The sequence below is a fragment of the Leopardus geoffroyi genome, chromosome B4, assembly GCF_018350155.1.
Source record: "Leopardus geoffroyi isolate Oge1 chromosome B4, O.geoffroyi_Oge1_pat1.0, whole genome shotgun sequence".
Taxonomy (NCBI): Eukaryota; Metazoa; Chordata; class Mammalia; order Carnivora; family Felidae; genus Leopardus; species Leopardus geoffroyi.
Window position 1 is genome coordinate 90,170,841 of NC_059341.1, and position 576,716 is coordinate 90,747,556.

The 576,716-nt window shown below is 41.7% G+C and overlaps 7 protein-coding genes, 3 long non-coding RNA genes, 1 other non-coding gene and 1 pseudogene across 28 annotated transcripts in view; 8 read left to right on the forward strand and 4 right to left on the reverse strand.

Moving 5' to 3' along the window:
* Positions 1-7,223: 7,223 nt before the first annotated feature.
* Positions 7,224-8,471, forward strand: LOC123591157 (annotated as a pseudogene).
* Positions 8,472-12,010: 3,539 nt separating this feature from the next.
* Positions 12,011-31,090, reverse strand: KICS2 (KICSTOR subunit 2). The gene is made up of 3 exons (XM_045464996.1): positions 30,856-31,090; positions 24,572-24,857; positions 12,011-13,258 (listed from the first exon to the last, which is right to left on the reverse strand). Exons 1-3 carry the CDS (start codon positions 31,088-31,090, stop codon positions 12,442-12,444), a joined length of 1,338 nt encoding a protein of 445 aa, XP_045320952.1. The 3' UTR covers positions 12,011-12,441.
* A 219-nt stretch (positions 31,091-31,309) lies between these two features.
* On the forward strand, positions 31,310-196,846 carry XPOT (exportin for tRNA). Of its 6 annotated transcripts, XM_045464979.1 has the most exons (30): positions 31,310-31,400; positions 59,315-59,375; positions 87,978-88,083; positions 90,219-90,297; positions 141,336-141,645; positions 153,476-153,702; positions 160,151-160,284; positions 164,041-164,123; positions 167,582-167,638; positions 168,324-168,393; positions 169,143-169,361; positions 172,073-172,257; positions 172,358-172,526; positions 174,368-174,604; positions 176,614-176,652; positions 176,779-176,841; positions 177,768-177,892; positions 178,595-178,739; positions 178,890-179,009; positions 179,366-179,460; positions 180,243-180,312; positions 182,796-183,034; positions 184,483-184,768; positions 185,661-185,850; positions 186,654-186,770; positions 186,947-187,062; positions 187,737-187,784; positions 188,333-188,404; positions 191,243-191,299; positions 194,192-194,800. In XM_045464979.1, exons 7-30 carry the CDS (start codon positions 160,225-160,227, stop codon positions 194,216-194,218), a joined length of 2,889 nt encoding a protein of 962 aa, XP_045320935.1. In that variant the 5' UTR covers positions 31,310-31,400; positions 59,315-59,375; positions 87,978-88,083; positions 90,219-90,297; positions 141,336-141,645; positions 153,476-153,702; positions 160,151-160,224; the 3' UTR covers positions 194,219-194,800. The 6 variants fall into 6 exon arrangements, with proteins under 6 accessions (XP_045320935.1, XP_045320936.1, XP_045320934.1 ...); XM_045464980.1 differs by lacking the exon at positions 141,336-141,645; XM_045464978.1 differs by lacking the exons at positions 31,310-31,400; positions 59,315-59,375; positions 87,978-88,083; ... (1 more) ...; positions 141,336-141,645; positions 153,476-153,702 and adding an exon at positions 155,336-157,048.
* CB4H12orf56 (chromosome B4 C12orf56 homolog) lies at positions 35,529-149,879 on the reverse strand. Of its 7 annotated transcripts, XM_045464988.1 has the most exons (14): positions 149,387-149,879; positions 122,415-122,595; positions 113,673-113,745; positions 101,023-101,173; positions 100,765-100,872; positions 95,716-95,786; positions 90,076-90,220; positions 83,155-83,261; positions 82,219-82,308; positions 75,416-75,539; positions 72,361-72,435; positions 71,990-72,064; positions 68,491-68,669; positions 64,273-64,919 (listed from the first exon to the last, which is right to left on the reverse strand). In XM_045464988.1, exons 1-14 carry the CDS (start codon positions 149,861-149,863, stop codon positions 64,667-64,669), a joined length of 2,109 nt encoding a protein of 702 aa, XP_045320944.1. In that variant the 5' UTR covers positions 149,864-149,879; the 3' UTR covers positions 64,273-64,666. The 7 variants fall into 7 exon arrangements, with proteins under 7 accessions (XP_045320946.1, XP_045320944.1, XP_045320947.1 ...); XM_045464990.1 differs by lacking the exon at positions 64,273-64,919 and adding an exon at positions 35,529-35,863 and having other exon boundaries at positions 100,765-101,173; XM_045464991.1 differs by lacking the exon at positions 100,765-100,872.
* Positions 196,847-197,818: 972 nt separating the features above from the next.
* On the forward strand, positions 197,819-253,970 carry TBK1 (TANK binding kinase 1). 3 transcript variants are annotated; one of them, XM_045464994.1, is made up of 21 exons: positions 197,819-197,947; positions 200,364-200,481; positions 205,961-206,101; positions 209,438-209,567; positions 212,741-212,922; positions 220,198-220,358; positions 223,039-223,149; positions 228,369-228,548; positions 230,779-230,975; positions 231,974-232,032; positions 233,136-233,227; positions 237,418-237,519; positions 238,302-238,380; positions 238,975-239,096; positions 239,196-239,272; positions 240,146-240,185; positions 240,691-240,792; positions 240,898-240,994; positions 242,107-242,213; positions 242,430-242,501; positions 253,574-253,970. In XM_045464994.1, exons 2-21 carry the CDS (start codon positions 200,395-200,397, stop codon positions 253,581-253,583), a joined length of 2,148 nt encoding a protein of 715 aa, XP_045320950.1. In that variant the 5' UTR covers positions 197,819-197,947; positions 200,364-200,394; the 3' UTR covers positions 253,584-253,970. The 3 variants fall into 3 exon arrangements, with proteins under 3 accessions (XP_045320950.1, XP_045320948.1, XP_045320949.1); XM_045464992.1 differs by lacking the exon at positions 253,574-253,970 and adding an exon at positions 249,018-249,650; XM_045464993.1 differs by lacking the exons at positions 197,819-197,947; positions 253,574-253,970 and adding exons at positions 198,421-198,534; positions 249,018-249,650.
* An 82,372-nt stretch (positions 253,971-336,342) lies between these two features.
* On the forward strand, positions 336,343-409,299 carry RASSF3 (Ras association domain family member 3). Its single transcript, XM_045464850.1, has 5 exons — positions 336,343-336,653; positions 397,859-397,966; positions 400,064-400,301; positions 402,302-402,411; positions 406,530-409,299. The coding sequence occupies exons 1-5, from the start codon at positions 336,543-336,545 to the stop codon at positions 406,677-406,679; spliced, it is 717 nt and encodes a 238-aa protein (XP_045320806.1). The 5' UTR covers positions 336,343-336,542; the 3' UTR covers positions 406,680-409,299.
* LOC123592286 lies at positions 370,636-370,745 on the forward strand. Its single transcript, XR_006709683.1, has one exon. It is a non-coding gene; the product is annotated as a U6 spliceosomal RNA (small nuclear RNA).
* An 11,719-nt stretch (positions 409,300-421,018) lies between the features above and the next one.
* On the reverse strand, positions 421,019-477,393 carry GNS (glucosamine (N-acetyl)-6-sulfatase). Its single transcript, XM_045464851.1, has 14 exons — positions 476,969-477,393; positions 471,491-471,550; positions 468,754-468,960; positions 465,325-465,390; positions 464,792-464,890; positions 462,965-463,132; positions 461,037-461,119; positions 459,670-459,788; positions 457,683-457,786; positions 450,855-450,956; positions 429,501-429,608; positions 428,473-428,583; positions 426,507-426,667; positions 421,019-423,733 (listed from the first exon to the last, which is right to left on the reverse strand). The coding sequence occupies exons 1-14, from the start codon at positions 477,158-477,160 to the stop codon at positions 423,655-423,657; spliced, it is 1,659 nt and encodes a 552-aa protein (XP_045320807.1). The 5' UTR covers positions 477,161-477,393; the 3' UTR covers positions 421,019-423,654.
* LOC123591080 lies at positions 423,733-425,624 on the forward strand. The gene is made up of 2 exons (XR_006709107.1): positions 423,733-424,163; positions 425,471-425,624. It is a non-coding gene; the product is annotated as an uncharacterized LOC123591080 (long non-coding RNA).
* Positions 477,394-477,419: 26 nt separating the features above from the next.
* LOC123591079 lies at positions 477,420-482,003 on the forward strand. Its single transcript, XR_006709106.1, has 3 exons — positions 477,420-477,572; positions 478,273-478,494; positions 481,339-482,003. It is a non-coding gene; the product is annotated as an uncharacterized LOC123591079 (long non-coding RNA).
* Positions 482,004-490,322: 8,319 nt separating this feature from the next.
* The window catches only part of TBC1D30 (TBC1 domain family member 30), an 89,807-nt gene continuing 3,413 nt past the window's right edge, over positions 490,323-576,716 (forward strand). Inside the window, exons 1-14 of one of the 5 annotated variants that reach the window (XM_045464853.1) lie at positions 490,528-491,044; positions 495,666-495,830; positions 539,616-539,677; positions 540,200-540,265; positions 542,545-542,670; positions 545,097-545,282; positions 550,943-551,111; positions 553,024-553,192; positions 558,219-558,324; positions 566,844-566,956; positions 568,506-568,645; positions 571,023-571,229; positions 571,394-571,453; positions 574,384-576,716. The exon at positions 574,384-576,716 is cut by the window's right edge and continues 1,312 nt beyond it. In XM_045464853.1, coding sequence (XP_045320809.1) covers positions 490,591-491,044; positions 495,666-495,830; positions 539,616-539,677; positions 540,200-540,265; positions 542,545-542,670; positions 545,097-545,282; positions 550,943-551,111; positions 553,024-553,192; positions 558,219-558,324; positions 566,844-566,956; positions 568,506-568,645; positions 571,023-571,229; positions 571,394-571,453; positions 574,384-575,156 — 2,796 coding nt within the window. In that variant the 5' untranslated portion in view covers positions 490,528-490,590 and the 3' untranslated portion in view covers positions 575,157-576,716. Of the gene's footprint in view, positions 491,045-495,665; positions 495,831-535,466; positions 535,775-539,615; positions 539,678-540,199; positions 540,266-542,544; positions 542,671-545,096; positions 545,283-550,942; positions 551,112-553,023; positions 553,193-558,218; positions 558,325-566,843; positions 566,957-568,505; positions 568,646-571,022; positions 571,230-571,393; positions 571,454-574,383 lie in introns of those variants that run through there. The other 4 variants (XM_045464854.1, XM_045464855.1, XM_045464857.1 and 1 more) reach the window with 4 other exon arrangements.
* Positions 522,773-535,336, reverse strand: LOC123591082. Its single transcript, XR_006709108.1, has 3 exons — positions 535,145-535,336; positions 531,311-531,386; positions 522,773-522,813 (listed from the first exon to the last, which is right to left on the reverse strand). It is a non-coding gene; the product is annotated as an uncharacterized LOC123591082 (long non-coding RNA).

Here is a 576,716-nt window from a genome sequence, read left to right on the forward strand (position 1 = left end):
GCATACCTGTCTCTACAAGAGCAGTCATTAAGAACCCAACTTTTAAGACTAAAAATGGTCATTTTTACAAGAACTCCCGCACTGCTCAGCTTTCCACTGTCCAGAGAAGCAAACTGCACTGACTGTGCCAGGATGGGAAGGGAGCCACAACTCAGGAGTCCTGTCTTGCTTCGGTACTGCCCTCTACTGGCCAGTTCCAGTTACTCTCCCTCCCGATCTTTGGTCGGCCAGATGGAAGATTCTGCAATTACGCTGCTTCTGATAGAGCCTCTCTAGAGACTTCAGACCCCAAAGAGGTCAAAAAAATTTTAACACATATCTCCAAAACAAAATAACAAGATCCAAATGTCAGTAACATTGTTAGCATTTTCTAATAGAGGGCATTTTTTTTTTTTTTAATTTAAACAAGGTTGTTTTATTTGTTTATTTGTTTTGTTTAGTTTCAGGAGTAGAATTTAGTAATTCATCACTTACACAGAACACCCTGTCCTCATAACAACAAGTACCCTCCTTAATATCTATCATCCATTTAGGCCATCCCCTGCCCATCTCCCCTCCATCAACCCTCAGTTTGTTCTCTATAGTTAAGAATCTGTTTTATGGTTTGCCTCCCTCTCTCCCCACCCCCATGTTCATCTATTTTTTCTTTTCTTCTTCTTCTTCTTCTTCTTCTTCTTCTTCTTCTTCTTCTTCTTCTCCTTTTGAGATAGAGAGAGAGTGAGAGAGAGAGAGAGAGAGAGAGAGCATCCCAAGCAAGCTCCACGCTGTCGGCACAGAGCCTGACATGGGGCTTAAACTCACAACCCATGACATCATGACCTGAGCTGAAATCAAGAGTCAGAGCTTAACTGAGTGACCCAGGTGCCCCCCCCCCCTGTTTCATTTCTTATATTCTACATATGAGTGAAATCATATGGTTTTTGTCTCTGACTGACTGATTTCGCTTAGCATAATACACTCTAGTTCCATCCAGGTCATTGCAAATGGCGCCAATAAAATGCATTTTTGACCCTCGCTAAATATTTGTTAGCTCCAGATAATTAAGACAAAGAATACTTTCAATGTGATATATGTAAAGTGATAATAAATAAGCAGAAGAGGCCAAGATATTAGGAAATTTAAAAGTTGTAGCCACAGATTGAATAGGGAAGTAAAAGCCTTGAAAATAGCTGCTTTTTTCTTTTTTATTAAAACGAGTTACCTTTGGGGGCGCCTGGGTGGCGCAGTCGGTTGAGCGTCCGACTTCAGCCAGGTCACGATCTCGCGGTCCGGGAGTTCGAGCCCCGCGTCAGGCTCTGGGCTGATGGCTCAGAGCCTGGAGCCTGTTTCCGATTCTGTGTCTCCCTCTCTCTCTGCCCCTCCCCCGTTCATGCTCTGTCTCTCTCTGTCCCAAAAATAAATAAACATTGAAAAAAAAAACGAGTTACCTTTGTTAGGTAGTATGTGGAAAGTGGTTTCCAAGTAAGCTTAATTAGCATATGTTTGTCAACTATAGCTCCATAGGGCTGGGAAATAATAGAAGACCTATTACATTTTGCCTTTCTCTCTCTCCGTTATCACCTTCCAATGTAATCCATATATATGGATGATAAATGTGAGTCACCATCACCATCTGATGAGTCAGCAAGCCCTGATTAGATGTACAATTCAAGAGGTCTTTATTGATAATGAAAGAACATGTCACTGTTCCTTTCTTATTATACCTTCAGGAACAAAAGGTAGAAGAAAGAAAATATTGCCAATACTAACGTGTAACTTAGACGTCACCTGTCCTTTTTCCTTCCTTTGAAGTCCTTCCCCTTCCTGACCTCTCAAAAAAGTCTGTATTAGGAGTTACTAACAATTTCATAGGGAAGGGAGAGGTTTTCACTGAAGCCTCTCAACTAGTCCCCTGAAAGACCTCCCCTTAGGCATTTCTGGCCTGCTTTGCAGGGGTGCATCTAAGGATCTGTTTCATTCTACTGGGCAGGGCGCAGCCTCCTGCCTTCTCTCTCTGTTACACCCAGTGAACCTCTCTCTCCCCTCTCCCATCCACCCCAGTTCTTCCTCCAGGGAAGCCAAAGGAAAACCCTGTAGGTAACCAGACCAGTTCTACTCCACGGACCTTCTCAAAGTCATCCTACCAAACATTTAGTAACTTCCCCCAAGAAGAATTTTTTTTATTTTTTTTTTAACATTTATTTATTATTGAGAGACAGAGAGACACAGAGGATGAGCAGGGGAGGGGTAGAGAGAGGGGGAGATATAGAATCTGAAGTAGGCTCCAGGCTCTGAGCTCACAGAGCCCAATGTGGGGCTCGAACTCACAAACTGAGATTATGACCTGAGCCGAAGTCGGTCACGTAACCAACTGAGCCACCCAGGCGCCCCTCCCCCAAGAAGAATTTTATCGGCATCTAAGTGGTTGACAATTGTCCCATATTGTTATGATTCTTACTTGTTGGTAGTTGAAGTTTAACAAATGTACACAACTTGTTGAAGCTAGGTATCTCTTTAGCTGCTGCACATCCCATTTCATTGGAGTTAATTCCCTGCCAGAGATAAGAAACTTCTCCTCTTTTCCTCAATATCATCATCCTTCTAAAAAGTAAGCAAGACTGCAGAGGCTCAGCTTTGATAAAATGAAACAGTATTGCTCCTGGAGATTGGCGCTGGTGTTAAAACTAAAAATAACATGAAAAAATACATAGAGAATAACCTTCTCCAGCTGTGCAAGGTCACCTGTACTTGCTAAGCGGGATGATTACAGACGCGCATCTCAGAAAGTGGCCTTGTTGTTGACGGCAGAGTTTTAAAACTTATGCAAATAAGTCACTGTGCCTGCATTAATGATTTACTGTGGAACTGTATGATTCCGCATCAGTCTAGCCATCTATAATTTGGTCGAAAAGTTTAACTAGCACGTCCAGACCTTGTCAATGGGAGCATAAAATGAAGTCACACATATTTATTATTAACTCCTGGGGTGTCTGGGAGGCTCAGTCGGTTAAGCATCCAGCTCTTGATTTGGGCTTAGGTCATGATCTCACGATTTGTGGGTTCAAGCCCCGCAACAGGCTCTGTGCTGACACTGTGGAGCCTGCTTAGAATTCTCTCTCCTTCTCTCTCTGCCCCTACCCCACTTGTGCTCTCTCTCTCTCTCAAAATAAATAAATAAACTTAAAAAAAAAAAAAGAAAGAAAAGGAAAGGAAAGGAAGGAAGAAATCCCTGCTTAACTGCAGGGATTCCAGAGTCTTGACAAATTCCTCTCCCCACAATTTCTGGGAGTCAGGACCTCACCCCACTTGTCTGCTGCCTCAGCCACAGCTCTGTCTCCTCATCAGTCCATGCACAGGATGTGCACAGGCTGTCCATCTCTCCGCTGTAAACTACCTCCTACACTTGCTGGATGAAATCTTTGCCCCCAGCTACTGTCTGTTGCCCCCTCCTATTCTGCTTCTAAGCAGAAGCGGAGACCCTTCTTTTAATTCTCTGATAAACCTGCTCAACCCAACTGCAACCTTCAGGAAAGACTTCTCTGAAGAGTTCAAGAAAATGGAAGGGACATCGTAACACCAACACCGACTTCAAGCTGTACTTGGATATGGCTACCAGCAGCCCAGATACACATGCCACTCTCTTGTAATAGTGATCTTCGGACGAGGATTATACTACCTGGGGTGCAGTAGTGACTATTTCTCAAGATATGCACGCTCAGGGATCACTTTTAGGAAATCATTTTTAGGTCCTCAACTTTCGTATGCATTCCTTCCCAGAATGAGGCTCTGAAGAAGCCTTTACTAGGTTAAGGTACTTCTTTCTTCCTTCTTCATAACTGCTATCCTCCCACATAAAAACAAACTCACTCCTCACCCAGAAGTTTATATTCGGAGTCAGCTTTCCATGTGGTTTTCATGTTTCCGCAGGTCTTGAGAGCGAGGTGCTAACTGTCCTTAATTCTGGGTTGTCTTTCAGGGAGGTTTGTGTCCTCAAGAACATCTTTGGAACAGAGTATCTCCCTTTATTGAGACCAAAGAGCAGACATGGTGACCGTTGCAGGCTGAATTATGTCCCCTCCCCACCAAAAGATGTGAACATTCTAATCCCCAGTACCTTGGGTTGTGACTTTATTTGGAAATATGGTCATTGAAAATGTAATTAGTTAAGGTCATCCTGGAGTAGGGTGGGCCCCTAGTCCAATATGACTGGTGTCCTCATAAGAAGACAGCCATGTGAAGACAGAGACAGAGGGAGTCGCCATGTGGTGACAAAGCGGAGATGGGAGTTATGCAGTTGTAAACCAAGGAACACCAAAATGGCCAGCAAACCGCTAGGAAAGCAAGAAAAGATTTCCCTGCAGGCTTCAGAATGAAGACGGCCCTACCAACACCTTGGTTTTACACATTTAGACTTCAGGACTGAGATATAATACATTTCTGTCATTTATGCCACCCAATTGGTGCTACTTTGAGATGGCAACCCTAGCAAACGAATATACTGACTATGCAGAATAATAATGTTTCCCTCAAGTAAATGGAAGGCATGCTTACTGACTGTTACATAAGATTTGGTCTCCTAAGATCAGAATTCTTCTCCTGAAATGCAGCCTATTGCATGAGCAGGCATCCATCTGGGCCCATCCCCATTGACCCTGAGGAAACTGGGGCCCAGGGAACCAGTGCAAAAATGGTCATATTCTGGCTATTGCTACTGCTGTGAGTCATGGTCTCTTGTCTTCTGACAGCACCCATGAAACTGTGGCAGGCTGACTTATAAAATCTCAAACCCTGCACAGTTCTCAACATGGGATATTACGGCAGAGTGTAAAAATCGCTGCCCACCAAACAAAGGAACATTTAGACGATCGGTTTCCTTAACCAGGTCATCACAAACACACACTCATTTAATTGAAAGAGATAGTTTAACTAAAATGTTCAAATAAAGTCTCTAGTACATATGTCATTTGGTCATCAAACTCCGAGAGCCCTGTGGTAACAGAAAGAACATTTACATATGTAATCTGCTGAGACAGTGTTTAACAGGGTGATCGATAATAATTTTTTTTTAATTTTTTTTTAATGTTTATTTATTTTTGAGACAGAGAGAAACAGAGCATGAACGGGGGAGGCTCAGAGAGAGGGGGAGACACAGAATCCGAAGCAGGCTCCAGGCTCTGAGCTGTCAGCACAGAGCCCGACGCGGGGCTCGAACTCACGGACTGTGAGATCATGACCTGAGCCGAAGTTGGACACTTAACCGACTAAGCCACCCAGGCGCCCCAATACTTTTAAGAAAATAAAATTCATATTAGGATAAAATTCTATGGGAGAAGTAGAATGGAGTTGAAGGAGCAAAAAGAGTGATATAATATTACAAAGCTTGTTAAGATATTTTCAAATAGGGAAAATGGTAGCTATCAAGCCTCTGTTGTAGCAAGATTTCACTGGATACATTTAAAAGAACAATTAACATTTTCATTTGAAATGTCAACAGCTACGATACATAATAAAATGAATCTTTTGAGACTATTTACATGTGATGATTATTTCAGATTTTTAAAAAAAATTCATTAAGGCGCCCTGGTTTTTCAAAATTGGTAGAAAAGTACACAAGTAAAACAAGTTTGAAGACTATTCACTGCCTCCCTGCTTAAGCGCTCTCAACTCCTGGCCTGCAGGGGGCGTTGCAGCCAGCTCACCTCACCACTGGCACAAGCCCAGCAGGCCCCGTGTTTGTCAAGGCTGGCTGCTGTGTCCCCATCCTTAGCATAGTTGATGTTTAATGGTTGTTAAGTGAACGAAAGTTGAATACTAGAAAGGAGCCATTCATGTCCTCTGATTCTTCTTTAGGGATTCCTCTAACACTGGCCTAGCCTGGAGTGGCTGAGGCCAGGATGGCTCTGGGTCAAGAGGTGTCCGCACTGCCATATCCTGTCACACCAAAAATGAAAAAAATGCCAAACAGCCTACTAGATACATATGGCACTCCTTGGCTGTAGTTGGCTAAATGTCTCGTGTGCTCATGAAATGGCTGGGCTTAACTGCAGTCACCCATTAGTATCAATACTGAATATTTCCCCTCCTTCCTCAGTGCCTAAAAAAGACTAACTAGTTGTAAAAACAATCGAAATGAGGGGCACCTGGGTGGCTCAGTCGGTTAAGCATCCAACTCGATTTTGGTTCAGGTCAGGACCTCACAGTTTGTGAGATTGAGCCCCATGTTGGGCTCTGAGCTGACAGTGTGGAACCTTCTTGGGATTCTCTCTCTGCCCCCCCTCTCTCTGCCCCTCTCTCTGCCTTTCTGTGCTCTCACTCGCTCGCTCTCTCTCAAAATAAATGGATACACTTAAAAAAAAATTGAGGGGTGCCTGTGTGGCTCAGTCAGTTGAGCTTCCGACTCTTGGCTTTGGTTCAGGTCATGATCTCACAGTTTGTGGGTTTGAGCCCTGCATCGGGATCAATGCTGTCAGTGTGGAGCCTGCTTGGGATTCTCTCTCTCTCCCTCTCTCTCTGGCCCTCTCCCACTTGTATGTTCTCTCTCTCTCAAATAAACTTTAAAAATGAAAAAAATAAATAAATTTAATAAATTTTTAAAAACCTGAAATTAATACTTTCAAATGCTTTCAAAACTGGGTCAGAGACCACAGGGGTATGTCCTGGCTTCCTGAGGCATGGGGAAAAGTGACTAAGTGGAATTAGTGAGAAAGATATTAGAAACTAGGGGAGAAACTAAGGGAGGAAGGGAAAAAGCAGAGGCAAATCATCAACGGTAATTAAGAGATAAGAAAATTAACCATGAGGAAGAAATAAAGGAAGATCATAACATTTACCTAAGTGTCTTGTGATAAGGGGAAAGATGGCTGCCTTGTTTCAAATTAGGCAAAAGGCAGAAATCCTCATAAATTCTTAGACATTTCTTTTAATACTCCCCTGTGTCTGTAGAAGATCCTAAACAACAAACTCATTATTTTTTTTAAGATTTTATTTTTTTAAGTAATCTCTACACCCAACGTGGGGCCCGAACTCACAACCCCAAGATCAAGAGTCTCATGTTCCACCGACTCAGCCAGCCAGGTGCCCCTAACTCATTATTTGAACAACTGGCAAGAGGGGCACCTGGCTGGCTGAGTCGGTGGAACATGAGACTCTTGATCTTGGGGTTGTGAGTTCGGGCCCCACGTTGGGTGTAGAGATTACTTAAAAATGAAATCTTGCCTTGCCTTTCAGAGGTACACAGCAGCAAGATGGCAGAGCAAATTTCTGAGAAGAGGAAGTTCATCGCTGATGGCGTCTTCGAAGCTGAACTGAATTAGTTTCTCACTCAGGAGCTGGCTAAAGGCGGCTCCTCCAGGGTTGAGGTCCAAGTTACACCAACCAGGACAGAAATCAGTATCTTGGCTATCAGGGCACGGAATGATCTGGGTGAGACAGGCTGGCAGATCCAAGAGTTGATCCCTGTAGTTCAGCAGAGGTTTGGTTTCCCCGAGGGCAGCATAGAGCTTTATGCTGAAAAGGTGGCCACAGGAGGTCTGTGTGCTATTGCCCAGGCAGTCCCTACGTTATAAAGTCCTAGGAGGCCTCACCGTGTGGAGGGCCTGCTATAGTGTCTTGTGGTTCATCATGGAGAGTGGGGCCAAAGGCTGTGAGCTTGTGGTGTCTGGGAAACTCCAAGGACAGAGGGCTAAATCCATGAAGTTTGTGGATGGCCTGATGACTCACAGTGAGGACCCCGTTAACTAGTACATGGACACTGCTGTGTGCCATATGCTGCTCAGACAGGGCGAGAGCATGCTTCCGTCAGACCCAAGTGGTAAGTCTGACCAAGTGGTAAGAATCCCCTGCCAGATCATGTGAGCACTGTGGAACCCAAATATGAGATACTCCCCAGCAACCCCATCTCGGGACAGAAGGGTGGGAAGTCAGAGCTCCCTGCCACGCCTCAGCCAGTACCCACAATGTTAACAGGGTCTCCATGGCAGCTGCATCTGGAGTTTGGATTTTGCTCTGTAAAGACCTTTAATAAAATCTTTGAAAAAGAAAACCATAATAAAATAAAATCTTAAAAAAATTAAGATAAAAACTGGCAAAAGAATCAAGCCCTTCCTATAGGAACTGTTCTTTAATATAACCAAATAGACGTAAAGTTTATTCTCATAGAAGTATTCCACCTAACAAATGAAAAAGGAATGACATAATTAGAATATCACTGTTTTGTAACCTCTAGTGATATAATTGATCCAGGTAATGCCACATATTAGCTACCTCCAAATAAAATACACAATAGTCACTACAAAAAAAGAAAGAAAGAAAGAAGAAAGAGAGAAAGAGAAAGGAAAAAAAAAGAAAAATCTGATCAAACCTGATCTAACTTCCAACATAAAGAAAAAAAAAGATAGAAAAGCATGATCACTGATAGCTGAAGGATACCATCAGCAAAGTCCTGACTGTAAAAACTTCATAGGTATGAAATAAACTAAACACTTCAGTCAAGAGGCGGAGATTATCAGATTGCAGAGCAGAGTTGGCTGTTGCTCTTTGTAATCAGTATTCTCTCTTTATTTCTTACTGTAGACACTTTAAAAATAAAGATACAAATAGTGAGAGGATAGGAAAAGACATACCATATGAACAGTCAGCAGAAACAAACTGGAAGGGTCATAAAAATATCAGGCAAAATGTACTTCAAAGCAAGGAGTAGTGATGGAGATAAAGTAGGAAACTTCACAATGATAAATGGTCAATATGTGAGAAAGAAAAATTGTAAATGTATATGGGCCTAATAAGGGCTTCAATATACAAAAGGCAAAAAGCTGCAGAAATAAAGGAAGACCTCTACAATCACAGTTAGATTTTAACACACCTCTCTTGGTAATTAAAAAAGCACCTAGATCCCCTTCTCCCCCAAAAATATCAGTAAGAATATAGAACTGAATGATGCTATCAACCAAGCATAAGAATTTGGAAACAAAGAACCACCTTATCCCTAAAATAAGGAGAGAGGGGAGGGTGAGTTGGTCAGGCATTTATCTGCCTCCTCTTCTAAGCGAGTTCTTTAAGTACCGTTCAGACATAATGACTAAGCACACTTATGCCACAGATCTGAAGAGAAAGACGAGAACAGGAGAGGTACTGAGTTTAAGGAAAGAATGGTCCGTCTTTTATTTATACAGCTTTCAAACCCAAGTAAGCTCCAAAGCCTTTTTTACATGCATGATGTCATTCCATTCTTACATATCCTTTGAAAAAGGCAGCCCATATGTTCTTATCCCCATTTTACAGATAAGGAAGTAAGCCCAGAGGCTGACAAGCAAAAAAAAAGAAAGAAAAAACAAAAGCCAAGTTTGCTGCTCGATCAAAAGGTGGATGCATTTTACAGATCACATGAGTGACTCTACGGGAGTGTGGTGAGTTACCAACCATTTTCTTTCTTGTAAGTGAATTTTCTACAATGTGTTGAAATATACAAAGCAATATCGGGAGTATTGAATCCTTAGTTAAGAAGCTGTGCAGTAGTCCCCCTTATCTGCAAGAAGTACGCTGAAGACACCCAACAGACACCTGAAACTGTATACACTACCAAGCTCTGTATATACTATGGTTTTCTCTATACATACATACTTATGATAAAGTTTAATTTATAAGTTGGCGCAGTAAGAAATTAACACCAGCAATAAAATAGAGCAGTTATAACATTGTACTGTAACGCAAGTTATGTGAATGTGGGCTCTCTCTCTAAAAATCTGATTGCGCTGTCCTCACCCTTCTGTGATGATGGGAGATGATACGATACTGACGCCATGAGATAAAGTGAGGTGAATGACACAGGCTTTGTGAGGTAGCAGTAAGGCTGCTACTGACTTCCTGATGATTCGTCAGGAGGAGGAATTGGCTTTCAGCTTCCAGACCTCGGGTGACCATGGATAAATGAGACCGAGGTAAGCAAAGCTGTTTATAAGGGGCAATGGCTATATTTTCACACAGTCCCTAAAACCCTGAAATGATATAGTCAGATACCAGGTTGGACCCAAGAGGACAAAGCTGTGAATGTTCACCCTGTGTCCAAACAACATCGAAAAATGAACACTCCTTGATGGGCTTGTTGGCAAACTCAGTAAGTGTTGACCACACTCCTGGTTATGCATAAAAACTGATCAAGTTGTGGTTTAGAAACAATTTCTTTTAATTTTTTTTTAATGTTTATTTTTGAGCAGGGGGGAGGGGCAGAGAGAGAGGGAGACACAGAATCCGAAGCAGGCTCCAGGCTCTGAGTTGTCAGCACAGAGCCCGACATGGGGCTGGATCTCACGAACTGTGAGATCACCACCTGAGCCAAAGTCAGACTCTCAACCAACTGAGCCACCCAGGCACCACAGAAACAATTTCCAAGTAAACAGTCCTCAGAGAATATGCGGATTTACTCTTCCCTATACCAAAACACAGACTTTACAGATCATCTCATTACTGATTTTAGAGGACAAGTCTCAGAGTAGAATCACTTTGTTTCTTGGCTTGAACCAAAATAGGTTTAAAAATAAATATACATTTCAAATACATAGGAAATATACATTTCCCAGGCAAGGACTGGTTATTTAAATATCATATTTTCTGTTTTATTTACACTCTTCTCCAAGTTCCACTGAAGCATATTTCTTTAGGTACATGGGGGATCATTTCATTAAGGCTAATGGTGATTTTTTTCTAGAAAAAAAAAAAATACGTGAACACCAAGGAACATTTTTCACTTTCCCGGAAAAATACAAAAGGGAAGAAAAATGATTTGAATTTTTAGTTCTAATTGTTTCCAGTTTTTTATATAAGTTCAGTGTTGTGCGGATTTTTATATGGCCAGAGTGAATAAAGTCCAGGAGTCAATCGCTACTTTCTATTTAAAGCAAACTGGCTTTTTATAAATCATAGGACTTTTATTTTGAAAAAAGAAAAAGAAAAGAAAGAAAAAAGAGAAGAGAAGAAAAAAGAAAAGAAAGAAAAGAGAAGGAAAGGAAAGGAAAGGAAAAGGAAAAGGAAAAGGAAAAGGAAAAGGAAATGGGCCAGTAGGTCCTTCCACCAGGTAGTCCCAACCAAGGTGGGCTGGCCTCCTGGCACAGACTGGGAGCGGCTCTGCCCATGTTGCCAGCTTGCCTGCTGTGGCGGCCCAGTAAAACCGTGGCTCCGTGCCATCGTGAGAAACAGGACTGATCCGATTATGTCACACACAAGTTTTGAAGGAACTATCAGATAGTAACAACTCAATTACTCTTTGTGGTTTATTTTTATTTGTAATCAATAACCTAGAAGTGAAGTCCTCCACGGCCCATTATACCTTTAGGGGTCCATCTACTACCCCAGGAACACCTGCGGAAGGAAAGTCTGAAGGAGGCATGTGTTATGAGACATCACCGCTTCTAAAAATAATTTGGAGGAGACAGGCATGAAACTCAAGTTCTGATGTGCTTAAGTACTCATCTGATTATTCAACTATGAAGAGGTCTTTGGCACACACAAGTGATTTTTAGCAAGCACAAGGTATCAAGACCAACATTTTGACATTATAAAAGCAGGCTGAGTTTCATGAATGTCTAAAAGTGGACGAAAAACTAAGACTACATGCTTTTCCAGCCGAAGAGGAAGCAGAGAGTGGAGTCAAACATGAACGTGCCTTTCAGCAGAAAGGTGATAGAAAGCCAAGCACATAATATACTGAAGAATGAAGAAACCCCACGTAATGGCTTCTGCTAACTTTCAAACAGAATGAAAAATTCAAACTTTTCAAGGGTAAGAAGAAATGCAGTTAGGTGTGTAGATCACCCCAAAAAAGAGCCCATGACTATTAAAGTTTCTGCGGATCTTCTGAACTGTTAAACACCAGATGTTATGGGACCACTCTGGTTCACCTTTAATTTCAATAACTGATGGCTATTTTTCACCAAGACACTAGCTTTGGCATCCAAAATATTAATTTGTTGATGAGAATCATAAAATAATTTTATGTTAACTTTGCTAATTTATGAGATAGAAAACGTACAGTCCTTGATTCTGAAAAGGCCATTTCATATCTTATCCCAATTACTCATCCCGGAAGGAAGGGAAAGGAGAAAGCATTTGGAATTGCATTAAAACAGAAAGTTTAGAACAACATAAAACATGTGGAAAGAAAAATCAAAGGCTAATAAATATTCAGTCTACGTGCAATACAGGAAAATAGGAGGAAGTACTGAAAGTAGTTTGCTCTACCGCGGTTATACACAGTAGTCATGATCACTTCCAAGATTACTCTTTGGATACTTAATTCACTTGGCCTTAATTGCTTATAAAGTGTGCGACACAATTAGGGAGGATCTGTCTCTAATTTAGCTCTGGGAGAAGCATGAATGGATGGCAACTCTAATCATAGACCACAGTAGATCATTAGAGCAATTAAGAACACAATTTCCAGTCTTGAAAACCTTTCCCACAAATCACCTGCTAGCCTTTGGAGCCAGGTTTCAGACTTGCAAAAACTTTGGGGTTCTTAAGGGCAAGTGAGAGCTCATTGAGGAAGGAAATAAAGTGGGAGTCTCTTTCAGATTTCTTTGACTCAAAGATGACAACAATGGTAAAGTGAGGTTCTGGGCGGGTTAGGAAGTAGGTGCTCTGAACTTTGTCATCATAGAAGTGGACCACTTTCTCCAAGCTGTTCAGGTCGGACATGCGGTCTGTCATGATCATGATGACATTGGGCCAGTGCATGACCGGCCTGTCGCTGGGCAAAGACACCACAGCTGGATACTGGTCCACACCCTTAGGGGCCTCTCTGTAGGAATGGGGGTGGTGATAGCCGTGACCCTGAAAGCTCTCGGAACCTCGGTTGTCAAAGATTAAGGATACATTGGCAGCATCATACTTCCTGATGAAGCTGGAAATCTTCCCAAAGAAGTCTGGGTTGGCTTTTGCAGTCAGCGTTTTCATTTCTGAAGGAGTCGTTTGTCGGCTCAATGCCTCGTGAAAGTAAAAGCTAAACTTGGCAAGAAGCATGTTTTTGAGTTTCATCAGCCAAAGGAAAAGGTGTGGGGGCTGAACGGCCTTCTGAGACTGCCCTCCAAACAGATGTTTCTTGGTCTCCCGCTGCTTTTCAAAGATCTGGCCCCAAGTCTGCAGCTTGGTGTGAGCACTGTGCAAGTTCACCAGAGACGGGAGGAACTTCCACTCGGAGACCTGAGCCTGGGCCTTCAGGAGATGACTCAGGACGTCGACTTCCAGCTGGAAACTGCTTTCCAAAGGACTGAGGATGGGGTGGTGAAATCTAAAGGGGAAGGGAAATTAATAGAAATAAGTGGAAATGTTACTCCACATTGACATTTTCTACCCTCAAAACAACACACTGTGGCCAGACAAGTAACATTATGTTTGGGGGCAGGGGAAGGAAAGGTTGAAGGGCTGCATGCCGATTTATTTAAAAAGTTGTTCTGACATAACTTCACCGTCTCAGAGTTATGTCAGCATCATATCCTCCTGTGGAAATAGCCTGACATTTAAACAGAACATGAGAGTCATGGTTCCCTTCCTTTCAAATACAAAGAAATGAAATTAGCTGTACCTCTTTCCTAACCTATTTTATTCATTCTGGGAATTATATAACTCACATAAATATCAAAACAAGGCATCCTCTTTTTCAGGATGTAGTCCTAAAGAAGCACAGGTAAAAAGAAAAAGTCACTAAAACAGATCTTAAATGTGTACGTAACACATATAAACTTACTTAATGTGCATAGTAACTCCACAAGGTATTATGGTAACTCCATAGTAACTCCAGAAGGTAAGCTCTTATTCAATCCTAGTCCCCAAATTTCCTTCATATTTAACGTATATTTACTTTTGAGAGAGAGAGCACGAGCAGGGGAGCGGCAGAGAGAAAGGGAGACAGAGAATCCGAAGCAGGATTCCGTCAGCCCAGAGCTCAATATGGGGTTCGAACTCACAAACCATGAGATCACGACCTGAGCTAAAATCAAGAGTCGGATGCTTAGCCGACTGAGCCTCCCAGGCGCCCCTCCTTCATATTTTAGTCACAGTTAAAAACAAAGTAGTAGCTAAATTTAAAAAAATCTAATATTTCAATATTTACTTGTTTTAAATTGGATCACTACTCACTAAATTAACTTTACGACTCATGGACTGCTACCTGCTGTTTGTAAAACATTTTTTCTACTTGGTTTGTTAACAGTAATATTGTGCAGCGGGAGGGGAGAGGAGTGGGAGTATGTCCCCTTCAGGAACAGGGGGAAAAGGCGAAGTGTGAAGAGCCTGAGGCAAGTGAGAACATGACCCTTTCCCATCAATACCTATTTCTGATGCTTCAGGTTTCCTATTCAGAGTCATTTCCTTGGAAAGGTCTTCTCCGTTCACGTCCACACTAGTCAGCCAATTTACTCTTCTTGTTTCTTAATACCTGTCTTCCACGTTAGTAGCTTCATTGCATAATTTGCCAGGCAAACTGGGACACATGGTCACCTTTGCTTTGAGCTCCTCCCTGAGGACAAGTCAACACTGCCTACTTCCTACACTCCTTTATCTCTAAAACATATGGCACAGAGCAGAGATTCAGTAAACATGGCAAACCAACTATGTGAAGATTTGAATCTTACTTTCTGCCTCATTGATTCTGTTGTTTGTGATCTAAATAAAATTCTGTAACAATGGCAAGGAAGGTCCTCTCTGTATGGACCATGTAGAGCTTTCTTGCTCAGTCTTCTTCTGAAAAATGCCCAGGGGGTGATTAGTGTCTCTCTGGCCTGATGCTCTTTCCTTCTCCAGGAGCCAACGCCAAGCCCTTATACTCTTCCTAAAGATCCAAAGCAACTGCAAGTGACCCTGATTTCAAATATGTGGGCAAGATCTAGCATTTACTGAGCATATCCTATGCCCCAGGCACCATGGGAGATGATTTACAGGCCTGAACCCACATAAGTTAATTGCTTCACTGTCAACAAGGCAGAGGCTTCTCATATGGCTCTCTTGGCCCCCGTTGAAGAGGAAAATGCTGGTTATCAATTAAAAAGTGAAGGAGGGGCGCCTGGGTGGCGCAGTCGGTTAAGCGTCCGACTTCAGCCAGGTCACGATCTCGCGGTCCGTGAGTTCGAGCCCCGCGTCAGGCTCTGGGCTGATGGCTCAGAGCCTGGAGCCTGTTTCCGATTCTGTGTCTCCCTCTCTCTCTGCCCCTCCCCCGTTCATGCTCTGTCTCTCTCTGTCCCAAAAATAAATAAACGTTGAAAAAAAAAAAAAATGAAGGAAAAAAATCATCACAAATAGACCTAGAGTTTTAAAAAATCCATTTAAACATTATTTAGAGGGATTATTAAAAATTAGAGAGTCCATATTAGGTTGGATATTTTAAGATAGAAACTGATGTGATACGTAGGATGTAGTTATTCACATGACCACACATTATTTTTTTTTCTATCGCCAGTATTTTCCCTTCAATATCCTTCAAGAGAAGGAAGCTAAAACATGGGTAGTGGAAGGTTTTAGTCTAATAATACATTCAAAGAATCAGAAAGATGGGGTGCCTGGGTGGCTTAGTCAGTTAAGCATCCAACTGTTGATCTTAGCTCACTCAGGTCATGATCTTGCAGTCCGTGGGTTCAAGCCACATGTCAGGCTCTTCGCTGACAGTGTGGAGCCTGCTTGGCTCCTCTCTGCCCCTTCCCAGCTTGTGCTCTCTCTCAAAAGAAATAAATAAACTTAAAAAAGCGGGGCGGGGGGGGGGGGCGGGGAATCAGAGAGATAAACCAGATTTCAAATCCCCAGCTCATATACTTAATAATTAATTAACTAATTTGGACTCTCCAAAGATTACATGCTTGAAGTAAACGTTAAGAAAGTCTAATACACATGCACACACACAACCCCACTATAGCATGTCTCAAAACCTTTGAAGTGTAAGAAATGTTCCTACCACCTTAGCCTTTAGGCCCTTTGACACTTAATGACCTTAAAACATCACAAGATTCTATAATCATGGGTATCGAGAAAATTTGCCAAGGAACTCAGAACATAGTAAAGACTGTCAATAATAGGAAAACGGTATGAGATTGAAGAAAATTCTACCACAAATAACAATACTCCATTTTTCTGCCTCATTGGAAATCATCATTTATATCCAACATTCTCTCTGAAAGAACATGAATTCTCTGTACTAATCTTCAGAAAGAATTCTGAACAAGCTCTTCCACAAACATAAACTAAAACTGTTTATATGTTCAACATTTATTAGGATGAATGTGAATTTCGAAGCTATTTTTCATCCTTAAGAAGAGCCAAAAAGTCATGTTAATGTTATTCTGCCAAGACCTTGAGATTAGCATTATGATGTATCATTTCCCCATTTCCATTCTGTTCTGTGCCTCATGCCTATTTACAACTCACACTATAGGGGGATCTGTTAAATTGTTGTAATCCAAAATATATACCTCAGCTATGGCAGCGAGGTTGGAAGAGTCTGAATACAGAATAAATTGACAACTATTTGCAAAGAACATCTGCTCTAAAAAAAGCCAAAAAAGAAAGAGAGAAAGGGAGTGGGGACAGAGAGAAAGCGGGTAAGAGAGAACTCTCTCCTTCACAAATCCACATCAAGGAATTCCTTCCAAAAGAAGTATGCAAGTCCCATGCATGTGAGGAGTCAGATTAAAATGATTAAAAACAATCTGTAGCACAGTGTGAACGTACTGAATGCCACAGAACTATATACATTTTAAAATGGTAAATTTCAAGGGCACCTGTGTGGCTCAGTCAGTTAAGCGTCTTTGGCTTGGGTCGTGATCTCATGGTTTGTGGGTTCAAACCCCACGTCAGGCTCTGTGTTGACAGCTCAGAGCCTGGAGCCTGCTTCAGATTCTGTGTCTCCCTCTCTCTGCCCCTCCCCTGCTCACACTTTCTCTCTCTCTCTCTCAAAAATAGATAAATATTAAAAAAATTTTTTTTAATTTAAAAAAATAGTAAATTTTATAGTATGTATATTTTACCATAATGAACAAAAATCTATAATCTCTTCTCATTTAAAACTTTTACTAGTGGGGCTTCTGGGTGGCTCAGTTGAGCATCCAACTCTTGAGTTCGCCTTAGGTCATGATTTAATAGTTGTAAGATCGAGTCCTGCATCAGGCTCTGCACTGAGCACGAAGCTTGCTTAAGATTCTCTCTCTCTCTCTCTCTCTCTCTCTCTCTGTTCCTCCCCCCCCCCACGTTCTCTCTCTCTCAAATTAAACAAAAAATTAAAAAAAAAAAACTTCTACTAGTTTTTAGATACAAATACATTGAAGATATCAAGATGCATTAGCCAAAGGTCTGCCTTATAGGACTTTCCATGGTAGAAGGAGGTACTTATAAATCGATACAAGCAGGAAGTAATACATCTCTTATGAGAGATACAAAATAAAATGAGATTTTAGAAAAAGCAGTTTCTTTTGGTTGAAAGATTATGCAGCCCATAAGGGAGACAGAATTTGAATTGAGCCATGAAGCTTAAAGAGCAGGTAGGATTTAGCCAGGTAAAGGTGCGGGCTTACATTTCTGGCCCCATTCTTTTATTTATTTATTTTTTTTAAGTTTATTTAGAGAGAGAAGAAGAGAGAGAGAGAATTCCAGGCTCTGCACTGTCAGCGTGGAGCTCCATATGGGGTCAAACTCACAAACCATGAGATCACAACCTGAGCCCAAACCAAGAGTCAGATGCTCAACCGACTGAGCCACCCAAGTGCCCCTCTGGCCCCATTCTTAATCGCCTCCGATTCCACACCCTCTGCAAGTCTTCCCGCCAGAGGCAGAGTGCACTTTCCCATCCCTGGACTATGGCCTGGGCCACGTGACTTGCTTTGGTGAAAGGAAACACATGTTAACAGATGTGATGCAAGCAAAGGCTTCAAATGAGCTTGGCTGGGCTTGTTCTTTTGCACTTGGGCCATAGCCACTGTGTAGCTGCCTCCCCGCTAACCTCGGGCTCAGAATGAACGCGTACATGTGGAGCAGACTAAGCCCAAAGCTGACAGTAATAAGGCAAGCCCAGTGAGACCAACAGTGTTAAGCAGAGCCACCCTGCTAAGCCGGGCCTGTCGGGCCAACTTCCAGTAGACTCACAAGCCTGTAAGTGTGAATTTTAGGACGGTCTGTTATACAGAATGATTGTGGCAATAGCAACTGATACATGATGCAGTATGACGGGGTTCAGAACATACTACCCCAAGATATGGCATCTTGGTATACTGACTATTTTAAGCTGAATAAGTTTGAGGAATATGTGCAGGAAAGACTTCCTGACCCTCCCCTGAAGCAGGTCATAAAACCCTCAAGTGAGAGGTGCCCTCCCCCTACCCTAAGCAAAGGAGCATCCTTACCTCCAAAGACCAGGGACACAGAGAGGAATCTGAAAGAACAGGCCTTGCTGGTTGCCCCAGCCTTCTACTCTTGGCTCCTTCCCTTTTTTGTCCTAGCACATCTCCCAACAACTCTTACATCTTCAAATGTACTCAGCTGAATCTTGTTTTATAACAAAATGTACCATGAAAACACACGTTTCACAGCTTCCTTGGGTCTTCATTATTTTATGAAGGCTCCCTGCCACGTAAAACTTACATTAAATACACTGGTATGTTTTCCTCATGTTTTTTTTTTTTTAATTTTTTTTTTTTCAACGTTTTTTTTTTTTATTTATTTTTGGGACAGAGAGAGAAACAGAGCATGAACGGGGGAGGGGCAGAGAGAGAGGGAGACACAGAATCGGAAACAGGCTCCAGGCTCTGAGCCATCAGCCCAGAGCCCGACGCGGGGCTCGAACTCACGGACCGCGAGATCGTGACCTGGCTGAAGTCGGAGGCTTAACCGACTGCGCCACCCAGGCGCCCCTGTTTTCCTCATGTTAATTTGTCTTTTGTAAAGGGCCCCCTGCTGAGAATTTAGAAGGGTAGAAGGAACCGGTATGTTTTTCCCCTCGATATGTTCTTCCCCTCGGAGTTCAAGGACATGCCAGGCAAAACAAATAAGGGACCAGGGTAGGAAATAGCAAATACTTATCAGGAATACATTAGATTATGGAATGTTTTTTGGCTTCTGCTTAAAATCCGCAAAGAATTCTCGTTGAAGCTTCTTCCTTTTTACTAAAAGTTTGGGGACAATTTAAGGCATTTGATGGGACATATATGAATTTGAAAAGAGAGACTGGGGCAAGATCACAGAAGGCCAGTAGTCCTCACTGTTAAAATCAAGGCGTGTTGAATGCCTAGGGTAGAATGTGTCCCACAGAAACTGCACTGTGGTTCTGTTCATGAAATTTTCAGTGAGTGAAAAGTCAGCTTGTTGAATGATACACACACAACCAACAGTTAATTTCACTTATCATCACAAATCTTTTTTTGAAGGAAAAAGGGTGCAAGGCCTAAATAAATCACAGTTCTGCTCTTGGTGAGAATCCTGTCATCTGAAGCATTCAGATAAAAAAAAATGTGCTCCCTAAAATGTAAACAAAAATTTTATGTAATTCAATTTAAAAAAATGTTCTCTGGGGCACCTGGCTGGTTCTGTTGGTAGAGTATGTGACTCTTGATCTTGAGGTTATGCGTTTGAGCCCCATGTTGTGTGTAGAGGTTACTTAAAAGGAAACTCTTCAAAAAAAAAGTTCCTTAACATCTAACTGTAAGATAATAATTAAAGGATGTAAGTCACTTAATGATATATTACTACTGCCACAGGAGGGATTTTTTTAAAGCAGTCTAGAATGCATAAATAATTGCTTACTTCTTTGAAAGAATTACTTCTTAAAATTATACTCTTGATTTAGGAGAGTAAATATTTTGCAGTTATAACCTATCTTCTAGTTTTATTTTAACTATGAAACAGAAAAATTAGCCAGAATCTTCTTTTATGCGCACTGTTTAACACAGGTAAGTAAATTCAAAATGAATTCCACAGAATCAAAAAATATTCCACTGACGCTTCCTTGGGAAAAAAAACAAAACAAGTTCTACCTTGCCTCAAAAATATTCAAGGAATAGTAGTGATGAGGAAGCTTGGGGCAAGCTGAGGGCAAAATATAGGCTGACACACACTGCCCCCACCCCCCACCCCAGGGTGGAATATGTATGATATTCCCCAGACACTCCTGGCTGTCCAAGAACAAAGGAAAGGGGTTGAAGTGCTTGCCATAGTGATGTGGGAAACTAAGGCAAATGAAAAGTTAAATTCCCTTACTGCCTCTGGTCCATTGACAAGTCCTTGAGACCAGCAGAGCGACCTCCCTTTAGGAGCTCAGCTGCCTCAAGGTTCAAGAGAACCTTAGTTTAACATTATCCCAACCTCGAGGATCCTGTAAGTCAACTTCCTTTATCTCAACTGCCTCAAGATATATGCTGGCAATCATACTCTAAGCTTATGGTCCCGATATACATCTAAAGGGTCTCATGACTGAGGTTTTATTAAATGGTAATAAGTGGCATTTCCCTAGCAACAGCTAGCCCCTCAAGGTCCTGGAAACCTTGCTTCCAAAATTCCGTAGAGACATACTCTATCCCTGACCCCCTCCCAACCTAAGGGTGTATAACGAGTTACCCGTCACCATCCCAATGAAGCTCTTCCTGCCCATGGGTCCTCTCCACATGCTTTAATAACATCATCTTTTGCATCAAAGACATCTTCAAGAATTCTTTCTGGGTCATTGGCTCCGGATCCCACGAACCCACATTACCACCCCAAAACTTCATCAGTAGACATCCTGATCCTGCATGAGCTAAATTCATATTTTTCCTTCTAAAGGGCACACAAATAAAAACTCATATGATTCATGTTAATTATTCAACTTGAAATGCAGCATCATAACTGACTGTGATTCTGAAGGAATAATTTACATTTGCTTAATACTGTAATAAGTTCACCAAAAAAGGAAACCTTTAACACTTTTCTACTCTGAACACAACCGACTTCCAAAGAAAAGAAACAAAATATCCTTCTCATTTGTCTCTGAAAGTAGACTGGACCTTGCAATAACTCACACAGGATCTGCATCTCAAATCAGGGCCAGAGGTTTAGACTCTATGATATACATCATGCTTGTTAATTTTTTAATACAAAAGCATTTCATCATTGGAAAGATAAAAGATTCACACAATATTTTATAAGCGTTCTGACATGAATCAGATATATTGGGACAAATAAACATTCCCTGAAAGATAAACGGGGTCTTTTGGGAAAAGGATTAACTCTTTCAATACAACAGAACACCAAAACATGAATTATTTCTCTAGAACAATGGAACCATGAAAGAAATGTGTTTTGTGTGGCACAGATGTCAAATCAAAAGGTCTACAGAAAAATGGATATTATCCTGGCAAAGGGCAAAGCATGCTAAACTTATACCTAGAATAATTCTATTTCCCTCCCAAAATCACCATATTATACAGAATTTCAACTTTGCAGAATTTCTTAACCAAGGAATTTATGTTGTTCAAACGTAACCCAAGGCTTCTAAATGAGATAATTTTCAGGCTAGGATGTATCTATAATCAGTAACTCCCTACTAATTAGATAAAGGCAGCACGGATGGAAGATGGAGACTGTGGATGAAAACACCTTGACCCTAAGTGACACTGCAACCCAGATCCATCAGATTCCATCTGTGTCCACTCAGAAAGATGAGGGGTACAGCCAAGTACTGCCCTAAGAGTTTCAAGAATGAAAGCTGGACTTTTGCAGGAGATGGAAGAAATTCTCAAAGCTCTGGGAAGTGGAATGTTTCAAAGAAGGTTCAAAGAGCACAAATCTTGGGGCACCTGGGTGGCTCGGTCAGTTGAGTCCTCTCCAACTCTTGATTTGGGCTCTAGTCACGATCTCATGGTTGGTGCGTTTGAGCCCCACATCGGGCTCTGTGCTGACAGTGCAGAGCCAGCTTAGGATTCTCTCTCTCCCTCTCTCTCTCTGCCCCTTCCCCCCACCTCTCTAAATAAATACATAAATAAATAAATAAATAAATACTTTTTGAAAAGATGATAGATCACAAATCTAATAAAATAAAAATGAAAATAGGTAAATAGTAATAACCACTCCTAGGAGACAGACAGACAGACACACACACACACACACACACACACACACACACACTCTGTTAAGGTTCAGTACTAGTATATCCCAGTGTTGGCAACTTTCTCTGGTTTATCCAAACAATTTTTTCATGTAGACTATTTTCAGTATCACAGGGAACTTTTAAAACATAAGTTTCTGGGCAACGAGTCCAAAATCATTAAATCTTACCTTCTTGGGGTAAGTAGTGGGGAGGCCCAGGTATGGTTTGTTTTCTTAAACTTCCCAAATGGTTCAGCAAACCACTTTCACATTAGCATTCGGGAATCACCGCGTGAGATCTCTTCCCCTTGAGAATCATTATCTCCAACTGTACTTTTGTTTTTGGATTTCAAAAAACTATTTTATTTAAAAAAGTACAAATCAGGTTTTAGGAAGAAATAAAGTATTTCCAAACAGAAAATTTGTTAACATGTAAAATTTGTTTAAAAAAAGAAAATGTGTATTTTTATATGCATGGACTATCTCTCTAGAAGGGTAGGAAGAACTTGTTGACAACATTCATTGCCTTTTAGGAAAAGAATTAGATGAAGGAGAGGGGCACATTTCACTATGTATTCTTTTGTACTTTATAAATTTTGAGCCATATTAATGTATTGCCTACTAAAAATAAAACAAAAATTTTAAATGTCATAAAACAGAAAATACATGACGATAAAAAATAACTGGAAGACATTTTGGAGACAATTGGAGAGATCTGAATATGGACTATTTATTGCAGATGGTAGAAAATCAGTGCTGAATTTCCTGAGAAAACTATGCTACAGTTTTGTATAGTTCTCAGAAAATACAATCTGAGTATTTGGGGTTAAAGTGTCATGATGATATAACTTCCAAACAATGCGGGGGGGGGGGGGGTGGTAAATAAAATTTTATAGAGAGAGAGATAAAACAAACATGGTGATGTTTTAATAATATGAGTCCAGGGAAAAGATATTTGTGTGTTCATTGCATGGTTTTGTTTTTTTTTTTAAGTTTATTTATTTATTTTGAGGGAGAACAAGGGAGGGGCAGAGAGGGAGAGAGAGAGAGATTGGGGGTGGGGGGGGGGGGAGAATCCCAAGCAGGGTCCACACTGTCAGCATGGCTGACATGGGGCTCAAACTCATGATGCTATGAAATCATTGTTTTTGTTTTGTTTTTTTAATAATAGCTTTGCTATTTAATTCATATACAAAAAAAATACACTGGTTAAAAAACTTTTTTTAACATTTATTCATGTTTGAGAGACAGAGAAAGAGCACAAGTAGGGGAAGACAGGGGGACAGGGAGACACAGAATCCAAAGCAGGCTCCAGGCTCTAAGCTGTCAGCACAGAGCCTGATGTGGGGCTCAAGCCCACGAACTGTGAGATCATGTCCTGATCCGAAGTCGGATGCTTAACCGACTGAGTCGCCCAACCATCCCAAAATACGCTCTTTTAAGGTATAGGATTCAATGGTTTAATCAGAGTTGTGCAACCATGACCACTATCTAATTTTAGAAGAGTCTCATGGCCCCCAAAAGGGAACTCAATATCCATTAGCAGTCACTCCCCATTCCCACCTTCCCCTCTGACCCCTGACAACCATTTTCTGTGTCTATAAATTTGTAAGCTACATTCTGTGTCTATGACTTTGCCTATTCTGGACATTTCCTATAAGCAGAGCGATACACTATGTGATCTTTTGTGACTGGTTTCTTTCACATAGCGTAATTACTCAAGATTCATCCATGTCGTAGCATGTATCAGTACTCCATTCCTTTCTACAGTTGAATAATAATACACAATGCTTCTCAAATTCCTTGGGTATTGCTTTTTGGGTAGGAAGTGAGCAATACATTACATGTAGCCAGGCTCATTTTTTTTTTTTTTAAAGTAGCAATTGCCTTCAAAGACAGGTTTTCCAGCTGATCAATGTCTTTAAAAAAAAAAAAATTAAGTTGGCTACAAATAGCTTTTTGACTATCAAAAAAGTTCAAGTATGCCTTCCTCAAAAGTACAGATGCCTGTCTCCACTAAGGAAGTTAAAAACAAAACCAAAATTATGCCACAGGCACTGAAAGCAATTATAAAGGAGTTTCCAACACATGTTAAGTAATGGTTACATCGCAGGAATGAGTGGATGACTCACCAAGGTGATTACTTTGAAAGGGACATTTATTTGAATAATGGTTTGTTAAGAAGTCACATTATTTTATACACAATTCGCTCGTGTGAACTCTTTTATAAGCAGCAAAATCAGTTATAATACATCTTTTAAGGATTTCTCCACTCTTGGTCTTTGGTCATTGTTTGGAGAAGTATCCACCCGGCATGGTGTTTAATGAAGCCTAAAGAAGGCACCTAAGGTACACCTGGTGCTTAATTAATACGTATAAAACGTAAAACGACTACTTCTCCGCTTCACGGTTACTTAACGACAGGGTTTCACGAGTGTGGGGGAAAGACCTCGTCTGATGGGAGGGAGACGCTGCCACGCCTGTCCCTCCCTCCCTCCTCACCTACACTCACCTGGAGCTGTACTTCTTGAGGATGGTGTCCAAGAGGCCAACGAGCTCTTCAGCATTGATGAACTTCTGCGGGCTGAGGGTGTACATCTTCTCGTAGAAGTCTGCGATCTCCATCCGAGCCTGAACGAAGAAGCAGAGCTGCTCTGACAGGTGGGAAAGCAGTTCTTCCACGTGAGGGGCGGTCCCACCTAGTGCACCGCGGCCAGTCACCACCTTCTTCAGCTCGTTGTGCAGGGAAGTGTAGATGGTGCGGATGGAATCCTTCCTGCTGAAGAAGGACTGGCCCCCTGGTAGGCAAATGACATTAGCATATGACAAGTAAGGAAGAGAAAGCAGGACAAAAGCTCTCCCAGCATCCACACGGAAAGGAGTGGAGCCTACTGAGCTCAGTAAGTTATCACCAGCCGCCAATTCAAATATTTTGCGACTCGTAATTTCACCGAGGAAGAAGAAAGAATGCCTGGTACAACTCATTAGTGTGGCAATGCACCTGTGTATGATTTCCTTACCCATGTACCGATTCTCCCCCACCCCGGTTCAATGAGGATTCACATTTATTTCAGAGGATAATTGACCTAGTAAGTGACATCAACCTGGATCTAAATAGCCCTCCTTCCACATAAATATATTTAAAACAAAAAAGAATACCCGGTCGGAAAACACTGTTGTTATTCCTGATAAATCAGGAAATTTTATTTCTGCATTAGAGTTGCATATTCCTTTGAACCTTACCTTTTAAGCCATACCAGAAAATGGAAAATACACATATGTGTATCTCCCTTACACAAGAACACAGACTACTGGGGCCCCAGGGGAAAAAAGAAAACCTTTAGTCCTTTTGTTAAAATAATCTCTATGCCTGGGGTGCCTGGGTGGCTCAGTCAGTTGACCTTCCAACTTTGGCTCGGGTCATGATCTCATGGTCCATGAGTGCGAGCCCTGCATTGGGCTCTGTGCTGACAGCTCAGAGCCTGGCGCCTGCTTCAGATTCTGTGTCTCCTCTCTCTCCCCCTACCCCACTCATGCTCTGTCTCTCTCTGTCTCAAAAGTAAATAAACATTAAAAATTAAAAAAAAATCTCTATGCCCAACATGGGGCTTGAACTCATGACCCCAAGATCAAGAGTCACACACTGAACCAGCCAGGTGCCCTGAAATCTTTAGTACTCTTGACAAGGTTGACACTATAGGTTATAACAAAATAAGCACCATGCTGTGAATTATTAAGAGCAGGAAGCAATTATAAATAACTGCTGGTGTAATTCAGGGGTTCCAAAGCAAATCAGAAAGAAAAAAAAAAAAAAGACCAAATACATCCTTTTCAATAGTTAAAAAGAATCAAGTGGCACAGACAGCATTTCCTTACTTCTGTATTAATGCATGATGAGCTCTATTTCTAATAATTATAGAGCCAGCTTCAGCTTCATAGATGTTTTCTTAAGCAATTCTGCACCCCACTAAAGGGTCACAGGTAAGACATTAGGAAAATGAAAAGAAATAGGGCAAGTTTAAAACACTAATTCTCAGGAATATATAAAACCCTCAGAAATGGGTGACAGTTTAAATTTTCTATTGATACACACAAAAGAGTTTAATGAAGAAATTTATCACTATTCTAAACATATCAATTAGGAGTGAAAATTATGTATCAAGGGATTTGTAAACTATCCCCTTAATAAATGAAACATCTCACAATGCTGTTTTTAGTTTAGGGCCCCATTTATGTTTCAAGAAATGAATCTTACATCCCCTCCTACTACTGTGACCACCTTGTCCCAGTTTTTCCATGACTTTCCGAGTCTTGGCACTCAAGGTCTGGCTTCTCGGAAAACCCTTAGTCCCATGTCCTGGGAACCCCGTCAGCCCTGGGCAAACCCAGAAGTTTTGTCACCTTCCTACTATTCCATAAACTACTAATACTTAAAAAATGTTTTCTTCAATATACTGCCTAAACAAACTGACTAGCATTCAAATCATTCCTCCTGCTAAAAGCGGCAAAAACTATGCAGTACAGGTGGATTGACCCCAGCACTAACATCCCACACAGGACTGTACCCTGAAGGGTTTGCCTTCCTTCCCTGCCTGTATTCAGTCTAACTTGGCAGATTTTGTGATGCGACAGTATGGAATAAATAGACCTCTGTGTCCAAGTTCAGGAAAAAAATCTCCTAGCTGAGGAAGGCAATAGAGTACCAAGCAAAATCCCTGGGCTGACTCAGTCAGTGGAGTGTGTGACTCTTGATCTCAGGATTGTGAGTCCAAGTCCCATGTAGGGTGTACAGATTACTTAAAAACAAAATCTTTTAAAAAAAAATCTAAAAGCCCTGGAAGTCTGACTTAGTTCCAACTTTCAGCTTCCGAATTTATAAGCTGTGTGATGTGCAAATGACTTAGCCACTCTGAGCCTTCGTTGTTGTTTTTTAACACGCAGCTAGTAACAGAGTTGCTAAGAAGACAAAATGAAATAACATTTGGTATGTAATGTGCCGGGAGCAAAGCACATACTCCACCACCATAATCCCCTTCCCTTCCATTCATACCTGATGTAAGAAAACTCTAACCACTATCTAAGTGAGCTTCTAAAACTCTATGGTAAATTGGGAGCTTCACGTACTGTAAAAAAGAATAGCATCTATTTGAAAGATAGCTAGGTGATTTCAACTGTACTCACCTCGCTGTTAAACAGCGTGGCCTTGGTGAAAAAGGGATACCTTCCTTTGTCAGATTACCCTTATTTGAGGGAGTGGAAACACCACATAAATACAAAAATACTGTGAAAAGCTTATCAATAAACACCATCACTAATATGTAAAACCAAGGGACACTATAAGGAAGGGAGAGACCACCAAAGCATTTCTTTTAAACAGGTCTCTGTTCTCCAATCTCTCAGGAGCACAATCCTATTGTTGACTATCCTGGTAAGGAATATCCAGTGGGGACGGGCCTTCCTTCACACTGGGAAACAAGGAATCAGAGACATCAGACACCTTCCTCTTTTCAATTTTTTGAACTTACAAAATACAGTTATTTTGAATTATTTCTAGAAGGCTCTATGTATTGAATCCTCATTATTTCTCAAGATTTCAGTGGTCCATCTCACATGATAAAATTTCACATAACAAATATATTAAAGGAGTATGTAAAATATCTAATTGAGTATTTTGTTCCACAGCTTCTTGTTAATGATAATTTGTAAACATCAGTTCTCAAGTTAAGGCATTTTCTACCATGCTAAATTCCAACAGCCAGAGGTTGAGGAAACCCTCTCGTAATGAAACCAAAGGGAGAAAAGTATGACCTAAAATCCTCCAAAGGCATTGAGATGGCATATTTTAAGCCATTCCCAAACAGGTATATTCTCCCCTCAAAGGAAAGAGAAAGCTCCAGGATAAGGAAGGACTCCACCCAAAGTTTTTCAGAACTGAGCCAATACAGGAACAGAAGGCTCCCTGTCAGGCCTGTCCTTTGCCTATAGTGTTTGCTGACATGTGCATGAATAAACAGGATTCTCTGCTAAGGTCTCTGATGAACACTAGTCGTGAGAGTGAAGTCAGAAAGACTCACTTTTTTGAACCATGTTTTAAATGTTTAAAAATACACATAAAACTTTTTGTTTTGCTTTTTAAAGAAAACCATACAAACATTCTAATTAGCAAAGTATTTGAAAAACATGGGAATGTCTAAGTGGCAACACAAAAATTTTCCCCCAAGGTTTTAAGAAAATGGAGTCAACAGAATAATCACAAAATCATATTGTAAGCACGTTATCACAAACACTCTCAGTATCAAAAAACCGTAAGATAGGGGTGCCTGGGTGGCGCAGTCGGTTAAGCGTCCGACTTCAGCCAGGTCACGATCTCGCGGTCCGTGAGTTCGAGCCCCGCGTCAGGCTCTGGGCTGATGGCTCAGAGCCTGGAGCCTGTTTCCGATTCTGTGTCTCCCTCTCTCTCTGCCCCTCCCCCGTTCATGCTCTGTCTCTCTCTGTCCCAAAAATAAATAAACGTTGAAAAAAACGTAAGATATCTGCAAAGTTAAAATTTTAAATCTGGAACCTACAATTACTACACATGGGAATAAGTTATGAGGCATTGAGGTTAAACATGCCATTTTCAGAACATTTACTCAAAAGTGACAGATCACCTGGGAGTCTGAACCATGCCAGGGCACGTTTCATAGTGTAAATTGCTCCTGGGTCAGTTTCAAGGTGCAGCCTTCAGGTTCATGCATGCAAGCTGGGCGTCCGTGCAGAACTAGTCACTTTACATAATAAGGGCCATTGCAAAGAACCAAGTCAGGGACAGTGATGGTCTCACACATGCTCTTACACACAGGCAGCTAGTTCTGTTTACCAAAAACCAACCAGACACATACAACTTAAACTAGAATAACAGATTTTTAAGCTGGGGTCCATAAATAGGCTTTAGGAAATCCACTGAACCCTCTCAGATTATATGCAAAATTGTATTACACGTATATTTTCCATATACAAGTCCATGGGTTTTATAAAATTCTCATACATGAGCTTTAAAAAGAATCATGGCACTGGGGTCAATTACCATTCTTCATGAAGTGGGGGAATCTAAAAATAACGAAAACTGCCAGAAAATTACCCACTTTCAATTTTACAGCCAGAATCCTCTGCATTTCTAAATACAGTTGACCTTTGAACAGAGCTGGGGGTGACAGAGGAGGGTGTTGACCTCCCCCAACACAGTCGAAAATCCAAGTATACCTTTTGGCTCCCCAAAAACTTAATTACTAATAGGTTATTATTGACTGGAGGCCTTACTGATAACATAAACAGTAGATTAACACATTTTGTATGTTATATTTGTACATCTATTTGTACGTATATATATTGTATATATATATATACAGTATTATGTATTGTATTATAATAAACTAGAGAAGAGACAATGTTAAAATCATAAAGGATGAGAAAATACATTTACTGTATTGTATTTATGGAAAAAATCCGTGTATTAGTGGACCCAGGCAGTTCAAGCCCCTAATGCTCAAGGGTCAACTGTATATACAAGGTAGATTTAAAGTAGAATACATATGCCAATTTTTTATAAATCACATGGATAAGAACACAATCTGACACTTCAAAAGCAGGTATTCCAGTGAGCACAAACAATCTGCCAATCTGTAGAAAGGGGAATAATAATACTGCAACATCAACTGCAAATTTGTGAGAAGTACCACTGTAAAAAGGGGTGGAAAAAACACACAAGGTGAATCTATCTGACCAGTTTTTGCCAATACGTCAACATACTAAATAACAAGTCATTACCTGAACAGCTAAGGCAGAAGTTAAGATCTGAGAAAGCCCTACCCCTTGGGTGTTTACTGACAGCCGTATGTACATGGCCACTTTCAGGAAATGTAAGGAAACTAGGGGTTAACAATCAAAATGGAATCTGCACTCAATTTTACCTTTCTATTCTACATTGTATATACGTGTTCTTCACTCATACCCAACCCTGTGCTTTCTGATAATGAAAGGGTGTAAACATAGGCCAAAATACTAAAACACAACTTTGAAAGCTCTGGGATTTATAGTATTTATTGCTGATAATTGTAAGCCATAATATTTTGTATGCATAGCCTTTGGCTTTCACATATTTTATGTCCTCCTGATCTACTCATACTAATTGTTTCTGTAGTGAAAATCAGTTTCTCTTGCATCTTATTTTCAGGGGCAAGATTTATGACGGAGTAAGAGTGTTTACCATTTCCCCCGTAAGTCCCCTCTTGCTAGTGTTAGGCATATTTCTTGCCTTTCCTGTCCAGTATTCATTTCCTCATTCATTAAATATTTATTGAGAGCCTAGGAAGAGGGGGTAGGACTCCATCTGCAACTCGCAGGGGCCTTAACCTTAAGAGGCCGGATAAAAGTGTTCATTAATTATAACTAGGTTGTGTTGGCAAGTTTTCCTCCTCTGGCCACAGTGTCACTGATCAGAAGAGTGAAGACACACAGTTTGCTTAACTTCTCATTTATGGCACCAATCCATGCACTGAGCAAAACGGATACACCCATCGGTTTGTGGCACAGCCCTGCAAAGAGCATCCACCCGGGCGGCCAATCTAACAGCAGCAGAGGCCAGTGGGCGGGGTTTGTGGAAGCCGAGGGAAGGAAGGGAACGGTGGGAGAATTGGGAGTGCCAAGTTGAGCCTGAGGCTAGAAGTGACAGAGACAGGGAACCCAAGCCACTGCCGATCGGGGAATAGACCCCCTTTCCTTCCTCCTCAAAGGGCACGGGGGGCGGGGCGGAGGTACCTAGTTTTTGCCCCAGGTAGGTGAGGCTGTGATAGACCTTCTCGGCCGCGGCCAGGTGGGCCAAGGCCGCCAGCAGCGACAGCCAGCTGCCCCCCGCGCTCTTGTTGGCCTCTCGCTCCTTGTCCACATTGTCCTTGGCCTTGTCGTAAGAGAAGATACCCAGGTGAGAGAAGAACGTCTCCAGCACCGCCTGTTCCACCGGGACCGGGGCGGCCAGCGGGATAGACTCCCCCATGCGAGCTGCGATCCAGCTCCACCCACGTGGCTCTCCTCTCCCTCGCACTTCCGGGTTCTCAGGGAACGTGCGCACAAGCGTGCGTGCGCGCGAACGCCGCAAGCGGCGAGCTCGTGAGCGCGCTGCCGCCTGGACCGCGCCTGGGCCTTAGAGAGGACACCAGTAAGGGCCAGGGAAGGAGGGAAGTGGCCCGTCTTCAGCTCCAGAGCAACTTCGGCGCTTCGGCTCCCGTACTGCTGACTATTCGGATCTTTAGGGCAGAACACGAGACGGTCAACTCGCTGCTCCGCGGACCTGACTGCGTTCTGAGGTGAGCTGAGAGGCCCCTCCCTGTGAGACTGCGTCAGTGCTGGTGACGTCACGCTGACTTGACGTCCGTAGTTCATGGTCTTAACATCTGGCCTGGGCTCGCCTGGGGCCTGAGGGCGGGGCGCGAAGATGAGCCTAGTGGCTCGAACTGTGCTCTCTCACAAGGAGTCAGTTTTCATGCCTTTTAAACCAACGCAAGTACGTGGCTTATAGTACCTGATACCGGTAAAGGTTTGTATCTTATCTCCCTGTTTCATTTTCACCCAGTCGCACACTTTGCAATAATTCGCACCTGTATCCTGCACAAGGCATCTCAGGTTCGCGCGAAGGGAACAGCTTCCGAGCAGAGCTCTGCAGCTTGCCCATGCTACCCAATCTACGTTAGGCTTCCTTCAAAAGGTCTTCCAGGAAGGATAATTTTTCTTTTAATTTTTTTTAACGTTTATTCATTTTTGAGACAGAGAGAGACAGAGCATGAATGGGGGAGGGTCAGAGAGAGAGGGAGACACAGAATCTGAAACAGGCTCCAGGCTCTGAGCTGTCAGCACAGAGCCCGACGCGGGGCTTGAACTCAGGGACAGCGAGATCATGACCTGAGCCGAAGTCGGACGCCCAACCGACTGAGCCACCCAGGCGCCCCCAGGAAGGATAAATTAATGGAACTTCTGTTGAAGGTTCTGAATTGATGCCCTGTGTCATTCAGATTAATTACAAATTCCTTGACATTTAAGAAACACCGTAAACCCACGGGCGCCTGGGTGGCTTAGTTGGCTGGACATCCCACGTCAGCTCAGGTCATGATCACCCGGGTTGTGGGCTGGAGCCCCGCCTCAGGTTCTGTGCTGACAGCTCAGAGCCTGGAGCCTGCTTCAGATTCTCTGTCTCCCTGGGGCGCCTGGGTGGCACAGTCGGTTGAGCGTCCGACTTCAGCCAGGTCACGATCTCGCGGTCCGTGAGTTCCAGCCCCGCGTCAGGCTCTGGGCTGATGGCTCAGAGCCTGGAGCCTGTTTCCGATTCTGTGTCTCCCTCTCTCTCTGCCCCTCCCCCGTTCATGCTCTGTCTCTCTCTGTCCCCCAAAAAATAAATACACGTTGAAAAAAAAAATAAATTAAAAAAAAATTAAAAAAAGATTCTGTCTCCCTGTCTCTCTACCCTCACCCTCTCTCTCTCTGCCCTTACCCTGCTCTCGCGCTTTCCCTCTCTCTCTGTCTCAAAAATAAATAAACATTAAAAAAAAATAAAAGAAACACCATAAACCCAGCTTATAGGTATGTCCATTACTCTGAAATTATGCCCGCTACTTGCTCAGTTTTTTCCTTTCTTCCTTGTACATGATTATTTTACACTAGTCACACTGTTGAATCACGTGTATTCATATGCCTCTTTGACCTAAGTGGTGAACTCCCCGAGTCAGAATCTAACGTTCACTCACCTTTATAATTGTTTCATAATGGATAGTACAGTGATATTTGTTGAAATGAGGGAATTGTCTGTTTTCTTTTTTTTTTTTTTTTTTTGTCAAACTAGATCTGTTTTGCTATCACCATCTTTTCATGCAAATCCAACAGTTTAGTTTTAATGAATATATAGTGCGCCTGTTCCCTGCTCTCAAGAATCTAATTGGATACAATCAGCCATGTTAACTGCGATACAAGGCAGAATTTTATGTGTTATAAAGGTGAAAAAGGAGGCAGCAGTCATATCTTTTGGGAAGAATCAGGGAGGCTCCCAGGAGGAGAATGTGATGGTTCTTGATGAATGAGTAGAAGTTAGTAATCAAAAAAAGTGTAGTACTAACACCAAAACCAACAGACAGTGAAAGAAGGTCATGAAGCTCACAAACATACCCAAGTAATATAAGAATTCCTAAGATAATAAAGGTGGCATCAGAAATCAGTAGGGGAAAGGAAAACTTACTCAATTGATAGTGAAGGAGACATGATTGTGACGGGAAAAAAAAAAAAAAGCACAAAACAAAAACTCCTGTGTCCTGCAACAAAAAATAACAGGGGCACCTGGGTGGCTCAATCGGTTGAGCGTCCCACTTCAGCTGAGGTCATGATCTCATGGTTTGTGGGTTCAAGCCCCGCATTGGGCTCTTTGCTGTCAGCGCTGAACCCCCTTTGGATCCTGTCTTCCTCACTCTCTGCCCCTCCCCCACTCATGCACACGCTCTTTCAAAAATAAATAAAACATCAAAAAAATAACTACAGAGGTACCTGAGTGGCTCAGTCAGTTGAGCATCCTACTCTTGGTTTCTACCCAGGTCATGATCTCGTGGTTTGTGTGTGTGAGTCTACACTGGGCTCCGTGCTGGCAGTGTGGACCTGCTTGGTTTCCTCTCTGCCTCCTCTCTCTCTTGTGTGCCCTCTCTCTCAAAAATAAATAAATAAACTTAAAAAAATAATAACTACATGTGTAAAAAACAAAACCATAAACAAACTAGAATACAAATGCAAGTGAAGATGTAATTGATTTAGGGATAGGAAAGAGCCTTTTAATTATGGAAGAATTGGAGGAAATTACAAAGGAAGAGATTGACTTGACAATAAAAATGTTAAGAAAACACAATGCATGGGGCGCCTGGGTGGCGCAGTCGGTTAAGCGTCCGACTTCAGCCAGGTCACGATCTCGCGGTCCGTGAGTTCGAGCCCCGCGTCGGGCTCTGGGCTGATGGCTCAGAGCCTGGAGCCTGTTTCCAATTCTGTGTCTCCCTCTCTCTCTGCCCTTCCCCCATTCATGCTGTGTCTCTCTCTGTCCCAAAAATAAATAAACGTTGAAAAAAAAAAAAAAATTAAAAAAAAAAAAAAAAAAAGAAAACACAATGCCAACATTGTAACATATGTCAGACAAAAATTTAATATGCTCAACATTTTAAGATGTAGTAATCATAGAAATGCAGATTGAACTATTCAATTTTCCCCTATCAGGTTTTTTTTTTTGTTTTTTTGTTTTTTTAATTCTTAAGTGCTGATAATCATGCAGTGAGTTTGTGTTTCTACATTGCAGATGGGAATGTAACTTGGTATGACCTTCTGGAAAACATTAGGCAGTATACATTAAGGTTAAATGAGAATATATGTACAGTGTCTAGGACAGTGTGTGATAAGCTCATGCTTAATAGGTGTTAGTAATATCTATCATTATTTTTACTGTTGTTATCAATAGCATCATCATACCTTTTCATCAGCAAAGCACCTAGTATAATACCTTGAACTTAATGGATATTTGCTGAACATTTGATTGGCTAATTCTCCTTGTCTCATAAGAATTTTATAGGAAAAGATAGTCAATGACAGGTCAACCTGTTAAAACATTAAAATTATAAAGCAAGAAGTTACCTTGAATGATCGTATGGTTCAGCCTATAAACAGGATACTTTGTACAGTAGTGATAAATGTTTCTTATTGATGGTACGTTAGCTATCTTTTGCTGCATATCAAATAACCCCAGACTACACCTTCAGGGCACTGGGCTGGCTAAGTTGGTAGAGCATGTGACTTTTGATGTTGGGGTGGTGAGTTCAAGCCCCACGTTGGGGTAGAGTTTACTTTTTAAAAAAAGTATTTGGAGAGCCTGGCTGGCTCAGTCAGTAGAGCATGCAACTCTCCATCTCAAGGTTGTGAGTGTAAGCCCCTGTTGGGCATAGAGATTACTTTAAGAGAAAAAAAAAAAAAAAACAGGGGTGCCTGGGTTGGGCACGTGGCTCATGATTTTGGCTCAGGTCGTGGTCTCATTGTTCATGGGTTCGAGCCTTGCACCAGACTCCACATGGAGCTTGCTTGGGATTCTTTTTCTCCTTCTTTCTCTGCCCCTCCCCCAGCCTGTCTCTCTCTCTCTCTCTCTCTCTCTCTCTCTCTCTCTCTCTCTCTCTCTCAAAATAAATACACTTGGGGCGCCTGGGTGGCGCAGTCGGTTAAGCGTCCGACTTCAGCCAGGTCACGATCTCGCGGTCCGTGAGTTCGAGCCCCGCGTCGGGCTCTGGGCTGATGGCTCGGAGCCTGGAGCCTGTTTCCGATTCTGTGTCTCCCTCTCTCTCTGCCCCTCCCCCGTTCATGCTCTGTCTCTCTCTGTCCCAAAAATAAATAAACGTTGAAAAAAAAAAAATTAAAAATAAATAAATAAATAAATACACTTAAAAATAATAAAACAAACCCAAAATGTTGTGGCTTAAAACAGTAAAAGTCCTGTATTATCTCTCCCAATTTCTGAGTCAGGAACTCAGGAACGGTTCAGCTGGGCATTTCTGTTTCAGTCTCAGACTCAGAAGGTTGAAGTCAGATGTTGTTGGCTAGGGCTGTGGTCATCTGAAGATTTATTTGGAGCTGGAGAATCCACTTCCAAGGTGATTCTCTCACATGTCTGAGAAGTTGGCTTCGTCTGTTGGCCACAGGGGCTTTTCTGCAGGATAGCTTGAGTGTTCTCACAGCGTGGCAACTGGCTTATTCCGGAGGAAATGATGATCTGAAAGACCAAAGCAGAAGCTGCAGTGCCTTTTATGACATAGCCTTGACCATGTTCAGGGCCAGCCTTGATTGAATTTGGGCAGGAGAGTAATGAAGTGCATGAATGCTAGGAAAGAAGGATCAGTAGAGGCTACCCCGGAGGCTGGCTCCCACAGGTGAGGATGACATTTTCAGCTGGAGAATTGTTTATCTTCTTAAAAATGTCTCATTTTTTAATGACTTCTTATGGCTTCTCATGGAAGCCGTTAAAAGTGCTTCTTTGTAGTATTGCTCAAGAAGTTGTTTCTTAATTTCAGCCATGATCTCTCCTATTAAGTCTAGAAAAACAGTTGTGTTCAAGACTATTGATTTAATACTGCTCTTTACAGCTTGAAAATTTCCCTACTGACAGTACCAGTGACAAAACCATTTTAGTGACAACAACCCTTTTGGGGGGCAAAAGACCATTAAGAACAGACTGTGTTTTATGTGTGGCCAATAGACACATAAAGTAACATACACCAGGGCACCTGGGTGGCTCAGTCAGTTAAGCATCTGATTCTTGGTTTCAGCTCAGGTCATGATCTCAGGTTTGTGAGATCGAACCCTGAATCAGGCTCTGTCTAACAGCATGGAGCCTGTTTGGGATTCTCTCTCTCTCTTTCTCTCTCTCTCTCTCTCTCTCTCCCTCCCTCCCTCCCTCCCTCTCTCATGCTCGCATTCTCTTTTTCTTTCAAAATAAATAAATAAAATACATTAAAAAAATAAAGTAACATATACCAAAAATAATTTTACAACTTAATGATTATGCCAGTTAATTATCACTCAAGTTTTAAATCATTTGGACTCACTTCACTTTTGCTGTTCTATTTTATTGACATAATATTGACATAATAATAAAACTCATTGATTTAGCACTTACTGTGTGCCAGGTGCTTTACATATCACTAATATTCCAACAAACCTTCAAAGGTGTAGTTATCACCATTTTATTGTGGAGTAATTAAGTAATGTGTCCAAAGTACACAGCCAGTAAGTGGCAAGGCTGAAATGCAAGCCAAAATCTGTGTCTCTTTCCTTTCTCAAGCATGGCTGCTGTTAGGGAGTTATCCCCATACGCATAGGCCTCCCACCTGAGATGTAAGAGACTTCCACATTGTTATTCAGGCATTCTCAAATTGTTTCTGTAGGTGTCTCCCATACTATATTGACAATATGGTTGAAAGATATGATTTCAGGGGCACCTCGTGGCTCAATCGGTTAAGCGTCTGACTCTTGATTTCTGCTCAGGTTATGATCTTGTGATTCATGTGTTCAAGCCCTGCCTCGAGGTCTGGGTTGATGGCATGGAGTCTGTTTGGGATTCTTTGTCTCCCTTTTTCTCTGCCCCTCCCCTGCTCACGCTCATGTGTGCATGCACATGCACTTTCTCTCTCTCTCTCTCTCTCAAAAATAAGTAAACATTTTTTTTTTAAAGGAAAAAAGATATGATTTGAGAAGTCTTTTTTGGCTTACCAAGAGGAACCGGATATTTCATATAGAACAACCTCTCATTTTCTTTTCAGATTATTTACTAAAAAATTTCAGACAATTAGCGATACATTATATAGCTCTTTAGCATCTAACTTTCAACTAAATTACCTTCTCTGTTGTATGTAAAAAAAAAAGTCTGACCAGGGGCGCCTGGCTGGCTCAGTCAGTAGAGCATGTGACTGACTCTTGATCTTGGGATCATGAGTTCAGGCCCCATGCTGGGTGTAGAGTATACTTAAAAAAAGAAAAGAAAAGAAAAAAACACTTTTTTTTTTTTACACTTAATTAACTTCCCATTTTGTTTTTCTACACTTCTAAATATAATGTGATTTTGAAATCAAGATTAGGAGATTATACAGGGTGATGAATTGAGGGAACTCATCCAAGCTTAAAGAGAAAAAGAATAGTTTAGATCTGTTCTCTAAATAACCATTGATTAATATTGGTATAGAACTGCATTGTCCAATATTTGGTAGCCACTAGCAATATGTGGCTATTTACATTTAAATGAATTGAAACTAAATAAAGTTTGAAATATGGTTCTTCATTTGCACTAGCCACATTTCAAATGCTCAGTAGCCAACCATGGCTAGTGGCTGTTGGACGACACTGATACCAAAATTTGTATTATTACAAGAAAGTTCTATGGGACAATGCTAGGAAGAAGCGATATCAGAAGAAGGAATTTCACGGATAAAACAAAATAAGCCAAAATGAACGGCAAAGTCTATTATTATTTTAATCCTACTTCATACTTTTTTTCTTGACAATATTCTCATTTATGCTTTCTCTTCATAGTGTTTTATATGTATATACTTCTTTTTAAAAAAATTTTTTTTTTAACCTTTATTTATTTTTGAGACAGAGAGAGACAGAGCACGAACGGGGGAGGCTCAGAGAGAGGGAGACACAGAATCTGAAACAAGCTCCAGGCTCTGAGCTGTCAGCACAGAGCTCGACGCGGGGCTCGAACTCACGGACCGTGAGATCATGACCTGAGCCGAAGTCGGACGCTTAACTGACTGAGCCACCCAGGTGCCCCTATATGTATATACTTCTAAATAAGAAATAAGTACAACTAAACTTATGGAATACTTAATAAATTCCAGGAATTGTGCAAAGTGCTTTACATGAATTAAGTCATTTTTAATTCTTACGGCAATACTCTGTTGTGGAAAATTTGGAAACTATTTAAAAAAGAGAGAAAGCCGAGCTCAATCCCCAAACCCGGAGATAATCAGGGTTCACATTTCTAGTGGATGCTGTGTGGTATGCTGCCCAGATCCCAAGCTGTAGCTGCCAGGGGTGTCGGCTGCTAATGACTCACGGTGGCTTCTCTCCAAAATTGCCTTCTGTGAAGGAAACTGCCTCATCCTGGGTTACAGTCTGTCCCTGGGGGCGACTCAGATCCAAGGACTGGTCAGTTGTGAGGTACCAGGCAGAGTCCCTCAATTGTAACAATCTGGGACATTCAGCTTTAGAATTCCCCATGGGACCCGCCAGTTAGAGCCTCTGTGGCAAGTGCCCTGCGGTTCACCTCCCTCTGCCCCGTCCTGCCTCCCTCAGAGGTGCTGTTCCTGAAAGCACTCTGGAGTAAAATCAAGCACCTGCATGCACCTCCCTGCCTCAGTCTGTTTCCTAGAAAACCCAACCTAAGTCAGCATTTTCAGAACGTGAGTTCTGGGTTTTTTGTATATAACTGTTCAAGTTTTTTAAATCTGTCAAAACTTTTTTCACCCCAACAAATTTGATGATTTCTTATCGAGTGTTTTGTATGTTCGTTTATTAGTTGATAACATTTCTAGGAATAATTTTGCATGTACTTAAGTATGTTTCTGTACCACAGTTTTTAACAGTCTCCTGGGATTCATCTGGCACATCATACTCCGTTAATCTTGTATTCTCAGATGTTTTGGTATTTCCTGGTTTTCACTGTGGCAGACCCTAGAACTCAACAGACCAACACCCATTCCCAGTTTTCCTCTTACTTGCCTGCCTATAGGATAGGAAAACCAAATATTCCCAAATGTTCTGTTTTCTTCACCTTACCGAAGATTACTGAGGTTGAGGGAGAAATTCCAGGAAAGGGAGGCATACGTGTATTGCCTTCCAAATAAAATGAGACAGTCACAACTGGTATTTGTTGTCTATTCTTTCTGCTTTGTGAGCCAGGGGAAGTCTAGAGCTGTAGTAGCCATCTTTCATCCCTGAAGGGAAAGTCAAGAAAATTCAAGGCTTTTGACTTTGAGAAAATTCAGCATTTAAACCAATGCCAGCAATGACCTATCTCTGGATTTCTTGTTATGAGGAGAAAGATAACTTTTTTTTAAGCTACTTGTGTTTGGGTTTTCTGTAATTTACAGCTAAAATCATTTATAAATGTCACTGATCCTGGAGTGCATGGGTAGCTCAGTCAGTTGAGCATCTGACTCTTGATTTCAGCTCAGGTCATGATCTCAGCCAGGGTCATGAGATTGAGCCCCGCATGGGTCTCTGTGTTCAGTGTGGATGGAGCCTGCTTAAGATTCTCTCTCTCTCTCTCTCTCTCTCTCTCTCTGTCTGTCTCTTTCCCTTTCTCCCTCTGCCCCTCTCCTCTACTCATATGCTCTCTCTCCAAAATTAAAAAAAAGTCAATTGTTCTTGACATTTGTGATTAGAGGTAATGCAGTGATGAACATTGTATGTAAAAACCTGAATAGCAACAACTTAACATAAAAATCAGGGAGGAAGAGAATTAGGATCCTGCGTTTACAACATTTCTTCTTCTTGACCCTATGCAGCTCTGTGCTTAACCTTCCCACTTTCTTTTTCTTGTGGAGACCAGAGAAATAGCACACATAAGTCTTCTCAAATTTTTCCAAAAAACAATAGTAGTTGGAAGGGGAAATAGGCCTTTTATACATGAGAAACTTATCTCTCCAAAGAGGATATTTTGGCAAATGCACCATGCCATGGTGTCATATCCACTAATACAGAATCAGCAGGGCTTTTTGGAGCATGTACTGTGTGAACTGGGATGCATTTTAGATTGTCAAGAAGTAACTCTCCATATATTTGACAGGAAATCATTAGTATCTCCAGAGTTAGGATATTTCATTCTCTCAGAATGAACATGGAGAATCAGAGAAGCTGAACTGAACTACCATTTGAAGTAAAAAGAGCAGTGTTAAATTGCAAACTAGGTAACGAAATTGTATTTGAGTTTGATCCCAGCTTTCTAGTGACAGGTACTTGACAGCGTGAAACCCGAATCTGGTAAGTCTACCTCCGTGACTGCTTCTTACTCACCCGGTCTTGAGACTGTTTCTAATTCTGCAGCCCCAGAAACCCTCAGGTTGTCTGGTTCTGGTTCAAAGTGAAGGCATGGGGATGCTTTTTGATAGCATAGTGAGAGTGTCTTAAGTTAGAGACGTTCTGGCTCATTCCTCCTAGTGTCTTTAGGATGGGAGATAGCTCCAGATCTGGCCAGACTGCTTGCCAGTTTGCTCCAGACTACACTGCCATTCACGGGCACAGACTAAAACTGAACTGGCATGAGTGATAAAGTGAAAAAGCAGCCTAAAGAAATCATATATCTGATAGGAGCTTAATACCTAGATTATATAAAGAACTCCTATAGCACAGCAACAAAAAACATATATCCCAATTTTATTTTTTCCTTTTATTTTTATTTATTTTTAATTTTAGGTAGGACCCATGCCCAATGTGGGGCTTGAACTCATGACTCTGAGATCAAGAGTTGCATGCTCTACTGACTGAGCCAGCCAGGCACCCCCATATATCCCAACTTTAAAATGGGCAAAGAAGATATACAAATGATCAACAAGTATATGAAACAATGCTTGACATCACATCATTAATCATTAGGGAAGTGCAAATCAGAACCACTATGAAATGTCACCTCATACTCATTAGGATAGCTATAATCAAAACACCAGAAATAGTAAGTGTCAACAAGGATGGGGAGAAATTGGACCTCTTTTGCACTATTGGTAGGAATGTAAAGTAGTACAGCTGCTATGGAAAACAGTGTGGGGGTTCCTCAAAAAAGTTAAAAATTAGAGGGGCGCCTGGGTGGCTCAGTCGGTTAAGCGTCCAACTTCAGCTCAGGTCATGGTCTCATGGTTCATGAGTTCAAGCCCTGCATCGGGCTCTGTGCTGACAGCTCAGAGCCTGGAGCCTACTTCAGATTCTATGTCTCCCTCTCTCTCTACCCCTCCCCTGCTCGCTCTCTCTCTCTCTCTCTCTCCCTCTCAAAAAATAAATAAACATTAAAAAATATTTTTTTAAGTTAAAAATTAGAATTACCATATGATCCAGCAATCCCACTTCTGGGTGTATATCCAAAAGAATTGAAAGCAAGATCTTGAAGAGATATTTACATACCTATGTTTATAACAGCATTATTCACAATAGCCAAGAAGTGGGAGCAACCCAAATGTCATAAACAGAGGAATGGATAAACAAAATGTGGCACAGACATACAACGGAATATTATTCAGCCTTACAATGGAAATAAAGAAATCCTGTCATATGCTACAGCATGGATTTTGAGGACATTATGTTAGGCGAAATGAGCTAGTCACAAAAAATTAAATACTGTATGATTCCATTTATATGAGGTATCAAGAGTAGTTAAATTTATGGAGATAGAGAGTAGAATGGTGGTTGCCAGAGACAAGAGGGGAGAGGGAGAGGGAATGAGGAATTACTATTTAAGAAGTGTAGGGTTTCAGTTTTGCCAAAATGAAAATGTTCTGGAGATCGCTGCAGTGTGAATATACTTAGCCCTGGAGAAGGGAAGGGGGAGGAAGGCGAGGTGAAGGTCATAAGTGCCCACAACGCTTAAAATATTTACTGTCTGGGTCCATTACAGAAGTTTACTAACCCCACAAACCGTATTATTCATGGCCCATTTCACAGTTTTTGTATTTTCTTGGTGTATTAGGTGCAAGCAGTAGGAACCACTCACATCATTTTGAGCAAAAAGGGATTTAATACAGGGAGTCAGGAGTTTAGCAAATCATTGGCCAGGGTCGTTGGGTCACCGGGGGTCTCCAGGAGTGATTCCTAGCACAAGACTGCTATTCTGGCCTACTGGGAGAGCCGATACCTCTGCAACCATCAGAGAGGTGGCCGTCAGTGGACTCCGTGAGCACTGTAGAGTTCAAAGACCTGTCACTGTAGCTGTGATCTGAGGATCAGGAAGTACTGCTTCCCCTGTGACGACCTCTCAACACCCACAGAGTTGGCACCTGGACACTGAACTAATGCTGAGGAAGGCCCAGTGGGTGCACAGGTGAAACAAACAGGTGTTCTGTTGCAGCAGCAACAAAGCGAATGACTCCAGCCCCAGATCCACCTTCCAAGTGCTTCTGACTGGCAAAAGCAGAACCCTAACTGCAGGGAGATGAGGGGAAACGTGGTTTTTCCTTCTTTAGCCCCTGCAGGATCAGAGAGCACACTAGGGGTTTGGAGTGGATGCCGAGAGCCAGCCGAGGGCACCCACCACAGCTGGCCTGTGGCTTCAGGCTCTTTCCAACCCTTCTCACTTTGGCCAACTCCTTATCCTTTTATCTGAGAAACCTCTGATGCTCCCTTCCCTACCTCCTCCCTTCCTAGATAGGATGTCCTTCCGTGAGTTCCCATAGCTCTAAGCTCTGGCTCAGCCATGTACGTACCACTCCGTATGATAACAGCCTGGTTCCTTCCTCCACTAGATTGCAGGCTCCTTGAAAGCACAAACTCAGTCTTATTAACATGTAGGTAATTGGTGTATATTTGTTGAGAATAATAGTTACCATAATATAACATCAGAAATAGCGTCTCTTCTCCTGTTTTTGTTGTTCCGTACTCTTGTGTGCTGGTATCTGTACACAGTGCATGCTCAGTAAATATTAACTTCCTGGTCGGAGCAAAGAGAAATTCCACCAATGCTCTATATGTGTGTATTCTAATTTGACTCTGTCTTCTTACATAGGTTAGTAATACTGTGGAACAGCTAATGTTTGAACAGTTTCAACGTATGTGTACATGTACATACGCTCGTGAGTATATATATAATCCCCGCAACTATTCTATTAGGTAGGCGCTAATAGCGTCTACTATTTTTATTCCCATTTTATAGATGAAGAAACTGGGGCTTAGATAGGTAAATATGTTATCTATAGTCACACCTAGTGACAGAGCTGAGACTCACATCAGGGTCTAATATCAAAATCTGTACTTTTAGCCACGATGACGATGATGTTGATTGTGATGACAGCTGTGGTTCCAGACATTGTGCTCGGCATTTTACATGTGTTTTCTTAAGCAATATATTTCCTTGCAAAGAACTGATGCTTAAAGGTTGTTACATGTGGTAAGGTAGATAAACCTCTTGATTATCTGTGGACTCTGCTGCTAATTCACTGTGTGACTTCAGGCAAACTACTAACCCTTCTGAGCTCTCATTTCCTTCTCTGCAAATCAGTGAATGATTTTTAAAATATTTCTAGTTCTAAAATTCCAGAACTCCGTGAAGCAATTCTACTTTGTTTTTCATTCCATAATTTTTACTTCTTAGCCTCTGAATTCTAAGTAGGATTCCTATAGGATCTCGATTTTATTTCAGTGTTTGCTCATATCTTCATGGTACCTTGTCTGGTGCTCAGCACAGTTTGTAACAGCCTCATAGAGGTATAGATGGAGATTTCTGTAAATCTCCATTTATATAAATCAATTTATATAAATTGAGATCCATCCAAGGGGAAATACCCGTCTTCACAAGAAGCCATACTTATTGTTATATGTTACCTTCCTTTGGAGATGACATTCAAATATAACTTAGGGCTACCTTAGAGATAATCATCCATCCGCACCCTTGGAAGCTTTTCTGTAGTCTGAGATAAGATTCTTATCCTTAAGGCAAAGTTGTGGTCACTGCCTAAGCATCTACTTTTCTGACTGAATAAAGAAAGGTTTCTTTTTTGAAAATTGTGCTGGGTACTCGTAAAAGGGTTCTTGGTCTGTGGATAATGCCAGATACGGTAGGGAGTTTTCTTTCTTTCTTTCTTTCTTTTTTAAAATTAATTAATTAATTAATTAATTTTATTATTATTATTTTTTTAATATATGAAATTTATTGTCAAATTGGTTTCCATACAACACCCAGTGCTCATCCCAAAAGGTGCCCTCCTCAATACCCATCACCTACCCTCCCCTCCCTCCCACCCCCCATCAACCCTCAGTTTGTTCTCAGTTTTTAACAGTCTCTTATGTTTTGGCTCTCTCAGTAGGGAGTTTTCTACAGGGAACCTGTTTTTATTCTTCTCCCTATCTTTTACAGTACAGTCAGAAACTCACAAATCATTCAGTAGCTTTTCTGAATCTTTGAGAAATTATTTATTAGAAAATGAGTTAAAAAAGAACTAGAATTCTCCCCCAATAAATAAACCAATAAATGGCTTATGTGCAATTCAAAATGATTCTGAAACCTTGACTTTACATTTGTATTTCAGACAGCCTCAAGAAAAATAGTACCTTAAATACAGATCAAATGAGAGAGTTAAGCCAAAATGCATGTGAACAGGGAAAGAAAATAAATAACTTTTAAAATAGCTATTCTTAGCTGCTATTTTGCATACTAGGGGAATGGAAACATTTGCCTGGGGCGGGGGGGGGGGGGGGGGAAGGAACCTTTGTTTGAGAAGGAAAAAAAAAAGTTGGCATTTTGGGGTAGTCTGTATGGGGGGGAGGTTTGACAACGTAAGTTGCCTTGAATAATAGAACCTCCGAGATTGGACTTGAAGAACTTAAAAAAGAGATGAGAAGGAAGTCTGAGCAAAATGGCAGCACCCTGAGAAGAAAATACAGTGAGAAATTCCCCATGTTGAAAATGGCCAAAGAACTTTTAGGTACTTATATTTCTTTCCTTGTGCTGTATTATACTACCTCCTTTCTTGTTCCTGGACTTCCATTAACAGTCCATTATAAGCAACCACTTATAGGGGTGCCTGGGTGGCTCGGTTGGCTAAGCATCTGACTTTAGCTCAGGTCATGATCTCCTAGTTTGTGAGTTTGGGCCCCACTTCCAGGGAACACGAGCACCACTTTGGGTGAACCCCACTTCTCTCTCCTCTCTCTATCTCTGTCCCTTGTGGGATTCTCTGTCTCTGCCCCTTGTTCACTTGCCCCCCCCCCCAAAAAATAATAATAAATGACCACTTATATATAATGGTGCTTGGGGAATAAATGAAGAGGGGACAGTGGTCACAACTAGGATGAAGCGGGGCACAGGGAAGATAGAAACCACAAGACAGACAAAAGCAAGAAGTTAGAATAAGACATGATCCAGAATTGTTTCTTAACTTTGGGGAATATACCTGTATATTAACAGATTGGATGAATTTAGAAGCCTGGGGCGCTTGAGGTCACTCCGAACAACACATGAAGGGTTAAAGTCTGATCTAAAGCAGCAGGAAAACTCCAAGACTCTGCAGGGTCAGCACAGTGGGTCCACATACTCTTGGTTCACTTTTCTTCCAGGACTCAAATGTAGAGAATCCATAGAGAAAATTGGAGACCAACATTAAGAACCGTTCATTTGACTGGAGAAACTACATATTTAAAAACAACAGCAACAACCAGAACTCTCTAACCAGTTCATATGTGGGTCTGTGCATTTCTTAGTAACTGTCACCATGGTAGCAAGGCAGTTTGACAAGGGCGCCTTCTTAGCATAGTACATACAAAGGGGAGAGATCACAGCTAATCATGTACTGTCTTGTACCTTCTTTATTTAGTTGTGCTCATCCCGTATTCTTGACTATTAGCCTCTGACACTTCTCTCCCTAATGGCATCAAGCACAATGCTAGGAATATATTAGGCACTCAAACATGTACACTGATTGACTGAATTAAATAAATGGTGTTTCTACTATGCCTTCCTTTCCAGTCTATAGGGAATGTCACCCGGCAGAAATCTGATCTTAAAAATGGCTCCTACGTTTGTCTGGGGGATCAAAAGTAGGCCATTTTCTTGATTGGGCTGGCCCAGTGTGGATTTCAGGTTGAGGGGGTGAAGGGACAGTGATTAGGTTCTCGGAGATACTGTATTGCTGAAAGACTAACACGTGAGTGGTAAGTAGAAAAGTGTAGGTAGAAAAGTGAGGCTATTCGAGGCCCGGAAGCTTTGTGTAAGGACTTGCGCGCAGCACTTTTTCCTGGGTGCAAACACAACTGTGGCAGCCGTTACTGTGGTGTTTGATATTAGGCCTGAGTTAAAGCCCTGAGGACAGGGCATTCCACCGATTCTGGCTTCAAACCGAGAAAGCTTTTTAAGCCCCTAGCCCCGCCTTATACCCAATTCACACTCAGCCTGGGAAGTCTCCTTATTATAGTCCCTTGAATTAATGATAATCTTTTACTAGAGCCTTTTCCCTAATACATTTTCACATTTCATTTTAATTGTCATCTATGTAATTGCTCTACATTTTCTGTTTTTTAACATTTTGTTATTTCACATTTTCTTTTAAAAGTGTTTAAACGTGGACACACCTCCTTATTTTAATAACCAGCATGCCCATGTTTGCCACTTTAAAATCTGAGTTCCTAGGCACCTGGGTGACTTAGTTGGTTAAGCGTCCGACTTCGGCTCAGGTCATGATCTCACAATTCGTGGGTTCAAGCCCCGCGTCAGGCTTTGTGCTGACAGCTCAGAGCCTGGAGCCTGCTTTGGTTTCTATGTCTCCCTCTCTCTCTCCCCTCCCCCACTCGTGCTCTGTGTCTGTCTCTCAAAAATAAATAAACATTAAAAAAATTAAAAATAAAAAAATAATAAAATCTGAGTTCCTGCATTTTCAGCAGATCTTCAAACTGTGCCACCTTCGCCATATGGATAGATATTCTAATCATGTTCAAGACTGAAATCAGCTGCAATAATTTGTCTTTGGAATTCTTTCTTTTTAAAGCAGTTTTTTTTTTATGTTTTTGTTTTTATTTATTTATTTTGAAAGAGAGTGCGAGCAGGGCAAGGGCACAGAGAGAGGAAGAGAGAGAATCCCAAGCACTGTCAGCACAGAGCCCGATGCAGTGCTCAAAATCATGAAATGTAAGATCATGACCTGAGTAGAAATCAAGAGTCAGATACTTAACCGACAGGTGCCCCTATCTTTGGAATTCTTTAGCAGTAGCTGTTGATAAAGCCCAAATGTGACCAGTTTGGTGGGTCAGCCACTGAGACATGATCATCATAATGCTATCACCCTCCCTGGGACCAACTATGCAGGACCAGCCTGTTGTGGAAAGGGCTGTATCAGTCACTATTCCCAGAGAGGAACAGGTTAAATCCTTCCAAACCTGCTGAGGAATTTGCCCTAGTTCTTTGAAACTAGCCTGTAACTTGAAAGTATAATTGGTTGCAAATGTGTTTCTTTCTTCCTCAAAATTACTTTTGAACCTTGCGAGACAGAGAGAAAGGCATTTCTCTTTGCATAGATTCAGACCGCCACTGTTGATAAACTGATCTAATTCTGTATGAAATTTGGGGAGCATACAAGTAATGTGACTTCATTTTATCAAAGGAAATGTTTAGACCTCTAGTTGTGAAAGTCAATGAATACACAATTGATGTGGTTATAGCATTCAGGTCTCCTCTGTCGATTTTTTTTACCTCTGAGTTTAGCACAAGTGCTCAGTGAATGTTTGTTGAATGAGTGAGTGAATAAAAAGCCCGTCACAGTGTGACTCCTGCCTACTTTTTAAAAAATACTTATGGGGCGCCTGAGTGGCTCAGTCGGTTAAGCGTCCGACTTAGGCTCAGGTCATGGTCTCGCGGCCCGTGAGTTCGAGCCCCGCGTCGGGCTCTGTGCTGACAGCTCGGAGCCTGTTTCAGATTCTGTGTCTCCCTCTCTCTCTGACCCTCCCCCGTTCATACTCTATCTCTCTCTCTGTCTCAAAAATAAATAAACGTTAAAAAAAATATTTATTTTGAGAGAGAGAGATAGACAGCACTCACACGTGCAAACTGGAGAGGGGCAGAAAGAGAGGGGGAGAGAGAATCCCAAGCAGGTTCCGCACTGTGAGCACAGAGCCCATCGTGGGGCTCAAACTCATGAACCGCAAGATTGTGATCTGAGCTGAAATCAAGAGTCGGACACTTAACTGACTAAGCCACCCAGGTACTCCCTACTGAAAGGAACAATCCAAATGACAGCCCTACCTTAGTTTAAAGCTAGGTTCTCTTTCTGCTTATTATGGATCTTTGATAAGAAATACAATTGCTGAGAAGTCTGTTTTGCTTGCTGTTTGCTATGAGCATTGTGAGACCTTTCCTGAATGTAACCCGCTGTGTAGTAGAATGGGTTGTAAACCTTCCTAAATGTAGTCTGATATGTAATGGAATGAGTGGTTGTACATAAACTAACCGGCGTTTCTCGCTTCTGTAAACCTGCTTGCTTAGCACATTCCTCACCTATCCCCTTCCCCTTTTTTTCCTCCCACCACAAGTAACGGACAAAGCCTTCCCGCCAAAGGACAGACAAAGGACGCCCAATCAGAAAACCACAAATGTCCGTACTTTAAAATCGACTAATCAGGCCCCTCATAATTTGAAACCTCACCTATGCTGTTTGTCCCTGTCTATAAAAACCCTATACCAACTCTGATCGAGGCCTCTTAGCGTCACCGGCAACGAGTGCGCAGAGGTCCAGGTTCGAACCTGCAATAAACGACCCTTGCCGCTTGGCTTTGACTCACGACTCTGGTGGTCTTTTGTGGGAGGTTTAGGAACTTCGGGCATTACACTACCTACTTTTCCAACTGTATTTCCTACTGTCTTTCTTCCAAAAAAATATACAGTAGTTTTACACTCTGGCAAAACAGCTGTTCCGTTTCCCAAAAACCTCTCCTGCTTTTCCACTTTGGTACTTCTGTTGCCATACCACTGCCTAGAATGCTCTTCTCTTACTTCCCAGACCAGGAAAATGTGACTGTTTTCTCATCTCAAATGCCATGTCCTTCATGAAAATTTTACTGATTATTTCAATAACACATAAGCCTTTTCTCCTTATGGCTCACAAAACTTTACCTCGTGGTCATTTATTATCAACCATCTTATGTTATAATTATTTTTGTGGTTGATTTATTCCCCTTTCTATAAAGTTAGCTTCTCAAAGATAGGCACTGGGTCTTATTAAACTTTACAGTGATTAGCACACACTTGATACTCAATAGCTACTAGTTGCTGAAGTAATTTTAGTAATTAATTTTGCTATTACTGTACTACAACTCCAGCAAATTTTATCATTTTTCTAAATAAAACAAAAATGTTCTCATATATTAACACTATTGGAGCTCCAGAATTAGATCAGAACTGTATCTTTGTCAACATTTTCTTTCTAGTTAATTCTGCAGGTTGGATATTGAAGCATTCATTAAGACTCTCGCTTTGTGTTTTAATTTTTTTAATGTTTATTTTTAAGAGAGAGAGAGAGCACTCGTGCAAGTGGGGGAGGGGCAGAGAGCTAGGGAGACAGAATCTGAAGCAGGCTGCAGTCTCTGAGCTGTCAGCACAGAGCCTGATGCGGGGCTCAAACTCACAAACCGTGAGATCACGACCTGAGCTGAAGTTGGATGCTTAACCCACGGAACCACCCAGGCTCACTGTGTTTTAAATGATCATGGACTTACTTGGTTCTTTTAGTGACATCATTAGTATTATTAAAAGTCATATCTTGTTCTCCTCAAAGAAGATCTTTTGAGTATTTTTTCCTGAACTATGTATGTATTGTTAAATTCTTAACTCCGGTGATCATTCATTCCTTCGTTCTTGCCTGCATTACTAAAAAGCTGCAGTTCCGTCCGTTCATCAATTTGCATATGAGGCAAAGGGTTTCAGAGAGACTCTTGGGGCTGTGCTTTTTGCATAATGTTAAACATTTCTTTCTACTGATGACCTATTCTTGACACATAATGATAAAAACAAAGATTCTCTTCCAATTTTTTTTTTTTTAATTAGCTATCACCACCTGCAAGGCATAACGAGAAAGGAAATGGAGCATAAATTATCCCAGAATTGAGCCTGGAAGTCATTTGAGAAACTTCCCTCTTGAAAGCAGAAACCCTGCTCTATGTTTTATTTCCTAAAATGTCTAGCTCTCCTGAAGAAGGTAATAACTCATTTGGGAAATTCTAAGGATTTAAGACAAAAGATACAAAGAGGTGGATAAGATTGTCCTTTACAGAATTTGGGACAGTCTTAATTCTGACCAGTGCCTGGGTAGCAGTCCTGGAATACAACTTTCCAAGTCTCTTAAAAGCATTACTCATAGTGGCACCTGGGTGGCTTAGTCAGTTAAGCATCCAGCTTTAGCTCAGGTCATGATCTTGAGGTCCATGAGTTCAAGCCCCGTGTCGGGCTCTGTGCTGACAGCTCAGAGCCTGGAGCCTGCTTCAGATTCTGTGTCTCCCTCTCTTTGCCCTTCTCCCACTCACATTCTGTCTCTCTCTCTCAAAAATAAGTAAACATTAAAAAAAAAAAAAAGCATTATTCCTAAAATAAGTACTTCTCCAGTCAGACCCTCACTAGTTTTTATTTTACTATTTTATTATTTATTTTTAAGGTTTTTTGTTGTTTTTTTTTTTTTTTAGTTATCTCTACACCCAACATGGTGCCCAGATTCACAACCCCAAGATCAAGAGTTGCATGCTTCACCAACTGATCCAGCTAGGTGCCCCCCCCTCCACTTTTTAAAAGTTTGTTTGTTTGTTTGTTTGTTTATTTTGAGAGAGAAACAGCAAGTGGGAGAGGGGTAGAGAGAAAGGGAGAGACAGAATCCCAAGCAGGCTCCCTACTGTCAGTGAAGAGCCTGATGCAGGGCTTGAACTCACAAACTGCGAGATCGTGACCTGAGCCGAAACCAAGACTCAGAAGCTTAACTGACTGAGCCACCAGGTGCCCCTAGGTACCCTTTAAAAAAACTTTTTTTTTTTTTAAGTAAGAAGAAACATTTAGATTAAATGTTTTCATCACCCCCTCACATTACCTCTCCAAAGAGGTAATGAGATGAAGTTTTGTTTTTCAACCATGGGAAGTTGAGGAATTTCAGCTAACTAGCCTGCTGGTCTAAGTAAGAGAAGAGAGATGGACAAAATGATTGCTTCCCTGAGAAGCTTGGCTGGGACCAAGTGAAGGTCTTCACAGCCTGGTGTCTATACAAGACGCCAATACTGGAAATAACATGAGTCTGGGTATATCTGAGCATGTGGGTTGAGTTCCCGGATTTAATTACAAACCACCGAGTCGAAGGGAGTTCATCATTGTATCACACATCTATAACACATGTAGATCTGCTCCCCAGCAAGCCCCAACAACAAAAGCCTATCTGATAGTCATCCTCCTGCTCTTCTAAATTGAATTTTCCAGATTTAAGTAGCTGAATCTGAAGTAAGCTTCTGAAAGGAACCAGTTTATCTGGTATCTGTAGCAGAGGTTGGCACAATTCCACATTCAGGACCAAGTAGCCTGGAGCCTGTTACTTTTTTTTCTTTAACAGCTTTATTGAGATATAATTCATGTGCCATACAGTTCCCCCTTTTAAAGTGTACAATTCAGGGGCGCCTGGGTGGCTCAGTCAGTTAAGCGGCCAACTTCAGCTCAGGTCGTGCTCTCGCAGTCAGTGAGTTCGAGCCCCGCGTCAGGCTCTGTGCTGACAGCTCAGAGCCTGGAGCCTGTTTCAGATTCTGTGTCTCCCTCTCTCTGACCCTCCCCCGTTCATGCTCTGTCTCTCCCTGTCTCAAAAATAAATAAAACGTTAAAAAAAAAAAAAAGATAATAAAGTGTACAATTCATTGTTGTTGTTTTTTTAATTTTTTTTTAAGTTTATTTATTTTTGAGAGAGAGAGACAGAGCATGAACGGGGGAGGGGCAGAGAGAGAGGGAGACACAGAATCGGAAGCAGGCTCCAGGCTCTGAGCCATCAGCCCAGAGCCCGATGCGGGGCTCGAACTCACAGACCACGAGATTGTGACCTGAGCTGAAGTCGGATGCTTAACTGACTGAGCCACCCAGGCGCCCCAGTTCATTGGTTTTTAATATATTTCCTGAGTTGTGCTACCATCACCACAATTAATTTTATAACATTTTCATCACACCCCCAACAATCCCATACCCATAAGCAGTCATTTCCCCTGTCTCCCGTAACTGTAATTAATCACTAATCTACTTTTTGTCTTCATATATTTGCCTATTCTGACCTTCCATGTAAATGAAATCATACAGTATTTGGTCTTTTATGCCTGGTTTCTTCCACTTAGCATGTTTTCAGGATTCACCCATGTTGTAGCACATCAATACTTCATTTCTCTTTATTGCCAGATAATTTACTATATGGATGTTTCTGCATTTTGGTTATGAATAATGCTGCCATGAACATTTGTATACAATATTTTGCACGGATATATATTTTCATTTCTCTTGGGCGTATATATACCTAGAAGTAGAATTGCCAGATCATATGGTGACTCTATCTTTAACCATTTGAGGAACTGCCAGACTGCTTTCCAAGGCGGCTGTGATTTTTTACATTTTTACCAGTAGTGTGTGAGGGTTCCAATTTTGCCAAGAATTGCTATTATGTATCTTTTTTATAATAGCTACCTAGGGGTGAGAAGTGGCATCTCATTGTGGTTTTGTTTTGCATTACTCTACTCTGCAGCCAATTTTTATATAGTCTAAAACTAAGAATGGTTTGTACATTTTTTAAATGTTGAGAAAAACACTTCATGATACATGAACATTTTCTGAAATTTAAATTTCAGTCTCTATAAATAAAGTTTTATTGGAATATAGCCAAACCCATTCATTATGTATTGTCTGTGGCTGCTTTTCTCACTACGCCGAAGTAATTACAACAGAGACCATATGGCCTGCAAAGCCTAAAATATTTACTGTCTGACCATTCACAGAGAAAGTTTCCCAACCCTGGTCTACAATATAGTTGGATTCGACTACAAAGGATCTGGGGTAGGAAGGAGGAGGTATGACTGCCTGATAATTCCTTCTTTCTTTCCTTCCTTCCTTATTCCTTCCTTCCTCTTTCTTTCTTCCTTTCTTCTTCCTTTCGTAGGCTCCATGCCCAATGTGGGGCTCAAGCTCATGACTCTGAGATTCGGAGTCATATGCTCTACCAACTGAGCTAGCCAGGAACCCAGGATTTTTTTTCCTTAATAAAAATAGAATGCAAGCTGGCAGAATAAGGAAACACATCAGGATATTATGGAACCTAGGTAGACCACCATATTTTTATCTGAATCATTGTTATAACATTCTTCCAAATCTGGGCTCTCCCCATCGTACAGATTTCTCCCAGAGTTCTATTCCTAATCTGCCACTCTGATCATATATTGTTCATCAGAAACCTCTAGGGGTTTCCCACATCCACAGACTCTTAGGACCATTTAACCAGGGTCTGACATGATCTGATAGCATCTTAATGTTCCAACCTTGTCTTCCAGCACTTTGAACCAGACCACCCAGCCTGGATTTCAGGATTCTGTGCTCATTCTTATTTTTCTTCTATGTAGAATGCTTTTTCTCTTCTCCAAATCCCAAACACACTTTATTATTGTTATTGTGAAATGTTTCAAGTATACAGAGAGGTAAAGAGAATGATATAGGAATATCTATGCACTCACCAACCACCAAGCTTTGTCAAGTCTTATCATTTTCCATGTTCTGTGGTGTTAAAAAAATATCGTAGAGTTAGTTATTTTTAAAGCCTCCTCAAATACAAAATCTTATAAGTAGGCCTCCTTGAGGCCTTCTTCCTGTGATTTCCTGTGATTTCCTGTAACACTTTCTATGTACCTCCATCATTGACCTGTTCTGCCCTTATAAAATATTTTGAATATTCCTCACTATTATCATTCTCATGTAGGGGTACAAAGATTATTTATTTTAGGTAGTCTAACGAAAAGACATTTAAAAAATTTTTAACTGTGGGTTTCTTTTTTAATGTTTATTTTTGAGAGAGAGAAAGAGACAGAGTGAGAGTGGTGAGGGGCAAAGAGAGAGGGAGACACAGAATCTGAAGCAGGCTCCAGTCTCTGAACTGTCAGCACAGAGCCCGATGCCGGACTTGAACCCACAGACTGACTCTGAGATCATGACCTGAGCCGAAGTCAAGTGCTTAACCAACTGAGCCACCCAGGCACCTCCAAAATTGTGTTTATTTAAAAATGCACACTAGATGGGCACCTGGGTGGCTCAGTCAGTTGAGTGTCTGACTCTTGATTTCAGCTCAGGTCATGATCTCACGGTCATGGCATCGAACCCTGTGTGGGGCTCTGTGTTGGGCACGGAGCCTGCTCGGGATTCTCTCCCTCCCTCTCCCTCTGCCCCTCCCCTGCTTGCACTCACTCTCTCTCTCTTAAAAAATAAAAATGAGGGGCGCCTGGGTGGCGCAGTCGGTTAAGCGTCCGGCTTCAGCCAGGTCACGATCTCGCGGTCTGTGAGTTCGAGCCCCGCATCGGGCTCTGGGCTGATGGCTCAGAGCCTGGAGCCTGTTTCCGATTCTGTGTCTCCCTCTCTCTCTGCCCCTCCCCCGTTCATGCTCTGTCTCTCTCTGTCCCAAAAATAAATAAACGTTGAAAAAAAAAATTAAAAAAAAATAAAATAAAATAAAAATGAAAAAAAATTATAAAAAATAATAAAACAAAAATGTACATTAGAAATGTATGTACATACTAGTGTTTAAAAATATATATCTAGATCACCAACTCTGTGATTTCCCAGATATCCTTTAGGACATGGTTAAAATAGGTAGAGATAGTAGAAAATTATTGAGTAAATAAAAATATAGATGATATGGCAAAAATTTTGAAGATTGTATTCAAATAATTTAGCTTAGAAAACTTAGCTTGTTAGAACAGGGACTTAGTTTTGTTTATTTTTGTATGCTCTAAGTACCCAACTAACCCAGAAAAGATGCTTATTGAATTGAATTTATTTCTCTCTGGGGCAAGATCCTTGAAAATCATAGGGAACCTCCTAAACCTTCTGACAGACCACTTAAGACATTTCCCCCACATTGAATGTCCCTGGCACATATGCCAGAGACAGATGGTGCTTTTTTCCCTCTCTCCCCATCCTGTCCATTATGACAAGTTGCCCCAGTTGGGGCTTGATTAAGTATGAAATAATGCCGGTGATAGTCATGTTCTGAAGGCATGAGGACTCCAGCTTGCCAGGATGCTCTCATCTGTGTTGCTTCAACAGAACAATCTCAGCAAATTTCAGTTTGTGGACCATTTTGGTTCTTGGATCTGGTCCACCACACACACACACACACACACACACACACACACACACACACACACACTCAGCATACTTTATGTTTTAGAGAAGTGTTTCTTGGTCTCCTTAAAATTCACTATTTTGTGGCATTTCTTTCTTCCTTTCTTCCTCCCTCCCTCCCTTCCTCTGTCACTTCCTCCCTCTCTTCCTTCCTCCCTTCCTTCCTTTGTAGGCTTCACACCCAGCACAGAACCCAATATGGGATTTGAACTCATGCCCCTGAGATTGAGACCTGAGCTGAAGTCAAGAGTCAGACACTTAACCAACTGAGCCACCCAGGCACTCCTGGCATTTTTCATTATTGTTAATACTGAACCATCTGAAGTCACGTTGGCAACTGAATTTGGTCTTGAGACTTGGCAGTGAGGAATCATTTTGTATAGCAAACCCAATGCACAATGTTAGCCAAATTATGTCATACGGTTACAAAACTCCTGTCCTATCTTCCAGCTTTTCTGAGTAAATGTGACTGTTTCAGAAGTTTCACTCCTCCTACCCTAAAATGACCTTATATGCTCTCAGATATCAGAGGATCCTAAGTGTGATGAAATCCTTTATTTCCTTTCTTATAGCCTGCTTAAATTTTAAGGTGGTGTTTTGGGAGAGTGGGAAGCAGGGGGAACCCCTGAGGCCTCTGAGTCACAAAAGGAGATCAGAACAGGTCTAAAGTTTGATTTAACCCTCAAAGCTTCACTCATATTGGGCTAAATAAGCCTCTGGGAGAAGCCTATGAAACTTCTGTATATGGCTTTAAGAAGTCTTTTCTTTCCTAATTCCTACTGCTAAGGCACAGGTCTTTGCTGATCTTAAAACTCCATGACAAGACTAGCTTATAACCAGGTTTTTTAATGTTACACTTTATCATCCAAATGAAGACACTTTTATAAATGAAACAGGTACTGGGAAGAAAAAGGCATAAACCACCGAGCCTCTTATCCTCTATAACAGATCCTTTCAAACTGGGGACTGGTTTTTGTGGGTTTTTTTTTCTTCCCAGGGGAGGGGACTAGTTTTCAACTTGAAAGTCTGTGGGGTTTCTCAGAGAGTTTGAAGTTTTGTTTTCATTTCAGTGACATGGCTGTGTTTGCATTGTTTATGCTAATCCATTGTTTGTCCCGAGTGGAAAATTTTAATTGTCCCTGGTCAAAAAGAGAACAGAATCAGACTTCACTTCCAGATAGGGAAATGTTCAAGCCAAGCCAAGTCAGGGGACAGCATGGCCTGTAAAAAAAGATATGTAGTAGTTCTGAAAGAGAAGAGTAAAGTGTGATAGCAGGATACTGAACTCAAGAGCCTGTGTTGTATATTGTACCGTATTCATTTTGCAAGAGGAGATGGAGTTTCAGCAAAATGTCATACATTACATTAAAAATATTAATTTGTATTTAATTTTATAAACGTTTCAATCCTAAATTCGTGTTGGTTAAGTGTCCAACCTCTGCTCAGGTCATGATCTCGCGGTTCGTGAGTTCGAGCCTCACGTCAGGCTTTTTGCTGACAGCTAAGAGCCTGGAGACTGCTTCAGATTCTGTGTCTCCCTCTGTCTCTGCCCCTCCCCTGCTTGCGCTCTGTTTCTCTCTCTCAAAAATAAACATTAAAAATAATAATAATAAATAAATAAATGAATTTGTGTTGACTTAATAAGAGCATAAGGAGCTTTCTTACACCTGTATTTATGTAGTACATATTAAAGAAGCATAACAACAAAAAATAATTTAATTTTGAAGGTCCACAGGAATTTTAAAAGTTTAAGAGTCCATTCTCCTGCTTAGAGCAGTTTTAGTATTAGATCTTTTTCTTCCTAACCCAACTATGCCCTCTGGTGGTTTAGTTGCTGATAGAAGCAAAATACTCCCTTTATAAAATGTGTCCTTTTCAGATTCATTTGTAGATCAGCTGTGCAGCTGACAAAATAATTTCCCTGTAGAAACGGTGTTGTAAACAATGGCAGTTACTGCCGGATAGCCCACAAAAACCCACAGTGATTCTAGGTCACTTGATCCTCAACCTCCTTTGACCTCCTTCACTGCCTTCCTCACTGGCCAAACAAACAGATCACCATATCCCCAGTCACTGTCAACACCACTACTACTCTGTCCCCATACCTTTCCGGAGTAGAAAGAGGGAGGAAGTGAGTTAGTGCTTCTGTCAACTCCAAAATCTTATAGAAGTAACTTGTGCCCTGAAACCCCTCCCCCTCCTGGGGCCTTCAGAGGAATGGGCCACCTAGAAGGAAACTTAGAGGTCCTCTTTGCTTCTTTCCAAATCTTGGGGTAAATAATCTTGCTTCCTTTTCTTTTGTCCTGCCCAGAGCTCCTCTTAGTTTTTCAGGGTTAGAGTCATCTTCCAAGTAGAAGGCAACAAGGAAGGAAAAACAGACTAGAAAAAAGTGGAAAGAAAAGAAAATGCTTTGACCCAAGATTTCCCCAAACCCAGAAGTCAGAAGTCTCTGATATCTAACCAGTAAACCTTCAAACACCTCGTCTCCTCCATGCTTGACAACTTTCCCTTACCAGTCCCTTCTGGAAGAGGAAGGGTTGAGGGAACACTCAGTCTCATGGTACCTGGTGTGTATCATACCAGGAGCATTAAAGCAGTCAGCTATTATTTGTACTTTGTGATTCCGAGGGCCTCTCCCTGGTGAGGGATAGGGACGATGTGGACCCTGCTGTGTCTAGGCAGATACAAATCCCATTTTCAAGCAACTAGAAGAGGAGCGCCTGGGTGGCCCAGTAGATTAAGTATCCGACTTCAGCTCAGTTCAGTTCATGATCTCACAGTGTGTGGGTTTGAGCCCCAAGTCATGCTCTGTGCTGGCAGCTCGGAGCCTTGAGCCTGCTTCAGATTCTGTGTCTTCTTCTCTCTCTCTCTCTCTCTCTCTCTCTCTCTCTCTGCCCCTCCCCTGCTCATGCTCTCTTTCTCTCTCTCTCTCTCTCTCAAAAATAATTAAACATTAGGGGCGCCTGGGTGGCACAGTCGGTTAAGCGTCCGACTTCAGCCAGGTCACGATCTCGCGGTCCGTGAGTTCGAGCCCCGCGTCGGGCTCTGGGCTGATGGCTCAGAGCCTGGAGCCTGTTTCCGATTCTGTGTCTCCCTCTCTCTCTGCCCCTCCCCCGTTCATGCTCTGTCTCTCTCTGTCCCAAAAATAAATAAACTTTGGGAAAAAAAATTTTTTTAAAAAAATAAAAAAATAAATAAACATTAAAAAAATTTTTTTTAAAGATAAAGGAACTAGAAGAACTCTTCAGAAGATTATTGAATCCATTTATAGTGACAAAAGGGAAAATTTATATGATTTTAACAAAGTGGGAAAAAATAGCAAAAACATACAGACAAGTGAAACACTTCAGCTAGTTAGAGTACCTGACTGTGGTACATTACTTAATTTGGAATTGCCCTAACGTTGACACAATGTGTAAGTTTATTTAAAATAAATGAAAATGTTGATTGTTTTATCTATTGCTATTTAGTAAACCACTCAGTGGGGAGTAGGAGAGACTTAGAAGCTGGTCAGCAGGGAAACTGCTGATGGCTGTGAAAGGTTTTTTATTCATACCAGCAGCATCACACTGTGATATGAATTTTTTTCTATCATTCTTCTAGGTAAGGAAAGGAAAAGAAAGCGGGAAACACTGGAAAAATAAACGAGTTCTTTCCTGTGAAGGTGAGCTTGATTATTTTTCTGTTGAATTTTGGTAAAATAGCAAGGATTAGATTAATTAATGATTGATAACAAATGAAGATTAGTGAGAACAGGTAGGGTACTTAATGCTACCTAAATATTTGTATTTAAGTTTTTATCTGCATCATGTATCCTATTTGAAAATAAAGTTTCTGTAAAGTACAAAAGCAAAAATAAAATACTTTGGGTGTGAAAAAATAAATTTAAAAAAAAACCCAAAGAATCTAAAACTCAGAAGCTTAAAACAACCCTTTATTTAAAAACAAAACAAAGTTGAGCTCATAGAAACAGAGTAGAAAGTGCTTGCCAGGGGCTAGGGAACAGGGGAGAATAGGGAGAGGGAGAGAACTATCTCTCCAAATTTTCAAGGGTACAAACTTTTATTTTATTTATTTTTTGATTTTTTTTAATGTATATTTTTGAGAGAGAGAGAGAGATAGTGTGAGCGGGGGAGGAGCAGAGAGAGAGGGAGACACAGAATCTAAAGCAGGCTCCAGGCTCTGAGCTGTCAGCACAGAGCCCAACTCAGGACTCAAACCCATGAACCCTGAGATCATGACCTGAGCTGAAGTCAGATGCTTAACTGACTGAGCCACTCAGGTGCCCCAAGGGTACAAAATTTTTAGTTGTAAGATGAAGAAAGTGTGAGAATCTAATGTATAACATGGTGACTATAGTTGATAATACTGTATTGTATAAATGAAACTTGCTGGGAAAGTAGAACTTAAATATTCTCATTTAAAAAGGTGAATATGGCGGGGGCGGGGGGGGGCAGCACCTGGGTGGCTCAGTCGGTTAAGCATCCGACTTCGGCTCGGGTCATGATCTCGCTGTTTGTGGGTTTGAGCCCCATGTTGGGCTCTGTGCTGACAGCTCGGAGCCTGGAGCCTGCTTCAGATTCTGTCTCCCTCTCACTCTGCCCCTCCCCTGCTTGTGCTCTGTCTCTCTTTGTCTCTCAAAAATGAATGAATGTAAAAAAAAAAAAAAAAGGTGAATATGGGGGCGCCTGGGTGGTTCAGTTGGTTAAGCGTCCAACTTCGGCTTGGGTCATGATCTCACAGTTCGTGGATTTGAGCCTTGCATCAGGCTCTGTGCTGACAGCCTGGAGCCTTCTGATTCTGTGTCTCCCTCTCTCTGCCCCTCCCTCGCTTGCATGCTGTCTCTCTCTCTCTCTCAAAAATAAATAAACATAAAACAATTTAAAAAACAAAAGGTGAATATGTGAGAAGATGGGTGGGTGGGGAGAAATCCTTTCACAGTGTATAGGCACGTGAAATCATCACATGGTACGCTTGTAAATATCTTACAGTTTTCTCAGTTATACTTTTACTATAAAACTGGGAAAAAATCCAGTCTTTTATTGTATCTCACAATTCTGTAGATTGGCCGGGTGGTTCTCGTACAGGCCTCCCTCGGGGTCTCTCAGGATTTTGATGGGAGGTGAGCACTGGGGCTGGTGCTGTTGCCTCTCTTGGCCTCCTTCGCCCATTCCCTGAGTCCTTTCCTTCACACACTGTGCCAGGCACCATTCCAGTTGCTGGGTTATCATATGGAATAGGACAAATGAAGGCCAGACCCTCAAACAGCTTACATTCTTAAATTCTGACATTACAAAAATACCCAGGAAACAAATCCATTATGATGTGATGTAGGTGGGTAGGAGGCTACTTTGGAGTGATCAGAGAAGCCCTATTTGAAGTAACACTTGAAGATCTGGGGGACAAGGATTTGCTAGTGCAAGTTTCCAGGGCTTGAAGGGACTTGGGGATTTAAAGCAATGCACAAAGTCCAGTGTGTTTGGGGAGAAGTAAGTGAGGAGACCAATTGGGTTAGGTCACAGAATTAGTCAGAGGCCAGGTCATGAAGGGCCCTGAAAGCCATTAAGGACTTTGGATTTCATCCTGGGTAATAGGAAGTTTTTAAATCATAAATGTATTAATTCTTGTTGAAAAGATCACTCTTGCCTTAGAGAAAGGGGTCAAGGGTGAAAACAAGGAGACTAAATAAATAGGCTGTTGCAGTAGGTGCTGGAGGCTTGGACAGGATGAAAGCTGTAATTCTGGGAAGTCAGTAGATTCCAAATATATTTTGAAGGCATCTCTAGTAAGCACTGCTGATAGGTTGCACTGGGTGAGTGAAAAGAAAGGAGAAAACACAGAGGTTCTCAGGTTTCTCTTTTGAGCAGTGGGATGAATGAAATACCATTCACTGAGAAGATTGTAGAAGAACATTTTTTATTTGGGGTGATGCAAGAAGCAAATATAAAATTTTATTTGAACATGTTGAAGTATGTTATGCTTCCTCAATAATTTGTAATTTGTAATTGAACTAGATGGTTTGAGGTTTACCCAAACTGCAAAAATAAGCCAAGTTATAACAAAGTGTCCTGCTATCTGGGAAATTAGAATAAATGGTAAATATTTAAAGTATAAGTTCATCAAGCAAGTTAGTATTTCTGTTACGATAATAGCTACAGTTTGTTAAAGGGTTTTTGTTTGAACCATATGAAATTATGGATATCGACAATTTTGAACTTGAAATGGCAATATCATATGGTTCATCCCAGTACACAGTAGCCACAGAATTATTTCTTTATATATGAATGAATAAATATTCACAAAAACCCTTAAGGTAGGCTTTTTGTTATCTTACAGTTGATAAAACGGAAGTTCTGAAAGAGGTTAACTAACCTGCCACAGGGATGGTGACAAGAAAGTAGGCAAGGAGGAATGAAAACAAGGTCTTTCTGACCTAGCATCTGAACTTTAAGCCACAAAGTCATACTACCAAGATCTCTAGCCAAGGAATCCTGCTGCTTCCAAACGAGAAAAGCTTCAGACCTCATACACAGATATGCAGATACAAGAGTGCTTGGTCTGATTGGATGGAGAATTGCCGACTGTCTCTCTTCTGGAGAAACCCAAGTCCAAGTGGACCTTACAAGCCAGCATTGCATTTTACAAGTAGATACACTGAACAAAAAGAAATCAGATAGTCAATACTATTAAAAGTTTCTCAAAAATTCCCATCAATTTCTTCAAAAATTTCCATATTCCCTTCTATAATCATCACTGAACTTCTCTATGCTACAAAAATATTAACTATAAAACAAGTGAGTCTAACCTCAGAGAAAGAATATATAATGTCACAGGTTGGAGCTTATCACTAGTCAACAAGCTTTGACCACTTTTATCAAATGCCTCAGAGCACATTTATTACTGTACTCTCAAGCATTCTTATACACTATTAGAAGTGATACTGCCCATGAGTGAGATTCAATATGGAAGCATGTAAAATGTGTTATCAATTATAGGGTCTTCAAGCTTCTCCCTCTTTACATAGTTTCTAGGTTATCTAGATTTCATTAAAGTGAACACTACGTGTGAATCAATTAGGAACTCTATAAATACAGTATATCAGTTTGATCCGTTAGTGCTTAGTTGTGTAAGACAAAGGCTGACAAAAGTTTCCATAACTAAAAAGCTTTCTGTCTACCCTTGGGAAGAGTATTTCCCACATAGCTCTTATATTAGCAGCGTCAATTAGAGCCAACTATTCCTGGTGGTAAGCAATAGAAATAGTCACTTGTCAATTAAATCACACTCCTACTAATGGAAAATTGAATTTTTTATTTAATAAGCACGTGAATCTGGGGCACCTGGGTGGCTCAGTCAGTGAAGCGTCTGACTCTCGATCTTGGCTCAGGTCATGATCTCTCAGTTTGTGAGTTGGAGTCCTGCATTGGGCTCTGCACAAGCAAAGCCTGCTTGGGAATCTCTCTCTTCCTCTCTCCCTGTCCCTCCCCCATTTGCACTTCCACGCTCTCTCCCTCTCTCTCTCAAAATAAATAAATAAACATTTAAAAAATAACTAAATTAATCTGTTCTTCAATACTATATTGATCAGGGGGTCTCTGAGTAAAGGAGCTAGTATAGTAGCTATTCCCCACATTGGTGCAAAAAAAAAAAATAAAGTCAGTACTTATTTTTTTTTATTTTTTTTTCAACGTTTATTCATTTTTGGAACAGAGAGAGACAGAGCATGAACGGGGGAGGGGCAGAGAGAGAGGGAGACACAGAATCGGAAACAGGCTCCAGGCTCTGAGCCATCAGCCCAGAGCCCGACGCGGGGCTCGAACTCCCGGACCGCGAGATCGTGACCTGGCTGAAGTCGGACGCTTAACCGACTGCGCCACCCAGGCGCCCCAGTACTTATTTTTTTTAAGGGCCAGTACTTATTAGTCTGTAAGTTCTCAGCCAGCTTCAATGTTATTTTAGTAATAATAATGGTAATAATAATAAATACTATGTACCGAATCCTTACTACATGCCACATACCATGATATGTGCATTACAAACATCTTTGCATTAAAATCTCCTAACAATCCAGTGGGATAGGTTGTATTATCTTTGTTTTGACTGAAGCTTAGAGATGTTAAGTAACTTCCCAATGTCCAAAACTGCTGCAGAGCTAAGATTTAAACTCAGCCATTTTGGCCTCAAAACCCATGCTCTTCCCCCTATTATATGTGTGTGTGTGCATGTGTAACGGTAGAGCTGATTACTGTGAGTTTACTCTTAGTGCAGGTGATAAATGGCAATGCCTGTGTTATAAAAGTGGTCAAAGAGTCTAGAATTTTGAGCCCAGCCTGAAAACTAGCTTTATGTGCTTGCTTTTTTGGTGATCCTTTGTATTTGTAAAAAATTATATATGTGATTTTCATATTCAAAATGTTTCTACAATTAGACTTCCTAAAGTAATTATTTTGTAGTTGAAGTCAATATTTAATTGGTCAAATGTGTCTGATTACTTACAGAGATGGATTATTTAGTGATTTTCTTGGCTTTGGCATTAATGCAAAAAACACAGTAGGAAAGAATTGTGGAAAGATAACCGTTTAAAGTATGTATTAATTTTGGGGTTGCCCTCCCACACTGTGCACACGCATAGACAAATGTCATAAGAAAATCAGGATGACAAATTATTCAACCATTAGCTTTCAAAAATGCCACTGACATAGTCCTACATGGAGAGATTCAGATGCATTCTGACAGAGCTTTGGCTCCCAGAGATTAAGTATACTCTTAGAGAAAAGAGAACAGTGGGTGGGAGAAAGGAGCCCTTCAAGCACCTGTCTAAGACATGCAGGAGAGAATCCCAGGCCCTCTCAGGAGCCAACACTGCTGTTAGCCCAGAGCTGGGGCACTGTGTAGAAGCTGAGGCAGAGCTGATCATCCTCTTGTCATTCTGTGGGTTCCACCCTTCACCAGGGGTCAGTCAACCCACTGTCCATCATTAGTCCAGTTTGAAGTATTGCTTGCATTTATCCCAAGAATCTTTTCAGCTTCTTTTGACTGACTGTCTTTTGGGAGCAATCCCTCATCTAAAAGCTCAGGACATTCATAAACACCATTCTGCCCCCCCTCCCCCATCTCCACCTCCAGATTAGAAACTAGAAGTCTTGTAGTCTTTGATGGATGATAGTGGAGGAGCCTTGGATGCTTTGTGGGGTGATGCTGGTGACAGCTGAAAGAGAAACATTCGGTCCAAAGAAAGCAGGATTATTTGGAATCAACGTGAAATCACCCATTGAGCTGGATAGCAGAGAAATGCACTACCCCATCACAGAGTGTTAAGAAGCATGTTGTCACAGGCAGAGAATGTTTAGAGCTGGATAAGAGCTTGGAGAACATCTTGTCTCACCCTTCCACATAGCAGAGGAAGCCCAGAAAGGAGACCTGCCTTGTTTAAGGTCAAATACCTGGTTAATGGCTCAGCCACAACCAGTAATAAGATGTCTTCAGTGAGTTTAATTCTCTCTCTAATGCACAGCACAGAAAAATCTGGCTTGCGGGCTCTTTTTTGGGGTTTTTCTCAGATCCTCTTTCAAGGCATGATACGTCAAAATAGAGAACCCACTTCCTAAGTTCTTAGAATTCCAAATTCAACAGCTCACGGTGACACCAAAGTTGAGTTTTTGTTGGATTAGTTTATTGCCATAAGATAAAGTGAAGACATTTTTTTAAATGGTTGGGAGAGCCATGACTGCTTAAAGACAATTTTCTCTTTCACAGAGACTCTATGAGAGTCTCACACTAGCCCATGAGTGCCTGAAACTGAGCACCAGAATGCATTTAATTGTGAAGAAAGCCCAAGCTTCCTTCCCCATGATAAATGAAGAACTGACCTTTCTTCTAGCTGTGCCTGTGTTCTTCTGCTCTTTCTCTGGTGAATACTTACTTCACTGGAATTTTTACAGGTAGACAGGCAGGGGCGTCTACCTAATTGCTCAGCATTTCTCTCATGACCACCTTGCAATTTCTAGTCCCCACACGGTTTATCTTTGGGTATTTCAGTGGGTTCACACCACTCTCCATTGTCACAGCAACAAACTCATCAGGTTGCACTTTCTACATTTACTCTCCACAGGCCTCTGTTTTCTTTATAGTTTTTTATTTTTAGAAACTTCTTTTGAGAGGAACACTCATTTTTTAGCATCACTTTACGTATGTCATCGTATTTAAAGTTGATTTTTTTGTGGCAGATAAACGACTATTTAAAGACTTCTCTTACGGGTATTGATGGAACCTTTAAATAAAATCTGTTTGTAAGACACAGGGATAGCCAGATATTAAATAAGTCAAAAAAGTCTTCTCGTAAATATTAGGTTGACTCCTGATTAACATTTGAGATTCTTATTAACGTTCCACACATTGTTTCTGTTCAACCAATTTCAGAACTTCATGAAAAAGTTGAGTGGTAGGTTGGGTAATAGGATACCACAATGGGAGCCTTTTTTCCAAGGCTGGCATGTGAATAAAGTACCTGCAAGTCATGAAAAGAAACAAAATAGCTTTAAAAGCAAGAATTTTCACATTGCTCGCAGCAGTATGCACATACTCACTGGGCGTAGGGCTGTTGGGGATGGGGGTCTAAACCTAAGACTCAGCCAGTATCCGCAGCGGTCTGATCTCCCCTGTTTGTGACCTAGAACATCTCTGCTATGTGTGCCTTTCAGCTGACTGAGACACTTCACTTCATTCAGCAAAGGAAGTGAATTTCATTTATATTGTGTCCATTCTGAAGGCATTACTAGGGAAGCCAGGACTGTCCTCACCACAGTGTGTGCTGAGCATCTTGCTTCTGGTTTCCTCAGACAACACACAGGAAGTTGAAACGAAAGGGTCAAGTTGTGGTGACCTGGAAGCCCCAGTCAGGAGGGAAGAGTAGGATTCATCCCCATGGCCTCTGTGAAAGTTTGGGAAAAGCCAAGGGAAGAAAGAGGAGAAAACCATTAGCCCTCCCCTGATGGCTTAAAAGATAGGTTCTGAACCCTGGGTGCACATTAGAATCATCTGGGGGAGTCTTTGTTGTTGTTGTTGTTGTTGTTGTTGTTGTTTTTCAATGTCAAAACCCAGGATCCACTGCAGACAAAATGAACAGAAGGTCTGCATGTGACACCTGAGTGTCAGTACTTTTCCAGTTACTCTGGTGATTCTAATGCATGCAAATTGAAAATCACTACTTTACAACAAGGATCACAAACTTAAATGCCCACAGGTAACCAATTAGGAGGAGGGTCGGCTAAGAGTAGAGAGGAGGCAAGTAGCACACTAACAAAGTACGCCAGAGGGCAGCTGCTGTTGAGCTCCTGCCAACTCTTGTCATGCAGGAATGTGACACCATTTTGGCAGATTTTTAAATGTGCGTAACTAATCATTTAAAATTGGGTTGTGTGATACATGCTACAACATGCATGCACCTCAAAAACATTATGCTAAGTGAAAAAAGCCAGACACAAAAGGCCATATATTGTATGATTCTGTTGATATGGAATGTCCAGGATAGACAAATCCACAAAGAGAGAAAGCAGATTAGTGGTCACCAGGGGTGGGGGGAGGGGAGCATGGGTTGTGACTGCTTAAAGGGTACCAAGTTTCTTTGGAGGTGATGAAAATATTCTGCAAGTAGATAGTGGTAATGGTTGCACAACATTGTGAAATGTATTGAAAGCCACTGAATTGCACACTTCAAAATGGTGAATTTCATGCTATACCTTAAAAAATAACTCAGGGGGCACCTGTGTGGCTCAGCAGGTTAAGCTTCTGACTTTGCTCAGCTCATGATCTCATGGTTTGTGAGTTGGAGCCGGGCACCAGGCCCTGCGCTGACAGCCCAGAGCATGGAGCCTGCTTCAGATTCTCTCTCCCTCTCTCTCTGCCCCTCCCCCACTTGTGTTCTGTCTCTCAAAAATAAGTAAACGTTAAAAAAAAACAAAAAACAGAAAAAAATTAAGCTTTGTGGACCAATTCAGACAGGCCAAAGAAAACCGTTTTATAGAAGCCAGAGTGGGACCTATGGTGTAAAACCACATGGAGGAAAACCAGGGTCCACAAATTGGGCTGAAAATTTTTAAAAAGCCAATCTAACATAATGTATGCCTCCACATCCTTTCATGTCTGCAACCAAACTGGTAGCAAAGCTGTGCCTGCTGCACCCTTTTCATCTTAAGTCAGACACAAGCTGGGTTTTTTCCTTGATAGGTGCTAATGCAGAGCTGAGCGGCTGCCAGCCTATAAATAGAAGTAGGAACCCCTGAGGCGCAGAACAAGCCGGCTGATGAAACCAGCGCTTTTATTCCTCTCCCTTACTGTTTTGTTACTGAGCAAGAGAGGGGTAAAGGAAGCAGACAATAATAACCACACTCATTAATTGTTTCTCCTTTATCAATTGCTTTTTTCCCAATGCACCGTTAAATTCACACTCCCTAATTTATCATCCCCTTCAGTAGGGTTTGTTACTCTTAATTACTCACAGCATGTTAAAATCATTACTACTTCCGCGAGGCGCTCACCGGCTGCAACAAAGACAATGAGGGAGACTCGGCTCTTCAAAGAGACTTTGAGGTTTCCTTAGTCTCTGCTAGTCTGGGAATACACTTCCACTGGCAGTGGTTTAAGAGCTCCCCCAAATCCTACTTTACCACGGATCAAAGTGAAATATTACTAAAAACAAAAATAGAATTGCCCTCATCGCTTCCATCTTCTAAATATCGGGCCATGTTGCAGAAAGAAGATGAGATTCAGATTTTCCTTACCTGAATTCTTCTCTGTAGTCATTCCTAATATACTCAGCTAAAGTCTGGCTGTACTGCAGGCAGCTCTTGAGGATGTAAAACTGCTGATACAGCAGAACGGCTTGGCTGGGACTCAGCGGCTGAAATGAAGCTCCAAGCCCCTTTACCACCTGTTTCACAATACTGGCCAGGAAGGTGATCTAAACAAGAAAAAAACAGTGACAATGTAGACTGCATGCCACCCATAAGGCACCTGTTTCAGCTGGGGCCCCACCTATACAAGTAGGCTGAAGTCCTCACCGCCCTTACACCAAAACTGCACTGTTTCTCACTGAAATGGTACTCAGAGAACGCCAGACCGTAGACCAGTTGGGTTTACCGATCGCCCCCCTCAAGCAGGATCAGAATAAATGCTGACCATCAAGGAAATTTGGTTCTAATGTAAAAGGAGAACATTGGAAGCAGGAATAGGGACAGAAGAGGAGCTTGGAAAGGCCTGTGGCTTCCTCCAGGAGACAAGATAGTCTCTCTTCTCTTCTGTTGTGAAGAACAAATGGCCCACAGAAATAAATTTCCTGTAACTTTCAAAGAGGGTTCCTCCAAGGCTGTAGTTCTCAAAATTTAGTATGCATAAAAATCACCTAGGCAGCTCACTAGACATGTGGAATCCTAAGGCCCGCCTCAAGGTATTTACCATAAACAATTCCCATGGCTTTGTTCCACAGACAACACATTGACAAACACCAAGTGAGACACCCAGGAAAACCAGGCTTGACACAAACAAGTGATGTTGATGTCACTGTTAGCTGGGGTTTTCTTTTTTTTTTTTCTTTTTTTTTTAACGTTTACTTTTGAGACAGAGAGAGACAGAACATGAATGGGGGGAGGGTCAGAGAGAGAGGGAGACACAGAATCAGAAGCAGGCTCCAGGTTCTGAGCTGTCAGCACAGAGCCCGACGCGGGGCTTGAGCTCACGGACCACGAGATCACGACCTGAGCCGAAGTCAGACGCTTAGCTGACTGAGCCACCCAGGCGCCCCTAGCTGGGGTTTTCATTGAGACTATGTCTGTGATCATTTCTGACGGGGCAATGAAAATGGAAATAGTAGCAATAATGTGAACTTCTTGAATTCCTGCTTCTCACACACACACACAAAAGTCATTTACAACCGAACCAAGGAGGCCTGGCTGGCTCAGTTGGTAGAGCATGTGACTCTTGATCTCGGGATCATGAGTTCAAGCCCCATGTTGGGTGTAGAGATCACTTAAACACACACACCCCCCAAAGGGGCACTTGGGTGGCTCAGTTAGTTAAGCTACTATAAGAACAGAAAGGAACACTAGTGTCCTGTCAAGCTCTAATGAGCAGGTCCCTTTGCATGCCCATTAAATTAGTAGCAATAAAGGTATTGCCTTTTCTATTGATGCTGCTCATCATGGGCTCAAACCCATGAACCTTGAGGTAATGATCCAAGCCAAAGTGGGACGCTTGGCTGACTGAGACAGCCAGGCTCTTCTAACTTTATTTTTTTAATTTATTTTGAGAGAGAGAGAGAGAGAGAGAGAGAGAACAAATAGGAGAGGGGCACAGAGAGAGGGAGACGGTGAACCCAAGCAGGCTCTGCACTGTCAGCGCAGAGCCTGACACAGGGCTCTATGTCACAACCGTGAAATCATGACCTGACCTGACCTGAAATTAAGATTCAGAGGCTTAACTGACTGAGCCACCCAGGGGCCCCATGCCATCTCTTTATTATGAGAGATTTATTTTTTTTTGTTTTAATCTACTTCTACGATTTTTATTTTTTAAATATAATTTATCGCCAGATTGGCTTACCTACAACACCTAGTGCTCATCCCAACAAGTGCCCTTCTCTGTGCCCATCACCCATTTTCCCTCTCACCCACCCTCAGTTTGTTCTCCGTATTTTAGAGTCTCTTGTGGTTTGCCTGCCTCCCTCCCTCTCTATTTCCCTCTCTGTTTATAACAATTTTTCCCCTTCCCTTCACCCATGGGCTTCTGCTAAATTTCTGAAGATACACATATGAGTGAAAACATATGATATCTGTCCTTCTCTAATTGACTTATTTCACTCAGCATAATACCTTCCAGTTCCATCCACGTTGCAGCAAATGGCATGATTTCATTCTTCCTCATTGCCAAGTAGTATTCCATTGTATATATAAACCACATCTTCTTTATCCATTCATCAGTTTATGGACATTTAGACTCTTCCCATAATTTGGCTATTGTTGAAAGTGCTGCTATAAACATTGGGGTACAAGTGTCCCTATGCATCAGTACTCCTGTATCCCTTGGGTAAATTCCTAGCAGTGCTATTGCTGGGTCATAGGGTAGATCTATTTTTAATTTTTTGAGGAACCTCCACACTGTTTTCCAGAGCAGCTGCACCAGTGTGCATTCCCACCAACAGTGCAAGAGGGTTCCCGTTTCTCCACATCCTCTCCAGCATCTATAGTCTCCTGATTTGTTCATCTTAGCCACTCTGACTGACGTGAGGTGGTATCTCAGTGTGGTTTTGATTTGTATTATGAGAAATTTAAAGCAAAACATGACATAATCAGATTTTTTTTTTCAACGTTTTATTTATTTTTTTTTTTTGGGGACAGAGAGAGACAGAGCATGAATGGGGGAGGGGCAGAGAGAGAGGAAGACACAGAATCGGAAACAGGCTCCAGGCTCTGAGCCATCAGCCCAGAGCCCGACGCGGGGCTCGAACTCACGGACCGCGAGATCGTGACCTGGCTGAAGTCGGACGCTTTACCGACTGCGCCACCTAGGCACCCCATAATCAGATTTTTTAAAATAGATCCCTCCAACCAGTCTGGTGGGAAGGTAGGACAGACTATGTAGATGTGATTGTACTACCAAGGAGAGAGTCAGTGGTACTAGGGACAAGGATGGTGGCTGACAGGACAGAGTGCCCCAGTGATCCCAAGTGTTAATTCATACTCTCCAACTCATACTTGCTGTTTAAGATAAATGTTCATTTTTTCACTTACATATACAGCCAATATTTTAATGTGTTCTGTTTTCTACAGGATATATTTTAGGTTTTTCATGAAATAAAGATCATATTTAAGATACCATTTTAGGGGCAACTAGGTGGTTCAGTTGGTTAGGCGTCCAACTCTTGATCTTGGCTCAGGTTATGATCTCACGGTGGTGGGATTGAGCCCCTGCTTGGCATTTTCTGTCTCCCTCTCACTCTGCCCCTCCCCTGCTCATGCCTGCACGTGTACGCTTTCTCTCAAAGTAAATAAATATTTTAAAAACTTAAAAATACAAGATATAATTTCAGTCCTGTAAGCACTCAGGCCCCAAATATTAAAAAACGCTTTACCTTAATTAAATAATAAAATCATCAGATTTACATTTTGCTTCTATTTCATAATTGTGACTACTTATAGAGAAAATTTGTGTTTTATTAATTAAGCACTGGAGCACCAGTATAATTAACTGTGAGTGGTGCTTTCGTTTTTGCTTCTCGGTACTTACGAAGGGAGGACGACTTTGTAGGAAGGACATCATCCAGCTAATAGCAAACTCTTCTGGTCCCAATCCAAGATTTCCCTAAAAGATTCACAGAAATAAACAAGTTATATTCATGAAGTTTGAGTTGTACATGATATTCATTCTCAAATACATTTTATCTTGATTGATGAAATCAGTATTTAGGAAAATAAGCTGATGAATACTTAAGAGCAAAAGTAGTATCATTTAAGTCAGACAATTTTGGAGACCATCTCTAATACAAGCATATTAAAGATATATTGTTAATCATTTGATATATAATCACAGAAATATAATAGTCATATGATATATATAACAATCATACGATATAATATGTATAATAATATATATCGTACCTGCTGAAAGACAAGAAATATCTCATATAAAAGTGCCGTAGCTGTATCTGTATATTCCTTGATAAGGTTCTGTAACTAGAATTTTAAATAATAGTCAATGCAATATCACTGGCAGAGCCAGAAAATGGTAATTTCTCCTGGTTACCTTTAGATACTTATAAAAGAATTTTTGATTAACAGAAAATATAATTAGTGTGGTCATTTTTCCTATTATGCTTGGTTCAGTCATTCTCAAAAAAAAAAAATGCTCTCATAAAAAGACTACTTGGAGTGCCTGGGTGGCTCAACCTTGATTGAGCCAAGTCTTGATTTTGGCTCAGGTCATGATCCCAGAATTGTGGTTCTGCACTAAGCATGGAGCCTGCTTAAGATTCTCTCTCTCTCTCTCTCTCTCTCTCTCTCTCTCTCTCCCCCCCCTCCCCCTCTCCCTCTCCCTCTCCCTCTCCCTCTCCCTCTCCCTTCCTCCCCCCCACCCCACCCCTCTCCCCTACTCATGCTCATTCTCTTTTTCTCTCATTGTCTTTCTAAAATTAAAAAGTATGTATTTTTTAAAGTTTTTTTTTAATATAATTTATTGTCAAAAAACACTACACATTAGAGAATTTCTAAGAAAGTGGGTCAGGGAAAGAAGATACAATGGCCCACAGAATACTAACACCCAAAAAACTGCACACTTGATTTGCAAAATCATTCAGATCAACAACCCTACATCCTTTCGAGTATTGAAAATATGCCCCCTAGAATTAAGGTGGGAGATTCTCTGGGAAATTTAGCCTTATGCACAACATGAACTACAACTCCCTCTGTAAAATGGGTATATATAGGGCTTAGAGACTTTTGTTTTTGCTCTCAAGAACTCCAGTTAGTGAGGCTGTCTTTTAGCACTTGGTGCATGAGAACTGTGTGGGCATGCTATAGGCCAACACATTTTCCCTGACAGTATTCTTTGCAAGAACGGGCCCCAGTTTGAAATTTCACACTGTTAGACCTTGGAACCAAAATTTATATGATCTTCACGAATAGCCTGCGTGCAAAAGATCACCAAGTTCAAAATCAGGAAACTGAGACCTATCTATTCTGCCCACTAAATATTTTTATATGGAAATGCCAGGGTGGGGGAGAGGGGAAAGTGGGTGATGGGCATTGAGGAGGGCACCTGTTGGGATGAGCACTGGGTGTTGTATGGAAACCAATTTGACAATAAATTATATTTAATATAAAAAAATGCCAATGGCAATCCAGTCAACTAATCCCAAACCAAGCTCATTATTTCCCCCCTTTAAAAAATTTTTTAAAAATGTTTATTTTTAAGAAAAAGAGAGACAGAGCACGAGCAGGGAGGGGCAGAGAGAGAGGGACACACAGAATCCAAAGCAGGCTCCAGGCTCTGAGCTGTCAGCACAGAGCCCAACACGGGGCTCGAACCATAAACCTCAGGCTCATGACCTGAGCCAAAGACAGACAGGTAACTGACTGAACCACCCAGGTGCCCTTCATTATTTCCCCTTTGAACCTACTCTTCTTGCTGTAATTCTTATTTGACACCCTGGCCAGAATCTAAAATTCATCTAATCCTCACAGTTTATTTTCACGTCAACCTATGAGTGCAATTTCCTAAAAATTACTGGAATCTATCCTCTTTACAACTACCATCCCTTTTCTTCATTAATTTATTCAACGAATATGCATCAGACCCTATACTAAGTGTTGGGGATACAATGGGTAGCAACAGGGACATGGGTAATACCTCATGGAAGGTAGTGGAGAACAAACAATAATCTAACAATCAAATAAATAAATAAATGCGTAGTTGCTAACTGAGACAAGGGCCGTGAAAGAAGAGAATAGGAAGTTAGGAGAGCTCTAAAAAGAAGCCTGGTCTCATTTCAGGGGTCAAGGATAGCTTCCCTCTGTCCTATTATCGTTCCTCACCTGGACTCCTGCACTAACTTCTTAGCCCTGCCTGAGTCTTGCTTCTATCCCACTCTTTAATCCCTGATCCACTCACTCCACTGTTAAAGATGGTATTATAGACACTCCATTATAGACTTATAATATTCAGACATATGAATATTATATTCATGTTATATTTAATTAACATTTGTCTCTCTAACCAGACCATAAACCAATAAGGGCACATGTTGTATCTGTTTTGCTTCTTGTTTGTACCCCCACAGGCTAGCACACTGTTTAGCTCATAACAGATTTTCAACAAATATTTATTGAGTGAATGAATACATGTAAGAGTTTTCTAAAACAAAACTATATGTTTAAGAACTATCAAATCATGTCCCATCCTTTTTTTTTAAGTTTATTTGAGAGAGTGAGAGAGAGAACATGAGTGAGGGAGGGACTGAGAGAGAGAGAGAGAGAGAGAGAGAGAAAATCCCAAAGAGGAACCACACTGTCAGTACAGAGCCTGACATGGGGCTCAATCCCACAAACCATGAGATCATGACCAGAGCTGAAATCAAGAGTCAGACACTCAACTGACTGAGTCACCCAGGCACCCCTATGTCCCATCCTTTAAAAAAAATTATGTGTTGTTCTGCTTGAAATAAACTAGTAATAAACTGATTTATTCTCTCAGGATATGTGCTTTCTAGGTAGTTTGATATTTCTAATGTTTTAGTAAAACTTTAGAAAAACAAGTATTTCTCACTGAGTTTGCACTACTTAGATAGCTAAGGAGATGATAAACTAAAGCAAGAGAGTTAACCCTAAAATCTCTTAACGAGAGTGCTTTTTTACCATTAGACCCTACTATGGAATTAACATATACATAAATATTTTGTATAGAGACAAATAAGCAGATTTATCTAATACATGCTGAATACTAATTATTTTCCTTAGTATACATACTTAAAACATCTAAAATGGATGTATTAATATTGATAGACTAGCTATCTAAGTTTTGAGGTTAATGGTAAAATATTTACTCTGAATTATATTTATATCCTCTACCATGTCATGGTCTACATTAGAAAACAGAAATCCAGAGCACCCCTATATATTATATTTAGTCTGCCCCAAAATTCTTATCTTATCATCTTACCTCAGCATCAAAAGACATCTCAACTAAAGTTGAATCAGCCACCAACTGGATATCAAACACAGGACAAGATTTTGGAATCTGAGGTTCACTAATTAATATTACCAAAAGATTAAATAATGCTCCCCTAAAAAAATAAAAGGCAATTAATAAATAAAGTTTGAAAAGAAAAATAGTAAAGCCAAGTTTGCAGACACTGAATATAATTACATTTAAAAGTATAAAGCATTAAGGCACCTGGGTGACTTAGTTAAGCATTTGACTTCGGCTCTGGTCATTATCTCATGGTTTGTGGGTTCGAGCCCCACATCAGACTCTGCGCTGGTCGTGTAGAGCCTGCTAAGGATTCTCACTCTCTCTCTCTCTCTCTCTCTCTCTCTGCCCCTTCCCCATTTTTGTGCTCTCTTTCTCTCAAAATAAATAAACTTTAAAAAAAAAAAAACACATGTGTATGTGACACATGCATATCATTTTTTTAAAAAAGTATAAAACATTGCAGACCATTCTCTGACTGAACTTTTGGAGCCTTGGACATGCAGACAATTAAGTAGTGATAAAAAATTTAATTCAAAATATAATTTCTTTGTCTTTTGGCTCAAAGCAAGTATAGGTCTAGAAGTTCCCAAAGCTTAGGAAGCTTAGTAAGTCTGGACTTAAGGGAAATTCGGGTGAGTTCAGTTGAATCAGTATTTCCCAAAGGGCTTCCCCTCCCTCCCCCCCCCCCCCCGCCAAAGGACTTTTTATGGCCTATTAATTCCAGGAAATATTATAGTAAAAAAAAATAGATTATTTGTTTGAAAGAGGCATAGTAAATACTTGGTTAAACCAAATTCATTGCATATCTTTACTACTGGACTTCTCAGAGGCTTTAATATGCTCACATGCATTGTATATCTCTGAGACAAAGAAACCACCATATGAAACACTTCTTAAAATGCGTGTTTGAACACAGATTTTTTTGACTCTAGAACCCTTTATAAAATTTTTGGGTTGAAATGCAGTTAACATATTAGCTTCAGGTGTACAACATAATGATTCAGCAATTATATGCACCATCAAATGCTCACCACGATAAGTATAGTTACCATCTGTCACCATACAAAGTAACTATAATATGATTAACTATATTCCCTATGCCATACTTTTCATCCCTATGACTTATTTATTTTATAGCCAGAAATTTGTACCTCTTAATCCCCTTCACCTATTTTACCCATCCCCCCCTTCCATCTGGCAACCACTAGTTTCTTCTCTGCATTTACAACTTAGTTTCTCTTTTTGTTGTTATTTGTGTTTGTTCATTTGTTTTGTTTTAAAGTTTCTACATGTAAGTGAAATCATATGGTATTTGTCTTTGTCTGACTTATTTTACTTAGGATAATGCCCTCTAAGTCCATCCATATTGTTACAAATGGCAAGATTTCATTCTTTTTATGGCTGAGTAGTATTCCAGTATAATATATATGTACATATATAACCTCTTCTTTATTCATGCACCTACTGATGGATCTTTAGGTTGGTTCCATATCTTGGTATTGTAAATAATGCTGCAGTAATTATAGTGCATATATCTTTTCGGATTATTGTTTTCATTTTCTTTGGATAAATACCAAGAAGTAGAATTACTGGATCATATGGTACTTATATTTTTAGGTTTTTGAGGAACCTCCATACTGTTTTCCAGAGTAGCTACACCAGTTTATATTCCTGAAAACAGTGCATGAGGATAGAATTATTTTTTTAACAAAGCATTTCAAAGGCTTACTATTCCACTGAAGACTGTTAGTTAATAAAACTAGTATTAAACTTTAAGTCTTTTGCTTTCCAAAGTGGTGTACTATCCATTAATCTACAGTAATAACTCACTTAAATTGTTACTACACATTTGAATAATACACACTATTATTTGAAAATAAAAGGGCAAAAAAAAAAAATCATAATCCAAAGCAAGGATTCTGAGGAGATAGGTTTGGTAACACCATCCATCTTCATGTGTGTCATGCAATCCATATATGGTTGAAAAGGAGCTGAAGTCAGGCTATTAGGAAAATCACTTGCCTAACTGAAGACAGTGCCAGAGTAGCTTTGACAGATGGGAATAGTAAAAGAATTTACAGCTAGAACTATATAAAAATCCTCTATAACCATAAGCATTCTCTTTGTAATGGAATAAAGGAGACTAAAAAAATCCCTGCTTGGTAATATTTGAGGCTTCATAATCTTTTTTTTATCTTAAATTAAAAAAAAATTAGCATTTATTCATTTTTGAGAGACAGAGCATGAGTAGGAGAGGGGCAGAGAGAGAGGGAGACACAGAATCCGAAGCAGGCTGGGCTCAAACTCACAAACTGTGAGATGACGACCTGAGCAGAAGTCTGATCTTAACCAACTGAGCCACCCAGGCGCCCTGAGGCTTCTTAGCCTTTTTACAATCACTTAAATCATTAGCATGATTACAAGTTCATGATTAACCAAAATTTTAATAAAATAGGATTCCCTTCCTTTCTCCAACTCAAAGAGCAGTCAGTTCTCATATCTACAAAAGAAGAATCTTGTCAGCACACTTCTCACAAAAGTAGGATATGTCCTACAGGATATTTGCTAATGTTTTATTCAGGCTGTTTTAAAATAGCCCATCTTACTTTTAGAAGATCCTTCCAAAATCAACAAAACATTCCATTTAGAAGCTTTTCTTGATATTAAGTTTGAAATGGCATTCCATTTTCTATTGCATTTAATTAAAGTCCTTTATTTTCAGCAGTATCTTCTTTTAAAAGTATCATATATCCAGGGCTAAGGGAAGAAACTCAAATTCTGGGTCACTTGCTGTGATAATATATGAATTCAACCATGACAGTATTAAAATATGAAAGGATTATGGCACATTTTGAGAAGAAATACACAGAACTGAGTTGAACTAATAAAATCTCTACTTAAGGAACAAATTAAGAGGAAAATGCGGAAATGATTAAATGCTTTTTTATTTGCTCAAATGGAGGTTAATTTGGAATCTACTCCTTCTGCCAACACTATTTAAAATCCACTAGGTCAATAATAGAAAAAATTTTAATCTATATGGTAGTTTCATCCCCAAAATAAAGACGACTTACGGGATTGACATTACAGTCTTAAAAAATGGTGCCAACAGTTGTGATACTTTTATTGTTTAGATTGTTATTATTTCCAGTGCAAGAATTTTGAATGCATTGTAATATATTTTTATACAGACTTTGAAAGGCAAACTCATGGTCTCATAAGGCAGTCTATGTTATTGTGGTAGACAGAATTCTAATATGGCTTCCAAGATATCTTACCCCCTTTTATATATACCCTAAATAATCCTTTTCCCTTAAGTGTGGGCAGGACCTGTGAATATATTAAGCTATTACTCCTGTGATTATGTTATGTTAGATGAGAAAGGTGAAGGGATTTTGCATACATAATTAAGGTTCCTAATTTGTTGACTTTTGAGTTAATGAAAGGGAGATTATCCTGGGTGAGCCTGATTATCGAGCTGAGCCCTTTAAAGAGTGCTTAGGCCTTCCCTGAGCTCAGAAATAGTCTCCTGCCAAGAAGCAAACCATCATGAGTTTACAGCTATAAAGAAATTAATTCGGCCAACAGAAACCCAAATGAGTTTGGGAGATAACCCCAAGCCTCAGATGAGACAGCAGCCCCAGCCAACGCCTTGACCACTGCCTTGTGAAAACCAGAGCACATGATCCAACTGAGCTCTGCCCAGATTTCCTGACCCACAGAAACTGTAGGATAAGTAATTTATAGAGTTTTAAGTCACTGAGTTTGCAGTAATTTGTTACAGGGTAATAGAAAACTAATGCAGTTATATTAAACATTTACTGTGCTAATTAATGCTATGGGTAACACGACTGGACCCTATGCATATCTAAAAGTTAGTATTACAACCAGACTGTATTATAGCAATATATGTGCACCAATGTACATGAAAATAATTAGTCGTATCAGGAAAAGAGACTTGCTGTAGCAAGGCTGATGTGTCCAAACCAAATTAAGAAAGAACAATTAAAACAACACTTTGCAGCAGAGGTTAGTAAGAGTGATGGTTTTTCAACTTGAACAGAGAAAGGTAAGGACCAAAAAGTGTATAAAAAGGGTAACATGATTCTGCAATAATTCAGTGTGACAAAAGACAGAAATGTAAGAAATAATCTTGGATCTCTGTCCTGGAGATTGGGGAAATGGCAGTTCTATCAACTACATAAAGAAGTATAGAGACGCTTGGGTGGCTCAGTCAGTTAAGTGGCCAACTTTGGTTCAGGTCATGATCTCACAGTTCATGAGTTTAAGCCCCACATTGGGCTCTGTGCTTATAGTGCAGAGCCTGCTGGGATTCTTTCTCTCTCCCTCTCTCTGTGCCCCTTCCCTACTTGTACTCTCTCTCTCTGTCAAAATGAATAAATAAACTTCAAAAAAAAAAAAAAAGTATCATAGGGGGCACCTGACTGACTCAATCAGTAAAGCATGGGACTCTTGATCTTGGGGTTGAAAGTTCGAGCCCCATGTTGGATGTAGAGATTACTTAAAAAAAAAAAATAGAAAAAATAATAGAGTGTGTCTTACTTGTTCACCGTAAAGCAGGGTCAACAAACTACAGCCTGTAGGCCAAATAACCCAGAGCCTATTTCTATAAATAGAAATTCTATAAATTTCCTTTATTGGAACAGAGCTATGCCCATTCATTTATATATTGTCTGTGACTGTTTTTCTGCTACAGTGGCTAAGTTGAGTATTTACAACAGAGACTATATGGCCTGAAAAGCCAAAAATGATTACTCTGTGGCCCTCTACAGAAATGTTTGACCACCCTGGTATACAGTATAGTATGCCCATAGTCCTTGGCACATAGCAAGTTGCTTAAGAAATGTTAATGAATAGGGGCGCCTGGGTGGCTCAGTCGGTTAAGCGTCCGACTTCAGCTCGGGTCGTGATCTCGCGGTCCATGGTTTTGAGCCCCGCGTCAGGCTCTGTGCTGACTGCTCAGAGCCTGGAGCCTGTTTCAGATTCTGTGTCTCCCTCTCTCTCTGACCCTCCCCCATTCATGCTCTGTCTCTCTCTGTCTCAAAAATAAATAAATGTTAAAAAAAAATTTTTTAAAGAAATGTTAATGAATATAATCATTAAAATTAATTTATAAAGTTCTCTAATAAATAGCCAGAACAAAATTACTAGGAGTTCTTATTCTTTTCCCTGGTTCAAATGTTTTAGGGCCCATGCTCTCATTTTTCTTCTACTTTCTACTAGAGAAAATTTAGATAAACAGTTGATGAGGGTGGAAAAAAATTGAGATTTTAGTCAGAACATTGGCCTAGCATGTAATTCATAATCTATAAATCATATAAAAAGGTCAAGCAGATAATATGCAAAATATGCAAACACGTACTTTCTGGGGCAAAGAATGTTATTGTCCCCCTGTTTTACATTCTTTCATTCTTTCTTTTAATTATAGGTATCCCTATCACCATCCAAAGTTTAGCTAGGTACGTAGCCATGTAACTACAGACACATCCAAGCTCTCTTGCAGCTATATATGGGCCTATGCCTAAAGTTGTCATCTGCAGAATGTGAGCAGAAAAATCATATACGCCTTGTTTAAAAAGGAAATGTGCAGGGTTCCTGGGTGGCTCAGTCAGTTAAGCCTCCAACTCTTGACTTCGGCTCAGGTCATGATCTCACCGTTCATGGGATCAAGCCCTGCATTGGGCTCTGCACTGACAGCATGGAGCCTGCTTGGGATTCTCTCCCCCCCGTTTGCCCCTCTCCACCGTGCGTGCGCTCTCTCAAAATAAATAGATAAACTTATACCATAAGCATTTTTCTTTTTAAAAAGGAAATTTGCTTGCCTTCTACTTCTCTTCCTCCATTCCATAGGATTTAATGAAGTCTTAGAGGTCAGCCAGCTTCAGTCATGAAGACAAACACAGTGTAATAAAAAAAGTCAGAGCAGGGCACCTGGGTGGCTTAGTCGGTTGAGCGTCTGACTTCAGCTCAGATCGTGATCTCACAGCTCGTGAGTTCAAGCCCACATCAGCCTCTGTGCTGACAGCTCAGAGCTTGGAGCTTGCTTCAGATTCTGTGTCTCCTCTCTCTCTGCCCCTCCCCTTCTTGCTCTCTGTCTCACTCTCTCTCTCAAAAATAATAAACATTAAAAAAAAAAAAAAAAAAAAAAAGATGTCCGAGCAACAAAAGGGAAGGAACCTAGGTCTCTGGCTGATCTCATAGAGGAAAGCATGACTATGTACTCTGGACTAGTATGTGAAAAGATGTAAATTTCTATCTTCTGCGGACCACATATTTTAGCATATCTTTATTATAGCAGCTTACCCTATATTAATAAACCCCCAACATCATTCACTTCAAAGTCACACAATTATATATTAGATGAAGCTACTATAACTCCTGCATTTGCAATATAGTCTTTCTGTTGTGTGGGTATAAGGGCACTCCATAAAATTCTAGTAGAGAAGCCCTGGCTTTAAATGTATGATGGGGCATTTGGTCTCTTTCAAGTTCAGCAGACAATGACAAAATATAAAATTATGCCAAAAAAAATCTTTGTGCCCTTAATAATCCAGAGAGACAGAGAGTGCTCACTATGTGCCAGTTGATCTGTTCATCACAGAAGGAAGTGGAAAGACAAAAGAGTTTCATATACTTACAAGGGGATTGACTAGAAGAGTAAAAGAGCTATCAGTTTTGGAAGACACTCAATAGAGTACTTAATGGGTTGCAACTACAAGGTCCCAATGTCTTCTTCTAAAAAACCTTACTTCTTAGCTGCCAATGTCTTTAGGCGTGATGACTCAGTTTCTGTTTCTCTGAACATCAGTCCCAGAGTCTGCATAATTTCAATGCATGCCCTAGAAAACAAAGAGGAAAAAAAGCACGGAAATGGCATGATTGCATTACAAGTCCAGAATTTCACAAAATCAGTAATCCTTGATAGAATTGCTCTCAGGTAATTTATATAGAAAAAAAGTACGAGAAGGAAATTCTGTATATCAGATTGTCAACGTTGGTTGACCACTCTGTGATTGCTATATAGTAAACACTCAGAAATATTTGTTGAATGAATCAATAGCTGAATGTCAGGATTAAGTTAGTTTCATATTGTTTTTTTATCCTTAAAATTTTTTTCTGATAATCACACACTACTTTAAAAATTATTTTTAATAATTTTAACTTTTTCAGGCAGGTAATATTTGGCTCAAAATTTCAAAGGTAAAAAAGGGAAGACAGTGAAAGGTGTCTTTCCTCCAGACACCCATTTTTTTTTTCCTTTGGGACAACCAATATTCTAGTTTCTTGTATAGCCTTTCTTTAAAAAGTAGAACATAATGGGGCCACCTGCCTGGGTGGCTCAGTCGGTTAATCATCTGACTTTTGATTTTGGCTCAGGTCATGATCTCATGGTTCATGGGTTCGAACCCTGAGTCAGGCTCCACACTGAGAGTGAGGAGCCTGCCTGGGAATCTCCCTCTCCCTCTCTCTCTGCCCCTCCTCTACTTGTGCTCTCTCTCTCCCAAAATAAATAAATAAACTTAAAAAAAAGTAGAACAAAATGAATGCTATTTTAAAAAATTTAGGTGAAGCAAAACTTGCAGCGCCATTTATCATTAATATGGTACGTATTTTGTCCAGTGCCTTCCATTCATCTTTAACACCCTAGGGGGAAAAGAATCTATGATTATCCAGTTAATACTTACACCAGCTCATCAGCCCTTTGGCTTCTATTTTGAAGTGTGCTCTTATCCCTAGACTCTGGCAAGTACTCATGAAGTTTGTTCACTAGGAAATAGAAAAGGTCACTGGTCTGTGAAAGCAAGCAGGAAAGAAGATGGTAAATAAGGTATCAGATGGTAAAACTCTATCTTTACATAATAAAAATATGAAGAAATTATTCTCTGGGGATGAAGTGAATTAAAATATCTCTCATTAATATTAGCATAATCTGAACTGAAAACAGTTTTACTTATCACCGGGAAACAGACCACTGTTCTGGTGAACAGAGCCAGAGCTAAAGCCTAGGGGTGATGCTGAGAGATGCTTAATAGGCTTGGCTCTCCCGTTAATATTGAAGGCCCTCTAGAAGTGGGTGTTTAATCTCAGGCAAGTCATTTACTTACCTGGGAATAATATATTAAATGGAGGCTACTCTAATTCCTGTCTTTCCAGAGTAATTTGGCCTTTGTGAGGATACAATGAAATAAGGGCTAGAAAAACACTTTTAAAAATGTTTGCTAACCTGGGGCGCCTGGGTGGCTCAGTCGGTTAAGCGTCCGACTTCGGCTCAGATCATGATCTCACGGTTCATAGTTTCGAGCCCTGCATCAGGCTCTATGCTGACAGCTCAGAGCCTGGAGCCTGCTTTGGATTCTGTGTCTCCCTTGCTCTCTGCCCTTCCCCTGCTTGTGCTCTGTCTCTCTCTGTCTCTCAAAAATAAATAAATGTAAAATAAATAAATATATATATTTACTAACCTAAAATCAAACTCACAGCATTGGTGTAGCCTAATGAAGATGGTGAAGAATTATACTAATAATTCTGTTAATACAGTATATTTCCATCTCTGCCAAAATAAACACAGACTTAAGAGTGCAGGAACCAAATTTTTTGTGCTGCTATGCCGTCTCTTGAGATAAATCGAGCATGAAGTAAGCACTGGCCCATGAAATCAGGCAAGTTGGTACTAATTAGAAATATAATGTAATTGCTTCTCTTTTCTGTCCCTTTCTTGTTCGTTTTCTTCCCCAGGACTTTTGTTTACTAGTGACAAATTAGACTCTTTGTTTAGGCAGGTATTATGGGTGCCTGTATATAGGTGATCTGGCATGAGAAGAGGCTGAGGATGGCAGGTGGAGAGAGGGACCAGAGGAGAAGGAGCAGGATGCATAGCAGACCCTCTCAGAAGGGCTGCTGTTTACTCACTGCCCTGGTAAATTAGCACAGTTGGTGGCTCTGCACACTAACTCTGGTGCCTAGTTCCTTCAGTTCATATCCCAGCTCTGCCATGGGTCAGCTTTGTCATATTTGGCAAATTACATACATACTGTATGACTCAGGTTATGTCTAAGATGGAATTAATGTCACCTGATGGGGCTGAAATAAGATAGTATTTGTAGGGGCTTCTGGGTGGCTCAGTCGGTTAAGCATCTGACTTGGGCTCAGGTCGTGATCTCACGCTCCGTGAGTTCAAACCCCACATTGGCCTCTGTGCTGACAGCTCAGAGCCTGGGGCCTGCTTCGGATTCTGTGTCTGCCTCTCTCTCTGCCCCTCTCCAGCTCGTGCTCTGTGTCTCTCTCCCTCAAAAATAAATAAAAACATTTTTTAAAAGAGAAAAAAATAGAATTACCATATGATTCAGCAATCCCACTAATGGGTACACTCCCAAAAGAACTGAAAGAGTCTCAAAGAGGTATTTACACACCCATATTCATCATGGTAATGTTCACAATAGCTTAAACATGGAAGCAACCCAAGTATCCATCAATGGAGAATGGATAAGCAAAATGTGTTATATACATAAATGGAATATTACTCAGCCTTAAAAACAAGCAAATTCTGACATATGCTACAACATTGATCCTAGAAGACATGATAAGTAAAATAAGCCAGTCACAAAAAGACAAATACTGGATGGTTCCACTTACATGAAATATTTAGAGAAGTTAAATTCATAGAAGTAGAAAGAAGAATGGTGTTGCCAGAGGCCGCGTGAAGTGGGGGAATGAGGAGTTATTGTTTGATGAGTATAGTTTCAGTTTTGCAAGATGAAAAGGGTTCTGGAGAGGCTCCAACAGTATACAGGACCTGCTTAAAATCACTGGACCATACATTTAAAAATGGCTAAGATAGGGACACCTGAGTGGCTCAGTCCATTAAGCATCTGACTTCAGCTCAGGTCATGATGAACCCACGGTTCGTGGGTTCGAGCCCTGCATCGGGCTCTTTGCTGATAGCTGAGTCTAGAGCCTGCTTCAGATTCTGTGTCTCCTCTCTCTGCCCCTCCCCTGCTTGTGCTCTCTCCCTCTCTCTCTCTCAAAAATGAACATTAAATTTTTTTTCTTTTAATGGTTAAGATGGCAAATTCTATGTTTATGTGTATTTTACCACAATAAAAAATAATGTTGAGAAAAAAAAAACTTCATGGAGAAAAAATAAAGGGTTAAGAAGGAACATGAACAGAGAATTCTTTCATTCACTCATTCATTGATTGAACACATAACTACGGATTATTAGCTATGTAGCAGGAACTGTACTAGGTAATGAGATAATATCTTGAGCAAAGCAGACAAACAAACATGGTGTCCATAATCCTAAAGCTTACAATTTAGTCGACCTATGAAAAAATGTTCTCATAATTTAAAATTTACTTGTAAGAAAATTGTTTAAAAAAAAAAAAAGATTACCTTAAAGAAAATTATACCCCATACAGTTGATTTCAAAAGGGGACATTGTGTGTGTGTGTGTGTGTGTGTGTGTGTGTGTGTGTGTATTTATAGTACATAATATATTTATATAAAATTATATATATTTGTAAAATTTTATTTATATGAAACTATTATATGTATGATTTTTTATCATCTTACTCAGGAACCAAAAATTCGAGATGCCTCTAATCTCCCCACGCCAGTGTGGGTTCCTGAGGAAGTTTCACACAACCTTATGTTCACCAGGGAGCCCAGCACAAAGTTGCAAAACCACTGCTTAAGCTTAAAGCCATAATAACTTTAAAGAAAAAAGCTCTTAAAAGAAGATAAAAATGTTGACTTTTATTAGTTATATATGTTAACTTTGTATAAATGAATGTAAGATTGTGGTTGTGGATTAGAACATAAGGCTACCAGGTCTTGGAAGCATGGTGGGGAGGAGAATGAGGTACCCCACTAAATGTGGGGAGACCACAAATAGGGAGACTGCCCATATAACTTTTATTTTCCTCTCTCTTCATTTTGGCCTCTCATTTTTGACAACTGAATTAGAAGACCTATTTTAATCCATCTAAGGACATTACATTAAAGAAGGGCTGCAGTATTTTCTTTTTTTTAATGTGTATCTGTTTATTTTTGAGAGAGAGATAGAGACAGACAGAGAGGGAGACAGAGAATCCCAAGCAGGCTCTGCACTGTCAGCACAGAGCCCAGTGCAGGGCCCAAACTCACCAACTGTGAGATCACGACCCAAGCCGAGATCAAGAGTTGAGCACTTAACTGACTAAGCCACCCGGGCGCACCTGCAGTATTTTCAGTGAAGCAACAGAACATGAATGCTTTATTCCTAGATTTCTGATCAGGTTAATTTTTCACAAGACAATAAAATAGTTCAATAAGAATTGATTATGGGACCTGGTATACGCATGGCACATGTTAGACCTTAGGGTGAATACAAAGATGATGAGTAAGACACATGCCTGTCCTGAAGAAGCTTATAGCATACAAGGGTAAATTAAAAAATTTGCCAAAAACTGTAGTAAAAAGGAGACTTTCTGAGCTAATTCTTGAGCGTAGGAACTGTGTCTTACTCATGCTCACATTTCTAATGCCTATTCCCATTCCTGGCCTAGAGCAGGCATGTAATAAATATTTGTTGAATTGTTAGAAGGTGCTGAGATACCACAGAACTGCATTGCCCAACACAGTAGCCACTGGTCACATGGCACTACTTAAATTTAAATCGATTAAAATGGTGGGGCGCCTGGGTGGCTCAGTCGGTTAAGTATCCAACTCTTGATTTCAGTTCAGATCATGATCTTACAGTTCGTGAGTTCAAACCCTGCGTCAGGCTTTGCACTAACAATATGGAGCCTGCTTGGGATCCCCCCCCCTCTTTGCCCCTCCCCCACTCACAATCCCCCCCCTTCTTGAAAATAAATAAACATTCTTTTAAATTTTTTTTTTTTAACGTTTATTTATTCTTGAGACAGAGAGAGACAGAGCATGAACGGGGGAGGGGCAGAGAGAGAGGGAGACACAGAATCAGAAACAGGCTCCAGGCTCTGAGCCATCAGCCCAGAGCCTGACGCGGGGCTCGAACTCACAGACCGCGAGATCGTGACCCGGGCTGAAGTCGGACGCTCAACCGACTGAGCCACCCAGGCGCCCCTAAACATTCTTTTAAATTTCACTTCCCTAGTCACTGGCCACATTCATTGTGGCTAGTGGCTACTTTATTGAACAGCATAGATTAAAGAACATCAAAGAAAGTTCTATGGTACAGAACTGCCAAAACAGATGAGAAAGAGGAGGGTGCCAAAGTTCCCCATGGAGGATGACAGGAAAGTCAGAAGAACGGCATTTGAGCTGAGCCTTGAAGAATGGATGGGTAGGATTTTAACAGGAGAAAATGGAAGAAAGAGTAGCCTAGAGATAACAGCAGGGGAAACGAGGAGGGGCTGGAAGGACAAGGTGTTCAAGTCACCCCACGAGGCTGGAGCTTTTAGAGGAAAGAAATGAAAGCAATGAAGTGTGGGGTTGAGTGGGTTAGGCCCAGCCTCATTCTCTTTCTTTGTATCTTTCTTTGGCTCCACAGCCAAGGCCATCTGCATCAGGCACATTGGAAGATTGGACATGCTTAAGAAACCTCGAGGCCAACGCTCTGATATTCAACATCAACACCCTTCTTGCTAGTCTAACCTGTAAGTGGTACCTCAGTTCTCCTACCTAGACATCTGCTTTAAATCCAGTCCCCCGATTGTGTCTGGTTTATCTAAGTGGACATCTGTGAGCCCAGTGTGAAGTCCTTTGCTAGTCCTCTCCCAGCTGCTAGGTTTACTCTGGACAATCTTTATATCCTTGCCACCTCCCCTACCTCATTCCATGAAGACTCTATTGCCAGACCCTAAACCAGCAGATCTTCCTGGTGTCAAATGTTTTTGCAGACATTTGGGTATAACCTACGCATGTGCTGGAATGCCCTGATCTCTTTTGCACACTCTCTGTGTAGAGGTCACTCTCCCCGCCGGTGCTCTGTGCCTTCCCTGGGAGCATCTACAGCTGGGTTCGTTTGCCCAGTGCCTGCCCTATATAGATGTTGGCCCTTCCTGAAAACCCACCTTGCATGGGCCATGCCTGTCCAAATTTGGAATCTGTGACAGAAGTCCTTAGTGGAGAGCCTTAAATGCTAAAGCCAACATGTTTGTACTTTGAAGGGAGAGCCACAAGAAGTTTTTGAGTGCGCAAGGACACAAAATCAGAGTTACAGATCAAACTAATACCACGTGTGGGATGGACTGGAGAGTTATACTTGGGTGTGATATAATATCAGTTTCCTTAGCCTTTTCACATTAACTCCATTTCCATGTTCATAATCACCTTGTGTGGTCATTTCGATGCCTGTCCCTATATTCTCTACAATCCTCTTTAGTTTTGGAGGCAAGACCCGGATGTTATATTCCTAACAGGGTGTATCCAGTTCAAGCATTTACGTAGCACAGTATCATTGTTGCCTGTCTCAGTGTTGGGGGACATTTGACATAATATTCTATGCAGCTAATACACCCTCTAATTAGGGTAATTAACCATTTCAGTTTGCTTGGGACTATCCTAGCTTTTGCACTCAAAGTCCCATATCCTGAGAACTTCTTCAGTCCTAGGGAAGCTGTGACAGTTGGTCACCCAAGTGTGGGCAAACCTGGATGGTTGGTTGTCCTACATGTGAAGCCCTTCGAATCTAAGACCAGGACTGTCTTGTATGGCTGGGGAGCTGTGCACTTTACAGCTGCTCAATAAAATGTTGGCAACTCTGAAACCACTGGCCAGAATTAGGATACAACATATAGCCATCAAGAGGAGCTCAACCCGAGGCAGGGCTCACCCCCTCGTTAGCACCATATCAGTACTCGCCAGGGCTTCTGAATACCTGCCCATGAAACTGAAGTGAAAGTGCGTAAGTCTTACAGAGTAAGTCTATAACTTGCTGAGTGAGAGCTAGGTTGATTTGACTCCCCAGGAGTCACCTTTTTAAAAAAGTCCTACGGGGGCGCCTGGGTGGCGCAGTCGGTTAAGCGTCCGGCTTCAGCCAGGTCACGATCTCGCGGTCCGTGAGTTCGAGCCCCGCGTCAGGCTCTGGGCTGATGGCTCAGAGCCTGGAGCCTGTTTCTGATTCTGTGTCTCCCTCTCTCTCTGCCCCTCCCCCGTTCATGCTCTGTCTCTCTCTGTCCCAAAAATGAATAAACGTTGAAAAAATAAAAAATAAAAAAAAATTAAAAAGTCCTACGTTCACAAGTAACTTGTTTTAATTGTACTTATATTGTAGGGTTACCTGAAGGTAAAACTTCTTAAAATCTACTTTCTCATCTCACTCTCTGTACCCAAACATCTTGCATTCCAGAAGCTCCCCCTCCAACACACACATATACATGTGGTTGCCAAACCAGCCCACATAAGGTGCTTTTTGCTACCATTCTCTTTCCCCACCTCCCCTCCGACACACACATATACATTATTGATTACGTCACAAGATTTCAAATACTGAGTCATGATTGCATTAAATTTCCATCAACATTTTAAAATACAGCCTCCGAATACAAGACAACATTTATTTGTATTTTACTACATGCTCAAATATCCTGCATTCGATAAATAGCTGGAACAAGTTTCAAAGATTAAAAATAAAACAAAACACCTACTTTCCAGAAAAGCCTTTTCAGAATGAAGTTTTTCTGGGCTGCTACTTTAAGTTCTGTAATTAGACAAAGTATCTTCCTCAACGTATTGTCTTTAAGGAAAAGTTCAGATTTAAGTTGACCGAAGTGCTTGATTTTCTCCTCAGATCTACAGAAACACAAGAAAAAAATTTCCATGTAAAAAATGGTAAACGGCAGTTGAAGAATATCAACAATTATTGACAGGTTTGTAAAACTTTGTTTCTAATGGAATTTTAATATAGTTTTGTGCTTCTAGTTTTATTACTCATTAGTAATGGACCTTGCTTTCCCCAGATTGAGCTATTTATAACTCTCCAGGCATACTTTTGCCCGTGCCCCTTTACTCAAGCTGTATCCACGTCAGCAATGCTCTCAGTGTCCCTAGGAAACTTCTGTCTCTCTTTCATAGTCTAGCTTGCAGTTTGCTACATACCATCTACCATAGTGCCTGAGCCAAATGGAGTATTATTTGCTTAATATTTTTTCTTTAAATCATCTCCCTTTGTGTGTGTGTGTGTTGTGTGTGTGTGTGGAGAGAGAGATTATTCACAAAGAAAACTTTGTATCACTACTTTACAAGGAGAACCAGTGTCATGTGCCATAAATAGCAGGTAACTGTAAAAACATCAGGGAAGCAACACAGATTCTACATTGATGCGCCACATTCCCAGCCTGAGGCCTGCTCTCTCTTTGACAAAAAGGCAGATGAACATGTCTCAGAGAGATCCCGCTTTGGGCACCAAGCCCAGAGGTTCTCCCTAATAAGACTGGACTAGTTGGAAAAGCAATCACTGTTCCACTGTGGAATTCAAAGTTGTTTCCTGCCATGTCAGAGTACCACATGCATTCATCTCTTGTCACTGACCTGCGTACGTTCGATACTTCAGGAAAAGCTGGCTTTGCTGAAGAGAGTAACACCTCCCCCTTAAAGCCTTCCCTAATTCCAGCATGAATGAGGACCCTCTCCTATAGCACTTTTCCCACACGTCTTATATATTATATATAACGTATATATAATATATATAATATATATAACATATATATAACACACATATATAATTTATATATATTATACATAACACACATATATAATATACATATTATATTATATATTATATATTATATATTATATATTTATTATGTTTATTATATTTTATATATTGTATTATATATTAGACATATATGTTATATGTCTAATATATAATATGTATTATGTATGTTATATGTTATATATGTGTGTTATATATTATATGTGTGTTATATATTATATTAATATATAAATATAATTATATTTATTTAATTGTATAATATGTATTTATTTAATTATATAATATAATTAATATGTATATATATTATATATATTTTGCCCCATTGTTGTGATCGTGTACTTGTCCTGGGCACTTTTCATGGACTAGCTCATGCAGTCCCACGAAGGGGGTACGGCTGGGAATCACTGTTACATTTATGGGATGTTAGAAAGGTTAAGTAGCCTGTCCAAGTTCATACAACTAGTGATTCAGAAGAGCAGGGTGCAAAGTAGTAGTAGAAGAGATGCTTCATATTCTGTGTAGGTCAGTGGAAACTTCTAAAATTTCTGACTTGAAGTCAAAATATTTTTTAAAAATCTTTTTTAACATTTTTATTCACTTGTTGAGAGACAGAGAGAAACAGAGCACAAGCAGGGGAGGGGCAGAGAGAGAGGGAGACACAGAATCCGAAGCAGGCTCCAGGCTCTGAGCTGTCAGCACGGAGCCCGACGTGGGGCTCCAACCCATGAACTGCGAGATCATGACCTGAGCCGAAGTTGGACGCTTAACTGACCCAGCCACCCAGGAACCCCAAAGTAAAAATATTTTTACCACCTACTCCAACCTTAATACCAGCCATTTATCCCAATACTACTGCACGGAATCTTGGCTCTTGCCTACTACCTCCCCTTTTATTTAAAAACACTATGGTTTTCTCTTCTATCCAATCACTGAGCCTCTCTTAGTAACAAAAACAGGAAGACTTCCTGAAAAACAGTCTCTTTTCCAGTGGAGAGTCTGCAAGAGAAATGATCAAGAATTCTGGGATAGAAGTCAGAGGCAGAAGAACATGATTATAAATATGGGGTTCAGATTCTAGATCTGCCTCTCTTTACCTGAGTAATTACCAAGGGCAAGTTACCTACTCTCTGTGTGCCTCAGTTTCCCATCTGTAAAATAGGTATTATCATACCTACGCCATCATTTTGATACTTTGGTTACTACATGTACTTAGCACACGGTAAATATTTAATAAATAGTTTGTAAATAAAATACGAACGAGCTTTGAGATCCCACTTCCCTATACATCCACTTCTAATTACAATCCCATTTCATTTAAAAAATACTATAAAATCCCTCTGTTCTCTGAGAACTCCAAAAACAGCAGAAATGTAGTTTTCACAAACAAGTGAGCTTAGAAAACCACAAGCTCAGAAAGCATACCAGCAGAATTACTTTCCAATTGACTTTCCTATTTTTCCCATTAGTCGACAATTTGCTGAGATTCATATAGGGACAGTTTTTTTTTCCTTTGGCACCTATGATAATACACTGAAATACCAAACTTACAAAAAAATTTTTTTTCATAAGAAAAAACACACTAATCTCTTCATACTAAAAATCAATTCATATGTAAATTGAGGTCTCATATACATCATAAATACAAGTTAGATTCAGGAGTCTATATTTCTGTAGAGACATTGATATAATCACAGTTTCTCTGCCCAGAATATTTGTTTTTACATAGATGATGATAAACTTTACTTGGCTAATTTAAATAATAAAAAGTCTAGCGCCAGAAGACTCCATTATTCAATTTAGGAATAAGGGGAAATGTTACATTAATTTTAACAGATATTCTATATTTTCATCAGCTAGAAAATATAAATTCACTCAAATAATGTAGCAAGAAGGATTCTTGATCTAATGATATGCTCTATTTTTCCCATATGTTTTCATTTTTGGAGGGGATATTCTACATAAATAATACATTTTTTATAATGATTTACAGCTGGAAAAGGCTTTTCATACATTATCTCAGAAGCACTGTGTATATGTTCACAATGGTCCCTATACATCCATGATGTTACAGGACTCACATTTGTGACAGAGTTCTAATTTGAAACCCAAAGAATGTTTACTCCTTTTAAACTGAAGGTGCCTTGCAGGCAGAGACCTGTCTTATATATCTTGTACATAGACCACATTCTTCATAGTGCATTTTAAATCACTGCATTTTAAATGTGTTGCCTTCGGGAATTAACTTTGTAAGAAATATGCTTTTCATGAGTCAAGAGAGTGGTAGAACTCAACTCTCTTTCTGGCCTTCAAGGATAAATTTCAAGCCACACATATACAGAGAGATAAAGCCTATTTTATTATCCAGTTAGTTTTAAAACCACTTTAAATAAAGCACTAAAATTAAAACTGATACTTTTTTGCAGTAAACATATGAAAACAGATAGAAATTCTAAGCTGTCTGTATTACCATCTTTTAAAAACTAAATCACAAACATCCTTACTTTACCCCTACATACCTCAGAACATACCTCAAAATAAACATTTTCTTACAAAATCATCATTGTCACATCTGTCAAAATTATCAATAATTCTTTGCTACGGGCTAATACCCAGTCCACATTCAGATGTCCTCCATTGTCTTAAAAATGTCTTTTTAGGGGCGCCTAGGTGGCTCAGTCAGTTAAGCATTGGACTCTTGATTTTGGCTCAGGTCATGGTCTCACAGTCATGGGTTCAAGCCCCATGGTGGGCTCCATGCTGGCAGTGCAGAGCCTGCTTGGGATTCTGTCTCTCTCTCTCTCTCTCTCTCTCTCTGTCCCTCCCTTGTTCTCTATCTCTCAAAATAAATAAATAAGCTAAAAAATTTATTTAAAAAATGTCTTTTATTTTTGGTTTGTTGAAATCAAGATATAAATAAGATACTTGTTATATTTGCTTATTATGTTTCTTAAGCCTTCTTAAAACTTTTACTATAGAAATTTTTAAACATACACAAAAATGGAGAAAATTGTATAAGAAACCCCATCTATCACCTAGATTCAATAATTTTTAACATTTTGCCAGTCTTGTTTTATCTATTCCCTTAAACACGTATACACACACCTTACCTGTTTTAAAACTGAAATAAAATATATATAACATAAAATTTATCATTGTAACCATTTTTAGGTATATAAATTAAGTGCATTCACAGTGTTGTATAACCATCACTACTATCCATTTCCAGAACTTCTTCATTTTCCCAAACAGAAACTCTGTACTAATGAACAATAGGTCTCCATTTCCCTCTCCCCTCAGCTCCTAGTAACCTCTCTTTTATTTTCTGTTTCTATGAATTTGCCTATTCTCAATGCCTCCTGTAAGTAAGTGGAATCATACAATATTTGTCCCTTTATGTGTGGATTCTTTCACTTAGCATAATTTCTTCAAGGTTCATCCATCTTGCCACATGTGTCAGGACCGCATTCCTTTTGAAAGCTAATATACCCACACTTTAAATCAGATTCATGTTTAATTGTTTTAACAATTTATTCATTCATTCCATAAAGGCAGCCTACTGTGTGCCAATGACCAAGGTACAGTCTTGGCCCTTAAGGGGCATAGTACATAATAGGGCAGCACATAATCAAATAAGCAATCATAAGATAGGCTGTTGAGTCCTAAAAGATGGTAAGCACAGAATGTTCTAGAGGGGACCCTCCTAATGTAGTTCTGAGAAATGATTTTTAGAGAAAGGGATAGCAAGCTAAGTCTTGATGAGTTGAAGTTATTCATGAAGGAGAAGAAGAATAGAGAGTAGGGTTCCAGGATAGAGGAAAAAACAAACAAACAAACAAAAAAACCAGGGAGCTTTCTGAGAACTGTGAGATCATTTGGATCAGGAGGTTAGGGCAGAATTGAGGGGACACAACAGTTGAAGATGGAAAGATGAAGAGACACATCAGAAAGATCTTTATAAGCTGCTGTAAAGTTTAGACCTTTTTCTAAAGGCAGTGGAGAGCCATTCAAAGACTTTAAGGGAGGGAGTTACATGATCAGATTTGTGCTTCCGAAAGATTTCTTTGTTGTTGTGGAGAATGGTTTAGAGAGTGAAGGCAGAAGCCAGCTAGGAAAATACTGTAGGAGCTCAGAACAAAGGTAATTGGGCTGAGTATGTGACAGTCAAAGAAGTAGATGTTATCCAGATATATTAGAGAAAAGCAATAAATCATGTGGTGAATGGCTGGGTGTGGGGGTGGTGGTGTAGGGGAAAGAGAAGATAAGGATGACTTCCAGGACTCTGGCTTAGGTGATCTGGGGATAACAACATCAGGCCCTGTGTTAGGGAACACAAGAGGAAGGTCCCGTCCCAGAAGGAAGATGCTGAGCTCTGTTCTGAATATACTGACTTTAAAGTTCTTTTAAGACCTACAAGAGGTGATGGCCAGTGGGCAATTATGTTTGCAGACCTAAAATTCAGGGCAGAGAGTTGAAGTAGAGGTGTAAATGTGTTGGTCAGCAACACATGGAGTTACGAGAGGCAGAGATGAGGGAACAGTCCCCCACGCAACTCTAGCATATCATCACTCCTTACCTATATGGCTTTTGACTTCCGATAGGACTGAGCTCACCAGCACGTAGGGGATCTTGTAAAAGAGTAGCTTTCTAAAAGAGGAAAAAAGTGGGAATAGTTAGAATCTTTGTTTACTGAAAATCAATTTCTCCTACTTTTAGTCAATACTGTATATCTATTCCTTAATCCATGCTATAGTACGTGATTTGTTTATGTAAATAATACCACAGAGTATTTGTTTCCTTATATAGTTTTTAATAATTTTAAACATGACACTTGCTCATTATAAAATGAAATTATCTATCAAAATCAAACAGTACAAAAATGCATAAACAAAAGATAAAAGTTCCATGTCTCTCCCTAATCCTCCCATCCCCTAGTCAAAGTACCTTACTATATACTTGATACAAATATAACACTGTATGTTAATTATACTGAAATTAAAAACAACAGCGACAACAAAGTACCTTACTATATTATTATCAGTTTGGTTTATATCCTTTCAGGTATATAAAAACATGCTAATTATAACATACATCTATAGGGGCGCCTGGGTGGCTCGGTTCATTAAGCGTCTGACTCTTGATCTCAGCTCAGGTCATGATCTCAAGGTTCGTGGGATCGAGCCCGGAGGCAGGCTCTGAGGCAGACAGCGCAGAGCCTGCTTGGAATTCTCTCTCCCTCCCTCTCTCTCTGCCCCTCCTGCACTAGTGTGCATTCAAACACACGTGCACCCTCTTTCTCTCCCAAAGTAAATAAACTTAACAAAAGACATACATCTTATACATATTAGATGATATCTTTTTATAATATATATTTAGTACTGGCTAAATTACATCACATATGTTAATCTGGAACTTTTTTTTCACTTAATATATGGTAGACAATTTTCCATTTCTGTATATATAGGTTTACTTGAATCTTTTTAATGATTACCTAGTATTTCATAGCATAGATTATACAATAGTTTTCTTAACTATTCCCCTATTATATTAATAGGGTTATTTTTTCCCTCAAATCTTTAGTGTTGCCATTTTCCATTCATTCTGGGTCTTGAAAATAAGTTGGTATGTAGTGTTCAGCAAGTCCTCTAAATAATCTTTTATTTTATGTTAAGGCTTAACAGACAGGTCCGAAAGAATTTCTGAAACGTTGCTGATTTACAACTTCAAACAAACTTACCCCTTTCTTATTCCTTAATATCAGAGCAGGATGGTGAGTGGGTGGGGGAAGTATGTGCTTTTTCTCACTACTTTTGTTTTTTATTTATTTTTTAAAAATGTTTATTTATTTTTATTTTTGAGAGAGAGAGAGCATGAGCAAAGGAGCTGAACCATGACCTGAGCTGAAATCAAAGAGTCAGACGCTTAACCAATGAGCCACCCAGGCGCCCCACTACTTTTGTTTTTTTAAAGAAATCTCTATACTCAGTGTGGGTTCAAACTCAGGACCCTGAGAACAAGAGTTAAATGTTCTACCAACTGAGCCAGCCAGGCACCCCTGTTCTTAACTACTTTCGTCATTGTTTTAAGTTAAGGGAAAAAAAAAGCTGTCTTTTTTTCCTCTCTAAATGTTAATGGTTACCTTAAATCTAGAATTTTAATTTGGGGATATTCCTTAGTTATTTAGCTTTCTAGCACCTATCTTCACAACATATAAATGGCGAAGAATTGCTATGTATTGTTTCTGTAGAATTTGAGATGCTAAAGAACTCAGATGTAATTATTTTTGGTGAAAGTTACAGATAAAATGGATCACTGAAGGAGACTTGGCTCTTTGGAAACCCTTAAAATCAGAATGAGTGCTAATTTCTCACTGGATGGTTTAGGTTTATTTTCCCCGAAAATACAGAGAGAGTTAACATGTCCATTCCTTTTTCCCAGTAGCATTTCCCTACCTCAATGTGAATAATCATTCTAGATCTCAAAGCACAAGAGATCAGTTAGCCAAGATACGTCTGACTGATTTAGGAGATTATTGTTTTTTAATTTCCTAAAACTTATGGAAGTATCACCAAGAATAACATGATGAAAGAAACAGTGTCACAAAAGTCATAACTTTCTAAATATTTATATTGAATTAATGTCTTATTTTTACTAGAATGAATGCTAACCTGATTCATCATATGTATGAAATATTTGCTTGCCCATTTTCCATCTTTCAAGAGATAGAACATTATTTTTTTTAATGTTAAGTGTATTTGAGAGAGAGAGTGCATGCAAGCAGGGGAGGGGCAGAGAGAGAGGAAGAGAGAAAATCCCAAGCAGGCTCCACACTGTCAATGCAAAGCCCGACAGTGGGCTCGAATCCACAAACTGCAAGATCATGACCTGAGCCAAAGTCAAAAGTCGAACGCCCAACCAACTGAGCCACCCAGGCACCCTAAGGGATGGAACATTTTTAATAATAGCATCTATTAGGGGCACCTGGGTGGCTTAGTCGGTTAAGCATTCAACTTCAGCTCAGGTCATAATCTCACCGTTTGTGAGTTTGAGCCCTGCACAGGACTTTGTTTTTTTGTTTTTAGTTTTATTTTGTATTTTGTTTTTAATTTATATCCAAGTTAGTTAGCACATAGTGCAACAGTGATTTCAGGAGTAGATTCCTTAGTGCCCCTTACCCATTTAGCCCATCCCCCCTCCCAAAACCCCTCCAGTAACCCTCAGTTTGTTCTCCATATTTAGGAGTCTCTTCTGTTTTGTCCCCCTCCCTGCTTTTATATTATTTTTGCTTCCCTTCCCTTGTGTTCATCTGTTTTGTATATTAAAGTCCTCATATGAGTGAAGTCATATGATATTTTCTTTCTCTGACTAATTTCACTTAGCATAATACCCTCTAGTCCATCCACGTACTTGCACATGGTGAGATTTCATTCTTTTTGATTGCCGAGTAATCATCTTCTTTATCCATTCATAAATTCATCCATCATGGATCCATTCATCCATCAATGGACATTTGGGCTCTTTCCATACTTTGGCTATTATTGACAGTGCTGCTATAATCATTGGGGTGCATGTCTCCCTTCGAAACAGCACACCTGTATCCTGTGGATAAATGCCTAGTAGTGCAATTGCTGGGTCATAGGGTAGTTCTATTTTTAGTTTTTTGAGGAACCTCCACGCTGTTTTCCAGAGTGGCTGCACCAGCTTGCATTCCCACCTGCATAGGACTTTGTGCTGACAGCTCAGAGCCTGGAGCCTGCTTCGGATTCTGTGTCTCCCTCTCTCTCTGCCCCTCCCCAGCTAGTGCTCTGTCTCTCTCTTTTTCTCAAAAATAAATAAATATCAAAAAAAAATTTTTTTTTAATGATAGCATCTACCAACTCAAAGATAACCCCCCTCCACTGACATTTATTTCAATGGTCATAGAAAAAAAATTAAATCTTGGCTCCACAGTAATTGTGCAAACTTGCGTACATCATTTAATTTCTCAGTGCCTTAATTTCATCATCTATGGAATGAGAATAACAGTTCTACCTCCTAGGGTTGTGTGCAGATTAAATGAATTAATATATGAAAGCATCAAAGCAGATCCTACCTGTTAATACATGTCCATTATTGTTACTGCTTTTACTATCAGAAGGGCTATGAGTTTGCCTGTCTGACTTGCCCCAATCATGTCTCTGCTGCAGAATTAAAAAGGAGTACTAAAACCCGGAGTTAGTCAATTCAGGGAAACATAAATGGTCATTTTGAAACATTTAGATAGATCAAAATTTGGTTTTTCTGTTAGAATATATGTGGCCTCCTATTAATAGATCAGAGTTTCCCCCTCTATTTAAGATTTGTTTAAATTCTTAATTTGGAGAAAGCTGTTTAAAAATTTAGGAGCGCCTGGCTGACTCAGTTGCTGGAGCATGTGACTCTTGATCTTAGGGTTGTAAGTTGAAGCCCCACATTGGGTATGGAAATTATTTAAAAATAAAATATTAAAAAAATAATAAAAGTAAGAATTTAAGGAGAAATTTTGAGCATTTAACATGTAATTTAAAAATTAACCATTCTGGGGGCGCCTGGGTGGCGCAGTCGGTTAAGCGTCCGACTTCAGCCAGGTCACGATCTCGCGGTCCGGGAGTTCGAGCCCCGCGTCAGGCTCTGGGCTGATGGCTCAGACCCTGGAGCCTGTTTCCGATTCTGTGTCTCCCTCTCTCTCTGCCCCTCCCCCGTTCATGCTCTGTCTCTCTCTGTCCCAAAAATAAATAAATGTTGAAAAAAAAATTTTTAAAAAAATAAAAATTAACCATTCTGAACCATGCTATGAGAAAAAACTTGAGCTGTTCTGCAGTCTTTCAGTTTTTAGTCATTTATCAAACCCCTTGCTTCCTTAGCTTCTTCTGAATGAAAAGAGCCTGTCATATATTTTAATATTATTGTGTTATAAGGTCAATAGTAAAAATTATATATACTGAAGATAACTGAAAAGGATCATGTTATTCCTGTAATAAATTATTTATTTTTAAACTGATCCTTGTGTAATAAAAAGATTACACATGAGAGTTCTGACTCTATCCCTAAACCTACTATATAATCTTGAGTAAGTCACCTAAAATATTCATTTTCCTCATTTCTAAAATAAGGTAAAATTCTAAGTACCTTATTTTGGAGGAAATCACTCCAAAATTATCTGCTCCTATGACAATGACCCTGATTAACCTCCTTTCAATAGCTCAGCTAAGAAATACAGAGACATATTGACAGTGTTGAACTTTATCTGAGCTCTGTGCTCTCTAAAAGCAGAAATGGTTGAGAAAACATCCCAGCTAACTGAAAAAGACCACCCTGCTCACAAATATTCTAAGATAAGACCTTGTCCATCCTTCTCCATGATTGCCAGGAGACTCCCTTGTTTACCTGCCTCTGTAAAACCCCTGGTCCATTCCTGTTTCTTTAAGACACTCATTAATAAGCATTTTCCATCTTGCAATAGCCTGAACAGAATCATATCCTTAATTGTCCAGTGTGTTTGTCTTTCATAATATTATTAAATTCCAAAGCTAAATTTTGGAAAGCAGGAAAGGCATGTTGGCTTTAAAAATTACTCCAGCCAAAGTTACCTTATGAGGACACTTACTATAATATAATTGGTCCATGAACTTTTTAAGTGCAGAAATATCGATGAGGTTGTAGAAATAATGTACAAATGAAGTTCCAATGCCTTTTTCTCTAGGTTTGGGTTGCTCTGTAAAGGGGAAGCCAGGGAGGAATTTCCTGAGTAAAACTCATTTCCGTTCCCATTGCCCTTTAAAGGGACTTCACTTAGAGAACCGTTGTGATCTGACAGTGCCTTGGGTTCTTTCGTGTTGGTTGTGCAAGATGGCAAGGTGACAACCTTTCCCATAGCTGATGTGGATTGACAGCTCCTCCTGGAGGGGGTGGGTAAGGGTCGAAAGGCACTTTGGCCATGAAGAGACGGCTCCTTGAGGTCTGAAGGAAGACAGAAGGTTGAGTCTGTGGATGGTGTGCTGACCTCTTGGTGGTACCTGTCAGGTAGAATGTAGCGGTAAACATAATATTCAGAATTTAACAGTAAGGGACAAAGGGAATCTGGTGGCCCAATTGCAGCAGTTTAAGACTTTGAAAGTAAGTAAATATTTTCACATAAAAGGAATACTTTTTTTTTTTTTTTTAATTTTAGAAAGAGAGAGAGAGGAAGGGAGAGGGGCAGAGGGAGAGAGAGAATTTTAGGCAGGCTCCATGCTCAGCATGGAGCTCAACACAAGGCTTCATCCCATGACCCTGGGATCATGATCTGAGTTGAAATCAAGATTACGCTCAACCAAATGAGCCACCTAGGTGCCCCAAAAGGAATGCTTATTAAGAGAAGGGAGTGATTTAACCTCACTTGCTTACCCGTTGGCCTACTGGAGGTAGGGTATACTTCATTATACTTCTCTGCTTTCAGAAATAAAACTGTACCCAATGTCATTTAAAGAAGCACTTTCTATATCTAAAGTATTGTGCCTGTCCTTCACCAAACCCCAACATTTCCAATGTAAGAACTTTTCATTCTGCTTTTGAAACCTGACTCTTCTTTCATTGGGCAATTCTGGTGGATCCTATGAAGAAAAAATTATTCACGTGGAGATATTAAGTGAGATTTCTTTTTTTTTTGTTTGAAGTGAGATTTCTTAAGTTGTTTTTTTTCTGATTCACGTCTTGCTAATACTCTGATTTTTCCAGTGTCATTCCAATAGTGTCAGCACATTTTTCAGAATCAATCCTGAGTTCCACCCTCACCGTGCCCATTCTCCACCTTACCATGACCATTCCTCTACTCTGCTGCATGAGGAAGCAAGTGGTAGAGGCTAAGAAGTTGTAGGATATGATGAGATCTAAGTTCTGATCGTGGCTCCGCCCCTCAGGGGTAATGTGACTTGGGTTGACCTAAGCTTCAATGTCCCAATTTTAAAATAGGAACCTATAATAGCACCAATCTCAAAAATTTTTTGTGAGGATCAAATAAGAAAATACATGCAATGTGTTTGTAACACTGGAAACACTCAGTAGGTGCTTAGCTATTAATATTACCCTATATGGCCTTGAATTACTGGTTTATCATTTTATGCTAAAATATATTGTCTCCCTTATTAGATTGGAACCTTCATGAAAGTGGAAAGCCACTTTGTTTTTATTAGTCCTTAAATTAACTTTAAAACAGGTATAAAATTCATTTATTATCTGTACAAGATTAGGAACTGTGTTGAGTTCCAGCCCACAGCTCAGTGTTGCAGGTACATGTGCACACACCCATATAAAGTGGTCATTCCAATTTATTCATCCAATTTCCATCCCACTTAAACAGCCACCCCTTGCCAAACCCTTAGGCTTAAAAATAAAACCCTTAAAAAAATAGGGGTGCCTGGGTGGCTCAGTCAGTTGAGCATCCGACTCTTAATTTCAGCTGAGGCCATGATCCCAGGGTCATGGGATCCAGCTCCTTGTTGGGTCCGTGCTGAGCATGGAGCCTGCTTGAGATTCTCTCTCTCTCTCTCTCTCTCTCTCTCTCTCTCTCTCTGCCCTTCTCCCCTATTCACACGCTCTAAAAAAAAAAAAAAAGATAAATAAAACCAACAAGCAAATTCATATATAGAATGAACAAAGCAATTCTGCTCCTGAGTATCTATCCCAGGGAAGTTTTCAGACAAGTCCATAAAGGAGGAGGGAAAAGGAAGAGGAAGAGAGTGATGGGGGAGAAGAATGAATATTGATTCCACCCCAATGCTCAATAAATGGATCTTTATGTTTTTATAAATGTGTAATTGAGCAATGAATCTTTGTTAATAATGATAAGCTGTGAGCAAATTATGTGCACAAGAATATATTTAATGTTTTCAGAGCCAATTTTGAGAATGATGAAGACATAAAGACTTATAAAAACCCTTATTTCTGGAGGCCTTGATCAAATCCTTTCTCTTGAGTTTCTAAACGTTCTGGATTCATATACTTACCCATATAGTATATTTACATAGACAAGGGACTGGTCCTCCAATAGAATTATAACAACCTATTGTGCAAGAAATTCTTAGAAAACTAATATAGATGGTACCTTGTGCCAAATTATTGTACAACAGCATTTTTATGTTTTAAATACAGTAGCATTGGGGTGCCTTGGTGGCTCAGTCAGTTAAGTGTCCAACTCTTGATTTCAGCTCAGGTCATGATTCCAGGATCATGGGCTCTGCACTGAGCATGGAGCCTGCTTAAGGTTCTCTCTTCCTCTGCCCCTCTGCCCTTCTTCCCCCACCCCCCTCAGAATACATACATACATACATATAGTAGTGTTATTAGTGACAGTGGAAAAGAAGAAAGCTATTCTGTCCCAAAGCTTGATCAAGCATTCTGAGGATGCTGAATAAATTATTGCTCAGTGGCTGACATACTGGTAATTAGCAATAACAAAAGAGCTAAGTCTTAATAAGGGCTAAGCGTCACACACAGTTTAAGCACTTTACAGGTACGTGATTTAGACCTCACATATCATCCCTGTGAGCAGGGTACTATCAGGAGCTCCATCCTACTCGTGAGGAGTGAAGTCTGGGAAGGTTAAATCACCGAAGGCACAGTCCAGATTTGAGGTCCAGTGTAGCTGCAGAACTTGCACGTTTATGTGCTAGACAGAGAGAAATTGCACAACTTCCTTTCTCTATTTTCTATCAAGAAGTGTTGCTTCTTAGAGAAAAATATAAGGTTCATGTTCTTGGGTTTTATCCCCTGTTCTGTTTTGCTAGTGGCGTAGCACATTCTCATTTCATTGGATTGTCAGGTCTACTTCTTTTTTTACATTTATTTATTTTTGAGAGACAAACAGAACACAAGTAGGGGAGGGGCAGAGAGAGAAGGAGACACAGAATCCGAAGCAGGCTTCAGGTTCTGTGCCCGATGTGGGGCTCAAACTCAAAAACCATGAGCTCATGACCTGAGTCGAAGTTGGACACTTATCCGACTGAGCCACCCAGGTGCCCCTCTACTTCTGTTTATTAAACAGATCAGTTTCTCCAAAAGCTCATCCTTTCACTTGCCGTGGACTGTGGTTAGAAACTCTCCTTTTAAATTTCCAATAGCCAAATATCAGTAGAAGCTATAGATAGATGTAAATTCAGATCAGAATCCACCCTAGGGGGTACGGGCAAACCAGACCTAATCTGAGGGCTAAGCATTGGCACAATTTCTTTTTCCTCATGGATTATTCAAGGTGAACTCAATTAAATTTGTATAAATCTTCCTCTGAGCTGGCACTGTAAAAGTGTTCTATTGATCTCAGCCTTCCTCTCTGTTTCTTTACATTCGCAAGCAATATGCAGTCTTTTTTTTCCCCCTGCAGCTTGAGGGAACTCTTAAGTAGGTCACAGTACTCTGTTTCTACTTGAAATATCTCCTTGGGTTTTCTCCTGTAAAATGCATATGAGAACACAGAACTATCCACTAATGAAGAGCTACACTAAAGACAGAGAAACCTAAATACTGAATCTCATTATCAGAGATCACTAATCTGTTTTCCATCCCTTAGGTGTTAAAACACCTGTTGTTTACTATTGCCCTAAAAAGCAATCATACTTATGTAAGTCTGATGTCCCAAGGTAACTGCATCCTTCTTATGACCTGCAGCTTCTCATAATTAGGCCTAAAACTTTACACCTCAGAGGTGTTTCAAAGCTCTGCACATGATAACATTCTTTAGTCCTCTAATTACTGTTTTTTATCCCAGCCTGCTCTTTGTTTATGCTTTTGACTCCTGTGCTTAATGATGGAGATGATAGTGCTAGAAAACTATGGGATGGATAGCAGACCTAGCTCCCTCCTCAGCCCCTTTATTTGGAAACTACTCCTTCCCTCCACACATGGAGCACACAGAAGCTGTTGTGCTTTTAAAGACTGACCTCTTGGCTGTGGTGGCCATTTTTCATCAGTGAGTCATTTATTCAAGCTAGGCATCAGCGACCTTCCCAGGATTTTTAAATTTTATGCAAGGTGTGTGAGTTAGCCTTTATCTGGTGATGGGAGCTGTGACATGTGAATTTAAGACAGGCAAAATGTGAATTTAATAACTTTGTTTATTGTGCCCCAAAAGACATGGTATTCAGTGAGAAAAAAATGAGGCTGATCCACCTACATCAGACGATACAAAGTTCTGTGCCCACTCAAGTCCCCAGTTCCAGCTGTGCCTCAATCTCAAACCATTCCTACATTCTGCTGTTTGGCTTCTGACCTTTGCTGACTTTGCTCACTATTGAACATCTAAAATTGAATACAGGGGCACCTGAGTGGCTCAGTAGGTTAAGTGTCCAGCTCTTGATTTTGGCTCAGGTCATGATCTCACCGTTCACGAGACTGAGCCCCACATGGGGCTCTGCACTGACATCATGGAGCCTGCTTAAGATTCTCTCTCTTCCTCTCTCTCTCTGTGCCTCCCCCCCCCCCTTTCTCTCTCTCTCTCTCTCTCTCTCTCTCTCTCTCTCTCTCTCAAAATAAATAACTTTAAAAAAAAAAAAAGTGAAGGGGCACCTGGGTGGCTCATTCGGTTGAGCATCTGACTTCAGCTCAGGTCATGATTTAACTATTCATGAGTTTGAGCCCCACATCGGGTTTGCCATTGTCAGCGTGGAGCCCGCTTTGGATCCTCTGTCCCCCTCTCTCTCTGACCCTCTCCCGCTTGCACTCTCTCAAAAATAAATAAACATTGTTTTAAAAAGCGAAAACCTTTATAAAAAATAATAATAATAATTAAAATTGAATACGGAGCCCAGCAATTAAAGCATGCCAGATTAGAGTGGTAGGTAGACAAATCTACAGTTGTCTCTGTATTTATGTCTATTTCTATATACATCTGTTGAATGAGTGTTGAACTATATGAGTGGTCCCAGTTATTCCAATAAAATCCCCTTTTAACCTAAGTTGGATTTCTGTTACTTCTAATAGACTTCCGACCCCCACAATAAACTAAGACAACTACTGCAAACATTAATTAGAAGCTTCTTTTGTCAGGATCTCAGTTTGCGAGTTGAGCCCCACCTCAGGCTCTGCACTGGCAGTGTAGAGCCTGCTTGGGATTCTCTCTCTCCCTCTCTGCCTCTCTCCTGCCCCTCTCTCAAAACAAATAAACTTAGAAAGAAAGAAAAGAAGGAAAGAAGGAGAGAAAGAAAGAAAGAAAGAAAGAAAGAAAGAAAGAAAGAAAGAAAAGAAAGAAAAGGAAAGAAACCTATTTTTCTAAATTAGAGGAGAATAATGAGACTATCAGAGTGGTGTAGAAAAACTGGGGCATTCGTATGCCAAAGTGTGGAATGAAGAATATTGAGTCCGAGAGCATGTGGGTGGCTATCAGTGGCATTGCCTTTCCCTCAGTATTTCTAGTTATGAAAGTCATGTTAGGAATTTCACTTAGTACCATGAGACAGCAGAGAGATCCCTCCTCCCAGAACTAATTAAAGTCACAGCACTTAGGGCAACATTGGAAATGCATCAACCCCTTCAAAACATGCTTTGTTATTACATGGATTTAGATGAGATCATGCTTCCCCAAGCCTATATAATGCAAGCCAGGCTAGGTCGTAAAGAACACGATTAATCATTCAACAAATATTAAGCAGCTACTATATGCCAGACACTAGGCCAAGCACTGGAAATATACAGTGTGCAAGAATACCTAGGTCCCTGTCCTCGTGAGGCTCACATTCTAGTGGGAGGACAGACAATAAACAATTGATAGGTAATTGTTTATAAAAGTGCTATGAAACAAAGGGAGTACTCTGATAAAACCTGTGTGCATCTGTTGGAGGGTAGTATACCTCATTTTTTATGTTTGTTTATTTTTGAGAGAGAGAGAGAACAGGGGAAGGGCAGAGAGATACAGAATCCCAAGCAGGTTCCACCCTGTCAGTGCAGAGCCTGATGCAGGGCTTGAACTCACAAATCATGAGATCATGACCCAAGCCGAAACCAAGAGTCAGAAGCTCTTGCCTGACCCACCCAGGCAACCCATGGAGGGTAATATACTTCAGACAGGTGATCAGGCAAGACCTTTTTGAGATGTGGACATTCAAGCTAAGACCTGAAGGATGAGAAAGAGTGAGCCACAGGAAAAGCAGTGTTAAGAGGGGAAATAAAGTGTAAAGGCCCTGCAGTGGAAAAAGCTTGAGGTGCTCTAGACAGTGTGATAAGCAAGGGGTAAAGTGACTTGAGATGAAGCTGGAGACATAAGCAAACGCCAGGGCGTGCTGGGCTGTTCAGACATGTGAAAAGTTTTATTTTTGGGGCAAAGAGACATTTGCAAAAAGATCATTTTGGCTTTAAGGTGAGTAATAGATTCAGACAGGGGTGGAGAGGTACTGTCTTAGCTTGTTTGGGTCTACTTTCAAAGCAGTTAGGCCACAGACTGGGTAGCTTATAAACAGAAAATGTATTGCTTACAGTTTTGGAGGCTGGAAAGTCCAAGATCAGGGTGCTAGTGTGGCTTTGCCTTATGCTAAAGACACTCTTCCTGGTTCCCAGCCAGTTCCTTTTTGCTGTGTCTTTACCTGGTGGCAGGGGCTAGTGAGCTCTCTGGAGCCTCTTTCTCAAGAGCGCTAATCTCATTCATGAGGCCTCCACCCTCAAGATTAAAGCACCCCACCCCCCACCCCCCTGCCCCAAGGCCTATCTACCAATACCGTCACCTTTGGGGGTTAGGATTTCAACACAGGAATTTGGGAGGGACACATACATTCCAACCACAGCAGGTGCGGACAGTGGAGATGGGGGAGAGCAGAGAGAGGTGTTGCAAATCCAGGTGAGAGGAGAGTTGCTGGCAGTGAAAACAGAAGTTGAGGGATTATAGACATGTCCTGGGTACAGAACGCAGGAATCTCAGTAATTCAGGACTACGTTGACTGTTTAGCCCAAGATTTCCTAAACCGTGGTGGCTAGCTAACAGCATCATCTCAGGAGCTACCAAAAACAGACTACTGAGTCCCATCCCTAAAGCTTAGGACTCAGTAGTCTGGGGTGGAGGCCAGAAGTCTGAACTTTCCATGAACGCTTGAGAGATTCTGACTTGAGGCCAGACTTGAAAAAACCATAGATTTTTGCTCTTATTCCAGGTGAGCTTTCGTCCCACACCCTGCTCTGCGCTATCTCCTCACGTGGCCCAGCCAGCACGCGTTAAGAGTGTATACTCATCTCAGGGCACCTGGGTGGCACAGTTGGTTACGGGACCCACTCTTGATTTCGGCACGGGTCATGATCTCAAGGTTCGTGAGTTCAAGCCCCACATCGGGCTCTGTGCTGGCAGTGTGGAACTTGCTTGGGATTCTCTCCCCCACTCTCTCTCTGTCCCTCCCCTGCTCATGCTTTAGATTGTGTGTGCTCTCTCTCTCTCTCTCTCTCTCTCTCTCTCTCAATAATAAATAAATGTAAGAAAAAAAATAAAAGAGGGTATACTCATCTCAAAGCAGCAACAACACCAGGAAGCAGCAATGAGCATCCCAGATTCTGGCTCCCTGACTAGCAAGTTTAAGCCCCGTAGCCCATCTAACCTCAAACAGCAGGGGTAGTTAGGGAAATGAGCTCTCCTATTGAACTGACTCTCTAACTAACCTGTTTTGGACATTTAGCTTTGTTGAAAAAGCTGCCTGAAAGGGTGTGGTTTTACCTTCCTGTAAAAGGCAGAATAGTAGGCCTTTGCAAGTCAGATAATTGAGGTCCTTCTGAGCTTCACGGTTTCTTCATTAGTATAGTCTAGAATTGGAGTTGGTAAGTTGAATTGGCCTTAAAACAGCAGGTTCCCAAAGGCAGAGGCCAAGGGGAAAGCGGGCTTTGCTGCCCTTCATTCCCTAAGATCTTCAATAGCTTCCCAGCCAACCACCAAAAATAAATTCATATACCACATAAAACCAAAGGAAGAAAAGTTTCTTAACTACCCCCATCTTCTGCTGCATTCTTTGATGGAATCTCTTTTATGAAAATTCTGGAGCTATCCCTGGCTCCAGGAAGGATTTGAAACCAATCCAGATCCCCTTCCATATATACTAGTGTAAAGATTAAAATTCTACTAGTTGTTTGGTTTTTTTTTTTTTTTTTTTCTGTTCCAGGCCAGGATGGAGTAACAGGGATTAGATATGCCCTCTCACCTAAAAGAAAGAAAGAAAGAAAGAAAGAAAGAAAGAAAGAAAGAAAGAAAGAAAGAAAGAAAGAAAGAAAAAGAAAAAAGAAACTGGGGGAAAAAACGTACAAAAAAATAAAAACAGCTCTTAAGACCCTGGACACTGGACATGATCTTATGGTTCTTGAGTTTGAGCCCCACATCGGACTCTGTGATGGTAGCTCAGAGCCTGGAGCCTGCTTCAGGTTCTGTGTCTCCCTCTCTCTCTGCCCCTCCCCCATTGTGCTCGCTCTCTCTCACGCTCTCTCTCTCTCTTTCTCTCTCTCAAAAATAAATAAATATTTTAAAAAAAGAAATGTTAAAAAGACACTAGATACTGGACAACAAAGACAGTCATCTCTGAGAGGTAGGAAAACAAACAAGGTGAGACCTAACAACTGCTCCAGCTTCCTGCCTTGACATAGTTTCCAGGCCACAGTGCAGCCAGGGAGCAACAGATGTTGATTATGGTGATACATATGATAAAATATATCACACTGATACTTCATTGCACTTTACTGTGTGTCAATGTAACCTCAATAAAACAAAATACTACTAATAAAGCTTCTCTCCTTGAGCTTCTGGTTTCCATGCCTACTAAAATGGAAGTCCCACTGAAAAGGGAACCATTTTATTTTATTTTTTTAAGTTTAGTTATTTATTTCAACAGAGAGAGACAGCCACCACATGTGTGCACGAGCAGGAGAGGGGTGGAGAGAAAAGGAAACAAAATCCAAAGCAGGCTCCTAACTGTCAGTACAGAGCCCAAGGTGAGGCTATTACTCACGAACCCTGAGATCATGACCTGAGCTGAAGTCCAACACTGAACCCACAGAACCAACTGACCCACCCAGGTGCCCCTAAGGAGGAACCATCTTAGATTTGTATTATTACATTATCACACTGGAGTGTCAATGAAAACCCATGCACAGAATTTCTAGGGAGAGCAAGGATGCTTACTAGGGAAGGTGAGATAGAGGAATGCAGAGAGAAGGGAGAAAGAGGTTGGGGGAAATGCAAACAAGCTTTGCCAATAGATGGAATTAGCAGGGGTGGTTCCAGTGGAAATGTGTGGTTGCCACAGTGCACGGAGAGTGTTACAGGCACTTGGTGGACAAGAGCCTGGGACCTCCAATCCCACAATGGGCAGGTGTTCTGCATGACAATGAGGGGTCCCACAGGAAATGCCGGACAGCACCCTACTGAGAAACCCTGGTGGAGGGATTCAGTGGTTCAAGCTCTTTGGCCCCTCCCCAACTCCCAGCATTACAAAGGGGTCTCAGAGTGCTTTCTGAGCTAAGGTTTGCAATGCAGAACAGAACACTTACTGGTCAGTCCTGTCTTAGCCAGTTAAGTTTTCCCGATGTTCCAGCTTCAAATATAATCAGAACCTCCAAAGCCTTGAGAACACTGACAGGAACACAAGAGATCATTTCTGAAGGTAACTCCTTAAACTTTAAAAACCTTTAAGAGAGCTAGTTACTGTAGCCAAGTTTCCACCAGTTTTCTTGTCCAGAATAGTTGGTCATAAAGTTAAAATTCTGTAAATTGGTGATGTGTTCTTAGTAATAAATAAACAAATACATCAGTCGATCAACCAATATGTATCTATGCATCCATCTTCCTAAGCAAAGTTTTTTTTTTGTGTGAGAAAGGAAGTTACAATAATGAAATTCGGGTTTAGAAGAGATTTTGTAGGTCATCTTGTTTGATAAGAGAAGGTTACTGAAAGAAAGTGCAGTGGAAAAACACCCCCCTCCCCTCAATAACCTAAGTTAATGCGCTGTATGGAAAAGCACAGCTTTGTGGACACTTCCCAATTAGGGCTTCATGTTTCCTTTATAGTATTTTGCAGTGTTTTCCTAACTTGGATATTTCCCCCATGCCATGACCTTTCAGGTCCCCAACCCACACTCATTTTCTCCGTGCCACTATTTCTCCTGACTTGCAGCTCTTCGGATCCTGTGCTCCCCTCCTCCTCCTAACGTCTGGATACTAAAGGTGTGCAACAGAATCATACTTCAGGGTCTGCAGCTTATGGAGCTCCCTTTTACTTATTTGTCCATATGTTTGTTTGTTTGTAATTTTTTTTTTTTCTTTAAGCTCTATGCCCAGTGTGGTGCTTGAACTCACGACCCTGAGATCAGTGTGTTCTACTGACTGAGTGAGCCAGGAGCCCCAGGACATCCTTTTTAAATTTACATCCGGAGACACCTGGATGCCTCAGTCGGTTGAGCATCTGACTATTGATTCCGGCTCAGGTCTTGATCCCAGAGTCCTAGGATTGAGCCCCACATCGGGTCAGCTCTAAGCATGGAGCCTGGTTGAGATATTCTCTCTCTCTCTCTCTCTCTCTCTCTCTCTCTCTCTCTCACACACACACACACACACACACACTCAGTCCCTCTCCCCTGCTTGCACTCTCTCTCTCACTTTCTAAAATATAAATAAATTAATTAATTTACATCCAGCAGGGGCGCCTGGGTGGCGCAGTCGGTTGAGCGTCCGACTTCAGCCAGGTCATGATCTCGCGGTCCGTGAGTTCGAGCCCTGCGTTGGGCTCTGGGCTGATGGCTCAGAGCCTGGAGCCTGTTTCCAATTCTGTGTCTCCCTCTCTCTCTGCCCCTCCCCCGTTCATGCTCTGTCTCTCTCTGTACCAAAAATAAATAAAAACGTTGAAAAAAAAAAAATTTAATTTACATCCAGCCTTCTCTCCTGCCTTCCAGGCTAAAATTTTTTACTGCCAGATGAACTTCACCAGCTGAGGCCTACTAGGACCTCAAGCTTAACCTGTCTAAACCAGTACTTGGGCTTGAACCCTTCTGTCATCCTTATTTCTCTGAAGGACATCACCTTACAGTAACCCTGGCTTGAAACCACAGTGGCTTCTCTGTCTCTGTCTCTTATGTTCAGTTGCCGGTCTTGTAGAGTTTGCCTCTGAAATGTGTCTTCCATCCATCCTTTTTTCTTTATTCCCTCTACCACTAGTCCAGTTCAGATTCTCATTACTTCCCACCAACCTCTGATTTTTCCTTCTTCAAATGGATTACAGCACAACTGATGATTTGTCAATAGTTTCCTCATAATCTACAAAATGACACATAAAGTCTTCACTTGGACTTTTAAGACTCTCCAAAGCATGGGCCCAGTTTTACTTTTTAACCTTATACCTGGTATTCCTGTTCTGTTTTATTTTTTTAATTTTTTTACTATTTTATTCTATTTTATTTTATATTTTATTTTATTTTATTTTATTTTATTTTATTTTATTTTATTTTTTATGTAATCCCTACACCCAATGTGGGGCTTGAACTCACAAATCCGAGATCAAGAGGTGAATGCTCTACTGACAGAGCCAGCCGGGCTCCCCCCCCCCCATTCTATTTTTAAATTTTATTTTTAACGTTTATTTATTTTTGAGACAGAGAAAGACAAAGCATGAATGGGGGAGGGGCAGAGAGAGGGAGACACAGAATCTGAAACAGGCTCCAGGCTCTGAGCTGTCAGCACAGAGCCCGACGCGGGGCTCGGACTCACGGACCGAGATCATGAGATCATGACCTGAGCCGAAGTCGGACGCTTAACCGACCGAGCAACCCAGGCGCCCCCCCCATTCTATTTTTAAATCACTGTGGACTGCTTACCTTTCCTAAAACATGTTCTACTTTTCCTGCCTCTATCTTCCTTTTTTTGTTGTCTTTTGTTTTTTATCCCTTCCAGCTGCAAGATCTCCCTCTCTGTGTGCACTGAAAATTCACCATCACTCTGGCATTTTGACTTCTCCCCACAACTGAATATTACCTTTCCCCCCTCTTTATTTTTTTTTTTAATATTTATTTATTTTGAGAGGGGAGGAGGTGCAGAGAGAGAGAGACACAGGATCTGAAGTGAGCTCTGTGCTAACAATAGAGAGTCCGATGTGGGACTCGAACTCACTGAAGACACTTAATATGTGTACTCTGTGTTATCTATGTTTATGCAAATGTCACACATTCTGGTTGAAATCAGCTTCTCAAAGATAGGAATTATGCCTTACTCATCGTTCTATCCTTTACAGGGCCTAACATCATGCCCTACACAGAACAAGAGATTATGAATGTATTTGAATTTAATTTTAATAAATTATTTATTTATATTATAAAATCTATATATTTCATTGACATAAGAAATGTTATACTTTACTATCTAAACTAACTGGATTTGAATTTAGAAGAACATTCTCTCCAAGTATCTTCTTCATTATTATATATATGAAATAAAACTCAGTCCAAAGCCATTAGTAGAGAAAAAGCATTAAAATGAGCAAATTGAAATATAAAATAAGTTTTAGTCAGCAAATTAAAAACATGCTCTGAACAAAATCTCACCTGAGAGAGGATTCATTCAAACTTCGGGGCTCTTTGCCTCTCCAAAAGACAGGGCCATTAATCTCTTCTTCAACTAAAAAGAAAGAAAAAAGAAAAAGAAAAAAATCATTTAATACTTTACATAATTTGATTTTATGAAGAAGATATAGTTACATGTACTGAATTGATGATTGCTCATAAATCCCCACAAAAACTTGCAAGTCCCATATTATAAGCTGGGCAGCGGTACCTGGGTGGCTGTCATTTGAGCATCTGACTTCGGCTCAGGTCATGATCTCTCGGTTTGTGAGATTGAGTCCCGCATCTGGCTTTGTGCTGACAGCTCAGAGCCTAGAGCCTGCTTCGGATTCTGTGTCCCCCTCTCTCTCTGCCCCTCACCTGCTCACACTCTGTCTCTCTCTCTCTCTCTCAAAAATAAACATACATTAAAAAATAAAACAAAACAAACAGGCCAAATGATAAGCTGGGCAGCTTGATGGAACAAAAGGAACTTTGGCTTTGATGTTAAAACATGTACTCAACTTCAGACCCTTGTAAAACATTACAATTTACAAGACTTTACCAGTTACTTTATCATTTTGGACCCAGTATCTTACTTTATAAAAATGAAGATGAAAGGCACCTGAGTGGCTTAGTCGGTTGAGTGTCCAACTCTTGATTTCTGCTTGGGTTGTTATCCCAGAATTGTGGGATTGACCCCATGTTGGGCTCGGTGCTGAGCCTGGAGACTGCTTAAGATTCTCCCTCTCTCTCCCTCTGCCCCTCTCCCCCACTGGCAGTCTCTATCTCTTTCTCAAAAATTAATTAATTAATTAATTAATTAAGATAATTCTGTGATTGAAAATAAGATAATGTGTATAAAAGTGACTCATGGTGCCTAGCAGAGTAGTTACACAATAAACATTAAAGTAAAAATCAGAGAACAGATCATAACTTGCATCAAGAAAATTATCATGTCCTCCCAATTATGTAAGTGTATTTTGTTTGCTTGCTTGGAGGAACAAATAATAACAGTATGTAATAAGTGTTTGGAACAAGAACCCAATGGGCCTTTCCACAGGCCATTTCAAGAGGTCAGTACTAGCCTTACTTTCTAGGCTCCAAGGGAACCTCGGTGTGGCCCTGTCAAACCACCTCCCCATCCCTGCAGGGATGCGCACGCCATACAGAGAGCCAGGGAAGGAAAAGCGAGAAAGCCCTGCTCCCACAGAGAATTCCTTTCGGGGATTTCGCTGGCTGTCAGCTGCTTCCTTTCTCGGTTTGCTTGCTTCTCTGTCCTCTTCCCTCCCTTTTAATTTTTGTCAGTTTATTTTTCTTTTGAGGTAAAATTTACATAATATGAAACCAAAATCTTAAGTGTGCTTTCACTGAGTTTGACCACATTCCTTTTGAACGCTTTGCACAATTCTCTGTTACTGTCATGGATCTGAGAGGAGCCAAGGCCCCTTCATGCCTGGGAGAAAGAACCCTCTCACCTCAGAGGGCCAAAGGTGATGCTGGATGGGGTCTTTAAAAAGATAGCTAGAGGGGCGCCTGCGTGGGTCAGTCGGTTGAGCGGCCAACTTCGGCTCAGGTCATGATCTCGTGGTCTGTGAGTTCGAGCCCCACGTCGGGCTCTGTGCTGACAGCTCAGAGCCTGGAGCCTGTTTCAGATTCTGTGTCTCCCTCTCTCTGACCCTCCCCCGTTCATGCTCTGTCTCTCTCTGTCTCAAAAATAAATAAATGTTAAAAATTAAATAGATAGATAGATAGATAGATAGATAGATAGATAGATAGATAGCTGGAGGGTACAGTCCATTCTGGCTTGCTCTGGTCTAGACATAAGATGTCAACACAGTCCCCTTGAAGTGCAGTATAGTTCATGAGATTTGGAGATCACGTGGGGAGTTGAGACAAAAAGTCTGTTAAAAAGTGGGAAACTGAAGGGTGCCTGGCTGCCTCAGTCTATAGAGCATGTGACTTTTGATCTCAGGGTTGTGAGTTCAAGCCCCACATTGGGTGTAAAGATTACATAAAAATAAAATCTTAAAAAAAATTTTTTTTTAATGTTTTTATTTTAATTTTGAGAGAGAGCGGGGCGCCTGGGTGGCTCAGTTGGTTAAGTGTCTGACTTCAGCTCAGGTCGTGATCTCGCGGTCTGTGTGTTCGGGCCCCGTGTTGGGCTCTGTGCTGACAGCTCAGAGCCTGGAGCCTGTTTCAGATTCTGTGTCTCCCTCTCTCTGACCCTCCCCTGTTCATGCTCTGTCTCTCTCTGTCTCAAAAATAAATAAAGGTTAAAAAAAAATTTTAATTTTGAAAGAGAGACAGAGCATGAGCAGGGGAGGGGCAGAGAGAGAGAGAGAGAGAGAGACACAGAATCTGAAGGAGGCTCCAAGGTCTGAGCTGTCAGTACAAAGCCCAGTGCGGGGCTCAAACCCATGAACGATGAGATCATGACCTGAGCCGAAGTCAGACACTTAACCGACTGAGCCACCCAGGCGTCCCTAAAAATATAATCTTTAAAAAAAAAGTAGGAAACTGCAGCTGCAGGGGGGGACTATGGGAAGGACCAAACTGTAGTGGTCATCTGTCATGTGGTCTTCTCAGAGCCTTCTTTCTTTGAGGAACTGTCCTCTTCCACAGTATGGATGCCCATCCCTTAAATAATTTTTTTAATTGTTTAGTTGTGAGAAGGAGAGAGAGAGAGAGAGCGCGCGAGTGGGTGAGGGGCAGAGAGAGAGGGAGACAGAATCCGAAGCAGGCTCCAGGCTCTGAGCTGTCAGCACAGAGCCCAATGAGGGGCTCAAACTCATGAACCTTGAGATCATGACCTGAGCCGAAGTCGGACGTTCAACCCAGGCGCTTGGGTGCCCATCTTTTAAAAAAAGAGACTGCTCCTTCTGATGAAGTAAGTGATGATTCAGCTCTAGGGTCCCTCATTTGTATGAGTTCCTTCCAAAGTCTTAGGAGAAGCCCTGACCATGTGTGCCAATGGTCAAATGTCTTTATAAAATCTGCAAAGGGAAGACATGTTAACCACAGTCATTCAAGACCACAGGCTCTCCCCACTTCAGTTTTCCTTCTGTCTCACTTCTTCTCTTGGGAGTGTCCACAAACGCTCTATGTTTGTGATTTCTTCTGCCTATCTATCTTGGGAGTGCTGCAGTCATTCTATTTGGTGTTTTAACTCTTTTTCTTAAAGAAGGCTCTGCACGTTGTATGAGCTTCAGTCCCCACAAAATCTGGATGCACCCCTATCCAAGCCATAGCTGACTGGTCTAGGGGTTGGCTCTGATCCAAGTTAGGCTGATCAATGTCTCCCTCTAGACTTGTGACATTTGGATGTGAGAGGCTGAGCTAGGAGTCTTTGAAACTAGCTGCATCCAGAAGAAAGTCTCTCACAGGCTGTTCAGGCTCAGGCACAGGCCTCTGGGTTTCTGGTCTTCCACTATTGGGTCCTTCTGTTCCCCTCTTGATTCCTTAGGAGACTCCAAAATCAATCAGTTTTTCCTACTTGTAAGTGAATAATTTTTACTAATTACATAGACTCCAAAATGAGTCAGTTTTTTCTACTTGCAAGTGAAAAACCTCTCCATAAGTCTAAGACCCCAGTCATCATAGACACTTCTAATAGTAGGCATTTCACAAACGTGGGTACTAAATGTGATACAAATAATGCCTTTGGTCATTGCTGGAATTAGGTAGAACATATTAGCGCTTGTGGTGCAGAGGTCAAACAGGTTTGAGCCCCTTGCTTCAGGACCACACATTACAGACTGTGTGGGAGGTGTACCACAGGGGTCCTGGGGATATAGCAGCACCTCCTGCAGGGGACAAACAGCTAGGAGGAGAGCTGGAAAGAAACAGAGCACAGCACTGTCAGCATACTGGAAGGGGGCAAGAAATCACTGAGGCTTTTCTATTAGGAAGTTCGTATTCCCTAAACAATGAATGTAAGTTGTCTCTTCAACATCATTTCATCCAAGTTCACTAACCAACCTTGAACTTTCTCTTTTTTGTGTGATGTCATCAAAAGGTTATGACCAAAAATGACTTTAGTGCCTATGTCCGTGCCTCTTTATGTTAGCTTTAAATTTCATTTGTAACAATGGGGTGGAGAACCTCAGGATCAGCTGTGATCTCCACTGAGAAATGAAGTACACTATGGTCTCTGTGTCTGCATCGGATAGGAGTTCTGATCTCCTGGATGCCAGTGGCCAGAGTCTGGCAGATACAAGGCCATAATGACAAGAGAGCCTGAATACAGATAACAGATGAGACCTATCCTCTGTCTGTTCCAGTATGTTCTCTAATGTGCACACAGCAGTTTACAGTCTTCTTCAGTAGCCTAGGTATGAAGTTTTTCCACCATTTAGCACAGTGGATATCTGATGGCATGTTCAGTAGTGCTGGTCAGCTGAGGAACATTTTTTTAAGTTTATTTTTATTATTTGAGAGAGAGAGAGAGAGCGAGCACACAAGCAGGGGAGGGGCAGAGAGAAGGAGAGAAAGAATCCCAAGCAGACTCTGCACCATCAGTGCAGAGCCCAATGCAGGGCTTGAACTCACAAACTGTAAGATCATGACCTGAGCTGAGATCAAGTCAGACGATTAACCGACTGAGCCACCCAGCCGCCCCTGAGGAATACTTTTTGGAAAGGATGCTACAAACACACACACACACACACACACACACACACACACACACACACACAAAACCACAACAGTGCTTTCTTACCTGCAAGATGTCCAGTTATATTTATCAAAACCCTATTCCTATGAGGAAGACTGCCAAGCCTACGTAAAAACTATCCACTAAACCTGAGAGACTCATCAATGCCTTGTCGCTTTAGTTTTTCCCATCTCATTGGTTTTAGAAAATATATAGGTTTTCGGTATAAAACAAAATCTCATATATTTATATAAAACCTAGGTTCAGTTTATGTTTCATCAAATTATTATGTTTCATTCTGGTTTGAGGATTAGTCTACTTCATGTTATGCCAGTGTTTCAAAATATACCCTAAAGCCATTAAGGTCTTTTCTATGCTTTTAGAACCGCAGTGACCATTTCTATAGCTACTAGACAGCTGTGGCTATTAAAATTAAAATTAAATTGAAATTCAGTTAGCACTACTCACATCTCAAGTGCTCAGTGGCTCAGGTGGCTCTTGGCTACTGTATTAGACATAATTCTACATACAGAACATCTCCCTCATTGCAGAAAGTTCTACTGGAAAGTGCTGTTCAAGAATGTACCTGAAACTAAAGGGCTAATAACCCAATTCATTCTAGAGCTTTAGCAGCTAGTGAGTGCCCCACTGTTGCTCTACTCCCATCAGCATTGTTCATTTAGAGTTAAACAACCATCCTCTTCCAGCTACACACAAAAAGTACAATTTAAAGTGCTACCTATGACCCATGTAAGGACACATAGAGAAAAGCCTCTTTTTCTATATATCTCCAGAAAAGTAGGGCCTAATTAGGAATCCTGTTGCAAATGCAATGAATAAACTAAGTATCTTTACTACAAATGATTTGCACTTTTGAGTTTCCTTTGTTAAGATAATCCAGTTGCTTTGAGTGCAAGCTCCTTTGCCACATGACACAAATATTCCCTAGGCTTTCGCCCTAGAGGTTTGCAGTAAGTTCTAATAATTATCTTTATTCAGATGCTCAGTAGTTAATGTGCGCTACTTCTCTAGCCATGATATCATCATTATTAACACTAATGGCTACAGTAATGACTGTTTTCAAGTAGATGGTCAGACAGGTTTGAGCCTCTCTCTTGCTTCAGGACCGCATATTACAGACTGTCTGGGAGGTGAATCATGAGGGTCCTGGGTATGTAGTCATACCCAACCCAGGGAACAAGCAGCTTGGCAGAGAACAGGAATCAGAGCACATTGCTGTTGGCATGCTGGAAGGGGGGACGTTTTTTATTCTCTAAGGTGTGCTGTGTATGACTCCTTGTGACAGTGGCAGTTTTGTGTTTTCAAAACTCATTGTATAAAGTGTTAGATGGAACCTTTAGAGAATAAAGTAAGGAAGGGGGAGTGGGTGAAAGTTATAAGTTTATGAACCAGCCATGCACATGAACACAAGCTAAATTTTTAAAAAAGTTTTCACTGCTTTTAGCATCATTTGCGAAGTTCCTAAGAACTTAAATTTTATAAAACTTTTACCTGTCATCAGCTTCTCTAATGTGTGTTTTTATCTTCTTATACATGTTGGGGGGAAAAAATCCAAGAATAATTATGCTCACGGACAAGGATAAATATGCATTTAAGGCAACCAACGCCAGTTAGGTTCCCTAATTAGTGTGACAAGAGACCTGGTGAGCAACCAGGGATTTAATGAGACTAATTACAACTCCTACAAATAGTTGCCATGCCATAGAGTGTCAGTGTGGAAAGGTGCTTATCCATGAGAGCGTACAAACACTGGACAGTTTTCTCACACTTTGTAGTTATTCAATACTCTAAGAATTCTGAGTCTGACTTGGAGTGAAGTCTAGTGAAGAATGAATTGGCTGGTGTGGGCTGGTCTGGCTACTCTGGCTAGAGGCCAGAAGTGGAAGGACTTATCCAGGAGCCCTGTCAGACTTCCTTCTGCCCCTCTTCTCCGCTAAGGATGCCATCTTAACAGCTGACTGCTTTCCTGCTGTGTGCCCTGCGTTGCCCACGTCATTTCATGTAATACAGCAACCCTGTGAAGCTAGTGATAGAGACCAGGAAACTGGAGCTCACAAAGGTTGTAACTTGTAGACGGTCACACAGCTGGGAAAGGTGGGAGCCAGGATTCAAATGTGGGTTTGGCGGATCCAAAGCCCATCCTCCTCTTCTCTGCCAATTATGGGGACTGATAGCTTAAAGGGCTCCTTTAGGTACATACACATTTCATATACATATATAAATAAGACCATGAAATAAGCAATGTAATGCTGAACTATGTGTTCTGTTTTCATCTATTCATCCTTAGGTTTTTAAAACATATTCATCAGAAACATTAACATAAAGCCCAAAATGTGAAGCATAAAAGCAAGTAAGCTCTAGTTGAGCTGGATGAGCGCCAGGAGCCCTGACTCCTCATCCTCCCCTTCTCTCTCCATCCCACTGTGAATTTTCTAGATCTCCTTGGGCACAGTGGGAAAATCATCTGCATCAGATGCTGAGCTCCCTGAAAACAAAATTAAAGATGGCCTTTCATCTTTCTGTCTAGGTGTGAAGCATACATAGTTCTTGGGTGAAAAGGTTCCCAACAAATACTTCTGAATGAAGACTGAATGCTGTTAATAACCATAATAAACCATATTTTTCAGGGTAGGACCCTGTGGCTCCCCTTGCTTGTGGGAGCCAAGATTCAAAGAGATGACCATCAGGGTTTTCCTAAAGCCAGGTTCACAATATTTCTGGTTATTTTCTACATATCTTCATGTATGGCAAGCTTTGCCCAGGCACTACGCTGCCAAGAATGGATGGGTCAGCTCACTAATCATCAGGGAATTGCAAAGCAAAACCACAGTGAGGGGCACCTGGGTGGCTCAGCTGGTTCAGCATCCGACCCCTGCTCAGGTCATGAGCCCTCATTGGGCTTTGCGCTGACAGCGCAGAGCCTGCTTCAGATTCTCTGTCTCCCCCTCTCTCTGCCCCTCCCTGACCATCTCTCTCTCTGTCTCTCTTTCTCAAAGACAAATTTAAACAAAACAAAACAAAACAAAAAAACCCACAAGATACCACCTCACAACTGTTAGGATAGTTAACCTCAAAAAGTCAAAAGATAACAAGTATTGATGAGGATGTAGAGAAAAGGGAACATTTGTGCACTGTTGGTAAGAATGTAAATTTGTGCGGCCACTGTGGAAAACAGTACGGAGGTTCTTCAAAAACCTAAAATAGGACTACCATATGATCCAGCATTCCCACTGTTGGGTTTATATCCGAAGCAAATAAAGTCATTATCTCAGATACTTGTACTCTCATATTCATAGCAGCATTATTTACAGTAACCAAGACATGGAAGTAACCTAAGTGTCCAGGAATACATGAATGGATAAATAAAATTGGGGGGGGGGGGGTGGAGCAGACATCCTTACACATGCATTTAGACTTTAAAAAAAGAAAAAAAAAATCCTGGGGTGCCTGGCTGGCTCAGTCAGTAGAGCATCTGATTCTTGATATTGGGGTCATGAGTTTGAGCCACATGTTGGGTGTAGAGAGTACTTAAGAAATAAATAAATTAAATAAAATATAAAAACCAGGAAATCCTGCCATTTGAGACAACATGGGTGAACCTGGAGGACATCGTGCTAAGTGAAATAAACTAGCACAAAAAGACAAACTCATAGTAACAGGTAGTAAGACAGTAGTTACCAGGGGCTGAGAGTTAGGGAAAAAAGGTAGATGTTAGTCAAAAGATAGATGTTCATTATAAAATAAATAAGTTCTGGAGACCAAAATGCACAACATGGTGAACAAAGTTAACAATAATATGGTGTATACTTGAAATTTGCAAAGGAAATAGATCTCAAATGTGTTCTCACCACACACGTACAAAATGACAACTATGAGAGTTGATTAGCCTGATTGTGGTAATCATTTCAAATGTACTCATATATCAAAACATCACATTAGACACCTTATATATAATTGTAATTTGTCAATCATACCTCAGTAAAGCTGGGGAGGAAAAAAAAGAACATTCTTTTTTGTCTCATAACGAAATACATCTTTTCTTGTGTCACTTTAAGAAGTATATTACTTACCTTTTTTGTTGTTAGAAGCGGCAATGAAATGGAAATGAGATGGATGAAATGGAAATGAGAATTTCTTGACACCTTTTGATTTTTCACACTCTTTTTTCAAAACATTTGAAGAATAGATGATACGAATATGTTGGTTGGTTTCTCTGTCTGGTGGACTCAGAAATTGTGGGTAATCATCAATCTGGAAAAAAAAAAATTGAACTGACTGAAGACAAATACAACTTTATCCTGTGATAATAAATCCCCTAAAGCTTAGGGCAAATTTAAACTCCATTCTTTCTTTTTTTTTTCTTTTTCCTCCTGGAATATCTTTTCTCTTGGTCAGGTTTCTCAATTCTTCCCCTATTTGTTTTAGTCTTTACTAAAAATATGCTCAGCAGCAGAACTCAAGTAACTATTTACACTATAGGATTGCGAAATAAATAGAAACTGTGTTTTTGTGTGTTAAAATATATCCCTCCCCATTTTCATTTTGAAAATAGATTTTTTAAAAGATCTTAAAAATGTAAAATTAATGGGTTTAACCTAGGATTTTTCTATGTAGTACCCAATGTCCATTTGTGGGGAACAGTGTACAAAGATTCTGGGAATACAAACATCTAAGTGTGAATTATTGGAAGTTTCCTGCTCCTAAATAGCTTTCTCTTCTCTCCAAAGTACTCCATTTTCTATTCTTTTTTAAGAAATTCTATTCTTGGTTAAAAAGAGAAGAGTTCTCAGTAAATACTTAGGATTTTTAGATCGTCTCTACTTCCCTTTTTATGACAGGGAGGCAGCAATAGCATCTGACTGAGAAGCTAAGCGTAGAGCCAGAGAATCACCAGAGGCATATTTAAAACCTTTAATCCAAGCATCAGGGGGAATACCTCTATAGACTTTTTTTTTTTTTAATGTTTATTTATTTTTGAGAGAGAGAGACAGAGACAGAGCATGAGTAGGGAAGGGGCAGACAGACAGAGACACAGAATCCAAAGCAGGATCCAGGCTCTGAGCTGTAAGCACAGAGCCCGATGAGAGGTTCAGACTCGTGAACTGCAAGATCATGACCTGAGCTGAAGCCTGACACTTAATGGACTGAGCCACTGAGGCGCCCCTCCTCTATAGACGTTTCGCAAGCACTTACAATTTGTATAAAAATGTTTCCAGTGATCATTCAATTTCATCATTCTCTTTTCACAAATATAGGAAGGAAATATCAAATAATGGCAATAATTTAAAAATCTAATTCAGAGGAATTAAAGATAGGAAGATAAATTAATGAAAAGCTATCAAGATCTACTCGAATTTAACTTTTGAAATTATTTTCAAATATATAGAGTAATTCAAACCAAGGTAACGAAGCATAGTCCAGTAGAGGTGTTCAAAGGATGTGCTTTCGTTAGTAATAAAAGTTTATATAATTAGTGGGGTGCCTGGCTGGCTCAATAGGTTAAGCGTACTACTCTTGATTTTTGGCTCAGGTCATGGTGAGCTCAAGCCCCTTGTCAGGCTCTGCACTGACAATGTAGAACCTGCTTGGGATTCTCTCTCCCTCTCTCTCTGCCCCTACTTCCCTCCCACTCTCTCTCTCTCTCTCAAAAATTTTTTTAAGTTTATAATTAGTAAAGGATCCTCTTCTGAGCAATATTTTTCAGAAACACCTTAAGCTATTTGAGACCTTCAAAGATATGCTTATAATGTTAGAATCCTGGGGCGCCTGAGTGGCTCAATCAGTTAAGCATTCGCCTCTGGCTCAGGTTATGATCTCACAATTCATGGGTTCGAGCCCTGCACTGGGCTCTGTGCTGAAAGCTCAGAGCCTGGAACCTGCTTCAGATTCTGTGTCCCCGTCTCTCTCTGCCTCTCCCCCACTTGTGCTCTGTCTCTGTCTCTCAAAAATAAATAAAAATTAAAAAAAAATTTTAAATTAGAATCCTATTACACATATGGCTAAGATTTTGTTTTGTGTAACTCTGTATTATATTTGTCTCTTGCCTTTGCCAGGAAAAATTATGAGAGGCTTTGATATGGGCAAAAAAGATGATCTAGCTGTTCTCCATCATTTATTGTCTTAGAGCTGTTTTAAAACACTGTAAATTGTAGGAGTGCCTGGCTGGCTCAGTCAGTAGAGCATGTGACTCTTAATCTTCGGGTTGTAAGTTCGAGTCCCATGTTGGGTCTAGAGGTTACTTTGAAAAAAAACAACAACAACACGCTAAGTGGTAGAAAACTGGTAATAGTGCAAATTATTCCAGTTCATACTGATACAAGTTGATTGTGTCCAGTAAAATGCAACTGATTACCACCCTTTGATAAAGAGAACAGTTGTTATGTATCTCAACCAATGAAATTGTGTTTCTATGTTTACATAGAAATTTCTTGTGAAATTATATGCTCTTTATCTAGGTGTCTGCAATTCAGAAAAGCCTTTTCCTCTGATTACATTGGTGGGCTACATTTTCCTCTTTCCAGAGGGTATTAATAAATTAATTAAACAGACTTCTGTTTTGATGACCTATAGAGATAAGCACTTATATAAGAATAAAAGTTCTATAATTCCCCCCAAAATAAGAAAATTTAACACCTAATACTTTATTTTTTTTTATTTTTTTAAGATTTTTTTTTTTAATGTTTATTTACTTTGAGAGAGGGAGCACACACATGCAAGCACAAGCAGGGGAGGGGCAGAGAGAGAGAGAGAGAGAGAGAGAGAGAGAGAGAATCCCAAGCAGGTTCTGTGCTTTCCGTGCAGAGCTCAACTCCGGGCTCGATCTCACAGACAGGGAGATCATGTCCTGAGCCCAAATCAAGAATCGGATGCTTAACCAACCGACTGAGCCACCCAGGAGCCCCCTTTTTTTCAATTTATATTTTTTAAGATTTTAAGTAAACGTGGGGCTGGAACTCACAACACTGAGATCAAGAGCTGCACACTCTGAGGCGCCTGGGCGGCTCAGTCGGTTAAGTGTCCGACTTTTGGTTTTGGCTGAGGTCATGATCTCACAGTTCATGAGCTTGAGCCCCGTGTCAGGCTCTGTGCTGACAGTATGGAGCCTGCTTGGGATTCTCTCTGTCTCCCTCTGTCTCAAAATAAATAAATAAACATAAAAAAAAGAAGAAGGACACTCGTTTAACCAGGTATGGCATTCCATTTTAAGGGCCAAATGCTTGGCTGTACTTATGGAACCAGTCCTTACACGCCCTCCCAGGAAAACCAGCCCAGAGACCTGGCTTACAGGTATTAAGAAGACTACTTCCTAGCAGGACAGGCAATCAAGAAATTTTCAGGACCTCAAAATTCACTCAAATTTATAGGTACTACACGAGAAATCTGGTGGAGCTTCTTGGGCCTGATTTCCTAGCCTAGGAAAAGCAAGTAATAAAGGCTTTTAAAAGTCGAACCTGACGTTCATAAAAACTTCTAGACAAAAGTTTTTGGAAAGTATTTTTAAGGAGGCCTATCTGGTAAATTAACACTCTTGCTGTACCTATGTAAATAATCAGGTCAACCTGAAGAGTCTTATTTTGTTACTGAGTGATCTTTTCTTTGAGATTATTATGATGGGTGATGTGGGACAGATTGTCAGGAAAAACTGTGAAAGACTTTCAAATGGGGAAGGGGGATCAGTAGGTATTCAGTTTAGCTCACCTATGCAGGCTGTCTATGCCTTTCATTGTCTTTGAGGTTATGGTACAATGCTGTAATTCATAGAAAACTTTTCTGTGTGTTTTTTTAAAACAAATAGAAACTTAAAATTTCTAACTGATACAGCTGTCAACTTTTGTCCTATTTTTTCCCTTTATGCTTAGGAATGTCTTCTGTACCCTGAAATCAAATACTCACCTATGTTTTATACTTTCCTTTATGGTTTTCTCTCTTACAGTTAGCTTTCCATCCTTCTGGAGTCTATAGAGAAGAGTGTTCCTTAAGACATACGTTGGTCTAACTGGCTGTGATTCCAAGTGTATTTAATATTAATCTGGTAATAATTAGGCTTCAAGTAGAGACTGAGTATAAATAAACATGTAATTATGTCTGCCTCAAATTGCTTATTAGAAGTTTGGGGAGGAGAAAAAGTACCTATAATAATTTGAATAATAATTCCACAGTTTATGGAACATGGCAAATACATAGTACTATATATATGAGGTAGTTATTATAAACCCCATTTTGCAGTGAGAAAACGAACATTCAGAGGATGTTAAGTTTACAAAACTGGTAAAAGGTGGAACTAGAATTACGAGATAAGGCAGTTGGTTTCCAAGGCCAATGTTATAAAAACGACTAAAGTTTAAGACCACAGCCCTAACTAGTGGTCAGAGGTAGGGATTTTGTCAGGGAAAAATAAAAGTGTTTCTATTCTAAAAGCAGGACTGGAGGGGCTTCTGGCTGGCTCAGTCTGTGGAGCCAATGAATCTGGATCTCAGGGTCATCTGCATGTTGGGCATGAAGCCTACTTAAAATTTTAAAAAATGTTAAAAAAAATTAAAATTAGGGGCACCTGGGTGGCTTGGTCAGTTAAATGTCCAACTCTTGATAATGGCTCAGGTCATGATCTCTCAGTCATGAGATCCAGCCCCAAGTCGGGGCCCTGGGCTGACAATGTGGAGCCTGCATGGGCTCTCTCTCCCTCTGCCCCTCCTCCGCCCACAAATGCTCGCTTGCTCTCTCTCTCTCTCTCTCTCTCTCTTTCTCAAAATAAATAAATAAATTTTTAAAAATATTTTTAGAAAATTAAAAAAAAAAAAAAAAAAACAGGGCTGGAATCCAAACAGTAATCAAACAGCTGGATTCATTATTGTGTAGGAGTTTCGGTCAAATTTTGCTAATTCTTTCACTTGAGACTGAAGTAGGGCCAGATCTCTTTTTTATTTAGTTGCTATAGTCACCGAGTTTGGTTAGCTTTGTCATTCAAGAACATAATACCTGGGGCGCCTGGGTGGCCCAGTCCGTTGAGCATCTGACTTAGCTCAGGTCATGATCTCATGGTTCCTTAGTTTGAGCACCCCATCAGGGTCTGTGCTGACAGCTCAGAGACTGGAACCTGCTTTAAATTGAGCCTCCCTCTCTCTCTGTCCCTCCCCCACTCATGCTCTGTCTCTCTCTCAAAACTAAATAAACATTTGAAAAAAAAATTTTTTTTAACATTTTTTTGGAAGCACCTGGGTGGCTCAGTCGGTTGAGCATCCGACCTTTGGCTCAGGTCATGATCTCACAGTTTGTGAGTTTGAGCCCTGCATCAGGCTCTGCGCTGGCAGCTCAGAGCCTGGAGCCTGCTGTGGATTCTCTCTCTCTCTCTCTCTCTCTCTCTCTCTCTTTCTACCCCCCTCTACCCCTCTCCCACTAGTGCTCTGTCTCTCAAAAATAAATAAATGTAAAAACAATTTTTTTTTTTTTTAACATTTATTTTTGAGAGACAGAGTATGAGTCGTGGAGGAGTGGAGAGAGAGGGAGACACAGAATCTGAAGCAGCTCTAGGCTCTGAGCTGTCAGCACAGAGCCCGATGCTGGGCTCAAACTCACAAACTGCGAGATCATGACCTGAGCCGAAGTCGGATGCTTAACTGACTGAGCCACCCAGGCGCCCCAAGAGGTTCCTGTTCTTTATCTGCTCATAGTACTACTCTAATGCTTCTAAATCCCAACAGTGTGTTTACCCATTCTTCTGCTGATGGACATTTACGTTGTTTGTTGTTTTTGTTTTTGTTTTAATTTTTTAATGTTTATTTATTTGAGACAGAGAGAGACAGAGCATGAGTGGGGGAGGGGCAGAGAGAGAGGGAGACACAGAATCAGAAGCAGGCTCCAGGCTCTGAGCTATCAGCACAGAGCCCAATGATGGGCTCAAACTCACAAATTGTGAGATCATGACCTGAGCAGAAATCAAGAGTCAGACGCTTAACCAACTGAGCCACCTACATACCCCTAAAAAAAGTATTTAAAAAAAGAACATAATACCTTCCTTAAATACCCTGTGGTGGCATTTATTTGTATAAATATTTTCTGTATTCATTGGCATGGAAAGACATCCATGACATGCTGTAAAGTAAAAATAAGATTACAGACTGATATGTGGAATGTGGTTCCATATGTGTTAGTGCACAGAACACGGTTTGGAATGTTACGTGGTTAACTGTAGTTATCTCTGGGTGGTGAGATTTGTTCAAAGATAAACTGAAGCAATGTTAAAAATTTTAAGAGTCTATTTGGGCAAAAACCGATTCAAATCAGGCAGCATCCAATCTAGCAGATAGAAAGGTACTCCAAGGGGCTGTACAAAATGAAAAGACTTTTAAGCAGAAGGGAGTGGGAACAAGGAAGTTATACTTGGCAAAAATGTTAGTTATTGCAAAGTTACTTTCCTTTAGGAGATAGTAAAGGTCTACCAGGCAGATTACCCAACTAGTGCTCATCAGGAGGTTCCTGATTCACTGGTTTAAGATTCCATTTCTGGGAGAGATGAAAATGGAATTAGGTTAAGTCTCCATTTGGGGCCTGTCTTTTAACATTATAAGTACAATGAGTACATAATTTAGTTTTACCTATTTTAATTCTAAGAATCATCTACATGTTATGACAAAGACAGTTGTTTCACTGATTTGTAAAATATTTCAGCTGGTAGCCCTAGCATCTCATAGTCCTAAAGCACAAATGTGTCACTCTGTCACCAAAGAACTAAAGGGGGGTGGGCAGTGAGGACAACATCTAGCATGATGCATGAAGGCAGTCTACAGCAACATGACTTTTAAAAAGGCATTTCTGTGCACACTGTGAGGCCTCCCGCTATAAGGGAGGTGGTAAATGATTATAGTGATGACTGCCACACAGCCAAGGGGACACATCGTATTCTATAAAAGGGTGGATGACATCGGATAAACGGACAGTAACGGTGAACAGTGGTAGTGCCATAATGATCTATCACTTTTCACTTGCTCGATTCTCTTATTGGTTCATCTAACAGTCACAATCTCAGTTGCAAATAAAGAGATTATAGTATAAAGTGTATATATGCATATATATATGTATATATACTATAAAGAGATTATAGTATGACTACAATACTGTAGATAGAACAAACTTTTTTTTTTTTTTTTCAACGTTTATTTATTTTTGGGACAGAGAGAGACAGAGCATGAACGGGGGAGGGGCAGAGAGAGAGGGAGACACAGAATCGGAAACAGGCTCCAGGCTCTGAGCCATCAGCCCAGAGCCTGACGCGGGGCTTGAACTCACGGACCGCGAGATCGTGACCTGGCTGAAGTCGGACGCTTAACCGACTGCGCCACCCAGGCGCCCCAGAACAAACTTTTACAGAAACATTTAATTCAACTTGGACTTGAATTACAAGGACACGTTAGAGTAAGGAAGGTCATTTCTCACTCTCACTCTGTTTTTTGCATTTAAATTAAAAAAAAAAAAAATCAGTCTTTTGTAAAGACCACAGCATGTTTGTGAAGCATGAGAGGACCACCCAGGAGCTAAGCAAGGCTAATTTACACATCCATGGGAGGTAAAAAGTTTTCTGACTAGGAGGCTTCTCCACTGTCAGGCAAGGAGACTTGGTCCAAAGAATATGCCTTCAGTGCCTGAAGGAAGAAAATAAAGCTCTTCAGTGGGACACAGTTGAACTCAATCCTATGTTAGCAATTTATTTTAGACCTAGTGTTATCTGAAAAGCAAATTTTTGCATTTACACCAGAGACATCATTAGGAAATTCAAAGCCAGAGTTTCTAGTTTGCCCCAAAGCAAGAAAAGATATAGGTAGGTAGGTAGGTAGATAGGTAGGTAGATGATAGATGTCATGCTCCTACAGAACTACTTTGTTTAAAATTTTCTTACTTTAGGGGTGCCTGGCTGCTCAGTCAGTAGAACATGTGACTCTTGATCTCCAGGTCCATGAGTTTGAGCCCCATGTTGAGGTACAGTTTACTTTTATGAAAAAATTAAAATTTTCTAACTTTATGTCTTAGAAATAAGCTTTAGTAGCTTATTTTAAGTAAGCTTAAATACTTTAAATAGTTTAAAATAAGCTAAGTAGTAATAATTTAAATCTTATTTGTAAACAAATATTTAGCTTATTTACGTGGGAAATAAGTTAACATTATTCATTGTATCATATAGCATTGAATTTATGTTTTTAGGACTATTTATCAAAGTTGAAAGAAGTGCTTTTACCCCGACACCTTTTAATACAGATAATAATACCTGAATATTGGGGCTCCTGGGTGGCTCAGCTGGGTGAGCGTCCGACTTTGGCTCAGGTCATGATCTTGCAGCTTGTGAGTTCAAGCCCTACGTCGAGCTCTGTGCTGACAACTCAGAGCCTGGAGCCTGCTTCAGATTCTGTCTCCCCCTTTCTCTGCCCCTTCCATGCTCATGCTCTGTCTCTCTCTGTTTCTCAATAATAAATAAATGTTTAAAAAAAATTTTTTTTAAGTTTAAAAAAAATATCTGAATATCTCCATGAAAATAATTTTAGAACTGCAAATCAGGAAACAGGAAATTTTTTCTTTTTTCTTTTTTTGTTTTTTTTTTAGTTTATTTTTTTAACTTACATCCAAGTTAGCATATAGTGCAACAATGATTTCAGTAGATTCCTTAATGCCCCTTACCCATTTAGCCCATTCCCCCTCCAGTAACCCTCTGTTTGTTCTCCATATTTAAGAGTCTCTTATGTTTTGTCCCCCTCCTTGTTTTTATATTATTTTTGCTTCCCTTCCCTTATGTTCATCTGTTTTGTCTCTTAAAATCCTCATATGAGTGAAGTCATATGATATTTGTCTTTCTCTGACTAATTTCACTTAGCATAATACCCTCTAGTTCCATCCACATAGTTGCAAATGGCAAGATTTCATTCTTTTTGATTGCCGAGTAATACTCCAGTGTGTGTGTGTGTGTGTGTGTGTGTGTGTGTGTGTGTATGTGTGTGTGTGTGTGTGTGTGTACACACACGACATCTTAATCCATCCATCCATTGATGGATGTTTGGGCTCTTTCAATACTTTGGCTATTGTTGATAGTGCTGCTATAAACATTGGGGTGCATGTGCCCCTTGTGAAACAGCATACCTGTATCCCTTGGATAAATACCTAGTAATGCAATTGCTGGGTCTCTCTTTTTTATGTTTTTTGTTTATTTTTGAGAGAGAGAGAGAGAGAGAGAGAGACAGAGCATGAACGGGGATGGGCAGAGAGAGACGGAGACACAGAATCCAAAGCAGGCTCCAGGCTCTGAGCTGTCAGCAGAAAGCCTAACGCAGGGCTCAAACCCACGAACTGTGAGATCATGACCTGAGTTGAAGTCAGATGCTTAACTGACTGAGCCACCCAGGTGCCCCAGAATAGACTTTTTTCTATGATTCGCTGACATACAAAGTCTCATATACAATTAAATCAAACTATTTACATTTATTTGATAAATCACCTGTTTTAAATACAATTGCATGAAATTACTATTGACCCAGTGCTATACTTATACTTCTCCACTAATATAAACTGTACCTTTAGCTTATCTTTTCTCATTAGAAACTGAGGTTGGCAAGTTGGAGTTATTTGTAGATGACCTCCTAAATTCTTCCAGTCAATATTATAAAAACTCTAAGACCATTCATAAGTTGTAGCACTTTCTTTTTTATCTTTAAAAAAAATTTTTTTTTTTTAGTTTATTTATTTTCAGAAAGAGAGTGAGCACATGCAGGGGAGGGGCAGAGAGAAGAGACAGAATCCCAAGCCAGCTCCACACCATTAGCACAGAGCCCGATGTAGGGCTGAAACTCATGAACCGCAAGATCACGACCTGAGCTGAGATCAAGAGCTGGACGCTTAACCAACTGAGCCACCCAGGCACCCCTTTTTCCTTTTTTTTTTTATGTTTATTAATTTATTTTGAGAGAGAGAATGAGAGAGAGAGAGAGAGCATGCAGGGAGAGGGGCAGAGAGAGGGGGAGAGAGAAAACCCAAGCAGGCTCTGCACTGTCAGCACAGAGCCTGATGCGGGGCTCGATCCCACGAACTGAGAGATCACGATCTGAGCCAAAATCAAGAGTCAGATGCATAACAGACTGCGCCACCAGGCACCCCTCTAGCACTTTCTAATGCCTGACCTGCCTTTTTGTGCCCCTGAGAAAGTTTCCTACTGTATAACCACCATCACTATTACTTGGAGCCATGTGGTACTCCAACTGTAAGATTTGGGCCTTGGGAAAAATCTTTTAAAAATATCTTAGGAGATAATCAACGAGCTCTGGAATATTCTGACAGCCTGATACAAGTGTGTATTGGGCCATCCTGTATCAGTTTGAGCAGATAAATTTATTCTGACAGTGTAATCTGCAGTACACACCTGGTTTTTCTGGGGGTGAGGGTAAGAAGGTGGAAGGGGGGCTGGAGTCTGAGTAGCTGAGGTCACTCATGTAGGCTCTGCATGCGCATGTGTCCATCTGCAATACAAATTCTGTACACCAAGGCTCAGTTGAACTTGGTAGTACGATGCACATATTGCTGGGAAGATTAAGTACATCCGTGGTACTCTGATAGGAGAGGACACCTGGAAGCATGCACTAGGTTCTCCTGGATTTTATCTCATGCACCATTTTTCCCTTTGTTGAATTTAATCTGAATCTTCTCCTTATCATCAACCATTTGAATCTTGTGAGTCCTTCTGCTGAATCATCAAGCATGAAGGGCAGTCTTGGAGACCTCCTACACAGTAGGACGATCTTACCCAGCCACAAGGCCATTGGCTGAGACTACTGGTTCTGCCTCCTTTGGGCACTACCAGTTTTGCCCTTTCCCCACGCTAAGAGTCAGAGAGGGCCAGCCCACCTTCATTCTTCCCCTTCAAAGGATTCATAAGGATTCTGATCCTTGTGGCCAGATCCTCACCAGAGTAAAGATGGGGGAAGAGGAAGAATTCAGTGTTCAAACAGTGTCACATAGAATACAGTAAAGCTAACATTTATTGAGCACTTATTATGTGTTCTTTTAAGTGCTTTATACATAGGATTTCACTGAATCCTCAGAGACCTGCTCAGGGTTGCACTGCTAGTATGTGGCAGACCAGATTCAAAGTGAAACCTGTGCTCTTGACTTATACAAAATGACACACAAAGAATGAAACATACATATGCTGAGAAACTAACTGCACTGTGGGTCAGAAAATAAGATTGTTTCTATTAGGAGGCAAAACAGTGTCACCATGACGTGGATTTTTGTATTCTTTCTCACTGTGAGACACTAAGAAGAAAGACTTTATTTACAAACATGATTCCTGTCATAACAAATGTCACACAACCCTCAAAAATTCCAAATTTCTTAATTCCTGAATTGACCCATTTTGCTCAAGTGGCTCTCATTTCTTACGCATTCTGATGAATTGCCCACCTGCAGAGTTCCTATCAAAAGCCTGACATCAAAGAGGGATTAAAACATGAAAGAGAATCTCAGGTTCAGAAAGCCTGAGAAAAAATGAACTTATCATAAAATAATGTACAAAGATCAGGATTAAAATCACTTAAAAGCAAACTTCTGAGCCGAAGATACTAAAGTGTCTGAAAGGAGGGGCACCTGTCTGGCTCAGTTAGGAGCATGCGACTCTTGATCTCGGGGTCATGAGTTCAAGCCCCATGTTGGGTGTGGGGATAATTTAAATAAATATTTTTTTTAAAAAGCACAGACTGAGGTCAAAAAATAAATAAATAGAAAATAAAGTGTGCCCCCCAAAGCCATTAGGCAGACAGCGAACTAATTAGTATATACTATTCTAATTAAATTCTTACAGATCAATTCGTTATTTTGTGCCCTAATTTTTTTTTTTAAGTTTATTTAATTTGAGAGAAAGAGAGAGAATGCAGGAGGGGCAGAGAGAGAGGCAGAGGAATCCTAAGCAGGCTCTGTACTGTCAGCACAGAGCCCAGTATGGGCTCGAACCCACAAAACTGCGAGATCATGACCTGAGCCCAAATCAAGAGTTGGTCTCAGGGGCACCTGGGTGGCTCAGTTGGTTAAGTGAGTTTGAGATCCATGTTGGGCTCCAGACTGACGTGTGGAGTCTGCTTGGGATTCTCTCTCTCTCTCTCTCTCTCTCTCTCTCTCTCAATCTCTCTGCCCCACCCCTACTTGTGCTGTTTCTGTCCCTCTCAAAATAAATAAATAAACTTAAAAAAAAAGAAAAAGTCAGATGCTAAACTGAGCCACCCAGGTGCCCTTCTCCTGTCTAGTTTAAAAGATAATTGTATAAAGCTGTAATTATAAATCTGTGTTGATGGACACTTAATGTAGAAACTGTAATGTGTATGATAATAACAGCACAAAGGAGTGGGGAGCGAACAGACTTATATTTTTGTATACTATTGAAATTGATAATGATCTGAGCTACACTGTTATAAAGTAGGATGTACATTGTACATCCCCAGGGCAAACATTGATTTAAAAACTCCAAAATACATAGTATAAAAGAAGTCACAAGAGAATTCAAATTGGATACTAGCAAATACCTATTTGACACAAAGGAAGGCAGTAATAGGGAGGAAATAGGGGGAAAAAGACATATGAAAACAAATAGCAATAGAACAGATGTAAACCCTGCCTTATCAGTAATTATACTACTGCGAATGGATTAGACACTCCATTCAAAGTCAGGGATTGAAAGGATAGATTTTAAAAACATGATTTGACTAATGATTCACTTGTACTATAACAAGAGACTCACTTTAGACTCAAAAACACAAATAGGTTGAAAGTAAAGGGATGGGAAAGATATACTGTGCAAACAGCAAGCAAAAGACAGCTGAAATGGTGATAGTACTCTTAGACAAAATAAGACTCAGTGCAAAAAAAATTTTTACTAGAGGGGAACCTGGCTGTCTTAGTTGTAAAACATGCAACACTGGATCTCAAGGTCGTGAGCTCGAGTCCCATGTTGGGCATGGGGTTTACTTAATAAAAACATATATATATATATATTATATATATATATATAATATATATTATATATATATATATTATATATATAATATATATATAATATATATTATATATATATATTTAAAATATATATATATAATATATATATATTTAAAATATATATTTTTTAAATTGTACAAGAGACAATTTATAATGATAACAGTTCAATCCATCAAGAAGTTATGACAATTATAAGCATATATGTACCTAAGAATAGAACCCCAAAATACATGAAGCAAAAACTGAAAGAATTGAAGACAGAAATAAACTCAACCATAACAGCTGGAAACTTCAATACCCTACCTAAAAATTAGAGCAGAAATTAGTGAAATGGTGAATAGAAAAACAATAAGGAAAATCAACCAAACCAAAAATTGATTCTTTGAAAATCAACATAACTGACAATCCTTTAACAAGATTGACCAAGAAAAAAAGAGAGAAGACTCAATCTATACCTAAAATCAGGTATAAAAGGAGATAGTATCAACCTTACAGAAATAAAAAGTATAAGGGAATCCTATGAACAACTGAATACCAACAAATTAAAATGCCTGGATAAAATAGACCAATTCCTAGAAAGACAGGAACTACCAAAACTAACTCAAGAGAAGTAGAAAATATGAGTAGACCGTTAACAGCAATATGAATAGAACTATGAGAGATTGAATTAGTAACAAAAAAAACTTCCCACAAAGAAAGGTACAGTAATACATGGTCTCATTGGTGAATTCTACCAAATGTTTAAAGAATTAACACCAATCCCTCACAAACTCTTCCAAAAAGTAGAAGAGGACCAAACACTTCCTATATTATTCTGATACCAAAACCAGACAAAGGCATCATAAGAAAACTACAGACCAATAATATTTCTTGTAAATATAGATGTAAAAGTCCTCAACAAAATGCTTACAAACCAAATCCACAGAAATGTATTAAAAAAAGATTAAAAGGCACTGGAGTTGAGAGTTATAGATCTAACAGAAGACCTTAGCACAAGCATTTACCCATTCAGTTATCTCCCTTGTTCAAGAAAATTCTAAATAAAGTATCACTGACAGAAATGGTGACACTTGACTTTCATGATGTCGTTTTTTCCCCCCATTTAGAAAATACAGGTTTAAGAGATTATTATTATTAGAATTGCTCTAATCCCTTCATTTACCACCTGGCCTATTCCATATTCAGTAGGAAAGGTAGGGTTTTTGTTTGTTTGTTTAATTTACAAAGTTAGTAGTTTCTCTATTTAAAAAGTGATGGCGAACAGGAACTTTATTATGATAAGACCTGATTAAAATATGTATTCTCGAGGAAAACAGCCCCAGGAAGAAATAATCAGCAAATCCAGAGGAGACATTCTACAAAAAAAAAAAAAAAAGGGGCCATCTCTTCAACATGTAAAAACAAGGCAAGGAGGGGTGGTGATACTGTTAGTCTAAAAAGGGGTCCAGGAGACAGAACAACCCACACATTTGACCAGCACAAAAAGACAAAAAGATGTGACTATTGATGGGAAGTAATAGGAAATAAACAGCACCAGCTAGGAGTATTGTTGTCAAAACACTGCCCCTGGATCTTCCCCAGTTTAAAGCAACTATAGTGGATGAAGGACATGCCCAAGGATTCCAGATCCAGATTGTGGAAAATTCTCCAGAATAAGTGACCTCATTTCTCCAGCAAATAACTGACAGAAAAATGAAAGAGGAAGGAAGAACTGTCATAGATTAAAAGGGATTTAAGAGACAGATAACCAAACACAATTTGGTGGGGACCATTATTTGAATCCTAATTCAAACAAACCCACTATGGAGAGAGCCAAAGCATAAGAGACTCTTAAAAACTGAGAACAAACTGAGGGTTGATGGGGGGTGGAAGGGAGGAGAGGGTGGGTGACGGGTATTGAAGAGGGCATCTTTTGGGATGAGCACTGGGGGTTGTATGGAAACCAATCTGACAATAAATTTCATATATTAAAAAAAAACCCACTATAAAGAGACATTTTTTAAGGGGTACCTGGCTGGCTCAGTCAGTTGATCTTGGGGTTGTAAATTCAAACCCCATGTTGGGTGTAAACATTACTTAAAAATAAAATCTTAAAAAAAAAAAAAAAAGACATAAACCAGAGGAAAAGTCAAAAGGGAAAATCTGAAGGTAGACACCACGTACTGGACCACAATTTGGAGATCATTTTATTTCATGGGACATTAAGTAGTGGAAGTAAGTTCCCAAAAGAGCTAAATTGTGAGATATCTTTCAACTTCCATGGTCCTTTGATGACCTAACTTCCTCTCTGACAGCAAGCTCTAACTCTCCCGTCTCTGTCTCCAAAAACTGGAGGAAAGCAAGTTATAAATTAATTCACTCAAATTTCAATTTAATGAATTACTTGTTCCAAGAGGATTTCAGAGCAAATCTGAAGGAGGGCCAGTGGTAGGATTAAAGGTACTGATGAGATAGCCTATCAATGTATGGAGATATCTTGAATGCATTTCCCTCAAATTAAACCACATTAGCCATTACCTATGTCAGGCTGTATACAAACTTATTCCTTAGTAGAAGCTATTTTTACATTTAACATTTGGCAAATTCTTCCACTGACATAATTAAAAAACTCACTGCAGCCTCCACCAGGTGGGTTTTTGTTGTTGTTTTTTTTTTTTTTTTTTTTTTTTTTTTTTTTCCATTATACTCTACCTGGGCTTTAGTGTATCAATCCCTAAGGACATCTAAGTAGATGAGCTTTTTTTGGGATCTATGAATATTGTTGGCAAGAATGATCCACCCACATATGCCAAAAAGAATTACCAGTTTGGAGAATTGGGCACAGCCCCATAATACTGGAGACTCCCTAGACTATTTCAGTGTTAGGCTTGAAAAATCATTGTCTGTGGGACAAGAGCCACAGCTAAGACTAAAAGATAAAAAGCTTTCAAGGCTCGACCCTGTGAAGAAGATACGACATCCATCTGTGTCTTTGCAACCAGACCTGTCCTTGAACGGCGTCAGAAACAGCAATGACACCAGTGTGAGCTTTGAAGGACAACAATCTTGAATACAGAGGGGTGTGGTATGAGGAATGAAAAAGGTGTTTTATTTATAACTTCATCCTCTCCTTCCTGACAGCCAATGCCCAGGAGCCAGGTAATCTGCAAACTGAGGTGACCATGTTGTCTCTATTGCAAAACCTAAAAACTTCTAAAGCAATTTGGAATTTGGATGTAAGCGATGAATCACTGAATTCTCCTGAAACCAATATAGCACTGTATGTTAACTACAATTTAAAAAAATTAAAGGAAGAAAGAAAGAAAGAAGGAAAGAAAGAAGGAAAAGGAAGGAATTTGGAAAGCAGGAATTTGTAGAAAGTCAGTTGTTACTGTGTGCATAATGGTTCAAGAATGCTGGCTGTAAGGTCAAAAGACCTGAATTTACATTCCAGCTCCAATGTTTTCTGAATATGACCTTGTGCAAATATTTCCCCTTTGGGGCGCCTGGGTGGCTCAGTCGGTTAAGTGTCTGACTTCGGCTCAGGTCATGATCTCGCGGTCCGTGAGTTCAAGCCCCGTGTCGGGCTCTGTGCTGACAGCTCAGAGCCTGGAGCCTGTTTCAGATTCTGTGTCTCCCTCTTTCTCTGACCCTCCCCTGTTCATGCTCTCTCTCTCTCTCTCTGTCTCAAAAATAAATAAACGTTAAAAACAAATAAAAAAAAATATATATATATATATATATTTCCCCTTTGTCTGCCTCCATTTTATCATCCAGGGGGGGAAAAAAGACAATATCATCTTCCTCATAGAGTTAATAAGATTAAATAAGATTTAAAGTGTTTGACACAAGGCTACCACATTAGTGGCCAATAGATATCTATTAGCCAATAGATATCTATTACAGTTAATGACCTTTGATTCTTCCTAAGAACCTCAGTAATGCAATACTGGCTAGATTCATGGCCTACTCAGCATGGTATTTGTCTCTGATGATGGCAGCAAGGGGCATTTGGGGAGAGAAGAGAATGCTCTTTTGTGTTACCTCAAATGAATAAGGCTTTATGTGAAAATATCTCTAACTTCTTTGACCACCTCTAAGAATAATACATCACTCATGAATGTATCTACATCATTTGGGGCCATATTTATATGTGCAACTGATTACTGATTTCTCTTACTTTTATTTATTTATTTATTTATTTATTTATTTATTTATTTATTTATTTTTTCAACGTTTATTTATTCTTTTTGGGACAGAGAGAGACAGAGCATGAACGGGGGAGGGGCAGAGAGAGAGGGAGACACAGAATCGGAAACAGGCTCCAGGCCCTGAGCCATCAGCCCAGAGCCTGACTCGGGGCTCGAACTCACGGACCGCGAGATCGTGACCTGGCTGAAGTCGGACGCTTAACCGACTGCGCCACCCAGGCGCCCCTCTCTTACTTTTATTAAAATACTACTTTTAAAATGCAAAGGGAGATCCCTTATTTTTTGTTTTTCAATTGAAGTAAAGGTGATAGTACTTCTTTCTTGTTTCTGAAAATTTTGTGAACAATTCTATATTTATCTTATCCCTTCGTCTTGTTTTCATAGTCTCGATTCAGATTTCTTCTTTCAGCTTTAATTTCAGAGAATAAACGCACCCTAAGCTTTTGGCAGTTGAGCATCTAGTTTCTAATTTATCCAGTTCAATTCATCATGGATACTTCTGAGTTCCTACTGCAAAGTGCAAAACTCAAAGATGCAAAATGTAAGATGGAGTTTCTCTTTTCAAAAAGCTTAGAGTCTTCTGGATATTCAATGAAAACTTATTATTATTTTTTTAATGACCTGCTATGACCGAGGCACGTATAGCTTAGAGAATCAAAGCTTAGAGAATCAAAGCATGGATGCCGCAGGCTGACTCCGAGAGTGCAAATTCTGGTTCTGCCACTTAGAGGATGACCTTGGGCAAGTTGCCTAAGTTCTCTGTACTTCAGGTTCTTTATCAGTAAAGCTAGATACAATATTATCTGGGGTTGTTGTAAAGATAAAGAAGTTCCAGGGTAAGTACTTACAACAGAGGCTGAGTGGCATATAGTAAGCACTCAATAAAATGTCAGCAATTTGAGGTAGACATTAGAGCTGTTCAAATACTCCTTTTCTCTCTTTCAGACGCGTGGAATACATATATGGTAGGATCACGTTTTCCTGCCCCCTTTTAAGATAGGCATGGGCCATGTGCCTGACTCTAGCTACTAAATGTGAGAAATTACATGTGTCACTTCTGAGTAGAAGCTTAAAAATAAGTACATAATTTTCCAAGTTAATTTCCCTCTGCCTGGTGATTAAGCAAGCATATGCTGAGATGGAGTCCCTGATACTAAGATGGGTGACTAAGTGTCACATATCTTGTGACTGAAACGAAGCTAATCCACAGTGGACAAGTAACTTGGATGAGATGGACTTTATGTTGTGTTAAAGCACTAAGACCTTGGGGTTGTTTGTTAGTGCAGTTAACCTAGGCTATCCCGACCAAGACACTATCATTCTAGGCACTGGGGGGTACATCAGTGAATCAAACTGACAAAATGCACACCCTCATGAAGTTTCTCAGGACTTGAATGCAGGGGTGCCTGCCTGGCTCATTCAGTAGAACACGCAGATCTTGGTCTCAGGGTCATGAGTTCAAGCCCCACGTTTGGCATAGACCTTATATTAAAACAAACAAACCACGAAAAAGACTCGAATGCAAAATCCAAACTATTTTGTGCAAACTATTAAGAAACCAAAGGTGGCCCTCAGTTGGTTAAGTGTCCAACTCTTGATTTTGGTTCAGGTCATGATCTCACAGTTCATAAATTCGAGCCCCATGTTGGGCTCTGCTGCTTGGGATTCTCTCTCCCTCTCTCTCTCTGCCCCTCCCCTGCTCGTGCTCTCTCTCTTTCTCTCAAAATAAATCAACTAAAAAAAAAAAAAGATGGATTAGAGTTTACCACCTCTTTCTTCCTTCCACAGTGAGACTTTTGAAAGGCTGCAAATGAATCAAAAAAAAAAAAAAAAAAAAGCTAGAGAAGAAAAGAAGCATCCATAATATAGTCTCATCTTCCATAACTCTTACTACCAAAGTGCACGACTCAGGTAAACAACACAGAGATCATCTCATACAAGCACAAAGGAAGCATGAAAAAAGCTGAACCTGAGCATCAGGAGACCCTCTGAGACTTTGCCCTGGCTGTTCCGCTAACTGCCTATGTGTGATGAGTTGTCAAGTCTCCAGGGTCCCTCAACACTTGGAATAAGGAAGTAGGATCTTTCCCTCTGAGAGGTAAACTGTTTGATGTCTCTGAGCATCCATTTACTCTTCCAGTTCTTCCCATTGACAGATAGTTTTTGACCATCTTCTATGTGTCAGGCAACATAATGCACAGTGACCCAGGGATGAACAAGACAGACAAGGTCTCATGGAGCTTGCATTTACTATGGGGGATGGACAATAATAAGTCATCAAACAGATTAATCTTATAATGCCAGTAATGTTAAGTGCTTTGAAACAAACAGATGTGGTAAGTGTGATGGGGAGTGGTACTTTAGATTGAGGGGTCATCAGAGGCATCCCTGTGGAGGTGAAACTGAATTTGGAAACATGACTGGCAAGAAGGAACCAACTCTCCGAAGATCTGGAGGAAGTGTTCCACATAGGATGGCACGTGCAAAGTCCCTGAGGCAAGAAGGAAGAGCAAAAAGAGCTCAGGGAAGAGTTGGAGATGAGTCAGAGATAGAGGGGTCATATCACGGAGGCTTTTATAGGCAATACAAAGAAGAAGAGTGATATAACTTAATTCACACTTCATGTTTAAAAAGATCATCCCAACTGCTAGATGAAGAGGAATGAGTTTGGAGGTAATTTCAATAGTTGAGGTAAGGGACTGCACAAGTGGCATAAGTAAAAAAGGTAAGAAAGGTCCTGGCCGGATATATTTTGGAAGAGAAGTGACAAGGATCAGAACATACTATCCCAAAATATGGCACCTTGGTATACTGAATATTTTGAGCTGAAGGAATTTGAGAAAACAGCAGATGCAGGAAACTCTCTCTGATCTTTTTCCACCCTGCTCCCTTGAAGCAGGTCATAAGACCCTCATGGGAGAGGTGCCCTCCCTATACCCAGAGAAGGACACTGAGAGAAAGAAATCCAAACAAACAGACCTTGCTAGTTTTCCCTAGGTTATTATCCTTAGTCATACCCCCTTTTTTGTGCTATCCCATTTTTTTTCTTTATCCTAATATTAAACACACACAGATTCACCTGTCTCTTCAGGTCTTTGTTACCTTTATAGAGGCTCCCATATCATGTAAAATTTATATGAAATAAATGTGTAGGCATTTCTCCTGTTAATCTGTCTTTGTCAGTTTAATTTTCAGACTCAGCCAGGGACCCTGAGAGGGTCAAGGGAAACTTTTTCCTCCTCTACACAAATCAAGAGGGTATAGTGATTGTTGGATGTAGGGAGTGAAAGGATTAAGGCTGGTAGATGATGTTATTTCCTAAAATAAGGAAAGCCAAGGAAGGAACAAATTTAGGGGTAGAGATCAGGAATTCTGTTTTTGAATACGTTAAACTCGACATACCTACTGGACAGATTTTCAAGAAGAATAAACAAGACAGTATATTTAAACACCTAATATAGGGGCACCTGGGTGGCTCAGTCGGTTAAGCATCCAACTTTGGCTCAGGTCATGATTTCACGATTAGTGAGTTTGAGCCCCACGTTAGGTTCTGAGCCTAACAGCTCAGAGCCTGGAGCCTGCTTCAGATTCTGTCTCCCTCTCTCTCTGCCCCTCCCCCACTCACACTCTATCTCTCTCTCTAAATAATAAACAAAATTTTAAACACCTAATATATAATCAATGCTCAAAAAGTTATTTTCTTTCCAAACTTATTAAATCTTCTAAAGTCAAGTGCCCTAATATGAAAAGAGAAGATAATATCTATCTTACAGACTCATAGTGAACCTAACAGACTTAATATATGTGAATAAAGATTATCAGTAATAACACGTATGTGGCTGTTACCTGCACCAAGTACTGTTTTAAGTGAGTTACATTTATTTAATTTAATCCTCTCAAAAACAATCTAAGGTATCACCTCATGCCAGTCAGGTGACTATATATTAGGAGACTATAGATGCTGGAGAGGATGTGGAGAAATGGGAACCCTCTTGCACTGTTGGTGGGAATGCAAACTGGTACAGCCGCTCTGGAAAACAGTGTGGAGGTTCCTCAAAAAATTAAAAATAGACCTACCCTATGACCCAGCAATAGCACTGCTAGGAATTTACCCAAGGGATACAGGAGTGCTGATGTATAGGGGCACTTGTACCACAATGTTTATAGCAGCACTCTCAACAATAGCCAAATTATGGAAAGAGCCTAAATGTCTATCAACTGATGAATGGATAAAGAAATTGTGGTTTATATACACAAGGAGTACTACGTGGCAATGAGAAAGAACGAAATATGGCCTTTTGTAGCAACATGGATGGAACTGGAGAGTGTGATGCTAAGTGAAATAAGCCATACAGAGAAAGACAGATACCATATGGTTTCACTCTTATGTGGATCCTGAGAAACTTAACAGAAACCCATGGGGGAGGGGAAGGAAAAAAAAAAAAAAAGAGGTTAGAGTGGGGGAGAACCAAAGCATAAGAGACTCTTAAAAACAGAACAAACTGAGGGTTGATGGGGGGTGGGAGGGAGCGTAGGGTAGGTGATGGGTATTGAATGAGCACTGGGTGTTGTATGGAAACCAATTTGACAATAAATTTCATATATTAAAAAAAAACAATCTAAGGAAGGCACAGAGTAGATGTTAAATAACTGGACCATGTCTATACAGGTAGACAGCAAAACCTGAATAAAAATAAAAATGTATTATTAGGGGCATCTGGGTGGCTCAGTCGGTTAAGCATCCAACTTTTTTTTTAATGTTTATTTATTTTTGAGAGAGAGAGAGAGAGAGAGGCAGACAGAGAGAGGGAGACATAGAATGTGAAACAGGCTCCAGGCTCTGAACTATCAGCACAGAGTCCGATGCGGGGCTCGAATTCATGAACTGCAAGATCATGACCTGAAGTCAGATGCTTAACCGACTGAGCCACCTAGACGCCCAAGCATCCAACTCTTGATTTTGGCTCAGGACATATCTCACGGTTCTTGGGATCGAGCCCCGCATCAGCCTCTGTGCAGACAACACCAAGCCTGCTTGGGATTCTCCCTCTCTCTCTCTCTCAATAAATAAATAAACATTTAAAAGTATATATATTATGAAATGCCCAATGTATATTGCAGATCATCAAATCAGAAACAGAAGAAACAGATTATGTTGAATATTTAACAAATATGTATTGACCATCTGGTCTATCTAGGAGCCAGAAAGAAATACAGCAATGAAGAAAACAGACCAAAAGGCCTGCCCTCATCAGCTCAGAGGAGGAAAAACAGCTCAAAGAAAGAATGACTTGGGCTTAGCCTAGAAGATGTGTTGGCTGTGAACGTACTAGTGGGGAAAGCAGGGATTAGTTGGCAAACTACTGCGGCCCCTACAGCACAGCCTATGACCTGTTTCTTTAAAAAAAAATTTTTTTTTAACGTTTTTTTTTTAATTTATTTTTGAGACAGAGAGAGACAGAGCATGGAGGGGGGAGGGGCAGAGAGAGAAGGAGACACAGAATCGGAAGCAGGCTCCAGGCTCTGAGCCATCAGCCCAGAGCCTGAGGCGGGGCTCAAACTCGCAAGATCGTGACCTGAGCTGAAGTCGGACGCTCAACCGACTACGCCACCCAGGCGCCCCTGACCTGTTTCTTATCAAGCTAAGAATGTTACATTTTTTTAAAGTAACCTCTATGCCCAACGTGAGGCTCAAACTCACTACCCCAAGATCAAGAGTCGCATGCTCTACTCACTGGAACCAGCCAGGCACCCCTGTTCTTACATGTTTTAAAAGGAGAGAGAGAAGGAGGAGAGGAAGAGAATTATAAATATGATGATCTGAACAACCTTGAAGGAGGAGAAAATGTTCAAGACAAGCAAACAGGCCAGGCTGTAAAAGGTTCGTTTGTGGCCCGTTGAGGAAGCCACACGGAGGCTGGGACGACTAGAGAGCCAATATTCACTGGGAAGGGTGGTGAAAAGACAAAGACAGGCGAGAGACTACAGGCAAGGCTGCTGGAGTTGAAGGATTTTTTTTTCTCTGTAGGTGATGGGATGGCCTTGAAGGAGAGTGAATTCATAGGAAATTCACTTCTGGAAAGTTGCTTCTCACACTTGAAAAATATGTGCTTAATCTTGGAAGAGCTTGAAGAAGTGTTTTGATGCCCACAACAAGAGCAGAACTGTAGAGTATTCTTCCAAAAGCAACTTTTGAAAGAGTGGGGGAGGGGCAGAGAGCAAGGGAGACAGAATCTGAAGCAGGCTCCGGGCTCTTAGCTGTCAGCACAGAGCCCAACGCGGAGCTCGAACTCAGGAACCTTGAGATCATGACCTGGGCCGAAGTGAGATGCTTAACTGACTGAACTACCCAGGCACCCCCCAAAAGGAACTTTTAAAGAAAACGTCAGCCTTTTTATAAAAGCTCCACCCAAGCAACCTTAGAAACTCTCTTTTAGGACATGGACCATATCAAACACTTGAGATCTCCGGGTGGATTTTAAGCACGTGTTTGCTGGAAGGGAAATCTCACTTGTATCCAATCCAAGTTCTGGTGTAACTTTTTGCTGCTGTTACCTTCAAATTTTGTTAATGTCTATTTATTTATTTCTGAGAAAGAGAGAGAGAGAGAGAGGCCGTGGGGGGAGGAGCAGAGAGAGACAGAGAATCCCAAGTAGGCTCCATGCTATCAGCTTAGAGCCTGATGCAGGGCTCAAACTCACGGACCGTGAGATCATGATCTGAGCTGAAATCAAGCACAACTGAATGAGCTACTCATGTGCCCCTCCATTTTTTTTCTTTAGGAGAGAAAATGGAATTTTATTTGCAATTTTTTTTTCTGAGATGTAACTGTAATATGAGACATGAACTAAATAAGGAATCTGACTGAACGTGGGACCAAGAAGGCTGGGGCCCAGAGGCATGAAGGACTGGTTTGCTTGGGAGTTTATTGCTGTGACAGCTAGAACAAAGGCAGAATGGAAACCTGAGCCAATTGAAAGTTAAATAACAAGAAGACAAACTTTTACAGTAAAATGAGAAAACCTTTGAGAATGGAAAAGGATGTCTAAAGAGTTGGCCCTAGAGGACAGCACCCTAGTAAAAAAAAAAAAAAAAAAAGGAGATTAAACAGTTTATCTTTCAAGGAAGGAGAAACCAGTTCTAAGAAACAAAGGTGCCTGGCACCGAAATCATGTGATTTAAGAAACTACTGACTTAGCACGGATAGGAGATGACTATATGAGATATAACACAGAAATCAGGACAATTCTCTATATTATGGTATTAAGTTCGGACTTAATGTTCATAGAGGGATGATTAGTCAACTACATCTGTGGCCAGAAACTGGTGCTAGAGAAAGCAACTCTGTGACTGACACCCATTTTTCATACACCCTGTGAAGCTGTGCAAGCCACTGAACTATAATAACCCTAGAATTATCTTATAAAACCTCAGAAAAAGGGATCGTGAAGGCATTTGTACTTGGCATGATTAGATTTCTCACTGAAACAATACTTTTAAAAAATGATTATCCGTTTTTAAAAAATATTAAGAGGAAAACTATTCTGTATTCATTTGCTGTTGTAACATATTACCATAAACTGTGTGGCATTAAACACCACAGATTTATTCTCTCATAGTTCTAGGGGTCAGAGGTCCAAAATGGGTCTCACTGGGCTAAACTCAAGGTGTTGGGAGGACGGCATTCCTTCTGGAGGCTCTAGGAGAAAACCTGTTTCCAGGCCCTTTCCAGCTTCTAGAGGCTGTCCACATTCCTTGTCTCCTGGCTCCTTCCTCCTTCAGAACCACTAGTCTCTTTACTGCAGTCTCTGCCTGCCTCTTTCTGCCCCCCTTTTCCACTTTGAAGGATTTGTGATTACATTGGGCCCACTCAGATAATCCAAAATAATCTCCCTATTTATTTGTTTGTGTAGGCTTCTTTTTTTTTTGCTTTTTATTGGACACGTTTGGGGTTTTTTTTAATATCCTTATTTATTTGTTTATTTATTTATAGAGAGAAAGAACAAGTGGGGGAGGGGCAGAGAGAGGGGGTGCCAGAGGATCCGAAGCAGGCCCTGCACTGACAGCAGAGAGCCCGATGCGGGGCTTCAACTCCCAAGCCGTGAGATCATGACCGGAGCTGAAGCCAGATGCTCAACTGAGCCACCCAGATGCTCCAATCTCCCTATTTGAAAGTCATCTGATAGCAAGCAACCTTAATTGCATCTGCAACTTTTAACTCCTCTTTGCCATGTAATGAAACATATTGACAGGTTCCAGCGATATTCTGCCTACCACAACTTTAACCTCAGTTAAACTATATCGTGCAAGATGGACCTTCAATCTGTCAGCAGTGCTAAAATCATAGATCTGTTCAGCACCTTTATAGACATTACACATTCTTCTATAAGCCTGAAAGGTAAATTATGTACATAAAGCATGACCAAATAAATTGGTATGCCTTTTTGTAGGATTCTTGGCTTGGAGGCCTAGGGAACTTTATTGCACTTTTCAGATTCTAACAGCTCAAAAAGAAAGATTTATAGCAACTACTGAAATATATATACTGTATTTCTTGTTGGGGAGAGTCACAATATCCTAAAATCATTACATTTTGTCAAAACAATAAATGTTTACACTGCAGACAGTATTCAAAGCTGAGCATTTAATGTTTTAAAGCCATTTGGTAAAGGAAATTAATTTTTTAAATTTTAGTTCAAGAGAATGAAAATAGTAGTAAGGAAGAAGGCAGTTTTGCTTCAAACTTTTACTCAAAAAAAAAAAAAAATTGCACAGTGATATTAGCCCACAGGGCTATTTTAAAAAGAAAAAAAAGAAAGCTTTTTTTTTTTTTCTCAGTTAATTTTATCCTTTTTTTACAGATGTGTTCCAAACAAACTAGTTTTGTCTTTGCAAAACAGCCCCATTAAGAGTTCACCAACTTCTCCCTTGGGTGATGCAGAGACTCAGACAAGGGAGGGTGGGGGTGGGGGGGGAAATTGGCTAGACACTTGTCCCCAGTGGAAAAAAGAACACACCTGGAGAGCAGCTGAGATAAAGGGAGCCAAGGGGGGGGGGGGGGGGAAACAGTAATTGGAGAGGAGACTGCTTACAATCTTTTGCTGATTTATAAGGTATATCTATTCCTGGAGGGAAGGGATACAGTAGCAGAACACTAAAACTGGGACAAGGGGTGGCTGTGCCAGATTGTATCTTCTGCGAGAAGTTTTCCCAGCATGGCCTGGGCCCAGCTTGGTTCAAGTGACCTGTGTGAGATTGCCGGGCATCCTGTGCACATCTCTTTCATTCATTCATTCATTCATTCATCCATTCACTTATTCATACTGAGCACCTAACACGCTCTAAGCACTGCTGATAAAAAAACATAAGGCATAAAGTACTTAGCACACTGCATTTATTTGCATTGGTTTTGGCTTTTTATCTCTCCCACAACAGTTTCTAGGAAGGGGCCCTATTTCCTTTGTGCATCCTCAGTGTCTAGAACAAATGCCTGGCACAGGCTAGATGCTTAATGAAAAAAAAAAAATGACTTTAAAGCGTATTTTTGATAGGGGGCTATGTTCTCAAACCTGTATCCCTATTTGGGGGTACAAGGGCTGACCGGTACACACGATGAGAATGGGCAGGGCATTTTTATTCGGAGTCCATACAGCAATCCACCGTTTTCCTGTGTAGCTGCTAGTCCCGAAGTAAGTTAAAGAAAAGTACGGGAGTCCAGAGGGGGATAGGGAAGGTCTGCCTTCCCCTCCCTCTTCCTTCGTGAGGCAGGCCTGGAACCTGGGGGGGAGGTACCCAAGAAGGGATTCCCGCGAGCCCGCCTGCCCGCCCGCGCTCCTCACCAGGTCAATGGCCACGACGTCCCGCAGCGCCACTGCTCGCCGTATGGACTTGGGCGGGTTCTCGGTCAGGTAGATGAGCCGATCGCTGAGGACCACGTACTTGAAGGTGTGCTTCTCCGAGTCGGACACCACGATGCACGGCTCGTAGGCGCGGATGGCGTCGTAGACCTCTGGCGGCAGCCGCCTCCGCAGGAACGCATCCAGACGGCTATTCGTGTGCGCAGGGAAGCCGGCCCTTGCGGAGCCGGCCATGTGCGGCGGCCGCGGCCCGGCCGAAAGCGGGGGGTTGGCGGACGCCTGTGCAGGGCCCCGCCTCCGCGCCGCCTGCGGTGGAACCCGCGCGCGCCACAAAGCCGCCCGCCCTGCCGCGGCCACCTCCCCCGGGCGCAGTGCGCGGGGCCCCCAACTTCGGGGCGCGACCCCGGGGCCTGGCTCCCTGGAGCACCCTCCCCGGCCCCGGCCCCGCCTCCCGCCCATCCTCGTGCCAACCTCAGACAACAATGGACCGGGCGAGATGCTGGTCCTTCAGGTGAATCATCATCACGCATCCCCGGGGGCTGCGGGGCGGATATTTAGCGGCTCTCTTCGCCCTCTGCTCACAGCAGCCCGAACCCCCCCCTCCCCCACCGCCTGCCCCAGCTCTGGAGGACCGCGCCGTTCCTAACAGACTGTGCTGATGACGGAATCCACAAGTTTAAACTGCTCTTCTGTTAGAAACGAGACGAAATTTACCGATTTATTTTTTTAACAGGCAGTACACCCCTAGGACGCTCTTAAGAGCAACCACACGGATTTAGCATTTGCTTATAACATTGCCTGATACAGTCCTCTAGTGTTTCATGAGTATAAACACACACCTTTTCTGTCCAACTAATTGAAAGCTCTCTCTCTGAAGTAAATCCTATACGTTAATTTGGCACGCCAGAGCCTAATGGGGATGCTTGTGTTCCCCGTGTCCAGGGACAAAGCCCCGTAGACCGGCGGAGCCCGGTCTGTGTAGGATAAATGAATGGGTGAGGCCTGCATTTAAGGAAATGGAACACGAGGGGTTGAGGAATGCTGATTGCCCAGCCTTGAAGCTGCAAGACAGTAAAAGTACTGAGTCGTTTTTACAGATCACTTACCGGTTTAGGTTAGTGAGATGAGAAGGGCATAGCAGACACCTGCCTCTCATAACCCTAGGTAGTAACTTTCTTTTTAATTTCAAGTTCTGGGGAAGTCATTCTCTCTCCCTGCCCATTAACCCAAAGAAATGATACACATTTATGTGTATTTTTGTTCCAGCTACCAACAACTCAGAATCAAATTGTATATTCTTTATTGCAGTTCATGTTCTCCTCCTTGTATTTTACTGTTGTATACTATATGCTGTAAGCAACTTCATGTCTTTTTTCGAAAAAGTATAAACGAATTAAAATACACAGATATTGTGGACTAAATCACTGCAAAAAAGGAACGGAGGAGAAATGGTTGGGTGGCTAACCAAGTCTGAGGTTAGCAGCAAAACAAAACAAAAGAAAACAGTATTTCTTTTATTGGAGAGGTTGTGTTTAGTGCCTAAGGAGAGAAGTGCCACCTGCTGACAAAATCATAAATGACCTAGCTAGCGTTCCAAGTTTTCTTAGAATCTGTTCGTACATCTGTCAGAACCTTCATAACTTCATAGCTGGGTAAAAAGGGAGCCCCAGAAGCATGGCTGTTTCATCTAAAATAAAGACTATTCCCTATCTAAACCACTCTGAACAATTTGTCGCCTCAAACCAACAGAAGGCAAAGGCCTTTTACCTTTGCCAAATAGTTGCCTCACAAGAGTGTTCAGAGGCAAATGACCACATGGCAAGTGAAATGTGAGGCCCAAGTAGGGGAAAAGGCCTCACTGCCAGCTGCCGTTTGGTGTTTGTCAGGCTTCTGCTCCATCCTCAGGACGAACAGAAACAGAGTGACTGCACCAGAACTAGAAAAGACAGCATACCTGATCTATCTGCCAAGAAACCAATCATAAGTGCACTTTTGGTGCCAAGGGCTCTTAGACTTAACAGACATGAAGGTAAGCACATGAAGAAGGGATTCTGACAAAAAGATCAAGGGTTAAGGTGACCTCAGTGGGACTTTTGAGTTGGTTGTACACAGAAAAGACAGTATCATGGTTTCCAGGCACTTAGTGTTCTATACTGTTGCCAAGGTAACGACAAAGTTCAGATTGCAGGAAACGGGGTTAAGATAGGGGAAAGATCACTAGCTTCGGAGTTGGGAGAACTGGATTACAGCACGAACCCCGTTGCTCAGTATCAGTGAGATTTCTGCAAAGTCTCTTAACCTTTTTTGGACCTCAGTTTTATCATCCATAAAATGAAACTATCAATACTTGCCTGGCCAACCACTAAGTTGGTGTCAGGATCAAATGCAATGAATTATGAATTCTAAAAGCACTATAGACATGTTTTCATATTTGTATTGCCTTATCTTTTGGTAAGCTTTATGTGGATAATTAACAAAAATACATCCGAGATAGGCAATTACTCTTTATCTTCTTCTAAGTCCATCTAAACTCAAAAAGCATTTAATACAGTTCCGCTGCAATCAAGCGCTTAGTAGATGTTTCTTGATGAATCTTTCAAAAGTAATGGAACATTACTTACCCAGAACTAATCCCCAGAGGCACTCTTCTTAACCAGAAGAACTTTCACCAGAACAGAGTAGCCTTAGGTTGAGGGATGGTCACTTCAATTAGTGTGAAAGGACAGTAGTTATGAGCACAAGACTGTAGAGCCAGATGACCTGGGTTCCATTTTCATCTCTCACATTCAGTAGCTAAATGATCTTGGACGAGTTACTTTAATTTCGTGGTGCCTTAATTTCCCCATCTGTGAAAAGAGGGTAATAGTACCAACCCCATAGGATTAATATAAGAATGTTTCTAAAGTACTTTATAACAGGTACCTGGAACAGAGTAAACACTATACAAGTGTTTTAAAAATGAACTGAGGGGCGCCCGGATGGCTCAGTCAGTTGAGCGTCCAGCTTTGTCTCAGGTCATGATCTCATGGTTCATGAGTTTGAGCCTGGCATCGGGCTCTGCTGTGAGCATGAAGCCCGCTTCGGATCCCCTGTGTCCCTCCCTCGGTCCCTCCCCCACTCATGCAAGCATGCTAGCTCTCTGTCAAAAGTAAATAAAAAAATAAGTAAATTGAACTAGTGTGTCATTTCTTGGTATATATATGGTCATTTGGTTCCCCATATACAAAATAATACCAAATTCTTCTCTGTTGTATGCTAGCCTAACTTTTTAAACTTTAAGGCTCAAGATAAAAAAATCTAATCTACATATATACACAGACAAAAGAATGTCATTTTTTTTTTTTTAGTTGTGTTTTTGGTGGATAAGTGATCAGTGGGCCATAGGTCATAAGAACCCTGTAAGGAGGGGCGCCTTGGTGGCTCAGTCGGTTAAGCGGCCGGCCCAGGTCATGATCTCGCAGTCCGTGAGTTCGAGCCCTGCGTCAGGCTCTGTGCTGACAGCTCAGAGCCTGGAGCCTGTTTCAGATTCTGTGCCTCCCTCTCTCTGACCCTCCCCCGTTCATGCTTTGTCTCTGTCTCAAAAATAAATAAACGTTAAAAAAAAAAATTTAAAAAAACAACAACCCTGTAAGGATTTCAGACTAGAAATACATTTCAATCTAGAGAATCCCAGGTGTTCCCATCTCCAAGTTTCAAACTAAAGACAGACAGTATGCATAGAAAGATACTCGAAATCTGTAGTAGGAAAATAAAACTAAATTTTTTGAAGGTGTCATTTAGGAATCTCTGTGTTTCTACTCGGTATCAATGGATACTGACCGTTTAAATATCTGTTAACAATTAGCAATCAACTGACATGGAGGAGAGATGTCATTATAATGAAGCCTAAGGGACTCTACAGTGCTTTGGATTAAAAATTAAAAAACTTTCTTTTACTAAATAATGCTTCAATGTTCTCTTCTGCCTCAGGCTTCCTGCTACACACCCACTTCCTCTAAAAGAAACCAATGATTGCACTAGGACCAGTAAAGACAGCTTACCTGACCTATTTCCAACTTCTTTCTCTGCCAGGAAACCCATCATGAATGAATGAGCTTTTGATGACAATGGCACCGGGCTTAACAAGCATCGGGATGAAGCAGATGAAGAACAGAATTTGACAGAACACTGTGGTTAGCAGCTAACAATTGTATTATTTGTTATTCAGCTCAATACATTTCACAGATATTTACTGAGAAATTACTATCCATACACAGAATCAAGATAAGACTTTTCCATCTTCAAGAATTGACTCATAGGTAAGACAACCACACAATTTTAATACAAAACAAAACATATTAAAATATATTCATGACAAAAGAGGTTAAGAAAAAGCAACATCAGAGAAATTAAACCTGGTTGAAAAAATCTGGAAATATTTCATAAGGGACAGCATTCAATAAATGTTCAAAGAGTGAATGAAACAATTTCATTTTTCCTTTTGTTAGAGTCAGGTTGGTTGTTTTTTTTTTTAATGTTTTTCTGATTATGAAAATACTGTCTGGTCACTGTGGAGGATTTTTAAAACTCCAAAAATGTACAAGGAAGAAAAAAAATCCTCTGCAGTCTCACCACCTAGCAATAACTTTCTTGTACATATGAAGGGGGGGTTGAATCCCAGCTCTGCTACCTTTTATGTACTTCAGTTTCCTCATCTATAAAATAGGAATAATGACAGTACCTACCTCATAGAGTTGTTGTGAGGGTTAACATATGAACACTTAAAACTGTTTTAGGCACAGGGGCACCTGGGTGGCTCAGTCAGTTAAGCATCCAACTCTGGATCTGGGCTCAGGTCATGATCTCATCGTTCATGAGCTGGAGCCCTGAGTCTGCACTGACAGCTTGGAGACTGCTTGGGATTCTGTCTCTCCCTTCCCTTGCTCACAAGCACTCTCTCTTCCTCTCAAGATAAATAAACTTAAAACAAAACCTGTTTCTGCCACATAATAAATGCTCCAAAATGTTGGAAATTAATTTGTGAAAACACTGCCAAATGCAAGCATACGTGCTTTAAATTTGTTTAATGCAAGCATACATGCTTTAAGTTAAAATAATGATGGTGTTATTTATCAACATTTAAAAATATATATTTATTTTTGAGAGAGAGAGAGAGAGTGCAAGCAGGGGAGAGGCAGAGAGAGAGGGAGACAGAATCCCAAGCAGGCTCTTTGCTGTTAGCTCAGAGCCCTATGTGTGGCTGGAACTCACGAACTGTGACATCATGACCTAAGCCAAAATCAAGGGTCAGTTGCTTGATTGACTGAGCCACCCAGGTGCCCCTATTTATCAACATTTTCATAACTGGCATTTTATGTTAGTCTGAAATGAGAACACTAGACTATAAAGTGGTCAGACTTAGGGACACCTGAGTGGCTCAGTCAGTTAAGCATCCTACTTCAGCTCAGGTCATCAGCTCAGGTCATGATCTCCTGGTCTGTGAGTTCAAGCCCCACGTCAGGTTCTGTGGTGACAGCTCAGAGCCCAGAGCCTACTTCAGATTCTGTGTCCCTCCTCTCTTTCTGTCCCTCCCCCTCCCCCATTTGTGCTTTGTCTCTCTCTCAAAATAAATACTGAAAAAAAATGTTTTAAATAAAGTCAGATTTTTTTTTTCAACGTTTTTTTTGTTTTTTTATTTTTGGGACAGAGAGAGACAGAGCATGAACGGGGGAGGGGCAGAGAGAGGGAGACATAGAATCGGAAACAGGCTCCAGGCTCTGAGCCATCAGCCCAGAGCCTGACGCGGGGCTCGAACTCACGGACCGCGAGATCGTGACCTGGCTGAAGTCGGACGCTTAACCGACTGCGCCACCCAGGTGCCCCAAGTTGTCAGATTTAATAACCCTTTTGGGTCCTCCTCAATTAGATTCCACCAAGTGCTTCTTTTTTTTTTTTTTTTTTTTTTTTTTAATTTTTATTTTTAAGTAATCTCTACACCCTATGTGGGGCTTCAAGTCGCATGCTCTACCAGCTGAACCAGCCAGCCTGCCTCCCTATAGGTGCTTCTTTATTGGTTTCAAAATAATGTGAGTTTTCAAAATTGAAAGATTCTTTAAATCCTAGATTATTGAACTACCATAAAGGGTCAATATTACTAGATAAACTTTAGATAAGCTGTAGATAGTAGGTAACTGGAATAAACCAAACATATTAAAGATTTTGGAGCCACTTGGACTAGGATTAGTATCGGGTCCCCATAGTCCATAGTTGACCAACACCGGTAATATAAGGATCTATGCAATAATCTACTTACTGAGTTTTAATACAGGCTAGCATTATCCTATGTGCTAAATTCCAGATATACGCTGAACTAGGACAGGAATCTTTGTAGGACATTTTAAAGTTACAAACGCGATGCAACAGTGATAGAAAATATCGTATATATGAGTGGTGTAGCGTCTTGCACCTAGTGGGTCACTAAATAAATGTAGCTGTTGTTACGTTAATTTTATTATACATCTCTTTTGAATTTCCCCTCCCAAATTATCACTTCAGTCTGAGTGACTATTGCCTGGTCTGTATTCAGTAGTGAATAATCAACAATGAAACCTAAATAGTGAGCACTTATGGTGTGCAAAAGCATATATTAACTGAATACTCACAAGAACCCTTTGAGGTCAGTATTATTACTGTCCCCATTTTACAAATGAGTAAACTGAAACACAGAAAATGTCAAGTGCCTGAAACTGAGGTCAACAAGTGTGTGGGGTGGAGAGGTTGGGGTTGTGGATGGGATTCAAATCTAGGCAGCTGGAACCAATACTGCCTCCGAATAAACGAAGTAACTACCAGAAAAGTAACCTACGAGCAGAGCAGAACTCCCTAAGAATGCTCTCCTTTTCACGAATGAGAATATATTAGTACGTTTCAAGTGGCATTTAAGAATTTTCAGCGCCCCTGAGAGGATCCTCATGCTCCTAGACGCTAAACACGTGGGACCATGGAAGAGCAATTAAACTGAGTCACATGTGGTTTGGATCACGTCATCTGGATCTCTGGAGCGCCGCACTCGAATCCACCAGCTAACCTGAGGAGGCCTTTACGGAGCGTGCTAAGCGCGCCCTACCCTGCGGCTAGGACCACCAGGATTCAGCGGCGCGGGAGGGACTCGCGCCGGACACCCCATCCCGGCATGCACCACAGGCCCGGCGAGCGCCCGGAAGCGCCGCCTGCCCCGTGCATGCCGGGAGTTGTAGGCTCCCGGCCCGGGCCCGCGGGCTGCCGTCTGCACTCTCCATGAGGCTGCTGGAGCTGGCCCGCGCGGCGCCGACGCGGGGAGCGCGCTTCGCGCTGACTCAGCGGCGACGGAGGCGGCGGCGGCGTTAGCCGGCCCCTCGCGCTCTTTCCCTTCCTGGGGCGCCGACCCCGCCCGCCTGCTTGCTAGGTTGCCGGTCCGGCGCCACGCAAGAGAAGGCGTCAGGGGACGCGGAGCGGCGCGCGGCCCCAGCCAGCTCTGTCTCCGGCATTAGCGCTGCGGCCGTGGCGGAGGACGACGGCGACAAGGACGAGGGCCGCTCTCCCCGCTCCCTGCGTGCGGCGTCGCTCCGTTCCGCTGACCAGCCCTCGGGAGTGCAGGCGGGGAGGCGGGATGGAGTGATAGGGAAGGTGACTCGGAGCTTGGGGGCGGCGGGACCCGGATCCACCTCGGTCCGCTCGGGAATGCGGGGAAGTTGCTGGGGCGGACTGGCCCGGGGAGCCCCCACGCCGGGGTTGGGGTGCGGGCCGGGGGCCGTCCAGGGAGGTGCGCCCCAAGGCTGGGCGGACTGGGTGGGGGTGGGTACGAACCGCGGCCGTCGCCGCGGAGCGCGTCCCGAGTGCGTGGCCGCCCGTTGCCCGGTGTTTCATCACCCGAGTTGCCACGAGGCTCCTTTCGGGGAGGGACGGGGTGGGGGAGGAGGGGGCAAGGCCGGCCGAGGAGGGTCGGCTTCATCTGTGGCCCGTGATGTACTAAAGGTGGCCAGCCTCATTTGTAATAGCGTGTCCTACCAGTTTCAACTGCGGAGACCTCAAACTTGCTTCGCTGCCCACCCCCAGCCCCAGGACAAAAAGGAGAAAAGTAGTATTTCTGTGTAGTAATTTTGCCAGCACAGACACGCCATTTCTTCTCTTCCCTTCACAGTTCTGCAGGAGTAGACAAGCGTGATGTTTCCCTATAACCAGAAGAAACAAGTACTTTTTGAAAGTGCTAATTAGTTGTTACTGGGGGAAGTTACGTTTTATTAAAGCGACTTGTCAGTGTGGTGGTAAAAGACTGGAAAGATTCAGTCCTGGTCTTTGAACAGTCTTTAGTAGGTGTGGAGGAACTTTCCCAGATTGTTTGATTTTTTTTTTTTTTAATGGCTATCAAGGAAAAGTTAGGGCTCAGTATTTTAAGTATGTTGCTTGCTTCCCTCCACAACATTTGCTAGATGCGTAATTGATATGTTTATCGCATTGTAACAAATGTTTAAGCCTGCACGTCCGTGGCTTGTTAGAACATTAAGTGTTCATGCACAACCTTTAATTGAGGGAATGGTTACCTTTTCGCACAGGTTGTAACTTTTCAGTTCTTGGCACACACATATAGGTAATTTACCATTTTATGCTTATTTATGTTCCACTGCGTATTGATTTTTATCCAAGTGCCTCTCTGGGGGATTCTTTCTGTACCGACAACGGTAACAAGTTTATGTTTCCTTAGGTTATTTACTGGCCAGTTTTTTTCTTAAGACCAGTGCTGTTTCACTTGATAGAACTAAAGTGACCCAGCTTAAGCAGTTTTCCCTAAATTCAAGATGATTTTATAGGACTTTTTAATACGGAGTTCACAGAAACTCAGATTTTCTGAGTATGCAGTTTTCCAAGGAATCATTAAATTTTCTTTTCATTTTTGCAGGGGTGAGGGAAGAAAACCTGTGTTTTCCAATCTGTTCAAATGCCCATTTTTTAGTATATGATAAATCTAGACTACTCCAAGTAGTCCCCTTCCCCCATGTGGCAAGCTCTGAATTCTAAATAACCTGTTGAGGGCCCACTATGTGCCAGGCATGCTTTACATGTCTTATCTCATTGAAGTCTTAACAGCTTTATGAGGTAGATGGTCTCTTTTCCACTTCATAGAAAGAGCTGTCTTTTTCAGATTTCCTAGTTGTCCATGTGGCCCCAGTTTGAAAATTACTAGATTGGGGTACAAATCCAGGTATTTCCAAACCCAAAGCCTATGTTCTACTATGTCTTAGAGGCATAATGGTGAATATTTGAGACAGTTCTTTCCCTTCAAGATTATGGAGAGAAAACAAGGAGGCAGCGACAACATATCAGCACTTAAGAGGGGTGTTTAATCCAGTTTAGGAGAATTGGACAATAGGGATCAAAGAAGTTTTCTGGAAAGAGGTGACATCTACACTGAGTTTTGAAGGACAGGCAGGGGTTAACAAAGTAACAAGAAAAGAGCAGTGAGTGCAAAGATGAAAGGCCAAATACCACTGGCCTTGCTGGGTTCAGCTGAAGAATAGTCATTCAAAAGTGTGTGCACCTTAATCCTGAGGGCGGGTGGGGGGGCTACACTGCCTTGCTGTAGTCTGCAAGTATCTAGAAATAAGAAAGGGCTGGACTTTACTCTCCAAGAGCTCTCAGCACATAACCCGATTTATCATTTGTTTCAGGCAGGCCCTGGGGAAGACAGAAAAGCATATTGTAGTTGGGGTCCTGTAACCTAGATCAGATCCTGGCCTCACCACTCCCAGAAAGGCTGTGCACCCCCATCCCAGGCCTTTAGTCTCTTGGCTTCTTTAGGCTCTGATCTTCTCTTTGGTTTATGATAAAAACACCCCCCCCCCCCCAAAAAAAAAGCCCTACAACCTTTTTATGTGAGCAGTAGTCCTGGTTTTTCTACCTCATAGGTATTGAGAGGATAAATGTGATTTTCACATTATTTAGAATTTGTTCCTTGTTTCCTCAACTGTACATTGTATCAAAAACCAAGTAGCCTTTTGGGACTTAATCATGTTCTTATTTGAGAACGTTAGACCATATTGTGAAAAAGTGAATTGCTTTCCAGAGACTAAATATTCTTAAGACTAGTCAGTATTAAGTTATCAATTTTTATAGCTACTATTAAAAAATGTTTTGTGAAATAACATTTCTAAAAGTGGCTGTCAAGAGAGTCTGTTGTTTAAAAATTAAATGCCTGGTTTTTCACTCTGCCACTTCTCTTTCATTTGATTTCTCTTGAAGTACTTGGTAGACACTCCAGTAAGGATATTGAACTCTGAGGTCACTATTTAGCCATTCTGAGTTCTGTATTTTTTTTAAGGTTTGTGATATTGACAAATGGAAAGGGGCAAATTAGTATAATAAGATAATCTAGGCTTGTCATTTTTTGGTGTAGTCACACAGTTGTACTTTTAAGTACTGGAGGTAATAATATTGCATAAATTAGATACTTCTGTTTAGAGATGAGTTACTTCCTATATTCATGATCTTAAAGAAAAATTTGAGAACATCAATGACATGTTAGATTTTTAGAAATTACACATTTGTGGAGTATTTAGTATTTCTTCTAAGACAGGCTCCTTTAGTTGTAATTTTGGATAGTTTTCAAAAGTTGTTTTAACATTTAAACTTCTTTGCATAATGTTATCCACTTGTGATATTCTGGATAAGCATTAATTTTGTTTATCAAATCTTTTCTTTCAACTTTGTGTGTGTGTGTGTGTGTGTGTGCAGATGTTTGTGGATTCTTCGGTGGGATCAGAGGGCACGCCTATTGTAATCAGAAAACTCCAAGAATAGCAGCAGGGATGGATGAACAGGCTCTTTTAGGGCTAAATCCAAATGCTGATTCAGACTTCAGACAAAGGGTAAGTTAAGTCAGCTTAATCATTTTTTAAAGGTTACTACTGATTTGCATTAGAGGACTTGAATTAAAAAAAAAAATACATCTGATGATGAAGATTTCATTTGAGTAGAAATGAATGGAGACAAATTTGATGTACTTGAATATATTCTGAATATACAAACAGTGAGCATTGTGATTTGTGTTTTAAAAGTTGGTTTAACAAGTACTGAAATCCCATGTGTGATTCAAGGCAGCTCTTTATGTCACATCAGTCATTGTTTCTATTTAGTTAAAAGTTGTAATGCGAAGACTGTTCGAAGAACTTTCCATAGTGACAGACATGCGTATTTTATCTTTCTATTGCCTGGCTTGGTCTGATGTTAATGATACTTAACATCCTTGTTATTTAGTCCAGGCAGACGTGTAAATTAGCAGTTAGAATATGCCATGTCTTAGGTTACATAAAATGGTCAGATGACAAGGAATCCATGGGGCGCTGGGATATTTGGACGATTAAACATAATGTAGGCTACACCTGTAATCATGGCTATAGCTGAATGGTAAAAGAAGACTCTAAAGAGCAAGCCTATAATTACATTTGTTAAAGATGTGGGTGTTTTGAAGTATAGGGTAAGTGGAAGGAGAATCATTTTCTCTTTCCACTTCTCATAGCAAAGGATATTTTTTACAAATGAGCTAAATGAGGTTAACAATCTCACTAAATAGTATTGCAGTTTTTGTTGTGCTTTTAAGCAGAATTTTCTTCAGTAGTAAAAAAAAAAAAAAATTCTCAAGTAGTTTCTAATACGGTTTCGTGCCTCTGCTGTTGAATAAGTAACAAGCCCTCCACATTGAGGGCAATAACAGGAATTGAGATTTAAATATCTGGCTAGTTACAAGATACCTAACAAACTAGTTAGGACATCAAAAGACATTTAAAATCATGTTTTCTCTGTGTAGACAAATTGCTTTCCACAGGAGTTTAAGCTGCCTTACCTTCAAACCCTTAGTCACATAGTTGAAGTATCATAGATGTTTACCTTGGTATTGTATGGCTATGATTAAAAGCCTTTTAGTATTTGTTATTATAGTCTTTTGTGTTATTTTATTTTATGATCCCTTTTGGAAATTATTCATTTTTTATTAAATACCACAATCCAACAGATTAAAAAAAATTTTTTTAATGCTTATTTATATTTGAGAGAAAGAGAGATGGAGTGTGAGCGGGGGAGGGGTGGAGAGAAACAGAGACAGAATCCTCAGCAGGCATCAGGCTCTGAGCTGTCAGCAGAGCCTGAAGCAGGGCTCAAACCCACAAACTGAGAGGTCATGACCTGAGCCGAAGTCAGATGCTTAACAGACCAAACCACCCAGGTACCCTCTCCCAACACATTTTTTAAATGTGTAATTATTTTATTTTTTGGAGAAGTAAACCTAATGCATTGTTAATAGTTTTAATATAAAGTTATGCTTTTATCATTAAAATTGAGTTCCATCAGTCATAGGCATATATTAAGCATCCAGATTCAGGCTTAACTTGATCCCCTTAAGCCATCCTGAGTAATGGAATTAATTAGGATAAAAAAGAAGGAATCTTAAAGAAAGTGAGTTCTAATAGTTCTGATGCTGGAAATGAGTAGTTGGGACACTAATTCAGTTTGATTGTAAGATAACCGTGTGCCAACCCCATTTCTTAGTTGTCTGGCTATAGTTCTGTTTTTCTACAGGGGCAGTAGCTGAAGTGCCTCTGTTGCCACTTAGAAGCAGCAATCTCTAGAGCATTAGAAAAAAGGTATGAAATAAAAGAAATAGGTGATAAAAGCTTTGACTTGTTCATCATTGCCACAAAATTTTATTTTAAAATGTTGGTAATGCATGGATTCAGAGTTAAAAGACTTCAGTTAAAAACTGGAAACTTTCAAGTTATTTTCACTTTTTTAATGGAATCGCTGTCTTTGGCTTAAAACTTACTAGTTAAAGAAACTGGTAGGTCAGTGATATACTGAATCCCCCCCGCCTTTTTTTTGGTAAGTGATACATTAGGTGGTAAGGCAACATACATGATTGACTTCCACCTTGTCCTTAAATGGGACAATAAATGTTCCTAAAGGAAACCCAACATTTCATGGAATATTGTTAGACAACAACTGAACTAGATTCTTTGCAGCAGCCTGGGTTCTTCTGGTCTTAATTTTCAAAGAGAGCCATTATTTATAATTGTGGGAGCAGCCAGTGAGACCACATATGAAAACCCATTCCCTAATCCCTCACTGATACAATTATAATAAAAGAATATCACTTAAATATGGTAGCTTTTTGGCTTTTGTTTAAACCTCTAACCTAAAGGAAAAATTTTACATCTTGATTGTGTGTGTGTGTGTGTGTGTGTGTACAGACATATATGAATAAGTATATTTTTTATTTATTTAAAAATTTTTTTTTAACATTTATTCATTTTTGAGAGACAGAGACAACATGCGTGGGGGATGGGCAGAGAGAGAGGGAAACATAGAATCCGAAGCAGGCTCCAGGCTCCGAGCTGTCAGCACAGAGCCCGACGTGGAGCTTGGACCCACGAGCTGCGAGACCATGACCTGAGCCAAAGTCAGATGTTTAACCGACTAAGCCACCCAGGTGCCCCAAGTAAATATATTTTTTGCATGTGTATACTGTGTGTATGTATATATATGTGTACATATATACACATTTTATATATATGTGTACATATATACACATTTTATATATATGTGTGTATATATACATACACACAGTATACACATGTACACACATATATATACACACACATGTACTCATACATATAACAAAACAATTTACGCAACATAATATGTGCAGTGTACTGATATTCTGTCATTTTTTTGATTGCTGATCAAGACCTATACAATTTATTTCATCACTATTGGAGCACAAACCATAGCTTTAAAAATATTTACTAATTAAAATTAGGTTCCTCTAATACGTAATGTTCTTTCTACGTCATTTCAAGGTTTATATCAGTCATTTCAAGATTTATATCAGCTTTAAAATTATCTAGCACTGTTTTTGTGTTATTTTCTTGGCTGTTTGAGGTACTTTTCACAGCTCGCTAGGATTACTATTTGTCCATTGTCCTACATGACATCTGTATCTGTCACTGATGCCAGTTGAAACAGGCTAATGGAAGAGTGGCAGAAGTCCTTCCCGTTTTCCCAGCAAGCTAGTAAGGAGCACATGGACTTGGTGCTTCATCCGTCTTGACTGTACTTTTGAACAAAGCCCTGAATTCCCAAGCAGAGAAATAGGAAACATTTCCTAAAGCTTTTCAATTGTTAGTACTTTTCCAAAATTCATATCATGTAATTGGACTCATTTCGTAATCACCTCTTTAATAGCATATTTGCTATTAAATAGGAAAAATGCCCTTTATGTACCATGTTATAATTACATATACCTCAGGAACACAGCACTTGACAAAGCACTTGTGGTTTTTCTCTTAATGCTCTTAATTATTCACGGAGGTCTGCAGGGCATTTTTGTGTTGTCTTCTTTGCTGTAAGGAAACAGGAGTATCTAACTAATAGAATTTGCTTTTTATGTAACCTTTTTTCTAGGAATGATCACTAAGTTGCACATACTTAGAAGCCAGTATTTTCGCTTTTTTTTTTTTTTTTTTTTAGGTGGACTGATTTGTTTTTGGTTTGCTACTCATAGAATATTTTAGTATCAGTAAGGCACTGAGACTGACCATTCCACATGTGTTTTTGGCTTTGTAATCTTACAGGCCCTGGCCTATTTTGAGCAGTTAAAGATTTCCCCAGATGCCTGGCAAGTGTGTGCTGAAGCTCTGGCCCAAAGGACATACAGGTAATTAAAACAAAATTTGCATGACTTAGAGGAATTTAAATTTCTGTGAACCTGATAGGACTCTTAAATTTACCTGTATTTGGAAAATGTTTCCATAAAAACATTTTATGGCTTGTGTTATGGAAAACTGTTCAGTGTAGAAATGAGAAAAATAGTAAACTAATAATTTGGCCATTCCAGCATTGACTTTTCAGTAAGTCTGTCTTTTGCTGTATCCTTTGCACCCGATAGCAGATCCCAGCAGGAATACACTGCAGTAAGAACTTCCTTATGATGGTTTTCTAAAAGGTTGGCAGAGGAGGTAGTCATAAATTGTATCTATCTTAAGTTTTTATTTCAATTTAAAGTATACAAAAAATTTAGAGTGTATACACATTCACTTACCAGCTTCTTTATATTAAATCAAGCTCTTTCCTTTATGTATATGCCACTAGCATTCACTTCATCATTTTTTTTTTTTTAATTTTTTTTTTCCAATGTTTATTTATTTTTGGGACAGAGAGAGACAGAGCATGAATGGGGGAGGGGCAGAGAGAGAGGGAGACACAGAATCGGAAACAGGCTCCAGGCTCTGAGCCATCAGCCCAGAGCCCGACGTGGGGCTCGAACTCACGGACCATGAGATCGTGACCTGGCTGAAGTCGGACGCTCAACCGACTGCGCCACCCAGGCGCCCCATCACTTCATCATTCTTACATTGATCACACCTATAATGCATCCTCTACAGTTTCCACTTTGGATCTCCAGTGGATTGAAGAAATTAGATGTTTTAGTTACTTAGCCCCACCTCTCCAAGTCTTCTAGTTATCTAGCCCACATCAAATATGCAGAAGGATTTTCCCTTTATAATAAAATTTTTTTAATTTTTCTTTTTGTTTGTTTATTCACTTAGAGACAGCACAAGTGGGGGACATATGGAGAGAGAGAATCCCAAGCAGGCTGTCTGCACCATCAGCTCAAAGCCTGAGCTGGGGCTCAGATTCACAGTGAGATCATGACCTGAGCCAGTCAGTCACTTAACTGACTGAGCCAGCCAGGTGCCCCCTTTTTAAAAATTTTATTTTAGGGGTGCCTGAGTGGCTCAGTCAGTTGAGTGTCCCAGTTCTTGATTTTTGGCTCAGGTCGTGATCCCAGGCTTGGGGGATTGAATGTGGAGCCTGCTTCAGATTCATTTTCTTCCTCTCTCTCTCTCTCTCTCTCTCCCTCTCTCCCTCTCTCCCTCTCTCCCTCTCTACCTCTCTCCCTCTCTCCCTCTCTCCCCCCCCTCCCCCTCCCTCCCTCCCCCCCTTTCTCTCTCTCCCTCCCTCCGTCTTCTCCTCTCCCCCCAACCCCCTGCTCCTCCCCCTGGCTTGGCATATGCTCTGTCTCTAAAATAAATTTTAAAAACTTGGAAAAAAAAATTATTAAAAATTTTTATTTTAATTCCAGTTAATTAACATGCAGTGTTGTATTGTTTCCAGGTGTACAATATAGTGATCACCCTGTGCTCATCATGACAAGTGCCCTCCCTAATCCCCATCACCTATTTAACCCATTCCCTTAGCCACCTCCCCTCTGATAATCATCAGTTTGTTCTCTATAATTAAGAGTCTTTTTCTTGATTTATGTATCTCGCTTTTATTTTTTCCCCTTTGTTCATTTGTTTCTTAAATTCCGCATATGAGTGAAATCACAGAGTATTTCTCTTTCTGTGACTGACTTATTTCACTTAGCATTATATACACTAGCTCCATCCGTGTCGTTACAAATGGCAAGATTTCTTTCTTTTTTTATGGCTGAATAATATTCCATTGTGTTTATATACCACCTTTTCTTTATGCATTCATCTCTCAGTGGACACTTGGGCTGCTTCCATGTCTTGGCTATTGTAAATAGTGCTGCTATAAACACAGGGGTGCATGTATCCCTTTGAATTAGTGTCCTAAGGTTTTTCCTTTTTGCAGTGTGACTTCCTGTGAAGTCTTTTTAAAGCGTTCAGCTTAATTTTTACAAAAATAGGAACTTTCATACTCATTTCACTAGTTTATATAATGGTTAACTAAGTTACTTAACTGAAAAAGACATACAATTGACATAGTAAGGCGTAGGGAAACCCAGCTGACTTAGGGTAAGCAGACAACTTGCTGGTGGCAATAGATGCCCCTGGGTGTTAGTGATGGCTTGTAGCTGGCATAGTCAACATGCTGTGGCTGTGAGTTGCCACCGTTGACGGTTGGAACCAAGTACTCCACGTAAGAGTTTATTTCGAGAACATCTGTATGCCTTAGAGGATATAAGATTTGGCTTTTAAAAGGATTTCTGTAGTATATTTTTCAGTGGAAACCTAAGTCTTTTATAGTTCAGTTAAGGCTTCAGTGTCATCCATGGTAAGGATAGAAACCTTAAGTTCTCAGAAGAGGTGGTAATTAAACCTAACTTAATTAAAAGATTGTTTCAACTTCTTGTGTGTGAAATTATTTTGTTTAGTTAATTCATGTAGTCTAAATTAAGATACTGCCTATTCTTGTATTTACCAGTTAGCTTTAGATATGAAAAATTGTTCAATGATTAAGGCTGGCCCAGACAAACTACACTAGATGAACAGATTGTTATTGCTGGTATTTTTGGTTTTGCTTTGTTTATTTATTTATTTTGAGAGAGAGAGAGAGTTGAGAGCAGGGGTGGGACAGAGAGAGGGAGAGAGAATCCCAAGCAGGCTCCGCCCTGCCACCGCAGAGCCCTATGGGAGACTCGAACTCACGAACCGCAAGATCATTTGACCTGGGCTGAAACCCACTTGAACACTTAAATCGACTGAGCCACCTAGGCACCCCTGTTGTTCTCTAAACGGATTTTGTTAGAGATTGTAGTTGACTCACTGCAGCTCTGCATCACCCCTAGAGAGACCCTTGAGAGTAGAAAATTGGTAGATGACTGATTTTTGCTCCCTTCTTACAAGGGCAGTGTATCTGTAACTTGGTTTTCTGCATGAAATTTTGAGGCTGAACTGCCAGTCCGAGTGACACTGCTCGTTTTGGATTTGGTGCAATGGAGTTGTCTAGGGTTGAATTTTAAGTATGATTTCAGTTACTAATCTCTGTTTGAATCAATCTCTGGGTATTTGACCATTTGTTATTCTACCCCTATTCTAGCCTTTCTGTTGTAAAGTGTAGGAGTTGTTACAGGAATCCAAACATCTAGAATTTAGGGGGAATGCCTTCTGTTTGCAAAGCAGTATACTTAAGGTGCATCTTAATTTTTGTCATCATTTTGCTTATCAGATTTAATGGAAATATTCAACATTGTATAATATTGAAGTTCTAAACAAATGGATATCAGTGTAATATATGAGATCAAGAGGTAGAAAGGAAGCCAAAGGTCTCCTTTGAGAAACTTTTCAGCTGTTTCACTAGTATTTTACTTTTGATTTGTTTTCTCCCAATTCTGTTCTAACCTGGTTTTCCTTTTTTCTTTTTCAGTGATGATCACATAAAGTTTTTCTGCTTTCAAGTACTGGAACATCAAGTTAAATACAAGTAAGGCTTTTTCTCACTGTTTTGACTCTGAAATTTGTGAGGAGAGACCATTTTCTAAGTTAGTTTTTTTCTGGGAAAATCATAAGCTGTAGGTTGAGAGTGCATAAGTCACATCCAGTTTATAGATGTGTTTTGATTTATCCCAAAGTGTTTTAAAAATACTTCATTGGTTACAATAAAAAATCCAGACATTTCACACAACAAATTAGATTTCAAGCTTCTCTGGAAAAATCAGAATATCTAGCAACGGCAAACCTGTTTTCTACATGATAACTCTGTTAGAGGTTAGTGGCAGTGTGGCCAGTTGCATTTAGAAACCTGCCTCAGTTAAGCAGAAAACAGTGAATCACTGCTCAGAGGACCCTTAGTTTGCCTACCGATTTATTTTGTAAGTCACAGACCTCAAAACATAGCCATATTTCCATTTGAAAAATTCCACAGCTACCATTGTATTTTCACATGAGCTGAACCTTAAACTAAGATCAGTGGTTGATATGCTACCTACCAGGCCCACCCCCCGTCTTTTCTTTAAAGCCGTGATGAGAAGAATTATCAATTTATTTTAGGAAGTTTTAAGTAATTGAGTGTTACATAGATTTTCCCTCTCAAATATATGAGGCTGTTACTTTTTAAACCACAGACACCAAATACAGGTGTTACTATTTTTCTTCTCTATTTTGGACAGATACTCAGAACTAACTACAGTTCAGCAACAACTAATTAGGGAGACGCTCATCTCTTGGCTTCAAGCTCAGGTAAACTAGTAATTTTATTCCGTACCTCCTATTGCCAGATATTTAAATTTTTAGTTTTGTAAGAGTTCAGAATTTTACCTCAGAAATGTTGGACATTTATCCTCCATTTGATCCCATAGCTCTTTTAGAAAGTGCTGATTTCAAAGATCATGGGTATAAGAAAGCCTAGCAATAATTTAAATAATTAATAAAGAATTAATATATCAATAACTGAAACTGTCATGCTTTCCATGACACATTGTTGAAACTTGGTTTTAAAATAGTTTGTTGTTGTTTAACTACTTAACAGAAACAGATACTTTGTTTACTTTTAAACATGAGCCCTCCTGGACAGCCTCTTTACAAAGGGTGGGGGGGATCTTAGAGTTTTTTGTTCATGTTGTGTTCTTTTTTGTTAATTTTAACTAATCTTAACATATAAAGTAGTAGTTATGTAGGTGGAATTTTTATTTTCCTTAAAGAGCAAACAGCTAGAAGAAAAGCAGTTAGTAAAAGGAATAAGTAATAAAACTCTACATGTGAAACTTTTCTCTAAAAGTGTGAGAAAGAGAAGTAACCATCTTTGTTTGACTGTTTTCCACCTGGGTAATCACTTAAATACTTTGGTAATTTTTAAGCATATTTGTTGCATAGCTAATCTAGACTGTGTAGAGGTTTGGTGAGTTTTTGCCTATCGATGATAAATAGGAAAACAGTATGAGAGTTTCCAGTTTACATTTAATTTCAAGGACAATTTCTCTGTTTGTCAGATGCTGAATCCCCAACCAGAGAAGACCTTTATACGAAATAAAGCAGCCCAAGTCTTCCCCTTGCTTTTTGTTACAGAATATCTCACTAGATGGCCCAAGTTTTTTTTTGACATTCTCTCAGTAGTGGACCTAAATCCAAGGGGAGTAGATCTGTACCTCCGAATCCTCATGGCAATTGATTCAGAGTTGGTGGATCGTGATGTGGTGCATACATCAGAGGCAAGTAACTTCCCATTAATTGTTAGTTGATTTTTTTTTAATTTATCCATTTTGAAAGAGAGAGCATGCATGAGAGAATCCAGTTCATGAGCGCAAGAGGGGCAGACAGGGAGAGAGAAAGAATCCCATGCAGGCTTTGTGCTGAGCCCAATGCAGGGCTCAGTCCCAAGACCCTGAGATCATGACCTGAGCTGAAATCAAGAGTTGGATGCTCAACCAACTGAGCCACCCAAGTGCCTGTAATTGTTAGTTTTTAATGAAGATTTTGTAGGAGGTGATGGGCACATAATAAAAAAACAGTGGGATGTCTCTTTTATTCAGAGACACATTGTCTTTTTTTTTTTTTTTTAATTAAAAAAAATATTTTTTTTTAACATTTATTTTTTTATTTATTTATTTTTTTTTTTTAATTTTTTTTTTCAACGTTTATTTATTTTTGGGACAGAGAGAGACAGAGCATGAACGGGGGAGGGGCAGAGAGAGAGGGAGACACAGAATCGGAAACAGGCTCCAGGCTCTGAGCCACCAGCCCAGAGCCTGACGCGGGGCTCGAACTCACGGACCGCGAGATCGTGACCTGGCTGAAGTCGGACGCTTAACCGACTGCGCCACCCAGGCGCCCCTTAACATTTATTTTTGAGACAGAGTGCAAGCAGGGGAAGGGCAGAGAGAGAGGGAGACACAGAATCTGAACCGGGCTCCAGGCTCTGAGCTGTCAGTACAGAGCCTGACATGGGGCTCAAACCCATGGACTGTAAAATCATGACCTGAGCTGAAGTCAGATGCTTAACACACTGAGCCACCCAGGCATCCCCGGAGACACGTTTTCTTTTCTTTTTCTTTCTTTTTTCTTTTTTTTTCTTTTTTTTTCTTTTTTCAGTTATTTTAGTAATCTCTACATTCAAGATGGGGCTCAAACATCCCCAAGATCAAGAGTTGTATGCTCTTCCAGCTGAGCCAGCCAGGTATCCCCAAATTTTTGCAATGATTATAAATTCACCCATTTTTAATTTTGTTCTACAAAGGAACTTAAACTGGCTTTTTTCCCCCAAGTATATGTTGAAATTAGAGTATTACTTTAGAGGGTTGTTTTTTTTTTTTGGTTTTTGGTGGTTTTTGGGTTTTTTTTGTTCATTTGTTTTGTAATGAGGCAAGTACTTTCTCCAATGAAATACACAAATTGGTTCTCTTAGGAATTTTTGAAGCAATGCGGTCTATATTTACTTCTGCTATATAGTTAGTGAGGAGGTATCGTTGCTTATCAATCTGTGCCCTTTCTTCTGTATTCTCCATTACACAGCCCATCACCTTAGTCTTTATTTCTTCATTATCTGATATAACTTTTCTCCTTATTCTTTCACTTTTTTAAATGGTTTATTTATTTTGAGAACGCGTGGGCAGGGAAGGGCAGAGAGAGGAGAGAATCCAAACAGGCTTCGTGATGTCAGTGCAGAGCTTGACACAGGTCTTGATCTCACAAAAAAACCGCAACATCATGACCTGAGCCAAAATCAAGAGTAAGATGCTTAACTGATTGAGCTACCCAGGCACTGCACTTTCTGCTTATTCTTTTTTTTTTTTTTTAATGTTTATTTATTTTTGAGAGAGAGAAACACAGAATCTGAAGCAGTCCAGGCTCTGAGCTCTTAGCACAGAGCCAACATGGGGCTTGAACCCATGAACCGTGAGATCACTACCTGAGCCAATGTTGGACACTTAACTGACTGAGCCACCCAGGCACCCTTCACCTTCTTCTTAAAGGACGCAACAGAAATTGCTTGATTCAGGAGTATCTGGGTGGATCAGTCAGTTAAATGTCTGACTTTCGCTCAGGTCATTATCTCACGGTTTGTGAGTTTGAGCCCCATATTGGGCTCTGCACTATAGTGCAGATCCTCTGTGTCCCTCTCTCTCTGCCCCTCTCTATCTCAAAAATAAATAAACATTAAAGAAAATTGCTTGATTCAAATGTGTAAAATAATTTAAAGTCATGTCAGAAATACTTAAAACTGTAAAGGTTATTATCATGCATTTAAATTATTACCATTCCTGCAGAATGTATAAAGATGTTGATTCACTATGTTGTATACCTGAAACTAATGTAATATTGTAAGTCAACTATACTCAAAAAAATTTTAATTAAAAACAAATTTCCACTCTCTTACGTAGGTTAAATAATCATGTTTGTATAATATTGACAAGTACCTTTTATCATATGCTTTAGATTTCTAAGTAATGCTTATTTATAGTTGGGTTTTTTTTATTAAAAAATTTTTTTTTAATGTTTATTTGTGACAGAGAGAGAGAGAAACAGAACATGAGCAGGGGAGGGGTACAGAGAGAGGGAGTCACAGAATCCAAAGCAGGCTCCAGGCCTTGAGCTGTCAGCACAGAGCCCAATGCACGGCTCGAACTCACAAGCCATGAGATCATGACCTGAGCCAAAGTTGATTTAACTGACTGAGCCACCCTGGCACCCCTATGGTTTGTGTCTAATAAGAAATCTGGTGCTGTGTAATGCAACAGAAAAAGGAAATTAAAAGAATCACAGGATATGATTTTAGAGTTGAGAAATAGAAAACAGTGTCAGGGAATGTGTTAACAAGTCTGGAAGTTTAGTAGTGAGGAAATTTGTGTAACTATTCAGATGTCAAAAATTATTTTGTGTGGTAATCTACTCGATGCATAAGATGTTTTATTTTGTTTTTCAGGAGGCTCGTAGGAATACTCTAATAAAAGATACCATGAGGGAGCAGTGCATTCCAAACTTAGTGGAATCATGGTACCAAATCTTACAAAATTATCAGTATACTAATTCAGAAGTGACATGTCAGTGCCTTGAGGTAGTTGGGGCTTATGTCTCTTGGATAGACTTATCCCTTATAGCCAATGATAGGTAAGTATACATATATTATCAGGATTTAAGTCTACAGAATACAGTGTGTAAAACTCATGTGTTTGAAAATGTTGTAACAGTTTTATTCTGCTGTTGCCAGGTTTATAAATATGCTGCTAGGTCATATGTCAATAGAAGTTCTACGGGAAGAAGCATGTGACTGTTTATTTGAAATTGTAAATAAAGGAATGGATCCTGTTGATAAAATGAAACTAGTAGAATCTTTGTGTCAAGTATTACAGTCTGCTGGGTTTTTCAGCATTGACCAGGTCGGTAAATTTATGTATTAAGTTTTCAAAATTGTTAGAACAAAGTAGGACAGGTATTAATTTAAATACACTTTCTTTTTTCCTTTTTTCCCCAATGTTGTAAACTCTCCTTGAGATTATAAATAAGGAAACACTGTATTCAGAAAGCCATAATGTTCGCTGTAGCATTTGCCTTGGACAGTAAATTATATTGTTATATTTAATAATTATATATATAATACATATTATGTTCTATATATAATATATATACTATAATGTATACATAATGATATATAATAATACATATATAATATACACATATTTATATACCTATAATATACATATATGTATATATATATATATATATATATATATATATATATATATATATATAATTATACCAGTTCTTAAAGTCAAAGACCTGGAATGGTACCTGCAGTTGTGCATTTTTAACAAACTCCCAGTTGAATCTGATACCATTGGTCTGTCCTTTAAATAGCAAGGAATATCCTATATACATGGCAGTGTGTTTTGACCAAAACTATACCCCGTTATAAATGTTACATTTTCACCATACTTTTGATTATTATTCATTTGAGCTATGTACGTTGTAGCCCCAACAGAGTGAGGGCTCTGACTGTGGTAAATAAGTAATTTAGAAACAGAATATGGAGGGGTTTTGTTTTTAAGATTTTTTTTTTATGTTTATTTTTGAAAGAGTGCAAGTGGGGGAGGGGCAGAGAGAGGGAGGCAGAGGGAACAAAGCAGGCTCTGTGCTGACAGCAGAGAGCCCAATGTGGGGCTCAAACTCACAAACTGTGAGATCCTGACCTGAGCCAAAGTTGGATGCTCAACTGACTGACCCAGCCAGTCGCCCCATGAAGGTTTCTCTTTTGCCTGTGACAGTGATAAAAAATTACTAAGAAATCTTTGAATTGCTGGTATGTCAGTAGTACAGCTCTCCTGTTATCCTTGCCGACAGAAGAATAGTAGTGTTTTCTTACATTGCTAACAATTACAGACTAAATTGTCTTATTTAGTCTGCGGTAAAAGACCTAAAATGATGAAACTAAAATCTCTAAAGAATCATCATAAGAATAATTAATGAAAATAATGTGAAGTTTAAGTTCTGACTCTTAACACTGGTATGACCTTAGGCAGGTGGTTACAATGGCAGTTCTGTCTTCCTGTAGCGTAGTTGAGGCTCACATAGTTTCAGAAAGGACTGTTACAGATTGTTGTACTGTAGTGTGACATTAACTGTTATAGCATATTTACTAAATCAAACAATTTAGACAGAAGGTTTTGAAACCACAGATCTCTTTTTTTAAGCTTTTGTAACGTTGGCAGTAGAAGCACATAACCGTTGGAAAGAATTGCTTGGAAGAGTACTAATGGCCAATAATAGTAGAAGAATTCAAATTCTAATGAGTTTCCAGTCCAGGTAGTAGAATAGTTAAATTTCTGTTAAGTTTAAAATCGGTTGGGGGCGCCTGGGTGGCGCAGTCGGTTAAGCGTCCGACTTCAGCCAGGTCACGATCTCGCAGTCCGTGAGTTCGAGCCCCGCGTCGGGCTCTGGGCTGATGGCTCAGGGCCTGGAGCCTGTTTCCGATTCTGTGTCTCCCTCTCTCTCTGCCCCTCCCCCGTTCATGCGCTGTCTCTCTCTGTCCCAAAAGTAAATAAACGTTGAAAAAAAAAAAAAAAAAAAAAACAACAACAAAAAAAAACATGTAAAAAAAAAAAAATAAAAAAATAAAATCGGTTGTAGAATTGTCACTTGATTCATACTAAAGTTGATAGAGTTTTTCTTCTTACTCTTAGGTGGGAGGTTTTAAATTGAGGTCTCTTTTGATTGCTTGTAGGAAGAAGATGTTGACTTCCTGGCCAGATTTTCTAAACTGGTAAATGGAATGGGACAGTCCTTGATAGTTAGTTGGACTAAATTAATTAAGAATGGGGATATCAAGAATGCTCAAGAGGCACTACAAGCTATTGAAACAAAAGTGGCCCTGATGCTGCAGCTACTAATTCATGAAGATGATGACATCTCTTCTAATATTATTGGATTTTGTTATGATTATCTTCATATTTTGAAACAGGTAAGTCCTTGTTTTAATCTTTTTGTCCAGTACATAATATAGAAGAGCCACAGAGAATTGAAAAATATAGGAAAAAAGAAAATACCTGTCATTCTACTAGCTAGCTACATTTACCATTAAATATTAATGTCTTTCCATCTTCTTTTTTTTCCAACTTCTTAGCCAGAAAACAAGAATGGCCAGAATCTAAAATTTGCTAGATTTTAACAAGCTCCAGAATTAGCTGTAGGTTTACGTTATTTTTTTCATTTTGAACCTGTGTATGTTTGTTTTTAAGTAGGCTCCATGCCAAGCGTGGAGCCCAACTCAGGGCTTGAACTCAAGAACCTGAGATCAAAACCCGAGCTGAGCTAAGAGTCGGATACTTTAATCAACTGAGCCACCCAGGTGCCCCTGTGCTTGGTTTTAAATATAGTAGAAATTCTGTTAAACATCATTCGTTATTTTAACTAAATATACGTTATTTCTTATAAATAATTTTTTACAATTAAAAATCTCTTCTTACAGAGTTGTTTCCAATAAGGACTTAAAATGTAGACAGTAATTGTCTCCATGTTAGGGCTTGTAGCCATTTATTTATTTTTGTTCATTTTTTTCTTTTAATATTTATTTTTGAGAGAGAGAAAGCATGCATGCAAGCGTGGGGAGGGGCAGAGGGAGAGGGAGTCAGAATCTGAAGCAGGCTCCAGGCTCTGACAGACAGCACAGGGCCCAACGTGGGACTCAAACTCACAAACTGTGCGATCGTGACCAGAGTGGAAGTTGGAGGATTAACCAACTGAGCCACCCAGGCGCCCCTGTTTATTTTTGAGAGAGAGAGAGTAGAGGAGGGGTAGAGAGAGGGAGAGAATCCCAAGCAGGCTCCGTGCTGTCAGCACAGAGCCCTACAACATGGGGCTTGATCCCACAAACCATGAGTTTATGGCCTGAGCTGAAATCAAGAGTTAGACGCCCAACCTACTGGGCCACCCAGGTGCCCTGAGAAGTTGCTGATTTTTTTGTTGTTGTTTTAAAGCGTTTTTTTATTTTATTTATTTTGAGAGAGCACAAGCAGGGGAGGGGTAGAGAGAGAGGGAGACAGAGAGAATCCCAAGCAGCTTCCACACTATCAGTGGGCTTGAACTCACGAACCAAACTGTGAGATCATGACCTGAGCTGAAATCAAGAATCGGACACTTAACTAACTGAGCCACCCAGCTCCTCAAGAAGTTAGTAATTTTTAAAAGGCTGCAGGCCCTGGGGTGCCTAGTAGCTCAGTGATTAAGCATACAACTCTTTATTTTGGTTCAGGATGTGATCTCATGGTTCCCGAGATCGAGCCCCACATCTCTGCACTAACAATGCAGAGCCTGCTTGGGATTCTCTCTCTGCCCCTCTCTCTGTCTCTCTCACTCAAAATAAGTAAATTTTTTTTTTTTTCAATCACACAGCAGGGCAGATTTATTAAAAACAAATTAGTAACTTCTCATTATGTCATTAGATGAGAAAACCATTACTATTTTATTTACATTTGATTAGTTGAATCAAGTCCAGCTTAAAATGATTTTTTTCCAAACTGAGTTTAGCTTCTGTATTATTGTTGAAAACATAACACATGTCTGCATACATACCTTAAGAAATTTCAGGTAACGGAAAGACGTGAAGAAAGTTAAAATGACTATTGGTGATTCCACTGTATGTCTCTTAATGGATTTCTAGCATTTTTTTTTTTTTTTTGCCTTGTTTGAAAATAAGGGAAGACCATACTTTACTGTCCTGTAAACTTCTTTGCTGAATACATTATGAATAATCCTTAGAGTTGAAATTCATTTATGTGTCGAGTTATTTACTAGAAATGGACTTGCTAGATTTTAGGTTAGGTGCATTTTAAATACAGAAAGGTACTACCAAACTGCCCTCCACAAAAGTTCTGTGCATGTTTTAAAAGGTCTTAATTGATGAAAAAAACATTTTGATGAGTACGACTTTAGGAAACCTAATAAATTATTGCTTGCTTTTTTTTTTAACAGCTTACAGTGCTCTCGGATCAGCAAAAAGCTAATGTAGAGGTAATTGACTTATTTTTGCTTCTTATAAAGTGATACCAGAATTTGTGACTGCAGTCTGTCTTGAAATATAACAACTTCAAAAAATGTCAAAGGAAACTGACCCAAGATATTTATTCTTAATTTTAGGCAATCATGTTGGCCGTTATGAAAAAACTGACTTACGATGAAGAATATAACTTTGAAAATGAGGTAAGAATTTTCGTTGGGAAGAAATCAGTTTTATTTACTTACCTCAAATTAACATTTTCAGTTTTGCTTAGAGTTCTTTAAAACAAATATTTTAACACTCTTGCTTATATTGACCTCCACCTTAGGTGAAATTAATAGAAGCCTCATAATCCTTCATAATACCCTCAAAAAATGCCTGTTTGGTATTTTATCCCTTTTTAAAACACTTATTGTAGCATTGAACTTTGTAAAATATTAACAATACAATTGCTGATCATATCTCACTTTGTATTTAATAGAAGTGATGAGTTGAGACCTTGTCAGTGGACCTCAGATCATAAGTGTCTATGGGAAAGTGGGAATGAAGCACTTAACTCTCTGGACTTATTGTAGCTACAAGTCTTGTCCAGGGTTGCCAGTGAGTTATTTTACACACAAGGATCGTCAAGTGCTTTCTATCAACTCAAGCGTGGTTTATGCTATTTTGCAATGTGCCAAGTGTTCAATTCCCCATCTGAGGCTTTCAAAAACTTTGGACTATAAAAAGGTAATGGTGATGATAATGAACAAATTGCACACTTTAGTACAAAACTTGTTATATACAATATCTTTATAAGATATTACAAGATACAAGGAGTATGAATAAGGTGGTGAAGCTTTCGTGAAGCCCGTTGTGAATCCATTCTGCCTCTAGGTTCTTGTCCTTAACCTCCTCCCTATACTGTTTCTGGCTCTAGGCTTTTGAGGGCTAGGGCTGTGTTCAGAAATGTTTGTTGTGAGCAGGGGAGGAAAGGCTACTAAACGTAGTCATTTTTCCTACGTAAATAAATGTTAATGAAAAAAGTACATATTAAATTTACAAACGCAGAAAACTATGAGAATGAACCATTTACATGAATTTTAAGGTCTTTTAAGTTTTAAAATGAGAATTTAAAAATCTGTCTTAGGGTGAAGATGAAGCCATGTTTGTAGAATACAGAAAACAACTGAAGTTGTTGTTGGACAGGCTTGCTCAAGTTTCACCGGAGCTACTGCTGGCTTCTGTTCGCAGAGTTTTTAGTTCCACACTGCAGTAAGTGTGTGCCTGTTTTTGTAAGTGGTCTACCTCTTCCCTTTTCTCCGTGATGATGGTCTACAATGCATGATTCGTGTAATTTATTAATCTTTGTTACTTACCAAGGTCTTATGTTGTATGTGAAGCAATGCATTTGACTCCAATTATCTTTTTTTAATCCCTGTATAGGTAACCTGCAGTGTTATATTAGTTTCAGGTGTACATTATAGTGATTCAGCTTTACACATTACTCGGTGCTCCTCACCATGAGTGCACTCTTAATCGCTTTCACCTATTTCATCCCCTCCCCCTCACCCCTCTGGTAACCATCAGTTTATTCTCTAGTTCTCTTTTGTTTATTTGGTTTGTCTTTTTCTCTTTTTATCTCTCTTTTTCCTGTGTCTGTTTTGTTTCTTAAATTCAACATACGAGTGAAGTCATTGGGCATTTGTCTTTCTCTGGCTTATTTCACTTAGCATTATCCTCTCTAGCTCTGTCCGTGTTGTTGTTGTCTCCATTTATGATGATCCTTGTGGGGAAACACTGCTTTTGGAACATAAACAGTGAAATGTATCACGAGTCATTTCTAATTTTGTGATGTAATTTTGTTGCCTGTTAAAATTAACCATTACTATGATTTCTTAATAATTAAAGAGACTTTTGTTGGTGTTCTATAGAATGTTTATATGCAGATGTCATGTACATGTTCTCTCTTGGTAGGAATTGGCAGACTACACGTTTTATGGAAGTTGAAGTAGCAATAAGACTGCTGTATATGTTGGCAGAAGCTCTTCCAGTATCTCATGGTGCTCACTTCTCAGGTGATGTTTCAAAAGCTAGTGCTTTGCAGGATATGATGCGAACTGTAAGTATACTACAGATCATTTATTTTGAACATAATTTTCTGTTTTCACTGCAAGCTAATGGGAGTTCCTTAATTAGCATCTGTTAATACTGGGGTATTTTGATGTTACAATGAATTAAGGACAGATGTCTTAACTTTTTTCTGCTCCAGTTGGTAACATCAGGAGTTAGTTCCTATCAGCATACATCTGTGACATTGGAGTTCTTCGAAACTGTTGTTAGATATGAAAAGTTTTTCACAGTTGAACCTCAACACATTCCATGTGTCCTAGTAAGTATATATTTTATCCTCAGTTTCTGGGTTTTTTTCCAGGTATTTCTGCTAATGAGCAGATAGTAGTCCATTTTTATAAATTTTCTTGGAGCCAGAAGCTCTCAGAAACTCTTGAATACACTGAAACCAACCCCTCCTCTATTTCTTTAAAATAGACAGTTTCTGGCTTAATCAGTCATCTAAAACAAGTCCTCCAGGGCCTATTGGTGTCCTCAAGAATTATTTGTTAAATATACCAGGTTCCTGCCTTCTGGGAGCTAAGAAGTAAAATTTGATGGGAACAAACATGTATTGTGACAATAACAATAAAAGCCGTAAGTGCAGAAGTAGTGAAAGTGTCTCCGTTTCCTTAGATGGCCTTCTTAGATCATAGGGGTCTGCGGCATTCTAGCGCCAAAGTGCGGAGCCGAGCTGCTTACCTGTTTTCCAGATTTGTCAAGTCTCTAAAGTAAGTACGAAATATCAGCTGTTATGTGTCCTTTTTAAGATTATTAAATACGACCTATAAATTATTTTCTAAAAACCTATTGTAGATTTGGTTCTATTTGTTCTAAGGCTTTTTTTTTTTTAATGAAATGTTCTTTTTTGGTATCATAATGTTAGGACTTCATTTACTATTCATTAGCCCCCGGTACTTTGCAAATAAAGCATACCTTTATATAGAACAGCTGTCATCATTAACGGCATTAGTTATTTAAATTTTTTTTTTAATGTTCATTATTCACTTGTGTGTGAGAGAGAGAGAGAGAGAGAGAGAGCGCGCGCGCGCATGAGCAAGGGAGGGAGAGAGACGGAGGGAGACACAGAATCCAAAGCAGGTTCTAGGCTCTGAGCTGTCAGCACAGAGCCTGATGTGGGGCTCAAACTCATGAGCTGTGAGATCATGACCTGAGCTGAAGTCAGATGTAATGGCATTAGTTATTTATTTAGCCAACAGTTTTATTGGTGTTATAACTGTATGCCTTCTTTGAAATTCTAAAGAATATATTTCTTATTCTTAGAAATAAGTTTTTTAACCTAATCTGTTTTTTTTTGGGGGGGGGGTATGAAAACTCATTCTAAGACTTAAAAGGTTGTAATTTTAAAAAATCATAGCTAGTTTTAATGATTACACTGACTAACGTAGAACGGAACTTTTTTTTTTTAGTTCTGTGCTTTATAAAGGGGGATTTGGTATTTTGAGCACTATTTACATAATTGTGATTTTTTTCTTCTTTTGCCTTTTTTCAGTAAACAAATGAATCCTTTCATTGAAGATATTCTGAATAGGATACAAGATTTATTAGAGCTTTCTCCACCTGTAAGTATCTATCTTTCCAAATTACAGATTCTCTCCAAATATCATTGAAGCCATACGTGCCTTTAGCCTTTAATGCTAATGCCTTGTAGGCAGTTTTCTTAATGAAGGGTCAGGGTGGCAGAGAGGAAGAGGGTGTGTGCAAGGGTTAATTACTTCTGTTTACCAAAATTCTGTTGGGATTAGTAAACATCGTACTAGAATTAATAAAATAGTGATAGAAAATAATCAGGAGTTGACTGATAAATTTGGCAGAATGAGATATGGTCTGTTCTCACTGTTAAATGTTGGAAGTATCTTACGGAGAAGGAAAAACTTAATTTCTAAATTTTTTCTTATTTAGTATATGATCATATTAGCCATTCTAAGTGACTGCTACCAGTAGAGTGACTTTTTTTGAGTAATTTAAGGCTTTGGCTAAAAATGTTTAAATGCTGGTTGATATTTTGGTATTCATTTCATCAGAAAGATTTAAATTGAGATACTTTGTAAGTATATTTTGACCTCTACATGTTTTTGTACACTGACGTTGACTCATTTTTTTCATTTTGATAAAAGTTCCTACTAAAGCTTCCACTTGAGAAGTGTTAAACATAAAATAATACTTTTGTTCTTTTCATCGAATATCAAAACTTAGGGTTCGGTGGTTACATAATTTCACTGAATGAAAGATTACTAATGAATTATATGCTTAAATTTTCTTGGCATATTACAAAACCCTATACATGAAAGAACTTCACCTAATTAATGCCAGTTTTCCTTGGCTGCTTTACAGTGACCTTATAAGACCTAGGCATTCAGAAAGTTTTATGTAGCAATATCATCTTATACATATTAGAAATCTTTGATTTTTTTATACTGTTTGTATAAACAAGGGCTTAAACTATAGCTGCAATCCCTTTTTAGTGTATAAAAACACTTTGTTTAGAGGCTTTTACTGAATGTTGTCTGCTTAATAGGGTCATGAGTACCCATTTTTAAGTACCGTTAATTAACTCATTTATTTTTTATTTTAAATATTTATTTTTGAGAGAGAGAACATGAGGGGGGGAGGTTGGGTAAGGGAGACCGAAGATCTGAAGTGGGCTGTGCACTAACAGCAGTGAGCCTGATTGAGGGCTCAAACTCACCAACTGTGAGGTCGTGACCTGAGTCGAAGTTGGATGCTCAACCAGCTGAGCCACCCGGGTGCCCCAGGACCTGATATCCATATAGCTGCTTTATCTTGGTGTTTTTAACCCCTAAAGCAGTGATTAGTCCTAGTGGTACTTAAATGCTTTAGCTACTTCTATATGGGGACATGCTTCTTTTAATAAATGAGGTACTCTTTTATATAAAATCACCACATAATTTGTTCTAAAACTAGATTTTTATGTAAATATTTTTAAGTTTATTTATTTTGAGAGAGAGAGAGGGTGCAAGCAGGGGAGAGGCAGAGAGAGAGGGAGACTCTCAAGCAGTCTGCACTGTCAGTGCAGAGCCCAGCACAGGGCTCTGATTCATGAAACTGTGGGATCATGACCTGAGCCGAAATCAAGAGTCGGACTCTCAACCAACTGAGTCACCCGGGCATGCTTTTTATGTAATTTTTCTTAGGTTTATTTATTTTGGTAGAGACAGAGACAGGGAGAGGGGCAGAGAGAGAGGGAAACAGAGAATCCCAAGCAGGCCCTGCACTGTCAGTGTGGAGCCCCATGCGGGGCTCGATCTCACGAATCTGTGAGATCAAGACCTGAGCTGAGATAACAGTCTGATGCTTAACCAACCGACTGAGCCACCCAGGTGCCCCATGTGATTTTTTAACAGGGAACTTTGGTGTTGGATCTAGAGTGCACTCTGGTATTTTCACCCTCCTCTTGATCCCTCCCAAAGTAAAAAGTAATAAAAATCATTAATGTAATGTAAAAAAATAATAAAAGTCATTAATAAGAATTGACCAGTGTATGGGATATTTACCTGTGCTTGAATGAGAACTATTTCTTCCATATGCAGTCTTATTTTCATACATTCTAAAGTAACAACTGGTGTGTGTGTGTGTGTGTGTGTGTGTGTGTGTGTGTGTGTGTGTGTGGTGGGTTTATTGTGTGGTTTTTATTGTTATTCAATTCTTAAATACTCCTCAAAATATTTACCTGTGTGATCTTTGTATTAACATTCAGAACACCTTTATACATCTCATTCGCCTCGTAACAGTTTTACAAATAAGATTGTTCTCAAAAGTGAACAAGTTAGAAGACTAATAATTTATATGACAGTTTACTGTTTTATCAAGGATAGAATTAGACCTTTGATCTTTTGACCTCAAATTCCATTCTCTTTCCATTATGTGGTGCTGGGAGAAAATTTGTTTTTGGTAAGTACTTGATCTACTTTTTAATAATGAGTTGATGTGATAGATTGTATCTCCTGTCCCTATCGCACTAATTGTACTTAAATGAGGGGAACTGAACAACGATAAACACCAGTAGGATTAAATTTCTTTCTAGGAGAATGGTTACCAGTCTTTGTTGAGCAGCGATGATCAACTCTTTATTTATGAGACAGCTGGAGTGCTGATTGTTAACAGTGAATATCCTGCCGAACGGAAACAAGCATTAATGAGAAATCTGTTGACCCCACTAATGGAGAAGTTTAAAATTCTGTTAGAAAAGTTGATGCTGGCACAAGATGAAGAAAGGCAGGCATCACTAGCAGACTGTCTCAACCATGCCGTTGGATTTGCCAGGTGAGTGTGATTGCAATTAAGATTGTAAAGTGAGTATGCACACACAGAACGTACATCAAGAACCATTTACTTGGATCTTTTAGCACTGGGTGCACACGCACACACACACAAAATAATTGGGCACACATATCCATGTTTTGAAAACTGGATTGTCCAGAAAATTATCTAAACCTTTCTTCTCTATATCCAATAAATTAGAAGATTTAACTGAAGAAGGGACTAGGTCACATAACATTTTGCATTTCTGGTTTGATAACTATCCAAATCCTTGATCATATGACTTCTTTGGTATAAATTGATTGTATATTTAGGGGGGTTAACTGAAGAGTTTATATACTAATGACATGTGGAGACATCTTGGATCAGTTTAGATACTTAAACCAACTTGAGCCACTCAGGCACCCCTGGATCAGTCTTGGTTCTTTAAAGATGAAGTCTTGAGGTTTCTTTTTAGCTCTTACATTGTGTCCTGAAGACCACCCCAACTGCCTTTTTTTTTCCTCTTTGCCCATATATTTTATTGGCAGACAATAACGTATGAAAGTTGGAGTGGTTGCTAATGGGAAATTGCTCTATAGGATACTTCAGTGTAAAAGCTAATGTAAGGATATATAACTTGAATTCTAAAGGCTGTTTTCTAAATTTAAGTCAGTAGTTTGCAGATTGTCTAATATAGCCCAGTCATAGTAAGTGTATTTTTTTTCTCTTTTCTGCTTGCTTTATCAGGATTTTAGTAAAACATTTAAGTAGATTTTCATTAGAGGGCTTGTATTAATGACCTGTCATTCGTTTAACCTGAGCCTATTCTGGAATGGTAGCTAGAAGCGATAGTATGCAAATAACTGTATTAGCCGAAGATGGAAGCAGTTGTGACATAGAAAATAGATAATTGGCAGGGCACCTGGGCAGTTCAGTCAGTTGAGTGTCCAGCTCTTGATTTCTGCTCAGGTCATGATCTCATGGTTTGTGAGTTCGAGCCCGCATTGGGCTCTGTGCTGACAGCGTAGAGCCTGCTTGGGATTCTCTCTCTTCCTCTCTCTCTGCCCTTCCCCTGCTTGCTTGCCTGCTCGCTTGCTCTCAAAATAAATGAATAAACTTAAAAAAAAAAAAAAAAAAGAATTGGCTTCTTAGTTCTGTCAATTATGTGATTTATTGTGTTTTGTTTTTTTTTAAAATAATATTTATTTTTGAGAGAGACACAGCATGAGTAGGGGAGGAGCAGAGAGAGAGGAAGACACAGAATCCAAAGCAGGGTCCAGGCTCTGAGCTGTCAGCACAGAGCCTGATGCAGGGCTCGAACCCACAAACTGCGAGATCATGCCCTGAGCTGAAGTTGACCCTCAACCGACTGAGCCACCTAGGCGCCCCAATTGTGCATTATTTTTAATTACTCCATAAAACTTCCAAAGAATAAAGCTAAAACTAGTTGCTTGATTTTGCTTATGTAGTCGAACCAGCAAAGCTTTCAGCAACAAGCAGACTGTGAAACAATGTGGCTGTTCCGAAGTTTATCTGGACTGTTTACAGACATTCTTGCCAGCACTCAGTTGCCCCTTACAAAAGGATATTCTCAGAAGTGGAGTTCGGACTTTCCTTCATCGAATGATTATTTGCCTAGAGGAAGAAGTTCTTCCATTCATCCCGTCTGCCTCAGAACACATGCTCAAAGATTGTGAAGCAAAAGACCTCCAGGAGTTCATTCCTCTTATCAACCAGATTACAGCCAAGTTTAAGGTACCACAGACCTTCAGAGCTCAGAGAATCACCTGACTTACAAATTAGACATATTTTGGCATTTGCCCCTTGGCTTATTTTTTCTTTAAATATAAGTCACTTGAGGGCATGGACCATAGGTCTTGTTGTCAACCCCTGTCTAGCACACTGCCTGACGCATAGGACATCCTTAATAAATGTTTTAGTAAAAACATTTTTCTGCTCTTTGCAAAAGAAAACTATTAGTCTGCTCTTTTAGAAGAGCAAATAAAAATGACTTTGAGTACTAACGGTCTAGGGGTAAATGAAAAGGATTGTAACTTGGGTACCCAAGCAGGAGTTTGAAATTAATTCAGTGTACTAAAGTCACTTTTATTGTACAAGGAGATTTAAGGCAAATATAAGCCGCATAATAAAATTTACTAACAGTGCTTTCTGTGTTCAAAATCTGTTCTAAGCCTTTTTTGTACATTCATTCAATCCTAACAGCCCTAGAGATAACTGTATTTTATATATGAGGAAATTGAGACAAAGATGTTAAGGAGTTTGCCAAAAAGCATGTAAAGCCTTGAAAGCCCAATCATATAAATTCTGCTAAAAATTTAGCAAAATAGAATTCGTTTCTTGAGAATTTAAATTTGAATATATTCCATGGCGATACTTGATGGTGAAATACGTCTGAGTCCCTATTATTTTAACCTGAATCTTGGGCTGTAGGCAATGAGCTAACAATTTTGAAGATTTCAATAATGCACATGTTCAATGTAGATTTTTGTTTTGACATTGGTATTTGCTAACAAAATTATGTAAATATATTAAATTCTGGATAAAGACTATGTAAAACATGTTTTTTCTGTTTCATATAAATTATCTTACTCATTTCTGAAGTAGTAATAGTTTTTTTTATCTTCAGATACAGGTATCTCCTTTTTTACAGCAAATGTTCATGCCTCTGCTTCATGCAATTTTTGAAGTGTTGCTCCGACCAGCAGAAGAAAATGACCAGTCTGCTGCTTTAGAGAAGCAAATGTTGCGAAGGAGTTACTTTGCTTTCCTGCAAACAGTCACAGGCAGCGGAATGAGCGAAGTCATAGCAAATCAAGGTGGGGTTGCTGATACTGTCTGCTCGAGGCCTTGTCACAGTTGTAGTTGCACGTCCGTAGGAGTAAGAGCTCATTGAAGTGAATACCAAACTTCTAAGGTGGTTGTATGTTCGCACCTGGGTTGACAGTTCATTATCATCAAGGTGAAAATCTATTTCATGCAGAGGACCTTAAAATTAATTTGTATTCAGTTCCCTTTTTCCTAGGGCAGTATTTTTTTTTAATATTTGTAGTTTTAATTATTTTTTTAAGTTTATTTATTTTGAGAGAGACAGACAGTATGAGCGGGGGAGGGCAGAGAGAGAAGGAAGAGAGAATCCAAAGCAGGCTCCACGCTGTCAGCACAGACCCCGACACGGGGCTCAAACCCCCAAAACAGCGAGATCATGACCTGAGCTGAAACTGAGAGTCAGATGCTTAACTGACTGAGCCACCCAGGAGCCCCCTAGGGCAGTTTTCTTTAATTGGTTCTTTAGTAGTATAAATAGCATGGTGGCAACTTACCAGCATTGACCTGACAATTGAGTGTCACTGGCCAGCTTGCCATCTTGAAATTAAAAATAAATGGGACTGTATGGATCAACATAGAGAATTTTGCTATATAAGAAATCTAGAGGTCAGCATAACAAGAGAGTAATTACTTTTTAATGTTTTATGCTTAAAATTTAGCCAAGTTAATAAAAATTGAGGGATCTTACCAATTCTGTAAATGCTTTTGTCTTGTTACGCTATATGAAGTGAAAGCTTCAGGTTGCTATTCTAGGTCTTTTAAAAATTAAACTCAAGTTTTTATTTTGCTTTAGGTGCAGAAAATGTAGAACGAGTTCTGGTTACTGTTATCCAAGGAGCAGTCGAATATCCAGATCCAATTGCCCAGAAAACGTGTTTTATCATCCTCTCCAAGTTGGTAGAACTCTGGGGTAAGATGATTAAAGCAAAACAAAACACTTCATTCCACAGCTTGTTTCCTAAGACTCTTAGAGATGAAATGGAACCCCAGCTATAACATGGACGAGAGCTGGGAGTTGATTTTCCCCTCATGATAATTAGTTGACTTTCTTTTTATGCAAGATGAACATTTGACTTTTCTTGACAGGAGGTAAAGATGGACCAGTGGGATTTGCTGATTTTGTTTATAAGCACATTGTCCCTGCATGTTTCCTAGCACCTTTAAAACAGACCTTTGACCTGGCAGATGCGCAAACAGTATTGGTAAGCACCTCGGAATCTTTGTTCACCTTGTGTACATCTCATGTATTCTAATTCACAGTTTAATGCCAGATTGACTCTATTAGTCTCATTGGCCCACCCCCACCTTTTTTTTAATTTCAAATTAGGATTCACTTTTAAAAGGTTGATCTCTTCGGGATCTTTTGTGGGTTCTTACTGAATCCTGATACTGAAGTTTAGAATATAAAATCCAGCTCCTTCAACTTTAACAGTCCTTTTGCAAGGACTGTGAAAGGATACATTATATAAACATTCTTTAAAGCTTGGTTAAGTTATACTTTTCCACTGCTTTCATTCTAAACCTTGCTCTTAATGGTATTTTCCTAACCATTAAAAGTAACTTTCTCTTGCTTAAGTAATAGTTTCCCTAGCTCTTACTTTCAAAATACTTAATTTCAAGCAGTGCCCTTTAACCATTTCCCCAAAACCTAGTAAAAGCTAGTTTTTGTCATTTGATTTACTGCATTAAGACAGCATTTTTGTATTTTTTCCCTTTTTATCTCCAACCCACTTACTCCACATGCTGGTCACCTTCCTTCCTCTGTCTCTTGTTTGGAAGTAATTGTTAATGAGCAGTGGCCAGGGAAATAAAAAGACAAGTGGGATCACTAACCAAAAATTGACTGTATTAAAATTCTCAACCTTGTTGTTCATAGGCTTTGTCTGAATGTGCGGTGACATTGAAAACAATTCATCTCAAACGGGTAAGCTTTGTACTCCATGCCCCTTCATTTTCATCTTACACATAGATTTGTTAACATTTTGGGTTTTTTTTTTTTTTTTTTTTTTTTTTTTTTTTTTTTAAGAAAAGCACAAGTGGGAGAGGGGCAGGGGAGAGAGAGAGAATCTCAAGCAGGCCCCACGCTTAGTGCTGAGCCCAACCCAACATAGGGCTTGATTCCACAATGCTGGCATCATGACCTGAGCCTAAATCAAGAGTTGGACACGAGCCCCCCAGGCACTCCGCCAAGCACTATTCAAAAGCTTTATATTTCTTAACTCATCCACTCCTCACAATAACTTCCATTTTTCATATGGGAAAACTGAGGCTCAGAGAGGTTAAGTAACCTCAAGTTACTAGAAATTTGCCAGAGTCAGACTTAAACCAAAGCAGTCTGACTCCAGACTCTCTGTTCTTAATCACAATGCCATATTGTGTTTGAAGTATACATGTGTTGTTCTAATTCATTTTTATGCATTATTTTAATATCAAGGAAGAAAATAATTGAGTTCTAATTATCTTAATTTTTAGGGCCCAGAATGTGTTCAGTATCTTCAACAAGAATACCTGCCTTCCTTGCAAGTAGCTCCAGAGATAATTCAGGTAAGAGTTGTCCCAGCAGATTCCTTTTAATTTAATTAAAGAAATATGACTGTGTAGTTCAATTTATATTTGGATTCAAGAAAGTCAAGCTGCATTCAACTTGATGTTTTACTGTATACAGGATAGTAAGAGTTGAAACTTCGGGGGTATGTGAAACTGAATGGGAAAAAATTGTATTTTTATTTTCACTAAACTTTAACCAGAAATTTAATTTCCTACCATGGTGTAGGTGACAAATCATAATACCATTCCCATTGCCTGTGACTTTGTCCCCGGTAGAAATCACAGATGTTTTCGTTTCACATTAGTTGTTCCAGGAATCTCAAAATACTGTGTACGCTCCAAGATTTTGAAATTTTAAGTTAAGATAACACCCCTAGACCTTGTTGTCTCAGTCAGCATCTCTTACTGTTCCACCACATATCAAAAATATTTTTGATAACCAGAAGTCATTATAATTAGTTTCCTTTCTAATCCCATGTGTTATAAATGTATATATTTTTAAAATTTTTTTGGGGCGCCTGGGTGGCGCAGTCGGTTAAGCGTCCGACTTCAGCCAGGTCACGATCTCGCGGTCCGTGAGTTCGAGCCCCGCGTCAGGCTCTGGGCTGATGGCTCAGAGCCTGGAACCTGTTTCCGATTCTGTGTCTCCCTCTCTCTCTGCCCCTCACCCGTTCATGCTCTGTCTCTCTCTGTCCCAAAAATAAATAAACGTTGAAAAAAAAAAAATTAAAAAAAAAAAATTTTTTTTAATGTTTATTTTTGAGAGAGAGAGAGGCAGAACGTGAGCAGGGGAGGGGCAGAGAGAGGGAGACACAGAATCTGAAGCAGGCTGCAGGCTCTGAGCTGTCAGCACAGAGCCCGATGTGGAGTTTGAACTCACAGACCGTGAGATCATGACCTGAGCTGAAGTCAGACGCTTAACCAACTGAGACACCCAGTATTTTAAAAAACATTCTAGGGGTGCCTGGATGGCTCAGTCGGCTAAGTGTCCGACTCTTGATTTTAACCCAGGTCATGATCTCCTGGTTCCTGGGTTCGAGTCCCACATCGGGCTCCATGCTGACAGTGTGGAGCCTGCTTGAGATTCTCTCTCTGCCCTTCACCCCCGCTCAAAATGAATTAAAAACAAAAACACAATGCTTTAAAAAAAAAAAAAAAAAAACTAAAAGTCCAGTGGGCTCCCCAGACTGCCAAAGGGCACCCTAGCACACAAACCTGTTCTGAAGATTTGTGCTGGGTGGTTCATTTTACATGTGCCAAGCTTATCAATGCTTAATTTTTTAAATCTGAAACTGTATTTTGAAGTAAGTATCTGGAATGCAGTCTTACATTTTTATATATTACAAAGTAATTTTTATAATGGTATTCAGTTATTTTCTTGGCATGTAGTTACCCCAACTTACCTAGTAGCACATAGATCTAATTGAGGTATCAGAGTTTTGATTACAACTAGAGTTAGACTCTCTTGAAGGGATTCTAAGAATTGTTCCTTCAGCAACAGTGTTTTTTAAAAGTTTTAGGGGCACTTGGGTGGCTCAGTTGGTTGAGTGTCCGACTTCGGCTCAGGTCATGATCTTGAGGTCCGTGAGTTCGAGCCCCGCATCGGGCTCTGTGCAGACAGTTCAGAGCCTGGAGCCTGCTTTGGAATCTGTGTCTCCCTCTCTCTCTGACTGTCCCCCATTCATGTTCTGTCTCTCTCTCTCTCTCTCAAAAATAAATAAACATTTAAAAAAAAATTTTTTTAAAGTTTTTATCATGCTATTTTATGAAAGGCATTGAAAAAATTGAATGAAAAATAGGATAGATCTCACATAAGAGTAATCATTGATGAATTTATGGTCTCATTTCATAACATGCTATCTTTAACTTTAGAGGTATTAATGAATTTTCTTAGCTATAACTTGTTATATAAGTATAAGGTAATGTTTTAATGAAAGCAGTGACCTTCTTGCACATCAAAAATAGAAATATACCAGGTTAAGTAAAAGAAAACTATATTTTTGTCTAATAATTTGATCATAGAAGATAAGCATCCCCAGTTTTCCTTTTTTTTCATATGTCTCATGACAACACTTTTTCAGAATTCTGTTAGAGCGCCTTAACTCTTTTTCTTTTGGTCTAGCTCTGCTCAGTTACTGCTCTTACTGGGTGAGAACAGCCACAGCAATACGGTTTTTGTCCCACTCTCCCTTCTCAGGCGTGAGTCAATCTTGTGGAAGAACCATGTTCTCAAAAGTGAAAGCAGTCTCTGAAAAGTATCACATTTGAAATGCCATAGAACCTTTTTTGCTGAGGACCTGTTAAGTTATCTGACTACTGTAGATTTGAAGCACCTTATGACAGATGACTAGATGAGTAAAATGTGGTATTTACATACAATTGAATACTATTCAGTCGTAAAGGAAGGAAATCCTGTCACATGCTACAATCTTGAGCGAGCCTTGAGAACATTCTGCTAAACGAAATAAGCCAGTCACAAAAAGATAAATACTGCATAATTTCACTTATATGAAGTACCTAAAGTAGTCCAACTCTCAGACACAGAAAGTAGAATGGTGGTGGCCAGGGGCTTGGTAGGGAAAGAAAGGGAGAGTTGATGTCCAGTGAGTATAGAATTTCAATTCTGCAAGATGGAAAGTTCCAGAGATCTGCTGCACAACAGCGTGCAGAGGGTTAATGCTAATGTTTAGCATTATGGTGGTTAAGATGCTCAGTTATATGGATTTTTTTAATCACAGTTTACAAAAGAAAACTGTGGATTTGATTTACAGTGAATTTAATACAACTACATTCATTCTCTCTCTCTCTCTCTCCCCTCCCATCTGGGCCCCCCAGGAGTTTTGTCAAGCGCTTCAGCAGCCTGATGCTAAAGTTTTTAAAAATTACTTAAAGGTAGGTATTTGGAAAACTTACACATATTCATATCATTAGGTAATATTTTAGAGCTGAGAGAGAATACATATTACAGGATACTGTGTCATACTGTAGTCTTACCAGTTATTACTTGTTTGGGGATCTCTTTGTTCTGAAACCGACTTCCAAGAATTTGTGGTTTTGGATGTTAATACTTCAGAGTTTTCTATAAAGTCCCTTTCAACTAAGCTCTTAGAAAAGATCATAAAAGGGGCGCCTGGGTGGCGCAGTCGGTTAAGCGTCTGACTTCAGCCAGGTCACGATCTCGCACACCGTGAGTTCGAGCCCCGCGTCAGGCTCTGGGCTGATGGCTCAGAGCTTGGAGCCTGTTTCCGATTCTGTGTCTCCCTCTCTCTCTGCCCCTCCCCCGTTCATGCTCTGTCTCTCTCTGTCCCAAAAATAAATAAACATTGAAAAAAAAAAATTTTTTTTTTAAATAAAAAAAAAAAGAAAAGATCATAAAAAGTGAGGTAAGCACACTGTGTATATGCTTAAACGCACTATGAAAATGCCAGTTTCCTTTTATAGTGTGTGATGTAATTAGATAGGAGCTACAGGATTGGGACAAGTCATGTTTAAGAACATGTGCCCCCAGGGTGCCTGGGTGGCCCAGTGGGTTAGTGTCCAACTCCTGACTTCAGTTCAGGTCATGATCTCACATTTCATGAGTTCGAATCCCGCATTGGGCTCTGCGCTGATAGCATGGAGCCTGCTTGGGATGCGCACTCTCTGTCTCTCTCTCGTTCTCTCTCTCTCTCTCTCTCTCTCAAAATAAATATATTATAAAAAAAAAAAAAAAAGGAACGTGTGACCCTATTGAAATGAAAGAAAGGAACTAAAAATATAAAAACAGAAGTAAGAATTACTTGGTGTATCTTATTTTGAAACTTCTGAGTTGTAGAACGAACAGAACAAACTCTCTGATTTGGCAGTCAAGGCTCTTTTTACGTAAAATTCATAAAATGAGTGAATTTTTTAAAAAACTCGCCAAGTTGGCAAGAAGTACCAAATGCTTATTTGGCATTCATATTGACAGTTTAAATTTGTAAGGCAGAACTGTCTTGCTGTCACCCAGGTAGTCATTCAGTACTGCATCATGACTTTTCACGTAACAGGTACTGTGCTAACTGCTGCAGATATCTGTATGAGTGACTTCTCTTGACTATAAAGAGCTTGTGCTCTGGAAATAAAATTCCAGTGTGACAGGATGAAGACGTGTTCTTTATTTTTATTACCTTCATTCAAAAAATTGGAGGGCAGAACACTATGCTAAATATGTTAGTAGCAAGTGACTTAATGAATGGCTACCAGGTTTTTTTTGTCCGAGGCATTCAGTAAAATTCCTAAGTCAGGGCCTTTGCTGAGGAAGTAAAGTGTGTCATGCTTGGGCTCCGGTTATAGCATCTTCCCTTGCCAGTTTTTTCCCTAGTAGTGGTCTGTCAGCTTAAACTGACGAGAGTTTTGTGAGAAGATGATCGGGAGCTACTGGTTATCATTGGGAACCCTCCCCACTCCCATGTCCCTGTAAAAGCAAAGTGCCTGTAGAGGTAATCTCTGTTAAATAACTGATCAAACTGGATAAAAGGACTAAAACAAATTGTAACTGGCTATTAAAGGTATCTGTAAGCAGATGCAGGTACAGTGGCAGGCTTGTGCTCCAACAGTACTAATTCATGCAGCTGCATTTATACAAAGTCTGCCCCCAAGCCCAACATCTCTTCAGTGCTAGCATTATCTCTGGGAGAGCACTATTCTTGTTGGGAAAAGTGGATTCCTTCTTGTGTGCCTACTCTCTTTAGGTGTGATTGATCCTCATATCTTATAGATTCTCTCCTCACTCTCACTTTGTCTCCCCTGCTGCTACTCCAGTATGTGTTTGTTACCTCACACTGATCTCCCTTCCCTTGTAGCCAGGCCTGTTTGAAACACTGAATAGTCCTCTGAAATCCATTCCCCTCATTCTTCATAAACCATATAGTTGACTACAAAACAAGTTCATGTTTCTTAGTTTGACATTCAGGCTTTTTGTTTTTTTATTTTGTTTTCTTATATTCTGATCTGACTGTCTTTCTAGTTTCTCTTGCAGGAGTGGTCTTTGCTGTTCTTCAACAGTTCTGCCTTATTAGCAACCCTCCTCATTTATGAATTCTACCCATTTTCTTAGGCTTACCTCAAGCATGGCCTCTTCGTAAGGCTCTGTTTTGCTCATATACCAATCCTTCTCTTCACTTAGTCAATAGATTTGTTCAATGAATGCCCAATCTGGTAGGTGCTAAGGATGCAGTGATGACTACAGTCCTTATCCTTAGTGAGTTTGCTGCCTATTTAGTATGTCTAGTGCTCACTTAGCACGTACCTGACTGTGGAATATGGAAGGTAGTATGTACTATTGGGCCGGTCCCCAAAGCAGCCTCTAGCCTATTCATTCATTGTCTCCAGTGGTGAATTGCAAGTATTGTTTTATAATCCAATGAATAATAAATTCCTTAAGGGATAACAGCTGTTATCTTTAGCTCTGATGTGTTTATTTCTTCCTAAGAATTTTATTTCCCAGCCTTGCCTTTGACAGTGTGCCAGTCAACAAACGGTGTCCGAGCATGTTTTCTTCCGCACACTTGATTCTCCTAGCCTTAGAGTTCATACCATAGTTTGACTAATTTCCCGGCCAACATCAACATAAGTTACCACTAGATTTGGTCAAATTGTCCAGAAAAAAAGTTCTTGTACCATGTGTGGATTTATGAAGCATGTAAAATGTTCTGAGTATTGACTGTATTTCGTAAAAGAGTGACTAGCCTTACTGACTTGGAGCCATTCTTCACGTGATACCTTCTGACACCTGTGCTAATTGTACTGATACTTTATTTCCAGGTATTCTTCCAGAGAGCAAAGCCCTAAGGACTGGATCTCCCTGTGCCTACTTTATGATCAAGAATTCCAGTTAATAATTTATAAAGAAGCAGTTTTTGTGTGCCATTCACACTGGTCTTTTTAACATTGCTTTAAGCTTATTGCAGTATATGTATTGGAACTTTTCCTGTAAAATGGGTGTAATTTTCTCTGAATACAGGTATGTGACAACAAGAGAAGTTGCTTGCATGCCAGTTCAAATTGTTCTATATAAAAATGCTGTTAAAAGATACAGCACGGTTATCTTAGTACCCCCCCCTTTTTTTTTTTTACTGGAAATGTTAAATCCTTTATAAAGACCACATAGCAGGAAAACAGTGTGCTTTTTTTCAATTGCTAAATATGTTTGAACATGTTAATTTCCTTTTATGTGTGCAGACTCCAAATATGGGGAGAATACAACAAATCAAAACTAATTTTTTGTAGATAGCCATTACATTTCTTTAAACTGTTTCGATGCCAATGTGTGTTCTACAAAAGAGAATGGTTTCATAAATTAACTGATTTAAGAGTAGGTGTCAGTGTTACACACTTTTTATAAAAAAAATAAATTTTACGTAGTGAAATCTACCATGTCTTTTTTGGAATTATTATAAATAGTCTTATTTTCTTATCTCTCCCTGATTTCCCATTTAAAGATTGGACATTTAGGCTTATGGATGATTTATGCTCTCAAAACGTTATATGCAACATAGTTCTGTTGGACTCTTTTTTTTTTGTTTTTATATTCCTTATTTTGAGAGAGGGAAAACGAGTTTAGGAGGGGCAGAGAGAGAAGGAGAGAGAGAATCCCAAGCAGGCCCTTCATGGTCAACATGGGAGTCCATTGTGGGGCTTGAACTCACAAACCCTGAGCTGAAATCAAGAGTTGGTTACTTAACTGACGGAGCCACCCAGGTGCCTCTGTTAGACTTTTTTTTAAGATGCTAGAAAAAGCATGTTTCAATCTGTTGATAGAATTTAAAATCCAATTTCCCCCTCCTTTATTGGATTTACTTAGGACACTATACCTATGTGTTAATGAGGCTTACGAGTAGCTGCCCATTCAGTTACTAAAAGTACTTACCGCTGTTTTTATTCATGGCTATGCAAGGAAGCAAGAGGAAAAGTATCAGTAGTAAGTAGTATTGGAAAACTAAGAAAGGAGGGACAAATTGAACAGTAGAATTAAATTGCTGCAGTCATATAAGTTTAAATTCTAAAAGCCTAAGGAAGATTTTAGGGGATTGTTGGTTTCGTTTTTCTTTTCAAACTTGGGCCCATGTGGTTCCCCTATGGGTTTCACGATGGGGCTCCCTTAAACTATTCTGAATGATATACGTAAATCTTTTTCTAGGGTTAATTCCATAAGTGATTTTAAACATTTTCCTTCATCATAGGACAAAGGTACTAAAGTAAATTAACAGTTGTCAGAATAGATCAGTGAAATGTATATTTCAATAAAAATATCTTCAAAAGTAGATAAGTGAGGGGCACCTGGCTGGCTTAGTCATATAGAGCATATGACTCTTGATCTCATGGTCATGAGTTCAAACCCCATGTTGGGTATAGAGATTACTTAAAAAAAACAAACAAACAAAAAAAAAACCAAGTTAAAAAGTGAAAGCTTGAGTGTTTCATTGATAAGTTTTCCTATACGGTGGGAAAGACCATTGGCATCTGTTATCGGAGCACTAATTTTTCAAAGGACTAACAAGTCACATAGTGTAGTGGTTAAGAGTTAAGACAGGTTCCAGATCCAGAGTAAGTAGGTTCAGGTAACAGTTCTGCCAGTCACTGGTTTTTAGAAGTTTAAGCAAGTTAAATTTCTCCCTACCCCAGTTTTTGCATCTGTGAAAGTGTGAAATGAGCTTACAGTACCTGCTCATGAAGGCTTCATGCTAGCTATGGCCACTGTACTATTAGTTCCGTATATGTGAAGGTGACACCTCTTTTTCCCCTGTCTCTTTAAAGCCCTTCAAAAGATTCACGTGTGTTCAGAGCCAAGCAAAATCAAGACATGGAAATTAAGAGTCTGCAACAGAAGTTAAACTTCATGTTCTATAATCATGTATAATAATTCCCATTTTTTCCCTGAAGTTATCCAGAGCACTTTATTTAGGGACTACCAGAGCAATTAGGCACCTCTGCTTCATCATGAATTACCTTATTTGTAGTTTCCAAAAACAAGCACCCAAATAATTGTCACAAGAGTGAATCTCACCTCTTAACAGATGGGGTCATTGAGCCAAAAGACAGATTTGTGTGACTTGACTACAGAACCACAAGGATTTTAAGACACCTGGTCTAGTTCTGTGCCTAACAGTTTATTTAAAGTCTTAAATTTAGTTAACCATAAGCTAGCTCACTTAATACTGTTGTATATCAATATGCATCACTTATGTGGTAAATATGTGAATCAAGGCCTTTGGCTCAGCTAATCACATTTTCTCCCATAAAACTTTTGAGCTGTGGGTTTTACTGTTGTAAGGAACCTGAACAGATCCCCTTCTTGTCATTAGATACAAGAGAATTGAAATTGGTTGTAATTGTAAGCAGTAAACATTTGTTGGAATGGTTCCATGACTTAAGCATTGTTTAAAAGTCTAATAAAGTAATTTCCTTTGTAATAACGCATTACTGTGGGCTTTTGTTATCTCCATTGTGCAAAGGACACAACTGACTTGGAAAAACATACTTAGAGTCAGTATTTGGTGGGGAGCGTTGAGACTGCGACCCCAGATCTGTTCCACTCAAAAGACCCTGCTCTTAACCACTCTGCCTTGGTTTCCTAGTTCATTCCCGGTTGCCGTAGTTCTCATCCGGGAAGAATCCTTTTTCTTCCCCTCTCTCAGAAGTTTAGCCCTGGATCATCAGGAGTCTCTGTGGCCTCTCCATCTGTTGAGAAAGGCTGCGATGCAGTCAGCTGGCAGAGGGGATCACTCTTTAGGGAACAGCTGCTTCAGATCTTGGAGGCACGAATATTCACGACCCGATTTTAACCGAGTTCTCCAATACTGCCAATTTCCAAAATATATCGCCATTTTCCAAAATACCGCTTAAAGAGAGAATGAAGACATTGCGGACTCCCTCACCCCACAACGCCAAATATATAAGAAGTGAGCTCATTTACACTAAGAATTACGTCCGGATTATTCTGAGGCGATCACGGGGCTCCACGGCGGCCTACGGTCTTTAAAGCGGCTCCAGATCGATCCCTCCAGACGATGACATTCCCCAGTGACAGCCTCTCTCGTATCCAGCAGTCTGCACACCTGTGACTCTTTGAGTGTTTGCGATCAGGAGTTCGCTGTTTGTCTTCCCTACTACCACCGCACGCCGCACTCTGCCGTTGGCTCTCGAGAACTGGGCGGGATTTGCAGTTGTGGGAATCTGAAACTGCTCACTGCGCAGGGCCCCCCCCCACCCCGGCTTCACCCGGAGAGCAAGGGGGGACAGGCAGAGGGTGTGGACCGGCTCCGACTCCAGACAGCCACCGGCCTCCCCACCCCTCGCTAGAAAGGCTCGGGAAGCCAGCCGCCGCACTAGACACACAGCACAGCACCAGCGTCAGGCTGCCGAGGCCGGGACCGGTCAGGCGGGCGTGCGCACGCGCACCGGCGCGCGCCGGCCGTCGGTCACGTGGCCCGCGGCCAGGGCTCGCGAAGCCGGAAGTGTCCCGAGGCGCAAGGAGGCCGCGGGAGCCCGCTGGCGGTGGCGCGACGGAGACCGGGCGCGGTAAGTGGGGCGGCGCGGGCGGAGGGCCCGAGCCGCGCGGGGCACGGGTAGCGAGGTGGGCACGGGCTCGCGCCGAGCGCTTCCGCCCCCTGTGGGCAGCGGGGATGCTGAGTCAGAGCGGGGGCGGGGCGGGCGACCCGACCAGCCCTGCACGACCCGAGGCCGAGCCCTCCCCGGACCTCGACTAGGTGGACGCCCCCCTGCCCCGGGTGTCTGGGGCATCCGAAACCCGGTGGAATGGTCGCGCGGGCCCGGTCCCTTCCATCTCTACTCCTCGCCCCCCGGCCGGCCCTCTGACCGGGGCCCTCCCGGGTCAGCGTATAGCGACGTTGGGCAGGAAGAAAGAGGCCGTGCCCGTTACCGGGTCTGGGCCCTGGCCGCGCTGCAGAGACGGATTCCTCTTTTCCTTGGAGTTGGACCGCTTCTACCCCTCTTTATGAGCGTTGACACGATCGTCACTGTTTGAATGGATTGATTTTTCAGATGATTCAAAAGAGACGTTTCGTTTGGGTTTTAGTGATGATGACGGCGGGGATTGACTAACCGGAAGCTGGAAGCAGACGTTTATTAATATATACACCTATAATGTAAATTCCCAAACATTCACTTTGGGAAATGCCTTACGGGATTGTTTTCCAGTCCGTTTCCCAGGTGTTTTTCAGTAGGTGGCCTCAAAACAAGGTCTACCCGTTAACTGTCCAGTACATAACCAAAAACCGAGTGTGGTTGGTTTTTTTGTTTTTTGTTTTTTCCACTCTAGAACCCTGAATTATTTAACATAGTGGTTGAGTTTGAAAATCCTTGAACTTTGTCCGCATGCCTGTCACCAAACCTGTTCTCGTCTATGGACGAATAATAACTTTCGTTTTTGGACGGTGTAAGGAAGTAGGCTTAAGGCAGAGTCACTAGTAACATACTTGTTGAGTGCTTGCCTGTAGTGTATCAAGATTTATAAAGCATACACCTTGTGGATGTGCTGAGTCATGTTTTAGCATGCTGTTATTGTGGGTTTATTGGAAAGTAGTCACCAAACTCATTTCCCCCTGATGATTGTGAAACTAATCTGCTATCTTCATGTAGAGAAGCAGATATCTGAGCTGATCAATGTGTTTATATTTATTCACTAGGTACGTATAGGTACCTAACGACACTGTTTTCCATTACAGTTATCTCAGCACAGTTACAGCAATTAGGGAAGGGTTTTCATTATTGACAAGTATTTGTAAATATTGAAAAGATAGTTGAGGAGTTTATTGTTATTACCTCAGCTGACAAAGGTGTATCCCTTACTTGTAAAAAATGAATCTTATTTTTATTGCTTATTTGCAATGAAGTGCTGTATATAACATTCCTTATCTAAATTAGATGGGTGGTAAAATTATATATCTTAGTATATCAAAGATTGTTGAAAATTGGTCATTCTTTATGTTCCTAATCTTTCTTGGAATATTGGCAGTCATTAGTTCATCACCGAATTCTAATGGAGTTCAGAGGGGTATTAAGATCCCTTTTGATCTGATATTACAGCACATTTAAGGTGGCATGGTGAGACTAGGGTTTATGCTACTTAGCATACCTGATTTTTATTCCAATGGGGAGCTCAAATATTTTAATATCCTTATAGTTATATAGCTTTCCAGTATTAAAGGACAAGGCTAGGGGTGATGCTTTTTTCTTAAGTCAACTTTTTAGAGCAGTTTTAGGTTTATGGCAAAATTAATCAGAAGGTACAGAGATTTTACTTAATATATAATAGCCTGCACTTGCATGCATAGATAGCTTCCACTTGCTCATTTTTTAAGACTTGGTAATATACACTTAGTATGTGTCTTTTTATACTTGGAGATTGGAGAAACTATCCTTAAATTAATTTCAGGAGAGTTAGTAACTTTTCAGGTGTAAAAAACCTTGCACCTTTCCATTATGATTGTCAGGTGCTATGCAGATGAAATTTTAAGCTGTGGAAATGTTATGCCATGGCAACAGTTGTTTTCATTGTGTAATGGTGCCCTTAAGGAAACAAAGTAATTCTTTTACTGTCTGTTATATTGTACATTGTTGCTTTATTTTAAAACACTTTATAATTCATCATTGATCAATCTTTCAAAACATTTGAAGGAGAGAAGTGGCCAGTATCACTCTGACAGAGGTAAAATTAGAAGGGAAATAGATGTTTCTGTAGCCCTGTGATAAATGAATTAAAGTGAATATATGTCATCAGTTAATGTTTTTTTCAGAGCCCACCCAGCATTTTAGCCTTTAATGTTGTTGGAAACTTAGATTGTTACATTAGACTGTGCACTTCAAGTTAGCAATAACTAAGGGGTGATCTTACTTGAGACTAAAAGGATCTAACATTTGTTCCTCAAATGTATTATTCCCTTAAAACAAACATGCAAATTTTTTTTTCTCTTAGTTTAATAAGAAGATCTCCTGACCAAGCCGAGATGCAGAGCACCTCTAATCATCTGTGGCTTTTGTCTGATATTTTAGGCCAAGGAGCTACTGCAAATGTCTTTCGTGGAAGGCATAAGGTTGGTTCAAAGAAAACCATGAAGACTTTTTAGCACTGTGTATGTACTCTTCTGAGAAGCACTCTTGTACTAAGATGTGAGACTTGATGTTTTTGGTCATACTGTCTAAAGAGAGTACCTGTTCTTGTGGTTATTTCAGGTATAGCTTGTGTCAGAGTCAGTGATGTCTGCCCAGTGGTGGCAGAGGTTATGTGTTGAGAGTGGGGAAAATAAAGAGACTAGGAAGATTCATGTTCTACCTTCTGATTCTTTTCCCAAGCTAGGCCTGCGGTGGTAGTGAGTGATCTCCCTAACAAGTTGGGTATGTCGGTGTACCAGACTGGACTACAGATGAGGGAGAAATACTGGGAGGCAGATGTAGGGTTTGAGGGGAATCCACAGATGATGCTGATATGCTGTCGTATAGCTTCATGCCCCGGTAAACAGCACCCTACAAGGTAGCTTAGAATCAAATGAGATTATCAGCAAGGAGTCCACGTTTAAAAGGTATGAGGTAGCCAGAACTTGTTAGTGGGAGTGAAAATAGAATAAGAGGGCTAATCTTGGAGGCATTTCAAGAACCAAAAAGATTTTCTGTCAGATTCTATATTGGAGGATGAAATTAAAGATAATTAATATAATTTAAAGTGAAGAAATGTAAGGGGCACCTGGGTGGCTCAGTCAGTTAAGCATCGGACTTGGGCTCGGGTCATGGTCTCACGGTTTATGGGTTCGAGCCCTTCGTCAGCCTCTGCCCTGACAGCTCAGAGCCTGGCGCCTGCTTCAGATTCTGTATCTCCCTCTCTCTGCCCCTCCCCTGCTCGCACACATGCTCTCTATCTCAAAAATAAATAAATGCTAATTTTTAAAAATCAGAAAATAAAGAAGTTGAAGAAATTTAAGATCATTAGAGCTGTTCTGGGAGGGAAGCTGGAGTAGAAAATTCCTTTATAATGCAAATAATCCACTAATTTTTCAACACTTTGAATTTGTTTTGAGCTTGATTTTCAGAGCCTTTTAAATTCTTATTTTGAGAAACCAAGCTTTAAGTATTTTAGTAAGGAGGAATTTCTTCATATTTTCCTGTAGCCTTGGTGATTACCAATTAGTTCTGTCAGTAACAGTGAGATAAGCATTCAGAGGGGAGGGACTGTTTCCTCTGGGGAGAGATTATGACTGTAAACAGTCTCTGTGGTTCATAGAGAATGAATCAGAAGTGTCCTACAGAGAGCTTTTAGCCTTTTTCTCTCTTCCAGAATTACCCACTGGTACTGAGTCCTTGATCACATTTGTTGTCTTTGTGTCCATTGTGATCAACTTTGGGTATTCCTATTCTACAAATTGTTTTTGCTTTGTGCCCTGTGCCAAGAAGAAGAGGTGGGTGGCGACACAAGGGTTAGTGTTGAGACTACATCTGATTGTCTGTCTTCCTGTGACCCATGTTAACAGATTTTAATAGTCACTTGGTATGTGACAGGCACTGTGATGAACCTGGTGAACATAACTGCAAATGATGCACAGTTCCTTCCCACAGAGAGTTTTGGGTTTAGTAGCAAGGTTGCCATTAGAAGGGTTGTCAGTTGGAAACTGATGGAATGATAGGTAGTCAATAGTGATAGAGATTGGGTGAGGCATATTTAAAGTGCCTGGTGCTCGTAAATATTTCATTGATTCTGGTCCTCTTTCCCTACTTAGATACTCAGTGTCCTCCTTTTAAGTTCCTATATATAGTAGGCATTCTGTAAATGTTCAATGAATGAATGAGGACAGATCAGACTACCCTAAAACAACCCAAATTCTTCCTCAAAGATACAAAAATGTACTTTATCCAATATAGTCAGAAAGCCTAAAATAAGGATTTGAAAGGCATAGGAATTTACTTAAAAGATTGTGAAGACTCAGTTTAGTATTTGGTCCATAATACTCTTCCCAGGGATATATTTTAAGAAACCGTGTTTGTTCTCAGTGACATTAATTTCAAAGAATTAGGGCTATACCCGAAAATCCTACTTGCTTTTAATAACTGCTTAAGGATTTTTTAACCATGATATTGGGTAAGCCCTTTCATGTTATTGCCTACAATGACAAGGTTTCCAAATTTACTATTTGTCCTTCAGAGTATGTTACCTACTTTGTCTTTTTCATGGAGTTGCTTTTAGTTACTAATGTGTGTGACGGGTGTGTGTGTGTGTGTGTGTGTGTGTGTGTGTGTGTGTGATACCCATGGGGGAGTTAAAGGGAAGAGAGCTGTAGGAAGGATGTGGTGATCTGCATATGTGTGTACAAGTGACCCGTGAACACCATAGGTTTGAATCGTGTGGGTCTACTGACACGTGGATTTTTTTTCAATAAGTACAGTATAGTACTGGAAATATGTTTTCTGTTCCTTATGACTTCTTAGTAACATTTTCTTTAATCTAGCTTACTTTATTGTCAGAATGTAACATACAACGTATGTTATAGAAACATAACATACAAAATATATGTTTTTGTTAAGGCTTCCAGCCAGCAGTAGGCTGACAGTAGTTAAGTTTTTGGAGAGTCAAAGTTGTGTGTGGAATTTCGACCACAGGGAGGGTTGATGCCTCTAACCCTCATGTCTTTCTGAGGTCAACTTTATATATACACGTAGATCTCTAAATATTATTCATATTTCCTTTGACTTAGGGACAGTGAATGATAGATGACTGTGCAGTTGAATAAATGGAAAACTATAGATTCCCAACTGTTGTGCCAATAATCTCACAGTTATGATATAGACTACAGAAGTTTGGAAAATGCTAGCCTTGAACTCTGGGCACTTTGCAACATTATATTATTTTCCCTGATTGCTCCTCTGATAGGATTCTCCTAATTTTAGACTACATTGAAGACAAGGAATCCTCAAGCAAAATCTTGGTGGTACATGTTGGGTCGTATAGATTTGGCAGTGTTCTTACTCTGGTTGAACAAATGGAAAAACTGTAATTTGATTGTGGTTCAGTTGTTATTCTCTTTTCATATTGTCTGAAAATGGTCAGTGGACATTTTCTTTGGGAAAAAATACATGTGTCTTTGGTGTGAGGGGAGGACAAGGGTTAGGGAGTTGTGATCACGGCACATAGATGGTGGTCTCCAAATAGTGATCTTGAAGAGAGATTGTGAAGCAGTTAAATGGTTTTAAGAAGAAAAGATCATGAGATTCTGAGGTGAGAAACAGATCATGAGGTTCTGAGGTGAGAAAAAGATCATGAGGTTCTGAGTGAGAAAAAGGTCATGAAGTTCTAGGGTGCCTGTGTGGCTCAGTCAGTTAGGCATCCAACTCTTAGTTTTGGTTCAGGCCATGATCTCCTGGTAGGTGAGATTGGGCTCCGTGCTGGCAGTGCAGAGCCTGCTTGGGATTCTCTCTGTCTCTCTCTCTGCCCTTCTCCTGCTCATGCTCTCTTTCTCTCTCAAAATAAATAAACCTTAAAAAAAAAAAAAAAGATCATGAGGTTCTGAGGTGATCATGGCTGTCAGCAGTGGGAAAGCTATAGAGAGAGCACAGAGATCCTGACAGATGGGAAGCCGTGAAATATCTTTAGGCAGGTGGTGCTCGAACCCCAAAGTCAAAGAGAAAATGGTCTTTCCACTTGCTTCAGGGAAGTTCAAACTTGCATTATGGGAAAAGTAAGATTTAACTCAGAGAATCTGGATTGACCACCAAGGAGATTGCTTAGATTAGAGTGATTGGAAGGAGATGGGAGGGTCTGAAAGAGAGCTTAAAGTCAGGTTAATATGAAGAACATAAGGTAATGTGTATCTGAAATGAAGCTTATGTTTGTACCTCGAAAAGTCACTCCCAGCCAGAACCGTGCATTGTCATTTTCTGTGTAATCTACTTCAATGTGCTGTGAGAGTGGGTGCTGCAGGTACATCCACAGAGAAAAGGAAATACCTTTGATCCTCTAAGAGAAGGCTTTGTGAAGAAACAATCTGCCCTTGTCATCTAGGTGAAGTCGCAGAAAGTTCTCCAAGGCAGCAGTGGTGCAATCCAGTGACGATACTCTACTTGAACCCGACCGACTCCAACTCCTACTTCCACTCGCACATCCACACACACAGTGTTGCATAGAGGGGGTGTTTCTTAACAATTAATTTCATTACTTTGAGATCCTAATGAAATTTCCTATGTGGAATGTGGTTTTCAATCTCTCTTTTTCTGTTTTGTTTAGTTTTTAAATTATGAGGCCCAGGAGAAACCCTTGTGAGTTCCCCTTTTTTTTTTCTTTTTGATTTTTTTTTTAATGTTTATTTATTTTTGCCAGAGAGAAAGAGATACACACACACAGTGTGAGTGGAGGAGGGGCAGAGAGAGAGAGAGACACAGAATCTGAAACAGGCTCCAGGCTCTAGGCTCTGAGCTGTCAGCACAGAGCCCGATGCGGGGCTCGAACTCACAAGCCATGAGATGAGCCAAAGTTGGATGCTCAACTGACTGAGCCACCCAGGCGCTCCCCCGCCCCCACTTTCTTATCTAAAATATACTTTCACATTTGGTATTATTAAAGCTCTTTTTTTCTTACATGTGAAGGACTATCTTTGCCTCATGTATCATAACAGAAGCTTTTTTCTCCCAACATTCATTCATTTATTCATTCATTTTTAAGTGGGCTCTAGGCCCAATATGGGACTTGAACTCATGACCCCAAGATCAAGAGTTGCCTGCTATACCAACTAGGCCAGTCAGGCACCTCTGGAAATGTTTTAATATGAAAGAAAATAGCCTTTTCTTCATTCCAAAGCATACCATTTGAAAGAAATTTGGAGCAGTTGATTGACTGATTTTAGCTTTAAAAACAAGTGAAGTGGGTGCCTGGGTGGCTCAGTCATTAAGCACCTGGCTTTGGCTCAGGTCACCATCTCACAGTTCCTGAGTTTGAGTCCCACATCAGGTGAGCTCAGGCTCCGCTTTGGTGAGCCTTGCTTCTCAATCTCTCTCTTTTTCTCCCCCTCTCTCTTTTCCTCCCTCTCTCTCTGTCTCTCTCTGTCCCTCACTCACTTGCTGTCTCTCAAAAAAATAAAATAAATAAAAATAAAAACAAGTGAAGAGCCCTAATAGAATTACCTATGCTTAAAAATATTTAACTGTTCTATGGGGCACCTGGGTGGCTCCACTGGTGAGCATCTGACTCTTGATTTCGGCTCAGGGCATGATCTCACAGTTCGTGAGATCGAGCCCTGCCTTGGGCTCTGTGCTGGCAGCTTGAGATTCTCTCTGTCCCTCTCTCTCTTCCCCTTCCCCTCCCCTTCTCTCAAAAATAAATAAACTTAAAATATATATATATATTTAGGTGTTCTATAAGAAAGATAAATTGCTATCTAGTTCTGATGGCTTCTTTATTTATTTATATTTTATTTATATTTTAATATTTATATTTTCTATTTTAAATAAAACATTTATATTTTATATTTTAAATATTTATATTTTATATTTTAAATAAAACTTTTTTCTCTTTTTTTTTTTTTTTTTTTTTTTTAGAAAACTGGTGACTTATTTGCTATCAAAGTATTTAATAACATAAGCTTCCTTCGTCCAGTGGATGTTCAAATGAGAGAATTTGAAGTGTTAAAAAAACTCAATCACAAAAATATTGTCAAATTATTTGCTATTGAAGAGGAGGTAAGTAGTAACACTTTAGTTAATCTTCTCATGTTTGTTGTAGTTATTGCAATTTAGAAATGACCCAATGTAAAAAATTGTTTTATAAACAATGAGTTTTTTTGTTAATGGTGAAAATCACAGTTCATATAACCAAATACTGTGTCCTCAAAGATTCTTGAGGAGATATAACGATGGAAGTATCATGGAATCAGAAAAGGTAGCATAAGAAATAAGAGTATAGAATATGGTTACCAGCATTTTACTAAAAACTAAGTGAAGTTAAATTGACATAATTCTATTTTTTTATATAATGTTAATGTATTTTTGAGAGAGAGAGTGTGCAATGTTGGGAGAGACAGAGAGAAGGGGAGACACAGAATCCGAAGCAGGCTCCAGCGTCCAAGCTGTCAGCACAGAATCCGATGCGGGGCTCGAACCCACGAACCCTGAGTTCATGACCTCAGCTGAAGTTGGACACTTAACCAACTGAGCCACCCACGTGCCCCATTAAATCAACATAATTCTGAAAGTAACGAGTCAATATAAAGAAGGCTTTGTAAAAGGATAAAAATCCTGGGAATCCAGAAATTTATATAACATAGAGCGTATATACTATATATATTAATACAGTATGTTAAGGATAGGACTGACTTTAGGGAGAAACAATGAAAATAAGAATGTCGTTAGGAAAATTAGAAGTAATGGAAATAGAAATCTAGTTTAATCCCCTTAGACATGGGTAATCAATAAAATCACACCTTTTGAATAATAGTTTGGCAGTTTATATTCCTTACAATAGTGATTTCATTTTTAGTGAGTACTTCCTTTTAGGAACTAATCAGAAATGTAAATTACAGTTTTATGCACAAAAATGTTCATACTGCCCTGTTTATAATAAAGAATGGTTAAATAAGTTAGAATATATGATAGATAGTTACTCAGTTTGCTACACTCCATGCTAAGAGCGTAGCCCTTCAGACTGCCTCCTCTGTTCAAGACTTTTTGACCCCAGCTGCTGCAGAAGAGTTTGGCATACTGCACAGTTGGAGAGAACAGTCCCCACAAGACTGTGCTCATTCAGACGCTGGCTGTGAACTCAGGGGTCCCTGAGGCTATTTGGTCATCACTTGACCGGGTCAAGCCTGGAGCTCCCCGTGACTGTCCCCGGGTTTGGTAATTTGCTAGAAGGTTGAAGGACTCACAGAACTCGGGGAAAGCTCTATCCTTACAGTTCGTTTTATTGTAGCGAAAAGGATACGACTTAGAACTAGTCACAGGAAGAAATTCGTAGGCGGATTCCAAACATGAGTCTTCCTTGTCCTCGTGGATACATTACCCTCCTGGCCTTGATGTATGACAGTATGCACAGAGCATCGCTAGCCTTGGAAACTCACTAGAGCTTTTGATGTCTACACTTTTTATTGGGACTCCATCACATACTGCCTACCTGGCTGCCCTTTCGTCTTTAGCCCTTTCCAGAGTTTCAGGCCAACCCCTTCAGCCTCCATTTCCTCTGGAAGTTGAAGTGGATGTGTGCATCCTAAAACCCCCATTATAAATTACATTATTAGACTGTTATGTGGCCAGAGCTCCCAAAGAAAGACACTTCTAGCACACAAGATACTCCAGAGGTCTAGTGATCACCTCCCAGTTGCCAACGGCAGACAAAGGCCTGACCTCTCTTGGGGTAGAATTTATTCTTCATTACACAGTAGTTAAGCAGTAATGAAAAGAGATATTTACCAAAATTTGAATCACCTGGGAACATGTTTGTGTATGATATTACGTGAGAAAAATAGGATTAAAACATATATGCAGTATGATCCTGAATGTACGGTAGGTATCATGTACAAATAGTGTTATGTGTCTATAGTGTGGTTAGATATATAGGAAAAAGGCTAAAAGGAAGTGCACCAAAATATTAGCGTAATTATCTCTGGTGATGGAATTATGGATATTTCCCAGATTTTCAACAATCAACATATATTATTTCATTGTCTAAAAACAACAGTCTTGGGGTGCTTAGTCGGTTAAGTGTCAGCTCTTGATTTTGGCTCAGATCATGATCTCACAGTTTGTGAGATTAAGCTGTCAGTGCAGAGCTTGCTTGGAATTCTCTCCCTCCCTCTCTTTCTGCCCTTTCCCCACTTGTGCACTCTCAAAATAAACATTAAAATAAATAAATAAAGTTAAGAATAATTAAAAAAAATTTTTTTTTCAACGTTTATTCATTTTTGGGACAGAGAGAGACAGAGCATGAACGGGGGAGGGGCAGAGAGAGAGGGAGACACAGAATCGGAAACAGGCTCCAGGCTCTGAGCCATCAGCCCAGAGCCTGACGCGGGGCTCGAACTCACGGACCGCGAGATCGTGACCTTGCTGAAGTCGGACGCTTAACCGACTGCGCCACCCAGGCGCCCCAAGAATAATTTTAAAATAATGCGTTTTAAAAAATTAAAAAAGAAAAAGGATACAAAATTAGAGATAAATACTGGATTTTAAGACTTATCACATTTTCAAGTTCCTGAAGCTGTTATGAAATTGTTTATGAATTGTTATGAATTGTTTTTCCCTGTGAAGCTGTTATGAAATTGATGGTATATCTTACAATCGGTGGTACATGAAAATCAACATTTAAAACAAATGAGCAGACTAGAACTTTGCTACAAGAGGGACCACTCAGCCATTCTACCATCTTTTTGTTTTTTTTTTTTTTTTTAATTTTTTTTTTTTTTTCAACGTTTATTTATTTTTGGAACAGAGAGAGACAGAGCATGAACGGGGGAGGGGCAGAGAGAGAGGGAGACACAGAATCGGAAACAGGCTCCAGGCTCTGAGCCATCAGCCCAGAGCCCGACGCGGGGCTCGAACTCACGGACGGCGAGATCATGACCTGGCTGAAGTCGGACGCTTAACCGACTGCGCCACCCAGGCGCCCCCATCTTTTTGTTTTTAAGGCTAGAACTCTATTCCTTGAAGTAAAAGTACTTGTCCTGAGAAGAGTTTCAGGTGTTAAGAGATTTGTTAGAAGATTAGTGTCCTGAATGTACTGTTATGTATTAGAAATTAAAGACAGTTTTCAAAGAACCATTATAACGGTGTAGCAGTGATTTTTCTAGTTCAGATTTAGCCAGCTTTCATTGTCTTCAAAAACAAATCCAGTAGGAATTTACAAGATGTTGATTGTTACAGGTGTATGGTCAGTAAATATTTAACAAATCCCAGGTAAAGCAGTTCACAGTGCCTTCATCATTTGTAATAAATTCCACATTTAAGTGAAATTAGATGACTATTGGCATATAATAAAAACTTATTTTTATATTGAGTCCCAATCAGTGATTTTTTTTTTTTCAGACAACAACAAGACATAAAGTACTTATTATGGAATTTTGTCCATGCGGAAGTTTATACACTGTTTTAGAAGAGCCATCTAATGCCTATGGACTACCAGAGTCTGAATTTTTAATTGTTTTGCGAGACGTGGGTACGTTTGTTTACATGATTTTATAGATCTGTGTAAATACAATTTAATCATACAAGAATTTTTACAAAGTAATCTCCTATTCAAAACCAAAGACCTTTATGCAGTGCTCTCTTAGATCTGACCCTAAGAGCACAAGTACAAAAAGAAAAAAATAGATAAATTGGAACTTCATCAACATTAAAAACTTTGTGTTTCAAAGGACAACATCAAGTAAGTGAAAAAACAACCCATAGAATGAGAGGTAATATTTGCAAATCATGTATCTGATAAGGAACTTTTTTTTTTCCAACAGAATACTTAATATTATTTGTTTTAATTTACATCCAAATTAGCATATAGTGCAACAATGATTTCAGGAGTAGATTCCTTAATGCCCCTTACTCATTTAGCCCATCCCCCCTCCCACACCTTCTCCAGTAACCCTCTGTTTGTTCTCCATATTTATTAGTCTCTTATGCTTTGTCCCCCTCCCTGTTTTTATATTATTTTTGTTTCCCTTCCCTTATGTTCATCTGTTTTGTCTCTTAAAGTCCTCATATGAGTGAAGTCATAGGATATTTGTCTTTCTCTGACTAATTTCACTCAGCATAATACCCTCTAGTTCCATCCATGTAGTTGCGAACGGCAAGATTTCATTCTTTTTGATCGCCGAATAATACTCTATTGTATGTATACATATATATATATACCACATCTTCTTTATCCATTCATCCATTGATGGACATTTTGGCTCTTTCCATGCTTTGGCTGTTGTTGATAGTGCTGCTATAAACATGGGGGTGCACATGTCCCTTCAAAACAGCACACCTGTATCCTTTGGATAAATATCTAGTAGTGCAATTGCTGGGTCCTAAGGTAGTTCTATTTTTAGTTTTTTGAGGAACCTCCATACTGTTTTCCAGAGAGGCTGCACCAGCTTGCATTCCCACCAACAGTGCTCTTGATCCTCTCTCTCCACATCCTTGCCGACATCTGTTGTGCCTGAGTTGTTAACGTTAGCCATTCTGACAGGTGTGAGGTGGTATCTCATTGTGGTTTTGATTTGTATTTCCCTGATGATGGGTGATGTTGAGCATTTTTTCATGTGTCGGTTGGCCATCTGGATGTCTTCTTTGGAGAAGTGTCTATTCATGTCTTTTGCCTATTTCTTCACTGGATAATTTGTTTTTTGGGTGTTGAGTTTGATAAGTTCTTTATAGATTTTGGATACTAACCCTTTATCTGGTACGTCATTTGCAAATATCTTCTCCCATTCTGTCGGTTGCCTTTTAGTTTTGCTGATTGTTTCCTTCGCTGTCCAGGAGCTTTTTGTTTTGATGAGGTCCCAATAAGGAACTTTTTTTCTGACAACTTAATAAAAAGACAAATAACCCAATTTAAAAATGAGCAATGGAGAAAAATAAGTAAGTAGGGAAATGCAAGTCAAAACCACAAAGTGATGCCACTTCATACCCAATAGCATAGCCAAAATCAAAAAGACAAAACAAAAGTGTTGGCAAGGATGTGAAGAAGTTGGAGCACTTTATATAGCTGGTGGGATGTAAAAAGGTGCAGCCATTTTGGAAAACAGTCTAGCAGTTCCTTCAAAGATTAAATATATGACTTAGCAATTCCATTGCTAGATATTTACTTAAAAGAATTAAAAACATATCCACACAAAAACTTGGACACGAGTGTTCATAATAGTCACAAAATGGAAAGAGCCCAAGTATCCATCAACTGATGAATAAACAAAATGTGGTATATCTATACAATGGCATATTATCTGTTCATAAAAAAGACATAGGGGTGCCTGGCTGGCTCAGGTGATAGACCATGCGACTCTTGATCTTGGGGTTATGAGTTCAAGCCCCACGTTGGGCCTAGAGCTTACGTTAAAAAAACAGAGAGATATAGTAATGATACATGCTGTAACATGGATACATTTTGCTAAGTGAAGGAAGGCAGACAACAAAAGGTCACAATATTTATATGATTTCATTTATATGAAATGTCCAGAATAGGCAAATCCATAGAGACAGCAGATTAGTCATTGCCAGAGGTTTGAAGGGACGACAGAGTTGAGGAGTAACTGCTAATGGTGTTTCTTTTTGACATAATGAAAATGTTCTGAAACTAGTGATGGTTGTTTGACTTTGACTCTTCTGAAAACTACTCAGTTGTATACTTTAAAAGGCTGAATTTTATATGCGAATTTTACCTCAAGAAAGCTATTTTAAAAATATAAATAAATATAAATATATATACATAGCAACTGAAGAGAATAATATCTTCTTGGAGAGAAATGAATCAGTATTTGAGGAATGAGTAAAGCCCAGTGATAAAGAAGGCATAAGGTTAGTGGGAGTTCTTGAACTTGGCATTGGAAGCAGTGTAGAGGTTCTTTCCGTGAGGATAAAATGAGAGAAAATCTATGCTGCAGCCTGTTTAACCTAGTAGAAGTTATAATCGATGACTTCCCAAGTGTACTGGTAGCCCTGAGTTTTCATAATTAAATGTGATACCTCTAAACTTATTTTCATAGGTTATATTTGGGCATTCATCTGTCAGCTGTCAGATGTTTCAAACTAGCATTTAGGGGCACTGCCTACGGCCCAAAACAGGTTAATTTCAGCATTGTAGCCACCTCTACCCTTAAAAAAAAAAAGGAAAATGGCCTTTTTAGAATAGCTTTAAGCATATGAGAAATAATATTCTTGGAAGCTAGTCTGACACTTTGCCTCTGTTACTTTTTTACTATTTTATGTATTGAGTCCAGTTTACTTTTTTATGGAATTCTTTCCCCAAGGTAAAGAAATATGAAACTATGATGAAAGATTGGTATCTTTCTCAGGAATCATTATTCTTAAGTTTAGGCAGATTGCCCACATGTATGTAATCAAAAGTAATTCAGGAAGTCATATGCTTAAGATCATTTTGTTCCTTTTCCTGATAATATTTAATTAAGAGAGATTGCACTCTTCCTTAGACCATATTGATCCTTATTCTAAAACTTTTTATTACTCAAATATGAGGTAACATAAACATAAATACTGTCTATTTCTTCTTTGGTAAAAATGACTTTGGACCAACTTAGGGAAAAACATATTGAGTGAATATGAGTGAATGATGTCAGTGAATTTGATGCACACACACATAGATGCCTACATTATGCTTTCCTTTGTTTTATTAAGTGGGTGGAATGAACCATCTACGAGAGAATGGCATAGTGCACCGTGATATCAAGCCAGGAAACATCATGCGTGTTATAGGGGAAGATGGACAGTCTGTGTACAAACTCACAGATTTTGGTGCAGCTAGAGAATTAGAAGATGATGAACAGTTTGTTTCTTTGTATGGCACAGAAGAATATTTGGTAAGTCATGCATCAGTAGTTTATTTAAAGATGAATAGGTTATAAATACAGGTAACTGGTTAACCAGTTTACTATAAAATGTCTTAGTAACTTTTAGGACAAAACTTAAACTTTTTATTCTAATGAATTTGGTGTGTAATGAGGGAATTAGATATTGGCTTCTAAGGATGCTGTTATTTTTCTGTTGAAAATTCTTACATGAGTTTTAGGGGCACCTGGGTGGCTCAGTTGATTAAGCATCTGACTTTGGCTCAGATCATGATCTCACGGTTCATGGGTTTGAGCCCCACGTCAATCTCTGCGCTGACAGCAGAGTCGACTTGGGATTCTTTCTCTCTCCCTCTCTCTCTGCCCCTTCCTCACTTGCGCATTCTCTCTCTCTCTCTCAAAATAAAGAAATAAACTTAAAAAAAATTCTTATAAGTTTTTAACACTCTTAGGTTCTTTAATTTACTAATGCTGTGGATCTATATTAAAAGAAAAAAGCTGTATGTACACTTAAGAAGCATCTAGCTAGTAAATGCTCCTTTTTTTGGATCAGAGCAGTTAATATATTACAAGCTTGTTATAATATCCCCTGTAGAGCAAAATTCCTTATAATTTTGAAGCAGAAGATTCTATTCAGGGAGATTGGTTATTGAAAGACAGGACCATTAATAGAAGCACACAAAAATGAAATGTTTTTGAAAAGATCTAACTTAAACTTCTAGAAAGCTAGAAAAGCCCTGTGTTGAAACTGTTCATGTTGGTGTGTTTGTGTGAAGTTAGTATAACGTTTGGAAAAGTTAAGAAAATATACTTTAAAGTAAGTACATTTACTTTTTTGAGCAACCGCCATACTATTTTCCACAGTGTACCAATTTACTATCCCACCAACAGTACCTGAGGGTTCCCTTTTCTCCACATCCTTGCCAACATTTATTATTTCCTCTTTTTTTAATGTTTATTTATTTTGGGGAGACAGAGCATGTGCCTATGCATGCAAGAGGTTGAGGGGGGAGAGACAGAATCTGAAGCAGGTTCTGCACTCACAAACTGTGAGATAATGACCTAAGCAGCTGGACATTTAACCGAGGGAGCCACCCAGGCCCTTTGTTATTTCTTCTCTTTTTATACTAGCCATTCTGACTGGTAGGAGGTGATAATCTCTTGGTTTTGATTTGCATTTCCCTGATGATTTGTGGTGTTGAGCATCTTTTCATGTGACCATTGGCCATATGTATGTCTTCTTCAGGAAAATGTTTTTTCAGGTCCCTTGCCCATTTATTAATTGGATTGTTTTTGGGTTTTTGGTGTTGAGCTGTAGGAGTATTTTTGTTTTTTGATTTTTGTTTTTAAGATTTTAAGTAACCTCTCTACATTCAACCTGGGGCTCAAACTCACAACCCTGAGATCAAGAGTCGTATGCTCCACCAACTGAGCCAGCTGGGCACCCCCATATGAGTTCTTCATATGTCTTGGATATTAACCCTTTACCAGAGATATCATTTGCAATTACCTTCTCCCATTCAGTAGGTTGCCTTTAACGATTTGTTGGTGGTTTCCTTTGTTGTGCAAAGCTTTTTATTTTAGTGTTTATTTTTGCTTTCATTTCCTTTGTGATAACTACACTTACTGTGGTAAGTTTTGTGTAATGTATAGAATTGTTGAATCACTATGTTACACACCTGAAACTAATATAACAATGTATGTCAATTATATTTCACTAATAAAAATTTAAAACAAAAAGTCAGTATGTTTGACATGTAATCAGGAAGTTTATAATATATAGCTATCACTGACTGCTCATAGCTCTGGACTTTATCTTAAAAGTCTTAGATTATGGGAGCACTTCACTGGCTCAGTCAGTAGAGCATCTGACTCTTGATCTTGAGGTCATGAGTTTGAGCCCCCTGTTGGATATACAGATTACTTTAAAAAAAAGTCTTGGTTTCTGTGACTTTTTTCCAATTAGATTCTGCCATTGTAATTTATAACATGGAGAATAAAATCTAACTGCCCCTATAGGTTTATTCATATTATTCTAAGTCTGCCCTGAATTTAGTGTCTTAAGTTGTTTGGTATATACTGTTATATATAACAGTATATAACCCCAAATTAATTTTTAGTTATATTTTGATAATCTTCTAATACAAAAATTACAAATGGATTAGATTCATCCAACAAATATCTATGGGGTGCCTACTATGTGCCAGGCAGTGTTGTAGGCCCTGGAACTTCAACCGTGAACTGCATGCACACGATTCCTGCTCCTAGGGAACCCACATTCTAGTGGGGAAATAGTTAATAATTAAATAAGTAAATTAGATAAATTCAGATAATTAAAGTGTTGGGAAGACAATAAGGTAGTAAGATTAACAACAACTAGCAGGAGAAAGATAGCTAGGGAAAGCCTCCTTTCAATCCTAAGTGACACTTAGATGATTAAAAAGAAGCAAGCCATGCAAAGATTTGGGGGAAGAGCATGACAAGCAGAGGGAACCAGGAACTGCAAAGGCTTAGAAACAAGAATGACCTTGGAAGTTTGAGAAACAGAAAGGATGGCAGTTTGGCAGAATTTAATGAGTGAAGGGGCAGGGGGTAGGAGTTGAATTTGGAGATATAAGCAGAGGCCAGCCAGAACATGAGAACATACAACCTAGTGGTTTCAACTCTGTATGACACCTCTCTCTCTCTCTCTCTCTCTCTCTCTCTAAGAGAGTGAGCACACACACCAGCAGGGGAGAGGGGCAGAGACGGAAGAAAGGAGAGGGGGAGAGAGAGAGAGAAGAATGAATGTTAAGCAGGCTCCATGTTTAGCCTGGAGCCCAACGCAGGGCTCAATCCCACAACACTGGGATCATGACCTGAGCCAGAATCAAGAGTCAGACACACTCAACCACCCAAGCCATCCAGGCGCCCCAGTCACTTCCTTTTTGTAGTAAATGTTTTGCAGTGTTCCCTTCAGTGTCTTGAAATGAAATTCTTAGATATAATCAACTTGTATGCCTAATTAAGAGAATGACATATCACTTCAATAATAATATAAAAGAAAATATTTATAATAAATATCAGAGATATTTAATATATAAACGTTTAGGAATAATTTTACTGACAAATTAAATAATCCAATGCTTACACTTGCACGTATTATCGTTTCTAGCGCAAGTGCAGTGATAACTTGTATGTTCTGTTAATGAGTCCCACATCACAAGTGGTGGTGTCACTGACAGGATTTTCCAAACCAGTGAATAATTCTTAGTATTTTGTAACTAAACAAAATAGATTTACATAAAGGTACATTCTTGTAGCTACAAAAATACTTTGTGTACAAAAATATTTTACATTTATTTATAAGATGGAGTAGTAGACTTACCACCTCCACAAATGTCTGGCAGAATATTCAGAAGTCATGGTGGATATCAGAAGCTTAGTTTTCAGAACTGTTCCCTAGTCAGCAGGATGTCTTTCCCGTCTAGTCTCTGCCCACTAAATACCAGTAGCCCTTCCCGGTAACTGTGGTGAGCAAAACAAACAGCCGTTAACGCACCAGCCTTCATGAAGCTGATCGTCCACTGTCAACTATTAATGTTTCACATATCCTAGGATCATTGTTTAACTTTTGCCTCTTAACAGACTTTTAAAATGGAAAAAAACAAAACATTAAATTAACTCCCAAGTTCATGCTGTACTCTAGGCTGAAATTTTACTCTAATCTATTTCCTATTTCAGATTATGCCCAGCCCTATTTTCATATACAGCATACCAGAAGTTATAAAAAGAGATAAATAATAGCCTGAAGCTCAGCAATCTAGAAGTATTTATATTTAAATGAAAATTTTTCTCATTTCGGAATTCCTAGACCAGATGTTAAATCTTCTCCCCTTTGAGAGCCAAAGCATAAGAGACTGTTAAAAACTGAGAACAAACTGAGGGTTGATGGGGGGTGGGAGGGAGGTGAGGGTGGGTGATGGGTATTGAGGAGGGCACCTTTTGGGATGAGCACTGGGTGTTGTATGGAAACCAATTTGACAATAAATTTCATATATTGAAAAATAAAAAATAAAAAAAATAAATAAATAAATCTTCTCCCCTTTGTTTGTAAAAGTCCAAAGAAAATTTCAACATTCTTTCTTCCACCATTTTCAATATGATGGATATCTTTTTTTTTCTTTTTTAAAAAAATATTTATTTATTTATTTTGAGAGAGAGTACATGCACACAAGCTGGGGAGGGGCAGAGAGAGAATCCCAAGCAGGCTCCATGCTGTCAGCACAGACAGAGCTTGACGTGGGGCATGATCCCACAAACGGTGAGATCATGGCCTGAGCCAAAATCAAGAGTCGGATGCTTAACCGACTGAGTCACCCAGACGCCCCTGTTATGGATATCTTAATAATGTAACCTGAGAGCTTTACAGTAGCTTTCTTCTCATGTTCCTATTCCAGATGTGGAGGCCCAGGCCCAACAATATGAAGCCCTACACAAACACAAGTAGCACATTCAGGAGAGAGCCAATGAGCAGAGCTCATGTGTAACCAGCATATATTAAGCCAGTATTAGTCACTCTGTGGGAGAATTATATTATTTATTGCACCTTTTGTGGAAATTTCCCTGTCTCCTTCTAGAATCACTGTATCTTCTCTTCCCAGCTTGGCACCCTTGTGTGGTAGGGGATATCAGGCATACACAGGTGCTCTTGGTCTGTTCACATCAACATTTAAACACTGAGTACCAGCTACTGTGTCAAAGGTCTGGCTGGTGCTTCTTTGGATAGTAGTTTATATGCTGTGCCACAGAACCAGCAAAACCACTGAGACCCCATATATCTAGTAGACATCTGTTTAGACACTCACTTCAAACCCCTCATGCTAATCACCTCTTGATTTCTCGTTAAAATGTATTTCCCAAAAGAGTGATTCCCCCATCCCCACCTCCCACCCTGCTATACACACAGAAAATCCAGGGATGGTGACCCTTTGGAGTCATATTCACAGACCACATCATTTAGAAGCACCCTCCCCATAGTGTTTGTTACCTGCATTCATTCCCAGTCTCTTAGGCCACGGCCACATGCCACAATGTCGTAAGGCATTTGTTTTGATTTGGATGATGACTCTACTTTGGTCCTGAGTACACTCTTGTAGCTTTATCTTCCAAGAATTTTAAAGTTTCGGTGTGTAACTTCTGTGAAGGCAGATGTCAGGAGGCTAAGCAAGTATGACTTCTGGTTGTACTCTGCAGAACTAAATGTCCGTCAGAATCTCTGTCTAGACCTGTAAGCTGCTAAGCCATGTCATATAAGATTTATTGTACTCCAGGGGTGTCTGGGTGGCTCAGTTGTTTAAGCGTCTAACTTCAGCTGAGGTCATGATCTTGAGGTTCGTGGCTTTCAGCCCCACGTCGGGCTCTGTGCTGACAGCTCACAGCCTGGAGCCTGCTTTGGACTCGGTGTCTCCCTCTCTCTCTGCCCCTCCCCTGCTCACACACTCTCTCTCTCTCTCTCTGTCTCAAAAACAAGTAAACATAGGGGCGCCTGGGTGGCTCAGTTGGTTGGGTGTCTGACTTCGGCTCAGGTCATGATCTCCCGGTTCATGGGTTCAAGCTCTGTGCTGATGGCTTGGAGCCTGGAGCCTGCTTTGGATTCTGTCTCCCTCTCTCTCTGCCCCTCCTTCACTTGCACTGTGTCTCTTTCTCACTCTCAAAAATAAACATTTAAAAAATTAACATAAATAAACAAACATTAAAAAAATTGCGGGGGTGGGGTGGGGTGGGGTGGGGTGGGACGCCTGGATGGCTCTATCAGTTGAGCATCCGACTTCAGCTCAGGTCATGATCTCAGGGCTTGTGGGTTCGAGCCCCGCAATGGGCTCTGTGCTGACAGCTCAGAACCTGGAGTCTGCTTCTGTTTCTCTGTCTCCCTGTCTCTCTGCCCCTCCCCCACTCACGCTGTCTTTCTCTGTCTCTCAAAAATAAACATTAAAAAAAAAATTTTTTTTAATTAAAAAGAATTTATCTGTACTCCATACATCTGTAGTGTAGCATCTTCTGGACTTAAAGTCATGTGTTTAACATCATACTAGTTACTTGTCTGGCCTACTAGATCCCCAATCAACCCAGTCAGACTAGTCCTCTGAAATAATTCTAAAAATTTTAATTTTTATCTTGGAGTCCTTATGACTTGCTCTGATGGATTGCATTTAAGAGATGAGAAAAAAGGAGTCAAGGCCACCTGATAGGTTTGGGTAATAAGTAACTGGATACATGGTGGTACAGCTTATTTAGGGGATAAAGATTAGTAAGAAACCAGTTTGAGAGCAAGACCAAGAAGAGTCTATTTTGGACATGTGAAGTTTGAGCTACTTTTTTTTTTAATGTTCATTTACTTTTGAGACACAGCGTGAGTGGGGGAGGGGTAGAGAGAGAGGGAGACAGAGGATGGAAAGCAGGCTCTGTACTGATAGCAGCGAGCCCGATGGCAGGGCTCGAACTCACAATCTGAAAGATCATGACCTGAGCTGACATCAGATACTCAACACACTGAGCCACCCAGGCACCCCAAGTTTGAGCTACTTTTTAGACATTCAGGAAAACAGTAGAATATGTGAATCTGGAGCTCAGGGCAGGAAATAGTTTTGGGAGTTAAAGTATATGGGTAATTAATACCATAGGCCTCCTTGGGAGATGAGGAAATAAGGTAGTTATAAGTGTGGACAGCTACTTTGAGAAGTTTTGCTATCGTGGGAAAGAGAATTGGGTCATAGCTAGAAGGGGTCGTGAGGTCAATTTAGGTTTTTAAAAAATAGGAGATCTTAAAGCATGTTATGTAAGCTAAAAGGACTGATCCAGTAGGAGGAAATTGATGCATAAAATAAAAAGGGTAATTGCAAGAATTGATTTCTGGAATTGGTGAGACATTAGTAGTATGGGTTCCGTAGCACAGATGGAAAAGTTAGCCCTTGATAGGACTAGTTCCATCATAACTGGAAAGTAGGCCTAGAGTCTAGACACAGATTCAAGAAGGTTGGTGTTTGGTAAAAAGCATAAGGGAGAATTGATTTCTTTTGCTTACATTTCCTCATTGAAAGACAAAGTGAGGTCATTGAAATTGAGAGTCAGAAGAGGGTGGTGTTGGAGGTTTGAGGAGGGAAAAGACGACATGAAGTAGTCTTTTCAGATTGGGAAAGTGAAATTATTAGGGAAATATGAAGGACTTTGTAGGCATTATTAAATACCCATCTGTGTGTAATGTATTACCATAGAACACAAGTTAGTTCCTTCATCCTTTTTTTTAAGCATCCTGATATGTATGAGAGAGCAGTGCTAAGAAAAGATCATCAGAAGAAATACGGAGCAACAGTTGATCTTTGGAGCATTGGGGTAACGTTTTACCATGCAGCTACTGGATCACTGCCATTCAGACCATTTGAAGGGCCACGTAGGAATAAGGAAGTGATGTAAGTGATTTCTCCATCTAAAATTAGAAATAATTTTTAAAGTGTATTTTTGCTTTATTTTGTTTTGTCATATATTAGAGGTATATGCTAATGAAAATTGATTTAGCCATCATTTCTGATATTTTAAGCTATTTGGTTTTGAATAAGAGTGCAGCCTTATAAAGTGCATAGGCATAATTTTTCTTATTGTGTTAAAATATCTTATGTACAAAGTGTAAATGGTATCCAGTCTTTGGCCCACCATTAAAAATACACTGTTTTCTGGATTATATTTCAGAAATGTTATATATGTTTATTTCTTTTTGTGTACTACTTATCAGGGATTTTCTTTTATGTAACTGAAAAAAATTGTACTTCTGTGGAGTACCAGAACCATTACCAGATGTAAAAGTTCATTACCCTGAACTGATCTGATTTCTTTTATCATTTCAAAAATAACATTTAATATACTATCAAATTTTTTTCTAATGTTGTGGTTTCAGTCCAAAGACTGAATGCATTTTACTAGTACATTATACCTTTATGTTTTGCCATAATTATTAGAAAACAGTTGCTGTGTGTAAAATCACTGTTGTAAACCAGATAATGGAGGAAAAGAGATGGAATTCTAGATGTGAAATTTATTATATAACATCTGTACACTGACCACACACCTTTTTATTGTGAGAGAAATTAGCGAATGACCTTGCTTCCTGAGAAATAGCCAATGCACGTACACATAAACTTACGAGGTTATGAATGTTGTTTAGAGAATGTTTGGGGACAGTAACTCACTGACAGCCCAGTGTATCCGATCATTCTTTAAATCTTACCTTTTCCCTCAGACCTTTATATTTGACCAGGCCTTTTGTAAGCAAACACGACTTAAATAATCACAACTGTAAAAATACAGTCTTTAATCTCATCTCAGGAAATTGAGGGAGAAGCATATTTTTCTGTTTGTTGATTTCAGGAGGTAAAACCAGCTGATATAATGACTTTTGCTAAAACCTGGATATCTACCTGTTTTCAGCAAGGACAGAGCACCTATTCATGGGAAGAAGACATCCATTACTATAGTGATGATTTTGGTGTAACATCATTTTGAGCCTGCTTTGCAGCAGCGTCCATTTTGTAAAATCTCTTCATTAATGAAGGCTGAGAGTAAATTCGTGTTTTTCTCATTGAACATAAGTTGTGCCTGACAGTTTACCATGTTTTTATTGTCGTACATACATTTTAAAGCATTTGAGGTATTTCTTGCTGTCCTAAAAATGGATTAAATAAAAGCATGATGCTCCCTAATAAAGGAAACATGTGACCCATCAGCAACTAGAAATACCTGATAACTTGGTCATCATTTGCACAGATACACCATTAGAAGAGTTTTCTTTCTTTATATGCACAGAAACTCTGGTTTTGGGGAACACTAATAATGAACGTTGAGAGGTGCTTGAAGTAGTAATAATAACACCTGTTTTACTATCAAAGGATGCATCTGCCTCACATTATAGCTGTGTTGCCCCCTCAGTGTCTCATTTACATGTTGTCAATGTACTTTTATATGGATCTTATCAACATTAGTAAAGCTTTTCTAAGAATGTTAAGCACTCCTTTAAGGATTCTGTTTTCATTCTATTCATTTCTTTTTTCTTGCATGAAACTCACATATCTCTACTTACTCCTCCACAGTCAGGCCTTTCTCATGTGAATGTACCTTATTTTTCACATTAATTTCCTTCTTCTGTGAAAACTCTGTTAAGGCAGAAACCCCAGCTGCCTCTTTAGGAAAGAGGCAAGTGATCCAAATCAGTGGTACTACTGGTTTGTTGTACTTTTTAGAGAAAAAATGATTTTTCTCAGAGCACATTTATGTAGACGTTAAACAAACAAAAAATTATGCCCAAAATAATATCTATAAATTCATCGAAGACAGCTATATTAGGTTTCCCATTTTCACCTGGATGAAAGTATTCCAGAAGGCATGAACTTTTATTTCTCTCTCACTCTCAGGTTTTGTTTAGGAAAGTGCTGATGAAACCTAAGAGGCTGCTTTTATTGACTTGCTGCATCTTTTATAGTATTCTTTTGCTTCCCCATCCGTCTCTTTCTTCCAGTCATCTTTATTTTTATCACCTACCTCAAGGATCAAATTCAATTTGGCTTTTAATTTTGGTACACACACCTATTCCTGTATGTGTATATATTTTTTCAATATGCAAAGAATCTTTCTGATACTATGCTGTGTATAGTTTTGTCTTCTTTAAAAAAAAAAATCAGGCTGTTGTTCATTCTGCAGTAATTTCACAGTCCAGTTGACTGCCTGTGGATAATTTGGGTAAAAGCGATTTTAATGGCCTAGAGATATTCTGTAACATAACTTTTTTTGTGTTTGCTCGATTTTTTCAGATGGAAAAAGTTAATATTTTTGTTGTGAACATCAAGCTGCTGTTATATGGCACTCTGAGATCCCAATGAAAATTAATTATGGCATATATAAAATAATCGTACAACCACTATTCTACTTCAGTCAGTCAGATTCAAAGTATTTTGATTGTTTTATGGATCCTGTGAACATCAATCACAAAGTTTCGTCTAGTAGATAATTGTAGGTGCAACTGAGGAAATATTTTTGCAAAGCCCATTGATAGGCTCTGCAATGAGGAACTGCTTAATTTATTCTCCCTCTATTCCTCCCAAGGTATAAAATAATTACTGGAAAGCCTTCTGGTGCAATATCTGGAGTACAGAAAGCAGAAAATGGACCCATCGACTGGAGTGGAGACATGCCTATTTCTTGCAGTCTTTCTCGGTCAGTGTGGTGTATGCAGCTCTTCTTTTTTTGCACTTTGGTGTTTGGGATCTTCCTTGAGTAAAGTCACAGATACTTAAGTGTAGTTTGGTTTGGGGTTTTTTTGTTTGTATGTTGTTGTTGTTTTTAAGATTTTACTATGTTTTAGATGTGCTTTGATAGGTGATTTTAGTCTTTGTGGCAATGTAAAGATGGATTCTGATCTATATGCATAATTTTGCCAGAGGTCTGTTAGGGCAGAAGGCATACATTTTCAGGATTGCTAATCATTAGTCTTAGAATTCTGTCCAGTGTAGGGATCCAGCTTAGGGACCTTTGTATCTTTTATATTGATCATCCATATTGATGGACCACAAATGGTGATACAGATAGGAATAACTAGAGTTCTTTTTTTTTTTTTTTTTTTTTTTTTTAAATTTTTCTTTTCATCGTTTATTTATTTTTGGGACAGAGAGAGACAGAGCACGAACAGGGGAGGGGCAGAGAGAGAGGGAGACACAGAATCGGAAACAGGCTCCAGGCTCTGAGCCATCAGCCCAGAGCCCGACGCGGGGCTCGAACTCACGGACCGCGAGATCGTGACCTGGCTGAAGTCGGACGCTTAACCGACTGCGCCACCCAGGCGCCCCGGAATAACTAGAGTTCTAAAAAACAAACCCTCAAGAAGTTTATTTAGTTTTGTTTAATTTTTTATTTTGGAGAGAGAGAGTGAGTGGCAGAGAGGGGCAGAGGCAGAGAGAGAGAGAGAGAGAGAGAGAGAGAGAGAGAGAATCTTAAGCAGGGTCTGTGCTCAATACAGAGCCTGATGTGAGGCTCGATCTCATGACCCTGAGATCATGACTGAGCTGGAAGCAAGAGTGGACACTTAACCTACTGAGCCACCCAGGTGCCCCAAGCACTCGAGAAATTTAGTATTATCTTCATTTTTAAAAAGTACTCATATTATTGAAAAGGTAAGAATTAATAGTTTTCTACTACATTTTTCAGCATTCCAAATGTTCAGATGGGTCTTTTTTAACTTAGTAGCCAGAACTCAGAAACGTTATTATTGTCAGACATGAATTCTGTTATCACAAAGAAAAATTTAAGGAGAAAGAAATTAAAAGTAGAGTAAATTATTTTAGATTTTACTCTGGAAATAAAGCCAAAACACTCATCAATATTCAGAATTTCTGATTCCTGGGGCTCCTGGGTGGCTCAGTCAATTAAGCATCCATCTCTTGATTTTTGCTCAGGTCATGATCTCATAGTTCATAAGATCAAGCCTTGCATCAAGCTCCACACTGACAGTGTGGGGCCTACTTGGGATTCTGTCCCTCCCTCTCTGCCCTTCTGCTGCTCATGCGTGCATGCACACTCTTTCTCTCAGAAAGAAAGAGAGAGAGTGAGAAAGAAAGAAGAAAGAATAGAATTTCTGATTATTGAATTAACTTCCATTTTTCCTGAGTATGGCAGTTATATAATCCACAAGTAATACAAGTTATGATTTACTGGCTTAACTACCTATTATAATTTGTGGGTGCTTTTTGTATGATTTTCTACATATAAAAAAAAGAATTTAAATATTTGATATTTTAAATATTGAATATTATTATTTAAATCATCTATATCATAAGCTAATAAAATATCACCTATCATTTTATATTTCAATGCGAAACTCATTTAAACTAAGAGTTCTAATTCTAAAATCATTTTTGAAAACTGTTCTGACAGTTTCGTTTTTGTGTGTTGTTTAAAGAAGTCTCCAAAACAAAATTGGGTCATGCAGCCAGCATTATGAAGAGACATTCATTTCATTCGGGAACAGAAATTGCATATTGTCATAGTGATTTGTGTTAACTTTTGATTTAGAAAATACTCATTTTTGGAATCTCAGGCAAAACATAAAATGTAAAGGGGTCAGGAAGTGAACACTGGCTTTTTAATAATTGCTGAAACTTAGAATCAGTGATTTGACAATCTGAACTGTAGATTACATATTTCAGGAGGGTAGCAGGTTGTAACCTGCCTAATTAGTCTTGAGCATACCGAGTTATAAATTCTTTGATATAAATTGCTTAGGTAACAGAAAGCATATTATATAATCTTACGTGGTTTTTTTTAATAGTAAGGACTTCAAGTACTACAAATCAGCAGTGAAAACGACTATCAAAAATAAAGCAACTATAAAAAAAGATAACCATCGCTTCTTATATGTATTAGCCAAGACTGATAACAAGGGAGAAAAACCTAAGTCAGCTGGTTTAAGTAAAGAAGGATATAGATTGGCCTTGTAATTAAAAGTATACATGTGTATGTGACCCAAAGCCCAGCTGAATCCTTGGACTCAGACTGTGTCGTCAAGACTTGGTCTCTTCAAATTGTTCAGGTCTGCTTCTGTCTGATTTGTTTTTACTTTAGGTCAGCCACAAGGTGGCTGCTACCATTCCCAGACTCACACTCTCAAACCTTTGAAAGCCCAGTGGGAAGACAGACTTTCTTGCCTGATAGTTTGAGCAAAGACTTCTAGGTTGATTCTCACTTCACTAACCTGCATGCTATCACCTGCTCACCTCCAACTAATCATAATAACCATACCTGGCTGTCATGCCCATCTCTGCACAGGGAGATAGTAGAGGAGAGGTATGGATTCTCTTACAAAAGGACGGAGAATAGATACCTGTTAGTCAAAACTTAAAATATCCACTACTAGGGCACCTGAGCAACTCAGTCGGTTGAACATTCGACTCTTGATTTCGGCTCAGGTCATGGCTCTAGGCCATGTGTGTTAGTCTCCACGCTGAACATGAAGCCTGCTTAAGATTCTCTCTCCCTCCACTCCTCTCCCTGCCATCTGCCCCCTTCTCCCGCTTGTATGTGCACTCTCTTTCTCTCTGTCCAAAATAAAAAAAAAATAAGATCTCCACTACCTACTTTAAAAACTCTTAACAAAGATTTTTTCCAGTGTCTGCTATATAGTCAAGAATGTATTTTTTTTTACTTTTTTTTTTAATGTTTATTTTTTATTTTTGAGAGAGAGAGAGCATAAGTAGGGGAGAGGCTGAGAGAGAAAGGGAGACAGAATCTGAACCAGGCTCCAGGCTGTCAGCACAGAGCCCTATGTGGGGCTCGAACCCATGAACCATGAGATCATGACCTGAGCTGAAGTTGGATGTTTAACCGACTGAGCCACCCAGGCACCCCAAGAATATATTTTTAAAACTATTTGAAATTCCATAATTGAGAGTCTATTTGAATATATTGTGTAATTCATTGAAAGCATGCGAAAGATAAAAGGTCCTTCCATTTTTTTTTTTTCTTTTTTTTTTCTTTTTTTTAAATCTAAGCCTACAAGGGGCGCCTGGGAGGCTCAGTTGGTTAAGCATCTGACTTCAGCTCAGGTCATGATCTCACAGTATGTGAGTTCAAGCCCCACGTCGGGCTCTGTGCTGACAGCTCAGAGCCTGGAGCCTGCTTCAGATTCTGTGTCTCCCTCTCTCTCTGCCCCTCCCCTGCTCATGCTGTGTCTCTCTCTGTCTCAAAAATAAATAAAAACATTTTTAAAACTTAAAAAAAAACCCTAAGCCTACTAGTCAAAGATTATCTCTAGTTGAATTGGCACTAATTGATTGTCAGATGGTTACATTAATTTTACTTACTGAAGAAGTACACTTCAAAAAAAATAGCAGTATACTACAAAAGGCATATAAATTTAGCATTAAAAATTATATATTTGAGGGACACCCTGGGTGGCTCAGTTGGTTAAGCTTCCAATTCTTGATTTTGGTTCAGGTCGTGATCCCATGGTTTGGGAAATCAAGCCCCAAATCGGGCTCTGCACTAACAGCAAGGAGCTTGCTTGGGATTTTCTCCTTGTTTCTCTGTGTGCCACCCCCCCCCCCCCCCGCCCCTGCTTGCTCTCTCTGTCTCTGTCTCTCAAAAATAAGTAAACTTAAAAAAATTATATATTGGAGAGGCATATTAAAAGGACATTAGAGGTGCCTGGGTGTCTCAGTCAGTTAAGCATCTGAATTTCGTAGTTCTTGAACTTGAGCCTCACATCAGGCTCTCTGCTGTGGAAACAGTTCCCGCTTTGGATCCTCTGTCCCCTTCTCCCTCTGCCCCTTCCCAGCTCAGGCCCGTGCAGTTTCTCTCAAAAATAAATAAATAAATAGATTGATAGATTGATTAGATAAGTAGATGGACAAATAGACATTAAAGGGATGCCTGACCTGGGGCGCCTAGGTGGCTCAATCAGGTAAGCATCTAACTCTTGATTTCGGCTCAGGTCATGCTCACGGTTCCTTGCGTTCAAGCCCTGCTAAATGCACAGAGCACATTAAGAGCTTGCTTAAGATTCTCTCTCCCCTCCCCTCTCTCTCTGCTCCTCCCCATTCTCTCTCTCTTTCTCTCAAAATAAATAAGCTTTTTTGAAAAAAGTGGGGGGGGGCTGGATGGCTCAGTCACTTAAGCATCTGACTCTTGATTTCAGCTTAGGTCATGATCTCATGGTTCGGGAGTTCGAGCCTCACATCGGGCTCTGTGCTGTTAGCATAGAGATTACTTGGGATTTTTTCTCTCCTTCCCTCTCTCTCTCTCTCTCTGTCTCTCTGCCCCTCCCTCACTCTCATACACACTCTCTCTCAAAAATAAATAAACTTTAAGAAAAAAACAAAGGACATTAAAAACCCTGAAATTAAACCATTATCTTATCCTCATAACTGCCTGGTTCTAATCAACTGATCTCACCTGGATAGCCATGTATATATACATATATAGATTGTGTTTGGAAAAATGAGAAAACTTGGGAAAGGATGAATCAAAGAGAATAATCAATAAAAGATAAGTTAACATAAAAATACCATAACCCCAGGGGCACCTGGATGGCTCAGTTGGTTAAACGTCAGACTCTTGGTTTCAGCTCCGGGTTATGATCTCGCAGTTCGTGAATTTGAGCCCCACATCAGGCTCTGTGCTGGTGGCACAGAGCTTGCTTGGAATATTCTCTCTCTCTCTCTCTCTCTAAACAAACTTTTTAAAAAATACCATAACTCCTGATGCATTGACAAGTAATTTTAAACCAAGGTTACCTGACATTCTGAAAAGTTGGCAGATTTTTTTAAATCTTAAATTAATCTAAGTAATAGCAATTCCTTTGATTTGTTGGTAAATATTATGATTTTGTATCTGGACAGAATGTAACATTCACTCTTCAAGTAACTTTTTCAATACTATTTTAGGGGTCTTCAAGTTCTACTTACCCCTGTTCTTGCAAACATCCTTGAGGCAGATCAGGAAAAGTGTTGGGGTTTTGACCAGTTTTTTGCAGAAACTAGTGATATACTTCATCGGATGATAATTCATGTTTTTTCACTGCAACAAATGACAGCTCATAAGATTTATATTCATAGCTACAATACGTAAGTACCTCTTTACATTTTCATCCTGTATCATAATGTTGTGTTTTGTTTTGTAATTATCTTCCTAAATTAGAAGAGGAAATGGAAAAGATGTCTCAGCTTCTCTAAAGGTACCTACCCACCTCTCACTTAGGAAATTATGTTTGAGCCTGGTTAGTACTTGGATGGGAAATTATGTTTGAGTGTTTACTAAACTCTTTTTTGCTTATTTTTGGAGTAAAAAGATCAATTTTTTACTTTTATAAAATATACAGGTAAATTAGCTTGTTCTTAAACTGCAACTTTTACAAGACTATTTTTGTTTCTATGCCTTCTCTCTTACATAATCACATAACCACAAATAACATCCACAAATCCATAAATGGGCTGGGTTTTATTAAGAGTATTATGGTCAGGGTCACCTGGCTGAGTCAGTAGACCATGCGACCCTGAGTTCAAGCTCCATGTTGGGCATAGAGCCGACTTACAAAAAAAAAAAAAAAAAAAAGAAAGAAAAAAATTTACGAGTACTATCCTATCATTTAAAAAACATTAAAGCGTAAGTCTTAAATATAGCTAGCGTAGTTATTATTTGCATATGTGGCATAAACCCCTTATTAGGTGCTGGAGAAGTAATCATTTGTTTCACCTAAACAAAAACACATTGTACCTATATCATAAAAAAAATCTACCTATGTGATAGAACTGCATTTAACTAAATACACTCACACTTACATGTAAAGCTAAGGAAATCTGAATATCATAGGTGGATTATATCAGTATCCATATCCTGGATAGGATACATATACTATTCATATAGTGTAATAATATATGCAGGATGTTACCATTGGGGGACACTGGGTGAAGGGTATATGGTATCACTGTGTATTATTTCTTACAACTGCATGTCAGTCTACAGTGACCTCAAATGTTTTTTAAAATGAAGAGGGCACGGGGCGCCTGGGTGGCTTGGTCAGTTAAGCGTCCGACTTCGGCTCAGGTCATGATCTCACAGTCCGTGAGTTCGAGCCCCGCGTCGGGCTCTGTGCTGACAGCTCGGAGCCTGCCTGGAGCCTGTTTCAGATTCTGTGTCTCCCTCTCTCTCTGCCCCTCCCCTGTTCATGCTCTGTCTCTCTCTGTCTCAAAAATAAATAAACGTTAAAAAAAAAAATTAAAATGAAGGGGGCAGCTCTTTCTGCCCTCAGGTCCTGTCCCTGTGCTATAATAAAAACACCTTTTGTACTGAAAAAAATAAAATAAAAATAAAATGAAGGGAAAAAACATTACACCCATTCTGTGTGCCTTAATGTCTGTTTTGACAAGAGTCAAATAGCAGTTCTGATATCTTATAAAACCTTTACTGGCAATTAATGTATGCAGGAATAAAATTAATTAGATAAAGTAATATTTTAGGTACTAATATGTAATATGTATAATATACTGTTAATATAAACATAAAAGAATACAATATAATGAATAAAATAATATTAATATAAAATTAGATTAAATGTGTATTATTCATCTTTATTTTGTTATGTAATAGCGTGAATAAATCTGTGTCAGAGTTAGGTGTTGGCAACTATTTCATTTTAAGAACATATGTGAACATTAAAAAGCCCACCCAAGCCTGAGCCAGATCACAGCCTTTCCACTGAAATGTCTCTGATTGCATAGATCTGTTTAGGGAGAATCTACTTTTTCCCCTAAAACATCATTTTGAAAATACCCGGTTATATTAATTCATTCAACAAATATTTATAGTCATGTCACAGATACCACTGTGAGTTCTTTGTCATTTAATCCTCACAGCAGCTCTGTGAGGTGGGTACTATCGCTTGTGTTTTATAGATGAGGAGACAGCATAGAGGTGTTAAGTAACTTAAGGTATTTCAGCAAGTCAGTATAACTGGAATTTGAACCCACGTAGTCTGATCCAGAGTCCTTGCTCTAAAGTGCTGTGTTATGTTGGCTCCCCATTATTCAACATGAAGAATCCTGTATCTTATACATATTCAGTATAGGTGTTCAGACATAAAAGTATTCTAGAATGGATTACTGCATAGACAGGTCTGTGCAATTTTCAGTTTAATAGACATTATAGTATCCACATCAACAAAACAGTGTTTCCATAGACCAGCCGTGATCTGAAGTATCTCTTAGAAAGAAATGTTGTACCCCCCTCCCCCCCACACACAGATTTACTTCTTACTCCATCCCAATAATGTTGTCCCTTTGCATTTTCCTCACACAGTGCTACTGTATTTCATGAACTGGTATATAAACAAACCAAAATTATTTCTTCAAATCAAGAACTTATATATGAAGGACGACGTTTAGTTATAGAACCTGGAAGACTGGCACAGCATTTTCCTAAAACTACTGAGGAAAATCCCATCTTTGTAGTGAGTCGGGAACCTCTGAGTACCATAGGATTGATATATGAGAAAAGTAAGTTGGAATTTTTCTAGTGTTCTTCATAGCCATTAAAAAAAAAAAAAATGACCTGTAAAAATGATGGGCATCTTCATAAAGTTGATTGATGAGGACAGTAATGTAGAATTTTCATAAACTTAAAAATTTTGTAAATAAGTTGAATGAGACTAGTAATAAAATTGAAAAGCCTTGTAGGAACATAATTTGACCTTAAATATTTTGTGTCATAAAATGGTAGTTTGTCATGTATGCTTTACTGTGGCTCTCTGCTTTTAGTATTTTACTAACGTTCAAAATAACCTTTTGTATCATAAGTTTGAGCCAATATTTATTGTGTCCACTGTGAATAGGACACTTTGTCAGGCTTTGGAGTCTATGAAAAATTAGATATACATTTTGGAATCTTAAATTATTAATTGTACTGGTGAAAAAAAAATTACCCAGATTTTTACTTTTCTGTTTGGATCTTTGGGATTTGATTTAGATTTAAAGAGAAATATTGAGCTTGTGTTGTATTGGAATATATCTAAGAAAAGAACTAAACTCCTTAGAAATATTTTGGGTAATTTCTTAGTTGTTAAGGAATGAGCATTTTTTTTTTAAATTCTTTTTTTTCAACGTTTATTTATTTTTGGGACAGAGAGAGACAGAGCATGAACGGGGGAGGGGCAGAGAGAGAGGGAGACACAGAATCGGAAACAGGCTCCAGGCTCTGAGCCATCAGCCCAGAGCCTGACGCGGGGCTCGACCTCCCGGACCGCGAGATCGTGACCTGGCTGAAGTCGGACGCTTAACCGACTGCACCACCCAGGCGCCCCAAGGAATGAGCATTTTTGCTTCAAGTGATTTTTTTTTTTAACCAGGAAAAGAACATAAAAGAGTTTTGTTACTAATGTTTAATTTGGGGGTGATGTAGATGTTAATGTTTAATTTAGAGATTGCTATATAAAAGCTATAGTAATTTATTCAAAATACTTTATTTCTGATTTTAATTTTTTTACTTCATATTTCAGTTTCCCTTCCTAAAATACATCCACGTTACGATTTAGATGGGGATGCTAGCATGGCTAAGGTTAGTGTTGAATTAAGTTACTATGTAAACATCTGAATTAAAATTATCTTATCAACAATGGAAGCAATAAAATGTATTATCTTTACATACGCCTATATGATTTAGGAAATTATTCATTTAAGTTGTTATCCATTGCAGGGGTGCCTGGGTGGATCAGTCGGTTAAATGTCCGACTTAGGCTCAGGTCATGATCTCATAGTTTATGAGTTTGAGCCCTGCGTTGGGCTCTGTGCTGACAGCTCGGAGCCTGAGCCTGCTTCGATTCTGTGTTTCCCATTCTCTCTGCTCCTCCCTGGCTTGTGCTCTATCCCTGTCTGTCTCTCAAAAATATAATGTTCAAAAAAAAATTGTTACCCAATGCAGATTATTTTGTTCTTTTTTGTTAATTTTTTTTTTTAACATTTATTTAATTTTGAGAGACAGAGTGAGACAGAACATGAGTGGGGGAGGAGCAAAGAGAGAGAGGCAGGGACCCAGAATCCAAAGCAGGCTCCAGGCTCTGAGCTGTTAGCACAGAGCTCAATGCAGGGCTCAAACCCACAGACCATGAGAGACCATGTCCCAAGCCAAAGTCAGACGCTTAACTGACTGAGCCACCTGGGCACCCCTCTTTCTTCCTTATATCTTTTGTTAAATTCCTAAGAAAATTTTCTCTATTGAGACAAAACATGTTTAACATTATCATGTTAAGGCTGAAATATTTATTGTATCTGACCTTAGCTTTTAGAAATTGGTAGTTTGTGTTTTTTTTGTTTTTTTTTTAATTTTTTTTTTTCAACGTTTTTATTTATTTTTGGGACAGAGAGAGACAGAGCATGAACGGGGGAGGGGCAGAGAGAGAGGGAGACACAGAATCGGAAACAGGCTCCAGGCTCTGAGCCATCAGCCCAGAGCCCGATGCGGGGCTCGAACTCGCGGACCGCGAGATCGTGACCTGGCTGAAGTTGGACGCTTAACCGACTGCGCCACCCAGGCGCCCCGGTAGTTTGTGTTTTTAAATTAACCTGATAAAAATATATAAGCTTGAAAATTTTTATGTAAAAGTTTTTCTTATCCTGTACCACAATTTGCACCAAATACTGACATTTGTGTTTCTTCATTAGGCAATAACAGGAGTTGTATGTTATGCTTGTAAAATTGCCAATACCTTGCTGCTTTATCAGGAATTAATGCGAAAGGGGATACGATGGTTGATGTAAGTAATAGACTGAAATTTGAAAATGAGTGGTAACCACTCCATCATTGATACTTTACCTCTTCAGACTAAGAAGCATCAAGTGCTTGGGGTTTTTTATTGTTTGGTTTGGTTTGGTTTTTAAAGATTTTATCTTTCCTTTTTTAATTTTATTTTTTTGAGAGAAAGAGAGAGACAGAATGGGAGCAGGAGAGGGAGCAGAGGGAGAGAAAGGGAGAGAGAGAATCCCAACCTGGCTCCATGCTCTGTGCAGAGCCCAGCACAGGGCTCGATCCCACAAACTGTGAGACCATGACCTGAGGTGCAGTCAAGAGTCACATGCTCAACTGACTGAGCCACCCAGGCTCATTCCTAAAGATTTTATTTTTAAGTCATCTCTACACCCAGTGTAGGGCTCGAACTCACTACCGCAAGATCCAAAGTCACATGCTCCACCTACTGAGCCAGCCAGGCACCCCTTCTGTAATATTATAATACATTTGTTTCACATTTGGTGTACAAAACATTTAGCAACTATTTTTTTATTTGATTCCTGCAGCAGCTTGTGAGATACATAGGACAAATAGTATCTGAATTTTAAAACTTATGCCACACTGTACGTACAGGGTGATGGTAAATGAATTCTTTTTCCAAGGACTTGACTCAGCTGTCATTTCACTCTCTTGGTGGGTGGCCTTTGGCATTGTTGTAATCCAAGATAGTCTGGACTTGTTCTAGAATTCTAGCCCCAGGCAACCTCTCATATGCTTTCTGTCTATATAGATTTGCCTATTCGAGACACTTCATATAAATGAAATTATACAGTGGAGTACACACTCACCTTGACAAGCAATAAGAGCTGTTGTTTTTTTTGTTTTTTTTTTTAAGTAAATCATGTTAATATAGTTACTCTGGGTCAGAATATTGATTAATTAAGTATTATCTTTCCTGAAAGCGACCCTAAAAAATATTTTGTGGATGAATATGATTTGCCCCCCCCTTTTTTTTTTTTTTTACTTTTCATGATTTGTAGATGTTCTTTCCATCTGATAGAAGTGGAGAATAAATGGTCTCTCTTGAACATCATGCCTCTAGTTTCTGTACACCATCATTTAAGGCTTTTGAATTTTATACACACACAGCAATGGCCTCGTGTTCCCTGGGATCATAATGCCCTTTGGCCTAGTGCTTGTGACAGTTTATATGTACCTCCCTCACGCCTATCCTTCCCTTCTTACAAAAGCATGTCATCATTCTCATCCTGCTGGTGCTTTAAGAAGAAAAAAGAATGACACTTTTTTTGTTAAACTTACAAATTTATGGGTTTTTTTTTTAGGTGTTCACATATCCAGCTTATAAGCCTATGCTTTTCTCTTTCCATTAAGAAGGCTTTTTGTTTTTACTAAATAATTTCTGGAAAAATCTGAGTGTTGACTCCATTTACTTTTGTGGTATTGTAACTAACAGCTCTCATGTTCTCTTGTTCTTGTTATGTACCACAGTCACTGCTCCATGAAGCTTTTATTCCTTTTACCTATTAACTTTTAGTTTAATAAGTCATGAGAAAATAGTTTTTTGTTTTGCTTTGGTTTGGGGGTTTTTTTTGAAAATGGGTTTTGTTTTGTTTTTTAATTTTTTTATTTAAAAAAAATTTTTTAATGTTTATTTATTTTTTGAGAGAGAGAGAGAGTGAGTGTGAGCAGGGGCGGGGCAGAGAGAGAGAGGGAGACACAGAATCCGAAGCAGGTTCCAGGCTCTGAACTGTCAGCACAGAGCCCGATGTGGGGCTCAAACCCACAAGCTGTGAGATCATGCATGACCTGAGCCAGAGCCGGATGCTTAACCGACTGAGCCACCCAGGCACCCTGAAAATGGTTTTTAATGTAGCCCACTGCTGGCAAGCTTTTTCAGTTAGTAATTTTTTTTTCCTTTTTTTTTTTTTTTCACCAATAAAGGACTTTATTTGAAATCTGTATCTATTCCATGTTTCAAACACGACGGTTTTGTATTAGAAATACAGCTCTCTGCCGCTAACTATGGGGGATATTTGCCCTGCTAGTTAACCAAAATTAAAAGGATCCAAAGAGACAGAGAGTGACCAAAGAAAGCCTCTGATGGTCTATGAACTTGAGCTCCTGTCTCTCATACTCCTTTGTTGTTAATTTTTTTAATCAAAATATATTTTTTTAGGAATAGAATTTAGTGATTAATCACTTAATAACACCTAGCGCTCATCCCAGAGTCCTCCTTAATGCCCAGTACCCCCTCAGCACTTCCTCCCACCCAACACCCCACCACCAACCTTCAACTTGTGCTCTGTATTTAGGAGTCTCTTATGGTTTATCTTCCTCTCTGTTTTTACGTTATTTTTGCTTCCCTTCCCTTATGTTCATCTGTTTTGTATCTTAAAGTCCTCATATGAGTGAAATCATAAGATATTTATCTTTCTCTGACTTATTTTGCTTAGCATAATACACTCTGGTTCCATCCACATTGTTGCAAATGACAAGATTTCATTCTTTTGATTGCCGAGTAGTACTCCGTTGTATATATATATACCATATCTCTTTTATCCATTCATCTATTGATGGACATTTGGGCTCTTTCTGTACTGTAGTGCAATTGCTGGGTAAGAGGGTAGTTCTATTTTTAATTGTTTGAGGAACCTCCATACTGTTTTCCAGAGTGGCTGCACCAGTTTGCGTTCCCACCAACAATGCAAAAGAGATCATCTTTCTATGCATCCTCACCAATATTCGTGTTGCCTGAGTCATTAATTTTAGCCATTCTGACAGGCGTGAGGTGGTATCTCATTGTGGTTTTGATTTGTATTTCCCTGATGATGAGTGATGTGGAGCATTTTCTCATGTGTCGGTTGGACATCTGGATGTCTTCTTTGGAAAAGTGTCTATTCATGTCTTTGGCCCATTTCTTCACTGGATTATTTGTTTTTTGGGTGTTGAGTTTGATAACTTCTTTATAGATTTTGGATACTAACCCTTTATCTGATATGTCATTTGTAAATATCTTCTCCCATTCCGTCAGTTGCCTTTTAGTTTTGCTGATTGTTTCTCTGTGCAGAAGCGTCTTATCTTGATGAGGTCCCAATAGTTCATTTTCACTTTTGTTTCCCTTGCCTCTGGGTGACATGTCAAGTAAGAAGTTGCTGTGGTTGAGGTCAAAGAGGTTGTTGCCTGTTTTGTCCTCTAGGATTTTGATGGTTTCCTGCCTTACATTGAGGTCTTTCATCCATTTTGGGTTTATTTTTGTGTATGGTGTAAGAAAGTGATCCAGGTTCGTTCTTCTGCATGTCGCTGCCCAGTTTTCCCAGCACCATTTGCTGAAGAGACTTCTTTCCACTGGATATTCTTTCCTGCTTTGTCAAAGATTAGCTGGCCATACGTTTGTGGGTCTATTTCTGGGTTCTCTATTCTGTTGCATTGATCTATGTGTCTGCTTTTGTGCCAGTACCATACTGTCTTGATGATTACAGCTTGAAGTGCAGAATTGTGATGCCTCCAGCTTTGATTTTCATTTTCAGGATTGCTTTGGCTATACGGGGTCTTTTCTGGTTCCATACAAATTTTAGGATTGTTTGTTCCAGGTCTGTGAAGAACGCTTGGTGGTATTTTGATAGGGATTGCCAGTTAGTAAATATTTTAGACTTTGTGGGCCATATAAGGTCTCTTATTTATTTATTTATTTATTTTTTTACAGCCTTGAAAAATATAAGTATCATTCTTAGCAAAAGCAAACATCAGGCCTTAGTTTGTTGACCCTTAATGTAGACCAAAAGCCCTCCAGTTTTATTATTAATTGTCATCCTCCTCCTTCAGAGATCATAATTTATGAGCAATAAAAATTAATTCTGGTGGTATAAAGCATAACACATATGGCTTATTTGTATGATTGTAGTTTAGTTTACACTCTTTAATATAATTTTAATGCCTTAGATTTCTAAACTGTTAATCCAATAAGTAGTAACTAATGGCCCGTGCCCTAGATATGTATAAGGGTCACAGAGATGCTTTCAGTAATAAAAAGTGAATTGGTGAGACCCAGGCCAAGGGGGACAAAAATGAATTGGCTTTCATAATATAAGACTGTTAATAAACTTGTCTGAAGAGTAGTAACAGCAGTGTAATTAGTGATGGACAAGAGGAAACAAATCATTCCTTAGGTAAACTAATGAGGGTATTATTATTTTTTAGAGAATTAGTTAAAGATGATTATAATGAAACTGTTCACAAAAAGACAGAAGTTGTGATCACACTGGATTTCTGCATCAGAAACATTGAAAAAACTGTGAAAGTGTAAGTAGATTACTTCCTTCCTAATAGTGGTGAAAATGTTAAACATTCACTTATGTCGTTATCCTTGGCGTAGTAGAACATGCTGTGCAAGTGTTTGAGTCGAGACACCACTTTCGATTGAGTTACTTCCTCACAAAGCCAAAATTATTTAGTTGTCTCAGTACGAAGTGAACATTTGGCGGCATTTCTCCTTCCCCTTACAAAGGAAGAGGTAATCTGACAGAAACGTCTCAGTTTTTAATTTTGCAAAGCAGACACTCTGAATAGGAAAATATAGAACCTAGAGTCAACAAAGGAAGCGGGAAGAGGTATTCTAGAACTGTATTTTAGTAGTTGTAGAATTTGGGGATTACTTTTAGTTTACTCTTACTTATTAATCTTATCCCTGAGACTGTTTTGAAACAATATTTTAGACTTCTCTCTTTCTAGGCTGTATTATTTGTACTGCAGAAGAAATACAATAATTGAATTCAGTATGACCTCCAATCTGTAATCTAGTAGTTTGACCATTATCATGGCGTAAGACTGTTGGAAATTAAGTTGTCTTTTATATTTTGTATAAAAATTTATAAGTAGGAGTATATAAAATTCCTTCTTTACAGAGACATCAAGTTTTCTTGGAATCTGTTGCTTGTAGGCTTTGCTTTCAATATTTTATTCTTAAATAGTTACGATAATAAAAACTCAGGTATAATTTATAAAACATCTTTTAAAATCTTTATATTCAAAAATCTGTATATTCATTATGCTCATTGAATTTTTCCATGCTTGTTTTCATACAGATACGAAAAGTTGATGAAGATCAACCTAGAAGCAGCAGAGTTAGGTGAAATTTCAGACATACACACCAAATTGTTGAGAGTGAGTATTTACACAATTATGACAGTCATTGGCTCATAACCTATTCCTTTGCTAGTCAGATTAGATCTCAGCTTTCCTAGAAAGATGATATACCTAAAGGATTTCCAGAGAAGGAGTAGCCTTTTCCCATCTTTAGGAACTATTTACAATATTTAAATTCCCTTACTGACATGAAGTTCTTCATGATGTTTCCAAGTGCCTGCTTTGCTTTAAGTCCTTTTCTCTCTAAATTCTCTCTCAAGTCTCCCTTTAAAATCCATAATGCTCAGGGCGCCTGGCTGGCTTAAGTCGTTAAGCGTCTAGCTCTTGATTTCAACTCAGCTCATGATCTTGTTCATGAGTTCACCCTGACAGTGTGGAGCCTGCTTGGGATTCTCTCTCCCTCTCTCTCTCTCTTCCCTTCCCCAACTCACTCGATCGCTTGCTCTCTCTGTCTCAAATAAATAAACATTATTCTTAAAAAGGGGGGGCAGGGCACCTGGGTGGCTCAGTCAGTTGAGCAGCCTGCCCTGGCTCGGGTCATGATCTCATGGCATTCTGATTATTGTTTCTGTATTTTGCTGATCTGCATCTGAACTCGCTGGTTTTATTTAGCTTTCCAGTTCTCAGGGAACGATAGAAACCAGTCTTCAGGATATTGAAAGCAGATTATCTCCAGGTGGATTGTTGGCAGACATGTGGGCCCATCAAGAAGGCACTCATCCAAAAGATAGACAGTAGGTTATATAACTTTATTGGTAGTTTCTGCTCTTATTCTTAAATGTCCTTTTTCACATTGACTTATATAATTTACTTGGATTTTTTTTCTTATATAGTGTAGAAAAGCTACAAGTCCTGCTAAATTGCATCACAGAGATTTACTATCAGTTCAAAAAAGACAAAGCAGAACGTAGTGAGTAAAATTTGCCATTTGTTAATCTAATGAATCAATTCTACTAGTTGTAATTCAATTGAATTCATTTGGTATATTTCTGAGGGTGGTTCCTTAAGTTATTTATTTCAGAGACTTGATTCTGTTGGGAATGAGATTGAATATACTAAAAATTATTCCTAAAAACAATCTTTTGAAAATTTTAAATCAGGGGTCCTGAACTCCAAAATCTCTAGAGGCCAGTCATAGAAAAGAAAATGATTGGCCCCTGGAGACAGGAGGACAGGAGAGGAAGTACCCCGTCTAAAGAGGAGAGCCACTACTCAGATTCACCAGATTCATTGCCCAATCTTCCTGTTCTCAAGGGAAGCTGGAAGTACAGATTTTATTAAAAACCCTGGGGACACCTGGCTGGCTCAGTTGGTGGAGTTTGTGACTCTCAATCTTGGGGTCATGGGTTTAAGCCCCACGTCGGGTATAGAGATCACATAAATAAATAAATCTTTTTTTTTTTAAAGGAAAAAAATGTCCTGATTTTAAATGTTGGCAGTTCATTTTTTTTTTTTTTTTTTTTTTTTTTTTTTTTTTTTTTTGATGTTAACACTCTATAGATCAAATGAAAGCATTGGGCTACATATCTAAGCCATGAGTCATGAGTTTGTGACATCTACTCTAAACTCTGCCTTTTTGGGGTGCCTGGCTGGCTTAGTCAGTGGAATATACAACTCTTGATCTTGCAGTTGTGAGTCCCACATTGGGTGTAGAGATTACTTAAAGATAAAATCTTAAAAAGAAAACCCTCTTACCCTTTTTGAAGTCATTATTTCAAAAGATAAAAACTTTTGCATGACTCTGTGATTCTACATTTATGGAAGCAATATTTCTTATTTGTAGGACTAGCTTATAATGAAGAACAGATCCACAAATTTGATAAGTAAGTGTCCATATTATGTTTAACAATTGTTTTCAGGGTTATGTTATTAATATAATTCCTCTTAAAATTGAAATTAATTACAATGAAAAATACATTTTCATCTTAGCTTTACAGAATTGTTACTGTGTATGTACATATTTGAGGTCCATGTGTCTGGTCCCTGATTGAGAGGTTGAAGAGAAGGGAGAATAAGGAGGTGGTCTTCTGCTTCACGTGCTCTGATTGCAGAAGGACAAATAAGGAAGAACATAGACAAGGCCAGGCTTAACCACTTTCTTACCTTCATTGAATAAGTATTTGTGACCATTCTCCTTTATGAACCTTCTCTTTTGCTTCCTGCTGCTATAATGTCGATTTTAGAAACCTTTGGCTTTCTACTATAAATATTCTAAAGCCATAACAGTCATTATTAAGAAACATAAGTTTTATATGTTTGAAAAGTTTTTAGTATTTGAAGTAGAAATCGTGACATTGGTTTAAACCTACGATTATTTCTAAATTATAGGCAAAAACTGTATTACCATGCAACAAAAGCTATGACCCATTTTACAGACGAATGTGTTAAAAAATATGAGGCATTTTTGGATAAGTCAGAAGAATGGATGAGGTAAGTAAGCTTTGTGGTTGACTGCACAATGTACAATTCAGTGAATGTTGTATTTTTTCAGTAACATTGATATTAGACTGCTTATTGATTCTTTTTGGTTTTCAGAAAGATGCTTCATCTTAGGAAACAGTTATTATCACTAACTAATCAGTGTTTTGATATTGAAGAAGAAGTGTCAAAGTATCAAGATTATACAAATGAGGTATGACTATGAAAAGTATCTAGAAAACATCTCTCTTTTTCCTATTAGGAAAAAAAAATGTATTTCTTCTCAGTTTGAAATGATTGAAAAGGGAGAAATAGGACATAAATTGCCTTATATTCAGTTCTGTTTACCCATTTGTAATATGTGTTTTGAGCCAAGTTTTCAGAACTTAGATGTCTTATGATTAAAAGCATATGATAAAATATTAAAAAAAATTTTTTTTTACATTTATTTATTTTTGAGAGACAGAGACACAGAGCACTAGTCGGGGAGGGATAGAGAGGGAGATACAGAATCTGAAGCTGTCAGCACAGAGCCCGACACGGGGCTCGAACTCACAAACCGTGAGATCATGACCTGAGCCGAAGTCAGACACTTAACTGACTGAGCCATCCAGGCACCCCTAAAAGCATATGATAAAATATTTTTTAAAAAATTTTAGGGGCGCCTGGGTGGCTCAGTCAGTTGGGCGGCCAACTTCGGCTCAGGTCATGATCTCGCGGTCCGTGAGTTCGAGCCCCGCGTCGGGCTCTGTGCTGACAGCTCAGAGCCTGGAGCCTGTTTCCGATTCTGTGTCTCCCTCTCTCTCTGACCCTCCCCCGTTCATGCTTTGTCTCTCTCTGTCTCAAAAATAAATAAACATTAAAAAAAAAAAAAATTAAAAAAATTTTAAAGCATATGTTAGAACATTCTTTTATCTTTAAGAAAAGTTTTCTTTAGGGGCTCCTGGGTGGCTCAGCCAGTTAAGCATCAGACTTGGGCTCAGGTCATGGTCTCACAGTTGGTGAGTTCGAGCCCCATATCTGGCTCTGTGCTGACAGCTCGGAGCCTGGAGCCTGCTTCGGATTCTGTCTCCCTCTCTCTCTGCCCCTCCCCCACTTGCACTCTGTCTCCCTCCCTCTCCAAAATAAATAAAACATTAAAAAAAATTTTTTTCAAAAGAAGAGAGAAGATTTTCTTAGAGTATTCATTTAAGTACTGTATCATTCATGGTTTTGAAATTAAAATTTAAAAGCTATAAAGGGCTTAATAAACCTGGAACATTTGATGTAAGATCTGTAGTTTGTACTTCGTTCAGTGATTGATGTGAATTTTTTTCGATGTTTTAGTTACAAGAAACTTTGCCTCAAAAAATGTTTGCAGCCTCCAGTGGAATCAAACATACCATGACCCCAATTTATCCATGTTCTAATACATTAGTGGAAATGACTCTTGGGTAAGAAATTTATTATTTGGTAACTATTATGTTTCTGTTCATTTTTATTTCAGTTTGTGATCTTGCTCTTTTATTTTGAAATTTTTGGTATTTGTGGTGACTATGCTTGCTAATGTATTTAATGGCTTACTTCAATCAAGAGAACTAAAACATGGTGTAATTCTAAAACATTTACATACTTTTTTGAGCAGAGACATTCTTATTTTGTTTGTATAGTATGAAGAAATTAAAGGAAGAGATGGAAGGAGTGGTTAAAGAACTTGCTGAAAATAATCATATTTTAGAAAGGTGAGTAATGGAAATGCCATTCTGCTCTGTGATTTTCTTTTTTTTTTTTTAATGTTTTTATGTTTGTTTATTTTTGAGAGAGAGAGAGAGAGAACATGAGCAGGAGAGGGGCAGAGAGAGAGAGGGAACACAGAATCAGAAGCAGGCTCCAGGCTCCTAGCTGTCAGCACACAGCCAGGCGCAGGGCTCGAAGTCATAAACCATAAGTTTATGACCTGAGCCGAAGTCGGACACTCAACCCCCTGAGCCACCCAGGTGCTCCTCTGCCCTGTGGTTTTCTGTGCACTACAGCACATATAGATCTAAACTTGTACCTGTCTGTAGTAGTAGGTTAAGTAGTGGGAAAAAGATAGATATCAAGTCAAGAACCCTTATGTTTTGCGATTTCTGTGGTGCCCTGTAATGTGCTTGAGGTTGGTTGAATAAAGACAAGTCAACTGTGATTGATTCCATTTTATAGAAGCACTGGTTAATAGAATTATTTGCTTATTTGAGTCAGTTTGTAAAAAATGAAAATCTTTTGCACATTATTTTTCATACATTTTCTCATTATGATCATAAGTTTAAATTTTGGAATCAGAATGGCTTATAAGAGGCACCTGCCTGGCTGGCTTAGAGCATGTGACTCTTGATCTCAGGGTTGTAAGTTTGAGCCTGACACCAGGTGAAGAGATTACTTAAAAACATCTTTCTTTTTTTTTTTTTTTTATTTTTAAATTTTTTTTTTTTTTCAACGTTTATTTATTTTTGGGACAGAGAGAGACAGAGCATGAACGGGGGAGGGGCAGAGAGAGAGGGAGACACAGAATCGGAAACAGGCTCCAGGCTCTGAGCCATCAGCCCAGAGCCCGATGCGGGGCTCGAACTCACGGACCGCGAGATCGTGACCTGGCTGAAGTCGGACGCTTAACCGACTGCGCCACCCAGGCACCCCTAAAAACATCTTTCAAAAGGAACAAAGAGTGGCTCATAAGATGCTGGTGCTCTGGTGCTCTGTAACTTACAAGCCCTCTGCAAACCTCTGTGCGGGTGAGCGCCCTCTGTAAATGCAGTTCCTTGAGAGCTGGGTATCAGCTTTTCCTACATATCCTCATAGATCAGGGAGGGGCACCTGGCTGGCTCGGGCAGAAGAGCATGTGACTCTTGATCTTGGGGTCGTAAGTTTGAGTCCCACATTGGGTGTAGAGATTACTTAAATAAAACTTAAAAAAAAAAATCCTCATAGATCAGGGAGAGAGAGAATTGGAAAACACCCAGAGCCAGTAAACCCACTTTTGAATGCTATTTCCTCGTCCCAGTTCCTCAGGGAAGTTAAGGAATATTTGGCTTTCTAGTAAGAACCCTTCTCTTTGAAGCCCTTACGTGCTTATCGATATGTTCTCTAATTCCCAGCATACTAATAAAAGTACTTCACACTTGTGTGACGTTTTATATGCTTGCAGGGCACTTTCACATTGCGTAAGCTTGCTCAGCATGCATTCCAGCCTCGTACAGTAGCTAAGCAGACAGTCTCTATCCATGTTCCACAGGTACTGAAGTTCACACCCTAAGAGGTGAGCTGGAGCTGGAATCTAGCCTCCTACTTCCTCATACAGTCTTATCCCTCCTGGAACTATTCTCGCAAATAAAAGGACCAAAGAAAGTTTCCTGTAGTTTGGAAAGATTGTCAGAAAGTCACATGATTTTTTAGCTATGTGCAGAAAGTTATTTGACATTTCTTTTTTTTTTTTTTTTTTTTAATTTTTTATTTTAGAGAGAGCGCACGTAGGGGGAGAGAAGAGAGAGAAAGAGAGAGAAAATCTTAAGCAGCTCCACACTCAGCCCAGAGCCCAATGCAGGGCTTGATCCCATGACCCTGGGATCACAGCCTGAGCCGAAATCAGGATCTGGACGCTCAACTTTGACTGAGCCACCCAGATGCCCTGACACTTGTTTTTTGGTGTGTTTTTTTTAAGATTTTTTTTTTTTTTTTTGAGTAATCTCTACACCCTATGTGGGGTTTAAACCCAAAACCCTGGGGTCAAGTTGCACGCTCTACCCACTGAGCCAGCCAGGTGACCTATTCACTTCTGTAGTATTATCAATTTTTTCTTTTTTTTTATATATTTATTTTATTTTTTTTTATTTAACTTTATTTTTTATTTTTTTTAATTTACATCCAAATTAGTTAGTATATAGTGAAGCAATGATTTCAGGAGTAAATTTCTTAATGCCCCTTACCCATTTAGCCCATCCTCCCTCCCACAACCCTTCCAGCAGCCCTCAGTTTGTTCTCCATATTTATGAGTCTCTTCATTTTGTCCCCCTCCGTTTTATTATATTATTTTTGTTTCCCTTCCCTTATGTTCATCTGTTTTGTCTCTTAAAGTCCTCATATGAGTGAAGTCATACGATTTTTGTCTTTCTCTGACTAATTTCACTTAGCTATCAATTTTTTCTCAATGAATTAGTTTTTAGAATACATTCTATAAAGATTTCCTACAATATATGATTGTAAAAATTTGGAAATGAAAGTCTCTACCTGCCTTTTCTCATGATCCCCTTCCACCCCCACAGAAGTAATTACTATTAACAGTTTGTTGTGCATGTACGTTTTATGTGAATGGGATCATTCTGTTCATACTGGTTTAGTCTTTTTTCATCTAAGAAAATATCACCGGTACTTTTTCATGTCCATATATATGGCTCTATTTTTTTCTCATTTTCTTTCTTTCTTTCTTTCTTTCTTTCTTTCTTTCTTTCTTTTTTAGAGAGCGAGGGAGAGCAAGCAGAGGGGGGACAGAGGGAGAGGGAGAGAGAATCTTAAGCAGGCTCCATGCTCAGCACAGGGCCTGATGTGGGGCTCAGTCCCACGACCCTGAGATCATGACCTGAGCCAAAATCAAGAGTCAGATGCTTAACCAACTGAGCCACCCAGGCACCCCATTTAAAGATTTTATTTTTGGGGCGCCTGGGTGGCTCAGTTGGTTGAGCGGCCGACTTCGGCTCGGGTCACAATCTCGCAGTCCATGAGTTCGAGCCCCGCATCAGGCTCTGTGCTGACAGCTTGGAGCCTGGAGCCTGTTTTGGATTCTGTGTCTCCCTCCCTCTGACCCTCCCCCGTTCATGCTCTGTCTCTCTCTGTCTCAAAAATAAATACGTTAAAAAAAAATTTTTTTTTAAATAAAAATAAAAATAAAGATTTTATTTTTAAGTAATCTCTACACCCAATGTAGGGCTCAAACTCAAAACCCCAAGATCAAGAGTTGCATGCTCTGAGCTAGTCAGGCGCTTCTTTTTTCTCATTTTCAGCAGCTGCCTAATAGACTAGTGTATGGCTTACCATATCTATTTGGCTGTCCTATTTGTTGGGCATTTAAGTTGTGTTAATTTTTCACAATTATAAACCATGCTTCAGTGAACTTATTTGTATGTATACCTTCATGTACTTGTGTAAGAATATTTGAGAGATTGGAGTGCCTCAGTCACTTGAACGTCTGACTCTTGGTTTCGGCTTGGGTCATGATCTTGCAGTTTGTGGGTTCAAGCCCCACATCAGACTCTGTGCTGACGGTGAGGAGCCTGCTTGGGATTCTCTTTCTCTCTCTCTCTGACCGTCCCCTGCTTGCTCACTCTCTCAAAATAGATAAATTTTGGTAAAAAAATTGTTTAGGGGCACCTGGGTGGCTCAGTCGGTTGAGTGTCTGATGTTGGCTCAACTCATGATCTCGCAGTTTGTGGATTCAAGCCCCTCCTCGGGCTCTGTGCTGACAGTGTGGAGCCTGCTTCACAGCTGTCTCCCTCTCTCTCTGCCTCTCCCCTGCTCACATTCTCTCTCTCAAAAACAAATATTAAAAAAAATTGTTTGGGGTACCTGGGTGGCCCAGTTAATGAAGTGTCCAACTCTTGGTTTCAGCTCAGATCACGATCTCACGGTTCGTGAGTTCTGCACTGATGGTGCAGAACCTGCTTGGGATTCTCTGTCTGTCTCTCTCTCTCTCTGCCCCTTCCCCATTCACACTCTCTCTGTCTCTCCCAAAATAAATAAATAAAGTTTAAAAAATAAATAAATAAAAATTGTTTAAATAGGGGTGCCTAGGCGGCTCAGTCAGTTGAGCATCAGACTTCGGCTCAGGCCATGATCTCGCAGTTCATGAGTTTGAGCCCCACATCGGGCTCTGTGCTGACAGCTCAGAGCCTGGAGCCTGCTTTAGATTCTGTGTCTCCCTCTCTCTCTGCCCCTCTCCAGCTTGCACTCTGTCTGTCTCTCTCTCAAATAAATAAAAACATTAGAAAATTTTTATTTTTAGTTTAAGTAAAAAAAAAAAAAAAAGAATATTTGAGGGATCAATTTCTAGATGTTTCTAGATGTGGAATTGCTGGGTCAGAGGCATCACATTTAAATTTTTATAAGTATTAATTTTTTCTTTTTTCTTTATTTTTTTATTATTTTGAGAGAGATAGAAAGCATGTGGGAGAGAGGGAGAGAGAAGAACCCAGGCATGCTCCGCACTGTCAGCTCTGAGCCTGACATGGGGCTCGAACTCGGGAAACTGAGATCATGACTTGAACCGAAATCAAGAGTTGGACGTTCAACCAACCGAGCCACCCAGGCACCCCAATTTTTTCTTTTCTTTTCTTTTCTTTTAATTTTTTTTTTAACGTTTATTTATTTTTGAGACAGAGAGAGACAGAGCATGAATGGGGGAGGGTCAGAGAGAGGGAGACACAGAATCCGAAACAGGCTCCAGGCTCTGAGCTGTCAGCACAGAGCCCAACGCAGGGCTCGAACTCACGAACCGTGAGATCATGACCTGAGCCGAAGTCGGACGCTTAACCGACTGAGCCACCCAGGCGCCCCACTTTTTTTTTTTTTTAAGGTTATATATTAGAGAGAGAGAGAGCATGTGGGGTAGGGGCAGATAGAATCCCAAGCAGGCTCCACGCCAGCAGCACTGAGCCTGACTCAGGGCTCAAACTCATGAACCGTGAGATCATGACCTGAGCCCAAACAAGAGTTGGACGCTTAACCAACTGAGCCACCCAGGCGCCCCTGTTTATTCAAATTTATATGTGTGTGTGAATTGCCTGTTGGTTTTAAAATCTTTTTTGTATTAGTTTATAGCAATTACATAGTAATTTTTTTTTTTTAGTGCCTAATTTAGTTTCTTTACAACCTTAGCTAAATATCAGCAAGGAGAAGAGACTATTAAGTAATGCTTTTAACAAGCTTTTATACTCACTTTCTTATGTTGTATGACATAGAATCCCCACTGCCCAAAGCAAGTCCCATAAGTCACTTTCCTGTTTTACTTGCAAGTTTGTGTAACAATATGGGTGATATGACATGGTGTAATCGTAACTTAAATGTTAAAGGACTATGTACGGATTAGTGCCAGAACTAATAATGGAATCCGGGTCTTGAGCACTGTCTCCACATGAGTATCTCATTATCACTTTATTTCTTTCATATCTAAAAATCACATAATATCACCCTTCCCAGCTCAGTTTCCCCTCCTATTTCCTCATTCTATTCAAAGGAACCACCTTTCCTTCTGCTTCCGTGAACATATGTCATTTTAGACACTGTTTTTTATTGCCTTTCATTAGTTTGGTGATCTTCCGTCAAAATGTTTCCATTTTCCCCCTCTCAGCCTCATCAGACCCCCTTTCCTCCTTACATGTGAGCTGTGGTGATAACCTATTATCTATCTTCCTAAGCCCAGGCCTTTCCCATCTGTCATGGGCTAGTACAGCCAAAGGTCTAATCATGCCATGCCACTCCTTTGGCCCAACAATTTCTAAACTCTTCTTACCTAAAAGGTCAAATCTAAATTCATACTTGAAATCACAGGATATAATCCTCTGGCCAGCCTATTCACTCACCTTCATTTCCCACTAGTCCCCAAAATAACATTCCATTTGTAGCAAGGTCGCTTTACTTAACTTTACATAATTTACTCTCCCCGTTAAGTATGTCACACCTGCTCCCAACTTCTTATCTTCGCTTTTCTAAATCCCACCCCACCAAAAGGAAGTTGTCCAATTGTTTCTAATACTTTCTAGATCACATCACTCAGCCTTTTCTCCTAAGAAGTCTCCCAAGCCACTGATTGGTATTTTTTCACATATTTATAATAATACCACCCTGTTTCAGTAAAAATTGGGGACGTCATAGTTGCTTGAACTTTTTTTTTTTTTTTTTTTTTTTAACGTTTTACTTATTTTTGAGACAGGGAGAGACAGAGCATGAACAGGGGAGGGTCAGAGAGAGGGAGACACAGAATCTGAAACAGGCTCCATCCAGGCTCTGAGCTGTCAGCACAGAGACCGACTCGGGGCTCGAACTCACGGACCGTGAGATCATGACCTGAGCCGAAGTCGGCTGCTTAACCGACTGAGCCACCCAGGCGCCCCAGTTGCTTAAACTCTTAAATAACAGTTTATTCATCTGAAAAGTACCCTATATACTCTTTAAAATGTTGCAGGCCAAATAAATGAATCTTCTGAGATTTCCTATTTTCTTTTGTGTTTTAGGTTTGGCTCTTTAACCATGGATGGCGGCCTTCGCAATGTTGACTGTCTTTAGCTTTCTGGGAAGTTCGAGAACAGTTTTAGTTTGCACAAGAAAATAATGCTGAGACATTCATTAAATGAGTGCCTCTATAAGTGGTCTCTTATTTCTACAATTCAGTATTTGATGTGGTCATGTAAATATGTACAATATTGTAAATACACAAGAAAATATATAAATTTTTGGCTGCTGTTAAGATGTAATTTTACCTTTTAACATTTATAATTATATGAGGATATTTGACCTCAGTGAGCACTAGAAGAAAGCCATGACCAATCTGTTGAAATACTGGAGTAAGGCTAACTGGGTTGTTTCTCCGCCTGCCTACTGGAAACATTTTTTAAATGGAACCAAAATTGTCATCCTTACAAATCAGAAAAGACTGATAGTTGACAGGTTTGTAAGTGATAGGATGGAGAAGGGGCTTCTCTGGGTGAAGAGCAGAACCAAACCACTGTTTTACTAGGATCACAATTTTGGGGGAAGGATAAAGTGACATTATTTCATTTTACAAGGTGCCCAGATCCCAGTTATCCTCACGTCTCTTTAATTTCAGATAAATTATTGAGCAAAATTTTTAAAGTGATTTAATTATTGGGGCGCCTGGGTGGCGCAGTCGGTTAGGCGTCCGACTTCAGCCAGGTCACGATCTCGCGGTCCGTGAGTTCGAGCCCCGCATCAGGCTCTGGGCTGATGGCTCAGAGCCTGGAGCTTGTTTCCGATTCTGTGTCTCCCTCTCTCTCTGCCCCTCCCCCGTTCATGCTCTGTCTCTCTCTGTCCCAAAAATGAATAAACGTTGAAAAAAAAAATTTTTTTTAAATAAAGTGATTTAATTATTAAAAACTATTCATTTTATTTTGGCCATAAGTGTATGACTGTCATAAAAAATTTTAGGGTTATTTCCACTGTTTCAAGCTGTATATTTCTTGTTTAATTTAATTCTGCTTACTCCGTCATGAAAAAAATATCAATAAATTTCTCAATTTTAATGTAAAGAATTTGTATTTTTCTGTGTACAACAGTTTGAGAAACAAAAGGTGTCTTTTGAAAGAAAGAATATCGATGGTGATGGTAAGTTATTCTCAGACTGTTAGATATATGGACGGTTTTGTTTCTCTTCTAAGTCTGATTCCAAGTTTAGTATAAGTTCTCCCATAAATGTATACAAATCTAAATGGAACATTCTCTTTGAAAAATCTACCCAGAGTCCTTAGCTAAAGGGTATGTTCAGCAAGGAATTATTTCTCCAACAAGGGTGTGGTTTTGGTTGTGGTTTCTGATTTACCAGATTATTGAAGTGTGCGTGTACACAACCTGCGTATCACAAAGATACCACGTCCCAAAGACTGAATAAATTCGACTCCCATGAGCATTGGAAAACTGAAAATGGATTAGAACTTAATTTGATGGCACAAAAACAGACACATAGACCAATGGAATAGAATAGAAACCCCAGAACTAGACCCACAAACGTATGGCCAACTCATCTTTGACAAAGCAGGAAAGAACATCCAATGGAAAAAAGACAGCCTCTTTAACAAATGGTGCTGGGAGAACTGGACAGCAACATGCAGAAGGTTGAAACTAGACCACTTCCTCACACCATTCACAAAAATAAACTCGAAATGGATAAAGGACCTGAATGTGAGACAGGAAACCATCAAAACCTTAGAGGAGAAAGCAGGAAAAGACCTCTCTGACCTCAGCCGTAGCAATCTCTTACTCGACACATCCCCAAAGGCAAGGGAATTAAAAGCAAAAGTGAATTACTGGGACCTTATGAAGATAAAAAGCTTCTGCACAGCAAAGGAAACAACCAACAAAACTAAAAGGCAACCAACGGAATGGGAAAAGATATTTGCAAATGACATATCGGACAAAGGGCTAGTATCCAGAATCTATAAAGAGCTCACCAAACTCCACACCCGAAAAACAAATAACCCAGTGAAGAAATGGGCAGAAAACATGAATAGACACTTCTCTAAAGAAGACATCCGGATGGCCAACAGGGACATGAAAAGATGTTCAGCGTCGCTCCTTATCAGGGAAATACAAATCAAAACCACACTCAGGTATCACCTCACGCCAGTCAGAGTGGCCAAAATGAACAAATCAGGAGACCATAGATGCTGGAGAGGATGTGGAGAAACGGGAACCCTCTTGCACTGTTGGTGGGAATGCAAATTGGTGCAGCCGCTCTGGAAAGCAGTGTGGAGGTTCCTCAGAAAATTAAAAATAGACCTACCCTATGACCCAGCAATAGCACTGCTAGGAATTTATCCAAGGGATACAGGAGTACTGATGCATAGGGGCACTTGTACCCCAATGTTCATAGCAGCACTCTCAACAATAGCCAAATTATGGAAAGAGCCTAAATGTCCATCAACTGATGAATGGATAAAGAAATTGTGGTTTATATACACAATGGAATACTACGTGGCAATGAGAAAAAATGAAATATGGCCTTTTGTAGCAACGTGGATGGAACTGGAGAGTGTGATGCTAAGTGAAATAAGCCGTACAGAGAAAGACAGATACCATATGGTTTCACTCTTATGTGGATCCTGAGAAACTTGGCAGGAACCCATGGGGGAGGGGGAGGAAAAAAGAAAAAAAAGAGGTTAGAGTGGGAGAGAGCCAAAGCTTAAGAGACTGTTAAAAACTGAGAACAAACTGAGGGTTGATGGGGGGTGGGAGGGAGGAGAGGGTGGGTGATGGGTATTGAGGAGGGCACCTTTTGGGATGAGCACTGGGTGTTGTATGGAAACCAATTTGACAATAAATTTCATATAATAAAAAAAAAAAAAAAGAACTTAATTTGAAATCGCAATGGATTATCACAGTGGAGAATTTTAAGCATCATCTGTACGCATTCTAGACAAACATGCACGAGTAGGTAAATGGTCTCTGTCAACCACCTGTCCGGGCTTAGAGTTTGTGGGGGGGGGAGGGGCTATCTGTTGAATCCCTCTTGATTTTAATTTTCCATCCAACTATCTAACACACGTGTATTTAATTGTATCATTTTTAAATCTGCGTATCACTGAACACCAGGTTATGTGATTACTTAATACGTTTGCAGATTTAGTTTTCAGCACCTCTGGAAAAGGTCTCCAACAAACAAACTCTTGCTTCGTGGACTGAAATTTTAGGAGCTGTATTGTTAAGAGCAAATCCATTCCGTGTTAATATTGGTTAAGAGTTAAGGTTTTATTCCCCATTACTGCAACATGGAAACCAAGCATTCTTGCTTTTTAATATTTTACCTTCAAAAATACAACCGTCTTTCAGAACATTTTAAGTTAATAAATACATGGTGATGCTACTCTGCTAACCTAATAATAACCTAATAAGTTGCATCTCCAGTCTAGTAGCCTTTTTTCCATATTAGGATATATTTTCAAACAGTAGGGATTAATGATGTAAAAACGGTATATAGTTAGTGGATTTAGTTTTTCACATAAGTTATAGTTCTTTTTTTTTTATTATTTTAACGTTTATTTATTTATTTTGAGAGAGAGAGAAAAGGCTGGGAAGGAACAGAGAGAGAGAGGGAGAAAGAGAATCCCAAGCAGCTCTGTGCTGTTAGTGCAGATCCCAAGGTGGGGCTTGATCTCACAAATCGTGACATGTGACTTGAGCCTAAATCAAGAGTTGGACGTTTAACTGACTGAGCCACCCAGGCGCCTCAGGTTATAGTTCTAACACCAGAAGAAATAAAAATGAAATAAGTGAACGTAAAGCATATGGGAAAAAAGATATTTTTGAGTAAATCAAAAAGGAATTAGTGGTTAGGGAAGAGATGTGAAAAATAATCCCATAACATCTTCTGGAGTTCCAGGTTCAATTATTTTGGAAACTACCAAATACTGTATTAGTGGCTTATAGACCTCCTTACACTTTGTCAAGCAGGGTGCCTCTTCTTAGATACAAAAGATCTTTTCCTCAAAATTCTTCTTTAAAATATATTTATCAGTAAATTAACTGGAAAGAAATTATAATAATCTTGGATTTTTCTTGTTTTCCTGTTTTTGTTTGTTTTTGAGAGGTTTCTGAGTGAATAGGTTCACTTTTGTGTTCTATGCTAAAAATAAGTAAGTTGTTTGGAATTAAAGGCACTATCAGTAGGAATAAACAATCTCCACTGAAATATCAAAAATCTATTCTCCTGGGGCGCCTGGGTGGCTCAGTGGGTTAAGTGTCCGACTTGGGCTCAGATCATGATCTCACAGTTCGTGAGTTCGAGCCCCTTATCAGGCTCTGTGCTGACAGCTCAGAGCCTGGAGCCTGCTTCAGATTTGGATTCTGTATCTCCCTCTTTCTCTGCCCCTCCCCTGCTGGCACTTTGTCTCTCTCTCTTTTTCTCTCTTTCTCTCTCACAAAAATGAATAAATGTTAAAAAAAAAAAAAAAAGAGTCTGTTCTCTTTTCAGAATCACAGTCACAATCAGGACTAACCTTTTATTTCTGATTTCACTCCACTCAGAAGTACCTATTACGCATTATGCTTTGTCTTTCAGGAGGTGCTGAGGGAAATTTACTCAAATGTTTAAAACTGAGAAGTGTTGAAAATATAAAGAAGTTGTAAAACTCTTGTTTTAGCTGGATCCACCACCCTACATCCCACTTTTAAGAAGACTAAAGTTGGGGCGCCTGGCTGGCTCAGTTGGAAGAGCGTGCAAATCTTGATCTTGGAGTCGTGAGTTCAAGCCCTATGTTGGGAGTAGAGATTACTTCAAAAACAAACAAAAAAAAAAAAACCTGAAGAACCTGCAAAAGTCTTACACTGTTGTTTTTAGTTGGACTTCCTCCCCACTTGTCACCTAGAGAAGCACTCAAAATCCAAATTCCTAAGGAATACTGAAAATGGGATAGAAAACAAAGACACCGACCTGGAAATAAAAGTTGGTAATAGCATTTGGGTTACTTAGAGTGTAAGTGAGCACCAGAAATGTAGTGTGATGTACAAAAGCATAGCCCAGGGGCGCCTCGGTGTGGCTCAGTCGGTTGAGCGTCTGACTTTGGCTCAGGTTATGATTTCATGGTTTGGGAGTTCAGCCCTGCATCGGGCTCTGTGCTGACAGTGCAGAGCCGGGAGCCTGCTTCAAGTTCTGTATCTCCGCCTCCCTCCCTGCCAGTCCCCTGCTCATGCTCTGTCTGTCCCTCTCTCTCTCTCAAAAATGAATTATACATCACACTACATTTCTGATGCTGACTTATACTCTAAGTAACCCAAATGCTATTACCAACACAGGGCTCGAACTCACAGACACGAGATCATGACCTGGTGTCTTCAGGTGTGATGACGGGAACGTCAGTGCCAGTTGCTTGATAGACAGCTAGACATTGGTGTCTGCTGAGCTAATATGCAATAAGGGCAAAGGTCTAGAGAGAGATTCAACAAAGGGCTAAATTCTAAAATAGGACCCTGGAAAAAAATCTTGTTCTTTTACACATTTCTTGGCTTGTAAGGATCCATCAAACTTTTTTTTCTGGGATCCATTCCTGCCCCAGTTTGAAACACATACCGTTTTTTCACTGGAAAAAAATTTCAGTTTGTGCAAAATAAAACTTTTTAATTCGTACAAGCAAACGTGACCTAGGCTCTTGCTTTGGGAGGCAGCTTGTTAATCACCACCAAGTCCCACAGATTGCCGCTGAGATTCCCCCGGATGCTGAGTTTAGTGGATACCGGTTACTTTGTTCCTCTGTGAATGTAACTTCTTATGAAGGGGGAGGGGCGGGAGGGTGTGGGGAGTCTGTGCTTAAAAATTACCAAGTGTTACTATAGCTTAGAGTTTCTGAAGCTTAAAACTCTTTCTTTAGAAAGAACATCTATTAATACAGTTTCTAGTTATGAGGGCTAAGGTCTAAAGGACAAACCAAAGGAATGACAGGGGAAGGGGATTTAGGGCTAACAGGTGGTCCCCAGACATATTGGCTGGAATAGAGTTCACAGCCAAAGTGTCATATGTGGGTGTTCCTGTGTTTTCCTCATCCATGCTCTCTGTAGGGAGTCATTCTGGAACATGCATAGTTCTAGCTATGGCCATAAGAAGTGACTTCAACAAGACCTTCAGAAGAATAGCCCGGCTCTTTTACTGGTTCCCCAAATCACTGACCTGCTCAAAGAATCGGAAATCCAAGTTGGTCTGGAGCCAAGGTAGAGGTAAGTTTTCTCAAGCTAATGCTTCATTACAGATACTTTTTTTCTGTTAGTAGTGTGGGGCCTCCCTCAACTATGGAGAAAAAAACAAAGCTCTTAAGGCATTATTTAACATGGTCATTTGAGGAAAAACAGAGAAAATGAAAGCAATTTGAAGGTGAGAGATTAAAAACCATGAACATTTCTATAATTCCAATTTTATGCTTCGTAGGCATGTAAGTTCAGAAAAGTTTTCTAGAGAAAGGTGGACAATATTTAGCTTTAAAAAAAAATAACAAAAATAGCTTTTATTTTCAATGAACCTTAATTTGCTTGTAGAATTAAAATCCTTCAGAACAAACAGAAAAGAATGATTAAATGACTGAGTTTCTCCTTTTCCTAGAAAACTAAAAAGGTCAATGGACTTTATATTTCTTTGGTTTGGGTCAGTTTCTGCAGCATATTTTAGTCAGGTTTGGGGTTTTGTTTTTGTTTTATAGTCAGGTATTGATGTGAGATTTTAAAACACTTTAAATACACTACCACATAAAGCTCTGCATTTTCTTTATTTTTTTTAATGTTTATTTATTTTTGAGAGAGAGAGAGAGAGGGAGGGGCAGAGAGAGAGGGAGACGCAGAATGTGAAGCAGGCTCCAGGCTCTGAGCTGTCAGCACAGAGCCCAACACAGGGCTCGAACTCACAGACACGAGATCATGACCTGAGCCAAAGTCGGATGCTCAACCGACTGAGCCACCCAGGTGCCCCATAAAACTCTGCATTTTCTATTCAGCCTGCCTGACTGGAGTTTAAAAGGGTCATGGGGCACCTGGGTGGCTCAGTCGGTTAAGCGTCTGACTTTGGCTCAGGTCACGATCCCATGGTTTGTGGGTTCGAGCCCCGCGTTGGGCTCTGTGCTGACAGCTCGGAGCCTGGAGCCTGATTCTGATTTTGTGTGTGTGTCTCTCTCTGCCCCTCCCCTGCTCATGCTCTGTGTCTCAAAAATAAATAAATGTAAAAACAAAAAAAAAAACAAAAAAAAATATTTTAAAAGGGTCAGAGGAGGGGGTAGGGAATGAAGGGAGTAAGGAAGGGGTCCTGGTCTGGTATCTGAAACCGGAGCTGGCTTTCACCTTTGTCCTCTGGGGCAGGAGGAGGGTCCAGCACAGCACCTAGAGCAAGGTAAGCAAACTCTCTTTATCAGGTTCCATCCTGCAACAGGATTACAGTTGTGATCACATGTTCTTTGACGCCCATATAGTTTTGTGTCTTAGATGAGTACTTAACATTTTCCCCTTCACTGGTAGATTATCAAACAGAATCTGATGATAACAGTCGATGATCTAGAAGCCGATCCTCTCTTTTTTTTTTTTTTCTTCAAGTAAGCTCTACACCCAACGTGGGGCTTGAACTCACCACCACTAGATCAAGAGTTGCATGCTGTACCCACTGAGCCAGCCAGGCGCCCCCACATCTTCTTGTAACGAAAACAAATCACAGGGCACCTGGCTGGCTTGGTTGTTTAAGTGTCTGACTCTTGATTTCTGCTCAGGTTATGATCCCAGAGTCATGGGATCAAGCCTCTTGTCCGGCTCTGTGCTAATTGTGGAGCCTGCTTAAGATTCTTTCTCTCTTTCTCTCTCTCTGTCCCTTTGCCTCCCCCTCCCTCTCCTCCTCTCCCCTGCTCACGCTTGCTCTCTCTCTAAAATAAAAACCAAAACCAGAAATGACTGTGATCTATAATCACGAAGGAAGGTATCTGATTAAGAAACTTACAAAATGGAAGGCCTAGTACATTTCAAGCATGTATTTTCCCTTGAATTAAGATTTTATTTTATTCTCTTTTACTGTCAAAATAAGTTAAAAGTCCCTCTGTGTGTGTGTGTGTGTGTGTGTGTGTGTATATATATATATCATCCTTCGGATATGGAACAGCATAATTTGGATGTCAGAGCCCCCAGGGAACTTAGAAAAATCATCTTCTCCAATCCCCTCATTTTATTTTATTTTTTAATTCTATTTTGTTTTTTTTCAACGTTCATTTATTTTTGGGACAGAGAGAGACAGAGCATGAACGGGGGAGGGGCAGAGAGAGAGGGAGACACAGAATCGGAAACAGGCTCCAGGCTCTGAGCCATCAGCCCAGAGCCCGACGCGGGGCTCGAACTCACGGACCGCGAGATCGTGACCTGGCTGAAGTCGGACGCTTAACCGACTACGCCACCCAGGCGCCCCTAATTCTATTTATTTTAAGTGATCTCTATACCAAATGTGGAGCTCAGACTCACGACCCTGACGTCAAGAGTCCCATGCTCTTCTGACTGAGCCAGCCAGGCATCCCTCCAAACCCTTCATTTTAAAGATGAGTAAATTACCTCCAAAAGGTTAAGTAACTTCACCTTCCAAAACTATTATATGGGAAGAACCAGAAGTTTATCCTACATTATAATTATTGACCCAGCACTCCTAATTTCTGCACCACAGTGCTATGGGGTGTGCGCGTCAGAGAATGTGAACGTATAAACCCTCACAGCATATTTTGCAGATAGCCTTCATTAGTGGGTCATCTATCCTTGGGAAGTTTGGTTATTTATTTCCAAAGCAGAACTCGCTACTATCCTGTTTCGTTTGGAGATTAATAGCCTGTATCCAGAAATCATTTTACTTATGATCTGATCAAATACAGCCTTTTGATGAGATATTACCCCATCCTAAGGAGATTATTTAAATATATGCCTTACAGAATTACATCTCCTTAAAAGCAAGAATTATCTTCTATCCTGTCTCCGATACTTAAAACAGTATTTTGTGTAGTGGGCAGTTTAATAACTGTTTGTCCTATTGAACTGACATGAATACAGCCCTGTGGGATCTGAGTTAGATGAATTAAGAACGAAATGACTCATGGGGCGCCTGGGTGGCTCAGTTGGTTAAGTGTCCAACTCCTGATTTTAGCTCAGGTCATGATCTCGCACATAGCTGATCTTCGTGGGTTCAAGCCCCACATCAGGCTCTGCACTGACAGTGTGGAGTCTGCTTTGGATTCTCTTTCTCACCCTCTCTCTCTGTTCCTCCCCTACTTGTGCACTCATGCTCTCTCTCAAGATAAATCGAAAAACTTAGAAAAAAAAAAAAAAAGAATGAATTGACTCTTAGAAATAAGCTAATCCCTGGGATCTTTCCTCCAACCTTTTATGTAAACTGATGGATTGTGGCCACCTACAAAAGATTGCTTAACATCAGGTCACCTCTTCAGGATTATACTCTTTCTGTCACTTATTGATATCTTATACTCTAAAGGTGCCACAGAAATAAGCCAAGGGTTCCTAACCAACTCCATATGAAAACTTAAATGGTCTCAAGGCAAGGCAAGACAAATGATTGATTTTTTAATTTTATTTTTCTTAAGTTTATTTTGAGAGAGACAGAGAGTGAGCAGAGGAGGGGCAGAGAGACAGGGAGAGAGAAACCCAAGCAGTCTCCGCACTATCAGCTCGCAGCCCGAGGAAGGGCTCGAACCCACAAACTGTGACATCATGACCTGAGCCGAAATCAAGAGTCCGTCACTTAACCAACTGAGCCACCCAGGCACCCCTGATGGATCTTTTAGTACCAATAAGTGAAAGCCTTCAAGTAGTAGCTTTATCACCAGGTCACATTGGCTAACTCTCCTTTATTTCTTCTCCGTCTCCCCACCTCAGAAAGCAGTAAATTACACCAAAGCATGAATCAGGAAGAAGTGTAGAAAGTCAACAAATCTGAACTCAGTACATGTCGTAAGCACCTCACTAATGTACAGTCTGGAAGGGAAAGAACAGGGAGGGGCATGTGAGGAAATCCACAGTCAGCGGCCTGGAGCCATTTCTAATCCAGTTGAGAAACCTCAGCTATAAGTGGAAACTACCGAGCTCAGGAGCAGAGCTCGGAAGGGAAGAGCTGGGGACCTGGGTGTCAGACCTTGCTCCTGCTGCTGCTGCTGTGGCCCTGAGCAAGTCACTCAACCTCCCTGATGCACAATTTCTCATCTGCAAGATGTATGGATTGGACTTGATCTCAAAGACTCCTTCCAGTTTTCCAGCTTCATAATGCCATGACCCTAAGATACGGTAATATATATATATATATATTTTTTTCAACGTTTATTTATTTTTGGGACAGAGAGAGACAGAGCATGAACGGGGGAGGGGCAGAGAGAGAAAGAGAGGGAGACACAGAATCGGAAACAGGCTCCAGGCTCTGAGCCATCATGAGCCATCAGCCCAGAGCCTGACGCGGGGCTCGAACTCACGGACCGTGAGATCGTGACCTGGATGAAGTCGGACGCTTAACCGACTGCGCCACCCAGGCGCCCCAAGATATGGTAATATAGACAAAGAGCTGAATAGTTGCTGAAGAGAGCAAAAAAGGAGGAAGGATTCTTGAAATCAAACAGCATATCGCTGTTTGATTGCCGATATCTGAGACTTTATGTAAAATCCTATTTAAGGAGCTTCCACACCAGATGCATGCACGCTCTTTTTTTAAACAAATATGAGATCTACACTCTCCATACGTAAGGAGGTGTGAGATGAATCACAGGGAAGGAGGGGCCCCAGGGGGGTCTTTTATACTAAAAAGACCCTTTTTAGTTCTCCCTTCTGGTTCTCTGGTTCTCCCTCTCACCCCTTTTGCCCCAGGTTTTAGCAGTTAACTCAATGAAATTTGGTGACTGAACAAAAGTCTGTAGCTTCCTATAAGGAGGCAGATGTGAGCACATCTGGAATACCCAGAAAACCACCTCCCTCCCATGGAGAAGAGGACAAAGGGGAGAGCTGCTCACCAGATAGCATCCCATTTGTTGCCAGTGTTCCATGGTTCCCTGGAGCCCTGGTAAGGACACCCCCCAACCTTGCAAGCAGAAGAGCAAAGAGTAGGGTGTAACCTCCTGGTAGCATTTATTCTGTGCATCAAGACGACTTCACAAAATCAACAAGGCCTGTCTTGTACTTAGTGGCCTATAAAGAGCAACCAATTGGGGTAACTGGGTGGCTCGGTAAGTTAAGCTTGATTTGACTCTTGATTTTGGCTCAGGTCATAATCTTGTAGTTCGTGAGTTCAAGCCCCACATTGGGCCCTGCACTGACAGTGCAGAGCCTGCTTGGGATTCTCTCTCTCCCTCTCTCTCTCCCTCTCTATCTCAAAATAAATAAATAAACATTAAAAAAAGAAAATGAAGACTACCCTGACTCTGAGAGAGAACAAGCTGGACACAGATGTACAATTATCACTATCGAAGGCTGGTTATCTTTCCTCTGGGAGGAGAGAGAAGGAACTTTAGATGCAAAAATATATATTTTTTCACACACACACGCAAGAAGAGTTCTTACAGGTGATATAAACAATAACTCGGGCCATACTAACAAAACACCAATAGTTATGAATCTCTGAAATGTGGAGGCTGAGGGTAAGAGCCTGCTATCTTCAATGAAGTTGTCTCCCATATAGACAGCCGAGACATTCTTCCCCACTGAGGCACCTCTCAAATGAATGACCTCATGCATGTCCACATTCCCCAAAGTGGCCACGACCATTCCAGGTGGTCCTCAGCGAAGTTATGTCAGGACGCAGTGTAAGTTTCCTGGAAGACAAGCCCATGAGAAGGTGGCTAATGGTGGATCAAAAGATACTGCTTCTGAGCATCTCAGCCCTCGACCCTAAAGAAGCCATCCTGACTGTTGACCTAACAATCAATAGCCTGCTGGCTGCCAGAATATGTGAAGAGAAGCTCTCTCCCAAAACAAATTTCTTATCTGCAGACAAGGCTGAGGAGCATTCTTCGGGTCACCCAACGTATAAGATGTTGGATAAGCAGAAAGAGAAAGGACAAGGTGTTAAAAGCCAGATCTTACCAGAAGGTACCAAAGTCTGTTAAAATCCTCAAATCTCGGGAGGTAAATAATAAACCCAATGCTGAAGAGCCTGAGACTGTTCAGAGTCTAGATTCAGTGCAAAGCTGATATAGTCAAGAGACACCTTGAGCAGGTGAGGCTCCGGGGTCTCAGGTATGCATATTATTACCGAGGCAAGGGTCCCACTAGAAGCAGCCAGGGTCTTGGACAAATCTGAAGGACCTCCTACCTGTCCTAGTTCAGTTGTCCTAGTTCAGTCAGTTTAGCCTCCTGGAGATAGACCCGTAAACCATACGAGGAAGCCCTCACTCCAGAGCAATCATGGGATGTCTCCCCAAAAGAATGGTAGGTAGGGGCACCTGGTGGCTCAGTCGGTTGAGCGTCCGACTTTGGCTCAGGTCATGATATCACGGTTCGTGGGTTCAAGCCCCGCGTTGGGCTCTGGGCTGACAGCTCAGAGCCTGGATCTGTTTCGGATTCTGTGTCTCCCTCTCTGCCCCTCCCCCACTCTCACTCTCTCAAAAATGAATAACCATTAACAAAAAAAAATTTTTTAATAAAAAATTAAAAAAAGAAAGGGTAGTACGAGATGGGGGAAATGATGGCGGTTAGGTCAAATGTAAATGAAACAGGGTTTTGATGGGCTCAAAGCAGGGCTATGCATAAAAGGATCAGCATCAGGTCTGAACTGCAAAGGGGCCCAACTCCTATGTCTTTGGAAACCACGGGTTAGGTGAATATGGAATGTCATATTTAGAAAATCCTTATCTGCAGTTGTGTGCCTGGACTGGGAATCAAAGCTGCCATGTTGTGTCAAAGTGACTTAGACCCTCAAGTGACAAGTGTGATGTTTCATTCTTACAGATCTTACTTCAATCGGCAAAAGTTCTCACAGTGCATGATTTGGGGGCTTTCTCAGGGAACATTATGACACTTTATAGCTCCATGTGAGAGAAACATTAGCATTATCTGTTTATTTTCCCAGACTGATGAATTGTAGGAGAGAGTTTAACTTTGTTTTTAATGTAAGTTTTTGTAGAAATGTTTCGTTTTAATTTTTTTGAAATTTTTATTTTTGAGAGAGAGAGACAGAGAGCAAGTGGGGAAGGTGCAGAGAAAGAGGGAGACAAGAGGATCTGAAGCAGATTCCACACTGACAGCAGAGAGCCTGATGTAGGGCTCGAACTCATGAACCGCAAGATCATGACCTTAGCCAAGGTCAGACGCTGAACTGACTGAGCCACCCAGGTGCCCCGAGAGTTTAACTTTCTTAGTCCAAACTACTTTGTTCTTCCTATATTTTTCAATAGCCTCTCAATACAATTTTATTTATAATGAAACATTTTAGAGGTAACCTGTCACTTTCATATCCCACCCTTACCCCCAAGCCCCAGAGCACTCTTGTTCCCATATGGACATATTGCTCAACACTGGTTGAGCCTTTATCCTGGAAATTCCCTTTGCCTCTTTCTTCAGTTGGATCCCCTACTTCATGAGTCCTATTTCTTTGTTCTTTGTTTACTCCTTCCTTTTAGTGGACAACATCTAGTAGCTTTCTGTAACAAGGGCTCATGAAAGGCATTTCATGTCTCATATGCAGAAATTCCCACAAGGAAGTGCTTTGGAACGGGTCCTTTTAAGGTTGTTTACTTAACTTGGGCCACCTGGGTGGCTCAGTCACTTGAGCGTCTGACTTCAGCTCAGGTCATGATCTCTCGGTTCATGAGTTCAAGCCCTCAGGCTCCCTGCTCTCAGTGTGGAGCCCACTTTGGATCCTCTGGCTCCCCCTCTCTTTCCGCCCCTCCCCCACATGCACTCTCTCTCAAAAATAAAACATTAAAAAAAAAAAAAAAGATTATTTATTTAACCAGACACTCACAGGGACTTTTCAAACCAGAAACCTGTGTCTTTCAGTTCTGGGAAATTTTCTTGCATTATTTCTTTGATAATTCCCTACCTTCTGAGTCTTCTATTCTCCTTAAGGTTACCATACCTCTTAGATTAATCCTCACTGACCCTTTCTCTCCCGGGCCACCTCTTTGACTTTTCATCCTGCATTATATCCTAACAGCTGGTGTGGGCTCCAGGAGGATGGAAACTTGTTTTACTCCTTATCCCCAGTCCCTTCCCCAGGACCAAACAAGTTCTGGACAGTTACGTATAAACCTAACAAACTCTAGAGGGACCAGAGTTACTTCTTTTCAGTTTTGGAAACTCTTAATTATATAATTACTTAAGAAAAACAGAAATATTAGGAAATAAAAAGACTGAAAAGTGATGAATGTTGAAACAATGCAATGTAGCCTCTTCTGACTCACGGCATCTGGGCTAGGCTGCTGTTTGCTTTTGTGTATGCTGTGAAGAAAGACTTGGCTAAACATCATTTGAGAAGAACACAGCGGGGATGTTAAGCTGGTTCAGAGAGCCAACTTCTTCTAAGTACTTTATTACGTTATTTTTAACAAAGACCATTGCTGATTATGAAGTTAATGCTCATCAATTTCATTAGAAGGAACTGAGGGGTGCCTGGCTGGCTTGATACAGTGTGCAATTCTTGATCTCGAGGTTGTAAGTTCGAACCCCACATTGGATGCAGAGATTACTTAAAAATAAAATCTTAAAAAAAAAAAAAAACTGAAGTCAAACCTATTTCAGAAGCTGGCCATCAGAAAATTAGTTCTGGGCTGCCTGGGTGGCTCAGTTGAGTGTCCTACTCTTGATTTTGTCTCAGGTCACGATCCCGGGGTCCTGGGATCAAACCCCTTGTAGGGCTCCGTGCTGAGTGTGGAGCCTGCTTGAAATTCTCTCTCCTTCTCCCTCTGCCCCTCCCCTGCTTAAGCTTCTCTCTCTCTCTCTCTCTCTCTCTCTCAAAATAAATAAATATTAAAAAAATATGTTAGTTCTTAGGGCAATAGAAATCAGAGCAGCATTCGCCTGGCAAGAGATGAGGAGGACTGACTACAAAGGGCCATGAGAGCTGATGGAAACGTGTCATATCTTCACTGGGGTGGTGGTTATATATGTGTGGACCTCAAAACTTGCCCAACTGAAAACCGCGTTTCCCTGTCTGTAAACTATACTGCAAGGAAGTTAACCTAGATCTTTATGTCCTCTGAAGAGATTTTAGGTCAGAGCAACGTTGTGGGCGACGTTAGAGCCAAATCACCTGGACTCACCACCTTCCACGTGTGACCTTGGTCTAGTTCTCAGTCTCTCTCTAAGTTGGGGATAATAGCGGTACCTCCCTTGTAGGATTATTCATGAGGCTAGAGTGAGTTGATAGAAATAATGCCTTTAGGGGCGCCTGGCTGACTCAGAGAGAAGAGCATGTGACTCTTGATTTCGGCATTGTGAGTTTGAGCCCCGCATGGGGTGTGAGATCACATAATGCATTTATATCAGAAACTGGCACAAAAGTACTTAATAGGTGTTAGCTTCAATTTCTGGTTGTAATGGTGCATTCAGAAAGGCTGCTAATTTTTGATCCTTTAAAGCAAAAAAACAAAGAAAATTGTGTTGTAGGTTTCCGGACTGGAAGTCTAGATAGATGTGTTAAATATGAATGTGGTGTTTCAGGTCTCTGGTTTTCTGTTGTTATTCCTGCCAGCTAAAAGAATATTGAGGTCATTACTAAAAAGAGGACACTGGAAAAAAAAAGAGAAACCAAATGACTGGTTGAAATAGGGGGTGTTGGGGCACCTGGGTGGGTCAGTCGGTTAAGCGTCTGACTCTCGATCTCAGCTCAGGTCTTGATCTCAGAGTCGTGAGTTCAAGCCCTGCGTTAAGGTCCGTGCTGGGCATGAAGCGTACTTTAAAAAAAAAAGAAAGAAAATAGGGGGGTGTCAGTATAATCTCTGGAGAGTCTACAAATAAAGTCTTAGAATAGATGGATTTGAAATGTCTATGAGCCCAGCAACAAAAGCAACAATAGGCAAGTGGGACTACATCAAAATAAAAAGTTTCTGCACGGCAAACAGTCACTAGAGTAAAAAAGACAATGTATGGAATGGGAGAAAACATTTGCAAACCATATGCCCCATAAGGAGTTAATTTCCACAATATATAAGGAACTCCTACAGCTCAATAACAAAAAAACCCCACTAACCCAATTTTCAAATGGGCAAAGGACTTGAACAGACATTTCTTCAAAGACGTACAAATGACCAACAGGTACATGTAAAGGTGCTTGATTGACATCACTCATTATCGGGGAAATGCAGATCAAAACCACAATGAGATACCGTCTCACAACTGTTAGGATGGGCGTTACCGGAGAGAAAAAACAAGTGTTGGTGAGGATGTGGAGACGTTGGAACCCTTATACTCTGTTGTGAATGCAAAATGTGCAACCACTAGAGAAAATAGCGTGGAGATTTCTCAAAAAATTAAAATAGAACTACCATATGATGTAGCATTCCAAGTCTCGGTATTTATCCCTCCAAAAGTGAAATCAGGATCTCAAAGAGATGTTAACACTCCCAGACTCATTGCAACACTATTCTCAATAGCCAGGATGGGGAAACAATCTAAATGTCCATTGACAGATGAATGGATTTTTTAAACTGTGGTACCTACATGCAGTGAAATGTTATTTCACCTTTTTTAAAAAAAATTTTTTTTTTTTTTTTCCTGAGAGAGAGAGAGTGCAAGTGGGGAAGGAGCAGAGAGAGAGAGGGAGACACAGAATCCAAAGCAGGCTCCAGGCGCTGAGCTGTGAGCACAGAGCCCAACACGAGGATCAAACTCGCAAACTGTGAGATCATGACCTGAGTTGAGGTCGGACGCTTAACTGATCGAGCCACCCAGGCGCCCCGAAATGTTATTTCACCTTTAAAAAGAACGATATCCTGCAGTATGTGACAACACGGATGAACCTTGAGCATATTGTACGAAGTGAAATAAGGCAGTCACAGAAGAAGATTCATGGTTCCACTTCTGTGAGTTATCTAAAATAGTCAAAACTAGGGGCGCCTGGGTGGCGCAGTCGGTTGGGCGTCCGACTTCAGCCAGGTCGCGATCTCGCGGTCCGTGGGTTCGAGCCCCGCGTCGGGCTCTGGGCTGATGGCTCAGAGCCTGGAGCCTGTTTCCGATTCTGTGTCTCCCTCTCTCTCTGCCCCTCCCCCTTCATGCTCTGTCTCTGTCCCAAAAATAAATAAACGTTGAAAAAATAAAAATAAAAATAAAAATAAAATAGTCAAAACTCAAAGATGCCAAGACCAGAATGGTGGTTGCCAGGGGCTTGGGGGAGAGAAAAAGTGGGAATTGCTCATCAATGGGCATAAAATTTCAGCTATGCAACTCCAGAGACCTGCTGTAAATTGTCCCTCTGGATAACAATACTGTATTGTACACTTACCTATTAAAAGGCTCTTATGTCAAATGGGTTTCTCACAATAAAATAAAAAAGATTTTTAGAGTTTATTAAAGTAATCTCTACCCTCAACGTGGGGCTCAAACTCATAACCCTGAGATCAAGAGTCGCACATTCTACTGACTGAGCCAGCCAGGCACCCCTAAAATTAAAATAAGTAAATAAATAAATGTTGAAGAACCCAAAGGAGCCAGAGTCAGTCATTCTTTAGAATAAGTGGAGGTGGTGTCAAATGCCTAAATGTAGGGCTCCCAGTTGCAGCCTCCTGGTGAAAAAAGTCTACAAACAGGGAGCAGGTACGTGGACTGAGCAACATTCGCTGCGTTCGGCCAGAAACAGCCTGCGGGATCATCTGTAGACGTGTGCGGAAGATGGATACCTCCCCGGTGCAGGAGCTCCCCGGCCATGGCCCGAAATGATGCAGAGACTTTTGCCTCCTGCCTCACCCAAGGACGAGACCCAGGACCCGTTCCTTGCTGCCTCCAGTGTTGAGGACCAGCCCCCAGTAGTCATGCTCAACCGTGCCCCATGCTGGATATGTCACTCACACAGACAGGCAGGATTTGGGGGGTAGAGCGACAGGGAGCTGAGGAACGCACTTGGGTGGAGACGGAGACACCTGTCCTCCACTCCTTGGACAGTGGCAGGAGACCGACATCCCTCCCGTAAGGCTCAGATTGGGGTCCCAACCAGAGGATGGCATTTCTGGTTTTCCCTCACCTCCCTGCTGGCCCACATGCCCCCCTTGAGCATGTCCTCGGTGTCAGGGGAGTGTACTAATAAGACAGAAACTCTGAAAATGGGTAAATCTGCTCAGGCCAAAATTAAAGTCCAAAAAGTCTTTTAATTTGGAAAGTCCAATCCTAATAATGTAATGCAGACAAATGACATGTGGGCCCTATAAATGCACAAAGGGAGAAAAAGCAGTGTCCATGGATGTGGGAATTGTGGGTAATATTTTTCTTCCTTCCATGTGTCTTATGTTTCTGTTTTCCAAAGTTTCACCACTCTTTGGATCACGGCTCTGTGTCCGCGGCCTCTACTGCAACACTGCACATCTTATTCCCCGCCCCATTTTATTTTGACCAAAGAAGGAATCAAGGCTCAAAGCCTCAAAGAAGCTTAATACATTGCCCAGATCCCTCAGCTGAAAAGTGCCAGAGGCAGGGGAAATGAATTTTGGCTACAGCTATGCCTGAGTTTGAGCGCTCCCCCCGCTTTCTTGGGCCTCTTCCCCCAAATGGTGGGAGCACAGGCCTTCCATTGTTGGGCTGATTCATCGCTAGAAGAGAGAGGAATCTGTGAAATTATACAAAGCTCAGCTTGTGAAGCTTCAAAATTTTAATTTCACACTTACAAGTTCTTTGGAAACAGCAAACTTTTTTCGGAACACCAGGACGCGTGAAAGCAAATGCCTTTGGCAATGCATTGTGTTTCCTGTGACACGGTTTTCCAGATAGATCTGGCAAGTTCCAAGTAGAGCACCTTTGAAAATACCAAAAAGTCTGTGACAGGATAGATCTTCTCCAGGCTCCATACTATTCTTTCTTTCTTTCCTTTCTTCCTCTTTCTTTCTTTCTTTCCTTCCTTTCTTTCTTCTTTCTTTCTTTTTCTTCTTTCTTTTTCTTTCTTTCTTTCTTTCTTTCTTTCTTTCTTTCTTTCTTTCTTCTTTCTTTCCTTCTTCTTTCCTTTTGTTTGAGAGCATATAAAATAAAAACAGCAATTGCAACAGAACTTCTGTTCTCCAGATGTCAACTCTATTATTTTCATCTCAGCTCCTGCTGGGGGACGTGGAAGAAATTGGCACGACCTGCCTTCAGCTTCTTTTAGGCACCAAGGCACCAGCACCGTGGTAGGGCTGTGGTAGGGTGTGTTCAGTGCTGTTGATGAAATACGTGTTTTAACATTTTTTAATCCTCGTCCGACCTCCTTCTCCTCCTCCCCGCAAGCCCAGCACACGCACAAAAGAGCACAGACATTTATGTACACATGCGTACAGCATCTAATTAAGTCTCTTGTCAAGAGCACTTTTAGGTTTGGCCACCATCAGATGGTTTGGATGATCTGCCTTCTCAGACTTTGTGCCAAGGGAACGGAGAATGCATTGGTGAGAAGGCTGTGACAGCTGGGTACCAGGAGTGCCAATCCAAGGCGTTAAGTGACTGGCAGTCTCCCCCCTCCTACCCCCAAAATTATCTTCTTGGCTGTGATCTCCAGAGCCATCCACATACCTGGTTTTAGCTAAAGTGGCTGGGAATACAGAAGTTTCTCTGCACTGGCAGGGGTTTAAGATGTAAGAAAGCGTACAACCTGATAATCTGGTTCCCTGCAAAGTGGAGAAAGGATATGGTCCTTCCTCCTCACTGTTCTGGGCTGCTGAGCCCCTCTGGGAATCCAGAAACCGAGCGTTGCTTCTAGACCCTCTACATTCCGCAAACCCGGGGTGTCAACATGGCAATGGCACAGTGCCGATTGATTTCTGGGCAAAGGAAGATGCCGCCCTATTCTTTTTCTGAAGTTCCATCTCTGCTCATTTGCTCAAAAGAATGGGCTTCCTTGTACAGGCGTCGCCTCATGGATAAAGAGGTTCCCTAAGGTTCCAAAGGGCTCCCTCCTTGCCCCACAAATCCACCAGCCCGCAGCAGGAGCTCTCTGTGAAGACCAGCTCCCACATTTGCAAATGATGCAGAGTTGCTTGTGGACTAAGACCAAAGACCCTGAACTCTGGAATGGCTTCAGGAAGGAGAAGACAAGCCAATGGTAACAAGGACAAACGTTTTTAACACTGTGGTCCTCGCCGTCTCGGGCCGATCACCTGACTCACAGCCCAGTTGCTGAGCTGATCAGGTGACCATTTCAGGAAGGACTGGAGGATTGGTGGTGGGAAGGAGGCCCCAAGTCCCACCGGATGTTGAAAGGGACACAACGCTGTCATTCGCCAGCTAGTCCTCTTGCTGTCAATCATCCTTCCTTCCTTCCTTCCTTCAGGCCCCAAGCTTCCCCCAGAGTGACGTGCCGAAAATGCGAGTGGGCTCGCATCATTCTCATGCTGCACTCTGTTCTGTGGCTCCTCACAGCTTTGGTTCCTGGCTGTTTTACTTCCAGGCCATTCTCATACAAGACACGCTCCCAGAAGAACAACTCTCGGTACACTTGGTAATGGCAAGGTGCAGGGGTCTAAAGAGAGCACCCACGTGTCAGCTGAGAACCACTGATTTTTTTTTAATTTTATTTTTAATTTTTTTTTTAATTTACATCCAAATCAGTTAGCATATAGTGCAACAGTGATTTCAGGAGTAGATTCCTTAGTGCCCCTTGCCCATTTAGCCCATCCCCCCTCCCACAACCCCTCCAGCAACCCTCTGTTGTCTATATTTAAGAGTCTCTTTTGTTTTGTCCTCCTCCTTGTTTTTATATTATTTTTGTTTCCCTTCCCTTATGTTCATCTGTTTTGTCTCTTAAAGTCCTCATATGAGTGAAGTCATATGATTTCTGTCTTTCTGACTAATTTCACTTAGCATAATACCCTCCAGTTCTATCCATGTAGTTGCAAATGGCAAGATTTCATTCTTTTTGATTGCCGAATAATAGTCCATTGTATATATGTACCACATCTTCTTTATCCATTCATCCATCGATGGACATTTGGGCTCTTTCCATACTTTGGCTGTTGTTGATAGTGCTGCTATAAACACGGGGGTGCACATGTCCCTTTGAAACAGCACACCTGTATCCCTTGGATAAATGCCTAGTAGTGTAATTGCTGGGTCGTAGGGTAGTTCTATTTTTAGTTTTTTGAGGAACCTCCATACTGTTCTCCAGAGTAGCTGCACCAGCTTGCATTCCCACCAACAATGCAAAAAAGATCCTCTTTCTCCACATCCTCACCAACATCTGTTGTTGCCTGAGTTGTTAATGTTAGCCATTCTGACAGGTGTAAATGGTTTTGATTTGTATTTCCCTGATGATGAGTGTTGTTGAGCATTTTTTCATGTGTCGGTTGGCCATCTGGATGTCTTCTTTGGAGAAGTGTCTATTCATGTCTTTTGCCCATTTCTTCACTGGATTATTTGTTTTTTGGGTGTTGAGTTTGGTAAGTTCTTTATAGATTTTGGATACTAACCCTTTATCTGATGTGCCATTTGCAAATATCTTCTCCCATTCTGTTGGTTGCCTTTTGGTTTTGCTGATTGTTTCCTTCGCTTTTTATTCTGATGAGGTCCCAGTAGTTCATTTATGCTTCTGTTTCCCTTGCCTCTGGAGACATGTTGAGTAAGAAGTTGCTGCGGCCAAGATCAAAGGGGTTTTTGCCTGCCTTCTCCTCAAGGATTTTGATGGCTTCCTGTCTTACATTGAGGTCTTTCATCCATTTTGAGTTTATTTTTGTGTATGGTGTAAGAAAGTGGTCCAGGTTCATTCTTCTGCAGGTCGCTGTCCAGTTTTCCCAGCACCACTTGCTGAAGAGACTGTCTTTATTCCATTGGATATTCTTTCCTGCTTTGTCAAAGGTTAGTTGGCCATACGTTTGTGGGTCCATTTCTGGGTTCTCTATTCTGTTCCATTGATCGGAGTGTCTGTTCTTGTGCCAGTATCATACTGTCTTGATGATTATAGCTTTGTAGTATAGCTTGAAGTCTGGGATTGTGATGCCTCCTGCTTTGGTTTTCTTTTTCAAGATCGCTTTGGCTATTCAGGGTCTCTTCTGGTTCCATACAAATTTTAGGATTATTTGTTCTAGCTCTGTGAAGAATACTGGTGTTACTTTGATAGGGATTGCATTGAATATGTAGATTGGTTTGGGTAGTATTGACATTTTAACAATATTTGGAGAACCACTGACTTTTAACACGCGAACCCTTTTGTGGCATTAAAGGCCCACGCCATCCAGCCCATGTGGCCAATCTCGTCTCCCCACCCTCCCTGCACCCCCTCCTCTGCAATAACTACATCAGCATCCGTATCGTGCTGGTCCGAAGCTCCTATGCTTATGGGAATCCAGGCATGACTTAAACAAAAAGTGTCAAGTGTAGGAAAAATGGAAAATACTGAGCACTATGCAAGCTGAAAAGCTCTTGTTCTGGCTTCATCCTTCCCATCGTTAGGCATCAGATGTTAGAGTTCTGAAAGTATTTTCATTCATTTGCTCATCAAGCACACTCCATACCTATTTGAAAATGCTTATACTCCTCTTGCAATATTTGCTACCATCCCGTACTTTGCAAGGTTGCTATTTGTGCTCATTGTTTATCTATCTTCTGCACCTGTGCCTCTGAGGGGGCCTGTAACCAGAAGGTCACGTCCTTCTTTTCAGAAGCTCTGAAGGCATTGTCACTTTTTTTAAAAACTATTAATGCATTTTTTTTATTAATGCATTTTTTAAAGTTTACTTATTTATTTTGAGAAAGAGAGAGAGAGGGAGAGAGCAAATCCCAAGCAGACTCCACACTGTCAGCACAGAGCCTGACACAGGGCCCGAACCCACGAGCCAAAATCAAGAGTTGGCTGCTTAACGGACTGAGCCACCCAGGCGTCCCCTTCCCCTCTCAGTGTTTAGCAGGCCCGACGAGCAAAGCTATGCCTGGGGCACAAGCATCTCTTTTGCTCATTGCTGCTTTGGAAAAGTCACACGCTGTTCTTCCATTTCTTCTTCAGCCATTGTAAGCCCCATCTAGCCAGCCTCCTTATGATCCCAATGATCCCGGTTGCGGGACGGGGGAGGGGCTGGCAGGTGGCAGTGGTGAGCGTGGGTGAGATTCTGCAGACCCGTCATATGTTTGCTCCACACCGAAATTTTTCAAAGCCTACCTTCCTACTGTCCTCCTCTTTGGAGTTCCTTTTATTACTGGTAGGTGATCAGGGACATAGAGATCTGCTGTCAGAACAGCCTTGAGAATAAAGATCAGCTGGTCCCTCGCGGCTGCTGTGATGTGTGTCAAAGGAACAGTTGAAAGAGACCTGATGTCCGATGTCCGCTCATTGCTTCTGTCCCTCAGGCTGAAAAAGGCCTCGAGTGCGAGAGGTGAGCCAGGTGAGCCCAGGTCCCGACAGTGACGCATTCTTCTAATTATTCCTAGGATTGCGACCGTTTCTCAACATGAGACCATAGGTCCACCTGCTTCAGAACCACCTGGGCTGAGTGTTAAAGCCCGGCATCCCCACACCCCTCTGATCTGACACCCAGGATTTATGGAGGAAGGGCTGAGAATCTGCGGTTTTAACAAGCTCCTCAGACGATGCTCTTGCTGGCCTTGGTGGGGACCCCCTGAGCCACTGAACCCCATCTTTGTGTCTTGGTGAGTCCTTCGCACTCGTCCAAGGTTGTCAGCAGACCACGAGGACTAGGAACGTGGCTCTGCCTCATACTGGCAGGTGACGGTAAGAAAGCAACTTACTTTCTCTGTGCCCCAGGGTCCTCTTCTATTGAACAGAGATGATGGCTCCTGGGTGACTCAGTAGGTAAGGCAACCGACTCTTGATATTGGCTCAGGACATGATCTTGAAGTTCATGAGATCAAGGCCTGCATCGGGCTCTGTCCTGACAGTAGGCAGTCTTCTTGGAATTCTCTCTCTCTCTCTCTCTCTCCCTCTCTCTGCCCTCCCCTGCTCATGCCCTCTCTCTCTGTCTCTCTCAAAATAAATAAATAAACACTTAAAATAATTAAAATATAATGACAGCAATAATCACATAGGATTGTTTAAAAAATTTTTTTAATTACTTGAGGGCGCCTGGTTGGCTCAGTCTGTAGGGCGTGCAACTTTTAATCTCAGGGTCAAGAGTTCAAGCCCCACATTGGTCATGGAGCCTACTTTAAAAAAAAAAAAATGCATATTAAGTGCAAGGTTCTTGGCACATAGTAAATGTTCAGCAAATGGCTGCTCTCATTTCCCAGCCCAGCGTTTCCCAAACATCAGTCATTCACAGGCGACAGTCACATTTTTTGCCATGCCTGCATAACCCTCCACTAGAATGTACTTAATATTTGTTACAAAATAACTGGTCCTTGGGGCGCCTGGGTGGCGCAGTCGGTTAAGCGTCCGACTTCAGCCAGGTCACAATCTCACGGTCCGTGAGTTCGAGCCCTGCGTCAGGCTCTGGGCTGATGGCTCAGAGCCTGGAGCCTGCTTCCGATTCTGTGTCTCCCTCTCTCTCTGCCCCTCCCCCGTTCATGCTCTGTCTCTCTCTGTCCCAAAAATAAATAAATGTTGAAAAAAAAAATTTAAAAACAAAATAACTGGTCCTTTTTATTTAGCATCATCCTAAGAAGTGAGACCTGGGAAACGATTGATTTGATGTACTGTATTTTTTACACATTAAAATTAATACATAACTACTGAAAATCTGAAATATTTGTTTTAGGTACCACAATGGTATGTCCACCACCAGCAGGAAACACTGTTTTAATCCAACTTCAGCTCAGGAAACTGAGACATAGAGACGTTAAGTGGATTTTTCAAGGTCACGCAGGGAATTGTTGGAAAAGCCAGAAGTGGAGGACGCATAACTAGGGAAGTGCTCTACTCCACATCAGCCTGCTGGTTTTACAGTGTTCATAAATTTTTTTACATGTTTACTTATTTTTTTTTTAATTTTTTAACGTTTATTTATTTTTGGGACAGAGAGAGACAGAGCATGAACAGGGGAGGGGCAGGGAGAGAGGGAGACACAGAATCAGAAACAGGCTCCAGGCTCTAAGCCATTAGCCCAGAGCCTGACGCGGGGCTCGAACCCACAGACCGTGAGATCGTGACCTGAGCTGAAATCGGACGCTTAACCGACTGAGCCACCCAGGCGCCCCACATGTTTACTTACTTTTGAGAGAGACAGAGAGACAGAGAGAGAGCATGAGTGGGGGAAGGGCAGAGAGAGAGGGGAGCACAGAATCTGAAGCAGGCTCCAGGCTCCAAGCTGTCAGCACAGAGCCTGACACGGGGCTCAAACCCACGAACCACAAGATCGTGATCTGGGCTGAAGCAGGACGCTCAGCTGACTGAGCCACCCAGGTGCCCCTACAATGTTTTTAAACGACACATCAAGGAGTGCCTGCCTGGCTCAGTCATTAGAGCATGCAACTCTTGATCCCAGGGTTGTGAGTTCAAGACCCATGCTGGGCGTAGAGCTTACTTAAATTTAAAAAGGGGGGGGGGGGGCACCTGGGTGACTTGGTTAAGTGTCAGGTCATGATCTCATGATCCGTGAGTTCAAGCCCCACCGTCAGGCTCTGTGCTGACAGCTCAGAGCCTGTTTGATATTTTTTCTCTCTCTCTCCTAAAAATAAATAAATAAGCATAAAAAAGAAAAAAAAAGACAGTCCTGAAAAGATCCCTGGGCCTCAAGTGTGGTGGTGACCTCTCATTCCATACCCCCCTCTCCCCCAAGCCTATCACCCTGCTCTCAAGGCTCTCACCTCTGCCTAACCTTGGGGGAACCTCTTAGACCTTCTGAAAAGGATGTCAGCCTGACCTAGGACTAGCCTCTGACTCCCAGAACAGTGGTCCCCTCCCCCAGGTGCAATAAGAAGCCTCAGAGCTTGTGTCTGGGGGGAGGGGGGTGAGGGTAGGGGTCAAGACCTGGTCTCTGACCCCGCCTGCAGCAGCCCCTGAAGCCCAGTCCATCCGACCAAGAGAAGGACAAGGAGGGCCCAGAGTGCCTTCTCAGGGACGTCTCTCTTGCGGACTGTTCTTGTGGACTCTCGCTAACATTTACATTCCAGCCCGGAATATAAACTGGCCACAGGCTATGTCCACGTGTCTAGAAGGAAATACACCCTTTCGTAGAGATCCAAACACACACACGAAGAACTCATATTGAAATGTACTGAAAGGGAACATTCTTTCGCGAGTCCAATGTTAGCAAATGGAAGCAACATCTATATATTAAATTGGCTACAAACAGACTTCGGCTCAGGTCATGATCTCACGGTCCGTGAGTTCGAGCCCCGCATCAGGCTCTGTGCTGACAGCTCAGAGTCTGGAGCCTGTTCCAGATTCTGTGTCTCCCTCTCTCTGACCCTCCCCCGTTCATGCTCTGTCTCTCTCTGTCTCAAAAATGAATAAAACGTTAAAAAATTAAAAAAAAAAATTGGCTACAAACATTCCCGCCCTTCAGCATTAGGCAGAAGAGGAAGTTGAAGGCATTGGTTCACCTCGTTTCGTCCCTGTCTGCTCTTGCACTGGGCGCTTTGCAGGGGTGGCTCGGCACCTGGGACAGGTGAGGCCGAGCAGCGGAGCCCTGGAGGCACCGCCTCGTGACACCCTGCGTGACTGTGACTCCCGACGACTAGTAATGCCGCAGAGGGAGTCCCCCTGCCGCGAGAGCAGCTACAGGCACAGGGTCAGTGTCAGATGGGCCTGGATTCTAAGGCCCCTCACTGCTCACAGGTTTGACCTCCAACAAATCACTTAGCCTTTCAGAACCGCAGTCCCCTCGTCTATAACATGCTCATAGGGTGGCCAGAAAAATTAAGTCCTTTCTAGAGAAAGTGCTTAGTGCAGCAGGGATGCTTTTTTTTCTTTTAATTTTTTTAAAGTTTATTTATTTTGAGAGAGACAGAGCGAGCGAGCAGGAGAGGTGCAAAGAGTAAGAGAGAGAATCCCAAGCAGGCTCCACACTGTCAGCACAGAGCCCGACATGGGGCTTGAACCCACAAACCGTGAAATTACGATCTGAGCTGAAATCAAGAGTCAGATGCTGAACCGACTGAGCCACTCAGGCGCCCTCCCCACGTTTTTTTAAAGTTTATTTATTCAGGGGTGAGGGGATGACTTTTATTTATTTATTTTTTCATTGTGCATTTTCCTAGACTGAATAATCATATGCAGTGAAATACAATTAGTTTTTTTTTTTAATATTTTATTTATTTTTGAGAGAGACAGAGACAGAGAGAGAGCAGGGGAGGGGAAAAGAGAGAGGGAGACACAGAATCCGAAGCAGGCTCCAGGCTCCAAACTGTCAACACACAGCCCAATACGGGTCTCAAACCCACGAACCATGAGATCATGACCTGAGCTGAAGTAAGATGTTCAACCAGCTGAGCCATCCAGGGGCCCCTGCAATTAGCTTTTAATCCATAGTTTAAAAAGAATAGGGGATAGAAAACCTGCTACGCTGATTCGATCTTAAATGCCCCTTCTAATCATATGAGTCCATAAATTCTATGCATATTTAATATAAAAAGCAATTAATTTCCAAAGAGCCAAATTTCCAGGAAATAAAATTAGACACCCCATCAAACTAATTATTAGTTCCTTGCAGGGGTTAATTCTACAGGTCTGGTACATACCTGATTTTCTTTGAGGAAACACTCCCTGTATGCAATTGATCCGTGGATAGACTCATGACTCAACCCTGGTCAGTCAGCATTTTCTAATATCTAGCCATAGACATATAAGCCCATCCATCCTGGAACTCTTAGGAAAAGGAAGCACTCTGCTAGACATAGGCCATGACTTACCGATAGTCATCTTGCCACCATGAGAGAAGACCTCCCTAAAGAAGGAGCCATCACAGAGGGAGAAAAGAGAAGAAGATGGAAATAGATCAAGAGCCAATGAGCTTGTTTGGGCTCCTGGATCCAGCCATACCTGAATGGAGCTTTCCCCTGAACTTATCCATCTGTGATAAATAAATTCCTTTATTGGCTTAAGTCAGTTTGAGACAGGTTTCTTATTACTTGTAATCAAAATATCCTCACCAATAAAATAGGCAATATCATTTTCTTGCAAAAATACAAGGAAACCTAACCCAACATATTCGCCCAACTTATTCCCATGGCAAGCAGAGAAGAGATAGATCTCAAGAGACTCAATCTCGGATCTTGTGGCGATCCACCTTGATGAGACATTTCCCCTCAAGTACTGTGCATCTACCCTGCTACCTTGGACCCTATATTCTTTTCTACCAATCTACTCTCATCTCAGAAAACCTTGACCCCATAACCTTGGGAGTCCCCATAGTCAAGATATTGAACATATCCATCACTTCCTAAAACTTCCACAAGCCCCTTTATAATCCTTGCCTTTCACCCTTCCTGCCTCCTCCCCCCACATAACCCCTGATCTGCTTTCTGTTGCTATAGATTATTTTGCATTTCTGGAAAATTATATAAATGGAATCACAGAATACATACTCTTTTTTTGTCTGGCTTCTTTTATTCAGTATAATTATCTTAAGGGGCGCCTGGGTGGCTCAGTCGGTTAAGTGTCCAATTTTGGCTCAGGTCACGATCTCACAGTTTGTGAATTCGAGCCCCGCATCCTCTGCACTGACAATGCAGAGCCCGCTTCAGATTCTCAGTCTCGCTCTCTCTCTGCCCCTACCCCGCACATGCCCACCCTCGAGGGTGCACCCTCTCTCTCAAAAAGAAATAAATAAGCAAACACTTAAAAAATTAATCCACATTGTTGTGTATATCAAAATAGTTCAGGAGCGCCTGGGTGGCTCAGTCAGTTAACCGTCCGACTTTGGCTCAGGTCGTGATCTCACCGTTCGTGGGTTTGAGCCCCACATCAGGTTCTGTGCTGACAGCTTGGAGCCTCGATCCTGCTTTGGTTTCTGTCTCCCTCTCTCTCTGCCCCTCTCCCGCTTGTGCTCTGTCTCTCACTGTCTCTCAAAAATGAATACACATTTAAAAAAATAGTTCGTTTTTTTAAATTGCTGAATAGTGTTTCATTATGTTACAGATGGAATTGTCCATTCCCCTGTTGATAGACATTTGAATTGTTTCTAGTTTGGGGTTATTAAAAATAGAGCTGCTTGGGGCACCCAGCTGGCTCAGTTGGTAGGAACACCTGACTCTTGATCTTGGGGTCATGAGTCCAAGCCCCACACTGAGGGTAGAGATCACTTTAAAAAAAAAATGAACTGCTATAAATATTTGTGTACAAGTCTTTGCATAAACCTATGCTTTCCCTTCTCTTGGATAAAGACACAGGAGTGGAATGGCTGGGTCATATGGCAGATGCGTACTAACCTGTCACAAGAAACTGCAGCGTACCCAGCCACACTGCACAGAGGAGTTCTGTTTGCTCTCCTCCAACACGTGCCGCGGTCACTTCCATCTCAGCCATTTTAAGTGCATAGCAGTATCACATTGTGGTTTTAATTTACATTTCTCTAATGACTAATAATGTTGAGCATCTTTTCATGTCCCTATTTGCCATCTGTGTCTCTTTTTTGTTTTTTTTTAATGTTTACTTATTGAGAGACAGAGAGACAGAGCATGAGCATGGGAGGGGCAGAGAGAAGGGGAGACATAGAATCCGAAGCAGGCTCCGGGCTCCGAGCTGTCAGCACAGAGCCCGACGCGGGGCTCAAACTCACGAACCGCGAGATCGTGACCTGAGCTGAAGTCGGATGCTTAACTGACAGCCACCCAGGCGCCCCGTGTGTGTCTTTTTTTTGATGAAGTCTGTTCATATCGTTTACCTATTGTTTTAAGTTTATTTATTTATTTTCAAGAAAGAGAGAGAGAACAAGACACAGGCAAACAGAGGATCTAAAGCAGGCTTTGTGCTCTCAACACAGAGCCTGATGTGGGGCTTGAACTCACAAACCTTGAGATATGACCTGAGCCAAAGTTGGATGCTTAACCGACTGAGCCACCCAAGAACCCCTCTTTTGCCTATTTTTTAATTGATTGTTTATTTTCTGGTTATAAGTTCTGAGATTCGTTATGTTTTTGTAGCAGTTATGTTATTTGCAAAGATTTCAGCCTGTGATTTATCTTTTCATTCTCTAAGCAGTGTCATTGGAAGGGAAATTCTTAATTTTGATGAAAGCCATCTTACCAACTTTTTCTTTTATCAGTTATACTTTTGACATCTTCTCTAAGAAATCTTTGCCTAACCCAATGTCACAAAGATTTCCTCCTGTTTCTTTCAAGAACTTTCATGGCTTTAGGTTTTGCATTTAGATCTATGATCCATTTTGAATTAATTCTTGTATATGGTGAGGGGTATGAATTGAAATTTATTTTAAACAAAACATTAAAAAAAAAACTTTAGGAGCACCTGGGTGGCTCAGTCAATTAAGCGTCCGACTCCTGATTTCAGCTCAGGTCATGATCTCACAGTTCATGGGTTCAAGCCCTGCGTTGGGCTCTGTGCTGGCAGCTCGAAGCCTGCTTGGGATTCTCTCTCTCCCTCTCTCTCTCTGCCCCTCCCCCACTCTCTCCCTTTCTCAAAAATAAATAAAACATACATACATACATACATACATACATAGAATATTCAAAAAAGGGGTGCCTGGGTGGCTCTGTTGGTTGAGCATCTGATTCTTGATTTCAGCTCAGGTCATGATCCCAGGGGCGTAGGATCAAACCCTGCATTGGGCTCTGCACTAAACATGGAACCTGCTTGGGATTCTCTCTCTCTCTCTCTCTCTCTCTCTCTCTCTCTCTCTCTCTCCCCCTCTGCCCCTCTCTCCTGCTCATGCTGTCTTTCTCTGTCTCTAAAAGTAAAAATACATATATGCAAAAAAGCAGATGAACATCCAATTGTCCCAGTGCCATTTGTTAAAAAGAGCATCCTTCCTCCCTGATTGCCTTTGTATCTTTGTCAAAAATTATCTGATAAGGTGTGTGTGGGTTTATTTCTAGACTCTCTAGTCTACCTGAACATTGTTTTTTAAATGTGTTTTACTGTGAGGGGCACCCAGGTGGTTCAGTTGGTTAAGCGTCTGACTCTTGATTTCACCTCAGGTCATGATCTCACGGTTGGTGAGATCGAGCCCCACATCGGGCTCTGTGCTGGCAGCACGGAGCCTGCTTGGGATTCTCTCTCTCCCTCTCTTTGAGCGCGTGTGCTCTCTCTCTCAAAATAAATAAGTAAACTTAAAATTTGTTTATTTTGTTTTGTTGTGGTAAAAATATATATGTAACTGAAAATTTGCTGCTTTAACCAGATTAAAATACACACACAAAAAAAAAATACAATTCAGTGACATTGATTATATTCACAATGTTCTTCAATCATCATGATTTTTTCCAAAATGAATTCTTTTAATCTTTTTTCTTTAAAAAATACAAAAAAAAGGGGCACCTGGGTGGCTCAGTCGGTTAAGCATCTGACTTCGGCTCAGGTCATGATCTCACGGTTCGTGAGTTCAAGCCCCGCATCGGGCTCTGTGCTGACAGCTCGGAGCTTGGAGCCTGCTTCACATTCTGTGTCTCCCTCTCTCTCTGCCCCTTCCCTGCTCATGCTGTGTCTCTCTCTGTCTCAAAAATAAATAAACATTAAAAAAAATTTTTTTTTAAATACAAAAAAAACCCCTGAGAATTTGGAATAGCCTTCCATCACACCCCTAGTGTTGTTTTCATATGAAAACATAATGCCAACGCTCCAGAAAGATGAACATATTAAGCCTGTAGCCTCGTGTGGATTCCACACGGCATCCCTCCATCCCTAGGTTGTTCAAACTCCCACTTGAGAACCTTGGAGGAAAGTAGAAGTTACAGAGATCTTACAGGTGACCTTGAAGCCCCTTCGTTTTACAGGCGTGAAAGCTGAGAGCTCTGATCCCGTGCTGGTGAATGACAAGGCCAGCTGAGAAATAAGAAATGCTATTTTTGTGCCATGAAGGGTTTGCACCAAATTCCGGTGCCTCCCTCCACGAGACCTGGCTTTGGTGAGGCCATTGCTCTCCCTCTCAGGACACCACAGTAGTGAAGCCATGCGACCCTCCTTTGAGGGTTGACTTGAGAGTTCAACCAAGGCACAGGAGTGCCCCAAAGTCAACAGAAGAGGGGATGGTCAGGAATAGAAAAGAGCTCCCCGTGGGACTTCTGGCCACCAGGATGTGGCCACTGCGGCAGAATGCTTGGAAAGAGTTCTCACAAGAGGCAAGGATGATACCGATCAGCAATTCCTGCCCTCAGGATGGACTGCAGATTGTCACTACAAATAGAAAACAGTCCCATTTACAGACTTGATTGAAGAATGCTAATGAGCAGCCTTACTTCTCATTTCTGGCTATTATTTTAGTGCTCCCTGCCCCCAAACACCGGGAATTGTGCTCTGATTTATCATATGAAGTGGGGTTTCTTGGCAGTAGCTATAAGCTACTACTCCAATCAGTCACTAACCCTGCTCACAAATGCAAATTTTCCTCTTTTTTTTTAACGTGTATTTAATTTTTTTAATCTCTCTTTTTAAAAAAAAATGTTTTTTTTAACATTTATTTATTTTTGAGACAGAGAGAGACAGAGCATGAACAGGGGAGGGGCAGAGAGAGAGGGAGACACAGAATCCGAAACAGGCTCCAGGCTCTGAGCTGTCAGCACAGAGCCCGACGCGGGGCTCGAATTCACGGACCGTGAGATCATGACTTGAGCCGAAGTCAGCTGCTTAACCGACTAAGCCACCCAGGTGCCCCCAATTTTTTAGTAATCTCTACACCCAATGTGGGGTTCAAACTCACGACCCCGAGATCAAGAGTCACATGCTCTTCTGACTGAGCCAGCCAGGTGCCCCCAAATGCAAATTTTCTTAACAAGAAAAGCACAGGGTTTAAGAACAATCGCAATGTCTATGGCTAACACTTACAGAGCACCTACTACGATGTCGGCCATTATTCCAAGCACTCTTCATATTTATTAGAACTCTGTGAGATGGGAACCATTATTTTCCTCATTTTCTAGAAGAAATGGAGGCACAGAGAGATCAAACAACTGGCCAAAGATCACCCAGCTCACCTCAGCTGTGTCCAGGGGCCTTAACAGCTACATTACAGGCATCTCCAATCAACACTGTGGTCTGGAGATGCTCCCTTGACCTCTCTAATGTGATTTACAGATACGCTTGTGAACATTTGACAGCGTTGATGAGCAGAACGGCTGAGCGTGCTGGTGGCCAGTTGGAAAGCACATGAAGCCAGGGACTGGAGGGACGCCCAGCCTCCTGGTGGGCTCTGAGTCACATAGGTCAGCCAGGGCTGGCCGGCTCAGCCTGTCACCCTCAGCTGTCTCTCTTGTGTTGCACGGAGGAGCCGGGGCTCAGAGATGGGAACTGCCATTTATAAGCTCTCTGGCAAAATCAGCTTCCAGGTGAAGAAAACCCACACACCCGGTAGGTCGTGTTTGCTTCTGAGTCTGATAGCACCTGGGCTGCTGGGAGGAGTAGGAACCTCCACGTTGGTTTGATTGTCTGTGCCTTTGATGTGATCGAGAGACCCAGCTGGCCTTCAGGGCTGGAGTAAATGCTTCAACAGGGTCTGCTGTTTTGGTTTCTCATTCATCTGAGTTCGTTTATAAGCCAGTTCAGTTCGCGAGGAAGCTTTACTTCTTGTAAGCAAATGTGCTTTCAGAGTTAAACGAAGGATGGAGACCACAGAGCCATGCGGCTTCTTGCTATTACAGGACAGCTCAGTAGGTTTAATTTTCCATAACAGATGGAACATTAACTCCAGCATTATTTTGACCAGTTATAAATATCAAAGACATGTGTTTTGCAGTTCAGATTCTTCCTAAAAGGACTCAAGGCCTTCTAGGCTTTAATCCACAGCTCCGAAAGCCTTCTGGAGAAGCAAGGGAAAACGCATTCAGGCTTGTGGCGCTGGAAGGAGCATTGTGGGGTGGGGGTGGGGGGTTCAGGTACAGTGGCACACCTGTGAATGCATGGGAGCTTTTGGGGTTCTGCCAGGCTCAAAGAGCGGGCAGATCCTGTTCTGGGTCCCCACCATGGTGTTACAGCATTCGCCACACTGTATTGTGAGTATCGCTTCTCTTACCCATTCCTCCCACTGAGGGCAGAGACTGAGTCTTCTCTTAACTAACAAGCCCTGGGATGAAGTAGGCGCTTGCATTTTTTGCACGGACTTATGAATGTACACACACGCGTGGGGCGCCTGGGTGGCTCAGTCGGTTGAGCGTCTGACTTCGGCTCAGGTCATGATCTCGTGGTTTGTGGGTCCGAGCCCCGTATCGGGCTCCGTGCTGACCGTGTGGAATCTGCCTGGGATTCTATCTCTTTTCCTCTTTCTCTCTGCCCTTCCCCCCACTTGCGCTTTCTCTCTCTCTCTCTCAAAATAAATAAACTTAAAAAAAAATGTATACATGCATGAGTGATAAGCTCTGCAAATTAGTTGAGTCTGACTCTAGAGGCTGTGGCTTCTGGTGACCTTTGGATGCTGTGCTGTGAGCCAGGTCCCTGTTACCCTTCTATAGGTTTAATCAGGGCATCGGCACACAAAACATTTTGATGATGCTGATGACGATGTAGACGGCTTCTTCCTTGGCTAGAATAAACACTGTGCATAGAGCTCTGCCCTAAATTTTCCTGCAGGGTTCTGCTTACCCGGCTACTACTTTAATGGGTAAAGTTACTTCATAACGAGGTCCCTTAAGGACTTAGTAATGGGGACGCCTGGGTGGCTCAGTCGGTTAAGCGGCCGACTTCGGCTCAGGTCATGATCTCGCGGTCCGTGGGTTCGAGCCCTGCGTCGGGCTCTGCGCTGACAGCTCAGAGCCTGGAGCCTGTTTCGGATTCTGTGTCTCCCTCTCTCTGACCCTCCCCCATTCATGCTCTGTCTCTCTCCGTCTCAAAAATAAATAAACGTTAAAAAAAAAATTAAAAAAAAAAAAGGACTTAGTAATGTAATGGATTCCATTACCAGACAAGTGTTGTGAGAATTCTACTTGCAGGTGAACAGAGTTGTAGAACTGCTCTTTTCAAAACATTTACATCAGAAACCAGTTCGGTAGTTTCCTCAAAACAGTCAGAGTTACCATGTGACCCAGCAATTCTATTCCTAGGAATGGAAAAACCCAGTGTCTAGCAACCAGTGAGTGGATAGACAGCATGTGGCCCTTCCAGGCCATGGAATATTACTCAACGATAAAAAAAAGAATGAAATTCTGATACATGCCACACATGCTGAGTGGGAGAAGCCAGCACACAAAAGGCCACAGATTGTAAGATTCCGTTTATAAGAAATGTCCAGAAAAGGCAAAGCCCCAGAAAGCAGATGAGTGGTCACCAGGAGACAGAGGAAGAAGAAAAAGGGAGTGACTGCTACCGGGTAGGGGATTTGTTCCGGGGGCGAATGAAATGTTCTGGAATTAGACAATGGGGATGGTTGCACAGCATTATGAATATACTAAAAAAGACCGAATTTTATTCTCTAACACGTAACTGTACATCATGTAAATTTTACCCCAATTGAAAATTGCAAAAAAAAAAAAAAAAGTACAGCGGCTTATTCTGTCTTTGCAAAATGTATTCACTGACATGTTATGTTTAGATTTCAGCAAGGCCGAGACAGCCCAGGGTGAAGTGCTCCGCCTACTGTGGGAACAAACGGGCCTTAGGCAACCCGGGTTCATGACTCCGGGTCAGACGCTGGCTTTTGGTTTTGGGGGCTTCGCTTTCCCTCCGCCACGTGCATGTAACCAGGAGCCGTCTGTGCTCTCTCTTTCAGAAGGGAAATACATATGCCACTCTTACTGCCGAGACCTGGTGCATCTGGATTATCCACAGAATGGGAAATTAGCGAGCCGCACAAATGCTCGCGAAGTAAGACATTCGGGCAAAAAGAACACTCAGGTAGGCCCTGTTGGGGGACACTGCGTGGGTGGCGCCATCTCTCCCACGCGACAGGAATGGCCTTGTCACCCCTGGGGCTCTGCAGGCCCCAGCCCCTGCTCCTCATCTGCCATTTCCGCCCCCCTCGGGGCCTGTCCGTCCAATCAGAAGCTGGAAATTAGGGCATGCAATGCGAATGTGTGTCGTGTGTGTGTGTGTGTGTGTGTGTGTGTGTGTGTGTGTGTGTGTGTTGTCTCCATTTGATAAAGAACCTCAGCTCCAGCACTCCTGCTGGGGAATCCATCAAAGCAAGGATCTCCCGCTGGCAGGTGGGGATCTACTTCCCTGTAAATCCTTAGCCTGGCCTCACCCAGGACCTCCTCCTCCTGGTCTCCCTGCCTTTGCTGAGATTCTCCAAAGGAAGGGGGTGTGAGGGCTGGGAGGCCTGTTCCTCTGCAAACCCGACTATTTCTAGCATCCTCTCTCCTGGCACCTCAAGATTCTTCTTACAAAGTCAGCTTTTTCTCCCCCCCCGCCATAAGGTTGAGGATACTTGCATTAATGCTCTTTGTCTTGGCAGTTTCTGGGAGCGCTCGGGTGTATCTGAACAGGGATACTGAAATTAGGCATCAGTATTCATCTTTCTGTCATACATGAATAACGCTATGATTCAATTGGGGACCACGAGGCTGGCGATTCCTCACGGTCCCCCGATCAGTACAAAAGACCAGATCCATGGTTTTGTGGCCACTTTTTTCCGCTAACAAAGTTAACTCTTGATCAGAACAGTGATGGTTGTTGTTCAGCGTTTGTTCAGCCTGTGTGGTTCACATCTGCTGAATTCCCGTTCGACTTAATTACACTTGGCGGGGCTTCGGGATGTGAGTGGAGAATCTGTAAAGGGCACGAATAACAACTTTTCTGGCGAACTGATGTCTTCGTTTTAAGTAAAGACTGATGTGAATTTTACAACTGGGGCCTATTGGACTTGCGGCAAAGCTGTGTCAGCCTTAAAACTAACCTCGGAATATGCCTTCATCTCAGGAAGAAAAGCTTGGATTAGGGATGCAGTTTGTAACTTAATAGGATGACTGGAGCAAAGAGAGGATCATAGAAGTATTATGAGAAGCCCCAGGGAGAACAAATATATGCTTGTTCGGCTTGAAAAAAAAATCCAGAGTTCAAGTGCAAGGTTTAAACAAAGGCTTTAGGAAGTTTCTCAGAAGGTACCTGAACTGCCAGTGCTTAAATAATTTACATTCTTTGCTTATATAGATTTTTTTTTTAATTTTTTTTCAACGTTTATTTATTTTTTGGGACAGAGAGAGACAGAGCATGAACGGGGGAGGGGCAGAGAGAGAGGGAGACACAGAATCGGAAACAGGCTCCAGGATCTGAGCCATCAGCCCAGAGCCTGACGCGGGGCTCGAACTCACGGACCGCGAGATCGTGACCTGGCTGAAGTCGGACGCTTAACCGACTGCGCCACCCAGGCGTCCCTGCTTATAGAGATTTTTTAAAAAAGTAATACTGAGTTCTCCTATGTGGGTCTGAGAGTTTTAGAAAATGGTAATTTGGTACTTAATTTATTTTGGTTCAATTATTTTGAAATTGTAGAATATAAAATCTAGAAGTTGACATTTTGGGGAGTCCCAGATTTGGTGTGCAGGACAGAACCACAAAGAACATGTGAAAACAGTCTTCCCAATAGGCTGAGTAAAAATTCCTCCCTATTAGAGTAAGAATGCCCCTCTAGCAGATCCTTTCCCCGACATACATCTGGAGGATAAAGATACATACCTGTCCTGGGGTGATGAGAATCCTATTAGAGCTTGAATATTTTTTTTCCATGAGGCAAACCCAAACTGTGGTGCTATAATATATGGTTTCAACATTCTACCTAATTGATCTACTCTTGTAAATTGAGATTTGTTACTTAGATTTTCTCTTGTTGGCTTTAAGTGTGCAAAATGATACATGCTGTGGTTCCAAAGTCATTAACAGCTTTCCGAGTGTTGGCAATATCTCTAGCCCCAGGATATTAAGCCTCAGGTTACACACTTTTGAGAGTATCAGCTGATTGTGTTACAAGATCACTCAGTCTCATTTTAATCCCCAATGCCGTTGGCTTTGGCCACTGATGGTTGCATAACTTCAGAATGGTTTCAATTCAGCGAAGACCCTTGAACAATTCAAGTAGAATCTCCTAGAAAGCATAGAATTTGGCCAAAGAACCAACAAAACCAATTCTCTCACTCTTATTTTCCTGCTGCTTTCTGATTTTGTGAAGACTTTGAAAGATTGTTGAAAAGCATTTTTCAACTATAAACCACATCTTAAAACGTATTTCGTTATTTATCAACTTCAGATTTTGATGAAATCTGGTATTCAGTTTCTACATTTGACACCATGAAGATTAGAAACTAAAATTTGACTGACTTTGCAAATCCATTTTTTACAAGTTTATTTATTTATGTTGAGAGAGAGAGAGAGGATGAGCAAGCATGAGTCGGGGAGGGGCAGAGAGGGAGAGAGAGAATCTCAAGCAGGCTCTGCACTGTCAGACACAGGGCTCGATCCCACGAACTATGAATCATGACCTGAGCCAAAACCAAGAGTCGGACGCTTCACCAGCTGAGCCCCCCAGGTGCCCCCAAATTGCTTTATAGTCTATATATTTTTGTGATTATGAAAGTAATACATGGTAATTACAGAAACTTTGGAGAATGTAAAAAAGTTTAAGAAAGTATTAACATTAAAAAAAAAAAGTATTAGGGGCACCTGGGTGGCTCAGTGAGTTGAATGTCCGATTTTGGCTCAGGTCATGATCTCATTGTTCGTGAGTTCGAGCCCCACATCGGGCTCTATGCTGTCAATGCAGGGCCCACTTTGGATCCCTCTGTCTCTGCACCTCCCCCTCTTGGGCTCTCTCTCTCAAAAATATATGAACATTTAAAAACTGATACTTTTGGGGCGCCTGGGTGGCGCAGTCGGTTAAGCGTCCGACTTCAGCCAGGTCACGATCTCACGGTCCGTGAGTTCGAGCCCTGCGTCGGGCTCTGGGCTGATGGCTCAGAGCCTGGAGCCTGTTTTGGATTCTGTGTCTCCCTCTCTCTCTGCCCCTCCCCCGTTCATGCTCTGTCTCTCTCTGTCCCAAAAATAAATAAACGTTGAAAAAAAATTTTTTTTAAAACTGATACTTTTTAAAAAAGTATTAAGATTGCCTATAATCCCACTACTCAGAAGTAATTAGTATTTCGATATGTTTATTTCCTCTTTTAAAAGTGTCTATTGTCAGAGCGCCTGGATGGTTCAGTCAGTTCAACATCTGACTCTTGATTTGGGCCCTGGTCATGATCCAGGATTGTGGGATTGGGCCCCACGCTGGGCTCCGCACTGAACTTGGAGCCTGCTTAAGGTTCTCTCTCTTTCCCTGCACCCCTCTCCCCAGCTTGTGTGTTCTCTCTCTCTCTCTCAAATAAAAAAATAAGGTGTGTATTTTCTATATGTATTTCTTATAAAACTGGAATCATTAGAGGGCTAGATAATAGATATATCTTCACTCTTCATTACAATGTGACCATTTTGCCTGTCACTCTATATTCTTTGAAAACATGATCTTGAAGATAGAATATTCATCTTGTTAATGTTTTATACTTGATTTAATAATTGTTTGTTTTAGTGTTGTTTCTTACTATTATAAAAAAACCTGCAATAACATATTTCCTTAAAAATATTTTTTATATATTTTTAACATATTTCCTGCAATATTTCCTGCATATTTCCATTTTATATATTTTAACATAATTTTTAACATATTTCCTACAATAACATATTTCCTTAAAATTTTTTTTTAATTTTTTTAAATTTTATTTTATTTAAAAAAATTTTTTAACGTTTATTTATTTTTGAGACAGAGAGAGACAGAGCATGAACGGGGGAGGGTCAGAGAGAGGGAGACACAGAATCTGAAACAGGCTCCAGGCTGTGAGCTGTCAGCACAGAGCCCGACGCGGGGCTCGAACTCACGGACCGGGAGATCATGACCTGAGCCGAAGTCGGACCCTTAACCGACTGAGCCACCCAGGCGCCCCCCAAAAAAGTTTTTTTAATGTTTATCTTTGAGAGAGAGACAGAGTGTGAGCTGGGGAGGGACAAAGAGAGAGGGAGATACAGACACAGAATCCAAAGCAGACTCCAGGCTCTGAGCCGTCAGCACAGAGCCCGATGCCGGGCTCAAACTCACGAACCATGAGATCATGACTTGAGCCGAAGTAGGATGCTTAACCAACTGAGCCACCCAGGCGCCCCTGCCATAACATAGTTCTATGAAAATCTTTTCTGCATGTTTCCATTTATTTTCTTAATACAGACTCCTGAAGGAGAATTATTTGGTCAAGGGCTTTTATGACTCTTGATACAAATTTCCAAATTCTTTAACAGAAAGTTTGTACCAGTTTGTACCCTCACCAACAATTCCTAAGCAGGCTTATCTCACTGTAAATTTACCTGTAGTCTCCTTCATGATGTGTTCCATTAAAAAAATTTTTTTTAAGTCTTAGTCCCTTAAGATTTGGTGGGTGAGGTGGGGAAATGACTGAGTGTTTGGGGCTATTCTAATTTTTCAAAACTGTGATTGATGGGGCTCAGTTGGTTTAGTGACCAACTCTTGATTTCGGCTCAGATCATATCATAATTTGTGAGATCGAGTCCCACCAGCTCTGCCTGTTTGGGATTCTCTCTCTCCCTCTCTTTCTCTGCCCCTCCCCGTTCTTGCTCTCTCTCTCTCTCAAAATAAATAAATAAACTTTAAAAAATTGTGACTGGTGATTTTGTGACTCCCCAATCTGTCTTTCTCAGAGGGGAAAAAGACCCTTTATGCAGAGGGTATGGGGTTCACGATCAGTCGTCCTCTTGATCTTCTGAGAGGGGATCTTCTTCCAGAGTAGGGAATGAAATGGCAGGCCTGAGTGCCTTCCAGAAAAGGAGGGTACAAACGCCCACCACCACCTGTGTTTCTGATTGAGGCAAGGGCAGCGATTTAAGGATGAAGGATGTTAGAAGAGATACAGGTGATTAGGAAACCTGCCCCCTTTATTAAAATCCCTGAGGGTTTTGACTAAATGTGAGAAGTTATCTGTTCCTCTTTTACCTCCAGGTCCCTCAGGCCACAAAGTCACTCTTAAGTCACTGTGTGTTTTGTTTCCTTGGTTTTAGCATGTTAAACTATACACTCAGGTTTTTAATTACTCCCCAAATAGAAGCAATCATTAGGTTCAATCCTATGACACTGCCATTTTGGTCGGTCAGAAATGGCTGACTGCTGACTCATTTCATAAGATGCCAACTCAAATGTAGGGAATTCTTCATCATTATGAGTTAATGGTAACGTTTTGTGGTGGGAGCACCTGATGTATGGCCTCTACCGCACTCTTCTTGGGGTGGGTGTAGATTCGTGGTTAACCGCAGGACAGAGAGCCTTCTCTTCCTGGCCCCATGGAGACGGAGGTGGGGACCGTGGGATTTGTTTGTGGCAGCAAAGCCACCAGGGGGCGCTCTAGCATTGGTTACTGTAAGTTTGCGTGTTTGCCACAGATTCCAATGAAAAACAGTAAATATATAATAATTGCTAGTATTTATTGCATGCTTACGGACAGAACTAAAGTGTAACAAACCATGCCATTATTACTTTTGTTAACATCAGTTCAACTTCTGTGTGCTTGCCGTATATTATTTCATTCCATGCTTACCACAATTCTATCAGCAAGACACTATTTTTATTTTTACAGATGAGGAGAGTGAAGCGTACAGAGGTTAGATGGTTTTACAAATGAGAAAAATAAAACTGATTTTATTTACTGAGCTATTTAATAGCTCAGCCCTCTATTAAAGCTTTCTTTCCTTCCCTCCCTCTTTTTTCGCTTTTCCCACGGACAATGCAAAGGAGATATATCCTTGCTTGAAAAGAAAAAGAAAAAGAGCGGAAGCTCATCCCGAAGGGCCACGAACTTTCCAGCCCTGCCTGCCCGCTGCTAAAGCAATACCACAACCAGCCACCCCCATGCCTGGTCCCACACATTTCTCAGGCCTCTGCCTCTATGACTCCTTCACCCCCTCAAGCTTGCCTGAGATGACTGATATTGCTTTCAGCCTTATTCAAATTCAGAGGGTGACGGGCAGACAGGAGGAGAATGTTAGGACTCTCCATAACCCCTCAAAGATGGCGGCCATACAGTACGTGCTCAAACTACCTACGCACCGTGACTAAGAGCAAGAAGATACAAGGCATACAGACTGCTGCTGCTAGCTGGGCGGCCTTGGCTTAGTCATTTGACCTCATCCTTAGCGTGTAGGCAACAAACATAGTACTAGCTCGTTCTTAAGATTGGTGTGGAGATTTGATCAGTGCGTAGAACAGTACTTAGTACCAGTGGCTCGCAGGTAACTATTCAGTTGAAGTTCACGGAGACTACTGTTTTCTTTACTTCTCCTTACAGCCTGTAAGGTAGGCATTTAGCAGAGAACCTGGCTTAGAGCGCAGTGTGTTGAGCGCTGGTGGTTAATGGAAGAGAAAATCTGAGTTCCCAAGAGGCCAAGCAACCTACCAGAGGTCAACAGCTAGCATTACGACTGTAACATATTTTCAAAATTGTTTTCAGTTTTTTGGTAGGTGAGGCTGAGAGATGTGATTTTCAAAGAGATTACAAAAGACACACAGCACTGTAAGCTCACATTACACAAGCGCTAGAGACCTTCCAACAGCCTTCAGACAAGGCCTGGTGTCTGTTGGCTGGGGTTCTAACAGCACAGTGCCACCCCCAGATTTAGGGGAGCCATAAAGATGATTTAATTTAAATATTGTAATGTAACTCTCCGAACAATTAGCATTTCCTTTATGCTTTGACTTTTTTTTTTTTTTTTAATGTTTATTTATTTTACTGGGGCCTAGAGAGAGGGGAAGAGAGAATCCCAAGCGGGCTCCACACTGTCAGCACAGAACCCGATGTGGGGCTCCGTCCAACCAACTGTGAGATCATGACCTGAGCTGAAATCAAGAGTTGGACACTTTCAATTGAGCCACCCAGGTGCCCCTATACTTTGTTTTTAAAAGGTTATGGGAGGACGGGGTGCCTGGATGGCTCAGTCATTTGAGTGTCCAACTTTGGCTCAGGTCATGGTCTCACGGTTCAAGAGTTTGAGCCCCGTGTCGGGCTCTGGGCTGACAGCTCAGATCATGGAGCCTGCCCCAGATTCTGTGTCTTCCTTTCTCTCTGCTCCTCCCCCACTCACACTCTGTTTCTCTCTCTCAAAAATAAATAAAACATTAAAAAATTTTAAAAAGAAAAGAATATGGGAGGATATAATTGGGGGGGGTGGGCTGGGGGTCATGGAGGAAGGGGATGGGAGAAAGAGAAATCAAGTGTGGTGTGAAGGCCCAGCAGTGAGGCAGGAGATTGGAACCCTGGACCTCCTTGTCCTTCCAAAATGAGCAACTTGGATTCTACTTCTAAAGTCCTGTGATTCGAATATTTTCTTTCTACCATTTTCCTGCAGATCTTTCCACCTTCTCTTTTAGATATCACACAAGGCTTTACATGCTCAGTACCAGCTTTAGACGTCTGCACGCTTTAGCTTTTTCTGTCCAGCAACTACTAATACATTCTTTTTTAAAAATATATTCTTAAAAGGCTCCATAATTACACAAGGTTCATTCACTAACTGAAGGGAAGAGGTAATGTCATTTTGTAGAGTAAAACTCAGCAATAAATAGGAAGCAAACAGCTAAGTGCTTCTGGGGTGCAGAACTATTATGCGGTGAGGTGGGCCAGGGTGTTTAAATGTCCCTGGCACTGGACAGTATTTATGAAAATTGAGCTGTTGTTAAATTACTGCTAAGAAATTTGAAATTTTTACTAAGAATTATAGTAAAGTAAATGTTCAAGGTAATATGTCCTTCACAAGTGGAAATATACCATGTGGAGTCAAGAAACATTTGACTCTTGGGGCACCTTGCTGGCTCAGTCAGTAGAGCATGTGACTCTTGACCTCGGGGTTGTAAGTTCGAACCCCACGTTGGGTATAGAGATTACTTAAAAAATTCAGTCTTTAGGGGTTCCTGGGTGGCTCAGTCAGTTGAGCATCCAACTCTTGATTTCGGCTCAGGTCGTAATTTCACGGTTCATGGGTTCAAGCCCCACGTTGGGCCCTGCATTGGCAATGCAGAGCCTGCTTGGGATTCTCTCGCTGCCTCTCTCCATCTCTCTTTCACTCTCTCACTTTCTCTAAATAAATAAATAAACATTAAAAAAATAAAATCTGTAAAGTATGTATATGTGGGAAACATATTCAGATACAATGCTGCCAGGATGCAGAGGAATCTGGTGGAAAGCCTTTCTTAAATGTAGAATTCCAGGGAATATAAAAACAGAAATGAGCACATTCCAGGAGGTATCATGACCAAGTGAGTGGTAAGAGTAGTCCATAAACTGGCAGTTCCTTTAGGACCATCCTAAGAAGATGCCTGGTCTGCCCTCTGGCTCAGTTCAACTCAATGAGATTCAACAAGTGTTTATTGCATTCTCCACTATGCATAGGACCCTGGTGATTTCAACACAGACCGGTCCTCAAGGAGTTCATGACCTAGAGAGCAATCTGATCTAAACCAGCCGGCTCAGTCACTCTCTCTCACAGCCTCTGCTTTATTGTCTTCAGGTGCTTCATTCTAGAAATATTTACTGAATGGCAACCATGTGATCAGAGTAGACAAACATCCCTGCCTTTGCAGAGCTCACATTCTGGTGGGAGAAAACAGAGCACAAACAATAAACAAAATATGCCATTAAATTATACAGTATAATAGGTCCTAGATAAGTGCTTTGGAAAAAGAAAAGAAGTAGAAAGAGGGTAAGGGAATCTGGAGTGCCAAGGGGTGGTGGTTTTCAAATCCATATGTGGTCAAGATAAAAGGTGACATCCTGAGGGGCACCTGGACCGCTCAGTTGGTTGAGTGTCTGATTTCCGTTTAGGTCATGATCTTGCGTTTCTTGAGTTGGAGCCCCATGTCGGGCTCGCCACTGTCATCCTGTCAGCACAGAGCCTGCTTCAGATCCTCTGTCCCCACCTCTCTCTGCCCCTCTGCTGCTTGTGCTGTCCCCAAAATAAATATTAAAAAAAAGAGGTGACATATGGGTGGGGGAGAGGGGAAAGTGGGTGATGGGCATTGAGGGGGGGGCACCTGTTGGGATGAGCACTGGGTGTTGTATGGAAACCAATTTGACAATAAGTTATATTAAAAGAAAAAAAAAAGGTGACATCTGAGAAAGACTTGAAGATGAGGAGTGAACCATGCAGATAACTGGGAAAGAGCATTCCAGACAGATGATGGAACAGCTGATGCAAAGGCCCCGGGCAGAAGTGTGCCTGGCCTGTTGGAAGCCACTACGGCTGGAGCAGAGTGAGAGGGGAGGAGAAAAACAAGGGAAGAGGCATGGGGGTGGATGGTGGGGTGATCTGTAACCCACTACACAGACTTTGGCTTTTATTCCGAATGAAATGGAGAACCATCCCATGGTTCCACATTTTCTTTTAAAAGGATCACTGGTGGGGCACCTGGTTGGCTCAGTCATTAGAGCACGCAACTCTTGATCTCGGGGTCCTGAGTTCAAGCCCCATGTTGGGTGCGGAGCCTACCCACACAAACAAAAAAAGGAAAGCTAGGATGGGATGCGACAAACAAAACATTTACTGTGAGACCATCTGTGAGGGGGAGGGAGCCAGGGAAAGTGAGGAGAGATTTCACGTAGCAACACAGACTTGACACTGAAGAGGAAAGGGAAGGAAAGAGATTGGGTAGGAAAAGCCTGAGGTCGCAGCACTGTTTGGAGAAATCTGTGAGTGGGGAGTCCTTGAGTCCATTAAACCTTGGACTAAAAAAATCCTGCCACGTTTGCAACAACATAGATGAACCTGGTTGGCATTATGCTAAGTGAAATAAGCTAGACACGGAAGGACAAATACTGCATAATACCACTTACATGAGGAATATAAAATACTCAAACTCCAGGCACCTGGGTGGCTCAGTCGGGTAAGCGTCCGACTCTTGATTTCGGCTCAAATCGTGATCTCACGGTTCATGGGTTCGAGCCCCATGTTGGGCTCTGGGCTGACAGAGGCTCAACGCAGAGCCTGCTTGGGAGTCTCGCTCTCCCTCTCTCTGCCCCCTCCCCCGCCGTGCGCGCGCGCGCGTGCGCACACACTCTCTCACTCTCAAAATAAATAACTATAAAAACAAAACAAAATAAAGTAGTCAAACTCAGAGAAGCAGGGAGTAGAATGGTGGCAAGGGGGTAAGGGATATGGGAAGGTATTAGCCAAAGGGTATAAAGGTTCAGTTATGCAAGATGAATAGGTCTTAGAGACCTACTATGAGGCACAGTGCCTTTGGTGAACAATTCTAATTCTGTATTTTATACTTTTATATTTTATACTTTAAAATTTGTTCAGATTTGCTCAGAGGGTGGATCTTATGTTAAGTGCTCTTATCACAGAATAATAATAATAATGATAATGGTGATAAATAAAGAGGACAGGATGGATATGTTTATGGCATAGATTGTGGTAAGGGGTATATAACTATGTGCAAGTTCATCAAGCTGTATATATTAAATATGTACAGCTTTTTAAATACATCAACCATACCTCAATACAGTGGTTTTTTAAAAAATTAAAGGGGGAGCCTGGCTGGCTCCGTCAGTTAAGTATCCAACTCTTGATTTCGGCTCAGGTCTTGATCTCAGGGTCCTGAGTTCAAGCCCCACATTGGACTCTGTGCTGTGTGTGAAGCCTGCTTTAAAAAAAAAACAGTAAAAGGATGGAGGGGTGACTGGCTCGTTCAGTTGATAGAGCATCTGACTCTTGATCGTGAGGTCATGAGTTCAAGCCCCACACTAGGAGTAGAAATTACTTAAAAATAAAATATTTTTGGAGGGCGCCTGGGTGGCTCAGTCAGTTAAGCATCCGACTTTGGCTCAGGTCATGATCTCACCACTCGTGAGTTCAAGCCCCATGTCAGGCTCTGTGCTGACAGCTCAGAGCCTGGGGCCTGCTTCAGATTCTGTGTCTCCCTCTCTCTCTGCCCCTCCCCTGCTGGTGTTCCGTCTCTCTCTCTCTCTTTCAAAAATAATAAACATTTAAAAATTAAAAAAAATAAACTATTTTTAAAAATAAAGTAAAATAAAAATAAAAGGAAACAAAGAAGTTTTTCATTAAGGAGTCAAGGTCTAGCAAGAATGGGCCTGTAATAGTCCCCTCCTTGCTCAGTGGTTGGCTGGGAGCAGCCTATAGCAAGTGTGGCTCCCAAGCCAGAGTGGGCTGGATGCAGATGGTCAGAGCTCTGGCCCTCAGTCACACATGCCTCCTACAGCAGGAGACCCAACTAGCCGGTGAAACAAAAAATATGGGAACCTTCCTCCACTCTTCGTTCCCTTTCTCCCCGCATCCAATGAGTAAATTCACTTGGCTCTGTCTCCAAAATATAAGCAACATCTGTCCACTTTTCTGCACGTCCACTCTTGCCACTCTTGTCTGAGCCACCAACATCTCTCCCTGGTACCACTAGGACAACCTCCTACCATGTTTCCTGCTTCTCTTACACGCAGCAGCAGTCAGAGAATATTTGTAAGACGTAAATCACATTACATCACGCACTCGGTTAAACCCCTCCCTACTGCCCTTACTGTCAAACTTGCTCTTTACCTCGCCTTCCGAGGTCCTGTATGACCTAGCCCCTGGCTACCTTGCTGATCTTGGCTCCTACCACTGCACTTTCCAGTCACTATGTAATGGCTCTGTTGACCCTTGTTCTGTCCCTTAAGTATGCCAAGCTCAGTCCTGAGCTCCTTTGTTGTTCGCCCTGCCTGGAATAGTCTCCCCAGGTCCTCTCTCTACTGGCTCCTTGATTCAGGTTTCAGTTCAAATGTCACCTTCTCAATTAAGCCTTCCCTGATCATCCAGACTAAAGTAGCCCCCACCGCACATATTACCCTGTTTTCTCGTCTTCATGTCACTTACCATCCTCTGACTTTATTTTATTTGTTTCCCCCATCTAGAATGTTAGTTTTCTTTTTTGTTGGTTTGTTTTTAAGTTTATTTATTTATTTTGAGAGAGACAGGGAGAGCACCAGCAGGGAGAGGGGCAGAAGAGAGAGAGAGAGAGAGAGAGAGAGAGAGAAAGAGAATCCCAAGTAGGGTCCACACTCGGCACAGAGCCCCACGTGGGTCTTGATCCCACAACTCTGGGATCCTGACCTGAGCCAAAATCAAGAGTCAGATGCTCAACCGACTGAGCCACCCAGGCACCCCTTTAAGATTTTATTTTTAAGCCATCTCTACACCCAATGTGGGGCTTGAACTTACAACCCCAAGATCAAGAGTCATTGCTCTACCAACAGAGCCAGCCAGGCACCCCTAGAATGTCAGTTTCATCAGATAAGGGGCTGTGTCTGTTTTGTTCATGGCTGTAACCCTAATGCCTATCTTTCCCAGCCTGCCACAGGCTGGGTTCTCAAAAATATGTGAATGAATGAATAGTACCTTTGATGTGCGTAGTCCGTGTGTATCTAATGTTGCAGATTTTGATCATTGACTTTGATGATCTTGGCTCTCGATATACAGCATCCCAAATGTTGGGGTTGTTGTCTCGAATACTTTCATTGTCACTATTGACTTCAACTCTCATCTGATAGACAGTATTTGCTATTTGACAACGGAACGTGTGTAATTTCAAAAGAGAATCTTCTATAAACAAACAAGTGAGGGGCCCCAAGATAACTACTATCCTAATTTTATTGGATTGGGGCAGATAATTCTTTGTTGGCCTTGAAATTCAGTAATTGCCTCCTCACATTTCTACAAGCTGCCATCTCTGACAGAGAAGCGACCATGTTCTTTAAGAAAACAATTAGTTAAGTCTCAACACTTTAACATAAATCCTCATTAACCTCAAAACTAAATTTGACATGAGGAATAGAATAAGGTGAGCTACAACTATCATGTGAGCAAGAAACAAAAGACTGGTCCATGAGCAGACAAAAATTTCTTGCTTCAATTTGGGGTGTGGGTTAGGAGGGTGCTGGGGGGACATCTTTTTGTCCTGATCACCAATCCCCGAAGGACTGAAGGGTCTTGCTGATGGAACTCTATCCAGAATAAGAGAGAAGAGAAACTTCTCTAAGAATGCTCACCATCCTAGACATTTCTGCTTTTTTCCTCCGAGGAATGTGAGCTATCTTGTTTTACATTTTTTATTTTATCATTTAATCCATTTGCATGGCACTGTTGCAAAGCATTTGAAAAACACATTCCAAAGCAGACCTCATTGGAAATAAAGCCATTGGCTTCAAAATCCAGCGTCCAGCAGGGCCCTGTACCTTGTGCGCACTCAGTAAGGATACTAACCAGACCCAGAAGTCCTGAAAGGGCCCCCAAAGGAGACAGAGCCCCAGTTCCCAATGGCTCAGTCATGAGGTTCACTGTCAATATTACCGACAGAGTAGGTGAAATTTTGGGAGGCCGAGGTGATAGAAAAATAAATGTTAAAATGGCAACGCTGAGAACTCTAAAACAGACACGAATTGAGGGTTCCCAGACAGAGACCAATAGACCACGTGCTATTACTGTCAGAAGCCCATAGTGAGGCTTTGGGGCACCTGGGTGGCTCAATCAGTTAAGCATCTCACTTCAGCTCAGGTCATGATCTCACAGCTTGTGAGTTCGAGCCCCGCATCGGACTCAGTGCTGACAGCTCGGAGCCTGGAGCCTGCTTCAGATTCTGTGTCTCCCTCTCTCTCTCTCTCTCTCTGCTCCTCCCCACCCCCTCCCTCAAAAAATAAACAAACATTTTAAAATATTAAAAAAAAAAAAAAAGCCCATAGTGAGGCTTAGATGTAAAGATGGTGGACAGGGGCACCTGAGTAGCTCAGTTGGTTAAGTGTCTAACTCTTGATTTCAGCTCAGGTCATGATCTCACAGTTCATGAGTTCAAGCCCCGAGTCAGGCTTGTGCTGAATGTGAAGCCTGCTTGGGATTCTCTCTCTCTCTCTCTCTCTCTCTCTCTCTCTCTCTCTCTCTCTCCCCCCCTCCCCTTTTCTGCCCCCACCCCCACTCATTCCCTCTCTCTCAAAATATATAAACTTAAAAAAAAAAATCTTTAGGGGCGCCTGGATGGTTTCATGGGTTGAGCATCCAACTCTTGACTTCGGCTCAGGTTTGGTCCCAGGGTCGTGGGATCGAGCCCTGCGTCAGGCTCTGTGCTGAGTGTGGGCCCTGCTTCAGACTCTGTCTCCCTCTGCCCCTCTCCCCGGCTCATGCTCTCTGTCTCTCTTCAAAAATCTTTAAAAAATAAAAAAATAAAGATGGTGGGCAGGTCTGTTGCAGATAAACAGAACATTTACTTTTCTGACCATTCTGTACGCATCGCGTCTGTAAAATGGAGGCTATTGTGCATGTCTGTCCCTATCTCCCCTGAGCGGCAGGGCCTCCAGACTCTTGAAAGTCTGAGGTGGTGTTTTTGTTTCTGCCAGGTGGGAACCAAAGGCAAAGAGCAGTTGTTCCAGTGATTAGGTCCAGATTAAGTACAGCTTTATGGGCCAGGGCTGACATCTTGAATCCTATCCTTTGGCAGATCAACAGATGCTGCAATTCATTGAGGGCAGGGATAATTGATTCCCTTCTACTGGCCAAGGAGCGAAGGAGCAGCTGGGGTTTGCAACTGTTGTGGCAGATCGATTTCAAAGGAGGCCTGGCTAGAAGAAGCCGGTTGTGGGAGCTGGGCCAGGAGACAGAGGTGTGGGTGACCACAGTGATTCCCACGGGAGGAACCTGGGTGACACTTTACCTGAACCCAAGGAGTGATAGTCACACCCTCGTTCTTGATCCTGCCTTTATCAGTCACGGCTACAGCAGCAACTCTCTTGCTTGAGCAAGGCCAAGAAATGCAAGGAATCCCCTCCCTGCTGGCCCCAAACTGCAATTTCCTCTCTGCATAGAGACCTTGACTGGCAACATTCATGTATCTGTATTCTCTTCTTTTTTATTTTATTTTTAATTTTTTTAAAAAAATTAATGTTTATTTATTGTTGAGAGAGAGAGGGGGTAGGGAGGGGCAGAGAGAGAGGGAGACACAGGACTCGAAGCAGGTTCCAGGCTCTGAACTGTCAGCACAAAGCCCGACGTGGGGCTCGAACTCATGAACTGCAAGATCATGACCTGAGCCAAAGTTGGATACCCAACCCACTGAGCCACCCAGGCGCCACTGTATCCTCCTCTCTCCTCCTGGGCATACAGCGGTGTTACATTTCCCAGCCTCCCTTGTGTTAAAGGTGGCTTTGTGACCGAGCTCCTGCCAAAGAAACATGAGTGGAAGTAGGCCCCTCTTGGCCTAGCCCCCAAACCTGTCACCCAGCCATTGATTGCGCTCTCTCCTCGGCCACCGGCTGAGTGGAGACAACTTTGGGAGGCTGAGGGATGAATGGAGCCACGCACAGGAGACAGACCCTGAATGACTGCTTACCCACGTGGACTACAGTCCCTGGAGTAGGATTTGGGGATTCTCTGCAACAGTTAACGTAACCCTGAATACCACACTTCTGGAACTGTGACTCTAGAAACGCTGTTCCCTGAACGAGCCTCACGGTCTCACTGATGGAGCTGCGGGCCTGAAAGACGGGGCTCCGGACACCAGAGCTGCCTCTCAGGACGCTTGCACCGCAGGGCTCCCTGGCCTCCACTTCCACACTTGCTTCCCAAGCCCGCAGCTGTGCAGGAAGCCGCCTCTCCACCGGGCAGGGCGAAGGTGGATGCTGGAAGAGGCCTTGGCTAGACTCCCATGCCTTTCCCTTGATACTTTAGGGTGTGTGTCTCTTTGTGTGCGTTTGCTTGTTTGTTGTCTTTTATTGTTTTTTTTTAATTAAAAAAATTTTTTTCCATTTATTTTTGAGAGAGAGAGGCAGAGTATGAGCAGGGTAAGGGCAGAGAGAAGGAGACACAGAATCTGAGGCGGGCTCCAGGCTCTGAGCTGTCAGCAACAGAGCTGGACGAGCATTTGTCCTTTTAACCTTTGCTTGTTTTTCTTCCTTGTATTACAATGGAGGACCCTAGGCCTCGGTAAGGGTCACTCATCCCCGTTCAAGTTGGGTTGGAGACAATTTCTTTTCTTTTCTTTTCTTTTTTAATGTAAGCTCTGTGCCCAACCTAGGGCTTGAACCCAAGACCGTGAGACCAAGAGTTGCATGCTCTACCAACTGAGCCAGCCAGGCACCCCCAGAGACATTTTCCACAGCTGCTTTTCCTCACACCCCCCAACACAGCACATGGTAGCCATCTTTCTTCCCCCTTCTCTGTTGCCAAAACAGCCTCTGGACTCCACCAGTGCAGGCGCTGTAGATGGGCACTTCCTCCTCTGTTTGGGGATCCCACTCGACAGAAAATTCCAAAACGTATTTCGTTTTCATTCAGCCCCTGGCACGAGCCTTAAGGCGTAATGCGCCTTTTCTGAGTTGGCAGCCAGGAAGTAGCAGGTCAATTAGGGAGTCTCAAAGAGGAACATGAGGACAGTTGGTGAGGATTAAGTTTTGCTGCCAGAGGAGGTTCTGATCTAAGACATGTTTATGCCCACTCCAAAGTTCAGCGACCCAGAAATAGCAATGTGGATGTGGATGACAGCTTCTCTCTTGCTTCTCCCCCACTGATGACCTCTTCTAGCAAAACTGCTCCCCACTCTTTTTTTTAAGATTTTTATTTTTATTTATTTTTAATTTTTTTTAATGTTTATTTTTGAGAGAGAGGGAGACACAGCGTGAGTGCGGGAGGGGCAGAGAGAGAGGGAGACACAGAATCCGAAGCAGGGTCCAGGCTCCGAGCTGTCAGCACAGAGCCCGACGTGGTGCTCGAACTCATGAACTGTGAGCTCATGACCTGAGCTGAAGTTGGACATTTAGCTGACTGAGCCACCCGGGCACCCCAAGATTTTAATTTTTTTACGTAATCTCTACACCCGATGTGGGGCTCAAACTCACAATCCAGAGATCAAGAGTTGCATGTTCCACCGACTAAGCCCACCAGGCGCCCCCACTCCCCACTCTTAATACCCCTTTGTGGAAAAGCCATCTTTCACTGTTGCTTTTGAAGCCTCCAGAGTTCCACTGGAACATAGCTTTTTAGCACAAATTAGGACAATGCTCCTTCTCTGACAGCCTCAGCCTTGCCCCAGAGCCCAGCTTCCCTGGTGGAGGGCAGGCTGGATTTCAGCCTCCACCTGGACCCCAGTCAGGTGCTTTGTGCAGTGCACGACCTGTACATCTGCAGTGCTTGCCCCTTCCATCTGACTGCTGAAGTCCCCCCCCTCCACCCCCACGTTGCTGTGAGTTATGACCAGTACCTCCCTCCTCTAGGTCATCAGTGCCACCCTAGGGGCTCAGAGGCAGAGGTGACTGGAGGTGGAGGTGACTTGAGTTACACTATGCCAAGTAGAATTCTGTGCCCTGACCTGAGAACACAACTATCACAACATCATCGTTCCTGTGGGGAAATATGTTCTTAGGTCTTTTCAAACAATCAACTCAAAAAAGTCTGTCCACTAAAAACACAGGATCTGAGGGTGCCTGGGTGGCTGAGTCATTAAGCATCTGACTTTGGCTCAGGTCATGATCTCACAGTTGGTGAGTTTGAGTCCCACATCTGATGAGCTTGAGCCCCGCTTTGGGTGAACTCGTACCCTGCTTTGGGTAAAAACATGAGCCCCAGGTGAGCCCCGCTTCTCCCTCTTTCTGACCTTCATAGAATTCTCTCTCTCTCTCTCTCTGCCCCTTGGTCACTTGCACCCTCTTTCCCTCTCTGTAAAAAAAAACCAAAAAAGAAAAAAAACCACGGGGCCGGACTATAATGTATTTTACCTTCTTCTCCTCAGGCTTGTGAATGTGTGTGGCTCACTGTAACTTGGGCCATGGCTGGCTTGGATTTGATCTTGGCTCTCTCAGACTTTGCCCTACAAGTTCTACAAACTTTGGAGACTAGATTTCTGGATATAATGTTTTCTTTGAAACTTGAACTCCACACAGAGGATGTGTCTTTGTAAATGACTGATTTAATTAAAAAGTGGACAGGCACTGATTATATGCCTTTCTCCTCTTGGAATGCTTATTTTGGTGTCTTCCTAAAACTGATGTTTTGTGGAATGATGGGTAAGGAGAACAGATGTTTCAGCTTGGACTCTTCTCTTTGGTATTTCTCATCCGGGCATCATCACAATATCAAGGGACAAACAAAACTAAACTCAACACCATCACTTGACCTCATTTCTGATTTATGAATTCCCCTGTGACCGTGCAATTTGAGAAGAGGCCGGCTCTGAAGTGTGTTTTGAATTTTAATATCTTTTCATAGTGGCCTCTTTCTTTGTCAACCACCATGTGTGTGTCTGGCTTAACTTGCTGACTAGAAAACTGGAACATACTTCTAGCTGGCAGCCGGGAACAAAGGGAAAAATTGTTTGTCTAAAGAGCCATTTAGCGGCCTGCATTGCCCGCCCCCCAACACCCCCTCGCTTATATGAACAACCCCCACAAGGATCTAAGCTGCTTTTGTATTGCTGTTAGTCATGGCATTTCTCACAGGGTTCTGTCAGCCCTGAAATGGTAAGGGTTCTGCCATTTCAGCGAGGTGCACGGGTGCCCTGCGAAGTGTACCATTTCTGCCAGAGGAGAAGCTTGAGGGGTGGGGGGGGGGGAGGGGGGGTGGTTCCTCACATCATCTGGCAAGCCACATTCTGGGTTAAGAAGTGTCTAGAAACCTTGCTCAAGGTTATGTCCTTTTAGCACTGTCTGCTTCCTGGCTCCTTGGGAGCCAGTCAGGATGGACTCAAGGAATTGGCAGTGACTTTCTCTGAAAGCATTTTCCCGACACATGTAAATATCTGTGCCTCGGGGAACGCTCTGACTCCAGAAAGGCTTGTAGCAGCATGTGCTGTGTAGAGGCAAAGCCGAACACTCTCAGAGGAGACCGAGTCTTACCTACCTGTCAAGAGCATTTTGAATTCCAGTGACAGGAATGACCCATAATAGGAAAGTTCTATTGGAACAGAGAGACAGGGTGGACAGGAAACAGGCAGTGCCTGAAAGTCGGGCTTCCAGATGTTAACTTGCTGGTGGAGAAGGCACCCTGGAAATGTCCTTGCCAATAGCAGTTCAGTTCGTCTCTGAGTCTGTCCTGCCCTGTGCTCTATAATCACATGTTGCAGATGCTGGGCCCTGAAATCCCTGGACAGAGAAGGGAGGTGGTCAGGTTTTCAACACAAGGGGTTCAGAGGACTTCGGGGCCACCGGGCAACAGGAGATGAGAACACCCCTCTCAAACCTGGACGCAAGAGGGAAGCCTCACGGTCACTAGGTGTCGGAGCCGAAGCACGGGCAAGGGGTTCTGTCTGCAGATCCGCTGGCCGGGCCGAGGCTTCGGCATTAATAAGCTTCCTGATCGTTCGGCACTTTCTTAAGACACCTGTGCTTTTTGGCTGACACAAGGGGGAAAATGCCAAGCTCTTGGCAGCCTCGTCTGATCTGGTGTTAACAGCATCACACCAGTGACTTCCAGAGATTCCTCGCCCTTTGTGTGGTTCCCATGCAGACATTAACCCTGGGAGATGGATTTTGTTCAGAAGCTTCTCTTCTCCCCAGGTTCCCAAGTGCTTGGCCCTGCCTAGCCATAAATGGCTGCAAACACAAACCAAGGAGTGCTGGTGAGAACAGAGGGGCCACGCAGGGTAGTTTTTGAGATTCTGTTGGTGCTAGAATCACTCACTTATTCTTTCTGAGACCTAGAGGGCAAAAGTCCTTTGACCACGCTCAGAATTCATAGATTATGATGTTGCTTTTTTGTGTGTCATTTTTTAAATTAATTAATTAATTCATATCAAGTTAGTTAGCATATAGTGCAATAATGATTTCAGTAGAATCTAGTCATTTATCCCCTACATAGAACACCCAGTGCTTATCCCAACAAGTGTCCTCCTTAATGCCCTTTGCCTGTTTAGCCCATCCTCCCCACCCCCAACCCCTCCAGCAACCCTCAGTTTGTTCTCTATATTTAAGATTCTCTTATGTTTTGCCCCCTCTCCCTGTTTTCATATTATTTTTGCTGCCCTTCCCTTATGTTCATCTGTTTTGTCTCTTAGAGTCCTCATATGAGTGAAGTCATAGGATATTTGTCTTTCTCTGACTAATTTTGCTTAGCACAACACACTCTAGTTCTATCCACGTAGTTGCAAATGGCAAGACTTCATTCTTTTTGATTGCTGAGTAATACTCCACACACACACACACACACACACACACACACATATTTACACCACATTTTCTTTATCCATTCATCTGTTGATGGACATTTGGGCTCTTTCCATACTTTGGCTATTGTTGATAGTGCTGCTATAAACATTGGGGTGCATGTGCCCCTTGGAATCAACACACCTGCATCCTTTCGATAATTACTTAGTATGCAATTGCTGGGTTATAGGGTAGTCCTATTTTTAATTTTTTGAGAACCTCCATACTGTTTTCCAGAGTGGCCACACTAGTTTGCATTCCCACCAACAATGCAAAAGAGATCCTCTTTCTCTGCATCCCTGCCAACATCTGTTGTTGCCTGAGTTGTTAATGTTAGCCATTCTGACAGGCGTGAGGTGGTATCTCATTGTGGTTTTGATGTGTATTTCCCTGATGATGAGTGATGTTGAGCATTTTTTCATGTGTCAGTTGGCCATCTGGATGTCTTCTTTGGAGAAGTGTCTATTCATGTCTTTTGCCCATCTCTTCACTGGATTCTTTGTTTTTTGGGTGTTGTGTCTGATGAGTTCTTTATAAAGTTTGGATACTAACCCTTCGTCTGATTTGTCATTTGCAAATATCTTCTCCCATTCCGTCGGTTGCCTTTTAGTTTTGCTAATTGTTTCCTTCCCTGTGCAGAAGCCTTTTATTTTGATGAGATCCCAGTAGTTCATTTTTGCTTTTGTTTCCCTTGCCTCCAGAGACGTGTTGATTAAGAAGTTGCTGCAGCTGAGGTCAAAGAGGTTGTTGCCTGTTTTCTCCTCGAGGATTTTGACGAAGGTTTTTTTTTTTTTTTTGGCTTTATGTATATGAAGACGGATTGAACTTGTCAATTACTTCCAAAGTATTAATTAAACATCTATTCTGTTATATTAGGAAAGTCAAGGTGAATAAAATTCAATTTCTATTTTTAAAAGCAGTAGTTAGGGGTGCTTGACTGGCTCAGTCAGTGGAGCATGCGACTCTTGATCTCAGGGTTGTGGGTTCAAGCCCCATGTTGGTTGTGGAGGTGACTTAAAATCTTAAAAAACAAACAAACAGCAGTTAAACTGTTAAAATAACAATAATGACTATCCCCTAAGTGCTTACTAATGCATAATTTTATTTATTGCTTACAACAGTCCTATGAAATAGATCTTATTGTCCTCATGTAACAGATTTAGAAAGGTGAGCTCAGAAATAATATTGGTAAATTGTATTAAGCTTTTACTAGGTGCCAAGACTCTTCGACCTGTTTTACCTCCACTTATGAACACACTTAATTCTCAAGGCTTGACTAGGGAAAGATCCACTTCCAAGCTCACTCATATGACTGTTGTCAGGACTCAGGTCCTCACTCACAGTTCACCAGAGACAGTTCCTTACTAAATGGGCTTCTCTATAGTTGTAATCACAACATGGCAGCTTGCTTTCCCCAGAGCAAGGGCTCAGAGAGATAAAGACTGAAGTGAAAATCTTCGTAACTTCATCTCAAAAATGACTTTCCATCCCTTAATTATTGCCAATTTCTATTCATTTTCTATTCTAGTCATTAGGTCCAGCCCATATCCAATGGGAGGGTATCAGACAAGGGCATGAATACCAGGAGGCAGAGATGACAGACCATCTTACAGACTGCCTACCAAGCAAGGTTAATTTAATAGTCTAAATCAGTCAGTGTGTTTTGTCACATAAATAGTACAAAGAAGAAAAATACGATCACTGCAATAGGTGAATAAAGTCTTTGATAAAATGTGATATTCCTTGATGATACAAATCCTTAAAAAACTAGAAATGGAATTGCTCTTATTCTGAGAAAGACATGTGATAGATTGCAGTGATAGCCTCATTTTCTCACTCTTCCTATGTACCACACCCTTTGCCACATAACTTTACAGTGTCCTCCCATTATGGGCAAAGCTACTGTTGACTCTGGACTCAGTCATATTTGGCCATAATATTTAGCATATTGGCAGGTGTGCTGCCAGAAAAGTTCTGAAGTGGGATTGCCACCTAGTAGGATTTGCTTTTTTGTTTTCTACCATTTACCATGAGAAGGATCAACCCAAGCTAGCCCACCGGCTCCAAAAGGAGGATTAGAAATAGGGAGGACACACACATGCACACACACTGGGAGGGAGGGAGGGAGGGAGAGAGAGAGAGAGAAAGAGAGAGAGAGAAAGAAAGAAAGAAAGAAAGAAAGAAAGAAAGAAAGAGGAAGAGAAGGAAAAGAAAGAAAAGAAAAAAGAAAAGAAAAGAAAAGAAAAAAGAAAGGGAAAACAAAAGACAAGAAAAAAGAAAGGCAAGGCAAGGAAAGGCAAGGAAAGGAAAAGAAAGAAAGGAAAGGAAAATAGGTAGGACATAACTGTCCAAGTTAAGGTACCCAGTCAAGACCAGGTGAGAACATTTTAACCCCTGACCTATAGATACATGCATGAGCCCAGCCAAGACCAGCAGAATAATCCAGCTAAGCCCAGCCCAGATCAGCTGATTGCCACAGATGTGTAAGAAGTAAATATCTATTGTTATGTGTCACTGGGTGTTTGCGGTACTCTTGTTATACAACAAAGGCTAACATACAGGTTGTCTACAAAAAGACCTTTGGCAGATAGCAACTTAATGGTGAGATGCTGAAAGTTTTCCTCTGAGACTAGAAATTTGCTAAATTGGCTGCAGTCACTACTTCTCTTTAACTCTTTTCTCAGTACCTTAGCCAGTGCAATAAGACAAGAAAAAGAAATAAAAGACATAAAGATGGAAAGAAAGAAATAAAATTGTTATAATTTGGGGGCACTGGCTGATTCAGTCTGTAGGGCATGCGACTCTTGATCTCAGGGTTGTGAGTTCAAGCCCTACAGTGGGGGTAGAGTTTACTTTAAAAAATAAAAACAGCCTTATCACAAAAAATAATTATCATAATTTGCAGATGGCATGTATATGGAAATCCTAAAGAATCTTTGGATCAGTTATTGGAATTCACAAGTGAATTTATTTAGGTCACTAGATTCAAAGTCAATATACAAAACTAACTATATTTCTATACACCAGCAGCAAAATAATTTTAAAATAAAGTTGTAGGGGCACCTGCCTGGTTCGTTTGGTGGAGCATGCAATGCTAGATCTCAGGGTGCTGAGTTCAAACCTCAGGTTGGGTGTAGAGCTTATTAAAAAATAATAATAAGAATATCTGTAATGGTATGAAAAAGAACCAAATACCTAGGAATAAAACAAACAAAATATTTTTAATATCTTTGTACAGAAGATTATTGAAAGAAACTAAAGAAGGCATATTTAAAAACAGAAAACAACAACAAGAACAAAAAGGAGGGTTATAACATGTTAGTAGATTGGAAGTTATATGTCAGTTATCCCCAAACTGATCTCCCCAGTGCAATCCCAATAAAATCACCAAAAGGTCTTTTGTGAAAATTTACATATTGATCCCAAAATATATTTAGAAGTGCAAAGAGCCAAGAATAGCTAAAATCAATCTTGAAAATATGGAAAGATTTAATTTTCTCCAAAAAGTTAAACCAATATAATTATTATATAATAATATTAAACCAAAATAAATATTTATAAACTGGGGTGCCTGCCTGGCTCAGTCAGTGGAACATGCAACTCTTAATCTTGGGGTTGCAAGTTCAAGCCCCATGTTGGGTGTGGAGGTTATTTAAAAATAAAATGCTTTGTGGTGCCTGGGTGGCTCAGCTGGTTAAGCATCCGACTCTTGGTTTCTACTCAGGTCATGATCTCACAGTTTGTGAGTTCGAGCCTCATGGTGAACTCCATGCTCACAGTGCAGAGCCTGCTTGGGATTCTTTATCTTCCTCTCTCTTTGTCCCTCCTTTGCTCTCTCTCTCTCTCTCTCTCTCTCTCAAAAATAAATAAACTTTAAAAATTTTGTAATAAATAAATAAAATATTTTTTAAAAAGAGAAGAAAGGTCCACCTGGATGGCTCAGTCAGTTATGTGGCCAACTCTTTGTTTTGGCTTAGGTCATGATCTCACGGTTTGTGAGTTTAAGCCCTGCGTTGGGCTCTGCAATGACAGTGCAGAGCCTGTTTGGCACTCCCTCTCCCTCTCTCCCTCTCTCTCTCTCCTGTGTGCACTCTCTCTCTCTCAAAATAAATAAATAAACTTAAAAAAAAAAGTGAAAATGTAGGGTGCCTGGCTGGCTCAGCCAGCAGGCTGAGTTTATTTTTATTAAAAATAATATCTTAAAAAAGAAAAGAAAAGGCAAGTCGATGAGTGGGGAAAAAGGTACGTAACTAATAAAGATCTCCTATCCAGAATATGTAATGAAGCCCTATATATTAATAAGAAAAAAACTGTAGGGGCGCCTGGGTGGTTCAGTCGGTTGGGTGTCCGACTTCAGCCCAGGTCATGATCTCACGGTTCGTGGGTTCGAGCCCCGCATCGGGCTCTGTGCTGACAGCTCAGAGCCTGGAGCCTGCTTTGAATTCTGTGTCTCCCTCTCTCTCTGCCCCTTCCCTACTCACGCTCTGTCTCTCTCTGTCTCTCAAAAATAAATAAACATTGAAAAAAAAATTGTTTAAAAACTGTAGAAATATGGGGGAAAGAGATCAATAGGTACTTACCTCACAAAAGAGGAGTGGGCAATAAATACATTAAAATGTGCTTAACAGCATAAGTCAGGAAATGCAGATCAAGAAATTGCTAATTAAAACCATATGGAGGGGCACACCTGGCTGGCTCGGTTGATATAGCACCTGACTCTTGATCTCAGGGTCATGAGTTTGAGCTCCATGTTGGGCAAAAAGTTTTCCTTAAAAAAATAAAATAGGGGTACCTGGGGGGCTCAGTGGGTTGAGAATCTGACTTTGGCTCAGGTCGTGATCTCACGGCTCATGGGTTCGAGCCCTGCCTCAGGCTCTATGCTGACAGCTCAGAGCCTGAAGCCTCCTTCAGATTCTGTGTCTCCCTCTCTCTCTCTGCCCTCCCCCTCTCACATTCTGTCGCTCTCAAAAATAAATGTTAAAAATAAATAAATAAATAAATAAATAAATAAATAAATAAATAAATAAAATAAAGATAGCACTACACACTCCCAAGAATGACTAAAATTGCAAAACCTGAAAATATCAAGTGATGACAAGAATATAGAGCAACTGGAATTTCCATAAGCTGCTGGTGGAAGTGTAAATGACTACAACCACTTTGAAAAATGATTTGATAGTGTCTACTAAAGGTGAACATATGTATGTTCTATAACCCATTATCTCCATTCCTATGTAGATCCTGAATGAGTAAGTGTATGTCCACCGTAAGTCATATACAAGATGTTGATAACATTATATATAATAGCGAAACTTTGTAACAATCCAAAGGTCCATCAGTAGTCAAATACATTGTGGTAGTCATACAGTAAAATACTGCACAACTATCTGTATTGTATGATTCCATTGATACTAGATTGAAAATTAGGTAAAATGAATCTGTGATGTCAAAAGTCCATCAAGTCATTCCCTTTAGGGAAGGAGAGAGGAATCGCAATTGGGAGGGAACTTGAGAAGCTTGAGGCTGCCAGTGTTGTATTGTATTTTTTAATCTAAGTGGTGGTTGCGTGGGTGTATTTATTTTGGGATGATTCATTGAGCTGTATTCCTAAGAGTTACGCACTTTGACGCATGTAAATTATACGTCAATCATCAGCCTTCAATTGTGAGTTGCTGGGTTGAGCGCAGGGAACGCCAAGGTCTGATTGGCTGAAGACTGCACACCTCGGGGGACGCCTGGGTGGCTCGGTGGGTTAAGCGTCTGACTCTAGCTTAGATCATGATCTGGTGGTTTGTGAGATCCAGCCCGCGTCGGGCCCTGTGCTGCCAGCTCCGAGCCTGGAGCCTGCTTCAGATTCTGTGTCTCCCTCTCTCTCTGCCCCTCCCCTGCTCATGCTCTCTCTCTGTCTCTCAATAATAAATAAAAGTTAAAAAAAAAAAAAAAAAGACTGGACACCTCAACCAGTCACTGTGGCAAAGGTGATGGGACATCCTGACAGATCGTACACAAGTATTTTTCAACAGGAGTCTTGTTGGCGTTTTGAGAAGATAGTTCTTCGTGGTGCAGGACGGTCCCACAGCAACCCTGGCTCCCCAAACATTAAATGCCACCAGACACCCCACTGCACCCGCCCCTCACCGCTTCCCACTTTGGGGTGGCGGGGGGCACATTCTGCTTTGTTTCAAAACAATCCCTTTACACTAATCAGGACCAACTTTTGGAACTGGAGTAAATCCCACCAAAGCCCCAAGGCTAATACATAATAAAGGAGGGTGCAGTGGTTTGGGGGAGAAAAGTACAAAGGGCACTTACATACTGATGAAAAATAGGGACTGAAAAAACATTAATCATCCCCCTTCTGTTTGCTCCATTGTCTTTCATTTCTTTAAGGGCGAAATTCAATCTTCCAGGGGAAGTAGTGTGTTCACTTAGTGAAAATACTGATTTAATTGCTTTGATTGTGAGAAATGGGTAAAGAAAAATAATTGGTGAGTTGGAAGGCATTTCTTTACTTGCAAATTAGTTTAGTATCTTAAGTGTTCATAATTGTGTTTCTGCTCACACACAAAAAAGGAGTTAATTTGACACATATGTTTTTGTGAATGTACGCTCAGCCCCTGAAAATTAATTTGAATGGCAAAAATAGGGGCACCTGGCTGGCTGTCAGTAGAGCATGTGACTCTTGATCTTGGTGGTCGTGGGTTCGTGCCCCCAGATTGGGTCTAGAGCTAACTTAAAAAATAAATTTAAGGGGTGCCTCAGTGGCTCAGTCGGTTAATCATCCAACTCTTGGTTTCTGCTCAGGTCGTGATCTCTCAGTTCGTGGATTCAAGCCCTATATTGAGCTCTGCACTGACAGTGTGGGGTCTGCTTGGGATTCTCTCTCCCTCTCTCTCTGCCCTTCAACTGCTTGTGCTCTCTCTCTCTCTCAAAACAAATAAATAAACTTAAAAAAAATACATTAAAAACTAAATAAATAAAGCCTAAATAAGTAAATAAATAAGTAGATAGGTAAATAAGTGACAAAAAATAGGGGAACAGGGGCACCTGGCTGGCTCAGTCAGTGTTGCATGCTATTCTTGATCTGGGAGTTGTGAGCTTGAACCCCACATTGGATGTAGAGACTACTTAAAAACAAAATCTTTTTTTATAAAAAGTAGGGGAGGGGCACCTGGGTGGCTCAGTCGGTTGAGCGTCCGACTTCAGCTCAGGTCATGATCTCACAGTCCGTGAGTTCAAGCCCCGCATCGGGCTCTGTGCCGAGGCTCAGAGCCTGTGCTCAGAGCCTGGAGCCTGCTTCAGATTCTGTGTCTCCCACTCTCTCTGACCCTCCCCCGTTCATGCTCTGTTTCTCTCTGTCTCAAAAATAAATAAACATTAAAAAAAAAATTTTTTTTTTAATGAAAAAGTAGGGGAATGGTTAAGTAGATGGTGGCATATTCACACAGTGGTCTAATATGTGGCTATTAATGGTGTTTTTCGGGGCACCTGAGTGGCTCATTTGGCTGAGCATCTGACTTCGGCTCGGGTCATGATCTCGCAGTTCGTGAGTTGGAGCTCCACAAGGGGTTCGTTGCTGTCAGGGGTCAGCGCAAAGCACACTTGGGATCCTCGGCACCCCTCTCCCTCCCTCTCCCCCGCTTGCACTCTCCCCAAAATAAATAAAAATGTTTTAAAAATTATCTTTTTTGGTGGTGCTTGACTGGCTCAGTCAGTAGAGCATGTGACTCTTGATCTCAGAGTCATGAGTTCAAGCCCCACATTGGACTTAGAGCCTACTTAAAATTTTTAAAAAATTTTTTCAAAAATGACCTTTCTGATGACATGTAGGAACGTGGAAGAAGATGTGTGCTATTATGCAAAGGAGAGGACACAAGAGGCCCACAGACATGCACCCTATGATGGCGCATATGTAAAACATGAGTGCCTCTGGGGTGCCTGGGTGGCGCAGTCGGTTAAGCATCCGACTTCAGCCAGGTCACGATCTTGCAGTCCGTGAGTTCGAGCCCCGCGTCAGGCTCTGGGCTGATGGCTCAGAGCTTGGAGCCTGTTTCTGATTCTGTGTCTCCCTCTCTCTCTGCCCCTCCCCCGTTCATGCTCTGTCTCTCTGTGTCCCAAAAATAAATAAACGTTGAAAAAAAAAATTAAAAAAAAAAAAAAACATGAGTGCCTCTGACCAAGGACGGAAAGATGTTTTGCAAAAACAAAAAGAGTTGGTAGTGATCATTTTTTCTTTTCTCAAAATTCTTCCATGGCCTTCTATGAATGACAAACTAAAAGAGAAAGGAAAGCCTTTCTCCCCTTGGAAAAATCCCATTTTCCCCATAGTTCAAGCTCTACTTTGATGAGGTTCTTTAAAAAGGACTAGCCCACCTCCCAGGGGCTGTGCTGTTGGGAATTCTGGCTTCTAGTTCCAGCCCTGCTGGACTGAGAATAGACCTCACGCATGCCCCTTAAGTTTTCCCCATGTCTGAGGCTGAGACGGTTCCACCTGCTGTCGCCATTTAACCCAGTGAAGTCCATTTAATGCCCGTGAAGCTCATTGTGGTATTTCAGATTATAGTCTTCGAGAAATTGGTGCTTCTGGAGAAAGAAACAGTAGGAGTGCTGGTGTGTTTTAGAAGTGAATTCCTTTAACTAACTTTATTATACAGCTTCATATGGAAGGCACCCGATTTGGACATAAGAAGTATACACAAAGATGTCTAAATTGTGTTTTCTGCCTTTAAGGGAGCTTACAATCTTATAATGATGAGAATATGTAATATTTACCAAGGGTTTACAATGTGACGGGCACTGTGCTTTATGTACATTCATTCTGTACAAATTAACTATGTATTTTTATCATTAATATATATTAGTATGTAATGAATTTATTTAATCCCAACAACATCCTAAAATTATTAGCATCATTTTATTTTATTTTTTTAAATTTATTTTTATTTTTATTTATTTATTTATTTAAAAAAAAATTTTTTTTCAACGTTTATTTATTTTTGGGACAGAGAGAGACAGAGCATGAACGGGGGAGGGGCAGAGAGAGAGGGAGACACAGAATCGGAAACAGGCTCCAGGCTCTGAGCCATCAGCCCAGAGCCTGACGCGGGGCTCGAACTCACGGACCGCGAGATCGTGACCTGGCTGAAGTCGGACGCTTAACCGACTGCGCCACCCAGGCGCCCCATTTTATTTTATTTTTAAGTAAACTCCATACTGAACATGGGGCTGAATTTATAACCCTGAGGTCAGGGGTCTCATGCTTTACCCACTGAGTCTGTCAGGTGCCCCTATTAGCATCTTTTTCTTTTTAATGTTTATGTTTATTTATTTATTTTTGAGAAGGAGAGGGGGAGGGAAAGGGAGAGAGAGAGAGATTGAGATCATGGGTAAGGCAGGGGCAGGGGCAGAATGAAAGGGAGACAGAGAATCCCAAGCAGGCTCCACACTGTCAGCTCAGAGCCTGACTCAGGGCTTGATCTCACTAACTGTGAGATCACGACCTGAGCTGAAATCAGAAGTCGGTCACTTAACTGAGCCCTTAGGTACGCCCCCATTAGCATCATTTTAAGAAGTAAGTAAATTATGGGGCACCTGGCTGGCTCAGTCAGCAGAGCATGTGACTCATAATCTTGGGGTTGTAAGTTTGAGGCCTATGTTGGGTGTAGAGATTCTTAAAAAAAAAAATCTTAAGGGGCGCCTGGGTGGCTCAGTCAGTAAACGTCCAACTTCAGCTCAGGTCATGATCTCACGGTTCGTGAGTTCGAGCCCCGCATCAGGCTCTGCGCTGACAGCTCAGAGCCTGGAGCCTGCTTCGGATTCTGTGTCTCCCTCTCTCTCTGCTCCTCCCCCACTCACCTCTGTCACTCTCTCAAAAATAAATAAACATTAAAAAAATTTTTTTTTAAATCTTAAAAGAGGAAAGGAAGGAAGGAAGGCAGGAAGGGAAGGAGAGAGAAAAAGGAGACAGAGAGAAAGAAAGAAGGAAAGAAAGAAAGAACTTAAAGCTGAGAGAAGCTAAGTCAAGTGCCTAAGGTCATGAACTAAATCTGCCTGACAGTGACAGGGCTACTTGACAGCAAAGTGCATGCTCTTGACTCTTGACCTCAGGGTCATGAGTTCACGCTCATGTTGGCTGTAGAGATTACTTAAATACATAATACATACACACACACACACACACATATACATAAACTTTAAAGAAAGAAAAGTTCATGTTCTTCATCAGTCTCCTACACTGCCTCTCACACATTAGCATTACTGCCTCCCTCAGCTAGCTTGCAACCAGTTAATCCTGATGTAGGTTCTGATCTACAAAATGATGCCTGTTTTTAGTTTATTATTTTTTTAGTAACCTCTACACCCAACGTGGGGCTCAAACTTATGACCTGGAGATCAAGAGCCATATGCTCGGGCACCTGGGTGGCTCAGTCAGCTAAGCGTCTGACTCTTGGTCTCAGCTCAGGTCATGATCTCAAGGTTGTAAGATCAAGCCCTGCATCGGGCTCTGTGCTGGGCGTGGAGCCTGCTTAACATTCTCTCTCTCCTCTCCCTCTGCCCCTCCCCTACTCACTCTCTCTCAAAAAAAAAAAAAAAATCTTTTTTTTAAATGCTTATTTATTTTTAGGAGAGAGACAGAAAGACAGAGTGTGAGTGGGGGACGGGCAGAGAGAGAGGGAGACACAGAATCCGAAACAGGCTCCAGGCTCTGAGCTGTCAGCACAGAGCCCCACACGGGGCTGGAACTCGTGAACCACGAGATCATGACCTGAGCTGAAATCAAGAGTCGGATGCTTAACTGACTGAGCCACCCAGGCGCCCTGGTAAGTACTCTTTTGGAACAAAGCGTTCTATGACCTGAAAGTAGTCATACCTGAAAAAAAAAAAAAAAAAAGTAGTCATACCTAGTGATGAAGAGGGTGTAGGTTTTTTAAAAATTAGTTTTAAAGGGAAAATGCCCAGTCAGTAGAGCATGTGATTCTTGATCTTCAGGTTGTGAGTTCAAGCCCCATACTGGGGGTAGAGTTTACTTAATAATAATAATAATTAGTTGGTTTTTTTTTTTTAAGTTTATTTATTTATTTTAAGAGACCACACGCAGAGGCGCCTGGGTGGCTCAGTCAGTTGAACATCCTACTTCAGCTCAGGTCATGATCTCACGGTTCGTGGGTTCGAGCCACAGCTCTGTGTTGACAGCTCAGAGCCTGGAGCCTGCTTGGGATTCTGTGTCTCCTTCTCTCTCTGTCCCTCCCCGACTCAGGCTCTGTCTCTCTCAAAAATAAGTAAACATAAAAAAAAAAAAAAAAAAAGAAAGAAAGAAAGAAAGAAAGAAAGAGACCGCACGCATGCATGAACTGAGGAGAGGCAGGGAGGGGGAGAGAGAGAATCCGAAACAGGCCTGGCACTATCAGCGCTGAGCCCGACTCGGGGCTCAAACCCATGAACCGTGAAATCATGACCTGGGCTGAAATCCATAGTTGGGCACTCAACTGACAGAGCCACCCAGTTGCCCCAATAATAAGTAGTTTTAAAGGCACATTTTATTTTATTTTTAAATGTTTATTTATTTTTGAGACAGAGTGAGACACAGCATAAATGCGGGAGGGTCAGAGAGAGAGGGAGACACAGAATCTGAGGCAGGCTCCAGGCTCTGAGCTGTCAGCACAGAGCCCGACGCGGGGCTCGAACTCACAGACTGTGAGATCATGACCTGAGCCGAAGTCGGACGCTTAACCGACTGAGCCACCCAGGCGCCCCTTAAAGGCACATTTTAAACGTTACATACAAGATAGAAGGAAGATCTATTGCCAAAGCCTGAAGAAGAATGCATCGTCTTTTTTTTTTTTTTTTTTTTTAATCTGAAAAGCCTTTCAAACGAGTTCAAGAAGACATTTGTTGTAATTGTAAAAGACAGATCCCAACTAACAGGGCAGGGTCCAAGGAAAACCGTGAAGCCTCCCTTTCCAGATCTCTCGGGATGCTGCTACCCCTCTGCCCGCTCTCTGAAATTCGTCTCGTTTCCCTCCTCTGCCCAGCCCCAGCCTGCTCACGGGAGTGAAAAAAAAGGTTACCTAGCCTGATCTTTCCTTAGGCGATACCTAAACAAATCATTAGGCCTGTTTTCACTTTGAAAGGCTTTCCTATTTTATGGGTAATTTTTAGAACTTAAAGGACACTCTTGACTAACCGAATCTTTTTGTGTCTCCGAGACACTCAAGTTGGAAACAGTCCATATCCATTACCCTGCCTGCGGAGATTCTCAGAGGGGCTACTTTGGGAGGGGCCCGAGGGGTACATCTTAGGGTGAGAAGAAAGAAGGTATGAGGTTTGAAAAGATCTCTCTGAAACAACCTCCCTTCTACTTCCCACCTTCACTCCTGTGAAGGAATCCCTACCGCCTAACCTGTTTCTCCTAGAGCGGGGTCAGTCTCCCAGGATAAAACACTGCCTGTGTTCTGGGCTGTGCAGTCCATGAAAGGTACTAAGGGTTGAGGCGGAGTTCCGATTTCACTCTGCTGGTCGTTTTCCTAAGATCGTGACCAGCTTGTATGTCCAGGTATTTTTATCCCTCACAGGAGTAGGGTGAAGAGTGTAGAAGGAGCTTTGCAGACACACCAGTCATTCTCCAGGGGCAGAAACTCTGGGCCTCTACGCGCACGTTTCGAAATGAGCCTTGTACCTTTTGCTTGCTTGCGCAACCCGCAGTTCTGCCCCTGTGGAACTCTAAGTCCTGCCCCCCACCTCCACCCTCCTCTCTACCCCAGGCAACGGGAGGCACTTGGGGCACCACTCAAGGCAATGGGTATTGAGTCTTTGTCCTGGGGTGGGAACAAACGATCTCCGCCCTCTGGCACAGTTAATGCAGCTGATTTGTCTGGGCTTTTTGTGAAATTGAAAATAATCCCTTTGTTTACTCCCTGTGAATGGGGTGAAGAGCTCAAGGGTTCTGTGTCAGGTTGGGGAAATCAGACTTGTGTTTCAGGGGTCCAAACGATTTTTGCTGGCCCCAGGCACGCGTTGCACCTGTCTGCCCTCAGTGTACGAGCCTAGGAGAAACCAGGGCTCCTGGTGGTGTTTTCTTGACTGCTCCTCCCCAATCCTGTCCACTTCCGGTTTTCTTTCGAAGCTCCCTGGCAAGTTGTTATTGTGCGTGAAAAATATGGTGGGTTTATCAGTGCTCCCAATTTCTGATGGGTTTACATTTCAATCTCTGTCAGCCCATGTCCCAGGCTCTAACTTGGCTTAAACGGAGCCGCACAGCTCTTGCGCGGGGATGGTGCCGTCCAACTGAAATCACATACGGAGGCACTGATTACAGCGAGACACTGACCTTGAGCTTGAGCTTGAGCTCCGTTGCTGTGTGGTGATCCAAGCCATCTGCACTCGGCAACAATTGAAACCTTCAGATCTCTCAGGCGTTTCCTTCCTCTGATTATAACTTAGGGGTTGCAGCAAAATTCAGAAGGAAACACAGCAGACTTTGGTGCCAGTTTGATTTCTGCAGGGCCATTCTAAACAGAGAAATCTCTCCTCACATCACCTCTTTTCTCAGCTGAAATACAGGTACTTAATTAACATCTGACACACATGGAACATTTAACTATTCTGATTGCCCCTTTTGCCCAGAGGTGAAAAGGGGCCTTTTGTTCGTGGAGCCAGAATCAGGCAAAATTATGAGGTCAAGTTTGTCCTGGAGAGCACCTAGCTCCCTCGTTTTCCACATCTCCCTTTTGGCCTCTCTGATCTGCTCTCCATACCCTCAGAGGTCTCATTGCCTTCTACTAGAAATGCCCAAATAAATAACACAAAACAAACAAACAAACAAACAAACAAAAAGGAAAATAAAGTTAATGTTCCATTCTTCATCTTTCTCTTCCCTTAAAATTCCCTCATCTTTATGACTGTGACTTTTCTTGTGAATTCCGGAGGAAATGCATACAAATAAACGCGTTCAGCCAGAGTGCAGAAGAAGGACACATTGGCTCGTGGGAGGTGGGGGTGAGGAGTGGCAAGGAAAAGTCCTTACGAAGAACAGGCTGAAGAATCGACTTGTGATGGGAAGCATCCAGCTCTTAGCAAATCCCTGGGAGGGAGGGGTGGGTTTGCTGGCAGGAGCACAGCAAGTCATACTATACCCACTGCAGTATTATTCTGCCGGAGCGCTCTGGAAAGGCACAAAAGGATTCTTTGAACTCAGCCTCTCCTGAAGGATGGAGGCTGCCAGCTTCAGCCCAGGGATACCAATGGGGATTTCTTGGGTGACCTCTAAAAAATCCAAGACCATAAGGATTTCTGTGCCTGGGCACCAGTCTGGGGAGAGAACTTTGGGGATACAGTACTTTTTCTTAAGCATGAAGCTTTGACAGAATAGCAGCTAACTCAGGCGCCAGTGAGGAGGGGAAAAAAATGAGACATTTCTTTCCCCAGTCCTTGATGGACACTCTTACTGAGTTTTGCTAGATCTGTCTTTGACAACAGTCCTCGCAAAGTGTTAGTGTCTACAAAAACTTTTACATTCATTGTCTTACTTGTTCCTATTTAGAACCTTCTGGAACAGGCATTTTCATTCTCTTAAAAAAATTAGAGGGGCACCTGGCTGGCTCAGTCGGTGGGACATGTGGCTCTTGATCTCAGGGGTTGTGGGTTCGAGCCCCATGTTGGGCGTAGAGATTACTTAAAAATAAACTCTTTTTTTTTTTTTAATTTTTTTAACGTTTATTTATTTTTGAGACAGGGAGAGATAGAGCATGAACGGGGGAGGGTCAGAGAGAGAGGGAGACACAGAATCTGAAACAGGCTCCAGGCTCTGAGCTGTCAGCACAGAGCCTGATGCGGGACTTGAACTCACCGACCGCGAGATCATGACCTGAGCCGAAGCCAGATGCCTAACTGACTGAGCCACCCAGGCGCCCCCAAAATAAACTCTTTTAAAAAATATTTAGGAAGTGAAAATTCCCCATTAACTCATTCTCTAGAGATAATTACTGACATATATATATATTATATTTTATTATATTATATTATATATATTATATATTATATTATTAATATAATATAATATAATTATAATAATAATATTATTATTCTCATTTTGCAGATGAGAAAACCAAGATTCAGGAAAAGTAAAATAATTCACTGAAAGCCAAATGATCTATTTCCAAAGTTGCATGCTCTTCTAAGTCTATTTCCATGTTCTCTCCCCCTCTTTTTTTATGGAGTGGTAGTAGCTGTGTGTGTGTGTGTGTGTGTGTGTGTGTGTGTGTGTGTGTGTGTGTGCGTGCGTATGCTTTTTTTAATTTTTACTTTTTCCCCGGGGGGAAAAATAGCTATAGTTGGAAAACAACTTCACGTTACTGTTTTATCTGTAAGACGGCTATGCTGCCTGGCCAGGGTATTGACAAGTGCGATGTAAAATACATATGTTTTTTTAAGTAGGCCCTACACCCAGTGTGGTGCTTGAACTTGGGACCAGATACTAAGAGTCAATGCTCTACAGACTGAGCCAGCCAGACGCCCCTAAGATGCATAGTTTAATTCAAAAAGCCTGTCTTATGTTAGTGGGTCACCATCCATAGGATTAGTGTGTCTGCAGCCTCGTGGTGTGAACGTGCCCCCTTCCCCCTGCGGGGTAGGGGACAGATGCTTTTAGTGCCGAGGGTGGTATTGTTGGTATTTGCCTGGCTGGGGCTGGTGGCTGATCTTCCACAGTTGTGTCTTCTATACTAAGATAAAAAAGAACTGGTTTTTATCTTCCAACCACTTACAACATGTAACTGTCTGAAGAATATGGAAACTGTAACAGTTCTATTTTCGTTCCAGTTAAAAATATTTCAACATAGACAATGGTATCTCAACTGAGTAGAGACCATAGTATTTGGTTGTTTCATGGTATTAACTAAGTGAACACCACCCCCTGGCTTTGTATCTTTAGATTTCTATATTTATCAGAATCCATTTGCTAAATGAGTACATCAGGAAAGAGCGAGTTATTCCAAGTTTTGCGAATGCAGAGAGGGAATAGAAGGAAAATGTCTCAGGGGAAGATTTCTTTGCATTTGGGTGTTTGTTTGTTGTGAAGGACGGAAGATTGGAAAAGCGAATTGTTGGACTGTCCAGTCAACTGTACATTTTGTCGCCCGTTTTTGCATGCCACAGACTTGCTGGGAGCTGTGTATAATTATTATTAAAAATATTCATGGGCACCTAGGTGGCTCAGTCAGTTAAGCATCAGACTTTAGCTCAGGCTGTGATCTCATGACTCGTGGGTTCCAGTCCCACATTGGGCTTCTCACTGATAATGCGGAGCCTGCTTGGGATTCTCTTTGTCTCTCTTTGTCTCTCTCTCTCTCCCCACCTCTCCCCCTCTCTCTGTCCCGCCAACACTCTCTCTTGATCTCTGCCAAAATAAATAAATAAACTTAAAAAAATATTCATGGGGTGCCTGGGTGGCTCAGTTGGTTAAGCCTCTGACTTTGGCTCAGGTGATGATCCCAGGGTTGTGAGATTGAGCCCCATGTCTGGCTCTGTGAAGAGCGTGGAGCCTGCTTAAGATTCTCTCTCTCTCTCTCTCTCTCTCTCTCTCTCTCTCTCTCTCCCCCCGCCCCTCTCTAAAGAAAAAAAAAACACTAATAAAAAAAGATGCTTTTAATGTCTACATAATACATACAAAAACCTTTTTTTAATGTAAATTTCAATGTGATTGAATATTTTTAATGGGGTCAAAATGCGTATCTTTTATGTCCTGTAATTTTTTACATGACTTCTTTTTAGTTTTTAATTCGCGAAAAGCTGCTTTGACCCAGATTACAATAAAACCTGAAGGAAAAATAAAAAACCATTACAGTGCCTTTTTGAAATACAATAAAACGAAGGTATTCAAATAATACCAAATGTGTTACATAAATCAAAGAACAAGGGCGACATGGGAATTTAGTTGAAAGTTAATTCTCTTTTTCACATAAAACTGTCAGCACACTCAAATAGTTAAAGCTGACACTCCATAATTAAAGACTAAAGATAGTAGGTCCTATACTTAGGGCCTTCCCACATGCCGATATTGCTTCAACAAACATGAGCATATTTTAAAACATTTAGGGATGCTGTTTTTTTTTTTTTTTTAATTTTTTTTTTCAACGTTTATTTATTTTTGGGACAGAGAGAGACAGAGCATGAATGGGGGAGGGGCAGAGAGAGAGGGAGACACAGAATCGGAAACAGGCTCCATCCAGGCTCTGAGCCGTCAGCCCAGAGCCCGACGCGGGGCTCGAACTCACGGACCGCGAGATCGTGACCTGGCTGAAGTCGGACGCTTAACCGACTGCGCCACCCAGGCGCCCCAGGGATGCTGTTTTAAATTAACTTTTTTTTCCCCCACAAAGAAAAAGGGTTCAAGGCTTGCCCTGTAACAGTGCATTCTGTGACTATTTGATGAACTGAACTTCTTGGCTTAACTCTTCTCTAGAGGAAGTAATAGGTCCAAAACAGCACAAACATACTCAACAAGCACTGTGTTCTATCATAATTATTTTGTAGACATAAGCCCATAATCCTGAGTCTCAAATAAAGTAGAAGGGACACCCTTGATTCCCTAGTAATTCTTGAAAATGGGGTTAGGTGGACACACACACACACACACACACACACACCAGAGAGAGCATGAGAGCGAGAGAGAGAGAGAGAGAGAGAGAGAGAGAGAGAGGGTGCCTAAATGCATAGTAAGGTTTTAAACTCATTCTAGATGATCCATTACATAGGAAATTGAGAGATTTTTTAAGAGTTTATTTATTTTGAGAGAGAGAGAGAGTACAAGTGGGAAAGGGGCAGAGAGAGAGAATCCTAAGCAGGCTCCATGCTGTCAGCGCAGAGCCCAACTCGGGGCTCGATCCCACAAACTGTGGAATCATGACCTGAGCGGAAATCAAGAGTTGTTTACCTAACCAACTGAACCACCCAGGCACCCTGGAAGTTGAGAGTTTTAATTTGATCTAATATGGGGGCACCTGGCTGTCTCAGTCAGAAGAGTGTGTGACTCTTGATCTCAGGGTTGTAAGTCTGAGCCCCCACATTAGGTGTAGGGATTACTTAAAAATAAAATCTCTAGAGCACCTGGGTGGCTCAGTTGGTTAAGTGTTGGACTCTTGATTTCAGCTCAGGTCATGATCTCACGGTTTGTGAGTTCGAGCCCCGTGCTGGGCTCTGTGCTGATGGTGCGGAGCCTGCTGGGATTCTCTCTCTCTCCCTCTCTCTCTGCCCCTTCAGTGCTCTCTCTTTCTCTCTCAAAATAAATAAATAAACTTAAAAAAAAAACCAAACACTGGGCACCTGGGTGGCTCAATCGGTTAAGTATTCAACTTTGGCTCCAGTCATGATCTCAGGGTTGGTGAGTCCTGCATGGGGCTGTCTGCTGTCAGCTCAGAGCCTACTTCAGGTCCTGTGTCTCCCTCTCTCTCTGCCCCTCCCCCCTACCTCTCTCTCTGTCTCTGTCTCTGTCTGTCGGTCTCTCTCTCTCACACACACACACAAATAAACATTAAAAGATAAAAAAATAATTTTAAAAAGTTGATCTAATATGTATACCATATAACCACAATGTTCTATAGTAAAAGCAAAAATATTATGAATTCTAATCTCATCTCTCAATGTTTCCTCTGTAATCTGTATAAAATAGTTGAATTGGCTGATACGAAACCTGAGACTCAGTATCAGCTCAACTGTGATCATAGACACATTGCTTAACTTGTTCCAGACTCAGTTTCCCACCCGTGAAGTGTCACTAATTACAGAGCCTTTAGGTGAAGCCGAGACAACTATGTGTGTGAGAAAGTGCCCTAAGCATTTTAAAAAGCACGGCCCAAGATACATCAAGCTATTATTATTATACTCCTGTTATTTAGAAATGCAGCAATTAACTGAAATACCACTCAACAAAACAGTGAAGCTTTATCTTTGAGATTTTTAAATAGCTTTGAAGATGAAAGGATGCTCAGAAGTTTCTTCATAGGGGTTCAGATCCCAGCTGAATTTGTTTTTTAAATAGGATAAGAGGTTGATGATTGTACTTCAGCAGGATTGCTAAAAATTGAGATCTTATGCTTCTTTAAAAAATTTCTGGGGCTCCTGGGTGGTTCAGTCAGTTGAGCGTCCGACTCCCGATTTTAGCTCAGGTCATGATCCTGGATTGTGGGATTGAGCCCCACGTTGGGCTCTGAGCTGAGCGTGGTCTGCTTAAAGAGTCTCTCCCTTGCCCTCTGCCCCTCCTGTGCCTGTGTGCACACTCTTTCTCTCTCAAATTAAAAAAATAAAATTATTCTGAAACCTAACATGAGAACAAATTGTATAATGAATCCCCATGTACCCAGCATTAACATTCAACAGTCCCATCCTTGTTTTATCCATTCCCTTTTTCTCTCTTTTGCTCAAGCAATTCCTGGCCATCAGGTCATTTTATCCACACATACTTCGAAATATATTTCTAGAAAAAAATGAACATAAAAAACAATACTTAATTACTTTACCCTAAAAATGTGCCTATAATCATTTAAAAATAACAATACCAGGGGCGCCTGGGTGGCTCAGTTGGTTAAGCGCCCAGCTTGGGCTCAGGTCATGATCTGGTAGTTCATGAGTTCAAGCCCCACATTGGGTCTGTGCTGACAGCTTGGAGCCTGGAGCCTGTTTTGGATTCCGTGTCTCCCTCTCTGTCTGCTTTTCCCTACTCATACTCGGTGTCTCTCTCTCTCTCTCTCTCTCAAAAATAAACATTAAAAAATTTTTTTAGGGCCGCCTGGGTGGCGCAGTCGGTTGAGCGTCCGACTTCAGCCAGGTCACAATCTCGCGGTCCGTGAGTTCGAGCCCCGCGTCAGGCTCTGGGCTGATGGCTCAGAGCCTGGAGCCTGTTTCCGATTCTGTGTCTCCCTCTCTCTCTGCCCCTCCCCCGTTCATGCTGTGTCTCTCTCTGTCCCAAAAATAAATAAACGTTGAAAAAAAAAATAAAAAAATAAAATAAATAAAAATTTTTTTAATAAAAAAAATTTTTAAAATAACAATACAAATGTAACACTATTGCAATTTAAGATTACTCGATAATTATTTTATACTTAGAATTGATCACACTAAGGAACATATAGTAATATATTATTTAAAAATTTTTTTCAAATTATTTTTTTGTTTTTTTGAGAGAGAGAGAGAGAGACAGAGTGCGAGCAGGAGAGGGGCAAAGAGAGAAGGAAAAACAGAATCTGAAGCAGGCTCGAGGCTCTGAGCTGTCAGCATAGAGCCTGACACAAGGCTTGAACCCTGAACCCTCATGAGATCATAACCTGAGCTGAAGTCAGATGCTTAATCCATCGAGCCACCCAGGTCCCCAAGGTTTTTTTATTTGTTAAAAAAAAATTTTGTTTTTAATGTGTATTTATTTTTGAGAGAGACAGAGAGAGACTGTGTGCGAGCGGGGGAGGGGCAGAAAGAAAAGGAGACACACAATCTCAAGCAGACTCCAGGCTCTGAGCTGTCAGCACAGAGCCCAACATGGGCCTCAGGCCCATGATGGTGTGATCACGACCTGAGCCCAAGTCAGATGCTTAACCAACTGAGCCACCCAGGTGCCCCAAGGTTTTTTTTAATTTTTATTTAAGTAATCTCTACACCAGGGAATTACCACTGGAAATCAGGCTCAGAGATCAAGAGTTGCTGGCTCTTCCAACTGAGCCATCCAGGCTCCCCGCTGAGACCCCTTTTATTACCTGGGAGGACCTCCCCCACCTCCTCTTTGATATAAAGATACTTAAGCTCCCGTCTAATGCTTCTTTGGTCTCTCCTTTTCTGTGAAGCTTCCATTTGCATATGCAATAGACCCTTTTCTCCTGTGTACCTGTCTTTTGTTAATTTAATCTGCAGGGCCCCAGATACCAGACTTAAGAGAGTGGAGGAAAAAGTTTCTCACTTTCTTCCACCGCCCATATCCCTTGAATATTTTGAGTTTAGCAGGAAGATTGACTTTTGGTGACTGTGTTCAACAACAGTCATCCATCAGTGACAGCAAAGTTCAAGGATTTGGTGTTGTTTTCCAATGCCTAACCAGTGCTCCACCTCTGTGCTGTGGGAGTCCCTCACAAAACCACAGGAAGTTTCACAAGAGATGCGCAAGCTTGTTTGTCTGCTCCTCTCTGGTTGGGTTTACAACACAGTACCCCCCCCCCCCCCCCAACACCTCCAACTCTCTCTTCTCCAGGTCACCTCCCTGGAAGTTCCCCACTTCTTTGCAGATAAGCCCAACTTGCCTTATCTTTCAGCTCCTTGGCCCTCACCTCTCTGGTCAACTTTTCCCCTCAACTTCAAGTGTTTGATTCAGCCCGAGAATAGGCTGTGCCTAAGTTGTTGCTGACGACCTTTCCTCTGGTCTCTGCCCTTCGTGTTCTCTTCCTCTCTGTCTGTCTCCTTTAGGACTCACCAAATCTCACACTTTCTGATCATTGTTTTTGGATTTTGATGTGTTCTTCATAAATTCATCGATTGCCTGATTACAGTGTGTCATTGTTATGTAATTGTTCCACGGGATATGTTTTTCTCACCAACGAAATTATAAGCGTTTGGAGGACAGCAAACCTACCTAACACTTATTTTGTACCTTACCAGCTTTGGTGGTGCTAAAGACATAGTGAGGTCTGAATAAATACTTAATGTAAAGAAGAAAATGGAGGTTGCTGAGCCCCAAAGTAGAGCGGGGGAACCTTAATGCTCCTCTAGGAATCTCTCTCCATCAGCGACTGTCCTCGTCTTTGACAATTCATGCAGCCCAGTTTAAGCGGCCTTTAAGCCCTCCTCCATTGAAACCCTGAGGCCACCGCTAGGTTTCTGTTTGTATTTATTAAGGAAGATCCCTATTTCCCTGGAATGTCTTTCCTGAACAACAACATCAGAAGCATTTTTTTTTTTTAACATTTATTTATTGTTGAGAGACAGACACAGAGCATGAGCAGGGGAGGGGCAGAGAGACAGGGAGACACAGAATCCGAAGCAGGCTCCAGGCTCCGAGCTGTCAGCACAGAGCCCGACGCGGGGCTCGAACCCATGAACGTGAAATCATGACCCGAGCTAAAGTCGGACGCTCAACCGACTGAGACACCCAGGCACCCCCAGAAACATTTTTTGTTTACCTAAAGCTGTAGTCTTTAGACACAGATTTCAAAGTCAGATGCCTTGGGCTCTGGGTCCAGGTACTACAACTGAAAGAGAGTCACCAGATTTCTGCCATGTATTTGTAATAAATGGTCCATATTCAGCCACAGAACATTCTCTATTTCTTCATTCCTTCTTCTACCTCCCAGCCTCCTGAGATTAATGACATCTAAAGCAAAAGGGCAGAAAAATGTCTCTTCATTCTTCATAGGTTACAAAATGAACATGTCTACAGGGAGGACACCACTTGACAAGGAGACCCAGCAGTGGATAGTGACTCTTCGCCTTGGGGACAGTATTAATCTCCTAGGCACAGGCTCTGGTTTTAGATGACCCTGCAAGAGATAATGCCAATATGAATGCACCATAATAATGGCAACTACTTGGAGCACCTGGCTGGCTCAGTCCGTGGATCATACGACTCTGGATCTCGGGGTCATGTGTTCAAGCTCCATGATGAGGGTAGGAATTATTTAAATTAAAAAAAAAAAAGGCGACTACTCCATGACAAAATGAATGAAGTCCTTCCTCCTTGTATTCAAAATACAAAATAAGGGGTAGAGAGCTACTAAGCCTTTAGCAGAAGCTGAGGGTAGGGTGGGGACTTAAATTAGTAGGAAGGATTGATCAAAATAACTTTTGGAAAATTCAGTGTCCTGGTCAGCTGAATAAAAACAATCTCTCCGGGCGCCTGGGGGGCTCAGTCGGTTAAGCGACTGAGTTCCGCTCAGGTCATTACGTCATGAATTGTGAGTTCGAGCCCCACGTGGGGCTCTGTGCTGAGGGCTCAGAGCCTGGAGCCTGCTTCCGATGATTCCGTTTCCCTCTCTCTCTGACCCTCCCCCATTCACACTCTCTGTCTCAAAAATAAAATAAACTTTACAAAATTAAAAAAAAATCTCATTTCAAAACTTTAAATAGGAAATATCTCCTCTCACACAAATATTCTATTAAAATGAACTCACTGGAAATCACTTCTGACTGGCAGAAACCTGGTTTTCCTCTGAGACAGTCTGACTCTCCTCCCATTCTAGGCTGGTTGAGTCCTAAAGGCAGTGTAGTCGAAAGGTCAGGAGGGCGAATTTAGGAGCTAAAGCAGCTTTATCGTGTGGAAGCTGTACCCCCTGCTCCATGCTTCTCTTTCATTGGGGGAAAATGACAGTTGTTGTAAGCACTCAGTGAATTAATACAGGCCAAGCACTCAGAGTACTGCCTAGCACATAATATGAGCTCAGTAAATGTTCAATGAATTATTATTATTATTATTATTATTATTATTATTATTATTATCAGCCCTTGCTCCTGAGCTGGGATTGAACCTCTTTCCCTGAGAAGGGAGGATTCCTGAACTTGAGTCCTTAGTTGGTTAACAAGAAAGAGGGTGATATATGTTGATTATGCAACAAGGTGTAATATTTGGGACCAGAAAGAGTAATACTTGCTTGGCCCTCTTCTATGCCCAGGGGTTTTACATGGATTCTCTTGCTTAATCCTCATCGTAAACTAAAGAGAATAAAATGCAACTTAGTTCTTGCCATTTTGCTCATGATGAACCTGAGGTACGGTAAATGAATTAAATTGTCAAAGGTCACACATGAGTTAAGGAACAATGTTATCATTCACATTCAGGTTGCCCCTGACCTCCAAGGCCATGCTTTTCCATATGACATAGGTATCAAAGGAACAGTTATCTGTCAGTGAGAACTTTATTATTAATTTCCCTGACAGGGGCACCAGGGTGGCTCAGTCGGTTAAGCACGAGACACTTGATCTCACCTCAGGTCTTGATCTCAGGGTTGTGAGTTCAAGCCCCATGTTGGGCGCTGTGCTGGGCGTGAAGCCTACATTATATATATATATATATATATATATATATATATATATATATATATATATATATATAAAGTCTCCCTGATAAATTGTCTTAGTTCCTAGCACATCTTAAGAATATTACTTGGCGGGGGGGGGGGGGCGGGCGCCTGGGTGGCTTAGTGGGTTGAGTGTATGACTCTTGTTAGTGGGTTGAGTGTATGACTCTTGGTTTTCAGCTCAGGTCGTGATCTCACAAGTTTGTGATTTTGAGCCTTAAGTCTGGCACTGTGCTGGCAGTGCAGAGCCTGCTTGGGATTCTCTCTCTCTCCCCCCGTCTGCTCCTCCCCTGCTTGCGCTGTCTCCATCTCTCTCAAATAAATAAACGTAAAAAAAAAAAAACGCAATATTACCTACAATTCCAATTATATAAATATAATCATATATATTTTTTAAAGTTTATTTATTTTGAGAGAGAGAGAGAGAGAGCAGGGCAGAGAGATAGGGAGAGAGAGAGAATCCCAAGCAGGCTCTGCACCATTAGTGTGATTAGTGTGGAGCCTGACATGGGGCTTGAACCCAGGAACCATGAGATCATGATCTCGGCCCAAATCAAGAGCTGGACACTTAACTGACTGAGGCACCCAGGTGCTCCACAAATGTAATCATATTATACATGTTGTTTCATGACCTGCTTGCTTTATTTATTTATTTTTTATGTTCATTTATTTTTGAGAGAGACAGAGTGCAAGTGGGGGAGGGAGAGGGAGAGAAGGAGACCCAGAATCTGAAGCAAGCTCCAGGCTCTGAGGTAGCAGCAAAGAGCCTGATGTAGGGCCTGAACTCATGAACTGGTGAGATCATGACCTGAGCTGAAGTCAGCCCCTTAACTGACTGAGCCACCCAGGTACCGCTTATTTGAAAAATATTTTTTTAAGTTTATTTATTTTGAGAGAGACAGAGAGAGCGTGAGTGGAGGAGGGGCAGAGAGAGAAAGGGAAAGGGAGAATCCCAAGCAGGTTCTGTGATGCCAGTGCAGAACCTGATGTGGGGCTTGAACCCCCAAAACTACAAGATCATGACCTGAGCCAAAACCAGGAGTTGGACACTTAAATGGCTGAGCCACTCAGGCACCCCTCATTACCTGCTTTAAAAAATACTTGCCATGGGGCACCTGGGTGGCTTAGTTCATTGAGTGCCCAACTTCAGCTCAGGTCATGATCTCATGGTTTGTGAATTTGAGCCCCACATTTGGCTTGTAGCTGTCAGCACAGAGCCTGCTTCAGATCCTCTGTCACCCTCTTTCTGCTCTCTCTCTCAAAAAAAAATAAAAAATTAAATTAAATTAAATTAAATTAAATTAAAAATAATATTGCCAGGGGTGCATGGTGGCTCAGTTGGTTAAGCATCTGACTTTTGGGGCGCCCGGGTGGATCAGTCGGTTGAGCATCCGACTTTGGCTCAGGTCATGATCTCACAGCCTGTGAGTTCAAGCCCCGCATCGGGCTCTGTGCTGAGAGCTCGGAGCCTGGAGCCTGCTTCGGATTCTGGGTCTCCCTCTCTCTCTGCTCCTCCCCTGCTCATGCTCTGTCTCTCTCTCTCTCTGTCAAAAATAAATAAACATTAAAAAAAAAAAAAGCATCTGACTCTTGATTTCTGCTCAGATCATGATCTCACAGTTGTGAGATCGAGCTCAGAATCAGGCTCTGTGCTGAGCATGGAGAACTGCTTGGGATTCTCTCTCTCCCTCTTCTCTCCCTCTCCCTCTGCCCCACCTCCACTCAAGCACACATGCATGTGCACTCTGGCTCTCTCTCAAAAAAACCCCCAAAACTTGTCAATTTCAGGGGTGTGTAGTTGACTCAGTCAGTAGAGTAAGCAACTCCATCTTGGGGGTCCTGAGTCATGAGTTCAAGCACCATGTGTGGTGTAGAACTTACTTAAAAAAATTTCTTTTGAGAAAGAGAGCATGGCGGGGGTGGGGGGTGGGGGTGGGGTGGGAACAGAGAGAGAGGGGGCCAGAGGATGTGAAGTGGGCTCTTGGCTGACAGCAGTGAGCCTGATGTGGGGCTTAAACTCACTTCATGACCTGAGTTGAAGAACAGCTCTCAACAGACTGAGCCACCCCAATGCCCCCTGGGGCATAGAGCTTACTTAAAATAAAGAGAAAAATACCAAAAAAGCCAACAAAAAATAAAAACAAAACCCTTGCCAATTTCATTGGTGGAAAATGTCCCTTGTTTTCATTTGCTTGAGTTTTCATAAGGCTTAGCATTTTATTCTCTACCCAGAAGCCAAAGGAGTCCTTTAAAAAAGTAAGCCAAATCATGCCGTTCCTTTGCTCAAAATCTCCAGTAGTTATGTCAGAGTAAAGATCAAACTCAAAGCTCCCATAAGTGCTTTCATGGCATTATAGGAACAGTAAGCTTTCTGACCCTGTTACTTTTTGTACCAAAATTTCTCCTACTTTCTCTTCCACTCACCCACCTCAGACACACTGGCTTCTTTGCTCATATTCAAATATGGCAGCACACTTCCTCCTCAGGGCCTTTGTACCTGCTGCTCTCTCTGCCTGGAATGCTTTCCTGGGGATATCTGCCTGGATCGCTCCCTTACCTCCTACACGTCTTTGCTGAAAAGTGACTTTCTCAGGGAGAGCTTAAACAGCAGGTCTGTATTAAACATTCTTTATCTTTCTTCCATGATTTATGTGAGAGTAATTATTACCTTCGAACATACTATATAATTGTCTTCTTTGTTTTCCGTCTCCCTGTAGCCCACACTGAAACATATGCTCTATGAGGACAAAGATTTTTGTCTGTTTTGTCCAATGGTGCACCCTTTCTGTTGAGGTCAGCGTTTGACAGATAGTACGTGCTCAATACATATTTGTTGACTGAGTGAATGTTTTAATGTATACGTGACTGATAAGTTACTTCTATTTATCTTTTTATAAACTTATTGTCATGTTTTTGCTTATGTCATGTCATTGTCATGTCAATTTCATTGATTTGTATGAGCTCTTTGTATTGTAAGGGTATCAGTTATATGGCAAATATTTCCCTCCGTTTTTTGTTTGTCTTTACCATTGTGTGTGTGTTGAAAATATTTCCAAATTTGCACAGTCAAATCTATAATTTTTTTCCTCGTTTTATTAGGACAAGTTGACAAAAGAAAAAATGTACTTTTGTGCTTTTTTTTTTTTTGAGAGAGAGGAAGTGCGAGCAGGGGAGAGCTGGGGGTGCAGAGAGAGAGAAAATTTTTTTAAGTTTATTTATTTATTTTGAGAGAGAGAAAGAATGAGTGAGGGAGAGGGGCAGAGAAAGAAGGAGAATACCAAGTAGGCTCTGCACTGTCAGCATAGGCCCTACGTAGGGCTTGATTCCAGGAACTGTGAGATCATGACTTGAGCCAAAATTGAGAGTCAGATGCTCAATCAACTGAGCCACCCTGGTACCCAACAGAAGAAAGATTTTGCCCTTTTTTTTTTTTTTTTTTAACTTTTTTTTAATGTTTATTTATTTTTGAGACAGAGACAGAGTGCCAGTGGGGTAGGGGAAGAGAGAGATGGAGACATAGAATCAGAAGCAGATTCCAGGCTCTGAGCTGTCAGCACAGAGCCTGACGTAGGGCCTGAACTCATAAACTGTGAGATCATGACCTGAGCCAAAGTCAGAAGCTTAACTGACTGAGCCACCCAGGCACCCAGGCACCCCTTGAAAGAAAGATTTTACTTTTAAATGTATTTGGTTAAAAGGTGAGATGTGCTTAAAACGTTTTTTTTTTTTTTCCCTACATTGATTATATCTGAGTTTCTACTATTTGTGGATATATAGTGCTTAAAGTATCTGAATAATGATTTAAACTTTTGATTTATAATCATACTTATAGGATTATCTTTCTCCTTTTTTTTTTTTTGTTTTTTTTTAAAGTAAGTTCTAACCCAAGTGTGGGGCTTAAACTCACAACACTGAAATCAAGAGTCACATGCTCTCCTGGCTGAGCCAGCCAGGCATCCTTCTTCTGGAGGGGTTTATTGGGCGAACAAGAAGAGTTAAACTGTCACTATAGCTGCTCCTTTTACATTGATTCAAGGAAAATGATTTGATGCACAGGATGATTACAATTATAAAACATTTTGTGTGTATTTATAGTTTTTGCATTTAGTTATTCAGTTTTAAATATATTCCTCATTTAATATGGAAATAAAAGGTTACTAGGCTATAAATTTAAATCATTAGGCTCTGTATCACTGGAACGTTTATGGTAATGGAGTCCACTTACAAATCCTATTGTGTTTGACAGTAAGTTCTTTCAAAACTGAACTTAGTTGCATACATTTATTCCACCTCCTTCCTTGAATTTTAAATGCTAGCTGTTTAATGTGACATTTTGAATTTTTACAAATGCTAATTTCATGAGCCAAATTTTAATATTATTTTATCAAGAATACTATCAGAAAAATTTAGAAATATTATTATGGTGCTTTTAGGAAGTAGAATGCCAATTCTTCCTTCCTTCATGTTTTTTACTTTTTGTTGTTTTTTGTTTTATTTTCTTAAAATTTTTAAATTATTTTTTTAATGTGTATTTACCTTTGAGAGAGAAAGAGAGACAGAGGGTGAGTGGGGGAGGGGCAGAGAGCTAGGGAGACAGAATCGGAAGCAGGCTCCAGGCTCTGAGCTGTCAGCATAGAGCCCGATGCGGGTCTTGAACTCAGGAACTGTGAGATCATGACCCGAGCCGAAGTCAAAGGCTTAACTGAGCCACCCAGGCGCTCCTGTTGTTTTTATTTAAAATTTTAAAATTTTATTTTATTTTGAGGGAGAGAGAGCATATGGGTGGGGGCGTGGGGATTGAGAGAGAGAGGGAGAGAGAGAGGCTCTCAAGCCAACTGCATGCTCAGCAAGCACGGGGCATGATACAGGGCTCTATCCCATGACCCTGGCTTGGATCATGACCTGAGCCAAATCAAGAGTTGGACGTTCAATCAACTGAGCAACCCAGACGCCCCTACTTTATGTTGTTTAAAAGCAGTGCTTCTACTTCATTATTCAATTATGCCTTTTTGTTATAACTGATTCTGATGGTGTGCTGACAGATATAAAAATTTAGTCCTTTGGAACTTTAATACCATGAAAAAATCCCTTTTATGGTATGGTGGGTCATAAAACACTTAAGTGTATTTTTCCTTTTAGTATTTTTCTTCCAAGTATTCTGAAACTTTAATTAGTTCAGGTTGGGGTTATTTCCCTCTTCCCACCCACAATAAAACAAGTTATTTCAATTCTTTAACCTACATATTACTCTTCAATTGGAAGTATTTAATAATAAAGATTACGTTCATGTAATAACAGAAACCAGGTAACACAAATCTACCATAAAGTAAGTAAATTGTCTCATTCTCTGACATTAGGTTACGTGCATGGCACCAGCAGATCAGTTTAGTCTGGGTAAAACAGCAGGGAGTTAGAATTCCTGGTTTCTAATTATTCAGTAGCTGTGTGGCCAGGAAGAAGGCTTTAATGTTGCAGGATCTTTAAGATGGGCTGTAACTCTGAGGCCTGCCTCTTGCAGTTGTGAATCACTCGGGGTAACGCACAACTTTGCAAGCTGGATGTGTAAGCCTGAAAGTGGAGAGGGTTTGCAAGCCTTCCTTTTGCCTGCGGGTAGGCTGACTCAAGAGCCAGCTCTCCCCTCCACTAGTGCACAAAGAAGCACAGCTGACTGGGGACCAAGCCAATCTAGAAGGGTCTCTGCAGACTTTGAGATAAACAGAAAGCAGATCGGAATGCCCCCCCCCCCCCCCCCCCCCCCCCCCCATCCACAGCTACTTCCCTCTTTAAACCTCAGCTGCTCTGGGTATGAAATGAACATAAGTAAGTGCTAACTATCTTATACAGTTGTTTTCAGGATTGAAAGGAGATAATGCAAGAGAGTTTAGCGATAATGGGTGAAGATTCTCTTTTCTAACCCTTCTCTTTCTCTCCTAATGAAACCTCTCTTAAAGCCTGGTTACCACTGCTTTGAGGCAGTGGTGAAGCCTCACAACCTCCTTTCAGTCAAGATGTCAGCAAGGAAGCTAGTATGACTTAAATCAGTTAAATAACACCAAGGTGTAAATGGTACCCACAGGTGGCTTGAAGGAAAATTTTGCATTCTAAAAGAGGATTAATTGACTGGAAGGGTTTCAGAAAATAGGGATTTTTTTTTTTTTTTTGTAGGAGGTGAATAGAATTCCCTGAACCCCATCACTGAAACCACGCCTTTGTAAGATTGTCGGAGGGGAGGTCTAAAACACACGTTTAATGAATAAGCACTCGAACTAATTCACCCCCACCCCTTTCACCAAGTGGCCTCTAAGATCATAACGACCTTGGCCGTTCTTTGGTCATCCTAGGCGAATGAACCTTCGCTAGAGAGAAGGCGGGAAGGAAAGACCGAAGCTCAACTGAATTACCAGAAAGGATGTTTTCATTTGAATAAGCTACCCAGTTGTTACCTCCCCACTCATCTCCGCTAACTTTTAACCCTCCTGCTGGGGCGAGATGCGGGGTTGAGGACGCGGCTAAAGGGGTGCCGGAGGCCCGACGGTCTGGGGGCTCCTCCGCTGGACAATCTCTACTGCCGCCCCCTGGACCCCGGGAGGGGCGAGCAGGGCGGAGACAGTTCCCTGCTCTGCCCGGGTCCTCCCCAAAGCCCGAGCTAGCGGAGTGGGGGGCGGGTAGCCGGATCACGGAGGACTTGGCAGTTTCCGGGAGCTTGGGGAAGCGACCCCGAGCACAGCCTGGCCAGACGCAGTCGCCGAAGCGGACGTTCTAGGTGGCACAGACACCTCCGGGATAGAGCAGGCGCCAGGGAGGGCGGGCTGCACCACCCCCACCTGCGGCCACGCGCCGAGTGCCCCGACCGCGTGGGCACAGTCTCCAGCCTCCCGGGGAGGGGCACCCGGGAGAGGGGAGGGGCACCCGGGAGAGGGCGGGGCCCCGGGAGGCGGGGTCGTAAGGCTCTCGGAGGCTAAAGCCGCGCCCGGAGCCTGGCGGGGAGGCGGCGGGAGGGGCCGGGACGGCCGGAGTGAGCGGCGGCCGCCCCTGCAGCTGGACGGCCCGCGGGCGGCTCGGGCCGCGCGCCTGGAACCTCGCGGGGCGGGCGGGCGCGGTACCCCCTGCCTGGCCGCCTGCACCCGGGGGAGGCGGCCCACGCGCGACGGGACCAGCAGCATGAGCAGCGGCTACAGCAGCCTGGAGGAGGACTCCGAGGACTTCTTCTTCACCGCCAGGACCTCCTTTTTCAGGAGAGCGCCCCAGGGCAAGCCCCGCGCCGGCCAGCAAGTGAGTGGCACGCGCCGCGGGCGCCGCAGCCCGCGCCCATCGCTCCCGGGGTCCCTGAATCCACGTGTGCCTGCGAGGCTCGCTGGGGATGCCGGCTGGGAAGGAGGGGGGGGGGCGGCCGAGAAGGGGCTCCTGCCCTTTGGGATCCCAGGGTAGTGCCTGGAGCTCGTGCACATGGGCGTGCGGACGTGCGCGCGCGGAGAGCGACCAGGACTAGGGAAAGAGGAGGAAGGGCAGGAGACCGGGGGCCGTCTCCTGCCTTCCGCGCCAGATGGCCTCTGCGGCCCAGCTTCGGGCTGCGGGCAAGCAGTTCTGAGCGTGGAGGCGTCCCTCGCCCATCCCGGCGTTTCCTCTGCGCCCCAGCAGTCTGTGGTCGGGTCCTGGCCCCGGCCCTCACTGTGAGTCGGCTCAGTGGGCACTGAGTGGCTTGGGCACCGTGTAATAGCCAGGGGTGGCGGTGGTGACCTGGCTTCCCCTACCTTCCGGGTCCGGGACTTTGGTGGTGGGGGTGGGGACGATAGAAGGCGCTCACTAGATCTTGGTTGCGGGAGTCAAGGTTGTGCGTTTCCTGCAAAGTCAAGTTTGTGAGTGCCTCCAGTGTTTTGCAAACAAGTTCCGGTGCTAGGTAAATACCAGCCGGCGAGAGCTGAGCCTTAGGCCGGTTTCTTCCTTTTTTGGAGGAAGCATGCCGTGGGAAGTAGGACTCTGGAAAAGATGGGAAGGGAACTTGGGCCGGTTTCGCCGACCGTGACCGTGTTATTCAGGGAGGCTTTCTCGAAACGGGCCACTTGGGGTGGACTTCTCAGTCTGGAGCGTGAACTTGCGGCCTCCTGGCCCTGGGAACCACACCAGGGAGCCCCGCCAACCAAGCCGTGCCCACATCAGATTAGTGAAGGCTGTAATGGAACAAATTTGTTGCCCTTAAATAACATCAGGCGCTCCCCAAACTTTGCTATTAGACAGTCCTGGAGACTAGAGGCAAGGAAAATCGTTCAGGGCCGGAAGAGGAGTTATGGGAGGGGTGAGGACGGAGTAATGTGTCAGGGTTTCCTTGCCAGACCTTTTAAGTTTACTTAACCACTTTCTGAGGTCAGATTTCCAGATTCGGAAGTTCTAGTCTTCTCAGCCTCTTAACCCCCAAACCAGAAGGAGGGGGAGAGGGGATGGTGAAGGGCAAGAGTGAAGTCAAGTGCCCTTATTCAGTAAGCAGGTAATCCTAAGTGAAGTCCTGGGGCGGCAGTCCGCCTTCTTTATTGTTTCGAAGGCTTAGGGTTGCACTATTTACTAGTCACTTTGAGTGATGGCTTAGCTCAGGCTGCTGTAACAAATACCGTAAACTAGGTGACTTAAACACGAATATTTCTCACAGTTCTGGAGGCTGGAGGTGGATCTGGGTGCATGGTGGGGTTCTGGTGAAGACCCCTTCTTGGCTTGGGCTTCCTGGCTGGGAGACAGCCGACCTCTTGCTGGGACCTCAGGTGGAGAAAGGGCTAGCTTTCTTCCTCTTATAAGGGTGCCTCTCATCTTGGGGGCCACCCTCCTGGCCTCATTGCCTCCCACAGATCCCCACCTCCAAATCCTGTCACGTTTAGGGCTTCATCATTTGAATTTTGGAGTGGGGGGTCCACATGGAGTTAACAGCAATTGATCCTTCTTTTTCAATAGAGTGTATTTTAATGGCATGCGTTTGCTGTGAAGTTTAGAAGGCAGAAACACTGTTCTTCTGTCTTTGAGGGAAGAATTAATTGCTTTTCCTTATGCTTCTTTCTTTCGCTTGGCTCTTCTTTCTTTCTTGATCTCTCCTTTGTTTCTCTTCTCTTTGTATTTTCTCCTGCCACTTACATTGCTGTCACTGCTTGACAACTTTCACTAGAATTTGACAGTGGTGGTTGTGCTGGGTTGATGTCCAATCCAGAGGCGGCTCTTGATCTCCAGAAAACTTGCTGGTTCTCAGGTTCTCCAGGTATGCGATGCTCCTTCCCAAGGGCCAGATTATCCAGGTTAGAACAGTGTGAGAATGTTTCAGTGCTTTAGAAAGTAAAAGCCTCTCTTTTTCTCTGGGTTTACAGTGTTTCTGCTTGTTGATGTAGCGTTCATATTGTTTAATACTTATTTAGCATTTAGAATTAGTCTGACATTCATGAGTATTGTGCTGAAAACCGGGACAGTAAGACCTAGTTCTTTGCTTGAAGATCCTGTTCTGTATATTCTGAAGCCTTATTGCCTGTGTATTTCCCCTTCTAACATAACACATGGAAGGCGCTGACTTCTGGAACTTACTTGCCAGGTGGAAAAAGTGTTTCCAACTGAATTTTTGTGGGCATTTTGGTTATAGTGCCTGAAAGAGTGTGTTAAATTCCTGATAGGATTTGCGAGTGAAAGAAGTAAAACTTTTAAAAAAATTTATTTATTTATTTATTTATTTATTTATTTATTAAAAAAAATTCTTTTACTGTTTATTTCTTTTTGAGAGAGAGAGAGAGGGACAGAGCATGAGCAGGGAAGGGGCAGAGAGAGAGGGAGACACAGAATCCGAAGCAGGCCATGTGGGGCTCGAACTCACAAACTGTGAGATCATGACCTGAGCCGAACGAAGTCGGACGCTCAACCGACTGGGTCACCTGGGCGCCCCCTTTTTAAAAATTTTTAATGTTTGTTTGTTTTTGAGAGAGTGCAAGGAGAGGAGGGACAGAGAGAGAGGTACAGAATCTGAAGCAGGCTCCAGGCTCTGAGCTGCCAGCACAGAGTCCGACACGGGACTTGAACCCGCGAACTGTGAGATCATGACTTGAGCCAAAGTTGGTGTTAAACTGACTGAGCCAGCCAGGCGCCGCAAAGAAGTAAAACTTCTAAAGCAAGGCACTCTAAATATAGAACATTTGTTTTACCTATGGTTAGATGATAGATAAGCCTTTGTCATTTTATTATCTTATTATTATTATTTTAAGGAATCTCTGTGCCCAATGTGGGACTTGAACTCATGACCCTGAGATCAAGAGTCGCTTGCTATATTAACTGAGTCAGCTAGGCACCCCACCTTTTTCATTTTATTATGTTGGTGATTAGAAGAATAAGATAAGCATATCTGACAAAGTGTGAAAGTGAAATTGAAATTTATCCTTTCTCTAGAGAGGTGCAAAGAGAGATGTTGCCATAGGCTTTGTTAGTGATAATGGTAATTGTGGGTTATTGTTTTTGGTTTTGTTTGTTTGTTTTTTTTTTTTTTTGGTGCTGAACCACCTGGTGAAAAAGCCAGGAAGATATGGTTTCTAGGACTCTTGAAAATATCCAGAGAAAGCAAGATGTTTGTGGTAAATTCAGGATGGAGAAAAAGGGGGAGGGGAGTGAGGAATTTCTTTTCTTCTCTTGCCAGGCAAAGGAATATAGCCCAACTTCTATCTCCAACAAAAACAAAAATCTTATGGATATAAAGAAAATGTTACTGTTTTCTTTCTTATATTATGTTGGTACCCTCTTTAAAAAAAGCAAAAGACTGAAAAACCTGTCTGGAGGATATAAACAGGAATGAACACATGGCCTTTTTGTGGCAGTTTGGATGTCCTGTGTATCGTTGTATCTCTGGGGTCTCCATTGGTACCTGATACACAGTGGTTGCTCAGTGAATATTAGTTATGTGACTCCTTTCCTGGTTTGATAATAATTGGGTCTTTTTAAGTTTATATACTAGAGAGAGACAGACAGATACGGGGGAGAGGGGTGGAAGGGAGGGAGGGAGAATCCTAAAAGGCTCTACAGGGCTTGATCCCATGGATCATGAGATCATGACCTGAGCTGAAATCAAGGGTCAGAAGCATAACCGACTGAGCCAGCCAGGGGCCCTGATAATACTCGGCTCTTTACAGGTTTTCAAATGCATCCTATTTTATGATTCTCCCCAGAACCCCCCTGGAGAATTAATGAAAGGTAAGGCCTTGTTAAGGGATTCACTGAAGGGCCCACAAATTTTCCTTTTTTGCTAATTCTCAGCCAAAAAAAAAAAAAAAAAAAATTAAAGTTCAGTTTTCTTGTCGCACATATGGACATCTATAATTTAGGAGTTTCTTAAAATGTTGGGGACCCGCCCCCCCATTCTTCATATATCTTCATTACAGTGTTCATAATTCTTAATGTAATCTATTGGAGCATATCTTACCCCCAGCTAAGGTAATTACTTTTCTTTCTGGGCCTTTGGTAGTTCAATAGGAATAAGGAAAGGAGACCCTGTTTTTTGCTTTAGCAGAATAGTCAAGAAGCCTTAAACTTAAAAAATTGTCTCTGAACCACTCACACTTCTAAAAGAAGTTACCCTGAAAAATTGTTTAATAAGGCAAGCCTGTGAGACCCCATGTAACAGGCCTCAGGTTTGCCCTATGGGTTCTCTCCTTAGTATAATTTAAAGTTTTTTCTGGCTTGTTTGGTTCTGTGTCACATCGTTAGAATCAGCAGTAATGAGGCACACTGTTTTTCTTTAGTGTTTCCATTAGAAGCTTTGGCGGTAGGTCACTGGGGATAAAAGAATAGTGGTTTACTGCCTCAAAAGTATTTTGACCGTATTGCCTTTCTACACGGATTTTTAATCCCTATATTGTCAAACATAAGTATTCCTCCCGGTCCTTTTGCCTGGTGCGGGGTGATTTGCACGTTTCGTCTCCATGTTTGCTATGTCCTGTCCTTACACAGTACATATTAATCCGTTGGAATTTTGTGTTTGTGTGAACAGGACTCACAAAGACACATTCCTTTAACTCAATTTCAAGAGAACATTAGTCACCTCTTCTATGAAAATAATTTCTCTTCCCCGTTTCTTCTTCTGGCTAACTTGCAAAGATTTGGGATTATTTGGAAAGCAGTGACAGAAAACATTTATGAAAAGAAAAGCTAAAAATATCCAATAATGTGCTTATTCTTTTTAGACTTCCTCTGGCAGTCCATGCATGTCATACTGTAAACATTCATTTTCTGGGAGGAAAAAAACACGAGGCAGACCAAGTCCTTTTTAATGTGGTGTGGGCCCCAATTCTTAGCCGTGAGCATCAGCTCTTGCTCACCCCCAGCTGCCCACAGAAGTAGCTGTCCTTTGATAAAGGCCCCTGTTTGAGGCTTGCTTTTCGCTTCTGATTTGGCTTGAGGCCATTATCTAGTTGGGGCCCTTGTTCAGAAGTGCTGGTGAAAAGACAGTACAGGATAGGAGATAGATGCCTGGGAAGGAGCTGCTTTTATATACTGTATCTTGGCTAAATTCACCTGTTTGTATCTTCGTCTCATCGAAGAGCTGTGCACAGTGCCTAGTAAGAGGTTTAATTCTGAATAAGCATTAGCTATGTGACGAGGCTCTGCTTCTTGTTCACTTTCGGATGCAACAGCTTTTGTTTGTTTGTTTATTTAAACGCTTATTTATTTTTGAGAGTGAGAGTGTGAGTGGAGGAGGGACAGACTGAGAGGGAGACAGAGGATCCCAAGCGGGCTCTGTGCTGACAGCAGAGAGCCTGATGAGGGGCTTGAACTCACCAACTGTGAGATCATGACCTGAGCTGAAGATCATGACTGGATGCTTAATGGACTGAGCCACCCAGGCGCCCCTGATGCAGCAACTTTTAATGTTTGTTTATTTTTATTTTTATTTATTTATTTTATTTAGAAAACGAGAGCCAGGGAGGGGCAGAGGAGAGGAAGAGAGAGAGAATCCCAAGCAGGCTCCACACTGTCAGCACAGAGCCTGATGCGGGGTTTGAACTCTTGAACTATGAGATCACGACCTGAGCTGAAATCAAGAGTCGGACGCTTAACCGACTGAGCCACCCCAGGCTCCTCTGCAACAACTTTTAAATAACTGCATGTAACTAGGACTCTGGTCATACTACTCTTCACTTCCTTTCTGGAGCCGTGTGATTTGCCATCACAGAACCTTGGCCTGTGATTGCTTCCCTCCCTTCTCTGTCCCCTCAGAAAAGTCTTCCTGAATCACCACTCCGAAGTAGGCAACCTCTCCTCTTACAGCCCTCTGCTCTTTCCTTTCATAGCAAAAATTATAATTTTGTTGTTCTATTTAGTTTAATGAGGACAGAGACTACCATGTTGACCCAGCACATAAATAAATGCCCCGTACTTAGTTTTTGAAGGAATGAAAACCTACTGATTTTTTTTAATATGAAATTTATTGTCAAATTGGTTTCCATACGACACCCAGTGCTCATCCCAACAGGTGCCCTCCTCAATACCCATCCCCTCCCCCCCCCCCCCCCCATCAACCCTCAGATTGTTCTCAGTTTTTAAGAGTCTTTTATGGAAAACCTACTGATTTTGGATGGAAGTTCCAGTCCTTGGTATTGTGACTTTTCCTTTATACACAAGTATACAGAATTTTTCCTCCTCTCCCAGCTAGACCAAAAGTTTCTAAAAACATCTTACACGTTAATAGTCATTTAAAAATAAATGATATTGGTAATCAGTGTTATTACTGGTTTAGGTATAACTCACTTTGTATATTTCCCCCTTATTTTAAGAAAGCCCATTATTCATTCATTCAACATTTATTGAATTTATTTTGCCAACAATTTATTTTTGCTATGAAGGGAAGGAGCAGAGGGCTTAAGAGGGGAGGGATGCCTACTTTGTTTTGCCTTTAAGGTTTTATTTATTTTTAAGTGTTTAATTTATGTATGTATGTATGTATGTATGTATGTATGTACTTTTGGAGAGAGAGCACACGCAAGCAGGGGAGGGGGCAAAGGGGGAGAGAGAATCTCAAGCAGGCTCCATGCTCAGTGCAGAGCCTGATGTGGGGCTCGATCCTATGACCCTGGGATCATGACCTAAGCCAAAGTCGAGTTGGATGCTCAACCGACAGAGCCACTCAGGTGCCTCCATTGAGTAATATTTTTTAAAAGCTTACCAAATAGAACAGCTCTCTAATTTTTCTTTAAAGAGCTTATCCCTTTAGTGTAAAGGAAACTTGTACCTGTTGACAGTTTTTAAAGAACACTTGTGTAAAGTGTGGTAAAGCTGTACATCAGTTTAGATGGAAAGGCTTACGGAGAAGTGTATCTCTGTAAAACAAGCCACGTTTTCCTGTTGACATCTGTCCAGAAGCTGTAGATGATTGTGTTCCAACAGAAACATCATCATCCTCAAGGATATGAAGTGCATTAAACAGAGTTCATATTAATAACACTAACCAGAGTTGATCAAACTCTCCCAAATAGTGTTAGTTTTTCAGGTTTTTCTTTAAAAATTTTTTTTTTTTCAACGTTTATTTATTTTTGGGACAGAGAGAGACAGAGCATGAACGGGGGAGGGGCAGAGAGAGAGGGAGACACAGAATCGGAAATAGGCTCCAGGCTCTGAGCCATCAGCCCAGAGCCTGACGCGGGGCTCGAACTCACAGACCGCGAGATCGTGACCTGGCTGAAGTCGGACGCCCAACCGACTGCGCCACCCAGGCGCCCCTCAGGTTTTTCTTAATAGTTCTGGTTTGGCTGTCAGTGGCTAGTGAAAAGGTTTTGTTTACTTGTTATCATCATTATTTTTTAAAGTTTATTTTTGAGAGGGGGGTGGGGCAGAAAGAAAGAGAGAATCCCTCTGCTAGTAGCACAGAGCCTGATGTGGGGCTTGATCCCATGAACCCTGAGATCATGACCTGAGCTGAAATCAAGAGTCGGATGCTTAACTGACTTGAGCCACCCAGATGCCCCAAAAGTTAGAATGTGTGTGTGTATGTATGTATGTGTATGTATGTATGTATATATATATATATATATATATATATATATATATATATTTTTTTTTTTTTTTTTTTTTTCTTTTTGAGAAAGAGAATGAGTCAGGGAGAGGCAAAGGGAGAGAAAGGTAGAGAATCTTAAGTGGGCTTCATGCTCGGGGCTCAGTCTCACAAACCATGAGATCATGAGCTGAAATCAAGAGTTGGACACTTCACTGACTGAGCCACCCAGGCACCCCTAACTTGTTATTTCTTTAATGGACAGGGCCAGATATGCAGTAGGAAGGATGTCAGAGCCCATAAAAAAGTGATTAAGATGTGATATGCACATAAAAATGTTGTGAATAGAAGTGGTCATCATTCTAAAACTGTACTGTAATACAGTAGTTACTGACCACATGTGACTCTTGAGCACTTGAAATGTTTCTGACCTGAACTTAGAGGTGCTGGAGGTATGAAATATACACTGATTTCTAAGGCCAAGGGAAGAGAATATAAAATGTAAACAATGATTGTTTAATATTGGTTATATGCTGAATATTTGGGATATACTGAGTTAAATGAAATTATTACCTGTTTGTTTTTTAACTTGGCTACTAGAAAATTTAGAATTCTGTATGTGGCTCACATTCTGTTTCTGCTGGGCAATGCTATCTGCTAAAGCAAAGCTGCTAACTCTTGCCGGGGGTTTCGATCTCCATCCTCTGCACATGGAAGGATGGGTTGCCAGCCAGGTGCCCTGAGAAGATTTTTCTTTGTGAAGGGGAACTTGCCCTTTACTGTTGGGAATAGTTTCTTCTCAGCCTATCGAGGGTCATGCATACCAGCATTTTGAGGTTGTGAAACTTTTGTGTGGGGAACTTCCCTTTTTTCTGACCTATGAGCTGATAGGATAAAAACTGTCCTAATGGCATTCAAACTGCAACCCTGCCTTGAATTTAAAGAGAATAGAGCTCATTATTTCATAGGGTATTAAAACAGCAAGAGTAATACACATTTTATGGACTGTAATTGCTAACTGCTGCTACATGATTCAGTCAGCTAAGAATAATTTACTAATTATATTGTAGCACTCAGTTCTTTTTTCCAGATGCTAAGGAAAGTGAGATAATTAGAGCAGGAAGAAGGATGAATTTGGGAATTGGAGACCAGAAGAATAGATTTAGAAGATCTGGATTTAAGAGGTTTAGAATGCAATCAGCAAACTTTTTCATGAAATTAATGCAGGTCAGGCAATGTTTGTGTGTGTTAAGATCGTGAAGGTAGTTTTCTACGTTCATTCCCAAGTGTTCATGGAATGTTCGCAATGTGATAGACTGGTGCTAGGGTCTTGATGAACAAAACAGATAGAAACCTGCTCTTACTTAAGAAGTTGAGTTCAGAGTCTTACGGCACTTGGCTAGCTTGGTGGATAGAGCATGTGGTTCTTGATCTCAGGGTTGTATGACTCTAAGTTTGAACCCCACTTTGGGTGTAGAGATTACTTAAAATCTTTTAAAAAGTTGAGTTTGTAGTCTGTATACGTCATTTCTCGTCCGTGGTAAAGAGCAAGGTCTTAGTTCAAGATCTGGCTCCATGTTTCGTATATGCGAAGAAAGAACTTTATCATAGGCATGGCGTTTTTACTCAAAGGATATTAAGGTTTTATTGGTAGCTGGAGCAGTATGTTTAAAAATCTTTTTTTCCAGAATTTTTAATATTTGTTTATTTTTGAGAGAGAGAGAAAGAACGAGTGGGGGAGGGGTGGAGAGAGAGGGAGACACAGATAGAAAGTGAAGCAAGCTCTGGGCTCTGAGCTGTCAGCACAGAGCCCGACATGGGGCTCATACTTACAGCCATGAGATCATGACCTGGGTCGAAGTCGGATGCTTAACCACCTGAGCCACCCAGTTGCCTCCCCCCCCCCCCCCCCAGTTTTTTTGATAATAAGAGTGCTGTAAAAATCGCATCATATACTCTGAGGGGAAAATGGTCCATTATCTAAGTTCAGGTCAATATCCTAATTCGAATATTATTTTGCAGAATTGTTTTCTAGTTTTTTTCATTTGTCTTATTTTTTTAAGTAATCCCTACACCCAACGTAGGGCTCGAATTTATGACCCCAAGATCAAGAGTCCCATGCTTAACTGACTGAGCCAGCCAGGCACCCCTCATTTGTCCTTTTACATACATATAATTGTTTTGTCCTGACTTTTAAAAAAATTGTGGTAAAATACACCTAAAATTTGCCATCTAGTGTTAAGTATATTTACATTGTTATGTCTCCAATTGCCAAAACTTTTTCATCTTGGAAACTGAAACTCTGTCCCCATTAAAGTGCAACCCTCTCCCCACCATACTCCTGGCAGTCAGCATTCTATTTCTGTTGCTGTGGGTTTGACTGTTCTGGATATCTCCTGTAAGTGAAATCCTACAATATTTGTCTTTTTGTGACTGGCTTATTTCACTCAGTGTAATGTCCTTAAGGTTCATCCGTCTGTAGCATGTGTTAGCATTTCCTTCAAGTCTGAGTAATACTGCATTCCATGTATGTACCACATTTTGTTTATCCATTAATCAGTCAGTGACTAGTTGGGTGCGTCTAACTCTTGGCTATGGTGAGGAATGCTGCAAGGAACATGGGTACACAGATCTGTCTTAGGTGAATCTCAATTCTTTCAGGTATATACCCAGAAGTGGCATTGCTGAATCATGTGGTAAATTTTTAAAAAATTTTAAGATACGTTTTTTGAAATGTTTGTTTTTGAGAGAGACAGAGACACAGAGCATGAACAGGGGAGGGGCAGAGAGCGAGGGAGACACAGAATCCAAAGGAGGCTCCAGGTTCTGAGCTGTCAGCACAGAGCCAGATGGGGACTTGAACCCGTGAACTGTGAGATAATGACCTGAGCCGGAGTCGGATGCTTAACTGACTGAGCCACCTAGGTGCCCCTGAAGGCTGTATTTTTAACTAGTTTCATTGTGCCCTTAGCTCCATTGGGCATCGTCGTTAAAATAGAGGGAAAAGTGGGGTGCCTGGCCAGCACAGTCAGTAGAGCATGTGACTCTGAGGACAAAGAATAACTCATTGTTATTTAACTTGTATTCCTTTAACAGTAAATTTAATATGTTTCTGTACTTCTAAGTAGATCTTCCTCTTGGTGTGAGCATTGTTCATGGCCTTTGACCATTTGTTAGGCAGGCCGGAAATCTCCCAAGAGTTCTGTTCTTGAGTCGTGTGCATGTTTAGCGGGGGAGATGGTTCCCCTTTTTTGTGGTCAGCTAAACTCCAGGTTATTTTTTGACTTACTCTGTTTGTACCAAAAGGACATTACATATTCTGGCATTTTGAAATCCTTTAGAGTCTGTCTCAGGCTGACATCACTCTGAAACTCCAAGCAAAAAAAAAAACAAACCCACTTTACTCCTATAATTATGACACAGGAAAGGCATTACTAAGAAAGCATCAGTGTCCTGTGAATACACTGTGGAATACAGAGGGTGGGAGCTGGACGATGTGCCTTTTACTAAGCATGTTAAAAAAAAAAAAAAAAAGAAAGTGACTGAAGGTGGCTGTTTATCTTTGAGTTTCAGTACATTTAGTGTGAGTCTTCCAAGCCCCCGGGAGAATTCAGAGGAACCTAAGTTTTATAAACAGACCAGATTTTGCAAAAAAGGATTGTAGGACAAACTGCTAAAAAACAACAACAACAACAACAACAACAACAAAACCACCTACCAAAAAGGATTTTTATACTGTTTACTTATTGGCCTAATGTCTTTTGTTGAAACATTGCAGTTAGATAGAATCGGGCATCCTTCTATCTTAAGGCTTGCCTGTGATGAAAATTTTGGCTTAATCTCTTATAATCTGATGAACCCGTAGTTTGTCCTCATTTAATTTTTTCTTCATTCATAATATTTTAATTAAGTGAATCTTTTAAAGAGACGGAAATAATTATTTCTGACTTTAGATGGATTATGAAGCCGCCTTAATCCTCATATTCTTAGGCAACTCAAACAAGTTTACTCTGAAAATTTCCTACAAATGCTTGTTTCGAGGAATATTTTTTTGATACTTCGCCAGTGAAGTCCTAGAAATTTATGTGTATCTGATACAGTTCTTGAGCAGCAAAACAAAAACCAAAAACTTTTATGAAAATATAAAAAAGCTGTATGCATTACATAGGGAAAAAATAGCAGTACTAAAAATGAAGTTTAACATTCCATCGTGTTTTATAGTTAATGGAGCTTTCCAAGAGAATTAACATTCAGTTGATTTATTTGGACTTTAATTTCAGTGGAACTTGGAAATGAGAAATTAAACCAACAGAAGTTTTATTGGTTTAGACCTTCACCAGATCCAGGTTTTAATGGCACTGCGGAGGTGAATTCAGAGGTATTTGACTGTAGTCCGTGATTTCTCAGCTATGGGAAAATGTAAATATTATGTAGGTGGTTTAAAGAAACAATAATATCACTTTTGTCCATTTAAGGTCTGTTTCTGTTTGTTTAAACAGGCTCGTGGATAGCTTTTTCTTGCCAGTTTTCCTTTGGGGGAGAGTCCCTGCCCTTTCAGATCTTTCTGAAGTTTGAAAATTGCTTTCTTGCTTTCTCTAATGACCAGGCCCACGTGGTGCCCTGGGGGTGTGGGGGGGGAAGGAGTGTGGTGGTGATGTACTGTGCTGAGTGAGGTGTGGGGTTTGATTCTTGGCTGTCCTGCTGATCTGTGCTAGAGAAATTTGCTCTATGAACTGTACCCAGAGTGCAATTATTCCTGCCATTTGGTGCAGGGGACTGGAGGTAGGTTATGTAGGGGAAAGTAATACCTTTCAAAAAGGCAAATACAGCACCCAAATCAGCAAATCAGCGTAAAATTCATTCACACTGGAGGTACTTCTGAACAGTTTTTTTAAATTTTATTTTTAATGTTTATTTTTGAGAGAGAGAGTGAGAGCAGGGGAGGGGCAGAGAGAGAGAGAGGGAGACACAGAATCCGAAGCAGGCTCCAGGCTCCGAGCTGTCAACACAGAGCCGGACGTGGGGCTTGAACTCCTAGTGAGATCATGACCTGAGCCGAAGTGGGATGCTTAACTGACTGAGTCACCCAGGTGCCCCTGAACAGTTTTAATTAACAGTGGATCTTGATCTTTTCTGGTGAGGGCTATTAAAAGAAAAAAAAAGAGAGGGGGAACTGGATTTTGTTATGGGCTAAAAGGATGTGTGTCCTTGATTAATAATAAGCAGCTGTGTAAGGCAGCCTGGGTTTAAATCTGCCCACCGTTATCTTGGGCAAGTCCTTGCACCTCTTTGAGCCTCGATTTCCTCATCTGTAAAGTAGCAGCATGCCTGGCACATATAAACAGTAATAAGTATTAGCAATTAAAAAAAAATTACCTTTTATTTTTAAAAGGTTCTTCCACATATGGTCATGTATTTCATTTGAGTTTTGGGCTGAATGGAGAACTGACCGTGCCTGGGAGAGTTGAAGCCAAAGAATGAAAGGTAATTAGGTGCGTCACTTTGGATTTATTGACCAAAAGGAATTGGGAATCTCAATGTCCTTGATCAGGAGGAAGCTTTAGTCATTGCTGGAGGCTTAAAAAAAAAATTTTTTTTTTTTTTTCTTTTTGAAGCCACTTTCAGTCTCACTGTAGTGCTTTTGTTTTCTGGTAAAGGAGTTGTTGTCTCCTGACCAAGCCTGAGGCCACCTATCAAAGTCTTTACTAACGTCTTTTTCCCCCTTAAAGTTAGCCACCCCAGTGGAAAGAGAGATCAGACATAGGAAAATGTGGTTCTTTTGCTCAAGAGTTGGTGTATACCAACCCTCCTCCTTTTTTCTTTTCCTCTTTTCCTCTTTTCTCCTCCTTTTTTCTTTCAACTTCCTTTTGTTCTCCCTCTCTTATCTGCCTCTGGCTGCAGGATTCTGGCTGCAGTTTTCTGCTGGAGGCTACTGGCTTGACCTGGTGACAGATTTTTGCTTCTTCCTGGGGGGCTTCCCTTTTTCCTCCAGAAGGTGTAAATTGCCTTGTGCTCATTGTTTAGGGACTTAGTCACTGTCTTGTTTCTGGTTTTCATGAGATCAAATTGAATGGGGTAATTTATGTGAACTGAGTAACTCACGGCAAAGGGATGTGTTGCTGTCCTTTGAATCCATTTCCACGCGCTGTGGCTGGTTTCCCAGCCCTCTGGTCTCCCACTCAGTGTTTGAGCATTGCTGGACACATCCACAGTTCGGAAGTAAGCTTTGCTTGTGCACAGTTTGAACACAGGCATTAAAGAAGCTCAGTGAGTCACGTGATCTGTTTGGCTAACTCTTCAGAGTTCATTTATGCTCTATAAAACTGGCATGGGTTTTGGAATCTGGTGGGAAACCTCTTCCTTCAGACCATGTGAGCCTCTTGGGGTTTGCCATTCCCTCTCTGTCCCCAGCCTCCCCTTCCTTTGGTTGTGTTTCTTACAATAAATTGGTTGTCTAAAGCTGGCTTTATATTCTGAATGCCATTGTGAATATTTTTAATCACTTCAATTGTAAATTTAGCTGAACCGTAAATTTTACTGATACTCCTACGTAAATATTCTCTTGTTAATATAAAAGACTTGGGACATTATCCAGCATGTGAGTACATAGTCAATAAATGTTGACTATTATTTCTAGTAGTATTAGCATTATTCATTAAAAACAATTTTGTAGGAGCTCTAAGATGGTGTGATATGATGGGAAAGTCTAGGGATCTAGAATTGGGAAATCATCTTGATTTTGAATCTGTCATTCACTAGCTCTGGGAGCTTTGAAGAGGTTCCTTAACTTTTTGAGTATCAGCTTGTTAATCTTTAAAACAGATATTCTAGAGGGGTTATATAAGATAATGTGTGTGAAAGTACCCCCAAGTTATGAATTGTTACATAATTGCAAATATTAGTGTTTAGAGACTAGTATAAAATTGTTTTCTTAACATATATTGTGTCTTATAAATTGATTTTAAATTCTCAACCTATGGTAGTATTGGAGGTGATACTTGATAAATGGTTATTGAAAAATGAATTTACTCCCCCATCTCATTCATGTATATTTTTTTAATTTTGATTTTCATTAAAATTTTTTTAATGTTTATTTTTGAGAGAGTGACAGAGAGACAGTGTGTGAGCAGGGGAGGGACAGAGAGAGAGGGAGACACAGAATCTGAGCAGGCTACAGGCTCTGAGCCTGATGCGGGGCTTGAACTCACAACTGCGAGATCATGACCTGAGTTGAAGTTGGTTGCTTAACTGAGCCACCCCAGGTGCCTCCAAGTATGTCTCTTTTTATCTGCAAAATGGTGATTTGTATTTGGGGACCTGAACTTTTTTTTTTTTTTTTTGGTAATATTTTTGGACAGAAAGCACGAGCTGGGGAGAGGGGCAGAGGGAGAAAGAGAATCCCAAGTAGGCTCCATGTTCAGCATGAAACCTGATGTGGGGTTCGATCCCACGACCCTGGGGTCATGACCTGAGCCGAAATCAAGTGTCCCACTCTCAACCAACTGAGCCATCCAGGCACCCTGGATGACCTGAGCATTTTATATCTAAGCAGCAAGTTTAAATTACCTTATGAATGAATTGTGTTTATGAAGCACTCTGATGCTTTGGAGAAAGACGATATTCCATTCTTATTATTGATTGAATGCATCAGGGGCTTTGAGTAAATTTAGTTTTAGGCCTTCCAGATTATCCTGTCTGTGAGCTTCATGAGGGCAGGCCATTTCTGTCTTGTTCACCACTGGACGTTCATTGCTAGTGTGGTACTTGGCACAGGGCACCATTTAAAGATTTTATTTTATTATTTTTATTTTTTTATTTTTAAAAAAAAATTTTTTTTTTCAACGTTTATTTATTTTTGGGACAGAGAGAGACAGAGCATGAACGGGGGAGGGGCAGAGAGAGAGGGAGACACAGAATCGGAAACAGGCTCCAGGCTCTGAGCCATCAGCCCAGAGCCTGATGCGGGGCTCGAACTCACGCACCGCGAGATCGTGACCTGGCTGAAGTCGGACGCTTAACCGACTGCGCCACCCAGGCGCCCCTAAAGATTTTATTTTTAAGTAATGTCTACACCCAATGTGGGGCTCCAACTCCTTGCATGCTGAAATCGAGTCACATGCTCCTTTGAGTGAGCCAGCCCGGTGCCCTGTCATTATTCGTTAATTGATCACGTGGTTTTCATTTGGTCAGATTTGTGTCAGAATCCTAATCAAGAAAAATAAGTTGGTTGAAAGCAGTGAAACATGTTTCTTTTTTTTTCAAGGGGAGTAATCCTAAAATAAATAATGGTAATAGATTCTGTATCATGTGAAAGTGAGCCATTTAGGCGAAACGGAACATATATTGGGCTGGGGATGTGGAGACCTGGGTCCTAGGCCTCTACTTTGTTCCAAAGAAGTAGCTTTGGAATTTAATGGCTGATTTATTCTAGAGCTGAATTCTTGATTGGAGGGAAAGTAACGGTGATAAAGGGCTTGAAAGGGATTCCATGAAATGTATTGCGATGCCAAATGAATTAGTTAGGAAATAGCTGTATTAGGTCATATCTGGCTGGGTGGGGTTGAACTTAAGTGAATTGGTTAGTCATGGGTGTTTGAGAAATGAGTAGAATATGTGGAATATGAGTAGAATATGAATTATTCCTTTTCCTAAAGAGGGAATGTCTTGGGTAAGAAATTAAGGGGGTCCTGATGGTTTATTGAATTCATCCCTATATAGTTCCAACAAGAATGGGTTTCATGCAAGCCAAAGGAAAGCCTTAATTATTGCAGGAGTTGTAAACATGATGTCAAGAACTATTTAAGAAGGAGCCCACCAGCAAGAAACTGGGCAGGATGAATGTAGGAGAGTCTTGTGCTTACAGAGAATGCTAGGGTAGTGTGGGTAATTTAGCCCCCGTGCTTACTGAAGGATGAGTGCTTACAGGCAGGTGTGCTCACAACTGAACAGTTGAACTCACATTTGGGAGTGAGGGAAGTGTATTCATTTCCTTTGGGAGATTAAATGTTGTCTTTTGTTCCCAGTGTCTCTTGTATTCCAATTGGTCTGCATTGGCCCTTGCCAGGTAAATGTTCCAAATCAGTTTCTTTTAAATTCTATTATAAAACATCAGAGTCTTTTGCCTAATACAATATATCCAAATGTGAGGCTTCCAGAGGCTTCTATCCCCTTGCCCACACCCTGTGTAGAGTGCTTTACTCAGCTTCTCCATTCACAGATCTATGGATACCCAGTTCAAGGCTCATTTCTTACAACAATGTCTTGTCCTCTGATTGCTACAGGCATATATAAGGATCGCCTTCCTGACAAGAATGAAAACTCTTGAGGGCTAAGGATCTTTGCTTTATAGAGGCCATACTGAATGATTCGTGAATGTGATGATTAACCTGATTCATAATTGAGACATTGTCATTCCCAAGAAGAATTATTTTCAATCTGAGCAATTTATTTAGAACTTTCATCTGTTTCTAATTTCATACAGACTTCAGGAGATACTTCAGCAAGACCCCGTAGGGAAAGATATTTCTTTACAATTTGACTTTTAAACATTTGAGGGATTATTGATAATTTAGAAAGACATAACTAACTCTAAAGGAATGGCCTGGGTGGAATGGTTCCTTTTAATGTGAAGAGTCTGGTTTTTTGCAATTAGCTAGAAGGAACATACTTAAACACATAATTATAGGAAGCTTTGTTTTTAGGAATGGAAATCACAAAAAAAATATTTTTGTAGCGACTCCCATTTTTTTCATTAAGCACATTGTAGTGTCCCTGAAATTCTGTGGTGCATTTTATTTACTTATTAATTTTTTTTTCAATGTTTTGTTTATTTTTGAGAAACAGAGAAACTGAGTGTGAGCAGGGGAGGGGCAGGGGGAGAGGGACACAGAATCTGAAGCAAGTTCCAGGCTCTGAGCTGTCAGCACAGAGCCCAATGCGGGGCTCGAACCCTCGAACTATGAGATCATGACCTGAGCCGAAGTCTGAGGCTTAACTAACTGAGCCACCCTGCTGCCCCTGTGGTGCATTTTAGATTTGGAAAATGTGTGATACGATAATACAAAGAGATGGCAGATTTAGTAGCTGCTCACATTTGTGTTCATTTTAATTTGAAATGTAGGCTCTATGAAAATGAGTGTTGTCAAATGGTTTAGGTGAACTAAAATGTTGCATTACCATTTTGTGGCAAGCAGAGTATCAAGACTCCAGACCCTTAATGTTACAGTTATTAAACATTATTTGAAGTATCTCTGAATTTGCATATAGGCATTACATTCATTTAGGCAGTGATTGATTTTAGCAATTCTAGTGATCAGAAAAGAAAATGTGGGCTGAAGTGTGAAGCAGTGGATTTCCCCAGCTGCATAATTTATGTCCCCCCCAAAAGGTAGACACATGAAGCTAAAAAGCCGTGCAAAGTACTGACCTGTTCTTTGTGGCTATCGGAACTTGCAGGAGTGACTTCTAGCTAGGCCTCCGTGGCTACCCAGTTATTGAGGTGGAAGGAAGGCAGTGAGAGTGGGGATGAAGCGGAAGAGGGGCCAGGTTGCAGATATTGGTGAATTGGGATGGGGTAGGTCTGGATGTGGGTACTGGGGGGTGGTGAGAACGAGGACAGGGATGAGTTGTGGGCTTCTTGGCTTGGGTGACTGGGAAGGTGATGTCATCACTTGCCAATTAAGGGAATATGGAAGAAAGATGAGATTGGTGAGGGAGGATAAGTTCAGACCGTGTATTGACTCCAGGCAGTCAATAAATAATGAATGAATGAATCTGGGTGTATTTTTTTTGAGCTGTCGGTAGGGTGTCAGTGTTTCCTGAGCTTCTTGGTGGTATAGCTGATCTGGGGAGAGAGCTCTGGGATTTGTTGAAGCCATGGGAGGAGGGGGACCCAAGCAAGGAGGATACACCAGCATGCATTCGTTCATTCATAAGTTTGCTTATAAGTTTCTTTATTTTGAGAGAGCATGCAAGTAGGGGCGGAGAGAGAGAGGGCGGGTGGGGGTGGGGGAATCCCAAGCAGGCTGCCACTACCAGTGGTGAGCCGCAGACAGGGCTCAAACCCACCAACGGTGAGATCACGACCTGAGCCAAAGTCCTATGTTCAACCAACTGAGTGTTCCAGGTGCCCCTTGCATTTAAAGGGTAGGCAGAGAAGAAGGGTGTGTCACCAGAGATAACCAAAGTGAGTGACTCGAGAGGTGAAGAAAGCCAGGAGAATGGTGTTCTGGGAGCCCAGGGATGGGCCGCCTCAAGAACAGGCACGTGGTCAGTAGGGCAAGTGCGGCGCGCAGAAAGGCCAGGGACTGAAGTTGAGCCAGTAGGAGCCTCTGGAGGCCTTGAGGAGAGCCTCTTCGGAAAACTGGAGAGGCAGTCGGACTGCAGAGGGAGGAGGACTGAACAGCTGTGGAAGAGACAGGAAAAGTGGGTGCAAACTGCTCGCTCTTACAAAGGATAGTGCCCTAAAATGAGTCCATGGGGCGAGGGAGTCGTTGGTGTGTTGGCATCATTTTTAGATGAGAGACTTCAGTAGAAGGAAGGCGATGGGGATACAGGTGAGGCACTAGGGTTCCCTCAAGAAAATGGCTGCCTTTGCAGCGGAAGGGGTGGTGTTTGGACCGGAAGTGGTGGAGGACTGCTTAGAAAGCGGGTGGGTCCTCTTGGAGAAGGTGGGCAGGGTTAAGTCTGGTAAACTTGTACCTGATACGGAGTTGGGGGGTGGGGGGTGACTAGAAGTTTGAGTCTGTGGCCGTTGGGCACTGACCAAGCAGGTGGGTATGCGTGTGCAAGTGCTGTTGTGTGGAGAGAAAGCCGGAGGCACAGAAGCAGAAGGGGAGCTCTGTGGTGTGTCTGGAGGACCAGGTGGCCTTCTGGGTGGAGCTGTCGGGGAAGGACACACCTGCGGGTGTGGTGGGTGTGGTGAACGACTGGGAAAGGAAGCCGGCTCTAAAGGGGCCTTGTTTGTCAGGCTGAGGACTTTGGACTGCATCTCCTGGGTGGGGAGGAGCCACTTAGGGAGAAGTAACGGGGTCAGATCTAGGATTTGGGAGCTGAGAGCAGTTTATGGAAGAGTTTAGAGAGAAGCAGGGTTATTGTTAGGGAGGCCATTGCGGTAACCTGGGTGACGGTCATTAGGGCTTGAAATGGGGCAGTTGCAGTGGGAGAGGTGCGGATTTCTGAGGTTGACTGGTTCCTGAGATTGACTGATTGACCAAGCCAGGGGGAGAGAGGAGGAAAAAGGTGTGTGTGTGGGGGGGAGGGGACAGCTGAGAGGATGGCCCTGCCGTTGGGGAACTGGAGAACACAGGAGGAAGAGGCAGGTCTAGCCAGGTGGTGGGATAGTTCAATTTCAGGCACATTTACAGAGCGTTTGTGTAGCACCCAGCTGGCTACGAGAATCAGGATTCTGAAGCTCAAGACAGAGGTCCCTGCAAGAGAGATCGGAAGCATGAGGTCATCATCCTTGAATTGGAAGTGGTTAAGATTTATTTGAAGGAACAAGAGAAAAATAAATCCTGATGTGGATATGGACTGTGAAAGCAAACTTCTTAGACCATTTCAGTGTATTATTAACTTTCTTAGAATAAAGCCTTTGATGACCAGAATGTGGATGTGACCCAACTCCCCCCCCGCCCCCCAAATAGCTCAAAATTAATGACAAAAAGATGTTAGGAAATAAATTCAAGAAGTTTCGATAGAAGTGTTTTTATCTTGATAGTTTTCTTTTTTTTCTATCAGGTCAAAATCACTTTCTTAATCTGTGTTTATTATTTTTGATAAGAAACTTGAGAAAACTGGGGACTAGCTGGTTGTATTTTTGAAACCTCTTTGAATATGAAATATACTGTCTTGAGTGTGGTATCACTGCATTGTATTCCTCAGGCTTGACATCAATGGATACCTAATAATTAATATTCTAATGCAGTGTCCTTAGATGGATTAAAAAAAAAACAACACAAACTAAAGTGGTTTTCGGGAAATATGCTGATTACAATTTATATTTAGCTCAATACTGGTTTGTAGAGCCTTACTTTGGATCTTCCATAAAATCCACGTTTTTCTGTTTTCCTTCCCAAAATGTAGAAGCACACAATCCTGTTGATCTGTGGAAATGTTTACTAAGGAGAAGTTAAGTCTTTATTTTTTTTCTTTTAATTTTATTTTTATTTAAGTAATCTCTACACCCAACATGGGGCTCAAGCTCTTTCGACTGAGCCAGCCAGGCGCATCCCCCCCTTTTTTGGGGGGAGGGGGAAATAAAGTCTTTAAAGAGCTCATGAGCCTGCAGAAAGGGGCAGAGGGAGAGAAAGAGGCTGCATGCTTAGCACAGAGCCCAACGCGGGCTCCATCCCACGTCTCTGGGATCTTGACCTGAGCCAAAATCAAGAATCTGACAGTCAACCGGCTTGAGGCACCAGGCGCCCGGAAGCAAACGTTTTAGATCCTTTGGAAGTTCCAACAGTGTGGTGGGTGCTCTAGAATTTGTATGGGGATGTGGGTGGTTCCGGTTATTTTCCCTAGCCCCCTCCTACTTTTTTCTGAACTATCTGCAACTACTGTATGGTTTATGCTGTAGCAGAGAGATTACTTTCCTGCTTCCATGGTCTCAACAAACACTTATTGGGTGCCTGCTTTATAGCTGGTGTTGTGCTTCGCCCTGGGATTTAAAGAGAAGGAAGGCCAATATCCCACCTCCAGGGCATGCAGTCTAGTAGAAAGTCATAAAGAGCCATTGTGATATTGTGACGTGTAGTATATATAATGGAAGGAATTTGGAAGAGCTTCTGGGTTGGTGAACACGGGAGGTGAAGGGGGAGTGGCACTTGTGGGGAGGTCGTGAAAGCTCTGGGCCCCTTCCCACCTACCTCCTCTTGTGTATCTCTCGGCTGTTCATGAATTGTAGCCTTTGTAAAAAAAAAAAAAAAACAGGTAATAGTGATTAGAGTACTTACCTGAGTTCTGTGGGCCATCCTAGCAAACGGGTGAACCTGAGAAGGGCGTCATGGGAATCCCTGATTTATACCTGGTCAGTTATAAGCATAGATAACTATCTGGATTTGCTATTGCACGTGAAGTGTGTGTGTAGAAGGCGTCTTGTGGGACTAAGCTCTTAAATTCACTTGTGGTATCTATGCTAACCCCAGGTGGATGGTGTCAGAATGGAGTTGAATTGTAGGACGGACACCCGGTGGGTGTCTGCAGAGAACCGAAGAATTGCTTGCTTGGTGTGAGGGAAAGCCCCGCATCTCTGGTGTCAGAAGCGAAGTGTTGTGAGTAGTGGAGTAGACAGTCCAGTTTTTCTTTTCAGCTATAAAGAGACCATTGTTGGAAGAGACCATGCACGTGGAAGGGATACTCTTACTGTTGATAACAACGATGGCTCAATGCATTGTACATTTATTGGTTCATTTCCTCCTCACACTAACCCAGTGAGGTAGGCGTGGATATTCTCTTTGTAGAGAAGAGGCACAGAAAGGGTCACAGTAGCTGGTAAACAGAGGAACTAGGGTTAGAAAATGGGCAGTCTGGTGTGAGAACCCATGCTTTAAGAAAGCGATGAAGAATAGGGAAAGCAGCAGTCTCGTTGGGGTGACTGTGCCACATTAGCAAAAGTCAGTGCTTAGTGCTTGGAGCTTGGGCCGGGGGTTGGGGGGGACAATGGGAAGGGAAGTCATAGGCTTATGGTTAAATTAAGCCTGGGTAGACTTGTTTCAAGTAGTGGAATAGGAGAGGGGGATGGGAACCAGAGAAGGCAGTGTCTCCTTGCATATCAAGATTTACTGTGAAATCCCTACAAATGTATGTATAGATTTGCGTATATTGTACATTTACGTTACCTTTTGAATTTCTAACATTCTTGTTTTCATACCGGTTGCGTTCATTATCATCTAACAAAGTACATATATATGCACTACACGGGTGTAAATGATAGCGGTTGTAATGAATGTCACAACTTGTAAGAAATTGGATTTCTCCGTGGTTTGTTGTGATTTAAAGAGCAGTCTGCAATTAATAAGCTTTGGAGATTTGTTTCAAGGAGTGGAAAATGAAGTTCTAGAGGCTGGTTCTATATTGCTGTATATTCTCAGAAAGAAAATGTAAAGGATCTGGGTGAGTTCCAAAAATTGAGTCATTCACATCCTTATTGGCACACTGAGATTGCTCAGATGTTTGCAGTACGTATTGTTGAGCACGGACCATGCACAGGGTTTAGTACTACATACAATTGGGTTATTATAAAAGACTCTCCCTTCCTTATAAGGAACTCTCTGGGATTATATGAGGAGACCAACATATAATATGCAGTTTGTGAATGGTAACAGCTGTAATAAATGAGCACAGAACAACTCAGAAGAGATTAAATACATTTAAGAGACGTTTAAAAATAAATACAATAGTACCCTTGATTTATTTGTTTTGTACAACTCTTGTTGAGTGAGTGGCACCAAGAGGCTGAATAGAAAAGGGCAGACCTAATTAGGAGTACTTCTTGGAGGTTGTAGACACTTGGATTTGGGTTTTGGAAGGGTAGAAGCTCAGACAGTGACTGGGTGTGCAACTTATTTTTCTGTAGAAGAAGCACTGATGTGTGTTTGGAAAAGGTTTAGATTGCCTCACAAACATGAATTTTCAGAAATGGCATGTGTCTCTAATAGGGATGGTCTCCAGGGATAGGTGCACAGAATGAGTGGTGACTTTCTAGAAACACTACAAAGTGTATCTGTGAGATTGGGATAGATCTTAAAATCATGATCTCATGGTTCATGGATTTTAGTCCCATGCCAGGGCTCAGCAATGCTGATAGTAAGTAGGAGCTTGCTTGGGATTCTCTCTCTCCCTCTCTCTCTGCCCCTCCCCAACTCTCTTTATCTTTCTCAAAGTAAATAAATAAACTTAAAAAAAATTAAAGTCATGCAGAATATAGTAATTCATAGTACAGTAATTCACAATACAGTTACTCAGAATACAGTGATTATGTAAAAGCATATGAATGCCTTTATAGCTGATCGTCCAACCTAAAATTTTTTTTTAATGTTTATTTTTGAGACAGAAAGAGACAGAGCATGAGTGGGGGAGGGGCAGACACACACACACACACACGCTCACACACACACACACACACACACACACAGAATCCGAAGCAGGCTCCAGGCTCTGAGCTGTCAGCACAGAGCCCGACTTAGGGCTCAAACTGTGAGATCATGACCTGAGCCACCATCCAGGCGCCCCCGCTGATCATCCAACTTTAAAGATAACACATTGCAGATGTAGTTGAAGCCCCTGGGTATTCCTAGCTCCATGTTTTCTCCCCCCCCCCCCCCCCTTTCTCTCCAGTTGTTTATCATTGCTGTCCATGTATTTAATACTTTAATTACTGGTGTCTATGTAAATATTAATCATCGATAGTTGAGTGTTACTTTACGTGTTTTTTTTTTTTAAACTTCTGGCTGTAGTGTCCTATTGCATATTTTCTTCTGTAGCTCAACGTCTATTGTTAGCTTTGTTTTTGAGATTCTTGCTACTCTAGTTCATTCTTTTTAATTGCTATACACTACAGTGTGTCCATTTTCCTGTTGATGGACATTTAATTACTATTTCCTCCCATTTTTCTCTATTACAAATGACATTGCAATACACTTCTTTACGTGCCTCCTTTCACGTGTATGCAAAACTTTTCTGTAGGTTGTAATCCCCAGGAGTGGAATCGCTTAGTCACAGGGAAGGGAATGTGTATCTTCATGTTCATTGGGTTAGTACTTCAGTTCCATCTTTGAGTTGGGAAGCTTGAGGATTTAATTATTTCTTTTTAACTTGTATGCTGATATTTTCTTGAAACTGTAACGGACCTGTGGAAACTTGTGGTTTGGGGACAAGTTGGAATACAGAAGATAATATTTATTATGTGTTAATGGTTGGTAACTTCAGTGATTTGTGTAAAATTCCACTTAACTGGATATATGGTTGCATATCTTCACCTAAAATCGCAAAGAAAGACTATAAAAAAGAAATTCCTAAACTGTATTTCTTTGGTTATCTGTGCTCACCTGAAGGTACAGGGAGAATGGCTTGGTGGGGCAGGGGAGACTTTTGAGTAGATAGTAACATTTTTTTGTGGTGTTTAAATTTTCTGTAATTTATTTGAAACTGTCTTTTTAAACTAAAAAACATATTTGAGGTGTAACTGATGTGTGTAAGTTTCAGTTGTAGACCGGTAATGATTCATTATTTGTATATGTTGCAAAATGATCATCAAATGGCAGTATCTTGTTTTTTTTCTTGTCAGGAGAACTTAACTACCTTAACTGCTCCTTTCTGAGCCACTTTCAAATATATGCTGCAGTATTATTGACTTTAGTGTCCATGCTGTACTGAAAACGTCTTCAGTCCTCTTTCTGTCTCATAGTGATCAAGTAGAAGGGAATGAAGAATGGCATAAATCCTGATGGCATCTTTTTGGAATAACCTGGGGAGTGCTCCCTTTGGGCAAAGGCTGGGTGGGGGGTTCGGTTAGGTTTTCTTATAGTCTTCCTCAAGCTGCCTAGGTTTAGTTTGTGGTTTCCAAGAGACCTGTTGGACTGGCTTTAGGCTGATAATATCAGTTTCTTCATGTTTTCCCCACGTCTCTTAAAGGAACTTTTATGTAACTCTTCTTTTCAGTAAGACCTAAAACCATTTGCTATTATGGTTTAGTTGTTTCTCCAAACATTTATTTCCTTCTGGCAGGAATCCGTAAGAGAGCTACTTCTCATGGATCTTGGTTACAAGTTCTATGATGAGTCATTATTGACAGAAACTTTATGCCGGAGTACATGAAAGGTCTCCTTCCCATTGTAGGAGAGGGGGTGAGGGGTGAGCTTTGCATTTATGCAGATTTAATGTCGATCAGATCACCGACTGATTAAATCTTAGGGCCTCTTACATATTCTTAACTGTCCTACTAGTTTGAACTAAGAACTTTAAAGCAGGTGATGGTCAAAGTAGAGAACAAATGGGAACCCCTGTGGAGGTCGGGTCCCACGAGTCTGAACAGCTGTCAGGGTGGGGACTCCAAGGGACATTTCATGGGCAGTTAATGTGTTCTTCAATAGCAGCATTTCTTTAGTCATGGACAGCCTCCTTTGTGACTCTCTGAATTTCTAGTGATTCTCCTTTTTTTAAAATATTTTTTTAATGTTTATTGATTTTTTTTTACAATGTTTATTTTTGAGAGAGAGAGAGAGAGAGAGAGAGAGAGCGAGCACATGCGCAAGCAAGCTCACGCGCATGAGCAGAGAGGGGCAGAGAGAGAGGGAGACACAGAATCTGAAGCAGGCTCCAGGCTCTGAGCTGTCAGCACAGAGCCCGACGCGGGACTCGAACTCATGAACCACGAGATCATGACTTGGCCTAAGTGGGACACCTAACCAACTGAGCCACACGGGCATGTTGTCTCCCCCCCCCCCCCCCCCCCATTCTTACCCTGAGACTTAGAGCCATCGAATTACAGTTACTTGTTGCAAATCATCTACTTACTGTATTAGGCTTCCTTGTAAGCTGATCAAAATGAGCTCTGGTTGATGGCTCATCCACCTGGTTATTTAAATTGTTTGCTTTCTGCTCTGACCTACCAGTTCTACCTCTAAAAGCGTACCCTTAAATTAAAAAACAAACAAAACAAAAACCACAAAATCAAACCCCCAAAACCCAAGGATGTATGAAAAATCTGTTCTAAGGCGGCTCATCAAAGCATTGTTTTTAATAGTGGGAAATTTGGAAACAGAGTAAAGGTCCAACATCAAACCTGTCCAATATACAGACATTCAACAATTTGAAAATATTTATATTGGAAAAAAAATATTTGTAGGCTACAGTGTCTAGAACTTCAGGTTCTAGAGCCAGACTGTGAATTCTGACTCTGGTGCTGCCCCTTAGAGCTGTGTGACCTTGGGCGAGTCTCTTTCTCTCTTTTAAAAATTACGGTAAAATATACATAACATAACTTTTACCATTTTAACACTTTTTAAGTGTATAATTAAGGGACATTAAGTGTATTCACATTGTTGTGTGGGCAAGTTTCTTAACTGATCATTGTCATCGCGGCTTTCTTGAGGTTATTTTGAATGTCAAAGAAGGTCATGCATGTAAAAAGCATAGTCATGGGCCTAGTCCCTAGTAATACTCAAATGTCAAAATATCATATATATTTTCATTTAAATAAAAATTGTTACGTATTTAAGACCTACAACATCATGACTTGATATACACAGTGAATTATCGCCGTCAAGCTAATTAATGTGTCATTTCTTCATCGTTAACCATTATTTTTGTGATGCCAGCAACCTGAAATCTGTTGTAGCATATTTCCTGGGATCAGTATGATATTAACTATAGTCATCCTATCCTGCCTGTGCGTTAACTCTTTAATCTCATCTCGCAGAACCGAAACTTTGTACCTTTTGACCAACAAACGTTAACAGTTGTTAAAGTATTCAATACACAGATCTTCACGACATTTTTTAATTGGAAAAGATTTTAAAAATGGCATGTAGGGGCGCCTGGGTGGCTCAGTCGGTTAAGCAGCCGACTTCGGCTCAGGTCATGATCTCACGGTCCGTGAGTTCAAGCCCCGCGTCGGGCTCTGTGCTGACAGCTCAGAGCCTGGAACCTGTTTCAGATTCTGTGTCTCCCTCTCTCTGACCCTCCCCTGTTCATGCTTTGTCTCTCCGTGTCTCAAAAATAAATAAAACGTTAAACAAAATTTTTTTTAAAAAATAAAAATGGCATGTATACAGGTGCCTGGGTGGCTCAGTCGCTTGAACATCTGACTTCGGCTCAGGTCACGGTTCGTGAGTTCGAGCCCCGTGTCGGGCTCTGTGCTGACAGCTTAGAGCCTGGAGCCTGCTTTGGATTCTGTGTCTCCCTCTCACTCCTCACCTCCCCAGCTTGTGCTCTGTCACTCTCTGTCTCTCAAGAATAAAATAAACATTAAAAAAAAAAAAAAAAAAAAAAAAGGCATGTATAGGTTAAATGCAAGAATAGAGAGGGGAAAAAGAAAACCCCAAAGGGTTTACTTCTCTGGGTGATAGGATAAATCTCATTTGGCTTCTGTGTTGTTTTTTTTCCCCTCCTATAATTGTCTTGTTTTTCTTTTGTAAATGAAAAACATTTGGGGGCGCCTGGGTGGCGCAGTCGGTTAAGCGTCCGACTTCAGCCAGGTCACGATCTCACGGTCCGTGAGTTCGAGCCCCGCGTCAGGCTCTGGGCTGATGGCTCAGAGCCTGGAGCCTGTTTCCGATTCTGTGTCTCCCTCTCTCTCTGCCCCTCCCCCATTCATGCTCTGTCTCTCTCTGTCCCAAAAATGAATAAACATTGAAAAAAAAAATTAAAAAAAAAAAAAAAGTGTAAAAAAAAAAAAAAAAAAAAGAAAAACATTTGCATATGAATTTTATTCTGGGTAGAAACAGCCGGAGGTTCCTGCAGGTTAATCCTAAAAAGGACAGTTTGATTTTTCAGTTTCTCTTAGAGTTTCATTTGTTCCCCTTGATTGACTAATTATTTAAATAAAGTTACCATTCGTTGTGGCATGCATATAGTTGTGTCCAAAATACACTTTCATACAATGGCGACTTCTTAAGAGCATCCTTAAAAGTGCATATCGTTTGTTAATCTTACTGTGGTATTTTGTTTCTCTTAACTGTAGTTTCCTGTTCTTTCGATTTTTGCGTGTCGACTTGCTGAAAATAAATATTTTGTTTTACTGGGTTAGTAAGCCAGACAGAGTGGTGTTGACAATTCAAGGAAACAGCCCAAGCCATCATCAGTTAAAATTGCATTAAGAAACCAGGAGTACCTTAATTAGAGTTTTATAAGGTAGAGAGCAGGAATATTCTAAATTCCTGGTGCCCGAGCTGTGAAAACTGTTCCTGAAATGAAGGTGGGGAGAGCAGGAGAGGATGTGGGTGGGTCAGGGAGAATGAGGGCCAGTGAACCACACTTCAGTGCCCGCGGCTGGGCGCCGAAGACTTCTCAGCAGTGCTTTGTGCTGCCTTGGCGAACGTCGCAGCCTTCTTAACGTCTGCTAAAAAACACCTACGTTTTCTTCGAGGTTTTTTTTTTTTTTTTTTTTTTTTTTTTTTTTTTTTAATTTTTTTTCTCAACGTTTTTATTTATTTTTGGGACAGAGAGAGACAAAGCATGAACGGGGGAGGGGCAGAGAGAGAGGGAGACACAGAATCGGAAACAGGCTCCAGGCTCTGAGCCATCAGCCCATAGCCTGACGTGGGGCTCGAACTCACGGACCGCGAGATCGTGACCTGGCTGAAGTCGGACGCTTAACCGACTGCGCCACCCAGGCGCCCTTCTTCGAGGTTTTAAGTGAGACCGCCTCCGGTACATATACCATATTTACCTGACCTCCAGTACACCTTGGTAAGCCCCAAGGTTTGTACAGACACTGGTGTCAGAAGCACAGCCTCAACAGGTTTGTATTTTCTTGCGGAATCAGGTGGGAGTTGTTGATGGTTTGCCTGCTCGGAGAGAGCCTCTGAGTTTATTTTGCCGATACTGAATGCCTGCTGGGCTGAGAATTTTTGAGGGATGGGCTGAAAGGGATTGAAGGAGATGGACAGATAATTATGGCAAATCAAGAGTGATGAGTATGGACTGTATTGATGAATAGGTACTGTATTAAGTGCTTTATTATGTGATCTCCTCAGTCAACTATCACAGCAACCCTGTGAGATAGGTATTGTTACCCACCATTTACAGGACAGTGTATTACAGATGAATTTATCCTTTTTAAAAAATGTTTATTGAGGCACCTGGGTGGCTCAGTGAGTTAAGCGTCTGACTTAGGCTCAGGTCATGATCTCACGGTTTGTAGATCCGAGCCCCACGTCGGGCTCTGTGCTGACAGCTCAGAGCCTGCAGCCTGCTTCAGATCCTTTCTCTCTCTCCCTCTCTCTGCCCTTCCCCTGTTTGTGCTCTCTCTCTCAAAAATAAACATTAAAAAAAATTTTTTTTAAATATTGCCATTTTGAAAGTTTTTGTGTTCTTTAGCTGTGTTGTTTTATTAAGTAAAACTTTTTGTTACTAGCCTTCTGTCATCTTTTACCAAAAACAACAACAACAAAAACCCAAAACAAAAGATATTTTCTTCCTGAGGTTAAGAATGGAGTGTGGTTTATCTTCAGACACAGAATCCTCATCTTTGTTTGTGTAGGTATTTGAATTTTGAAAATCGAGGTATGACTAGTATAAAGTAAAATGTATAAATCTTAATTGTACAGCTTAATGCGTGTCTGTTCCCCTCAGTTTCCCTCCCCTCTTGCCCCTCCCAACTACCAAACTACCAGCTATTTCCAGCTCAAAATAGAGTATGTTTCTGGTACCCCAGAAGGTTCTTTTGTGTCCATTCCTCCCCCCCCCCCCACCATGTGCTGCTGAAGCGAGCACTTTTGTATCCATTCCTAATCAGTAATATTTTCACCTCTCCGCTAGAACCACTGTACTTTTAGTTTAAAGTTTATTTCTTTATTTTTTAAGAGCGTGAATGCAAGTGGGGGAGGGGCAGAAGGAGAGGGGAACAGAGGATCTGAAGCAGGCTGTGTGCTTCATATAAATGAAATCTGGAGTATAGTCTCTTTCTGTAGCTGACAGCTTTTGCCCAATGCAATGTCATGTGATTCATCCACATGTGATTTATCATTAATCAACAGTAAACGAACTCCGGGGTGCCTGGGTGGCTCAGTGGGTTAAGGGGCTGACTCTTAATTCTGGCTCAGGTCGGGATCTCAGGATTGTAGCATCGAGCCCCACATCGGGCTCTGTGCTGAGTGTGGAACCTGCTTAGGATTCTTTCTCACCCTTTCTCTGCCACACCCCTGCTCGTTCTTTCTCTCTCTCTCTCTCTCTCTCTCTCTCTCAATAAATAACTTAAAAAATAAATGAAGCCCATATTTGTTTTATTCGTGGGGTTGTTTTTAGGTCCTTTTAGGAGTATTAAACAGTTCATGAGAAATCAGTCCAGTTTTAAGAGTCCTGTGTGAGGTACCCAAGGTAGGAAATGCATATGGCTGACCATGACATAGAAAGTGCAGAGGAAAACTCCTGACGATGTGCTGTGGCTGCCCTGGTACCAGGCTTTGTGTAGAAGCAATGAGACCTGTACCTTGGAAAGTGGCTGGACCTCAGGCAGATGGGCACTAGAGTTTGGGCTAAGGGATGGAATCTGGGCTCCCAACAGGTGTTTGTGTTTGATGGCAGGCATAAATTTGGTCCTCAAACCTGGAGCAGGTCAAGGAGGCACTTCCTGAATGTCGGCCCTGCAACCTTTGAGATATTTCCCACTTTGGAAAGGTTCTTTGGGCAGCGGGTATGGCATTGCAGTAGGATGTTGGCCATGTCGAACGGAGGGTCAGGAGGGAGATCTAGGCTGGAGAAAATGAACACAAAACTGGTTGTAGCTGTGGAAGTGGACTGGGGCTCCTGGCTGGAACTCTAGAGTGGTGGGGTTCACCCAGGATGGTTGTCAGAATTGCTCATAAAACTCATGGAAATACAGTGGCTGGGCCTACCTGGAAGCTTTGATGGGTGTTCTGGGGTCACAGCAGTCACTTGGATTTTTGTTTATTTATTTTGAGAGAGAGAGCATGTGAGCTGGGGAGGGGCAGAGAGAGGAGAGAATCTGCCTGATGTGGGGCTCAAACTCACAAACCAGGGGACAGTGACCTGAGCTGAAATCAAGAGTTGGACTATTAAGTGACTAAGCCACCCAGGTGCCCTGCTATTTGGATTTTTAAAAATGCCTCTATTTATTCTAATGTACTTTCCCTCCCCATGCTGCATGTTAGAATCGGTAAGGAAAATGGGTCTTGAGCTCCCCTCTAGGACACAGTCAGATCCCAGGAGAGTCAGAAGATGGAAATGTTGACACCTGGCTAGGCAAGAGAGCAGTATTAAATGTGTCTGGTTTCCAAAGTGGTCATGATGTCCCTGCTTAAACACTTCCAGAACAGAGAGCTTGCCAGTTTCCCAGGCAGCTGTTTTTGGAAGATCGGAAAAGCTTTTTGGTAAAACAAGCCAAACTGTCTCCTTGTGTAGCTTTCACAGAGTGGGCTTTGCTTTTGCAGAGTGGGCTCCGTATCTCCCTGGTTTCCTTTTCCCATGCTGAACCTCCCCAGTGCTTACTCCTCCTGTGGAGTTTTCAGAGCCTTTGTTACCATCATCTGTCAATTGGTCCTCTTTCCACTATTGCTCTTTAAATAAGGCATCCCCCAAATTAGGCATTTTTTGATGAGCACGAAGTAGAGGGGGACCATTTACTCCTCTCTTGTTACAAAGATAATAATATACTTCTGTCTTTTTGGAGGGGGAGTGGAGGGATCACAAGTGTAGACCTTACATGTGCCTTTAGTTCATCTTGGATTCATCCTATTCTTTGAGCCCCTGGATGTTAACTTTGATCTGGCCCGCCCTCCCAGCTGTCGTTTCGCCAGCGTGATGAGCAAATTTGATCCTCCCCAAGGAGAAGAGGAAGCAGAGCCTCCGAGCCAGGCTGAAGCAGTGCCTCAATGTCCCTATCTCATGACTCCCATAATGTGCTGAGTTCTGAGCTGACAGAGAAGATCAGATTCAAATATTTAATCAATAGTTGGCTAATGAGTTGTCTTCTGTGGCTAAAATAAAATTGCCTTTGCACTCCAGGAGATGTTTACTAGGAAGTTGTAGGGATCCTGCCTCTTCCTGTACCTTACAGAAGCAGTTAGTTACACTAAACTTGCACCAAAGTGATTTGCCATTTTGGGTGCTTCCTATGGATTCTTACACGTATTTGCTTACAGTAAACCGCACTTCTTGGAAAGTCCCTGCTCTGAGTATTTACTTTTAGTCCTGTAAACTATATGACTTGGAGTTGCACATAGCACTGACTGAGCCAGCCAGGCACCCCCAAACGTTCTTATTTTGAAATATTGGAAGATCTAAGGCAGTAGCTTGAGATTTACAACATTAGATTATCATGCTTTTCAGTGTATCAGCAATATCCTTTTTGAATAGGGATGAAGAGGAGTGGCATCGTGACTCCAAATTAGCTGAGGTTCTAATGGCAGAATAAACAGTGTAATCTTAAGGTTTCTTGAATAGTATAATTTTCTGAATGATGACATATTTTTGTTTTGCTTTGTACAACCAGATCTGTGACTTCTTTAAAGGCATTGTTTTTAAACTTTCTCCACCTTTCTGTGTATGCTGTAGCACAGTGCTTGCTTCATGGTAGGTGCTCAGACTTTTTTTTTTTTTTTTTTTTGAGAGAGAATGCATACACGGGGGAGGAGCAGAGAGGGGGCGGAGAGAGAAAATCCCAAGCAGACTCCATTCTGTCAGTGCAGAGCCAGATGCAGGCTCCAACCCATGACCGTGAGATCATGACCTGAGCCAAAATCAAAGAGTTGGATACTTAACCGACTGAGCCACCCAGGGGCCCCAAATTCTCTTTAAAGTCTTGGTGTCTTCAGTACTCAACCAGAAGCATGTCTGTGGAGTGATGACTGAGGATGACCTAACCGGGTCCTAACTCCGGTTCACCCTCCAGGATCACCAGGTTGGTAGAGGGCGGTTGTTAGTGGAGCTCCTCTGGATCCAAGAGCAAATTCATGTTGGAGAAAGATATTATCGCTCCAGTGTCAGATTGCCCATTTTCCCTCCGTTCTCTCAATTCTGACTCCCACTAAAATCACTTTAGTAGCACTAGGAGAAGTATTTTCTACCTTGGCATAATCGTCTAGCCACTAGTCTAAATTTTTTTTTTTTTTAAACATTTTATTTTGAGAGAGAGCGCGTGCATGTGCGAGAATCAGGGAGGGGCAAAAAGCGAGAGGGAGAGAGAGAATCCTAGGCAGGCTCCGTACTATGAGTACAGAGCCTGATGCGGGGCTCAAACCCATGAACTGTGAGATCACGACCTGAGCCAAAATTAAGAGTTGGACACTTAACCAACTGAGCCACCCAGGTGCCCCACCACTAGTCCAATTTTTAATTAAAACTATCTTCCATCTGAAACTAATTCACCAAGGTTCCCTTCTCTCATTTCCAAGTAAATGATTTCAGTCATGTGCATCTTTGTTTTTGCATTAACTTCCATGGATGCTATTCAAACGACAAAACAAAACTACTTATGTGCCATGACTTACTAGTCTTAAGAGCTAATGACACCGATACCCGTCCCAGGAGAAATCCGCTCCAGAGTGAAGTGAGAGCAAGGGGAGATGCTTAATTCACAGATGGTTTGTGGACACATTCACTTCAGCACATACACTAAAATTGGAATGATGCAGAGAAGATTAGCATGGCCCCTGCCCAAGGATGACCTACAGGTTCATGACGGTTCACTGTTTAACAAAGTAGTTTGTGCACAAAGCACCTGCTTCCCTCTGAGCAACACTGGTATAAATCTGTAGAGGTGTTCAAATCTACATAAGGCCCACAGGTATTTTATTTCGTATTTAGTATTTCTGTGACCAAATAGTTTACCTTAAAATCTTGTGATGTCCCATTTCTTTTTTTTCCTTTTTTGAGAGAGAGAGAGAGAGAGCTCAAGTGAGTGAGAGGCAGAGAGAGAGAGAGAGAGAATCCCACAAGGGTCAGAAAGAGAGAAATCAGGGCTCGTGTTTTTGTTTTTGTTTTTGTTTTTTTTGTTTTAACCCGAAGTGGGGCACGAGCTCACTCAAAGTGGGGCTCATGCTCACCCCATGTGGGGCTCAAACTCACGAACTGTGAGATCATGACCTGAGCTGAAGTCAGGTGTTTAACAACAGAGCCACCCAGGTGCCCTGCGATATCCCATTTCTTCGAAATGGCTTCATTTAAGAGGATACAGTATCAAAATTAAAAAAAAAAATGCACGTTATCAAATGAAGTATCATTCAGTGGCCTGTATGTGTTGTTTTTGGAGGGAATGAGGCCGAATCTTCATGGAACAGCTGGCCAGATCTAGTTTCCTGGGGTGGTGGCGAGGCAGGGGACTGAGAAGAGAGTCCTGGATGCTATGGAGAGGAGCCCACTCCTGAAATGCTTGTTTTAGCCATTGTTATGTCTTCTAAAATTATTTAATTGTAGAAAACAAAAACAAAAAACAGAACATGGTGCTGTTTTAGGAATATACATCTAGCTTAAAAACTTTTTCTATTTTTAAAAAAATTAAAAAAAAAGTTTTTTTCCATTTTTCTTTGGAGAGAGAGAGACACACACACAGAGCACGAGTGGGGAAGGGGCAGAGAGAGAGAGAGGGAGACAACAGGATCGGAAGCAGACTCCAGGCTCTGAGCTGTCAGCACAGAGCCCGACACGGGGCTCAAACTCATGAACCCTGAGATCATGACCTGAGCCAAAGTCAGAAGCTTAACCAACTGAGCCACCCAAGTGCACCGCCCCCCCCCCCCCATTTTTTTTTTTTAACTGGAATCTCATTGTCGGAGGAGGAGATCTTGGGATATGCCTACTTACAAAATTTCTGAATGTAATGTTTACTAGACTGAATTATTTTTGAGGTTATTTGTGGCATAGGTGTATATGCATCTGATGGTGATGGACAGGTACATACCGGACTTTTAAGTACTTGCTAAGTACTTTGGAAGATGTAGAAGGAATGTAAGACTTTTTTTAAGATTTTATTTTAAAGTAGTCTCTACATCCAACGTGGGGCTAGAACCCACAACCCTGAGATTGAGAGTCCCACACTCCGCTGACTGAGCCAGCCAGGTGCCCCTGGAATGGAAGACTGTTAACGAGATACTAACTTTGAGATGGCATAATGGGAAGGAGTGGGGTCCAATACTAATGGGGATAGGATTTCTGGGTCTGTGAATATTGTAAATTTAGATCTTGGGAATGGTTGTATACATTGTGAGTATACTAAAACCACTGACTTGTGTGCTTCACGTGGGTGAATTTTATGGTTACGTGAGTTATATCTAAATAACTTTAAAAAAGAGATGTTACTAATTTTTAGCGCAGAGAAGATTCCCAAATTGCTTGTGATTTCCTGCTTTCCTTTTTCCATTTGCCAGATCTCCCAAAGTAGTTGAAATGAAAGATAAAGAACCTTTAACGCTCTTATCTTCTGGTGGTAAGGAAATGCTGAGTGGCCCTGAATTTGTGCAGTGAATGTTGTTTACACAAGCCTGTGTCTTTTAGCCCAGAGACCAGAAAAAACAGGCTGAAGGCTCGCTTGAGCAAAAAGCGATCAGAGAAATGGGCCTGTCTGCCCGTTGGAAAATCTGGGACTTCATGATATTGGTCCCTTAATTTATGGACCATTCCAGGCTGTCAACAAAGTAGTTGTCTAAAGTAAAATCCTGACACATGCTCTAATGTGGATGAATCTTGGAGACCTTAAGCTAAGGCACAAAAAGACAAATGTTACAGGATTCCACTTACATGAGCTACCTAATGTAATGACATTTATAGAGATAAAGTAGAATGGTGGTTGCCAGAGGCTGGGGGAGAGGAAAATAGGGAGATACAACAGATACAGAGTTTCAGTTCGGGAAGGTGAAAGCAGCCTGGAGATGGGTGTTGGTATGTTGCAGAACTGTGTGAAACTGTACTTAATGCCCCAGAACTGTACACTTAAAATCAGTAAAATGAGGGGCGTCTGGCTGGCGTAGCAGAGCGTGTGACTCTTGATGTCATGGTCAGTTTGAGCCCCATGTCGGGTGTGGAGTTTACTTTAAAAAATGGGTAAAATGTGGGGTGCCTGGCTGGCTCAGTCAGTAGAGCTGGCAACTCTTGATCTTGGGGTCATGAGTTCAAGCTCCACATGGGGTGTAGAGCTTACCTAAAATTAAAAGAAAATGGGTAAAATGTTAAATTCTTTTTTTGTAAAGTATTTTTTTCTTTTATCTTTTTAAAATGTTGATCTTTTTTTTTTTTTAAATATTGTTTTTAACATTTTTTTTGGGGACAGAGAGAGACAGAGCATGAACGGGGGAGGGTCAGAGAGAGGGAGACATAGAATCTGAAACAGGCTCCATCCAGGCTCTGAGCTGTCAGCACAGAGCCCGACGCGGGGCTCGAACCCACGGACTGCGAGATCATGACCTGAGCCGAGGTCGGCCGCTTAACCGACTGAGCCACCCAGGCGCTCCTAAAATGTTTATCTTGAGAGAGAGAGAGAGAGAGAGCACGAGAGAGAGAGAGCGCGCGTTCATGCAGGGGAGGGGCAGAGAGAGAGGTAGAGAGAGAATCCCTAGTAGGCTTCATGCTCTCAGCACAGAGCCTGACTCGGGGCTTAAACTCAACGAACCGTGAGATCATGACCAGAGCCAAAACCAAGAGTCCAAGGCTTAACCGCCTAAGCCACCCAGGCGCCCCTAAGACTTACTTTTAAGTAATCGCTACACCCAGCATGGGACTCAAATTTATAATCTCGAGATCAAGAGTCACATGCACTACTCACTGAGCCAGCCAGGTGCCCCTAAAATTTTAAGTTCTATGTTATATATATTTAAACACACACACACACACACACACACGCACAGAAATTAATTAAGAGTAAAATCACTTTGGAAGAAAAGAGAGTGGGACATGGCATCTGAATTCTCCACCAGACTGAGCACTGGTTCCAGTAGCTTAGCTTCTGCCACTATCTCGAGTATGTGTGAGGGACGAACCAGATGCTCAGCGAGGTCTCCACCTACTGTACCTTCCTTCTCATCCTCCCACCTGTCATTCCTGGAGCATCTCCTGTGTCCCAGAAATTGAGCTCTGCCCTGGAGAAAGGTAAACGTGTGCCCCGAGGCATTGATAATCCCGAGGGAGGTTGGGAGAGATGCATTTGCTTTTTGCCGAGTGTCCCATCGCATAGTGTGCTCATCTGTGGTAGTAAGTGTGGGCGGCACTATTTAGGTAGTATTTGGGGGGTGGCAGTGAAATGTCTGGAACCCGGTTTAAAGTAGTCAAATCAGTACATAGCTGACATTTGATGCCCACAGATGCACTCTTAAAAAAGACAGTGTCAGTGGAAGAGTAAGACTTGTTTATAGCCTGAAAATTCATCATGGAAGAAAGAAGTCCTCATGGTGCCAGAGGAGCTGTGCACTTTTGTGAGGAGCCACCAGGATGAGGAAGAGGCAGACTTACCTGACGGCTCTCCTGTTTCCTGGGGGCAACACAAGGCCAGACACCCTGCTAGTTCCTTCAGGAACTGACGGGGTAGTCAGTGGAGGACACAAGAATACAAACCCGAGACGAAACATGTTTACAGTGTCCTGTAACAACACAGCGTAGACTGGGTGGCATATAAACCCCAGGATTTTATGTCTCACAGTTCTAGCGGCTTAGAAGGCCAAGACGAGGGCCGTGCACGTTGGGTGTCTGGTGAGGGCCTGCTTCCTGCTTCACAGTAGTATTTTGCTGTGTCCTCCCTGGTGCTCACAGGGGTGGAGGAGCTCTCTGGAGTCTTTTCTGAGGGCACTAATCCCTCAGGAACCTGATCAAGTCCCACAACCCCACCTCCTAATACCATCTCACTGGGGATTAGCACTTCAACATACAAGTATCAGGAGGATGCAAACATTCAGTCTGTAGCACAGAAGCCATATATGACTAGTTGAAAATTAATTTGCTAGGAACAAATGACGGAGGGGAAACATGAAAGTCTGATGGGTCATTGATCATGAGCTTGGAGAGTCTAGTTTCAAAACACACTTTATATGCTGTTAGTGTTTTTAGGGAGAGCTCATTCTCAGAGGCAGTCTTCATCTGTTAAATAAATTCTTTACCAGGGAGGAGGAGGAGGTGAGGGAGGAGGTAGGGAGGTGAAGGGAGGCAAGGATGTGATATTTTTGGAACAGTTTGAAATACAAAGTAATTTCCTGATAAGATTAGTTCCTCTTAAGCGAAACCCCAACTGTGGTCACTCGCTTAGTAATGAAGAAGTCCAAGCAAACTGGACAGGCTTAGAAAAACTGGGTCCCTAGCTCTTGTGCTGAATTCCCAGGTCATGTCCTACGCCCACTTGAAGTTCACTTCTGGATCAGGGAGGCATCAGTTTTTGCGGAGTACTTTATTTTGATTTGATTTGTTTGTGAATTTCGTAAGTAAATCAGTCTTTATTTCCCTGTCACTTTTCCATATGGAAAAGCACTTATTCAGAATAGAGCAAATTTTGAAAGGAAGTATAGAAAAATCAATGCTAGGGCCCCTGGGTGGCTCAGTTGGTTAAGCGCCTGACTTTGGCTCAGGTCATGATCTCACGGTTCATGAGACTGAGCCCTTTGTGGGGCTCTGTGGAGCCTGCTTGGGATTCTCTCTCTCCCACTCTCTCTGCCCCTCTGTCATCATGCTTGCTTTCTCTCTCAAATAAACTTTAAAAAAAGGAATGAAAAACGCTAAGAATTAGGTATTATTAACAATGCTCCTGTAAACAAATTCTGGGTTTTTTTTCCCTAGAAAAGGGACACTAGAAAATAATTACACTAAAAGCAACACTTCTTTCCACTTGCTAATTCCATTATCATTCACAGTTACATTTAGAAGCTGTTGTAATAGGCATTTAAAAGGAAATTATTAAAGAGCTATCTTATTGTGTTTAAGGGTATGAATACTGAGTCTATGTTGGCTTGTATTATAAGGAAACTGTTGCCTAAACCTGGCTAGGTACTGTTAGGGACAGATACAATTTCATATTTCATAAGTTAAGTTTCTACTTGGTCATTAATCTGATTTCTTGACCTTTAAGGAGTAGGTCACAAATCATTTCTTTTGTGTTTTTTTTTTTTTTAAATAGGCTATGATACTGTCATTTATTTTATATTTTAAATGCAGGGAAACGTCTTTAAAATATGTTTTCCCTGGTGACTAAGATAATACATGCTCAATGCACAATACTTGGAAGTTAGGAAAAAAATGGAGAAGTTTCTGGAAAATCTCTTCCTTTCAGGCAGTCTGTTTCAGGATAACTGCTGGGTGTGTTTTGAGCAAGCTGATTCCCTGTTGGTTTGCTTTCATCCAGCCTAGCCACCCCTTCTGCTTTGGAGGATGTATTTGTAGAGGGGCTTGTCAGGGTATACCATTGTCCTTTTCCCGCCTCCTGTCTGGTCTCTTGAATGTGGGGGATTTGGGAGGCAGTCACCTGGCCTTACCCCGTCAACTTCCTGTCTTCTCCATGGGTGCACAAGGAGCTTTATTTTGCATTTGTTAAATGTTAAAGTCAACAGGGGGCACCTGTCGTTGGAACCCGGGACTGTTGATCTCGGGGTTGTGAGTTTGAGCTCCTTTTGGGGGTAGAGCTTAAAAATAAAATCTTAAAAAACAACAACAACAACAACAACAACAAACCAATCCATTGAAGTCAACAGAATATACTGCAGCAACCCTGTACTTGCGAATGTGTGTTCTCGGGGTTTGTTTCTAAATCTGGGGCAATCAGAAGGCTTTCTGTACAAGGGAAGAGCCCTCCAGTGGTAGGCATTGGGTTCAGATTCTGGCTCCACGATGCACTGGAATTGTAGCCGTGACAAACAAGCTCAACTTGGTTTTCTCAATAATAGTGTTCTTTAGGTAAAATTATGTGATTGACTTGATGCGTAACAGGCTACCTCCATTGATGGTGTACCCACCAAAACCTGCCTGTTTCTTTCATTCAGCAGTGTTTGTGGAGCATCACCTGCATGCCAGGCTTTGCCCTTGGTACTGGACACCAAAACAGAGAAAAGAATACCCTGTCCACAGGGAGCTCAGAAGGCAGTAATAAACAAGATAATTGCCTGAAATATATGATACATTAAGTAGTGATAGGTACTAAGGAGAAAAGAGTACAAGCGTGAAAGGGGTCTGTGTATGTGTGCATGTGTTAGGGGAAAGGAGGAAATAATTCAGTTATTTAACCTGTAATGTAGCTGCATGTTGTTTCCATGTGTAATGGATCTTGATACTCCAGTTGGAGGCCAGAACTTGTTCCTTTGTTGAGGTGGAACTTCCTTGATGCCCCTGGCATGGTGTTTTTGGGAGGAAGTGGTGAGTTCTGATCCTGCCTGGCTGGGAGTGCAGGTTCTAGTAACGAAGGGTTTGAGAGGTACGTGTATGTGTGGTCTTTGGATCTATCCTGGAAAGTGCTTAGAATAGTGTCAAGCATTCAATAAATTTTAGTTATTATATGTTAACACTGTTTAGCTATTGTCTCCTGTTATAAAACTCAAAAGTTTTAAATAGAAACCAGAGGGGCCACTTTCTTGGAAAAAGTGCCTGGTGCTAGAAGCAGTAATTACGCAAGTGTTAGATTTGGAGCACAGATATGATGTGGACCCTCCTCCTCCCGATTTCCCACTCTCTCGTCTTTTTTCCCCTTTCAGCCCTTGCGGCCATTTGGAGGAATAAATTTTTAAGGCAGGAGCCATGGTTAATGTATGTAACAGAGGCTGTGTGTTACTTAACGTCTGTTGAATCAATAGGCGAAAGGAACAAGCACATTCTCAAAGCACAGTCAAGTTTCTAAAAATGTACTTCGATAAAGGGATGAGGATAAGAGACTGTAGAAAAGGTGTGGTGAATGCTGATTGATGGAAAGACAAGAACAGTGCTTTTCCTAAACTTGAGCCATATCTCATTGAGCGACTAAATATGGGTTTTGGAGAGTAACGGAATTCCATTCAGGGATGTGAGCTTATTCTGTGTGATGGTATACCGTCAATTTCTCGTTCTCAGTGATGCTTTTTTAGTTTAAGAAATAAGGGTTGGGGCGCCTGGGTGGCTCAGTCGGTTGAGCGTCCGACTTCAGCTCAGGTCGTGATCTCACGGTTTGTGGGTTCGAGCCCCGTGTCGGGCTCTGTGCTGACACCTTGGAGCCTGGAGCCTGTTTCGGATTCTGTGTCTCCCTCTCTCTCTCTGCCCCTCCCCTGCTCATGCTGTGTCTCTCTGTCTCAAAAATAAATAAAAAAAAAATTAAAAAAATAGAAAAAAAAAGAAATAAGGATTTCTACTACTGGTATTAAAAAAATTAAATTTTACTGAAGGTTACTGCTAATTATTTCAGTTCTCTATACATCATGTCTGCCCCAGTTTAGTAGTGGTCACCAAGTCAGTTTTAATAGTAAATAAATGTCCACTGAAGATATTACAGGGACACCTGGGTGGCTCAGTTGGTTAAAGCATCTCACTCTAACAAAATAAATAAACTTAAAAAAAAAAAAAAAAGAAAATATTAGAACTATCCCCTCTCCCTAAAAAAATCAGAGGCCCAGAATTAAAAGACACAGTGTTCTCTGTTGGTTATGGTATTTTGCGAGCTAAAGTATCCTCTACAATTAGAAAAGCAATGAAGTACAGTGGAAAGTTTAGCATGGATCTAGATGTCAGCCTCTTTCTCAACCATTGTATAAAATTTGAGGCTAATCTTAGTGTGTCCCTATTTTCTCACACGTGAAGTAAATGTAATGATCTCAAAAGGTGGTGGCGATGATTTGATGGGTTAATATAGGTGTAAGTGTCAGACACAAGGTAGATGTTAAAATTACATCTGGTTGATTTGGCTTTTGTGAGGAAGGAAATTCGTTCATTCCTGATGTTGACTTTGAAAGCCCTCAGTCAGGTTGCCCCATTGATAAACATTAATTTTTATGTTAGATTAAAAAAAAAATTTTTTTTAATGTTTATTTATTTTTGAGACAGAGACAGAGCATGAACTGGGGAGGGGCAGAGAGAGAGGGAGACACAGAATCGGAAGCAGGCTCCAGGCTCTGAGCTGTCAGCACAGAGCCCGACGCGGGGCTCGAACTCACGGACCATGAGATCATGACCTGAGCCAAAGTCGGACGCTTAACCGACTGAGCCACCCAGGCGCCCCTATGTTAGATTTTTATTTTTATTTTTTATCTGGGGGTGGGGAGGGGCAGTGGGAGAGAGAGCATGAATCTTAAGCAGGCTCCTTACTTCTCACAGAGTCCGACACGGGGCTCAATCCCATGACCCTGGGCTCATGACCTGAGCCAAAATCAAGAGTTGGATGCTCAACTGACTGAGCCACCCTAGTGCCCCTTTAATGTTCAGTTTTAATCTAATGTTACCGTTAAACACTGGCTTTAATAATATTGCTAAGCGGGGGCACCTGGCTGGCTCAGTTGGTAGAGCGTGCGACTCTTGATCTCGGGGTTGTGAGTTCCAGCCTGCGTTGGGTGTAGAGACTACTTAGAAAAATGAAATCTTAAAACAGAATGCTGCCAGTCGCTGTCATGGGAATGATGATGACCGTAGGCAGCCTGACACTGTGAAGGGCTTCATGTGTGTTAGTTCCCCCGGTGGCTCGGAACAGGGACACTCTGAGGGCATGTATTTCTGTGATGATCTTTTTGCTGACAAGAAGCAGATGAAGAGATTTAGAAAGTAAGAAAAGTAAGGAAAGAAAAATGTTAAGAGATCACTTTTTGTTGGTCCAGACAACATGAGTTAAAAAGTCATGGGAGGTTGCTGATAACAGTTGGCAGTTAAGAACTTTCTTTTGGAAGCAGTTCAGTGTTTTGCGGGACAGAAGCCAGGTCTTTGCTCTGCCTGCCCCTACAACAGCCAACCGCGCTTCATGCACACAGTGTTGGGTTTTTCGAATGCCAGTTGAACGGAATCCCACAGGTTGGGTGTAGTTGCATGGTCTCCCTGAAAATTCCCGGAGAGTTTCTGTGTTTTCCTCTAAATTGATCTGTCCACCCGGGAAACAACTGGCTCAGGGCTATTAGTTCCCACAGGAACGAGAGCCGGGCCTGTAATCTCTGTTCTGCAGGGAAGGAAGTAGGCTGGAAAATGACAGCAGCAGACAGCTTGGTCACCAGACGCTCTGGGCAGGCCTGAGACGGTCACGATGTGTGTCACCTTCTCCGTCTTCGGGATTCCTGACGTTGGGGTTCTCCAGGCAGCTGGGAACTTGGGGTGAATCAGCAATTGGCTGTCCTTACACCTAGCAATTTAGAACTTTTGATACACCTGATACTCAAGTTACCTGGAAAGGAAGATTCTAAGTTCTAGAATGCAACATTATTTTTGTCTCCTTTTGTGCTTCCCCTTTGAATGTTGACATTTTAGTGAATATGGAGAGAAGTTGATTTAACAGTTTTTCTTAAAATAAGACCAAAGAGACGTAACATACCAATATGAGCCCCTTGAGTAGATAAAAAATGGCTGTAAAAGATTATTTCTGGAACAGATGGGGAACTCTTACTATGAAAGGGATATTAAGAAGTTCTTACCGATTTTTCTTAGGTATGATGGAGGTTGTTTTGATTATGTAGGAGAATGGCCTTCTTCAGAGATGCATGCTTAAGGATGGAGGGGTAGAGGGTCATCATGTCTGCAGGGGAGAAATGGTTCTGCAAAATAAATAACGTTCACTCCCTACAGAGGGCTGGAATTGAGTGCACTTGACACATAGTAGCACGCATAGTATTTGCTGAGTGGGAAGCCATTCCCCAGAAACCAGCCAGCGCCATTTCGCCTGCTTCTTCCCCTTCCCTGGGCTCTTCAAGGGCAGGGTCTATCTTTGAATCTCCCCGAAGCACCTTGCACAGTCCTGGGCACTCATTTAATCTCTGTCGAATGAATGGGAAAAATGTGAATAGCACCACCATTTGAAAGTAATAGCAGTGACCATTTCAAAGTGAGCTGTTCTGTTTTCCCTGCAGACTTACTGACTGGCAGGAACCCAAGAATGGGGGGCATTCTGTCTGTTGGGTTCCTCACGGGTGTTTTCAGAAAATAAGGCCGAGTTTGTTACAGATCTGACAAGGGAGCGGCAGGGCATTGGGTGGTCCAGTTGAGATCTCCAAGACTGATGTATTTTTGCAGAAAATAAGCAGGTGCCACTGTGTGTAGTGAAAGCTGAGCTTTCTGGAACTTCGCATCCCAAACTTTGGAATTTGGTTTGCTCTTGGGCTGGGCCAGAGGCTTTAAGAGGCTAGTGGGTAGGTTTGGGATTGCTGTCAGGTTATGAAGTGTTGTTGAAGCTGTTGGGTGATTTGGGGAAGGGAAGGAAAACTTACCATTTTGTGCTAATTTGTTGCCTATTGCTCATACTCCTTTACATTGTTCAGTGCTTTTTTTTTTTTTTCCACTCAAGAAATGCAACGTGAAATGATAGCTGTAGTGAACTTTCTTCCCTAAGTGCTAAGCAAATACCTTCAGTGTTTAGACATAGAATGGAATTCGTTACAGAGTGCTGTTTATTTTCTGTTTAGGAGGAAAGAGCTGGAGCACAAAGGAAGGAGAACCATTTGCTTGCTATGTGAATTTGAAATTTCTTCCTTTCTTTTTTCTGTCTTCTGAGACGTTCAGAGTGGTTAACTGAAACAGACTTCTAAAAATACCCGTTAGCACAGCAAGTATTTTCTCTGTCTAAAATTAGCTGATTTGAGCTATGTAGTCTGGTTTTCTAAATCCTTCCATCAGGTGCTCTAGCCGCTTCTCTCTGTCGTTTTACGAGCTGTGGGTAACATGTTTGGGGGATGCAAACTAGGAATGACTTTATCTTTTATACAAAAATTTACAAATACCTGAGGTGAGTTCCAGCTTCGGGCTCACTCTTCCAGGAGGCCTTCCCAAGGTGTTTCCTGTGCTTTCTTTTCTTATGAAAGAGAGAAAGAGTGAGGGGGCGGGGGTGGGGGGGTGGGGGAGATGGAGTGGGGAGGAGGGGCAGAGAGAGAGAGAGAGAGAGAATCCCAAGCTGGCTGCATTCACCACGGACCCCCACAAGGGGCTCAGTCACGACTGGAGCCGAAATCAAGAGTTGGACGCTTAAGCAACAGACTGAGCCTCCCTCCCCCCCCCCCCCCCCCCCCCCCGCACCCCTCCTGTGCTCTCTTTCATCTCACCTGTTGTTCTCAATAGCTCAGCTTTCCGTGTCCCACCCCTGTCCTACCCCGAAGGGCAGAACCTGTGCTCTGCTCGCTGTTCTATCCCAGTGCCTCATACAGCTATTTGCTTAATATTTAGGCGCCTAACAAATATTTGTCCACCGTTAAAAAGTTGGTCCATTTACTGAGCAGAAAGAAAGGGAAATATTATTTGTTGGTGGTGTTGACAAAGAGACCTGTCTCTTCACATGAAAATTAAGGAAGTGGGAACGGAAGAGAAAGGGGGAGAGAAGCTAGTTGGGCTGGGAGTGGCTCAGAATCGTGGCCAGGGTCAGGGTGTAGTGACAGAAGCCCGTTGCCTGACCGAGAGGCTCCTGAGAACACCTCCCTGCCTACCTTTCCTCTGCCTGGGCCCTAGATAGCACTGGGCCTTTCTGAGGTGTGTTTATGTTTGTAAAATACTGTCTGTGCTTTCCAAAAATGTGGTTTCCCTGCCTCATATGGGAAACATTGACTTGGTGAAAGTTAGGTACACCTGGTCAACAGTTTGCATTTGTCCGTTTCTGAAACTGTTTTCCAGTTGTGCGAAAGTGTGCCCTTTGTGTTACAAATTCCTTGAAGGGAGGGGTCCTGGCTTCTCTTTTAAGGAGTAGAATTTCTGTCTTAGAAATGTTCTCATTTTACAGCTCTTGGCGTATTCTGGGAGGACCATGTGCCACCCCATTTCCCGGCTTGAGTTCTGGATCAGTTAGTCGAGAAGGAAGACTGGGGTAAGGAAGGTGGAGGCCAAAGTTTGCCTTCATGGCTGACGGCAGAGGATGCTGGTGTGCAGAATGTGGCTTATTCTTATGGGCAGAGGGCCTTCCCAAGGCTGGCCTCCGGTGCTCTGCTGGGGGTAGTAGCCCCCTCTGCAGGGTGAGCGCAGAACTTTAGCCCCCAGGTGAGGACAGAGGGACAGGGGGACTCCGCGTGCACTCCTGCTTTCTCCTTCCGGACCCACTGATGATGTTCTCCTCCCTTGTTGAGGAGGCAGACTCATGGGTGGAGAGAGGAGGCCTTCCTTTTCTATTAAGAAGTAAGAAAATGGCACCCACAGAGGTGATATCCTTTCTTAAAGTCACACAGCTAGTTGACAACAGATTTTTCTCCTGGGCTCTAGAAGCCATTTGGAATGAAAGGAAAGGGCATGATTTTGGAGCTGGCCAGGCCTCATGTTCACGTGCTACCTCTGTGACCTTTGCATTGGTTTATGTATCTGAACAATGGGATTTGACTTCCGACCTCAAGGCCTCTTGGGAGGGTTACAGTAGATCTAACCCATGTTTAATAGCCTGGGCCAGTACTCCATTTCCCCCTAATCAGCAATGCAAATCTCCCCAGGCCTGTCCACGAGTTCTTTCTCTTAAATCCTGGCTTAGAGTCTCGGGAAACTTGGTGATGGGGAGGTGGTTCTCAGAGTGGGACTTGGAAATTGAGGGTTTTTTTTTTTTTAAGCTTATTCATTTTGAGATTGGGGGGGGGCAGGGAGAGGCAGAGAAACGGGGAGAATCTCAAGCAGGCTCCACAGAGCCTCTGCGGGGCTCAAACTCATGAAACCATGAGATCATGACCTGAGCTGAAATCAAGAGTCGGACGCCCAACTGATTGAGCCACCCAGGCGTCCTGGAAATTGAGTATTGTAAATTTGATATTTTGGGAGGAAAACAGTTGTTCCTAAGGAAGTACAGTGTTAAATTGGAAAGAATTTCATGTGTCCTATCCACCGTAGAAGAACTTGTGTCACACCTGGAATTGATTTGTAGTCAGGAACTGAACAGTGTGGCCTGTTTAACTTTGGGGAACAAATGCCTTTCAAGTCTTAAATGTTCGTACTTCTTTTCTAGGACGTTCTTTAAGTCTTTTGTTGTTGTGTTAAAGTTGTTTTGTTAAATGTACGAGTGGACTGTTAAAAGGTTTCTGGTTGGGGGGCATTGGTGGGCTAGGTGAAAGGGTGAGAGGGGAAACATTCAGATCTGTGGGCAGGGGAGCTGGTCTAGAACATGTGGAATGTGATGGAGTCCTGTCTCCATGTTTCCTGAGGTGTCCTGGATGAAACAGTCTGTGCCGGACCCTCAGGGACACGGTTGCTGCAGGCGATGCCCCACACAGGGAGAAGAATGCAGCTCTAAGCAGGCGCACATCCGGGCTTGAACACTGTGCGGTGACCTCCTCTTTCCGTGTCCGCTACTTGCTTCCTGTCCAGGTCTTCAGGTTAGTGAATGCTGCTCTGAAGCAGTGTCCACGCCACCGTGATCCACACACATCTGTCTTGACCCCTGATGCTAACGATACATTCCTTCAACTACGTTCGGTTTCTCTTCTTCCCCCTCAAGTCTGCTTTCTGCTTTTTGTGTTTCCAGCCCACACTTGGCAGGCAGAGCTCCCTGCCCGCCCCCCTGCAGGCCATGCCGACCTGGTCTTGGCTGGTGGCTGGTGGAGCCAGCTGGGTCCCTGACTCCCCCCTCCCCCCCCCCCCCCCCCCCCCCAGCACTGAGGAAAGGTGGGGCGGGAGGGCACTTCCTCCAGGCCTTGGGCTTCCTGTGCAAGCCTGGAGGAAAACAGAGCTGGAGGGTGTGTGAACCCTCAGGTTATACCAACAACACGAACACTCCTCCACAATAAAGACGACTGAAATGCTGACCCCCCCTGCCCACCCCCACCCCCCCACTTTTTGGAGAGTCGCTTTTAATTTATAAATTGTTGACTTGGTCGAGTGATGTTAAAAACCTATGCTTTCTTTTTGACAGTCTTTGGCAGTAGCAGGTTTTCGTTTTTTGTGAGTGGCTGGAGGGGCTTTTTTTTTCTTTAATTCCCCAGACCGCAAGCCTGTTTTTACCTAGGAGATCTCTGGTTTGCTCTCTAGCAACTTCCTACGTTGGTGTCTGTGCAGCTGGCTGCCAACATTAGGGAAAATGGATAACAGCCTTGCCACACTGGTGCCTCTGTTCTTAATGTGGGGTTGTTTATCTAGAGGTGGCCTGCCCCCCAGGCGCAGTCAGCACATCAAAGTGTGTCCATTTATGCTGATGGGGGCTGAATTGCATTGTGTTTACTTTTGTTTTTAATGTTATTTTGAATTTTTTTTTATACGTGGAAGTCTTTTATTTCCTTGCTAGATTCCTGCCCCGCCCTCCCCCCACCCCGATTAACGATTAACAGTTATGCAGACCTCGGAGAAGTTTTTGAAAATTTTGTGAAAGTGTTGTGTAGAAAGAAGAAACCGTCTCCGATCTCACCAGACTGGCATAAGCGCCGTGAACATTTTGGAATCTTTCTTTCTAGTCTTTGAGGCATGTTAAAAAACAAAGTTCAACGGAGTAAATTTTATAAGATCTTATTGACTTTAGTCAATGATTCATGAATTGGGCAACATCCCATCTGGCAGATAGAACGGAGCTCCAAAGAGCTGTACAAAATGAGAGGTTTTCAGGGGTTGGGGGGGGGGCACACAGGGCGCAGGGGACACTAACGGGGAAGTTACAAAAGCAAAAAGCAGATTGTGGCAAGGTCACCTTCCTTTAGGGGACAGCAGGGATCTATCATGCTGCTGACTTCACTAGTGCTGACCAGGTAATTCCAAGTTGACTAGTTTGAGGTTCCACTGGGGGGGAGGGGCAGGGGGAGCCGAAACTGTAAGTTAGGTATGAAATCTTAGTTTGGTGACTTGGGCTTAGCAAAGTGACTCCATTTTTCCAACAGGCGCATAGTTCGTCATAGTGGATGTACAGTTCCTCTGATTTTTTTTTTTTTTTCTCCTCCCATTAAAAACTCTTCTGTAGGCTTCATGTTAACAGCTCCTATATGGTCCATCTTGACATTTGGAAGTATTACTTAGCTATTTTCTTTTTGAAAAAAAAAAAAAAAATTTTTTTTTAACGTTTATTTATTTTTGAGACAGAGAGAGACAGAGCATGAACAGGGGAGGGGCAGAGAGAGAGGGAGACACAGAATCTGAAACAGGCTCCAGGCTCTGAGCTGTCAGCACAGAGCCCAACGTGGGGCTCGAACTCACAGACCGTGAGATCATGACCTGAGCCGAAGTCAGACGCTTAACTGACCAAGCCACCCAGGTGCCCCTACTTAGCTATTTTCTTAATGCTGGGAATAGTTTCTGATTTTTAAACGAATTCTCTGTGGTCCTGGCCAGATTACTAATTCCCTGATAAATTGCTGGGTTGTATTGGTAGCCGCCCCCCACCCCAATTCAAGTTTAACACGGTGTATTAAAACAACTAAGCAGGCATGCCTGGGTGGCTCAGTTGGTTAAGTGTCTGACTCTTGACCTCAGCTCAGGTCATGATCTCACAGTTCGTGAGTTTGAGCCCTGCGTGGGGGTCCACGCTAGCAGTGTGGAGCCTGCTTAGGATTCTCTCCTCCCTCCCTCCCCCCCCCTCTGTCTTTGTCTCTCTCATAAATTAAACAACAACTAAGCCTCCAGGAGCCAGCGGTGCTAGACCTGAGGGTCTCTCAACTCGCTTTCTCTGTCCCAGCACATGGTTGGTTGTTTCCTCCTCCTCCTGGCTTAATGGGCTTTGAATCAGATGGACCCGGCACAACCCTTACTTAGCTTCTACACGAACCAACCTCATGTCCTTGTAAGCTTCTGTTTTCCAATTGCAAAATAGGGAGAATAGTGGTACCCAATTTTGGGTTTATTCTAAGAATCCCGAGTCAGGTTGTGATGAGGGTGGCACGGTGTCTGGGGTTTGGTGACAAGATTCACTAAGGGCTTTTGCTGACCACCTTCCTCCCCGCTTCAGCCCCTCCTAGGGATTTGGGTGGGCTAATTCTGTCCTGTTTTGGAAGAGTGGGCAGAAGAGAAGGAGAAGCGGAATGGGGGGGGGGGCGGTGTATCGAGAAGGCCTCCCCCCCACCCAAGTGTAGGGAAAGGTCAACTGTTTCAGAGATTGCCAGAACCCTCAAAGGCAGTGGTGCTGCTTTACCCCACTACTGCTGGGGTTGGGTTCAGTGAGGTGGGTGAGGTTGGCCAGGAGCGCCAGGCCCCTGGGCGTTTTTTGCACGGGGTTCTGCCTCCCTGGGCTCTCTTCTGGTCATTCTTTGGGTGTCCTAACTCACCCCATACCTCTGACTGTGACCAGCCTTGTATTCCTGACACACTTCCTGTGACTTTTGTGGTTCTCACCCCATCTACAACTAAGCAGGAGGGCAGGAGCGGATTTCTGTAGAAAAAGAGTGTCTTTACAAATTCCTAGGTGAAACCCTTCGAGGTAATAATCCACCAGATTTTTATTTGAATTGCTCTATCATCTTTTAATTGCTCCAGAGTGCTTTCGCCTCCCTGGTAGGAAGGAGGGAGGTGATTCCTCAGATGAAACCAAAACCTGGGGCCGCTGAGGTGGAGCTGGAGGTACGGGTGTCTTTCTGAGAACGGAGGGCAGCAGTGGGGTATCTTTCTCTGTCCTCCGTGTATTGCCTGTGGTGTAGAAGAGCGAGTCCTCATACACACAGTAGTACTTCAGCTAAGCCTTTTAAGGGCTAGGAACAGACTTAAAAGAGCCGCCTCGAGTGGAGCATAGAGAAGGAGACCTCAGGAGAGGGGATGGGGGGACGGGAACAAGAGTGATAGAAAATAGCTGAAGCTTGCGTCCCCCTTCAGACTTTTAAGTTTGTCTAATTAAAATCTTTCGTGGTCTGGACATCTGGCCTGAAAGGACCGACGAGTCTCTCCCTATTCCTCAGACGATGTGAGAGGGAGCTTTACAAGTGTGTTTGGACTAGTGCGTTAGTAAGGTTACACTGGGTAAGAATAGAGGATTTGCAAATCCAGACCCTAAGGAGTCAAATGTGACTTCCTGGACATTCTCTTCCTCAACAAATTGTCATCCACACTTTTTAATTGTGTTACATGAAACATAGAACTTTAAGTTGCTTTCAAATCTTTTATGTGATGGCAACTTAGACTCCTATTAGAGATGGCAAGGAAGAACACCAGGTATCTTTTAGATAAGCTTGCTTCTGATCCCTTTTCTTGGAGTGCTGGCCTATAGGCACTTCTGATTTTCTTGAGACACTCTGTCCCTGTTCAGATTAGGTGACGACTCCTATTTGCTTGTAAGCCTCTGCCCTTGACTTTCACATTCCCGCCGTAGGTGGAGCTGGAGCCCGCTCAGCTTCCCAGATGGGCTCCACCTGCCCCGTCCTGGTGGCTTCAGCATTCCTTCGTGCTTCCTGTCTGGCTCACTTCCAAATGAGCCTGCTCGTTTCCTTTCTCCGGAACCTACCTCCCCTTAGAGCCAAGGTACAAGGGTTCCATGACCACTCAAATGATGTGGAAGTCACAAGATCTGACCTTTGGAAGAGCCTCTAGTGCCCCTGGGCTAACCTGAACTAGTGACGATGGGCTCCAAGGCCACAATTGTAATTGCTCTTAGCCAAAGGAAGTGGCTGGCTGCTGAATGACCCTTAGAGCCTTGAGCAGTGAGATGATTTAATCTAGAATTTAGGGTGGACATTGTGTCACCGTTTGCCATTGTAGTGTCTTTCTTCTCTCCTGGCTTCTAAGCGATCGCTCATATTATTGTTCCAGTTAATTTTCCTAATACTCAGTGGACTGACTTTGTAGGTACTTGATTAGGACAGTGGTATAGATAATACAGAATATTAGAAAACTGAGGCACCTGGCTGGCTCAGTTACAAAAGTGTGCAGCTCTTGATCTCGGGGTCGTGAGTTCAGGCCCCACGTTGGGTGTAGAGGTTACTTAAATGAAAACAAAAATGTTAGAAAACTCACTGCTGAAAAGGACAGGGACCATAGTCCAATGTTCTCTTAATAATCAGGGAAACTCCTTGAGGACCCACCTTCCTTTGGAAACCTGAGAATCCACTGCGGCTTCCTTTCTGAGACCTCAGAGAGCTGGGCCTGAGGCAGGCCTGCTGACTCACCTGCAGCCATGTTGTTTTTCTAATTATCAGAGCTGATTAGCTGGATTTGGATGTGCTTGGCTCTGAGGGCTGTAATAATCTTTCTTTCTTACCTAGCTCGCCTATAATTTGAGAAAGTTAAACCAGTTGTGAAAATGTATCACCTTTCAGAAATGAACAGCATCTTAATTGACTCCCTTTGAAAGCACGTCAAACTGGGATTGCTGAGGTTGAGTGTAATCTGGTACCCCTTGAGGTTGGGCGCTCAGGCTGGGGCACTCTGAGGAGACTCGTCCACCTCCAACTTTGTTTTCTGGCTCCAAACAAACGAGTGGCTGTTTGACGATTGGCACACGACCCGGGTTTTGAAAGCACAGCCATATAGGGTATTGCGGACTGGGAACCAGGGGGTTTAAAAAGTGAGGTCATGGAAGGCCCAGATGGAACTCTCTTCGCGTGGATCACAACTGCAATTAATCTTATTAACATCCTGGGCCCGTGCCTGCTCTCACTGCCTCGGGTGTGTGAGGGTATTTAAGGGGCAGGCTTTGAAGGACTGTCTCCTTTGATGGTGCAGATGCATAACAGAAGCGTGTAAAACTTTGTATCTGCTGTTATAAAGGCCTTTTGTGTGCCCTTGCAGATTCATTTAGTTTGGAGAAGCAAACAGAAAACCTCGTGCAGATAAGATTTTGCTTATCTGAGGCTGGGTTGCAAATGCAATCTTGTAGATGCGGGTTCTGTGACCAGATAGAATCAATCAGTTGAAAAGGAACCCCCCCCCCCGCCCCCCTCCCCGCCCCCCCAACATCGAGCTAGTTCCAGCACCGTGTTCCAGAGTGAGTGGAAGACTTAAAAATGCTGTCAGGTCACGGGGAGGCAGGAGCAAACATAGGAAACAGCAAACTGTGGAGGTGTGTGCGGTGAGTGCTAAATTGGCAGGGATGGGGTACCCCGGGGGTTCCTAAGATACAGGGGTGAGTGAGGGCTCTTGTGGCTAGGATGGCTTCCTGGGTGGGGTGGGCCTCGAGGAGGTGGCCCACAAGGTGCTCTCAGGGCACAGTGGCTCGTGGCGGAGTGGTAGGGGTGAGGCTGGGAGAATTTAAAGGCAGTGGGTGGCACATTGACCTCTCTCTCAAGTGCATGGAAGACGAGCCTAGTATGGTGTTCCATCCTTATAAGGGTGCTGCCTGCTTCTATTTTTGAAGCCCATTTTTTAAAAACTCCTCTAAAATGCCCACATCGACGCTCTCGTGCTGTTCTCTTGTTTTAACAAGTAGCCTTGGGACAAAGAAGTTGTTTAAAATTGTCAAGTTCAACAGATGTGGTTCACGTGTGCTAATATCCCAGAATTGAGTACAGAATCTACTCACTAAGTGAGTAATTAAGAAAAGAAGTATCTGTTCTTGTGTAATGTACCCATTTGCTCATAATTAACGAATGTCCCAGTTACAACATTATGACAGGCCTGTTTTCTTCAAAGTTTTCTTGCTGTGTACTGATACAGGGTTTTGTGTGTGTGTGTGTGTGTGTGTGTGTGTGTGTGGTTTCGTTTTAAACCTTCGGGTCTTCTCAGATCTCGGTCCCTCTGGGACTCGCCAGGGGGGTGGGAGAGGGAGGCGAGGAGCGGCGGCGCCCTTTCTGCCCACAGAACATGCTGGGGGATTAGCGTTCTGGGGGGGACACTCTTGGGGAGCCTGGCACCCGGCCGCTGGGCAGCACTGTGCGCATTGACCTTGTCCTCTTAGCTGCCCTCCCGTCCCTCCACCTGCTTTTCCTCCCCTGAGATAACAGAGATGCGTTTCTCCATAACAGGAGGATGGAGGGGGCTGGGACATCTTTCCCTTGCCTTTTCTTTGCCGTCGGAAACCTGAACAGCAGACCTCTTTTATGGGTGCAGAGAAGCCTACAATGGGCAAGGTGAATCCCTGAACCTCACCTAATGGGACGTAATATATCCCAGCTCTATATCCCGCAATTAAAAAAAAAAAAAATCTTCTCATCCGGCAGGGGAAAAAACTCTGGACTGGCCAGGGTGAATCAGCAGGCCGTTCACCAAGATAAGCGCGAGTCTCTAGACGTGGCACCCAGCCGATTGTCAACACTGGTGCCGTGAGAACGTGGCAGCAAGCAGCACCCTGTACTTTTAAGGTCAAGAACGGCAGCACCAGGCCCCCTGGACACAGTTGCTTTTTCCTTCAGGAAGAGAATTTCATTTGTCCCAGAAAGGTTGTCTTTTTACTTAAAACACAGAGTTCGCGTTGCTTTCTCGTGGGCTTCCCCACCTTGTTGTTCGTTCGCACGGCGCCCCCTACAGTCCAGATTCACATGGCCGGGTGGAGTCCCACGAGCCACACATAACTACTTACACTTAAATTATTGAAAATTCAAGTGGAAATTCATGGTCTCCCTTTACTTGCTCAGATACCACATGTGGCTAGTGACTATTCTTTTGGACAGCAGTTATAGGACATTTCCCTCGTTGTGGAAGCTGCTGTTGTCTCTCAGCGGTGCCGCTCCTTATTTGAGAGAACTTTCTGGGCTCACTCAGCTCCCCCGTCTGCTCTGCCTACTTTTATATCTTAGAGGTTGTGGTACCAAAAGTGAAGAATGTCCCAACAGGCATCTAATGTAAGTACACAACTGTCCCCTGTGACCCTTCTCGCTGGGCACGATCCTAGCCTAAAAGACCCTCTAAGGACTTGGCGGGTTTGGCTCTGTGTGACAGCCTGTCTTACATTCCTCACAGGGTTTCCGTTCTGCACACCTAAAACACATTTCAGAACAGTTTTTCCCTGCTAATTCTACTTTATTAGTTTTTTAAAGTTTATTTATTTTGAGAGAGAGAAGGGGCGACAGAAAGGCAGAGAGAGAGAGGGAGAGAGACAGCAGGAGCGGGAGGGGCAGAGAGAGAGAGAGAGCAGGAGTGAGAGAGGGGCAGAGAGAGAGAGAGAGCAGGAGCGAGAGGAGTAGAGAGAGACAGCAGGAGCAAGAGGGGCAGAGAAAGAGATAGCAGGAGCGAGAGGGGCAGAGAGAGAGAGAGCAGGAGTGAGAGGGGCAGAGAGAGAGACAGCAGGAGTGAGAGGGGCAGAGAGAGAGACAGCAGGAGCGAGAGGGGCAGAGAGAGAGAGACAGCAGGAGTGGGAGGGGCAGAGAGAGAGACAGCAGGAGCGAAAAAGGGGCAGAGAGAGAGAGAGAGAGAGAATATCCCAAGCAGGCTCCACGCTGCCAGTGCAGAGTCCGATGTGGGGCTCGCTCCCATGAACTGTGGGATCATAACCTGAGCTGAAATCAAGAGTTGGACCCTTAACCGACAGAGCCACCCAGGTGCCCCTTTATTTTTTAATTTTTTAAAATCTTTAAGTGGGCTCTGTGCCCAGCGTGGAGCCTAACCTGAGGCCTGAACTCACGACCTTGATGAGATCAAGACCTCAGCTGACAACAAGAGTTGGACGCTTCACCGACTGAGCCACTCAGGTGCCCCCTGCTAGTTATACTTTAAAACCTAGTTCAGGAGCATCTAACTGGACTTTCTGGAAGTTGCCTTGGAGTCCCCTAACTGCTTGCTCACCAGCTGCTGGAAATCACTTGCTTGATACTGGTGCTTAAGTGCGAGCCTGCTTTGGTTTGCTTTTAGGTCTGTCTGTGACCGCAGTGGAAAGATCTCTCCCAGAGAAGATTTTTCTGTTTTGGTTAGGTCCTCAACACTTTATTTGCTGTCTTTGTGGGAACGGAGCCTGGGAGGAGGACATTTAAAGAAGTCACTACCAACACTCCATTCCCCTCGAGCTGTCCCTGCATTCCATTTGCAGCGGGGGCCCATTGCCCCCGGACAGTGCGGTTACAGCCTGCGGGGTCCCTGTGGTTTGTTCCGTACCCAGGTCTGCACTGGTTCCGTGTGTAGTGCGCCGGGTATCCCAGTCTGTTCGGGACATCATTAGGTGACTGCCAGTTGCCACCACCGGAAGATGAGCTTGAAAGTAGATGAATTCGTGAGTTTGGAATCTAGCGTCGCTTAGAGTAAGCGCCTGCTGGCCCGGTAAGTTCACCCTTTCCCACTGACACGCGCTAGCCCTCAAACCCGGCCAGGAGTCAGAGCAGCTCCACACGAGAGCCGTGGGACTGGGAGGTGTTGACACCATCTACTGCGTCTGTCATCAGGCACCGTGCGTCTACCGGGGCGTCCCCTCCCCAATCAGAGAAGCTGTGCTAGTTGCTTTTTGAAAGGGTCAATAGTTTTATTTTTTTTAAAGAAGACACGAGAGGGAGTGGGGCGGGAGTGGGTCAAACTTGACTAGGCTGTCAGCCACGGAAGGGTAGAAAGGCAGCGGCCACGGCCGTCTGTCCTAGTCGTAAGTGCGTGGCCCCGACCGGGCGCCCGCAAGCACTCAGTAGAATTGTTGGGTAATGAGTTGTATCGTATTTTCGTCGCAGCTCTGTCAAGTACGTGTTGGCTTGCACGTTTTACGGAGATGAGAAAATGGTCTCCGAGAGGTTAAAGAGCTTGCCTTGGGTTACACAGCGAGGACGTGGCGAAGCTGTGAATCAGACCCGTGTATGCCCACGCCGGATGCCACACGCCTTCCCCAGTGCAAGGGGTCCAGCCCTCATTCCCGCTCGCGGTCACAGTCCTCCTGGATGCTTTCTGTTTTGCTGTTGTTATATTTTGGACTTAAAATGTTAAGGTGAGATAAAATGTCGAATTACAGGAGAGTTAGCAAGAAAGGGTATAAACAGGTTTGTAAAGCGGTGCGTTCGTTCTCAGTCTTGATTTAAAATGGGATGGGGCCACACTGCACAAGGACCATGCCGCGTCTGGGAGGCAGGGTGTGTCCCTGTGAGAAAGTTCGCCGGTGGAGAAACGTCTCGGTGACCCCACCCAGGAACCAAAGCGAACCCCAGAGCAGCCCTCGGGCTTGCAGGATGAACACACTAGGGAAGAGTCTAGGGTTGATAATTTTTCATGGAAGAACTGAGAAACTGGAGGGTTGGGAGACTATAAAAGAAAGGTGGCTTATAAAAAAGAGGACCTGTAACTGCCTAGACAGACGTACTTGGGTGTGGCGTCACCGCCTCGGCCGCCAAGAACAATAAGGATACTTCAGACTGCTGCGCCCCATGCCATTTCCTGTCCTTGCCATCGCAGTTCAAGGTTAACGTCTATACTATTTGATCTGTTCTGCACTTGCCACACAGGTTTTTAAAAGCTCCTCCTTATTTTTACCTTTTGCACCCTTGTACCTACTTTGTTCCTTCAGTGTTGCATGTTTTTTTCCTTCTTTCTGCTCGTAAGGCCGTCTTCCCAAAGGCATTGTATTTGGAGGAAGGGCAGGGGGATCCTTCCCTATGTGAGAGGAAGGGGGGGGTCTTAAAGGGATAACAATTTGGAAGTTTTCCAGCTCTAGAGACTTCCTCCCATTCTGATACTAACAGGAACCAGTGTCCTTCTCTCCACAGCCTGAGCTCGTGACTTCTGTGCCTTTCCCCCTGCTTCTACACTCCACTCAGAGCGTTGCTTTTATCATTTCAGAAGCTTTTTTTCGTTGACATTCTTCACTGAGACTCGGGCTTCGCTGGACAATAAGTGCCATGAGGGTGGAGGTGTGGTGCCTGACGTCCCCACGCCCAGGCGAGCGCTTGGCACACAGCAGGAGCTCAGTAAATATTTGCTCAGTGAGCAGGCCTTGGTCTGTGGCCTTTGTGGGCAATTGCTATGTCAGTTGGCTTAAAAATATGGCGTAGATCTTAACCGTTCTTACAGGAAAAAAAAATCCTAATGATGTGAAGTGATGATGCATGTTAACTAAACTGGGGCTAACTGGTTTGAAGTATATACGTATGTCAAATCCTTATGATGTACACCTAAAACAAATAGTGTTATATGTCCATTATATCTCAGTAAAAAACTCAGGGTCCCAGCCTTCTAGGGTTTAGCTGTTTCTCTGGGATTTACTTTCCAGTTAATCTTTTAATAACAAGGTGTTTTGCCTTGAAAGGATCGTGGAGGTCCTTGGGCCCAACTCTTTTCTGTTATCATTCCTTACAGTTTCCTTGGTTTTTAATCTCTGAGAAGGAAGGATAGCTGTTGCACAAGTATGTCTCAGCTATGCTTTTGTGGGCAAGCTGGGGTGAGTTTCTGTTTGCAGGCCAGCTATTGCCTTCGGTTTTCCTCACGCTGCTGGGAATGCTGACATGAAGTGGCCTAGGGACAGTTAAGACTCACTAGGGGCGCTTGGCTGGCTCAGTCAGTAGAGCATACTACTTTTGATCTTGGGGTTGTGAATTTGAGCCCCGTGTTGGGTGTGGAAAGCCTGGGTGGCTCAGTCAGTTGAGCAACTCTTGGTTTTGGCTCAGGTCATGATCTCACATTTAGTGGGTTTGATCCCTGCGTTGGGCTCTGTGCTGACAATGTGGAGCCTGCTTGGGATTCATTCTCTCTCTCTCTCTCTCTCTCTCTCTCTCTCTTTTGCAGCCCTTCCCCGCCCCCCAAATAAATAAACTTAAAATCTTAAAAAAAAAAAAAAAAATCACACAGATTCTTAAAAAAAAACAAAAAACCTCACTAAATTCTAAATGGACTTGACCTTGCTCTTTGCTCTTAATCACTCCATTTCCCCCTTCTCTTATTTAGGTGGTAAGCCCCTAGGGTGGACGTATGCTACGGTATTTGTGTAGTTAGCTACTTTGTACATTTTTAATGGTGGGTCTTTGGTTGCCTTGATTCCTCAAATGGAACCATTTTGCCCCATAGGTGCCACCAGTGAGAGCAGTGTCAGATTTTTGCAAAATTGTCCTGTTAGGGTCAAGAAGCACCGTTGAGATGATTCACTCTGGTCCCTTTATTTCCTAGGAAATGAGGGAGTGGCCTCAGGTCAATGAGCGGAGGGCACGGGATTAGTTGGTGAGAGACTCTGGACCAGAGCCCCCGTCTCGCTGGAATTGGGCACGGTTTTCACAGCACCCTCTAGTTCTGCCAGTGCCACATCTCACCCGTTAGGAAGTGGAAATCTCTTAGGTTCACTGTTTAGTATTTGCTCTGAAGAGTCTTTAGACAGTCTGTACTGAAAAATCAAAGTCGACACAAAGACTCCCGATCTTTTTTCAGCTATGGCCCATGGCCAGCTAATTGTGGATTGGAAAGAGCAGGGCCAAGCCGAGAGTTACAATATATGTTTTGAATTCCCTTAGAAATGGTCATTGAAGCTTCTGTAAAGTTATTTTTTTACTCCCTTTTTTTTTTTTTTTTAATGTTTACTTATTTTTGAGAGAGAGTGAGCATGTGTAAGTGCATGGGGAGGTGGGGTGGGGGGTGGGGTGCAGAGGGAGACAGAGGATCCGAAGTGGGTTCTGTACTGACAGCAGAGAGCCTGATGCAGGGCTCAAAGTCATGCACCGTGAGATCATGACCTGAGCTGAAGTCTGACGCTTAACGGACTGAACCACCCAGGCGCCCCCTATTCTTGTTAGTGGAAGCAACATAGAGGACCCGGGTTAAAATTAAATTTGATCTCTTAACTAGTTGAGGTGTCCCCGGACAAACCACACACTTCCCGAGGGATCTCAGGAATTGGAGTTACTGAGGGTTGGTAGGCTTTGGAACCAGGCTTCAGGGAAGTTCTGTCACTGCCACAGAACCACTAAGTTTCTATTGGCAGGTGAATTTACTTAGAACTTGATTTCCTTTGGAAACCGGAATAATAATGTCTACTTGGTTAGGTTGTTGGGAGAATTAAATGCAACACAAGCCAGGTGTCTTGTATGCTTGGCTTCTTGGGGGTCACAGCACACTGAAGTCTGGCCGTCTGTGATTGCATCTAGCCATTACATCATATCATGCACTGCTCGAGCGCTTTAGACGAGAAATCGTTATTGAATTCTTCAGTGGAAAGAGGGTTTACTATCATCCCGTCCACAGTGTGGACAGTCCAAGCCGGGGTCGAGACTGGATGGGTTGCGAGTGGGTGAGTAGGGGAAATCTGGCTACTTGTATCTTGACATGACGATTTGTTTGGAAGATCAATTACCCTGTGGTAGTTGTGTGTAATTAGGTCATTGATTAGTGCCAGTTACCATGATTAATTGCCATACTTTTTGCTTATAAATATGGTATAAAGCTGTAAAGACCGTAAAGTTCGTAGAATTTGCTAATGAGGAGCTTTTGGTTTGTGTCTTTAAATATCGTTTAAAATGGAAATAGCCTGGGGCACCTGGGTGTCTCAGTTGGTTGAGGCTGAGCCGGCTGACTCTTGATTTCGCTTCAGGTCATGATCCCAGAGTTGTGGCTTCGAGCCCCACGTCAGGCTCCACGCTGAGCATGGAGCCTGCTTGGGAGTCTCTCCATCCTGCTGCCCGTTTCCCCCGCTTGTGCGTGTGCGCTCTCTCTCTCTGTGTCTCTCTCTCAAAAAAATGAAATAAATGGAAATAGCCAATCCTACAGGCACTCTGAGAGAATGGTGTTTGTGCAGAAGGGAAATTTAGCAAAGGCGGTTTCACAAAATAATAATGAATGAAGCGTTGCCATTAGCTGCTGACAAATTAGTTGTAGTCCTCAGGAAGATGGTAGTCCGAAGGAATGAGAACCATACTTGGCGGATGACCCTGAGAGTTTGACAGTGACAGGGTGTGTGTGTGTTCGTGTCTGCGTGTGTGTTTCGAGGTGAAGTGCCCCAGAGTTCTTGTGGGGACTGTATAAAGAACCCTGCCTTACCTGCACTTTTTCTATGATTGTTCATGTGTGGCACGGCTTGTTTTCCTTCCAGGATGTGGAGAAAGAGAAGGAAGCCCACAATTACCTCAGCAAAGAGGAAATCAAAGAGAAAGTTCACAAATACAACTTAGCAGTCACAGACAAGTTGAAGATGACCTTGGTAAGCACCCACAGTACTGTCTACGTTGACACAGGTCGAAAGACAAATAAATGTAAATAGTTGGTACTACAGTCTACGTGTTTTAAAATCTCCGAGTAGCGTTTGCAGACGTTGAATGGCCAAGGTGTGCAGGACGGTAAAGTGGAGTGTTTCCGCAGCTTTCAAAGTAAAGTTCTATGTTGAAGTAGCTGAACATCGGTGGACACTTTACAGTTTTATTGTAAACGTTTTTGTGACCCCCCCCCCCCCCCACCAAAGGATGTTTAGCGTTGAGTATAACCGCTGTCTGTTTCACATACAGGTGGTGACTCAGATTCTAATAAGGCTTTAGATAAGTTTTATCTTGTGCAGATAAGTTTGGAAGTGTCAGCAAAAGGATTTCATGCCCGTGGCTCAGAATATACTTGAGCTAAGATTTCTCTCAGCTGGTTGTTGTGGAAGATGAGGGAGGTCGTGCTCAGCGTCCTACACGTTGCCGTTTCGGGCTTCAACAGTGTGGTACCGAACGCTGACGCTCAGCGGGGGTGAGGGTTTAGGAGGAAGGAGGCCCAGGGCTTAGTGACTACAAGGAGAGCCAGCAACAAAGCCACAGTATTCATGTGCCTACAGACTGGACTGGCATCTGTGCCTCGTCCTCGCATTTGGTGACTTTCCTCGAGGCACCTGCCATCCCTTTGCCGGTTTCCAGGGCCCTTGGACTTCGGCCTGTCAGTCTGTTGACCGTGAACTGACAGCTGAGCAGAGACTAGGCTGACCCGTTTAGGACAGGCCCTACTGAGCTCTCTGACGTTTGGGGAGGAGCCTTTAAATCCAAGCCCTTGTGATAAAGAACCCCTCCCTGGCGGACTCCCCTGGAAGGGAGGGTGGGACAGAGGATCCCAGCTTCATCATTCCAACGCTCACATTTCTTTTTTCAAACGCATTTTTCATCAGAGGAGAAATAGTCCACTTGCCATGGTTTCTTCTTCCCTTCCCACCATGGAGATTAAAACATGCAGGTTTCCATTTGTTTCATAGATAGAAATTTTAAGTGTCGTATAATACTTTCCACAGGAATGAACACACGAATTGGCATTGTAAGTTGACCTTGTGGAAAGGAAGAAATATATGGACCAAAAAGGAGGTTTTTAATGTTTGACTTTAACTGTCTCATTTATCGATATAACACCTGAAGATTTGTTTTAATAAAACGTTAGAATAAACTTTCTCTAAATATACCCGCTGTAAAAAGAAAAAGTGAAGACCAGACCGTTATTACTATTTTTGGCAACTAAGAAATAGTAATTCTGCTCTCGGTTAAACGCTAAACTCAACAAGCTGTCTGTATAAATATGTGTGATTTTTTTTTTTGGGGGGGGGGTAATAAAAATTATACCTCAGTAAAACTGTTAGGAAATAGTATATAGACGGAGGTACAAGTCAGACCAGAAAGACAAGTCCTTACAATCTCTGTAGTTCACATCGTAGCTTCGGGTTGTTTTGCACATCTTGCCGCTCGAGGTGCCGGGATCACATCTTCGTGTACCCCACGCTGTATATGGCATATGTGCTGTGTACAAAAGTTTGAGTGAGATCGGTAATCGAGGACATACCATAAAGCCACTGGGAATGAAATAGGTTGCTCAATGACCACTCCAGGTTACTTGGGTGTCTCCCAGCCCCCCAGTGACCTTCCTTTTCTGTGTAATAGCTGGCCATCAGCTGCGGAAGGACGGAGGCCCCCTTTGTGAAGGAGGCCCCCTTTGTGAAGGCGTCTTGGGATTTGGCTGGCCACTGCCCCAGGGGATTGTAACCTCTCCAACGGGCCCTGACCTTTCACATGTAGCTCCGGGCGAAAGCAGGGGGAGGCTTCTGTCCCACATCTGCCCTACAGACCTTGCTCTGGAAGCACTTTGTTGGGGGTGTTCCCTCCCTCTGAGATCATTCCCTCAGGGGTGATCTTTACTGAAGTTCTGCCACAGAGCAGGAAAAACAAAGACCAAGAGAAGGAAGGCGAGACATTCCTTCTCTTGTTTTGCCGGGGTGCTCGGGTGCTTCCCTCGAATGCCGAATGCCGCAGTCAGCGCAACTAAATGTGTGCTTCTCTTCCGGCTTCAGAACTCAAATGGGATTTACACTGGCTTCATTAAAGTCCAGATGGAACTCTGCAGACCCCCACAGACTTCTCCGAGCCTTGGAAAGCTTGCTCCCAGTAGCAATGGCTGTACGAACACGCTTCACATCAGCAGCACGAACACCGTGGGGGAAGTGATCGAGGCTCTGCTCAAGAAGTTTCTCGTGACCGAGAGCCCTGCCAAGTTTGCACTTTATAAGCGTTGTCACAGGGAAGACCAAGGTATGCTGCCGCGCGTGAGATGAAAAGGTCTCTGCTCTTAGGTCTCTGTCCTCATTCGCAGAAAGGACACTGCTGGGTGTCTGTACCTCGGTGGTGTCAGAGCCCTGGGATGTGTTCTGGAAGCTGTGGTGATCGTGGCTCACACCTGATGTTTGCTGGCTTTCCATATTTTTGAGTTGGCTAGTTGGGGGTCTGAGGAGCCCCGAGGCAGCCACATGTGATGGGCCTTTGTGGAGGAGTTTGTGATGTGTGCACAGGGGGCTAGCTTTGACGTTTTTTTGTTTTTGTTTTTGTTTTTGTTTTTGTTTTTGTTTTTTTGTTCCCTGCCTTGATTTTGATGTTCTTCAGGACGAAAAGGAATGCCTCTGTGCTTGAAGTCTTCATTAGCACATCCCACATTTGATGTGCATCCGAACATGGAGTGGCGTGGGGGGGCCTGCGTCCTCAGAGATTTTGAGGGTGGGAGGCACAGGTGTGCCAGAACATCTCAGCCTGGAGTGGCACAGCCCTGAGTTCTTCAGTTTCTTTAGCTTGCCACACTGGCCTTGACGCTGGGGCATTTTGGTACGTAGCTCTCCAGAGGCCAATCCGATGGATGAATGACATTCCTATCTGGGGTCTGTCTGTCTGAACTTAATACCCACGTTCAGTGGATAGAAAGAGAATATTAAAGAACTGCGTGAACCTGAACACACAGTAGTCGAGGGCAGGCACTCGAGCAGAAATCGATAACCACTGTGATCCAGTGATTCACCAAGAGCTCGTTTGCACATGGTAACCATGTGTGGGCGATCGGCTACTTAAACTGTGCTTTTGGGGGGTAAAGCCTCCAGCAGAGCCATGGAGGAAAATACACTAACCTGACACGAGAGAACTGCCCTTCAGTTGCATGGGGCTGGAACCCAGCTACTTGCTAGGTATGCGCGCACTGTTTTGAGCACAGGCCACCTGCAGAATACGAAGAGGGGCAGGCCAAGATTCCTACCTACCCTCAAGAGGCCCCAGGCTCAGAGTTGTGGGGGTTTCCGTCCGCAGGGAAATCAGGACCTGCGATGCAGTTGTTTCCAGAAGTACCAAAATAACGTAAAAGAGCTCAGATGGCATTTTATCCTGCCAGCTGCTGTGCCTGCCCACCTGGACTGGAGTGGCACACACGGACAGTAATAGTGTGATAGCGGCCTGTTGAGATAGTACCCTGACGGCTGGCGAAATCTTCCAGCGTTGCAGGCAGTGCTGGTACCCTCGGCGGGGGTGGGGGGGGGGTGTGAGTGTGGGAGGAGACACGTACAGCTGTGCTCCTGCAGTCACCAGAGCTTGCATCCTGACCGCCCGGTTTATTTGCAGCTGCTAAAATTCTAAATCTGTAGACTGATTTAGTCCTAGTGCTCTAATTTTGTGTTCTTCGGATGGTGTATTATTTTTACGGTTTCTGAAGGGGTTGCAGATGCTTTTTGAAAGGAGGAGCAGAATGAATTGTAAGCCCGTTTGGGGACTAACTAAGACCCATTTCAATTCATTCTGGAGAGTTATTTCCTTTTTTTTTTTTTTTTTTTCTTCAACGTTTATTTATTTTTGAGACAGAGAGGGACAGAGCATGAACGGGGGAGGGGCAGAGAGAGAGGGAGACACAGAATCCGAAGCAGGCTCCAGGCTCCGAGCCATCAGCCCAGAGCCCGACGCGGGGCTCGAACTCACGGACCGCGAGATCGTGCCCTGAGCTGAAGTTGGACGCTTAACTGACTGCGCCACCCAGGCGCCCCGAGAGTTATTTCCTTTTTGATCAAGGCGCAGCGTATATTGTGCAGCTGTCCATACGGTGGAAATAGTGTAGATTTCATTCCACTATAGGCTGTTTCTGGTCACAAGCGGAGGAGGACGGTGACTTGGTGGCTGGGTGACATGGGCTGTTGTGTTGATCTGGAGGAGGGGCCGGTAAGCGGGGCGTATGGTCCAGGGGACGGTTCAGTACTCTGTCACATGCCGCTTGTCTCCTCACCCAGTCTACGCCTGTAAGCTCTCAGACCGGGAACATCCACTCTACCTGCGTTTGGTGGCTGGGCCCAGGACAGACACCCTTAGTTTTGTTCTTCGTGAGCACGAAATCGGAGAGGTGAGTAGTTGTTCATTCTTGCTTTAAACCGTACGGAGCAGCCGGTCCTGTTTTACTGCTGTAGTGGAGTGACTTTTTATCCACTTGGGAGGGGGACAAAGGGAGAGAATGTGTGTGTGCACAAGTGAGTGTCTGGCTGTCTGTACCTCTTGGGAGGGGGAGAGCTGGTCTGTGTGGTGTGTGTGTGTGTGTGTGTGTGTGTGTGTGTGTGTGTGTGTGTGTTTTAACGTGCTTTCTTTCTCTCTTTCTCTCTCTTTTTCTTTTTCTTTCTTTTTCTTTCGTTCTTTCATTCTTTTGTTCTTCCTCTTTCTTTCTTTCTTTCTTTCTTTCTTTCTTTCTTTCTTTCTTTCTTTCTTTCTTTCTTTCTTTCTTTCTTTCTTTCTTTCCTTCCTTCCTTCCTTCCTTCCTTCCTTCCTTCCTTCCTTCCTTCCTTCCTTCCTTCTTTCTTTTTCTCTTTCTTTCCTTCTTTCTTTCTCTTTCTTTCTCTTTCTTTGTCTTTCTTTCCGAATGAGAGAGGGTAGGGATGGGGAGAGAGAGGGAGAGAGAGAATTCCAAGCAGGCTCCACGCTATCATTGTGGAGCCTGACGTGTGCCTTGATCCCACAAACCGAGAGACAGCAGGACCTGAGCCGAAAGCAAGAGTCAGACACTTAACCGACTGAGCCACCCAGGCGTCCCTGTGTTTTTCAGTTTTCAGAAACAGACCCGAAGTTAGCTTACGATATAATTTTTTTTTTTTTTTTACAACATCCATTCTCTTGGTGAGTAGTTTTCAGAGGTGGGAGGAGAGTAAGAAAGAAAGCTGCCTCCCACCTAAAGAGTGCTTATCACCCCTTCTACCTCCAAATTGCCCCAATCCAGTTAAACTATGAAAGTCCACACTCTCCGTATGTTTGCTACTAACAAACGTCTGCAGGCTTATTCATTTAAAGAGAAATAAAAGGAAATGGAATCTCTTTACCATGAAAGACCTTTAACTTTCTAGAATCTTTTTTTCCTCTTGCCAAAATGATTTAGAAATTATGTTGGTATATGCATCATTTGCCATTTTCTCTCCAGGGAGGATTGAATTTAGGCCAGTTCCGTTGAAGGGAAAAGCACTTTATACCATTTTTCTAGATCAAATGTCAGGTTTAAAATGATGCTTGAGTAAATCTTGCAAGGCCTGGGTCTCTGTCTTCTGTCTGGAACAGGAAATGTTATCCATGTAGAACATCATGTGATACCATGAGAATAATTTCCAGGTTAAAATTAGGAAACCAGTGGGGTGCCTGGGTGGCTCAGTCAGTTAAGTGTCTGACTTCGGCTCTGGTCATGATCTCACGGTTCTTGAGTTCAAGTCCCACATCAGGCTCTGTGCTGACTGCTCGGAGCTTTGAGTTCTGTGTCTCCCTCATTTGCTGCCCTTCCCTGCTCGTGAGCTCTCTCTCTCTCTCTCTCTCTCTCTCTCTCTCTCCCCAAAATAAATAAACATTAAAAAAAAAATTTAAAAAGGAAAAGAAAACAAGTCTCAGCTTCCTACTGTTCCTCTTGTTAGATTGGGAGCATGACCTTGGGTAAATCTTCCAGTCTTTTCAGTCCTCAGTTTAAAAATCTGTAGAGTGGGACTAAAGATTTTAAAAGGTGGTTTTGAGTCACAAATTAAAAATGTATGTAAACATGCCTTGTAAGTTATGTTCATATGTCTAAATTGGAAGTTTATTTGGGGGGTTTTAGGAAGACAGTGCTTTTTTTTTAATTTTAATTTTTTATTTTTAAAGATGTATTTATTTAAAAAAAATTTTTTTAACGTTTATTTATTTTTAAGACAGAGCATGAATAGGGGAGGGTCAGAGAAAGAGGGAGACACAGAATCCAAAACAGGCTCCAGGCTCTGAGCCATCAGCACAGAGCCCGATGCGGGGCTCGAACTCACGGACCATAAGATCATGACCTGAGCCGAAGTCGGACGCTTAACCGACTGAGCCACCCTGGCGCCCAGATGTATTTATTTTTTATTGTTTAAATTTATTTTGAGAGAGAAAGTGTGAGCGGGGGAGGAACAGAGAGACAGGGAGAAAGAGAATCCCAAGCAAGCTCTATGCTCAGCACAGAGCCCGATGCTGGGCTTGATCTCATGACTGTGAGACCATGACCTGAGCTGAGATTAAAAGTGGACGCCCAGCCCACTCAGCCACCCAGGAGCTCTTTTAAAGATTTTATTTTATTTATTTTTATTTATTAATGTAAAAAATATTTATTTTTGGGAGAGAGAGAGAGAGAGAGACTGAGAGAGCGTACGCACGAGTGGGAGAGGGGTAGAGATCGAGGGAGACAGAGGATCCAAAGTGGACTCTCGTCTGTCAGCAGAGAGCCTGATGCAGGACTTCAGCTCAGACACGATCTCGCAGTTTGTGAGTTCAAGTCGGACACTTAACCAGCTGAGCCACCCAGGTGCCCCAGTTTTATTTTATTAAGGAATTTTTTTTTCCATTTTATCTATTTTAGAGAAAGTGCAAGTGAGGGAGAGGGTCAGAGAGAGGGAGAGAGAGAATCCCAAGCAGGCTCTACCTCTCAGCACCAAGTTGGATGCTGGGCTTCATCTCCCAACGGTGAGATCATGACCTGAGCCGAAATCGAGAGTCAGACGTTTAACTCACTGAGCCACCCAGGCGCCCTCCCCCCACCCTTTGTTCTGACAGTGCTGTTTTAATTAATGGCGGATTCTAATGTAGAAAGTTTTGTTCTCCTACTCCATGTTTCTTATTCTTTAATAACCAGGTCAGAATTCCTCTCCAAAAAGCCTTCTACCATGTGCCCACTTGGCGGTTTTATTCCTTCTGTTCCATCTGTTCCACTTGTATTAGGTTATCTCCAGTCTTTTTCCTCCCCACACTCCTGGGAGGTCCCCGTCGGAAATTGTTCCTGACGGAGGCAGTGACTCTCAGCAGAAGACCCAGGGTCCCCTTTCGGGAGGGGAGGATGTGTCGAAAAGCAAACAAACAAAAACTCCCCCGTGATGCCAAGTACCTTTCTTGACTGCTTTAATTAAAACAAAATTTAAACCCCACCGGTGTTTATTTTGTGCCTGCTAGGTACCAGGTGCTGTTGGGGAAACAACTCAGAGACTCGAGGGCAAGAGACAAACCTCAAATAGTGAGAGGTGCAGCAGCTGCAGTGTAGGTAAAGTGTAGGTGAGGGAGGTACTAAGCAAATAATGGTCATAACTTTTAAATCTTTTGTGATCATGGCTGTCATTGCTCAGTGAGAGCTTCTAAGGGATGTAGTTCTGGGTGGGAAGGGAGGGAGGAAATTATGGAAGACTTCTTAGAGGAAGTGGCATTTAACCTGTGGCTTGAAGGTTGAGTTGAGTTCGCCAGGCAGAGTGGAGAACATGTGCCCAGCCACGGAGGGTAGTGTTATGGGTGAGGGCCACAGCATGGCGGGGTGGGGTGGGGAGGGGGCGCGGAGGGTGCTAGAGGGGTTAGAGTCTTTCAGGCTTAGCAAGAGCAACTAGGGGAAGCCACCGAATGATTCTAGCAGGGCAGGGTGAGGCCTAGATTTGCGTCTTACAGAGTATTTAGGCTCACTGTTGGGGGAACAGAGTGGGCAACCTAAGACCGGAGTAAGAAGGACGTGGGCGAGGCTCTCCCAGGAATGGAGAAAAGGATGGCGGATAAATCGGGGGCAGTAAAGGTAGAGAAAAGCAGGCCAATTGGACAGCTGCTTTAGGCGCCGGTAAGATTGTGGGAGGTGAGGAAGAAGGCAGTGACAGTGGTGACTCCAGGGAGAGGGGGCGGGTAGGGGAGCCTCTGGGGTCAGAGGAAGAGGGGCCAAATCAGCAGTGAAAGTGTCTAGAGCACTTTGGCTCTTGTGGGAGCCCTTGTGGAGGCCAGTGGGAAGAGGGAAGGATGCGGGGTGAGAGTGTGGGGGTTGGCCTGGCTGCCATCTGGAGGGCAGGGGCCGCATTCCGTGGGAGGGCTGCGTAAGACACCCTTAAAACCTTGTAACCTTGTAAAACAGGCCTTTCGAAACGCTGGCTGGAGTAGGAGGGGCAGCCACACCCCCGCCTGCTCTGGGCCAGCATTCCCGAGTTCTGACTTCAACACCTGGCATTTTTCTTTTGTGTCCTTTCACAGTGGGAAGCCTTCAGCCTTCCAGAACTACAGAATTTCTTGCGGATCTTGGACAAGGAGGAAGATGAGCAGCTGCAGAGCCTGAAGAGGCGCTACGCAGCCTACAGACACAAGCTGGAAGAAGCCCTCAGTGAGGTGTGGAAACCCGATTAAGGCACCGGGTTCCCTGCCGCTCGGGAAGGAAAGGCGCAGGACCTGTGTACAAACCGGCGCAAGGGTCTCTCTCGTCAGAGGGCTGTCTTCTTGCCCCGTGACGCTAGGGTCTTCCCTCTTCGATCGCTAGATCTAGTTCCCAAAACCTGGTCACGCAGCGTCCCGCACCTTAGGCATCTTCTGTAGGGGATTCTGCAAGCTTGTTCTGTTACGGCACTGCGGTGTTACCTCTCGGCAAGCTGTGAATCTGTAGTCTCATCTGGAGCCATCCAGACTGCTTTGAAGCATGGACTCTGGGGTTTTTGTTTTTGTTTTTAAGTCCTTACTTTCCTTTAGTTACTTTAATTATGTGATGATGCTGTTAAGCTGAAGGATGTGCAAATGATTTTTTAAAGGCTTAACAAGGAATCTATCTGAACACTTGTCCTGTGTTGAAACTACCTGTTTTTTGTTTTTTGTTTTTTGTTTGTGTTTTGTTTTTAAATGTCAGAGGAAGCAATCCATGTGAACTGTAAGGCACGGGAAGCTAGGAACTCTGAGGACTTTGTGAAGGGTTTCGTAGGAGTTTGACAAAGGAAGTGAAGAGCAAGTTTGCAAGAAGGCGACAGTGGAAGTTGGGGAGCTCTGCAGGAATGTGGTTTGGGTGAGGCGTTGATGGTAGGGGAGAAAGGTGTATTTGCTGATGAGGTGGACGCATTCGGTTTTGAGATGTTAAACCCATTGTAGTATTGCTTGATTACCTGGTGAGTAAAATATGGGAACAGAGCCAAAGAAAGTAGCAGCTAGACCAAAAGGAGGGACCTGGGAAGTCTGCAGCTGAGCAGAACATTCCGGCAGGTGGACCTCGCAGACCCATACGTACAGGAGTCACGCCGCTGGGGCTGCCCTCCCTGTGGACGGTCCCAGTGCTCTCTTCTCAGGGTGGTGGGATAATGACCGTTTGCTAACTCTGTTATGTTGTGGTCCTCCCCCCACCCGCCCCCCCCGCCCCCCAGCTGTTTTCTGGATTGAAAAGGAGTCTGGGTAGGGAGCGGCTTGTCAGGTAGAGAGCTCGCAGAAGCATACTTTTGTGACAATCACTCCCCTCTTTTCCCCCCGTTTTCCCCTTTTCCTCCCCTTCCCCTCCCTCCCTTCCTCCTTCTCCGTCTCCCCTCTTTTCCTTCCCCCTTCCTCTTACAGTCTGTTCTGACATAAGGTAGAATCGGGATATGGATTGTATAGACCCTAGGACTACTTGGCTGTAGGGAGGAGGGTGGCTAGAAAGGGAGGGACTCCCCCACCCCCACCCCCCACCCCCCACCGCCCCGCAGCTGATCACACAAGAGGGGTTCTTTCTGGAAATGCTTTCACAAACGTGCATGTTCCTCCCAACCAAAGAAAGGCATGTGCAATAGGAGCCTTCCTGAAAGCAGGTAAAATAACCCCATTCTTTTTTCAGCAATCTGAAAACAATGGGAAAGGTGTGCTTTGGTTCTAGAGGGGCCTTGTAGTCTATTTTAGTCTAGATATGTTTTGTTTATAAATTCCCAAGGAATTGTCAACACTTTGGTGACACCTAATGGATTCTTTTTGAAATTCCAAGGTGCTTCATTTCTTTGCCTCTTACGTGAACTGTGCCTTTTATCGCATTTCTGTTCCCCTCTTGGTGTGGCACTTCTGACTTTTCAGAGAACACCCATCTTGTTGGAGGCAGGTGTAAGTGGCGGTCATGCCGTGCCACACACGTTACTGCGACAATCGTATCTTCCTAAGCTTTTTAAGGCGAGTTGGGGGGTGGGGTGGGGAAGTAGAACTAGCTATAAAATATGTATGGCACAACTTGTTTAATTTTGCATGTAACTTCTTTTTAGTGCCTCGATGAGGTTTTAGTGACATTGTCATCTAATACTTTACCTTTTTTGTTCAGGGAATGCCTTCGTGATTTTTATACTGGTTTTACTATTCAAGACTGTGGCTTGGGTTTGAGCGTACTGTTATCAACCACCTGGTCTTCTATTCGCCCATCCAGTAAGCTTATATTTTGTGAAGCTTTTGTTTCTCCGATTAAGACACTGTTAGAACCTAAAGTAGTAGCTGATGGCTATCTGTGAAGGAAAAAAAAAAAAAAAAAACACAACTTTTTTTTTTTTTTTTTTTTTTTTTTTTTACTTGAACTAGATTGTCTAAAATAGGCATCCTCATCCGTAGTACCCGGAACCTCGCTCATTGTCGTGTGCACTACAATTTGCAATTTAGAAAAGTTGCTGTATTGAAATTCTGTCAGTACGCAGTTCTTTGAATACTGATGTTCTCTCCCAAACACTGGTTACCGCAGCAGCGTTTTTCATGGGCGAAAGAAGAAAGGCCACTAAGGCCAAAGATTTTTAAAAATCATTGTACAAATTCTTACGTTAAATTAAACTAAGCTTTGCTGTAATACTGTTTTCTCTTCAGTATGTGATGGTACAGGAATGTTGTTAAATGAAGGGCGTAGTATTGCAGGGGAGCATTTTAAATCGCAGAAGTAAAAAGTTATAATATTTATAATTTTGATGAGTTTATTTTTATAGGGAAGATTTTTCTTCCCTACGGTTGTTTCTGGAATGGCAAATTGTTTCCATTATTAAAAGTCGAAGTTGTTGATGTTTGTTCATGTGTTTTTATTTATGGCTAATAATATGCCAGGTGAAAGAAGGTCACGGGGGTGGGGCGAACTTCTGCAGATATGTGAGGACCATACGGGAATGCAATGATTTACTGGGTTTGAGTGGGGCACATTTGTTCCCCCAGGGGTTGTTTCCTTTGTCTTATCCTCTGGGGAAAATAACCCTAGCCGAGTGTCTGCCCATACAGCACATTTTAATTGTGAAACGTACACCCACTCAAAAGTATATAAGGGGCACTTGGGTGACTGAGTTGGTTAAGCGTCTGACTCTTGATTTCGGCTCCCGTCAGGATCTCATGATTTGTGAGTTCGAGCCTGGCATCAGAGCCTGCTTGGGATTCTCTCTCTCTGTCTCTCTCTGCCTCTTCTTGGCTCACGTGCATGCGTTCTCGCTCTCTCACAAAAAAGACAACAAAACACAAACGCATATAAAGCATGTGAACAAAGAATTGACACGAGGTGGGCAGCCTGTGGCCACGACCAAATGGGAGGGCTATCATCAGTTCCTTAGAAATCCTCTCCCTCTACCCTCCATTCCTGCCTTTAGGTCTCCTGTCCTTGAAACAGACCACTGTTAACATTAAAGGTATTTGTGTTTTTTGGCCAGCATGACTGTCTTACACGGTATGGTGGGATGGTGAATGGTTGGTGGTCAGCAATGGTGACTGGGTAATATGCTCTGTGTGCAGACCTCCATGCCCGCCGAGGCAAGTGTTTTTTTTTTTTCTGCTACACTGCCCCCTAGAGGCGTTGATGAAATAGCGAGGCTGCACCCATTGGTGAGGGGGAAACATTCCAAGTACCATAGCTTTTTTATAAGTGAAAATATTATGGTAGAAAATGATGGTGTGGGGCGCCTGTGGGTGGCTCAGTCAGTTGAGGGTCACACTTGATTTCGGCTCAGGTCGTGAACCCAGGGTTGTGGGCTTGAGGCCCGCGTGGGGCTCTGTACTGAGCCTGCTTAAGATTCTCTTTCTCCCTCTACCCCTCTCCCCTGCTCACGTTCTCTCTAAAATAAAAACAAAATGATGGCTTCAGATAAAGGTGTGTTTTGATGAACCATCCAAAGGAATTTAGGAGTTCAGCCTGGGTTACTACCCAAGGTGCAGGGGGAATTTTTTGAAACTTTTATCACTTAAAGGGAGTTAGCTGCCTGCTGTAGGCGCTTTTTTTTTTTTTTTTTCCTTTTCAGAATTAGTTACCAATTGATAACTTGTTTAAATTTTCTTATTTTGAAAAATCCTCAAGAACGGTGAATACTGCATTTTGTGTTTGAAAGAAGGGGGAGGGGTGCCTGGGTAGCTCAGTCGGTTAAGCATCTAACTCTTGGTTTCAGCTCAGGTCATGATTTCATGGTTCGTGAGTTTGAGCCCTGCATCAGGCTCTGTGCTGACGTTGCAGAGCCTGCTTGGGAGTCTCCATCTCACCTCTGCCCCTCCCCTGTTGCACTCGCGCGTGCGCTCTCTCTCTCTCTCTCTCTCAAAAATAAACGTTAAAAAAACTAAAAAAAAAAAAAAAAGAAGAGGGAAAGTCTCTATACTATAATAGCAAATTCAAACAAAGTGTTGACGATGTGCCAGGCATTATCCCAAAACCTTAATACATATTAACTCATTTTCTCCTCCGTGAGGTAGGTGCCGTCAACATCCCCATTTTACAGATGAGGAAATGCGCTGAGGTCCCGCAACTTCCCCACGGCCTCTCCGAGGGTGGCAGAGCTGGCTCCCTGCAGCCGAGCTGCCCGGCCTCTCTGGTCTTCCTGTAAGTTCCATGCGGTCTTCCAGTTCAACTGCCAATGAAAACCCTCTTATGTTGCTTGTAACGGGCAGTTCGTCTGCTACCAGGCGTCCGGGTGCAGCTGGGATTTGTGGGAAATGAAAGGATGGCCTTGATGTCAGAGTGCTTTATCCTTCTTTGTTGTTGTTGGGCATTTAGCATTCCATTGAAGTGATGACGAGTTACCTAGAGTGAACCGTCTGCCTGTGTTTTCGTTTGCAGGTTCTGTTGTGCTGGAGACTGACAGGGCAGGTAGCCAGGCCTGCGTCCTCACTGCAATTAGCACACAATTCCCTGGAACCACCGGAAGAATAGCTTCAGGGAGAATTCACTGTTCCCCTTGGAGAAGGCTGGAGCTTTACTCCCCCATCAAGGATGGATGAGCCTCTCCACAGGAACCCAGGGCACTAAGTATTATTCAAAGTCCTTAGAGCACACACTTGTGTGGTGTGAATCACCACATGTTTAAGTGTGCAGAGGAACAGCTCTGTACAGGGGTGAGGGGAGAAAATGGGGGAGGGGGAGGGGAGCGGGCAGCATTAAATAACAGCCTTCAGGTGAAATGTCATCTGCAGGGTTGTTTTTTGTTTTGTTTGGGGTTTTTGGGTGGGGCTTTTTGGGTGGGGCTTTTTGGTTTCATTTTGCTTTTTGGCAGACCTTTCCCTATAATTCTACAAGGTGAGAGAGAATGGCAGGGTAGAGGACGGGCCCTTTTGATCTTAAATAACGGTTTGCAAAGACACTTAGGACTCCTGTTTGGCTGAGGTCGCACTTGGCAGCGGCCGAACCCCACAAGCTCCTCTCCAAACAGAATCGTGAAGGTTGGAATTTTTAAACGTTTGCACACAAACAGCAGAACACCAGGGCTCTTTGTAACTTCAAAAGAAGTTGGGGTTTCGGCTTTGTTTTTGGAAAGGAGTTGTTTTAACCAGAGTAGTTCTTTTCAATCTTTCTAAATGAGTCTTACCTTGAATGCGGCTTTAGTGGCACAGATCGGGGGTGTTTGCAGCCTCCCCTTGTTTTCGCCACCTTTACTGGCAAGAGAGATTAATGAAATCCTGTTGTGTGCTTCCTCTTCTCTGAAGTGGAGATCAAGGGGCTTTGCTCTCCAGAGCTTTCTGCTTTTCAAGTGCAGTTAAGATTTGCTTAAATTCTAGGAATTCTGGAGCATCAAACCATACATATAGTACAATCCTTGAATTATTACCGTGGCAGCTGGAAGGCAACAGCTTAAACTCAGATGTTTGATTCTGAGCTACACATAAATGGGGTCTTCAAATTCTTTTCAAAATGGCAAACCTTTCAAATATTTTTTTCTTGCATGTGTAATCTCTCAAGAAAAATGTTCAGAGTCCACGATTTTTAGGTAAAATCAGGCATATTATCTAATGCCGTATCAATAAAGGATGCGAGGGCAGCCACAGTGATTGGGGAACTCAGGTGTTGGCCTTCAGAAAAGTCCAAGTTCCATGGCCTTTCTTCCAGATAAATGTTCTGTGTTTTTTTTTTTTTTTTAAGTTTATTTATTTAAATGATTATTTAGAGAGAGGGAGAGAGAGAGAAAATCCCAAGCTGGGTTTGAACTCAAGATCATGACCTGAGCCAAAATCAAGAGTTGGATGCTTAACCCACTGAACCACCCAGGCGCCCCCCCCTCAAAAACACAACACTTAGTGTAGTTGACACAATGTTACGTTAGTTTCAGGTGTACAACATAGTGACTCAACGAGTCTATAGTTGTGCTATGCTCACCACAAATGTAGCACCATACAATACTATTGTAATACCAGGAACTCTATTCCTTATGTTGTCTCTCTCCCCAGACATACTCATTTCATACCTAGGAGCCTGTATCTCCTGCCTCCCTTCACTCACTTTGCTCAATCCTCTGTCCACCTCCACTCTTGGCAGCCTTCAGTTTGTTGTATTTATGAGTCTGTTTCTGCTTTTTTGTTCATTTATTTTGTGTTTTAGATTCCACACAGACATGAAATCACATGGCATGTGTTTAAACAAACTGATTTTAAATTGAGAGTAATGGCTAGCCTGCGAGGAGGCTCCCTGACCTGCCTTCCCTAGCCCTGGAAAGGACAGTTTTACATACAGTATGACCCTGGGCCCCTGACTGTGGCTAGTTGGATCTTAGACCTCTGATACGGGCTGTTGATCAATTAAACTTTCTCAAAATCTTAAAGTAAACACAGGGATTCTAGTTAGTCAGCAGTGGGTACTCAGACCTCATGGACCTTGTGTCAGCGGGGGAGAGAGACTGCAGAGAAAGCAGGAGAACGGAGCAGAGGGAAGCAGAGGAGAGGCTCTGTGGTCTCTGTGAGATGGAGAGTAAATCCAGAAGCTACCCGGGATTTTTCAGCTATCCCTCTGCCTCCAGTAAAGAACCATGTTTGTTTATGTGAGCTCTGTACTAATGTGCCCATTTCTACAATGGGATCAAGAGTGGAAACAGCGAAATTTTTAGCACTAAATTCCTCCTAGAAAAGATGAAAGGGCTCAAATAGACCTCAGCTTCCACCCTAAGAACTAGAAGAAGGAAAGTAAACCCAAAGTAAGCAGGAAAAAGGAAGTACTAAAGAGTCATAATTAGTGGAATAGAAAACAGAAAACCAATGAAACCAAAAGCCAGTTCTTTGAGAACATCAGCAGAGTTAATATCCTCTAACCAGACTGGTCAGGAAAAGAAAGATGCAAGTTACCAATATCAGGAATAAGAGGCGAATGTGACATCACTACAGATTGTACAGATCCACTCGAGATGTTCATGTTTTAGGTTCTTGTGTTGAAATGTTTCCTTAAAAATTGCTGTTTTTGTGGGGCACCTGGCTGGCTTGGTTGGTTGTGTCCACCTCTTGACTTCAGCTCAGGTCATGATCTCACAGTTCGTGAGTTTGAGCCCCGAACTGGGTTCTGCCCTGATGGTGTGTGTCTTGCTTGGGATTCTCTCTATCTCCCCCTCTCTCTGTCCCTCTCTAACTCACGCTGTTTGTCTCTCAAAATAAATAAACATAAAAAAAATTGTGTGCAAAAAAAAAAGAGCTCTACATATTTTGCCTACAATTTTGCCTAGTTTCTGAAATGCTTGCCAAATGACAAGTGCAGATGATACTACTGCTACCAACATATTGGTTCCTTGGGAATTATCTGCAGTATGTAACTTTTATGCATGTGACCAATAATTTTTTTTCCTTTATTTATTTTGAGAGTGAGAGTAGAGGGGGGAGAGGAGCAGAGACACAGGGAGAGAGAGAATTCCAAGTAGGCTCTGCACTGTCGGGGTAGGGCCTGATGTGAGGCTCGAACTCATGAACCGTGAGATCATGACCTGAACCAAGATCGAGTTGGGCACTTAACTGAGCCGCCCAGGTTCCCCAGTAATTTTCTACTTTAACATTTAAACTTACTTTCATATTATTGGAAGTAGAGTAGGGTTTATGCTTATTAAAATGAGAATTATGATTATGGTTGCTTCCTTCTCTCCATCCCTTCTACCCGCCCCCCTTCCCCATCCCTCCTCTCTTCCATTCTTCCTTCTTCCTCCTCTTCCTCCCTCCTTTTTTTCCTTTCTCAGTCAACAGCTTGGAATTAATTGTAATTATATTTGAAGTGAGTTAATCTGGTGCGCCTGGCTGGCTCAGTCAGTGGAGCATGCGACTCTTGATCTTGGCGTTGTGAGTTCAAGCCCCACACTGGGTGTAGAGGTTACTTAAAAAAATAAAACAAGTTACAAAAGAAAAATGATTTATTTATTTTTTTAAATCTGATTTACTGTTGGGTTCTGTGATATCTGTATTCTTATAATCACTTGTTGTTGTTTTTTTAACCCTTTATATATTCTGTTCTTTGCAGAAAAAGAAACTTGAATAGAACATGAAGTGTTTCAATTTCTTTTTTTTTTTTTTTAAGTTTCATTTATTTATTTTGGGAGAGAGAGCGTGTGTGCATCCAAGTGGAGGAGGTACAGAGAGAGGGAGAGAGAATCCCAAGCAGGCTCCGTGCTATCAGCACAGAGCCCGATGTGGGGGATCGAACCCATGAACAGTGAGATCATGACCTGAGCTGAAATCGAGAGACGGATGCTTAACTGACTGACCCACCCAAGTGCCCCTGTTTTAACTTCTTTCATTCAACGTACCCATATAGATCACCCTGAAGATGTTAGGTGCTGGGTGGATTATGATGAGAAATAACCTCATGGCCCTTCCATGGAACCCAGAGTCCATGTGTAATACAGACTGGTAAGTGTTGTGATGGTAAAGTACAGACTGTTATGAGTGTTTACACGGCTGGAGAAGGCCTCCTTGTGAGAGTGAGTTAGAGCTGAGATCTTAAGGATGAGGAGGGGTTGCCTCGTAGATTCCGTAACTTACATGAATGTCTTCTACACGGTGGGGGCTGGTTTCTAAAGTCCTTTCGGCAGCATGTTCTATCAGCATCAGTCTTGCTGTTTTTCCTTTATTCTGAGACAGGAATTTTAGGATTAAATAATTCTATTTGGCAAGGGCAGAGTTAAAATTTACAGTGGCAGTTGCTTTGGATCACACCTTTTTTCTTTTTCTTTTTTCTTTTTTTCCCTATGAAGTAGAGAGAGCATCACCTGTTTGCTCCTTGCCCCCTTACCCCCAGGGCTGATGTGAAGACCAAATACAATGGTAACTGTGAAGGTAGTCTCTAGGCCATAAAGCCTAATGTCCTATAAGGTGGTATTATTTTTCCAAGTTCTTGGTCCTGCAGTGGTGTTAATAGCTGCTTTACCACTAGGCTAAGATGCTTACCTATGGCATTGACACTAAAATTCATCTAGAAGCGTCACCTAGGATGCTGTTTCCAAAAGGGACATTTTCCTAAGCAGAAACATTTGTTTTTGAAACCCCTGCTTCGGAATGATAACAGTTAAAGCAAAACTAAGCAAACCACCCAAGATTCTAGGGCAATTGGTAGACCATGGAATCAACATTCATTGACTTCCCCTTTCGGTCCCCGTAAATACAGTGGCAGAGTGTTGTCTTTCTTCCCTGACAAGTTAGAGTAACAATGCTCAGAGTAGCTAAGACGAGGGATACCTGTCACCATCACCGTGGGGCGAGTGATGCTGAGACACCCTGACCAGAGAGCCACATGCAGGTGCACTCTGGGGCCTCTCCTTCTTTCTGGTCAGCGTGGTCAAACATGTGAATGCTCTTCCACCCGCCCCTTCCATACAACTCTCCTTGGGGGCTGGACCAGATCTTCAGCTTACTTTTTGTAGCTCTCTCAGCTGCAGGACACAACATTTGGAAGACTCAACATTTCATAGTCTTGTCTGGAAACAGCCACTTGGGCAGCTTTGAGACAGGCAAGTGTTCGTATGCAGGCAGAACTGCAATGTCCACCCTTGGCTGAACTTAGCTAGGGCCTCCGGCAGCACTACAGGAATAACAGGGCGGGATGACTGGGGCCCCCAGATTTTGTTCTCCTGTGCTGCATAGGGGACCAGACTTGACACCCCAGGCTTCATTTTCCCTGGGAGCATCCATAAAGGCATAGCCAAAGGCTGAAGGCTACCCGGATAGGTGACAAAGTTTGTTAAAGGAATCCAGGCTGTCATGTTGATCTCAGGCCCAGTGAAGTTACGGCTCACCTAATCTGGGAGATGCTAGGAGATGGGGGGACAGGGGAAGAAAAATACGCGAAGGAGCTGCTCTCTCAGAGACTTCAGCAGGAACAGAATGCATTTTGCTTCTGAGCTACTTTGCTAGCATTGGGACGAGCAAGGCAGTGGTGAGTGCCAATCTGGTTTTGACAACAGGCGCTTCCCGCATCAAGTCGGAATGTGGGCTTGCTGCTGTAGCTGAGAGAGCCGCTCTGCCCCCGTGCAGGGCTCTCTCCCACGCCAGCTTCTGGAGGTTCCGGACACCTGCTGGAGGGAGGATTGGATTTGTGACTGGAGCCCGCCAGCCAAGAGCATCCATTAAAGTCTTTGACAACATGAGAGAACATTTAAGCGACCATTCCAACAGAGAAACTTCTACTTGGTTTTGGAACGATAGCTGGGAGCCAGTGTTGGTTTATGTTCTTCTCGTATGTAACACACGTAAGACTTTTTCCCTCTGTGGAGACAAGGTGAACCTCTACCACTAGACAGCTTTCCCCGGGCCTGGGCTGAATAGGTTTTGAATAGGTTTTGGCAAAAGGCTTGCCTCAGTTTCTGTCTTGATAACAGCTTTTTGGTCCTTATATTAGTCATACATTGCTGAACAACAGATTACTTCAAAATCAGCTTAAAACAACATTCAACACTTATTATGTTACCTGGTTTCTGTGCGTCAGGAGTTTGGAAGCAGCTTAGCTGGATGGTTCTTGCTTGGGCGTCTCTTCAGATCACACTTCAGACGACTGCTGCCAAGGTCAGTGGTGGGTCTTGACTGGGGCTGGAGGACAGGCTTCTGAGATGGCTCCCTCACATGGCTGGCTGGCAAGCTGGGGCTGGGCGTTTGCAGGAGGCTTTAGATCCTCTCCACACAGACCTAACCATAGGACTGCTTGGGTGCCTTCATGATGTGGCAGCAGGCTTCCTCCAGAACCACTGGAGGGCGAGGGGAAGTGGTCACGTCTTTTATGATCCAGATCCTGAAGTCACAGAGTGTCGCATATGTCCCATCTCCCATCCTGCTGGTCACGTGGGCCAACCCCAATGCGTCGTGGAAAGATACTACACAAGGTCATTAGGAACCATCTTGGCTGCTGGCTTACCACAGCCATTCTGCAATAGCTATGTGAGGTGTGAAGAGAGGAGCTCCGTTTTGACTTCTTTTCCAAAAGCCATGCTGTGGGATGGGATTAAGAAACCACCTGCACAGTAGTGACACCTCCTTGTCTTAGTCTGAAACTCGTTTCCCTGTAAATACAGGCATCAGGGACAAGTTTCCTCTTTTTTGCAGTCTGTTATTTGCTTTATGTATTTAGATGCTTCTATGTTGGGTGCATAAATGTTGTAGAAATGTTTAGAAACACATCCTCTTGTTGGCTTGACCCTTTTATCATTATGTAATGCCCTATTTTATTAGACAAAATAGACTTGGAAACAAAGTATGCATATAGCTGCCCCTGCTTTTTTAGAGTTTGGGTAGGGGAGTTGGGGGAGAGAGAGAGGGAGGGAGGGAGGGAGAGGGAGAGAGAATCCCAAGCAGGCGCCATGCTCAGCACAGAGCCCAAAACCGGGCACTTTTGGTTGTGTTTGTATGGAGCATCTTTTTTCATCCATTCAGTCTGTCTGTATCCTTACAGCTGAAGTGAGTCCCTTGTAGGCAGCATGTAGATGGGTCTTGTGTTTTATTTTTAATTTTAGTTGTTTAAATGTTTATATTTGAGAGAGCACAAGTGGAAGAGGGTTGGACAGGGAGACACAGAATCTGAAGCAGGCTCCAGGCTCTGGCAGCCCAGAGCCTGAAACGGGGCTCAAACCCATGATCTGTGAGGTCATGACCTGAGCCAAAGTCATGTTAACTGAGCCACCCGGGCACCTGTTTTGTTAAATCCACTTAGCTGTTCTGTGTCTTGTGAATGGAGAATTTAGTTCATATTTAAAGTAGTTATTGGTAGGTATGTACTTACTGCTATTAAAATCTTTTTTAATTTTATGTTTATTATCATTTGTTAATTATTTTCTGGCTGTTTTATAGCTGTTTCTTTTTGCTTTCTTCCTTGGTGGTTTGATGACTTTCTGTAGTGGGATGTGTACATACTTTTGGTTTTTGCCTTGTGGTTACCATGAGGCTTATAAAGAACTTATACCAGTCTATTTTAAATTGATAGGTTGAACACATTTTTGCCCGCCCCCCCCCCCCTTTTAATGTTTTTGAGGTCACATTTTATTTTGGTGCATCCCTTAATTGTACTTTTTTTTTTTTTTTTTTTTTACTACCTTTGCCTTTTAACCTTATACTAGCTTTATGAAATTAATCTACATTTACTATATATTTACCTTTGCCAATCTATATACTGTCCTAGAATAGACAGGACATAGAATATTCAGGAATAGAATAATTCCACTTCATAACCAAGCTCACTACCAGGCAGCAAGTAGGCACTCAGATGTAAAATGGAGGAGGGAAAAATCCTTCTTAGATCAGAGACAGCCAAGTTGGCTTTGAAGCCAGAACTTCTTTGAAATCCTGATTCTTTAATTAGCTATGTGACCTTGGATAAATTCAGCTGAAGGAAAAAAACTTACTCTGCAGATGTGCTTTATTACAATAAGTACTAATTATAAGCATCCTTTGTATCTCTCTATCCTGTCAGCATCAGTCAGACCTGCAGGTTATGGGAATATTTGTGGACCTCGGTTCTCCTGGGCAGAAGTTTCCTCTGAAAAGATGAAGTGTTAGAATGCTTATGTGCTCTATGCTAGTCTAGAAGCAGGCACCCATGTCCCACATCTAAAGCTCTTCTGTGGGAATTCCTAGCCCTTCTGTAGGGGCCTTAGCTTGGGGCCTTCGGGTTCTCTGAGTCTGCTGCTCCCACAGCAGACTTAAAGGTACACCCGTGACCAGCCTTTCAAGCCCATTGCTAATGGAGGAAGAAAATGAAACAAAGATTAATTCTGTAGGGAGTTTGGTTCCACAGGGCAGGGTAGTCTCCTTGGGAGGTGAGATAAGGTAGAAAAATGATCTGGTATAGCCTGTACTTAGCCTTACTTTGTACAAATAAATGTTTTTTTTTTTTTGTTGGCCTCACCTGATACAAATTACATTTTTATAATTTAGCCAAGCATTAGGAAAGCATATAGAAATACACTTTTATTTGGACATTTTTTTTTTTTTTAAGATTTTTAGTAATCGCTACATCGAACATGGGACTCATAAAACCCTGAGATCAAGAGTCACATACTCCGTCAACTGAACCAGCCAGGCGCCCTTCAAATTACTTTCTGTATAGTGATCTGGCAAGTTTATGGATGTCCTCTAACATCTTTTCTACTTGGTTTTCATAATTTTTAAAAAATGATTGAAAGCACATGCACAAATGGGCAAGGGGCAGAGTGAGAACACCAAATAGGCTCTGTGCTGTCAGCATAGAGCTCAACACAGGGCTTGATGTCGCGAACTGTGAGGGCATGACCTGAGCCGAAATCGAGTCAGATGCTCCACCAACTGAGCCACCTAGGTGCCCCAGGTTTTTATGATTTGTAAGATAGGAGGCAACCTACTAGGTCTGGGGTTGGCAAATCCTGGCCGGTTTTGGTAAGTAAAATTTTCTCAGAACAGTCACTCATACATTTAAGTATTGAGTACGTTTTTGTGTTACAGCAGTGGTAAGTAGTTGTGACAGAGACCTCCCTTTAAGTGAATGTCAACACCTGTATAAAGTCCTTAATGGGGTGCCTGGGTGGCACAATTAAGCATCTGACTTGGCTCAGGTCATGATCTCATGGTTTGTGAGTTCGAGACCCGCGTGGGGCTCTGTGCTAATAGCTCAGAGGCTGGAGCCTGCAGCTTGCTTTGGATTCTGTGTCTCCCTCTCTCTGTCCCTCCCCAACGAGTGCTCTGTCTCTGTCAAAAATAAATGTAAAAAAAAAAAAAAAGTCCTTCTTTGTTTAGGGCAGTGGATCACATGACTGGACATCAAGGGAAAGCACCCTGGAAATTAAGCTTAGTTTTATCTAATTTAAAGCCTGCCAAGATTTTTTTTTTTTTTTTCCTGCAAAGCCGTAAATGCACAAAGACTTATTTTTTTCATTTAGGGGTGCTCGTTCAGGGGTATTGGTCAGCAGATCACATGTAAAAGAGCTTTCGAGGTAGAGACTACAGCACCTAGAGAGGAAACGGCTCATTCTCCAGTCCTAGGTGAGTGATGACAACATTAACCAGCATGACAAAGAAAAAAAAAATCTTGTCAAAATTACTTGTGGACTAAAACAAAGGACACATTTCCCACTAGAACAGAAATAAATTTTAATTCATTGAAAAGTGCAGCAGTGAACAGGGTCTTTGGAAGGGCACTTTCTAAGTCAGGTGACTTGAGATGACACAAAGCCATGGCAGAATAACTTCTGGGAACAGAAGATGCAAACGCAGGAATTCACAACACTCAGTGTGGGACCCAAGTGGTGGTGTGAGTAGAAAACCCAAATATTCCCACCTAGGTCACTGGTGGATCAGAAGTACCCTTTGCTTCCTCTCAATAAGGACCCTGGAGAAATCCTTCTTTAGTGCTTTAAAGCACTAATATTTAATTTAGATGCTAAAAATAAATTTAAGAATGTGTCTCACAGATGAGGCTATGACTTCCATGGCTACTGTTACAATTTTGTACAAAAACCTTAGTATCGTGAATTAAAAACGTACTTTGTAACAGTACCACTGGTCAAATTCAGAGATACTCAAAAAGGGGTTCCCCACTTTGTATTTGAGGGAGACCTCTGTAATAGGCAATTTTGTAAGGCAGAATCTCTATTCATTCCTATGGCCTTGGATCCCTCCTAAGGGTTAGTTTTCTACTCTGAAGGGTACCAACCAGTCCAGACCTGGCCTTCTTTAAAAGAGAAAATAATCAAAATTCAAATTCATACAATTAAGAGAGAAACAAGCCAAACCTCTTGCAGTGGGTTCCTTGTACATATACATTCTGAAAAGTTCAGTGCATTTTGTTGTCTGCTAGGCTATATAAACTGAGGCCTCTTCACAAAAGATTTTAGCACAGATCCAGAATGAAGCCAGTCTAAGAGAAAGTGAATTATAGGCCACTCCAAGGTTAGTGGGAAGTGTACCACATATAGGAGAGGTACACAGGGAGGGCACCCGATCCCCCCACCCAAACAAATCGCTGAATGTAAGAACAGTGTGGCAGGGACACTATGGGCAGCTGACTTGTGTTGCTCTTACAACTTTACCTGCTCTCAGGAACCAGCAACCTAAAATTGAATAACAGGACATCACAATATAAGACCTGGTAAGTACTGGTGTCTTTTTATTCGGGAATAACTATGGTCAACTTTCATTAAGGTAGAAGTTGACTGATTAATGTTAAGAATCAAAGTGTAGAATAAAGCTAATACCCATATTTAACAGTGTAGTTTGCTTTTAGTTACAAAATATTTAGAATTTCTTTCCCTAAAACATTCACAGCAGAGGTGTTCTTTCACTTGCCTCTTTCACCTCTAAATACCACCACAGTTACTGGGATTGCATGAGGTAAAGGAATAAACCCAATGGCTATTAACCCAACATGGCTCTCTAGAGTTGATAGAGAAGTTGTTTACAGCCATGTCTTACAAAGTGCTTAAAGCTCAACCTAAGACCTTACATAAAGCTAAAATCACTAATGCCTGAGTTGAACAGGTTATAAACCACAGCTCTTCCTCCTCCCCCTGCTGTCCCACCACAGATAACTTTCTTGTGAAGAAAACAGTAGAAACGGGATTGGTCTTTGAGCCCAGAAACATACAAATGTAGGTGTTCTATACAGGAAACCTCAACAAGGTCTGGCTTTGCCAGGGGGAACAGTGAATGCGGCTCAAATTATGCAAGACTCCAAACCCTCCAGAAGAACTTCTCTAAAAGGGAACAAGGTAGGGTAAAGCAGTTGGAACTCTGTAGAAACTGTAACAAATGAACACAATGTCCACAAAATGCAGAGAGTCAAAATTGAAACCCAGGCTCCCTGCTAGACAGGCACTTACTAAATCCCAACAATAGCCCTTCAACCTGTCCACCCAAGAGCCCCGTCTATAGAAGGCCCTCAGAAAACGCAACCTTCACCAACCCTTGGAAGTTCTTTTCCTCTACTGAGAAATATTAGGATAGGATACCTAAGCCATTTTGCTTTTGGGATCTCAGAGGAGTAATTATCAGGAGAAGAAACATTCCCTTGATACCTCGGTTGACTGGTACTCCATGTGGTTAGCAGCCACCAGGAAGTCCACGGCTTTCACTTTTAGAACTACCTCGAATTATTAGCCTGTACCAAAAACTGTTCTATTTAAGTGTAGCATCAGCCCAGAATGCATAAAAAACAACAACAACAAAAAAACCAAAACAACACGAACCGTGCTTGGCTGACAGGTTTTGAACTTGTGACCTTATCACATTGTGATGGGTATTATACACACTGTATTTCTACTAATCTGAAAATGGCGGTACTTGTTCTTGCTCTGATGATTCAGCTCTGAGGGTTATTCTTCAAGCCATGTGATGTTGGTATTTTTGATAGTGAAGTGGTTAAGCTGTAAACCACCCCTCTGCCCCCAAGCAAGTAATTCAGACTATGACCACATGGGGAATAATCAAGAACTGTGACCCCAGGACAGAAAGGGTGTGGGTGAGGACAAAGACCTCAGGAGCATTTGTTATTAGGTGAATGAAGGGACAGCCATTCCTGACGTGTGGGCGGAGTTCACAGTTTAACACATTGCACAAGGAAGTCAGCTGATTGGGTTGCTTTTTCAAACAGGACTTAGAGCCAGTCCAGAAACTCTTCAAGGTGTGGTCTTGAGGACTAGCTACAGAAACCTACTACAATCACTTCATCAGACAGAGGTGTGCTGGGACCCAACTGCAGAGGTCGCTACAGAGGATGTTTTGAAAACCTTCGAGTCCTGACACTGCCATGATTGTTGAACATGAGACGAGGGTCAAACCTGTATCTGAGGAGGAAAAAAAGAAACATCAACTCCAGTTAGCTGCCATGTTCCTTATTCAGAATGTTCGGTGGAAAGGATGGCAGGAAGGAAGATAAAAGGAACAATTAAGTCCCCAGAAAGGAATCTCGTGGCAAAGTCTGTAGTACAAAACAGGAGAACTTACTAATTAAGAGCATTCCCATCACAAGCAAGCAAGCACAAAATGATGTAAAATAATCTTGAGAGGCATTAGGAGGAGACAAGATTTGAGCTGGTTTTTGAGGGGGAGGACTCCCTAAGGTGTAAAGTAACTAATGGCAGAGGCTAGCCCCTGTCGGAGCCTGACCAGCAGCTTCAGAGCCCTTCCTTCTCTCACAGTTCACACAGACCAGCAGGCAAGAGCACAGGTGTGCACCTCAGACAGACGTTTCCGTCTGGCTCATTATGAACTCAGGTAAGTCGTTAACCTCTCTAGCTACCAATAAAATCGTAAGGGAATTCACTTCACGTAATATGTCTGGCACATAATATCAGTCGGCCCAGTGTCACGTTACCAGTCAGCATTTACTTTCCCCTGGGTGGTAAAACTAAAGAGGGTAGTTTGCAAAGACATTTTACACAGGCAGGCTAGAAATAATGTTGTATTTTCCTTTTACCTGCAATCTTTAGGGATAAACTCATTCTTACTTAGCATTATTTTAGAACAAGGGCAGGCCCTACAGTCTCTGTCCTAACTATGTCTCAACTCTGTTGCTGTATGTAAATGAATGGGGCTATTTGCAAAGGGTGGTGGCTGGATTGGGCCTGAGGACCTAGTCTGCTGACCTCCATTTTCAGAGAGTGTATAAGCCTAAATGTTTGGTGGGAAGGAATATGCTATTGATGAGGAATTTAAAAAGTTTAAATAGCTGGGGCTGACATTAGTAAAGCCAGCATCTAGAGTCTTGGTTATAAGCTTCTTAGAATGTGAACAAGACAATTAAATTATAGTTACAAAACAAAGCCTGCCTGGGAGTCAGATCTTGCTTATCAGTCCTAACAGGGTGACCCTTGGGCACATTTACCTCTGGGCTCTAAAGACTGTATGGAAATTCTACGGTTAAGTCCTAACACTTAAGGGCTGATGCTCAGAAGACCAAGGGATCTGCCGTATTGGCCAACCGGCTGCCAGCACAGCAGGTCCACGCTCTGGAAGCAGCACGGTCAGGGACTGTTTGGCCAAACACCGTACTTCAAGAGGTGTTAAGTCCTGACTCTCCATTCAAGATTTAAATAGAGGATGGGACACCTGGGTGGTTCAGTCGGTTAAGCATCCGAGTTCGGCTCGGGTCATGATCTCATGGTTCGTGGGTTGGAGCCCCATGTGGGGCTCTGTGCTGACAGCTCAGAGCCAGGAGCCTGCTTCAGATCCTGTGTCTCCCTCTCTCTTTGCCCACCTCCCACTTGTGCTCGCTCTCAAAAATAAACATTAAAAGATAAAAGATTGAATCCATCATCTAAGTTCATAAGTCATCCAGAGACTACTATAAACATCTGAAGTTATTTTTTACCAAGATTTTTTTTTTTTTTTTCCAGTAATCTCTATACCCAACATGGGGCTTGAACTCACGACCCCAAGATGAAGAGTTACATGCTCTACCTCCTAAGCCAGCCAGGTGCCCCTAGACATGTAATTTGATTTGATAAAACATTCTGAGCACAGTTGTTGGAAACTGCAAAGTCAGCATGTGTCAACTAAAAGTCTTGTGCCTTTTACTTTAGAGACTGAACTACCTTCCTGCTTCAAGGAACTGGTGTAAGTGAGGATGCATTTCACTATCTTGCAGAAGAGCTCCTGACCGACATGGATTTAGAATTTAGAAGTATGTATACCATATTTAGAAGCAAAAGTATTACATTTCTTTCATCAAAAGTCTATTATCCAGTGTCTCTACTCATTCACATATATTACTCTCTAATGTGTACTGAAAATTTTCACAGAAGGCTGGCTAAATAATTAAATTACTACTCAAATTACTCCTTTCCATCAGCTTAGGACATCAATCTCCCATTTCTCCTACAATCAATGTAAGAACTAAAATAATCCTTTCCTGGTGAAAATTCAACTTTAAATTTCATAATCTTAAACCCAAAATGACAGGTTTCTTGCTACATGCAGCTGAAATGCATGGCGTACTGAGACCCCACGTCACTGGTGAAGGGTAACTGTTCCAGAGGAATGAGTGGGAGGGACAGAGCCTGCTTAGTAGGTGATAACCTTTTCTGCCTTCGTATACTACAGTGGGCTTACATATTTAAACATTTGAAGTCTGTACCTTCTAATTTATTTTGTGTGTTCAGCCTACTAAGTTTACTGGCAAGCATTCAAGTTCCTCTAATCAGGGTTTCTGAGAAATGAAATGAAGGCATAACCTCTTGGAGGCGCTAGGGAGACAGGTAGCAGGTGGTCAGCTCACTTTAAAGAAACTCCATCTGTCACCAGTGCAATCAAGTGGGTACCATGAAAAGAGTCACAGGAGGAAGGGGAGGAAGAAGAGCTCCATGTGGCAGGGAGCAGGGCTAGGCCTCCAGCTAAAGCAGCTTCTGGCACCACAGAGCAGAAGTTTCAAAGGGCTCATTTCCCCAGCACAACAGGCAAACGCACTAACACACAGTACTCCTACTACAAAGCAGAAGAACAAGAAACACAGCTTAGCTCAAAGCCAAAAGGACCCCTCAGGCTTCCTCTGCCTTCAAGCACACACGACTGCCACCCACCAACAGCTTGACAAAGCAATCGAAGAAAACGGGAACTTACCCCGGGTCAAAAACACCTGGAGTGCGACAGGTTGGTCCAGAACACGACTGTAACATCATTAGCCGGTAGTTCATTTTCCCCAAAAGCTCTGGGTCTATACTTTTAGCAATGTTCGTGATTTGGTCTGGGTCTGCAGTCAGGTTGTAGACTTCCACAAACACCTACAAGAATGAAGATGGAGGAAAGAGAAGAGCAAGCATTATATTTGAAATATTCCTCATGTGAGTTTTTAAAAAAATGTTTACTTTTCAGAGAGAGAGAGAGAGAGAGCGAGCGGGGGAGGGGCAGAGAGAGAGGAACATACAGAATCCGAAGCAGGCTCCAGGCTCTGAGCTGTGAGCGCAGAGCCCGATGAGGGGGCCTGAACTCACTGAAAAGTGAGCTCTCAAACAGTGAGATCATGACCTGAGCTGAAGTTGGACGCTTAACTGACCGACCCACCCAGGTGCCCCTCGTGTGAATTATTTCTAAGTGGGAAGGGAAGAGCAGCGCCCAGGAGAACATTTTCTGGTCGCAAGATCCTAAAAGAGCCCATGGGTATACATGAGACTATGTTAAAATGCTTCAGGTCTGTGGCCCGTGCTGGAGAGGAGCCTCTGGCACACCCTGGGGCTTCAAGCAGAGGCAGGAGGGGACATTTATGACCTTATGTAATAAAAGCAGAACAGAAGGGAGGACCCTCAAAGAGCGAGTCTCAGAAACTAGACTTAACAGTACTATTGTTATAGAAGTGAGAGTTGACATTTGAAGTTTCTGCCTTAGAACTGTTAAGATTCAAATGAGAACAGATCTGAAAGTACAGTCACTCGTGCTGTACAGATGCTAAAGTCTCCTGTTTTAAAAGCAGTGTTGGATGTCTTCCCAAGTGGGGAAGGATCTAACCCTATTGTTTCTAACTTTAGCTCTATCTAATATCACCATCCCCCCCCCCCTCCCCCCCCCACTCTGTACTGTGTTCTCCTAAGTGGAGTTAAGTGATAGGCTAGGAAGATGACAGGTAAACATCATGGGGGAAGGAGAAACAAGAATGGGCTTTGGACAATAGGCAACAGAGCTTCTTTCAAAGTGCTCGGGAGCTACAAATGGTGAGCAAGTCCATTTCTGAGAAACACAATGAGCCTCGGCTCCCCGTGGCAAGATGTGGGTTGCCAGATGAGGCAGGTGAGCACAGGCAGATAGAGTGTGAAAGCACAAGGGACTGCAGTGCAGGAGATCCTCCCTCAGACAACCCACACTGATCTGTGCTGGCTAAAAACCACCTTGCCTTTTTTTTTTTTTTTTTTTTTTTAATATTTTTATTTTGAAAGAGTGCAAGTAGGGGAGGGGCAGAGTGAGAGGGAGACACAGAATCTGAGGCAGGCCCCGGCTCTCAGCACAGAGCCTGAGGCGGGCGGGGCTCAAATCCACAAACTTCGAGATCGTGACCTGACCAAAGTCAGACACTTAACTGACTGAGCTACCCAGGTGCCCCTAAAAGCCACCTTCTTATGAGGATGGAAACTCCTGGTCCTGCCCCCCACTGCTCATCTACTTAAATGAGCAGCTCTGGACTGTGTTGTGGGGACAGAAGTTTCTGAACAAGCTGGCTGCCAGTAAGCCTTCTAGGAAATGTCCCAAACTCCTTACAGCTCCACAGAAGTCAAGGTGTCTTACTCTGACCCCAAACTATCAGAGAAGCAAACAGACCAGGTATGCAACAATCTGAAAAAGTGGACTGTGCATTTAAAGGGTGTTTGGGTGGTGGTAGGCGTGGAGAGAATCCCATCTGGAAAGATCACAGTTAGAGAGGCGCAGTATGGCCTCGTGGATTCCATGTTCTTCACTGAAGGAAGCCTGAATGGAAGTACAGATAAGAAACCTATCTTCCCCAGGGAACATCCTTGGACTTGCTCTTCTGCTACCAAGTCCAGCCAACAAAGCACTGGCACGAGACACAAGGGGGTGGGGGAAGTGGGGACCTTCTTACCTCCTGGTCGTCAAACTCACAATACTGTAAATTCCACTGTGTTGACATGGTCCTCACACAGGCATAGGTGTTATTGTAAGCATCTTCACAGACACAGTCTGGGAAGCATTGCTGTAGGGAGATTTAAAGAGTTAAACGAAAACAGTTCTTCTAATACGTAATACGGGCCTACAGGGGCAACCAAGTTGGCTCAAGCCAGACCTACAACTGGACCGAAATCAGGCAACCTTCCATGGAGAAGCAAATCAATAGATATGAGGCTTTGTTTCTTTTGGCCAACCTAAGGAACAGGTGTTGGTGGTAGTTCTGTTCGTCCTCTTGCCATCCCTGTCTGCTAATCTCCTGCCGAGAATTCGTGGTAGTGAGCGACTGTAAAATGGGTGGGACAGATGGTAAGGAGACAAAATCAATCTCCTGTGAGTCGTGTCTATGGTATATTAAAGAGCACTCGCCCTAAACACTTGGATAAAAAGGCTAAACGAGCTTTGTGGAACCAGTTGCAGGTAAGTTATTTTTTCATGTTTTCCTTACCAACTTCTGGTCGGTTCTTCACTACATCCTTACACGTTGGTATTAGGCTTCTATCTAGAGTCGACTCTCCTATTTCCCACTCTCCAAAGTGAAGCCAACGTGCTCTTACCACCTCCGTCACCAGTCTGACCGCCACCAATGCAAGACACTTATGATGGCAGTTACACAGAACTGTGGCAACCCCACTTCTCTACCGAGTGCCACTGATAGATAGCTTCCCTAATAAAAAACGGTACTGCTATTGGGAAGAGGTATAGATAAGAATATGGGCGGATAGATACACGCACTTGTTATAAAAACTGCAAGAATTCAAGGAGCACATTCTGCCAATAGATCAGAAGCATCATTTTCAGGACTACTGAATTTACTCTTCATCTACTAATCTCCACAGTCGAGTGAAAGAGGAGCAAGACTCAGATTTGGGGTTTTAGTACCTGACATGTCTGAACCAATGCCTTACTGTGCTATTGGTAAGAAAACCATCTAAGCCAACTCACAGATACTCCGGGACTCAGGGAAGGACATGTTGGGTCGGTGACATTACGGCCTTCTCCTTGATACTCCACCAAGACATCAGACCGCCACGTCAGATTACTGGCACCTCTCTGGAAGGAAGAACAAAAATGGTTTCTGTGAGGCATACAGAATGTGATAAGGATCACAAAGTTTTATTCTATTACTTCAGGGGACACGGGAGTCAAAGCTGGTTGGACTGTGCATTCGGCACCTAAAGAGAATGACAAAAACTAATGCAGATGAAGGCTTCTGAGTATCATGTTTGGTATTTACAGAGCCCTTACAAGTGATGGTCAAATACTTTGAGCATTTAGTAGTTACTTCCCAAGACTACTTCTGAGAAGCAGGTCAGGAATGGAAACTATAAATGATATCTAAGAATTCTTAACTCATCTGAAGAAATTTACAGGCTAATACACACAAGGACAAAAATTAAACACAGCTTATGCGTTAAGGACTGTAAGGTTCAAAATTCTTCTTGGTTAGAATGTTGATACCATACGTAAATGAACCCATTTAGTCTTCACTGCACATCCGTGGAGTGAAAGGAAAGAAGCACCAGCATTTGAAATAGGAGTGCTGAAGATAGGCTCACACATGGTGAAAGGAGGAAGGCGACAGAAGTAAAAAGTTCTGGATCAAAAGGACAACAGGAGTACTGGAAGGAAGAACATAGGGTAGTAAGGTTTCCCCAAATCCAGCTTTCAGACAAGGGTGGCAACCACACAGAAAACGGCATGGACAGGAGGCTGCCCACTTGTTCTGTAAACAGCAACAGGTGGTGGGAAGCAGCGGGAGGCTCTTAAGCAGGGAAGTAACACAATCAAGGCTGTCCTTTAGAAAAGTCATGCCAGTAGCAGAGTCTAGAGATGGGGTAGAGAGATGGAGCTAGGGAGATCAGGTTAGAATGTGCTCTTAAGATGGTCTTCAGCCTTAATAATCAAAGTCTGCTTTGCGGTGTTAAAGAGGAGATGGCAGGCCCAGAATGGAGTCACTTGTGCTAAACCCTACATCAACAAACCTAGACTTAATACTTACCCTAACCCAGTTGAGTTTCAACCCTCCAGGAATGTAACCTTTATTTAACCAGTCAACTTGAAATTACTTGGTTAGTACTAGGGAGGTAATCTGCCCGATGGGTCTTTCTGTTCTCCTCAGGAGGGTGACCACGCATGAAACGATGCATTCTTTGTTAATAATTTCCTTTAGCTGCCTTCCTGTCTTAAGAAAACCCTTTCGGGGGCGCCTGGGTGGCGCAGTCGGTTAAGCGTCCGACTTCAGCCAGGTCACGATCTCGCAGTCCGTGAGTTCGAGCCCCGCGTCGGGCTCTGGGCTGATGGCTCAGAGCCTGGAGCCTGTTTCCGATTCTGTGTCTCCCTCTCTCTGCCCCTCCCCCGTTCATGCTCTGTCTCTCTCTGTCCCCAAAATAAATAAACGTTGAAAAAAAAAAAAAAAAAGAAGAAAAAGAAAACCCTTTCGTTTTCTACACCTCTCCAGAGTGCCCTTCTATTGTAGAGAAGTTGCTGCCTGATTCATGAATCACTGAATAAATTTTTAAGACTGGGTAGTAGGTGCCAGGAGCTGAAGCAAACTTCTGACAGCATTTAGGGACCATGAGAGCCACAGGCGTGATAATCGCAAATCCATTTTTGAGTTCATGATCTTTTCGCCATTTCTGAGGGCTGAGGGTCTGACTTAAGCTCCTGGTCTAATCTAACTGGCTTTCCAGTCCAGGGCTCAGCTGGTCACCTTGAGACAGCAGAATGTTCCATTCAGAACCCAACTCCCCAGCCCTTGGTTCAATCTGCAGTTCCCCAGTTATTTGCAATCTCTTTCCAGTCCATAATCCCCATTTACTGGAGTTTACTGGTTGAGTCCACGCTGGGAGTCGCTGGTGGTACATATGGCCTTCTCTTGGCCAGTCTGCAGTAAACATTTCGTGGTTCCTGCTGTTATGTTAAGGTGTGTGTTTGTTGTCTTTTGTGTAGATAAAAACTATTGCTAATGAGGATCTTTGAAGCCAAATAGCCTGAAAAATTGGTGGACACGAGTATTTTAGAGCGCTTGCCACCTCAAGAAGACTCCTGTGATAGGATAAACCGGTCATGGTATGGGTTGGATGGACAGGTGGTCACCCACCAACTTCTATCCAAGGAGCTACACTGTAAAACACCAATCCCCAACCCAGTGGTACATCCCATTTAGGTATTCAGACTGGCTCAGAGAAATCCAAAGCCTTAGCTAATGGGCATCTTAAACTCTAAGTCGAGTGTACCACCTTCTGGCACATGTGCTTATTTTATATCTAACAACTATGGTACCTGAGGTAATATCTACAACACTAGCATAATCTTCCTAAAAACAACCCAGAGCCCAGGCTTAAAATGGCCCTTATGTGGACAAGTAGAGAAGATCACTCATTTAAGAAACATACCTGACTCTGCCACACCTGGCTGGCAGCCTCAGCCAGCACCAGAACCTTTCCCCAGTGACCTCTTGCCACGCCATACCCAGTGGGCTGCCTTGTCTGGCACTCGAGCTCCCCATGAGCGCTCCTGCCCTGGTGGGGCCAGCTCTGGTGCCCGCAACAGCTACGGCTGGACTTTGTAGACAGCAGCACCCGAAGGCTGCCCTGCCCACAGCCAGCTGCACCAGAGAACTGCCTTGCACACCAGTGAGTTAACATAAACTGCAGGCCAGTCATAACAGGAGGGTGCATGCAGCCCATGCAGGGGACATCCCTAGGGCCCATGGCCTGGGTGACTAGGGGAGTTGGCACTACTGGCCCCATAGGATGGATATCTTTGGCATAAAGCCACTTCAAGACTGGGAGATGTAACTGATCTACTTAATAGAACAAATATGTGGAAACAGAGAGGCAAAGTGAGACAAAGGAGTATGTTCCAAAGAAAAGAACAAGACAAAATCTTAGAAAAAGAAATAAAGAAGATGGAGGTAAACAATCTACCAGAGAAAGAGCTGATGGTCATAAAGATGCTCATCAAAGTAGGGAGAAGAATGGATGAACAATGAGAACTTCAGAACTTCAGACAGAAAATATAATCAAGAACCAATCAGAGCTGAAGAATACACTAAATGAAATGAAAAAAAAAAATACACACACACACACACACACACAAGAGAAGATTAGATCAGGAACAAGACTATGTTGCCTCCTGCCACTTTTATTCAACATAGGGTTGGAAGACCTAGCCACATTAGATAAGCAAAAGGAAAGACACCCAAATTAGAAGAGAAGTAAAACTGTCTCTATTTACAGGCAACAGGATATAGAAAACTCTAAAGACTCCACCAAGAAAGTATTATAATAAATGAATTCAGTCAAGTTGCTGGATACAAAATTAATACACGTTAATCTGTTCATTAATAATGAACTGTAAGAAAGAGAGATTAAGAAAATACCATTTACAATTGCATCAAAAAGAATACCTAGGAATAAATTTAACCAAGGAGGTGAAAGATCTATACTCTGAAAACTAAGACAATGATGAAAGAAATCGAAGATGACCCAAATAAATGGAAAGACATACTGTGCCCATGGACTCGAAGGCTTAACATTGTTAAAATGTCCATACTACCCAGAGGAATCCATTTATTCAATGCAGTCCCTACCAAAATACCAACAGCATTTTATGAGAATAAATAGTCCTAAAATTGTATGGAACCACAAAAGACCCCAAATAGCCAAAGCAATGTTGAGAAAGAACAAAGCTAGAGGTATTATGCTCCCTGATTTCCAATTATATTACAAAGCTACAGTAATCAATACAGCATTGTACTGGCACAAAAAACAGACACATAGATCAATGGCACAGGACAGTCCAGAAATAAACCCATGCTCGTACAGTCAATATTTGACAAAGGAGGCAAGAATATACAATAAGGAAAAGATGGTCTCTTTAATATATGGTCTGGGAAACCTGGACACTACATGCAAAAGAATAAACTGGAGCACTTTCTTACACCATATATACAAAAATATACTCAAAATTGATCAAAGACTTAAATGTTAGACCAGAAGCCATAAAACAGCTACCAAAAAACAGAGGAATATTTTTTTTGGATTGGTCTCCTTAGGTAAGGGCAAGAAGGCAAAAATAAAATTAAAAATTGGGCAGGGGAGCCTGGGTAGCTTAGTTAGTTTTAAATGTCCAACCCTTGGTTTCAGCTCGAGTCATGTCTGACAGTTCGTCAGAGCCCCTCTGCGCTGACAGCATGCAGCCTGCTTGGGATTCTCTTTCCCTCGGTCTCTGCTCCTCCCTTGCTTGTGCTCGTGCTCTTTCAAAATAAATAAACTTAAAGAAATGGGCAGAGGGCTTGAACAGACACTTTTGCAAAGACAACAAACAGATGGCCAACAGATGCATGAAAGATGCTTACATCACTCATCGGAAAATTCAAGTGAAAACCACAATGAGATACCACACACTCATCAGAATGGCTAATATTCAAAAGATAAGAAGTAACAAGTATTGGTGAGGATGTGTAGAAAAGGGAACCTTCATGCACTGTCGGTGGAAATGTAAAATGGCACAGCTACTATGGAAAACAGAACTACTCTAGGACCCAGTAATCCCACTTCAGGGTATTTAGGCGAAGAAAATGAAAAGACCAATTTGAAAAGATATATGCACCCCTATGTTCACTGCAGTATTTGCAACAGCCAAGATATGAAAGCAACCTAACTGTTCATGGACAGATGAAGCTTATATACGTATATACATGCATGCATATATTTATATAAAATAAACTACGACTCAGCCACAAAAAAAGAATGAAATCTTGCCATTTAAGACAACACGGGAAGACCTAGAGGGTATTATGCCAAGTGAAATAAGTCAGAGAAAGACAAATACCATATAATTTCACTGATATGTAGAATCTAAAACAAAACAAAAACAAAACAAAAAAACCCAAACGAGCAAAACAGAAATGAACCCAAAGATACAGAGAACAGTTTGGTGGTTTTAAGAGGCGAGATTAAAAGGTACCAACTACAGGTTATTAAATAAGACACAGAGTGCTCGCTTTGGCAGCACATGTACAAGACCCAGAAATGCAATGTACGGCATAGGAAATATAACTTAATAACTTTGGTGACAGAAGACAGCTAGATGAATTGTGGTGATCACTTTGTATTATATATAAATGTCGAACACCTAAAACTAATATAATATTGTACCTCAACTACACTTCAATTAAAAAAAAAAGAAAAAAGAGATGTACTTGAAAGGGTTCCTGAATTAAATGAAAATGGGATACCTATTTTAATTGATATGTAGGTTTCCAAAAGGCTTCAAGATTCCAAAACAGCCTCACTGAAAGATTCATTTCAAAAGGTCAAGGAAAATTAAAGACAAAGGTACCTCAAATAAAAGACGTCACAAATGACCTGACTCCCACACTTCTATCCCTCTTTACAGTAGTACTCTTGTTTTACTAATTCTGTCAAAACTGCCTTTCCACTCTGAAGAGATTTAAAAGTTACTTAAAATAAACCTACCTGCGGTTGCAAGTGATCCTTCTCAGATCTATTTCATTTCTCGGTCAAAGACCAGACTAAGTACCATAGCTAAAGAATTTCCTAAAGCCAGGGAAGAGCCCAAAGTTTTTTTTGAAGAGTTTAGAATCCTTACCAGGGCCTATGACCCCAGGCTGCTATATTTATCAGCTTCCACATATGTTGGCAGGACCTTGTGAAGGCCAAAAATGGATGCAGGAAGTAGAATGGCATAATCCCAAGGATGATGATATTCAGGGTCCTCGGTCACCAGCACAGCTCTCTTAAGGACCATAAAGAGCTGGAAATATACCAACTGTTATTTTTTTAAATGCTTATTTATTTTGAGAGAGAGAGTGCACATGCATGAGCAGGGGAGGGGCAGAGAGAGAGAGGGAGAGAGAGAATCCCAAGTAGGTCCCACACTGTCACCGCACAGCCTGACTTGGGGCTCAACCTCACAAACTGTGAGATCATGACCTGAGCTGAAATCGATAGTCAGCTGCTTAACGGTCTGAACAACCCAGGTGCCCTCACCAACTGATATTTTAAAAGCCATTCCTAGAGTCTTCCCTGCCTGCACTAGTTGGTCTGTTCGTCAAATATGAAAATAAAAGATGAATCCATGGCAGAGTCGGAAGTCTGTTTGGAAATGTTCTTCTATGGCACTTCTGACTCTGTACAATCTGCTCAAGCTGCCCTATTTGTAAATGGATTATTTCCTGAGATTCGTGGGTTAATAAAAAGGATGAGAGGCCACTGGCCTGACTGAACTTGTGACCATAGCCAAACACTTTGAGAGGACTTTGGACCAAAATCATAAACAGAAGTCTGCCAAACCAATGGCCTTTACTGGGTCTTCCATATCATACCCTCCTAGAAGTGCATCATCAAATGGCTGGTCCGGGGGCCATTATCTCACTTGTAATTAACTACGAAACTTTAGAGAAACTGTCCTGAAAGCTCCTACGCAAATTCCCCGATGCTCCCAAGGGAGAGCTCCCATGTGGGGCCCTTCCCAAAACCGACAGGGAAACTCCTACCAGTAATACCCTTGAACATCCAAGGGGAAACTAAAATTAATGAAGTATACTTTGCTAAATTCTATAGCTACCAAGGCTATGCTTTCTATTTTTTAATTTTTAAAAAAATTTTTAAATTTATTTTTTTTAATGTTTATTATTTTTTGAGAGACAGAGACAGAGGGTGAGTGGGGGAGGGGCAGAGAGAGAGGGAAACAGAATCCCAAGCAGGCTCCAGGCTCTGAGCTGTCAGCACAGAGCCTGACACGGGCTCGAACCCACAAACCTCGAGATTATGACCTGAGCCATAGTCAGATGCTCAACTGACTGAGCCACCAGGTGCCCCTACACTTTCTACTTTAAATCCCACTTTCATAGGACATCAAATTCCTCAGAGTGAAAAGAAAGTTTATATACTAGGGGTATCTAATCAAGTTTAGACAGAATTTCTACCTCAAACCAGGACAAATGACTTTGTGACCTTTTACTAAAAAGCCTTCTTTTTGGCTCTGTGATATAGCCCCAATGTATTAGGTAGAGACCTCCTTTCTAAATTTAAAGGGCCAATAAGTTTTGCTTCTAATAAGACCTCACCCTACAATTTCCTGACCAACCTGAACCTGATCTTCCATTCTTTATACTTTGTCCTTGATATAAATGAGGAAGACTTCCAACAAAAACCCCCTATTTTAACTGAGATGCCTGAAAATCTGTGGGCCACTGCTAATTCCGACATTGGGAGGATAACAAGTGCAGAGCCTACAGAAATTCACAGATAGGACTAAACTTATTCTTATGTTGCCCCAAAATCCATTAAAGCATTAGGCTATCCAAGGCCTCACACCTTGCCCAGGGGTTAATCATTCCCTGTTCCAGCCCCTGCAACAGGCACATTTTGCCAGTCTGGAAACCCAACGGGAGAGGATGGTGACTTGTCCAGGACTTGAGAGCTATTAACAAGTTTTCCCCATTTCCCAGTTGTCCCAAATTCAAATACCTAAGTTTTACCAGACTCAAATGGTTCAATGTTATACACCTGTTCAACCTTTTCCAGCATCTCTGTGAACTCCAGCAGCCAATATCCATTTGCTTTTACTTGGATCAATAATACACCTGGACAGTCAGGCCTCAAGGATTCATTGAGGTCCCTTATTTCCCCCATGTATTCTACCAAGATTTCATCCTCCACCAGTTCCTGGGAAATCGATCCTTTTACAATATGCAGACCATCTCTTTCTATGCTTGTTTACCAAGGAGGTCTCCATAAAGAGTTCCACGGACCTGCTGTAGCAGTTAGGTGAAAAGGGACATAAAGTCTCTGAGGAAAAAATCTCATTTCTAGACATTGTTGATTACCCTAGGTCATAATCTAAGCACGAAAGGAATCCAGTTATCTCCAAAAAGGATTAAGCTAAGCATAGCTTTGTGGATTTCTAACCTAGCTGGCTATTACACATTACGGGTTCCTAATTTTTCTCTGTTGGCTTCCCCACTCTATGAATTTACAGAGACATCAGTCCCTGAACCCCTTGAATGGGAAGATAAACATGAACGGGCCTTTTTAAGACTAAAATAAGCACTAGAAGAACCGCCCACCCTAGAGATACCAAACCAACCAAACCAAAAGCTTTACATCTTATTTGTGTGTGAAAGAGATCATCAAGCACAAGAAATGCTGATGCAAGAACAAGGCAATAAATACAGGCCTGTTACAGCATACAGCTTGACTCCCCTGCTAGAGCCTGTGCAGCCAGGCTCCAGCTCCAGCAGCAGTTAGAAGCCTCGGTGAATTTAACCTTAGGAAATGACATTTCTTTACACACCCCAAACACAGCTTAAAGCCTTGGTAATTCCAAAAGGACTCACACTTCCAACACTTTTCTGCAAGCAGACTAACCTCCTAGGAACTCTTTCGACTCCTACCCCCTCATCTGCATCGTAAGTGTCAGGACATTCTTAATCCTGCTCCATTTACTGCCCCTGCCTGAGCAAGGGAGCCCGGGACTGTGGGGTAGTAATGTCCCATTCTGTGACACTGCGTCCTGATTTACAAGACATCCATCCCCCTTTTGACTAATCCTGAGTAGTTTTATTTATTGATGGGTCACACTATAAATATGAGAAAGGGAACTTCCAAGCAGGTTACGCTGTTAATCTCCCACAAGCTCACTCGGCCCAATAAGCAGAGCTCTATTCTATGCCCCCACCTCAGCATGCGAATTCCTGAAAGGTAGAACTGTTACACTGAGAGCCAGCAGGCCCATGATTTGGGGATGTTATGGAGACAAAGGGGTTTTCTTATGTCCACTGGGACCCCAATCAAAAATGGGCAAGTAAACTTCTTACTGCCATTCTTTTACCCTCTGAAACTGCTGTCATCAAAACTGAGGCTCTCACTAAAAAGACTGAACCTGAGTATCAGGGAAATACCCTAGCTGGCTTTCATGCAAAGGTAGCAGCGACAGAACTTGTACAGGTTGTGGCATATGTGGATCAAGTCTATTCTGCTTCTACAAAAAATGACATCTTGTTGCCAGAAGTTTGCCATGTGGGACAAAGGGTGAGGTCTCATCCTTGCAACATGGCAACATTCTGTTCCCGAGACAGAGAAATTAAGATTGTAAGACAATGGTTGTAAACTTAATAAACGACTGGGGTTACAGGAAAATCAAGACCTTTCTTCCTGGCTCCCTGGCAAATCCCATTTTGTGGCTTTTGCATTCCTTCCCCAACCATGGTGCATTTAAGATGACGCAAATTATAAAAAACATCGGTGGTGAAACTTCTTTAAAGAACTATAAATGTCTGACCTATCAGGACCATAATCCTGAAAAAACTATTTTTTGTTCTCAGAGAACTCAAACCTCCTCTTTCCAGACCCTCTGCAGAAATGCAACTGAATTTCATTCATTTTTCACCTAGCATGGGTTATATTTTCTTGTAGGTATGTCTTCCAGATAGGTTGAAGCCTTGCCCTGCTGCAAAGCTGATGCCCTTACAGCAGCAGAGAGACTGTTAGAAAACTTGTTTTCCACTTCGAGTATACCTTCTGTAATCACCAGTGATTGAGTCACCCACTTCAATGGGCAAATCATACAAGCATTAATGAAAGCTTTGCAAACCTCTTGAAATGATCACTGTCCCAATCACCCTCGATTATATCAGGCAAGACTGAGAGAACGAATGGGATCCTCAAACTTACAAATCTCTAAACTTGCTGAAAAACTGGACTCCTTTGACCTAGGGCGTCGCTTCTGGCCTTGACGACTATTCACAGCACCCACTTTGGGAAACGAACTCATTCTACTACATGAGACAGTTACTGGTAGACCAATGTCTATTGGTATACAACTTTCTGTTGATGCCTTGTTTCAAGCTAGCCTGACATGATACTGTAAGTCTTTAATGTCTTTTGCTAAAGCCTATTATCAATAGGTTAATGAAGCTTTCCTGGATCCCAATTCAAAGGATCCTGTCGGTCACAGTCTTAGAGCCTGGTGATTGAATGTCCTGGAAACATCATAAGAAAACAGCCTTCAAACCCCACTGGAAAGGTCCTCCCCAAGTGGTTCCTGATCACTAACACTGCTGCAAAACTAGAAGGCACTGAGCCTTGGTTATACACCTCACAGCTTAAGAAGGCTCCACCTGACATCTGGTCATATACAGACACTGGAAACCTCCAAATCAAACTGATGAGGAAGACAAGCAAATGACATCAAAGTAGACTGCTTCCCCCTGGACCAAGACTTCATACTTTTAACCGAACATGAAATTTTTTTACCTTCCCCTCCTTTCCTTTACTCTTGTCTTGGCCCATAAAAATAACATGCTTGATCCGTTATCTCTCAGGGAAGTGCTAAGGAAGGTAACCTTTCAGACTGCGGGATTTGTCATCAAAGATTCTGATCTACCCATGATGCTAGAGATCCTGTGGTGTTCCCTGTGACCAATTTCTCTTCTACTCCCAATGTTACTACAAACCATGATCGAGCCCCCCACCCCACCCCTTCAAGAAGCCTTTTACCAAGTTCGACTCTTAGAGCTAGAACATCCTCTGCCTTGTTTCACATTTCTCCATTTACGACTGTCACGTGCCGGATTCAGACCCAAGTATTTATGTAAATCTCAGTACACTTGCTCCCTCACGTTCTCATGATTATGTAGGTCAGACCTGTCCCTTTTCACGGAAATATCTCACCAGCAGCACCCACCTCTGCAAGGCATTTAGAATGACTACTTCAGGCTGGGAGATTTTCTTTCCCTATGTGCTACAAACCTAACTGTCCCCTGGTTTGAACAGGTACACACAGCAAATCCTGTGAATGATCCATTAACACTACTACTTAAACGGAGATGATCTGTGCCCTGATCCAGTCTGTTTTTGTCTGTGGTCGTTTTCACTCTCCTTGGGCCTATGAATGCTGAGAGAGCTGGCACACCAGCAGGCAGGTGCGTCTAAGACGCCAGGCAATGTCTTAGATTATCTAACTGTGCCCTTGACTTTCCACAGTGAACTAAGACACCTCACTGGTTGACTCTCTTGGATTTATACATCAAGTTAGAAAGAAATTACCAGGAGACATTCATGACTCAGAAATCACCTCCTTTGGCAGATACTTTTCTGGTTATTGGAAATATAAATTAGAATACGACAGAAACCTCTCCACTCTTTAAGAAAAATTTTTTTTTTTTTTTTTTTGAGAGAATGGGAGCAGGGGAGGGGCAGAGAAAGCAGAAGACAATAGCTTCTGGAAAAAGCTCCTTAGACTCTCTGGCTAAAGTTGTTCTTGTTAAAAGAATAGCCCTTGATTGTATTTTAGCTTAACACAGAGGTTTCTGTGCTATGGCTATACTGTAGCTGGAATAACACTTCTGGGGAAGTTGAAACTCAGTGTGTAAGATTCCTGAACAAGCCACTTCGCTCAAAAAGGTGACTCCTTCAGTGGGATCTTTTTTTTTTTTTGACAGATTCTGATTGGTTTGGGTCTTGGGGAGTACAAACATTGGGAATTATCCTGTCCATAACAATCATCATAATCTTCCTGGTGCACTGTATTCTCTCAAAAGCATTACACAGCCACTAAGCATCAAGCAAATGATCTCTCCAAGATTGGAATGTCAGAAAAGGAGTGAAAAGAATGATTGACTCAAAGATTGTGAACCTGGGGGCATCTGGTGGTTCAGTTGGTTAAATATCCGACTTTGGCTCAGGTCATGATCTCACGGTTCCTGAGTTCAAGCCCCACATCGGGCTCTGTGCTGACAGCTCAGAGCCTGGAGCCTGCTTCGGATTCTGTGTCTCCCCCTCTCTCTGCCCCTCCCCTGCTTGTGTTTGGTCTCTCTCTCTCTCTCAAAAAATAAACATTAAAAAAAAAAAAAAAAAGATTATGAACCTGAAGTTGTGGCTTGTGAATATCACAGAGATTAAGCAAAAGATGTCATGACCTATGAATACCACACAAAGGATGGACAAAAGCTGCAAGAACTATAGAGCAGTATCTGAGAACAACACTAATGCCTTAAATTCTTATCACTCTCAGTTAAGCTGACAGTCTGATCAAAAAGGGATAACTGTTAAGAAGAAAAAAAAAAAAGAGAGACAACAGGGACGCCTGGGTGGCTCAGTCGGTTAAGCGTCCAACTTTGGCTCAGGTCATGATCTCACGGCTTGTGAGTTCGAGCCCCACGTCAGGCTCTGTGCTGACAGCTCAGAGCCTGGTGCCTGCTTCGGATTCTGTCTCCTTCTCTCTCTGTTCCTCCCCCGCTCACACTCTCTCTCTCAAAAACAAAGATTAAAATATATATACATATATATATATATATACACATATTTAAAAAGAGACAACAGTTCTCTCAAAAATAAAGATTAAAAAATTTTTAAAAAATTAAAAAAAACAGACAACAGGCCCCAAATGGAGTCACTTGTGCTAAACTCCACGTCAGCAAACCAAGACTTAATACCTAATTACAGCCCCCCCTCCCCCTACCTTGTACTTGTAACCAGTCAACCTGGAATTATCTGGTCAGTACTAGTGAGGTAATCTGCCCACTGGGCCCCTCCATTCCCCTTAGGAGGGCTACCATGCCTGAAACGATGCATTCTTTGCTAACGACTTTTTTCTGCCCTCTTTCTGCCTTTAAAAACCTTTGCTTTTTTATAGCTTGGTGGAGCTCCTTTCTGTTACCAGATGAGCCACTGCCCAAGTAATAAATCACTGAATGAAGCCAATTTGATCTTTACCTTTACTCAGCTGAATTTTTAACAGCAGTCTATCAGTAACACCTGGGAGCTTGTTAGAAATGCACAATCTCGGGCCCTACTCTATCCTTAATGAGCCATGGTCTGTATTTCAGTAAGATCCACTGGTGATTCATATGCACAGTAAAACTTGAGAAGCACACTCTGAAACAGTGGTTCTCAGGGTGTGTTCCCCAGCAGCATTAGCATCAGGTGGGAACTTACTGCAAATGCAAGTTCTTCATTCCTAGTTGGGGCGGGAAACCATTCCTGATGAACGCAAGTGTGAAAACTGCTGCTCTAACGACTTCAGTGCACCCACTTAACCTGCTGACCACAGTGGGAAGGACTGGTAGCCTGTTCAAGGCCTCGGAATGCCACAGCTGCCTGGAAAGGGGGATGCATAGATAGGAACGCGTCTACTAACCCACTATCCTATAATGAAGCCTGAACAATCCCACACAGGTCAAGGTCTCAGAAATCGTTAAGTCACAGGATTTCGGAAGCCATCAACTCCTCTGCAGGTACCCATTCTACCAACTCTCAGCTGTGGAAGCTGGGAGTCAGGGGAATAGCTTATCTGTCAAACTCGAGTGGACTTTAAAACCCCCCACTTGCGCATCGTTAATATGCAGATGAGAAAAGAGTATCTGAGAAGTCTACATCCGTTGTCTCAAAATTTTGCTGAATATTAAAATCACAAGGAGAGCTTTAAAAATCCCAACAGCCAGGTTATATCACAGGTCAATCAACCATAATCTTGGGGATGGGACCCAAGCAAAAGTAAGTAGTCCCCCCCTCACCTGTGGAGGGTACATTCTAAGATCCTCCCCCATCATGGATGCCAGAAACTGTGGATAGTACCGGACCTTATAGATACTGTTTACTCCTATTACATACATACCTATGATAAAATATAATTTATAAAAACGGCACAGTGAGACTAACAATAACAGAACGAATACAATATACTGTAATACGAGTTAGTGAATGTGGTGTCTCTCTCTTGAAATATCTATTGTACTGTACTTACCCTTCTTGGAATAAAATACCCACGTGATGAGATGAACTGAGGGGGATGACACAGGCATTGTGACATAACATTAGGCTACTACTGACCTTCTAATAACACATCAGGAGGAAGATCATTTGCTTCCAGACCGTGGCTGACCATGAGTAACTGAAACCGTGGAAGGTGAAACCACAGATAAGGAGTGAGTACTGGATTTTAGTCTCCAGGTGATACTAATGGTCTGGAAGCGTCATTAAACATTTCTGTCAAAGGCCTGATACTAACTATTTAGGGTCTGTGGTTATATAGTTTCTGCTGCAGCTACTTGATTTTGCTGTTGTACAGGAAAGCAGGCCTAGAAAATACATACATGGATGAACGTGGCTGTATTCTAATATAACACTATCTATGGAAGATGGGGGTGGGCTAAATTTGGCTCACAGGGGTGTGCCAACCTCCCATCTCTAGCAGCACCATCCAGAATTTCTGACTGAAATGTACTGTATCTGTGCTGTTCAACAGTCTGGCTAGTGACACATAGGAACTGAATCCTCGCTTTATTCCTGTGACCTTAAATGGCCGCATGCAGCCAGCAGCTCCTGATCGGGGCAGGCTAGGGCTGCGAGCTGCTCTGCGACCTTCATACACCAGCGGTCTCACCAGAGTAACTTCCAAAACAAAACAGGAACAAGAAGAAGGGTGGAATCCTAAGCAGTGCTTCCACAAGAATGCAGAGAAATTAACGACAGCTGACACTCCAACAACACAGGGGTTAAGGGCACTGACACCCTGCACAGTTGAAGATCCGCGTGTAACTTTTGGCTCTTTAAAAACTCAACTACTGATGGCCTACTATTTACCGGAAGCCTTACTAACAACAAAGTCAATTAACATGCTTTATATACATATTATATGATGTGTTCTGACAGTAAAGTAAGCTAGAGAAAAGAAAATATTAAAATCAAGAGGAAGAGAATATATACATTTATGGTACTGTATTTCTCGCATTGTAAGCCTGTCATCTGTTTACGAGATGATCTGTCAGCACCTTAAGGGATATAACACACTGTACACGTAATACATATTGGTAACACCAGACATGAAAAAAGAAAAAACGAGGGTCGCCTCGGTGCCTCAGTTGGTTAAGCGTCTGACTCGATATCAGCTTGGGTCATGATCTCCTCGTTCATGAGATGGAGCCCTGCATCAGGCTCTGCGCTGGCAGCACGGAGCCTGCTTGGGATTCTCTCTCTTCCTCTCTCCCTGCCTCTCCCCAGCTCGCTCTCTCTCAAAATAAACTTAGAAGTTTTAACAACAATGAAAAAATGTGAAAAAAAAAACCCTCCTATTTACGGGTATAACGATTCATGCATTGGCAACATGAAATGTGGCTGCTTTATGGTGACCTAGTACAGCTGACACGAACGCTTCACAGTAGCCTAGCTTAATGGATGATTATATAACTTTTATGGCCAAAATTTATGGCACACAGTATTACAGGCATATTCATAACACAGCATTGAAAACATGGTTACATTAAAAAACTCTTACCAGTGGTGACAGGCTGACACCCAGTTTCTCCAGTTTTGAGAGAGGCACACGGCATGGTAACGTTATTCTTTGAAAGCACAAATGGCAAGAAAACTAACACATTAATTTTACTTTAAATATCACTCACCTTATGCCTAAGTAAGGATAGGCCATCCACGTCCGTAGAAGCCTTGTACACAACATTCCACACAGTAAATACTTAAGTGATGCTGTTGATACATTTCTTGCTTACAGTTACTAGATTTTTACACAAAGACAAAAACCTACACAAGTTTAACGTCTGGCATGATGACTATTTAAGGACAGAGGATCATCATAAATGTCTTCATCCCAGCATCTTGTTGAGTAGGCTGAGGAGGAGGAAGGGAGAGGCCGGTCTTGCTGTCTCCACACTGGAGGAGGTAGAAGGGGAGGCAGGCGCACTCAGTATAACTTTATGAAATACAGTGTAATTTTTGTCTTTTTTGCCATTTCTCTAAAACCGTTTCCATATGGTACCAATCCTTCTTCCACTGTTTACGTTAGCTTCAGTGCCTGTATCATGGAAGGGTCCATGGCACTGAAGACGTTAAAAGCAGTCTTGAATAATGGAAACCCTTCTGCCAGATTGTCCAGTGTCAATCCTCCAAGATCCGTATCTTGAAACCCTTGACCCGCCCCCCCGCCCCTCCTTTTTGCCGTATAGACAATCTCTTTCACAATTTCCTCTACTGTAAATTTTGTGAAGTTAGGCACATGTGGACACAGTTTTCTCCAGTAGGAATTTATTGTTTTGGCCTTGGTGGCTTTTATAGCTTTTTCTACAACGATGACGTCTTTGATGGTGTAATCCTTCCAGACTTTCATGATATTCTGGCAGGGTTCTCTTCCATAGTGTTGACAATCCTTTCCACAGAGTAATGTGTGTAATGAGCCCCGAAGGTCAAGGTCCTATGACCCCCTGATCTAAAAGCTGAATTAGAGACACTGTGTTTGGGGGTAAGGAGACCATTTCGATGCCTTCAGTGTTGAGCTCATTGGGTTCTGGGTGGTCATCCTCATTGTCCAATATCAAAAGAACTTTAAAAGGCAGCCCCCTACTGGCAAGGTACTTTCTCTTGACTTCAGGAACAAACCATTGATGGAACCAATCCAGCAAAAGGTTCTCATTGTCCAGGCCTTCTTGTTGTACAACCAAAAAACTGGCAGCTGGTGTTTATCTTTTCCCTTCAAGGCTCAGGAGTCCTGATCATAAACCCAACTGCATTTGTACAAAACAGCAGGAGTTAGCCTGTCCTTAAATCTTGGTGTTTTCTTCTCTTCCTAATACATGTCCTTCATGGCATTTTTCTCCAGAATAGGGAACCTCTGTCTGCATTAAAATCCTGTGTAGGCAGATACTCTCAAGGATGTTCTTAATGGCATCGGGAGCTTGTCTGCTGCCTCTTGGTTGACAGAAGCAGCTTCTTCTGTTTCTGTTACATTGGCATTTTTAAGCCACATATCTTTCTACAATTATCAAACCACCCTTGGCTGACATTAAATTCTCCAGCTTTAGATCCTGCAACTTCCTTTTGCTTTAAGTAGTCACATAATAACTTTGCTTTCTCTTGAATCACTTTAAGAGTCTATAGGTATGTCTTCCGTATAGCAATCCTGTACCCACATAAAAGCTATTATTTTCAATACCAGATAAAAAGGTATTTTGCAAAAAGTGTCAAGTTTTCATGCCTCCTGGCATGGCTGCAGTAATGGCCTCACGAATTTCCTTTTTTATTTTTTTTCCACAGTGGTGTTTACGCTAGATTAATTTATCTTGAAATGGTGAGCAACTATAGCGGCAGACCTGATCTACAGTACATATCCAGCAATTCAACTTTTTCTTATAATGTCATGACTTTTCTCAGCTTCTTGGGAGCATTTCTAGCATCCCAGGTGGCACTTTGTAAGAGTCCCATGGTGTTATTCAAGGCTTATGGTATTATACTAAATGCAATGAAAAATACATGAGAACCAAAATCATTTACCACCATACCCAGTTTACTAGAGAGACAAACTGTTCATGCAGAGATGATTAGCACCACATGGCATTTTAAGCAGATACTCATGACACTTGAGTTCACTGTAACAACAACTGGAGGTGGCTAGGAAATTATACAAAAATACAGTATGTACTGCAGTTAATTTTATGCACTTATGATTTAATCCTGCCTTGTTAAATTTTTTTACACTTCTCTCGAATGGTGTCATGTATGTTCTGTGGAAGTTTTTTTTTTAATGTTTAATTTTGAGAGGTGGGGAGAGAGGGGGAGGGCGGGAGAGGGAGGGAGGGAGGGAGGAAGGGAGGGAGAGGGAGAGAGAGAGAGAGAGAGAGAGAGAGAGAGAGAGAGAGAGAGAGAGAATGCAAGCAGGGGAGGGGCAGAGAGAGGGAGACACAGAATCTGAAGCAGGCTCCGGGCTCTGAGCTGTCAGCACAGAGCCTGAGGTGGGGCTCGAAATCACGAGCTGTGAGATCATGACCTGAGCTGAAGTTGGACGCCCAACTGACTGAGCCACCCAGGCGCCCCTGTGTAAGTTTTGATAAGTGTTAACTTTTTATGATAGATTTGTATATATTTTATGGTAGTAAGTAATAAAATAGTATCTACATATAAATTATACATGTGTGACATATTTAACCTTTTCTTATTTTTCCAATACTTTTAGGCTACATAGTTCATTTGCTAGTTTTTAAAAACTGTCACAAATCTCCAAAATATTTTCCAATGTTTACAGGATAAAACCTGTAAGTGGACCCACGCAATTCATACTCATTCAAGGGTCAACTGCATAGTAATTTCATCCCCATAGTGAAGTGGTTTTTTTCCTAACTAGAAAGGAGACATATAGTATAAAGTTTGTATGGAGAACATTAAAAGATGTAAATTTTCCTTTTACTGATCTATAGATTCAGCAAATCAACCAAAAATCCAATATGAATTTTTTCAGTTAATCTGAAAAGTGGTCTTTAAAGTTTGTATGAGAGGTGGCTAAGATCCTCACAAGGACAATGACAGAGGTGTGCCTTTACAGATTTAATTACACAGCTTTATAACAAGACAAAAATGATACTGGTACAAGGAAAGACACATGTGTGGAACAGAAAAGACAACGGAGTATTTATAGAGAAAAAAATGAAACTGAATTCCTCATACCATGCCAGAAAAACCAATTCTAGATACACCAAAGACTTCCGTGTAAGAGGGAGAAGTATGAAACTATTCTAAGAAAACCTAGGAGAATTGTTTTTGATCTCGAGGTTCAGGAGCCTTTTTATAAACAAGATACAAAGAACACCAACGATAAAAGAGAGGATTTATACATTTAACTCCTGTGTTCTCATATCTTAATGTAGAGCAAGGACAAGTCACAAACAGGGAGGGCATCACGGGCAAAAAGATGCACTTCACAAGGGAAGCAACATAAAAGGCATAAATGAAAAAGGATTCACTGATGAAAAACTCAATTAAAAAATGGGCAAAAGATCTGAACAGACGTTTCTCCAAAGAAGACACAGATGTCCAATAAACACATGCCAAGATGTTCGACATCATCAGTCGTTAGGGAAGTGCACATCAAAACCACAAGGAGATAACATTTCACACCCGCTACGATGTAATAAAAAGATAACAGCAAGTGTTGGCAAGGATACAGCAAATTTTGAAACCTTATACACCGTTGGTGCAGTTGCTTAAGAAATAGTCCGGCAGTTCCTCAATAAGTTAAACATAAGTCACCATACGAAAGAGCAATTCTACTCCCAGGGGTATAGGTATATACCCAAGAGACCTGAAAACATCTGTCTGCACAAAAACTTGTACACAGTGTTCACAGCTGCGCTATTCACAGTAGCCAAAAAGGGAAAACAACCTATCAATTGAGGAATGGATTAACAAATGTGACACATCCATACAATGGAATATTATTTGGTAATAAAAAGGAATGAAATACCGATACATGCTACAACATGATTTCTGAAAGCATTATACTCAGGAGAAGAAACGAGTCACAGGGGCCACATATGATTCTATTTATGCAAAATGGCCACAACTGACAAATCTATAGCAACAGAAAGTAGATCAGTGCTTGCCTGGTGCTGGGAGAGGGAGCGAAGGTGGGGGGAGACTGCTAATATATCTGGGGTTTCCTTTTGGGATGGTGAGAATGTTCTAAATTTAGATTATGGTACGGCTGTACAACTCTGAATATACCAAAAATGACTGAACTGTCAACTTCAGTAAACTGTATGAATTAAGTCAAGTAAGCTGTTAAAATGATTCATCTCATTAATAAATAAAGAAATGCACACACAGTAGTAGGACCAAATAAAGTTTTGGTCTTTTTAAACCACTAGATTGGCAAAAATTAAGCTGTCTGACGGTTTCATATAGAACAAAGGGAAATCGCATACATTGCTGCTGGGAAGGTAAATTGATGACCTCTTTATAAAAATAACTTGGTAATATCTGTAGAAGAGAACAATGTGCAATTCCCATACCTTGGTATATACACATACGTTCACTGGAAGAAATATATAAAAATGCTCTAACAGCACTGTTCCTAAAACAAAACTAGCATAACAGAAAGGTTTATCCACTGACAAAACAGGTAATTAAGTTGTGATGCATTCATACAATGGAAATTAGGCATCTGTGAACAACATGTATCAGTTTGGAAACAATGCTGAGTTGAAAAAAGTCCCAGACTACACTCAGTAGGGTATAATTTTTAGAGTGCAAAACAATATCAAAACTAAGGTATTTCGTTTAGGAATATGTACATCATTACTAAAAAATTAAAATCCAGAGAATGGTAACCATGAAATTCAGGAAAAGGATCACTCCCACGGGGCATACAAAGGTAGGTAGGCAGGATGGGGAGAGGCATACGGGGGGATGCACCAGCACTGGGAATACCTGCCTTATTAAACGAGGTGATGAGTTCACGGGGATTTCTTCTATCTCGTAACTTATGTGAGTGACAGGAGTCCTCTCGTATGAAGCATATACTACCTAATAATATGTCGTAACAGGTTCAGACCAGTAAGAGTCACCTATAATGAGTCACCATAAACCGCAACACATTTTAATACTGATCCTCCCAACTTAATATTGATCCTTCCACAGATCCTTAGCTCTGTGCAGTGCCAGACACACAGGAGGTGCTCAAATATTCTTGAGTTAAGTGTGTTTCCTTTAGAATAAATTCCCAGATGGAATTGCTTAATGTATTTCTTTTCCTTAAGATTTTATTTTCAAGTAATCTCTGTACACAACGTGGGGCTCGAACTCACAACCCCAAGATCAAGAGTCGCACACTCCACTGACTGAGCCAGCCAGGAGCCTCTTAATGTGTATATTCTGAAGTGAAAGGTCTTGTTAAAGACCTTCAGCCTCCTGACAGCTCATACTGATCACACTTCTGTGAACACAGTCTGAGTAGTTTTTATTTTCTCAGACTTCTGAAAATACTGGGTATAAATCTTTGTAATCTTTGCCAGTACTGTAGGCAATAAAGGCCTCCTTCGGTTAAGCATTTCTTGATGAGCACTGGAGCAATGTTTTTGCATTTACTGTGGCCATTTCTCATTTCTCCATGAGTTGTTAAGTTACTTCTTTTGCCCACTTTTCTACTAGGATATTAATCTCTGCTTTCTAAGAACTCATCTATTAGGACCAAGTACCCTTTTTCATGTATGTTACAACTATTTTCTCAGTTTGTCACCTGTCTTCACTTTGTTTATGATGGTTTCTTTTTGGGGCAGTGGGGAGGGAAGGGAGGATACACAACTCTTTATATGTGGTCCAATCAGTCTTTTAGAAAACTCTTTCCCACCATAGAGAAGAGAAAAATTCTATTTTGTTCCCCAAATTTAGTAGTTTAAGATTTAAATTTTTAAGTCTAAATTTATACACCCTGGAATTTATTTCAGAGTCTTGGCTCAGGCCTGATTGAAGGCTTTATACTCACCAAAATGGGCAATAAAGACATCCCATCCATCTGTGTCTTATTTGGGTTATATCCAGCAATGTCCAAAATAGTAGGACCCAAATCAATGTTGGCAACGAGCATCTATGAGAATGAGGAAAAAAGAAGCAATCTAGAACACAGTTTGTCTGATTTTTCTTTTTTACCTGTAATATAGCTGTTCCCCACCCCATCCAGAAGACAAACAGCATTTACTATTATTATTTTTGTATAGCCTAGACTTACTGAGGTCTACTGACTCATTGATTCAAACATAACTACAATAATTAAAAAACAACAACAACACATAAAGGTGTAACAAGACTTGTAATATAAGCCCCTGGGAAGTTATGTATTTATTCAACCTATACTGTTATTGATCAAAACATTTTTCAAAACTTCTTTGGAACTGCCCGAAGTCTGATGAATTATGAGAAAATGTTGGGCTAATTAATTTATACAAAGTGTTTACAACTTGATTATTTCTATAGTTCACTAAATTTGATTTCAAATGAACTCCTGACATTTTCAAAAGTCTCAAATGTTAAATGCTTTTTAAATTTATTTTTTCATTTTTAGAAAAACAGAGCACGCACGAGTGGGAAAGAGGGGCGGAAGGGGAGGGGCAGGAGGAGAGGGAGCAGGAATGGGGGTCCCGAGCCTGACATGGGACTCAATCTCATGACCCTGGGATCATGACCTGAACCGAAATCAAGAGTTGGGACACTCAACCGACTGAGCCAACCAGGTGTCCCAAAAGTTAAATACTTTTTACCAAGGAGGATATTAGCCCTTTTCATAGTTTCTCAAAGTGATTAACACATACTAAAAAATGTTTGCAATAGGCTGGAGACCACAGAAAACTTATTCCAACAGTGCACTGATAAAAGGTTCCTTAAAGAGCACAGAACTTAAATGTGCTACATAAACATTCTAGAAATTAAAGTTATTGTCCTGCATTTATACCTTGCCTTATTCCTTTAGTTTATTAGCCTATTTTCTTTCTGTACACAAATCCTCGTTAGGACCTAAACCAGAAGAGTCTAATACAATGGGACCACATATGCAATTTAAAATTGTCTAGTGACCACATTAAAGTGGAAAAAAAAAAAAAAAAAAGGGGAAATTCATTGTATATACCTTATTTAACTTGACATTAACAGGTACGTGTGGCTGGTGGCTACTGTAGGGGACAGTGTAGGCCTATACAGGACCTAAGCATACACCTGAAGTCACTTCAGCCACAGGCTAGGAAAACCTTTTAGAATGGTGAAGACAATCCACCATGGAAACTAGGGGCACTAATGTTTACCGAGCACCTATTCTGTGCCGGTATTTACCGTTTATCCTCAATTAATCCTCACCACAACTGTAGGATGCAGTATATTTCCCCCATTTTACAGATGAGAAAATGAAAGAGAAGTAACTGAAACAAAGCCAACAGCTCGTAACTGGAAAACCTACCATTTACTCAAAGGAAATTAAGTCTTCAACATTGTTGAGAAAACTTAGAGCGTCTTAGGAAAGGCCAAATGGGGATTCCTACCAAGTCAGGAACTTTTAATTTAAAAACAAAACCAAAAGTACAGACATGAAAGGCAAGAAAGCATTTTCAGGGCAATATCCAGGGGCCAGCTCTCCTGTGGCTATGATGGCTCTTGTAGGGCAGACCAAAATGCTTATCTTGGCTGTGAATCATTTAGTGTAATGCTGCAGCTGTCAGAAATTACCATTCAGTGGCAAGCCACTCACGGGAAAGGCAATCCGTATGTTACTGGGGAAAAAACCCACAAAAATGACATCTCTAGAGATTCTACAAGACCCAGTGTAAGAAATATCTTGCCTAATTCCAAGACTCCCAGACAGACTGAACCGCTCTGAACACAGTCAAGAAGACTGGGTATGAATACAGAAAAGATCGTGGCAGGAAAGAGCAGCACATATGTTACCTTCGGAATCAGATCAAGGAAACAAGACCCTGACACGTGACTAAAAGATCTTCAGTCATGTCTAAAACATAAATGACGTAAAGCCAATTCCACAGGTATTAGTAATAGGACCAAGGCAGTTTCATAAGAAAACAACAAAAAAAGTAAACACCAAAATAATAAAGCCTGTAGAGATATAAAATAGTGACTGCCTGGGGGTGCCTGGGTGGCTTAGTCGGTTGGGAGTCCGACTTCGGCTGAGGTCATGATCTTGCAGTCTGTTGAGTTCCAGCCCCATGTCAGGCTCTGTGCTGACAGCTCAGAGCCTGGAGCCTGCTTCAGATTCTGTGTCTCCCTCTGCCTGTGCCCCTCCCCACTCATGCTCTGTCTCTCTCTGTCTCTAAGAAATAAATAAACATTAAACAAAAAATTTTTTTTAAACGGTGACTGCCTGTTTCACCAGCAATTGCCTCAAGAACCATCACCTGTATGAACCGGGGGTGCGGGGCCTCTCTCGAGTGAGTCTGCTCTATGGGGAGACAGGTCTTTTAGGTTTCAGTACAAATCAAGAGTCCCTAAGATTCGGCCCAAGTGCCATAAACACCATCCCAGGACTCTCCGTTCCTAGGTATCTACAATAATCACATTTTTCATAGAAATAATGGACAAATTCTATTACCTTCTAGACTTTTATTTGACTAAGAGGTAAAGAGTCTCAAAATTAGCACACTATGTCAGGAGATGGTAGACTTCTAGTGGAAATGGGAGGAGCAAAGAATTCAACAGAATTACACCTACCTCTGGTTTTTACAAATAACAATTAGAATGGACACTATGGACCCATGATCATAATGACTTCTAGAAACATTAGCATTCAAGTTCCTAAAATGGTACTGCTTTTATAAGTATAAAGATTCATTTATGGATTGAAACCAAAAAAGCACTGACAAGACCAAAAGTAAATTATTTCATAAATCACAGCCTCACTGTTTGGTAATGTTCTTAGGTTTGAAGTATACAGACATTCTGATCAAGTAAAAGCTCTGAGAAAATTCTGGGGCATGAAATCAAGGGATATCATGCCTTGCAGCTGCTTATTTTTTTAGCTCTAAAAAAATGACAGTGCTACAGAATTACTGAAAGAAAAAAACTAAGAGGGTTCTCAGGAGGATACACTGGATTTCCAAACAGACATTTAAGCCCTGAGAATCAAGAATTCACGTAAAGTTATCAACGGAAGACTCAAAGCATGCCAGAGAACACCCCAAATCCACGTAGAGAAAAGCAGTGGAACCATGTAAGAGAGCAGAGAACTCTCCCCATCTTGGGCTGCTTCATCTGGGTTGACGCCTCAACCCCAGCTTCCCTACAAGTATGAAGCCAGGGTGTCACTAAGTTACACCTGAGAATCTTTCACTTACCATCTTCCCGACTTCACGTAGGGAAACAAGGCTTATTCTGTCCAGTCTTAAAGCCATTATGTTGTCTTCTTGACATAGACAGTTCTTCTTGAATATGTTGTCTTCTTGACATAGACAGTTCTTCTTGAATATGTTGTCCACTTGAATAGACAGTTCAGTTCTATTTCCCCTGGATCATGCTGGTCATTTTTTTCCTGCTAACCTTTTTCTTGCTTAAAACCCTTTTGAAGAATTTCTACCACCAAATCTAAAGCTAGATTAACTTCCAGCCAGGGGAGAAAACCTCAATAAGCCAGTCTTTGGCATTCACACATACCACCTGCTTCTGATCTCCCAACAGCTAAGCCCCACTGGTCAAACGTGCCCTGTTTTGGCCATCAGCTTCTGGAGGCTCAGTTTATTATGCCCAACTCAAAACCCTGTGCCACTCACACGGGACAACTGGCACTGAGACAACTATGTTGTCCACACATGATGAACTACCCACCATCTCTGACATTCTTTGTGCACGGTGGAAGCTGAGCATTTCACACATGTCCAACTACATCTGTCAGCACAGCAGTGCAAGACACACACACACACACACACACACACACACACACACACACGGATTTTAACCACACACTTAATTTTCAGTCCTGGTTCTGCCACTTACTATGTGACCTTGGTAATTAATTAACCATTCAAGCAACAAGGATGTCCCCCAGTGTGTGTAAGGGCTGGGTAGTCTAAGCTTAGACAGTGCTTCTCTTCTAGGAACTCCCCAGATAAAAGACAAACTCAGTAGGGTGTGGTAAGTGTGAGGCCAGCTAAGAAAATGGGAAGAACACCTACCCCAAGTGGGGGCAGGGGTCTGTAGAGACTTTCCAGACAGGAGTCCAAAACCGAAGCTCTAAAGGACAATTAGTGAGGTGGAAGGGGCTCAAGAGGGGCATTCCAAACAGAAGGAGCAATCAGCCATACAAAGGTGAGGAGGGCAGAGAGATGGTTCACTTAGGAAGTGAAAGTAATTCAGTACAACTGCCACATTCTGTCCCCTGAACAAGCCAAGCTCATTCTCATATCTGTGCCTTCGCATTTATTGTTCTGCTCAGAGTGACCTCCCACAAATCTCTGCAGGACTATATCCTTCTCAACATTCAGGTCTCTGCTCAAATGCGTCGGAGGCTCTCACTAACAAGTGTAGCTGAAGTATCTGGTTCTCCTGCACACAGGGACTTAAGGACTGATCTTCCCTGACTGCTCAGTACTGTGTATCCAAGGCTGCTGGCACAAGAAGATACTTAAATATTTTCTGAGCTATACTGTAATGGTTAAGTACAGACTCTGGAGCCAGACTGTGATACTTTTTAGCTACATTATCTTGGGCAAACCATTTAACTTTGTACCTCAATTTCCTCATCTGTAAAAGGGGGATAGCTATCTGTTTCTCATAAGGCCGTGAAAGTTAAATGAGTCGGTACAGCTAATACACTTAGAATAACAGCTGTCACATATGAAGCATTCAACAAATCATAGTTATTATTGAAATGGTTTTCTAAGAACCAAGCTTCATTTAGACTGCTTAGAGAAGGTGAACTTTTCTCATTGCCACTGTTAACTTGAAGACAAAAGGAATGGTTTGTTCAATGGGCAGCTGGTTGTTACATTTCACTCTGTTCTCATTCAGCCTCCTTCGGCACATTGGTTAGAAGTGGCCCCAGTAGCCCTGCTCCTTAGAAATGTACACAGCTGCAGACATGTCCCTGAATCAACTCCCAACATCGAGATCAATAAAATGCTTTTTAAGATTTAATGGTCCTCCAAACTCGCCTATCTCCTTTGAAAAAAGGCCCATGTATAGGGAACTGAATTTGTACTGGGAAGTGGCTGGCTTTAGGATTATAGGTCTTAGGAGAAAACGAAAACTCCAAAGGAAATTATGAAGGCCATTTTACCTTTCTGAACGAATTTCAACAGAATTCCATCTGAGCATTACAAAAGGAAATAAGTGAATTACAGACATTTAAACAAAGTAAACATTAAACCTCCAAATTAAACTAAAGTATCTAGTATACCCAGAAAGTCTGGCCCACTTTCCAAACTTAGCTTAAACGATGTATTTGCTCATTTCCTTTTGCCTCACAGAGCTGTTATCAGGAAACAAAAGACATAACTGGTAGAGCTTATCAATTCTTATCTCCCAAGCGTTAGACCAAAGTGTTTTGAATCAGGGTGCCTACAAAGTGTTTTGGATCTAGGAACAAAGTGCCTCAGTATGAGGTACCAAGTTTGGAAAAAGACAATGAAACCAAATGGAAATGGCAACGAAAGAAAGTGGTACATTATGACAGTTCTAGGAGAATCAGTAAAGCAGAAACACATTAGCAAGGAAAAGTCCCACAGAGAGAGGAACGAAATCCTCACAAGACAGGCTTTCTAGAATGTTCTACTCAAAGTGAGGACACATCAGCAGCAGACATCAGCTGGGAAGTCTGAAATGCAGAGTCAGAACCTGCATTTTAACAAGGTCCCCAGGGGAAATCTGCCTGAGGAGTTCTGATCTACAGGGTAGTAGGCCCCAAACCGGGCTGCCTCTCGTAATCATCTGTGAACTGAAGAAAAAAAAACCAGAGGCTGGGTCTCTATTCCATCCAAGTGAGTCCATTAGAACCATTGTGGATGTTGAACCTTTCACAATTTCAGAGAGTGATTTTGAGGAGCACTGCACAGGAGAGTCACTGTTCTAGGACAAGGTAGAGATTTACAGTCTTGCAGGGGTGCCTGGGTGGCTCAGTCGGTTAAACATGTGACTTCAGCTCAGGTCATGATTTCACGGTTCATGAGTTTGAGCCCTGCATCAGGCTCTGTGCTGACAGCTTGGAGCCTGGAGCCTGCTTTGGATTCTGTGTCTCTCTCTCTCTGCCCCTCCCCTGCTCTCTCTCTCTCTCAAAAATAAACAAACAATGGGGCGCCTGGGTGGCGCAGTCGGTTAAGCGTCCCACTTCAGCCAGGTCACGATCTCACGGTCCGTGAGTCCGAGCCCCGCGTCAGGCTCTGGGCTGATGGCTCAGAGCCTGGAGCCTGTTTCCGATTCTGTGTCTCCCTCTCTCTCTGCCCCTCCCCCGTTCATGCTCTGTCTCTCTCTGTCCCAAAAATAAATAAACGTTGAAAAAAAAAATTAAAAAAAAAAATAAATAAATAAACAAACATTAAAAAAAAAAGATTTATGTCTTGAAGGACAAATAAAAGTTATTTATCCTGATATGATGTGTATATATGGGGGGGAGGGGCGGGGGGGAATAGAGTTAATGGAAGGTGGCCAGAAAATAAAAAAGGAAATCGCTATTTCCAAGGCTTATAAATACACTTAAAAGATCTTAAGCCAATCAGACTTCCTCCTCATAGCGGGAGAAATCTAATTAGGCTCTTCTCCAGAGAAATAACCTTCTTTTCTTAGGCAAGTGCTACCTGTAAACACCATCATTTTTTCAGGCACCTACCTTGCTTGTCTGATTTGGTTTGATCCCAGGTCCTCGAACCAACAGTGGAACTTTGATGTCAAACTCATACAGCTGTCTTTTGTCTATTGGCAAAGAAAACTGTCCTGAAAACAAAATACATGGGGTAAAGAGGGAGCCAGGATAGATGTGTCACTGATTCATTTAATTGATAGTAAGAATGAAAACAACTTTGTCCTACTATTTATGGCACTTTAATGGAAAGTTTACAATCGCTCAGGTCTCTTATTACTACAAGGCAGGAAATGAGCTCATCTTTAAACAAATGTCTCAGGGGACTCGTTGGTCTAACATAGGACATATTCAGCAAAAAGACTGACTGGAAAGTACTGTTAACAAATATAATGTATGTTACTCAACCTGACCACAACTGAACGAGGGTACTCTAAAAACTGTAAATAAAGGAACAAAAACATTTATTTGGCCTTTCCTGAATCAATCAATTTCAAGATAACCAAACAGTTGATGTGAGGAAGTTCTTCTCTAAGGAATTCCAATTAATAAATGCAAAAAGGACAGAGTTAGGAAGTCAACACTTTGCAATTTTTGAGAGAAGGGATTCAAGCAACAATCATCAATGGAAGCTTCAATCACAAAAGGTTCACAGGAGAGGCTCAGGCTGATACCACATGAGCCATCAACTAGGAGCCTTGCTAAAGTGGGCCAAGCAGACACCCTCATGAAATGATGCAACAGGAAGTACATGTCAGTATCACCGAAGAAAGCATTCTCACTGGAAACGTGAATTTCTATTACGATGGTAGATCTAATTACCAATCTATGGAAAACGCTGACTAAAGATAAACAAGCATCACAAGACGGCAATTAGCCAAATCTAGAATGTGAGATGTTAAAGAACAAAAAACATTTTTTCCCCAATGAATTTAGTGGCAATGACAACCTTAGGGCACACAAAAAATACAGGTAGCATGTGGACTTTGTCTACATCCCAATACATAACAGACCAGTCAGATACACAATCAATTATTGATGTACAAAATCACAATGTCTGAAGTTTTTCCAAAGCCTTCCAAGCTAAAAAAAGAAAAACAAGGGGAAGGTAAGAAGAATTTAAAAAACTGGTCACATGTAGCTAAAAATTGAAGTTGGATAATGAGGGTTATTTTACTAGTCTCTACTTTGAGTGCTTCAAAATATTCACAACAAAACATTAAATGCCTAGGGGCACCTGGGTGGCTCAGTCAGTTAAGCATTCAACTCTTGATCTCAGCTCAGGTCACGATCTCACGGTTTGTGGAATCAAGCCCAAGTAAGGGCTCTGTGCTGACAGCGAGGAGCATTCTTGGGATTCTCTCCGACCCCCGACCCCCTCCTGCTTTCTCTCTCTCTCTTTCAAAATAAATAAACTTAAAAAAAAAATTAAATGCCTAATCAATCCGCTACTATGCAAGCAAGTCTCAGGTTAGCAGTTTGAAGTTTGTGAAATTTATACGTAGGGAAAGAAGCCATTGGTTTTTAAGAACATCCAAGTGGAGAAAAGGAAAGTCACAGATCTAAGGCTGACTCATATACACTTTTGAAAAGACAAGACATAAAACCACACACACACAAAATCAGTAAAACTTCTTTCACAATTTCACAAGACAACCTTATCTTGGTCTTTCCTCGTAAAATTTCTTACACCTGTATTCTCTAAGGTCTACTTGCCCTTTAAATCTAGTTCTGTTTCCTACCTCTTTCATAAAGCCTGCCTCTTAACCCAGCAAGCTCACTCTCCTTTCCCAACTCCTAGAACATCATGTATTTTAGCATATGAAAGAGCAAATAATGAAACCTGGTCTTTCCATGCTAATGAGAAGAGCCTCTAAGCAGAGGAGTCCTGAGGACAACACCTTCCAGGCTTGGGCACCCCTATAACAGACCAGAGCTGCCTGCCAGTGCTGCTGACTGGGTGAAAGAGGAAAGGCACCTCATCAAGGTCACAGGAATACCCCAGCCTGCCCCTTACCTGTATGATAGCCATTGTCTGAGGTATAAAAGATGTATGTGTTGTTAAGTTCCCCATTGAACTCCAATCTCTTGACTAGTTTCTCCACAAGGTCATCAACTGACAATAAAGTCTGCCACCTGGATGTAAACAGAAGGTGACAATGGGACTTCAGAAACAATGACTGAGGGAATGCGATTTTGCCAAAAGAGCGGGAGCAAAGTCCAAAACAAAACAATACAAAGCCCCCAAACCACACCCCTAAAAAGCTCAAATCCCAAACTACCTTTCCTCAAACCCCTCACTGGAAAAAAACAGAGATAATTTTCTAATTTCTAAATTAGAAAATTCCAGAAGGGAAAAAAAAAATTCCAGAATGTAATTAGTTCATTACAAATTTAATGATTTCTAGAGAAATAAATGGAGCTTTTAATAACCAGTTAGCTTTATCATCACTGGTTATGACAGCAGAAGCAACTGGAAGAGAAAATTGTCAATTCAGCACTGATGAATACAGATTAATTCAGACAGACCTATGCTACAACAAAGTTTAAGGGTCTAAACTAGGGGTTGGCAAACCATGGTGATGGGCCACAGTTTGCCCACTGTTTTTGTTTGTTTTTAAATTGTGGTAAAAAATACACGACATAAAATTTACCATCTTAACAAATTTTAAGGATACAATTAGTAGTATTAAGTATATTTACACAGTGAAACAGATCTTCAGAACCTTTTCATCTTCTAAATCTGAAACTCTGTATCCATTAAACAACAAATTGTTTTTATATAAAGTTTTATTAGAACACAGTCATGCTCATTAATTCACATATTGCCTAGCTGGGCTCCAACAGCAAAGCTGGGCAACTGTGATAAAAACTGTATGGCCTGCCAGGCGACAATATTCACTATCTGGCTCTTCATAGAAAAAGTCTGCTAATCCCTGGTATAATCCAAATACATCTTAAGAGAGTGTAATTGATTTTTAAGAATTGACTTAATGCAATTCCTTGGAATTCCAAATAGCAAAGAAAATACTTTGCTCTAGTCTAAGCCTTTGGGTCTTATACCAATATTGGGCCTGATTCTCACAAAGTGACCTTTTCTTCAGACAAATGGAATTTTTTTTTTTTTTTTTTAACCAAATGGCTCCAGTTTGCAATTATGTTAGTCCTGGGGTCCAAAGACCATCTCCTATACACCTGAATGTAAAGGAATCTCAGTCCGCTTCTGGGGCAGCGGACCCCCAACCAAAGTTTCTCCCATCAATCAGATAAAGTCTACCTTCTGACTTTATCTCAAAGATAACCATGTTGTGCAGTCCCCTGTTCATGGGCTGATTTGGAAAGGTCCTCAAAGACCATCCAGACTGATAAAGTAGCAGTTCTTACCTTTTCCTAAAGGCACTGTCTAAAAACTGTATTGAAGAATTAGTCATTGGGGTCTTGGCTTGCCTAATTAACCAGTGCTTGTTCTAAAATTTAAAAGAAAAAAAAATGTTAATACCAAGTTACTACAATCAAATAAACTACCAGTTGATAATGAAAAGGACCGTTTTATACTTCAGCAAAGAGGAACACTTAAGCAACTTCAGACTTCCTCTCCCCTGCCCCATGTGTTTGTAAAAACACGTCCTATAGATTATCACTTGTTTTTTAGCTTCTTCCTACTACCTCCCTAATGAGAGAAGGCCTGGACTCCTTGTTAGCAGCATTAAAACAGATTTAGTAAAAAAAAATACTGAGAAACTACTGGCTAAAAGGAGACTGAATTTGTAACTTTAAGTCTATGCTCTGGGTCTACTGCCCAAACTCCAAAAGGGTAAATATTAACTTTACCTTCCATTAAGTTGTGTCCTCATAAGCCATCATTCTATCACCCTCTATTTTCCTACCCAAGATGATCATCCTAGAGCCTTGGGAAAAATCTCATCATTGCAATTTCCTAAAACTTCAAACTCAAATCTAGAGGGTTCTTCTCATTTAAACAAAACACTCACAGTTCTAAAAAACAAAAACATTCCCATACATCATTAATTCTCTCCTCCCTATTCATAAAGTCCCAAGCCACCATCTCCCAAACTACCATCCTCAAAAGGTTCTTAGTTAACGTGTTTGAGAAATGCTATACAGTGTATCGTCCTCCTGGGAATTCATGTTAGAACAGGAATATCTCTGAGAAATCCTGTAAGAGTGACCTATTTAAAATTCCTCAACTTACTTGCTCATGGGAACTTCTATTAACTGCTTTTGAAACAGTCTGAGAATGACTCTCTAGTTCAAAACTCTGTTCTCTCAGCTTTAAAAATCATACTTAAGCATTTGCCTACAATGTGCCAGGCAACATGCTGCTCATTTCTAGGTTCTTTAATCCATATAGCAGCTGCATGAGGAATGAGCATGTCCCACTTTAGACAGAAAAGCAGAAGTGAAGCATCTTGCTCATGTTCAGGTCACTTAGCTAGAAAACGGTAATGCTGAGTCTACTCTAAGACTCATTCTGTCTACCGGTTCACAAACAATGAAGATTTCTGGGTAACACACAGGAGGCAGTTGAGCACTTCTGTCTCTGAATCAGTGAACTGCCTATCCCCTGTGCCAAGGAATGTATAAGTATCCTGCATATAAAGCAAATATTTAGGTTGTGGTCCTTAATTATATTCCCTGCTCTGGCTCATTTCTCCATTCAACTTCCCCTTCCAATCATTCTGCACTAAGTCACCCCCTCCTTCCCATGCCTCAGGCCTGGTGAGGGCCACCCACAGGAGGCTGCTGCAGGCCTAGCTCAGCCCCAACAGATGTGCCTCAGACACTGAGGAGAACCAGCACAGAAATCATCAGGAGAGTGGGGCGCCTAGGTGGCTCGGTCGGTTAAGTGTCTGACTTTGGCTTAGGTCATGATCTCACGGTTGGGGAGTTCGAGCCCCGCATCGGGCTCTGTACTGACAGCCCGGAGCCTGGAGCCTGCTTCATATTCTGTGTCTCCCTCCCTCTCTCTGCTCCCCCACTGCTCATGCTCTATCTCTGTCTCTCAAAAATAAATATTAAAAAAAAAAAATTAAAAAAAAATTATCAAGAGAGCCTGTAGTCAGGAAAGATGGCATTTCTTTAATATTCCCTGTGCACGCTCCAGCTGCTAACTACATATGCGGAAGGAAGCTTATCTGTACTTCAGAAGTAAGTTTACACTATCTATTGTACTTGAGACAGGTACAATTACCTTTAAAAGACCTGGAAGGAAAACTGACTACTGGCTCAATGGCTCCCTGACAAGTTACTTATATCGAGTATGGTTTAATTCAAGGATTGGGGGAAACTACCGTTCCATGGATGTTGAAGTTCTTATTTCTTGGTGCAAAGACATTCTGGAAGGTCTTTTGGTACTGAGGTGCGGCTGTCCAAGGCGAGTGTGGTGCTGGTGTGGAGATCATCATGAAGAATGGCTCAGAGTTGGATTTGTAGTCCAGGAAGCCCAAAGAGATATTAGCCTGAGATACATAAAATCCATCATCATCGACCCTATCCAACAGTTGAGGTCCTGAGAGATGCTTGTTCTCAGGTAAACAGGAAGTATACGGTCATATTCACTTTTAAGCAATCTTAAGAATTTTAACAATCTTAATCGAAACATAACCTATGTCACAGTTACTTACAAGTGTGTTGTTAAAACAAATATTTGGGTTTCAGGCAATACTTATTCAAAAAATGTAAAGATATACCATCCTAAGAAAGGAATGAAGATCCTAATGATTTTACATGATCTAAAGATTGTTATGCTTCCCATAAGAAAAGAAATAGTACTTTGGCCATTCAAGTATTAGCTTATATTAAAACAGCTTAGAGTGTTCCTTTGATACCTTGAAGAATACAAAAAGAGTCAACCTAATTCAAAACAGCGGGACAGGTGGATCAAGTTACCTTAATCTTATAAAAAATACACAGAGCATAGATATCGTAAGTTATGCCAGTGAAAGCAGCTAAGCTGTATGAACAACATTAAATCCAAATACAAACACCAGGTTTTTAATTTATGTTGACTTATATTTTTCATTTGCTTACCTGGAGATACATCACGAAACTGAAAACATCTCACATACATGTTATGCTTTTAATTGTTCTAGTTGAGGGGTGCCTGGCTTAGTCGGTTAGGCATCCAACTCTGGACTTCAGCTCAGGTCACGATCTCACGGTTCGTGAGTTTGAGCCCCGCATTGAGCTCTGCACTGACAGCACAGACCTTGCTTGCGATTCTCTCTCTCCTTCTCACTCTGCTCCTCCCCTGCTCACTCACTCTCTCTCTCAAAATAAGTAAATAAACTTAAAAAAAAAAATTGTTCTAGTTGTTATGTTTTCATTTATCCCCATCACTAAAGTCAAAGGATACTTGACTGCATCGATTTCCTTTTACCATCCCACCCACCTGCTTGAGCCCTGTCAGAAGCCTGTGGATTCTCCAACATGCCAAGCATACTCCTGCCTCAGGGCCCTCACACTTGTTGTTCCCTCTGTCTGCGGCAACCTCTCTCCCGATCTGCACAGCTCAATCTCACCTCTGTCAGTGTTATCTAAGTAACTCCCATACCCTGCCTGATTTCTCTGACGGATCACCAAGAGGAACTCTGCTTCATCTACTGAACACATGTTATGCTGGGGTCTCAAATATTTGCTGAATGAATACTCTATGGAGGGGTGTCATTAGAAACACCTTAAATAGGAAAGGAAAGTCCTAAAATTCACCCAGTTTCAGTAATTTTGATATATTAATACACAATGCCTTAAGAACTCCCAATCCCTATCTCCCCACCCTCATGGTGAAGCTGCCATCTCATAGCTGGTGAGTGAAACGGGGGTCAAGAGTAAAAACCTCTAAAATAAAACCTCTTCAAAGTAATCTCTATAGTCTTAGAGATTAGCCTTTGGAAAAGGGATTTGTTGCTGGAATTTCAGGAACATTAGCTTTGAGCCTGGCTTATATGCAAAGAAAAATACCCTCAGGAGTTATTAATCAGTTGGAAATATTCCTTGGCAGTTAAAAGAAGTTATTATTCAATCGCATTACTCAATATGACCAAACCCAAAGGTTTCCTAGGCAGAGCCTTCGATCATTTGTAAAACAAACCTGCAAGGACAGAGCTTCAGTAACTCACCAGAACATCTGTCAGGTAGTCCACACTGTAGTTTTCACCATGCTTTCGTGCCTTCCCATTGATAGAGAGGGTATAATTATAGTATTTAGAATTCTTTTCCTATTAAGGCAGGAAAGTAAAAGTTGTTAGGAGGTCAGCACCCCAAACAAAAGTCAAAATCGTGCTGGGCTAACTTATACTGTTTAATTAGTGATAGGACATCCAAAAAAAAAAAAAAGGCAATTAAGTCAATACTGAATCGGATTCTCTGAAGTTTTATGAACTGCTAACATAGTTTCAATAACATGTCCTAGTTTAAAATGCCACAAGTAGGTCAGGTAGAACAGCAAAATGTAGTTAAACTCTGTGTGATGCATGAAAAATATCCTGCAGGGAGTGACTTGTAAATCAACAGACTTTGTTTTAAGGAGATAAAATAGCTACTCATAAACACAAAGCAATTTATGTGAAAAATCAGAACTAAATTAGAGAGTAAATATATTTCATATCTGTAGGGCTGCGTGTAATTGCCAATGACTTAAGTAATCACTCACCAAGGCATACCAGTAACTCCAGCCCAGAGGAACATGCTCTAGTCCACCTGCATCTGGGGCTCCATACTGGAAAGCAAGACAAGTGGGGCATCAGAAATCCTTAGACATGACCAGATCAGAAAGGAAACTTTTAGAATCTTTTTACTCTATTTTAATTTTTTTAAAGATGGGCACATTTAATTTTATTAATTTTTTTAAACATTTATTTATTTACTAGAGACAAAGCAAGCAAGCATGCACCAGTGGGAGAGGGACACAGAGAAAGAGGAAGACACAGAATCCAAAACAGGCTCCAGGCTCCGTGCTGTCAGTGCAGAGCCTGGTACGGGGCTTGAATTCACGAACTGTGAGGTCATGACATGAGCCAAAGTCAGCCGCTTAACTGAGCCACCCAGGCGCCCCTAGAAATCTTTTTAGATCAGTGCGTGAAACATGATAGATGTGGGGTGCCTGGGTGGCTCAGTCAGTTAAGCATCGGACTTCAGCTCAGGTCACGATCTCACGGTTTGGGAGTTCAAGCCCCGCATCAGGCTCAGGCTCTGTGCTGACAGCTCAGAGCCCAGAGCCTGTTTCAGATTCCATGTCTCCCTCTCTCTGCTGCTCCCCTGCTCGACTGTATCTCTCAAAAATGAATAAACATAAAAACTGAAACATGGTAGATGCTCAATTTGCCCAAACACATAAACCAGTCAAAAAGTAAAGAATATAATCCTAGGAATTTCTGAAGAAGGAGTTTGCAAACTAATGGCCACTAGGTCAAATCTAACCTGCCAACTGTTTTATATGATCAGCAAGCTGGGAGTTTTTTTCCAACCATTAAAAAATGCAAAAACAGGGGCACCTGAGTGGCTCAGCACATTAAGTGTCCGACTTTGGCTTGGGTCACTATCTCACCATTCATGAGTTCAAGCCCCATGCCAGGCTCCATGCTGACAGCTTGGAGCCTGATTTGGATTCTGTCTTCCTCTCTCTCTGCTCTGTCTCAAACATTTAGAAAAAAAAAAAAAAAAAAAACCTTTAAAATACAAAAACAGGGGCGCCTGGGTGGCTCAGTCGATTGAACGTCCGACTTCGGCTCAGGTCATGGTCTCGCGGTCTATGAGTTCGAGCCCCACGTCGGGCTCTGTGCTGACAGCTCAGAGCCTGGAGCCTGCTTCCGATTCTGTGTCTCCCTCTCTCTCTGCCCCTCCCCCACTCATACTCTGTCAAAAATAAACAAACATTAAAAAAATACGAAAACAGAGGAGTATTTTGTGACACGTGACAATTACATGAAATTGAAATGTCAGTGATAATGAACTTTTATTGGAACACAGCTGCACTCACTGATTTTTATAATGTGTATGGTTGCTTTCATGCTACAACAGCAGAATCAAATACAGAAGTCCCCCCTTACACTATGTCACAATGCCTACGTCATTCACCTCATTTCATCTCATCACGTAGTATTTTATCATCTCACATCATCCCAGAAGAATAAGTACAGTGCAATAAGATATTTTGAGAGAGACCATATTCACATAACTTTTATTGCATTATATTGCTATAACTGTTCTTTTATTAGCCGTTATTAATCTGTTACTGTGCCTAATTTATAAACTACACTTTATCACAGGTACATATGTACAGGTAAAAACATAGTACATATAAGGTTCGGTACTATCCATAGTTTCAGGCATCCATCGGGGGTCTGGGAAAATATCCCCCACAGGTAAGGGGATGGGGAGTGGGGGCAGAGAATTCTGTCATCACAAAAAAGACATGGCCTGCAGAGCTTAAAATATTTACTTCTGGCCCTTTCCAGAAAAAGTCCACGTGGCTTACACTACAGGGTTCATTTCCTGAGCTATTGATGGCATAGACTGAATACTCCAACTAACCTTGTGGCTCACAAGGCCAAAATAATATTATGAGCTCTCAGGCTACAACTTGTGCTGATGATGAAATCTACTTTCGGAGCTCAACTTTTTTGAGGAGATGAATAAATAACCATAGAATCATCCCTTTTTTCCTTGACAAGGTTTACTACTGCCTTACATTTAAGGAAGAATCCTTGAGAAATCTTCATATTTTTTTAAAAAATGTTTGTTTATTTATTTTGAGAGAGAGAATATCCCAAGCAGGCTCTGCACTGGGGACTCAATCCCATGACCTGTGAGATCATGACCTGAGCCAAAACCAAGAGTCAGACGCTTCGCTGACTGAGCCACCCAGGCGCCCTAAGAGATCTTCATATTTTAATGAATTTCTCCTAATTTTGTATACGTTATATGATCTTTGATATGCAAAGTAGTACATGTTCTGTTTATGTTCCACATCCTTATCTCGATAACCTAGTATCTGTACTTATTTATCATGATTCTTTTTAAATAGACTCTTCTTTCAAACTCACAAGGTTGCAAGTTCTCTAAATTATTGTAGGGAGGGAAAGAATGAACACAAAATTCAGATAAGATATTAGGATCTCCAGCAACCATGGATAAAGTGTATAAGAAAATACACATCTTTTCTTTGTGCTGCATCCCCTTTTCTAGTTTTACTAGAAGAGACAACCCAAACACTCAAATAAACTATATTTCCTTTAAATTTGAACTCTAAAAGCGAAGGCCAATGTGGTAAATGTGGGGGCCATGGAATCTGGCCTTGGCAGGCTATAAGGGGTATTTCTCCATCCAGGCACACGAGAGGCCAGCATATCAACCACATAGTCATATGCTTTAATGGCCTGAATATCCGAGGCTCTGAGTGCTTTCCCTTCATTACTGATCTCTCCACATATTGTTCCCATTTTTTGTCAGGTTAGAACATGGGTTGTCTTAAGTTGTTACGATGCAGAAAAGATGGTAGAAGGAAAAAATTCTTCACTTTGATCTTGATAAAGGGGAAATGTAAACAAAAATGACAAACAGCCACATGACAAGCAAAATTCTTAAAGAAAAAGGGCAGATGCATCAGACAGCAGCAGTCATAGGACCATTTTTAAATAAATGCTATCAGGCTACTTAAAGGAAGAAGTACTGGGGCACCTGGGTGGCTCAGTCGGTTAAGCCTCCAACTCTTGATTTCATCTCAGGTCATGATCTCATGTTTGTGGGTTCAAGCCCTGCATTGGGCTCTGCACTGGCAGGGCAGAGCCTGCTTGGGATTCTCTCTCTCTCCCTCTCTCTGCCCTTCCCCTCCTCTCTCTCTGAAAATAAATAAACTTAAAAAAAAAAAAAAAAAAGGGAAGAATAACTATAGTACCCAAATCATGCAAATATTTTCATGTAGGTAAATTCTTGTTTAATGGGAAGATTAGGAGAAAACATCTACCAAAAACATTTTAACATGACTCAAATGGATACTAATTGAAAAACAACATGCATTATGTTAATTCACATTTGTAAGGCTTTTTTTTTTTTTAAGGAATAACTAGATCATTTAACATACCTCATTTAAGTACTTCCCTGCGAAAAAGGTCTGATAACCACACACTGATCTGAGAATTGCTGGGAAAGTATTTGGTTCTTGGATCTTCTGCCAAGACTTACTACTGCAGTTTCCCTCTAAAGTGTTGTTAACAACGTGATGATTATGTGGATACTTCCCCGTCAAGATACTGGCTCTGCTTGGGCAGCAAAGAGCACTTGGCACATACTACAAAGGGAACAGAAGCAAAAAACCCAGTTACACAAGAAAGATGGATTTCTTAGCATTTCTAAACAGAATAAAGAAAGCTGTTCAATACTCTAACTTTGAATTTCTAGTTTCCCATGGAATAGAGTTTTTTTTGTTTTTGTTTTTTTAAACACATGACACACTTCAGAGCTGCTTTAAGTCACATAATGGAGACAATAAATCAGATAAAACAAACCAAGAGAACAGATTTCTTTTGCAGTTGGATTCTTGCTGCAGAATAACAGTGATTCTAATCTCATCTGCCAAAGAAATATTTACAAGGTAGGAACTGGGTCTTAACGAAGATAAAGAGTATCACTTGAACCTAATGTAGCTGAGAGGCACAGGTTCAGTTTTCAGGATAATCTGTAGTTTTATACATTTCCTGTGTCACTTAAGACACTGGACATAGTTTTTCTGCTCTAATTGTATTTCTGTTAGCACTTATCATCAATAAATTTAGCCCATTCTACCCAATATTTGTATAGGTCTTAGTACACATCACCAAGCCACTTTACAGAGAGTTAATACTAGCCTATACTCGCACCAGCAGGGAAGGAATGCTCATTCAAGCACACCCTTGCCAAAATTACATATTGTCTCTTTTAAATACTCAGCATTTCTTTGGCCTTTCAAATTGGATTTGGCATTTTTAAGTACTGGTGAGGATGAACATTCTCCACATGCATACTGACCAATTATGTTTACGTGAATGATTTGTTCACGAGCTTTGCACATTTTTTTCCTCCTGGGGCATGAGCTTCTTGTTACATAAAATTTGAGTTGAGGAAGGATTCAGTCACATTACAAATACATACTTGCCATTTTTTACTTTTGCCTTTTAATTTTGTTAGATATTTGACTTCTGTAATCTTTACATTGGCAACCCTTGGATTCCTTTCCCATTTTTGTTTGCTGACCTATTTTTTGGCCAATGTCACACTGTTTACTGTATCTTCATATTTCATTTTATTATCTGGAAGAGCAATTTCTTCCTTTAAGAAATTACCTTGATTGTTCTAACCTACTTATACTTCCAGATAAATCTGAAATCCCTTTATTCAGCCTAAAAAAAATCTTGTTGGGATTCTGATCAGAATAAACTAATCTTGTGTATTCCCACAGAAAATGATGGGTGTATCTACATATTAAAGGTTTTTTATTATACTGCTCATGAAGTTCTGTACCTTTATTCATATAGGTCTTAACTATTACTGGCCACCAACAGCTATTCCTAGAGTCTGCTATATGAATGGGATCTTTTCTCTCTCCTCCCCAGTACTTCTCTAACTGGTTATACAGAAGAAAGTTATTTTTGTTTTTTCATTTCTATTTTACCAAACTCAATTAACTTAAAAAGTTTTCCAACAGTTCCATGTTTTCTAGGTAAAAAATCCAAAGAAGTGGAAATAATAATTTTGTCTTTTCCAGTCTTCCAATTAATTCCACAAGATACCCATGACCAGACAGCTCAGAAAAGCATTCAGTGACAAGTATTATGCCCTTGTCTCGTTCCTAACAGCAATGCTCTCAGTCTTTCACCTCAGCTATAAGGCGTGGTATGCTATTTGTTTGAAATACTCATCACAGTAAGGATGCACTTTTATCAGCGTAATAAACTACCAGGAAAGGATGCTAAATTTCGGAGGACTCTCAAGCATCACATTTTTCATTTTTCAACTACTGATCTTGTTGGTGGACAGTGTAATAACTACCATTATGTAGTACTATGAGTCAAGTGCTTGTGTTACATGTACCAATTAATTTACCATCACAAAGACCTTGAGATAGGATTTAGTACTCCCATTTACAAGTGGGGAGACCAAGGGCCAGAAACCTGCCCCAGGTCACACAGTTAGAAAAGAGGTAGAGATGGCATTCAAACTAGGTGATCCAGCTCCAGACTCTGGGCTCTTAAGCACAACACTGTGCTGGTGTTTAATGGATTTCCTGCTAAGCTAGACTACTACTTACTCGGTTATGTGCATGGTTCCTGAATTTTGTTAGTATTTTATTACGGATTTTTACATCCGTCTTTATACACACGTATATATTTGTATCTCACGTATACACATACGTGAATATACATACACACACAGATGTCAGTTTTGTTTGGTTGCTATATCTTTCTCAGGTTTGACGATCAGGGTTAACTGGACTTTTGTAACATGGCCTGCAAGCATTTACCACAAGGCAATTTACATAGCATGAATGTTACATGACTCCTAACATCCATTTTCAAACCTCCAACAATGACGTTTTGAAACAAAATTCTCTAGTTCTGAGCTATAGAGCAAACTGGCTTAGACAATATCTACAATTAACGTTCAATTAGTAAAAACTGATGCTTCAATTAAAAGAATTTAAATCACATTAAATAAGGTTCTTCCTTTACATCAGGCATCTAACTAGGAAAAAAACCACATAGATTACAATAGACTACCCGAAAGAGAGGGTTTCTTCCTAGAACATGAACAGGAAGTCTCACAAAATTAAATTCAAAACTTACAGCACTGGAGAAGGTCATCCCCATTTCTCCAATGAGAGCCTTGGTTTTTTTTAGTGGTGTCTGCAAAGTAAATAATTATCTGTTAAACCATTTCCTCCAATAAACAAAACACACAGACCAAAACTCATGGTTTTTGCATCTTACTCGCAATTATCAGCTCCATCAGACACTAAGAAACCACTAAGAGTCCTGTGTGATTCTTGAGATGAACCAAACAGGTTTGGTTACAGTCAGTTATGTCCCGTGCAAAAGTTCAGAGGGGTCATAATGCTTGCAGGAAGGGAACGTTCACAGCTGACAGCATTATTCCAGCAATGCTGATTTCAATGTGATGAAATTTTGGTGCTCTCATTTGTCACCAGCCCCCTTACAAGATAGACAGGGCAGATCTCCATTAATTCATCTTTAGAAGCAGGCTGTGGGATAGGATATGAAAGGAGCCTTCCACCCTTTAAAACAGAAATAACACTTAGATTCTCAAGGCCAGATAAAGCCCTGAGGCCCAGAAGAGGACTCAAATATCACACATTCAGTAGTGGAGCCTAAATCATGCTTTTCAGATATAAGCTCAAAACCCTGTGCACTAGACCAATCACCACCTCAGGTAAGGACTTGAACTAGGTGGCAAATAGTAGAACAATTAATCTCAAATCCTAGAGTGAGGATAAAAGTATGAAGGTCATTTAAATACAAATAAAAGGAACACTAACAATATTCAGATTCCAGACAAAAAGAGGCTCAGTTTAGTTGTATTATATGAATCAGTTCACAATGTTATTGAAGTACTTTTTAAATACGAGACCATATTCCGTGCAGTTCAAGTATATCTTATTGTGCAATAATTCCTTAAAAATAATCTGAATATATGGTAACAAGGGTCTTGTTTACAATACTATATAAATCACTCTCTCTCCCACTGATTTCTATAGATAGTAAAAGATACAAGGGACCCATAAACTCGAAAGGATGAGAATTCTAACTTATTCAAGAAGACCTTTCATAATTTCATGAGTAGATCCATAATAGGTTCCCAGGAAATGCTACAAATATACAAGGTCTTCGCTAACCTTCAGAGGCAATGTCACTGGCTATGATCTCCCACAAAACATCACTGGGTGGTTATCTTTAGGTAAAGAATACTGGGCTGACTGAAACCCTGGTGTGATGAAAAATCTGAGTTATGACGACACAGGGAGGGGAAATGAGAAATCAAAGTGTAAGTGGGGAAAAGGACTACGTCAGTTGATTATATGGGACTTAATCCTCAAACTGTCTGGTCAACACACAAAGCTCCTGAAGAGTATCTGATTTATAGTAAGACTATACTGTGTAATTTTTTTGGTTTTGAGAGAGAGTGCGTGTGGTGGAGGGGCAGAGATAGAGAGAGAATCCCAAGTAGGCTCCATGCCCAGCACAGAGCCCGACGCGGTGCTCAACCTCACATTCCTAAGATCATAACCTGAGCTGAAATCGAACAAGATGCTTAACCAACTGAGCCACCCACATGCCCCTACACCGTGTGATTATAGCCTACTTATTCAACACTTAATAATTCATCAGTGTGTCAGGCACTGATCTAGGCAATGATGGATCAAAGACAGAAGGTCCTTGCCCTCATGACCTTTGTATTCTTGGAGACTTAAACTAACAGGTAAATAATCATTTCAGGCAGTGAAAAGCGCTATGAGCAGAGTAAACCAGGATGATGTGCTTACAGCTGGTGGGAGGAAAGGGGGAAACTACTTTAGATGGGTGGTCAGGAGAAGCCTCTCTCAGCAGGTAACTTTGGTGCTTAGCATCACATGACAAGGAGGTCAGCCAGGCAAAGATCCAGGAGAAGGTGTTTTCAGGCTGAGTGAATAGGAAGTACGAGGGCTGCCAGAAAAGGAAAGAGGCACATGTGAGGAATAGAAAGAAGGCGAATATGGCAGAAGTAGCACAGCAAGTAAAGGAGACTGTGGTGTTAGACAAGGTCAAAGCATCAGGCAGGAGCCAGCAGATGATGCAAGGCTGCACAAGAACACAGATTCTATTGGAAGTAAGACACTTACATTAAGGACCATAATTTTTATACTGTTAACACCAGTGTGGTGATAACCATCATCTATGCTTCATCAAACAAATCCTTTTATTTTTTTAAAGTTCACTTATTTATTTTTGAAAGAGACAGTGTGAGCAGGGGAGGAGCAGAGAGACTGAGAGAGAATCCCAAGCAGGCTCTGCACGGTCACCACAGAGCCCCATTCCGGGCTCAAACTCACAAACTGTGAGATCATGACCTGAGCTGAAATCAAGAGTTGGACACTTAACCGACTAAGCCACCCAGATGCCCCAAATAAATCCTAGACAAGAAACCACACTGTACTGAAGATGTGTGTCCATGCTAATCTGAATACTAAAATGGAGCCTTAAGATGTAAGAAAAGACAGCTGCAAGGCTGGTCAGGTAAAGGATGTACAATACTGTTTAAGCAGCAGCCAATCTTATACCTGAATATAGGTAGATGTGTTATACTTTAACTCATCCAAAGCAAAACCCTTCCATAAAAATCCTAAGGAGTCATTCACTTTCTTGGTTCCTGTGTATAGCTGCTCTGAAATAAAGTTTTAACAATTCTAAAAAAAAATCTATGGCTAATTTTTCTTTTAACAACCACTTTTAAAGACCTCTTTGGTTTAAATAAAGCAAGCACGTGATGCCATCTTCTCCTACGTTTCATCATGACTCCTTCCCTCGTTTCCTTGAAATTCCAAGTGTCACTTTTCCCAGAGTGAATGATTTGACAAAAGAGCAACCTGTGCCTCTGTGAAGCACACTGTGTCCATCACACCATAACGACATTCAAGCAAAATCAAGAAATAGGAACTGTTCCCAAAGCAAAAGCCCCAAAGTCCCACAGATGACACCTGTAAACAAATACAGTGAAATGTTAAAGATGATGCAGAAAAGGCTATTTCAAAGATGACCAAAAGATTCTACATGAAACAACAATCACACAAATGCTATAATCCTTTGACCTGAGCTAGTCTGGTGGGACTAGCTATTTTGCCAACTGTGGCCGCAATTCACAATCTTTTTTGAGTCAGAGACTTCACTATCTCCATAAAAGATAATACACAGACTTTTACATGTAAATTAAGGATTTCCGTGATCCCACTGGTGCTCCTCAGTATTATCTAAAGAATCTCTCATCTGTGGTAGAAGTGTCTATGCTGATGTGGACACGTGGAATGGCATCTGGTAAGTCACTATTACCACACTGTTCTAGAATAGGAGAAAAATGGGGCTCTGAGATCGTAAGACACCAGATTTTGCCCCTTATTAGCTATGTGAACTTTGGCCAAGTTACTAAACCCCCTCTCAGTATTAGTCTCCTCTTATTTAAGGAAAGGATAATACCTACAGCAGAGGACTCCTGTAATGACTGAAGCACAAGTTTAATACTTCACATTCTTAACTGGCTCTAGTAGGTTTTCAAACAGTTACTGTCTTAGTGCTTTCCCTTCAAGTCCTCTTTAACAACTAGTGGTAGAATATTCTGAAAAAGGCTAAAAGAGAAGCCAGAATACTCCAGAGAGTTGGAAGCATTAAATTTGACTTGTGCCCTCCACTCCATTTTGGCTCGTCTCTCTAGTACAAACGCCTATAAAAAAGAATCTGCTACTGGTTTAGAGAAGCAAACACAACACGCTAGGGGAAAAAGAACTCAAATATATACAGACCACATCTGTGGTCCCTAAGAACTAAGACAATTCTGAACTCCTTACATTTTAGTGATAAAGTTTTGTTTTCACCAGAGATGTGAAAGCTTGACCTTTTAATTGTTTTAGTCACTATGCTATTACTAATTTTTTTATAGAGATGGCTTGTTTTTTCTAGACAAAACGTTAAAAAAAATTTTTTTTAATGTTTACTTACTTTGAGAGAGAGAGAGCGTGCACGCTCAAGAGTGTGCACAAGAAGGGCAGAGAGAGAGGGAGAAAGAGAATCCAAAGCAGGCTCGGCAATGATAGTGCAGAGCCCAATGTTGGGGCTGGATCTCAGGAAACGTGACATCATGACCTGACCCAAAATCAAGACTTGGGACGCTTAACCAACGGAGCCACCCAGGTGCCCCCTAGACAAAATACCTCAAGGGAATTTTGTGAGAAGGGTAAGAGCAGTGGTTGAAATGGAAAGAACAAAGTAAATTCCAGGAGAGCATTTAAGTCAAGACTCTTCAATGTCAATGTGGCTGAGTGGAAACCAAAAGGCAACGAGGCATATGTGGCAGGAAGAAGCATGGAGTCAAAATGCAAGCATCTTAAACATCAACTAGAAAAGAGTCTCATAGCTGTGGACACAGCCCCTGAGTAAGAAATAACATCTTAATCCATAACCCTCTAATATACATATAGATTGTATACTTTGCCCCATGTGCCACACCAACATTTTCTATTCTACTTTATTCCACAGGAAAGTAAAAATGCTCGTAGCTACTCACTAAACTGATTTCACAACTCACTCATGGGTTGCAGTCAGCTGCAGGACAGTGAGGTAGGGAATTCCCACACAGTGTAAATTAGGAACCTCTTGCCTGAAGTGTTTTCATAGTCTCAACATTAAGCTGAAAGCAACAAGAGAACTGAAAGGAAGAAAAAAATAAAGCAGACCTTTAAAAAAAAAAAAAAAAAAGCCATACCCAGGATCAGAGCACCGAGGGTTTCAACTACTTAAGCGCCTTGGGAAAGCCACTCTCTGGGGCCTTCATGACTAGGGGGCTGGCTGAGTGCTCCTGAAGGTCGTAAATTCCAGATCTCTAAGATACAGAAGCAAAATGAACTCCGGGCAAGAACGAAGTCTCATGACAAAACATTTAAAATGGAACACGGACAGCAGTAGCCAATGCAGCAGCCAGGTGTTCAATCAGGCTAATTGAATTTTCTTGATTGTTGCGAGGCAAAAGACTCCCTGAGTAGTTGACAACCTACCTACCGGATTAGTTCATCTCGGCATTGATTTTACAAATAAATATCAGGCACAGACATTGTACACAGGGACAAATTCAGAGGTGGCCTAGGTCCTTCACAGAGAGGGCTGGACTTGACCTCTGATCCTTCAAACCAAAAGAAGAGCAATAAAAGTTTGCGTGCTTTTAGCCCGCACCTGCTCCTCGGTGGCTCAGCCCATCCCTAACTGGCGTCCACATGTTCATTTTGAGCTGTAAACGCGAGCTCCGCAGCACTAAGGTCCAGACTAGAAGCTCCGTGTGGTGCGTGCAGGTGTCTACTCAGACGCGAGACAGAGACGCGGGAGAAAGAGGAAATAGAGTCCTGCAAACCCTGAACTTCCGTAAGGGGTCCGGCGTGGCAAAAGCGAACCTCTCCCGGGGGGAAAAGCTGCCAGCTGAGGGAACTGGGGTGGGGACGGCGAAAGAGGGCAAGGAAACTGGGGGTCAGCCCGGGAGATGGAGGGGCGGGGCAGAAATAGAAGAGTTACCATGCCGCCGAGCACTTCGTCCTGGTCGTCGGTGAGGAGCAGCACCACATTGGGCCTCCGAGAACCCGCCGCCACCCCAGAGACCCCCAGGCAGCTGCCCAGCAGCAGCAGCAGCAGCGCTGGGTTGCAGGAAGGCAGGTGACGGGGGTTGTCCCGCCGGGGCCCAGTTGGGGCCAGAGGCAGGAGCCACATGGCGGACACAGCGCCGGGGCGGCCCCGGGACCGAGTGGAGGGAGGCGCAGGTGTCTGAAAGGCTAGAGGAGAAGGACCTGCAGGAAGAAAGGGATTGCACGGGAAAGGCCCCGGGGCTGGGGGTCAGGCGTTTTCTCCCCTAGCACGATCACGTGAGCCGGGGACTGGAGGCGGAGCACACCGAGCAATCACGTGAATAGCGATAGGGAAGGACTGCGGGCGGAAGGGGAGGGAGGACGGACCACCCGGCCGGAAACCGGAAGTGGGCGAAAAAAAGGTCCGAGAGCCGTACCTGGACTTGCTTCATTCTCAGGCTGGGGATGGGTTCTCGGGGGACGTGAAGCTTAATGGTTGGTGTAAGGTTTAAAATGGAGAGAAGATAAGATGGAATGGAGGAGAGAATCAGCTCACAGTAAGCGATTAAGAGAAGAGAGAAGTGAACCTACCGCATAGTAAGATCAGCTGGTGGGCGAAGTCGGCTCTGTCATATTTAATCTCCGAGTCCACACTCACTGATGGCCTTATAGTTAATCATTTCTAATTTTCTCTACCACCCACCTACTAAATTTGGAGCTGGATACCAGATTAGCATTCTTAATTTCAAGCCTCGGCTGATAACATGATTTCAAACAAGCAAACGATTTAGAGATATCCTGACAGCCTAATGTTCCTTGGTGAATTTTTTAATATTTACCCTAATAGTCTTCGGTGAATTTTTGAAAGCCGTCTTAGAGGTTGTTGGAGGATATGCATATTGAACAAAAACAAAACCCCTGAAACAGTCACCCAACCACATTAAGTAATGTTTGGGGGAACATATTCCATGAAACTAGGACTATAAATATTTCTGTGGTAGCTCTAGAACAGCTTTATCTCAACTCTCTGTTGAAGTCTATAAAAACAGAATTATCCCTGGCAGGGTGAAGGGTCAAGGCTTATTTCCAATTCAAAACAACAACTAGTACCTCCTGGCTCCTAACAAAGTATATTTTCTCTAAATACTATCCTATTGTGAGGTAAAAATAATTGTGGAAATACATCGAAATGTCACATGTACAACTATAAGATTTATGCAAAAGGAAGTGTTGCCTTTTTTTTTTTTTTTTAAATAGATTTACAGAAGGCAAGAGAATCTTCACAAAGTGAAGTGAAGTTCCACTGCAAGAAAAATTATGCTGGGAATCTGGTCAGAGTAGTTCCCAGATGGCCATGGTACTGGGTAACAGCCTCAAGCTGGGCTCATTTTGCAAGCTGGTGGAATAACTCCTAGGAAATCAAAGACTTCCAGTAAGACTTCTGGCACAAAAAAAGAACCTGCTTCCATGCCCCAAATTGTAAGATTATATCACTGTTTTTATTTCAAGGCTAGATTATAAAGTATGATGGTAGAGACTTTACAATTAGGTGCCAACTTTATTCCAAATGCTAGGCATCTGGAACTTGCAATCTAGTTGCAGAGAGATATACAATCTAATAATCACAGAAGTGTATTATTACAAATAAGGAGACGTTTTGTGAAGGAAAAGTAAAAAGTGCAATGAGCATTTAAGGAGGTGGGGGGCTGACCGAATTTATGATAGGCTAAGGAAGTAAACTTTCAGTGTCCATGTGAAGTTTAAATAGGAGATGACTTGTTAATGGAATGGTTCGGTGGTAGAATGTCTCCTAGGCACAGTACAGTATGTGCAAAGGTCCTGAGGTGGTGCATTCAAAGAACTAAAAGATGCCAGTGTAGTTGGAGCAGAGGGAGAGAAGGAGAGGGAGAGGTAGACAGGACCCAGATCCTATGTTAAGGATTTTGGTCTTCATTTAAAGCTAATGGGAAATCACTGGAAGAATAGGGGAGAAAAAATATATGTGAATTTTATAAGATCCTTTATGCTGTGGCATGGTGTACAGATTAGAAGAGGACAAGAATGGATAAAGGTCAATTAGGTGGAGAGATGATGATAACAGGAACAAATCAGATTATGTGGGGCATGAAGCTTATATGTATACAAGTTGGCAAGGGTGGCTCCTTAAAAAGAATAATAGTTACAAATACAAAATTAGGTACAAAGTGAATATTTTTTTAGGCTAAGAAAGAAATACCAGTATTATCAATTTTTAAAAGTTGAAAAATATTGCAAATTACAAATGCAAAATTTTAAAACAGTATTTTTTATTAAATTTTTTGATGTTTATTTATTTTTGAGAGAGAGAGAGAGACACAGACACTCAGAATCCGAAGCAGGCTCCAGGCTCTGAGCTGTCAGCACAGAGCCCGATGCAGGGCTCACACTCACAATAAAAAATATTTTTATTAGTGAACTACCAGATACATCTCTCCATGTTTTTTTCCCCTACATTTTATGGCTATGAACCCTTCAATCATCTTTTATATGACAGTGGCTTTGTAATATTCTATAGAGAGAATAGGAAGATAATTTAGTCTTTTCTCTGGTATAGTTGATCAGTATTTGATTTTTATTACTGATAGTTCAGAAGAATTTTCTTTTCATCCTCGCAGTTCATTGTTGGTTATACACACACATACACGCTCACACACACTTATTGTAATCATGTATTACGAGTTTATGTTGTCTTCATTTATGTCAACTTGAGGTCAAATCAGAAATTTAAATATTTTTAATGAGCTTATATGATTTTCTTCACAAATTGATTATCAAAAAATTCACGGGCCTGTTTATTACTTTCATTTGCAATTTATCTTTTCATTTTAGACAATTACTATCTTTGTTATCTGAAAAAAATTATTACTATTTACTTCTCAATGTCAAGATAATTTCTTTTGATTTTCTCACTCATCTTTACCACTTTAATTTCATATTTATTAATTTTTTACCCTCAATTTTATATCAGTACTTTAGTAAAATAAATTTACGAATGACCTGAGAAGGTGCCCACTATATACATCCACGTCAGGAGTTTGTAATTTATCACATCTTTAATTGAAACGTTCCAAAGTGTCTTTCTAAATTGTAGTTAAAAATGTTATATTTGGGTTTTGTCAACTGTTGAATACGTTCTCACATCTCATTTGTGTTTTGGTTTGTCTTTTGAGTCATTGAAAATATATTTTAGAGTCCTTAAATTTTCTTTGAGCCTGCGTTGCAAGGCTTGAACACTTTTATAATGGGCAGACCATTTCATTATGGTTAGATGCTTTAAGGAAAGCACATATGTTTAAAAGATTAAGAAAAGAAGATTCCATATGGTAGTCGAACCTGAAAATAAGATACACAACAGTCTCAGATTCTTGAAGTAGTTAACCTCAGATGCTTTGAGGGCAGCCTTGCCTCTAACAAAATCAAGGTAGTGATTTGTGCATGGCTCATGTGCTGCAGTGGTTTTTAAAGAGCATGCAGCCCTTTGTTCTAATCATCATAATAGCTGTGCTGACATGTGACTGTAAATGCCCAACTGCAGGTTGAAATGGCTCAAATCTTTTTTCACCAGACAAATGTTTTCAGTTGGGTGAAAAAGTTAAAAATTGCTAATAGGAGTTCCTATTAGAGGAGTAATCCACAATAGCTGACAACTGATCAGTTTGTCACATCCAGAATAGAATGTATAATGTTATTATTTGGTGTCTGGTTATATATTTGACTTACCACTCTTTAAAACATTTCCCCATCATTTAAATTAATTTGTCATAAATTGTCTTGGTAAAATAAGTCACTTTTTATTTATTTTTTAATGTCTATTTTTGAAAGAGAGAGAGAGATGCACAGAATGTTAGCGGGGGAGGAACAGACAGAGAGGAGACACAGAATCCGAAGCAGGCTTCAGGCTCTGAGCTGTCAGCACGGAGCCCGATGCGGAGCTTGAATTCACAGACTGTGAGATCATGACCTGAGCTGAAGTCAGACGCTTAACCGACTGAGCCACCAAGGTGCCCCAATAAGTCACTTTTTAAAATGTTATCATTTTTTCCTAGACCTTAAGCAAAAATGGATTAAACCCAGCTATTATTTGAAAAGTTCGCATGAAACTTCCATTATGACAACACTACTTTTTATCATGACCTTTGAAGTAAAAATATCTTTCACTTACATATTTGACAACCTTAAGATCTCCATCTCGGACCATGATGGAGTAATAGGGCTGGACTAACCTTCTTGCTATAAACAACCAGAAAACAGGACAAAATGTATTTTTTGCACAACGGACAACAGGCAGTGCAGGACTCTGATCCCTGTGTGAAAAGGAATCAATTGACCGCTTTCAACTTGGAGGCACATTCTGAACCCGGGAGCCAGAGAGAGCGTTCCATGTAGAAAGAAGATGAGTTGAGGGGACAGAGATGAAGTTTGGGGGAGGATGAGGTACTTGGAAGTTGTGGGGCAGAGTTCCAAAGAGAAGGAAAAGCTCCATCAATCTGCACAGATATCCTTTTGAGGTTTTGTTGAATACTAAGATGTGAGTGTGTAGGGTGGAAGGCATCATAAGATAAGGCAACGAATAACCAGAAACATGTAAGAATTCTCAGTGGAAATATCTGAGATTCAACTAGCCAGAAGAGTCTTCCTTGATCACTGGGGGTATTCAGTAGAGAATGCAAAAAAGTCATACCTTAGTAGTGGGGCTAAATTACCATGAGTGAAAAGTATTGTACACCTGCAATGACAAAGTTTAAATACAAGTCTCAAAATATGAAGCTGATCTGCAAGAACCTTAACTTGCCTTAACTTGCAGAAGGACACACACACTTGAAAAGAAAACTGCAAAATCCAGATACTCAACAATATGAAATTCATAATGTCCTGCATCCAGTAATAAAAAAAAAAAATTACTACACAGGATCCCAAATAGGAAAATGTGACTGATAACCAGGGAAAAATCAGTCAACGGAAACGTAATAAATGACACAGATGAAGTAATTAACAGGTCCGGGATTTTAAAACCCCTCTTATAACGATATGTCATAGTCGAAACAGATCTAGACCGTCTGGGCACCCTGCAGAATATCATATCTGTCCGCTGCACCCATGACATACTGATCAGGCAGGGTGAACAAGAGGCAGCTAACAGGCTGCAATCTTTGATATGACGCATGTGCTCTCGGGAGTGGGTGACGGACCCTATGAAAATTCGGGGACTTGTCCCTTCAGTAAAGGATTGTAGGGGTCCAGGGGTGTATCAGGGTCATGGTCTCCGAGGCAAAAACAAATTGCTGCATCTTGCTTTTGTTATTACAAAGAAGGAAGCCCAGTGCTCATTCTACCTTTCTGTATTCTGTATGCAACCTATTCTATGCATACTGCCTCAGCTGTATACTGCGTGACGCTGAGTGACGTGGAAGGCTGCCAGCTTTGAGTGGGGCCTGGAGCAGAAAAGCACGCTACAGCAGACAGGGCTGGCTACGTTGTAATCTGTGGGGCCCAGGGTGAAGTAATGCAGAAAAAAAGTGCCACGAAATGTACTAAAGGATAAAGCCTTTCATTTTAAAAATACTGTATTACTGGGGCACCTGGGTGGCTCAGTTAGTGAAGTGCCTGGCTCTTGATTTCAGTTCAGGTCATGATCTCATGGTTCGTGGGTTTGAGCCCCACGTTGGGCTCCCCATTGACAGCAAGAGGCCTCCTTGGGACTCTCTCTGTCTCTCTGTCTCGCTCTCTCTGCCCCTCTCCCGCTCACATAAGCACATGTTCTCTCTCACTCTCTCTTAAATAAACTTTATAAAAAAAATCTTGTATTTACTAACAAGATGCAGTGGGGGTTCTAGTGATACTTGAGTAACACCATAATCTTACAAACTGCAATTAATATTTTTGGCATTATAATTTATATATCCTATAAGTAACATTTTATTAACGTGATACCTTGACTGCTAATATGATTTTTCTGGCTTGCTTTCCTGCAAATTCATTTCTTAGGCCATCAAAATGTATACTTTTAGTAACTTCATTTTCATTTGATACAACTGAAAGCAATGTCATTTGCTCTTAGCAAATGCATGATTGCAAATAATTGTTAATAATTAAAACAAATTTTTTTTAACATTTTTATTTATTTTTGAGACAGGGAGAGACAGAGCATGAACAGGGGAGGGTCAGAGAGAGGGAGACACAGAATCTGAAACAGGCTCCAGGCTCTGAGCTGTCAGCACAGAGCCCGACGCAGGGCTCGAACTCACGGACCGTGAGATCATGACCTGAGCCGAAGTCGGCCGCTTAACCGACTGAGCCACCCAGGCACCCCAATAATTTTTAATTTTAAGGAGGCTCTTTCTTCCAACATAACTATTACTGAAGCTGTTAATGGTATTTTATAGGCTGCATAACAAAGGGATAAATTATTGATAGATTATTTCAAAATAGAAAGTTTGTCATGTGGAACTGACAATTCTTGTGGACTAATTTTTCTAAAAACATTTAAATCTTATAGATCAGTTTTATTTAGATATTAATTTAATTGTAAATGTAAGCCAAAAATTATTGTAATTTTGCAATTGTAAAATTGTTACTGGTATAATAGTTACACTGTAATGTTTCCTTGACATTTACTGTAACTCGTGGAAGGTGTACAAGAAACCTCCAGCAGCTTCAAACTTTTAAATATTTTTTAACGTTTTATTATATATTTTTTGAGAGATAGAGCACGAGCAGGGGATGGGCCGAGAGAGAGGGAGACAAAGAATCAGAAGCAGGCTCCAGGCTCCAGGCTGTCAGCACAGAGCCTGATGTGGGGCTAGAACCCATGAACCATGAGATTATGACCTGAGCTGAAGTTAGATGCTCAACCGACTGAGCCAACCAGGTGCCCCGGCTTCAAACTTTTATATACAGCAATTCAAGGTGCCTGTCTATTCATTCTATCACAGCATCTTCAATTATAAGGCAAAATTACTTTTAAATTCTTTTCATCATTAATAATTGGTTCATCTGGACTTTCACACGAAAATGGTGTTATTTTCTATTTGTAAGCTTGTGGATATTTGTTTTGCCATGTTGCAGAAGTTTTCTAAACTCTGAAGAATTCTAAACTCTTAACTCTAATAATTCAATGAATTCTCTGATTTGTTTTATTACGATGTTCACATGTGTGCTTTTATTTCATAATAATTTACTGGCAAAATGTATTGCCTGAAAGCAAGCAGTTCCCATCCTAGCTCTCAAATATTTGTGCAAATACCACAAAGATGGGACCTGGGGAGCAGATGGGGATCCCCACAACAGGTCCCAGCCTTGGCCTTGTGTAGAGCTTCTTTCCCTTCCTGCTGCTGTTGCCACCACTGCTGCTTCTCCACTGTTCTCTCTGCTGTTGCTGCCTCCAGTTTGGGCTCTGGTCTTTTTCTGACCCCTCTGGGGCCTGAGACTCCCTGGACCGCCCTGAGGCATTCCCTGTGACAATTGCTTTGTGCCTGGCTGCTGCTTGTGGCATCCTTTGTCCTGGTTTATCTCTTCTGCTTACGCATGTCCCATTGCACTTTATTTTCAAAACACAAGTTCAAAGATAAAATTGTTAGTAATTTCAAGGTGGTGACCACAAAGCATCAGGCCAGGTGTGGGTACCTTCTCAGAATGATGCTCTGTGCAACTACAGGGTTCACATCTCAAAGTCTGTCCTGGTGGCAAATCCAGCCCGTGACGCGTGTAAGCCTTCTGCTTGGGCCATACATTCTGGCAGACCCTATGGTATTCCGGGTGCCAGTGATGAGAAAAGATGCAATGTGGAACAAGCCCCAGTGGGAAAATGTTATCTGCAGCAGGATTACGCATCTTTTGAAAAATAACTCCCGGTGTACTGAGCCCTGATAGAGATGGAACTCTTGGCCATGAGACACCAAATGACCATGCGTCCTGTACTGCCCACCATGAGTTGGGTCCTCTTGGATCTACCAAGTTGAAGTTGGTTAGGATCAGCAGTAATTTCACATAAGATGAAATATTACCTCTGGAACCAAGCATGAGCAAGACTAGAGGGAATAAACAAGTGCATGAGTAGGTAGCCCAGACTCTCAGATCGCTCAGCAGGGTTACTGGAGTACCCCTCTCTCAGCTCAGACCTCAGGTACTGTATGACCAGCCAAAGGAGGAGGAGAAAGTCAGAGCCTGGTTTATGGATAGAACAGCTTGGTACATTCATGCAAGGTGGAAATGGATGATGAGTTGCAGCCTCACTTGGGGCTGGCCTTGAACGACAGTGGTAAGAGAAAACCGTCCTAAATGGGCACGGCTTTGGTGCACCTGACCATCCAGGTTGTGTGGCAAGGGAAGTGGTCTGACATTAGAATAGTATATGCATTCATTGGTAGTGGTGAATGGCCTTGGCTGGTCCCGTCGTGGGTATGGAAGGAAAATGACTGGAAGATTGTAGATAGGGAGGTCTGAGGTAGAGGCAAAAGCATGGACATCCAGGAACAGGCACAAAGTGTGATGATCTTTGTGTGACATGTTTATGCCCACCAGAAAGCACTCGCTATGGAAGAGGCACTAAACAATGAATTATACAAAATAGCTTGGTCATTTTAGGTTAACCACCCTTTGTCAGTGGCCACCTAAACGTTGGCATGGTAGGCACCGCACGCTCAAAGAATGTCACGTGATTACAGGTGGGCTAGCAGAAGTTTGGCTCCCAGCTGATACGCATTGAGCAATCACAGTTTTTTACTATTACCAAGAAAAAGTTATGTTCTGTCACTTGGAAATCTAGTGTAACAATCATTAGTTAAACAGTAAGATTAGCTCTCCAAAGTTCCTCTTAACACGAAATTTCATGACTTAAATGTCATTCATAATTAATAGCCCTTATTTTTAAATGTTTATTTCTGAGACAGAGGGCGTGTGCATGCAGGGGAGGTGCAGAGAGAAGGGGACAGAGGATCTGAAGTGGGCTCTGTGCTGACAGCAGAGAGGCCAACACGGGGCTTGAACCCTTGAACCGTGAGATCATGACTTGAGCCGAACCAATGAAGTCTGACTTAACCAACTGAGCCACTCAGGCTCCCCTAATAGCCCTTGTTTATTGACTAACTACTATGTATCACTATGTATTTCCTAAGGTCTATCGAAGGCTTGATGGTTTTTAAAAGTAATAAAATCCCTTTTTAACCTGGCATCCCAGCTTTTTGGATTGAAAAATATGAGTCTTCTGCATGTCTAGTTATTAAACTGAAAACAGAGATTATTGTAGTCCAAACATATAAATAAATTGTAATCAGCAAAAATAAAGAGCAAAAATGAGCTTCCATGAGCAGAAGCTGAAACCAAACCATGACTTTTTGAATTTCTCTTATGCCTGGGAATAAGAAATCTCTGAAGGATTAGAGTAAAAGATTCAATGCTAGATATTAGAAATCAGCCATTCCGAGCATAATCAAAGCTTTCATCAGAGCAATTCATTATTTATGTGTGTGTCTTAACATGCTGAAAAAATTATCAAATTATCAAAAATGTTGAGAGTCTTGTTAAGGTAGTTTTTTTTTTTTAGTTACCTTTAATGTTTATTCATTTTTGGTGGAGGGACAGAGTGCAAACAGAGGAGAGGCAGAGAGAGGGAGACACAGAACCCAAAGCACACTCCAGGCTCTGAGTTGTCAGTACAAAGCCCTACTCGGGCTCAAACCCACAAACCATGAGATCATGACCTGAGCTGAAGTCGGACTCTTAACTGAGTGAGCCACCCAGGAGCCTCTTGTTAGGGTAGTTTTTTGTTTTTTTTTTTTAAAAATTTTTTTAACGTTTATTTATTTTTAAGACAGAGAGAGACAGAGCATGAAGGGGGGGGGGGGTCGGAGAGAGGGAGACACAGAATCTGAAACAGGCTCCAGGCTCTGAGCTGTCAGCACAGAGCCCGACGCAGGGCTCGAACTCACGGACCGTGAGATCATGATCTGAGCCGAAGTTGGCCGCTTAACTGACAGAGCCACCCAGGCGCCCCTTGTTAGGGTAGTTTTAAGTGACAGGTATCAGAAGGTTATTGGCAAGACCCCAGTGCCTGTTTGGAAATTTTAAACGTTCACAGCCTGTAGTTTGCACACTAGATTTACGTAAATTGTATTCTATAAATTGTAGTAAATTGTACTCAATATAGGTGCTTCTTAGATCCTTGTAAATATAATGTATCACTAGACCTTATATCTGGCATAAAGTAGTATAATTATTTAAATATTGAAACTAAGTTTCCAAATAAGTTAAAATACTGATTATCAGTAGCATAATTAACCATAGTAAACTTAATTTTAGCTATTACCTTTAGTCATGATCAGTTTTGAAATCATATTCTGTGAGACCAATAGTTCTCTCTTACCTCCAATTAGAAGGCTTCAGAGCTTCAGGGAACTCACCTAGGGACTTCCAGTCACCAGGCAGCAGTAATATAAGGTCCAAAAATGGGCTGCTCTATGCTAACACCACTTCTAAGATTCTTTTTAATGAGACTCTCTTTTCTTAGGAAAGCAGGTAATTTGTTGGTCTTTTGTCTAGTTTGATGAGCATACATCCATGAACAAAATTAGACAAAAATTCCTGCCTTCAGGAGCTTACATCTTCCTGGCAGAAGACAGATGACAAAATAAATCATTAGGTGATATGGTAAGTCGGAAGATGGAGCATATTATGGAAAAAAGAACAAGGAGGGGGAATAAGGGAATGGTGGAGGGTGGGGAGCCACAGTTTCAAATAGAGTGGTTAGACCCACTGAGAAGATGATGTTTAAGCAGAGACTTGACCTTGGTGAGGTAAGAGTCCTGTGGGTATCTGGGGGGATGATCATTCTAACAAGTGCAAGGGACTTGAATCTATTTTCCTTGTTAGCTTTTATTTTGCCAATTTCCTCTCCTAGTGTGGTTTGGTACTGACAGGAAATGAGAAATAATTTTGAAGTTCTGAATAATTTAGAAATGTTGACTGTCAATGACCTATTGTGTTTACTGGTTCCTTTCCCCATCTCCTTCAAGCTCACTTTGAGTTTCTTCATCCGTAAGTCCTGATAGAGATACCTAACATGAGGTTCTGAAGACTGGTAACCACATTTCTTACTGGATGGAGATAGAGAAAGGGTTGGGGAGTCAAATAAGAAAAGAGATCCAATTTCATTGTTTCCCTTTACTGAAAGTCCTGTGTGTTGCAAACTTTGGCATATGAAAGAAGCTCCCAGCTAAGCGTCTCACTCTTGATTTCGGCTCAGAGGCTCATGATCTCACTGTTGGTGAGATTGAGCCCCTCGTCAGGCTCTGTGATGACAACTTGAAACCTGCTTGGGATTCTCTCTCTCTCTCTCTCTCTCTCTCTCTCTGCCCCTCCTCTGCTCACTCTCTTGCTCTCTCAAAAGTAAATAAACATTGGTTGATGGGGGGTGGGAGGGAGGGGAGGGTGGGTGATGGGTATTGAGGAGGGCACCTTTTGGGATGAGCACTGGGTGTTGTATGGAAGCCAATTTGACAATAAATTCCATATATTGAAAAAAAAGTAAACATTAAAAACAAAATTTTTAAAAAAGCTCAAAAGACTAAACAACAAAGTAATAATTTCATTTTTCTATTTAATACATTTTAAAATTCAATGGACATAGTAGTAAATACAGTTGTAAAACCACAACATGATGTTTCTAGTCTTTTTAAAAATTCTGGATACCTAAGGAGAAAAGTCGTTAAAAGTTTGCTTTTCTTACAGTAACTCCAAATTTCAAAAAGGGCCCTATTGCCCTCACTCTGTGTTTACAAGCATTGTGGTGGTGGTGGTGACCAGAGGCCTCAGGTTTCTACCTGTAGGGTCAGACTCTATTATGAAAGTGCCATGAAAAGTAAAACTTGTGCTGAACAAACATGAAGCCCCACCATTGTTCACTACGTGCACTGTGGCTGCTTTTAGAAATACGGCAAATAGGGGCGCCTGGGTGGCGCAGTCGGTTAAGCATCCAACTTCAGCCAGGTCACGATCTCGCGGTCCGTGAGTTCGAGCCCCGCGTCGGACTCTGGGCTGATGGCTCGGAGTCTGGAGCCTGTTTCCGATTCTGTGTCTCCCTTTCTCTCTGCCCCTCCCCCGTTCATGCTCTGTCTCTCTCTGTCCCAAAAATAAAAATAAAAAAAAAAAAAAAAAAAAAAAAGAAAGAAAGACGGCAAATATTTAATAGCGCTAGGGCTTACACAAATACATGTTCATCCATAATGAAAATCCATAATGGAGTCCATAATGGAATATGTATTTATCCATAATGAAAGCCAGACACTTTAAGCATTAAGGGAAGTTCACTTTATTCTTTGTGAATGGGCAGTTATTTAGTCCCTCTGTGCCTCAGCTCCTCACCTGAAAAGTGAGGATATGTATAGCACTTACCTTTTAAACTCTGGTGAGGGATGTTAGTTCATCAGACTTATCCTTGTGGTCATTCTGAAATATACTCAAATATCAAAGCCATATGTTGGACACCTGAAACTAACTTAATTTTAAGTCAATTATACCTCAAAAAAAAGTCCCACAATATTTACCTGCTTTATAGGGTTAAAGTGAGAATTAAATGGGATAGTTCGTGCAAAGAACTAAGAACAGGATTTGGCACACAAAAAGCCGTCAAAAACGTCGAGAATTACTACTAAATTTACAAAAATACATGCCGTGGAGGGGCATCTCAGGGTTCTTCCACTGAGGTCTAATGTAAAGATACATCTCTCAGAATATCACCGTCGGCTTTTGATTTCACTGTCAGAATCAGCCATGTCAATTTATTGGTGCGGTCATCTCACGGACATTTATTAAAGCCCTCATTCTCTGTTAGGTTTTGTGCCTGGGAATTAGTTGATCTTAATCTAGCACTTGATTTTTCACTGAAGGATGAAAGTTCCCAGCGTTATTAAATCTCCAGCATAAGCCAAGTCTTCAGAAAGGTTATTGTCAGAAACTAAGAGCGCCTTGAAAGGCGCCCGGATCAGGTGGGACGGTGGGAAGGGCTGGGCACTGTGCCTTGAGTACGCGAAGAAGGGAGCTCCTGGCCTCGGCCTATTGACTGGCGTCGAGAACTCTCTCCCGCAGGATTTCTAGCAGGTGGCTGACTAGGAGGCAAGAATTGCCCCCTTTTTGAGTTAAATCACGTGCTTAAAAGTAAAGGTGGGGGCTGCCAGAAGGCCCTTCCCCCTCCGGCTGAAGGCTTCATCCTGATGCGTTCTGGCCACATCCTCCTAGACGCGGATCAGATAGCGTTCCCAGGGGAAGTGGGGCCTCACCTGCTGCAGGTGTCCCCAGGTGGTTCAGAGGCGTGGCCGTATGCCCCCCAGCCCCCCGCCCCGCTCCTCCCGGTTCCGAGCTGCGGGGCGACGGCTCGCGTGCCCGCCGAGGGGAGGTCAGGCGCCTCGGGAATCTGGGGCCCGCTGGCGCGGCGCCCGGCCCAGGGCACCCCCGGCGGCCGTGAGGCCGCGCCTCCTCCCGGAACTGGCCGGCGCGGCCGGGCGGGAGGAGAGGCGGCAGCCGGGCTTTCGCGCACCGCGGGCCATGGAGGTCCTTCCCACGGGCGGGGGCCGGACGGGGCGCCCGGAGCCCGAGGCAGGGCGGGAGGACGCGGCGGAGGAAGCGGTCGCCGGTGCGCCCCGGTCTGTGTGCCTGCGCGGGGCGCCCCCGGCGGAGCAGCCTCGAGGCTCCCGGGACTCCTGGGAGGCCGAGGAGGACCCGGAGCCCGGCGAGCCGCGGAGCGGCAGGACGAGCCGCACGGCGTCCCTGGTGAGCGGCCTGCTCACCGAGCTGTACAGCTGCACTGAGGAGGAGGAGGCGGCTGGCGGGAGCCGGGGGCCCGGGGGTCGCCCACGGCGCCGCGACAGCCTCGACAGCTCCACGGAGGCCTCCGGCTCCGACGTGTTCCTGGGCGGCCGCGGCGGCGACTCCCGGGTGCTGCAGGAGCTGCAGGAGCGGCCGAGCCAGCGGCACCAGATGCAGTACCTGTGGCAGAAAGGTGAGCGCCAGGGGCGGGGGCTTCGGGGGCTTCGGGGACGGGCCGCAGGGCACCCCGCCGCGTCCGCCGGCGCTCCCGCGCTCGCCTGGGCACCCGTGGCTGAGCCGCGCCGCGCTCCGATATCACGGTTGGGGCGGCTCCTTTGACCTGCGGCTAGTGGCCGCGGTGTCACTGGTTCGTGGCTAAACTCAGTTCTTATTGTGCCCCCGCCCGCATCCCTCTCGAGCTGCTCAGTGGAACCTCAGTTGTTGGGGGTGGTAGCGGCGGGTCTCCGCTCCTCTGCGCGCACCGTGTTTGCAGGAGCCCCGAAGGGAGAGGCAGCCCACCTTCTAATTGCACCTGAACAGCTCTTTCGACTGTTGGGAGTTTCTGGTACGCGTAGCACAGGTTGCCTAGGGGGCGCCGAGAGAAGACCGGCGACTCCTGGGCCTGATTTTTTTTTTTTTTTTTTTTTAATTTCTCCTAATCCGCCCTCCCTGGCCACACCACTAGGATAGTGTTTAACTAGTGAGGCAGAATAATTCGATAATGCAGTTTCTAAGCAGAGCGGATGAATTCCATTTCTGCCAGCCAGTCTGGTTTCAGGAAGCTCACTCGGCGGCGGATTAGTGGAGGGCCCTACGCTGTTGGCTTTAGCACAGGGTTTGACTGCTGGTACCTTCGATTTGAAAATGGACGTGGCTTTTGGGGAGTGGGGGGGAGAGGCTAATTTGGTGTTTCTTTTGTTATCAGACCCTGATGCTCACGTCCTAACTGAGGTTCCCCCCCACCCCCGCCTTAACTGTTCATAATAGCTTGCCTTTCAGGCACTGTTATTACAGATGTCTTTTTCATAGATGTATCAAGACCTCAATTTATATAATAAAGTGAGGTGTGGAAAACAGATGCTAAGCCGCCATAACATATCTTGAATTAGTGTCCTTGTGCTAAATTACCAGGAGAGGAAGGAAGGAGAGAATACTATTGAATGGTCTCCTGTCTTCCTAATTGTAAGTCTAGCTGGTGCCAGGGGGAAAAAAATAAATAAATAACAGAAAAGGAATAAATCTGTCTGCTTTCTCGAATCTGTGTAAACAGCTTTCAACTTCCTCCTTTGGCTTCCTAGCAAAGGTTTTTTTCTCAGCTGATTGTTACAAATGGCTTCTGCCTTCCTCCCCCTGCCTGGGACTTTGCCTGGAGTAGTGCCATTTAATTTTACACAGTTTTTTGGCTGTTTTCGGAGTGTTTATGCCAGGAGTTCCGTGGGGGCAATAGGTCTTTCCGAATCCAACAAAATCAACTCTGAAGAATTATGATTTGCCTTTCTGTCTTTTACAAGGCCGTTCACTTTTCATTACTGAGCAAATTTGGGGGGTTGGGAATTTCCTCGTGGAAGAGGAAATTTGGCAAGCTAAAGTTTAAAGTTTAAAGAGCTTTGCCTGTGGATTTCAAACCAGTGACCACTCTACTAATTCACAAGATCTCCAAGAGTCTGTTTTTCCCAAGTCTCAGCCTTATTGCATAGTTGCCTGCTAACCTTTTCTTTCCTTTGAATCGACTCTGTTAAGATGAACAAAAGTGCCATATTATAATAATCTTATACGCACCCCCTTTATTGATGAGTATCATTAGAATATTAAGAATAAACAGGTGGAAGCACGTGGAAACAGCTGTCTGCATAAATAATTTTACAGCTTATTAGATTACTTGATTTTGTTTCAAGATCAAAAAATGTCCCTCCTATCATAATGCTTTGTAGATAACCTCTTCACTCTATTAGGATTTTTGCTGTAGCACCTATTTAGGTATTTGGCATGCGTGGGTCCTTTACTTATGTGAAGCATCAGAATGGTTTCTCAGGAAATCTTGGCTCCCTTCTTGGTATTTTCATAAAGGAGGTGAACTTTGGAGTCAGAGTGCTTGAATCGATATCCTGCCACTGTTCATTGCTCGCTGTGTGACCTTGGGCAAGCTATTTAACCTTTCTGTGTCTTATTTTCCTCACTTACAAATATGGATAATAATAACACCTACCTCCCAGAGAGGACTGTGGTGATAATTATGTCAGTTAATGTGTGTGTAAAATGCTCAACAAAGTTTAGATACTATTTTTATCAACATATGCACTGCAATTTCTTAGAGAGGAAATTGTCCACTGCTTGTCAGTTGGTCTTTTCCTCATTTATTTAACACTTATTTATTTAACAGCAAAAGTGGCTGATGCTGTGGGGCATGCAAAGATAAAGGAGACCTTGTTATTCCTGTCTTCAGGATGCTTTATCAGCAGATATTGCTGTAGAAGACATTTCTAAACTCTGAAGATTTTTCCCATGTTGGATAATACACTTAGTTCAGAGCATCACAGAGCTGTGGATACCTTAAGAGTCACTGAAAATGACTCTTTGTTGGAAGGAAACTATAATGTAAAAAAAAAACAACTATAATGTAAATGCAAGATAATGATATTCCTACCCTTTCTGTTTCTGGAAGGAAAAATTTTAAACATTCAAAGAAAGGCTCTTTGCTCTGTGGAAGGGATCTAGGGACGAAGAGCCCCCTGGTCTCCTCTTTTAGCTTGTTTCCATATTTAATTTTCCTTAGAACACGAATGTTATCATTTAACCTAAATGTGTTCTTACTTTTCCTTATGTGCCACCAAGTTTGAACTCAAGGTAAGAGAAATGGCCTTTGTTCTCTTCTTCAGAGTAACCCCTTATTCTTATTTTAGTGCTATTTATATTGATGTTTATAAAGACTGTTCACATTTCTTTCTCAAAATAGTCTTGTATGCTAAACATAATTTGAGCCTGGGAGTACTACCTTGCCTAAGATCACAAAGATGGTTGGTTGGTCCAAAGGGAGTTCTTTTTTTTTTTTTTTTTTTTAATTTTTTTTTTTCAACGTTTATTTATTTTTGGGACAGAGAGAGAGACAGAGCATGAACGGGGGAGGGGCAGAGAGAGAGGGAGACACAGAATCGGAAACAGGCTCCAGGCTCTGAGCCATCAGCCCAGAGCCTGATGCGGGGCTCGAACTCACAGACCGCGAGATCGTGACCTGGCTGAAGTCGGACGCTTAACCGACTGCGCCACCCAGGCGCCCCCAAAGGGAGTTCTTTTTAAGGTCTAATATGTTTTCCATGATGTGGCTAAACAGGATTGCTGTTAAAGGTCCACCTTGTACTTCTGTTATACAGACCCCCAAAGTTCTTTTTCTTTGACCTCTGGATTTTTTTTTTTTTTTTTTTTTAGCTTTGGAATACTTCCTTTGTTCTCTTTTGATCCTCTCTAGTTTCTCAAAGTCCCTTTAAAAATGAATAGACCCAAATCCCACACAGGATCTCTAATGAGGGCCTAGCCAATTCCAAGCTGCATGGAAGCTCCTTGCCTGACTGGCAGATCACACTCCAGTGACTAATGATAATACCAAGTGTGACAAACGAAACTCCCACATTGTAATGATTATTCATATAAAGATTGCTGATAGTTCCGATTCCCAAGTCTTTTTTCATTTGTGGAAAAACAGCTGTTGGGAATATTAATTTTATGAATGTAGAATTATCCTTAATTTATCTGTGTAAAGGAAATGTATCTTCTATCATATTTGAAAAACTACTGAGTTTCTGAAGTGAAATATTGTATCTAATAATCAAGCTATTGGAAGACTGTATATTTAAAACCAAACCAATATTGCTATATTCATCTACATTAGAAAATGTGGTTATATTATTTACTTTTAACGGATCATTTACAAAGGTGAGTGCTTTTAAAAACGTTTGTTATCAGGGGACGTCTGAGTGGCTCAGTTGGTTAAGCCTCCCACTTTTGGTTTCAGCCCCAGGCGTGATCTCAGTTTTGTGAGTTTGAGTCCCACCTCAGGCTCCATGCTGGCAGTGCGGACCTGCTTGGGATTCTCTGTCTCCCTCCCTCTCTCTGCCCCTCCCCAGCTCATGCTGTCTCTCTCTCGCCCAAAACAAATGAATAAACTTTAAAACAAAACCAAACGAAAACATTTGTTATCCAGGGCGCCTGGGTGACTCAGTTGGTTGAGTGTCCAGCTTCAGCTCAGGTCATGATCTCAAGGTTCGTGAGTTTGAAACTCGAATTGTCACTGCTGTCAGCGTGGAGCCCACTTCAGATCCTCTGTCCCCTTCTCTCTCTCTGCCCCTCCCCTCCCCCCACTCACACATTCTCTCTCAAAAATGAATCAACATTTATTTAAAAAAATTGTTATCAGCCGTTAGATTTACCATTGATGTAACAGATTCAAAAGGATTCTTTTCTTGTAAGCTTACCGTCTGAGCACTTTAATGATACGAAATATACCTGCCAATTTTCAGGCAATGAAAGGTAAATCTGCAACCTGAGCTAAATGTGACAAGAGTCTTTGCTTACATGTTGCAAGTAGCCTCAAAGATAAAGCTTATCTTACAGTAATTATCTCACGGCCAGGGCAGGAAATGTTTGAGTGATTTATTTGATCAGAATATCTCAGCTGAACACGTGCATGTAATCCTGGGTGAGAAGCCAGAATTACTTGGTTCAAATGGATGTTCTAGATATTCATCCTATGATCGGTGTTACATGGGAATTTGTAGTCTTCTCAGGGTATTTATTTTCTTATTTTTCTTTTTCTTTGATAGACACTGATGAACTGAAGACAATCCTTCAAGAGCTGAAGTATAGAATTGGCGTGCAATCTGCAAAGCTACTTCGGCAGCTGAAGCGAAAAGATAGGCTTCTGCATAAAGTACAGAGAAACTGCGATATCGTGACTGCGTGCCTGCAGGCCGTGTCCCAGAAGCGGAGTAAGTGGTGGAGTGGGGGTTATCCCTTTGGCCACATGTGTCTGGAATGTTAGTGGAGCTGAGCCGATAGTCGTTGTGTTTTTGAATATATGGCAAAGTTTTAAATGGAAGCTTCTATCGAAACTGAGAGCTATGAACAACTCAGTTTCCTGGGATTTTTTGTTTTGTTTCGGTTTTGTTTTTGTTTTTTGTTTTGTAAAAATGTATAGTACGTGTCTGATGTTACACACTTCATTTTATTATTCTAGATTTGAAGTCGTACTTCATTTTGACAATGGTTATTTTTACCTGATGCTAAATAATGACTAAAATATTTTTAGAACTGCATCAAATAGACACAGCCTCAAAGGCCTTTGTTCTCTTCTTCTCTGTGTCACTCTAATAAGTGAATCAAACATCGGCTTTAAAAAAGGACCCTTTTATAACAGGAACTTATAGTTGCTTTGAAATTTAAAAAAGACGAAATATTTTAATAAGTTAAATCTGTCTCATGGGTCATCCATTCACAGCTAAGAGCTGTGTGGTTTGTTAACTGAGTTAAAAATGTTAAATCATTGATCCTTGTTAGCTACGGGATGTAAAACCTTGTGAATTAATCTTTTAATTCTCCATGCAATAGTTTTATGTTTTATTCTGCTAACATTTCCCTATTTTTGTTTTGTATTCTTTATTAACATGCAGCACGGCAGAACAGTATATTCAGGTATGGCAAATTTAGGCACCAGTGATGTTTTGATCAAATGCCTGTGACAGGTTTTTGGGTGCATGTGAAAGTTGCTTTATTTTGTTTCTTTGTCCCACCACATTTTATATATGAAGTGATACCTTTTAGAGTTTTTTTTTTTTTTTAATTCCAAATTAAGATGTGTTTGTTTTCATAAGACAATTTTCAGGGTTTGACTAGTTTCAGATAATAAAATTAATGGCTTAAACTTCATTCTTATGTTTATTATAAAAAGTAAATACCATGTTTTCGTCCTCCTGTTTTATTATGTCACTGTTTGTTATCCCCAAGTTGTTATTCTTGCTGTCTACTAAAGAAGGTTTCAACCTAATGTAAATTGAACAGAATGTTACGTAATTATCATAATGATATAATGGTCCATACAAGGAGCAGGATGTAATTGAATTGACTGATTTTGAGTAGGGTTTTCTCCAGAGCTAGGCACTTGTCTGAAACAGCTAGAGAAGGACGATACGGATATAGATATACATACACATTTGTGTATATTTTATATGTGTATCTATCTACAAAAAGTTGGCCTGTGTTATAAGTATTTGATATTTTTCCATGGATTCTGATTGATTCACAAGTGTCTAGTAGAAATTCTGTTATTTTCCCTTTATTTTGAAATACCTTGATTTTTCTCTTTTCAACTGTGTTTTCATCTACCATTATTACTGTTGTACCAGACGTTAAAAGCACGAAGTGGTAAATGCATGGGGTTTGGATGTGGGAAAAAGTATAAGGGGGGGATGGAACCAGTGTTAGGAGACAGAGGGGAATGTCTGGCTGGCATAGGATCACGGGTTGGTAATTACCAGGGACTGATAATCATTTAGAGTTTGAATTTACTTGACTGATAAAGGGACAGGCATTTGTGTCTTTTTAGAAAAACGTGTTCACGAGAACCTAATTCAATTGTGAATTTGAATGCAGCCTATGTATTTTAGAGTTTGTCTCTTTAAATCCAGCCACTGTTTTGTATTTCATAGAGTATGGGATTAATGCCTCTTAACCTTGGGAGTTACATTATCACCTTGGTAATAAGACTCTACTAAATGAGACAATGTTTTTTGTTGAATTAAGAAATGACAGTGGATCAGGGGTGCCGACTGAGCCACCCAGATGCTTAAGAGTTCTAAAGAATTTAGATCTCACTGTTTTGTAATGAATAACTGAGCTTTCATTTTAGCAGTGATTGGCAGTGATGCATTCAAATACAACACGTATGTTGACTTTTTTGTATTTAATATACAGAAGTCCAGATAACCCTCATTTTCCCCACTATATATGTATTCAGTCCTTATAATTCTTTCCATAAGTGATGTTCTCCCTTTCATAACATGTTATAATATAAAACTTTTTAACCTTTTTTTAAAATGGGTCATTTCCTATTGATACACCAAAGAGGATATGATTTTATAAGTAAGTGTGGATTATGAACCAAAATGACTAGGTTGTGTTTATTTCAAACACATATGCTATAACTGCTTGGATTTTATGGTTTCTTACACCAAGCCTTACAGTAGAATCCCTTTATTACTTATTTATTTAGTTTGTTTGTTTCAAGTTTTTATTTAAATTCCAGTTAGTTAACATATAGTGTAATATTAGTTTCAAGAATAGAATTTAGCAATTCATCACTTACATATAACATCCAGTGCTCATCATAACAAGTACCCACTTTAGTACCTATCACCCAGTTAGCCCATCCCCCTGCCCACCTCCCTTTCAGCAGCCCTCAGTTTGTTCTCTATAGTTAAGAGTCTGTGTTATGGCTTGCCTTTCTCTTTTTTTTTTTTTTCCCTCTATGTTTTGCTTCTTAAATTCCACATATGAGTGAAATCATATGGTATTTGTCTTTCTCTGACTGATTTATTTTGCTTAGCGTAATAGACTCTAATTACATCCACATCATTGCAAATGGCAAGATTTCATTCTTTTTGATGGCTGAGTAATATTCTATCACATATATATATGTGTATATATGTGATATACACATATATATGTGTGTGTATATATACCACATCTTCTTTATCAGTTGATGGATGTTTGGGCCCTTTTCATAGTTAGGCTATTGTTGATAATATTACTATAAATATCAGGGACTGTGTGTCCCTTCAAATCAGTATTTTTATATTCTTTGGGGAAACATCTAGTAATGTAAATGCCAGATCATAGGGTAGCTCTATTTTTAACCTTTTGAGGAACTTCCATACTGTTTTACAGAGTGCACGAGTCTGCATTCCCATGAGCAGTGTAAGAGGGTTCCTCTTTCTCCACATCCTTGCCGACTTCTGTTGTTTCCTGCATTGTTCATTTTAGCCATTCTGACAGGTATGAGGTGCTATCTCATTGTGGTTTTGATTTGTATTTCTCTGATGATGAGTGATGTTGAGCATCTTTTCATGTGTCTGTTAGCCATCTGGATGTCTTCTTTGGAGAAGCGTCTATTCATGTGTTCTACCCATTTCTTAACCAGATTGTTTGTTATTTGGGTGTTGAGTTTGATAAGTCCTTTGTAGATTTTGGATACTAGCCCTTTATCTGATATGTCATTTGCAAATATCTTCTCCCATTTTGAAGGTTGCCTTTTAGTTTTGTTGATTGTTTCTTGCTGTACAGAAGCTTTTTATCTTGATGAAGTCCCATAATTCATTTTTTGCTTTTGTTTCCCTTGCCTCTAGAGGAGACGTATTTAGTGAGAGGTGACTATGGCCGATGTCAAAGAGGTTGTTTTATTTTATTTCATTTTTTATTTTTTATTAAAATTTTTTTTAACGTTTATTTTTGAGAGAAAGAGACAGTGTGAGCAGGAGAGGGACAGAGAGAGACAGAGGCACAGAATCGAAGCAGGCTCCAGGCTCTGAGCTGTCAGCACAGAGCCCGAAGCGGGGCTCGAACTCATGAGTGATGAGATCACGACCTGAGCTGAAGTAGGGTGCTTAACTGACTGAGCCACCCAGGAGCCCCAAGGTTGCTTTATTTAAAAAAAATTTGGGGGGCGCCTGGGTGGCTCAGTCAGTTGAGTGTCCAACTTCGGCTCAGGTCATGATCTTGCAGTTCGTGAGTTTGAGCCCCGCATTGGACTCTGTGCTGACAGCTCAGAGCCTGGAGCCTGTTTCAGATTCTGTGTCTTCCTCTTTCTCTGCCCCTTCCCCACTCATACTCTGTCTCTCTCTGTCTCTCAAAAATGAATAAACGTTAAAAAAAAATTTTTTTTTAACGTTTATTTTTGAGAGACAGAGAGAGAGAGGGAGAGAGGCAGAGTGCGAGTGGGGGATGGGCAGAGAGAGAGAGGGAGACACAGAATCCAAAGCAGGCTCCAGGCTCCGAGCTGTCAGGACAGAGCCCAACATGGGGTTCCAACCCATGAGCCATGAGATCATGACCTGAGCTAAAGTTGGACGCTTAACTGGCTGAGTCACCCAGGTGACTGAGGTTGCTTTATTTTCAAACAGGATGGGATTAAGAGCAGGATCAATATTTGCCTTGTAGAAAAGCATATGTTCCCCCGTATTTAACCATTTGTCTAAAGATAACCATGGTATAACCAATTTATTTTTTTTATTAAAATTTTTTTTAATGTCTATTTGTTTTTGAGAGACAGAGCATAAGCAGATAAGGGACAGAGAGAGAGGGAGACACAGAATCCAAAGTAGGCTCCAGGCTCTGAACTGTCATCACAGAGTCAGATGCAGGGCTTGAACTTATGAGCTGTGAGATAATGACCTGAACTGAAGTCTGACGCTTAATCGACTGAGCCACCCAGGCACCCTTGGTATAACCAATTTAATATTAATAGTAAAATTAATAATAAGAATGGTAGTGGTGTCACTATTCATTACGTGCATGCAGGTGTGCAGGAAAATCACCCTCAAGGCTTTAAGACAATGGGATAATTAGATGAATATTTGGCCACGAGTTCACCTGTTGTTTTTTTGTTGTTGTTGTTGTTTTTCTGATGTTAAAGTTAAGTGGTTTGCTTATTATGTGACTTGATTATTTTTCCTGAAGGCAGAAAGGAGGCTATCTTAACTATCAGCATTTCCTAATTTTATAATTTTCTGCATTGGTGTAGTAAATTTTTAAGTTATGCTGGCTGAGTTTGTGAAATGGTAGTATAAGCAAGTAATAAAATCTACCTGTCATTGGAAAACTGTGGTAAGAGAGAAGGTGGAAAAAATGTGAACATTCATGAAAGTATTGTCTTTATTTTAGCCTTGTCGATAAGTACAGGAATTTTAAACAGCTTACTGCCTCATTTGATCAATGTGTGGCATCTTTAATACTGTGACTAAATCTTGCTGTCTATCATAAATACCTGGCAGACACACTTGCCAAATAGTGAATGGTAGTGGTCCTTATTCTTTTTTTTCTATGGTTATCTTCTCTAAAGTAGCCTTCTCTGTGGCAGGAGAAGGAATTTGTGTGGCTTCAGGTTGGTGGCACCGACATTCAACATTTTCTGCTAAGAAACAATTCTCTGTGTTTTTAGAACACATTATAAAAGTAAATGCACTCAACCCGCCATTCCCCTCCTGGGTATTTACCCAAGAGAATTGAAGACGTATGTCCCCACAAAAATGAGGACGTTCATGTTGGTAGAAGCACTATTCATAATAGCCCAAAAGTGGAAACAACTCGAATGTCTATCAGTGGGTGAATGGATTAACAAAAGTGGTATATCCATACAATGGAATAGTATTCAGCCATAAACAGGAATGAAGCACTGATTCATGTTACACATGGACGACCCTTGAAAACATTATGCTAAGAGAAAGAAACAAGACACAAAAGTCCACATATTGTATGCTTCTATTTGAAATGTCCAGAAGAGGTAAATCCATAATAATGGAAAGTCAATTCGTGGTTGCCGGGGGCTAGGGTAGGGAGAATGAAGAATGACTGTTCATGGTATACGTTTCTTATTAGGGTGACAAAAATGTTCTGCAATTAGATGGTGGTGATGGTTACACAATTTTGTGAATATACTAAGCATCACTAAATTGTAGAGTTTAAAAGGGTGAATTTTATGGTGTGTGGATTATATCTCAATAAAATAAATACAGTCAAACCTTGGTTTGTGAGCATAATTCATTCTGTAAACATGCTTGTAATCCAAAGCACTTGTATATCAAAGTGAATTTCCCCATAAGAAATAAGGGAAACTCAGATGATTCATTCTAGAACCCAAAAATATTCATATAAAAATGATTACAATACTGTAATATAATACAAAACAATGAATAAAATACAAAATACAAAGAAAAATAAATTAACCTGCATTGACCTTTGAAAACCTTTGTGGCTGATGTGAGGGAGACAAGAGAGAGGAGGGTTATTCTGCAGGATGACTTTCACTATCACTAACGGAATCACTGCTGTCTATTGGCTCAATGGAATCTTTTTCTTTTTGTGCAACTTTAACAAGGAACCTATCCAATGACGCTTGCTTTTGCCTCCTTTTGAGGTTTTTGTGGAAACGTGCTGTTGCATTGACAATCACCCACAATCCTGCAGAGACAGAAAGAGAGAGAGAGAGAAAGAAAGGGAGAACCATTGGCTCGGCTGTGATCATGTGACATTAGGTGCCATGTACTACTCGTATTGCAAGACATGGCACATTTATCAAGTAAAAATTAGAAATGTTTGCTCATCTTGCAGAACACTTGCAGAACAAGTTACTCGCAATCGAAGGTTTTACTGTAGAATGTGTTATTGGTACAATAAAAGTAATAAATGTAATAAAATATGTGTTAAAAATATAACGCACTCCTCATGGAAACTTCGGAAAATACAAAAGTATGAAAAGAGGAAAAATTGCTTTCGAAAGACATTTTTTCATAGTTTTGAATATTTATTCAAGTGTTTTTTTATGCAAAGTTTTTCCAAAGTCAGCGTACAACATAACATTTTTGTATCCAAAATTGTCAAACTTCCCATTATTATGGATTTACCTTTTTCGTGTAACATCATAAGCTGGCATAAATTATCCATAAATATAATTTTGAACGATTAATGCACTGTTTTTCAGTCCATCATTTTGTTTTGTTACAACATTGTAATAGTGAAAAACCTCCTTTCAGTCATAAGTACAGAAACACAACTTAAGCTGATTTAAGTGAAAAGGAAAATTGATTGGCTCACATAATTAAAATTCCAAGGATGTGGCTTCAGATGTAACTAAATCAGATACAGCTGCCTATATATAGTATCTTTAAGGGGCACCTGGTTGGCTCAGTTGGTTAAGTGTCCAACTTTGGCTCAGGTCACGATCTCACAGTTCAGACAGCTCAGAGCCTGAAGCCTACTTCAGATTCTGTGTCTCCTTCTCTCTGCCCTTCCCAGCTCACACTCTGTCTCTTTCTCTCTCTCTCTCTCTCTCAAAAAAAAACAAAACAAAAACAAACCATCAACAAAAAAAACCTGCACCCCCCCAATATTAAGAATATGAAATCATATTAAGAATATGATTTCATCCCTTAGCAGTGCTTTCCTCTGCACCAAATAACACCAATAGGGCCACTATGGCAGCTCCAATTAATCAACCTTACCTGAAAGCACAAAGTTCTTTCCACAGTTCCAGAAAGTTCCATAATTCACTTTCCTTGACCTAGCTGGGTCACCTGCTCACTAAGAATCAATAAATATTTATGTATGTAAGAAGGTGATAAAGTGATAAGTACTATGGGAAATAAAAAAACAGGTTAGGGCAGATTTGGAGTAGCCAACAATTGGTCCTGGTGTTACCAGTCTTTTACTAGATTTATTCATAGGTAATTAAGGTTTCTTGATGCTATTTTAAATTGGTATCTTTTAGACAATTCATTTTCTGTTTGTTTCTAGTACATAGAAATATGGTTGTTTTCTGCATGTTGACCTTATATCTAGCAATCTTACTTTTTTTGTTGATTCTAATTATCGGTACATTCTTTTTAATTTTTATTTTAATTTTTTAAAATTTTATTTTTTTTAAGTAATCTCTATACCCAGTGTGGGGCTTGAACTTATAACCCCAAGATAAAGTGTTGCAAGCTCCACTGACTGAGCCAACGAGGCATTCTGATAAATTATTTTGTGTTAAAATTTTTTTTTTTTAAATTTTTTTTTTTTTTCAACGTTTATTTATTTTTGGGACAGAGAGAGACAGAGCATGAACGGGGGAGGGGCAGAGAGAGAGGGAGACACAGAATCGGAAACAGGCTCCAGGCTCTGAGCCGTCAGCCCAGGGCCCGACGCGGGGCTCGAACTCACGGACCGCGAGATCGTGACCTGGCTGAAGTCGGACGTTTAACCGACTGCGCCACCCAGGCGCCCCTAAAATTTTTTTTTAATGTTTATTTATTTTTGAGAGCGATAGGTAGAGTGTGAGTGGAGGAGAGGCAGAGAGAGAGGGAGACACAGAATCTGAAGCAGGCTTCAGGCTCTGAGCTGTCAGCACGGAGCCTGACGTGGAGCTTGAACCCACGAACCTTGAGATCATGACCTGAGCCTAAGTCGGATGCTTAACCGAATGAACCACCCAGGTACCCCATTTTGTATTTTTTTAATGAACATAATCTTTATCATCTGTGATTACGGTCAGTTTTACGTCAATTTTCTTTACCATTCTTTCATTTCTTGTTCTTGTGCACTGGTAAGACCTTCATGATAATATTGAATAGAAGTAGTGATAATGGGGTGAAATTTTTTTCAGGTGCAATCTCAGAGGGAAAGTTTTTTCCCCCATCATTTCCCCATTAAGTACAATGCTTGCTGAATGTTTTCTATAGAAGTCCTTTATCAAATTAAGGAAATTCTCTTATCTAATTTGCTAAGATGTTGAACTTTATCATACGACTTTATTGCTGTATTGAGATAATATGTTGAAAGTTAAGGGGCGCCTGGGTGGCTCAGTCGGTTAAGAGTCTGACTTCGGCTCAGGTCACGATCTCGCAGTATGTGAGTTCGAGCCCCGCGTCGGGCTCTGTGCTGACTGCTCAGAGCCTGGAGCCTATTTCAGATTCTGTGTCTCCCTGTCTCTCTGACCCTCCCCCGTCCATGCTCTGTCTCTCTCTGTCTCAAAAATAAATAAACGTTAAAAAAAAAAATTTAAAAAGAAAGTTAAAACAACTTTGCATTCCTGGAAGTATCCTCATTAGGTCACGAGATGTATGTATTTATTTGTTTATTTATTTTTATTAAAAAAAAATTTTTTTTTAATGTTTATTTTTGAGACAGAGAGAGACAGAGCATGAATGGGGGAGGGGCAGAGAGAGGGAGACACAGCATCAGAAGCAGGCTCCAGGCTCTGAGCCATCAGCCCAGAGCCCGACGCGGGGCTCGAACTCACGAACCGTGAGATCGTGACCTGAGCCGAAGTCGGATGCTCAACCGACTGAGCCACCCAGGCGCCCCGAGATGTATGTATTTATATATACATATATTTCTGGCTTTGTTTTTCATAATATTTTATTGATGATTTTTATGGCTATGTTCATGAGTGACAAGCTTATGATTTTCCTTTCTTATAATGCTCTTGTCAGGTTTTGGGAGATTCATAAAAGAAGCTATAGAGTGTGCTCACTTTTTCCATTATTTGGAAGAAATTGTGTAAGACTGGAATTATTTCTTTCATTTTTGATAGAATTCACTGGTAAAATATTTGGGCCTGAAGATTTCTTTGTAGGAAGGTTTTAAATTATGGATTCAACTTAAAAAATAATTATAGGATTATTTGTATTTTCTATTTCTTCTTGTATCAGCTTTGGTAAATTTATAGGATTTGCCCATTTCCCATACCTTGTCACATTTATGGACACAGAATTTTAAAGACTATTTTTTGGGGTTCCTTTGGTGTTTCAAGATACTAAAACAGCTCTACTGATGTAAAGAGGAATTCACTTACCACTTAAAATATGTTTTATTATAGAATGTATCATCATAAAGAACAGTATTTTAACAAATATGTATATTAGAAATATATTAAAAAAAATAAAGTTCTATGTATGTGGATATCTACTTACCAGAATTGAGTAACAGTTACTAGAACATTAGAAAACCCTGAGTGCTTTTCCCTGATTGAAATTTACTCTCTTCCTCACATTCTCTTACTTTTCTTTGTAGTTTTTCCCCCTGCTATGTAAATTCCTAAATAATGTATAGTTTTGAGAAACTGAGTAGCAAGTCCAAGCCTAGTTGTACACAGAAAGGGTAATTAATGTTTGCCTCTGTTAGATAAAGGCTCCCAAGAGATAAACCGGGCTCTGGGTCATAGTCTGGTGTTGGGTACCCCTGAGAATGCACAGGACCCCCTTCTAGGGGAGTCAGGGAGCAAGGTGATAAATGAGGCTTGTGGCATCTGTCAGAGCTGAGGTTTAGGCTATTTGCTGCGTGATCAGCTAAGTTGGGGGAATGGCCTGCTTTTTATTTTTGATTCAAAGCTTTCCATGACTTGCACTTGCTTCCAGAAGTAGGTCAAAACACAACACTTTGTGGGCATGGAGAGGAGGAGAGGGTGACCACTTCCTCAGCACATTGTGAGATAAACAAGTCCAGATGAGAATGTGGACCTGCTCTCCCAGGCATTCTGTCCTTGAGTTAGAAAGATGGTCCAGTAGCAGGAAGCATCTTGCATTGGCTGCCATCAATACAACTGTCACTTGAGCCACACTGCTACAATCTGGACTGATTGTGCTCAATCTGGTGCAGAGCTGTTATCTTGGGGTTTCCCTTCCCTCTCTATGCCTCTCTCCTGTGTTGGATCTTTTGTTTCCCATATCCCACGTTTTCTTCTTTCCTGATTATTCTTTTTATATCATTGCCTGTATCCCCTCGAGCAAGGGTGCCTGTGAGGTAGAAGTTTGGAAATTGTGCAGGAATGCAGATGTCTTTTTTAGACCCTTCCTTTGACAATTTCATACTTCCTCTGTTGACTTCTCCCATTCTTCAGAAGTCTGGAGCCTTTCTGATTCCTTATCCTTTGTACTGGCCTCCCCCCCCCCCCCCCGAAAGCTTGTGGAATCTTCTCTTTGTTCTTGGTGTTCTGAAATGATCACATGCCTTCTTATTTTGCTTGGTGTGGGTCTGTTTTCACCCATTGTGCCTGGCCTTGATAGACTCTGAGTCACGCAGCTTACATCCTTCAGTTCTGGAAAATTTATGTAAATTATTCCTTTGATGCTTTTCCTTCCTCCTTTTCTTTTTTCTCTTTCTGGAATTCTATTTTTTGGCTGTTGGAACTTCTGGATTAGTTCTTGAATATTCTTTGTTTTCTTATTTTCCATCTCTTTTTCTGGTGTCTTTTTGTTTTTTGTTTTTTTTGTTTAACTTTCTTGCAGACTATCTCAACTTTATTTTCCCATCCTGCTATTGAGACCTCTTTTTAGGGGGATTGTTATTTGATTCTTTGTTTTATATATAGTATCCTACTCTTGTTTTATAGATTTATATATTTTCTTATTGTTTCAAGGATATTGATGATAGAGAGTAAAATGGACAAACAGAAAACAATTTGGAGGAAAGAGATTATACAAGGAGGAAAGAAACTTTCAAAACTTATTATATTTAGAGTCTTTTCTCAGATATCTAGTAGTCCTTGGCTGTCTGCTTGTAATTAAGTGTGGGGGTCTAAAATAGTGACTTGAACTCTGAACTGTCCAGTAAGGCTTCTTGATTTTGAGCTTTGCTCAAGAGTCACCTGGATGGGTCCCCAGGTAAGTACCTTCAGGTCTTTCCTTTGGGGCTGCTCAGCTTCCTCAGGGAAGAGCTTGCTGACCTCCTGCTTGGATCGTGAAGGTCTGTGGGCGTAAGCGCTGGGATCTCTGCCTTCAGCAGTCAGCATGCAGGTGGTCGCTGAGTCCCTTTGTGTTAGGTCAGGTACTCACCGTCAGCTGGCTGTCCAGCAACTCTTTGTTTTAACCCTTTTCAGAAAGGAAACCTTCAAACTTTTGGAAGGATGACAGAGGAGTAATTGCCCAACCTCATGAAGTAGAGGGGAGGATGTAGGGATGCAGCTGTTTCTCAACAGCTTCCTCCAGGTTCTCCTTAGTAAGCCTCCTCAAGAGCTGGCTGTCCATCTCTGAGTTTTGTGGAATATGTGATGTAATGAAGCTTTGCCTTGTCAATCTGAGATCTGGCTTTGTAGGCTCTAAGTCAGTTTCTACTTGTCCATATACTTTTTGAGCTTCAACATTTTGTTGTTGTCTCTGCTGCTTTGTTTTCTGGTCCTTATAGTGTTACGATAAAGATCCCTGTACTGTAATTTTAGTGTGGTTTTGGTGGGGACCAGATTTATATGCAATTCTTTTCTGTCTGTCTTCTTCACTCAGATGTGCATATTCCTTTTTCATAAGTTCAGAAGGTAAAAAGAAATTAGCATTTTTTTTCCAGGTTTTACTGAGATATATTTGACATATAAGGAAGTTAGCATTTAAATTAAGGTAGATTTGGGAGCTCCTGGCTGGCTCAGATGGCAGAGTGTGGAACTCTCGATCTCAGGGTTGTAAATTCGAGCCCCAGATTGGTATAGAGATTACTTAAAAATAAACTCTTTAAAAAAATCTTAAGGTAGATTTGCCTTAAATTTGGAACTTGGTGGCAGAACCGTGAGTTTTGGCACAATTTTGTTAATACGGATAACAGATTTAGGCATATTTTGATATATAATTAGCAGTTTGATCTGCCCTGAAGTAACTTAGTGAGAATATGACTAGATGAAAGCAACAGGATTGTAATTGCTTACAGTATTTTTAGCCATAGTTTCCTCTCATTTTTTAAAAAAAACTCTTTAGTGTCTTGCAGCTTAGGGTTATTTTTTCTGTTTTGTCCTAATTTGCTCATTCCTACGCATACTGCAAGTTTGTAGAATATTTGAAACAGTAACAGCTTTTGAACCTCCAACTTCCTAGAGATGGTTGGGGCTTTGAAAAAAGCAGAAGATGCTTGTTGTGGCTTTTAGGAAAAAAAAAAATCTGGAGGCGCCTGGGTGGCTCAGTCGGTTAAGTGCCAAGTTCGGCTCAGGTCATGATCTTGTGGTTCATGAGTTTGAGCCCCGCGTTGGGTTCTGTGCTGACAGCTCGGAGCCTGGAGCCTGCTTTGGTTTTTGTGTCTGCCTATCTCTCTGCCCTCTCCCACTCATGCTCTGTCTCTCTCTGTCTCTCTGTCTCTCAAGAATAAATAAACATTAAAAAAATTAAAAAGAAAAATCTGAATCTCAAAGTCATCATAATTTAGAACCAGAAGAGAATTTAAATCTGATTTCTTTTTTTTTTTAATTTTTTTTAACATTTATTTATTTGTGAGACAGAGAGAGAGAGCATGAACAGGGAGGGCCAGAGAAAGAGGGAGACACAGAATCTGAAACAGGCTCCAGGCTCTGAGCTGTCAGCACAGAACCCGATGCAGGGCTCGAACCCACGGACTGTGAGATCATGACCTGAGCCGAAGTCGGACGCTCAACCGACTGAGCCACCCAGGCGTCCCTAAATCTGATTTCTACTTACTCCCAACCTAATGGTTGAGCAAAGTGAAGGGTAGAGGAGTTGAGAGTTTTGCTAATACTCAGCTGGTTGGTGACTGAGGACTTCCTGGTTGGTGTCCTTGCTATCAGTTATGACAAGAGAAAAATATACAGCCAGCAGGGGGAGTTCTCATTCTCTCTTAAGCTTTCTTAAAAACAGTATTAAATTTATGTTCTCTGTACAGTAGTCCTCCCTTATCTACGAGGGGTAGGTTCCAAGACCCCCAGTGGATGCCTATAACCGTGAATAGTACTGAATCCTGTATATACTATGTTTTTTCCTATGCATACACACAACTATGATGAAGTTTAATTTATAAATTAGGCACAGTGAGAGATTAACAAGTAATAACAAAATAGAACAATTATAACCATATACTCTAATGAAGGTTGTGTGAATGTGGTGTCTCTCTCTCTCTCTCTCTCTCTCTCTCTCTCTCTCAAATTATCTCACTGTACTGTACTCACCCTTCTTGTGATAATGTGAGATGATACAATGCCTACATGATGAGATGAGGTCAGGATATGATACATCAGGGGCATCATTTGCTTCTGAACTGTGGTTGACTGTGGGTGAGCGAAACCGCGGAAAGTGAAACCACAGACCCAGGGCGGGAGGACTTCTGTGTTGTCTGAACTTGAATCCCAGTTCTGCCACTCCCTGGATGTGCAATCTCATGCAAGTTAATTAACACCCCCGTGCTTCAGTTTTCTCATCAGTAAACAGAGGATGATGATAATACCTACTTCTCATTATGAGAATTATGTGAGTTAAAGTATGTGACGTGGTTAGAATAGTGTTGGCTGCATCATTTACTCTTATTGCCTTTATTCCTGCAGTAGGAAGGGTTGGAGGCTGCCTTTTCCATCAGCATTTGGATACGTGCCTTTTTAAGGCAACTGTGAAGGTTGCTGAGGCTCCTCACATTTAAAAAAATTGATGGGGTGGCGTTATTGGAGGAGGAAATACTGAATAATCATGATTAGGTGTTTTTACATTTTTAGCTTTTTGGGAAAGCATAGCTTACTCTTCTCCAGTAGCATGCAAGGAGATGGCTCGTCTCTCATGTGTCACAGTTGGGAAGAGGATATGTGTACATATTGTGGGGACACACATTCTATCTGAAAGTAGGCACCTGCCTGTCTGCTCAAAGGGAGATAGGAGCAAAGATGAGAGTCCCCCAAATCCTCCTTGAGACATCTCAAAGAACCGGGATAGAGGAATGATAGACACATGTCATGTGGGTGAGGGTGGGAGGCGTTGGGAGACATTTCAGGCAGAGATAATGGTGCAGAGGTTGTGAGAGCATCAGATATTCGTGATACTTTCAGTAATCTAGTGTTACAAATTATATAAAATTGGAGGCTGGAGGGAAGGGGCAGAGCTTGAGGCAGGAGTTTACATTGTGTCCTATAGCATCACTGCTGAGCACTAGAGTGATGTGATTGGAGTTTTGTGTTTCAAGGGTCATTTTGGCACCAGTGAGGAGGACAGGCTGCAGAGGGAGAGTGTACATGAGGAGTATCAGGAGGAGGCTGATGCAATAAATGAGTTGAATTGATGGGCTCTGGGAGAAGGAGCCGTGGGAATGGAGGAAAGGCAGTGAGACATTTAGGAAGGAGATTGGGTAGGACCAGGAGGCTGGTGTGGGAAGAGGAGGAATCTGGGGGCTTGGGGGTTTGGGTAAGGTTTGGGAAGCATTAATAAGTGCTTGCAGCTGAGATCCCTTAGGGGCACCTCGTGGGGCTGTTGGGGAGGAGTGTGTGGAATGGCCAGAAACAGAGTCCTCAAAGGAAAGCTGTGCAGAAGAAGCTGTTGGAAGACAGAGACTGTTTCAAGGAGGTACAGTTTTAGCTTCTATAGAACAGTTCTCAAGAACTTTTGTAAAGTACACATGGCTGTGCATAAAATTACTATAGAGGAGTCAAATAGGAAAATGAAAAACACATCGGATTTTTTCCTTTTTGTTTAAAGTTTATTCATTTGTTTTGAGAGAGATGGGGAGTGGGAGAGGGGCACAGACAGAGGGAGAGAGAGAGAATCCCAGGCAGGCTTTGCACTGTCAGCATAGAGCCTGATGCGGGGCTCAAGCTCATGAACCATGAGATCATGACCTGAGCCAAAGTCAGACACTTAACCGACTGAGCCACCCAGGTGTCCTGGGATTTTTGCCTTTTTAAAATGATGGGAATGCCTGGGTGGCTCAATCGGTTGAGCATCCTACTCTTGCTTTTGGCTCAGGTCATGATATCATGGTTAATGAGATTGAGCCCCATGTCGGGCTCCGTGCTGAGCTTGGAGCCTGCTTGGGATTTGTGTAGACTCTGGGTCTGGAGTTCTCTTGTCCAGCAAGAGAGCAGACACAGGATTAAAATGTGAGAGAGGCTAATGTCCGGGAGGAGACAAGAGCCCCGAGTAAGGGTCCTTGCTCTGTTTTTGTTAGGATCAGAAGGCTTACAAGCATGATGGAGTGCACAAAGAGACCATGAAACCGTGAACATTAACTCATGGGTGTGAGGAGAAGAGGGTTTTGAAGACATGTGGTGTTAGGAGTTTGGGTCAATACAAAACAAATTCCTGGCACCAAGCAGATGGTTGTTTACAGCAGGCATGAGGTGCCTTGTCTATCTTTAGCTAGCCTAGGGGATAAGACAGACCGAGCATGCTACCTCAGGGTCAGCAAGGCACCTTTGTTTTGCTAATAAGCTCTGCTCTGGGCAACTTCGCCTTGCTGTGGTCGGTAGCCCTGTTTACCCCGATACTGGTCCTTCCCTCCTGTGAAAGCAGCTTTCTGTTATTGTACTAAAGTGGGGGGTGCTTCCACCCTGAATACCTAATCTTGGATGCTTTCATCCTGAGCCTTCCTATATGCCTTCATTCCTATATGCCTTTTTTTTTCTTTTATTATTCATTTTTTGAGAGAGAGACAGAATGTGATTGGGGGAGGGGCAGAGAGAGGGAGACAAAGAATCCGAAGCAGGCTCCAGGCTCCAAGCTGTCAGCACAGAGCCTGACGGTGGGGCTCAAACTCATGACCTGAGCTGAAGTCAGACGTTTAACCAACTGAGCCACCCAGGCACTCCTCCTATATGCCTTGTTAACCCATGGGTTCAAGTTCAGGCAATTCCTAAGCTTATTCCCCACAGGGATTCTCTCTCTTCCTCTTTCTCTTCTCTTCCCTCACTCGTGTTCTCTCTCTCTCTCTCTCTCAAATAAATAAACATTAAAAACAAAAAAGTGATGGAGAGGAGTTTCTGTTTCAGTAGAATGCTGGAGACAGAAGCCACATTGATTTAAAAGGCAAGGGTGTTATATGTTATAGTCTTTCCAAAGTCTTTTGGTGATGCAGTGAGATGGATTGAGAACTAAGCTTGTCCCGACTTCCTTGCATGGAGCCTTTTCTGTGTCCCCATTGGTTATTATTGATTAACCTTTTCCTCCTCTTAATTCCATCATTCCTTATCCTTAGTTCTATTATAGCACCAATAACATTTTACCATATATGTATACATACACACACACATATGTATGTATATACATATATATAGTGGTAATTTGTTTCTTTATACATTTATTTCCTTCCCCTGGCCATTTGACATAGATCTCCTGAGGGAGAGGCTATATCATTCACCTTTTTGTCCTCAGCATCTGTTACAATGCTTGGCATTGCGATGAGCTCATAGAAGGTCTGTTGGATGGATAGCTGGGTGGGTGGGTTGGTGGGATACATTAAGAGGTTCGGGCAAAGTCACCGTGTATGTGTGAGGCAGGTGACTTGATGATGGAAGTGAGGGGGACAGGCGGAGTAGGCGCGGAGCTTGTGAACAACAGTGCAGATTTGGATTCATCACTCTGACATATGGGAAAGGGACTAATCAGGAAGGAGCAGTATCAGGATGGTTGAGATTGGAACTTTGTCACTAGTAAATGTGCAGCAATTTTGTGTAATTATAACATCTTAGAATTTTGGAGCTAGAGGGGACCTCATAATTAATCTAGTGTAACTGTTAACAGAACACAGGGCACTAGTTTATGTGAACTGCCTTCCTAGCTAGATTGAAAGCTTATTTGAGAGTTTGGCTGTTTGGCCAGGACGTACTTATTAATTGATAATGTTAATACAGTCTTATTTCTATGCGAGGATGGAGTGAGTAGGGAAAAATTAGGTTCTATCATTCTAGTTAGAAAGTCCAAAAAACTGTTTGAAAATTTATGTATCGGGCCATAGAACAATAGCAAATACAGATAATTCAGCTGTATTGTCTTTATTTCCTCAACAGCATTGTAAAAGTTTACTTACCCAATTCTAAATATGTACCTGACCCTATCTCCCTCCTCAGGATGTCAGAAGTCTTTTCCTACCTGCTGCTTGGGGTTTTTGTCCTGATTTTTACTTTCAATGGATTATATATCATTGAATAGTAATGTAACATCATTTTTTTTTTTTCTGGTAAGGGCATGAACGGGTAGGTGTTAGTAATGGACTCTGTAGAAGTAATGTTTTGAGGGGCACCAGGTGGCTCAGTCAGTGAAGTGACCAGCTCTTGATATAAGCTCAGGTCATGATCTCATGGCCCTCAGACTGAGCCCCCGTGTCAGGCACCAAGCTGGGGGGTGGAGCCTGCTTAAGATTCTCCTGCTCTCTCTCTACTCTCTCTCTTAACAAGTTGGTGTCTCTCTCTCTCTCTCTCTCTCTCTTAACAAGTTGTCTGTCTATCTATCTGTCTGTCTGTCTGTCTGTTGGGAAAGAATAGCTTCTAATGAATGCACATCACAGCCCATGCCTAGCCTTTTAGACAGTGCTCTTTTTTTGGTCTCATTCAGCATTTCCTTCTCAACACAGTTCCAGTAAGGCAACATCAGAGTTTGCCATTTGGCCTGTGATCTCTCCCATAAAGTTTCTGATATGCATGAAACTTGTAGATAGGTGCCTTGGCTTTTTGTGTGTCTCAATCCTCCAGCTAAAGGTGCAGACAGAAAGGGTCTCATTCTTGGGGCGCCTGGGTGGCTCAGTCCGGTAAGTGCGTTGGACTCTTGTTCTTGGCTCAGGTCTTGGTCTTAGGGCTGTGAATTCAAGCCCTGCCCCCTACCCCCTTGAAGCCTGCTTTAAAAAAAAAAAAAAAAAAAGTCTCATTTTCAGGTCTTGCTGCCACTACTCAGGATGTCCACCAGAGGGCAGGCTTGCTCCTTTTCCTGATCCGGGGCTTGGACCCCCTCCTTCCTGCTCAGTCTTTCTCATATCCAGCAGTTTTCTCCTTTGTCAGATCACAGTTTCCAGAATCAGTATGTGATATAATTAAAAACGAATGGAAAAGAAGGCACAAAAGTCATTTCCTTGTTTTCTCCATACATTGTGACTCTTTTGGGACAAACCTCTTTCAGCCCTTGTTGGTGGCCTTCTCTGAGCTTTTTCTGCCCTAATTGTCCCAAGATCAGCCACAGAAAGTATGAGATACTCCACCTTTAACCCTTGTGGTTTTCAGGTGTTGGGTGATGAGTCTTGATAGAACATTAGGGAGGCTTCTCATGTTTGGTTCCCACACCAGGTTCTCAATGTGCCAGTACTCCTACAAAAAGACCTGAACGTTGGTGGAGCTAAACAATATATACACAGCCATATTGATGGATTTTTGATTTTTGTTGTTCTTGGAAAGATGTAATGATAATAATAATCCTCCTTTTAGAGGAGGAGCTAAATTTGTGAAGCCTATTGGGCTGTGAGTTCAGGAGTCCTGGGTTCTGTTTGTGATATTACTGTTTTTTTCTACAGATCGTCCTTCTTGTCTTTGTTTACCTGTTTGTAAGCACAGTATTCTTCCCCAGGGATTAACTGGTGACTCTTCGAAGTGTCCCATTGAGAAAATATGTTTCCCCGTTCAGAGTTTTATTTGCTGTATTTGGGAAGGACTCACTCCACACCAGAAAACATAACAGATTTCTTGGAGGTAATGACCTCTTCTGTCTGCCATCCCAGCCTGGTCATTTTTTAATTGAGTTGCAGTTCTATCCCTTTATATAAGTGAATGTTGAGCAATGAGTTAGAAGGTGTCTCTATTATAGTCACTGTGAATAATCCCCCTCCCAACCTGCGTGTGGGGTGAACAGTGAAGCATGCTTCAGGGGAGAGGGAGGAAGGGGGAGTTATTGTTTAGTGGGTATAGAGTTTTAGTTTGGGGAAAAAAGTTCTGGCGATGGTTGTATAACAGTGTGAATACGTGGACCAATCAACTTCAGTATCCAGTGCCCTCCCCATGGATGGCTGGGACCAGGCTCTCTTAAATTGTCCCATTAAGTTAATACTCCTTGCACTTGAATTTCAGTCTGTGTTTAACTCGAAACCACATCCAGAGTGTGTGTCAGTGCTGTGAATATAGCTAGGGAATGTGAGTCTCAGAGTGATTAAATGACCTTGCTGAGTTTTCCCAGGAAATCGACCGAATTCTCCCCTGAATTCATAGAATGAAATTTCAGACCCTTCAGGATCATTTAATCCAATGTGATCATTTTACAGACGATGAAATTGAATGCTCAAACAAGATGTTTATAACCACCTTACACCTATTAAGAAGGCTTCTATAAAAAAAGAAAAATCTGGAAAATAACGAGTGTTCACAAGAATGTGGAAAACATTGAAGCCCTTGTACGTTGTTAGTGGGAAGTTAAAGGGTGTTGCTGCTATGGAAAACAGTATGATGGTTCCTTAAAAAATTAAAAATAGAACTACCATATGATCCAGCAATTCTACTTCTGGGTATATGCCCAAAAGAATTGCAAGTAGGCTCTGGAAGACATATTGGTATACCCATGTTCATTGCAACGTTATTTACCATAGCCAAAAGGTGGGAGCAACTTGAGTGTTCATCAGTGGAAGAACAGATAAACAAAACAAAACAAAAAAAAAAAAAATATATATATATATATATATATACACATACAGTAAAACATAGTTCAGTCTTAAAAAGGAAGGAAATTCTTTTTTTTTTTTAATGTGTATTTATTTTTGAGAGGGAGAGACAGAACGCAAGCTGGGAAGGGGCAGAGACAGAGGGAGACACAGAATCCAAAGCAGGCTCCAGGCTCTGAGCTGTCAGCACAGAGCCCAACGCAGGGCTTGAACCCACGAACTGTGAGAGCATGACCTGAGCCGAAGTCGGACACTCAACCAACTGAGCCACCCAGGTGCCCCAAAAGGAAGGAAATTCTGACACATGCCACAACATGGACGAACCTTGAGGACATTATGCTAAATGAAATAACTCTATCACAAAAAGGCAAATGCTATATGATTCCACTTACATGAGGCACCAGAGTAGCCAGAATTGTAGAGGTATAAAGTAGAATGGTGATTGCCAGGGCCTGGGGAGAGGGAGGAAGAGGGAGTTATTGTTTAATGGGCTTAGAGTTTTAGTTTGGGCAAAAGAGTTCTGGAGATGGTCGTACAACAGTGTGAATGCACTTAACACTACAGAACTGTAGACTGAGAATGGTTAACACGGTAAATTTAGGTGTATTTTAATGCGCATGCGTGCGTGCACACACACACAGACAGACACAGATGCTTATGGCCACATGGGTAATTGGTGCTGCGTTTCCTCTCAACTCCTATTCTGTTTTTGTCCTAATATGCCATCCATGGCATTTTCCCCCCACAAAATTACTCGTGGATCAAAAGCTAAAGCATCCTTCCATCAACTGGTTTATCGCTGTCCAGAAAAATCATTTTCATTGTTGATGTGTGGATGCTGTTTGACTCTCTACCTTCCTCTCCTTCAAATCACTTCCCATTCTGTGCTCCAAGCAGGAGGAGTTACATGAGGTGCTTAAAACTCACCACATTCTCAGGGTGATGGGGTGGCTCAGTTAGGTGTCTGACGTCAGCTCAGGTGATGATCTCAGAGTTTGTGGGTTTCAGCCCCATGTCGGGCTCTGTGCTGACAGCTTGGAGCCTGGAGCCTGCTTCCGATTCTATATCTCCCTCTCTCTCTCTCTCTGCCCCTCCACGGCTCATGCTCTGTCTCTCTCAAAAATAAAATAAACATTAAAAAACAACAACAACAACTCACCATATTTTTTCCAGCCACAACTATTTCCCCTTGTCTGGTACTCTTTTCTTCACTACCTCTATGTGGTAACTTCTATTTTTAGGGTGCAGCTGAGGCATCATCTCTCCTGCCAAGTACTTTTTTTTTGAGAGAGAGAGAGAGAGAGAGAGAGAGAGAGAGGCAGAAGGAAATAGAGAAAATATTAAGCAGGCTCCAGTGCAGAGCCTGACGTGGGGCTCGATGTCACAACTGTTGAGATCATGACCTGAGCTGAAACCAAGAGTCGGACCCTTAACTGACTTAGCCACCCAGGTGCCCCTCCTGCCAAGTACCTTTGACTACATAGTCTGAATTAGATGCTCTTTTCAGGGTCATCCTGGTCACATAGAATTGCCATACTTTATTTCCTGGTCTGTATCTTACATTGGACTCTGCTTTACCAGTCTTGATGTTCCCAGTGTCTAACACATTGCTTGTATACGGTAGAGGCTCGAAAATTTTTATCAAAGACATACTGTATCTCGGAAGATACTGCTATAAGGGGAATATATTCGAAACTGCTGGACACCAAGTGCTAATCTGCATCTGTGCATGTGTGTGTTTTTAAAGGCATCGCTCTTCTTTTAAATATTTATTAAAAAAATTTTTGTTTACATTTATTTATTGTTGAGGGACAGAGAGATACAGAGCACAAGCAGGGGAGGGGCAGGGAGAGGGAGACCCAGAATCTGAAACAGGCTGCAGGCTCTGAGCTGTCAGCACAGAGCCTGACGCGGGGCTCGAACTCACAAACTGTGAGATCATGACCTGAGCCGAAGTCGGATGCTTAACTGATTGAGCCACCCAGGTGTTCCTTGTTTATTTATTTTTAATTTATTTTTAATGTTTATTTTTGAGAGAGAAAGAGACTGTGTGAGTGGGGGAGGGGCAGAGGGCGAGGGAGACACAGAATCCGAAGCAGGTTCCAGGCCCTGAGCTGTCAGCACAGAGCCTGATGCAAGGTTCAAACTTGTGAACTGCAGGGTTTTGACCTGAGCCGAAGTCAGACGCTTAGCCAACTGAGCCACCTAGGCGACCCTCATTTTCTTTTTTTACTGTGCTAAATTACATATAACTTTACCATCTTAATTTTTAAGGGTGTATTTCAGTGGTATTCATCTTGCAAAACCACATCCACTAAACAATAAGTTCCCATTTCTCCCTCTCCCCAGACCCTGTAAACCACCATTCATTATTTGTCTTTTAAAAAAACCACTTTTTTAAATGTTTATTTATCTTTGAAAGAGAGAGAGACAGAGTGTGAGCAGGGGACGGCAGAGAGAGAGGGAGACACAGAGTCTGAAACAGGCTCCAGGCTCTGCACTGTCAGCACAGAACCCGACGTAGGGCTCAAACTCGCGAATCGTGAGATCATGACCCAAGCCCAAGTCGGACGCTTAACCAGCTGAGCTGCCCAGGTGTCCCTGTCTTTTGCTTTGTTTTGTTTATTAAAAAAATTTTTTTTAAGTTTATTTATTTTGAGAGAAAGTGCAAGCAGGGGAGGGGCAGAGAGAGGGAGAGAGAATCTCAAGCAGGCTCCTCACTGTGCACGCAGAACCCAATGTGGGGTTTGATCTCACAAACTGTGAGATCATGACCTGAGCCAAAATCCAGAGTCGGACACTTAATCGACTGAGCCACTGAGGCACCCCAGAATTTCCTTCCTTTTAAAGGCTGAATAATGTTCCTCTGTACATATAGGCCACATTTTGTTTATTTGTTCATCTGTGGATGGGCACTTGGATTGCTCTCGCCCCTTGGCTATTGCAAATAGTGCTGCTGCAAATATGGAGTAGCTCTGACTTCTTAAACATGGCAAGTCTTGGGGCGCCTGGGTGGCTCAGTCGGTTAAGTGTCCGACTCTGGATTTTGGCTCAGGTCAGGATCTCATGATCAGGAAACGAGCTGCATGTTGGACTCTGAGCTGACAGCACGGAGCCTGCTTGGGACTCTCTCTGTCTCCCTCTTTCTCTGTCCCTCCCCTATTCTCTCTCTCTCTCTCTCTCTCTCTCTCTCTCTCTCTCAAAAATAAATAAATAAACTGTAAACATTGCAAACCTGCCCTTGTGCCATTCATATAGCATTACATCAAAAAATACACCTTTAATGCCCTGAATTCTTTACAGTCTTCATCCTGAACCATTTTTCTCTATGCATCTGCTTTGTGTCCTGTTCTGGTCTCCCCAGCTTTGATCTTGTGACTTGTTTTTCCTCACTTGAAACTGCTTCTATGGCTTCCCTCTGCCTCTGTGAGTCATGATTCATACCCACCCACTTGTTTGTGGTTTCTGATCAGTATTGCTACAGGTCCAGTCTGAAGGCTTGCTACTGTGCCTTGTGGAATGTGGGATCTCCCGATGGAATGTTGTCCTCTCCCCCTTCCTTGTGTTCTTTCTCCTTCCCTTCAGGTCTTTATCTTCCATGTTCTCAGCTGTTGCGGTCAGAGAAAGGGGGATTCTCTGGCAGTCGCCCTCCCACGTTCTGTTCAGTACAAGCCCCCCTGCCTTACCGTTCATTCCTGCTCTTCCCCTCCACACACCTCCCACGGTTGCAAGGCCACGGAGAAATGAAGAGTGACCTCTGGGATTAGAGACAACCAATAGCAAAATGTAGCCCTGGCTCCCAACAGCCCTTGTTGGTAGGTCTGCATTTCACATCCATTCTGATTCAGCCGTCCGATTTCTCCATTGCTATGTGCTCTCCGCCCTCACAGTGCATCTTTCCTCCTCATTCCTTTCCATCACTCTCCACCTGTTCCTCCGTTGTCATTCCCCAGTGTACCACGGGCATGTGGCACTGGTTGTCAGTGACACACTTACTGGAAGGTTTCAGGGTAACGTAGGAGAAAGCTACAACAGGGAAGGACACAAGAAACGGCTGACTATCGAATTAAGTCTTAGACAGCATTGTCCTCGAGTATTCTTTGGACTTCTTCCCCTGAAAATTGCTCTCTGACAGTCATTTCTGTTAGACCCTAGTAATCTGTTTTAGAGCTCAACTGTCCTTCCTATTAGGAAGCCATAAAGCTTCGGAGGTGGAAGGTAGGCTCACATCACTGGCCTAATCTAATTTTTCCTTCCTGGGAGAGTCAGCCATAGATGAATTTGCTGCCCATAGCATTCCTCTATGTGGTTCCAACTCACCTAGATGAGGACCAGGTGGGTTGGTGGAGTATCCTAAGCATTTCTCTTTGACTAAAGTTCATTTCAGATTAAATTGTACATCAAATTTTGTAACGCAAATGTTGGACATATGGCAAGGGAGCATTTGACTCACTGCGTCAAAGCTTCAACATTAGTAAGTAGTTAATGAGATTTTGCTACCGTGTGTGATATTGTGCAAGAGTTTTCAAACACGTTTTTAAAAGTCTGGGCAATTTGGTTTGAATCATCTCAAATGTCATCCTGACTCCGAGACGTAGTAATTACAACAGCTGCTCCTTGCACATGAGGGAACGCAACAATGGCCCGAACATCACTCAAGACTGATTATACCCTGAGTCCGCATCATTTACCATTTTTCTCTCTATGGAGAGGGTCTTTAATTTGTTGCTTTCTCAGCTAATTAACCAGCTTCCTGCTTCCTGTTTCACATTCCGCAAATTATTTTTAGAGATCAATCATATCTGCAGTTTCTCGGGGAACTTTAAGGTGGCCCACATTTTCCCTGGGTGAGTTGTGGGGCGACCTGATGCAGAAAGGCATGCCCCATGCGGTCTCCACCAAGCCCATCTTTCCGTGGGCACTAATTGACTGCTGCATGCCCCATCATGTGTCATAAAAGATACAGCTGGTTTTCTGTAATCCTAGCCTAAGAACCTCACTCGTTCGCTCTGGCATCATGTTGTTTGTTTGTTTGTTTGTTTGTTTGTTTTGGTTCACTGCTGTGCTGAGCTAACCTTGCTGAAGCAGATGCTTTGTTACCTGTACCAGTACTTTGTTTTAGTAGATTAATAGAAGAGGGGGAGTTTGGGGAAATGATGGGTATCTTATTCAGTTTTGGTAACATAAATGGGGCTGTAAGCAAGTCTTTCACAACTTCCAAAATGTTTTTGACCCTGCTTAGATAAAAATATCTGGTTATATTTCATTGGCTTAGTGGATAGAGCATGACTTTAGAGTGAGACAGACCTGGGTTCAAATCCCAGCTCCGCCTTATTATTTGTATGACCTTTGGAAAGTTATATCACCTGTTGTTTGGTTTGCATGTTTATTCCTTCTTTCTTTCCTTCCTTGGTTCCTTCTTAGGGAATAAAAGTCAGAAAAGTACAAGGAAAAATATAGTAGGCTCCCATACTCTCACCACCCAGAATTAACTGTATTTGATTGTATTTTCTTTTTAAAAATTTTTTAAACGTTTATTCATCTTTGAGAGACAGAGAGAGAGAGAGACAGAGCATGAGCGGGGAAGGGGTAGAGAGAGAGGAAGACACAGAATCTGAAGCAGGCTCCAGGCTCTGAGCTGTCAGCACAGAGCCCGACGTGGGGCTTGAACTCATGAACCATGAGATCATGACCTGAGCCGAAGTCTGACGCCCCACCGGCTGAGCCATCTAGGCGCCCCTCTTTTTTTTTTTTTTTAATTTTTTTTTCAACGTTTTTATTTATTTTTGGGACAGAGAGAGACAGAGCATGAACGGGGGAGGGGCAGAGAGAGAGGGAGACACAGAATCGGAAACAGGCTCCAGGCTCTGAGCCATCAGCCCAGAGCCCGACGTGGGGCTCGAACTCACGGACCGCGAGATTGTGACCCGGCTGAAGTCGGACGCTTAACCGACTGCGCCACCCAGGCGCCCCTCTTTTTTCTTTTTTTAAAGTTTATTTATTTTGAGAGAAAGAGAGGGACAGCATTGAGTGGGGGAGGGGGAGAGAGAGAGGAAGAGAGAGAGAATCCCAAGCAGGCTCTGCACTAGCAGTGCAGAGCCTGATGCGGGGCTCAAACCCACAAACTGTGAGATCGCAACCCGAGCTGAAACCAAGAGTTGAACGTTTAACCGACTGAGCCACCCAGGAGCCCCTGATTGTATTTTCTTTTAGTCATTTGTTTCTTATGCTTAGTAAAACAATTACCCTGATGATACATGCATACACTGCCCTTTCGCTCCCCATTTCTTGGAAGATAATTGCTACCTTTTTGGAAAAATGAGATAATTAGAGTACCTAGTTTAGTGTTGATTCGTAGTAGACAATTGGTACATGGTAGTTGTTGCTATTAGTTGTCCCACTTTTATCCTTGCTTCTTTCTTTGTGCATCTGCTTTCGAAAATATAGTCCTGGTAAATTGACAGACTTAGAAAAATGATTTTTTTGGACAAGGTATTTCTCCTTCCTGGATGTCTTTGCCACCTCCAGCTCGAGGAATTAGTGTTAAAACATGTAAGAATGTAGAGCACACCATAAAACTTACTTATATTGCAAATCAAAATTTATTGAAAGACCAGAACTTTCTACCAAATGATGGGCTACGTTTGGGAAAACTCTTTAAAATAAAATGATGGGGGCACCTGGGTGGCTCAGTCGGTTAAGCGTCCGACTTCAACTCAGGTCACGATCTCGCGGTCTGTGAGTTCGAGCCCCGCGTCGGGCTCTGGGCTGATGGCTCAGAGCCTGGAGCCTGCTTTGGATTCTGTGTCTCCCTCTCTCTCTGACCCTCCCCCGTTCATGCTCTGTCTCTCTCTGTCTCAAAAAATAAATACACGTTAAAAAATTAAAAAAAAAATAAAAATAAAATGATGGAGCCAAATTTCAGAAACTTGCATGCATTATTTAAAAAGTTATAGTATTGGAGGAATGGAAAGACTGAGAAGAAAATTGCTTACTTAAACTGTGCTGTGAAAGATTGATTTCCTGGTTGTAGTGATCTTGCAGGGCAAGTGGCTGTTGGGTAAATAATGCTGGGGCTTTATTAATTTATGAAGAGCAGGGAAGGATTAACTTGTCTGCATTGAAGAGACTTCTCCTCAAGTAACATGTTAAAAAAATCAAGATGATTAAAAATGTGAGCAATTTGTCAATTTAAATTAATGTTCTCTTTTATGGGCTTCCTAGACTAATTTTACACGAAAATCCATTCCAGAATGGGTGGTAACATAATTAAAGAGCAAAGAAGCTAGAGTGACCTGGCGGCATCATTTGTAATCTGTAGCAATATTGATGTAATAGTTTAAAACGTCTTTCCTTTAGGAAGGGGAAAAAATAGTTTCAAACAGAGAGGGAGGCAAACCCATAAGAGACTCTTAAATACAGAGAACAAACCGAGGGTTGATGGGGGGGCGGGGGAGAGGGGAAAATGGGTGATGGGCATTGAGGGGGGCACTTGTTGGGATGAGCACTGGGTGTTGTATGTAAGTGATGAACCATGGGAATTCCAAAAACCAAGAGCACACTTTACACACTGTATGTTAGCTAGCTTGACAATAAGTTATATTAAAAAAATAAAAATAAATAAAATAGTAGGTCATATTTATATAGAGCTTACCGTGGGCCAGATGGTATAGTAAGTGCTTTACCTGCATCATTGGATTGTTCGAATAGCTCCTATTAAGTAGGTACTTTAATTGTCCCATTTTATGGATGAGGAGACTGAGACAATTAACTTACCCAAGTTACATTGCCCCTGAGTGGTAGAGCCAGGTTTCAAGTCCAGACAGCTGGTTCTGGAGTCTGTGCTTTTTGGCTATACTATGCTGACTGCCTTGATAGCTAGTATTTTAAGAGCATCTTTCACCTGATAAGCAGAGCAAGTATGTGACATTTGAGCATTACATGTTTTGGAAACTTGTCAGGGAGACTAAGAATAGTGTTTGGGGATTTTTTTTGTGCTTTGTACAAATGTCAGTCAAAATAACTGTTTATAAACACATCTGCTTATGTCTCTTGTAGTTGAATAAAAAGCTCTTTTTCAATGAGTGGGAAGGTATGGCTCCCTTCCTGACATGATGAATTTATGATGTTGTTTATTTTTAACATTCATGTACTGAGTACCAAATGTGTACAGAGTCCCATGCTAGCTGCGGGCAGGGGAGGGGGGGACATACAACAATGAATAAGACTTAGTCCCTATGCTCAAAGGAGTTTATGATCTATTGAGAGGAGAAGATGTGCTTATAAATAATTCAAAGGCATAGCTGAATCAGCTGGGGGACGGGTGGGAGAAGTGTGGCATATGGAACACAGGTGCTAAGGCAGGTACCATGTGTAAAAAATTATTTTTAGAGAAAGAATTGACCTATAACACCGTATTAGTTTTAGGTGTATGACATAATGATTTGATATATGTATATATTGTAAAGTGATTACCACAATCTGCAGGCACCGTTTTTATTTTTTGTTTTATTGTTTAAAGATGTTTTTTATTTGAGTATAGTTGGCACACGGTGTATACAGCTTCAGGTGTACAACATAGTGATTCAACTTCTCTATACGTTATGCCATGCTCACCACAAGTGTAGCTACCGTCTGTCATTATGCAATGCTATTACAGTATCACTCACTGTATGCCCTATGCTGTGCCTTTTATCCCCAGGACTTACTTGTTCCATTATTGGAAGCCTGTATCTTTCACTCTCCTTCATCCATTCTGCCCATGTCCCCACCCCTTTCCCTTTGGCAACCCTTAGTTCTCTATAGTTTTGATGCTGCTTTTTGTGTGTTTATTCACTTATTTTGTTTATTTATTTATTTATTAAAAAAATTTTTTTTTTCAACGTTTATTTTTGGGACAGAGAGAGACAGAGCATGAACGGGGGAGGGGCAGAGAGAGAGAGGGAGACACAGAATCAGAAACAGGCTCCAGGCTCTGAGCCATCAGCCCAGAGCCTGACGCGGGGCTCGAACTCACGGACCGCGAGATCGTGACCTGGCTGAAGTCGGACGCTTAACCGACTGCGCCACCCAGGCGCCCCTTATTTTGTTTTTTAGATCCCACATATGAGCGAAATCATACAGTATTTGTCTTTCCCTGTCTGACTTATTTCATTTAGTATAATACCCTCTAGGTCCATCCATGTTGTCACAAAATGGCCTTTTTATGGCTGCGTAATATTCCATTGTATATTTAAATGCTACATCTTCCTTATTTACTTGTCTATCAGTGGGTACTTACGTTGCTTCTATATCTTGGCTGTTGTAAATAATGGTGCCATAAACATAGGGGTGCCTATATCTTTTTGAATTAGTGTTTTTGTTTTCTTTAGGTAAATACCCAGTAGTGGAATTATTGGATTGTATGATATTTCTATTTTTGATTAAAAAGTTTTTTTTTAATGTTTATTTATTTTTGAGACAGAGACAGAGCACAAGTGGGGGAGGAGCAGAGAGAGAGAGGGAGATACAGAATCCAAAGCAGGCTCCAGGCTCTGAGCTGTCCACACAGAGCCCGACATGGGGCTCGAACACACGAGCTGTGAGATCATGACCTGAGTTGAAGTCGGATGGTCAACCGACTGAGCCACCCAGGCCCCCGTATTTTTGATTTTTAAAGGAACCTCTATACTGTTTTCTACAGTGGCTGTACCAATTTACATTCCTATCAACAGTGCAGGAGGGTTCCTTTTTCTCCACATCCCTGCCAACACTTGCTACTTCTTGTCTTTTTGATTTTAGCCATTCAGACAGGTGTAATGTGATATCTCATTGTGGTTTTGATTTGCATTTCCCTAATGATTAGTGATGCCGAACATCTTTTCATGTGTTTGTGGGCCATCTGTATGTCTTTGGAAAATTTTTCTTTGGAAAAATTTCCATTCAGGTCCTCATGCAGGTACCATTTTTAAATGTTCAATCCAGGATCGTAATCTGATATCTTTTGTGTGTCATAGAGGCAATGAAAAAAAAAACCAAAAAACATTTACCAAGTGCCTATGGTGTATCAAGCCCTATGCTGGAAAATTATTTAGAAGTTTTCTAAAATACTTTGTGGTACTTAGTTTTCAAGTATCGGGAAGGTTTAAAATTTAGAGAAACCAGAGGTTGCTTTTTTTTTTTTTTTTTTAAAGATATAATCTATTCCCTCCCTAGGAGCTGGCATATCTAATTGATTCTGGCATCAGGCCAGACTAACATACTGCCAAGTGAGAGTCTGTGATAAGCTGGGACTAAAGACAATGGTAATTAAAGGTGCCAGCACTGCTCTATCAAGTACATGAGTATAATAGGCCATATTTGTGTTGCTTCTAGAAGAGAAGAAACACATAGAAAGTGTACTTATTAAGCTGTCTGCTTCTTTAAGAGTTTTTCTCTATTACCGGGGCACCTGGGTGGCTCAGTTGGTTAAGCGTCCGACTTCGGCTCAGGTCATGAACTCATGGTTCATGAGTTTGAGCCCCGCGTCAGGCTCAGAGCCTACAGCCTGCTTCCGATTCTGTGTCTCCCTCTCTCTCTACCCCTCCCCCACTTGCACTCTGTCTGTGTCTCTCAAAAATAAATAAACATTAAAAAAAAATTAAAAAAAAAAAGGGGTTTCTCTCTATTACCAAAACTTTAGGTTGATTTTCAAAGACTAGAACACATCCATAACCATTTCCAGGGATACACCGGTATATTCCTTTTTTAAAAGTGTTACTTATATTTGAGAGAGAGAGACAGTACACAAGCAGGCGAGGGGCAGAAAGAGAGAGGGAGACACAACCTGAAGCGGGCTCCAGGCTCTGAGCTGTCAGCACAGAGCCCAACGTCGGCTTGAACTCACAAGCTGTGAAATCATGACTGAGCCACCCAGGCACCCCACACTGGTGTATTCCTAAATCTTTATGAAGGTAAAGGTAAAAATGAATAAGTCACCAGATATGCTACCCTTGAAAACACTGAGGACTGTGTTGATTGATACACCATAAACTTCCTCTTACCCCCAAGTATCTGTCACCCATGTAATTCAGGAGATATGCATTTTCCTTTTAATGTAGCTCCTAACATGATTTGGAATTCCTTTCCAGTAGTGTCTTGGATTCTCATATAATGAGAGTAATGATCTAAAGATAATGTAAGATTCTTAATAAATACATAAAAATTCAGTTTGTTCAGAATAGTCTTTTGAAGTTCAAGGAAGTGTAATAATACATCTTACAAGTATTCTTTTTTTTTTTTTTTAATTTTTTTTTCAACATTTATTTTATTTTTGGGACAGAGAGAGACAGAGCATGAACAGGGGAGGGGCAGAGAGAGAGGGAGACACAGAATCGGAAACAGGCTCCAGGCTCTGAGCCATCAGCCCAGAGCCCGACACGGGGCTCAAACTCACGGACCGCGAGATCGTGACCTGGCTGAAGTCGGACGCTTAACCGACTGCGCCACCCAGGCGCCCCACATCTTACAAGTATTCTTAATGAGGACTGAAGCCAAAAGGATCTTTTTGCTTAAATTGCAGCTTACCTGAAAATATAATAACTCCACCTGTATTCTCTGTGCATTACAGTTGGTAAACATTTATATTGGATTGAGGGATTCTTACAGAGTAATAGAATTTGAGTATCAGTTAAACTGAAGCTATTTCACTGTTATTAGTTGTTGAGCCATACCTCATTTTACACGTCCATTGAGGGTATTCCTGTCTGCTGGGTGTGTAGCTTTTGCCTGAGAACTCTGAAGGACAGGGCATTTAAGGCGTCCTGAGGCTCTGGGTTTTGTTACAGGTAGAGCATTCTTACATTTTGCTGGTATCTGACTCTCTGTAACTTCCATTTAGCAGTTCTGATACAGTCCTTTGGAGTAAACATGAAGCTAATCTTAATATTCTTTTTTCTTTTTAATGTTTATTTTTTGAGAGAGAGAAAGCGAGAAGGGGAGGAGCAGAGAGAAAGGGGGAGAGAGAATCCCAAGCAGGCTCTGTACTGTCAGCACAGAGCCTGATGTGGGGCTCCATCTCAGGAACTGTGCTAAAATCAAGAGTTGGATGCTTACATAACTGAGCCACGCAGGCACCCTGCCAATCTTAATAGTCTTATCAAGTGAGTGAGGGCAGTAGGGTAAGAGTGCAAAGGAAGAACACCTGGTCAGAACCTCGGTGAGGTATTCTGGCCAGTCACACTCTCCTGTGGGTCTGGTCCTGGGTCCTCTGCTGGGCAGATATTTGGGTAGACCGCCCTCCGGGCCATTTTAACTTTATCCTGTACAGTAACAACATACACTAAGGAAAAAAAGGACGCCCAAATGTAAATGTATTGAGTGCCTGCTTTGTACCACTATGTGCTAGACTCTGGAATTTTGCTATTATTTTGCCATTTAATTCCACACAGGACCTCAAATCAGTATCGCTGATTCTAAAGATGAGGAAACTGAAAGCTAGGAATTAAGCAACTTGCCCGCAGACATCGAGCTAGTGAGTGGAATTCTAACCTTGGTCTGCCTGCCTTCAGAGCCAGCACTTCCGTGACACATCACATTGTCCCCTGGAGGGCCGCACTAGGTGCTGTGACTGCTTTGACACACTTCCTCATTAGCCTGCATATTCTACACCTTCTGAGTGATCTGAGGCTCCCAGACCAGCCACGCCAACATTAATGTTGACTCTGATCTCTCTTTCCAATACTTCTTTCTTCTCACCGTCAAAATTAAGCACATTCTTCTTAAAGACATGACCCTTCTCCTCTCTATGAACATGTATTTGCAAGCCACGCTAATTTGCATCAATAGGTATCAGAAACCCTCTCCTTTCATATCCCTTGACTAGGTCAAAGGAACCATAGAATGGTTTGGTGTAAAAGGTTGGGAAGGCTAAGCTAAGTAGTTCCTCATGACTAGGGTGAACAATGATACCGTCTCCTAAAGCAATGGTCTGCGTCTTCCAGCTCTATTCCTGATGTGGAAGCAAAGAGCCGAATCACCACAGTTGTAAGAGCAGAAATCAGCTTTGTCCTTGGCTTGTTTTCAGTTGAAATCTAATAGTTTAATGAAATAAAGCCCTGGGAAAACATTGGAATACACAGTCCTTAGGGTAAGGTAAAGATAAGGCTATCCCTCCACATACTCACATGATATTTTAAATACTCACATAGTATTTTAAACCTTTCACACCGTCCTGTCACCACCCATTTTGTCCTTCCCTCAGTAAACTGTAAGTTCCTTGAGGGTAGAGAATGTACTGAATTCATACTTTTATTTCCCACAGACCATAGCATAAAGCCTTTCCAACTGCAGTTGACGAATGAATGTTTATTTCATGAATGCGTAAATGAATAAAAGAAATATAAAGATGTCTTTCTGTAGTCAACATAAACCTACCTCAGGCAGTATTAAATCACTTTCACTTATTTTGAGGCAAGAAAATACTTCATAGAAAAGCAGAGGCCAAGAGGAATAATATGATGACTTCTAAAATTTTGGGTTAGCTGTGTATCTGAGGTTGTGTGGACTTGGCTGCAGGGTTTTAAGTACATTTTCATATGGTACCCAGAAGTGGGACTTCCACTCCCCTTGGGAATTAAATTCTCATATCATGGTCATAACTTAAAAATTTCTGATCTGTAGGGGCGCCTGGGTGGCTCAGTCAGGTAAACTTCCGACTTGGGCTCAGGTCATGATCCATGGTTGGTGAATTCAAGCCCTGCGTCAGGCTCTGTGCTGACAGCTCAGAGCCTGGAGCCTGCTTCGGATTGTGTCTCCCTTTGTCTCTGCCCCTCCCCTGCTCATTCTCTCTCTCTCGCTCAAAAATAAATAATAAACATTAAAATTTTTTTTTTCTGATCTGTAGACAAAACTGGTTATTCTTGAAATGCTTCATCCAAAATATTTGAACGTGTGTGTAGGGGGAATGTTAGGAGTGGTTTTGTTCTTGAAAATATCTGATGAAAGTGAGTAGTCCAGAGAAAGCACCAACAGTGACCCTCAGGAGGTAGAGTGGATTTGGTTTTGGAATTTAAAAGCTTCTCTGTTCCGTGCTTGATAGGATCCTTTCTCTCAAATAAGATACAAAAGCCACACCTGATTGTCTGCAAGGATGACTGTATTTAAATAGAGAAATCAGTTTTATGACTGAGGGGAGAAAATCACACAAAAAGAAAATAAAATGTCCCATGTACATAACGTGATATGTCAGATAATTGTAAGATTTTCTTCCCCCTCAGTTTCTTCCTGCTGCCCTGCCTCTGTGCCTCTTTCATGACTGGAAAATGGTTATGATTGATGCTCATCACCATGAGCTCATAGTGCGTGGGCTTTGTCCCAGATAATGGGTTGAAGGAACTACCTATTAAGTCCTTACTTTTAAGTAGGTCTGAGGAGAGTGTTAACCTTTACAGTACTGGTCATAGTTACTGTCCCTTTAGGGGAGATGTGATTTTTACTATTCAGGAGTTGCTCACAGACTTTCTCAAGTCGTGGGGAGAGCAGAGAGGAAAATAGTGGCTTTATGCCACCAGACCCCCACCCCTCTAGTTAGCAGGGGTGCAAAGATGTACCCATCTCCTGCTAGACCCACCAGACCTGCTATGTGGTAAGATCTCATCTGCCGTCAGAGACTTGGGTATTCACAAACGATGCGAGAAAACTCTGCAGCTATAAGGATGAGTTCCAGGCTGTTTCTCACCCCGCCCCCCCCCCCCCCACTCCCAAGCAAGACAGCTCCCTGTAGGGTTTTTTTCCTCTCCTCAAAGCAGGCTTCCAGGGCTTTTTCTCTTGGTAATTGTCACTACTAGTTCTGTTCAGTCCCTGTAGATAAGCACGTAGGCCCTTTTTATTTTAAGATTTTACTGTTAAAAATAGTAGCATGAGGAAATCACAAAAGTCCCAGACCCGATTTCTGTCTGGAAGCCCCTTGGGACAGAGCTTTTATTCCTTAAGTTGGGCTTTCTGTGCCTCCGAATAAAGGAATATTTTGCTCTCAAGAGAGCCTCACTCCCAGCTCAAGGACCTGAAGGTGCAGGGGTAGCCGAAGATCCCTGCTTCTTGTATCAGCCTGGGAACTTCCATCTCTGGGGATGTCCCGTGGGGATTGGACTCTGTATACCATTCAGGAGGCTCTCTCAAAACACTCATTTTCTTTAGCAATCCAAGTAAGTTTCAAATCCAAATCAGTTTTCATTGAGCCTTCTTTTTGCCAAATACAGCTTAAATTGTAATTGTTCAAAGCTGTGCCAAGGTATGATTTGCCCAAATGTGAATTCACTGATATTATTTGATTAGTAAAGATCACTCAATTAGTAAAGAGGGATGTTAAGTTGGCCTTGGCTGGGAATCTTACCACCTGAGGTCTTCAAGCAAAGTCCATGCTGGCATTGTTTCCTCTGCAAGTTGACTTCAGGTGACATCTTTTGCTTCTAGAAAACAATATTGTAGACATGAATAAGAAACCATGAGTCATACAATAAGTATAATACTAGGCTTATGCCATGGCTGCTTTTAGACCTTTGTATTTTACTGCTTGTTTAATTATCTGTTTGCTGTAAAAGTTGGCAATCCTGGCTTTCCTCTTCAATGTAAACAAAATAATAATATTTAATTCTGTCACTATTTATTGCTATAATAGTAGAAACTATTTTTTTTTTTTTTGCTGTTTTCAGTTTCTATGTAGTTTAGAATGGCAAGTTTTCAAGGAAACTTTTTTAAAAGAGTTTTTCCTTGTAATAAATTGGAGATGAAACAGAATTTTTATCTTGAAAGTAAACAAACCCGTTACTAATGGCAAAAAAAAAAAAAAATGTCTGGAGAAGAGTTATGGAGAGAGGGCTTTTTGTCAGCCATGACATGTCGAGGTGGGCTTGGCAATCTAGGGTCTAGATTCTCCTTTGGCAGTCCAGAAACTTGATTTCCTCAGCTCACTGAGAATTGGGCAAATTCGGGGGTATTGGCTGCTATTAACTGGCTGGTGCATTTTCTTCTTTGCAGCAAAATCTATGGGAAGTCAGATGACACTCAGCCTTTGTTTGGTGAGCATGGAGTCTGGGCCAGAGGGAGGGGGATGGTCTGAGAGGCACATGTCCACCAGCTGTGGGAGCTGGATGTCCCTTCCGCTCCAGAGGCAATGTTGTAGAGCCGAGCCCACTGCTCCTCTTCTTGGCTGCTGAGGCTGTCTTTCCTGCTGGCCCAGTGTTAGAAACTGAGTGTGAATAGCCTCTCTGGTTAAAAGAGAACACAGAACCCCCTAAGGTTTGAGCAGATGAGAGCTCTCTGGAAGATGAGACTGTGCATGCAGATACCGGCTTGTTTTCTTGGATTTTTCCCTCTCCTTCCGGTTCTCTTCCTTTGATTCTGGCCATTCATCACCGACTTCACAACCAGGGGCCTGTGGTGCCCTCTAAAAAATTGGCTAAAGCCAAACATCAGTTCTCTTTCTGTTATTACTCTCAGCACAGCTGAGATAGGCTGGAACAGTCAATGGACATCTTATTAAAATTAAGAGAAAGCAAAAGGAAAATGAACATGTACTGAAACTATGAAAGTATCAGGCTGACGAAGGATAGATTTTGAGCTTGGTGTAAAGTGTTGGGAAATCTAAGCCAAACAGTCAATTATGACCAGGTTAAACAATGACTTCATCTTCTCAAGTGATGAGGCAGTACTTTTTCAAAGCGTTTTTCCCCCAGTGGGGCAGGCATAACCGAGTAGCTTACGTATCCCAAATGAGCCAGGTTTACTTTTGCAGATTAAGAATCTCATTTTAACAGATTCTATATGTATGAAATGTATATTTCATGATTAGAGTTGTGTCATTTCTGACATTGTCCTCAGATTCTGGGGTACTTCATAAAGCCCAGAATGTACTGATTACCAAATAAGTGTGCCAGAGTCGTAAGAATGACTTCTTTTTCAGCTCTTTCAGAATATCATTAGGACTGAATTTAAAAAATACTCAATACTTTTCAATCAATAGCAGTCATTGTTTTTGATGGTCAAAAATTTCCATCTTTGGCCAGTAGTAGCCTATTCATGTGACTCTTATGTCCTTTTGACATGCCCCTATTAGTCTTGGAGCACTTCCTTACTTCCTTAGCTCATCAAAATGGTTCAGGCTCATCTTGTACTTTTTTTCTGGCTCAGATGTAGAATCAGTCACACTTCAAAGGAGTCTTGATTCTTTTTAGTGGGGAATGGTTTTTAGAGACCACAACTTGGGTGCTGCAGGTGTTCATTGCTGCTGGGTTGTCTTTAGTTCAAAACCCACTCAGTGCCTTTAGTTCTAAACAACATGGGTTTGAACTGCACAGGTCCATTTATAAGTGGTTTTTTTTTTCAATAAATATAGTACTGTAGATGCATTTTCTTTTCTGTATGATTTAAAAAAATTTTTTTTTCAATGTATGATTTTCTTAAGATTTTCTTTTCTCTAGCTTACTTTATTGTAAGAATACATATATAATACATTTAACACACCAAATATGTATTTTAAGTTTATTTTTATTTTTAAGTAATCTCTATACCCAGTGTGTGGCTCAAACTCACAACCCCAAGACCAAGAGTCTCATGCTCTACTGATGGAGCCAGCCAGGTGCCCCAAAAATTTGCATAGGAATTAATTTTTTTTTTAATTTAGAGAGGGCAAGTTGGGGAGAGGGGCAGAGGGAGAAAGAGAATCCCAAGCAGACTCTGCTTAGTGCAGAGCCCAACACAGGGCTCAATCCCATGACCCTGGGGTCATGACCTGAGCTGAAATCGAGTCTCAGATGCTCAACATACTGAGCCAGCCACATGCCCCAGTAATTATTTTTTTTTAAGTAAACTCTATACCCGGTGTGGAATGCAGGACCCCCAAGACCAAAAGTCACATGCTCTACTAACTGAGCCAGCAAGGCACTCCATTCAAATATGTGTTGATTGACCATTTATGTTATTGGTAAGGGTTCTGGTCAGTAGTAGGCAATTAGTAAGGTTTTTGGAAGGTCAAATTTATATGCAAATTTTCCACTATTGGGGGTGGGTGGGAAGGTTCACATCCTTTACTCCCCTGTTGTTCCTTGTTCAACTGTGTATGTATTTAAAAAAAAAAAAAAAAAAGACAAGTTCATACTAGTTCCAAAGTTCCAAATATAATATTGCAGAATTAAAAAACCCTTAATTTCTTTGTACACGTGAGTTTTCGGTTACACTGAGAACATCTTGGTTTCTTGTGGCATTAACATTATTTGCTTTATCCCATAGTGTACATAAGGATTAAAAAAAAACATCAATATAGTAACAATAATGCTACTTACTGACATTTAAGGTTTTTTTTGCAGCTCTTTTTGCCCGTGGAATATATACCACCATTGATGTACAGTCACAATACTGTATTCTAAAGCAACTTAGTAATTTTTTTCTGTATTCTTGTGCCAACAACAGGATATTCAATTAGGTTCATTTATTTCCATTCATTTTCATTTTTTCTTTTTATTTATTAATATAACATGTTATCCCAGAGTCAGAACTATATAAGTCACATCCAGAGAAGTCTGTTTTCCATTCCTCTTTCTTCCACACTGTTCCCTCTCACATAAATACTTTTTTTGTTGTTTTATCCATGTAGTGTTCCTTTTCTAAATATTAGCAAATACAAATGTCTCTGTATTTCCTCCTATCTCCTTTCCTTCCTTATTCCTCATTCATTTTTATGATTAATATTCTACGGGTGACTGTCATAGTTTAAGAATGACTCCCCCCCCCCCCCCCTTTTTAAATAGTAATGATAGTTAATAGTTCTAAACTACTTAAGTCTATGGCTGGACAGAGGGGCACTTAAAAAAACTGCTTTTAAATGTGAACAATTCTTTTTTCTTGAAGCCTGTTCTTCCAAGAGAAACAACCATTATTATTCGGTGTTACGCGCTTTCCATGCCTCTCTAAGCTGCCAGGAAACTGTAACACCATTTGGGATGAAGCTTGTGTTTCATCACCTGCCAGCTTCTCTGCCACGCTGCCAGATTCGTCCTGCGTTCGGCTGACTGTCCCTTCTGAAGCTGCCCGGATAGGTGGGCACTTGAATCTCTCTGGTGTTCTGCACCTGAGACTTGCTGTCTTTGGTGCCACCCTCCAGCCCCTCCCAGATCTTGGGAAAAGCGCGGAAGTCTCCCGCAGCTTCTGGTCCCGGGGCGCATTTGTTCACCTGGCCGCTCTCCAGTTCCCAGGCTCCCGGACTCTGGGGTTTCCAGGCTCCGCAGTCCTGCGGTTCCTGGGCGCAGGTGCCAGGAGCCCGCCGGGCGCTCAGGAGCTAAGGCCGTCCTGGAGCTAGGGCCGCCCGCCTGCGCACGGTGATGCCGGGATTGGGGGCGGGAGCGCCGCCTTCATCTCCCGCGCGCTCGCTCGCTCCCGCCCCCTTCCCCGCCCCAAGCCCTCTCCTGCCTCAGCCGTGCAGGCTCCGCACTGCAGATGCCTGCCGACCGCCCCGCGCTCGGTGGCTCCAGCGGTGCTTCGCAGGTCCCTTCGACCCCGGGCTCCCGCCGCACTCTCGCTGCTCCCAAGGGCCCCTCGACTAAGGAGACTCGCTAAGTCCCGCGCGCGGAACCGCTACGCCGGCAGGGCGGCGGGGATCCAGGCGGACGGTGGCCGCGCCGGAGCCCCGGGCTCTCCCGAATGCGGCAGGACAAGCTGACCGGCTCCCTGAGGCGCGGAGGGAGATGCCTGAAGCGGCAGGGTGGCGGAGGCGGAGGCGTGGGCACCATTCTGAGCAATGTGCTCAAAAAGCGCAGCTGTATTTCTCGGACCGCGCCCCGGCTGCTCTGCACCCTGGAGCCGGGTGAGGACCCGGGGCTGCAGATGGGGCACTGGAAAGTAGCGTGGCGCTCCGGACTGGTGCCTCTGCCTCAGTTGAACTCCGCCTAAACCGGGCAGCGCTCGCGGGCCGCCCGGTGCGGGGTACCGCGGCTCGGCGCGGGCGGGGCTGGGTCGGTCTGGGAGGGAAGAGCGCGGACGAAGGCCTGGGCGCGGGCAGCGGCCTCCCAAGGCTGGGAGGACTGGCTGCTCCCGGTGGTTGCCCGCGGGTCCCGACCCCGCGGCTTGTGCGCGGTCTACCCCTGTTTGTACCCAGAGCTTAAGGCGAGCGGTGTGCTCGGCCTTGTCCGCGTGGTGGGGAAGTGCTGGCGGCTACCCAGGCTGCCAGAGGCCGCACAACCAATTGTGCTTCGGGCTCACTGGAAGCCACGTCTTGAAAGAGGTGTGTGAGGCGAAGAAAGGAGAATGTTTGATTCTTGGGGTTGAAGGGGGAGGCAGCGGCTGCGAAGGAAAAATCGGGTGCATTTTCCTGAGTGTCCCCGCGGCGTGAGTGCTAGGGTCAGTTCGCCTGGAGCCTCTAATTTGTGTGTCCGTTTGGGGAGCGGGCAGGAAACCCTCCTGCAAGTAGAGATCCTTTCTTACAGCTAAAGTCCGGGAGCGCGCCTTGTGTGCTAGGCTAGGCCCTTTATGGTGGTAGCCTGTGTTTACACATCCTTGCTTCTCTAGGCTGCATAACTCCGCGTCTGCTCCACCACCCGGCATCCCTCCCCGGGGTTTTATGGGCCTGGCGCGGGTGCCTGGGCACAGAGCTTTCTGGCAAAGGGTGGCCGCAGAGGGAGCCGGCTGCACTCTCGCCGGTGCTTAGCGCTCACTTGTCCCCAGCGTGGCACCAGCGGGGTTTCAGGCGAGTTCGTCCTCCCCCAGCCCCTGCCCCCCCCCCCCCCGCCCCCCAGCGCCACCGGGGACCTGCTATCCTGAGGCTGCTGGAGATAATCTGACGAGGCGCGGAGCCCCAAAGGGTGGAACGCGTGACTGCCTTTATGAACCTTGTGGTTTCTTTGTTTTTCTCCCCGTGGAAGTGTCTAATTGCAGAGACTGTAGTATTTATTCACCATCTGCCTTTACCCTTAAAAAATTTTTTTCCTTTCTACGTTAAAAGTGTTTTATATTTCTGAATCCGGAACAGCCGTGACTATCAGATGAAACATAAGCCTTCTCCCCTGCTTTAGAAGAAAAGAGGAGAAAATGACCTGATTTCAGCTATCGCATGCAGGTGGTGAATGATCAATTCCAGTTAAATCCTGTGACTCATTCTAGATCATGAGAAAATAGTTGTGGTTTAGATTAACCCCAGCAGGTTTCAGCACCTGGTGCCCAGCAGGTGCTCTGAAAAAGCAAAGGGAGCATATTCGGTCGTACATACAGGGAATCCAGAACTGTCAGGTCGGTTGAAATAAGTCAGCGCTGGACAGAATATCCTTGTCTTTGTTAAAGCAAAAGTCATGAGTATGTATGCTCCTCCGTTCAGCACCCCGCGTCTGGACAGCAACCTCACAAGGGAGTGTGTTTCATCCTGCCTTGAATCATTCGCTCCAGCTGGAGGCACTCTTGTGGCCATTGTATCATTGCTCTGCACTGAAGCAGGACTTCATTTAAACGATCTCAGAAGGATGAGAATTTGTGGGGGTACTTGATAGACCTTTGGAGAAGGAAATCTTATCTACTTAGGCAGAATATGCCTGTGGCCCTGAATCTTTGAAAAGAAGTATCAGGGCATTGATTGGATGCCTGGGATTCTTTATCACATCTTGACTTCAGAAATCTAGGACCCAAATCATGTATTCACAGTACTCTTCCCAGAACTCCCAAGAAGGATATCTGCATACGGTCATGGGCTTGGGCAAAACATACATACCTCTTTCTAGTTTCTTGACTCCATATATATGTTTTTTTAAATTTTTTAATGTTTATTTTATTTTTGAGAGAGAAAGAGGAGAGTGTGACTGGGGGAGGGGCAGAGAGGGAGAGAGGGAGAGAGAGAGGACACAGAGTTGGAAGCAGGCTCCAGGCTCTATCAGCACAGAGGCCAATGCTGGGCTTGAACCCATGAACCATGAGATCATGACCTGAGTCAAAGTCAGATGCTCAACCGACTGAACCACCCAGGCGCCTATATATATATGTATATGTGTATATATATATGTTTTTTTTAAGTCTACCTTATAGTAATTTTAAATTCTGAAAATTGTTTCTATCTACGTACCAATTCCTAAGTATTGGAAGTTGTGGGGAAGTTTTCAGTATGCCTAATCTGCAATCAACATCTGAGAAAAAATATTGTCATAAATGACAATTATAAATTGTAAAACTGAATACTGTTAATAATGTTTGGTATATCTTGATCCTTGAACTTTTAAGTAATAAGTCTAAAAAAGTGACTTGAAATATGATTTAATTCATTTTGAAATTGTAGAAAAATATAGCATTTTCAGAGTTGATTCTTTTTAATAAAATTTACATGGGAGGGATTGCCTGGGTGGCTCAGTTGGTTGAATGTCAGACTCTTGGTTTCAGCTCAGGTCATGATCTTGCAGTTCATGGGTTCAATCCCCAACCCCACCAAAATAAATAAAGTTAAAAAAATTAAGCTCACTAAAAAAAATAATAACATTTATGTGGGAATAAAAATTGTCATGTAATTTGATTTCAAGGACAATAACACATACTTCTCACATGGAATTCTGAATAAAAGCCTAGTATGAATATAGCATAAAGTCTTTATGTATTATAAATACATTGTCTTGATATATTCTCCCATTTATTCTCTTCCATAGATTTGGGATTTTAGTCAAAGAAGTTTGTTTATTTTATTTTATTTTTTTTTTTTTTTAATTTTTTTTTTTCAACGTTTATTTATTTTTGGGACAGAGAGAGACAGAGCATGAACGGGGAGGGGCAGAGAGAGAGGGAGACACAGAATCGGAAACAGGCTCCAGGCTCTGAGCCATCAGCCCAGAGCCCGACGCGGGGCTCGAACTCACGGACCGCGAGATCGTGACCTGGCTGAAGTCGGACGCTTAACCGACTGCGCCACCCAGGCGCCCCTAAAGAAGTTTGTTTAAAGTTGTAGATAGCTTTAAATAATAGTTATGTTATCTATAGTTATATTTTTAGCTTGTCGTCTGTAATTAAACATACAAACTGTTTTATCTTCAATGAGTAAATGTATCATAGAATTTTAAGGTACGTGAAAATCTCCAAATAAGATTGCTAAAATGGATTATTCCACAAGTGAGAAAGCAATGACATTATTTTGATAACTTTTGATATTTCACTGAAGTTTCCTTCATAACTTAGTTCACGTAAATGTCTTTTCTAAGACAAATTCTGTAAGTAGAGAATTCTCTTCATAAGTTTCATAAATGTTAATTATACTGTGCTGGGTGATTTATAGTTAATCATCATAATAATTTACTGAGGTAGATATTATTCCTCATTTTAAAGATAAAGTATTGAGACTGAGACAGGTTAAATAATTTGTTTGACACTAGGGACCAGAGTTGAGTGGTGGTCTGAATAACTCCAAGCCTGTGATGTCATGCTTTTGTTTTTGTTTTTACACGGCTCCAAACAACTGTGGAAGCCACCATTCTATGTGCTAAACTACATTCTAGTGGCCATAGGATATTTTGTATTTAAAAAAGTAATATTATTACCTTTTATTTTAACAAAATTGACTAAAATTTAGTAAAAACATGTTTTAAAAATTTTATAATGATTCGGTAGAATCAGGTTAATTTTTAATTTTATTTTTGATCTAACGTGTTATTTCTTTCCAAAATAACAGATGTATATTTTTGTTTTAGGAGTTGACACAAAGTTGAAGTTCACTCTTGAGCCATCTTTAGGTCAGAATGGTTTTCAGCAGGTAACTGGTTTTTTTTTTTAGTTTTGAAAATACTCTTATTTTGGGGTGTCGGTAGGGCACACTGAGATATATTCTCAAAGTGGGAAAATTAGCTTATACTTTGACATGCATACGATGAGTCAGTTTTTAAAATTATAAATCAACTTATGAGGCTACAAGTGGCCCGAGCTTATACTTGCAATGAAAAATTTTGTACTTTCTCTTAATGGTGCAAGTGTGAAAAAAAATTAAAAAAGCCAAATATCTATTATTTTGAATCCGTAATACATGTATTTGTTTCTGAACCAGAGCTTCCCAATCATTGTGTGTGTACTGCACAGGGGTCACAGGTGTGTTAAGAGTACCTAAGGTGGGGGGTGGGGGTAGGGCTTGGAGTAGTTATATGTAGCTGAAAGAAACTCTGTTTATCTTAGTGTGCTGTATGAATTTTATCATACTCTGTGGATGTCAAAATAGGAAACAAGTTGAAAAATGCTTATCCAGGTCAGTATCACTTTGCCAATATTTCTTCTGTGCTCCTAGTGGTACGATGCTCTCAAGGCAGTTTGCAGACTATCAACAGGAATACCAAAGGAATGGAGGAGAAAGGTAAGGAGGATGCATAGGGCTCAAAACAAAAGGATCAGCCCTCCGTCCCTCTTTAAAATGTCTGAAATGTCCAAAAGAATATTCTAGGTTAGTAATTTGAAAGCTGTCTTTCTTCATTATCTATGCATTTAATAAGTATTTATTGATTATTCCGTGCCAGGTACTGTTCTGGGTACTGAGGATACAGGGAGTGGGGGTGGTGGTGGGAAACAACAGACCAAAATTTTGGGCCTCATGGAGCTTACAAGGAATGCAATATAAAGTGTGTCAGATGGTGATGTGTCATGCATAAAAATAAGGCAGAGAAAGAAATAAGGAGAGTTGAGGGGAGAGGAATGGAAGTAAGGAGGTGGAATTTTAAATAGCAAGGTGACATTTAAATAGTTGGTGAAGCAGCTACCTGGGGAAGAGAACTCCAAAGAGAGGGAACACCCTTAGGCTAGAGTATCACAAAAGCGAATAAGCAGGATGGCTGAAGCCCAGTGAACAAAGAGGAATGCAATTGGAGAGAGGGTCATAGAGATAAATGTGATGGGGTTAGAGGATGGTAGATCATGTAGGACCTTACAGGCCGTAGTAGGACTTTTGCCCAGTCTGAGATGGGAAGCACTGGGAAGTTTTGAGATAGGGAGTAACAGCACACAACTTACGTTGTAAGCAGACCTCTCTGGTTTGATAATATGGACAAGGGCAGAAACAGGGCGATCAATGGAAAACTTGTGATAATTCACGCAAGACATAGATCAGGATTACAGTAGTGGAGATGGAGAAAAAGGATTAAATTCTAGATATATCTTGAAGGCCGAGTTGACAAGAATTCCTGTTAGGTTGAATATAAGGTGTAAGAGGGATGTCAACAATGACTTCAAGGTTTTGACCTGAGCTTCTGGAAAGTTAGAGCTACTGTTTACTCAGATGGAAGGGGCAGATGTGTGTGTTCATATGCATGCATGTATCAGTCAACGCAGTGATAGATTAGATGATTGGTTTGCTATCTGTTAAGGTTGAAATGCCTATTAGACATCTAAATTGAGGGTGTCAGGTGAACATTTGGAGATATGATTGTGATGCTTAGAAGAAAAATCTGACTGGAGATATTGATCAGTGTTACTTCTGCTAAATTGTGTTGAAATGCCAAAACTTGAAATGCTTTCTTAGTATGTTATTTATTTTTCTTAGTATGTTAATTTATAAACCTAGTCTTAATACCCCTAGAATTTGAACGGTGGGGATTCTTCATCTTCAAAATAGACATTAAAAGTCTTTCAGAAACAGCTTTTCAGGAGAAAGTAATCAAAGGAGTAAAAATATCCAGTGACTCTTTTAAAAAAGTTTTTCATGGGGCTCCTGGGTGGCTCAGTCGGTTGAGCATCCGACTTCGGCTCAGGTCATGATCTCACGGTTCGTGAGTTCAAGCCCCGCATCGGGCTCTGGGCTGACGGCTCAGAGCCTGGAGCCTGCTTCCGATTCTGGGTCTCCCTCTCTCTCTCTGCCCACCCCCCCCCCCACTTGTGCTCTGTTTCTCAAAAATAAATAAGTGTAAAAAAAAATTTAATTAAAAAAAAAAGTTTTTCATTATAAGACCCTGTTGTCAGTTTTGTGTGTGTGTGTGTGTGAGAGAGATGGAGGGATAATTTAAAGGCAGAGGCCCTGCCATGGTGAAAAAAGACCCATTCTCCATGAATGACCAGGTGGCTCGTGTCCATGTACAGAGAGCAATTCAGAGTCAAGTCTAACAAGTATATAACATAATATAGCTAATCCAGTGAACTGAAATAAAAATGGAATTTTTTTTTGTTCTCTTAACAGTATCCGTAATGATTGGATCATTGCTTGCTGCGTAGCAGAAGCTCAACAAATAATAAAGAAAACAATAAATAAAAGGCTCTAATTGGTTCAATTCAGCACAGCAAACATTTCAATGAAAAGTTGATTTCTACAAGTGGGCTATATATGGTCTAGGATCAGTTCCCATTTTCTTGTTAGATACAATAACTATTTTTTTAAAGTTTATTTTGAGAGAGAGTGTGCATATGTACGAGTGCATGTGAACAGGGGAGGGGCAGAGAGAGAGGGAGAGAGAACCCCAAACAGGCTCCCCACTGTCAGCACAGAGCCTGATCTCATGAACTGTGAGATCATGACCTGAGCTGAAACCAGGAGTTGGTTGCTTAACCAGCTGAGCCACCCAGGCACCCCTGTGATAACTATTTTTTAATAAAGAAGGATGAAATTATATATTTTAGTGTAGCGTTCTTTTTTATCTCTTAATGTTTTAGGTTTGGTTGACCTTGGCAGATCATTATTTGCACAGTATAGCTATCGATTGGGACAAAACCATGCGCTTCACTTTCAATGAAAGGAGTAATCCTGATGATGACTCCATGGGAATTCAGATAGTCAAGGTAAGTCCCCTGAGTTTGGCCTACTGTCCTGACTTAAAAGGAAGATTCTAAGAGCCAGGTGTTTACTGGATAGAGGATCAAACCTTATGGTCTGAATGTCTATATATTTTCTGCTTTCTTATTTCATTAGTTAACAGTCTTTTAATGGGAACTTTGACAGTATCTTGTCTTCATAAATTTGTATGTTGGCAGTAAGAAGAAAATGTTTCTGTTCATATTCTATTTGCTTATCTTACTTACTTGATAGGAGATTGAAATTTCTTTTACTTTCTTTAGCATGGGTCAGTGCTGTTAACTGGATTTTTACATAAAAGTCACAGATTGAGAAATTTAAAGTTAAGTATATTTCCTATTAAAATAATTGGGCTCTTATTAGGGCCTTTGATAATTCCTTAACTGTTAATTTATGAAGATAGATTGACTGATGGGTCTACTTTGAACCAGATGGTCAAGGGTTCATGCCAGCTGTGGAGGCAGCTGTGGTTTGCCTACTGGGATTATTACAGTTGATTAGGGCCTGTTGCCAAAAGCCAAGGATGCTGATTCAATTTGATCCCACTACTGTTTTCTTACATAAACCTCCAGCACATGGCTTTTGATTTTATGAGTTCATTACAGTGTAATGCTAAGTTGGGTTATTTTTAATGCTTATTTATTTATTTTGAGTGAGTGAGAGAGAGAGAGAGAGAGAGAGCAAGAGAGCATGCACGTGAGTGCGTGTGTGAGTGGTGGAGGGATAGAGAGAGAGGGAGAGAATCCCAAGCAGGCTCTGTGCTGTCAGCGTGGGGCTCAAACTCATGAACCATGACATCATGACCTGAGCTGAAAGCATGGGTCAGAGGCTTAACCGACTGAGCCACCCACGTACCCCTAAGCTAGGGTTTTAAAAGGGAAGTTGTCTCATAAATTTTGGCCACCGGAAGATGGCTAAGGTTTTGGCAGATTTGAAGATACTTTTCTCATGAGGAAGTACTAACTAAAAGAAGTTTCTATGTGACCTAACTTGTTCTGTTTCAGACAAATGTTGAAAACAATTATAAAATTTTATTTTGTATGTTTTAAAAGTGTCTGCACTATCCATATTTCAGCTCTTTATTTGGAATTTCAGAATGTTTCTCAGAAATGAAGTATTCCATATATTTTTAAAAAATGTTTTCATTTATTTTTGAGTGAGTGTGAACAAGCAGGTGGCGGAGGGGCATAAAGAGAGGGGGACAGAGTGTCAGAAGCAGGCTCAGCGCTGACAGCAGAGAGCCCGATGCGGGGCTTGAACCCCTGAACTGTGAGATCATGACTGAGCCGAAGTCAGATGCTTAACTGACTGAGCCACCCAGGTGCCTCAAAGTATTCCATATTTGAAATATTTTCTTTCTGTTTAAATTGTGAATTAAGGCAATGTACATTTTATAACAATCATGTTATTAAGAGAATGTTTCATTTTTCTCATTGAAGTAAATGCTCTGTCAGTAAAATGACATTAGCTCATGAAAATCATAGTCTCTGCTTAGTTATTAAATGATATATATTGCTCTCATTAAATATTAAAGTACAACAAATGTTTCTGTCCTTTTTATACAAATTTATAAACCAATTTAGATAGAAAGATTTCTGTGTCTTGGACAGAATAATTTTTCTGTCTCTCTGCAATATAGATTGCATTTTTTGCTATTTTGATTTTTCTCCTTAATATTAGAGTTTTAATAGGTAAATATTACATTGTGCTTTCGAGAAAGGAATAATGTTAGCATCTATCATATGTGTATTGACGTGACCGTTGTTTTATCTGAGACCTGGTATTAAAAGAAACTGTCAGTTTATATAGAATTATAATGCAATTTTTGTTAATTCTGAATCACATTTGTATCACTTCTGGAAACAACTTAACTTTAATAGAAAATTAGAAAGAAATTTAGAAAATTTGACTGAAATTCCCCTTGAAAATGTCCTTAGTCAACTATATCCGAATAAAACTGGAAAAAAATGTATCTTTGAATGTTAGAAAATGTTAGGAGAAAGAAAATTTAAAAAATTGTTTTTGGCTTGTGTCTAGGGTACATATATAGTTTTAAAAACTAAAATCCATGTTGGGGCACCTGGGTGACTTAGTTGGTTAAGTGTCCAACTCTTGGTTTTGGCTCAGGTCATGATCTCAAATTTCGTGAGTTTAAGCCCCATGATGGGTTCTGTGCTGACAGCTCGGAGCCTGCTTGGGATTCTTCCTCTCCCTCTCTCTTTGTCCCTCTCTACCCTCTCAGACTAAATAAACTTGGAAAAATAATCAAAAATAAAATAAAATAAAAATAATAAAAAACTAAAATACATATTCTATTTAGTGCTGAAGCAGAGATACAACTAAAGGCTTTTTTTTTTTTTTTTGTAGAGAAAATAAGGAGCCATTAGAAAAGATAATTGTTTCTCTTCTTTAGGATCTTCACCGCACAGGCTGCAGTTCTTACTGTGGCCAGGAGGCTGAGCAGGACAGGGTTGTGTTAAAACGGGTCCTTTTGGCCTATGCTCGATGGAACAAGAATGTTGGTTACTGCCAAGGCTTTAACATCCTGGCTGCTCTAATTCTGGAAGTGGTGGAAGGCAATGAAGGGGATGCACTGAAAGTGAGTATCAGGCTCTGAAGAGGGCAACTGAAACTGTCTGAGAGTCAAACGTTGGAACTGTAATATCTCTTCCTTGACGACCCACCGCCTTCCAAGGGGTTTGCTGTGCATTTGTAATTACCCATAATAACATTTCCCCGACGTTAAAGCCAGGTCAAGTGATGGACTCATGTAACTGCCAAATGTGAGTAGAATCATTATGTTTTTAGTCTTGTTTATGAAACAGCATATCTTTAAAAATTTTTTTTAATGTTTATTTTTGAGAGAGAGAGAGAGACAGAGACAGAGACAGAGAGAGAGACAGAACATGAGTGGGGGAGGGGCAGAGAGAGATGAAGACACAGAATCCAAAGCAGGCTCCAGGCGCTGAGCCGTCAGCACAGAGCCTGACGCAGGACTGGAACTCACAAACTGTGAGATCATGACCTGAGCTAAGGTCAGATGCTCAACTGACTGAGCCACCCAGGTGCCCCTGAAACATCATATTTTTAAAACAAGTTGAATACTAATTGTATTAATTATCCATTGCTGCATAACAAATTAGCTACTTAAAATAGCAAACATGATTTACCTCATAGTTTCTTGGAGTCAGGAATCTGAGTGCAGCCGCGCTGGCTCAAAGTCATATTGTTGTGACATCAAAACTGTTGGCTGGGTCTGCAGTCTCATCTGAAAGCTCACTTGGGGACAGCATTCACTTCCAAATTTGTTCATGTGGTTGTTGGCAAGATTTAATTTCTCACAGGTTGTTGGACTGAGGGCCTAAGTCTGGCTGGCTGTTGGCTGGAGGCCTTTTTTAGTTCTTTGCCATGTCTCCATTTCACAACAAGGCGGCCAGCATCCCTCAGAATAAGAGAGTAAAAGAGAATGGACAAGGTAGGAGAGATTCATTTGCAGATTTGTAGCCTATTATCAGTTACATTTTCATTTTTGTTACATCCTATTCATTAGAAGCCAGTCACTAGGGCTAGCTCTTACTCAAGGGGAAGGTCTTACACAAGGGTGTGACTACCAAGAGGTGGGACACGAAGGGTCATGTTAGAAACTTCCTACTTTCCCACAAGTTATGCTTAATTCAGGTTGGGTCTTGTTACTGGATTGCTTTACTCTTTCACATATGGGGTGAGGTATGGAGGAGGTAGGCTGAGAGTGAGTGTGTATTATGGAAGGTATTTGCATGGAGAAAGGTTGTGGAGGTGAATTATATTTTATTATCTTTTAATCTTTGATACCTGGAACCTTTATTTGTTAAAAAAAAAAAATTCTGGAAACACTTTGAGATGGGTCACAAGCAATTTAAGCTTATGTGTTGGAATGTGAGTCAGTGAATCACCAGAAATAATCTTTATGAGAAATGAAGCATTTCACATGTGCAGGATGACTACTCCCTTATTAGCTTGGGGCAATATGGGGTTGCTAATTCATGTTTGAACTCTCAATCTGCTATTGATTGCAATGCTTTGTGATGGGTGGAATAGATACTTAGTCTTTGTATTCAAGAGCCTCCCCCAACCCCAGCCTTGTGTTTGATTGTGGTAAATAATCTTAATGATATTTCCAATCACTGACTAATGTCATACGGACAAACAAACAAATATTCCTTCTCGTTTTGTATGTATCATGGTGGAATTAATTATAAAGCCAGCCTGACATAGTCTAAATCCGTATTCACCCTTTCACTTTTTCCATTCGCGTATTTAAGGAAACAGCTCTGAAGCTACATGTTCATCAAATAAGTGGGGGAGGGAGGAGCCGGAGACAAATAAATGTATGAATTTAAACATTTAAAACGTTTTTTATCAAGAAGCAGTTTTGTTTACTCAGTCTATCAGCTTTAGTCAATTTTTTCTTTTCAGATGTAATTTCTATGCCTATAAAATGAGAACTGTTCTGTTGAAAAGTTAGAATAAGCAATTCAGGTTAGCAGGTGAGGTGGAGTAGTTTGGGGGAGGGGATATACATGCCAATCAAATCATGGAAAGGCTCAGTGATACTTGGGAAACTAAATGCACATAAAAAAGATGGATTAGATAAAGCTGAGGAGCTGCATATTTATATTTCTGCCTCTAAGAAAATGAACTCTGTGAAATGAAATGACATCATCATCATTTAGGAATCTTGTGGTTAGACATTGAATATGCAGAGGAAGATTAGATTCATGAAGAATCATTTCAGATGCAAAGGAAGATATGGGTATCCGTGTTTTTTAGCAGCTATTTTGGCCTCTGCAAATTTTTTTTTTGCAAGTTTTAATTATTAGGCAGATATATAGTTTATTTCAGAAGGAGGTGAACCATTTCCTTGCTTTTCAGCACTTACTGTTTTTTCTTAGTAACTATTTTTAACTACTTGTTAAAATTTTGACGTTCCTTCATTAGTTATTTTTTAAAAAATACATAATTTTTTTAGAGTAGTTTCAGGTTCACAGCAAAACTGAGTGGAAGACACAGATGTTCCATATGCCCCCTGCCCCAACACATGTGTAGCCTCCCCCATTATCACCATCACTTTTCAAAGGTACATTTGTTACAATCCATGAACCTATATCAATGGGTCATAATCACCTAAAGTCTGTAGTTTCCATTAGGACTCACTCTTGGTGTTGTACATTCTGTGGGTTTGGACAAATGTTTAACGACGTGTATTTGTCATTAAAGTGTTTGTAGAGAGGGTGTTCACTGCCCCAACAATGCTCTGTGCTCTGCCTATTCATTCCCCCTGCCCTCACCCCTGGCAACCAGTAATCTTTTAACTGTCTCCACAGTCTTACCCTTTCCAGAAAGTCATATAGCTGGAATCAGAGTATGGAGCCTTTTCAGATTGGCTTCTTTCACTTAGTAATATGCATTTAAAGTTCCTCATGTCTTTTCATGGCTTGATGGCTCATTTATTTTTAGTGCTCAATAATATTCCATTGTCTGGCTGTATGTAGTTTGTTTTTCCATTCACCTACTGAAGGACATCTCTGTTGCTTCCAAGTTTTGGCAGATATGAATAAAGCTTCAATAAACATCCATGTGCAGGTTTTTGTGTAGATGTGAGTTTTCACTTCCTTTGGGTAACTACCAAGGAGTGTGATTGCTGGATCATATGGTAAGAGTATATTCGATTTTGTAAGAAACTTCCAAACTGTCTTCCCAAGTGACTATCCAATTTTGCATTCCCGCCAGCGACGAATGAGAGTTCCTGTTGCTCCACATCCTGGTCAGCAGTTGGTGGTGTCAGCATTCCAGATTTTTGCCATTCTAATAGGTGTGCAGTGGTATCTCATTTTAATTTGAATTTCCCTGATGACGTATGGTGTGAAGCATCTTTTCATATGCTTATTTGCCATCCAAACACATCTTTGGTGAGGTATCTGTTAAAGTCTTTGGTTCATTTGATCCTACTGATTATTTTATTTTGAGCTTTCAGAGTTCTTTGTGTATTTTGGGTAATAGTCTTTTATCATATGTGCCTTCTGCAAATATTTGCTCCCAGTCTGTGGCTTGTTTTCTTATCCTCTTGACATTGTCTTTCACAAAACAGAAGTTTTTATTTAAAGAAATCTAGCTTCCCAGTGACTTTTTTCATGGATTGTATCCTTTGCTGTTGTATCTAAAAAGTCATCACCATACCCAAGATCATCTAGGCTATGCTGTCTTCTAGGAGTTTTATAGTTTTGCATTTTATGTTTAGGTCTGTGATCTATTTTGAGTCATTTTTTTTGTGAAAGGTGTAATTTTTGTGTCTAGATTCATTTTTTGGCATGTAGATGTCCACTTATTCCAACACCATTTGTTGAAGAAACTGTTTTGCTCTATTGCCATTATTTATCCCTTTTTCCCCCAATGTGTGGTCTTTGAAATATAGTGATGGGTGGAGTGACATACTTAACAAAACACACAGCTGTCTCTTATGTCCTGTGTCAGACTTAGAGATGCCTTTGGACAGATAATTTCATTGTGTCATAAGAATTACTATGATAATTGGAAATTTGTTTTTCTTGTTTTGTGTAATTTTGAGAGATCATAGTTTCTTTTTTATTTTTTAGTTGCTAACTGCTATCTTCTTTTTTTAAGTTTATTTATTTTGAGAGAGAGAGCAAGGAGGGGAGGGGCAGAGAGGGGGAGACAGAGAATCCTAAGCAGGCTCTGCATGGCCAGTGCAGGGCTCTGTGCAGGGTTTGAACTCACCAACCGCAAGATCATGACCTGAGCCGAAACCAAAAGTCGAAGGCTCAACCGACTGAGCCACCCGGACACTCCCATGATTTCTTTTTAAAGCTTAAGTGTCTCTCTCTCTATTATATCCTTAGATAGAAAGTGCAGTAATAGAGAGACTCTTACTTTTAAATTTTACCTTTGTGATCCTATAAGTCCCTCTTCTCCTTAGAAGTAGAGTGCAAGGTCCCCACCAGGATACTCCGTTCTCTCGGACCTCTGCATTCCCCCTCAACTGGCCCTAGTCTCTCTAGGACTTCCTTCCTCCACAGATTGAATATGCTGTACTCCTTTTATTGCTAAGCTCTACCTGTCCACTCTTGGAATAAAGGTCTCCGAGGGACCTTCTCAAGAGTATGGCCCAGCCTTATTAGTCAAAACTATGACCCGAAAAAGTAGAAATTACAAGCCAAGGATGAGGGACAAATGGGCCCTTGTCAGGTCTGGGAGATAATTTTCTTGGAAAATAGAGTTTTGTGTTAGACAGAAAAATCAAAATGTGAGACAGCTACTTCTCTACCAACATATAGGGTTAGCTATGATTCTATTCTTAATCTTGTTTTTCCTGGGCTCTGGGGACTCAGTGTTTTTCTGGGGTGGGGGAAGACCTAGCAGAGTGTACAAGCTGATGGGGAAAGAACCGGAGATTGACGTATAGAACTCTTGTGTGTTCCGCTCGGTCAATCTAGTGGTTCTTGATATCTTTAGAGAAGGTAATGCAAGTAGAAAAGTCAGAATGAAAAGAGTAATTTGAAGAACTTGTGAGACAATCTTATGAGAGAAATCCAGATTTTAATTTTTTTTTTTTCAACGTTTATTTATTTTTGGGACAGAGAGAGACAGAGCATGAACGGGGGAGGGGCAGAGAGAGAGGGAGACACAGAATCGGAAACAGGCTCCAGGCTCTGAGCCATCAGCCCAGAGCCCGACGCGGGGCTCGAACTCACGGACCGCGAGATCGTGACCTGGCTGAAGTCGGACGCTTAACCGACTGCGCCACCCAGGCGCCCCGAGAAATCCAGATTTTAGAAATACCGTGTATTCACACGAAAACTTGTTGCAGTCTCCTGGGACAGGAAAGCCACTATCAGTTTCTGAGCTGATGCTAAGTGAATCCTGAGACTTGCTTTAGTTGCGGTGTTTTATGATGGTCCAACTCTTGGTTTTCATATTAAGGTTGTAAAACTGTGCTGACATCAGGGAGCCAGCATTGAGATTCCTGCTGGCTGCTGATGAAGTATGTGGTCCATCACTTCTGAATGGGGCGGAAGGTTGTATAAGCACAGCTACTTTGGGGGTGAACTTAGGTCTAGTGGCCCATCTAGAAACTTTAGACTGACACATTTAAAGAATGGTGTGCTTTGGCTAACCGCATTTTTGAATATGTGCCTTCTATTTAGGACATGTTAGGGATCCCAGGTTTTAAGAAGTAATCTTATTCTTTGTATTTTTCTTCAGATTATGATTTACCTTATTGATAAAGTACTTCCTGAAAGCTATTTTGTCAATAATCTCCGGGCATTGTCTGTGGATATGGCTGTCTTCAGAGATCTCTTGAGACTGAAGCTCCCTGAATTATCTCAGCACCTGGATACCCTTCAGAGAACTGCAAACAAGGAAAGTGGAGGTAGTGATGATTCAGTGCTCTTATATCTGAAAATATTTTACTTTGATTCCACTGTACATCTGAGCCTAAACCTTGAATGGAAATACTTGTTTCCAGGTATTTCTGTTAGAGTACGGTGCAGTGAAATAGATTGCTAGAGAACATGAATAGAACTGAAAAAATGATAGGGCCACATGTTGAACCTCTAACTGGTCATGGTTAGGAAGTCAGTCAAGAACCTAATACTTTCCCAGTATGAGATCAACAACTGAAATGATGTATTGCACTCTAGGTGAAGAATGGTGTCCATATCTTACCATCTAGTTACGCTGCTCTAAGCTGGCACCCATCTTATAGGAGTTCTTTAAAACCGAGCGACAGGTACAATTTCACACAGACTACGGTTTTGCCTGAACCACTGAGGCTATGGAGAGAGGAATATGTGTTTTCATTAAGTTTTAGGAGATACGTCAATAGTCTTTTGGATTGAAACATTTAATTGCTCCTTTTATCTATTCATGGTAAGGGTATTTAGACTTACCAGAGATGAGTGGGTCAGCTCATTCTGGAGAAGGGCTCTCCAGGACGGCCAGCTAGAATCTGCACCCTGAAGGAAGGCACTAGGTTGAGACCGGGATGGAAACTCGGTTCTGTAAGCAGCTCCGAGTCACTGCTGTCTGGCGGGCATCCCCCAGCTTTCCGAAGCACCCCAGCTAACGGCTGTGAATGTACCCACTGCCTGCGCTTCCCTGGCTATGCTCAGGATACCAGGAAAACAGTGAGAGCTTTGCTGTGTTTCCTGTATACTGTTGCCAATCCCCCACCCACACATTCAAATCTGGGAAAATTTGAAACGATCTGAAGACCTAATCTGTGATTACAGTACACTGGAAATTTTAGTGACACCTGGGAGTCTCTCAGCATTTCCTTCTAAACCATTTGAGTAATCTCATTTAATTTGGCCGTGCAGTGTAATTGTGCACCTGTGTGGATTTCATAGTGCTTCCAGATAGACCACCTTGCCTGTCCCATGTCAGACATGCTTTCCTCGGCCCTATGTTTTCCTCCATAAGTCCTGCACTTGCTTATAAGTGCTGCCCTTAGATTCTAAGTCTCTGAAAAAAGATGCTCCTTTGTTCTTTAAGAAGAGAGGAAATGAGAATAGAGCTTTTTTTTTTGCTTATCCTTGGGTAAATGCACAGTCTGATTAACTTGGAGGGAGGATCAGTTTAAACATCTACATTTTTTATTTCATAAAATACACACTTAATGCCATTCCAGGAAGTAGGAGGGAGCTCTGTGTTTTTGGTGAATTCACAAACTTCATTGTGAGCTGTGTGTATAGTTTAGTTCAAAATATTTTAAAATTTCATGTTGTTTAATCTACAGATACTTTGGAATTTTCCAGCTTTCTTTCTGTTATTTATTTCTAGTTTAATTCCACTGTGGTCTGAGAGCTGTGCATAATTTAAGAAGTATACAAGTAATTTCATAAGGAGCCTTGTTTTTATCAGTAGCATTTGAATAAAAGTGGGCTTTATGAGATTTTGAAAATTGAATTCAGGTTTTGAGAGGCGAAAAATCCTTTCTTTTAATCCTGTTTTTGGTGAGGAAAACGTTCTCCCTAATTTTTAGCACCACAAAATAAATAGGTAGAGCCAAATAAAGTTTTAGGTTAAGATTTCTGAAATATAAAGAATTTGTGAAGGTTATATTATTGAGATTTTTACCAGACACACTTATGTTCTTCCAAAAAAAAAAAAAAAAAAAAAAAAAAAAAGGAAAAAAGGAGGAAAGAACCAGAATTAGAGATATGAAGAAATCAGTCAGGAAATGTAACATGTTTAGTGGGCATGGAAGATTGAATGAGGGTATTTTTATATCTTGCAAAACATCAATTCTGAAGAAACATAGAGTATTTGATTCATTTCAGGTGGATATGAGCCCCCACTGACGAATGTCTTCACGATGCAGTGGTTTCTGACTCTTTTTGCTACGTGCCTCCCTAACCATACAGTCTTAAAGATTTGGGATTCAGTCTTCTTTGAAGGTTCGGAAATCATCCTGAGGGTATCGCTGGCCATCTGGGCAAAATTGGGAGAGTAAGTGATTTCCCCCTTCTGTTCTCTGGTGTGGAGGGCCTTAAGAAGTTCTGTGCTCTAATGTGGAAAGCATCTGTATTTAGGTGTGAGCAAGAGAGAAATTTGGGAACTTTGTTGAATTGCTTTAGCCTTCTGAAATCTTACTTGGCTGATTTCTTGATTGTTGGGTGGGGGGGTGCAGCAAATAGAATCTATGTTGGGGAAGGGGGTAAGCTTTTTCAGGTCTGCAGATCTCTTCCTCCTCTTCACTGCTAGTATCCTGGCTGGCTTACTTTTGGCAGCTTCTCCCTGGACTCTAATTGGGAAGAGGGGGAGGGAGAGGAACTTAGAAGAGGAAGATCTGGAGAGGAGTAGGTAGGCTTGTTAGTTAACATTCATGATTTGGATTATTTTTTGAATTTTTATTATTTGTTTAGTTCTGCCTTTCAGGATCACGATAGAATTAAATGAGATAATATGTATAAGGTATCTCTGTGGTGCTTAGTACATAGTCAATAGTAGAACACACAGGGGGCGCCCGGCTGCCTCAGTCGGTAAAGGATGTGACTCTTAATTTCAGGGTCGTGAGTTCTAGACCCACTTTGAGTAGGGAGCCTATTTATTTATTTATTTATTTATTTTTTATTTTTATTATATGAAATTTATTGTCAAATTGGTTTCCATACAACACCCAGTGCTCATCCCAAAAGGTGCCCTCCTCAATACCCATCACCCACCCTCTCCTCCCTCCCACCCCCCATCAACCCTCAGTTTGTTCTCAGTTTTTAACAGTCTCTTATGCTTTGGCTCTCTCCCACTCTAACCTCTTTTTTTTTTTTTTTTTTATTATTATTTTTTTTTCCTCCCCCTCCCCCATGGGTTCCTGTTAAGTTTCTCAGGATCCACATAAGAGTGAAACCATATGGTATCTGTCTTTCTCTGTATGCCTTATTTCACTTAGCATCACACTCTCCAGTTCCATCCATGTTGCTACAAAAGGCCATATTTCATTTTTTCTCATTGCCACGTAGTATTCCATTGTGTATATAAACCACAATTTCTTTATCCATTCATCAATTGATGGACATTTAGGCTCTTTCCATAATTTGGCTATTGTTGAGAGTGCTGCTATGAACATTGGGGTACAAGTGCCCCTATGCATCAGTACTCCTGTATCCCTTGGATAAATTCCTAGCAGTGCTATTGCTGGGTCATAGGGTAGGTCTATTTTTAATTTTCTGAGGAACCTCCACACTGCTTTCCAGAGCGGCTGCACCAATTTGCATTCCCACCAACAGTGCAAGAGGGTTCCCGTTTCTCCACATCCTCTCCAGCATCTATAGTCTCCTGATTTGTTCATTTTGGCCACTCTGACTGGCGTGAGGTGATACCTGAGTGTGGTTTTGATTTGTATTTCCCTGATAAGGAGCGACGCTGAACATCTTTTCATGTGCCTGTTGGCCATCCGGATGTCTTCTTTAGAGAAGTGTCTATTCATGTTTTCTGCCCATTTCTTCACTGGGTTATTTGTTTTTCGGGTGTGGAGTTTGGTGAGGGGAGCCTATTTAAAAAAAGGTAGAACACATGGAACTTCTTTCCTTCTATCAAGAATTAAATTAATTCTATGATGAAACCTATTACTATTAAACATATTGCCACATAGATGTTACTTACATTTTTTACCAGTAGCAGGAATATAAAAAGGAGGGTATTTTCACCCATCTCTAATATATTATGACTATTACATTAAAATTTTACCTTCTGGGTAATGGAGAGGACAACAGTTATGGTTATAGGACAATTGTTATAGTTAAGATTCAGAGAAGTTGTTAATGTTTCTTTCTTAGAGCTATAAATGACTTGAGTGGGTACTCATAGACAACATGTCAGAAAACTAATAGATCACTGCCAGTGTTTTGTTCAAAAACCTTTCAACTAGACTTTTTATTTATGATAAGTTGTTTCCTGGGAGACTTGTAGCATTTCATACTTTTTGCAAGAAACATCCACCAACTATCAATTCATGGATGTAGAAAGATCATTATTGTGTATAAGTATTTTTAAACATCACATAGCTATCTCATTTGCCTTTGTTTTATCACGCACTGCTTTTCAGCTAGGCAAATAGATGAGTCTTCTGGGGATTTGGTGTGCTGTTTACTTATCTTTTCATTCCCCCCCCCCCCCAGTATCTATATTTTTCTGTAGTCATGTGTTTCCAACCTACTGTATGCCTGAAACTCTTTGCACTTTGATGGTTTCTGTGGGTCTGATAGTCCAATTTCTGGGTAACTAGTTTATAGGATTAAAATAGTGTAGCACTTAACTGTGTGCTGAGTTCTAGTAACCTTTGTATTAGTTCTTAATTATGGGGCAGGAAGAAAAGAAACGATTCTGTTTTTACTCCCATCTATCCATTATCTGCAGGATCAGAATTTATCCCTATGGTCCTCCCAGGGATGTCACACTGTTGAAATAATAATAGATACACTTAATATCCAATATTCACGGAGTGCTTGCAATGGATAAGCATTGTTCTAAGCATGCTGGATGTGAAACTAACTCGTTTAGTCCTTGCATTTCATAAGGCAAGGACTGTTATCATCCCCATTTTACAGATGTGGGAGCTGAGCCCCAGATAAGTAAATTGCCCAAAGACACTCAGTAAGTGGACAGCCTGATTTTGAGCCCAGGTATCCTGACTTTAGAATCTGTACTTTTTTTTATTTTAAAGACTTTATTTATAAGTAGTCTCTATACCTAATGCAGGGCCTGAACCCACAACCCCAAGATCAAGAGTCGCACGATCCACTGACTGAACTAGCCAAGAACCCCTAGAATCTGCACTTTTAATTATGTGAATCTACGGATAATAAATAGCTATCATTTATGAAATTCAGGGGATATATGAATCAGACTGGTAGGACTTTAAATGTTTCAGAGTCTTTGCTCACTCCACTTCTACGTTTTTTGAACCTGCAACTTGTTCAGCAAAAGGAAGGGCAACCAGTATACATCACCAAGTGCCTACAGTGCCATCATTCTGTCAGGCGGCTTAAACACATTTTCTCATTCAGTTCTTTGCATAATCCTGTGAAGTAGGTAGGATTATTCTCCCTGCCTTTTCAACTGAGAAAGCTACCCCCGGAGGGTTAATTAACTACTTCATGGTCACACAGCTCATGAGTAGCAGAGCTGGGACTTAATCCTGGATCTTTCTGACTCCAGGGCCTGTATTCTTCCCCACAAACTTTGCACTGGAAAAATCACGAACAACATCTCCATGGGACCTCTCCATTCACTTTATTCCACCAGCTTGGCATTTCTTCCTCTCACACCAGCGGTGCTTTTGGAATATGTAAGCCATGGACTGTCAGCTCACCTTTGCTGGCATCTCTCTTAATGTAGCCTTTCTTCTCTGACCCTATGCTTTGGCCTCATGACAGACCTAGCGTGGTGTTTCCTTCCTCGTCTCCCCGCCATACTCTACACTTGCCATGCGCCCTCCAGCCAACCTTGCCAAGGGCACATCTGCTCTCACACTCCCTGTTCAGCACCTTTCGGTGACTCTTGCCCTGAGGAGGCTCAGCCGGCATCTGAGGCCTTTGCCATCTGCTGTCTGCAGCTCTGTACCCTGAGCCCTTGCTCTCTCCCTCTGGCCACATAGGCCTTCTGGCCAACTTTGGTTGCATGGAGCTCCTTGCAGGGCCTGGAGAGGGCCTGCTGTCTCCTGCATCCATGTCTTTGGAGCGCTTTTTCTTTCTTGCCAACCTGGAGGATATTTTTCAGAACTCATCTGAAGCATTATTTCTCTTCCTCACCCTCTAGGGTAAACATAACCACTTTTTCAGTTATGCCCACATGCCACTCTGTATCTTTGTAATAGCACTTCAGTGGTCTATTTCATTTAGTGGCAGTGGGATTGAAGAACACTCCAGAACCTGAAGTTTTTCCATCATTATATATTTTTTGGATGGCTCCGTGGAAATTCCCCGACATTAGTGCATGTCAAAGAGAAGGTCTTATGTCGGTGGGCAAATAAAATTATCCTACTATCCAAAAAACATTGTAATAAATAAAACAAATACACAGTGCTCTTTGCTTTAGACTATTAAATTTTTTTCCCTTCTAGAAGAAGGTTGAAAGTATAACCTGCCTTATAGGTTGCCAAGCGACAGACTCTTTTTTTCTCTCTTTCTTTTTAATATTTATTTATTTTTGAGAGAGAGCACAAGCTGGGAAGGGACAGAGAGAGAGGAGACAGGGGATCCAAAGCAGGCTCTGCGCTGATAGCAGTGAGCCTGATGAAGGGCTCCAACTCACAAACTGTGAGATCATGACCTGAGTTGAAGTCAGACCTCACCTGACTGAGCCACCCAGGTGCCCCGACAGATTCTTATTTATGTATAGAAGCACATGCAGGAAGCAGGATGTAATCTCCAACTAGCAGCAGTGTCCTGAGAAGAAGTGAAAAAGTTCTGCCCGTGAAAACATCCCGTGGATGATGAAATATACAGAGAAAGTTCTCGTATTTTTCACTTTCCTTTCTGCTGTGGCTTGGTTTCAATTTTATCAGTGATCTCATTTGTAGATTAAAAGCCCCAGATTCCCTACAGGGGATAATTGTTCTTTAGTACCCAATTTTGTGGTCCTTAGATCTGATCGGTGGTAGGCATTCTGCTGTGTAGACAGTGTCAAATAAAAATAATAAAGATGCCACAGGTGGGGCTGTGAGGCTGGGGAGCAGGTAAGAAAGATGAGAGCTCACCCTATAATAAGTACATCTACGTTGCCTTTGGTATTTTTTTTATCTTTTCTCTGCATTCAGCAAAGATGGGTTTATTTGGGAATAGCAGAGAATTTCAAGCCAGGACATGCAAGCTACGACAAAGCCATAGACAAGTTCCCAGGAGTGTGGTTTTTGTTGATTACTAACTTGATTAATTTAATGGCAAGAGGCACCGTATCCTGTTGCAACTGCAGTATATGCCTGATAAACAACACGGGTGTCCTAAATAATTCCTTTTTCTGTTCTTTCTTTATCTAGGCAGATAGAATGCTGTGAAACAGCTGACGAATTCTACAGCACCATGGGACGCCTTACCCAGGAGATGCTAGAGAATGACCTTCTGGAAAGCCATGAACTCATGCAGGTGAGTGGGCAGCATGGCCCCATTTTGGCTCTGGGAATGCTGGGTGCTGTGGGAATAGGCAGTGTCACAGCAGCAATTTTGGGAAATATGTTTGGCCAGCCATCAGATTTAGTTTTTCATTTGACCAAGAGTCTATATATAATTTGATAAGAATCTCACTGTGTCACAAGAGGAAGGAAGAAATGAATAATGGATATTTGTTATACTTCCATTCAAGCTGCGTTGTTTAAAAATCATTACGTGCAATCCAACCTCTAAACCCCACCCCCGCCCAAATTACCAGGTACTTCTTCTGAATCTGATTCTTAACCTTCATAAAGGGAGACTTGTGGGGCAACATATTATTTTGAGGGAGAAATTATTGAGGGTTGAAAAGGAAATTATTCTTTAAAAAAATTTTTAAATGTTTGGTTTTTTATATATAGAATAGTGGGGGAGGGACAGAGACATAGGGACAAAGAGAATCTCAAGAAGGCTCCATGCTCAGCACGGAGCCCGAGTGGAGCTCGAGCCCATGACTGAGATCGTGACCTGAGCCAAAATCAAGAGTCAGACGCTTAACCAACTGAGCCACCCAGGTGCCTCTCCACCAAAGGAGATTATTCTAATCAGTGTTTTGGTAATTTGTTTTACCCATATATTCTACTCATGTTGTTCTATATTAATCATAATATAAAAAGACTTGAAGGGTTTTGTTATTTTCTGGCATGTTATTATATCTCAGTATCATATTCACCAAGGCATTAAAAGCGATAGTGAGTACAAAAAAGATAACAGATTTGTTAACATTCTCTCTTGCATTAGGTTCTGTAACATGATTTTATCCTTATTCTCCTCTGATGCTTCTGACTACTGCTTCTCTTCCTGGTTGTTCCTTTTGCCCACCGACCAACTCTGGGTCTTGTCCAAGGTTGCCCTAGGGCCTTAGTTTCTTCTTTCTCTGTGATTTCTCTTTCTTTTTTCTGAGTTTCAACTTTTACCTTTATGTTGGGTTCCATGCATGGGGTTATGTTTGGGGGGTGCTGGGCCAAGTCAACAGATTGGAAAACGAAGACTCAGGCCCTGACTTCGGGCTTGAGAAGCGAGGAGTTTCCATTCCTTTGCTCATTTCCTGGCACTTCCAGCTCCTTCTCAGAATCCCTTATGTTTGGAGAATGTTGACCACCTGATAGAACTGCCCCGAACATTCCTATATTTTTTAAAATATATGTATTTTTTTCATTTATTTATTTTTGATGTAGAGAGACAGAGCACAAGTCGGGGAGGGGCAGAGAGAGAGGGAGAGACAGAATCTGAAGCAGGCTCCAGGCTCAGAGCTGTCAGCACAGAGCCCGACACGGGGCTTGAACTCACAAACCGCGAGATCATGACCTGAGCTGAAGTCTGACGCTCAACCGACTGAGCCATTCAGGCGCCCCTTCATATTTTTTTATTTCAACTTTTCTTTGCCTTCTCATCTCTTCTTTCTTCTTTCCTGTCTGTCTCAGAGGAAGAAGACAGACTGTGTTCTGTGTGATGCTGATGTTGGTGCTATGATCCCGACTCTTCTGACACATCTCAGGGCTATTGCCTCATCACTCATTCTCTCTCTGAGGGAAGTACCTCTTTTTGAACATGGCTCTGTGTACAAGGTCTGTGCTTGGCATTTTCCACATATGGGATCCTTTACGTCTCACAGAACTGCCTGATTCATCTGCCCAAGGCAGCACTCTAGGATATTGTCCCTTCCCCCTCGCTCATGAAACTTTGTTGGCTACTCATTGCCTACAAAATGAAGCATGGATTTCTCAACTTATCATCCAGTGCTCTCGACTGTCCTAGCTCCTCCCTTTCATACCCTTTTCTTATTCTGGTCAAGTCAAGCTGTGCTCCACGCTCCCAGGAATCCCTGGGAATATGCCTCCTCTGTATCTGTGCCCCCTCTGTTCAGTCTTTCCCATCTACCTTCACATGATTAAGGCCTGCCTCCTCATGAAAAGTTCCAGTTCAGATGCCCTCTCCTTTGTGAAGCATTCTCTGATAGTCTCAACTAAAATCATCTTCCATTTCTCTGAATCACTGTGGCATTTTCTTTGTACCTGTCTTGTGAACATTCATCACATTCTACTTTGATTTAAGACTGTATCTTAAATCAGTGATTTATCTTAAATCAGTAATATCCTCAGTGATATTTAAAAAAATTTTTTTTAAGTTTATTTATTTTTGAGGGGAGGTGCAGAGAGAGAGGGAGACACAGAATCCGAAGCAGGCTCCAGGCTCTCAGCTGTCAGCACAGAGCCCAATGCAGGGCTTGAACTCCTGGACCACGAGATCATGACCTGAGCCAAAGTCGGACGCTTAACCGACTGAGCCACCCAGGCACCCCCTCAGTGATATTTTTAAGCTCCTTGAGGACAGAGCCTGTGCTTTGCTCATGAACACTTAGCACTTTGCCTTTTACTACAGCTGCTCAATAAATTTATTACTTCATTAAGCAAACATCTGTTGAGAGTCTGAGATTAATTTCCTGCCTTCTCTTTTTCAATAAATGTTTGCTGAATTAAACAACACTTATATGGTGGCCCTCCTTCCAGATTCCCTCTGCTCTAATAGCATTGGCATTTTGCTGCCAGAGTGATTGCCCACACTACTTTGGTCATTTCATTGTTCTTCATAATGCCTTCAGTGCTTCCTTGTTACTAACTGCAGTAAATAAAATGCTTCAGCCTAGTTTTCTAGGTCTTATATTAACTTCTCCAAACATTTTTGAGCATCTCTGTCAGAAGACTTCCTTGAGGAAATGATTGTGTGGTTTTACCTTTTAAAGATGGAGTTGGTCAGGCTCTATGTATGTGTGTGTATATGCGTGGGTGCATGCACATGTGAGGTGTGTGTGTGTGTGTGTGTGTGTGTGTGTGTGTGTGTGTTGGAGGCAGTGGTGCAGAGCAGAAAGGGAAGTCATGGTTGAGGAAGGGGCACAAGCAAAGACATGGCAGTGGAAAACTTTACAGTGTGTGAAGGAAACTATGAGCAGTTTGGTATTTGGTGTGGATATGGAGGACCACAACCTGTGGTAAGGATTGGACTTGACCTTTTAGGTCAGAGGTTGTGAAATTGTGCTTGCTGGAATTCTAGGGGTTCTGTGGAGCCTTTGGAAAGGGAAAAAGAAGACCTGAAACATTTTAAGGAGAGAAGGAACATGGTCTGAGTTGTGGCTTCTGTCAGATACAGGGGCAGCTCAGCGAAGGGTGCACTTGAAAGGGTCAAGTCTGATAGCAGGAGCCCGTGAGAGGCAGTGAAGGGTAGAAACAAGGATGGAACAGAGACAGTACTTAGAAGGCGAAATTGATGGGACTTGGCCACGGAAAGTGGATATGGGGTGAGGGAGAAAGAAATGGGGACAACGGCAACCCACAGGTTTCTGGCTTAGGAGGAAGAGCATAAAAGTTTATGCGGGTCAGAAATAGGGTTTGTTTGGAGACAGATTGCATTGGAGGTGCATTCTTGCTGCCCTGTTCCTTACCTATCGAAGGTGTTCCCCGACTGGAGCCTGTTGCACTGGGCGGAGGTCTGTTGCTACCTGGCCCTCTCTGTTCATGCCCGTTCCTGTGAGAGGGCTCGTGGTTCCCTCTGCCACTTTCTGTGAAAAATGGTCTGCCCACCAGGATCCTACTCAGTCTCTTCTCCCCCACCAACACCCCACAGCCTCTCTTATCTCAGCCCTTATCGACGAGCCTTCCTCCATATTCTTTCAGTACTTAAGATTCTCAACAACTGATTTTAATGCCAATTACAGATTATTTTATATTATTTGGTGTTTTTTTCAAATGTGTTAATCTTATTCTCTAATGAAGTAGTAAGTTCCTTAATGATAAGGGCCTCCTTTTACTCTGTATCCCCATAACACCTAGAGGAGTGGTTGGTTTTTTAGCTTTATTTACTTTTGAGAGAGAGAAAGAGAGCGAGTGTGTGCGAGCAGGGGAGGGGCAGAGACGGGGAGAGAGAGAGAGGGACAGAGGATCTGAAGCGGGTTCTGCATTGACAGCAGCAAGCCCAATGAGGGGCTCGAACTCATGAACTGTGAGATCATGACCTGAGCCGAAGTCGGACACTCAACCGACCGAGCCACCTAGGTGCCCATAGAGTACTAAGAACCTATCCGGTTATGGGACGCCTGGGTGGGTCAGTCGGTTAAGTGTCTGATTCTTGATTTCGGCTCAGGTCATGATCTCGTGGTTGTGGGATCAAGCCCCGAGTTGGGCTCTGTGCTACACATGGAGCCAGCTTAGGATTCTCTCTCTCCCTCTCCTTCTGCCCTTCCCCTGCTTACACTCTCTCCCTCTGTCTTTAAAAAACAAAAACCAAAGAATACACCTGGTTGCTCACTGAATACACAGACTCCTAGAACATTAGAACTCAAGGCAGTGTTTTTCACACTTGACTATGTATGAGAAACTGCTCCAGAGTGTGTTAGAATGTGGACATTTAGTTCATCGGTGGTTCTGATGCACCATGGTTCTGATATGGTGTTTTGTTTTGTTTTAATTCTTTTTTTTTTTAACATTTATTTTATTATTATTTAAAAAAAATTTTTTTTAACGTTTATTTATTTTTGAGACAGAGAGCATGAACAGAGGAGGGTCAGAGAAAGAGGGAGACACAGAATCTGAAACAGGCTCCAGGCTCTGAGCTGTCAGCACAGAGCCCGAAGCGGGGCTCGAATTCACGGACCGCTAGATCATGACCTGAGCCGAAGTTGGACGCTGAACCGACTGAGCCACCCAGGCGCCCCAACATTTATTTTATTATTGAGAGAGGGAGAGACAGAGTATGAGCTGGGCAGAGAGAAGAGGAGACACAGAATCCAAAGCAGGCTCCAGGCTCCGAGCTGTCAGCACAGAGCCCGACGTGGGGCTCGAACTCACAAACTGTGAGATCATGACCCGAGCTGAAGTTGGACGCTTAACCAACTGAGCCACCCGGGCACCCCTGTTTTGTTTTAATTCTTAAGTTAGTTAACATACTGTGTAGTCTTGGCTTCAGGAGTAGAAGCCAGTGATTCATCACTTACGTACAACACCCAGTGCTCATTCCAACAAGTGCCCTCCTTAATATCTGTCACCCATTTAACTCATTCTCTCACTCACTTTCCCCCTCATCAACCCTCAGGTTTTTGTTTTTGTTTTTCTGTATTTAAGAGTCTCTTATGGTTTGCCTCCCTCTCTGTTTTGATCTTATTTTCCCTACCCTTCCCCTATGATCATCTGTTAAGTTTCTTAAATTCCACATATGAATGAAATCATATGATATCTGTCTTTCTCTGACCTGATGTAGCTGGTTTTTAAACAACACTTAGGGAGGCACTGGTTTAAAAGAAGCTTAAAGATCAACTAACCTAATTCTGTCACTTGATAGAGAGTGAGCTTATGGCCAGTTTTTTAGATTGTCCAGTGGCAGACCCAGACTGGGAGCCAAGTCCCCCTCTCCTGGCCTACTTTTCCCCTACCACCAGCCCACTGCTTCCACGTTAGTCGAAACATGTCTTTCCCGAAGCTGAAATCCCCTTTAGAAAAATAAGGCAGCATTTTGTTTCACTTAAACATTGCCAGAGCGAATGAGAGGTATGTTGACACATGCCATCTTTGTCCTATAGAAATTTCCAGTCTTAGGTATTAGGAGAAAAGACAACCATCTCTTTACCTTGCTGTGAGAGAATCCTAGAGGGAAAAATACCTACCGGCTGTGGTTTGATCAATTGGATGCCATTTTAGCGGCCTTTCTTCCGCAGAGGAAAACATCTGGATGGAGATGAACTGAGCCTAATTTTGTACAACTCATGTTTTCGTGTTTTTTGTGAAGCATGTCAGTAATGAAAAATACAATTTTGTTTTCAGTGGTACCTAAATATAAATGTCTATTTAAGTGTACTTTGGTAGTTTGAATAGTAAGTTGACTTACTGGTTTTCCTTGGCATCATGGAGTGTTATGGAGAGAAATGGTGAATGTCATTTCAAGGCACTCCGTTTTCTTTATTCAATCTTTTAAAAAAAAAAATTAATTCAGTGGCTGGGATCCAATTATGGTGGGCCATAAATCTGTCAGCAAACCTGAAATGGCTCCAGATGAAAAATGTGGGCTGTGCGTAAGGTCTTTATTTTTGAGCTGAAAGACAGGGAAGGATTCTCCCTGGTGGTCTTCCCAATTTCTTTCCATTCTAAGTGCCACACACAAAATCTGCTGGGCTTTTTCCTTCTGTAAATCATATCACTTTTTTTTTTTTTTTTTTTTTTTAAGTAGCAAGGGCTGTTTTTAAAAAATTGGTGGTGTCTGAAAAAGACATTGGGAGAATGCCAGTGAAATAGCGGGTGTGGATTTCAGTGAGACTTTGGACAAAATCTCTCATGACTTCCTTGAGGGCAATAGAGAGAAAAATCAGGTGCTGTTGTTAGAAGGGTTTGTAGGTGCTTGGGACAACCTACCTCAAAGTGTATATCAGTAATTATTGTTACCTGGGGGGAGCTCTCATGTGCTGTGAGGCAGGATCAGCCCTTGGAACGTTCACTTTTTTCCATCAGTGATGACATGGAAATTACAAGGATGTGGATGCTTGTCCGATAGAAGGATAATGTTTGCTTAATTAGCGCTGTCAAAAATTGAAACCGTCTGCCCTGCAAAATAGTGTGTGCCCACCATTGGAAGGGTTTCAGTGCTGCCTTTGTGACCATCTGTTGGAGAGTCTCTAGAGGGAACTTCTGCTTGGGAAGGTGGCTGAACTAAATTATGTTTACATTCCATTCTAACCCGAAGATTCAATTAGTGTACCATATTTGGCTCTAAAGTGATTAGTAAAATTCCTTTCTTGGAATCCATTGTAAATCTCTGATTTACAACGTTGGAAACCAGAGCTTCTCAGGTACCCCGAGGACTATAGTGATGTGTGGTGTATATTCATGGCATAAACTCGCCTTCAGACGTGAGACCTTCGACTAAGTGAGTTGAATATATGTGAAGAGGTGCTATAAACACATTTTTTTTTTTCCAGGAGCACTGATTTCTTCTTTGAAGGATTAACTAAAAGTAAAGGATAGAGGAAGATAGGCCAAAAAATAGAAAATGAAAGCACCAGTGCAGCCAGGTTTTTGTTTTTGTTTTTGTTTTTGTTTTTGATTTTTTTGTCAGATGTCTGAAGCTGAGTGGCTCTTGAAGGAGCTTGCTAGGAGCCCAGGCCAATTACTCTGGGGCAGGACGTACTTCCCATACTGTTCTTACCAGCTTCCTTCATGAGGCTGGACAAGGGAATATTTTAATGATTTTTTATAAAACTGACAAAAATAAAACACAAGAGAATCTTCACCTGGTCACCCTACTAATTGTCTTCAATGAGACATCTTCATTCATAAGGAAATTTGAAATTCCTATCATTAATAATTTCATCTTAAAAAAATTTTTTTTTAATGTTTATTTATTTTTGAGATAGAGCACAAGCAGGGGAGGGACAGAGGGAGAGGGAGACACAGAATCTGAAGCAGGCTCCAGGCTCTGAGCTGTCAGCACAGAGCCTGACATGGGGCTCAAACCCACGGACTGCAAGATCATGACCTGAGCTGAAGTTGGATGCTTACTGACTGAGCCACCCAGGCGCCCCAATAATTTCATCTTTTAAACTTGAATCCCAATGGTATGGGTTTCTCTTTTTAAATTATTAAGGTGTAGTTGACATAGTAGTTTTAGGTGAAGGGTTTCCTGGGAGAAGTGAAACTTAGGGTGATTAATATACATTTTCTGGAGAATAAGTACTTGAAGGATTGAAGGAAAGCATTTGGAACAATTAAGCTTTAATAAAATTAAGAGAGCAAACGTGATTACTTTCCTCCTGCTGGTAGAATGACATATAATTTTGAAATTCTGGAGGAAGCACACGTGCTTTTCCCATTTTTATTTATAGATTTTTAACAGCCTATGCTTTACACCCTGTCACTTTTTTCTTTCTTTTCTTTTTTTGTTTTTAAATAACAGCTAACAATTTTCACCTCGAACTCATTCACAGACATTTGAAAAGGTGGTATCTTTGGAGAAAGCTTGCGGCTGATCACACGATCACCCACTAGATTTAATGTTGTCCAGATGACATTGAATGTCTATAAAAGTCATCAAGCAAAGCTTTGAAAAACAAGCACTGCATATGAGCATCACCGATGGGTTCTTTGTTAAAGAAATAATAGAGAGCTGTGAATTTCTGAATTAACCCACCTGTCAGTTGAGCCCAGAGGAAGTCAGACTGCCCCCGTCTGCCACCCATGTTCACCCCTTGGAATACCCAGTCACGGCTGGATTGATTTGAGAAATGAGCATTGTGTTCCTCAGTATTCTTTTGTCTTTCTCTAAAGGGGATAATGAAGTAGAATCTCTCCACCTGCTGTGTGAGAAGCAGAATCTACCTCTTTACACCCAAATCATAGAACTTTAATATCTTTCCAGGATTGAGAAGAGTTGTTTAAGGCCATCGTTTCAGACTTGACATTTTTGCTTGTGTTTTCCAGACTGTTTATTCTATGGCTCCATTCCCTTTCCCACAGTTGGCAGAGCTGAGGGAAAAATACACCTACAACATTACACCATTCCCAGCCACAGTTAAACCCACCTCAGTTTCTGGGTAAGGTCTTTTCCCCCCCCTTGTTGTTTTCATGATGGAAGACTTAATATCTTAATGTGTTGGTGTAACTTCATATTTGTTAAGCCCCAGGTATATCTATTCAAAGTAGTTTGGTACTTAAAATCTGAATGTTTCTTTCCCAAAGGTTTTGATTTAAATTCAAGACAGAGATTTTTAAAACCGTACTTTCCAAAGAAGATTGGAACATAAACTGAAGGAATATTTAGAGACCCCACAACTTATTTAAAAATGTCAAGTGTTAAAAATTTTAATAATTAAAATCGTATAGAACAGGTGCATGAAGAGGCAGATGGCCTAATTTAAAATGAGAAGACAAGAAATTGACAAATATATATCCCTGTATAGGAATTTAGTGTTTGAAAACTTAACATATCAAATCAATAGTGAAAAGTGTATTTAAATCGTGAAAAGCGTATTAAATAGTGAAAAGTGTATTTAAAAGTGTATTTCAATAGTGAAAAGTGTAGTGAAAAAAATGAAATAATAAAACTAGCAGAAGAAAGTGTGGAAGAATGTCTTTAGTTCTTTGGAATTGGAAAGGCCTTAATAATGGACTCAGAAACACAAGGGAAAAAGTTAAGTAGTTTAAAAATAATTTTCTGCATGACTAAAAACAGAACAAAACAAAACCTTCATAAGCAGGCGCAAAAATAGTTTGTGCAAAAATATTTGTAATTGCGGCCTCTCATGTATAAAGTTCCTAGAAATCAGTCAGAAAATGGCTGCCCGACTGAGACACGATGAAAGGATGGGGATTGGTAGTTGATGTATAAAAGGCAGCATCAGTTGTATGAAGAGAAATGCAGCCTAGAACTAGATTGAGACTATGTTTTTATCTGTCAGATTGACAAAAATTCAGAAGGTGGATGTGCACTCTGTTGGTGACGCTATAGGGGGACACTCTTGCACAGTGCAGGCGTAGCGCATTGCTGCAAGATTTGTGGCAGCCCAGATTACTAGTGCACATATCCTTTGACCCAGCAATTCTACCTTTATGACTTATCCCACAGATGTGTTTGTACACCTGCAAAGCACAGTCTGTATAAGGTTATTTATTGCAACATTGCTTATAACGGTATAAGATTGGAAACCACTCAGGTGTGTATTGTCAGTGGCCTGGTTCCATTACATGGGCTACATGCATACAATACAGTGCAGCTGTACAAAAAGGATGAGAAAGCTCTGTGTGTGAACGTGGAGAAAGTTTTAGGTACATAGAAGCAAGGTGCAGAAGAATGTATACAGTATGCTAATAATTATGCAAAAGGAAGAGAAAAATAAGACTATAGTTATCTTTGCTTATCTATGCAATAAAGAAACTGAAGAACACATAGAAATTAGTAGCAATGGTCACCTTTGGGAATTAAGTAGGGCAAAGGCAGAAGTTGGACAGGGATGGGAGAGAGACTTTTTCTGTATGTTATATTCATAGTTATATATAAAAATTAAACCATGTGACTGTATCATTTATTTTTCAAAAACACCACAATTTTCTTTGAATATTTCTTTTTCTTTTATGTTTTCCAAGACGACATGGTAAGGTCAGAGACAGTGATGAAGAGAATGACCCAGACGATGAAGATGCTATCACTAATGCAGTGGGGTGCCTTGGACCTTTCAGCGGGCTCCTGGCACCCGAACTGCAGAAGTACCAAAAGCAAATTAAAGGTAAAGAGGTCGCTTTCTATTTAGATAATCTCAATGTGTTGGGTCACTATAGCAAAGGTATTATTATTGTGTCTGATCAGTGACTACTGTTTCCTCACCTGGTTACCACTATTAAAGGTCTTTGTTAAAAGTGTCTTCTGTGCTACTCTATCATGTAGTAGGATCTCTCTGTTATGTGTTACACACATCATACCTATATCTTTTTCTTATGTGTTTTGCCTCCAGTTTATCTGATTCCACTTCGTATGCTCAGTTCCTTAGCCTGGAACCTGGCATATAATAGATGTTTACCACATTCTGTTTGAATTTAATTGATACAGAATGGCTTCTTTTCCACTATAGAAATACCCTCTAAATCTAAAACATTATGGTAGCCTCTCCTTGAATTTGAGTGATTAGAAACTCATTATCTCATAGGACATTCTGCTCGATCCCTCTGCTTAGCCCATGGTTTCTAGTTGAGAAAAGATAATCTCCACCTACCAGCTCTTTTAATAGTTCTTTTGAACAAAAGACAGCAAGTCTACTCCCTCTTTTATTGGATATCTCTTGAAATCTTTGAGGACATCCATCATGTCCCCCAAATCCTTGTCTATGGTCCAAGATCAAAATTTTTCAGAAGGGATGACTTCCAGAACTTTTGATATTCTGTATATTCACCTTTTAATGTCCTGTAGTGTCCCTCTTAAAAAGTGGTGCTCTGAATTGGATGCTATACTACATTTGTTTTTCTCTTGTAGAGAATGGACTTTTTGTGGTCTGGACACCATCGACGTAATGAACTTTTTTTTTTAAGTTTTTTTTTTTTTTTTTTTGTAAATTTTTGAGACACACACACACACACACACACACACACACACACACACACAGCATGAGCAGGGAGAGGCAGAAAGAGAGGGAGACACACAATTGGAAACAGGCTCCAGGCTCTGAACTGTCATTATAGAGCCCAGTGCAGTCCTTGAACTCCCTGACTGTGAGATCATGACCTGAGCAGAAGTCAGACACCCAACCGACTGAGCCACCCAGGTGCCACAATTCTTGTCAGTTTTAACTAAGTTCAGATTAGCAGGACCCCTTTTAATTTTCTTCTCCTTTTTTTTTTTAATGTTTATTTATTTTTAAGAGAGAGAGAGAGCATACGCAAGCAGGGAAGGTGCAGAGAGAGAGGGAGACACAGAACCCAAAGCAGGCTCCAGGCTCTGAGCTGTCAGCACAGAGCCCAGTGCGGGGCTCCAACTCATGAACTGTGAGATCATGACCTGAGCCAAAGTCGCACACTTAACCGATTGAGCCACCCAGGCACCCCTTAATTTTCTTCTCCTTAAAAATGTGTTTTCCATAAAAAAGGAAGTAAATTTGTCTGATGTTTAAGCTTTACCTGAATAACAGTTTCAGCAGATGCTACGATAGTTGAAATCCTCCACTAATTATTTTTTTAAAAGCGGTTCCCAGGCCGTTTTACACACTGTGCTAGAAAAGTGTATGTAGTGTGTCTGCCCTCACACAGTGCTTATTTCTACTTCTCAGATGTAATCTCAATTTTATTTAAGGGACAAATCTGCTAGTTGTAGGTGTCACAGGAGCAGAAACCACATCAGACAAAACACACATAGGCAGGAATGTGTATTAAATGAATAAAAACATTTCTAGTGATGCAGTGATTCAAAGTTTTGATATGTTTTTTTTAAATATTTGAGAGAGAGAGAGAGAGAGAGACAGAGACAGAGCGTGATCAGGGGAGGGGCAGAGAGAGAGACACAGAATCCAAAGCAGGCTCCAGGCTCTAAGCTGTCAGCACAGAGCCCGATGCAGGACTCAAATTCACAAGCCATGAGATCATCACCTCAGTCGAAGTCAGATGCTTAACTGACTGAGCCACACAGATGCCCCGAAGTCTTGATAATTTTATGGAATGTGTTGCTATTTTTAACTTACGAAAAACTCACTTTTAATGATGGTCTAAACTCTACGAACAGTCAATTCCTTATAAATCCTCATGCAGTTATATGCAAATCTGTCAACTGACTTTAGACACCTGGAGTTATATTTTCCTAAGGGAATTTTAGAAAAAGGCAGTGATATTTATGTGGAAACAGTTGTTCTTATGTCTACAGAATGAGCAAAGTGCTAATAAAATCAAACAGTGAACCCACACAGCTCATTTCAGACCCACAGTTAGGCTAATCAGAAAATGCGGAAATATTTTCAGGACCAAATGAAAACCAGTACAACAAACTGGAGCATGCATCTTTTTTTTTTTTTTTTTTTTTTTTTTTTTTTTTGTGGTTAGAATTCCCTGGAAGTTAAGATACCACTCTGGGGCACAGTGTAATCTTTCTCCTCCATGTCCGTGTCTCTCTCCTTTGGAGTGTAGAACCAAATGAAGAGCAGAGTCTGCGGTCTAATAACATTGCAGAGCTGAGTCCAGGAGCGATCAACTCTTGTCGAAGTGAGTACCACGCAGCTTTCAACAGTATGATGATGGAGCGCATGACCACGGATATCAACGCGCTGAAGCGGCAGTATTCTCGGATTAAGAAGAAGCAGCAACAGCAGGTTCATCAGGTGTATATCCGGGCAGGTAATGTGATTCTTTGTTTGAATCAATTTCCCCTCTGTGTCTTGTGAAGGAAGGAACCATACTCCTGGGATCGCCTCGGTATTGCAACCCTGTAGCTCAGTATCCGCAAACACTGCTGGCATGAGGAAATGACCTATTTAGTATCCCCTTTCTTATTTTATTAGGCTCTACCGAAGAAAAAGACCATGGGTGCCTTTTAGGTACCAAGAACCAGGCACTTGATGGTATTAAACACGTCTGTACTACGTGTGCTTGTGGGGAGGGGTTTACAGATGATGAAACTGTTGCAAACGCCATGCAGTCCTTGGACTTGAGACATTTTTGAGCTCTTGCTTCCTAAATTTTAGGCATTTGAAAATGGAATCTATTAATCTGTGCACTAGTAAATTAAGCTATCCACTGGTCATTTAGGTAGTAATATAACAGAAGTTGTCATCAGAGAAAAAGGAAAAAACCATTCCTGTGCCTCACCAATGGATAGCGGGGTCTTTCTTGGGGATCTGCCGAGAAGAGCAAAAGTGGATTGAGGTTGGAAATGCTCTTTTCCAAGGACTGTCCAGCTGCTTTTTTTGTTTTCTTTTTAAATTCCACAAATCCCAGTGAACAGTCTGCTTTGTGATTTAAAACACGCTGATTTGGGAAGTGGTTTGTCTTGTTCTAACTGAAATCCTAATGAAAATGATGCCTGTCCTGTGTTAAAAGGAAGTTGACTTGGGAGCACGTGACTGATCTTTTACAAAAACTGTACTTACCTTCCACTTACGGGGGAGGAGCGGGTTAACTTCCTGAATATTTTTACTTTGACTTGAATCATTAAGAGGGCATTCACAAAAGAAACAACTCTAGCACTTTAATTTTAAAAACATTGGCTCAAACATATCCTCATTTTTGTCCTTAAAGAAATGAGGCAGGTAAGGATGGATATGCTTCTGTCCTTTTAAAAGATGAGGAAATGGTGACTCAGGAAAGCTTAGCAGGGTTGTATAGCGATGGTCAGTGGTCAGGCCAGGGCTAGACCCCTGTGTTCTGATTCTTTACATAGTCCCTTTTTCGCTTGCGCCCTACACATCTGTGGGTGTGATGGTGAACAGTTGTCGGTGGGTATTAAATCGGCCCAGTGTCTTGTGCTGTAGCTAGGGGGTCAGTAAACTGTGTTCCACAGGCCACATCCGGCTAGCTGCCTGTTTTTGTAACTAAAATTTTATTGGAATACAGGCATGCCCCCTTATTTACATATTGCCTATGACTGCTTTTGCACTACAAAAGTCTAAAATATTTACAGTCGGGAAAAGTTCGCTGGCCCTTATCGGGATCATGGTTTGTGTGGTTCCTTTTAGGGAGATTGTTGCTCAAAGACAAAGAGCATTGGTTTTGAAACTTCGGTGTGCATGTAAATCACTTGGGGATCTGTTAAAATGAAGAGTCTGTTTCAGCAGCTTTGGGGTGGGGCTGAGATGATGCATTTCCAACAAGCTCCTGGGTGGTGCCAGGGTTGCTGGGTGGGGATCACGCTTTGAGTAGCTTTCAGAAGGGATGGTATAAGAGGATTAGCAGTGCAGGTGGAGAGGGTGCACTTGACTTCAGCTTCTGAGATGGGAAGTAAGGTGGTGAGGATGGCGGTTGAGGTACCAGCTTCCCAGGTTAAGGAGGACGAGAAGTTGGGGCCTTTTGGACCCGGTAGCTTCTGTTTTTTGTGGAGAAATCGGAGGAAAAGTTGTTTGCTTTTGGAGGAGTAAGTTGGGGAAGTCAGGTAGGAGCGTAGAGAAAGCAATGAAGATTTGGGTAGGTCATCGAACGGAATGGAAGAGGGAAAGAAAAGGGTTGTTCAGTGGCTTTGAGGACCCAACAAAATAGGAAGTTATGAATCTGAAGGGCTTTCAGTCCACATGTCTGTGTGATTTTTTTTTCCCCTCCCTTTTTGGAAAAGATAAAAATCCAGGTTTGGGATTTTGCCAGGCATAAAGAGATAGGGGTGTCAAGAATGTGGCTATTGGTGAGGCAGCATCCTGGTGACCAGCCATGCATCTAGCCGGGGGAGGAGTGCAAGTGACTCACACATAGACAAGGGGTTATCGGAAGTTTGAAAGATGAGAGAACCCAAGTCTCTGGTTCAGTACCATGTATAATTATCTCGAGAACCTGAGAGCCAGGAGAGCCAAAGAGAAGAATCAGAGACTTAAATATTTTTCAGGTAAGATAGATCTGGGTGGTGAAGTTTCGGATGGAATTGGGGAGGCTGAGGAAGTATGAGGATGGGTCAGTCAGAGAAACAGTCATACAACTGAGGGAGGTAGTAGGATATGGGATGGAGAGGAGACTGTAGTCAACATTTTCAATAAAGACTGGAGTGTGACCCAAGGTACATGACAGCAGTCGAGAAGCGTAGAGGTGAGCTCAGCCAGATGATAGGGATGTCAGGAGGAAGGTTGCTCACACAGAGATGGTAGGGCCTTCTCCTTACTGCTTCTGCCTGCTGTTGTCATCTCTGGGGCCATGTGTGTTTGAGTGCCATCTGAAATAGAGTCTTGGTCGTAGCCACGGGAGGAGGACGACAGGAATACTATCACCAGTGCCCTCCAGGAGAGCACGGCTTTGGTGCTCTCCAGTTTCAGTTTGCTTTCAAAGTCCATTGAGGACACAGGAGTGGGATCAGGAATCAAGTAGCAGTGATCTCCCTACATTTTCACCACCTTCTATCACCTCTGTCATTCTGCCTGCTCTCACCTTTATAATATGCAGTGTGTTCTTTTCCTACCCCTCAGAAGCTCACAGCTGATAATCCATATGGTCGTAGCGTTTGACTTATTTTTAAAACAGTCTTCGAAAGTTTTCTAGGTACAGGACCTCTGAGGTTATTTCTCAGAGAAAAAAACTCTCAGTAAGAAACAGTAGGGTGTCTGTACTTTAGTAATGAGGGGCCAGAGTCTGCTTCTTTTTGTATCCTCAGCCTCTCGTCTCTTCCTTTTGGGAGAGGAGGGAACAGGTACTCCAGGCTCTAGGGTTGAATTCAGTTTCTGTTACCTTCAGTCACATGACTCTGCAAAACCTGGCAGATATGTGGGTTGGGATGTGGGGACAACCTCTGTGATTCCTGTTCTGTGATGGATGGTTTCTCTGTGGTCCATTTCACACAACCTTTCAACGTTTCTTTCAGATAAAGGGCCAGTGACCAGCATTCTCCCATCTCAGGTAAACAACTCTCCGGTCATAAACCACCTTCTTTTAGGAAAGAAGGTGAAGATGTCAAACAGACCTGCCAAGAATGCGGTCATCCACATCCCCGGCCACACAGGAGGCAGAACGTCTCCTGTCCCTTATGAGGACCTCAAGACAAAGCTCAATTCTCCGTGGCGAACTCACATCCGAGTCCACAAGAAGAACATGACGAGGACCAAGAGTCAGCTGGGCTGCGGGGACACCGTTGGGCTGATAGAAGAGCAGAATGAGGGCTGCAAGACTAAGAGCCCGGGGGTGGCGGAGTTCCCCTCCAGCCGCGCAGCGGCAGCTGGAGGAGAAGGTGGCAGCTCGGAAGGCCGTGTGGGGAGGACAATCGAAGGGCAGTCTCCGGAGCCAGCGTTTGGGGATGCCGACGCTGACGTGTCTGCGGTCCAGGTGAAGTTAGAAGCCTTGGAACTGAACCGCAGGGATGCTGCTGCCGACCCCGAGCCCAAGGCACACGCGCCCTGCCAACGGCACTTCCCGGAGCTGCCTGATACGCCCGGGGAAACCAAACCTCCCCAGGGCGGCCACCTGAAAGCACCCATCTTTAGCCCTTTCCCCAGCGTCAAACCACTACGCAAGTCAGCCACTGCCAGGAACTTGGGATTATATGGTCCTACAGAAAGAACCCCAACCGTGCACTTTCCTCACATGAGCAGGGGCTTCAGCAAATCCAGCGGTGGAAACAGTGGCACTAAGAAACGATGATGGCCTTCAGAAGCTTCGACTGTAGATGCGCCTTCCCATGGTGGTAAAAGGGTTCCGGCTAAGGCTCCAAAAGAGTGTTAATTGTCCAGTGAAAATGAATAGATAGGTTCAGAGATGAACACCAGTCTGTAAAGATGGGAAATGGAACTTTTCTAGTGGGAGCCAGGACGGGGATGTTTTCCCACCCACCGCTAACCGATCCAGTGAATTCTTGTGGCAGCATAAATATTGTAGTTTTAAAGCGTGAAGTTTTCCCTATTTTTAATCGTGAGTTGTTTAGAAAAGACTGCGTATTTAGACTGTTAACCCCTCTTCCTTCTTCCTGTTCTGAGGGCTGTCAGGGTCCCTGCGACAACACTCCTCCAAACCTTCTGGTACTCTGGGCGTTAGTGATACTCAAGCATGCACACACTAGCTCGCTAGAACAGAAACTGTACAAAGGAAGTAGGTTTCTTAGTTACAAAAAACATCCTGATTTCCCTCTTCCTGCCCCACTGGGGGAATGTTTGTGTGTGTGCGTTTTTCTTCAGTAGTTTCTCTCAGCCAGTCTGAAGATTGTTTTTTCATTCTAGAGCTAAAGTGCAGGAGAAAAATGTAGATAGCCTTAGTTTCTCTTTCTGCCTGCAAAATGAAGAAAACCCTTTATCTGTTGAAATTTAGGTTAAGCCACCAATTTGAAGATCTTATCCAGAGAACACACACGGGATATGCATTAAGCAATCGCTCTGAACGGCTTGCTGATTCTGCTAAGCTTTCCCCAAGGTTCATTTTTTTCCCCTCTAAGAAGAATTATGGTCCTCAGTGTTGGGATGACTTGGTGGGCTCTCCACGGAGCGTGTCCCGTGTTGTCCGCCGTGCAGCTCACTTACCTACCAGCTCTTCATGGCAGACGCAGCGATGCTCGATCGTGGCTCGAGCCGTGTTCACGGCTGCTGCTCGGAAGCCAGAAACACAGCACCTGCAATTCTGTTACTTGAATTTTGTGCTTTTTTGATTGGAGCACTTTGTTGAGTACTTTTGTTACTTGAACACTGCCTTTCTTTGGAGAAGGCATTAGTGCTTTCTAGCTCTCTCTTACCCACTTCTCTCCTGGTCCCAGCGGGTCAGAGACAGCACCTGTTATCTCCACTATGCAGATGGGAATTCTGAGCCACACGGAGGTGAAGTAGCATTACAGGCAGATACTCAAGGTGAATACTCCCAGTATTCCCTGTGACTTGGTCACATCTCCTCTGGCACGATAGGCAGATTTACTGCTCTTTGTACACAGATGCATTGGCTGTATAGGTTCTAAAAGCCAAGACTGGGAGGCCACTCACTGTACTCCCTCTCGACTCAGAGGACCTTTCTCCAGATGGTACAGAGTCCCGTGATGGCGTTTCACAAAACCAGCTCTGTTTTTACCCAAAAAGGTAGTTCATTTTAAAAATGCTTCGTGCAGCTGTCATTTGAACAAAGGCTCACTCCTCAGTCCCCTTGTCTTACTGTTATCCGAAGAATAGCCTCAGCATCTTTATCCTCCTCTCTGATAGACCTTGACCATGCCTGCAGGCACATTGT

Excerpts from the sequence above, each read along its gene's own strand:
- CB4H12orf56 (XM_045464984.1), bottom strand. The coding sequence starts at position 149,863 with ATGGGCGGGAGGCGGGGCCGGGGCCGGGGAGGGTGCTCCAGGGAGCCA. Across the intron at positions 122,596-149,386 it reads ACGTCGTGGCCATTGACCTG|ATTGATGATTACCCACAATT; the intron begins GTGAGGAGCGCG and ends TTTTTTTTCCAG. Across the intron at positions 64,920-68,490 it reads GACTACAGAGAAGAATTCAG|CTGTCACCAGCATCACCCCA; the intron begins GTAAGGAAAATC and ends TTTCTCTTTCAG.
- TBK1 (XM_045464992.1), top strand. The coding sequence starts at position 200,395 with ATGCAGAGCACCTCTAATCATCTGTGGCTTTTGTCTGATATTTTAGGC. Across the intron at positions 237,520-238,301 it reads ATTGAAAAAACTGTGAAAGT|ATACGAAAAGTTGATGAAGA; the intron begins GTAAGTAGATTA and ends GTTTTCATACAG. Across the intron at positions 242,502-249,017 it reads AATAATCATATTTTAGAAAG|GTTTGGCTCTTTAACCATGG; the intron begins GTGAGTAATGGA and ends TTTGTGTTTTAG.
- XPOT (XM_045464979.1), top strand. The coding sequence starts at position 160,225 with ATGGATGAACAGGCTCTTTTAGGGCTAAATCCAAATGCTGATTCAGAC. Across the intron at positions 172,527-174,367 it reads GGTTTTTCAGCATTGACCAG|GAAGAAGATGTTGACTTCCT; the intron begins GTCGGTAAATTT and ends GATTGCTTGTAG. Across the intron at positions 188,405-191,242 it reads TAGCTCCAGAGATAATTCAG|GAGTTTTGTCAAGCGCTTCA; the intron begins GTAAGAGTTGTC and ends TGGGCCCCCCAG.
- GNS (XM_045464851.1), bottom strand. The coding sequence starts at position 477,160 with ATGTGGCTCCTGCCTCTGGCCCCAACTGGGCCCCGGCGGGACAACCCC. Across the intron at positions 459,789-461,036 it reads GACAGTGCCTTTAGGAAAAG|GTGGCAGACTTTATTGTCAG; the intron begins GTAAGAACTGCT and ends GTTTACATCCAG. Across the intron at positions 428,584-429,500 it reads CCCTGAGTCCCGGAGTATCT|CAATGCTTCCCAGACTGTGT; the intron begins GTGAGTTGGCTT and ends ATCTCCCTACAG.
- RASSF3 (XM_045464850.1), top strand. The coding sequence starts at position 336,543 with ATGAGCAGCGGCTACAGCAGCCTGGAGGAGGACTCCGAGGACTTCTTC. Across the intron at positions 397,967-400,063 it reads ACAAGTTGAAGATGACCTTG|AACTCAAATGGGATTTACAC; the intron begins GTAAGCACCCAC and ends TTCCGGCTTCAG. Across the intron at positions 400,302-402,301 it reads TTGTCACAGGGAAGACCAAG|TCTACGCCTGTAAGCTCTCA; the intron begins GTATGCTGCCGC and ends CTCCTCACCCAG.
- KICS2 (XM_045464996.1), bottom strand. The coding sequence starts at position 31,090 with ATGGGGGAGTCTATCCCGCTGGCCGCCCCGGTCCCGGTGGAACAGGCG. Across the intron at positions 24,858-30,855 it reads CTACCTGGGGCAAAAACTAG|GGGGCCAGTCCTTCTTCAGC; the intron begins GTACCTCCGCCC and ends TTTGCCTACCAG. Across the intron at positions 13,259-24,571 it reads CTCAAGAAGTACAGCTCCAG|ATTTCACCACCCCATCCTCA; the intron begins GTGAGTGTAGGT and ends CTTCCCCTTTAG.